General features: G+C 43.0%; 1 protein-coding gene, 1 long non-coding RNA gene, 1 other non-coding gene and 1 pseudogene across 7 annotated transcripts; all 4 read left to right on the top strand.

Annotated features, from left to right (window-relative positions):
* Positions 1 to 36,254: 36,254 nt before the first annotated feature.
* LOC102921896 (large ribosomal subunit protein eL30 pseudogene) lies at positions 36,255 to 36,585 on the top strand (annotated as a pseudogene).
* Positions 36,586 to 164,595: 128,010 nt separating this feature from the next.
* On the top strand, positions 164,596 to 565,271 carry Ankfn1 (ankyrin repeat and fibronectin type III domain containing 1). 5 transcript variants are annotated; one of them, XM_016008632.3, is made up of 20 exons: positions 164,596 to 164,863; positions 320,034 to 320,074; positions 412,878 to 413,012; positions 422,525 to 422,726; positions 424,593 to 424,803; positions 442,163 to 442,357; positions 443,677 to 443,790; positions 495,606 to 495,703; positions 498,246 to 498,336; positions 503,855 to 503,962; positions 510,019 to 510,118; positions 510,505 to 510,637; positions 511,120 to 511,236; positions 518,451 to 518,666; positions 528,089 to 528,255; positions 530,829 to 530,979; positions 532,457 to 532,625; positions 542,043 to 542,209; positions 549,896 to 550,109; positions 563,012 to 565,271. In XM_016008632.3, exons 4-20 carry the CDS (start codon positions 422,541 to 422,543, stop codon positions 563,806 to 563,808), a joined length of 3,234 nt encoding a protein of 1,077 aa, XP_015864118.2. In that variant the 5' UTR covers positions 164,596 to 164,863; positions 320,034 to 320,074; positions 412,878 to 413,012; positions 422,525 to 422,540; the 3' UTR covers positions 563,809 to 565,271. The 5 variants fall into 5 exon arrangements, with proteins under 5 accessions (XP_015864118.2, XP_076399237.1, XP_076399238.1 ...); XM_076543122.1 differs by lacking the exon at positions 164,596 to 164,863 and adding an exon at positions 210,047 to 210,186; XM_076543123.1 differs by lacking the exon at positions 164,596 to 164,863 and adding an exon at positions 250,397 to 250,477.
* On the top strand, positions 460,460 to 461,483 carry LOC143266988 (uncharacterized). Its single transcript, XR_013041847.1, has 2 exons — positions 460,460 to 460,579; positions 461,357 to 461,483. It is a non-coding gene; the product is annotated as an uncharacterized LOC143266988 (long non-coding RNA).
* Positions 488,179 to 488,282, top strand: LOC121831863 (U6 spliceosomal RNA). The gene has a single exon (XR_006075465.1). It is a non-coding gene; the product is annotated as a U6 spliceosomal RNA (small nuclear RNA).
* Positions 565,272 to 576,716: the final 11,445 nt, after the last annotated feature.

Raw genomic sequence — 576,716 nt, 5'->3', positions numbered from 1 at the left:
TGTGATTTCCTAGGCTTCTCTCCTGTCTTCTTTGCACACAATGTCATCCCTCTTCTAAAAATCTCACTTTATTCACAACCATTTTAAAGGGTGGGTCAGTCCTTGAATGGGACACATCTAAATTGGTCTATTCTGTTGTGTATTTCCATGAAAGAGAAATATTCACTTCATAAGAAGAAAAAGCAAACCAAGAAAAGATCAAACAATAGATTAAAATAAGTTTTATTCTATTTTTTTTAAGTTAGGAAAATTGAGGGTGAAGAAATACATACATATAAGCCAACAAGCAACTGTGCTTCTGGGAGCCTTCTGGCTGGCCTCCAGAAGCTGCTCCCAGGGCAGGCAGCTCTGCCTGTGCCACAGTCCTACTGAGGCTGGATAGAGTACAGAGACAAGAAATGCCTCGCATACCTTGGCATCTGAGCCATCACCAATACAGGAAATAGGTCTGTGTCACTCAGCTGGTGGCATCATTGCCTTTGCTGGGGAGGCCAAAGGTTCAAGAGCCACATCAGAAATGTGGCAGCTGCCCAAAGCTGACACTTGTTTGCATTGTCATGGAAGGTGGAGAGCAGTGTGCACTGGAAAGGGAACTCTCTCCCACAGCTACAATCAACTCTAGAACATTTTCATTATTCCCCAAGAAATCCCACAGTCTCCAACCAACACTCTCCAGTCCCCCTGTCCCTCCAACTCTAGGAAGCCACTAGTCTGGTTTCTGTCTCTATGGGTTTACTAATTCAGGATGTTTCCTGTAGATGGAATAATGATTCTTTGTAAATATCCTACTATTCACCAACAGAGTCTCAAAGAAGACCCTGTGCCTAGTAGGTATTTTAGCAAGGCACTTGTATTAGGAATATTAGGTGACCTGCTGGGGATGTCTTTCTGTATGCTGTGAATGTGTTGATCTGATTAATTGATAAATAAAATGCTGATTGACCAGTAGCCAGGCAGGAAGTATAGTATAGGTGGGATAAGGAGAGAGGAGAATGCTGGGAAGTGGAAGGCTGAATCAGGAGACACTGCCAGCCACTGCTGCCATCAGAAGCAAGATGTAAAGTACTGATAAGCCACAAACCACTTGGCAACTTATAGATTAATAGTAATGGGTTAATTTAAGATGTAAGAACTAGAGAGCAAAAAGCCTGCCACAACCATACAGTTTATAAGTCTTTGTATGTTTACTTGGGTCTGAGTGGCTGTGGGCCTGAGTGGGACTGGAGAAAACTCCAACTACAGTGACCATTTTAGGATCAAGATAAGCCATGAGTAGGAAACTGGGCAATCCTTAAAGAAAGTCCTCACTGCCAATACTCTGTGTATAGAAACGATCTCAATATTAGCAGAATGGATGGATAATCTGGGCTTCATGGCCTCTTGTGCTTGCAGTCTATCTGATGATATAATCTGGGCACCATACACTCAACAAATCAGAAATCGATTCCTTAAGAGAATGGAGTTCTCTCATGAGTTGGCACATCACACTGCGTGTTAACAGGCAATAACACTAAAACGCACTAAAGACCATGTAATTTATTCCCAACATGCTGTTATTCTTTCCAAAGCATTAGCTTTGGAGCAGAATGTTTGCTAAATGTTGTCTTTATTTCCAATGCTTGGGGTAAAGACCATATGCAACCAATGACTGAGAGATAATTGGCCACTTTACAGTTCCAACCTCAAATGAACTCCCCCGTCTGGGTTGATTTCCTGGTAAAAAGATCCTGCTTTAATAAAATGTGAAAGCTGCAAGGAGGACAGAGGTACAGATCCCAGTATGTCTTGTAGATAAATGACCAAGAGGAATATTCTGAAAACCACACTTGTAGACAGAGTTAACAGAAAGCCCAGGAAAAAACCACTGGTTTAGTATTTAAGTTTAAATGGAAATAACGTGTGTGCCTACAGACCAAGGTGTGCCAAGGCTCAGAGAGAAATTGGCAAGGGTGAATACCAAGAGTTTTGTGGGATGCTAAGCATTATCATCCTGCTTCTGGCCTAAGAATCTTTACTTGAAGGAGAGACAAAAGGTGGTCTTCCTAAGGCTTTGTCCCAGTGTCACCATCAAATCCCTGTTTCATTTGGGCAGGAAATAGGTTTGTGTCACTCAGCTGGTGGCATCATTGCCTTGGCTGGAGAGGCCAAAGGTTCAAGAGCCACACCAGAAATGTGGCAACTGCCCAAAGCTGATGCTTGATTGCATTGTCATGGAAGGTGGAGAGCAGTGTGCACTAGAAAGGGAACTCTCTTCCATAGTCACAACAAACTCTGGAACATTTAAATTATTTCCCAAGAAATCCCACAATCTCCAACCAACACTCTTTCAGTTGGCTCATTGTCACTGAGCCGGCATTCGGGCTAGCAGTCAAACTACTGCTTTGTCTAGTAATTGAAGAAAAATGAATGACTTATCCTCTTAGCTCAAAGGTGGTCTCAGGACAGTGGGTCCCTAGATTGGAAGAAGTGCTTAAGAAGGTCAAGTCTTCCAATAAGATATTTTAGGTGAATGGCTCATGCAAAGTCTCTTCCTTACATTATATTCTTGCCCAAGGTCAATCTCAGTCACTTGGTTACTCTGGGTTATGTTCTAAAGTATAAAAGAGTGTTCTTATTGTCTTAAGCTCACATCTCACACAAGTCCCCTGGCTTTAGGATACAGTCTTTCCAGAAAAGAAAGGAGTGTGTTCTAAAGAGTTCAGTGGGTTATTTAAGAAACACTAGGTAAGATCCACTAGCTGTGCTGAAAATGGAGCTGCAGAAGAGTGTTAATGAGGGGACACCTTGAATGTGCTCATGACTTATTGTTGATTGGCTACAGGGAAGAAGGAGAGGGTAGACGAAATAGTGTGGTGAGTGCTGTGATGCAGGCATTATGGAGTATGGACAAGAAGAGCCTGGGGGGGGGGTGAGAAATACTTTCCATGAGAAATGAATACAAAGTGTGGTATTGAAGTAAGAGTAGGCAGTGGGCAAGCAGTTAGGAGCTGGCAGTTATATGAAAGAGGTGACTTGGTTGAGGCTGAGGGACCAGTCTGTGAAATGTAGAGATGTAGAGATGGTTTGATGCTTTGGTGTGTCTTGAGGGGTGGTGCCTTTCTAAAGAAGGAGCCAGCCAAGTTGGCAAAGGTCAGCTTCACAGGACCCTTGTATTGGAAATGAAATAAGACATACATCATCAGATCCTCTTGGTGACTGACAGCTGGAGTTCTGAGTTCTAGCTCAGCATTTGTAACTATATAAGGGTCATCTCTTCTGTTCCACAATGGTCAATCTGAAATCAAATCCTGTCCCTATCACCTGACACATACACAGCCTTGGACATCTTGGGCATATGGAGCTTCTTTCTGATTTTTTTTCTTCTGTAAAAGGGGGACAAACATTTATGGGGTTATTTTGAATATTCTCAGTCTCAAACAAGAATGATGCCTGGCATAAACATGTGCTCATAAAATATTTGTGGAATCCAACTGGGTAAAAGAGTGCAAAGGAAATTCTACTGTCTGAAAAACAACCTTCAGCTTTCCAAATGCTGGTCGCTGCCAAAGCAGTCTAGGACACCTGGAAAGAGGAGAAAAGAGATCTGAGCCCTGAAGAACAGTGACAGGAATCCATGCACCCCAGAACCAGGAAGAAGTAAGCCAGCAAGGCAGATCAAAGTGTAGGTGTGCAGCCTGTGCCAGAACAAGGGTGCCACTGGGCGGAGGGTGGCCAGAAGGGAGGAGGTGACAGTGGCTTTGATCAGAGGGCGCTTCAGGAATGCTCAGCAGCTGGTGACTTCTTCCTGTTATCCTGGTGTCCTACCAGGCACTGAAAGGATTTTTTTGGTGTGCTAGTAATGACAGACATGTTCAATAGAAGCATTTAACAAACTTAGAGATGGAACTCTCTCAACCTGATCAGAATTATGGACGATCCTGCAGAAAACACTGTGGTACACGATGAACTGATAAATGCAATCTCCCTCAAAATTAAGATTAACAGAACAATGTCTTCTCTTACTAAGTCTATTCAAAATGATACCAGAGGGTTGGAGAGATGGCTCAGTTGCTAATGGATAGGCTCACAATCAAAACAACAAAGTGGTATCAGAGATACTAGATAGGACAATTATGCAAGAAACAAACAGTATCCAGATTTCAAAGAAATAATCAAAATGGTCTGTTTTCAGGTAATGTGATATTGTTTATATAAAAAATAACTGTGAAAATGAAGAGCAAAGGTTGGAAGCTGCCAACCTCTTGATTTCAAACCTTGCTATACACAGATATAGAAATCAATAAAAATAGCATAGGGTGTCTAGAAGTAAACTATCTTAGTTATAACCAGTTGGTTTTTTTCTACAAAAGGGGTCAAGAAAATTCAGTGGGAAAAAATAATGCTTTTGGCCAATGGTGCCAGAACACCTGGATCTCCACATGCAAAATAATAAAGTTGGACTCTTACCTATTATCATACACAAAAGTAATTCAGTGGACCAATGACCTAAATGTAAGAGCAAAAACTACCAAACCTTCAGAGGAGGTTGGGAAATCTCATGATATTGGATTTGGAAATGATTTCTTAGATATGGTACCCAAAGCACGAGAAAGAAGAGAAAAACTGGATACTCAGCCAAAATTAATAACACTTGAGCTCCAAAGACTGCCTTAAAGAAAGGAAAAATACAGCCAGGTGTTGGTAGCACACACCTTTAATCCCAGAGCTCAGGAAGCAGAGGAGATGGATTTCTGTGAGTTCAAGACCAATTTGGTCTACAAAATGAGTTCTAGGACAGCCAGAGCTATGACACAGAGAAATCCTGTCTCAAAAAGAAGAGGAGGGGGAGGGAAGGAAGAAAGAGAAGGAAGGAAGAAACAGAAGGAAGGAAGGAACAGAAGGAAGGAAGGAAAGATCAGAAGAAAGGAAGGAAGGAAGAGAAGGAAGGAAGAAAAAGAAAGAAAGAAAGAAAGAAAGAAAGAAAGAAAGAAAGAAAGAAAGAAAGAAAGAAAGAAAGGGAGAAAGAAAGAAAGGGAGGAAGGAAGGGAGAAAGAAAGGAAGAAAGGAAGGAAGGAAGGGAGAAAAAGAAAGGAAGGAAGGGAGAAAGGAAGGAAGGAAGGAAGAAAGGGAGAAAGGAAGGAAGGAAGGAAGAAAGGAAGGAAGGAAGGAAGGAAGGAAGGAAGGAAGGAAGGAAGGAAAGAAGAACAAACATTGGGATGGAAGGAAGCCATAGGGGGCCTGACTTCTCTGGTCTTGCTGCTAGAGAACAATATCACAGCTCAGTAATAAATGAAGACTTGCTTGTCATAGTGTGCAAGCTGGGAGCCTTTGACAACAGTGCCATCAGAGTCAGGGCCTGATGAATGCTTCTCTGTTCCTAAGAGGACACCTGTTGCAATATGTGCTCTCCTAATGGGACAGAAAGGCAAAAGAGAATGATATCTCACTAGCACCTCTTTTAAAGGGGGTTAATATCACTCACAAGGGCCCCTCTCTGGTGACTTAGTCACATCCTAAGTGCCTCCATTTCCAAATACTGTCACATTGCTGACTAAGTTTCAGCATGTGAATTGTGAAAATTCTTATGAGACATATTCAGACTATAGCAGGGCCTGTATCCAGAATCAATAAAGAGCACCATAACTATGAAATGGAAGCCAACAATCCAATTAAAAGTGACAAAGAACTGAGTATTTCTTGGCAGGAGATGTGCAAATCGAGAACAGACAGATAAAATGTGACAATTATGGGAGACCAGCTCCCCCTTTTTGAAGGGTTCTTAGGTGGAGGAGAGAGAAATGAGGAAATATTAGATAGAAAGAGAGACCTAGCTGACGAGAAGAAAGACAGAAGCACATAATAGCTTCGGGAGGGCCTGGATCAATACCCAACAGCCTCATCCTTTATTGAAAAGGGGTTTTTATAATATGCTAAGAGGAGAGACAAAAGACCTCCCCCTTGCAAGATCAAAGCACACAAGACAGCCAATATAGACCTTTTCAAACACCTGGTAACCATACCCGTGGTCAAATTATCCCATTATGCAGCCCTGCTGGGTAAAGCAAGCCAAAATTCTCTGACCCTGAGTAATTTGGGCCTCCACAACCAATGTCATTAGCTCTCAGGGAAATACAAACTAAAACTCCAATGAGGTTTCACTTCATACCCACTAGGACAGCTGTAGCAAAAACACAGTGTCTGACAGCTGATGACTAGACATGGAGAAGTTGAAATCCATATACGCAGCTCAGCAGAATATAAAACAATGCAGTCACTTTCAATAAAACACATGGCATTTCTTTAAAACAATTAAACACAGAGGTAATGGGAATCAACTCTAGGTATGTAACCAAGAGGTCTATATAGGAACTTAAATATGCACATTTAGCACAGCAGTTTTTGTTCTAGCTAAGTAATGTTAACAACATAAAGTTCCAATGATTGGTAAGTAAACTGTGATATGTCTATACAATGGAATATTACTTGGTAATAAAAAAAAGAAATAAATGATGTGTTACAACACGCATGAAACTGAAAATGCTGCATTGAATGAAAGTCAGACAAATTGACAAAGATCAGCTTAATAGGAGCCTTGTATAGGAAATGAAATCTATTACATCATTGAACTTAGTTTTTTTTTTTTTTTTTTGGTTTTTCGAGACAGGGTTTCTCTGTGTAGATTTGCGCCTTTCCTGGAACTCACTTGGTAGCCCAGGCTGGCCTCGAACTCACAGAGATCCGCCTGCCTCTGCCTCCCGAGTGCTGGGATTAAAGGCGTGCGCCACCACCGCCCGGCACATCATTGAACTTAGATGAGATGCCTACAATGCAAATCTATAAGGACAAAAAGTATATTAGTGATTGCTTAGTGATTCCTTTAGGGGAAGAGACTGATGCCAATGGTCATGAGGTTTTGTTGGGGACTGATAAGATATTCAAAACTTCTTGTGTGTGTGGTAATGCTTGCTTCACTCTGAGCATAAAAAACACTGAGCTGCCAGGCGGTGGTGGCGCATGCCTTTAATCTCAGCACTGGGAAGGCAGAGGCAGGTGGATCTCTGTGAGTTCGAGGCCAGCCTGGGCTACCAAGTGAGTTCCAGGAAAGGCCCAAAGCTACACAGAGAAATCCTGTCTCGAAAAGCCAAACAACAACAACAACCCCCCCACCCCAAATTTAAAAAAAACAACAACAAACCACCTATGAGCCATAGAGTTGAAATGGGCGAGTTGTATGTTGTAAGTTCTATCTCATAAAACTGTTATAAAAATAACAGTGTTGAGGGCAAGGGATACAGCTCAGTAGTAGAGTACTCCCTGCTAGCCTAGCACAAGTGAAACCATGCATTTAATCCATAGTACTGAATAATGGAAACTAACCCCCATGAGTTGAATGCTTCCTAAATGCCAGGTACTGTACTGAGATATGTAATCTTACCCACCAAGTATAAATCTGCCAATGATGTTTATTTTCTTTATTCATAAGGGGAAAACTTGAGTTAAGAGATGGTAAGGAGCTGGGTGTGATGGTGCCTTTAAACTCAGCACTTGGGAGGCAGAGGCAGGTACATCTCTGTGAGTTGGAGGCCAGCCTGGTCTACATAGCAGTTTCAGGACAGTCAAGGCTATGGGGAAGGAGGAAGGGAGGGAGGGAGAGAAGGAGGGAGAAGAGGAGGGAGGGAGAGAAGGAGGGAGAAAGGGAAGGAGGGAGGGAGAGAGAGAAAGAGAGAGAGAGAGAGAGAGAGAGAAAGAGAGAGAGAGAGAGAGAGAGAGAGAGAGAGAGAGAGAGAGAGAGAGAGAGAGAGAGAGAGAGACCCTGTCTTCAAAAGAGATGCACATGGGGGTAAGAGACTCATAGTGAGATCTGAGATCATGAATTAGTAAGCTGAGATCATAAAACAGGATTTAGGATCTTGATCCATTTCTGGCTTGCTTTGAGTTTTTAAGGTCCTACAGAATGGTCTTACCCAGATCTTTCCAGCCCTCTTACAAACCTAGTCTGGGCCACTCACCATAATGGCCAATCACTCAACAGCCAAAGTTAGTGATGTCTCCGAGAATTCTTGAATTTCTCACCACAGAACTGGACTAAGGTGTTGGCTCCCAGTTTCTGCTGGGCAGTCCTCAATGAGCTGTGTTATCTGGCGTACTGTTCACATATTTGTTCTCAAGATGCCTCTAATGTCCCCTTAGATGTATAATTCCGTGTACAAAACTCTTGACTCTGTACCCCCAGTGCCTGATTTTACAGATTTTGATTTGTGTTTGAAACTGAGTCTTGTGGCTGTTGGCTGTGTTCGCTTCCCAGTACCAAGAAACAAAAACGTGAGGAAAGTGTTAGGTCCATGAAGACTAGCTCTCACCGAAGAAAGTTTGGATGCATTTGGGGAAAATGCCTCTAAAGCAGATGGATTTCAATTTCATCTGGGCTCAGCAACTAAGGGAAAGGGAGGGCCGAGAGCCAAATGTGCTTGGGATCTTGGCATCTTCCAAATGCTGAAAACCATTTCAGGAGATTTGACTGAGTTTGACAGAATCATACCTTGACTGTGGTCCCACTTTCAACAAAGTCACGAACAGCTACAATGACTCGGGTCTGAAAGAAGCCACTGGCAGGAATGGTTTTTACGGGAAGTGGCACAGTGGTACCCTTTGTCACTTGGAGTATTGTCCTTGGAGTATTAACTGTGCACAGGGTTATGTTCATGGGGACTTTGAGAAAGAAGCCAAGGGAAGGAATGTCTCTTTCCATGTTTTGTGTGACAGAGAGCAGAGGCTAGAGGGTGGTGTCTTATGCCCATTCTAATCTCATTATTTTATACACTCTAGTGTGATGCCAGAAAATCCTATGTCCTCGAGTACACTCATCCTTTGGTCTTTCCACTAGATTGTTTAGTATCAAAGCAGAACCAAACGGGGTGTTTAGGTTGAGAGATCATCTCCAGTTGTGAGCCAGCCTCATCTTTCTGTAGTGGGTTCAGCAGAAGCAATAGAAAGACACTAGTGAAGGCGGAGAGAACTGAGTTCCTGCTGAAGTAGGCACAAAGCTGCATAAGAGCATGGGCCACTGTCTGATATTGGCATCTCCCAGAGGCCCTGAATGCACTCTTTGATTTACAAGCATTACTGGGTGTTTACTATAGTCTGTGCATCCCAAACTGTAAATAAAGCAAACAAATTTCTTTTCCCTCCTGCTATTCACATTCTAATGGATAACATGCCATTTGGAAGATAGAATGTTAAATCACAGAGCTTGTTTTTCTCTCTGGTCCCGGGGTATCAGACTCAGGACCTCACACATGCTAGGCAGGTTCTCTCACATTGACCTACATCCTCTGGCCTGGCCTCAAAGTCCAACATTTCTAGAAGGTCAATTGATTAGCTGGACAAGAGTACAATTCAGATTTTCTTCCATATTTCCTGCTCAAAACTTGTGCCCCAGTGCTCCAAATGTTTATTCTCTTTTAGTATGAAGTTTAGCATTGAGCACTCTGCTGCTGCTCCAGAAAGTAACCATTGTCTTTATGGTTTGCTTTGGTATCCTGTAATTATGAAATTATCTAAGAAAGGGGAAGACTGGATTATCCTTTTAAAATATTCCCTCCCAAAATGAGGAAAAATATAGAGATGAAGAATTATTTACATTAATACAGAACCAAAGATTCCTCTTCAGAATTCTTTTTTGTTTCCTTTATCATTTATGAGTTTGTTTATTTGTGGGTTTTTTTTATTTATAGAAGAAGGTAAATTTGAAAGTAAAAGAGAAATTAGAAGTTGAATGAAAAGCTAACTAGCCACCTTGGATCTTTTCTTCAAGACAGAAAGGTGGCTTCCAACCTCTTTGTTTCCCTTTTTCTGCCTGTCAGCATCATATATTAATTCATGGTAGCAGGAAATTTCAGTTCTAGTGGATTCTGACCTAGGTCAAGGGAGGTCCTGCGTGGTATCAAACATGGATATGCCAAGAGACGTGACTTTGGAGGCTGTAGTGTAAAATGTCAGCAAAGTGCTTGTCATGTTTGTCAAAGTGCAAACATGAGGACTTGACTTTGGATCCTTAGTACTTGTGTAACACAGTAGTAGTGGCGGTGTACCCCTGTAATCTCCATGCTGGGGGGACAGGCAGAGATACCAGGACCCCTGCTGCTCACTGGCCAGCTTGTCTAGCCAAATTGAAGAGCTGCAGACTCAGTGAAAGACTATGCCTCAAAGACAATGTGAAGAGTGACTGAGAAAGACACTTGATGTCTAGTTACAGCCTCTACATGTATGCTCACACAAGTGTACACACACACACACACACACACACACACACACACACACACACACACACAAAATGATGCAAAATTTTCAATTCCATGTTTCAGTCTTACTTTCAATGCTTCTGCATCCCCAGCTGGTCATAGCTGGTCCCATTAATACTCTCCAGCTGTGGGCTCGGCTTCTCCTGTGCTTTTCTGAATAAAAATGGATAATGTACCACGATTCCCCATTCTTGGCTGATTCGTTGACTCCACTTGCCAGACCCAAGACTCAGTGGATGACAGAAGGGTTCCCAAGCAAATTGCTGGTAATTAGGTCTCAGAACTACTGGGGATGCTGATGACCACGGTGTCCAGAACAAATGTGGGCTCGGCTTCCTTCTCGCACCTTGTTTCCATACATCTAATCACTCTACAGAACAAAGCTGAATCCCCGGTGATTCTTCTTCAGCTGAAGTGTTAACTTGCCTGGAATGCTAGCTCCCTTTCTGGAGCTCCTAGCTCCAGCGACAGTTCTAATCCTGACATCTTGCTTAGAATAAGCTGCCTGCTGCCTATTAGAGCACTCTTTGTCCAACAGTTTAATTCTAATCAACACTCACCACCTACAAGTTATTGGTGTGGTCATTTGCCAAAGCAAGATGGAGACAAGTGCAGATCCGGGGAAGTGAGTATAAGCTGATGCCAACACCTGAGCTATCTCAGTGCATATGTCTATCTCAGTGTCTACCTAGTCGATTTCAATGTATATGCCTCCAGGTAATTCATGCTGAACTACAGCTACAGCTCAGACTTTACTGTAGACAGCAATGCCATGTTTCTAAGGTCCAGTCATTAAACCCTGACCGTCTGTAATCGAATCTTCTTCACATCAAGAGGGAGACATTTGTTGTCAATATTGATTAGGGCTACTAGATCTTCTCCAGGTGAATGGGGCCTTGCTATAGAGATAGACAGACCTGAGCCCAGTCCTCTGGAGGAAATCAAGACTTTGAAGCCAAGAGTGGCCTAGAGAAGTTCTCTGGGATTAAGAAATGACCCCATTAATCCCTCTCTTGAAACAATTTAGGATCCAGACCCCCATATTCCTTGCTAGAGGCAGAGCACTGCATTGATTTTTAGGTCATTACCATAATGCTGCTTTTCAACAATGCTCCATTTTTCTTTCATCTTTATTCTAATCATGCCTTGCAAGAAAATCTAACACTGAATGTAGAAATGAGTTTGTGGGCAACAAAGAGGGATCTGGGAGAGAAAATAAAAGTGAAGCTAAACAGAAACTCTTTAGGGAGCCAAATGGCTCCAGGCAAGTCAGCTATCCCCACCAGGTGCACAGATGGCTTTTTAATGTCTCCTTTTTCATGTTTAAGGCAGAGAAAAGCTGTCCTGAGCTCATGACTCTGTGTTCAGTACAGAGGATGCTCAACACTTGACCTTTTGACCCACGCCCTAGGCAGAGTACAAGTTCCTGAGTTGGAACTCTGAGAGTCCAGGGGGAAGCCTGTGGTTTGTAGCTTGAGAAACAGCCTGGATCCCTGCCTTTTAAAATAACGTGTCTCTAAGTCAACTTCAAAATAAGAACTGAGATAAACACTACGTCATTTCTGTCTTGTGTCAAGTAAGTGGTTGCTTCGAACAGAAGCAGAATGGACAGAGCAGTGAGATGGTGGGGCTTAGGAAATTAAGCATTAGATGTGACTGCCATCTAGTGATGGATTAACACCTGCTGGCAGTCGTGGTTTCGCTGAGAAGGTGTATGGTATTGCCCTGAAGCCTATCCGAGCCTTGCAGGCTTGGAAAGTGAGCCCGAGCTACTAGATGAAGGTATTGTGATGAAAGGCCCGTCTTTATACAGGTGAGATGGTAAACCCAAGCCCTCTGCGGAAATAACCTTTTATTAAAGAAACAAAACTTCATGGGATGGGTCTGGGGAGATAGATGGCTTAGTTGGAAAAGCACTAACTGCACAAGCTTGAGGAGCTGGGTGTGAATCCACAACACTCAGAGATGTGTAAACACTGGGCTTGCATGGCTAACCCCAGAGCTCAGGAGACAGAGCGGGGGGATACACGGATCAAGTAGGGCACTGGCTAGCTCCAAACCAGCAAGCTCTAGGTTCAGTAAGAGACCCTGCTTCAATATGTAAGGAGGAGAGGGATTAAGGACGATACCTCTGGTCTCCAAATAGGACTGCATACACATGTGCATATGTGATCACACTTGTGAGTCACATAAATACCCGCAAACACATACAAAAACATTAAAAGGAAAACAAAACCCTTCATTGGAAGAGTGAGATGGGAATTTCAAATTTTTCTTAAATTAAAATTTTAATTTAGTTGGTGTCTGTGTGTGTGTGTGTGTGTGCGTGTGCGTGCACATGTGTGGAGGTCACAGGACAACTTATGGATATAAATTCTCTCTTCCTACCACGTGAATCCTGGGGATTGAACTCAAGTCACCAGGCTTTGCAGCAAGCGCCTCTCCTTTCTGAGCCTTCTCGTCAGCCTGGGCAGTTTCCTTAATACAACCCCATGATCCCTAAGCTGTAGTCATGTGTGTTATATCCCAGCCTCCTGCTGTGTAAAGCACAAGCCTTGTCTCTGCATAACACAGCAGAGACCCACTTCCAATCACTTCCTCATCCCCACCGCGTTCACATACAGGGTAGCTCTAAGTGGATACAAGAACGAGAGAAGGCAGACGAGAAATAGAATGATTGAGAGAGAGTAGATTGCCTGCTTTGGGCCAGCTGCCTTTACCATGTTTCTGGGGAGTAGGAACACCCTAATAATTAGGGCCTAATGTGAAAGATGAGAGAATTCAAGGACGGAAATGTTTGGCAACTGGCTAGAGACGACACAGCCAACAACCATGGTGGAGCTAAAGTACGAGGCCAATGTGGTTGCTTTCTTTGTACAGGGAGCGTATGTGGCCTGGAAGGCACAGTGATATGGTGTTGAGAAGGAGCACGGAGAGTGTGATGGTGGAACGTGCTCCCTCAACTCAGGAATGAGCTGGGTCCAACGACACCCTCAGACGGCTTCCTCTGGTGCATGTGCAAGGTCGGGGAAGCACAGATGGATGTGGATGTAAGACCCTGAAACATTGACAAGTCTTAGTAAAATGAGCATACTCCTCTCTGAAGAAAAGTGTGTTTCCTAAAGGTATCCATCTCTGAAGATTAACAAAGGCAAGAAGAAGTGAGGAAGAGAGGAGGTAAGTCCAGCGGTCCCTTTGGTGGATAGAGGAAAGGACACCTGTGATGATGGACAAGGTGTAGAATAGACCACTACCTTGAAATTTGGATGGGAGCCATGAAGCTGGAGCCATGAAGATGAGCTCAGTTCATTTTCTCTCTTGGCAGCAAAGAAGTGTCTGGCTGTCTTTGCACTTAGATGGTCGATGAAACTTTCGGGAAGTTCAGATCAATGAACATGGTATATTTCATTCCAGGTCTGACATCTACAGCCTTCTACAAGATCTTGTATGTGAATTTTTTCTTCTTGAGCCAGAGAGTAGATGTGGAGTAACTTTGAGGACTTAGAATGAAATGGGGTCAAACCTTGGCTCTTAAAACAAACAAACAAACAAACAAATAAACACCCTTGAAGCAGATTCTTTTCTCTTCCTTGAATTAGGTTGTGAACAACAAAACAAAACAAAGAAATCTAGGCTTGTTTGTTTTATAATTTAATGTAACCTGACTTGACTGATGTACAGTAGACACTAAGGAGCTTTATTATGATAGACTGTTTAAAAAAGCAAAAATGTTCACAATTCTTCCCTGATCCTTGTATTTAGGCTTTTTGTACCGTGACTCTGTGCTTTCTATTACTACCTGGGACAAGTCTATTTCTCTATCTTGATTACAAGCTAGCCTGTTTTTTTTTTTTTCTTCCAGCAAATACAATAAAATTATAGCAGCATGCCACGCTGGAGTCTAACTCATTAGAGGAGATGCACCCTACCTACCATCCTCTTAGAATTACAGTTACCCACAGAACAAAGCTGTGGCCTTTTGAATGTCAGGTAAAGACCCTGGCCCTTCTCCTTCATGCCTGCCTTCCAATGCCCTGCATGATGGAGGTGAAAGAGATGCAGGTGGGGGAGGAAGTGTCCTAGGGATGAACACCCAGGACCACAGCAGCATCCAGGGAGGAGAGAGTGAGGGCTCAACTTAACAGGAGCGGGACAGTTGAGACCTGATGCTGCTGAACCTGACTTTCTAAAGCCCAAATGGAGTCTGAGACTTGCTCACAAGATGTTCTAGGGTTGGGAAAGGATCTTAAAGAGGCAGGAAGGAGAAACATAGACATTCAAGTTGACAGTCCTTGACTTGGGCAAATCTTTTACCCTTCTCAGCTTCCTGACCTATATAGTTCAGATAATAACTTCACACACACATACACACACACATACTCACATACATACACATACACACACATACACACAAACACACATGTGTGCACACACACCTTCTATGTGGCTATGAAAGAACTTTCTAAGTTTGGGGATACTGTTGTCCATGAGGTCAATATTCCAGGCACTTTGTTTTTTTCCTTCTTCCTTCTATGGTATCAGATAATGTACACTCAGCTTTTCTGTTTTCTTTTCACTCCAGCTTTCTCATCTACCCAAACAGGGCATGAGTCAGGGGGCTAATGGGAAGATTAAATGAGATGTGAAATTGCTTTTGATTTTGTGAAGCGTTTTATGTTTCCTGCTGGCTGTGTTTTCATAATACCAAATAGATGTGGCATGTTGAATTAAGAGTAAACATTTATATTACACCAATTGCTATCAATAATAATTTGTGATCAGCAACCAGCTCTGTGTATGCGAATCCTAGACTGATGTCTGGGTCCTACTCCCCAGAAAGCCTCATTAAATGGGTCCGGGCTGTACCCTGGTAATCATGGGAGATTTTCAAAGCTCCAAGTGATTTGATGGTTTGGCGAGGGGGTGGGGTGGCTGGTTGTTTCCAGTGAGGGGCAGCCAAGGCTGGGTATGTCATTGTTACTCTTTATTCCCTAACAGTTGTTAGTTCTGACAGTCCTTATCTGCCACACAACTTTTTTTAATTTGGGTCTGATTATCTATTTACTCAGGACTTTTTATTTCCAGCTTAATTTTTGTGAGTTTTGATCAACTCACTTCATGATTTTCATCTTGCCACATGAAAATGTACCTGCCACCTGAGCAATGAAGGTTGGAAGAAATCCTTTATTCTGACTGAAAAAGAAAAAAAAACGGCATCATTATGGTGAACCTAAAAGGTTCCCTTGCTACCACTGAAACTATTGTCTTTGATGTTTCATAGTCTGATGGACCTAAGGGGGGTCATGATTATAATTCAGTCATCAATCAGAGTAACTGAAGTCATGTAAAAGGCATTCTCAAAGGCCAAGCAGAGACCCCAAGAAAACAGATCTGTGCCAAGGAAGAGAGGTAGCCAAGGGGTTGCCATGGCAAAAGATGATTTCTAGAAGGGGATTAAACTTGCCTAGGAACATACAAGTGGCCTCAAGGCTGACTACTGCAAGGCAGCTGTGGAACCACACAGCAAGGGAAAAAAAAAAAGCCAGACTTCAGAAAGGAGTCGCTGAAAGCTGGAGGTCAACACCAATGGCACAAAGGCAGACGTGTTTTTAACAGAGGCCTTTCTTGTCGGCTGTCAGCACCTTCTCTTGCAGTCAGGTTTATAGGCAGGGACAGCGGGCTTCTATCCTTTCGCCAAAACAGGAGAAGACTTTGTTGAGTCAACACAGTCCATCCGGAGAGAGCTCTAGCCAAGTGTCTTTCTTCTCCCTTCCCCCTCCCTGCAGAAAAGAGCAAGGGGATGAAATGGCAGCTTGAAAAAGCATCTTGGCTACTGACGACTCTGTGATGCTCGGCTCTGTGATGCTCGCAGCCTCAGCTGCTCTCCCAGCTCCAGGGTACAATTATCCTTGTTCTTAATTGGAGGTTCAGGAGAGCTTATTAGCTTGCTCTATTGTTACATAATTCAGGCATTCAGTTCAAGCTTCCTTAAAAACCTCTTTTTTGCTTTGGGTTGCAAAAGACCCTCTTCCAAGTGGTCCTTTTTAGGCAGCAGTTGCAGGGATGGAGAAGATCATAGCGAGAGACTTACAGACTCAGAAGAGGAGACTTGGCCCTGGTCCAGGCTTTGCCTTGTTGCTTTTTTTTTTTTTTCCCCCACAATGTGGGGTCAGCCAAACAGCCAACCTTTCTGGGCATCCACTTCCTTCCTTCTGCCATGAGAAGACAGAATTAGGTCAGCATTCCCCAAAGTATGTTCTCAGAGTACTTTTTCCCTCAAGATGCTTTGGATGAAAATGGTCCCCTGGTCTTCACTTGCTTCAGGAAAGGCAGTGTACAGGCCCAACTGTGGTAGATGCACCCGATCGTCTCATTCAGTGTCTCTTCCCACATCTCCCAAGTCTAAACTTGTCTTTAAGTGCTGTCTTTCCCAAGCGTCTTGGTGCTAGAACTTCGGCTATCATTAGGACACTGGTCGAGATTCATAGGTACAGGACCTGATTTTGGAACCAATGTGGGGAGGAGGGAGACTTTCACGAAACTGATATGGTGCGATGCCTCAGCTCACGGATAGTGGCTGAAGTCCCTTAACCAACCAGTTCTCTGCCATGCTCAGGAACACTGTCCTTGAGGTCTAGTGTGGAGCTTGCTCTGCCAACATTCAGCCAATTGCACAGGCTTTCGGTGGTTTTCTGTACCAAACCCCTTGCTGATCAAATGATAGCGTGGATTCCCTGACTAGAGAAGTCGCAGAGGTGACAGGCTCGCAGCCTCTCCTCTTGGCTGGAGACAAAGCTGCTGTGAAAGCTCCCACAGTTTCTTGAGCACCCTTCCCATTTCTCCGTTGCTTCTGGCTCGATGATTTGCTGCTCTTTCTGGGCCCAGCATTGCCAGTCACAAGTATGGTATGGTTTTTTTTTGTTTTTTTTCATTGAAATTCTTCTCAGAGCTGAATTGTCAGAAATGTTGTTGGATGTGTGGTCCAGACTTTCTAGCTTTCCCTCTCCATTTTCTCTCGCTTTAAAACATTCTAGATACAGTGGAAATCCTGCTGGCCACTCCCAGGGTGCTTTTCTTCATCCCCCTGCCGCTGAAGCTGCTTCAGTCAGAAGTGAATGCCCCATTCCTGCTCTAGTGTAGGTGACCTGTGATAAACCAAACTTACACAGATAATCCCATCCTTCTGCATATGATAGGTATTGAGGATGTTGGCACAGGACAGGAGGGGAGCTGGCCTAGCTGGTGGAAGGATAGCCCGGCCTCCTCAAGACTGTGGCATTTAAATCACATCTTGAAGAATAGCAGGAGTGGCCTGGTACTATGCCTGTGGAAGTGGATCTGAGTCATTTCTGTGAAAACTGTAAGAAAACACCAGGAAGGAGTCTGGCTTGTTTGAAAGATTAAAAAGGGGTAACTCTGCAGTGTGGTGTATCATGATGGAAGGGACAATGGGAAGAAATGGCTCGAGGAAAGGAAGGACAGTCGATATTGGGAGGTATCTTATGTGCCACACAAGGCAACAAGCAGTGGACGCTAGCAGCAAGGCTCCAGGCGATAGCATCCCAAGCAGATTCACACTGGTAAACAGTGCTCTGACACCTGTGTTCATAATAGACTAGGCTGTGACATGATTGTGTGGTGTCACAGCGTCCATAGAAGCCACATTGAACCTTTCTGAAACTTATCTTCTGATATTTTCCAATCTATGCCCCCACATTACCCTGTGTTGATCAGTTATGTTGCCAGTTTAACATAGAGTCATCTGAGAATCGGAATCTTCAGTGATGGCCTGTAGGCATGCCAATGAGGAATTTTCTTGATTGATGATTAATGTGGGAGGGCCCGGCCCATTGGGCATGGTGACATCCCAGGGCAGGTAATCCTGGGGTACATAAGAATGCAAACTCTATGGCCTCTGCTTCAGTTTTTGCTTCCTGGTTCCTGTCTTGGCTTCCCCTCATGATGGACTGTAACCTGTAAGCCAGATAACCCCCTTCCTTGCCAAATTGCTTTCGGGGTCATGGTCCTTATCACAGTCACAGAGAGAAAACTAGGACATACCCCATGATTTGCATATCTTGACAAAGAGCCCTCTCATTGGGTTTGCAAAACCCAGACTCTCCCTAGTTCCTCCTTTCTGTTTTTTTCTGACACCCAATCAAAACTCCTACACCTAAAGTATTTGTTTACCCTTAAATATCCCACCACACCATCAGATCTCTTCTCTTGGAAGAGGGACAGAGTTCAGCAGTGCTGGGAGATTGGGAGACTGCTCTTCCGGTTCTTCAGATGGGACTCTCCCAACAGCAACATTCAGAATATGAAGGCTGCAGGGAATCTTTTTTTTTTTTTTTTTTTTTTGATCTAATGCTGTCAATCATCTCCTGGCCCCTCCTCCATGCTGAGCCACCCTTGTCTCTTGCCCAGAGGACACTTCTTCCATTCATCCAATGGCCCTCCCTCTGCCCGTTCTTCTTTGACTTAATCTTCAGTGCAGAATGCAAATGAAATCCCATTGACCTCTTTCCGGAATCTTGTAATAGCTGCTTTTGTTCTCAGGGTCCAGATAGAAATAGGTACCACGGCCTGAAAGCCCCTTCAGTGCCAGGCCTGGAACCACCTGTCACCTTCACCTTTCCACTGTGACTCTGTTCCAGTCACGGTGAATTCTGTCACAGGGTTTGTCCCGGCCACCCCCATTACCATGTGCTTTTCCCATAGTTAGTTTGTGTTCCTACCCCACCTCTAAGTTCAGGAAGCCACTTCTGTAGATGCAACCCTCATCTAGTGCCTCTTTATGCCATAGGGATGCTTGAGGCAGTTTTAGCTTTGTACCTGGCTGTGAATTTACTCCCCCACCCCTACCCCACACACTAGGGGGAGACTTAGCACAGTTTATAACTCGTTGTCTTAGTTAGGGTTTCTATTGCTGTAACGAAACACCATGACCAAAAAAAGAAAGTTGGGGATAAAAGAGTTTATTTGACCTCATGTTCATATTGCTGTTCATTATCAAAGGATGCCTGGACAGGAACTCAAACACGACAGGATCTCAGAGGCAGGAGCTGATGCAGAGGCCATGGAGGAGAGCTGCTTACTGGCTTGCTTCCCCTGGCTTGCTCAGCCTGATTTTTTATAGAACCCAGGACTACCCGCCCAAGGATGGCATCACTCACCATGAGTTGGGTTCTCCCCCATTGATCACTACTTGAGAAAAAGCCTTCCAGCTGGATCTCACGGAGGCATTTCCTCAACTGAGGCTCCTGCCTCTCTGGTGACTCTAGCTGTGTCAAGTTGACACACAAAACCAACCAGGACACTCATTATTGTAGTTCAGAGCCTGATAGAGCCTTGGTGGTGTCTGTAAAATGAAAAGCGGCTGGGCCAGTGAGATGTTTAAGATGATTAAAGTGCTTGATGACCTGAGTTTGATCCCTGGAACCCATGGAGGAAGGAGAGATCCAACTCCTGAAGGAAAGGTGTCCCCTGACAGCTTCCAAAGTACCAAGGCATTCTCTCTCTCTCTCTCTCTCTCTCTCTCTCTCACACACACACACACACACACACCCTGTTGATGATGATTATAATGATAAATTTCAAGTACTAAAAAGAAAAAATAGACACAAGCCTTTATTGAATGTGTTGTGAAAATCACACACTTTGCTCTCATTAAGCCATGTGTTTCACACATGACAAAGGTGGTTCTCAACCTTCCTAATGCTGTGACCCTTTAGTATAATACCCATGTTGTGGTGACCCCCCTAGCCATAAAACTATTTTCATTGCTACTTCATAACTGTAATTTTGCTACTGATGTGAATTGTAATATAAATATCTGTGTTTTCCAGTGGTTTTAGGCAAGTGACCCCTGTGAGAAGGTCATCTGACCCACCAAGGGGTCATGACTCACAGCATTATACCACCTCAAAAAACAACCAGTATTTTTAAAAGTAATAAAAATGGGAGCTCAATGGGAAGCACTTGCAGAGAAATCCAGCTCAGCCATGCTACGGATCTACCCCATCTGCTTCTGTGGGTGCCATTCATTTGGCTCTTGGGTTCAGGGTAGTAAGAATGGAAGGAAACTGGGAAACATGCATGCGATTTACTATTGTGATCCTGCTGAGAAGGAAGCTTGAGGCTCCTGGTGTAAACTACACATTCACACAGAACATCCACAAGAGAGCACAGATAGAAAAAGTATCTCTTGGCTGTTTTGTTTTGTTCTCAGAGCCACCTTACATCATTTAGTAAAGAGTGGAAGAAATGATGTAATAGACTTCAGTTCATTTTGAACTATCCACATTTGCCCACAGTGGCCACCCAGACCAAGGTCAAAGCCAAATAACATTTGTAGCAAGGAATGCTGGCAGACTTCGGGGCACAGGGACTAGAGAGAGAAAAAGAACAGGGGTGAATGATAAATAAAATAATTTTTCTCGCTGCTGATTTTCTTGGTTCTTACTGTAAAGCCATAATCATTACCATAGCAACACTCTCATTGAACACAACATGAATATGTAGATTTCCCAGAGGGAAAAGGAATGGGTTGCACCTTTGTGCACTTTTACTAGAAAAAGATAAAAGAAGCGGGTTTAATTTCAATTCATAGTTGACTAAACAGAGGTCTGCATCCACGTAGGTAATTATTCCAGATGAATTCTTTACCAGCAGAGATAAATAATGTGCTCACTAAGACCATAGAAAAATAATCTCATAGTGTGTGTGTGTGTGTGTGTGTGTGTGTGTGTGTGTGTGTGTGTGTGTGTTCTGAGAAGAAGAGAAAGGGAGAAATAGCAGACCCCCTTTTGCAGTGAAAACTTCCAAAACACCCCGATTAAGGGAGCACTTGAAGTATTAAAGCATAGTCTAGAGGTTTCCAGAACTGAGACTAGATTGTGGGAAGGAAGGAAAATACTGGGGCTCCATAAATGCCCTAGAGTGGCTCTCAACCTATGGGCCATGACCCTTTTGGGGGCCGGATATTAGATAGCCTAAATATCAGATATTTACATTATGATTCATAACAGTATCAAATTACAGTTATGAAGTAGCAACGAAATAATTTTATGGTTGGGGGTCACCACAAGATGAGGAACTGTATTAAAGGGTTGCAGCATTAGGAAGGTGCCCTAGAATGAGGCTTAGAATACCACCTCATAAGGTTGGGGTGGGACTAGGGTAGCGTAGTAGTGTCTCTCGTTACCATGGTCTTCAGATAGTGTTCACTTTACCGAGCTTGTCTTAGAGCTAATTTGCGATGCAGCCCCACAACTTGGCCCTTTGCATTGAGAAGAACTCTGTGTTTTATTTCACATCTTCAAGTAAAAGTGATGACAGGATCTATGGTATGGAGTGTGCTCCAGGGACAGATAGTTCTAAATCTCAGGCTGATATCACACATAAGGAGGGGCCATGGTTCTTTGACTGAGGTCTGAACAATGACATAGAGACATCCTGGATTTCCCGGAAGAGACTCACTTCCAGTCATTCCTCTGTGACATAGTACGTAATAGTAACATTGGTTGTGCTAATAACTTGCGCAGAACCCATTGTGACCAGAGAAGTGGCCATGGTGAGTGTCACTCTCGTCGCCTCTGATGATGCCATGTTCTCTCTTTCTCACCCACCTCTTTTCCTAGGTACTCTTGCCAAGTCATTTGCATCCCTACTCATTTGCCTACCCATTTCCCTCTATTTAGCTACCTCGCTAGTTCTTATTGAAATACAGATGTGTAAGTGTATATGTGGACAGAGGTGCATAAACACACACGTGCTTGTGTGTTTAGAAAACATCTGTTGAGCACATCACATACAAGCCACATTTGCAAACTCTTTAATTACTGCACTGAAGCAAAGCAAAAAACAAACATTTTTGTGCTGTGAAGCTAAGATTTGGTGTTTGGGAGGAAGTGGTCGGCAGGCAGAAAACAATAGCTAAAATAAGCGAGTGGAAATGCAAGGCCACACAAGAACTGGGACGAGGCAAGGGAGCTAGGGGTAGCAGGCAGGTCACAACATTAAATAAAATGGTCGGGGAAGTCCACAATGACTGGCCACTTGTAATGCAGGCTGGCTGTCAAATCTCAGAGCAAATGGGACCCGTGTTGGTTTAAGCTACATGGTTTTTCCATCGCCTTATTTTCATTGAGATTCTGGAAGTCCCAGGAAACCATGTGTTGTTACATCACTTCTTGAATGGGCAGAATTAGGCTGAGGAACTCCAGATCCCAAGTTAATCAGAAAGGGCCTGCAAGGAGCCAGGCTGGAGTTTGCAAAAGCGAAGCGCCAGACTAGAAAAGATCAAGACCAGATCTTGGTGACAGCTTGGCGTCAGCTTGGAGGCGTGAAGAAATTGGACAATTTATGGCCCGCCAGTGAGGCTGCGTCATCATTCCTGCCTTGTGAAAGTGCTCAGGGGAAAGAATAAATATGTTTTCTGGTTCTATTTTCAGTTTCCATGGCTCTGTGCTCTATGGCTATCAGACTCTTCAAAGGTATACTCCAGTGGCTTTTGTTTCCAAAGGAAAACCAAATAGCTCAGGTGGGCAATTGAGGACTCATGCTGTCTTCAGCCCTGGGAAAATGTGGGTGGATTATAGATCAGCTAAAAGACAGAAAATTCACAAATAAGTCTGGCCCTGGATAGCACATGGGAATGGCCACGTCTGAGAAGCCAAGAAAACACAAAGAATATGGAACTGTTTAGAGTCTATGAGAAAGTGTACAAATACCAGAAGCTGGTTCCTAATGCATCACCATCCTGCAAACATGTTAAAAAGTCAGGTTATATTAACTACATCGGTCTATTACACAATGGTAAATATTAGAAAGGCTAAAATGTCTATTCATTATATTAGGGCCATATAGTAACACAGAATGCTCTATCTCATGTATCATGTCATATTATCTTATTTTTTCTCAAATCTATCTACCTTTGCTTGGGTCTTGGGCATTAGTCCTTTGCAATGAGTTCTGATTTTATCAAAGACTGATTGACAGGCAGGACATCCCACTAAACATCTTCCCATTTCCTTTAAGGTAAAAATTCAAATGATATATAAAGGACTACATATTCATCTTGATGTGCCCACCTTGTATCTATCTAAACATGTGCCCCTGGGACTCCCGTAGGTGTCTTTCTTATTTCCGGAACATCTCTGTTCAATTCCCAGAAGAGGACATCCTCGCAGAATACAGTCCCATTTGACTGTTGATCATCACGCCTTGGGCTGAACCATCTCCTTGTCTCAGCTGAATTTGTGACTTCTTGACAGATTTTGTAATTTTCCTTTTTCATCAAACTGAGTAGGGTTAGAAAGTCCCACAGAACTCCAAGCCTTCCTCTCTCACGGCCAGCATCGACTTGTCACATAATCTTTTCTCAGACAAGATGATTACTTGATTTTCTTGAAGCTGAGATGATCTCGCTTCAGCTTCTAGAAGAGGACCGTGATGCTCAGCATGATATTCATTTTTATTTGGTCTTCTGCCTGTCTCTATCTGTTTCCTGGCTCTGTCCCGGTGGATGGCTTGCTCTATCCAGACTACAACTGAAGCTGGGCTCTGTGCAGGGTTTCAGCTTAATGCTCAAGGGGGCAGTGTGGTCATGCGAGAGAGTGCAGCTTCTCCTCTAGGAAAAGCTTCGGTCATTTTTCTACATGAAAATCTTTGCCCTGGAAATTAAATTATATTTGGGATTTTTGGGTTCCCCTCCCCCAACCCCGCTGTGGGAGGTTTCGGAAAGTTACTGTGGTGACCGGCCCAGTCAGAAAGCTGTCAGCAGTTAGCCCCACAAGGCAGGTCGAGCAGGCTCCTTCAGCACCAGGGCCCCAGGGGATGTGTGCACATGAGGGCTAGACTTTCAGCGGTCAGTGGCCTACCACCAGACCAGCACCTCCTCCCCCACCACACACACACACACACACACACACACACACACACACACACACACACACACACCCTTCTCATCCTGGCTACTTTAGGGTCAAAGACTTGGGATGAATTTCAAACCCAAGTTGGATGGATTGAGAAGGTTGTTTTTATTTGTTTGTGTGTGTTTTCCAAAATATTTCTGAGAAAGCAGCTCTGAAAACATGCCCTATGTATCCATGGATTCATACATATTCATAGCTTGTTCCTGGCTGTAGGTGGAAGTTTTCTTCTTCATTGAGGCCTTAGGTAAGTTGTAAGCCCCCTCCCCAGTTCTAGTGATTCAAGAATGGAGGGAAAGTTATGAAGAGACCCAGCCCTAGAGAAATTCTTTTTCCTTCGTGGCTTCACAAAAATAGGCCAATCCCCCAACTCCTTTATGACTTCGAGATGTACAAACCCTACTCCCCAGGCATGGCACTCAGTTAACGCAGTGCTCACTGTGACATTTGGATGCACTGCACTTCATCATGTGTCAGAAAGAAAGCTACATCCTGCGTATAAAGTGGCCAGACCCACAGTCCTGACTCACATAGACCTTGCAGGTTGATGGGGATGGGGACTGTCAAAACAAGCACACACGCACACACACACACACACACACACACACACACACACACACTCCATGAAGTCAGAGAATAGGGTAACTGCTATCCAGGAAAGGAAAAGGGCAACTTACATAAAGTACACAGGGGTCCTGCTCAGAATTAAGGGTCAGTTGATGGAGCCATGACAGCTCAAACAAAGGGCTCTGTAGAAGGTGGTGGAACCGTATGTTAACATAACAAATTATGTGGAAGAGTCAGGGTACTTCTGACACGGAGGAGTCTCGCTGGCTGACAGTGAGAATAGTCACCCCGTCTTTTGTTCCCCAAGGAAGAGAACAATCGCTTTAACTGTCGTTGAATGCTAGTAGCAGAAGCTGTGTTATTTCTGTAGGTTATTTCTGTAGGTACCAATGATTGGGAGCTCCTCACAGTGAGAGGTCATCTAAAAGGTCATTCAAGGCAACTCCCATTCTTATTTAAGAATTGCTTCAAAGCTGTACTCCATAATTATTCAGATTCTGCAAGAACGGCAGCCACTTTAGCATCACCTTTTCCATTCTTGTCACTTCAGCTTTCTTCCCGTTGACTTCTTAGGTGTCCCCCTGCTTGAGTTCCCCTTCCTAGGCTGCAAACTCCTTCTGTCTTCCTTGGTCACATTTTTTTTTTTTAAGATTTATTTATTTATTTATTATGTATACAGTGTTCTGTCTGCATGTATCTCTGCAGGCCAGAAGAGGGCACCAGATCTCATTATAGATGGTTGTGAGCCACCATGTGGTTGCTGGGAATTGAACTCAGTACCTTTGGAAGAGCAAGCAGTGCTCTTAACCTCTGAGCCACCTCTCCGGGCTTCTTGATCACATTTTTAAGCTCAAGAAAAGTGAATGCCATGGAGTAGCTTTTCAGAGCATGCTTGCTGAAGGGGGTCGTCGAAGCCTAGACAAGACTTCTTGCAACTCACACTCATTGGCCTTCATCTGTTTGCTAGAACAAAGCTGATCCTAATGTCTCCTAGAAGGAATCTTACAGTCTTTTGAAAATAATGCTCATTTTCTGGTTCTTCTGACCGTTAACATCATGAACATGATGAAACTCTTGAGTGTCTAATAGGGATGCAGCTGGATATGGTAATTCAGCCAAATATCCAGAGATTTTCTTCTGCTATCACTTGCATGCCATTTATCCATTCTTTATATAGGGATACACAAGCATTGTTCTGAAGATCTATGTCAGATAATATTGAATATCTTCAGCCTGTCTCACTAGTATCAAAACAAAACAATAAAATGTAAGTAATATAACATCAAAAACATACTAATATTCATCAGTTAACCAGTAGAATAGAATCAATAGGAGATTCTGTATATAGACATTATATCCATACCAATCAATGTGATTTTTATATAGATTATGTGTATTGCTACATGAATATGTATATGTGTATATGAATTGGCTCACACAGTTATGGAGATTGAGATGGTTCAAGAGTGGGAATTGGCAGGTGGAGAAACAGCAGGGTTGATGGTGTGGTCTGAGTCTGAAAGCCTGAGGACCAGGAGAATTTATGGTGTGAAATTTAAAGCCATCAGAGTTGAGATGAAGAAGGAGCCGGCATCTCATTAAAAGTCTGAGAGCTGAAACAAGCTGAAGTCTATGCTTGAGTGATGGGGTGGGAGAAGTTTCCTTTCACCAGTGAAGGCCTCAGCCTTTCTGTTTTATTTAGACATTCATCTGATTGGGAGAGGCCCAGCCATATTAGAGGGAGCAGTCTACTTCACTCATTGTACAAATTTAGATGTTAGTCTCATCCCTAAATACCATTCACAGACCAAATATCTAGACATCCCATGATCTAGGCAGCTTGACATGTAAAATTAACTAACATGTTATCTAGCAGAATATTAAAGAGAATATTATGCAAAGCATCTTAATGAACTAGCTTATAGAGAAAGTGTACTTCAGAAGCGTGGCAGCTTCTGGAAAAAGGGAGAGCTGGCAGAGGCTGCAGGAGAAAAGAAACCACTACATTTATTGAGTTCAGAAGAAGTCATAGAGTTCGTGGCAATGATGGCAGCAGATGGAACAGATTAGATCCAGGGAAACTTCACATGCACTAACAATTCTCTTGAAATGACTATAGACTTCAATACTCACCTCACTCCCCAATTTTGCGGCAAAATTTTTAATGGAACTAAGTCCCAAGTCCAGAAGGAATTTGTACCCTGCTTGGCATTCTTCTGTGCTTTTAAATTAGCCTGAAATCGCGCCACATGCAAAGGTGATTTGGTTGTGCTTACAGCAGCAAAGCTGGATGTGGAGAGCAGAGTTCTTCATGAATGATGAGGACCAATCCCAGACTAGCTTAGCACAGGGCGAAATGTAAATCATTGTTTTTCTCAACTGAACTACTGCACCCAGAAGCGAGTCACACACTCATGATTAGACCAGACAAGATGACAGTATAATCCCGTCTCTACTGTGATCCTACACCCAATTTCATATAAAATAAGTGATGGGTGAAGAAGCTAGAAAGTAATACCTCCCATCACCCTCACCATGAAAACTCAATACTAACTGTGCCACAGATGAGAAGGACACTGCAAAAAGCCAGCATGTCATATATTGTTCTAATAAGAATTATTATTGTCATTATATGTAAGGATCCATAGAAAATGATGAAAAATAAGCGAATAGGCAAGAAAACTCAAAAGATATTTAGAAACTTCAAAAAGTAGAAGCTTCTGAGTTGAAAAATACAATATTTATATTTTTTCTTAAAAAATTAGTTAGCTAAGAAGTAAACCTCCAGTTACTGATGGTTTTATTTAAAAATTCTGCCAAACACTGTGGATTCTACATAGTTTCCTTCAAACAATAAAAGAAAAGGAGAATTTCAACTCATTTTATGAAGTTAGCTTTACCTTAATGCTAGAAGCAAACAAAGACACAAAATAATACAAAATCCTTCCTTATGACAAGTGCAAAATTCCTCAACACAAATGAACAAACCAAATTTGTCAATAAAAATACATTATAACCAAGAAATACTTATCCTAAGATTATCAGGTTGATTCTGTAGTTAAAAAAATCAGTATGATCCAACATATTATGGTTAGATTTTATTCTATATTGACTGTTATATTTATTGGCATATATATATATATATATATATATATATATATTAAGAAGCTAAATAAGAAAGACAACGTGATCATGTTGGTTGGTGCACAAAAGCCATTTAAAAATCTTCAGTGCCTTTGTCTTGTTCTTGAATTTAGTGGAAGTGCTTTAAGTTTTTCCTATTTAGTATATTATACTAAATAAGTATGTCACATAAAGCTTTTATTATGTAGTGATCTATTCCTTCAGTTTCTGGTTTCTTCAAGGTTTCTATCATAAAGAGGTGTTGCATTTTTGTTGGTTAAGATGATCATGTGATTTCTCTCCTGCATGTATTTATTTTTTGATTTGCATATGTTGAACCATCTGTGGAATGAAGTTGACTTGATTGCCATTCTTATTCAATACAGTACTTGAAATCCCAGCTAGAGCAGTAAGACAAGAGAAGGAAATGAAAGAGTTAGAGATAGGAAAAGAAGCCAAGATATTTTTATTTGAAGATTATTTATTTATGTGTTGGTTTGTTTATTAATTTCTTATATAGTTTCTTTTATATGATACCATAAATAAAATTGCATCAGAACACTCTTAGAACTGATAAACAAACAAAGCACTTTGTGTTCATAATTGCCTCAAAGATCACCTTCTTTGAATAAAACTAGACAAAAAGTGAAAAACTTCTAAAATGAAAACTTGAAAAGCTGAAGATGGAAAGAAGTCCCATGCTTATGTGCTAAAATAATTAATAATGTGAAAGTGTCTACCGTGCTGAAAGTAATCTACAGATTCCATGCAGTCCCGTCAAAATTCCATTGTTGGGGTGATGCATTTGCTCAACAGATAGAAGTACCTGCTGCCAAGCCTGCAAACCTGAGTGCAGTCCCAGGACCGACATGGTAGAAAGAGAGAGCTGACTGCTGTAAACTGTCCTCTGACCTTTACATGTTAGCAGTGGCTAATGCACATGTACACATGTGCACATACACATTTTAAATTTTAATAAAAGTAAAAATCTACATTGTTGTTCTTCATACAAATAGAATGAAAAGAACCTTACAGTTCATAAGGAACCACAAAAGATCCCTAGTGGCTGAAACCTTCCTTAGCAAAAAGAACAATGTTGAAAATAGTCCCATATCTAATCACAACTTTATTATGAAACCATGGTAATGAAAATAGCATGACACTTGCATAAAAATAGTCATGTTGACCAAGGAAATACAGTGGGGGACCCAGACATAACCCCACACTACTAGAGCCATCTGGCTTTTGATAAAGATACCAAAATATGCACATTGGAGAAAAGATAAGCCCTTTAATAAATTGTGCTCACAAAAATGAATATTCACACATAGAAGAATGAAACTAGACCCTTAACTATGATCCTGTACACAAATAAACTACAAAATGAATCAAGGACCTTGATTTAAGACCTGAAACTCTGAAATTTTTGGAGGAAAAATTGGGAAAAACATGTTAAGATGCTGGTATACATAAGGACTTCTGAATAGAACTCCAGTCACTCAGGAAGCAATGCCAAACTTTGGCAAATGGGACTTACTGACATAAAGCTTCTACTCAGTAATAACTAATGAACGTCAGTCTAGAGAATGGGAGAGAACCTTTGCTAGCTATACATCCAATATAGAGGATTGCTATCTAGAATACATAGACAACTCAATAAACAACCACAGAATCAAACACATTGAGTAAATAGACTAATGAAAAGGACATATAGTCCTCAAGCGAAGTTGTAAAATGGCCAACAAACATATGTAAAGAATATTGTGCCTCACTGGGCATCAGAGAAAAGCAAATTAAAATTAAACTGTGATTTCCTCCCACCCTCGTTAGAATGGCAGTCACTAAAAAGACAACAGCAAATGCTGGTGAAGATGTGGAAGAAAATGAACCACACTCAGCTGCTGTGGATGAATCTAGTCAACCACTATAGGAATAAGCATAGAAGTTCCTCAAAAAAAAAAAAAAAGATTCTTCCATAGGACCCAGCTATATATCACTTCTGGGTATTAACCAAATAATCTCCAAATCAACACATCAGAGATACTTGCACATCAGTATTGATGGCAGTAGTAGCCAGTTTTTAGAACCAACTTAGTTGTCCATCAACACAGGAATGGGTACATGAATGTGACAAATATACACAATGGTGTTTGTGAATCCATAAAGAAAGAGCAAGTTATGTTGTTCTCCAGAAAATAGAGTTGGAGATAATCACATTAAGTATGTTAAGTCAATCCTAGACAAATATTGTAGGTTTTCTCTCATTTGTAGTTCCTAGTTTTTATATAGATACAAAATGCAATCTATGTGCATATGAATAAAATAGTAGAAGAAAGCTGATTGTCTTTGTAGAAAATTCCAAAGTTGACAAATACACATAGAAAAGTTCAGCTTACAAAGCTAATTAGTAACCTTAGCAATGTCACAAAACATAATATCAACACATACAAATGGAACATGTTTCTATAGACTAACGTTAACTATGTGTAGATTTTGTTGTTGTTGTTTTAACTCTTACTTTTTAGGGGCCTGCCACCCAGCTCCCAAATAAATACACAGAGACTTATTCTTAATTATGAACATCTAACCTTAACTTGGCTTGTTTCTAGCCAGCTTTTCTAACTTAAATTTTCCTTTTCTCTTTAACTACGTTTTTGCCTCTGGGCTTTTTACCTTCTTTATTCTATATGCCTTTCTTCCCTTCTTACTCTGTGGCTGGTTGTGTGGTTGTATGGCTGGCCCCTGGCATCCTCTTCTCCTCCTTTTCTTGCTCTTAGCTCTTCTCATTCTTCTTTAGCTTAGATTTCTCCTATTTATTTTTTTTTTGCCTGCTAGCCTAGCCTATTTCTCCTGCCTAGCTACTGACCATTCAGCTCTTTATTAGACCAATCAGGTGTTTTAGGCAGGCAAAGTAACACAGTTTCACATAGTTAAACAAATGAAACATAAAATAATGCAACACATCTTTGCATCATTGAACAAATATTCCATAGCATAAACAAATGTAACACATCTTAAAATAATATTCTACAACAACTATGTGAAAGTAAAATTTAAAACACAAAAATTTAACACAGAACAGCTGAATTATAAAATACTTAGAGTTAGAATACCATTATCCCTATACAAAAAAAACTATATATAAACCTAAAAATATGTACAGAATACATATATTGGGAAAACTACAAGATTTTAAATGGTAAAATAAAATATAAATGAAATGCTATATTCACAGATGGACAACTCAATATTGTAAACACATCTACTCTATGTTAACAGTGAATTCCTATCAAAGTTCTATAAGATGTTTGCAGGTAGAATCCAGCTTAGTATAAAATCTGCACTGAGTGTTAAGGAAACTAGAATAGTCAGAATAAATTTGAACAAGAAGAATAAAGTTGAGAGAAGTTCTATTGATTTTGAGTTGCTGTTTACAATCATTGAGACAGCCTGGCAGTGGTGCAGGGCTAGACCTATTTATCAGTGAATGGAGTAGAGCTCAGAAATAAAGCCATCCAAACACAGCCAACTCACATTTGAGAAACTGGCAAAAACAAGTCCACACAAATAGGACCATCTCTTCATTAAAGAGCATTGAAATGATTTTATGTTGAATAAAAACTTTGGCAACCTCACCTTTTGAAAAATGATGCTAAGTTAAGGTAAAGAGTTAAACTGAACACTAGTTAATGTGACTATGATTTGGGTCTATCAGTGCAACAGAGGCAGAACCACACACCCACAAACCCTTCACAAGGTGTTTCCCACACTTGACTTCCCTTCTGAATAGCTGGGATGAAACCACTGTGAGGATTCCTTATGAACCTTAGGTTGGAACTGGCAAAGTCACGAGGAAGTCAGTGTTGGGAAGAACCACTTGTTCCTTTGGAATATCTGCTTGCACATCACAGGAGAGATAAACTAGCTGTGATTGTATAATGAGAATTGGGTTTTAAAATCTGTTATAGCAAACCATTTTATCTTAGTTAATAATATAGTAGCAGACCTCAAAATAGTGCTGTATTTGTGCACAGCATCTTTATTAGTTAGGCATTCTCTACTTTGTCCACATATCTGCTAACATGTTCTGATACTGCGTATCTCCAAAGTACAAACTGTGGAAACAGTGCTTCCTTCCCTAACAATTTTTGCCCCTGCTATAATTATAATCCAAGAACTTCGTTACTTATGAGTTTTCTTCCCACTCTACCCTTAGTACAGTACCATAAGGTACTAGAAAGCAAAAAAAAAAAAAACCTAAAGGAAATTTATGTGATTTGTTACTTTTCCCCTCAATGTGGCAAAAATTCTAAGAGACTCAAGGGAGAAAAGGTGTATTTTGGCTCACTGGTACAGAGAGATTTCAGGTCACAGCAGTGAAGATAATGAGGCAGGAGGGGCTCCTACAAGTGTGTCTTCACATGATTTAGACCAAGAAGCAGAGTTCAGGACCTGATCCAAGAACAGGAAAGAACTTTAAAGATGTCCCTTAGCCGGGTGGTGGTGGCATATGTCTTTAATCCCAGCACTTGGGAGGCAGGGCCAGGCAGATCTCTGTGAGTTCGAGGCCAGCCTGGTCTACAGAACGAGATCCAGGACAGGCACCAAAACTATTCAGAGAAACCTTGTCTTGAAAAACCAAAAAGAAAAAGGTGCCCCTTAGTGATCAACTTTCATCAGCCATGCCCTACCCCATGAAGTCCCCACAGCCCTCAAAATATCACCACAGGCCAGGTACTGAAAGTTCAAAACTTGAACCTGCTGGGAATATTTCAGGTTCAAACTCTAACAATCTTTCGACAAATTAGCCTTCAAAATAGTGACATATGTTAATGTCTGAGAATTCAAAACAAGAGCACAAGGCTAATTTTCAGATTCCAATCGTGATATCATGCAACTCTCAACCAAGCTCTTTTTGTATTGATGAAGGAAATCAGTTCATACTGCTGACAAGACCGGACCCGAGCATCTCTAGCCACGTAGAGAGACAAGGAGGAAAACAAGTTCTCAGATACTGACTTCCATTTGTAGAGAAGTGTGAGAAGCTTGCATATCTTGAATTAGATTATACGGCAATTGTCTCCTTAGGAGGTGAAGACATAATGAAGATATGGTTGGAAGCCCATCTCAGTGTTATAACCCTCCTACCCATTCCTATGCCCTATACCTGTCTGTGGAGAGAGACAACCCCTCTGTGCTCTAGAACCTCTGCGTGGGTAGGTGGCTTTTACTCAGCATGGCAGATATTGTTTCGCTGAACCCCGTTACAGTACTTGGAATGTGAGACTCACTTCACCAGGACCCTTAACTGTTATATCAGCATATGTACAAGTAGCCTATATATTCTGCCCCACATAAGTGACTCCCTCACACTCTCTTCTCAGACAAGCATGAACCCTCCCAGATGTGTTGTTCCAGTCCTCCTGACAAAGATCCAGACTCGTTACAATGTTGGGGTGGGGGCTAAGTGAAAAGCCCTTTGGATTGGGAATTCACCTTGCTACCTTTCTTTTTCAGTTCTGCTCCACATGCGTCTGCCGAGCTTATTGTAGGTGGGACCCTATGCTTGGCGCCAGCTTTGAACAGAGCATGTTCATTTCCTGCCTCCGTGTAACTCCAAGTCTAGCCAAACACACTGGAAGAGAGTAAGACGGGAGGCCTTTGCAGTCAGGCTTCACGCTTTCCTACCAGGTGTCTGAACTGAAATGAAAACGCACATTTGCTTATTCCCATCAAGAATTTGAATTAGCCGAGGCGTATGATATTTAATACATCCTACGTTGTATGCATTGCATGTGTTATGATGAACTTACCTGCCTTCTTTTGGGAAGTTTGCATGTTGTTTCTTGGTCAGAAGTTACATTCTGTTTGTCGTTGTTTTCACTGCTAAGTGAAGCAACTGGAACCTACTACATCCTCAAAAATATTTGTTCAGTCATTTCTGTAATAGTTCTGTAACCAAGATCCTGGCTATCCTTCTCTTTCTTCCTATCCCTTTACCCTCCCTGTCCCTCCCCTCCCTTCCCCTTCCTTCTCCTCCTCTTTCTCTTTAATCTCTTCTCATCCTTTATTTTCTTACCTTTTCAATCCTCAAATTGTATTTTTTTTTACTTAGCTTCCAAATTAACGATATTGTTTATATTTTCTATATGTACATCATTGCACTTTGCTCATAGTCCACTGGACATTATTTCTAATGGCAACTGTAGTGTCCAGCTTCTCCTTCTACCTTTTGTTATTCACAGGAGACGGATAGAAGTGTGTCAGAAGGGTTGCCCATAGGGTTTATTAACCTTAGCGGCAATGCCTTCATTCATCCCATTGTTTCAAAACCCACTCATTCACACACATACCAGATGAAATAAACTGCAGCTTGTACTCTAGAAAGGACCAGCAAACTCAATGACTGCTCACAGACAGAAGACTTAAACAGAAATTGAACAGAACATCCTTCCCCTGTGGGAGAATCCCAAGCAGTAGAATGTATATGTAATCCGAGTCCCAGAAAAAGAATGCAACAGACAGAATAGCTCCAAAAATAACAGTAAAATTTCTCTTTGCTGAAAATAGCGAAGCATCAATGTTAAAAGCCAGCAAATCCCAAGAAGAGTAAATTCACTGAAAACCACACATATGCACAACACATTTAAACTGCTGGGATACAGAGACAAGTCCTAAAATAAGAACAAAGAGGGGATTCTTAAAAGCAAAGTCGAGGAGAATTGGAGGAGGGATGAGTTATCACAGGCGGGTGAACAATGAGATTAATGTGCAGTGTTTTTCAGAAAAAATGCAAAACAGTATAATGGCATCTTCCAATTACAAAAGATTAAAAGCCAATTTGGAATTCAATATCCAGCAGAAATATATTTAAAAACGTAAGGTAAAATGGAGACAGTTTTGAATAAATACAAGCTAAGAATTCAATTTCAGCAAGTGTATGATATGCCAAAGCAAGTGCTTCAAGTGGAAGTGAAACCATACAAATTGGAAACGATAATTGTGTAAAGTAACTGGGTTATTAACGTAAAAGACAGTTAATTATTTAGATAATGATCCTTGATACACACACACACACACACACACACACACACACACACATATATATATTTTACCACTTCAGGTTAGTTGATTTACTAAAATCTTTTATTTGGTCTTCTAACATTCTGCAAAGAACTGTTTAGCCCAGTGATTATCATAGATCTCTAGATTACTTTTCCCTTTCATAACTTTATCTCATAATGCTGGTCTCATTTAAAAGGGAGAACCATGTCTTCCTTGTCTACATTATGGAAGAGATTGTATGGAATTGCTGTTGATAACATTAGCCTGTGAAATGACTCTCGTTCCATTTGATTTCAGTTTATTTAGAGCACTTGTACTTTATCCATTATTCAATAGACTTTATGATACAAATTATGTCTACACGGAATTCGACTACTGAACCAGTGTTTCAAAAATTGTTACATTAAAATACCTGCAGGTTGTGGAGTCCAGTCCCAATGGATACATCTACAAAACAATCCCCACACCCAAGGTTCAGGGAGCATTACAGAAGAGGAGGTATAAACATTCTGAGAATTTGCTGTGAGATTGTGTCTCTTAGCAGTATCAGATGCTATACCCGAGAAATCTCACCAACATGACTGTCTAAGCAAGAGTTGAGCAAGGATGACACCAACGAACACACCAAAATGGACCTAGAAAAGCCCAGGAGGCCTCAAGCCTGCCCAGAGAACTAAAGGCAACTCAGGAAAGCTGAGAGTGAGAGAAATAGTTTTCTCCAATGAAGAGCACACTAAAAGGTTATCCAATACCAAATCAGCCTGAAAACATATACATACATTATGCAGACTGAGCAGAGTATACACAGGAATATACATCTATAAATATATACATGTAACAATAACTAATTTAAAAAGAGCCGTGAATATGAAAGAGAGCGAGGAGGGATACATGGAAGGGTTTGGGGGGAGAAAAGGGAAGGGGAAAATGATATAATTACATTATACTCTCAAAAATAAAATAAGTCACAAACTACAGTATCTCCAGTGACTCCCAATGTGGAAATCCCACCAGTCCATGCATTTTGCTTTTAGCAAATCTCAGTAACTTTGCAAAGCTTAGGGGGACCTAACCCAGTGAACATGATGCTCAGATCTCGATGTAGGAACTTTGTTAATGTGATCCACTTACCTTATTACATTATTTTACATACACAACCCATGAATGAAAGGCTCAGGAAAGCCTCAGCTGGATTTTGTAAAAAGTAATGTAACTGCTTTGCTAGCTCCCTGGCCATCTTGGTGGCTGCTCTTGGTTGGGAGCATCCCACACCTAAGGTAGAAAGATGGCCCCAGGAAAGAATATGGAAATAGTCTCTAGAGTTGGTCCGCTTGTTTTGAAAAGTGGGAAGTGTGTGTTGGGGTACAAGGAGACTCTGAAGATGATCAGACAGGGCAAACTAAACTGGTCATCCCTGACAACTGTGCAGCTGTGAGGAAATCTGGACTAGAATACTATGCCATGTTGGCTAACACTGGTGCCCAATACTACAGTGACAATAATATTGAACTGGAAACAGCATGCAGAAACTAGTACAGAGTGATACACTGGCCATCATTGATCTAGGTAGTTCTGATATTCTTAGAGGTATGTCAGAACACTCTAGAGAAAGGTAACCCAGCAAAGTTTCTCTTTACTAAACCTTGTCAGAACCCAAGGGGAAAACACAACCAATGACCAATTGATTTAGTAAGTGATGTTCCACCCAATCCGGGGCTCGGAGATGCACAAGTTCCAGAACTCTCATAAAATTTCAATTATTTATCTGTGTGGCAAGGATGAAATATTTACAAACCTCTGGTGAGAATCTATATTAAAAATGATTTGGCTTCAATATGGTTTTTGTTCTTGCTCTTGGTTTTACGTGCTTTTTATATTTAAGATTAAGGTATCACAAACTCAAACAGCTGTAGGAGCCAGGAAGGAAAAAAAAAAATCTGCTGACATTTGTCTTTGTTATGGCCGCGTTCAGTCACGAAAAATCTGTCTGGAAGTTCTTAGAGTCTGGTGAAGAAAATAGTCAAGATAGTAGACCAGAATTAGTCCTATGCAAACATGAAGTGTTCTGACCCTTCAGCAACCCTTCTTATCACAGACACATCCGATACACCCAGTGACAAACTTGATTAGCATATATGAAATCAGAGACCTGAAAACCGAAGGGGCCATAGTCAAAATATTTTAGTGGAATATTTGGAATCCTTTTAAAGTTAAAACTAATGTAAACCAATAATGCAAACAATGCTCCCAGAATTAATTATTCATGAGACAAAATGGAACAAAGAGAACAAATATAATAAAAGATTTTGCCTGGAACAGGCAAGGCCTCCTGTAACCCCAGCTATTCAGAAAGATAGACAGGTCTGGATCACAAATTCAGGCCAGCCAGGATACAGAGTAAATTCAAGGTCAGTCTGCACAGCTGTCTCAAAATGAAAAGAAAAGAGAAAAGAGAGAACTGAGTATATAGCTCAGAAGTTAGCATGCCAAGGCTCTAAGTTCTATCCCTGGTATCATAAAAAAAAAAGAAGAAAAAAAATCGGCAAACCTTTAAAACTGTAGTGCGGAGGCTGGGAAGAGGGCTTGAGAACAAGCATGAGGACCTGAGTTCGAATCCCTAGCACATACATTAAAAAAACTGGTCGTGACCACTCATGCCTATAATGTCAGCAATGGAGTACACGGACCAGTGGATGTTGTGAGCTCCTGGCCTGCAAGTCTAGCAAAAGTATAGTCTAGTGAATAGTCTAGTTTAATAAGAGACCTTTTTTGCAAGGGAGTAAGACAGAGAGCAACAGATGAAGATACTTAAATGACATTTTCTTACATCTCTGCATGTGTGCATGTGGGTGCCCTTGAAGACTCATGTGCGTGCGCGCACACACACACACACACACACACACACACACACACACACACACACGACCAATCACTTGAATAAAATTATGCGGCTCTCTCTACAAGCTGTTTGTGATCCAAATGATCACTGAGACTCTGTAACTGTAGATCTTATGAGTCTGGAACCAAGTGATAGGGAATGCTAAAACCCATGAGACACCTGCCCCTGTGCCTTGGACAATATCCCATCCAGTAGCTGCAGGGGCCTGACATTGGGTGTGCCCTGCCTCCCCTCATTTATCTACCAGCAGACTCTCCTGCCCTGTGGGGACAGGGTCTCTGACTGTCCTGTCTACACGGGAATTTAAATGCTACAGACTGTGCTGAGAGACTAATGGGTCGGAAGAGATTGTTCGTTCCTCCCTGCCTGCTTCTCCCACAAAGGGAATCGTATTTATTGCTTTAATTAGAGCACCAAGCTGTAGGAGGAAATGGGAGTCTTCAACTCCTCTCCTGACGGATTCAAAGTGGGGAGGCAACTTGGAGAATTTTGTGCAGCAGCAAAAGCAGGAGCTAGATAATTAGCACCGTGTGGTTAATAGTTTTACAAAGTGGGGGTTGGGGGGGATGAGAGAGGGGGTGGGGGGGTGAGAGGCCATCTAAGCATCTTTCACCAACTTCCAACAGTTTAAAGTGGGCTCCCCCAAAATAAGTCGTGGGCATTTGGAAGAATTTTGTTCAGTGAGAGTCAGCTCAGGATGCTGTCATTGTGGGGAGGGAGGAGGGCGGTGTTGATGTTCATCTTAACCTGCAGCAACTGTCATTGAATTGCTGAGCTGGCTTTCTCTGTGTGTTGAAAGGAAATAATAATTCCCTACAATTATTCCTCCAGGGAGAATTAAATTTGCCAACCCATTAAGGCAAGAAAAGACCAAGTTCCCTAAGATATTTTGGGAATTCAGCGAGGTCTCAATAAGTCATAGGTTTTTAAACATAATAACCTGGAGTGATTCCAAGAGTGAGTTCCCAAATCGTTAATGACTGGTGAGGTCTGGTGCAGGCCCATCGGAATAGAAGCCAGGCATTATGCTAAGTAGCTACACCATGCCTCCATGTTAAATCTGGGGCAGTCTCTTATTTGTATCTCTGCTTTGCTGAGAAAAAATAGATGTTTTGGTTGATCTCTAGCAGCTCTAACATAATTACAGGATACTTAATTGTAATGACTTTTATAAATTCTGAATAAGATCATGTTTCATTCATGTATTCATTCAGCAAGCACAACATCAGAGCCACCTTGTATTAAATATTTGAGCTACAATGATAAAGAACAGTGACCATAAACCTAGTCCTCAGAGCTTTACAGTTAGAGCTGAGGTCAGTACTATACCCTTAAAGATATGCAATACCTTTCCAGACTCTTCTCTCTGTAGGACTAAAGCAGCCATAGATAATACAGAAGAAAAGGGCAGAGCTGTGCTTCAGCAAAGCTTTATGAATATAAGTTGTTAAATTTCACATAATTGTTACATATTAAGTGTTATAATAGTTATGAAATTTTCTGACAACTTAAAAATGTGGGAGCTATACTTTGCTGATTAAGCTATTCCAGAAATATTTGGCCTTCTAGATTTTGCCTGTTGCCTAGAGGTCCTTGATCTAGAGCAGTCGTTCTCAACCTTCCTAATGCTCTGACCCTTTAATACAGTTCTCCATGTTGTTGTGATGACACCCTCCCCAACCATCAAATTATTTTCATTGCTACTTCATAACTGTAATTTTGCTACTGTCATGAATTGTAATGTAAATATCTGTGTTTTCCAATCGTCTTTGGTGGTCCCATGAAAGGGTCATTCAACCCAAAGGCAACCCACAGGTTGAGAACCTATGGTCTAGAGGTTAGATAAAGGAACAGATCCAGTCACTGAGGCTGATTGGCTGCCATTGAAAGGGGGCATATGGCAGGAATATAACATCTTTGGTATATTTGGTGTTTGCCAAGTATGCAGGAAGCCCTGGATTTGATTCCTCGAAGAGCATCCATTGAGTATTGTGGCTCACACCTGTAATCCAAGTGTTCAAGCTATGGTTGTAAGAGTATCAGAAGTTCAAGGTCATCTTCAGCTACATAGTAAAATCATGTTCAACATGAAATACCAGTCTCAGAGAAAAGAAGAAAGCGAGGGGTAAAATACAAAGTGGCAGAAGTGACGGCATGCCCACAGCTGCATGACTATTAGACAGTTGGAACTGGAAGAAACTTCCAGAAGGCCTTGAATGATCTTCAAAGGGTTCTTGATTACCTTCAGGTCATTTTTAACTAGCTGGTCCAGCCACCTCCAGAGACAAGGCCTTACACCTCCCAAGTTCTCAAGATAGCTTTTTTTCACTATTGAACAGAGATATATGCACCACTTATATACCATCATTAAATGAATATACAATACACAAATAATTAAGGATGCTTAATCCTCGCTTTTCCTATTTGTAAGATCTCAGGAAAAATATAATCAATTTTTCCAAATTGAAAGAAAGCAATCCCACTTGCAATTTAATTTATATTTTATTTAGTTCAATGATATCATTTGCCTACTTTTGCCATATAATTCAGTTCTTCTAAATGAAAGGTAATAAAGATGCACTACCATGTTTCCTCTCTTTCTGATTGGCTCATATATTCAATATTAGCCCATTCGTTTACAGCACAGAGAAAATTAAAAAGAAGCCAAGGGAAAAGGCAATTAGATTGTTTCCTTTTTGAGTGGTTGCTCGAACACATTTGCATAATAATAACAATGTGTGCCAGTGTGCCCTATTAAAATTAATCAGCTTTTGTGATAAGGTTTGGGGAACATAGGATATAGCTAATCCCAAATGTGCATTACCTTCATTACAAAATGAATATTGCCTAGGCTAGCTGGTATCCTAATCTTTCCTGAGTTTTCTTATTTTTGTACAGCTATAAGGCAACTTGTATGAGTTGATTCAGTCGTACCAAGAAGGACCAAAGTACTAGGTCAAAATTTTTACTGTATGCTTCTTGCCCTCCTCTCCTCCTCCCCGTGTGTGTGTGTGTGTGTGTGTGTGTGTGTGTGTGTGTGTGTGTGTGTGTCAGAGAGAGAGAGAGAGAGAGAGAGAGAGAGAGAGAGAGAGAGAGAGAGATATTGCACCTTGAGCACTGTCATAACTGACATTGCGCCATGTACTGAATAAAACAGATTTAGAGCCAGACAGACTGTAGCAAACAGTAGCTTATTCACACAGTATTTCGATAACTAGATAACTTTGCAGGAGAGACACTTTTCACAGCATCTGAGTCGTGATTTATTCGTTTGTAAGATGAAAGCAATAATGCACATTTTGTAGTGTCAGATGAAACATGTTAGCAAACAGTGTGAGATAATTCTTAGTACTCAAATCTTATTCTCTTCTCCTCCGTTCCAGCCTTTGCCAAATTACTTCTAAAGCTAATAATGGGCAAAGTGGGAGGAAGAAGGAAGAAGAGCAGGGAGCTGGGTACGGCAGGGAGGAAATCTCAAGCTGGAGATACAAATGCATTATCTAAGACATTTACTCTATGGTCCTATTAAATTAAACCTTTCCCCTAGAGGAATTAAAATATTACTGTAATATGATTAAATATTTAGCCTAAAAAGAAAATATCCCCTTCTCAACTGGAGGTGATTGCAAAGAAGCCGGTTGGCCTGGTTCTCTGTTAAAATGAAAATGTTGGGGGCCAGGAGAAATGGCTCAGCCACTAGCTGAGTGCTCCTCCAGAGGACCCAGGTTCAGGTCCCAGCACTCACATACTGTTTCATAGCTATCTGTGACTCTAGTTCCAGAGGACCTCCATGGTCACCAGGCACACACATGGTGCACACACATACATGCAGGCAAAATACTCAAGCACATAAAATAAAAATAAGTATAAAAACCAGAAATGTTGGTTTAAGTATGTGAGGTATCTCCAAATCTAGTAAGGAAACAAAATGCATTGTATTCCTGAAAGTCAGGATGTTGAGAGCATTAAATGTTGTGCACAAGGACTCTGGGATGGTAGCTGAAGTTTTTAATGTGAGCCTGTTCTGCACCCTTAGGTTGTACTCTTAAGCAATGTCAGTTTCTTTTAGCCTTGTATCATAGACATAGGTGCCACTATTACCTTCAGTTTGATAATGGAGAAACTGAGGCACTTGGGACCCATGATGAATTAATGGCAAAGTCAGGCTCTGATTCAGAACACCTGTATTCTGCACTCTTCAATACATCCTCCACTCTTTCTATTGTCCTTCATTCTTTCTTTCATTTCAGCAGGAGAAAAGCAAGCCATATAAGCCTGAGGAAGAGAGATCCCCTGTGTAAAAGCCCAAGAGATGACATGCATGAGTGCAGGAACCCTAAGGTCTATGGACGGATGCCAGGGAAAGGGAGCTGACAGTCCTCAGCTCCCATTCATTTTGGAGTGAAGGGGATCCAGTTTGTTCAAGATTAGGCAGATACTCACTAAACATGGACCCAATATCAGATAACCTTATTAGTGCTGAAGTCACCATAGTAAAGAAGTTGCCAGTCCTCAGGAGTTTTGAGCAGTAGGATTAGAGTTAAAGGTCACTGTCTGGGAAAAAACTGCAGAAGCCTTATCTGAAAGAAAGAAAGAAAGAAAGAGAGAGAGAGAGAGAGAGAGAGAGAGAGAGAGAGAGAGAGAGAGAGAGAGAAGATGGATGAGGGAGGATGGAAGGAAGGTAGGAGAAGAAGGAAGGAAGGAAGGAAGGAAGGAAGGAAGGAAGGAAGGAAGGAAGGAAGGAAGGAAGGAAGGAAGGAAGGAAGGGAGGAAGGGGTAGATAAGTAGGGAGAGAGAGGAATCAAGAAGCTTCAAGTCTGTGTTGTGAGTTGAACAGTGCTCTCCTCCTTCTGAGAAAAGTCTCATCCACCAGCACCCTCAGAATGTGGTCTTACCTAGAAGTAAGATCTTTGTAGATTTGATTGGGGTCAGAGTAGAGACAAGACCAGACTTGAGGAGAGTTTTGGCTCCATCTAACAAGGATGTCCTTCTAAAAGATGCAGTGTCACACAGGGAGAGGAACCTTGTGAAGTTATAGGTAGTAACCAGAAGGATGTGTCTGCAATCAATGAGTGGCTAAGGGGGAAGCAGGACAGTCTTTTAGAGGACACCCCACTAAAGTCCTCACTGTTTCAGAGTGCACATGCATGCAGTTGTCATGTCCCCCAGATGTCCCAATCTTTCTTTATCTATCATTCCCTTGACCAATTTTTAGAGTCCTGACTTCTCTAAATTACCCTGCAATTTGAAGTTGGCTTGTTTTCTCAGGGTTAAAATGTGGCTGTACATTCCTAGGAAGGAAGCATCATCTTCTGGACATCATTCAGGAGGCATCTGATGTTGTCATGTGTTTCTGGTGATGTTGATCCCCATCACTTGGATAAATGCTGTCTGACAGAGTTTTCTGTTATAAATTTATTCACCACTCATAGCAACAACAACAACAGACTAGAATCAAACTATGCAAATATCTATTTCTTTTATCATCATCATCACTGTCATTTCTTTATCATGTGGATGCTGTGTATGTGGGGTGAGTGTGCATGCATGTTCACATGTATGTGGGTGCCTGTGTGCCAGTGGAGGCCTGAGACTACCGTCAGGAGTTTTCTCTAATTATTCTTCATGTTATACATTGAGATAGACTCTCTCAATTGAAGCCAGATTTTGCAGATCAGACTAGTGTAGACAGCAAACCCTGTCTCCACCACCAGAGTGCTAGGATCGCAGGCAGGCTGTCACATCCACTAGGCATTTAAGTGGGCTCCAGGGATCCGAACTCTGGTATTTAGAGTTTTCCAGAAAACATTTTATCCACTGAGCCATCTCCTGGCTGCCAAACATCCTACTTCTGTGTAAACTTTACCTACTAATTTTAGCATTCATTGATGGGTCTGGGCAAAGCATCCTGGAACCAAAGACTAATGCATCAGGACTTGTCCTGTCATATTTCAAATGTTCTATAAAGTTCCATGATTAAAGGGATAGGAAGAATAAACAAATAGGCAAATAAATTAGTAAACGAGAAAAGAGAGCCTATTTAAAGACCCATAAACATAAACAGTAGGGAAAAAATGGATTATTCAATAAATAATGTGGAGATAATTGGCTATTTGGATGAGCATAAAGTTGCATCTCTATTTTAAGTGTACACAAATACACATTCCAAGTATGTAAATACAAAATTAAATTTATACACTAGGAGAAATTATAGGAGACTAGTTATATAATCTTGAAAGAGAACATTTGGCTAAACATGACTCAAAGCGTGAAGGCTTTCAGCATTGTTTGAAGTATTAAAACTAGAAACATATGCCGACCTATAGAAGCATAGTTAAATTAATTACAGTATATCCATATGAAGGATAACAACACAGCTGTTAAGAAGAATGGGAATTCTCTATGTGTTCTGATGCCTAAGAATCATGTCTTAATTAAAGTAAAAATAAAATTATAAATGAAAAGGATTCACTAAAGACCCATGGAAAAGTTGAGTTTCTTTAGGATCCCATAAGTCTAATAATGAGAATGAAATACGTTGTATGCATAAGTTCAGAAACTTTCACTAAATCATTCTGTTCCTGTTATTTTTATCCTATGGTGAACATAAAAATCCAGGAACATTTTTTCACAGTTGTCATAGAAATATCGTAAGAGCTGGTGAGATGGCTCAGTGGTTAAGATCAGTTGTGGTCTTACAGAAGAGTTCAGTTCCCCTCACACACATCAGGCTCACAAGTGCTTGTAACTCCAGCTCCAGGGGATCTGACACCCTCTCGTGGTCTCCATGGGCGCCTGCACACATGTGCCACAGACACACACACATGGGGGAGGGGAGGTTTAAAAAAATATTTAAGAAGGCGTATCAGAAGAATAAAAGGTTTGATATTTGGCTAACTTGAATGTTAAAAAGTATTAATATAAGATACAGCAAAATAAAACATAACACATGAATACATATGTCATCATCATACCTTAGCAAAAATGAATAGGAGAGAGGACAGAAGTATCTCTATGACTCAAAAATGTTCATTTACTTTAGAGTAATGTTGGAAAATATTTTTATATTCATTTGACGTGTGTGTGTGTGTGTGTGTGTGTGTGTGTGTGTGCGCGCGCGCGCGCGCGTGTGTGTGTGTAGAGAGGTACATGCTCACCCTGATGCATGTGTGGAGTCAGAAGACAACTTAAGGGAGTCAGGTATCTCCTTCCACCGAGTGATTTGCAGCAACTGACCTCATGTTTCCAAACTTTGGTCCAAGCACCTTTTCCTGACAGGTCATACTGCTGGGCCCTTGAAATACAATTTTAAGTGGCGTGCAAAGATATAGATACAGATATAGATAGTTCCATGTAAAATGTAAAATGCCAGGAAACTGAGAACTCAACTGGTGTACTTGTTTGGAATACACAAGCCCTTTGATCAAATCCATAGTCCCACAAAACAAATATACAAATAAACAGAAACAAAAAGATGTTTCTTATACTAACTGCAAAAATATATGATGGAATAAACTAAAGAAAAAATGTTTAACAAAAAGTAGTAGTTATTTCTTATGATGATGCAGTTGTGGCCCATCTCAGTATATCCCTTCATGCTTTTCTTCATTGTATGAATATTAATTTTAATGTCAGAAAAATGATCATTTGTCTTAGAAAGAAGGAAGAATAGCATAATTGTCAGGATTCTGCTCTTTTGGATGGATATTATGTTCAATACTGTCAGTAGCCTCATAGTCCTGAGACAACAAAACCAAAGTTGCCCTTTAAATCTGAAATGACCCATAAATTTGACAGATTCTGAAAAGCAGTAAAAATGATGTTAAGGATTGAAAGATAATTGATGCCTTGGGGTTTGTACAGCATTCTTTTATGAGGAAAATTGTGATCATGATATTTTGAGTCAGTAAGACTAAGACCACCAGGAGAAAATAAAAAATCTAAGGAAATAAATGCTAAGAAGCTGAAAGAAGAGAAAGCAACTGAGAAATCAATAAGGGTGAATGTGTGTGTGTGTGTGTGTGTGTGTGTGTGTGTGTGTGTGTGTGTGTGTGTGTGTGTGTGTAAGAGAATGTGTGTATATGTGTGAGAGTGTGTATGTGTTATGAGACTGTGTGTGTGAGAGAGAGAGAAGATGAAGAAGAAGAAGAAGAAGAAGAAGAAGAAGAAGAAGAAGAAGAAGAAGAAGAAGAAGAAGAAGAAGAAGAAGAAGAAGAGAGAGCTCACTTGGTTGCTTATTTTGTTAGAGAAGCCAGGAATGGTAGACCAGGCCTTTACTACCAGGACCCAAGAAGCAGAGGCATGAGAATCTAGCCTGGTCTACATAGTGAGTTCTAGCACAGCCAGAACTGCATAGCTAGACCTTGTCTCAAAAAGAGGAGGAGAAGGAGGAGTGGAAGAGGAGGGAGACTAGGAGTGGGTGGAGGAGGGGGAGAAGGAGGCAGCTGGTAAGTCTGGTCAGAGAGAAAGTTACCACATGGCTAGAAAAGAATAATGAATTGCTTCTCAGGTGACTCCAGGATTCCTTAATAGCAACCTTTCTTGCTACTTATGAAAGTTCAAGTTTTTTTTATTTTTTATTAAAATTTTAAAATTTATTTTACATACCAACCACAGTTTCCCCTCACATTTCTCCTCCCAAACTCCTTTATACCCCTCCCTCATTCACTCCTCAGAAAGGGTAAGGCCTCCCATGGGAGTCAACAAAGCATGGCATATCAAGTTGAGGCAGGACTCAGCCTCCTCCTCACCCACCACTCCCAGAACCCCTTCATCACAGCTGAGATAGGCATCCAACCATAGAGAATAGGTTTCAGAAATCCAGCTCATGTGCCAGGGACAGATCCTGGTCCCACTACCAGGGGCCCCAAAAACAGATCAAGCTACACAACTGTCATCTGCAGGGCCATCTACCTACAGGGCCTAGGTCAGTCAGAGAGGGAGAGCAATGAATGAGGTATTTTGATAGAGGAGGCCATTATTGGGTTAGGGAGAAACCAGGTGCCAGGGAAATTCCCAAAAATCCACAAGGATGACCCCAGCTAAGACTATAAGCAATGGTGGAGAGGGTGCCTGAACTGACCTTCTCTTGTAATCAGATTGGTGACTACCCGAATTGTCATGATAGAAACTTCATCCAGTACATGGTTGAAGCAGATGCAAAGATCCACAGCCAAGCAACAGGCCGAGCTCTGGGAGTCCAGTTGAATGTTCTAATCATTAAGAATGTCAATAAGAAGTAAATGGAAAAATGAAGCAATTAGATGGTGAAAAATCCTTGCCAAACTTCAGATCCTCAGAAATGGAGACAATGATTCTGAAGTCAGTAGAATTAGACTTGTCAACACTCAGTTCACAGACTGATTTGGGAACTCAACAGTCAAGAGACTCTGCAAATTAGATTTATTCCAAGTTGCTAGTCAAATAAGACTGATGAGTAGATATTTGAGAATCAGTAACTGTTCGATTTAATATTTTCATGTCCACTAAAAATATTATCAGTTATTTTGTTCTACCTTTTGTGCCAATGACTCAAGTCACTCTGGGACCACAGAGATCATGCCATTGATTTGGTGTTCATAAAATTTCGATTACATATTATCTAGCTATCTCCTGTTCTCCCCACTCTATTATTTCCCATCTAGACACTACTGTAACCGTATTTCACCTAGTTGCCGAGGTTACTGATGGGGGGGGGTCCTTTAAGCCTTACCTCATTTTCTCATATCATTATAATTTAAGCATTTATGTCACACTAAAATCCACATTGAAATTGCCTCTAAACTTTGGATAATGAACTGGGCACTTGACATGTACCTGAAATTTCAATATGCAAGAAGTATGGGCAGGAAAATGTAGAGATCAAGCCCATTGTAGGCTATCCAAAGACTTTGACCTGAACCACACAGCCAGACCCTATCTCAAAAACCTTAAAACAAAACAGAACAACAACAATAAAACAGAGATTGAGGGGTGTAGTTTAGAATAGAATTCTTGTCCAGCATGTGAGAGAACCCATCTTCAATTCCTAACACTGTAATAGATAAACGGAATTAAAATGCTGGCATTAAAGGGTAGGGCCTTTAGGGAATGTTTATGTTATAAGAGTGGAAATCTTGTCAATGGGATAGGTGCCATTATAAACTACACCCTGGAGATCGCCTAACCCTCTTTAGCATGTAGATATTAAACAATAACAAAATCTCCCCTTTTAATAGAAATAAAAAGTTTGTCATTAGCAGATACTGGATCTGCTAGTGTCTTCGTGTTGAATGTCCAGTTCCCAGAAGCATGAGATGTACATATCTGTTGTTCATAAGTTCCCTGTTTTCTAACAGAAACTTGCGTTGACCAACACACAGATCAGTGTGGGTGTCAATCAAAGCTTTGGAGAAATGCTTGTGCCAATTCTCCAAAATGATGCACCTGCCCACTGATTCCTCATTCTTATCTTCTACTTGGCCTTTGACAATTTCCTTTTTCTATCACTCTTGTGCAATAAATTCATCTAACCCTACTGGAGACTATGAACCCCAGTTTTCAAACCAAAGTCCTATATTAATAAATACTTTGGATGAGTGGATGAATGTATTTTATGAATAATACAATTTCAATATGATGGTAAAATTTATGAACGAATACTTGAACAAATAGAACGAAGAATGGAATTATTCTATGTTCCTTATACAACAGGTGAGAAATGGGATATTGCTTACAAGTAAACTCTAACATCATAGAGCAATCCCCAAAAGTTTAAGTGAAAGGTTTACATTTTAAGATGCTAGAAAAGAAAACATAGCATCAAAAATAAATTAGCTTATGAAAAGCAAAGCAAACAGGGACACAAGATGTAAAGATGCAGAAGAACTAAATAAAAAATTAATGCTATAGTAGAGGTTAGTCTTATAATATTTTCCTCATATTAAATGAGGATGCTTTAAGTATAGCAATTAAAAAATAGATATGACCAGAGTAAACAAGAAGCCAGACCCAACTTCAATCTTTCCATAAGAAAACTAATTTAAATTGGGACATAAAGAGATTAAAATGAAGCCCTGAAAAAAGATACATCATTTAGTCACTTTAAAGTACTTTTTAAAAAAGTCACTGTGCATTGCTTATTGTTTAAGTGTGCATGTTGGAGGGGTATGTGAAGATGAGTAGGAAATACCCACAGTGGCCAGAAGAGGCTGTAGAAATGGTAGAATAGGAGTTACAGGTCATAGTGAGCTGCCTGGTATGGACACTGGGAGCCAAATCTGGTCCTCTATAAAAATAGGATAAATAAATAAATAAATAATGTTGGACCCCAAAGTTTAGGGTCTCAAGTGGGTGCCCCAAGAACCCAGACTCCAGTCCAGTTGATGCAACACCACGGTTTTTTTGTTTTTTTTTTTTTTAATTGAAGCTTCTGTGCAGAAGGGCAAACTCTGCTCCAAAGAGCAAGAGCCGCATCTTACTGCAGCCACATGGGGGCTTATAAAGGAAAAACCCACAAAAGCCATAAGGTTACAATTCCCATACAATTTCGTTTCACAAGGTCATGGTCTGGTTACAGAGTCACCACAGAGGGGGTACAGTTACATCAACAGGTACATTCTTCCTGAAACCTTAAGGGGGGATATCAGGGCCGGAGTGGAGTTTACACAAAGGTCACAGTGGTCCTTCCTGGAACACCTGCAACTATCCCAGTCACAACTGAGCACATCTCTTAACAGAAATCTCTTAACAGAAATCTCTTTACATTGTTACTTTGTAGGGGTGGTTGAATAATGGCTGAGTCAGGTGGCCCTTGGAACTAGTTTTTTAGTTTCTCATTTCCTTGTGCTTGAAGTTTCTCTTTTCCTGAGGCTTGGGGGGTGTAAGCCTGAAGGGCTAGGGTCTTTCCATAAAAAACAAACAAACAAATAAAAATATAAATAAAAATAAAGAGCTAAAAGAAGGAACAGTGGGTGACTTAACTACTGAGCCATCTTTCTAGCTCTACCACTTAGTTGCTTTAAAAGTAAATAGTGGAAGTAATAAAGTTAATGAGAAAGTAGAATCTGGAACAATGAATATTCTCAAGAGTAAGTAAAAAGGTGATACAATGGTTAGTTCTCCAGGAAAGATAAATGAGTATACATGCATCCAACTATGGAGCTTGATGACTCATATAGAAAACACTGATAGAATTGAAGAGAGAAATTGAGAAACCCTTATTAGGCTGCACTAATTGCAAACTAAATGGCTCACTTCAGGGACACAGGGTCTTGCTACATAGCTCTGTCAGGCTTCAAACTTGTGATCTTCCTGGTTTAGCCTCCAGAATGCTAGGATTATAGCTGTATGCTATCATACCCAGATAGTCAGTTGCATGTAATGTGAAGGAGGCTGTCTTTTCAATGGCACTCTTAGGGTTAAATTTCCTGCCTTGTACTTCACATGCTTTCTTTATTTAAAGAGCATCCATATGCTCTCTTTCCTTATGAACTACTTGTTCCTCTGGACAGAGACATTCCATCTACTACTTGGTAGTGTGGTAATCTTTGGTGTGCTTGTCCCAACCCTCCCAGGATGGAACTTCCTCCATATGAGCGAGTAGGGTAAATGATTAGGACCCCAGTATTATAGAATGCTCTACCTGGGAGACCCTGTGAACTATGAGTGGAGTCAGGGTATAGACAGGAAGGTGGACTCTGATCTCTTGAGCAAATTCCAGAAATGTAATCCTAGTGCTTGGATTGAGAGGAAGTATGAGAAACCCTTAAGGCCTTCTCTGTCCTGTGAGATACTGTAGGTCTTGCTTGGTAACAGAGAAAAAAGGGAGTCCTATCCTTATAGCCATGCCCACTGCAGGGGATGTCCACTAGACTGTGGTGCAGGTCAGAGAGGGGGTGGGGGCTCACCATGGATCAGATGTCAGACTCATCTGTCACCCTGAGCTTTAGCAGATGTTTTTCTGCAAAAGCTTTTTTTTGGTTTTTCAAGACAGGGTTTCTCTGTGTAGCTTTGCGCCTTTCCTGGAACTCATTTGGTAGCCCAGGCTGGCCTCGAACTCATAGGGATCCGCCTGCCTCTGCCTCCTGAGTGCTGGGATTAAAGGCGTGCGCCGCCACCACCGCCCAGCTGCGCCACCACCACCCGGCCTGCAAAAGCTTTGTTATTCCTTTGGGAATACTTTAAAAAATTGGCAATAGAGAAATAGATAGCATGTGTCCCATCCATTTCTCTCAGTCTGTCTCTCTCCACATCACTGTGAATGTATCTGTCTATACCTCTATATCCATATACCCTAGGTAATGATGCTCATTTCTCAGTGTGTGTCTCCAGATTTCCTCATTCAGTTACCCTGGTGTAACCTTTAGGAGCTTTTGATGGGATATTAAATTCTGTGTTACACAGATGCCAGAGTGGCTATAAAGAATCCTACATGGAATTGAGATGATTCAGGGAGTTAGAGCCAGAAGTAGTTGTGAAAAATTAGTCCCCCATACAAGCCCTGGGAAAACACTGGCATGTCTAGTATAAAAAGTACATATGAGGAAGAGGGGTCAATTTCACCCCTTCTGGGTCTGAAGGAGGAAGAATCATTCAGGACATGACATCTTTGAGATGGAGGCCATCTTCTTGTGGTGTGTATTCCTCAAAGGATATGTTCTGAAGAGAGCTGGACCAAATTTTCACATGGGTCTCCAAGTCTGTGCTACCCTCTTAAAAGAAGATGAGAGACCATAATAAATGGGAGGAACTCACATTTTTTTTTTTTTGGTTTGGACAAGGAATAAAAGTTTCCAGAGCCTAGGAATGTGGTGGTATTGTGTTCCCCAAAATATTGTGAACCCTAATAAACTTATCTGGGGTCAGAGACAGAGCAGCCACAATATTAAACATAAAGGATAGGCAGTGGTAGCACTCGCCTTTAATCCTAGCATTCCAGAGGCAGAAATCCATGTGTTCAAGGATACAGCCAGGCATGGTGACTCATAATGTCTTTAATCCCAGAAAGTAAGCCTTTAATCCCAGGGAGTGATAGTAGAAAGCAGAAAGGTATATAAGGTGTGAGGACCAGAAACTAGAAGCATTTGGCTGGTTAAGCATTTGGCTGGTTAAGCTTTCAGGCTTTGGAGCAACACAGTTCAGCTAAGATTCATTCTGGATGAGGACTCAGAGGCTTCCAGTCTGAGGAAACAAAACCAGCTGAGGAATTGGCAAGGTGAGATAGATGTGGTTTGTTCTATCTCTCTGATCTACCAGCATTGACCCCAATAACTGGCCTTGGGTTTAATTTTATTAATAAGAACTTTTAAGATTCCTGCTACTTAGGAAGAAATGCCCCTGTTCGACTCGGTTTCTCGGTTTCTCTGCATATACCCAAGGAATGCTGATTCATACCATAAAGATACATGCTCAGCTATGTTCATAGCAGCACTATTTGTAATAGCCAGAACCTGGAAACAACCTATATGCCCATCAACAGAAGAATGGATGAAAAAAATGTGGTACATATACACAATGGAGTACTACTCAGCAGAGAAAAACAATGAAAGCATGAAATTTGCAGGCAAATGGATGGAACTAGAAAAAAATCATCCTGAGTGAGGTAACCCAAACCCAGAAAGACAGTTATGGTATGTACTCACTCATAGGTAGATTCTAGATATAAAATAAAGAACAATCAGACCACAACCCATAGAACCATAGAGGCTATGTATATAGCATGGAGGTCCCTAGGACGACTGTGGCATATAATAAATTTCAGTTTTATTCAATTATTGAAAAAAAATAGCCAAATGAATGGAAACACATGAACTATGAACCAAAGCCTGAGGGGCCCCCAGCTGGATCAGGCCCTCTGAATAGGTGAGACAGTTGATTGGCTTGATCAGTTTGGGAGGCAACTAGGCAGTGGGACCAAGTCCTGTGCTCATTGCATGAGTTGGCTGTTTGAAACCTGGAACTTATGCAGGGACACTTGGCTCAGTCTGGGAGGAAGGGACTGGACCTCCCTGGACTGAGTCTACCAGGTTGATCGCAGTCCTCGGGGAGGATTTGCCCTGGAGGAGGTGGGAATGGAGGGTGGGCTGGGAGTAAGGGGAGGGGTTGGGAGGGGGGAGAATAGGGGAACCCATGGCTGATATGTAGAATTGAATGGTATTGTAAAATAAAAAATATTAAAAAAAAAAAAGAACACAAAGAAAAAAAATCCTTTGGTCTGGGGATAGAGCTGTGTGGTGGAGTTGCTTCCCTATAATCCTGAAGCCCTGAGTCCCATCTTCAACACTATAAAAGCAAGCAAAAAGTTCTTTGGATATGCATGGGCACGTGCTTATTTGTTACTTAAAAAGAATTTCCAGGCTGTAAAGACCAGCACACACTGGACCAGAGATGGAGCAACCCTGCCTTTGTCGGGAGGTCAGCCGTTCCCCCTGGATTCAGTTCCTTCTCAGCAAGGCTTATATAAGGAGAGAAACTGACACCCTAGGGAAACTCTTGGGCAAAGCAGGAAGAGATTTAATTGCTTGTTCACAGTTCTGTGACTTTGTTGGAGTCCTGAAATTGTTCATGTGTTTCTCGCTTGCTAAAGGTTACTGCACTGCACTATTAAGCCAAATTCAGCTTTTGCAAGACCAAAGTATGCCTCAGTAGCATTGACCAATGTGGAATCAATGTCAGTTGCTAACCCCATGTTTTCCACTCACATTTGGTGAAACCTGAAGGTTCTGAGAGATATATGGGCATGGGAGGAGCAAGAAAGATCCAAATTGAGGGAACAGGACCGCTACTGCTGTCACCTCTCAGCCCATACATCTGGGCAGTTCCATGTATTTGCTTTAAGTAGACTATAATGGTTCATCTTATGATCATATAAAATATACTTAATACTTTATTACATTTCCTTGTTTATGTGCATGTTGTGGAATATTAGTTGAAAGTGTGTTACATTCATTTATGCCGTGGAACATTTGTTTAATGATGCAAAGATGTGTTGCATTCTTTTATGCTGCATTTGTTTAACTCTGTGAAGATGTGTTACTTTGCCTGTCTAAAACATCTGATTGGTCTAATGTAGAGCTGAACAGTCCAATAGCTAGGCAGGAGAGGGATAGGTGGGGCTGCCAGGCAAAGAGAATAAATAGGAGGAGAAAAAGAGAAGGGGACTGAGAAAAAGAGAGGGAGAGGAAGATGCCAGGGCCAGCCACCCAGCCACATAACCAGAAGCAGAATAAGAAGTATAGAAAAGACATACAGAAATAGAGAAAGGTAAAAGCCCAGAGGCAAAAGGTAGATGGGATAATTTAAGAAAAGTTGTCTAAAAATAAGGCAAGCTAAGGCCAAGCATTCATAAGAAAGACTAAGTCTCTGTGTATTTATTGGAACTGAGTGGAGGGCCCCCAAAGAATTAAAAAACAACAACTACACGTGTGTATGGGGGATCATGCAGTTTGTACATGTGGAGGTCAGAGAAACTTGAAAGAGTGGGTTCACCCCTCCCACTCGATGGGTCCCTGGGGTCAAACTCACATTGTAGGTTTTAGTAAAAGGTATCCTCACCTGCTGAGCTGTGTTTTTTTGTTTTTGTTTGTTTGGGGTTTTTTTTTCATATGAAATGAAAATGATGGGAATTCAATAACATTTGTACTTTAAATTTGGATTTGTTTTTATGGTCTAGTGATATGTGATTCAATACTATTGGGATTCTGGATATGATGAGATAATTAAGATTTTATTATAAAATAGGCTTATATTTTATGATTTTCCCCAACCCTAAGCTAATGTATTCTGAGCATGTGTTAGGAAAAATGTGACCTATGACATGTTAGGTGTATTAAACATATTTTTAACTTAAAGGTAACACTTAACTTACAGTTGGTTTGCCAAGATATAACTCCATCAAAAATTTATTAACATTTTTACAAACATATGTATGTGTACATTTGTGTGTGTATGTGCGTGTGTACAAATATATAAATGCAGGTACTGAGTCTTTTTTTGTCGTTTGTGTATATATGGCTTCAGGACTGCCCACTCTGTATTTGATAGTAGAGGATAGTTCTCCCTCTCTCATCCGTCCTTAGTCAGCTGTAGTTATTGATTCAGTAGTATTTCCCCCCTTCCCCCTTAGCATTGTCTGGTCTTGTTCAGGTAGCCATTGCTCAGAAGTACTGTGTGACTGCAGACTTCCTGGTATTCTGATTACTACAACTTTCTGTCCCCCTCCTCCAGTGTCCCCTCAGCCATAAAATTCAGGAGCTGTGATGTGGGTGTATCCGTTGTGGGTAGGCTACTCACAATCCATTCATCTTTGTGTGAGTTCAATTGTGTGTGTGTGTGTGTGTGTGTGTGTGTGTGTGTGTGTGTGTGTGTGTGCTTTAACAGTGTCCATTTTCTGTAAAGAGAGGTTCATTTGATGACAGATGAGAGCAACACTCATCTGTGGGTACAAGGATAAGATTTAGAATATAGTAAAGTCTAAACGAGCAGCAGTAGTAGGTTCTAATTTAAGGTCTATGACCTCACGAATCATGGTAAGCTTTCTAAATTTTTTAGTATCAGACATTATTTCCCTCCTGCTGAGTAGACCTGAAGTCCAATTGGACAGCTGTTGGTTACTACCAACCTGTGAGTGCCATTTGTTACATTTTTATGGATATATTGCCACCCTGGTCCTTGTTACATCCTATAGGTATTGTAGCTAAGTAGGACTATTAATTGCTTCCCTTCCTTACTAGATTACATGATATTTTCTAGTTCTATGGAAGTTAGACCACAGGAAAGAGGCTTTCAGGTTAGAGTCAGCTGAGTCTTTGAGCCCTGTGTCCTAACTGTCTTCAGCAATAGCATAATGACTAACCCTCAGACCTTGAGAGGCAGCTGGGTACAAGAGCAAGAAGAACCATCCCCATTTCTACCTTCTGATTTCCAGATCCGTGTATTCTGACTATGAGTAAGTATCATAAACTGAACACTGAATCATAGCCTACAGCATCTTCTCTAGGATATTGTGCAAGCCTTGTATAGCATTGGTACCCAGCTAGTATTTGTTTTGGTGTGAGATGTCCCCACAGGCACATACATGTAACACCTTGGTTTCCAATCCATGGTACTATTTTGAAAGTTTGTAAAACCTTTGGGAGATGGGACCTAGCTGAAGAAAGTGGTTCACAAATAGGGCACAGAGGGTTGTAGAAGAGCATAAGGGATTATTGGAGACCATGGAGGATTATAGGAGACCATGGAGGATTAGAGGAGGGCATGGAGGATTAAAGGAGGGCACGAACAATTATAGTTTGGTTCTATTTCCAGCTAGATCTCTCTGCTCCCTGCTTCTCAGAGACATGAAACAGCCACAGAGCCATGAGCAAACACTACTGCCATGGACTCAATGGCTTCAGCTGCCATGTTTTCAGTATGGTACACTACATCCTCCAAACTATGAGCTGAAACAAACTTCTCTTCCCTTAAGTTGTTTTGGTCAGGTGTTATGCCACTGTGACAAAAAAAGGAGCTAATATAGTGCCATATTTGCTTTTCACATGTCTTAGGGACAGAGAAAGGCATTACCTATACATGCTATAAATACGTATACTTCTTGATGGTGTGTGGAAATTATGGGTAGAGCAGGTGTTTTTGAACTTTGGGAGATACTGTCAAATAGTCTTCCAAAGTGTTTGCACTCCAACTAGTAATAAAGAACACATTAGTATCACCATCTCTGTCAACATTTTAAGTTGTTAGTCTTTTTAATTTTATCTGTTCTTGTAGGAATATGATACCATATCACATCATAATTGAATGTGCATTTTTCTGACTGATGCATTGAGTGTCTTTCATTTATTTTTTTGGTTACTCACGTTTCTTCATTTGAAACTTGCTGCTTTCTTAAGATTTCAATAGACATAAGTTCTTAATTTTAATTAATTTTAATTTCCCAGTGTTTTCTCTTAGTTTCAAATATTTTTTTTTCTGTTTAAAATATTTAGCTTTCTTAATACCATGAGGATGTTTAAGATGTTTCATTTATAAACTTAATTGATTTACTTTCAAATTTAGATCTGTTAGCTACCTTAATTTTTAAAACAGGACAAAGTGGGGATCATTTTACTGGTTTCCCCCCCCCTACAAGTATCAGTTGGCCCAGACAAGATGTCTTCTGTTGGCACCTCTATTTAAAGTTGTACGGGAAGTCCTAGCTAGCAGACCAAATAAATAAATAGAAGTTATAAATATCAGAAAGCAAGGAAGCAAAACCGTTTTGTTCACATATGACATACTTTTGCATGTAGGAAATCTAAAATACTGAGAAACAAAATATTCAGATTAATATGTAAATTAGCAAAGATGTTATATGTCTATCTAGTATCAGTAAGTGATTCAAACAAATGTTCTACCATTACTATTTGTGGTAGCATCCGATCTGAGGAATAAATCAAAGATGTGTTTGACCTCTACCTTGGTGCGAACAAATTGCTAAAAGAAATTGAAGACAGTCGGGTAATTGTGGAGATGTCACATGTATAGTTTCTTTCTTTCTTCCTTTCTTCCTTTCTTTCTTTCCTTCCTTCCTTCCTTCCTTCCTTCCTTCCTTCCTTCCTTCCTTCCTTCCTTCCTTCCTTCCTTTCTTTCTCTCTCTCTCTCTTTCTCTCTCTCTCCCTCCCTCCTTCCCTTCCTCCCTTCCTTCCTTCTTTCTTTGTTTCTTTGTTTCCTTCTTTCTTTCTCTCTCTCCCTTCCTTCCTTCTTTCTTTGTTTCTTTCTTTCCTTCTTTCTTTCTTGTTTTTTAGAGTCTGTACTTTTAAGATTTTAGTTTTCTCCAACCTGTTTCATGGAGTCAAAGCAATCCCAATGAAAAACCTAAAAGCATTCTGGAAATAGAGGTAGATATTTAGTGGAAACACAAAGAGAAAAAGAAATTCAAAATGAAAACCAACTTATAGCACTTCTATGATGGGGTATTAAGAGAGCTCATCTGTATAATCAGTGTCTAGGAAAGGGGTGACATTGGTTCAAGAATAACAAACTGAGCAGTGGAGCAGAACTGGGTGTCTATGAACAGATACTCTCCACTCCATACGCACACACTTTGGGATAGAGTTCTACTGCAAGTAAGTGGAGAAAAGGAGGTCTTTCAAAAAATGCAGAACAACATTATAGAAATAAATTAAGGAAATTATTTCCCACTTTTATATGAAATTTAAAGTTGGTGGATTTATAGAGACAGAGAGATGGTTAGCCTGGGTTGGAGCATGGGGGAAATGGACAGTTGTTGGTCAAGGAACACACCTGCATGAGATGGGGAGGGTCTTAAGATCTATGCTTGGCATGGTGACCGTAGTGAACAATACTGTACTGTGTAGTAGAAATTTACTGGGAGAGTATGTTTTAAGTATTTTCAGCTCCAAAAAGGGAACTATGTGATATTATTCATATGTTAATTATCTTGGCTATAGTAACATTTTATAAGATAGAAATATTTTCAAACATCATGCACTGGACAGATGCAATTTTTATGTTTGTATTTTTCCTCACTCAACCTGAAATAAAAAGAAAATATGTACACTGCAGGTACTAAGGTAAGTTTCAAACATGAAGCCAACTCTGAGAAGCTTATTCTAAATCTAATTCTTTTTAAATGGAAATATACGATCGCTTCATTACTAATACTGTCACAGGCACTGTCCTGCTTTCTTAGAATAGGGCTTTTTCAATATAAACTTTATTCGTTTGCAGACCTTTTTGCATGGCTCCAGATATATCTAATGGGCACACATACTTCCTGGTAAAAAACCATAAGGGAATTTATTTAAATAATGCTTTTGTTTATGTATGATTTTACTATCTGTGAAAGTTTGAAGCAAATATGCATGTTAATTGAGATGAACAAAGGTGTCTATTTGTATGTAAACAAACCTAGGCTGAATATTCAGTATGGCAGAGGGACACAGATGCAAATATTGGCTTTCCAAGTTTCTGTAAGAGCAGAAAGCATTATATGCATGGTAAAAAGACCACTGCCGTTGATCACATATGATAGCCTTGAATCTGTGCTGAGGTGTTTCTGATAGTCTCATTGGTGCTGAATGGCCACCGAGCAAGTACAATGAAAAGAAACATGCTCTTTTGCTCGGAACCAAGGCTACAGTGAAGCTGCCCAGCACAACACTGGCAACCACTGTGAGAAATACCTTGGATTCATTATGCCTTTGATGTTGAACTAGTTTCTGTGGTTGTTATGCATTCAGAAATCTTTCATGGTTGACATTTTTCCCCCTATAACTGGCCCACAGCTAAAGAAGCTGTGATTTAGGATAATCTTTCTTTGCCAAATCTTCTTTGTAAGACATAATTCATCAAACGAGATGTCTTTGTGCAGTCCTTTTTTGGATGTTTGACTAGGTTTAGATTTTGTAAAGGTCATAAAAATTCTCAATTAATCTTCAATAATATTTGAAATGCATCCAGCCCATCAAACGATTAGTCTCAAATATCAACAGAACAAGAACATAAATACAGAATTACAAACTGTAATCCTTACACACCATTTGAGCACTCATCACTTAATTTGCTCTGCTCCTCCCTTGCTTTCTTAGGCATGGGTTTCACTCTCTTCCTGTCTGTAAATTCTGGTTGTCCTAATAGCCATGTACTCACAGCTTTGAACAGCTGAGCTTGGAACTGAACAAATACAGTTCAGTTGCTGAATGTTCCGTGAAAGGATGTATTTAGCCACTTCTCAATAAAAGGGACCAGAAACAAAGGGCTTATTTACAAGGAAAGTACAGTATTATTGAAAGAAATAAATTGATTCACAAATTAGTTCTTCAAAGGCTCAATATTTGTAAAATCTCACTGATGGTGGGCTGCAAAGATAGAAACTGTATTCTATGTTGATTATTTTTTTTGATTCACTATCATACCCACCACAGAGTAAGTGAGTTTATTTGTCCTGTCTGTGTATGTATACTATGTACATGTATATATAATTATTTGTAAATTCAGTTGTAACGTCTAATCTGGATGATAGGCAGTCATAGCTTATTTGGAAACTGCAGTGTGTTAGTGTACATTCAATCAGTCCCGGAATGTTATAGTCCATGTATTTTTAATCTTATTATTTCATTATGATACCTTGTCTATCAAAATTTATATTAGTATTATTACCACAAAGAAGAAAGTTTTTTATAGTTATTATTTTAAATTAAAATATAATGACATCACTTCCTTCTCCCTGTCCTCCTTTCAACCCCTTTCATTCCTTCTCCCTCACTTCCTTTCAAACTGATGGCTTATACTTCAGAAACAGGGCCTGGAGAACCCTGAGGTGGAACCTGCCTGAATGGTCCCTCCCTGAGTCCTAGTTTCGTGGTACCAGAAGGTGCTACACAAGTTTCCAAAGGAGGGAGACAGCCAGCAGTCTTACCCAGTTATAACACCTATGAAACACATCAATGACCAGCATGGCATGATAATCCTAAGGGTGCAATACTATGACAGTAGCCAACAGCTTTCTAATTGGACATAAGACCTGCTGAAGAAGAGGGAAAACATGTCTGGTACTAGAAACCTAGCTACTACTCAGTGCTGGTGAAGTCATGGTTATTGGAGAAGAAACTACAACTACCAATTTAATAAATCAGCATAGTCCTCAACAATTATCTACAAACATTTGCCCTTAAATCCACAGGTAGGTGTAGTCTCCTCCCCTCATCAGCAAAACCTCTCTTTGCAATAGACAGAGACAACTACAGAAAACCATAATCAATCAAAATGCAGTTGTGGAGCCCAGTCCCAAAGGCTGTATGTATAAAATACTCCTGCTCCTAAGGTTTAGATAACACCATGGAAGAAAGGGCTTGAAGATTATGAGATCCAGAGGATCAGGGAGTGTGGTGAGATTGTGTCTTCTAGTAACATCAGAAGCTACACCTAACAATGTGTCATCAGCATGACAAACTGGAAGGAGAAAGGCCCATGATGCCTCAACCCTACACAAAGAACCATAAACAGTTGAAAAAAAGCTGGGCAAGAGAGAGAGGTGGTCTTTCCCATGGAAGAGCACATCAGTTGGTTATCCAGTGCCAAATGATCAACCCTGAAAATAAATGGCCAAACCTGAATAGAAGTAACAATATATCGACTGAACAGGTTAAATGTAGGAATATATTCATATATTCATATTAACAGATGCATTCAATAACAGTGAAAAAGGAGGACAAAAATTTGAAGGAGATTGGGGAGAGATATTTGGGAGGCTTTGGAAGGAGGAAAGAGAAAGGAGAAATGTAATTAAATTATAATCTCAAAGATTAAAAATTAAATTTAAGAATATTTTAAAATGATAGTTTATTTTTTATTATTATTTTTACACATACCAAGTTTATAAATATATAAATATAGCCTTCTGAGTTCATTTAGTGTAGTTTGTGTGCATATGACTTTAGAGTTGACTACTTGGTATTGGATAACCCATCAGGGGGCTCATCTGTGGGAAAATCTAATTTCTCTTCACTTAGCAGTCATTAGCTGCCTGTAGTTCTTTGTCTAGAAGTGGGGCCCTATGAGATTTTCCCTTTCTACATTAGCATATTTTTAGTATTGCCATTGTTCAAGTTTTGTTTAGACAGCCATACTGTGGGGGTATCATGGGTGTAGTTTCCCTATCATTTCTAGGAGACAGAATCTCACAGCTGATTTCCCGGTCTCTGGCTCTTATGATCTTTCTGCTCCCTCTTCCTCCATGTTCCCTGAGCCTTGGATGCAGGAGTTATGATGTAGATGTATGCATTGGATGTGTTGTACTTGGGATCTTTGAAACTGCATTCTGACCTGCTCTGGTTTTCTATAATGGTCTCTATTTGTTGTAAAGAGAAGATTCTTTGATGAGAGGTGAAAGCAAAACTTAACCTTCTCTCCAGTGTTGAACTTTCAACTGTGTCAGGAGTCATGTGTTTCACTTTTTGTTGCTTGCTTACTTGCTTTTGTGTTTGCCAGCCAAAGTAGACTCCATTATTAAATCACAAATGCCATCTTTGATGGATGTTATATATTTACTAAGAGTATCCATAAAGTTAGAGATGGAGGCCTCTTATATGCACACAAGAATGGACTTGAACCCCCTAAAGCTTATTTTAGCTAATGTTATTAATTAATGTCCAACTCATTGTCAACAGTGTAAATCATGTTCTATATCCCACTGGGGTGAGACAACCATGCAGAAAGTATCTCACGTTGACTCTTAATTCTGCTCAATATGACTGAGCTTTAGTTGCCTTTAGAAGTTGCTGCTTGTTTTCTGCAACTTTCACTTACCATTTTTCTTCTGTGTTTTACCTTCTTATTCCTGGACTTGGATTTTCCCCATTTCTAAATTAAATTACTTATATCTGGATCTTTTGTTTCAGGATCATCTTATTTGAGCAAAGAAAAGGTCAGGAAGAGGGGGAGGGGAAGGAAAAGAGGAGTAGAAGGGAGGAGGAGGAAGAAAACTAACAGGAGGAACAGGATAAAGAGAGAGGGGTCATTTTTTATTGTGTTTCAGATAAATTAAATCATTAGATTGAGAAATATGTTTGGTCTTCATGCAGCTCATATATTGATCCATGAGAACTCACAAAAAGTAGAAATATAAATTGTAGTTCTTCAAATCCACCTGAGAATATTTTAACACAAATGCTAGTAATAACACTTGGTTCAAGTGGAAACTTTAAAGCAAATACTAAATACAGTGGGCCAATGGAAGAGCAGGTAGTAGCAAATCCCTGGTAAGCAGGACTTTCAGCTCTATTCTGAGTGCTCTTAGTCCATGACCACCGGTCCCCACCGGAACTGACTTCATCATTTGGATTTCGGTTTTCATTTCATGTTATTGTGAACTCCAGGTAAGATTCCTGGCTATTCTACATTTTTCCTCTTGACCTTTGCTCATTAAGGATGATATGGCAGCAATGACCTTGTGAAACCAGTAAATTCTGTCATAAACTAAATAAACCCAGTCAGGTCCCTCAGCATCCAATACTCACAATTTTCAATGTTAAATTAACAATTTGTGGTTCATTCTTATTTTTGTGAATAATCTCAATGCCTTCCATTTTTCTAACCTTTTTACCTGTATCACAATGCTATTCTTTCTATGTCTGAATTCTCTAGCACTTCAAAGGGCTTAGATCCCCCCCCCCCCCCAGTGGTCTAGGGAACAAGGATCCTAGCAAATACAACTGAATAACATGCCTTTTAATGCCCAGCTTAGACCTTTTCCTGGCTTGACGGAGCACCCTTGTCCCTTAGGAATCTTCTCTCAGCAACTCTGGGAAGCAGAATGGTGTCCAATTCATACATCCTAAGAATTTGGCAAAGAGGGGAATTTTAATTGAATTCCAAAGTAGTTAGTTTGTGTCCTAGAAATGTGTTGCTGCCTGCGGGTGGCCTCTTGAGTAGGGTGTGCATGTGTGCATGGGCATGCATTTCACTTCTTTTTGATGGGTCCAGCCAATACCTGTTTGATATACTGAGTTATCAAAACAGATACAGCTATAGCTCCAGTCTTGTTTTTTTTTTTTTTTTTTTTTTAGGTCATTGACAGTACATAAAATCCCTTTCTTTTTCTTGATAAAGCAAATAGATCCTTGACTTGTTCTTTGAAAAATTTCTCTTTTCTCTCTCTCTCTCTCTCTCTCTCTCTCTCTCTCTCTCTCTCTCTCTCTCTCTCTCTCTCGTGCATGTATGTGCATGCTTGCATGTGTGTATGTGTGAGTGTGTGCATGTGCGTGTGCGTGTGCGTGTGCGTGTGCATGTGCGTGTGTGTGTGTGTGTGTGTGTGTGTAACCCACTGAGTTCAGTGGGTGCTGCCTACGGAACACTAACTGATCTTACTGGCGTGATCTTGGACTGGTAACCAGGGCTGCAGTGGGTTCCTGGGTGCCACAGCCCTGCTCAATATTCTTCCTGTGCCCTCTTCCAGGATATTCCCTCAGCCTCAGGGGCTTGATATAGATGTCCCTCTCAGTCCTGTGTACTCAATACTCACTTATTATCAATACTTGACCAATGTTTTGGCCAGTTTTGAGACTTAGCGGAGTGTGTAAAGTCACAGAAATGAGTGATGACTTGGTCCACATGGACAGCTACACCCTTAACCCATTTCCTCTGGGGCAACTTCTAGAAGTCCAATGCGTTGACCTGAGAGTACTGTGGCTAAGACCAAACTGGAGAGTTGCAGAGAGTAACAACCTAATAAAGACAATTGGGATCCAGCCCCTTGACTGTGGAAGAATCTACAACTAGCTGATAATCTCATCTTAGATGGTATGAAATGAATCTGCTTACACGATAATTTAGTCCATATACTTTATTCTTCTGAGTCAGTTCTCTCTCTACACAGCTTCTTTTCTGCTCTCATAAATTGCTCCTTTCTTGACTCTCTCTACATCTTTCTGCTGTTCCCTGTAAGTGCTATCTTAATTCCTTCATCTTATTTCTGCCCCATCTTGCTCTTTCTCATCTCCTTCTTTCCCACCTAGTTCTTCCCCATCTGGCTCTTCCTCATCTTCCATCTCATCCTTCTAGTTCTCTTCTAGCCCTCCAAACCAGTTTTCTTCCAATCTAGTTCTTCTTCAGTCTCTGAGGTTTACCATCATACACCCATGCAATAGTAATGCTCTGGCTAAGACAAGGTCACCAGTTTTGAATTCCCTCAGAGTCAAAAGGAGGAGCAATAAGATCCACACAAAAGAGCAGTAATTGTCAGTCATCATCTGCAACCCAAAAGGGAAGTGACTAATAGGGAAATGAATCAACTGAGGGCTAAATTCAGTTAGTATCTAAGCAGAGGGGGATTTTATGTGCTCAAACTATATTCTTAGAAGTGGTTAGGTAAAGTGTTAGGAGTCCACCAGTGATGAATGAAAATAAAACTGCCTGAAAATTAGAATTTTGACTGTGTCTCTTGTTAGCACAGTTGGAGAAAGTTATACAAATGCTTTCATTGTATAGGGGAAATTGTGCCCAATGAATGATGGAAAAGCTACAATAGCATACGAGAAATTCATAGCAGGAAACAGCTAATATTCAAAAGCTGATATCATCATATCATCAAGACTCCTCGAGACCTGGCTTTATCCTCTGGAAGAGTTTTAACTCTTTCTGGTATCGCTTTGTTATAATCAGCTGAATTCCTACTTCATATTTTTCTTGCGGCCAGCAGCAACAATCAGCATGTGCACCAGGAGTCATGATGATTTTCCAGGTGACCTCCGTTCAGGGCATCCACCTCTGGGTCATGCCAGTGGTATTTTGAAACTGCTAGTAGCTAAGATCTGTGTTCCTATCACACAATTAAAAAATCTTGAAAAATCTTTCTCGAGATAAGGAATATGAAAATCTCTTATAAATCATAAAAGTGTAAATCACTAGTTTTAGCAATATCTATGCTATGGCTGTGTCTTTACTCTGCTGTGTTAGAATATAGATTCCCTTAAGACTCAACCACTCTCTCTTCCTTTTATTCCTTCTATTTGCTCCAAAAATAATCCTTAACAGACCTCCAAAACATGTACCTCTATTAATCTCTTCTTTGTTTTCCTTTGAATATGGCTTTCATAGAGATTGGGAAGAGAGCTCAATCAGTAAAGTATATGTTTTGTAAGCATTAGGACTGGAATTATCCCAGGACCCATGTAAAAGCCAGATTTAGTGGCATACTCTTGCAATACCAGCACTGGGAAAGTGAAGACTGAAAGATCCCCGGGGCTTGTTGTCCAGGCAGCCTGGCTAAATCAGTGAGCTGGACGTTCCAGTGAGAGAGCCTATCTTGAAAAAGGAGGTTGACATCTGGCTTCCATTTGTATGTACATGTACATGCATGCCCACCACACATGCATTCAAACATGCACAGGTATGTACACATCCATACCTACATACCACACTCCCCAGGATTTGGCTTTGTAATATCTCAGTTTCATCATGTGACAGTCTCCTTTTCTATTTAATTTAGAGTACTTGATGAATTGTTTTTGTGGTTCAGTTAACCAGTCTGAGTTTGATTCTTAGGGTATGAAATGGTAATGTTTGGTGCTTGGCAGGAGCCCTTGAACGTCTAAAAGATGCTTTAGAGTTGAGAGGATATATGAATTGTCCATATGGAAGTTTTCCCATAAATAATGGAAGGGGCCACATATCACAGCATACCAAGTACCTCAGGGAAGGTCAGGGCACAGGGCAAAACCCCTGATGGGAAGGTCCATGGACAAGAACATGAGCTGAACAATACGCTCACTGACTGTTTAGGAAGGAGGATTGTCACAAAAAGGAAGGGCAGAAGTGAAGAAATTATTATGAAAAGTATTGTTGGGAACAGATGCGAGCCTATAAATTTCTGTGGTAACTGACTCATGGAACATCACTTCTAGTCACCCCCATGATATATGATGCAGATTAGAGTCAGGAAGCCAGTGAAGAGTACAGCAATTTTGCGGGTCTTAGGTCACTCTGGGAATGCGGTAGTCAAAACCACTGAGAAGGAGGACCTCACCCTGGTCAGCACTGATCACCCTACTTCCTGTGATCTTGTCAAACTTCCAGGACGAGAAAAGGAAGCTGTGGGTTAATGCTGACACTCAGCAGGCAATGACACACACCGCTGTCAGGCTAGACATGATACACTAAGCCTTCATACTCAGAGCTTTCCAGTATAAAGTAGGAGTTGAACCAGCTAGAGATGTGTCTGGAATATCTCACAGCAATATTCTCTCTCACGGAAGAAATAAAGTGGAGGCAAAGAGTAGTTCTCCTGCAACAAACCCCTTATATCCAGATTTGAAATATACTCCAAGCTGTTGTTCATGATTAAATAAATGCTTGGCATATGTGCTCAGTCAAGCCCCAAAGCGCATCACTTGGGTCAATATTTCCCCAACGTTTTCTAAATATTATCAGTTTTCCTCCTACTCATTTTCTTCCTGCCTCCCTTTTCCCTATAACAAATAATTACATTGGAGAGGACAATGACACGAGTTTGGATTCAAACATTGTGAGCACTAATCCACTAGCTTATCATAGTAACTTCTCTAAGGCTGATAACATTGTCATATAGTATCTAGCCACATGCAGGGACACAGAAAGCCAGACAACAGTCACACAGTTATTCTCCTGCTACAGCCAGGAGAGTCTAGACAGTTCCAATTCTTACTTATATCTTGCTTAACATTTTAGACTAAACTTCAGCACTATCGGCATTTGGAGCCGGACAGTTTCTTTGTTGGAGCAGTGGACAGTGAAAGTAGTGTTTTAGATAACCTACCTAAATATCTGTAGGATGTTTAGAAGTGGACAGTGAAAGTAGTGTTTTAGATAACCTACCTAAATATCTGTAGGCTGTTTAGAAGTGTCCCAGGTCCTAACTTACTGGCTAGTAGAACCCTTTTCTCAAGTTGTTTGACAAATAAAAATGTCTCTAGACTTTGCCAGTGTCACCTGCAGGTAACAGTCACCCTCGATTGTTATCCGCTGGCTCAGGAATTGGTCTTTGTGTGATCAAAGCTGAATGACCAACACCATGTCCACATTATAGTTCACAGAATGAAAGGAGGAAAAAACCAGAAAGGCAAGCAATTCCTTTTTTGAGAGTGATATGAAATTTTAATGTCAGTGGTGTTCATATTTCTTGGGCTAGAACTTGGTCTCCAGGCAACAGCGAGCTCCTGGGAGGGCCAAACAATTTACAGCATGCTAAAGTTCTCATTCAAAAGGTATCAGTGAACTACGAATAATGAATATGTGATCTCATTATGTTTATAGAATTAAATATGGTAATGTATCCACAGTGTCTAATTGTGTTAGATTTTTCACGCAGTGATTGCATACCCGAGAAAAGCAACTTTAAAGATAGATTTATTTTGGCTCATGGTTTGAGAAATTTGACTCCATGGCTGGCTGGTTCTGTTCCTCTCAGGCCCATGGCACAGCAAAAACATCATAGTAGAAGGGCAGTGGGGCATGGTTAACTCTGGTGGCCAGGAGGCAGAGGCAGCAGAGGGGGAAGCTATGCTGGGTGGGTTCCCTTCTTCCTCCTTTGTGCCATGGAGACTTGCAGTCTATTGAATGATCCTGTCCATAGGAGGGCCCCATAGTCCAACTGTCTATGAAAACACCCTCAGAGACACATTCAAAGTACCCTACTAATCTTAGGTGTCTATCAGTCCAATAAAGAAGACAGCCAAGTTTAATATATATATCTTAGGTGATAAATAAATGTTCCATGGCAATCTGTGCCTTCCTCTTACTTGTCCATTCTCAAGCACATTCTCTTTCACGTTACTCCTCTCACTTAAAGATGCCATGTGGGTAGACTTACACGAGATGAGATGGCAGCTTCCCTGAGCAGGAAGTGAGAGAGCAGAATGGACAGTTCCTCCGTTTACCCTGGAAAGAAGTGATAGAGAGGACAATGCATTGGGGGAGAGGTAGTATAGCTACTAACTGGTGCCTCTGCTTCTAGTTGTCATTAGGAGCAAGGTGAACTGTGTGCTGAGCTTGTCTCTTAGATCTTGGCCCTCTGGGAGGGGCTGACCATGCCTGCAGATAATGGCACAAGCTGCCAACCTAAGTAGAGAGAACAGCATTTCCTGAAATACAGTAATGACACTGAGTAAGAGGTTCATGCTTGCTGATGCTACATTTACTTCATTTATAGCAAGGGGTGGATGGCCTTGCTAACTTGTGATTTCAAAGCATTCCAAGGAATTCTGGAGTCTAGCCATTAGCTGCCAACCAGCTTAATTCTCTCTCCACATACTTTCTGGTGGGACTGCCTTTCTCTGCATATGCATGCACATGTGTTTGTTCAATAGGGCTTGGCACTCTAATCTCATCTACCCCAGGATACCCCGTGGCATGACCTAGCAGCTACGATGTTAACAAAAGACCTTAGAATACAAAATACTGGTTTCAGGTACAAGGCTTCTGTCTGTGGGTCTCAGGAGGCTCTCTAAATCTTAGCTTTTCTCAGTGGAAAGGAATCAAGTGCAACCCCTGCCTTGTGATACTACTGATGGCTGTCAGCGTGCTAACAATGGAGAAATTGCCTGAATTCAAATCCCAAAGCCATCTCTAAACTGCCACATTCCCCAGTGTGGGCTGGGGAGATGGATGGGTCTGTAGGTCAAATGCATGCTGTCCAAGAATGAGTATTTGAGGGTGGGGTGTGCTGGTGGGCACCTATAATCTCAGCACTGGGGAGACAGAGGCAGGGGAATCTCAGCTTGCTGGCCACTCATTCCGGCTGAATCAGTAGGCTCCAAGTTCAGTTGACCTCTGTCATCCACACTCATGTGCTCACATGTGCACATATCCCCGCACACATGCACACACCTGTGAACATAATGTCCAAACAAATATCATATTTACTAAATAAGTAAATAAATAAATATGATATTGTCTTAACCAGGAAAATGTATTAAATTTCTCTGTTCCTTATTTTTGGCTTCTTCAAAATGTGAATCATACTGAGACCCACCCAGGGTTTTGTGGGTTAAACAAGATGTCCCTGCACATCTACTGTGGGCCCTGCCATACAGCAGTGATGCAGTGAACCACTAGGTATTTGTTCTCTTTCTGGGCTTTTTACTTAAGACAGAGTCCCACTCTACAGTTCAGTCTAGCCTTGAACTTGGGAGCCTCCTTCCTCCCACTCCATGCTGGACCATGCCCCAATGAGGCTTCTCTGAAAGCATCAAATCCTGCAGCCAGGCCCTGAGGCTTCTTCCCTGCTCAGTAACAGAAGCCTTTGATTATAACTCCGTGGAAAGACACTTGTCCTCTTGTGTGACACAGAAGGCATTGTGGCTGCTTGTATTCCTCTTTAGCATTTACTTTGGCAGCCTAACGAGGTTATAACAGGATTGTTCTCTCCAGGGACCGTCTTCCAAATGACCAGCCCCACACGACAGTTGTTGATTTTGTAAAGACCCATCTTAATCACAGACCGTCCTCACTGCCGCCTTATTTCCTCACTGTCTTGTTAGTGACATAAGGAATGACCATTGTGTGAAGCAAGGCCATGTAGGATGCCTGGGACTGTGACCATTCCTACTCCAAGGGCCATACTGGTGTAAGATTTCACCGTGATAAAAGATCAATGGTGTAGACTTCATATTCTAGCACCTTCTCTCAGGTTCCAGAGACAACCTTAAGAATGCCTATGCTTTATTTGCCTGTCCTGAACTGAAAAGGATTCATTTTTTCCTTCCTCCTTCCCCTTTACTTTTCATCCATACCCTTACATTTTGTCCTGAGAGACAGTGTTTTTATTACAAACCTTGGCTCATAAAGCCTGCCACTCAAATGCCCTGCCTATGAAGTTCTCATCCATCTTCTTATTCTTCTACCTCAGAGACTCACAGCTTAGTGAAGATTATGTAGTGTACCAGCATATTATATTCTTTTTGTGTTGTTGTGTATGTGTCTCTGCAGGTACCTGTGTGTGTGTGTGGGGGGGTACATATGCACACAGGTACATGTGAGGGCCAAAGGAGAACCTGGGGTGTTGTTCTTCCTTGCTTAAGAAGGGGTCTCCCGCTGGCCTGAGGCCCACTAATTTGGGTTAGGCTAGCAATCCAGTGAGTCCAAGGGTCCCACCTATCTATGCCTGCTTAGTGCTGGCATTACCAGCTCACAGCAACCACCTGCACAGGCACCCACCTGGTGGCCACAGTGGCTTTAAAGAATTTACGTAGGTTCTGGAGATTGAACCCTGGTCTTCATGCTTGAAAATCAAGCCCCTGAGAAACTAAACTATCTTCCTAGCCTTACTACTTATTCATTTAGAAAATCCACCACCACCACCACCACCACATGTATGTGCATTTACCATGGGACACATCTGGAGGTCAGAGAACAACTTGCAGGAATTGGTTTTATTTTTCCACCATGAGTTCCAGGCATCAGGTCAGCAGGCTTGTATAGCAATTCTTTTGCACACTGGGCCACCTCAATTAGTTACTCCTAAAGAACAACAGCGAATTTGTTTTTAGTAGTTCCAACAAATTCTACAGTTACAGGGCAGCAATTGTTCAAGTGTTGTCTGGCACTATATAGTCCAGAGACATAACGTGAGGAACTCTGCACTCACCATCTCCTTCAAGGCTCACGAAGGCCTGACTATCCTTGCTGGCAAAGAGGAAGCTCAAATGCTGACCCTCCTTGGGGTTACCATGTCCTCCGCATGGGCACAGCACAGCAGAGAGGACACCCTGTCCACAGTAGTCCATGCAGACAGGACACCCAGACTGTGTGCTCCAGCACATGCAACACAAAGGACTTGGTGTTCCTGGAGTCCTGTGGGATTGTGGTTCTGGTGGAGAGCTGCAGGTCATGGTGGGGCCAAGAACCGAACTTGATTTTTTCATATTCTGAGTTCAGTGCTTCTTCTAGTCCACAGAGGAAGATATCACCCCTTAGCATGATGTCAACTCTCTTTATTATTATGGATTTGACTAAGAAAAGGTAACCACAGATTTGCATAAAATCATTTAAATACTTTGGTGAGGATGAAATATTCAAGCAATGCTTACCATTGCTACTTAAGCCAAGGACTTTCAATTTATAGCGCTTCCCAGGTGAGTCCTCACAATTCAGACAGGCATAACCATCCCTCCATTTCCATAACGACTTGGCCCCAGGAGCCACACAGACACCAAAATCCTTAGATAATCAAGTCCCTATGAAAGAGTCAAAGATTTGCATATAACCTATACGTACCTTCTCGTATGCTTGAAGCCATTTCCAAATTATAATGTTTGATAGTACGCTAATGATATACAAATAACTGTCTATTGTTTTAGGTAATAATGATGAGAAAAGGAGGATGCACTTACTTTGCATAGACATATTTTAAAAACTATTTTCAGTTTGTAGTTGGGTGAACTGATGGATGATGAACCTACAGGCGTGATAGACCACTTCGAGGATAAAGACATCCCATGAGAAGAAGCCTCACAATGAGAAAAGAGCAGAGGTCAGACAGAACAAGGCTCAAACCTTTGATCCACAGCTAGTTAGTAGGCAATTCTGAAGCTGCTCTGAATCTTGATTCTAGCTTTTGCAGAAGGTATCTCTTTTGCTTACATCAAATTACCTTAAACTCACCAGATAGGATGTACTGAAGGATTTGTGCTGCCAAAGTTCAGTGCTTTTAAAAGTGAGGGAAGACAATGCTGTCATGAGCACTTTAAATAGGCAATGTCTTTAGACTGTTAAAAATTGAGAGTTTCAAACAAACACACAATCGATGTGTTTTGATCAAGTTCACTTCCTGTGTTTTTCTGCTTCAATTCTTCTTCCATGCCTCCACTATCCCCTCCTTACTTCATATGTTCCAATTAATAGATTTTTTTTAAAAAAATTAACCTTACTTTGAATAAATTTTGACAACTACTTTCTTTAATTGCAGACACTGTTTATAGTCAAGTGGTAGGTCTGCCATCTAATCAAGTCTACCAACTTTAAAACCAACATTGCTTCAACTATACTCATTTACTGCTCAATTTATTTTGAACTCTTCAAACTTTAGAAATTATGACAAAGCCGTAGTGAGTTAAAATACACACATTTGCCTTCAAGGCTGATGCTATCCTGCCTTCAAGTTCAATGATGTCACGGATGTTCATAAAGCACTCCTATATGAGGACTAGTGTCCACACACATAGACTGTCTCCTCCTTTTAGTTGATCACAGGTTTCCCATGCTGTCCTTGTGAGGTTTTGTGCTTAGAGAATCAATCAAAGACTTAGGAGACAGGCTGACAGCCACACACATTGATTTAGTGGACCTCTTAGCCTCTAGGCTCAGAAAGGAAACACAGGCCCTGGTGGTTTCTAATTTGTCATTAAATAATAAGGGCATTTAGTAGGAAAAGTTGTCTCTTCCTTATTGGGCCACTTGCTGGTCCCTTTACTAATTCCTATCTGAGTGTAATTTCCATTGATGTGGGTGATGGTCATTGGTCAAATACTGATATTCTTCTCAGTGTCCTACTGCTAGACACAGAAGCACTAAGAGGTAGAATGATTTCACTTACCAGGTCCTATTTGGTGCACATTTGGAACCCAAGGACCAACTACGCAGGAGGCCTGGTCTGTTTTCACTTGGACACAGCCATGAAAGTTGTGTCTTTTTTTCCCTTTGGTGGAAAAATGATGGCTTTGCTTTCTTGAAGCATTCCTGCTGGCTTATTCATGGAACCCAAAGAGGGTGACATCCAAGGAGGGCAGCCTTCTGTTTCTAAGCCAGAGTCAGGGTTTGGCAAAGCGTAAGAACTGGATGGGGGTGGGACTGCTCAGTGCAGTAGGTGAGAGAAGAGTTGGCCAAAAGGTAGGAAAGACTTGAAACCAAAATCCACACTCTGATGTGCGGGGCCTCCCAGTAAGAAAAAACACTCACCAAACACCCACAGGTTTATTTGGATTGGAATCGGGGATGCAGTGCCCAGGAGGCTGTCGAAATAGAGAACTGACCCCCTTCAGTGGAAAGCAGGGACAGGGGCTGGGAAGTGGAGTGAAGAGAAGGACAGCCCAGGCAGAACTGCAGACTTCTTGCCCAGAGAATCCACTTTGCAGGCTTCCTGGGGCTGGAACTATAGGCTGCTCCCTGTGTGGGTGGTGGATGGAGAGGCTTATGAACACTGGGGATCCGTCTTTTCTCTGGAGCCAGACAGACGCAGGTTAAATCCAGACTTCACCACTTACGAGCCTTGGAACCACGGGGGAAGTTCACTTGTCTGAACCTCAGATTCCTAACTAGTTAAATGAGAATAAAATTGTGGGTTTTAAAGACAGTTCAGTTTGGTACTGTGCACGAAGAGAGTTGGCCTTTGTGGGCCTGGTCCTCTCAACTTTCATTAAATAGCTCTCAATTTTTATATATGCTAGATGGCAGGTTGTGTTCAGGGAGGGCAGCCTCATGGCATGGCTTTAGGGCATCTCAGCCTAAATATAAATCCTGCTCTACTCTGCCCTAACTGGTTTTATGGTTTGAAGTAATTTATTCTACAATTTCTTCCATCATAAAAGGATTATTGTAATGATACTTACCTTGTGTTAATTGAAGACCAGGTAGTGATAAGGAGGGAGAAAGAGCACCTGACTTTCCAAAGACAGTGGAGTGAGGCTACACAAATGTTGACCAATATGACAATGATGGTGAAATTGCCAGCCTGATATGATCTCATAGCAGGAATTGTGTGTTCTAGATCATGGTTCTTCTCTAGCTCACCCAGGAGACATTTGAGAATGTCTGGAGACGTTCTGAGATGAGACCACATTACTGGACTTGGAGTCACCGCTTGTGCCCCAAGAATCTAAGTTCAGCCACCCATCCTCAAGAAGTTAATTAAACAGCCAAATTAATAGTGAAAGACAAGAAAGAGGGGGATTTAATGAGACTACACTGGGAAGAGGAACAGAAACTCAGTGATGTCCCCTTCAAGTCATCTTCAGGGTCCCTAAGTGAGGTCAAGATTCAGGTAAAGGACCAGAGACATGCATGGCTAAGCACAGCAGTCAAGCCGAACCCCCACCTGCCACTGACCCATCACTGTCTTTTTCATAAGGTGGTCTAACACACTGTAAGTTCCCTTCCCAGGGAAAAAGGTTCCCCTCTGCCCAACTTAGGCTTTAGGTTTTCTCTTTTCTCAGCATGTGATTCTTGGGGGAACTCTGAATTCTTAGGAGTCCATTCCTTCTATAATCGGATAGTCAGTGTGAGGGATACAAGTGCCTCTTTAGAATATCTTCATCTCTTTCAGGCCAGTTATAATAGCTGATGGGAGTTCAGGCTGCTGTAGTTGTCAAGCAGGTAGAGACAGGGATGGTGTTCAACATCCAACAGTGCACAGGGCATCCCCATCTTAACAGAGAATTATCCATCCCAAAACATCACTAGTACCAAGGTTGAGAAACACCAGTCTAGATCAGGCACATCTTCAAGACCTAACAATGTAAAGAAATTGAAGTCAGCTTGAAATATTATCAAAGACAACCCTGGCTCTTGTTTCACTAAATATAAAGTGTGTGCCATCCTCCAGGTAGTATGCCCTGAGAGTAGAGACATTGCCTTAGTCAACATTATCCTTTGTCAGTTAGCGTATTACACATTATTTAAGCACCCTTCAAATCAATGCATAACATCACCTAATAAGGATGCCAGTGCAAAATGAAAGATGCAATCATTTGATAGACTCTGAAGAGTTTTTCGCTTTGAAATAAGATGGGGAAATGGGTTCATTCTGAGGAAGAGCATTACCTAGAGTGGTCAGAGCTGGAACTGAGAAACCAACATTGCAGAAAGCACAGGAAAGTTACTGCTTGGCATGTACCACCCATTTAGGATTGGGAAGGCTGGGAGTGGATTTGCCTTTCTAATTAGGTTTGACTTGGGCTAATAGTGAAGTGAGCTTTTGTTCCCTGAGCAGACACCAGCTGGGAGGGGGTCCAGGAACGTGCTGGGTGGCAGGGTGAAGTCACCATGATATGACACATCTTCCCTGGGTGATCCACAAATAGATGCTTCACACATGAACACATGAGACTAGTCTACAAACTTAGCTCTGACGCAGAATATCCCAAGAGGTCAGACACTTGAGTCACTCTGTGTGGCAGTTCAAATCCAGGCTCTATGGCTTGCTTGCTGTGGGGCCTCATATAAGATCATCAGATTTTTCTAAACCTTATTTTCCTACAATCTTGAAAGGGCAGATGAATAACATCTACCTCAAAAGATTGTTATGAAGCATCAAAAACAAAAATATATAAGAAAACTTGAATGGGCTAAAATTCATTATATAATATACTGACTTAGAGAAGAATTCACTTTGTTAAATGGCTGATTGTTCACTTAAATTTTGCATTATTTTTCATCTCTACCATTCTCTCTATATCTTATGGGATACCATTGATTCTTGTTTCCCCTTGGTCCAAACACCACCACCACATGAACTGTCCATTGGATATACTTCAGTCTCTTCCTTCTAACTCAAAATTCCCATTAAACAACTCACTTTTAGGAATTCTTTCTGTGACCTACAGAATAAAGAGAGGAATTACTGAGAAGACATTCTGGTGTTTCCAGAATGCTCCACACTTAACATTTGCTAATGCCTACCTTCCCCAAAACAGATGAATTCTGGACCATATCGCTTCTAGGATATATTTGTTATTCCTGGAACATCCTTACAATTTTCATTCCTATAGATCTTTGTGTTGCTCCCCCGGCTTGAACTAATCCCCTTAAATGAAGTAACAGCTAATTTTCAAGGCCCAGGCCACATGCCATCTTCCATCAGGAAACTGCTCTTAGTTTGCCTCCCTTAGTTGGAATCAGATCTCTTATTCCTGTGGCCTCTAGAGCACTTGCTGGCTCGGTCTCAGCAGCTCTGGGTTTTTTAGCCTCTACTTTGACATCATTTTGGCCACATGGTTTTGCTTCTTTGGAAATGAAGTGATCAATACAAAAGGATCTTTCTGAACTTTCCTGCTATCTCTTCCCTGCCTTCTAGAACCATGTCTTGTACAATGGAGGCACTCAAAAGAAAAATGTTAGGCTAAACCTCAAAATAACCAAGCGAATCATTTCTTAAGGGGATCTCTGTGGTCAAAGGTGCATCCTCCTCTCCTGCCAAAAATACCTCTTGAAGGAAAAAGTACTAGAATTAATTTCATTTCCTTTTCAACTAGAACAAGTTCCCATACATCAGTGCTAAGAGCCAAGTGTGACTATGGGATATGACATAAAGATTTTGTGTGTAACATTATTTGTCCATTAAACAATTATGCATAGTCTGAAGAGATGGTATAGTGAGTAAAGTGCATGCTGGGAAATCAGGAGGACCTGAGTTTGATTCTCAGCACTCAATGAAAAAACAAATAGAGGCTGAACATAATGGCATATGAGCAATCTCAGCACCCAGGAATAGAGACATGAGGATTTCAGGGGTTCAGTGGCCAGTCTAGCCAATTGGTGGTGAGTTTTAAGTCCAGTGAGAGATCTTGAATTCAAATAAGTTGAAGATGGATAGAAAAAGGCATCCAGTGTTAACCTGAAGCCACTATGGAAACATGAGTGTGTGCGTGTGGGCGCGCGCGCACGCACGCACACACACACACACACACACACACACACACACACGCACATGCACGCACGCACGCATGCATGCACGCACACATGAACACACACACCAAGCAAACACAAGTAATAAGTAAGTGTCCATGCCATACAATCAGAGATTGGTGTGTACAGGTGTGAGTGTGTGTATGTATGTATATATGTGCATGTAATTTACCTCCAACTACTCAGTGTACTCTGAAGGTCCATGTATTCCCTGAATCTCACTGTACTCCTTAGGTCTTATCAAGAGTATACTCTGCAGGCCAGTAACACGGCAAATGGAGAAACCTGACAAAAACCACCTTGTTCAAGAAACCTGGGCAAACAGCAAGTGGGAAAAGTTCTGCTGATACCCTCTGTAATGTACTGAGAATGGAGATCTACTTTTATGGTCTTCCTACAAACCTGCAAACCTTGCAACTCCATGAAACACCAGAGATTTTTAAATTGAAAACAACTCTACAAAACACTTGAGCAGCACTCCTAAAATGAACAATGAAAGTTTGACAAACTACTATAGTCAGAGGAGCTTCATAAGCCATGATGGCTAAGTGTCATATGTCGCTGGATGGAATCTTGAGCCAGAAAAAAAGGTTAAAACCAAGAGAATCTGAAAAAGGGAAGGATTTTTAACTGCGGTAATGTAGTCATAGTGATTCTTAGGTCATGACAAAATACGTACAAGATAAATAGCACATAAAGTGTTGGAAATAATGGAAATGGAGAGTGTAGTGTATGGGAGCCTTCTGTACCATTTCCTAATGACAGAAAAATTGAGTTATTTGGGTAAATCCACTAGAATGGCATATCTTGGCCATAGATAGCTCTATTTGTAGACTGTGGAGGGCCCTCTAGTTGGCTTTCATAATGCTTACACATGTTTACATTCCCACCAGCCCCATGTAACTCTCACCAGCCAAAGGGCTCCAAATGTATACATCAGAGTAATTGTTGCTTCCATTTACAGTAGTTAAGTTTTAGAATCAGACCATGCCATTCTACAGATGAGCAGATAAAGAAATGTGGTGCATATATGTACAATGGAATTTCATTCAGCCATAAGAAATGACTGGTTTAAAACATTTTTTTTTAAATTGTTGAATCTGGAGATTATTCTGTTAAGTGAAATAGACCAGATTCAAAAGAAAAACATTGTGCCCAATGTCCCATATTGGGACAGTAGAAGTTGTATTTAAGTGTGTGTGTGTGTGTGTGTGTGTGTGTGTGTGTGTGTGTGTGTGTGTGTAGGGCATGAAAGTAGGAAAGGGTTATGAGAGTGGAAGAAGAGCTCTAAGAGGAGCAGAATGGGAAGAATGAGTCAGAGTAATGGAATATGTGTCGCATAATAATGGAATATGTGTCACATAAAAGCAGAAGACATGGTGAGGAGACAAACAAGGTGGGTGAAGGGAAGACAGTGAGGAAGGTGGGTGAATAGTGCAAAGTATCAAGACATGTATGTATGAAAATAGCATGGAGAAATCCATCATTTTATATGCTAACCTTAAAGCAGGTAAAGAATAATTGTAAGTGAATGTGTATAGAATATCTAGCACATAGCAGGTACTCCGTGGTTGTTCTCTTCCCCAGGTTATATGAGGCTCGTAGGCAAACCGTGTAACTTCTCTAGGGACAGCAACATATTTGTTATTTGTTGTGAAACAAGGTGTTATTTATTACACAAAATCTATAACTACTCCTGCTTTCTGTTTAGTGGTGGATGTGTATTTTTTTTCTTAGTGGGGTGAAAAAATCTGCACTTTCTCTTCCCAGCTACAGAGACTGGTGGGAGAAGAAAAGAGGAAAAATCAAAATTTCAAAGCTTCTTCTATTACTTCTGTGCTGATACAGGGTGAGTCCGAGGGCAGGTGAACCTTTGTTTCGGCAGACACATTAATGAGACAGTGTTTTTAAAAATCGACCTAGAATCCAATAGAAGGTGGGGAGTTCAGAATAGCTGAACTGTTCTACATAATTAAAGTATGGAGTTAAAATGAGAGGAACATGAAGTGTGTGTGTGTGTGTGTGTGTGTGTGTGTGTGTGTGTGTACGCACACGCATGCGTGTATGTACGCATGCACGTGTGGGGGAAAATGCTGAACTACCAAAGAAGAGGCTGCAAGAAGTTTTACATTGACAAACAGCCCAAGGACTTTCAAAGAAAAATGTATCTAAAACACTCCTTTAATACCTGTCCATCTCTGGTTGGAAGAGCCTCCATCATTCCAATGTCTAAGAAGTTTACTCAATACAAGTAGTTGGCTTGGAAGATTCTGGTGGAAATGAAAATCCTTGTCTTCTATGTCAACACTGGTCCAAAGAAAAGGAGTAAACCAATTGAGTAAAGGGATAAATATGAGACTTTAGGCTCGGTAGAAAGGGGAATTGGTCAGAGGAACAAGTGGCCATGAAGTATATGTACCCTGGGAATTTGAAGAAAGTGGATGTTGGACATTGCAATTGGGTTGACATTAATAAGCAGATGTGTGGGTGTGTGGGTGTGGTGTGTTTCTATCATTTTACAGTGGATTCTGGGGAACTCAGTAATGGCTGGATTTTCCTATGCACCCAGGGCTGAAGGGTGAAAATGTACAGCAGGATGTGCCCACACCTCCTGTGCTGTTCCTCTCAACCTCTATTCCCAGTGCCTTATTACATGCTGGGATTCCCATTTCAAGGACATACAAAGCCTGAAACAGGATCGTTTGGTAATCAGCATTATTGAGTTAACCTGGCTTTAAGCCCTCAATACAACATGACCCAGGCAGTAGAATTCTTCCTGGGAACCTGGTGATTGTCAGTGGGCTTGCTTCCCAAGCATCTTCCTGTTCAGTGTTCAATATCAGAACTGTGCATCACCTCATTTAATTTGCAGTGTAACCCTCTGTGAATAAAGAAGCAGGAGTTTGAGGAGATTAGATCATTTTCCTGGGACTAAAAAGGAGCTTAATATTCATTGCAGAAAAAGCCCGATTGAACCGGAAACTGCTTTGGTTCGATTCACCAAACTGAAGCCTCTATTTCATCTTGGGTTTTTTGTTTGTTTGTTTGTTTGTTTGTTTTGTTTGTTTTTTTGTTTTGTTTCATTTTTTTCATACCTTTCTGTTTTCTCCTCTTTTCCTCATCTCTTTTCAGTCATGTTGGGCCTGAGGCAAGTCTGAGGAAAGAATTGTGTTCTTCTGACAGGCAGATTGGAAATAAAATCTCCACTCACAGCTTGGCAAGCATGAGGGCCCTGATTGATCTTCAGTGGCGGCTCCAAATGGCAACCGCTTCAAAAGCAGTCCTGCCTCTACCCCGGGTGCAGAAGGCATCACTCAGGAGGCCTCCCCACACCAGAGCAACTGCCTGCAGCCACGAAGTCAGGTGTAAGACCTGAAGTGAGTTGTTAAAACAGGATGTGGTGGGTCCGTGTGGGCAGGGAAGAGAAAGGTAAGGGAGGAGGGAGTGCAGGTAGCATTTCTTCAGGGAGCCAGAGGCAGAGGAGTTGCTGGTGAGTGTATAGAATGATGACTGTTTTATTACAGCCACGTAGCACTAAGCGACAGGGATGCTTTCTGAGAAATACATTGGTAGGCGATTTTGTCATTCTCCAAATACCGTAAAGTGTCTGTGTATCTATACAGTAGAGCCTGCTGTACACCTGGCCATTTGGGTCAGCCTATTAGTCCTGCTCTACACACTTATACAGCATGCTGCTGTATTAAATACTACAGGCATCTATAGCCCACTGGTATTTGTATTTCTGAACACATACACACAGGTTTGTTGATATCACCTTACCACAAACACCTAATAGTGTGCTATGTGTTGACATTGCCATGGCATCACATCTTTGTCAATATAACTTTGACAGCTGCATGAAAACCCTAAAAATCACCATAGTATATGCAACCCAGAGCTCACCAGTATGCCATTACATAGACAGGGCCATATTTAATTCTGCATAGGTGTTAGCACCTGCTAGATGGCAAAAACAATTGAGGTTTTATATTAGTTGCTGTTGACTCACAGTTTAAAAGTATAATCACCTAATGGTAACAGGAGCTTGAGGCAGCTGGGTCATATTGAATCTGCAGTCAGAAAGCAGGAGAGAGATGAACTATTTTAAAATTTTAATTATTTAATTAATTTAATCTAGGAGTATGTGTGTATGCCTGCTTGTCCATATGTGCAAGTGACCACAGGGGCCAGCAGACAGTGTCAGATCTGCTGGGACAACACACACACACACAAGGTGATCTAAATCCCATCAGGTTAACAATAAAAATTAACCACCACAAGTTTGGTTCCTTTTCTCATTGCTAGGATAAAATACCCAAATATATTAGTTACTTTTCTTTTTAGTGTGGTGACAAAAGGTCTGACGAGAAGCAACTTAAGTGATGAAAAGTTTATTCTGGTTTTCAGTGCAAAGGAATAAAGTCCATCATGGCAGAGAAAGTGTGGGTGCAGGAGTCTGAGGGGTGGTTACTTACTTTGTATCTGAAGTCAGGAAACAGAGAGAGGACAGGAAGGGAGAACAATTCATAAACTCTCAAGTCCTGCCCCCAGTAACCAATCTTCTCCAGCTTCTCAAGGTTCCACAAGTTTCCCAAACAGAGCCACCAGTTGGGGACCAGGTGTTCAAACGCTTGAGCCTTTGGAAGGCATTTCATATACAAACCACAACAGACTCCTGCCCTTGAGAAACTTGGAATGTGTGGATGACACATTCATCCCACGAGAGCTCAGGAAAGAATCTGGGAAAGGAGACTAAGAAAAAGTCAGAACCACTGTGGAGAAGCCCCACACATAAAGACCATGGGCAAAGATGCGACTTTCCTTCTTTACATGGGTAGAAGAGACAGATGAGCAACGACATGTCTCAAGGCAATGGAAAGTGCCAGGAATGGATCTGATAGAGTGAGGAAGACTTCCTAGAGGAGGAGTCACATGGATTAAGTCTTAAAGCAGGAGTAATGAGGTTGGAAAGGCAGGCTGTGGGCCAACCACAGTGTTATATGCCAAACTATGGAGTTTGAGCTTAATCTAGTCATGAAGATTGGAATGAGTGCTTACTTGAGTACAAGGCTGGGGGCAGAGAAAGATGTGATAGATGTAAGGTCAAATCTTTCCATCCTTACCACCCCGGACCCTCCTGCTTGCCAGATGTGGTTAAGCCTCACGTTTTGAAATATTGGTCCTCTTGTTCTGGAAAAGCCTATGATCTGTTTTAATCTTATGAATTGGAACCTTTAAGATGCTACTAGAATAGGGTCTGGGGGCAGGGGTGAGAAGCAAGCCAAGAAAGGTTTTCCATGCACTTGGCCTGGTGCATCCTCACGTTCAGTGTTCTGCAACCAGAGAGGAAATGGATGAGGAGACTGTTGCTGATTTGGTAACTATGGCAATGTGCATGCTCCTATCATTTACAATGCACCTGAATGGCTCAGAAGAGCCTCTGGAAAATAAAATGCTTGCTTGGGAAGAGGCAGGTAAACATGCTTTGATCGTGTTCTTCTGACGAGCTTGTTTCCCTGTGGGCAGACAGGGTTTAGAAGACTAAGTTTCAAAGGCACACCGGCCTCTGCTCACAGAGGGAAGATCCTTGAGGGACACTCAACCCAGGCCTGGGTATTTCCTACTAATGCCAGGCAGCTGTCCCCGAGCCTTCTCCAAGCAAAGGCTTTGCTTGGAAACTAACACGCTTCTCTAAGTGCACATCTATTTATAACGGTAACAGACCGTCTCCCTTCTCTGCTTCACAGCCCTTGAGTCCCACCTTTGGAGTCTCTTGTGCGCTCTCAGAACAACCCATCTCTTCCCCTTTTCTCTAACACTGCAAGTCCTAATTGGTTTTTCTTGAAATTACCCAGGAAATAAAATTTGACAGACTTGGGTTTTTAGCAAATCTCTGCTACTGGCTTCCCTCTGTGTGGTCTTAGAAAAAATTCTTAACATCTCTGTGCCTCATCCATGTTTCCTAGTCTGAGGAAGTGAGGTGCCAGTATTGTGTTAAAAACACTGTTGTGAATGTGTTTCAGAGTTCTGAGTTTTCATCACGGCACATGGCAAATCAAGGGAATGGTATCTTGTTTTACTTTTCGTCTTTGTCCCATCTTCTTAAACTTTATTTCATTTGATGATTTTGGGTGTACTGCCCTAGGAGGGCCAGAAGGGGACATCAGATGCCGTGAAACTGGAGTTACAGATGGTTATTAACCACCATATGGGTGCTGGGAATCAAACCCAAATTCCCTAAAAGAGCAGCTAGTGCTCTTAACTTCTGAGCCATCTCTCCAGCCCTTCCCAAACCTTTAAGAGCGTGAGTCTTCTCTGTCAGCTTCCAGGTCAAGGTGTAGAAAGTGCATCCGGGAAATGTGCTAGAGAAACAAGACTGCTCCAAAGGAGCCTATGAATCAGCTTATGGGGCGTCTAGTTCATTTTCATGTCAGTCAGTCTGACGATGCATTGATTGAGCTCATTATTCCAGATTAGATAGAGAAAGTATCACTATATTTTTACCTCCTGACTTTACTCTCATCCTGCTAGGGGCCTCAAACTCACAACTTAACACAAGCTGCCCTTCACACCCAACACACTGAAACTAAAGCTTGACTTATTTACAGAGAGAATGGCGACTTTTGTTTAGCAAACTGGAAAGCAGGAAATGTCTTCCTCATAATATAGCCCACAAAGGCACCCTACTCTGTGAATACACTGACGTTGACGGGCTGATCAGAAATCTCATTACATGCTCCAATTTGTTCCTGCATTCATTCCTCCCAGCCATGCCCTGGTGCTGACCCAGGACTTATTTCTCTCTACTGAGTCAAGCCACCTCTTCTTCCAGGCTCCATCCTAGATCCATCCTTCCTGTGATGTCTCCTCACCACAACCACATTTGACATTGTGATGGATGGACATTCTGGGTTTTAATTCTATAAGCATTTTCCCTACTTATAAGAAATAATTACACATAAGAAATGAATAAGTGAATTGGTAAAACTACACTTTTCTCTATTGCAGCATAAGTCTTAGAGTAAAATGTTAACTATATTTTGACCCTGTGACATATGTTTCTGACACACAGCTGTCCTTGTTCTTGGCTGTGGTATATTCTGCATGGCTCAGTTCTTTGCTCAAGTTCCCTCTGACAGTGCGTCTTCATGAAATGGTTGTTTCTGCCTTTACATTGTTAGGGCTGGTGCAATTTGCTGCGGCTTACACAACACTGTGGGTCAGTAGAGACTGGTGTGTTAATGGGATAACAAGTGAGTCTTTTTTAGGATTGGAGATATAGCCCAGCACTTAAGAGTGCTTGCTGTTCTTGCAGAGGACCTGAGTTTGGTTCTCAGCACCCAGATTCAGCAGTTCACAGCAATTTGTAACTACAGCCTAAGGAGGGCTAACATCCTCTTCTGGGTTCTGTAGGAACCTATACACACCTGTATGTACATACACACATGTGCACGTGCGCACGCGTGCGCGCGCTCACACACACACACACACATACACAAATAAAAAGAAAAAACGGGGTCCTTTTCTATTTCTTATGTCACAGAGCAGTGTATTCCTTCTTGCTTTCCATGCTCTGCTCCAGGAATCTTCCATCTTGTAGTACCTCAAAGGATCCAGAGGACCAGCCATCAGCCAAGGGAAGGGGCAATGCAAATGGAACATTTCACAGGATGCGCACACAGGGTCAGCTTAGATATGTACAAGCTTTATACAAAAACTCAGTTATATGACTTCAGCTGATTGCAAGGGATTCTAGGAGAGCAGTTTGATACACACTCAGGGAGAACAGTCAAAGGTCTTGGTGAGTATCAAGACAGACTCCACCACAACTATGCATTTTATATTAGCAGTTTGGTTTGATTTCTAAAGGAGATTATTTCCAAATGCAGCAATATTTCTAATAGTTATGACATGCCATACACTTAGGTTCTTATCTTAGGGTCTCTGTTGCTGTGATACAATGCCATGACCAAAATCAACTTGATAAAGAATGGTTTATTTCAGCTTACACTTCCAGATGACTCTCTATCACTGAGGGAAGTCAGGGCAGGATCTCAGGGCAGGGAAGGAACCTGGAGGTAGAAAGTGGAGAAGAAATAGGGGATCACTCCTCATGGCTTGCTCAGCCTGCTTTCTTTTCCCATCCAGGACAACCTGTCCAGGGTAGGCTCTGCCAAAAGTGAGCTGATAATTAAGAAATAATTGATCATTAATCAGGAAAATGCATCAGAGGCTTGCTCACAGGCTGATCTGGTGGGGGCCTTTCCTTAACTGGGATCCCCTCTTCTGAAATGATTATTGCTTGTGCCAAGTTGACATAAAACTAACTAACAGAGTTCCTATTTACTTATGTAATACATTGGGGTGCCCGTTATATTACAGGTACTATCCTGATATAGTACAGAACAAAGTCTAGCCAGAAAGACAGGCAGCTGTGCCATGTTCTGTGGCAAGCCCTCCCTCTTGTTTTCCTCGTGAATATTTCAACATGCTTAAACCCCATCAGAATTAGTTTCACATCCTTGAGAACTTTTGTTGTTGTTGTTGTTGTTTTACAGACTACCTAGCTCAGTGCTGACTATGTGGAATCCAGAATATACTTATATTTTATTTAATCTGTAGATTAAGTAAATGATGTATCCCTCTGAACAAGGTCTGGAAGGTGAGGTGGCTAGTTAAGAGCTACAGAGACAGCAGGGGAGATGGCCTGATTGGTAAAGTGCTTGCCATGTAAGCATGAGTACCTGAATTTAATCACCAGAATTTAACCACTACATTAAAATAATAATAAAAAAAATCTGGGTATGATGATGCACAATTGTCATCTTCACACTGGAAGGCGAAGACAAACAGATGTCTAGAAGTCACTGGCCAGCCAGCTTAGGCTACTTGGTGGGTTCCAAACTCATAAGAACCTGGAACTCAAGTTCTTCTCAGCGTTGTCCTCTGGCCTTCACATTTATGCTCATGTACAACACACATGCCCCCACACATCTACATACACAGGTGCATACACATGCAGGACCCTTTGCTTGGGGATGTTTTCTGAGTACAAGAAGAGCTTTGCCATCTTCACTGTGCCTGAGATCAGTAAGCACAACAGTGCTCTAACTCATTGCAAGGGCAATTACAGCAAAGGCAGAGATTCCTAGTGTTATGGCTGAGATTAAAGTCCAGGGAGAGAGCCAAACTATTGCTAATAAGGGAGCAAATGTCTACAGCGAGTAATGTGGCTTAAAGGGTTATTGTTCACAAGAAGAGTCAAGTCCATGGACATGAGTCCATTTTGCTCTCAGTCATGATGCTGATGCTGCTTTGCTCTATTTACTTGGCCTCCCCCCACCCCAATAAGGCTTTGGAAGAGCCTGCTCTCTGCTGGGAATTTGGCCCCTTCCCCTACCCCTTCTCAGGTTTCTCAACACCTGTCAGGCAGCTGCTGTGTGCTGGCCAAGCAGTGGCTGCCTTTGAAAGGACTAAATTCTAACAATATGGAAAGTTTAGTGCCAGACTTAAGGGATTTCCAACATGAACTTAACATGGGTCACTGGAACCACACTCTCAGATTTCCTATGTACTTCTGTGGTCTCCATTAAGAAGCCATAAAAATAACAGAGCTACTGAGTTCGCTGGAGATATAGCCGTGAATCTTTTCCTTCATCTATGTATAACCACGTGAATCTGAGACTTTTACAGCTCTCTCTGCATGTGTATGCACACTTGCACAGCTGTGCACCACTGCTACTAGGCATAGTGATAGTTTCTTAGGAACATTACAGAAGCGGCTATTATTGAATGATTGGGTGTCTGACATCCTATTCTTTAAAGATTTATTTATTTATGTATTTAATGTGTATGTGTATGTGCCTGTGTGACTTGATGAGTATCACATGCATGCAGGAGCCAGAGAAGGCCAGAAGAGGGATCCCTGGAGTTGGAGTTACAGATAGTTATGAGCCTCCGTGTGGGTGGTGGGATTGGAACTCAGGTCCTCTGCAAGAGCAGTAAGGGTTCTTAAGTGGTGAGTCATCTTTCTAGTCCCCTTAGGCGTTATTATGAATGTCCTATGCACTGATAGACTCATTCCTCAAACTCTGTTAAACTACTTACAATCCCAATCTCTGTTTTGTAGATGAGGAAGATAAACCTCTGGGAGGTTAAGTAACTTGTCTCAGGGTTGCAACAAGCTAGTAAGTGGCAGAGCTAAGATTTCAAATGGGGCTGCTTGGATCTATGGTCCCTGATCTTGATTTTCATGCAAGCATGTGTTGAATGTGTTATAACAGATCTATTAAACTGCATTGCCTACTAAAAAAAATAAGATTATCCTGAATTTGCAGCAAGCCATGAAATAAACAGGAAAGAAAAACCATGCCTTTAACCCCAGCACTTAGGAGGCAGAGGCAGGCAGATCTCTATGAGTTCAAGGCCAGCCTGGTCTACAGAGTGAGTTCCAGGACAGCCAGGGCTGTTATACAGAGAAAACCTGTTTTGAAAAAAAAACTGATCAAAGTGATTGTTATATTGTTATCTTCCCATTGTGAAAGTGATGCTCAGAGTAATTAAGTGACCTTTCAGAGCTCATGCAACTCATGAGTGTGGAAATGGCAGCATCCTTAATTTTGATTGTTTCATAGTATATAATGTATATGATAATGCATACTATGAAATGTGAACTCTAAAGTGTATTATACTTATTTATTAAAACTTGTGTTTAATGATGTATTTACATATATACTGTATACATGTATTTGTATACATATATATATACACACACACATAAATACAGATTGAAGTTCTTTGGAAACAGCCTTTAAAGACAAATGCATTAACTTGGAACTTCAGTGTATTCTCTAGCTCTGTTCACCAAGCGTATTTACTTTAGAACTTTGTACAAATTGAAATGCCCTGCCCTGGGATGAAACCTAAAGGGCATTTCATAGCCCAAAAGAATTAGGTTCCGTGTTCCTTATGAAAACAAAATTCATTTCTTCATGGCAAAAAGTTTATGTTTCTTATAATACTCCAATAATCCAGGTTATTAAAATTTCTGAGGCACTCAACATTCCACAAATACTTTTTATATCTGTGAAAGTTTAAGAGGAAAGGGATGAAAGATCTCTTGAGCCAGGGCTCTGTTCTTAATTCTGCTAGAGACTGCTCTCTGGTAACCAGGAACTGGTTCTTTTGCCTTTCTGGGACTCAAGTTACTCATTTTAAAAACGAGCTCAAGGATACCATCAGTAAATATTGGAGGGGCCATGGAGCTCTGACCAATATCTCTTGAGACAGTGAAAGCAACAGAAAGGGTGGTTATTGGGAACTATGACATTGAACCTCTAGGAATAAGATATTCAGCAAGACTCTGGGAGAATTACACAAAAGGAGAGTAGTTGTCTTGACCAAGTCTTCATGCAATTTAGGAGTCCATCATTCTTCTAGTAGGTAACCACTACACACCAACAATGTCTTGGCAGTCTTAGGATTAGAACTGGGGAAAATGTCTAAGTTTCTGTTCTCATTCAGCTTCCTTTAGGTTTAAGGAAGTCAGGCCATAACAAAATGAACATGGTTGTATGGTGTTAAAAGTTATTAAATTCTGGACTGGAATTACTTATTTATCTCAATGGGAAGAGTACTTGCCAATAAGAGGATCTAGATTTGAGCTCTAGAACTCTAGAATAATAAAATAAAACACCACCAGGTGTGGTTTTGTGTGCTATAATCCCAGCCCCTAGGAAACTGAGGCAAGCAGATCCTTGGGAACTGCTGATCAGCCAGCCTAGCCTTCGTGGCAAGTTCTAGGCCCTTGAGAAACTGTCTCAAAAGAGAATGTATCTTCAGAAGTGCCATCTGACACTGTGTTTGACCACCACATTCCCAAGCATAAAAACATGCATAAACACACCATACGCCGCCCCCCACACACACAAACATACAACTAAGTGCTTTGGAGGAGTACAAAGCAGATAATGAATAGAGAAAGAAATTGGGGGAGAGGGATTTCACTTCTCATTTGATAGCAAGCTTGATGTGAATGACTGTGAGGCTCTTTATAAACATTCATTTGATTTGGTGTAAAGTTATTCTAGCTGCAGAAGTGTTTGTGTGTTTGAGTAGTGGTGCTACCTTCAAGCCTAGCTGAGGGTAGGATTGTCTTTCCTATAGATTTATAAAATTCAAAGAAATAATTCATGCCAAAGTACATTTTCACCAAACGTTTTCAGATAGTAGATGGGGTGATTTGGAGGAGAATGCTCATCCACCAGCTCATATATTTGCATACTTGGTCCTCAGTTGGTGGAACTGTTTGAAAAAGATTAGAAGGTGTGGCCTTGTTGGAGGATTTTTGTGTCTGAGGGTGGGTTTTGAGGTTTTAGAAGCCCATTCTATTCCCAGTTGGTGTTCCCCACTTCTCTCTCTGTGTCTGTCTCTGTGTCTGTCTCTGTGTCTCTCTGTCTCTGTCTCTCTCTCTGTCTCTCTGTCTCTGTCTCTGTGTCTCTCTCTCTCTCTCTCTCTCTCTCTCTCTCTCTCTCTCTCTCTCTCTCTCATAGTAAATCTCAGGATGTAATCTCTCAGCTACCACTCCAGTTCCTACCTGCCTGTCTACCGCCATGTTCTCCACCATGTTGATCATAGACTTCTACTCAAACTGTAAGCCCCAACTAAGCACTTTTTTCTGAAGTTGCCTTAGTCCTGGTGTTTTGTCACAACAACAGAAAAGTTACTAAGGCAATAGATTACAGACCTCTACTGACCAGACTTCAGAAAAGGCATGAGGAGTAGAAATACAGATGTGAAGGCCACAACACTATAGATAGTATTTTACAAAGCCAAGTCACCAGGTGGTATACCTTCTAGGATGAATGTAGGAGGCAAGAGTTCCATCATGGCTCATGCTTACTAGAAGGTGCATGTAGGAAGGGTAGAATAGAGTGAGAAAACAACAAAGAAAGGTCATGATCCAGAAATAAAAGGAAGCAGTACTAAAGAAGCCTGGTATGAGGAAAAATCGGCTACGTGGCTGTAGTTATGGGTTTAGGAGGATGAGGATGGAGCATGTAAAAGAGGCAGCTGGACCATGGATGCTTTGTACTTTCCACCATCATCATCAGGATCCTGTATCTCAAAAGCCATTCTAGGTACACATTTACTGTCATATCCACAGCAGCATTCTACCACTGAGCTACATCCACCAATCCATTTGATCTCCCAATAAAATGTTTACAAATTGGTTGCTCTTCAAGGCATTTAAATTCCATTTCAGGTTGCAAAATGTATTGCACTGGGGCCATGTAACATAATCAAGAATATTAAGGCTCAAATCGAGAAAGATCACCGTTCAAACTCTGCACTTAACCAGGTTACTGCCTCTTGTACAGTTTGGCTCAGCTAAGTTACACAATGTCACTGTATCTCAGTTTCCCCATCTGGAAAACGGAGCTATTAAGAACACCTATGCTATTCAGTATTCCATAAAGGATCTGAGTATAAGACAAGGCTTTGAAGCTTCTTCCTTTTTTTTTTCTTTCTTTTAGGTCAAATAGATGCCCTGTGGGAGCAGAACATGGTACTGAAAAAAGTACTTGAATGGGTTTTTGGGAGACATGGACCAAGTCTCTCACCTTGACCCTGACAGCTCTATTTTATGAGAGCCAAGGCAACACATGTCACACACAAGCTTTTGAAACAGAGGGAGGTCAGTGCCAACAGGCCAGGCTCTACTATTTCATTGATTGTAACAATGTTTTCATTGGTTGACTGGTTGATTAAATGGCTGCCATTATCAGGTTTCCTAAGTTTGGCCTTTCTCAAAGAATCACTCGGTTCCATGACCCACTTGCTCCTTCAGCTGATTTGAGTTGACTGCCTGCAGAGAAAATAGTCTTCCTCATCTTTCTGTTTAAAACAGCTTGCACACAAGTTTTGTTACCTGTGCATCATGCTGTCCTTATTCAAGGCACTTTCATGTATTGGACACTATAAGAACAATGTTGAAGGTCTAAATCATTTTCAACACATCTCAAAATGTCTTAGAATCAAAGAAAGTATCATCTCTCAGTAACAAATGAGCTCTAACATACATAATACATATTTTGTGCACAAAGTGTTGATAACCTAGCTACCATGCAATAATTCAGGAAGTTCGATATCTCAAAAATCAAGTTTAAGTTACAAGAATAATATTAACAATTTGCTCTCTATGCAACTTAGAATTGTAGAAAATTACTAAAATATTTTCCTATTTTGTGATGAAATTACATCTCATGTTGATATAGAATTTTGTAGAAAAAAAACAATCAGAAAACAAAAGAAGAAGGTATTTGCTTAACTTTGTAATTAAAAATCATTGCCTATAGGTATTTTGTTATTTGTCAACAACTCTACAATGTTGAGAGTAATCAGCTACACGTATTTGTGGGAAACTTACAAATGTCATTTAATGTAAAATTGGAGTTGGCTTGTTAAAACAAGTATTTTATGTTTATTGTCCTCAAATAAAAATAAAATAAAATGAATGATTAAATTACTCCTTCATGCTGAAAAATGAAAGGTAATTGAGAATTTATTTTGTATAATTGGCTGGGTAATAATAAATATATACTACAAAAAAAGAATTTTATAGAAACTGTAGTTACTCTTTTTTATTAGCTCTCTCATCTCTTCCATCACTTTCTCAAAGTTATCAGAGGAGTAAGGTTGAGTATGATAGCAAATATTCCATATTCATACATTTACCCTAATACATATATATATGTATATATATATAATGCCTTATGTCCTGGGAACCTAGACATCATTGTTACTCAATTATTGTCTCAATTGTCTGAGGGAAGGAAGACAAACAGAATCCATTCAGGTACTTGGAAAATATAAAATATGAGCCTTTGCGTTATTCATCATAAGCTGAAATACAGGAATGCTCCTTCCAGGAGCCCATGTCCCCCAGCATCTCTTGCTTCACAAAGGAGCATGAAACAACAGTTCTTTAAAGAAGAATGCATATAAGGGACCAGAGAGATGCTCATTGGTTAAGGGTATGCCTTACTCTTGCAGAAGACCCCAGTCTAGTTCCCAGCATCCATATTGGTGGCTTAAAATCACCTTAATTCCAATACCAAGAATCCAACACTCTCTCTGGCCCCCATGGGCACTCTTGTGCATGAATACTTATTTGTACATAGACATGTATTATACATACAAATAAAATTGAAGTACATCTTTTAAAAAGATGAATGCATATGAATCTGGTCACATTTCTAAGAAAGCCTGTGCTTTTTCAACTTAACGGGCCAGGTGCCACTGATGCATCATGCCCTCTTTTGTCCATTAATCCAGTGTGATGGCATTTTGACAATGTTAAGTTGATACACCAGCATGCTTGGAATGATGCAGAGAGAAGCTGAAGGACACTGAGTCCTTGGTGTCACTGACAAACTGCTATGCCGTCGCAGACCACCTATTTCTAGATTACTTCAAATGAGATTAAATGCAATGATATTTGTTACTATTTCTGTATTTGCACTGAAATATCTTGTTGCTGCTCCATAGGAAGAGGGAGTGACAGAAGGAGAGGAGATGAGGAGATAGAAGCAAGGGCATTTGGAAAGTGTAGCTGGAAAGGTGAAGGAGTGTTCTGTAAGGATCAAATAATGACGCATTTACAAGAACTACCAGGGATGGATGAGCAGGAATCAAGTTTATTTACACTCTGATGTGTAAGATATAAGTGGATAAGGGGACTCTCTGATAGAATAGACTACCTCATTCCAAGCACATAGCTTCCTGCCTTTAAGATGATGCAAGAATAGAACTTAGAAAACACAAAGAAATTAGTGACTCACATGTTCCTTTTATGTACACATCTTAAGTCTTTTTGCAAGCAATTTTGGTAGGGATGGGGATGGTAGACAATTCAAAGTGGGCTCCTTGTGGCAAATGAATGTAATATTTCTTTGATAATGTCTTTGAACAAAACCTTGCTAGGCTATGAGATAACTAAGAGTAGAGACCAGAGGGCAGAGAGTAAGAAAGAATTTGTGCACATTGAGCTTGAGTGACTGTGGGATATGCTGTGGAGATGACTCTTATGCAAGTGTGTACGAAGCTAGGAAGTGGTAGGGCAGGCATTTGTATGCAAGAATCTCCTAAAACTTGGTGTCTCTAAGACATATTAGTTAAAGGGGTGTTTTTCCAGTTTCATCCGGATCTTTGCCATTAGAGAAGCTTTCTTTTTCAGCTGTGTGCAGTAACTCAGTCTGTTGGTCAGCTGTTCAGAGCTTCCAGGCTGAGTCTGGCTAACTCCATTGCTTTGGGGATGAAGTGATAGGGATGTTGTGGTGGCATAAGTGTGTGGTAGAGAGGGATGTTCACCCCACAGCAAACAGAAGGCAGCGAAAGGAAAAAAAGAACCAGGGACAAAATATATCCTTCAAAGTCATGTCTCCCGTCACTTAATCTCTCTAACTAGACATCCATCTCTGAATATCCCATTAAGGAATGAATAAATCAATGTACTAATCCATTGATGAGATTACAGCCCTTATGATCCATTTGCCTTTAATGGCAGTGATCAGCCTCCAAAACTAATTTGCATTAAAATATTTTGTAACAACAGAGTCTCACTCTTTTTTGAGACTAGCCTGGCATAATACTTATGCCCCAATACCATTCCACAACAAGGGAGTAAAAACTACAGGTGTGACAAAGAAATAACATATAATAAAGTAGAGTTTCAAGCAAACAGGCTGTAAAAAGCATTAGACCGTAAAGCCTGATGAAGCTTCCCTATGTTGAGAGCATCTTAAATATCTCTTCCCTCATTAGCTCCTGTCCTGGTTGGGATATCTAACCTCTCATCAGCAACAAATAACCAGTATCAAAATTAGCACATCCCTCCCTCTAGGTTCCTATGAGACAAAATCAAGAGGACATAATGGTCTCAGACCTGCTTAAGGCCTATGCCTACGATTTTATTCTTTTCTTGGTTTTGACTCAAATGGTTCACCTACTTACAAAAAACTTTTTAAAAACATTTTAATAAGACATAAAAAGACCACAAAACAAATACTACTCATCACTAGCTGGATTCAACTAGATAATTTGTTGAACTAGTCATTTAGGTGAGGATAATAGTGTTCTATGACTTAAACAAGAGAAAAGACAAATATATACATAAAATTTGTATATGTGTGTGTGTATGTGTTCATGAACATACATATATGTATATTACCAATTAAGTAACTTCTGTTTTTGAATATGAACCACATAACAGTATATTGAAACACCTTAGTGTATTCCCATTTGTCTAATGTACAATAGTTGTTGTCCTGTGGAGCATCATCAAATGGATGACCTTTAACAAACAAGACTGATTCCAAGTAATAGTCATGTTTAATCCTTAAATTGCTGTTCCTTGGTCACTGGCAGTCCTCTTTGCAGACTGAATTACTTATCTTGGGATTTTTATTCTCAAGTACTTTAGGTTTTTTTTTTTATGAAAAGATGTTTTTAGGTCACCTTTGATTCTGCTTTCTTCAAATAAAAAACCATCTACTAAAGAAATTACTTTTGATACCCAAGTCATCAGTTTTCTTACAATCAGAGTAAAAAAGGAGATTAATGTATATCCTATAAATGGAAAAATTACATTTGTATCTTAAGGTTCTGACTCAACCAACAGTCCTTGTCTTTTTCTCATTGGGCTAGTGAGTTACATTTTGCCTTATTCCATGTAAGAGTTCACAATTTCCGTGTTCCTATTCCCAAAACATATTTTTTAAACAATGATGTATTAAAATGATAGAGCCTCTACTTACTAAAAAGATCAGGGGTTGGGGTTGGGGAGATAGTTCAGATGGTGCAGGCATGGTTGAGAGCAGGGGTTCAGATTCTTGGGATTACTGGGCAGGGCAGGCAGGCATCATGGCCCTCCTGAAATCCTAGCGCCCAGAAGGCAGAGACAAAATGTCTCCAGTGGAAACAAGCCAGATAGCTAAACTATCTGAATCACCCAGCTCCCAGTTCCTGTGAGAGACCCTGCCTCAAGGTATATAAGGTGGAGAGCAATTGAAAAAAGATTCTCACCATCAACCTCTGGTTCCCACATTATTGCAAAGTCTTGAAATATATCTTTCCATTTTCCCCACGTATATTAGCATCATTGGTCAGTTGTGGCCTGATTCATCCTCTAGGGAGTCCTTGGTGTCCATTTTAAAGTGACTCACTTCACATTACCACTTTGCTTACAACCTCTCTGTGCATTACAATAGAAGGCAAACTAAAGTAATCAATGGCCAGCTTCTCAGATGCAGTCATTAACTTGGCCTTTATTCTCTGTTTTTCAACCATCCTGCCACTCTTGCTGCCTCTTGATGTAACACTCTTCACTGTTACGTCAAGCCTTGGAAAGTTGCTGTCGCGCACACCTGGGGTGGTTGTGCGATGTCATCAGCGATGTTGTGCTGATGTCATTATAAGCTTGGCTCATATAATCTCCCAAGACTCTTCAAATATCGAATTTTCCAAAACAAATCCCCTGGTTGCCCCAGCTATGGAGCCCATTCCTAAACTGGTCTTCTGTCTGTCCTGTTTTAACTCTTGCATCTTAAAGATCCATCCCTGGGTAAGCTGTGCATCTCCTTAAGGGATTATGATCAGTTTTCCCAGTCCAGGGAGGCTTATGAGAGACAAATCATTTTATGTTATTCTTTGCTGTTTTACACTGCCTGGCACGTATTAATCCCTCAGCAAATATCTGTAAAATGTTACTAAAAGATCAAGACCTTAAAAAAGAATCAGGGAAGACAAAAGATAAGAAAAATATCATTAAAGACCCCATGATTGAAGATACTTTTCCAAGAATACCACCAAGCAATAAAACATAATGATAGAAGGACTTGTTTATATGTAAGTCCATAAAACTTCTGTATAGTAAAATTCTCCACAAGGTAAGTTAAAAGAAGAAAATATTGATGATGCATATAACTAACCCCAGTATAGACTCAGCTCAGATGAACCCAACCACATGGCTTAAACCCACTTAGACAGGAGTCCTTCTACTGATTCAGTCTGGCCCAGTCACCCTTTAAAGTAAGTGCAATGGTAACTCATTGCACTAATGATGCAATTCCAAAGATAAATAGCACAGCAGGGGAGAAGGCAGTTATGATTAGTAATTCACACAAGCAAATGGGTGGTAGAAATATGAAATCACTGTGCTAACAATTTTAAACTGTATGTTTAGATAGAGAAACACAATAGTGTTGTCTATAATTAGTGTAAATTTAAAAAATCTTGCTATTTATGTAAAGGGAGTAAGTTTTCTAACATATAATTTGTGGAAATCCACATTGTTGTGATATTTCTGGAATTTAGTCTGTTTAGTTTCTGGATTAAAAAGATTAAGTTCCAGATCCTCCTACTGGGACAATTCAAGGTTTAAGAGCGAATCATTCCTACCAATATGCCTTAAGGTCTTATGGGAAAGTAGCCACACAAGTGATTACAGCACTATTTACATAATGGTATGGCAATAATGTAAGCATAAAATATATGTGGGGTAAATAATGTGTGGTATATTCACAAAGAAATTTTGTGTGACAAAGAAATATAAATCTGAGTTTTCTAATTTACAGTGTTTATTTATGACACATTAAGAGAAAAAATGTTGGAGATCAATGTGAATATCTGAACCCCTCATTTGAAAGGACACTTTAATCAGCAAATACAGAATGTCTGACTGATGGTTACTAAAATAACAATATATACCATGGCCCTCCACCACAGAATATGTAGTAGAATTATTGGTCATCACTTTGGTGCTGATGTCTAAACCACTGGGTCAATGACCTCAAGAGTCCCTTGGCATTTGTATCATGTCACAAAATGTTTGAAGCTGCTCCAAAAAACAGATCTCCTCAACAGTTTTCTAAAGTGTAATAGAGCAGGTAGATGGACTATGTCTTCTTCTCATAACGTGTGCCTTATTGCATTTGAGATAATCTTTGACAGAAATCACCTATGGGATTTGCAAATGTCAGTGTATGGCCACATCATGCTTTACTAAAGTCTGCAAACATATCATACAAAGGAAATGGGATTGGATAATTACCCAGCAGAATGGTGCTGTTGTCCCCCAATTCAAGGAAGACTCTAATGCTTTGAAATCAAAATATCTTTGTCTTCAAAAGAACTAACCATGAAGGAAATAAACAAAACAAAATGTGGTAATGCGAACCTCACCATAATGAAATACTTCTGGGTTTTTGTAATTTTTAAAATTATAATTCTGTAAGGGTGTATGCATGTGCCCCAGCATGCATGTGAAGGTGAAAGGACAGGTTGAGGGAGTGGGTTCTCTCCTTCTACCACATGGCTTGCAAGGTTCAAATTCAGCCTTCGTGGCAAGCACCCTTCCTTGCTGAGCCATTGAGCCAAGCCCCAAATTAAATGAGTTTCAAATAGGTCTGCACAAAATCTCGAATTGCCATAAAAGTTTTATTTAAAATTGCTGAAGTTTGGAAGCAGCTAAGATATCTTGCAGAAAGCAAATGAAGAAATTACAATAAACCCAGAAGATTCTGTGCTGTTTACTATTGCAAGGAAATATCCTCTTAAGCCATGAAGAGTCATGGAGAAAATGGAAATGCATATTTCTAATTGAAAGAGTCAGGCTGGGAAGATCACCTATTAGTTGATTCCAAATAAATAACATTCTGGGAATGGCAAACCATTGGAGACAACAAAGGAGCATCAGGTGTTGCCAGGGTCAGAAGGGAAAGAGGTATGGGGAAGCCAACACAGGGGCTTAGGACAGTGAAGCCACTCCATATGCCATCTGTAAGTGGATGCCTCTCATTATGTATTTGCTATGATACATAAAATATACTAGGAAACTAAGTTTTCATGTTACCTATAGACTTAGGTGACAGAGTGAGGTCAGAAGAGGTTTATCATTTGCAACAAATGTATTGCCCTGGTAGAAACAGTAAGTAAAACAGGTATATGGGACCTCTGGTACTTTTCCAGTCATTTTGTCTGTGAACTGAAAATGGCTTAAAAACCAAAATATTTTTTAAAAAATTAAAATTAAGAAAAACAAAATGAAATTTAATATAAAATAGACTAGCAGAAAATATTTATAACACATCTTTCTTGTAAACATTTAAATCTGAAAGATACAAATAATTCCTACCAATTTAAAAAATATTTTAATAGAAAAATATAAAGACAAACAAACATTTTGGCTGTTTTGAAACAACACATTCATGTAGTGGATAAATACATGCAAAAAGGGTCACTAACATCACAATCCATGCAGAAAACAAACAAACAAACAAACAAAAAAACAGAAATGGAGACCACTGACTGCCAGACTGATTCAAATGAAGAAGACAGACGGGCTCATATCTTGATGAGGAAGGAGAGCAAGCAGACCCTCAAATGCTGCTGGTGGGCATGCAGACAGCTTCTTCCCTCTTTGAAAATTCCTTGGTGATATTCCCCTATCCAAATGTGGAAATGCTCTCTGACCTAGCTGTTCTATTCTTGAGGATAAAACCACAGACATGAGTATCTTTCTCTGGTATCTGACATGGTGTGAATGGGTGTGGGAAGATCCCCACTGCCTGTAATGTAGTGTGTTTATCTCATGGAAATATTCATTCTACTGAGCATTTTTATCTCTGGATTTTTATGAAGATGATTTCTTCCTAATACACCCAGAATATACAGTGGAATAATTCTTGGGTTTTTAATTCACAAAACTGGAAAACATGGTTGACCTATATGAGAATGAATGCAGGGTGGGCTGTATACACATTGTAGAATGACTCTCCAGTGGGAAGAAATGCACAAGGAAGGTTCTGAGAGGACACAAATTGATCTCAGAGATGGTGGCAAGAACCAGGCACAAAAACTACATGTGATATTATTTAATTTATATGATGTTGCAACTGGCCACACTCATCCACTGTGTTAGGATCAAGACCATGTTTTACTTTAGGATTCTTGGACTAGGAAAGGAAAGATGAAGTCTCTGTGGACGAGAAATCTGGCCATTTCTTCAATAAAACAGGTAGCAAAGGCCTCAAGCCAACAGAAAGACCTCTCCACTCTATTTTTAAAAAATGGGTGTTTTTAGCTAGAAAGTACAGGCCTGGTGTTCATGGATGTTGTTTTAACAAATGACACAGAGACACATACACAATGAGATTGTATTTATTGATAGAAAATGTTTGAAAGAACTAATTTCAGCTAGTAGTCACTACATTTGAAGGTAGAGTTGGATACATGTTTTTAAAGGGTTGTTTGTTTGTGTATATTTCTGATTCTTGAGGTTTCTAAGCAAAGGTCATAAGCACAAAAAATTTCTGGTGAATCAATAGAGAGAAACAGATGAAACTCAGTTATTCCCCTACTGCACATTTTTCAGAACTGTAGAAGGAAGTGTGATGGGTGGCTACAAACACTTCTGAATTGATTTTGCTAATATGGAAAAAAATCTATGAATTGCTGGTGGCCATGTCAGAGGAGCAGCAGGTAGCAGTTGAAGTTTGCGGTGTCAGCCCACCAGGAGGAAACTCCCTGATGGGCGGTGAGTCTCAGATAGGCAAAGCCCCAGGACCACAGACCCTGGCATGTCTTTTGTTTCTGCTGTGCCTTTACATATTTGCTGCTACCATCTTTCTCTGGTATCTGAAATGGTGTGAATGGGTGTGGGAAGATCCCCACTGCCTATAATGTAATGTGTTTATCTCATGGAAATACCTATTCTACTGGGCATTTTTTACCTGTGGATTATTATGAAGATGACTTCTTCCTAAGCAGTACAGTTTAGCTGAGACAATGATTTTATACAATAATAGTGTTAGTTTAAACAGGATTTTGATGATTGAGGGTTTTTAATAAACATAGTGAGGGATTATGATAGAGGTTAGTTTAGTGGAAAAATTAACATAGGCAAAGGTAGGATAAGATGTTGCCCCTGCCTCTGATAAAGCAGAGGCTGCAGAGGATAAAAAATAAAACAATAACAAAAAATGTTTCGCACAGCTAGAAAACAAGAGTTTCTATTTGGGAGCTGTATTGACTGTGGCTTAGGTTAATGATTAAGAAAAACAATTGAGTTCCAGTAGCCCAGCTAGTTTCAATTCTTCTAATCCTAATGTTGGGAGGTGAGTTCATAGGATTCAGAGTGCATCATAGCTGAAACAAAGCTTTAAAAATAATACAAGGTTAGACTAAGGTGTTTTTGTCAAATAGCTTTGAGGTGAAAAACCCAAGATGATAATCTAAAGTTAGAAAGGCACATAGTTGAGTGAGAAACTCTTTTTTTTTTTTTTCTTTTTTTTGGTTTTTCGAGACAGGGTTTCTCTGTGTAGCTTTGCGCCTTTCCTGGAACTCACTTGGTAGCCCAGGCTGGCCTCGAACTCACAGAGATCCGCCTGGCTCTGCCTCCCGAGTGCTGGGATTAAAGGCGTGCGCCACCACTGCCCGGCGAGAAACTCTTTTAGATCATGGAACAAAAGCAAAAGAGTCCAATTATCATTAGCTGATGTGTCTTTTTTGCTAGGATTGTTTAATGACCAAAGGTGACGAATAGTTCCTTATACCCATTTTTGTCCTCAATCTCTTGATAAAAAAAAAAAAAGACTATTGATGAAAGGGTATGCATCCTAAAGATTTAAAGTAGAGCTGACTGCTTCTTTTTCATGTATAAAAGTTTAGGTTTGTGATTCCTTTAAGGTCCCTTATAAGATTACCTTTCAAGATAAATTATAAAATGATTGATTCTTTCTTTGTAAGTGCAATATGCAGCCAGTAAAAGGAATGGCAAAGAAAAATACCCTACTTGTCCACACTCTGTTGATCTATAACAAGTTACATAGATATAAATAAATGTATGTGGGTTCTTGGGATAACTCTGTTTTAATCATGTAAGGCAGATGAAAAACACATTTACCTGTATTCAATATAGTCATTCACTTAAAAAATAGATGTAACTACATTGTAATTTCTATATTGCCCGAAAGATTTTCTTGGGGTCTATAAGCTGTAGAAGAAAAATAGTCACAATACAGAATCAGAATGCAAAAGGGGAATACAGAAGAGTAAAGAAGGAAGCCATCAAGAGAGTGTGTGAGTGTCTTTTCCCTTACCCCCTCAGATAAAATGTCACAGTATGCTGCTGTGGGATGGTCTGTATGTCAATTTACTCTGATTGGTCAATAAATAAAACACTGGTTGGCCAGTGGCTAGGCAGGAAGTATAGGCGAGACTAACAGAGAGGAGAAAAGAAAGAACAGGAAGGCAGAAGGAGTCACTGCCAGCCACCACCATGACAAGAAGCATGTGAAGATACAAGTAAGCCACAATCCATGTGGCAAGGTATAGATTTATGGAAATGGATTAATTTAAGATATAAGAACAGTTAACAAGAAGCCTGCCATGGCCATACAGTTTGTAAGCAATATAAGTCTGTGTTTACTTGGTCTGGTCTGAGTAGCTGTGGGACTGGCAGGTGATAGAGATTTGTCCTGACCGAGGGCCAGGCAGGAAAACTCAAACTACAACTGGTGCCCATCGTGGGGCAAGAGTTTCCACCTAAAACCTGAGAAAAAAGATTCTAAAACGGAGCTAAAAACAGTTCCTAGTTGTCTCTTTCAAGCTAGTGGCAGCTTGTGTGTTTGAGCTACTATGGCGTGTTCCTGTGTGCGCTCGACCTGCAGTTTGGTGGGAATGAGGCCTCTGCAAGTGGCACATTAAGCTGCGTCCTGGATTTAGCCTTTGCTAGTACAAAACAAACCAAAAAAAAAAAAAAAAAGGTTTCTGGGCTACACACTGCTTTGATAGAAGCATAGACCCACTATTACTGAGAGTTGATGGCTCCCAGAGCTGGCAGAAAAATGTACCACCACCATGTTGGGAAGCTGAAGTGGGCAGAGCCAACAGCCACAGTGACAGTGCCATTTCAGTCTTGGAATGCTGCAGTTTAAAGCAATAGGCTCAAGGTAATATAAAAAATAAGTCACATAAAGATGGCTAACACAGAGAGAATCTGGATTATGTTCTCTTTGATATTTGTAACTGAAGAAAAACATTTGATTGCAAAAGGTGTTGCGTTATGCCAAAATGTATATTTTAAAGGTACCTTGACTTCAAAATCTGGATGTAAGAATATGTTGCTTTGGAAAGGAGGCTCTGCTTTTGCTTCCACAGAAAGCCAGAGGCTATGGATTTGTTCCAGATTAAGATACATCAGGTTTGACCAGCCAAGACCCCCTGAAAGGTCTCCTGAAAGGTCTCCAAGGCCCAGATGACCCAACATCCAGAACCGTTTCAAGGCAACTGGCTCAGACAATACACCCTCACAGACTACTCCATAATCCTAAAATTTTCTTTGTGTCCCCATAAGATACAGCGCCCCCCTCCAGCAGGAAGTAATAAGAGAAGCTATGCCCAAATTCCCAAATATACCAAGCTGGCTTTGGAGATGTGTAAAAGTTAAAACCTTTCTCTTTTTAAAAAAAAAGAAAGAAAAAGAAAAGGGGAAGTGCTGTGGGATGGTCTGTATGTCAGTTTACTCTGATTGGCCAATAAATAAAACACTGATTGGCCAGTGGCTATGCAGGAAGTATAGGCGAGACTAACAGAGAGGAGAAAAGAAAGAACAGGAAGGCGGAAAGAGTCACTGCCAGCCACCACCATGACAAGAAGCATGTGAAGACACTGGTAAGCCACAATCCATGTGGCAAGGTATAGATTTATGGAAATGGATTAATTTAAGATATAAGAACAGTTAACAAGAAGCCTGCCATGGCCATACAGTTTGTAAGCAATATAAGTCTCTGTGTTTACTTGGTCTGGTCTCAGCAGCTGTGAGACTGGCAGGTGATAGAGATTGATCCTGACCGTGGGCCAGGCAGGAAAACTCAAGCTACAGTACAGTACAAGCTACAGTACAGTACAAGCTACAGTACAGTGGATTTCCCTTTGAGCCCTGTGCTACTGGAGGCTTATCCACTAGGCAGTGAAAATTAATATGATGGTGATACTTAAGAGCTGTCTATAATACATTCTTCTAGAACAGTATTTTTTCTCTCATGTGAGTGATGGAGAGAGTAAGAAAGCAACCCTAGAAGTCATCTCATTTAATGTCTTCAGTCAATGTGCCAATCTTTCCAATAAATCTTACTTTGAAAGTCTCAACATTTGTTTAGAAAATGTGCCTTTAGTACCAAGTAGAGGAGGTGCACTGTATGGTCATCTGGGTGGAAAGCAGCTTGAGAAACTGATCAGTTTATTTAATTGGGCACCTGGAGCCTGGTGTGTTGCTGGAGGGCTTCTCTCCAGGTTCCCCAAGCCCCGCAGTCCCACAATCCACTTATAAAATAATCACTCAGATGCTTATATCACTTATAAACTGTATGGCCGTGGCAGGCTTCTTGCTAACTGTTCTTTTATCTTAAATCAACCCATTTTTATAAATCTATACCTTGCCACGTGGCTGGTGGCTTACCAGAGTCTTTACATGCTGCTTGTCCTGGCAGTGGCTGCAGTGTCTCCCTCCTCAGCCTTCCACTTCCCAGAATTCTCCTCTCTCTTTATCCCACCTACTTCCTGCCTGGCAACCTACTTCCTGCCTGGTCACTGGCCATCAGTGTTTTATTTATATAGAGCAATATCCACAGCACGGGTGGGCTCTGTGTATCTATATTGATGTGTAGTAGTTTGAATGTAATTGGCCCCTATAAGCTCATTGGGAGTGGCAGTATTAGGAGGTATGGCTTTGTTGGAGTAGGTGTGGCCTTGTTGGAAGAAGTGTGTCACTGTGGAAGTAGGCTTTGAGGTCTCATATATGGTCAAGCCACACCCAGTGTCTCAGACCACTTCCTGTTGCCTTCAAGTCAAGATGTAAGACACTCATCTTTTTCTCTAGTACTATGTCTGCCTTCAGGCCACCATGTTGAACTATGACAATAATGGACTAATCCTCTGAAATCTAAGTGAGCCACACAATTAAGTGTTTTCCTTTGTAAGAGTTACCATGGTCCCTGGGTGGTGGTAGCACATACCTTTAATCCCATCACTAGGGAGGCAGAGCCAGGTGGATCTCTGTGAGTTTGAGATCCAGGACAGGCACCAAAAGTATACAGAGAAACCCTGTCTTGGGGGGGGGGGAGCGGAGTTACCATGGTCATGGTGTCTCTTCACAATAGAAGCCCTTAGACAGGGCATGAGTGGTAGGTATGTGTGATTTGGTGGGTGGGTATGTGTGGGCAGGTGTGTGTGAGTGGGTGGGTGGATATTGTGTGAGTGGTATGTGTATAGGGAGTATGTGTGTTGGTGTGTAAGAGAGCTGAGGAAGTGGAAATAGAAAGAGCCTGATGGTAGGCATGAGCTTGGTTGACATCTGGAGCAGCATTTGCTTGCATTGAGTCTAACACTGACAGCAGTATCATCTGGATCTTAATTTGAGTTTTCTCTCAAGACCGAAACAAGACAATATTCTTTTTTTAAATTTTTTTTCTATTCATGTTACATACCAACCACAGATCCCCCTCTCATCCCTCCTCTAGCTCCTCCCTCCCTCTTTAACCCCTCCTCCAACAGGGTAAGTTCTCCCATGGGGGGACAGCTAAGCCTGGTACATTCAGTTGAGGCAGGGCCAAGCCCCTCCCCGCTCTATCAGGGGTGTCGGACCATAGGTAATGGGAGCCAGAAAGCCAGCTCATGCACCAGGGATAGATCCTGATCACACTGACAGGGGCCCCTCAAACAGACCCAGCTACACAACTGTCTCCCGTATGCAGAGGATCTAGTCTGGTTTCCACAGCTGTCAGTTAATTTTTCATGACAAGAGAGCAAGAGGAGTCCCACAAGCTTCTTGGGAGCTCCATTCTGAATCCCAGAAGGCAAGAGAATGAACATCCCTCTCATGGTGTTGATACCCCCACTGTGTGTGTGTGTGTGTGTGTGTGTGTGTGTGTGTGTGTGTGTGTGTGTGTGTGTTATATGTATGTGCATATTTGTGTGTGTTATATGTATGTACATAGATGTTCATATACACATGCATGTTTATGTACATGTATGTGGGTATCAGAAGGCAGCCCCAGTGCTTTCCTCAATGGCTTCCCACTTTACTTTTTGAGGCAGTGTTTCTCACTGAACCTAGAGCTCAGCCACTCAAGCCAGACTGGCTAAGTAGTTGAGTACTAGAGATCTTCCTGCCTCTGCCTTCCCGCCACTATGATTGTGCCCATGCCACCCCTTACTTTCTGTACGGATGCTGGGGAAGAGAAGAGCATGGCCCAGACCCCTCAGGGACAGCAATGGGCATGAGAGAGTAGGCACAATGAGCGGACTGAGATTGGAGAGTTTGGATCGTTTCAGTGGGAATCTCTGGGTTATAAGATTGGTCCCAATTGTCCAGGTTTTGGTCCTGGAGTGATTTCAGTTAAAAGGTTTGATATCTGAGAGTTCCCCAGAGGAACTGGCTGAGAGTGTAAGCTCTGGGTAAGCTTGTTTGCATATGAAAGGCATGTTCCCAGGGGTTTTGCACATCTGCTGTCTAGGAATTAGCTGGTGGCTGCTGAGGCTGTCTCTCCAGGACCACTGTCCCCCAAACCAGCGCATCAGGCAAAGAAGAAAAGCTGTCATTACAGAAATCACTGTTTCGGAAAACTGTCACCACAGGTCTACACACAGCCCTCCGTACATTCTCTGGAGCCATGGTTTCACCACAGAACCTGACAAACACCCAGGACAGAGTCCACCTCTCTCTTTTACTGATTTCCACTCTGGTCTTGTGGCATTCAGGAGGACGTTCTCACTATTTCTTAAAGGGCGCATCCACCTACCGAAGAGAAGAGCATCCCATTTTGAATGTCTGCCAATGGGTGCTGACATTCCCTGGCCTCTCATCCATCTCATCAGCTTGAATTTCAAGCTCTTTGAATGATTTCCAACCTGTAACTTAAACACCAGCACGCCGAGGAGCATTTCACTGGGGTTTGGATGAAAAATGCATGAATTTGTAGAAATGGATAGTAAAACTTTTAAAGAAATTACTTTTGGCCTTCAGAAGCCAATACCTCCTGGAATAGCCAAATGTTCTTCCCATCTCTAGCCTATGCACACATGCAAAACCGAAGACCAAGAATTCAGCAAGGGTAGGGTTCTGACAGAAGCTTTTCACAGCAGGCCTCGGGCTAGGGTGACACCAGCAAGAGGGTCCTCTTACTGTCTCAGTTATCAGCATGCCTGCTATTCATTTTGAATGAGGGCCACCCAGCCTTGGCTGCCATCAGCCAGCCAGCAAGGCACGAAGGCGCAGGGCTTCACATAGCTCGGGAGACCACCTGTGATGATGTAGGTCTAGAAGCTTGAGGGATGCTATGTTTAGAGAAATTAGTAGCAGTCCTGTTGAAAACTCAGCGGACATCAGATGCCTACAAGAAAGGACCCTGGAGAAGCCAGCGGTATACAGTCTCAGGCAGCAGGTATTCTGGGGAGGCAAAGTGTGATGGGAGGATGCTTGGGGGAGAGGGCATTCGGATTGACTTTCTACCTCTTCATCACCATCTTCAAAGGTCTCATACATCTCTCTTTCCAAGTATTTACAAACGTGAGAATTGTTCCGTGTGTCACTGGCTGGCTCAGGTCTGCCCCTCCCCCCAGTCCTTTTTATCCTTTGGCTCTTCTGCACTTCCGGGCAAAAGCATTCATATGGTGTGTGTGTGTGTGTGTGTGTGTGTGTGTGTGTGTGTGTGTGTGTGTGTCCATCTATCCTGATTTCTATCCCATGGGAACCTTTGGAGTTGGTTTTGTTTTATCCTACCCAATAATCAAAAGGCTTTTGTAAATTACCCCAGGGTCTAAGCCCACACCAAACAGTAGAGCTGGTTGTATTCCATGAAGATAAAGTGTAAATGTGTGTGTGTGTGTGTGTGTGTGTGTGTGTGTGTGTGTGTGTACACATGTGCATGTCTGATTTTAGACTTCCTGAATGAACTGTCATGGAGAAAGAGTATCTGGGTGTTCAGGGCTCCCAGAAGTTTGGGGACATTGGCTGGATCCCAACACATTCAGGAGACCCCCATTGAAAAATATTTACCCATCCAAATGAAATGAAAGGGTGCTTGTCCTACAAATGGCCCCTGAAATAACTTTGGAAGTCCCAGCACTGCCACTGAACAGTGGCTATTACCCTTGGACACCAGTAAGCAGGACTTATAATTCTGGAATAATTTTCCTTTGAATTTATGGCTTTTAAACTTCAGCTCACACATCAGCCTTCTCGTCTCCTCTCCCATGGCAAATTGGTTCATAAAACTCCACACACCATAAAATGAGATCTGTGTGGAGAGGAGGCCAGACATCCCCCAAGGTAAACACTATGATAGACTCCCACCCCATACCCCCAGCCCCACCCTAGAAAAGAATAGTAGTAAGAGGCGTGCTGGTGTGTGCAGATGTTACCAAAGCAACCACCTTTGTGCTTAGTGATCCCCCCTCCCTTTCTTTCTCCCCATGTTTCTTATCTAAGTAGCAGCTTCAAGGGAGGATAAGAAAAATGCTGGAACTTGTGAGGCCCTGGAGAGCTGACACCAAGGTCTTCCTGTGGCCTGTCTCCAAGCAGCCCGACCTGGAGGCAGCCAGCCTCGATGGTGTCTGAACTATTTGGCTCCTGGCTCCAACTGTGGGCTGGCTGTCTGGTTTGTTTGAACACAAACTAGCCTGTGACTCTTTGTGCAGAATGCTCCTTGAAGCTTTTTCCGTGACATCTGCCAGTTAAATGTCCGAGTTACTCCATCCACTCTGTGACAGGGCAGAGATTTTCTTCAGAAGCCAACAGTTTCTCATCACCCTCCCTTCTACTTCTCACATTCTGGGAGCTCCTGCTGTGTGCCAGTCACCAGACAGGCATGGTGCTTGTCCACTTACCATTGCAGTTTACTTCCCATGATAGCCCCAGGAAAATGGGGCTGAGGACCCTCAGCTTCACAAATGAGGAAACTGAGTTATGGGAGTGGGGAACTTTCCATCTAAGGCAGCCGGTGTAAACAAGGAGCGGAGCAGAATAGGGTCTGGAATCACTGACTTTTTTGTGGAAAAAGTTTGTTTTGTTTCATTTTTTTAAAAAAATAATTAATTTTGTTCTCAGTCCACGTAAGGTAGAAGGAAGATCTCTAAATGTAGGATGCTGAAAACTAATACTGAGTCATGATGGGAAATTCTGTTGGGATTCTTTTCCCTTTTAGTCACTGCTTATAACTGCACATTGACTTAGATAATGGCTAAGGATGATGATGAGCAGGGACATGAAGATCAATCACCATCCTTATGGAATGCTTCATTCATATATTCATGGAAGATGCTTCCCTGATGCTCCATTACCTCCCATTTCCCTTCCTTTCCTAGAGTGGCCTATAGCAGGCTGAATGGTGATGCCACCTGGGCCAGGAAGAAGTCAAGCCAACTCCCGATGGTACCTGGGGGGATTTACAACCCCATGTCAGGTAGGGCTTATCTCATTGTTGGGAGGGGGAAAAGTTTTCACAGACAAAAGCAAATAGAACACTAATTTAATGGGATGAGCAGGACAGTGTCAGGACCCAAGAACACCCCCCCCCCCCCCCCGCCAACAAGTCGTTACCAAAGGGACTAAAATGGGAGGATTTTTAAAGGAAGAAATTAAATAAATAAAAGATCACCCTTCATGGTACAGTGGTACTGTGGCCTGGGGGTAGAACTGGAAACTTTGTGTGGTAAGTTCTAGTGGGATGTGGGTTGGGCCAAAATACATTTGTCTCCAAGAAATACATTTTTTAAAAGGCTAAGCCTTAATTAAAAAATGAAAGTAAACAGGAAAATGCTAGGCTTGATACTTTCTTGAATGGAGCCCTGGATGCATTTTATGGGTACCCTTGTGTGGGGAACCCTTGGTTGTCTGACCCAAGCTTGGCTGCAATGAACTTTGTCCAGTTCTACTGCAGTAGAGTTTGAGTCCTGGCCACGGCACCACCTAGCTGTGTCCAAACCTCCCCGCCACCCCAGGGCGATCAGCACACGATTTGCTTCCGCTTCTCAAAGTAGCAGCCATCTTGGAAAACGTACAGGGCGCCAGGAAACAGCCCTACTCGTCCAGGAGTGAAATCTCTGAGCCCACAGTGATGTGTCTCTCTTGCCACATTTTCCTTGGCTCTCTGGTCTCCATCCCTTTAAGCAAACATTCGCTCCACATTTAGATTCCTTCTAACACTGAGCAGTCATGTAATGGAAAGAAACATTGAAGACCCGGGCTTGAGTGGTTTAGCTATTAACTTCCTCACTGTTTAACATCCTAGACTTTCAGTTTATTTATTTTTTTCATCTTTATTTAATGGTATCAGTCTTACAGTGTTCACAGAGAAGAAAATCAAATCATGGATAGTATATATGGTCATCTACCAAATATAATAGATAAATAATATTTATCAAGTGACTAATAGGTGTTTGGCATTGTGTCTGATACAGCTTCTAACTGAGACAGAGATAGATCACAGGGAGTTTTAACAGTGTGAGAAGATTGAATTGAATCTATTTGTATAGCTTTTTCCTGGGTATTAGTAAGCCACCTATTCCAACATCTATGTCCATTGCCACTAAGTTATCTACCTTGTTTAGGGCTCTGATTTCTATACAAAAAGCAAAGAGACAAAAATATTTGTTGCCCAAATGGGGGCTCTTCTAAAAGTGAAAGGGGCCTGAAAATGCTTACTCTAGACTTGGCTGGTATAAACAGATACTTTCCTAAGAAAGCAAGAAACCACAGCACTCATGGATTAAGGGAGGCACCCAGCTCTAGGCAAGGCTCCTTCAAGTTCTTAGGGTACCCAGCCTCACTTTTATTGTTGCATGGCCCCCTGTGGTGTGGTTGCTTGTTGTTAGTATCTGGAACTCCACGGAAGTCCTGGTTGATGCCTTGACAGGGGAATTTCTATGTGAGCCAATGTGCACCGTTACTGCCTGGCATCCCATGATCTATGAAGCTCGGTGGCTTCATCCAGGGAAACAGAAGAGTTGAAAATAAATTTGAACAAATTTGATCATGCTTCTGAGGAATTCGAAGCTCCTGAATTTGCCTCTTGAACTGTCTCAAATTCTGACCTTATGTATAGAACTGTCTCTGGGCTGAAAAGTCAGAATTTGAGACAGTTCAAGATTGTACATGTTATCACACCTAACACACGGTGAGCTGACAATCCGTGAGAATAATGGACAAATGAGTCAGTTGTTCATCTCTCTCTCCCCTCCCTTCCCTCCATATAATCTAGTGCTCCTTTCATTTTCACATATTAACATATTCATGACCTGGAATAAGATTTTTAAAAGTTTTTTTTATTTTCCCATGTAATCAACAGACTGCGCATAAACATGGGATACACATGAAACAGAGAAGTTCCTGAGAAACTTTATAAAGAGACTGTACAATTAAGACTGGAGGGCTTAGGAATGGAGTTTCTTATAGATCCAAGCTAAATGCTGTAGACCTTCCTCAGCTGAGATACTTTAGCATTATTTTAAATACAAAAGCAGGTGATATGGAAAGGCTAACCTTGACTCTTTTGAAACAGGTACAAATGTTCCACACAAGTATCTTCCATCCTACAAAGTTTGAGGCAGTTGGATTGGTTTGCTCTGGAGATTTCCATATTTATCATGCCTTTGTGAATCACTCAGGGTTGCTTGTTTCAGATTCTAGGGTAGGACTTGTATTGTCCAGGCATCCTATCCAGGTCTCATTTTAATGGACTCTTATCTACTTGAAGAAATGGTACATTTTGAGAGCTAATTGACAATGTCCTGACTGTGTGAGCATGAGGACCTAGGTTTGATCCCTAGCACCCACCTAAAAATCCGGGTATGGTATGGCATGCTTGTAATCCCAGAGAAAAGGAGCCAGAGACAGGCAGATCCCTGGGATTCACTGGGTGACCAGTCAGTCTCACACATTAGGCAAAAACCAGGTTTCAGAGAGAGACTCTGTCTCAAAAAATATCAGGTATATGGAATCTAAGCAATGACAACTAAGGTCAATCTCTTGCATGTACACACACACACACACACACACACACACACACACACACAGAGAGAGAGAGAGAGAGAGAGAGAGAGAGAGAGAGAGAGAGAGAGAGAGAGAGAGAGAGAGAGAAGTGAAAAGAAGTTAGGAACATTTACTGCTCTTGAAGAGGACCCATATTCCATATTTGATTCTCAGCCCCCATGTGGCAGCTCACAATCATCTACAACTCCGTTTTCAGAGATGTCACCACTTTTTCTGGCCTCCATGGGCAGCAGGAACACATATGATATGCATATATACATGCAGGCAAAACGTGCATATGTATCAAAAACTTAAGAAGAACACTTGAGAGTTTAGCTTTGAATTAAAAGCTTGACTGGCTGGGGTGGTACACACCTTCCATTCCAGCACTTTGGAGGCAGTGGTAGGAGAATCTCTGTGAGTTCAGAGCCAACCTGTTCTATATTGAAAGTTCTAAGCCTGCCAGTTACATGGTGAGACCCTGTTTTAACAAACAACCCAATGAACGAACTTGTACAGAACATACCAGCTTGGCCATTCAGAGAGGTAACTGTCAGCGGGCGATTTGAAGAGACTATGTGAACAAATCAGGCAATAGTTGCCTTGTCTTTGGGCCCTGAGTACATTTAAGCACAGACATGATGTCCTTGACTCACTGAATCCAGAAAAGATAGTTTGAGGGTTTCAGCACAACTTAGGCAAGCATTGAGCGAGTAAGCACCTGTCATGCATGTCACACATGGTGATTTTAAGTTGAGGGATGGGTTTCGGCTCAAGGACATAGCAGTGGGGTTACCCACAACATGAAGAATCACAGCTTAAAAATATAACTGATACTTTTCAGAGGGATGTTTTAATAATTAACACATAAATAATTGCAAAATGGCATGTAAATGACACATTGCTGGGCAAACTGAAATATGAGGTATGTGGAAGCATTAGCAGCTCCCAGCGAGAGCAGCTGTTAATTCTGCCTGGCATCGGGAATGGCGTCTCACACAAGCTAAACTCATGTAACTTAAACCAGCTTTAAGTATTCAACCAAATATGCATTCTGCTGCCATTTGCTCAATGCCCAGTAAGTGCCAGACAGGGCATATTTTGAGAATTCTTGTAGCTTAATGACTCCCGGCCTTCCTGGAAAGCCAGATCAATGATCATCAGACAGCAAGAAAGATTTATTTGGGATTGTGTTTGGGAACTGTTAATTATAACACATGGCATTTTTAGGTGCTGGGCACAATTCATTAACTAATTTTCAACTCGTAACCTACTTGCAGTTGGAAATTGTCATGCCTTGTTCTGCTCTTTGTCACCATAACAAAATGTCTCAACAAGCGACTGATGGAAAAGAAGACGTCTACTTAGCTGACAGTTTTGGAGGCTCAGAAGCATGGTTCTGAGATCGGATCAGTTTTTAGTAGCATCTAATAATGGCAATGCCAGCAGGGGGAGTTTAGGTAGGGAGTGTAGGTAGGAGCAAGCCCAGGATTATATCTTAAACTCATAGTAGTAACAATTGGACAGGGCTGAGCCTGGCTTTTGCAGCAACCCTTTTGCAAGCACTTTGCAGGAGTCTCACAAGAGCCACCTTCTAAAGCATGCTCCCAGTGATGAAATGACATCCCTCTAGACCCTGTCTTTCGTGGGTTCTACCACCTCCCAAGAGCATCCTCCGGAAGAGCAATCTTTTAATCATATAGACCCTTGGGGGATGCCCAGGCTTCTCTGAAATATGGTATATCCCAACGATTTGAGTCTAACTTACATTTACCTAAGAGCAGACTCATTCAAGGTGGTCTGGCTAATTGGTAGAGAATCATAATTTGAACCGCTGAAACACAGCTGACGCCTCTAAATGTTGAGAATGATGTTAGCAGAGAAGACAGTACAAAACAAAGGCTCCAAACCAGGGAAGACTTATGGGAATGAGATTAAGCAAGTATTTCTGAACACTTCTTTTGTGGCTGGAAATGAGACTACTCCTGAAGATTTCTGCCAAGGTGGACAGCCAGGTTAGCACTTGAACTTGAGAAACTGGGGTGACACCATCCTAGGAGTTTAGATTTTATTCTTTAATTGGTGGGCGCTGTCTTTGTCTGTCTGTGTTACTGTAACAGATTATTGAGACCAGACAGTATATAAAGAACAGAAATTCATTTCTTATGATTCTGGAGGATGAAGAGTTCAAGGCCAACATGACTGCATCTGACACGGGCCCTCTTGCAGCATCCTCTAATGGTTGAAGGCACTATTACAAAAGAGAAAGTTACAGAGAGGGGAGGATAAAACTAAGGAAAGGGGAGGGGGATCAAAGGCCAATCTCATCCTTTTAACAGGGCCTACGCCTGTGATTACCCTTTCCCACAATCAAACCATCTCTTTCTGAAGCCCCACCTTTCCACGTGGTTGCCTTGGGAGTTGCCCTTCTAGCACACACACTGAGGAGGAGCACATACTCCCAGACGGGATGTGATATAGAAGAACTGAACTTCGTGAAAGCATCTCTGATGAGACATTGAGAATGGCAATGTGCTTCTTGGGCATGGCATACAGGGAAGGTAGGGACTGTGGGTGGATTGTAGGCTTGAGCTTATATTGCTTTTTTATTATTGTTGTTGTTGTTTTTGTTCTCAGACTTGAAAGAATTCACCTCTTTCCTGGTCCAAATGTATTTTTTTCATATTTATTCTCTGTTTGTTCCTCTAGCTTGTTACTATAAATCTGGTTTTAAGTAGTGGGGGGCGGGGAAGGGACCATTCCACTCCCTGCATGGTGTGCTGCCTTGAGATTTTCCCTGACAAACTAACTAGCCCATTAGTTTAAATTTAGCCTTGCTCAAAATTTCAGGATGCAGATAGAATGTAGTCAAATTCTTTGTAAGAATATAATGTGAATTGATCAAAGCTCAGCTCCCAATAGGATTCTTGTCCCTTATGATACTTTGTGGGTATAATCTTTACTGCCCATATTTGGATCAGTGTTCCAGCCATCCAAACTCTCACAGAATCTTACTTCCAACCTTCCAAGGCTTTTCCAGCCCACATCTCCAAACTCTCCCACATCTTTCCTTCAGACCAGTTCTGAAGGCTTAGGAAGCACACGGTCAGGTTTATGACAGCAGCAGCCCTGCTCTTCGGCATCACTTTTCTCTATTAGTTACTTTCCTCATTTTCTGACAAAAGCAGCTTAGGGGTGGAAGAACTGACTTTCGTTCATGACTTCAGCCCACTGTGGAAGGTAAAGTGTGTGACAAGAGCAGCTAAATCATAAAAATTAGAGTATGTATCTGATGTTTCTTATATTGTAGTCCACCAGAAGTCAGAGACCCTGGGTCAGAAGCAGCAAGGAGGGTGTGACCTTCGAAAGCCTGCCTCACATGACCCACATCTGCTCCACGTATTAAAAGGCCACTAAGCATTCATGAACTGCACACAAACTAGAGAACTGAACATACACAATATGAGCCTGTAAGAGACTTACTTTCTCTTGCTGTGATAGAACACATGACTGAAGCAACTTATAGAAGAAAGTGTTCAATTAGACTTATGGTTTCAGAGAGGTAGAGTCCATGATGGCAGAGTAAAGGCATGGCAGCCCGAAGAGATGAACAGATGAAAGCTCACATCTTGATCCACAAGTAGGAGGCAGAGAGAGGCACACTGGGAAGTTTTGAAACTTCAAAGCCCACCTCCCAGTGACACACCTCTTCCAACAAGGCCACACCTTCTAATCCTTTCCAAATGGTTCCACCAATTGGGGGCCAAGTACTCAAACGTATGAGCCTATGGAGGCCATTCTCATTCAAACCCCCACAAGGACACTTCATATGCAAACCATAACAGTGTCTCTAACAGATAATTAAGACCATACTTTCTATCAAATAGATGATGTAACATTTCAGACAAAATAAAGAAGGTGCCACCCGAACTACCTTCCTAAGCCAACTTTCTCTTTTCTCATAGTCCTCCCATTGGTTTTATTAGACTGGAAAAGCTTACTGTGCATTGTCAGTATTTAACTTTCTTTGTTTATTTTACAGAGGCTCACAATTAAGTTGATCTTGAACCTGCAAAGAGACTTTGAACTTTAGATCAGGGATAGACCAGTGAGATTATTGAGACCCTTGAAGTTGGACTGAGTTTATTTTATATCATGAGATGGCCATGGGCCTTTGAAGGTTAGGGACCAGAGGTTGTGGCTTGGATAGAAAATGTCCCTATAGACTCTTGTTCTCAGTGCTTTGTTCTCAGCTGGTGCTGCTGTTACGAGAGCTATGTTATCCTTAGATGGTAGGGTCTAGCTGTTGGAAGTCCACCACTGAAGACAAGCTTTTAAAGATTATGTCCAGCTCTGATTCTGGCCTGTGTCTCTGCTTCCTGGTCAAGTACTCTGTGGGAAACAGTAGCCATATGCTTCCACTGCTAGAGGCAGAACTTCCCTACTATTATAGAATGGGCTTCTGGTATAAAGTGCCCTTCCCCACCATGATAGATTGAATTACCCTGAAATCTAAGAGTCAAAATCAACCCTTCTCCCCTGAAATGGATTCTGTCAGTTATTTGGTCATAATGACAAGAAAGGTACACAATATGTAAATCAGCATTTACTCCCACCTTTATTTTTGAATGGTTCTAAACTCAGGCATGCTTTCAAATCATGGAAGAGTAGGGGATGAAAGGTAATCTGTTCTAGTTGATTTTCTCCACTGTTTTAAACACCATGACCAAAAGCAACTTGGGGAGGGGAGGATTCATTTTGCATTTCCAGGTCACATCCATCAATGAGGAGAAGCAGAACAGGAACTGAAGCAGAAACCATGGAGGAAGCTTTCTGACTTGTTGACAAGCTCATGCTTCACTAGCTTTCCTGCAATGCCTAGACCCATCTGCCTAGAGATGGCGCTGTCCACTTTGGATCTGGCCCTCCACATAAACTGTCAATCAATACACTCCATCACAGACATAGCCACAGGCCAACCTGATTTGGGCAGTTCCTCAATTCAAGTTCCCTCTTTCCAGGTGATTCTAGGTTATACCAAGTTAAAAATGAAAATTAACCAACACAGTATCTGATCACTAGTCATTGATACCTGTCCAGCCCTGCAATGTCCCCAGCCTGTGGCCACAAACACACTAGTCTCAATCTGACTGGCTTCTATTCTTATTCCTTTATCCCTTTACGTCTTTGTTGGGGGAATTTTCAAATGTTTTCCCACACCACTGTGGAACCAAATAAAATGTGTTCTTGGTCTGGGTCCTTCTAAAATTTGGTGAGTTTTTCTTCTAGGCCCAAACAGTGAAGCAAACACAAATCCATTCTTTTGTCAACTCTTCTAAGACTCAATTCAAAGGGAGGAGGTCCAAGTAAAGACTTGCAGATGTGGTTCTCATTCTTTCTCTGTTCCTCTCATTCCCTCCTGAACAGTGGTTCTACCTAACAGCATGGGTTTCCAGATCTGTCTTGTTCTGGTGTAACCTCAATCCAGTCTTTCACCAGAACTAGGTATCTGATGCATGGTGTCCACCTCCAGGAACAAAGGGAGACATAAGACACATGACAAATATCAAGGAGAGGTGAAAATACAGGGCTTGAGTATTTCACGTTGCCCATTAATAACATCTGCATGAATTTTAGCACCATGAAAAAAAATCAGCTGGAATGACTTTGTATCCAAAAAGAAATCTGGTCTCAGTAACCAGTGAAATTTTTAAGTTAGCAAATTACACTTTCTGATTTCCTTTGATTCCCCAACAAGGGTCTCAGCTATGATCAAAGCCTTATTTTTCTGAACAGCAACTGGCACATCCTTAAAGGTATAATTAGCTACCATAGTAACTATAAATTATAATCTTTCTTTGACTTTCCAGACAACCTAAATAAAATACCATCACTTTCCCCCTACAATTAATACTCCCTGAAGAAATATCTAAGTGTCATGATCTATTGCTAAACATGGAGCTTGTAGGCAACAATTCGCTCATTCTGAACAGCAGTTGCACAGATTACAGATTCTCTGAGTTCAGCAAAGTGCATGGTTGCCCAACCTGCATGAGCAGGAGGAACCAACTAAAAGCTTGGGAGAGTGCCAAGGAAGGACCAGTTGATAAAAGTCTTATTCATGCATTTCCAAAAGAGAGACAGAAACAGCCTAGTGCTTCGTGGTGAGTTCTTGTCATTATGGTCACTCTGAATGGCGGGCCTTGGTCTATCCAGTACGACTCATCTGAGAAGTCACTGCCAACTTGCAGGAATATTTATAAAGATTCAATATAGTTGCAAGAGAGCAAGGAGCAAAGCCCATATCTAGAGTCTCTGGCAGTGTTCCCTAGGTACTGCCCTAAGGCTCTGCCAAGTTCTCCTCATTGACTCATGATGACCTTGAAGGTAGAACTCACCTTCCCACTATGCAGAATATACAGGATAAGGTAATAAAAGCAAACATAGTGTAGAGGTGAGGGGAACTTAAAGAGTAAAGTCAGCCTGGGCTTTTTTTGAGTTGGTTATGAGAAGTGAGACGCTTTGCCCTAGAAATGTTCTAGAGCAAGCCTTAAATGCTGATGGGATGGACCCAGTTAAGAACCAGAGACAGGAAAAACTAGGAGAAAGAGGAACGAGCAGAGGCTCATAGCAAAGGAGACAGGGATGACAGGGATCAGCAAACAGGGCTAGCCTTGGTCAGAAGGAAGGGTACTTCACAGGTGAGAAAAGTGTCTTGGATAGCGTGGTCTTGGATGACACATGGAGGGCCTGAAGGATAAAGGGCATGGTGAACTTGGGAAGGCAGCTGAAACCATGGGAAGGAATGGTCCAACTTGAGGTCCTTTAAGCCACAATTGGGATGAGGGTCCATTTTCTTGCTACTAGAAAACCTAGGGTTTGATCCTGAAGAGCAGCCAAGGAAGGGTATCCTGGGTGTAGTGGTGATGGTATGCAGAACTGAGCAGGAGAAATAGAAAGACCATGGCTCTACCTCATTGTGGCTACTTTGCTTGCTTCTTTTATAGTACTTACCACTTCATAGAGTTATAATTCATTTAATTAATTAATTCATTCATTCATTGTTTCTTGCTTATTGTTTCCCTTACCCAACCTATGAGAGTAGATAACTGTAGCAGGAATCTTAAAGAGTCTTATTAATAAAATCAAACCCAAGGCCAGTTATTGGGGTGAACACTGGAAGATCAGAGAGACAGAGCAAGCCACAGCTACCTCACCTTGCCAGTTCCTCAGCTGATCCTGTTTTCTCAAGTCACCATCCCCAGGGTGCAAAATGGTATAAAACCTTTATGGTATTCAGGAAATACCTGATAATTAAATACATGAAGAGCATCATCTATCCTCCACATAAATTCACACAAGTGTTGAAATCAATAAAAGTCATGATAAAATTAGATGAAGAAGAGGAATACTACCTGTTCAAAGGAACATTATTTTTTTCCTATTTGAGGAAAAAATTTAAGTGACCTATAACTAAGTAGCCAATAAGTAATAGGGACACTGAGAGTCTCTTTGCATGGAATAAACAGCAAATAAGCCGTTTTGTGGGAAACAGTGGAAGTAACAGTAAAAATGGAGACTAAGGAAGGGAAGATAACTGACTTAGCTCTTTATCCGAAAGCCTATAAGTGGAGACACGATGGGTCTGGGAATACAGCTCAGTGGGAGAATCTTGCCTAGCTAGAATGCACAGGGCTCTGGGTTAAATCCCCAATGCTGTGAAAAAGGATGTTGAAATGACAATGTCTCAGCTTGAGAAGACTCTCAGATAAGGCCAATGTTTCTACAGATACCAGCCATCCCTCTATCTCCTCATGTTACTCAAACATGTAAATCAACTATGTGTCCAATCCCAGGAAATGCAGACTGCTTCATATGTGACAAAGTTATGATCGTGCCTGCCCTACTTCCCACACACACCATTTTCTCCTTTGTCAGTCTACATCACCTTTTCTCTTTTTAATCTTTTAATTTTAAATATTTTGTTGGCAGAGGTTAAATATATCAAAGTTTAGGACATGATGATTTGATATACATGTACATTGTGATATGCAGTTTATGCCCCCAAAAATTTAAGAACAGAAAATCATCCAAATACCACATCCTATGCATATCCAGAGGCTCTTGACCTATGGGTCATGACCAACTTTAGAGTCAAAAGACCCTTTCACAAGGGTCACCTAAGACCATCTGCATATCAGATATTTATATTACAATTCATAACAGCAAAATTACAGTTATGAAGTAGCAACAAAAGTAACTTCATGTTTAAGGGGGTCACCACAAAATCAAGTGTTGCAGCATAGGAAGGTGGAGAGCCGATGCAGTATATGATAATCACCTTTCCCTTTACATAATGACCTCCAACTTTATCCAAGCTGTTGCAATGATAGTGCTGTCTTGGCTAAAAAATAATACTCCAGTTTATATCCATACTGGAATTTTTCTACCCATTTACCCATTGGCATGCATTTAGACTGTTTCCATATTTTGGCTGCTATGACTAAGGTTTTGATGAACACAGGAATGTGCATATATCTGAGGTATTGATTTCATTTCCTCTGACTAGGCATTAGATGTGGGATTTAAATGACAGCTATATTTTTAATTTGGAGAGGAGGGTAAATTGCATAACACTTCTCACAATGACTGTACTAACTTATATGTGAAAGAATTACCTTTTCTCCACACACTCATCAACATATGTTCACCTTTGTCCCTTTCATAATAGTCATTTCAAGAAGTGTAAAAATATAAATACTTATTATGCTAGGTTGTACAATAAGCACATTATTGCAGTCTCAGTATCATTATCATTATTATTTCGAGACAGGGTCTCCCTAAATTGACAAGGCTGACCTGGCAACTCACTCTAGCCCAAGCAGGCTTTGAATTTATAACCCTACCTCATTGTCCTAGGAAGTTGGGATTACAGGTCTGTACCATCAACCAAGCTTGTAAAATCATAGTTCATTGTGGTTCCAATTTGTATGTCCTTGATAGTTAGTGGTGCTGAACACCTTTTGGTATATTTGTAGGACTCTGTTTTTATAATGTGCATTTGAACCATCTGCTGAGATTTTCATAGCAGTGTGTTTTACTATGGAGTTATGTGAGGTCTGTCCTCATATATTTTGGCTAAGACTCTCTTATCATGGTTTGCAGTATCTTCCTGCATTTGGTAGGGTAGCCCTCACATTGTTAATTGTCCGTGTGATCTCTGGAAGGAGCTATCAATGACAGTAGATGAAGTCTTCCAGACAGGTGTCCCTTCAGAGGACTCTTAGTAGCAACATCCAGGTGACTGCAGCTGTTTCCTGGGACATCACAGAGCAACATGGGTGAGGGGTAGCCTCGGGTGCTACAACAGAGGAAGAGCAAATGGATACATCATTGTCAGAGTCTGCCCAATGGACCTCCATCCTGACTGGAAATTGGAGAGCAGTTGTTGACTACTTCCTCCAGCCAAGTGTCACCTGACTCCCTTAATTCCATCCAAACAACTCATTCTCAAACCTCCACTTCTCTCTTGGTTCAGCTTGTGTGTTATTCTTCATCACAATGTATCTCTACTCAGCAATTTGTATGACCTTCATTGGGTTGGTTGGGATACATTTAACCCCCTTTAAGAAAGATACTTTAAAAGGAAATGTTTCTTTGTGTCCTGAGTATGAGAGACCCGAGAGGTTGAGGAATTTAATAAATACAGGCAGCTATGGGCAGGTGTTAAGGGCAAGTCAAATTCTCAAAAGGATAAAGTGAATAGTTTTCAAAATACCCGTTTCTGGGTATGGGCTGAGGACCAATAGACTTCACTTGTAACTTGTTTTACTATAATTCCAGCATTTAATTATTAGTTTGCTGAATGACCACACCAGACCATTCATTGTAGCATGACAGGCCCTGAAGGGAGCAGTCAGTAATTTGAAACACTAACCATGTGTTTTGTCTGAAAAATTAATGCTTGTAGCATGGCTGGAGTGACAGGATTCTACCAATCAAAATGTAGGAGAAACTCTGTGTTACCAATAAAAGCAGCTACTGTTCTGGCCTATGGCAGATATAATTACTGCTATTTATTAACTCTGGCCTTTTATAGAGGGATTATTGTCATCTCCATCACTACACAATCTAGATAATAAAAAAGGAGCTAATACTGCAAATACATGCAGTTCTACAGATTTTTTTCATAGATGATTTTTCTGTCTCCAAAATCATGGTATTGATATCTCAGTGCTAAAGATGAAAATTTGAAGGTAAGAAAGTAGCCAACAGGGACAGGAGAGGGTGGAGTTAAGATTTGAACAGAGACTTTCCTATCTCGGGTATCCATAATGCTTAATGGCTCCACCATGCTTGTGGAGGTTAAGAAGAGTTGACTGGTTCTGATGGACCTTAAGAAAGGAGGAGTTCATCAACTGGATCTGGCCAAAGTCTTCATTTCACACATTTGAAAAAAGCCAAAGCCTTGTGCCTTGTTAGTTCTAGTCTATGTTGTTTAATTATAACCATCAGCTACATTGACCCAGGCTATAGAGGTCTTTGAGGATTCTGTGAACATTATTAGCAAAATGGATTTGTGACTCTCTCTCTCTCTCTCTCTCTCTCTCTCTCTCTCTCTCTCTCTCTCTGTGTGTGTGTGTGTGTGTGTGTGTGTATGTGTGTGTGTGTGTGCACGTACATGTGTGCTCATGCAAAGGCCAGAGGTCAACCTTGGATGTCAATCTCCAGATCTGTCCACTTCATTTTTTGAGACAGGGCATCTTATTGGCCTAGAGAATGCCAAGTAGGCTAGGCTGGCTGGCCAGGAGACCCAGGGATCTACCTGTGTTCAGTTCCTTATGGCTAGGATTTTAAGTATACACTACCATGCTTGGCTTTTTTACACAGTTTCCTGGGATCAAACTAAGGTCCTCATCTTCTATGCTAAATCCTTTACTGACTGGGTTATTCTCTAGCTCTTCTCTCTGTTGATTTAAAGGCATAGAGTCAAAGCATACTCTCTTCCTTCAGGGACCACTCTCATGCCAGGTGTGGCACCTGGAATAGTGCCAGCCCTAGGATAATGAAAGCAGTTGGTGGACACCAAAGAGGAAGGAGAAAAAAAAAGGAGGAGGGAAAAGAAGGAAAAAAAAAACAAACAAACCAGGGACAGAAGAAGCTTATACTTGCTGGGTTGTTAAGACCAACAGTACTTCCTGCTATGTGAAATTGTTTGTCCTTTGTATTGAACCAAGTAAATAAGGGGGTTTGGGGTGTTATATTATTTGAGCTTTTTATATTTAATGTGTCTGTGTGCACACGTGTGCATGTGTGTGTTCCTCTGTGTGTGTGTGTGTGTGTGTGTGTGTGTGTGTGTGTGTGTGTGTGTGTGTAGTTGTTCACATGCAAGGCATGTGCATGTCAGAGACCACTTGAGGAGTTGCTTCTTGCTTTGTACCTGGTTGAGGCCGGGTCTCCTGCTGCTTCCCTGTGCTGTCAACTCCATGGCAGCTGGTCCAGGAGCCTTTGACAATTATTCTGTCCCTGCCTCACATCTCTCAGTAGGAGTGTTAGGATGATGGATGCAGGCCAGTGCATTCAACTTCTCATATGGGCTCTGGGAATTCCAGGAAGTGAAGTCAGGTTGTCAGGCTTGCATGGATAAAGCTTTTACTCACTGAGCCATCTCACTGGCCCTGCTTTCTGTTTTGTTTTGTGGGGCAGCTGTAGCTCAAAGCTTCCCAAGTGGCTTATTATGTCTATCTTGCTAAGCTGGAAAATGGAGCTAAAAAGAACCGAGTCTTCACCTACGTTCACACTTGTACATTCTCATGCACACGCACACATGTTTATACACAAAGTTTCATGGTATAAGGAACAACTTAAGGCATGACTCCAAGCAGGACTGATGCCCCTCTTGTGGGCCAAATGGAAAGTGGCAAAAATCATCTCCTTCTTTGCCATTCATTTGTTGGGTTGCCTGTCTCCCCAGGAGTTTAATGTCCCAAGTCTTCAACTCAGTCACTGTTGCTGGTGAGGTTCTGACTTCAGTTCACCTTGCTTCAAGGCAGCCCACCATTTAGTAAACTCCATCTGCCAGGTGGCCAAGGGCAGCTGGAGAGAAACAGGTGCTGAGGCAGGCTTTGGGTCGGAGTTCCCAGGACAAATGGTCTTAGCACTTACCATCTCTCCCGCAGAACATCTCAAAGCAGCAGCCTCACCCAGTAGCTGGCCCCTTTGCTGTGTGATAGAGAACACCCTTCCTTCTCCACTCTCCCTGGAGGGAGGGACTCACCAGGTTTTAAATGTCAGCAGGTGTTAAGCTTTTCTCATTTTCATTCTTCGCCCCTCCCTGAAAGGGCAGCTGATTTTCTGAAGGCCTCCTTTCGAGGAGGTTGCTTCGTCTGCCTGCATCTCTGAACACTCCTTCCCATTAGATGGGGTTTGGGCTTTCATGAATTACAGAAAGGCAAAGATGCCAGCAGGGTGGGAGGAGAAGATAGTGTAGCTTTGCCTTTGCGACATTTTCCTTTGTATGAACTCTGAAAGTCAACATTGTCTATGTCCTTGCCCCTTCTTCTCACTCACGTAAAGAAAGACAGAGATGAAGGAACACCGTCTTTTGAAAGCAATGTCAACAGAAAAGATGGTCCGAAGATGACATCTTCTCTGGAAAGCAATATGTTTTATTTATAAAAACTCTAATAAGGCAGGAAGAGGGCTTGAATTCTGCCCCTTATGACCCCTTGATTTTACAAGGTCCAAGTTCCCAAATAGCTCTCCTGTAGGACACCAGTGAAGCACCATTGCCCTTCTCTCTACCACCTCCCAAGCACTGGTAATTTCCTAATCACATCCATGAATCCAAGCATCATCCCAGGAAGTACCCAATACAAATTTTAGCCAGATACATTTTTTCTTTGGCATGAAAACATCTAACCGTTCGATTCACACTCAAACACACAGCCCATGAGAACATGAACTTAAAAACAGAGGAACGCTTGAGCTTCATTCAAGCGTTAAGTCACATGATTCACTCCTCACAAAGCCCAGCACCTCTGAGTGGAGACTCCTGTCTTCCTGGTGCCTCTGTTTGCATCATTGTCTGCTTGCCATGAAGCACTCAGCAACAGGCAAGGGCGGGGAGAAGTGCACTGCACTCTCTCTATGCATCACTTTTCTGTTGCTGTGATACAGCACTGTGGCCAAGAGTGACTTGTGGATGAAAGAATTTAGGTTTACAGCTCCAAAGGGATAGGAGTCCATCTTGATGGGGACACGTGACAGCGGGCCGCAGACATGGCTGCAGGGGCGGGAAGCAGAGAGATCACATTTCTGACCGAAGACATGAAGCAGAGGGAGGAAAGCAAAAGTGGGACCAGATTATAAACACTCCAGACCTGCCCCATAGATGTACTTCCTCCAGCCAAGCTCCACCTCCCGAAGGTTCCAGAGCTCTCCCAAATGGTTCTACCAACTGGGAATCAATTTTTGAAATGGACTTTTCTCAGTACATGGTCTTGGCAAATATTGTCATTCAAGTCAACATCTCGGAGGATGTGAGACATTAAGGAAATTTATGCTTCGAAATGCATTTTCCTCCCTCCATCTATTATCTTCATCCACTATTATTTCAGCCAACACTAATTGATCACCTAGTCTGAGCATATAGATACCAGAACTTGCATGACTAAATGAATGAGGCTCAGGTCTCAGTCCTCAAGCTGCCCAGAGCCAATCTGAAAGCACAGACAAAGAAACCAGGTCTAGGAAGCCTGCCTCTCCTTCTCAGCCTCATCCCAACCTCTCTGGGAGCTAGCATGGGTATCCTGACAGGTTCATGGATTCTATGCTCCCACATAGCGCAGTCAGCCTTAGGTCACATAGTTTACAACTCACTCCGGACACAGATAAGGAGAGTTTCCCGTGTGGGGCTAGAAAGGATTGGCACCATGACAGTGACCCGGAGTCACTGAGCGTCTCCACGTTCTGCTGTTTTCTCTCAAGCCAGACAGCCAGGCAGAGGGGCTGAGTAGGGGAAGAAAGGACAGAGCAGTAGCCTTCTGTCACCACAGTATTTATAGCCCCTCCCCTTTACTCTGAAGGTCTTCATACAGCCTCAATAACTGCTTGCCAAATGGGGGTGGGGGCGGGGGAAGGGGGCATTAATGGGAAGATGCAGCTAGAGTAACCATCCTAGAGAGCAAACTCTGATGATTCTCAAGACTGCTTGATGGACTCCTTCTGAACTGTCCATGGGGACCAGCAAAGCCCCTGCCTGTGCCTGTCAGGGTGGCGCTCCATCCTGCCATTCTTGCCGTGCTTGGGGAGGGGGGGGGGAAGAGCCGCTCTCCAACAGGTTCCCTGCCTGTTGCACCCGCATCTTGGGTGCCTTTGAGGCAATGAGGATTAGCTGCTGCCCTCCTCCCTGTCTTCCTCACTATTTGCCAGTCGTTCTTCCTATTACTGCTGAAAGTGAAATAATACAATAGAAGGGACAGAGCAAAAGTTCTGTGTGCCGCTGTCTGAGGAGTCGGAACATAAGGGGAGACACGTGGGTGGCCCAGGTCCTACTGTGGACACGCTCTACCTTAAACCTGAGTGCCTCAGCCTAGAACATGCCCCTCATGTGGTCTCAGCAACTTCTGCCCCTCAGCTGACTGTCACTTTACATTCTTCTGGCACCTTCGGCCTGCCCTGTGGAACTTGGTCCTGGGCTTTTTAGCAAATCCATGTGATCACTGAGACAGCCTTTGCTTCTATGCAGCATCAGAAATTCTGAGCCCTGAGACCTGCCTGGGTCTGACCCAGGAGTGTTGGCCAGAAAGGATCTCATCAGTGGGGTGGAGCTGGTTAGAGATCACACAGTGGCTGTCCACTAGAAAGCCAAGGTCTAGGAGGAAAACAGCATCCAGACACTTCCAGCCAAATAAGATAAGGACCACACACCAGTGGTAGCCAGAGCTGTTTGCCAAAATGAGGTTTCTAGGCTAGTTGGGTCTGGATCACTAGGAGTCCTGGGTAAAAGACACACTCTTTGGAGTCCAACCCCCAAAGTAAGAAATCAGTATCTACCTTTTTAAATAATTTATTTCTATTTTATGTGTGTGAGTGTTTTGCTTGCCTCTATGTCCACGTACCATGTATATGCCTAGGACTTGAAGAGTCCAAGAGTTCCCTGGAACTGGAGTTACAAATAGTTGTGAGCCACCATGTAGGTGTTGGGAACTCAACTTGGAAACTCTGTTAAGAGCAGAACTGTTCTTAACTGATGAGCCCTCTCTCCAGTCCCTAGTAACTACATTTTAATGAATGGATATTTTGATAATACATAAATCTCAAGAAATTACAATTTGGAGATCATGTGTTATGCGATACATTACTCCCAATAGCAATGGTACTGAAAGTTTGAGCATGTCTGCCACATGGAGGAATACCTAATTTGATCAGCTAAGAGGGAAGGCTGAGGATTTGAGACAATTTGTCTTCCTGGCTTGTTCATGCCTCTGTCTGCAAAGTGCTGGTCTAACTTGTCTCTCTGTTCCTTGCTGGCTCAATTTCCTCCAGGCTAAGGACTCTGTAAGAATTGAATGATCTATGCCTGACCCTGTGATATTCCATTGCAGGGACAATGAAGGTGAGCACATTAGCCTGGGACTGCAGGGAGGAGAGTGGAAATGGGGAACCCAGCTCAGTACTAACACTGGTTAGAAGACCTGTTCTGTACTTCGATTCTATCTTTTAAAAGAAGGAACACATGAAATCTCTTGCATGACAATATTTACCAAGCACACTGGGCACCACTAGACCCTCCATAGATGCACAACACACAGTGATGTCGTCAAGATTGGAGCTTAACAAAATTCTGTCTCAATGCTGCCAATAAAACAAATGTCTCTTCCCCTGTATAGTAGCAACACCATACATTTGATGATTTTTCCCCTCTGTTTATTCAACAAATATTTATTGATGTAGGGTATGGATGGTGTAGGGGATACAAAAGTCACTGACATAACCATGGTCCCAATCCACATTAGGGTCTTGAGAAAGTTAAGAACAATTCAAGCTGTAATTAATGTACTGTATAACTGATGCTATAGCATAGCAAGCCCACAGTATTGCAGATGGAAGAGAAAACCAGAGTGTCCCAAGCTTGCAAGGAATGACCCAAGAAAAGAGTGAGCATGGCAGATTAAGGAAAAGAAAGATTGGAGTTCAAGGAGCTAATCCATAAAAGACCATGGAAGTCTCACAGCTTGTAGCATCATCTATTTTAAGGGAACCACTTATGTGTTTCTGTATACTCATGCTGATGGTAAGATGAAGAAAGAACTGTATTAACCACAAATGGGGACCCCAGGCAGAAGCCAATGCAGTGGTCATGGGAAGAGATGATGTTGCTGTGGAGGTTAATAAAGACAGATAGATACCAGGCTTTTCATGAACCTGAACCTATAGCACCTACAACTGATGGGCATTGGAGGCTGGTGGTGGAAAGGGAAGTAGCAACTGGGACAGGTCAACTTAGTTCCCTGATGGCCATTCAGAATGAAAACTCACTCTTTCTCATGAACCATTGGTTAAGACTGACCTATGTGGAAAAAAGTAGATGGTTTACTCACCAATGTCACTTTGGCAAAACAATCATCTCGCCAATTAAGGTTCTTAATCCTCAAACCATGGTCTCCCAAATTCTAGAAGGTTGACTTGGAATTTTTACAAGCTCATTTACATCTTTATGTGCAATAATGAACTTCAGCCACTTGATGGCCACATTTCAAAGTCCTTGATCTTACTTCCCCAAGTCAACTGGACAGTTTTCTACATAGTCCATCTATCACCTCTGGGACTAAATAGAGATAAATAGGTTTCTTTTACTAATTAGTAAGGTTTCCATAAGTTACATCTGATATACAAGAGGTCTTCACTAAACATTATTTAGCAGACGACAAAGCTAAAGGATAATGATGAACACATACTTTCCAAATATTCAGAATAAGTGTAGCTTCATTCTATTTCATACCATTAAAATTCATATAGCCACCATTCTACACCATCTAAGAAATGTTCCAACACTTCACTGCTGAGCTAAGTAATAGAAATGACTAGGCTAGCAATGTTCTATCATCATGGCATTATCTATAGTGAAAAAGGGACAGCCACAAGAACCCAAAGCAAAGTCACCTTGGATATTACTGGTGAAAGAGTATCCTAGAAACAACCCTAGGGTCACCAACAGATCCACCCTCATTTTATGGAAATGTGCACAAGGCTTTGTATCCAAATGGTCTTCAGTGACAAGAACATTTGGAACAGGATTTTGGTCAGGTATGATTAACTATGCAGTTTGTGGAGCTTTCTGCTTTGGTTCCCTGCTCATCAAGTACATTTTCTGATCACAATGTGAGTCTACAGACAAGCTTGCCTTCAGGGAAAGAACACTTCCTTCCTGCATTTGAAAGTACGTTTAACCTTCTGTCAGCAATCTCTCACTGAAAATATACTGCCTTCCCACTCAGTCTTCTGCAGAGAGAAAATGTTTGAACAGATGCATCTCCTTTTGATAATAATTTCATCTCATAAATCAATTTTATAAGTCAGTCTAATGAGCTCAGATCTTTTATGGTGAGCCAAGAAAATCTGAGACAATAGTCCCGAGAGTCATCCACCAAGGTGTTCATTTGGCAAGGCCCACTTTTTTGAGGAATACAGCCTGACAGGCTTATCTACTGGTGCTACCACCATTAGTATCAGATGTAAATATGTACACTTTCTACATAGAATCTGTGTTAGTCGAGGCTGAGTTCAAGCACTGACCAAACCCAAGTTCAATTGGGAGAGGAGAAGAGCATGTTTGAAAGAAAACTAATGCAGTACAATGAATGTCAAAGGTGCAGGCAGTTCAATATTCACTCCAAAATTGTGACATGTTATATACATCGATATGCTGATAATAGCACATATGTTACCATGAAGTAATATTGATAGTTCTTAACTATTTTATATCTCTGTGGTAATATAGCCTACATTTTCACTGAATACTTTAATTATGTTTTTGTAAGAGAATACCTTTGCAATATTACTTTTTTATTTGTTTGTTTTTGTTTTTTGAGATAGGGTTTCTCTGTGTAGTTTTGGTGCCTGTCCTGGATCTTGCTCTGTAGACCAGACTGGCCTCAAACTCACAGAGATCTGTCTGGCTCTGCCTCCCAAGTACTGGGATTAAAGGCTTGTGCCACCACTGCCAGGCTCATAATATTAATTTTTGGAGAGAAAATTACACATATATCCTAGCCTTTTTACAAATATGATTTCATTATTGATAATTTAGAAAAACCTCCTTGCCACTGTTTTCTTTTCTAATGTCTTCAGAGCTATCCATTTCCCTCTAAGCACTGCTTTGGCTGTACCTCCAAATTGTATTTTCATTCTCATTTTATGGCTGATTTTTAGCTTCTAAAAATTTAAAAACTGTATTTGTTTCTTAAATGTTTTATATATATATATATATATATATATATATATATATATACACACATGAGTATATTTTATTTATACATGTATGATTTGCATGTTCGGGAGTGTGTGTCAGTGTATGTGTGGAAACTGGAGAAGACATCAGGTGTCCTTCTCTATCACTTCCTGTCTTGTTCCTTTAAGGCAGGGTTTCTCACTAAAACTGGAACTCAAGTGTCTGGATTAGGCTTGCAGCTAGCAAGCTGTGGCATGAGTACTGTGGCATGGACACACACACACACACACACACACACACACACACACATAAAAATAAAAGTTACAGAAAGAAAAGCACTAATATGGCAATCCTGGGACTATGACCATTTCAAGGACCTGCTTCCAAGGTCAGCCCTTTGCTAGTCTCTGAAGGTCACTTCTCATTCTGGATGAATGGAGGTGCTCCCGCATGCCTGGAACTCTTGGTGGCAGCAACATGGCTTCTGCTGAGCCCCTGCCCTCTTCTGGCTGTCAATACTAGGAAGATAGAGTCCATATTCTCTGTCCCTAGTAAAGGCCTGTTCACTGAGTGCTTTTGACTCTCAACTAGTGGATGCTACCTTTTCATTACAAAAGATTTTCTCTAATCATCCAGAGTTGTTGTGACCTCATTTTGAGATCTCAAAACAATATCTGCTAACTGTGTTACATATTTTTTCTACTTTATATATTATCTCTAAAACTACTTATCAGTGGTAACTGGCATTGCCCTGTATCCATAGCAAATAAATTTGAGTTCTTTTTTCCTGGGAAGACTTACTTAGGATAAATATTGAATTTCTGTTAAGATTTTGAAACAATAGAATTCCTCCATTTCATTTGAGGACTCAGGTTAGGAAAAGTTCTGCATGGTTTCTGGGTTATTCTAGAGAAATTGTGGGGGAGATGAACATGGAGATGATGTAAGTGTGGTCAAATAAGAGAACAAAATTCTCTTTATTGAAATTCTGGCCTAAGCTGAATACTAGGACACACTTATCTTATGGCCTGGGCCTATTCATTTTAACACAAGATTGAACGGACTCTTGGAGCAGTGCTCAGACCTATAGCTGCAATAATAAAGCAGGAAGATGCTGTGGCTGGGTCCCAAGCTCCAGAGTTGGAAAGGATATATGACTAGAAAAAGAAAAGCAAGACCAAAATTACTCATAAGCCTATCTACCATTAAGTTCAGTATATGTGCAGAAATAAGAGAGGAACCAAATACAGATGCCTACAAGATAAACAGAAGAGATAAGCAGAAGAGGTAGACGTGAAATGGTGAAAATACAAGTCTAGGAAGACAGCGAGCATGAGGACCTGAGTTCAGATCCCTAGGACCCATGTAAAAATGAGGATGGCAGAATGCATCTGGAACCTTAGCGTTAGGGGAAGGAGAAAGGAGGATCCCTGGGACTTACTGCTCAGCAAAGCAAGCAAATTGTGAGCTCTGGGCACTTGAAAAGATAAGGTGGAGAGCAATATTAGAGCAAGAAAGACACTTCCTGTCAGCCTCTGACCTCTACATGTGCACCCATGCACGCGCGCGCGCACGCGCGCGCGCGCGTGCACACACACACACACACACACAAGGTGGGAGGGAATGTCGGGTAGAGGGCAAGAGAGAAATTATACAACCCAGAACATCTTCCCTAAATATCTAAATGTTGCAATCAAAGCTTGCAACAGCTTCAATAATACAGTAGATGGACAGCAGTTCCAGTCGGAAGGTGGATCCAGGGACAAATGGTAGGATGTGTTTATCTGTCCTCATCCCTCAACTTGAGCAGTATAAGCTCAGGCAGTGATGCTGCTCATGCTTAAAACAGTTTCTGTATAGGAACCCTAGCCGTCACTCTGGATTCAGTGTCTTATCTTATGGGAGTAATCACACACAGTGTTAAACCAAAACACTAAGGGGGCTGTGTTATTTCCCCTTCCTGCGAACACAAAGTATGAGCTAGTTGCTATGCCTAAAACCAAAACACTATTATTAACTTGTTCTCTCCACTGAAAGGAGGAAATGATGTGAGATGGATGTGACTCAAGAGGGAGCTGAATGGAAGACAGCAGGAGGTCAAACCAGAGGAACTGATGTGGGCTTTAGCTGAAAAGCCAGGAGCACTGTGATTTTTATGTTCTAGTACTTATCTGAGTCAAAGGATTAAAGCTGACACAGAGTGTAAACATGTCCATCCCCAGCATCTCCCAGTTTGCATCTGTGTAGAGGTTAATGAGTAATCTCTCCTGTACCATTGTGTCTGGGTTCACTACATGGTCACCCTGTGACATAGAGGGAAAAGGGACCAGTAACTGCAATGTGTGGAGTAGGGAGATGCTGGCTCCTGGATCTGTACAGGAGGAATATGAATCCATATCTCTCAGTGACAGAGCCTCACATCCTGGTCCAGAGGTATGGGGGAGAGATGTTGACATCACACCTTGACCTGCTACTTCTGTTAATCATCCTTGGCTTACAGAGCCCCACTGGGACTGTGTTGGATTCCAAAATTTTCTTCAAGAGCAAACAAGTCCCTTACCCTTGAATATCATTTATTGCTAATGTTTTATCTAAAGACCAAAGTAGAGGGAAATCGCAAGACTTATAAGAGAAACGAAAGCAATTTCAAATCTAGTCTTTTCCAGCTTGGCAGTAATTTGCTGGAGCCCTGGATGGATAAGAAAATTTAGGGCTGAGGATGTAGCTCAGTGGTCAAGTGTTTAACTACTATATGGAAGGCTCTGAACTCCAGTCCCAGAACCACAAAAAAGAAAGGAAAAAAATGTGTAAAACAATCAGAACCATCAACCTGAGCAAAAGCCCAGCTCATCCGGCCCCAAGAGATTGTATGAAAAAAGGAAAAGGTTGGGGGAGAGTTGGCAATAGAGAGGACATAGTCTCTACTTAACATCTGAGAGTTTGGAAGGAAATCCCTTCATAGACTACCACACACAGACCTAGGAGGGACTGGGTCAGAGGTGATGTGGTAGTTTGACAGGAGGAGGACTTGTCCACGTGTGGTCAACAGGTAAGCATCACTCAGGCACTTGGTAAAAGTCAGCCCTTTGAGCCCCAACCCAGACCCAGTGGATCAGAAACTTGAAGTAGGAATCAGTACTTTGTTTTTGTGAGTGTTCTAGGTCATGATGCTGAACACTAATGTTTGACAAACACAGATGAAGAGGAAAAGTGCTGTATTGCATTGGCAAATTTTCATCCATTTTTGTATACCTTCAAGGAATGGGACACACATGGCAGCTGAGTGGAGAGCTGTGGAGACTGTCGAAAATTCTACTCTGTTAAGATGTGAGGCAGAGGGACCAGGGAGATGGCTCAGTCAGTAGAGTGCTTGCCTTGCAAGAACAAGGACTTGTTCCACAGAACCCATATAAAAAGCCAAGGACTGAGACATAGTCTTGTAATCCCAGCACTATGAGGGACAGAGTGGTCCTTTTGCCAGCTACTCTGGCTGATGAGCTTCAGGATAATGAGAGACATTGTATCAAAGATGATGGATGGTGTTCCTGGAGACAACATACAAAGTTTTACTCTACTTCCTTATGCACTACACACATGTGCACGCTCACCAACAGAAACGTGCTGGTACAGGAACATGTGCACACACACCAACACATACACACACTAAGGAAGTAATAAAGCAGAAAACCTCAGTGGCAGGCCCGATGTAGGTAGCAGAGTAAGATTTCAGAGGCTTCTGCAGTACCAGAGACATTAATGATGAGCTGATGCAAGGCATGCCTGCAGGTCAAGGCAAGGGACACTAGACCAGGAGCACAGCTAAGGTGAACTCTACAGCAGATAAAATCAGGACACATAGGAAGGCTAGTGATACATACTTTTAGGGAGCCGACCAGCACAGGCAGTGTCCAGGGAGTATTAGATACTAGTGTCTGGGGACCTCTGTCATCCTCCACCATTAGCCATACACCATCCCTGAGACATCCAGATGACATCAAGGATACAATCCAAAAGAAAGAAAAGAGATAAAAAAAAAAAAGACTACAAATATTACCTGATAATCTCAGAAGTTTATCTAAAAAGACTTGTTTTGGTGTTGGATTAAGTTGAGTGAGTTGGACTACATTTGCAGTTCATTTTCCTTCCACAATTCAATGGACAAAAGCTCATGAAGACTACAGAAGCTACAGAGAAACCAAAGAATTGATCTTCTAGATATACAAGGAAGCTCTACCCACAAAAGTCTCAACATTATGGTCACCTACATAAGACCTGCTTAGCAACAACACCAGATGACATGTCAACATGAACAAGAAAAATTTCCCAAGCCCCCACCCCTAAATGAGGACCTACAGGCAATCAAGAACTGCTGAGAGAGAGAGAGAGAGAGAGAGAGAGAGAGAGAGAGAGAGAGAGAGAGACCCTGAGAGAGGATGAGCTCCCTAACAGGCTACCCAATCCCAAGTGGTCAGCCCTAAATTCATAAACATATGAGTAATACTACAACCACTCACTGAGTAGGATGGATAGATGATAGACAGACAGACAGACAGACAGACAGACAGACAGACAAATGATAGCTGATAGGTAGATAGATAGATAGATAGATAGATAGATAGATAGATAGATAGATAGATAGATAGATAGATAGATAGGAAGAGATTGTGAATTTGGAGGGGGATGATGGGAGACATAGAAGGAGTTGAAAGTGAAGAGGGAGGCTTGGAAATGATGTAAATATAGTACTCATGTTGGAAATTATAAAATATAAATTTTAAAAAAGAATGCATTTGCCTGAGTAAGCCCATACCTACAACTTTATCATTCTGAAACATTATGGAGTCCTATACAACCACTGAACATATCACACCAGTATGCTTCTTTCCCACCTGTAGCTGTGAAAGCAAAGTCAGTTCTGAAAGTTCACACTGAAAACATTCACAGAGAGTCACAGATCTTTTTGCAAGGCTTCCCTGTTCCTTTATTGTCATAGCTGCAAAAGCTGTAGTTGCAAACTGGGACTCAGGTAGGTGGGAATACATAACTGAATGATACACTTTAAAGGTATTCTCGAGTATAATATACATTCAGAGAAGCATACAAATCACAACTATTTATGTCAGTCACTCTCTTCACGAGCAAAGCATGAAAAACAACCATCTTTGTCAAAAAATAGAACTTTACAAGAATTTTAATAGCTCTCCTCATGCCTTTTCAATCACTATGTTCTTTCCTAAGCATGAATTTTTTTGATGTCTGACTCCAGATGTTCATTTTTTTAAAAGCTAAATAAACAGAAGCATATAGCTACTCTTTGGGCCTAGATTATCCCACCTCAATTTTTTATTTTTAATAAATTCATCCCTATTATTTGTGTGGTTAATAGTTTATTAATTGTTCTGCCTGTATGATATGATTCCTTCTGATGTATGTGCCACTTGGTAGACATTTAGGGTTATTATAGAATGAAAAGAGACCATTATGAATGTGTCACTTACCTATCACTGGTACCCACACTCATACAGTGCTATGGAGTTATAATAGAAGTGAAATCGTGGGTCACATGTATCCAATTAACTTAGAGGACAATGCCAGTGTTTTCCAAAGGAGCTTTTGCAAGTTCCAGGCCCCTTTAGACAATGAGAAGCCCCTGCACCACATCCTGGCTAACATTTGATATTTTTGCCAAAATTTCATGTTTCCACCACAGTTTTGATTTCCATGTCCACAGCCATGTGAAGCAGCATGCCTGTGATTTGAGTTTACATTTGTTCACTTGGGAAGGTAACCACATCTCAGCATTGGCCCCACCTTTTGAACAGCCTGTTTTGAGAAGGGCCTACTTATGTCATACTGTCCTTCCTTACTGACCAGTAACATTCTTCATAAATTCTGGACTCTGATATTGTCTCATTTTTTTCATTGTTTCTTTTGTTTATTTGTTTATTATTCAAATATTTGCATGATTAGGAGCTCATAATTAGTTTTAATTTTTGAAATAGGGTCTCCTGTATCCCAGACTGGCCTCCAGCTCACTATGTAGCCACACTTTTATTATATCTCTGCTAAGTGTGTAGTGTGTAGCTTATTACAGATATTATTTATAAGAGTAAAGATGGGACATTCACTGAGTCTACTAAAAGTGATCCATGTCTGTGCATGAGTCCTACCAAGTGTGTCTACGTCTGCTGAAGCTCCCGGCTTCTTAACCCTTTATGTGCTTGTGTTTGATTTCTTTTGGTTCTCATTGCTCCATGTACCTGTGATTTGCACTTTTTCATGTTAAATAATATTCCATTGTGCATGTTCCAATGCTTTTCCACTTTCCTGTCAATCATCTGAACTGTTTTCACCTTGGTATTATATAAGCAAAGCCTTTGTAAGGTTTTTTTGTTTTGTTTTGTTTTCTGTTTTTTGGTTTTTTGGCTTGTGTGTGTGTGTGTGTGTGTGTGTGTGTGTGTGTGTGTGTGTGTGTAAATAGAATTCCATTTTTTAAATACCCAAAAGTGAAAAGTTTTCTTTTTACCTCTCTGTCTTGCTGTTCATGGCATTTCTCTTGTAAACAGAATTAAAGTAGCTCTGTTTTTTTTTTTTCCCATTTGCCTTTCATTTGGAAGATGAAGAATTGCATTGTCCAATCTCAACATGGTCGAGTTTGAATTGCTCAGCCTCTTGGGCTCTTCCTTTTCTCTCCCTTGACTACTCATGGCATCATTTATTCATTTTAATCTCATCTACCATCTTTATCTTGGCAGTAATCCTTTCTATCAGCTTGTCAAGATCTCATATAAATTCGAAGTATTATCCAGAAAGTGTGTGGAATTAAACTATAAGAACCCTCTTTACCCCGCTCATCCTCTCCCATCCACTTCTATATGAGTCTAGATTCCGCGTGTGTGTCCAGTTCTGTAAAACATGGACAGCTAATGTTCTCCGATCTGCCTTCCCTACTTCTTGCATCTTGAACTCTCTGATTCTGTCTGAAGTCACACCCCTTCCTGCTCCGGATCCACATTCTTTCTTTTCGTGGGGCCTTGTGATGGCCAGTTTTAGGCCTGTCCTTTCTCTTAACTTGTTACACATGCTCTATGGTCTTCAGACTTTGTTGTTGTTGTTGCTTTTCTCTCTATCTCATTTTCTCCCAAGTCCATGACCAGTTCCCCTTTTATTTGTGTGATAACATTTTTGCCGATGGGCTGATTTTGTGTACTTTCTTTCTATATTTAGTTTTCAGTGATCTTGCTATGATAGGCTTAGACTTGTTTATTTTATATGTATGCCATTTCAGATTCACAACACTTTCTTCTGAAAAGCCAATGGTTTTATCTATGTCAGATATCTCTGCCATCATCACCTTTCAAATGGGGTTTTCCTCTCATTCTCTCTCTTCCTTTTTTGGGCAGGGCTTTCTATTTTTATTTATGTTAGACCTTACAACCATAAGTACTTTGTGCTTTTGAAGGGAGTGGTAACTATCATTTTCTCTGTCTGTGATTTAATTTGTACATTTTCTTCTGACTTATATTTCACTAACACAGATTTTCTTCTTGCTTTAGAACAACCCTCTAGTTAATATGTCAGAGGTATCAAACTATCTTTTCTGCTATTGAAACCTCTGGCTTCTGTCTTGTTACATCCTTTTCACAGTAATTCTCTGTCTTTTAGCCACCTATGACATGTCTCCATTGTTTAATATTGGACTCCAGCATCATCTTCTCTTCCATGATGACTTGCTTGGCCTTCTTCAAACAGGACCAACAATTCACATCTCCCAAGTTGTCACCTTCAGACCAGGCCAGGACCTACACAGCAGTCACTTGCCTGTATGTGTGCCTCCTGGCAGTGAACTGGATTTTCTAAACTTTCAAAGGTCTCAGATCCAGGCCAGTCCCTGGGAATAGATGGCTTCTAAGGTATTTCTTCTAACTGAACAAATATGATAGTAACATTTGAATCTCTCAGGGGGAATGTTGCAAAAGACATATAGGGATGAAAGGAAATCAAATCAAGAAATGGACCCTGGGCGTCAAAATAGCTTTTGAATTTTCTTTTAATTAGAAAAAAAAAGGAAGAAAGACACAACTCACTATACACGATTTATTGTGCAGCTTGGATTGAGCAGTTCTGCTCAACATGCCTATTCTAGAAGGTAAAGTCAAGAAAAAACTGACTGAGTTCTGCAGAGGTCTCCCTGTGAGGAATGAGTGTGTCCTGAGCAAGTGATCAAAATGGCATGTTTGGATGTTATGCGTTGGATTTGGGTGCAACTTTCCATAGATATCCATTGCCAGAAACTCTAGTAGAGACTCTCTCTCTCTCTCTCTCTCTCTCTCTCTCTCTCTCTCTCTCTCTCTCTCTCTCCCTCCCTCCCTCCCTCCCTCCCTCCCTCCCTCTCCCTCCCTCTCTCTCATCTCCTCTCTCTGTATGTGTGTTTAGAAGCTGAGATTGTGGAATCCCCAAGGTCAGAGGAACATAAGATGAGTACTTGAATCCCAATTATCTTGGTAAATAATCTCAAGAAAGCTACATGGTCCCTGTTCACTCCAAGTCTTTAGGGAGCTGAGGCGGCGGGGGGGGGGGGGGTTGGGGTTGGCTGATAAAGGCACCAGGGTAAAGAAACATGCAATGACCAAGGACTGGCTTTAGGTGAAGCTGTCAGCACTACTGCCCCAGTTCAGACCTCTCTCAGTGTTGATGTGTGCACTCCTTGGGTTGTCATAGAAACCAGAGCTTTCCTTGTGATTCCCATCCCCTTTGCTCTGTATTTGGTTTTCCACTTTTAATGAAACTAGGTATGCAGTAAAGGGCACACTCTCTCCCACAAAGCCCTGGCCTCTCCCAAATCTAAGTAGATCCCACATTGTCATGTGTCTGGTGAGGCACGGTGGTGCTGGGGGGAGCCCTGGTCTCCTCCTACCCCTGTCACCTGATACCAGCAGCTACCAGTTCAAAGCAAGGGCTATTTTTAGATTCTGAGATCAGACACAGGAGAAGAAGACTAGATTAATAAAACATAAGAAAGTAAAGAAAACAGTCTTTTGACCCAAAGGGAATATTGGTGGTGTGCTGTTATAATTTGGAAGATATCCCTAATCGAAGGAAAGCAAAGAAGCCCTCTGTTGATAGCAAACTGAGTTTAATAGAGTGTTAACGAGGCCACCATAGTTACCAGATATCTCAATTGTCCCCTTAGCGGGGAATTTGTGCCTCCATCTGGCTTCACTGGGAGTGTGCAGAATCCTATTCCTCCAGGTTTTCTGAAATGCATAATGTTATTTCTCTACAAAGAAGGTTTTGTTGTTTTTTGGGGGGTGTATGTGTGTGTACAGAATCCGTTTCTCGCTACTCTGCTGCTTATGATTGCTATGACTAAGGTAAGCAGTATTTTGTAAAAACTCAGGTAGGGCTGCTACAGTTCAGTGGCTAAAGTGCTTGCCATACACCAATGTGAGGACAGGAGTTCAGATCCCCAGCACTCACATACAGCCTGGAAGCAATGGTGTATGTCTGTAATCACAGGGATCTTACTGCAAAGTGGGAAGTGGAAACAGGAGAATCCTTGGAAGTTTGTGGGCTAGCTAGCCTATCGTCTTAAGGTTTCTGTTCATGGTGATAAACACCATGAACAACTCGAGAAGGAAGCAGTTTATTTCACACTATCCAGTTCCACAGCACAGTTCATCACTGAGGGAGGTCAGGTCAGGAACACAGACAGGGCAGGAACCTAGAGGCAGGAACTGACACAGAGGCCATGGAAGAGTGCTGCTTACTGGCTTGCTCCTCATGGCTTGCTCAGCCTGCTTTCTTATAGCACCAAGGACCACCTCTCCAGGGATGGCACCACTTCCTATAGGATGGGACCTCCCACATAAATCACTAAGCAAGGCAATACCCCACAGACTTGCCCACAGGTCAGACTTAATGGGAGCATTTTCTCAACTGTTATTCATTCTCAGATAACTCTAGCTTGTGTCAGGTTGACAAAAAACTAGCCAGCACACCTGTGTACTTAGCAGCAAATAGCAAATGACTGTCTGAAGTAAGGTAGAAGACAAGGATGGACACCTAGTGTTGTTCTGTAACCTCCACATGTGCACCAAGGTGTTCACACACACACACACACACACACACACACACAACTTTTTACAAAGATTATAGAATTGGCATTTGCTCATTTCTTCTAGCATGATAAAAAATGATACTTGATGAGTGTCTTTTGTCTGTCTTTAAGGTATAGTGGAGCAGATGATAGCTGTGGAGTCTTGGCTGGAGCTTCTTCAAGATCATTGTTGCCTCTATCTTTGCTAGTCAACAGCAAACACTACTCAGAATGCAGCCAGAACTGGTGTTCTTCCTCCATGCTTCAGCCTTCAAGGCCTTATCAATATGTGTTCTCACATCCCTTCTCTCCTCTTAACTGTTCTGAATTCGTCTCCAGCCGAAGCTGCTGAGACCCACCTCTGTGCCCTGACAGTGACTGTGTGTGTTAGAGAAGGTAGATATCATGCACCTGTGCCCCACCCAAGTGTTTATGAATATGACAGGCAGTTTGTACAACCCACCAACCCTCTGGGATCCAGAGTACCCAGTCTTTACTGCTTCTGAATGCACTTAAGGTCACTCACTGGTCAGCCATCATTCCAGATCAGAAAGGTGAATCACTTTTCCCTTGACCTTTGGCTTAAGCATGTGACATAGAAAAGGGCAGAACAAATGTTCATCAAAATGACTCTACCACCCAGGTGGAATTGGTGAGTTTGCCTTAGGCTTTATAGAAATCAACTCCTAGGATGTTGACCCTTCTTTAAGTTGAAGAGTTCACACACTTAGAAGCAAAGGGCTGATATTTCTTTGTTGAGTGAGCCTTTTTGTTCACTTGAAAATATTTTGAAACCACTGGAGTTATTCTAATTTATTTTGCTGTTCTGAAACCATACATCACACGCAACTAACAAGTAAGCCTAGTGCAGACAATCAGCTGATCAGCAAGCATACATCTTCTCAATGCTCCCATGTAACTTGCTGTTCAAAGTTGAACATCAGTCATCCCAGAGGGACCTAATAGTGGATCCTGTGGACAAGAACATTCCTGTAGTGTAATACCACAAATAGCTGCTCAGAACTGGGATCACATTTGCCCTTATTATGTCAACAATGAAAACTGAAAAGCTTTATGCAAAAACTGGAATTTGCAGAACTTTTTTTTCCCCTGAGAAACATGTCTATTTTTAGCCAGTGAGTTACCTGGAAGTTCCTTTGACCTTAAGTCTGGTGAGAAAATCTCTGAACAATGAGAATTTATCCGCAATCTCTGGCCCAGAGCTTTCCATTTTAAAATCACAGGATGTGACAGTCGGATCCAGAGCAGTAACACCCATCCACCCTTGCATGTCCACATCTATCACCACCTTGACCCCAACAGACTCCAATCAAGAATATTTCCCCTTTCCCCCCAGCATTGACTAATTCTACTTGTTCATCAGTCAGGAAATATTGAATTCTGCCTTGCTAATAAAGAATCAAAACTTTGTTTGCCCTAACCTCACAAAAGCTTATTTTTTAGTCATTCAGGTCTACAGTAGGGCTAGACAGCCCTCTATGGTGCCTTTTTCCCATGAAATGCTAAGCAGTCCAGTTTATGTTTTTATCCCAGGGATGCTCAGTCTCTTCGCTTGACTGAGCAGAAAACTGTCTCAAGCAGTAGTTGAGAAACCTTGTCTCATGAATTTTAATTTGGGGGCTATGAGATCTTTCATTGCAGCTACTCCGCTGTGGTGCTGGAGCATGAAAACATATACACAGTGTGTAAATGAACGAGTATGGCTGTGTTTCAAGAAAATTGAATTTACAAAGGCGAGTAGGGCTGGATTTGGTCAGCAGATTACAGTTTAGCCAACATGTCACTCCTGGTCCAAAATCCCTCCCTGGTAATTCAAAGTTTTTGTCAGGATATAACTCATACCATGTTGCTCATATTTTATCTGCTAAAGCAAATCACAGGGCTGTGTTTTTGGGAGCCAGGAAAATATGATTTCCATTTTCAGAGTGAGAAATGGAAAAATATTCCTAAGTAGTGATGTCTGTACATTTCCCAGGGTATTTTGTAATGCCGGTCATAAACGGAAGCTCCAGGAACAGGAATTAAAATGAGCCATCTGCTATGGTCTGAATGTCTGTGTCCTCCCACCCCAAAATCCAGATCCATCAAGGTGATGGTGGGGAGGAGGGTGAAAGGAGGAGGTGATTAGGTCATAGGAGCAGAGCCATCCCAAATGGGAATAATGCCCTTGTAACACCAGCTCAAGCAGATTCCGTTGCCCTTTCTATTATCTGAGGACAGAGCAAGAAGTATCCCCTATGAATCAGGAAACTGACTCCTACTAGACACCAAGTTTGCCTGACCTTTGACCTGGGCTTCCTAGCCTTCTCCAAAAAGATGGGAAATAAATTTATGTTTATAAGCTATTCACTTTGTGGAATTTTATTATAATAGTCTCGGATGGTTCATTTAATGTGTCACTTTGACCTGGTTAAGGAGCACCCACATATTGAATAAAACATAATCTCTCTGTCTGTCTGTGAGGTTATTTCCAGAGGAGATTAGCATTTGAATCAATGGATTGAGGAAAGCTCTGTTCTCAGCAGTGGGAGCAGGCTCCTCAGACTGCTTTAGGGCTCTGATAAGACAAAAACATAGAAGAGGGGTGAGGTGACCTGCCTTTTGCAGCTGAGACAAACATCCTCTGCCTTTGGACGTCATAGCCCCAGGTCCTCGGGCCTTTGCTCTCTGGTAAACAATTTTCCTGTCACTTTCCCCAACCCCATTCTCTCCTCCATCAGCTTGCAAACAGCACACTGAGAATCTTTTGGACTTTTTCTCCAGAAAATCCAGACTGATAACATAGCCAAGAACCATCAAGACACCATCTTGGGTGGAATCTTAAACCCTAAATCATTTAGTTCTTCACAATTGCTCTTCAGTGTCTCAGTATCTGTAATCTTTGTCTTCCTAGAATTATTTAGCAATCACGTTAGACATTACAAGAGAACAGGATCTGCAAACCAAACAGCAGGATTGCGTGCATGTCATTTGTGTCTGTGCCTTGAGCTTTGTTGGGACTCAGTTTTGGTCTCTCCTTCTTTTGGGAAATGGCACATTCTCTATTAGTTACACTCCTTGCTGCTGTGACCACAGACTTGAACAGAAGCAACTGAAGGGCAGACAGGTTTATGTTGGTTTACACTTTGGATTTCTTACAATTTCAATTTCAGTGGTCACTCACTCCCAAGGATTCAGGAAAGTAGAACATGCAAATTACTAAGTATCGAAATGCTTGGCATGTAACACATTCTAACTCTATACAATGCACATATATGCCGAAATTAAGCTCTTTCCCTTATAGGCAAGGGATAGAAGGATCATGCTAGATGAAAGCCACATCCATCCAAATTACAATTGGGCACTCTGAGGCAGCCGCACAGCTATATACCTACTGTCCTCTTCCCGCTCTACAGCGATCATTGCTTCCTATGTGTGTGACACCAAAGGAACCGAACAGAGGATCTTTAATGAACCACAACTCACTTTCCCTATAATAAAATGTAAAACTTTTAGCACATTCCTATGACTGTATTAAAGTCAAAGAATAACACATGAAAAAACTCACTTACCTGCAATCTTTTATATATGTTAGATGACTGAAGTCCACATGCATACCCAAAGGGGCAGACATACTATTTCTAAGAAGGTCCCCTAGGAGGACCCTGCATTTGCAGATCAGAATGGGAAGTGTGAGGAGGTCTGTGGGCTAACTCACTCTGCACTTGAGCTGTATAGAAATGTGGAGGCTACAGGAGAGGAAGGGAATTGAGCAGAGTCCTTCTCTTTGTCTTTCTGTAGAATCCTCAGTAAAGTGTTCATCTTCCCCTGAAACCTTTGTGAGCTTAAGCATATTCTTTAAATTTTTGAAAGCAAAGTGCTGGGTTCACTGCCATGTGGGTATTGAGGCAAGAATGATGGCTGGCCATGGATTTCCATGTTTGAAAGCTATAAGGTTTGTGAACTGTTCCTCACTCAATTGCTGGTGGGGGTTCAGAATTGGCAACAACCTAGGGGTGATAAACAGTGAAGGACTAGAGAGTCAGTATGCTGTGTGACATTAATCTGCTCTCTACTTAACAGGAAGAAGTACCAAAGTAGATTACCAGTCATAGTTGAAAAATAAAAACAGAAGAAGACCATTAGTACAGTATCATAAGTAAACACCAGATGTGCACATGTCAATACTACACATATCTCAAGGATATGTAGAATTTTGTGGTTCCTAGGCAACATATCCCAAATAGGTCAGGAGTAGGATGGACAGATTTAAGGATGGAGACAGATGGATGGACAAACAGATAGATGGATGGATGGATAAATGAGTGGTTGAATAGATGGATGGGTGAATGGGCTAATGGATGAATATATGAATTTTTAAAGACTAAAACGAACTGCGGGGGTCAAGTGGGCCAGTGATTACCAAGCTGGGTGAGATCTTAGCTCAGCTCAGCTCTCATTACCTGACCAACCTTAACCTCAAAACTCCCTCACAATTACCCCCCAATTGGTTGCTATGATAAAGCAGTGCTTTCCATTTACCTTGCTCAAAGAGTTCAAGCATTTAATGCAAGTTGGTGGGCTGCAATTAGTGGATTTAACAGCTGGCTTCACTGGTTTTTAAAGTTAAAATAATATTTCAAAAATCAATCTAAAAGGGCAATATCACAGAAGAGTCCAAGTGTATGACATTCCAGAATCAAAGCCAAAAATAACTGGCTGTCCAGTGCTTGGGGACAGATGGGCAGTAGGATGGAGAAATGAACTGGCAGAGCAGATAGGACTTTTTAGGTCCACGGAGTTCTTCTGTATGCCACTAATAATGTCTACATCTTACTGTACAGTTGTTAAGGCCTACAAAAGAAAACCCATAGCATAAAATAATAATGAAAGTTACAGAATTTAGTTAGTAATAATGTGTAGTAATCAGCTCATTAATTTTAATAAATGTACCCAACTAAAAGACAAAATAAAACAAAACTATTTTTATGCAAGTTATGGTACATAGGATGAGAAAGCAGGAGAAATGGGAAACTAGATCACACTGAGCGGAGGACAGCATTCATGCTGTGAGAGGCTGATGCATGCCTCTAAGCAAACCAGAGCCAGGCTCTGAGCAGAACATGCTTTCCCTATTAAAATGAAATGAAATGAACAGGTGCACTGTTCATATAAGCTAGAAGTGTCTATGCCAGTTCCCTCAAAGGGCTACTTTCCTTAACATCCTAAAAGCAATTTTTGAAACTGTAAGATTCTAGGATAGAAGGCAATGATGCCTCCATTTAATGGACTCATTTACTGATTAAAATTGTCTTCATTTTTTTCCCCAAACCAGATCAAGCACATGTCAAAAACAAAAGAGGCAAAATGCAGAAACAGTTCAGTCCTTACACTATCAACTCTATCTCCTTCCTCGTCCACTCGTAGATCACCCCCACCCCCTTACAAGGAGAACTAAAGGGGCTGATTTGTAAAGAGTCATTTGAAAGCAGTGTGGACAGGCATGTGGGGGTGTAGGGGTGCATTTGGGGAGGGGCAAGGTGGAGGTGGAAATGGATCTTTCCATTAAGGAGAATATAATACGAGTTCCCTTGACAGCTGGTAAAGGAAGTGGGTACAGAACAATGCCCTAAAGAATTATCCTGAAACCTTAGCCAAGGTCACTCATTTCATCGGGGCTATCATCAAACACACTCAGGTTACGATCTTTGCCTCAAGCTCTTTGACAGGACTGAGCAGAGCTGGGGAGGACATATAGGAATATATGATAACTGGTCAAAGAGATGGAACTATGTTTCAATGTCACGGTTTAGCACAGAGAAAGTGGCTTTATGCAGAAAGACTAAAGGGATGCACGTGACAGGGAGAAGGGTGATGGGGAGTTAAGAGTGGTCTAGGCTGCAAAGCCAACTACTAGTCACTTACTAGTCACATGGCCTTGGGCCAGTCAGCAAACTTCTTACCATCTAAATTTTATCATAGTTCATGGGAATGCTAAGACTTCATTTTAGGATATTCTAAGTCTTCATATCAGTAAATAAAACTTATAGTGTCTGGCACACAATCAGTATTCAACACAAGTGGACGTTACAGTTGTGGTCCGTGTCTAAGGAAAGTGCTGGTCTCCCAGCATTGGTGATGTTAAGGATTCAGACATAAAGAATGCCTCCAAAGATTACAAAAGGAGGTCTCTCGCAACACTACTACTTCTCCTTATCTCTGAACTCATGGGGTAGCCCTGGTCTCTGCACGTGTGAAGGAAAGTCAACCTCAGGATAGGCGTCACTGACCGTCTCCAACAGTCTCTTCATCTCTGCTGCAGTAACAGAAACACCTCCAGTCTGTTCAGCCTTTAGAAATTATGTCAGGATCTCCGAGCCTCAAATTTTCCCTCCTCCCCAAAGCATGGATGTCTGATACTGTTGCCCTTGGTAACTCTTCACTGGATGTTCTTATCTTGTTGTGTCATATGAAATGTATGTCCCCAGGGAAACTGGCTGACATTCCACATGAGGCACCCAGGGATGCTGTTCACCAACGTAGTCAAAGTTCTAAGAGAGTTGGCCTGCTGAGCAATTTGCTGTCTTGTTCTAGACAGATGGAGAACATTCTCAATTCCAGTGAAATGGTTTAGAGGAAACTAGAAGACATCCTGTAGCTCATGGTGGCTGCCTTTGGGACCATTACTTCCAACAAAGGCCACAGATAATCCCCAACCAGTTTTAGCATGTGTGAGTCAGCAGCAAAGGACTTGGGTCTCCTGGATCTTTGTTTTCTCCAGCATGGGGAAACTAAACCCGGGGCCTCTCCACTCATCCCCAAGCTTGCCCCAGCAGCTACATACTTAGTCTATATAGTTATTCACTTTCCTAAGTGACTGCAAGATGATCCAGAAAGACCTAAAGAAACTATTTCCAGGGAATCTGCAAAGGTATCCATATGATTGCAGCTCTGAGTGAGTTTGATAACGGGACTCACCCAACCGGAAGGCCAGTGGACACCGTGAATTCCACTGAGTATTCCATTTTCTACTACAGTTCTCACCCAGAGTTCTTTATCTCTCAGCCTGATATTTCCATATTCTTCCGCCTCTCTAGTCAATATGAAATTAATAAGAAAAGACACCATTTGGTATCTAGATGTCAAGTTCTAAAAATATCTAATTTTATGCTCAAAACATAACCTTTCCCTGTGCAGTGGTTATCGTGGTGCTCTACAGATAAAAACACCCAAGACTCGGGATGTTTGAGAATGGGTCAGTGGTCACCCAGCTGCCACATGACAATTCCATAACCAGAATTCTGGGTTCAGATTTACCACTCCCCAGACTCCTCTCTCAATCAATAAGCTACGATTATTAAGGGCTTTACCATACTGAAAGTGAACCATTTCAGCTGGGCTTGGTACCGTAAGGCTATGACCCCAGCTTCAGGAGGCTGACACGGAGGATCGTGAGTTGAAGACTAGCCTAGATGAGATGTAAAGAGGTCTTGTCTAAAAAAAAAACAAAATGTGAGGAAAAGAAAAATGAGAAAGTCTAGGGTTGTAGCTCAGTGGAGGTGAGGTGTCAGGGCCTGGCTTCGATCCCCAGTGAGAGACAGAGAGAGAGAGAGAGAGAGAGAGAGAGAGAGAGAGACAGACAGACAGACAGACAGACACAGAGGGACAGACAGAGACAGAGAGACAGAGAGACAGAGACAGAGAGACAGAGACAGACAGAGAGATCATCTCATAACTATAAGATTATTTTTGAACTCCCCCTGTCCTGAGAGGTAAGTCAGTCAGTGTTATCTCAAGTAGGCAGCAGTGAACCTTGAAGTGAAGTTGGCCAAAGACTTTGTCTTGGCCACCTGGTAACAACAGGCAGAGAGTAGAACTGAAGTACATTGAATGCTGACAGTCCTGGAGCTGGGGTAGCCCCCGACTTGGCATGTAGCCACAAGGAAGTCTTTTTGGTCTTGCTTGTAAAATGACCCCCTTCTGGGGAGCTTTTTATGAAACAAACAATGAGATGCAGCTCACCACCGTGGTTCCAGTTGAGCACTGTTATGTCAGAAAGCCTGCTTGAAATGGGTCTGGGGCTAAGAAACTTCTGTAATTGTGGACCCTAAGAAAGGACATAATAGCAGCACCTCATGAGTGGGGTCGTCAAGAAGCTTAACTGAAATAAATTCCGCAAGCATTCAGTGAAGGATGTGTGCTCACTCATAGCTGTAAAGCAGCTCATCAGATATGTCACAGGTAGCAGGCAATCCACAGATGCTCATCGACCCCCGCTCTGCTCTTTTCTATGTTCTAGGATGAACAAGGAAAGGAAGAAAAGGCCCTCCATAGTGCAGTAGAGGCCCCCTCCCCATGTGACTCTTTACAACTTGAGCACAGGCCTTTGGGAGCCAGGTAAATGAAGGCTAAAGATGCCATTTTCAAATTTAATAAACATACCGCTGCTCACAGGGGCATCTCTCATTCCCACTGGCAGTTACAGACAGTCTTCTCTCAATTACTTGTAGCTAATTTTAATTCAAGGCCAGTTTTTCTCACTTCTCTCACCACATTCACCCACAGCCTCCTTGCTGTCCCCAGTGGGTTCTGCTCAGAGAATGTAAACCCATATTAATATCATCCTGAGCAAAGCATAATTAGGAAGCTAAATCAGCAGCCACAGGAATAGCGTAACGGGTTTTGAGCTGTGCATAGAGCAGGCAGAAGGTTGAGTTTAAATGTTTCCCTTTGCTTTTGCTGAGTTATTCATATCACAGCATCCCTTTATCAGCCGCACAAAGATAGGACATCTACCTTGAGCCCAGGGCAAGGATGGACAAAGTAAGAATGGCAATCGAATTGTACTGGAATAGGTTATATCCATTCATTTGCATATTATCTATGGCCACTTTTGAGATAAAATGGCAGAATGGGGCACTTTGGGACCAGATGGCTCTCAGAGTTGAAAATATTTTCTGTTGGCCCTTTCCAAAAGTTTGCTGATTCCTGTCCTAATTGTTCGTGAGAGAGACGGCCTCTGGGCCAAGGAGATGGTTCAGTTGGTCCAGCACTTGCAGCACAAGCATGAAGAACTGACTTCCGTTGCTAGTGCCCACACTAAATGTGATATGCTCCTGTAGTCCCAGAGCTGGGGAGATGGAGATAAGAGAGTCATTAGAGCTCACTAGCCATCCAGCCTAGCCAGATGAATGAGCTCCCGTGTCAATGAAAAACCTGGTCTCAAAAAAGGAGGGTGAGAAGTGATGAAATTATATAACATCAACCTCTGGCCTCCAGCATACATGTGCATGCATCTGTAAACACAGCCATGTGAATGAGGAGAGAGAGAGAGAGAGAGAGAGAGAGAGAGAGAGAGAGAGAGAGAGAGAGAGAGAGAGAGAGAATCCTTTGGAGTCATTCCAGAGGAGCCTTCTTTCCACCCAACACGGATAATCCTCCCTAAGACCAGAAAGTGCTGGGACTACACAGGAAAGGATGCTCTACTCATGAAATAACCTAACAGATGACACACACACCTGGAGACTATGTTCCATGGAACTATCCTGGCTCACCAGGTTCTTACAGAACTATGCTTGTGACTCAGTCATTCAGGCAAGATGTGACGGATCCAGTATGGTCTGGAGGCTGCCTGTGAGTCAATCTGCTCCTGTGGTGTGAAAACTACTGCAGGATTGGGATAATATCTCTGCTCATCATGACCTGCATTTCATAACTCTTAGTTTCTGGGAGGTGAGTTTAAAGACATCAAGCTTAGATTCACTTCATGTCAACTCAACAGCAAGAATGCAGGCTGGTTGGTAAATAATGGTTCCCCTAAAAATCCCTTTTCTTATCTAGAAATGATGCTAATTCCTGGATATATCTGGAGAATCTCAGTTGAATAACGGGAGGGAAGGCCCAGGAAGCTCAGTGGTGGGATTTTTGTTGTTACTAGTTTGTTTGGTTGATGGACTAGCACTGCTTGTCTGATTGCCGTTTGCTGAGGACAGTTCTCCTAACAGCTTCAGGTGCCCCTTATCCTCATGTGACTTATAGAGAGTAGCTCCCTCTAGGATGGGAAGGCTAGTCACATGAGGACACATGATGCCCATGCATAAAAGCCAATTGTAAGTCAATCATCACCGGCTGCTCTCTACATTCATGACACACTCTTTTGGATTGCCACCCTCTCTCCCCATGTCCTTCAAGTCTAGTCTTGAGCAGAAAGGCTGCATATCCAATTGTATTTCCTGATACAGGGTCAAAGGGTTCCTTCTTCAAAAGACACTTTTTGATGTCACTGACCACTAGACTTTGCTGTGTGCCACCATGGCACTCCACCTTTACTTATTGTGCCTAATGCCCATGAAGCTGGCTCCTCTCTATGCCACCACTGGTTACTGTTGTGGCTAGATACTGTTATGTGAAAATTATGTCTCCTCTATTTTCTGCTATAGCTTTTTAAAATATTTGTTTTTATTATTTTTAATTGGGTGTGTGTGTGTGTGTGTGTGTGTGTGTGTGTGTGTGTGTGTGTACATGAGTGTCCAGGTGAGGCCAGAGGCACTGGATCTCTCTGGAGCTGGAGTTACAGGTGGTTTCAAGCTCCCTGACATGGGTGCTGGAAACCAACTGTGGGTCCTCTGCAAGAGCAGTGAGCACTCTTAACCACTGAACCATCTCTCTAGTCTTCTGTGCTAGTTTTGAGGCTGAATATCTGGCAAGGGCCCATGTGTTAAAGATTTGGTCCCCAAGAAGGTATGACTGAGAGGTGAGAGAGCCTTCAGGTTCTGATCATACCCAGCAGCTCAAAGTGAGATTGATGTGGATAGAGAAAAGAAAGCAGAAGAATGCTTTTGTATAAGAGATCGGGCAAAACTGAAGACTTAATTCCTGAAAATAAGGCTTAAACAACACAAGTGTGTTGTGTTATGGTTTTTGGTTCATAGGTATAGAACTGAGCTGTAATCAAGATGCCATTCCTGTCTGGAAGCTCTAGGTGGGGACTTGGTTTTTTTGTGCAGTTGGTGGACTCTGGTTCCTTGCAGTTGTAGAGCTGGAATCCCTGTTTTCTTGATGGTTGTAAAATGATGGTCATTCCTAGCTTCTGGATGCTGATACAATGTTTAGACTATGGGCCTCTTACCAGATCTTCAGTCCATCAATCATGAACAGAATACTGGTCATGTTGCATTTCCCTGCCTCATCTTCTGCTCGCTTATTCTACACAGGTGAGCAGATTGGAATTGTCCAGTTAACTCAGAATAGCCTAATTCCCCTTTTCCATGTAAACTAGCATACTCTTAGATTCTAGGGGATGGGACATGGACATCTTTGGGAAGCCATTATCCTGCCCACCACAATTGATACAGCTGAGTAGTACTGAAAAGAGGAGAATGCCAATTAGTTGCATCCAGGCAATATACACAGATGATCTGTATTAATATAAAGACAATTGAATACAACAGAGGAGGTGTTCAACGTAGATAAGATGTATGGAAATGAGGGAAAGAAAGTTACGGAGTTGTAGCATGGAGAAGCTCGATGCTGGTGTGAAGTGTTCCTTCCATTCAGTCAGTTCTGGGAGTGTTAGCGCCAGTGATGGGATACACTACAAGCTGGCCTAAAGGATATGGGATGCTGGGCAGTTTGTCAGGAGAGGATCTTAATGCTTGCCCCTAAGTTGGACATCTATATTAATCCCAACAACACTCAGAGAACCTCAGAAGAGGGGGCACAAAGGATGTAAGAGCCGAAGGTTAGAGAGGAGAGCTGTGACATGCTGTCTTGTGCATAACATGGCTACCACAACCGTGAACTAACAGCACTTATGGTTGTCTACACAAATCTTACATGATATCAAGCCAGACAAATGCTGGAAGAGATGGGGTGGACGATCTTCAGGCTCTACCTCATGCTGAGTTGCTATTGGCAATAGATAGCCACCGAGGGAGGAGAACCATTCCTTTCTCGGGGCATGGCAACTAATAGGTTTCCCGTACTTCAGTGAATTGGGCTCACACCCATGCACACATGGGCAGTACTACCTGGACTTGGTGTGTTATTGGGGGAGGGGCATGACATTGGAGAGATATGATACAGAGGGAGCTGGAGGGGTAAACAGAGAGTACATAAGATCATTTTTTGTTATGTATGGAATTCTCAAAGGAAAAAAATAAAAGCTAGGGGCCTGGGTTTAAAGGAATGAAAGGAAAGATGGGAGAAAAAAAAAAACAGAGAGAGGCACAAGATAAATCTTCAATAAAAGTAGAAGGTTGGGACCACACTGGAAACAAGATTACCTTGACCCTGAAGACCTCGCTGCTAAATCAGATCTCTTTAAATAGCTTTCAGCATTAACTGCTTGACCCCAGAGCCTCAGATGGGGCTGAGTCTTCTGTCAATGCCAAGAAGCTTTGGCCGTGGGATTGAAGGGTCACAGGAGTGATGTGCCAGCCTGTGGAACTTACTGCTCTTCATGAGAGTCTGACAGGAAAGCCCGTTTACCTTCATGGATGCTTCCTGTCTCCCTGCTAGCTTTTGTATTTGGGCCCCTGAGATCAGGCTGCCATTGCTCTGAGTTGGGAAGATTGTCTGACCTCCCTCATAGGTTGGAGATGTATCACATGGGACTGTGGCTGACTTTAGACATGAGGTTTCAGTGTTCGATGTGTGTTTCCGCTGTGCCTTCTGAAAGATTCCTGTAGTTGGGGCTTTCTGAATAAATCACACCTTCCTGAGTAGCAACTGCTCAGCTGCTCAAAGTGTGCTGATGTGTTGGAAAAGCTCAATTAATCTGTTCATATAGTCACTTGTTCACTTAGCAGACTTTTATTTCATTTTTATTTTTTGGAACAGGATTTCTCCCAGTAGTTCAGGCTAGAACTCACCATGTAGTCCATGCTAGCCTTGAACTCACAGCAATCCCTTGCCTCAGCCTTCCAAGTGCTGAGATTATAGGCATGAGTCACCAAATCTAGCTGGTAGACATTTCATTTTTAAAAAATTGCAGTTCATTTTTTATTTAAAATTATCATAAAGTATATTTTAATCATGTTGCCCCTCCCCCAAATGTTCCTCACTTACCTACTCAGCCACCTTTACATACTTTTTCTCTCTCTTTCAAAACAAAAACAAAACAAAAGAGGAAAATGAAAAAGAACAACAACAAAAAAATCAACAAAGCCAACAGGCAAAAGACCATTAAGACAAAAAAATGCACAAAGCAAAATTAAACAAAAAGTCTATAAAAATCCCATTGAGTTTGTTTTGTGTTGGTTGACTACTCCTGGGCAAGGCACCTGCCCTGAGGTGTGGTTAATATACGCAGTTGGAGAAAGCCGATTTACCTTTTGTCAATGTGTGTCAGTTGCAGGTAGCTTCTTGTTTAGGGCTGGGGGCCTGTGTCTGCTTCCCCTCAGTGGTGAGAGCCAGTCTGATTTAACCTGTGCAGGCTTCGTGTCTGCTGCCAGAGTCTTTGTACATGGATGTGAGCATTAGCCCCGTTTGTGTCTCTTCCTTGGAGTACCTATCAGCCCCGACTCCTACAATCTTTCTGTCTCCTCTTCCACATAGATCCCTGAGCCTTGAGAGGAGGGGTCTGATGAAGTCATCCCGTTTATGACCCGGTGCTCCAAAGTCTCTCACTCTCTGCCCGGTGTCCAGGTGTGGGTCTCTGTGTTAATTTCCATCTACTGCAAGAGGAAGCTTCTCTGATACAGGTTGAGTGGGGCACTGTGCTGTGAATATAGCAGTGTGTCATTAGGACTCACTGTATTGTTATATTCCTTTAGAAGAGTCACAGTACCTTGGGTTTTACCTTAGGCCCATGGTCTATCCAGTCTTAGGTTCTTGGTCACTTTAGTAGTGTCAGGTATGGATGGGTTCCATTGTAACATGAATTGCTAAATGGTCTTATTAATTAAAAACCTGGAGCCAGATAGCTGAGAGATCAGAGAGCAAGCCAGCCACGTCTTACCTCTAGGAAATTCTCAGCCAAAGAGAGAGCTACTTCCTGTATACTCACGACTATATACCTTTCTGTGCCCTGCCATCCTACTTCCTTTCTCCACCCAGCTGTCACTTTCCTCTTTCTGCCTAGCTCTATCACTTCCTGTCTGTCCGTACAGACCTCCAGACCTCTATGGTTAACTAGCACTGCATTAAAGGCGTGTGCCACCATGCCTGGCTCTGTTCCCAGTGTGGCCTTGAACTCACAGAGATCCAGATGAATCTCTGCCTCCCTGAATGCTAGGATTAAGGGCATGTGCTACCACTGCCTAACCTCTATGTTCAATTTAGTGGCTGCCTCTGTCATCTGATATCCTGATAAGTTTGTTAGAGCACAAATAAAATGTCACCACATTCCATCTCGTGGTCTAGACCTTAAATTCAGTCAGAAGTGGTGGATCACTCCCAAAATGTTTGTGCCATGACTACAGACCAGTCTATCTTGCAGCTACTTGCTGTTATAAGTTACAGGGTTAGTAGTTAGATGGTACTCACGATTACCTTTCCCTGTGGTAGTGCTTAGAGTACCTTTGAGTATCATGAACGCTATTCAGTAGGGTGTAGATTCTAGTTAGCCATCAGCCCAGCATCTCTATGTTTGATGACGTAAATGTTTTCAGCAACAGGGCTTTACCATCAGGTTGTGGAAGGAAACCAACAGTCTTGGTAATAGCTTGTGATTTTAGTGGTGATGGTGGGTGTTCTGTGGAACTCTTTTGATCAACAGTTCAACAAAATGTAATCCATTCCTGGCACTGGAGGGTTTGCTCAGTCTAGTTAGAGGATTGTCTCCCCTATTAGGTTCCTTTCATATGTGTATATAGTTTATGAAGCCTCTATAGTACCAGGTTTCCAATCGCTTTTTCAAATGACCTTTAGTGTTACACCCCATGTTCTCTCCCCTCCCCTTCTCTTCCACCCCCTTCCTATTTAATCCAATTCTAGTTTTCCTGTATCTCCCCGTAACAACATATTCTATTTTCACTTCCTTGGGAGCTCCTCTTCCTTACTAGGCACCTAACCTCTGTGATTATTCAGATTACAACATATATATCAAAAGCTTAAAAGCTAACTTCCACATTAAAAAAAGCCATATAATATTTGCCCTTTGGGGTCTGGGTTACCTCACTCAGGAGGTAACCTGAGTTTTTCCTAGCTCCATCCATTTATCTAGCAGACAGTTATTGAGTACCACATAGGTGCCAGCCATTATACATGTGTCTGTAAACAAGTCTTTCCAAATACAGCTTTGGTCCACATTTGCCTATTATATAATTTCATATAGAACCTGAAAGGCCCATAAGCTCCTTTCTTATCAGGCTGTATGATAAATATAACTTTTGTTCAAATAAAAAATTTTAAGGCAACTTATGCATTGGATTTGCACCAGGAAGCTTCAAGTTTGAACTAAGAAGTGGCTGATTAAGAACTTTAATGAGTTCTTTGGCTGTTGGTAAACTTAGCATGAGGATAAAATAAATCTCTTTATTAAACTCTGGTAAGGCTCCAATTAATCCATGTTATTGCATTTGTATTAGTTCACTTCTTGCTGCTGTGATATACATTGTGACCAAAAAGCAATTCAGGGAAGAAAGGGTTTATTTCATCTCCCACTTCCAAGTGATAGGTCATCACTGCAGGGAGCCAGAGCAGCAACTCAAGGCTGGAACCTGGAAGCAGGAACTTCAGCAGAGACCATGGAAGCAAGCTGCTTCCTGGCTTGCTCTCCAGATTCACTTTCACCTTCCAGGACCACCTGCCAAGGGTTGGCACCACCCACATTGGGCTGGAACCTCCCATATAAATGATTTTTAAAAAATTATGCCCCACAGACTTGCTTACAGGGCAATCTGATGGGGACGTTTTCTGATGGGTGTGTTAGACTTTGTGAATCCTACACATTATTTGCCTTAGGGAGTGGAAGAGACATTGGTAGATTGGAACTAAGAACTGTACAAGGGTGAAGTCAACTTGATGGATTCCCATCTTCCAAGCAGAGTGCCTGGCTACGTCTCCCTACCAGAGAAATAATTTTTTTATCAGAAGAAAAACATGCTTTTGAGCCACCAAGCCAAAAATCTCAATTCCACATATGAGATAATAGTTTTCTTGTCAACTTTCTTGATAATCCAGAGTAACTGTTGTAGCTAGAGTTTTCCTGCCTGACCCACAGTCAGGACAAATCTCTATCACCCACCAGTCCCACAGCCACTCAGACCCAACCAAGTAAACACAGAGACTTATATTGCTTACAGACTGTATGGCCGTGGCAGGCTTCTTGCTAACTGTTCTTATAGCTTAAATTAATCCATTTCTATAAATCTATACCTTGCCACGTGGCTCATGGCTTACCAGCATCTTCACATGCGGCTTGTCATGGTGGTAGTTGGCAGTGTCTCTTACTCAGCCTTCCACTTCCCAGAATTCTTCTCCTCCCTGTCCCGCCTATACTTCCTCCTGCCTGACTACTGGCCAATCAGTGTTTTATTTACTAACCAATCAGAGCAACACATTTGCCATACAGAACATCCCACAGCAAACTGTTATAACATATGGCCTTGTTCCATCTCTCCCAGCTGTGGCCCCTCTGTCTTTTGTAGGTCCTGGGTAGAGACAGAGGCTCCCTGCTTGTCTTTGTGTGTTCATTGGGAGAGTAGAAGATGCTGTCACCAAGGAGGTGACATCCTGATGAAACCCTAGAAGCCCTGAAATCTGAGAGCCAATGGTTCCTCCTGCCCCAAACTTTCAGCAAGTGGCCTCTGGTTCATGTAGAACATTCTCTTTTCCTGAAGAAACAGAAAGAAAATGACCTTCATCTAATTGGAGAGCTGAAAACACTTCATGCCTGCTTCACTTACAACACAAAACCATATCCCACATGTGATGTTGCTCAGCAGAACAGTGGGCTAAGTTTAAGGAGAACTAGCAGACAGGGCTAGGTAGATATGTCAGCCAATAAAATGCTGGCCTTGAAAACACAAGATCTATCCTTAGACCCATAATAAAATTTAACTGTACTGGCATCCACTAGGGAGGCAGACAGGCAGATAGATCACTGGGGTTTAGTGGCCAGCCAGCCGTACCTAATTGACACGCTCCAGGTCCCAGTGAAAGACCCCATGTACAGCCATTGGGCTTGTCTGGTTCTCTTCCCATCACACCAGTCATTGGTGAAGGATAAGGAATCCTAGACTTCCCCCTTTTACACATGCTTGTCTTTGTTATCCACCATTGGGTGTTGACCTTCTGATAGGAACGTTCATGTCACTCATGTGGCAGACAAAATGGAGCAATACACCAAAGTCAGATGCCATGGTAACTGCTCCCACTGTCCTCTGGCTCCCACACACATGAACACATGCACAGAAGTGCACAGGCACACCAGTGCTTCTGTATGCACATACACGTATGCAAAAACACACAGATGAACAGACTGACATGTATGTTTTACAGAATGCTTAATTCATTGGAATTGACTGAAAAGTGATTTTGTTTAGAAAGACTCTGGAGAGACAATGGCCTGGAGGGATTTTGGTAAGTGCAACTTCGTGCCTTCCCTTATTTCTTATGAAGAATGCACTCAGGTCAGTAGTCAGGGAACTCATCCACCCACCCCAGGCTCCTGAAAGATCATAGAAAGTCCTGAGTAAGATTAGTCAAGAGTCTTGAGCTCCCAATGTAGGTTCTAGAAACTCAACATAATATGCTGAGTGGTTATCAAACTGCTTTTATGAACCTCATCTCCATGAGAGTCCAATTTCTTAAGATGTGGAATGGTCTGTATGTCAAATTGCTCTGATTGGTCAATAAATAAAACACTGATTGGCCAGTGGCCAGTCAGAAAGTATAGGCGGGACAAGGAGAGAGGAGAATTCTGGGAAGTGGAAGGCTGAGTCAGAGACACTGCCAGCTGCCACCATGACAAGCCGCATGTGAAGATGCCGATAAGCCACGAGCCACGTGGCAAGGTATAGATTTATAGAAATGGATTAATTTAAGCTATAAGAACAGTTAGCAAGAAGCCTGCCATGGCCATACATTTTTTAAGCAATATAAGTCTCTGTGTTTACTTGGTTGGGTTTGAGTGGCTGTGGGACAGGCAGGTGAGAGAGATTTGTCCTGACTGTGGGTCAGGCAGGAAAACTCTAGCTACAGACATGTCTAAGTGTCATCCTGCTACACTGTACACAAATTACATAATGGTGACTTAGAATCATAGATTCATGATTGCTCTGCACCTATGCAGTGATGGATAGTCTTTGGACATAAACAGTCTGTTATCTATAATGTAGAAATAAGACGAACTGTGAAGATAAATGGGAGACGCAAAAATTCATACTATCTCCAAGAATATATGAGCAATGCAAATTGGACTTGATGTGGCGGTGGGGTGGGGGGAGAAAACATAAATCTGAGTGGGTGGGAAAGGGGACTGAATCTGGGAGGAGTTACAGGAGGGTTGAATATGATTGAACACATTGTACTAAATTCTCAAAGAACTACGTATTCAAAGGCACACTGTGTTCCTAGTCATTGGGTGTGGGAAACTGAAAACAAAGGCATGAACAGAAGCAGAAAAAAGGGTCTTTAAGAGCAAATGGTGAAATAAGAGGAAGAAGGGAAGGAGGAGGAGGAAGAGAAGAATTCGGGGAAAAGAAAAAGACATGTACTGCATCTTTGCCTATCCCAACCCTAATCTTAGCTCACAGTTGCCCTGGCTAGCCATGTACCTAGTTCTTGGTTAGTGGTCTTCTATAACTGAAGTTATAAGTTGACAAGTTAGAACTTGACAGGATTCCTTTAACAATTTGTTAAAACATGATTTGTGTATTCTGGTTAAATTGCAACGACTTATTTGCAATTTTTGTAGCTTAATATGTGAAGATATTAAGTCAAATGATTTAATATTAAATTGTTTAATTATTTCAGATGCCCATTTCTGAGAAAGTATCAAAACTGAAAGCAGTCAAATGTACTCGCTGGTTTTGTGTGTCAACTTGACACAAGCTAGAGTCATCAGAGAGGAAGGAGTCTCCATTGAGGAAATGCCTCCATGAGATCCAGCTGTAAGGCATTTTCTCAATTAGTCATCAGTGTGGGAGGGTTCAACCCATGGTAGGTGGGGCCATCCCTGGGCTGGTGGTCCTGGGTTCTACAAGAAAGCAGGCTGAGCAAGCCACATGAAGCAAGCCAGTAAGTAGTTTTCCTTCATGGCCTCTGTATCAGCTCCTGCCTCCAGGAGCCTGCCCTCCTTGAGTTCCTGTTCTGACTTCCTGCAATGATGGATTATGATCTGGGAATGTAAGTCCAATAAACCCTTTCCTTCCCAACTTGCTCTTTGGTCATGCTGTTTTGTTGCAGCAATAGAAACCCTAACTAAGACCAACGGGTCCCAACATAGTGGGTTATTGCTACAACAGACCTGACCATGTTTTGGGGGAGGATTGTAGAAGGACTTTGGAACTTAGGGTTAGAAGAGTCATTGAACCTGTGGGACATTCTGTGTGAGCTTGGAAAATAAGAATGTTGAGAGCAATGCAGAGGATGGAGGCCTGGCTTATGAAGTTTCAGAGGGAAGTTTGAAGACTCCATGGGGCCATTTGTTATTTTTGAATCAAGATCCTGTGGTTCTGGTTAGCTAGAGCTGAAGACGCAGCTGTGATTAATCAGGATGCTACAACTACTGAAGTGAAACCTTCATGTTACTGGAACAGTTGATGCTGGTTAGCTGGAGCTAAGAAATTAGTGGTGATTGAGAAGAGACCAGCATCGCTGAGGTGAAATCTTCTGGGAAGTGTTTCCTGAGAGCACAGAAAAGCTGTGTTCCAGAGGTGGCCAAGGTTATACCTTATGCTGGCAGCCGGACTTGCTAATGTGTAAGAGTCACCCAGGTGGTACTGATTTTGAGGCATGAAGGGGTCATGGAGAGCAGCTGAGGCTTGGCACTGTGAGAGGCCAGGATAGGCCATTGGTGAAGCTGCAGCCTCAGTGGCGGATGAAGGACCAGGACAGAAGGGGTCATGCAGAGAAATGACTTGGCACCATGAGGAGAGCCTATGAGAGGCTACTGGTGAAAGTGCAGCCCAGTTGCTGCAGAAGACCCCAGTGTTCTGGAGATGCCAGTACCATGGGATGACCACCAAGAACAGCAGCAGCAGTGGAGTGGATCCAGCCCGAGCCTAGAAGACAAGCTGTGTGTGCTACAGAGGGCAGAGCTGGAGAAGTGACTCTAGCCCTCCAGAGGAGCCCAGAAGGTCATAAGTGAATCCCAGATAATTGGACATTGAGTTGTTTATACTGTTGGAATGTGGTTTTGGTTGATTTAGAACTGTGCACCGGTTCTCCCCTCTTGAGGAGGGTATTTAATTTTGATTGTTATAGCGGCCCACAGCTGAAAGACTTTGAACTTCTAAAAGATTTTTGGATTTTTAGAGAGATTGGACATTTTAAAGAGACTGAAAATTTAATGTGTTTGGGTTTTTAAAGACTAGGACTTTTAAAGTTATTCATGTTTTTAATGTGAGATCTTGGGGATGAATAAGAAAGGAAGGATTGTGGCTTAGTAGTGATGTGTTTGTGTGTCAAGTTGACAATGGGTCAGTTGTCCTGGCTGGTTTTGTGTGTCAACTTGACACAAGCTAGAGTCATCAGAGAGGAAGGAGCCTCAGCTGAGGAAATGCCTCCATGAAATCCAGCTATAAGGCATTTTCTCAATTAGTGATCGGTATGGGAGGGCTCAACCCATGGTAGGTGGGGCCATCTCTAGGCTGGTGGTCCTGGGTTCTATAAGAAAGCAGGCTGAGAAAACCACATGAAGGAAGCCAGAACACAGCTCTCCTCCATTGCCTCTGCATCAGCTCCTGCCTCCAGGTTCCAGCCCTCCTTGAGTTCCTGTCCTGATGTCCTTCAATGATGAACTCTGATCTGGAAGTATAAGCTAAATAAACCTTTTCTTTCCTAACTTGCTCTTTGGTCATACTGTTTCATCGCAGCAATAGAAACCCTAACTAAGACATCAACTAAAATTTATTAAGTTCTGTCTTTGTATTAAGCATTGGGTTAAGAAATTTGCACTAGGATGGGAAAACAGCTCAGCGATTAAGAGCACTGGCTGCTTTCCCAAAAGATGTGGGTTGGATTCCCAGCATCCACACGGCAGCTGACAACAGCCTATAACTCTAGTTCTAGGGCATCTGGTGCCCTCTTCTAGCCTCCAAGGGCACTGCATACATATTCAGGTGATGCAGGCAGGCAAAATACCCATAAGTATAACAAATTTTTGTAGAGGAAACTTTGCATGGGTGATCTCATTTAACTCACAAACTTACGGAGTAGACAAGGGCAGTGAATCAGAGGCAGGACTCTCAAGGCCAGATGTCTTAATATCAACCTTGTACCCTATTCCCCATGGTAACATGTTTCCTCACACAAGATCTGTTCAGACACATTGCATCTTTGTTTGGTGGATGCTACCACTTCCTATATGGCCATAATACAAATGCCCCATTCACTTAGTCTCGTACTAACAGCTGGAGTAGGAGACAATGAATGGCAAGAGGAGAGGTCACCATAAGCAAAGAAACATAAGGGTTACTTCCAGCCCTCACTTTGCAATTCCTTCCCTATCTTTTGTGCATAGTGAATAGAATTGGAGACCCAGATCTCCTTTTCTATCCTTATGATGATCAAAACTAAGGACTTTGAAATTTACATGTACTAGTAGAGGAAACAAGATGCAAAGTCACAGTTGTGCCTCACAGTCTCAATTGGGTTGATATGATCCCACTCCAGCAGCTTTCTTACCACAACAGGTGATGCTTTCTTCTGTTACGTATTCTCCCTCCCCCAACAACTCTTTTTTATTCCTCCAAGTGAGGCTAAAGGTCACATCTTCCAAAGAGTTACTTCTAAATCTTCATCTTACTGAGGACCACTGCTACTGTCCCAACACAATAACATCATCGTTGTCCATATGCTTGGCTATGTCCCACACTAGGACACATGTTCCTTTAATATAAAGAGGGAATTTTGCTACTGTTTATACATTAACATACCCAGAGTTGCAGTAGAGAATTAATTAATCAACCAATCAATAAATGTGATCTTGAAGAGGTGGGTTATACCTGCTTATTACTGGCTTCAATGCCTTTAAAGTTGGTCACAGAACTGCTGTGTAGAATGTGTTCACTCTCCTCTGGAATAAGAGGATGAACCCAAACGTACAAAAAAATAAGAGGGCATGTGAAGTTCATCCTCTCTCTTTACAAAGAGTCCAGTGAACTGAAGAGCTTTTCTCAAGGCTTCTTAGATGTTCAGGGACAGAACTTGGATGGAATGAAGGATGTCTGTGTAAGCCCGAGGTCTTTGCCACCTCACCAGCTCTTCCTGCATGGAGGCTCCTAGTATACTACCCTAAGAGGACAGCATGTTCTTCCCAGTAGAACTTGAGAGATCCTCAAAATAATAAATGAAATGTCAGAAGTGAAAAGCAAATTCATTCCCACATATTGCTCAAAACAACTTGCAGAGTCTCTGGTCACTTGTAGTGTTCAACCACCACTCCTGAGGCATGTTCCAAAAATTCAATTATTCCCGTGTATTGCTTACTTTTTCTCAAATAATTTTGTGCACAAAGAACATTTGAAGAGCTTTAGAGGCAACTTCTTCTATCTGAACAAACCATCAAGGACAACTGTCATAAGCCAAACTCTCATTTCAGCCACAGCATTGATTTCCAATAAATCTATTCAAAGGAAGAAAGTGGCTGTTCTCTTTCGTGAAACGCACCCACAAGTTACAAAGTATTTTGTTGGTAGAAATGTCAGTGCACAATGACAGCAACGCAGCCTGAAGCCACTGGAATGTAGCAGACATCCCAACTGTCACTAGGAAATTAAAATGTCACATTGGTGGGCAGAAGTAAGTCCATAGGGTTCATACCTCACTCTTGTTGGTGCCTCGGGAAGCATAAGGGGTGTGAAGCTGGAGGTTGGCATTGGTATCAATTCTGTAACTGTAGGCAAGAGAATTAGTTCTTCTGGTCACATTCATCTGCTCAAGCAACATCCAGTGAGTATCTACTTAGAAGAGACTCACTTCTAGGTAATCAGTGAACAGTAGTAAGAGAAAAGAGACTTTGGAAGCAAACACAAAAACTGAAAATTGTTGTGTTATTTGGTCATTGACATTATAGAGAAAAATATAGTTGAAGTATTACAGAAAGGCATTTTATAAGGAGTGTGTGTGATATGTGCATGCACTCATGCACACACATGCACTCAGAGGTATATGTGGGAGCACACAAAATAGCCAGAAGAGGGCATCAGATCCCTTGGACCTGGAGTTCCTGGCATTTGTGACACCCACCTTGCCACACAAGCTGTGGGTGCTGGGACCCAATCTCTGGTCCTCATGATTGTGTAGCAGGTGCTCCACTGCTGAGCCATCTTCTCCCTGACCCCAAAGAGAGCAGTTTTAAAGAACAATCAGAAAACGGGTCTAGTAATTAATTTCTAACATTTATTGAACCTTACATTTAGTAGACGCCAAGCCCAGCATATACTTTTAACAAATACTTTTAACATGATCTTTTTCTTGTTTGGGGGAACTTCTTGAGACTAAGTTCTTTGAGGGTGTGAGAGTATTGGCTGATTACTCCTCTTTCCTTCAATCTTTCCTCCCCATCATCTCTAAGGATCTTTATAGAGAGGGCTATCCCTTTGTCAGCCTTTAAGAGAAGACCCTGCAGGTACTATCTCTGGCCCACAGTTTTTGCTGACCCATGCTTTCCATCCGACATGCTACTTGGTATTGGATAGAACTTCTTGGACTTTACTAAGTCGTTTACCAACCCTTGGGTTCGCTTCGTGGAAACTACATCAATATGGCAGAAATCCCTAGAAGAGCAACTAGTATTTATCATAGGGCTGAGCTTTCTTCTGGTGCTTCCAGAACATTAGGAGAATGGAGAGAAGTCAGTGATAACCAGCCATGAATGTCAATATTCTCAACTCCCTCAGAGCTCATCTCGGACATAAACACTACAGTTTTTTTTTTCTCATTTGAACATGTTTTACATTTGAAAATGAATGTAAATGGCTCTGCCAAAATTCCCCTTGTCAAAATCTGTCAGTCATGAGAAACCCCAACATATCACATGAGCCTCTCTGCAGAAAGAATCAGAAATCAGCATCATCGTCTTGCTGGACAATTAAGACCATCTCCTGGCTCTGATCCCCATACCTGAGGAACAGCTATCCCAGAATTCTTATCTGTTTGAGACTTGGAAATAAGGGTTGCCCTACATATGAAGAGCATCCACATTTGCTTCCCCAGAGGAAATAATTAACAATAACATTGGAATAATCTCAAAGTTTGATAATAAGACTTTATTATGATTTTATTAAAAGAGAATGATTTCTCGGAGTTAACAAACACTGTGGCAGTGTGAGGACAGTTTCCATATTTTAGGAGACGTCCAATAGATAATATAACAAAGGAGGTTCTTCATATCCCCACTTCTTGCAGCTCTCCTAGGGGCTAAGTACCATTACCACCAACATGCACGTGAAACAGTCTCAGAGAAGAGAAAGACCCTGTCCAAATCCACAAGTTAATAACTGATGGGCACATCTGACATCCTAAGTCTACTTAAACTTATGAATTCTGCTCTAGTATTATCTTTAACTTCTAACTACCAAATGCTATTACCTCCTTATTGATCTCAACCAAGGTGAACATATCCGAGGGCTGCAGAAGCCTGTGATGCTAACCTTTTGTGGTGCTTGTGTGACTTTACCTGGAGCCACTCTGGAAGCTGTAAATTCATAAATAATGCCGTGCTGACTTGGTTAGGCTCCTAGGGCCAACAGGAGACAGATGATCTACCGCTTTGAACAGTATCATTGTAAGCTGATGTGCTACTTCATAGTGTTGGGTTGCCATCCCCTGGAGTGCTTTGATGCGATCGGTTGTCAGGTTCAGGTCTGTTGTTTCTCTTACCAGAATCCCAGCCACTGGAAGATGACAGCCCCAAAGCCTTGCCTGTGTTAGGGGAGCAATCAAACTCGGATAATGACATAAACGAGCCGGTGTTGATCTGGGGAATCTCAGACAAAGCAGCCCAGAGGAAAAGCATCTCTGCTGCTGAAGGTTCGCTTCGCTTGCAACAGGAGAAACAGCAGCCGCTGGTGCACAGACCGGGGAGAGGTAAAGGGAGGCTGAGGCTGCCGCATGTGAGTAGCGCTTGATTTTCTGTGGCTAAGAACAGGATGCTGGGAGGGGGCTTGGCTGGGAGGTGTGTGTGTGTAATTTGGGTCTCTGCTTTTCCTGTGGCTAGGAGTGGAAGTGATGCTTTACACAATCACCAAGTGCATTTGGGATCCAAGCCCCTCTTCCAGAGGAGGCACCGGAGTGTGTCCACACGCACTTGCATTTTCTGCATCTGCGGATCATAAAACATGTAAACAGCAGCAGGTGGGCAGGGGTTTCTCTTTGTTTTCTTGTTGTCTGTGGGGGGCTGCGAGGCAGAGAGGCACCTCAGCCCTAAAGAGCTCTCAGGGCAGGACTGCCCAAAGGGGGCTCTTTCCCAAGTTTCTGTGGCACATGTGTGAATCTCTATGGCTTGGCCACACAGTTGCTTCTCTTGGAGAGGGGATTACATGCCTCCCACTGGGAAAGGGTGAGGGTGGCCAGTCCTCAGCTTAAGTCCTTCGGAGTAAGCAACAGCAACGCAGTTTAACCTGACACTTGTCATCCTGGAAGGAGTTCACTGAGCGATCCAGGCTGGGAAAGCACAGGTCTCTCAGTCAGGGCAAACACACGGGTCTCAGCATCAGGGTGATTTTAAACTTTAGAAAGTTTTTGATTGCTTTCTTTTTTAATGCTAAGCCCTAGGGTTTTCTACCTGTGAACAGTAGACGTATGTTGAAGTTGAAAGCATGCAGGATAGGATGTTTTGCTTTCAAGCTCTTGTGCAGCAAACAGCAGGTTTTCTCAGCATGATGAGTTGGTATGCACCTGTGGGTAATGGTGACCACAGGTGCTCTGTGTGATAGATAGCATCCAGTTATAAATTTGCTTGTGTTTAGAATGTCTAAAAAGGTGGTACACACACAGACATGCATGAACACGTGCACGCATGAGCACACACACACACACACACACACACCACTATGCACACTCATGCACAACACACAATACAAGCACACACATGCATGCTTGTGCACACATATGCACACACATGCACAACATACACAATACACACAGTTACATACATGCACACACACACACACACATACACACACACACAGAGGCATATGCACATTTCTCTCTTTAATTCTTTCTTCGGAGGATTTTTATTGTTGCTGAACCAGGGAATCTGCAGGAGAAGAAAACTAGCACATCATCCCCAGGAGGAGAAGAGGAGGGGAAAGTGGGAGAAAGGGAGGGGCCCTTTGCATGTCCTAGGAATTGGCTTCCAGCAGCTGTGCATAATGAGGGACAAGAATCCCAAGCACTTGACACTGGCGCTTGGCTGGGAAGAGAGATTCCAGCCAGCAGCTTGGGCTCACAACTGTGTGCCAGTACAAAGGAGGGTCAGAGCTCCTGCTCCCAAGTTGCTCTAGGGTGTGCAGTGAAATATGAACCAGGGCAGAGGATGCGGGAAGGAGCCATCTGTTTTCTACAAGGGAAGCTTTCCCCTCAAGGTAGTCCTATAGAACATTCTCATGCCATGGCACACCAGGTGAGGCTGCTCAGAGTTGGCAATAAATGGCAGGAGAGCTCAAGTAGCCATCCGAGTGGAAAGCCACAATACTTGTGGCTGTCAGAATATCTGGAGCCATCATCCATGGCATCATAGCATCGTGCCTGCACAGACAAGCTGAGATCTAACGTCAGCAACCCAGAGAACACTGAAGTTGTGGGGCAAGATCAATAGTCTGATGTCTGTGCTGTGTTGGTACTCATTTCTGCCATTAATGATAATGGTGTGTCATAGAAACATTGCAACATATCTCTATACGACTTTCTTTATATCTTGACCTCTCAGCATCTCTGACTCTTGTATATTCTTGTCCAGCTTTGCCCAGACACCTCTCTGACTCAATGACAGTTGTGGTCTAGCTGTACCCACTTTTGCCTTTCCCCAGCATTTTCTGTGCCCCATTCTCATCTTCCAGTACTGCTTGCTCTCTTAGGCATGGTTAATTACAGCTGGAGTTCATGGATGCATCTCTTAAATGAATATGCTATATAGGCTGTTTAGCAACTGTTGGATGTTTAAATTGTTTCCAGCTTATCTCTAAATGGGATGGTATTATGAATAGTACTGTGATTGACACATTTTACTTCCCTTAAAAAAAAAAACTGGAGAAAATGAAGTCTCAGCGTCAGAATGAATAAGGTAAACATATGAATTCTTTTGGCTTCCCATGCTTATGGACAAACTGTTCTCTGACTCCTGTTTCTACTGTACAAAACCATCATGTAGAGAACATCAATTTGCCTAGAGCCTTATGTACATATCCTATGTATATTTCCTAGATCCTTATATACATATTCTATATTTTTTTCTAGAGCCTTATACATATATTCTATGTATGTTTCCTAAGTGAAGATCCACGAAAAGATGCTGGCTGTGTTTTTAAAGCTGGTGCTTACCTCCTGGAGCAGACAGGGCCATCCTCCAAAGGACAAGCCTGTAGCTTCTCAGGCTCCTCCTGCAAGAAAAGCCATGCTCAGCAGCTTCCACTTCTTAGCTCTGTAGAGGGTAAATAAAGCAACGTAGATAAGCCAGCATCTCAGGAAGGTAGCCAGCCTAGCAGAGTCTTCAGACTCTGCCATCCTTCCAGTCTTAACAGAGGCGACAGAAAGGTCAACTCACTTCACAAATTTGAGGCTAATGCCTGACAAATGGAGCTAGAGTCCTTGAGAAGGTGAGGGCTGGCCAAGCTTATTTGAGGTAAAAAAAGAGCATGTTCTGTGGTTTCTACTTATGCATAGACTTCACCCAAAGCTGCGTGCTTCAAGGAGAGGGCCATGGTCACTCAGTTCTGTCAAGTGAGAACTGTGAAATACTTCAGTTTCGGCTTCAATAAGGACAGTGCTATCAACTATCTTTTTTTTTTTTTTTTTTCATTTTTCTTCCCTTGTATCTGCTAAGTTAAGAGATTGCTCTGTGCTTTACTGACCTGTGTGGCTCACCATAAATTGCCCCAATGCTAATCTCTTTGTTGACTTAATGAGGATTTGCAGGAAGACCCAGCCTACCCAGTGGGGACCATGCTTACTGCTCAGCATGTGTTTAGCCACCCTGACCTATGTAGGCAGAAATTACAGAATCCTGGGAACAAGATTTTCCTTCCATAGACAAGCAATGAGATCTGGTTTTGTTGTTGTTGTTGTTTTTTAAAGGCTTATTGACTTTTTCTAGTCTGCAAGGATTTAACGCTGCTTTGCCAAACTGGGAGCCACTGGAAGTCATGAACAGATTTGAGTATGAGAGTAGCTGTTCTTTCCATGGGCTAATAGGCTAGGAGAACCAGCAACCTGTGATGTGTCTCGGGGAGCTAATCATGTGTCCTCTAAGGAAAGGACAAGAGACTTTCAATCTATAGCCTCAGTATTTGATCAAGAACCTGCTTAAAACTTGCTGTACGCCCTTCAATCACTATTATCTTGCTGAGTTAAGGTCTAGTTTTCCTACCATATTATACCTAGTAGGGCAAGTTGAGTTTCTGCACTGTTGCACCGTCAGCCTTTCACAAAATGGTGACAGTGCCTACCTGCTCTGGGTCTGCTGGGCACTGAGCCATGTTTTAGGTGGCTGATCTGCATTATTTGCATTCATCCTCACAGCAACCCCATGTGGTTTGCAACATTGCTAGTCCCCTTTTATAGATTTGAGGATTGAGAGACAAGTAGAATATACTAGAGTATGGATGGGGCCTTGTGTTTGGGGTCAAGGTGAGAAGGGAGAAACACAGAAGGAGAGTATTAGATGAAGGACACTTGGAAATGGTAGGACCACAATCTGAGCTTGCTACAAACACCATAGGCACATAGGCTGAAAGAATGATGGAATTCTAAATGAACATTGATGCACTGCTATATCTTCAAAAAGTACCAGTAACAGTGGTAACGATGATGGTGATAACTGTTAACCAGTGACCTACACTATTCATTACATTATGTGCCAAGCTTTTAATGGAAGCTTGTGTACCCATTCTGATTTAATCCTTGCCCCAGCCTTATGAGAGAGTCACTCTCCTGGTCTTTATTAGCAAAGTAAGGAAAGCTCTGTGATGCCATTCAGCTTGTCCCAGAACATAGAGCGAGTGTGACAGTGATGTCTATGGCTTCTGGGCACTTTGTTGATGCACCAGGAAATAAGGGTTGTAAGCATAGCCAGAAAGAGTAATAGCAAAGGACCATGTAGCTCAGCTCAATGGCTTCTTTGGATCCCTGAAGAATTCTGGGGTAGCTTTTAGATTACCCTGAGACTATTCTTGCTACTGCCTCCAAGACAAGTTCTTCAAGGAAGGTGCTAAAATAAAAGTGCCACCATTGAACCAGTAATACATAAACTGACAAGGAAAAAGGAAAATCTCAGCTAAGCAACTGCCCCTGTCCATTGTGCTGGACCTGCCCTTCCCAACATGATAGCTACTAATCATATGCTACTATTGAGCACTTGGAACACAGCTAGTCCAAAGAGTTCTATTAGGTATGTAAATACACAGTAGACTTCAACAGCTTAAGAAAAAAAGTTAAATATCTCAGTAGATTTCTGGTTGCATATTGAAATAATGCTTTAGATATAATGGGCTAAATAAAAAATGCTATTGAAATAAGTATTCCTGGTTTATTTTATGCCCCAGAAAGCCATGATGAGGTACACATAACAATGAGATATATCATGTAAACTGTCTTAGTTGTATTGCTCAGTGGTGTTAGGTGTACTTGCATTGTAAAGAAAACAATCTCCTGAACGCTTCATCTTGGAAAACCACAGCTCTGTGTGCACTGAAACTCTCCTCCTTCCCCCTACCCTGGGCAACTGTCACTCATTTTTTGTTGCTAAACTTTTAGCTATTCTAGATAACTCACATGAGTGCCATTCCAGAGCATTTGTGTTTCTATCACTTGCTTAGCATAATACCATCGTGGGTCATGGTTCATCCATGTAGCAGTGTGTGTCTGAACGGTCTTAGTTTCGAAGGTGGAATATAGTTCCATCACACATATGGATAGCATTTGTTTACTCAATTCCTCCACCCATGGATATGTGACCTATTTCTGCCTCTTTTTCCTTTAGCTGTGGCTCCTACAATATTTAGACTTCCATAAGTGCCTCACATTTGAGGTTGACATATCTCTACTAAATGGTGTTGTTCTACACCAGTGGTTATCAACCTGTGGGTCACAACCCCCATAGATACCCTGATTATCAGATATTTACATTATGATTCACAACAGTAACAAAATTACAGTGATGAAGTATCAACAAAAATAAATTTATGGTCGGGGAGTCATCATGACATGAGGAACTGTATTAAAGGTTTGAAGCATTAGGAAGGTTGAGGATATTAGTCTAGACTTTTCTCTCTTCTTCAGTGCCCTCTCCTCCCCATTCTCCCATCCTCGGACACAAAACTTTTACAACCCCCCATGCTAATTTGATTCTCTTGTTCCCTTCTCTAAGACCTGAGCCAATAATCTTAGCTCTGATCAAGTTCTTCCTTTTATAAGGACCCATGAAAGACTGTCATATTTAGCAACATTTTCTGTAATTAAATGAAACTGTGACATTTCTCAAGAGAAATATTCTCTTTTTTCATAATATATAAGGAGAGAGCTCAATAAATTGAAACCGAGAAGAAAAGCCTTTTGAAGTGATTTAATTTTCAATTTTTTTTTTATAAAAAAGTCAACAGCTGTACTCAGCTTGTGGGTTGTGAGTGAATTTTGTTAACCCACCAAGCAAGGAAGAATGTAAAGCCAATAAAGCAAAAATTCAGATTAGAGATCTACACTGGCTTTTCATTTCTGAAATCAATTTTTCCTGGAAGGACTTGGGGATCTAGGCATTTAGGGCACATGTCAGTGTCTGAAATTTCTCAACATTTACAGACAAGTTAAAACCTCAAAGCCTTAGTATAGCATCCAAGGCCTTCCAGATTCCTGATTTTTTTCCCTATCATTCCCTGCAAACTTCCCCTATTGAGATCAAGGTGCCTCATTGGTTTACACATGAGCCATGTACTTCCTTGACTTCCAGCCTTGACCTTGATCTTTTATCAGCTTCGGAGATCCCAAACTACCTGTACCTGCCTTTTGAAAACTTAATCTCTAGGACACTGTACAAGAAGTTCCTTCTAGTAAGCATCCCTGGATCCCAGTATCCACTGGACATAGTCAGACCCATAAGAAAGATGTCAGACATGGTGGTCTGTTCTAGGGAGTATGACAAGTAATTCTTCTCACCATCTCTCACATTTTAGCCTTTCTCTCCCATTAACTGAAGCAATTTAGAGACCAAAAGGTGTGAGTATACATGGAAGTCATTTACAGAGTTCCCACCAGGAGGTCAGAGGAAGTAGAGAAGGTGGAAGGACAGAGACAATCTAGTAGCAGACTGGCCCCTTTCTTCAGAAATATCCCAATTCTATAACAGAACCATTACACTATAAGATAATCCTCACTACCTTATCTGTTTAATAATATAGTCAAGACAGTAGGCTTCTTCTTATTCATATCTATATTTCTAACATTTATCAAAATATCTGGCATAGAAATAGGTATTTAATAAATATGGATTTATTATTATTATAAAATAAAAATTAATCATATGCTTCTTTCAAAATTTCCTTTAGAACCTCAGTAGCCTATAGTGACTCTAGAATGGCAATGTCTCCATGAATTGATTATAGAGTATTAATCTCCCTCTTCTTTGACTCCAAGAAAGGACACAAAAATGATTCCATTAATGATTCTCAGTGTCTTGTGATGTTGCATTCAGTGGAACATTACATCACAACTGAGAAACTTGAATATAAGTGGTGGGAAGTTAGACCAACTATGAAAATAAGTGTTCCTAGTGACATTGAGTGCAAGTTCAGTCAGTGGCAGTTTTTATATGGATATAATGTCATGTGCCTTTTCTCATGACCTCTTTAATTGCAATTTTATATTAAAATATATGTTCAGAGAGACAGACTATAAGATTTAATGCTTTGAATCTAAAGTGCCTGGAACTAGGGTTGGGGAACACAAGAAATGCCATGAACATAATAGAAAGCTGGGAATAGAAAGTGGTGAGAAAGAACAATATGAGTGACTTTGATACTTTGTGGCTGTTCTGTGGATAAAGTCTTCATATGCCCACAAAACTGGCCACCTAACCAAACCAGTGAGTGTTGTGTAGCTATTTAAGAACTGAAGAAAGAGGAAAGCCCATCAGGCACAGGGAATTATGGAAAGTTACTATGCTCAGAAAGTTTAAAGGTTCATGAAGGTTCTCTCAGATGTTCTGTAAGCAGTAAACAGTTGCTTGGGGGCATGGGTGATACTCGCTTGTAGAGTCACCTGCTAGTTGTACAGGGAACTCTAGGGATATCACTTTTGTGAGTCATCACCCATGATGGGGAAGGGTGGGCATTTTGGTGATGTAGCTGCCTTTGGGTTGCCCATACAGCTATAAGTGATATTCTTGTCAATAACCCCAATAAACTCAGTGGTTTACCAAGCTAGACTTGGTTAAAATCCTTTCCCTACTCCATAAGTAGTACACTATCTACAGTGAATGGATATTTATTCATGTGTCTCCAAGTCACAGGACAGTGAATGAGGAGGCATCTGTGGTGTGGCTTGGGTTTCCGCATTCTAATGGGTTAATTTTTTACTTGGAGTTTGTAGGTGATGGTAATTTCCTAGGATCAGCATAACAAATTACCACAAACCAGGTAGCTTAAAATACTGCATTTACTTGAGCAAGGTCAATTTACCAGTAGCTACACCACTGATGAATATGACCATTAACTGCTTATAGCTCCTTGGGGATAGGTGAGGCCTCATGAGCCCATCCTCAAGCCATGCTGAAAAGTTGAAGGGCCCAGTCTTGTGCAGATTACCATAGCTGATATAAGCTCAGGAGTGCAAGGGTCATGTCATATCCCAAAGGGAGTGTTTTGCAACACTGCTCATCATCTTCTAGCTCTTACTTTCTTTCTGCCTCACCTTCTCTGAGCCTTGGAGGAAGTGATAAAGATGTTCTTCCTGTGTAAGGCTCAGCACTCAAAAAAGTCAGTTATTCTTATCACTCTGCCTCACTTATTATGTACTTTGCATTCACTGCTGCCTGATTTGGGGGGGGGGAGCCTTCTTTGACTAAGCCTGAAAATAGCATTAAATCTATGAGTATAAATAAAGATTTACAGGGAACATTGACAACATATCCATTTAGCAAAACATCAGTAGTAGGTTTCTCTCTAGGGTCTGTGACCTCCCTAGCCATGGATATTTAAACAGGTTTTTACTATATCAGGTATGGTTTATTCCAGATAGAGGACCTCAAAGATAACCAAAAAGAGTTGGTTACCCCAAGCCGGGCGGTGGTGGCGCATACCTTTAATCCCAGCACTCAGGAGGCAGAGGCAGGCGGATCTCTGTGAGTTCGAGGCCAGCCTGGGCTACCAAGTGAGTTCCAGGAAAGGCGCAAAGCTACACAGAGAAACCCTGTCTCGAAAAAAAAAAAAAAAAGAGTTGGTTACCCCATAACAGCTAACAACCATGCCACTATTGCACTGTAGGCACATCTTGCCTGGAATGTTGGTCTCACATCCCACCTATGCTCGTGTAAGCAACATTAAATGCAATGGATCACAATGAAAGTATAAGGGAGACTTGTTGGAACAAGGGGTTCAGAGGCAGTGAGGAGTTGGGGGACTAAGAGAGGATAATGGGGTGACTATTACCAAAGTATAGAATATGTGTATGAAATTATGCAAGAATAAAGAAAACATATGAATGTATTCTCCCACCGTTCTGGAGGTCAGAATCCCCCAGTGGAAGCACCAGTGGGATTGCTCAAGCCCCTAGGGAAGGAAGTTCTATAAGAAAAATCCTTGCTTGCTTCTTCCAGCAAAGCTGGCTCTAGACCTTCCTTGGCTTAGGGCTATAGCATGTCAATCTACTCCCATCTTCAATGTGGACTTCTTCCCTTCCTCCCTTGTGTCTGTGTGCCTCAAATGTCCCTCTGCTGCTTCTTATAAGGTCACCAGTCACTGGACTTAGTCGTGGGTGAATTCATACTGATATCCAAACTTCCCTCTGCACTGCCTTGTTTCCAAACAAGGCCATATTCACAGATCCTCAGAGCTAAGAATGACACACTTGGGCAGGGACTGAAGCTCAGAGGTAGAATGTTGTTGTCCTTGCATTCACAGGCTCCTGAATTTGATCCTCAACACTGCACAAAAGTAGATTAATTAATGAATTAACTAATCAATTAAAGGAGAGAAGAAAACAGATCTTTTTGAAACCTTTATTCAATCCATGATGAAGATTACAGTAACCATGCTACTCTGCCTCCTATACAAAAGCAAACTTTTACTCCTACTTTCTGAATCTGAGATCTTACTCCATAAACCATTTCCATTCTCTCTTTTGTTCATTTAGCCTTTTCAGATAATTTGGTGTACTATTAGCTGTCATCCAAATGAAACAAACTTCCCTTCAAATTTACTTCCAAAACAAAACCCTTGTCGAAGGCTAGCATGCCTCACAGAAACCTTGCCCACCCATAGCCCTCTCCTTGACTTGCTTTCCTTGTGACAATTGCTCTTGAAGTTAGTAAAGTATTGGTGCTCATCTCCCTAAACCTTGCTTCTCACTGGACCTTCAGATTCTATATACAACATCTATTTCTCTTGGCCACCTCTTCCTCTTCCATGGCTAAGTTTCTCTTTCCTTGGCTAAGGAGTTAAAGCTCGCAGAGAGCTACCAGCTAGGAAAGAAGCTCACCTGCCTCCTATTTACCTATTCATGGATTAGTCACCAAATTGAATTTGTTATATTCCTTCCATTCCTTCTATACAAGGCTAGGATAACTTATATACCCTAAAAGTAGTGACTGTAGCCACCTATAAGATAATAAAACAGGAGCCACTTTTATGATGATTATTATTCTGCTTCTATTCTTTCCTCTTCCTCTCTCTCTCTATATATATGTGTGTGTGTGTGTGTGTGTGTGTGTGTGTGTGTGTGTGTGTGTGTGTGTGTATGTGTGTGTGTGTGTGTGTATACATATATATATCCTAAGATATAGGGGCTATGTATCCCAGGCTGGCCTTGCATTTGCCATGTAATTGAGGATAATCTTGAACTTATAGTTCTTCTGACTTCTCCTCTCAAGTGCTGGGATTATAGATGTGTTCCACCCTGCCTCATGTTATCTAGTGCCAGAGATGGAACTCAGCATGTTGTACATGTTCAGTTCACACTATATCAAGTGAACTACATACCTAGCCCTCATCACTCATTTTCAACAAAAGCCTACACACTAGCACAAGATGCCATTCCCATGCCTCAGTGACACCTGACCCCTGTTGAAGGGGTTTAAACAGTCTTACACTTAGCTTGCTATTTTAGGGAAGACAACTAAAACAAGGACATGGGCCAGTGTTCAGCCGTTTCATGTGGAATGGACTTAGACTCTGACCATAGCAGCTTCCCACTTCTTCCCGTGGCAGGACTTCTGGCATTCTGACAAACAAGGAGCCTGCCATACAGTGACCCCTGGCTGTGGACTCATGTGTATGGCTAAGGCATCTCTTTACTACCAAGAGAGGAATGGTTTGGAAGCTCGCATTGTGCAGAAGCCTGACAGCAGCAGTGTCGGTAACTTCTGCTTCTTCCTTGAAATCTTCATTTCTAGTCTTTTCTTTAAAAAAAGGATCTACTTTGTGAAGATTTTCAAGGCCAATCTGTGTATAACATTCTGTGATAAAATTTACAATTTTAACTTTCTGTAAGAAGAGTTATGTCTCTTTTTACTTCTAATCTTACTAGTCTGTGCCTTCTCTCTTTTCTACTTCATTAAAAAAACAATTTTAAGTAGCACTTGTGAGTTTTACTGAGCTGCTTCATTGGATAATGTCTTTTAAACTTTTGTTGATACAGTATACATAGAAAAGGATGTTCGTGGTACATGGTATATACTGAAGGGATTTTCATAAAATTAGTCCATTTATGTAACCAAGAGTAGTTCTTGCACTGGCAAAGCAGAGGGTGACTTTTGATCAACTTTCCCAAAGGTACCTTATTCCTCTCTACCTTTAAAAAGTGTGATACTATGTAATCCATGTCTTTTCTACTTTACATATACAATGCTTGTGATGTTCTGGGCCTAACTCTACTTATCCTTATGGACAGGAATCACATCGATAACCAACTCAATATTGCAGGACCAGAGACAGTGGATCTTAATCACACAGCACAGGGTCTGACATATATCAGGCATATGTAAGGCATTTTTATCATGAAAAGGTAGCATATCTGAAAATGGATGACAGGGGGGATCACAGGGGAGGTGAGGAATATGAGCAGTGGATAAATCCCAGAAAATGTGTCCTGATCAATTCCCCAGTGTGTCCTAATGCTGAAAAGGAAAATATGATGGTGGTAAGAATATGTGTAAAAAGAGACTGATCACTGAAAAAGAGACAGAGACACAGAGAGAGAGAGAGACAGAGAACACCAGATTAAGGGCACTATCCCCAGTGATCCATTTTCTTCAAGTAAGTTCTGCCTCCTAAGTTTACTTCACTTCCCCATAGTCCATTCAGCTGTGAATCCATCAATGAATAGATTCATAAGTGAGATTAAAGCTCTCATATCCATTTACGTCTAAACACTGCTGCACATGAGACTTTGGGAAATGTTCCAGATATAAATGTAACAAGCACTTTCGTGTTAATAATCCCATGGTATTTAGTACATTCATGACATTGTACATTCACCATTTGTGTTTAGCTATAAAACATCTGCACTCTAAAATAAGACTCCATTGGTGGTTAGTTTTAATTTCCAACTGACACAGTTCAAAATCACCTGGAAAGAGAGTCTCAGTGGAGGGTTGTCTAGATCCCTTTGGGCATGCCTGTGGGCATGTCTCGATTATGTTCATGACTTAGGAAGCCCCTGCCTACTGTGGGCGATACCTTTCCTTGAGTTTTGATCCTCAACTGGATGAGAGTGGAGAAATTGGTCTGAGTAGCAAACATACATGAATTTGTTCCCTTCTGCTCTTGACTCTGGGTATGATGTAATTAGCTGCTTTTAGTTCCCATTGCCTTGACTTAACTGATAGGATGGACTACAAACTGGAATTGTGAACTAGAGTAAATCCTCTCTTCCCTAAGCTGCTTTTCATCAGGATCTTTTGTCACAGTAAGAGCCATGAAACCAAAATGGTCCCCTTACCAGCTAAGCTCATTCCCCATTTCATTGGCCCCTAGTCACTAGCAACTTGCTTCCCATTCATATTGAACTTCTCTGTTCTAGATATTCCGTTGTAGACAGATTCACACGTGTGACGTTTTGTGTCTGGCTTCTTTCTTAGCATAGTGTTTGCTAGGTCCGCCTACTCTGTAGCATGTATACATTCCATAGTATTCCTTTTATGGGTGAATCATTGTGCAGGCATACCAGAGTTTATAAATCCAGCCATCTGGTGATGTGCATATGGATTTTTTTTTTTTTTACTTTTGGCTATCATGTATAAGCATATCTGGGTAGGAACTGTTTAAGAACTTGCTTTCAGTTCAGTTGGGTATACAACTAGGGGTCGAATTACTCAAGTAGAATCCCTGGGACATCTGGGAATTCTAGGTTTAGCTTTTAGAAGAATTGTCAAACTGTTTTCCTGGTCAGAGGTTCTTGAACCAGGGAGATGTTCTCAGTATTCCAGTGATGAGATTGGATGTCTGACTTCCATGGTGGATTATTAGCAGTGATTTAGTGCCCCTCACTCCCCTGACCAGCCTGTTCTCTGGATAAAACATACAGGGATTTTAGTGTCAGTTAAGAGGAAAAGCTGATTAGACAGGCACCAGCGTTCTCTTGTTGGTCATCAATTCACCTGGCATTGGAAGGGTCATAAAGATGATGTGCTGGGACAGAGATCGTTTAGTTGCAGGATTGATGAGTCTCCATTCCAGGGAATCGCCACATGGTACAAGTCCCCTCTGTCACCCCATAAACCCCACATGGCTAACGTAGTACTAGCTCCTCTCATTGTTCTCTGGACTCTGCAGGGAGCTGAGTACAATGGGCTTGTACAACAGAGTACAACTGGGGTTGGTTGGAAGGAGGAATTCACCAGGGAGATGCACGGGAGTGGCAGCTTCTTGGACAGGCACTGACAGCTGGTTCAGATTCCATAGGGCTGCCCCACTCCACTAGCCTGAGAAAACAAGAGAAATTCCAACTATTGCATGATATCATTCATGCCTTAGTCACATTTATTCTTAAACCATGGCTTTAATTGCTGTTCCATTGGATCTTATTTCTTTTTTCACCAAGAAGAAAAAAAAATGGAATCTCTGAAATTCCCATGAAAGCACATTCAATTGCCATTTCTGTTCCAACTTCAAGACAAAAATCATCCGTAATAATGAAAACACATCTGTTATTGGCAAAGCAGCCTCAAGTATTGCTTACAGAGTCAAGAAAGGAAAACAATGCAGTGTTAGTATAGAGCAGACAGCCATAGAGACTGTGTACAAACACACTGAGAATCCACCACATTATTTGCAGCACCTTGTCATGTTCTGATCCGTGTTCCAACAGCCTTGTCAGAGAGGCAGAGGAAGTGCTGGTAGTTCTCAACTTTGTAGAGCAAGTTCTCCAGCTTACAAAGGATTTGGAATGGCTGGAAGTATATCTCAGTGGGAAAGTACATGCTTAGAGGGTGGAAGACCCCTGGGTTCCATCTTCACCACCGTCCAGGGGCAGAGTATGAAACGGATTCGAGGCCATAAATCTAGCAAGAAGCAGAACCACAAGCCAAACTCTGCAAAATCCACAGTGTATGTGGAAGAAATGATGGTTGTTTAAGGTGCTGGGAGTCTGCAGTTGAGCTATTTGAATTGTGACTCAGCCAGTGGCAAGCCACGCAGCCACAAGCAGATCACTTAGCCCCCTGCTTCATTTCCTTCCTCGTATAATGGAGATAATGATGCTTGACTCGTGAGATCATGTGCAGATAAAATGAAATCACATAGGCAAAGTATCTTGCATGCTATCAGTTGCATGCATTAAAAAAAAAAGTAGACTCTTATCCCCGTTACACTGGTATAGCATGGAAGCAGATTCTTCTTTTAAGTCAGACTCTTTCTCTCCAAAGCATTTTAAATGGTGCATCCTCCAATCAGCCTTCTTCCAAATGAGAAGATATTATTCCTGACATAAGAACAGCAGGAGTTCTTAGAGATAAGGGAACATTTTGCAGTCAGAGGGGCACAAAGAATCAATGTTCATTGCTTAATTGGAATAAACACTCATTTATACATACAGCTGTCAGGAAGCAAAACCTGATCAAAGGCCCATTAGTCACAAGGCTGGCTTTGAGAAGGGCCACTTAGTTAAGGCAGTGAATTCAACATGAAAGGAAAGCGGGGCTGGAACACTGCGGCCTGGTACATTGTGCATTAGTGATTATTTTGGTTCTATTTCCCCAAGCTTTCCCTAACAGAATTAACCCACATCCTAAAGGCTGACAGTAGCAAGCACCAACAGCAGACCAGGCCAAGGGGTGGCTCTTAATCCCCCTGCCACATTTCTGAATGGAGTAAACTTGAGAACAAGACTGGCAAGCTGAACTGCCTTGATGAATTTCACAGCAAATGCCAGTCCCCAGAGACAGAATAAAGCACTCAGGTCACCACGGGGCACTACAGAGCTGACTCGCTCCATCAGAGCTACTATCTGCACCTACTATAGAATTTGTCAGATTTTGGGAAGGTCATTTAGTCTGGAGAGCCTGTACCCAAATGTCCCAACAGCACTTGGTCTTTAATACAGGATTGTCATTAACAATTAACCTGTAACATTGATCTAAGCTACCATCTGTAACAGTAATGCTAATGTTTATCATTATGGTCTATGACCAGTGTGGGCTACACATCATTAGGCATTTGTTCAACACCCATCCGGCACCAGGTGCTGCTCCTACAGTGAGGAAAGATGCTGCAGAAGAGCGCAGGAATGATTTCGTTTTATTTTTTCCCATTTTTGTCAGCACATTTTCCATTATGCAAGCATGTGGTCCATTTGCATAATCTGTTAGTTGAGTGGATAAACTGACAATGTATTATTTAATTGCCTTCAATGTGTGGTGAAGATATAATTGCCATTATTATTATAATTGTTCTCATTTACTAAATACCAATGAGGGAGGCACCACTTGGGGACAACAGAGGACAATGATTAAGACCACCAACTCTAAATCCACATGGTCATATTTGGGTCCTGACTCTTCTGATTATTGGCTCTTGGTTTCTTTAGACAGGCGCTTCTCCATCTGCAGAATGGGGGTAGCAACAAAGGTCTGTAGTTTACAACATTGTTAGACTAAATGAAGTAGTATTTGTAATATTGTTGCAACAGTATATGGAACAAGATATTTATTATAACTTCAGTAACTATAGAAAATGGATAATTTAGAGGGAGAAAGCAAGAAGACAAGAAAAGGGTAAAATCATTTTGGCCAAACATCACCAGATAACACTTTTCTTCTGCATATTATCAATCTTCCTTTATACAAATAAGAATTTCATCAGTCCCAAGGTAGAGCCTGGACTCCAGGGGCAGTTCCTAAAGTTGAGATATTACAAGTCAAACCAAACAAGATGATCTTTGCTACTATGCTGCATTCGTGGGGCATCTCTGTTTTTCAACATGAACATAAAATTCTGATCTAACACTGATGTAGGGGAATAACCAAACAAGGATATTCATCCACCAGGACCAACACCTTTATTGTCTGATACAGGTAAACTTTGCCTTGTCTGTTGGCCTCGGTTCTGAATTAGGAAAGTGATATCTCCTTGCCTAGAACAAGATAGGCACACCCAATCTATTGGTGAACCCTTGAGTTGATAACTGTGGCTACGGAGATTAGAGTAACCTTTGAATCATTTCTACTGAAAGGAAAAGGGATAAAGAAGCAAGAACATGGGACTGAGGGGCAGGGAATAGCTACCTTGAACCTTTCATAAACAGGCCTTGGCCTTGGCCAGCACCAGGAGAATTTAGCAGGAATCTGTGAGTCTGATCTGAACTGGTCTTCCAAAACTCCAAAGTCCTGGGCCCTATCCAGCTTCCTCTTAAGCACATCCTTCTTGTCTTCACTGATGCCCTGCAGATGGAACGTGTGCCTACCTGTATGTGATTCATTTAAAGCCGGGGCTCCTAAATCTTGTTGTTTCCACATTTGGCTTATTTTGTGCAATATTTTTAAAAATCCTTTAGTTCATTGGCACCCTTGACAAATAACTTAAGTGCTGATCTCCTTTGCAACAGAGGAGCCAGTTTTTGGGGTGTTCTGGAAACTAAGATATTCTGGTAATAACAGGCCACTTTCCCTTCTAGTGTTGTGTTTACTACATTTGGCAGCTCCTGGGCTTTTCAGAACCAACAAGATACAGGCCATGACTCATCCATTAAGTAAGAGCCAGGTACTTTTGAACACCATATTAAATAAATCACCTTGTTTAACCTTTACAACCACCTCCAGGAAACAGTTGTTATTGCTATTTTATAGAGAAATTTGGGGTTGGGTTCTAGCCATCATGTTGATTTGCAGCAATTCTAGATTGTGTTATATTCCTCTAAAGAGTGTTCTTTTTCAAAGGCAGTAAAGTTGCTGAGACTCAAACTGCATTTTTTTTCAGCCTGTGACATGTGGTAGCTAACAATGTCAGTTCGTTTTTCTTTTTCTTTCTTTCTTTCTCCCTTCCTTCCTTCCTTCCTTTCCATGAGCAAGACTGTTTTCAGTCTTGTTTATACATTTGTGGTTGAGGGTTCAATTAGAGGGTGTCCAGGCAGAGTTACCATGTACATCTCCAGGTTCCCTTACTTTGCCATCATTTCTGGGCTTTCCTTTGAGGGCATATAGCTACCTTGAATCTGTCTATGATTCTCCTGGACAGTTAGGTAGGAAATCTCCTTCAGAAGTTACACAGAACATCATACTCCTTGAGGACCATATTAATTACTGTTGCCACTGCTGTGATAAGACAGCAGACAGAAGGATTAACTAACTGGGACTATTGATTGCAGGAGATTTCAGTCTATCATCACAGAGGAGGCACCATCTGCAATGGTGAGATCTTATGGCTTGTTCATATTGTATCAATCAGGAAGCAGAGAGCAGGCAGGAACCAGAAGCAGGTATAACCTCCAAAGCCTTGCCCCTAGAGACCTAGTTTGACAGGCAGGCCCCACCTTGTAAAAGTTCCACGACTTCCCAAAGCAACACAGCAGCATGATATGTACACGCTGGGGACCAGTATTCAAACACATGAGCCTGAAGGGTCATGATTCATATACAGATCACAGCAAGAACCTCCTACGTGTGTGGAAACTGGGGAGGGGGGGGCTATTTTCTTGGGGAAGACACAGCTAGCACAGTATTAGTTCTGTCCTATCTATATGCTCCACAGAGCAAACACTTTGGAAATCAGATGCCTATGTAGGTACAATCATACCAGCCAGATGAAAGAGAGTTTTAGAGTGACTGAGAAAACGGAACGTTCTCTCAGAATTCCTTGTAGGTCTAGAAGTGAAGAGAGTTACAGAAGAGGGCCGGCTCACTCGTTCAGCTGCTGCCCAGAGGTCATGGAGTCTATCTGTGAAATGTGAGCCGGAAGATTTTTTTCTTGTAAGAATCATGGGGAATGGAGATATAAAGCAGTTGGTCAGTGTTATCCTAACACGCACGAAACCCTGGGTTTGATCTCCAGCACTGGATAAGCCTGTTTCATGAAACTGACTATAATCTAGCATGTGGGAGGGAGAGGCAGGAGGATGGTGAGGTCATCCATACATAGCTATATAGCTTAAGGTCAGTCTGGGCTATAAGGGGGATGAGAGAGAGGAAGGGACAGAGAGGCAGGAAGAAGAGAAAGAAGAGGAAGACCAATACAGGAAGAGGAACAAAGGCGGGCGGGGGGGTGGGGGGGAGAAGGAGGAAGAAGAAGGGAGGGGAGTAGAGGAGAGAGGAAGGGAAGTGAAGGAAGGGGAGGAGACACAAGGGACACAGGACAAGTGACTTCCCTGAGGAGGTTCCTTGATGCCAGAGAATGGCAGACAGGAATGTTGCTTAAGAGCAAGGCAGCCTTGGAAGCCTCTGTATCAGCAAAAGTCACTCAAAATTCACCACTGAAGTTTAAAACTATGGATCTGTTCTGTCTTGTCTGGCTTCCCACTGTGCACACCCCAACAACACACAGAGCAAAGAGCCAGAGCCAAAGCCAGAATCACTCAAGCCAGTATTAGGGGACAGCACAAGCAGAGGGACCTGGCCAGGAAGCAACCGCAAGCCAGATGATGGCATGAGCTTCCAGAGGGTGACCCTGCCCTGTTCACCCTCCCAAGCCAGTCACTGTGAAAAAAAGATGCCAAAATAAAGGGAAAGGAAAGAGAGGAACGACCAATGTGGCGAATATGGTAAGAATGAGGTGGCAGACCAGATGTTGTTCATGATTTTTAATAATCGGGATGGGGCCTGAATGAAAGAAAAACAGGGAAGACACAAAAAGATGTCTGTTCTAGATAGATGGAAAGTCCAGGTCAGTGAAGGAATGTGGAGTGCTGAAGATACAGTGGGCTGTGTGTCAGAACACCGCAGGGGAGTGGTAACTCCTGTTTACATCTTGTGCATGGGCAAAAGTCTGATCCAGGCACTCTGAGCATAGACAAACTTGACTTCTGTAAGATGAGGCACCCTGGAAAGGCTAAATGTAACTAAGAGAGCTGCAGAACATACTTATTCACTAACTATATATACATATATATAATACAATTTTTAATTTTATATATAATCAATAATTGTATATCACAGATTACATATAATTATATATATCATGTAATATTTATATAATCAGCAACTATACATACATAATAATGTAATCCTGAAGAAAGGGAAATTTGGTAAAATTACAACAGCAGATGCTCAAAATAAGAGATAAGAGTCCAAAGGCCAAGTTTTGAAAGGACTGATTAAAATGCAAAATAAAATAAATACATTTCACACCTTTTCAGGCTAGCAAAAGTATAAAGAATAATTTTAAAGATTTTTTTTACTTTGTGTGTGTGGATATTTTGTCTGCATGTATGTATGTACACAATATGCATGCCTAATAGCCACAGAAACCAGAAGAGGGCATTCAGATCTCCAGAGCCAGTTATGTTATTAGCAGCTATGTGCCTTCTGAGAACCAAAGCTGTGTCCTCTATAAGAGGAGCAAGGGCTCTGAACTGTTGAGCAAGCTCTGCAGCACCCTCTCCCCCTTTCAAAAACATTTTGTTATTGGTGTTTCTCTGGGGATGGCATAAAAGAAGGATGTCGCCATCACCTGATGCTATGATCCAACTTAGAACTAAACAGTCCTTTCAAAGAGACATGAGCACTACTTGCCAAAGTTTTAAATGTGCATATTCCCTATTAAATACTTCTGCTTTTGGGAATGCTACATCACAGACATCTTGACTGCATAAAAACATATGCACAAGGAATTTTTCAGGTGAGATCGGTACATTCAGGGTGATATGCCTATAGACAAGAAGGAATTTTGCACTACTTTAAAAATTATTTGCATATGTGTGTGTGAGAGAGTGTGTACACAAGTGCACATATAGAGGCCAAAAGGAGGTAAGGGGATCCCTCAGAGCTGGAGTACAGGTATCTGCAGGATGTCCAGATTCTCAGATGGTGCTGGAAACTGAGCTCCAGGCTTCACAGGTACATGACAAGATCACTTGTGTCATTTTAACCACTGTGTCCTCTCTCTAGCCTCCTTTCACCGTCATGTGTCTTGTAACTCTGAGAAACCAGGGGCAACATAGATGAACAGATGAAATCATTAAACAAGGTATGACTAACCCACATCATTCAAGATCCTGTTACCAGAAATAGTATTCAGCCGCTCAGAAGAATGAGCTACACCTGGGTGGAGAGAAAAGCAGCCTGTCTGAGATCACTGTAGCCTGCCGCCGCCGCCGCCGCCGCCGCCACAAATTGCTAAGCTTGTGTGTGTGCATGCTGGGCTTCGTTCTCAGAACTTGACACTGGTTTGCCCATCTCATCATCCTGGCAGCACACATTCACCCGGGTGAGCCAGCTGTTAGATGTGGCAGCTTCATTGTTGGGTCCCTTCCAACAATGTCCTCCTGTCCAAAAGAGAGATGCTTCCTCCAGGTTCCTACTCTTCAACAGAGGTTGAGGGGCAACTCAAATCCAGTGAATGGTAGTGGGAGGAGGTGGTACACAAGGATCTCCCCATGGGATGATCTTCTGTATCAGCTAAAGCCCTTAGAGGAACTACACACTCTGTTCTGGCCTCTATTCTTCCCTGGGTCTAGTGGCCTACAGTCACCCCTCCTGTCCCTTTTCCTCTTCTTCATGTATGAGGTGGATGTATTTGTGTATGGTGCATACATGTGGAAGCATACCTATGTGGACATGTGTGGAGGCCAGAGGACGATGTCAGTGCCCTCCATTATCCCCTGCCTTGTCCTCTCAAGACAAATAGGGACAATTGCAAAGATGCATTGAAGATGTGAACTTGGAAACTATAAATGTTTATCTAGAGGAAGCCAATAGAATGCTGATAGTTAACTTTTGTGTGTGTGTGTGTGTGTGTGTGTGCGCGCCAAAGGCCAATCTCAGGTATCATTCCACAAGAGCTGTCCACCTTGTCTTGTTTTTAGACACAACCTCTTTATTGACCTGGAGGTTACTGGTTAGGCTAGGGTGCTTGGCCAGCATCTCAGCCTAGTAACTGATACTTAAAAATGGACCTTCTCTACCCATGCCATGAACTTGCCTGTGGCCTTTAGTTCTACACACTCATGTTCCCTCCCCCCTTGTCAATTTTTCACTTTGCCTTTCTTTGCATCCTAAAAACCAGGGTCTTTCTTTCATGTATGTGTCAGACTCAAACTCTCCAAAGGGAGGGATGTGCCTCGTCCAGGTTTCCACTAAAGGTTTACTTGCAAATGTTTCCTCCTGGTAGGACAGCTGTCCCTGTATAGCATTGCCATGTGCAGAGACCATGTAAACCTGAGCAGAAGGGGCCATCTTGGATTGTACCCTCTGCCAGGACCTTTGAGTGCAGCCAAATATTAATCTTATCGCTGCCCTGTAAAAGTCTTGAAAGCACCCACCAGTGGCTGTCCCACAAAAAGAGAAGTACACTGCCAGATGGTTGGCCAGAACCCAAATGAATCAGCTTTTTAAAGCTTCCGTAAAAAATTGGGGGCTGCAAACAACAGAAGTGTATTTTCTCACAGTTTTGGAAGCTGGAAGTCTGAAATCAAAGTGTCTGCTAGAACATACTCCCTGCAGAAAGAATTCTCCAGAGGAGAATCCTTCCTTGCCTCTTCCAACTTCTGGTATCATCAGGTGTTCTTTGGGTTATGCATTATGACATTAATCTTTGCCTTCATCTTCCCATACTCTCTATGTCTCATGAGGACATGATCCTAGGACTTGGAACCCATTGGAATATTCCAGGATAATCTTATCTCAGATATTTAACTAACATTAATTTCCAAAGTTGTATTTTTCAGGTACTGTCAGAGTCACAGGCTCAAGGGATTAGGGTATGGATACATATCTGAGAAGTCAGCATTTAACTCCCCAAACCAGTGATGACTAAGATGAGTCCATGAAATATTTTTTGAGACAGGGTCTTGCTTTGTAGCTCAAGTTGACCTCAATCCATGATCTTTCTTTCCTCTCTCTGCCTCCCAAGTGCTGAGATCATAGGTATGTACCACCCGCAACCATGACACCTCAATCTAACCCTCACACATCCTAACACATCTTAGAAGGTCAACAGGTATCTATATTAAATGAATGACAAATCAGCACCTTTCTCAGCAGGAAAACTGACACTAGAGGAATAGAAGCCAAGGCCACAGACCTAGATACTGTAAAAACTTGATTGGAGCCAGGATCTTCTGCCCTGTGTCTAAGACTCCTGCATCCACGGCAAGCGGACTGCTATGACCTAAGAAATGTGTCTAAAAGAAGTAAATTATTCTGGATCTGCAGTGAGACTCCAGATTCTCAGGGACAGACAAATGTACTTCCACTTTATTGTCACTTTGAAGGCTTTCTGTGACCAAGTTTAGAAAAAGGAGTCTCAGAAAATCAAATGACAGTCAAGAAAAATAAAAGGAGACATTGAAATGGTGTATTTTGTCAGCACTAAAGATAGTTGGTGGAGGAATTGCATTTTAATTTTATACATTATCCTTTAAATTCCCCCAAGATACACTGCTAATAGGCCAGGTAACTGACTAATAGAGAAACTACTAGAATACTTCTTAACACCTTCAGATATAGTCATCCTATAACATGAGAGAAATATACCACCTAAGCCTGAGTGTCTCTCTGGCCTCCTGGAGCTTCAGCAAAGCCAGAAGAGCAGTGTGAGGGAAAATGAACTGCTCTACCTACAGGTAGGATTGATCTTCACTCACATGCTAGATCCCCTGGATTTCCTTCTAAGTGCCAAATCTAAAAAAGGGAAAAGGAAAGGATGAAGGAAATTCTATTTCCCCATCTTCACCTCCCTATACTAGTCTCTGGTTCCCATGACAACGTACAACAGCTGCACATTCTATTCATCTTGTTTCCATTCCTCCTATGGACTATGGTGAACATTGGCTTTCTGGTGTCTCTTGATGGTGAAATCTCACCAAAATATGTCTTTGGCATGCTTTTTACAATTCAGATGTCTTACTTTTCTTGAGGCTTTGTGAATTCTGAAGACAGAGCCTGAGTTCCCATGAGGTTAGACAATAGGCTTTGATTGAGTTCTTAATGAGCTCTTCCTTGGAGCATAGATGCTCTAAGTTGTCCTCATCTCTTTTTGCTTGCTCTCTCTTTCATGGCATGAAGACATTTAATTCAAATCCCCTTCTTTTTGTCAGCTGATACCCATTCAGCAAAGCATACGGAATTAGTTACTGTTGTATTGGTACAGCCAAAATTTCTGACGGGAGTTACTTGAGGGAGCCAAGTTTTATCTTGGTCCATGATTTAGAGGATTTTAGTTTACCATAGCAGATAAGGTATAATGGGTTGGTTCAATCCATGGTAGTGGGGATGTGAGGCAGATGCTACTCACATCATGGAGGACCAAAGAACAGAGAGAGTGCTGGAACCAGAGACTAGACTACAACCTTCAGTAGACCTCCCTAATGACCTGCTTCCACCAGCCAATCCCCACCTCCTAAAGGTCCCAGGGCCTCTCAGCTAAGGGAGAAATATTTAATACATTTTCCTTTGTCTTTTTCTGTATGTCCTTTGTATTCTTATGTGTAATACCTAAGCCTTTGGGGGCATTTCAAAATCAGACTATGTCATTTATGTTATAAGAGAATTATGCAAGGATAGGAAGGTAGTATTCATGTCTACCTGCATTTAAACCTCCAAAGGAGATTATTGCAAACTAAAATCTAATCTCTGTAGAGACTCTAAATTTTAACACATTCTATTGGACTCCCTTTGGCATATTGCTGCTCTAATTTTCCAGTTTTCTAAAGGTTCCAATTCTGTAGCTGCCTGTCCTTCAAGTCCTGGACAGATCTACTCTCAGATTCTGCTCCGAGTCAGAATACCAACATCTAAAACTATCACAGTCATCACCATGCTAGCAGCGTCCCCGTTATCACCATCTGAAGAATAAGTTTCAAGAGCTAGCAAGGCTACTGCTGTGCAAGCCTGAGGAGCTGAGTTCAGAATCCCAGCACTCCTGGAGGAAGCCAGCTGTGGCAGTGTGAGCCAATAACCCCAGTGCTGGGGGAGGCTCAGGGAGAGACAGAATAAGGTACAGAATAGGTTATGGAATAATAGAAGAGAACTGACATTGAATTCTGGCTTCTGGACATGTGCACAATGACATGTATACCTACACCATACGCCCCTCCCCCATTCCCCCCCCCCTCCCGCACACACATCACAAGATGTGGTTTAAGTTTAATAGACTTAAAGATTTTATTTTTTCCTCTATCTTGCTCTCCCTGTCATAAAAAAATCTGATTATGGAGTAATATAGAAAGGAGTATGGACAGTGATGTTCCCTAATGTCAAAGCATGTTTGAATTTAACCAGTATGAACACATCAGTGCCGGGGACAATGTCTGACACATAGCAGTCATCTCAAAATGCTAGAAAGAAGATGGACAGAAAGTAGGTCTCCCTGCATGAAAGCTTCGGCCTCCACCTTGTGCTTTGGCGCTGCTCCTTATGAAGCCCCATGGTCTACGAAGCTTTCTTGGTGCCCTGGAGTTTTCATCCTTCAGTTGATCATGGACTCATTCCCTGCAGGTGCTGCCTTGTCTCTTGCAGTCCTTACTTGCATGTGAGACCTCAGCTTTCTGGTTGTCAGCTCTGAACCTCATCACTCATCCAAACATTCTTCAGGTGCGAGGTGCTGCCCTTGCCCTGAGGAGGCCTTTCAGTGCTCTTGCTGAAGAAATGTTGACGGTTCCAAGTGGGATACGAGAAACTCTGTAGTCACATGGGAAGGAAAAACCTTCAGTTGCTCTTCCTACAGGCTGGAGTGACACACAAGCTCTCAAGTTTTCCTAACCTTCCTTACAGCTCTCTGTGGCAGATTCGAGGCAGGCTCACCTCTGTGGTACAAGCTCAGCTGAATGGGACCTTGATGACAACCATAGAGTTACTTACCGGGCACTCAGCTGCTTCGTTCTGCAAAGTGATTATTAAGCCAATATTCCTTCTAAGAGCATGATGCTTGGCAGAGAATAAACTTAATCCATTTTGATGAATGAATGAATGAGCTAGTGAATGTACAGGAGATGCATCTACAAATCTAGCATCAGTGTTTCAGGTACAGTGGTAATCTGAAAATTACCAGGCTCCTTCTCCAAACACCACATCAATCCATCATCCTCCCTCCACCATCAGATCCTTTTCTGTCAATGACCTGAATGCACTGTTCTTCTGTGTGCTTTCACACAATAAATTCAGAATTCTGGCAAGGCTTAGTACCCCACGTTCTCTGTGGCAGGGATTTGCGAGAAAATGTAGCGGACTTTCTTCAAGTTCTGACAGCAAATCCTGTGGAGACTTAAAGGGGAAAAAAATCACATTTTCCATCCAAAAGTGAGAGGAGCTAAAGTGGGGGGATGTATTTTGTTTTTATAGCAGAGGTGAAGAAACATGGGCACACTAGAGAGGCATGATTTTTTTACATTAAAAAAATAGCTGAGAACCATGTCTTCTCCTTTTCAGGACACACACCTTCAGCTCAGGTCTCAATTTTATTCTTTGATGGTTACAAAAGATTAGCAACACTGTATGTTGTGTCTCATACTGGTCTTTTGGAAGTGAGTACATGAAGTAAACATGTTCAATGTACAAAAATCACATAGAACAGGAACAGGTATTAAATGACTGTTCTCTTGTCATCTGCCCCGCCCCCCCGGACCCTCCACCTTCTAGTGCTAGAACACAGACCCTGGGGTAGAAGGGAATAGACACACTAAGATTGACCTTGGGTACTGGGGACCTGGCTCAGTGGGTAAGTGAGCTTGCTGGACAAACCTAAGGACCTGAATTCAGATCCCTAGCACCCACATCAAAGACAGGTGTAGCCATGAGTGCCTGTTAGACCAGTAGTCAGGAGAAGGTGGTAGAAGAATGTTTGAGTCTTGCTAGCCAACCAACCTAGCAAGAAGGGGACACTGACAGCCACACAGAGGCTCCTCACAGTTGGCAAAGAAGAATCAACAACCATAGAGAACACCAGCCATGACGCATTGCCGACCCTGGCTTTCCTGTTTCCCAGAGAGACTTTTGTTCTGGAATCTGAGTAGTAGCCGTCTGCCCAGCTTTGGTAGCAGCCCTTGCCCTGATCTCTGTACACTACTGATATTTTGTCCTTCAGTTGTTCAATCCTCAGGAGACCATAGGTGGTCCACCTATCTAGATGGTGACATCTGTCCCTATGCTCAGTTCTAAGAAAACTCTCAAAAAGATTCCTTGATTCATTTGTTCATTTTGATTTTGTTACAGCACACACATACACACACACACACACACACACACACACACACACACACACAGAGAGAGAGGGGGAGGGAGGGAGGGAGGGAGGGAGGGAGGGAGGGAGGGAGGGAGGGAGGGAGAGAGGGTAGGAAAGAGCATAACTTTCTAGAATTAACACTTTGACAGACACTTTGCCTTATGGCAAACCACGGTTACAAACAAGGTAAAAACCTGCCTCCTGTTTATACAAATAAAGGTTTGATGGGACACAGCCACACTCATTAGTGAGCATATTTTCTCTGGCTATTCTGATACTTGCAACTGAATTGACTAACTGCAAGAGAGGGCATAGCTGTTTGCAGGTTTTTGACCAGTGTCCTAGGATCATATGCTGGTTTCTATATATGTGCTCTATGCGTGTCTGTCTGTGTGTGTGTGTGTGTGTGTGTGTGTGTGTGTGTGTGTGTGTGTAACCAGTTTACTAAGGTGTCTCAGCTCATTAGGTATAAGCACAAATGATTTTGCTAACTTGAGTACCATCTGTAGATCGATGATGCTGACATTGCTTCTGTGAATAGACATTCCTTCAATGCTGTCTAAGTCCACAGCCATCATTTTCAGCCACTTTGAAGTATAAGAAGTAGCAACTGGTAAATGTAGCCCTGTTTTTAAAAAGATTTACTTATTTTTTGTGTGTAGATGCTTTGCCTGCCTGTGTGTCTGTGTAGCCATGGATAGCCTTGTGTAATTTCCAGCTGAGGGCATTCTCTTCATAGCTCTCTGGTTTGTCCCTCTCTGCCTCCTCAGCACCAATGCTGCTTAAGTCTTATCTCTGGCCTCCACTTCCCACTCTCCCTAGACACCCATAAAGGCCTGACTCTCTCCATCTTTCTTCCTCCCCTGGCTGACATGTCGCTAGAGAGACTATCATCCTCCTTCTAGCAGATAGTGCCTGCTTTGAATGGTTGTCTCCCAAGCACTAACCAGATCTGATCTGACTTAGCTTTCACAATCAGATGAGATTGGGTACATTGAGGGTTGTTAACCAGATAAAATGATTCTATCTTGTTTTTAAAGGTTTTTTTATTTTTATTTTGTGCATATAGGTGTTTTACCTGGACCACATGCATACTGTGCCTCAGAAGAGGGCATTGCATTAGATCCCTTAGAACCAGAGTTACAGATGGTTATGAGCCACCATGTGAGTGCTGGAACTATAACTTGAGTCTTTTACAAGAGCAGCAAACGCAGCTTAACCACTGAGCCAACTCTTTAGCCCCAGTAAAAGAGAACTTTTGAGAGGTATTTTTTTCATGTTTTAGGAAAAGTAAGCTAAACACTTTGCTGAAACTTGCCTTTTTATTTTAAACTGAGAAATATACGGTTACTATTTTTTCATCTTTGTGCATACAGATCTATACCAGCCTTTTCAGTATCTTCATAGTGCTACATCAAGCAGGGTCTCATTCCATGATGCCTTAGACACAGTTATATTGCTATGAAGAGACACTATGACCAAGGCAACTTTCATGAAAGACAGCGTGTCCTTGGGGGCTTGCTTACAGTTTCAGAGGGCTAGTTCGTTATCATCATGGCAGGGGTATGGCAACAACATGGCAGCACCCATGGCACTTGAGCAGTAGCTGAGAACTACATCCTGATCTGCAGAGAGAGAAAGACTGGACCTGGCATGGGATTTTGAAACCTTAAAGCCTGCCCCCAGTGACATACTTCCTCTAACAAGGCCACACCTCCTAATCCTTCTAATCCTTTCAAATAATTCCACTCCCAGGTAACTAAACATTTGAATATATGAGCCTATGGGGACCATTGTTATTCAAATCACCAAATATACACATCAATTTCCCTATTGATACCAACTTCATGAGTTTTCCCTACCTCACATGGTGCTATGGTAACAATGCTCACACATAGCCTTTCACTAGTTATTTCCAGGAAGATAATTCTAAGAGTGTAATTACCAGTCAGGGCACACACGTAATTTATTCTAATAGTACTGAGTGCTATTTTAATTAGCTCTGCCAATAATGAATTAGATTTTTTTCTTCTACCTAATCACCAATATAAAAAGATATCAATCATTTTAAACTTTGGTGATGAAAGCCTAGGTGATAGGGCATCTTTTTCCTCTCATGCAAACTCAGTCCAGTTCAACAGCTGTATTTTGAGTAGCTGCCAGGCATAAGGTGCAAAGCTGGGAAGAAGACATAGTTTTGTCTATCGCTTTGAACATGGAGACCATGAAGAGATGGGAGGGGAGGATGATTAAAGAAGGTCGGAGGCTGTGGCGGCTCCCACTGTCACTGTGTCCTCTATCAGCCAGCCCACTTCACACCACCTCCCTGAGCATCTGTTTTCCTCATTCGAAAATAGAATTGACTCAGGATGTATTAGCTCATAAATGGCATTTCCTTCCACTGTTGAAAGAGGAAGACTATCAGTGTCCAGGGACTTAGAGGAGTAAGCTGTCCTTGTGGGACGGGCAGGCAGAGGTGAAATGGCAGTGGTTACGGTCTGGAGGAGCTGGAGCAGAGAACACAGGCCACTGTGGATAGTGGGGATGGGATGTGGAGGGTGACCAGCAGAAGCAGAGTGATGCTTTAGGTTTGTCCTTGTATGCAATAGAGGGAGTTGGCTGCATTGGAGGAGAAAGGTCCCTGAAAGGATCAAGAAACTTCATCAGAAGACCAATTTTAAAAGGTGTTCTAGCATGGCACATACATTGGGGTTGCACCCTTACTTCACAGATGAGTGACCCCAAGCCACAATACAGCAAAATATCAATGGCCCCTTACCAAGCCACAGATGAATATGAGTGCAGACCAGTCCCTGCACTTGGGTTTCAATGCTACCTTTTCAAATTCTTTTTAATAAATCTTTGATACCCACTAACATTTGTCAACACTAGTTTACATGTTTACACTCATGTAAAATCAAGTCTGATTCATCATAAAGTTATTAAATACTTGTGTTAGTTTGAAAGTATTATGTCAGTATTTTGTGGTATTTGCACAGAGAAAGAATTTCTGAGACTCCATCCCTGGGATGCACTTGAGAACTGTGCTTAGAAACTGAGCCTCGGCAGGGCAGAGACAGTACATTATTCATCCTTGTCACCCTTAGAACAGCTGATCCAGAGCTCAAAATGTAGCAACTCCTTCAAAAAAAAATGTTCCTTGAAGTAAATAAACTGCTGAGTTCTGCATAAGCATAGCAAAATTCAAGTCTCAGGAAAGGATGGGCAAATTGTGCAACAGAAGCAACACCCATGATAAAAGTATGTTGATCAGAATCACAAAACACAATAAAACTGGGGCAGGGGAGATGTCCAAGTCAGTAACGTGCCTACCAGACGGGCGTGAGGACTGGAGTTCAGATCCTCAAAACCCATGTAAAAGTGAGGCATGCTGGCACACGGCTGTAACCTAAGTGCTGGGAGAAGCCACACAGGTTGAGTCCCGGAGCTCATAGGCCAGTCAATTTAGGCAATCAGTGAGCACTGGGATGAAGGAGAGACCCTGTCTCAACAGACAAGGTGGAGAGCAGTAATGGAAGAGACCTGACCTCGAGCTCCAGATTCCACTTGGATGTGAGTATACATGTGAGTACACATGTACTCTCGTACATATCTGCACATTTAACATACTACACACACGAACACACATGCACTAACCTCAATGAAATCAGACATAACACGGAAAAGTCACTGAATATAATCATGCCATTGAGCAGACATTGTGCAACGTAAGTCACACAGTATATAGTTTGAAGTTTACTGATTTCATTAAAATAGAATTTTCAGATACCTCATTTCTCTTATTAGCAAGTGAAAGACACACACACACACACACACACACAGCACTCACATCTTAAAAGCTCAGTGCAAATTACCCATCATATTCAACATTCTTTTCTCTCCAGCATTTGACACAGGAATGAAAACAGATTGTCGAACCCATTTTTTTAAACAAATCTAGAGCAGCAGTTCTTTGTTGCAAAAACATATTTCCACTTACGAAGAGATGTTTTTCCCTGAAGGAAAGTGAACACTCTGTTCAAAGCCCTGACTTCCTCATAGAAGGAGCAACCTCATTTCTCTCGTGTTGATAACATCCAGATTCGAATTCTTTCAACTAAAGAGAGATGCCAAGGCTGTTCCTAACTCAAATTAACCAGAGGATATATGGTGAATCCTCAGAAGAAAACCATTGTTTGCTTGTTTTTAAAGGATGGTGAACACAGAACCTCAGAGAAAGGTGTGTTTACCAGTCAAGTCAATAGAATCACAATGTAAATATTACCTTCGTGTGAGGCCAAAGAGGCCAGGGAAGTTCAGCTTCTTCCCTCCCCAGACAATTTCTAAAACAGAAGTTACCTATCTCAGCTATGGAAACCAACTCTGTCTGACAGAATTTCCTAATGAGATTTACCTAGGAAGCCTGCAGCAAGATATATAACAGACGACAAAAGAAAACATCAGCCTAACATATGTGCTTAGAAGAGTTATACATTCACATACCTGCATGTGCGTGTATGTGGATATGTATGTGCACTCGGATGTGTAACTGTGTGTGCATGTGTGTCCATGTGCATGTAGTGGCTAGAGGTTGATGTCAGGTGTTTTTTCCATTGCTCTCATGAAGCCTGGCGCTTGCTGACTCACCTAGATGGGCTAGTCAGTGAGCCTGGGATCCTGCCCCTCTGCTTTCCCAGGGCTGGGATTACAGGAGTATGTATGTCTTCATGCCTGCCTTTTATGTGGGTGCTGGGGAATTGAACTCACATCTTTTGCTTGCACAGCTAGCCCTTTACAGATCAAGCCCTCTCTCCAGTCCACTGCATCCTTTCTGTTCAAGCGCCCCCAGCCTTCCTAAGAGAGAGGGGTCCTTGCAAATTAGAAATGCTCTGTGCTGCAGAGAGACTTATCTGCCCAAAGGAGCCAATAAGGGATTTTTTCCCTCCCCTTCTCCATTTGCTCTTCTGCCTCATAGCATAGGAACTAGGAGTGAGGGGCCATGTTTGTTTTTCAAGCCATGACAAATTGTCATGAATTCAGCAGTACCCGTTTACAAGCCTGGAGTCCTGTAAGTCAAAGCTGGCTTGGCTCAGCTGGGTTCTCTATGTAGGGTCTCCTATGGCCAAAGCCAAGGTGTGGGTCAAATGGTATCTTGCCTGGAAGATCTGATGAAGAGCCTGCTTCTGCTTATTTGGGGGAATGGCAGAATCTGGGGCCCTGTGGCTATGGGAATGAAAGTCTGTTGCTTTGCTGTCGGAAGGTTGGTGAATGAGGTGAGGATATCTCTTTAGTCTTAGAGGCTACCATCCTCCGATTTCCATCTTCAAAGCCTGAAAAGTGCTTGGAATTACCTCATGCTGTGAGGCTCTCTGTCTCTAGACAGAAAGAAGTGTACTGTCTTCCTGATTATATTAGGCTCATCTGATTAACATCTCTTTTGATTAACTCAGACCCAACCAATTAATCACCTTTGTCACATCTGCCAAGCTCTTTTTGCTAGGTGACAAAACATTACCTTGGACATGCTATGGAAGCCTGCTCAGGAGTCCTGGTGGAAATCTTAGTGGTGGGAGGTGGGAGGGAGAGTTCATCTTAGGATGCTGCCTTGCACGGTAGTGTGATCACACCAGGCCCTGTCTTGTTGTATGATTAGAAGTCCGGGCGGTGGTGGCGCACGCCTTTAATCCCAGCACTCGGGAGGCAGAGGCAGGCGGATCTCTGCGAGTTCGAGGCCAGCCTGGGCTACCAAGTGAGTTCCAGGAAAGGCGCAAAGCTACGCAGAGAAACCCTGTCTCGAAAAAACCAAAAAAAAAAAAAAAAAAAAAAAAAAAAAGAAGTCCATCCATTTCCTTGTTTTTCTTAATTAGCTTGCAGCACAAAATCTTAGCGCCTTGACATTTGAGCCTTGGTGTCAGTCAGCTTGAGCTTGAATGCCAGCTTCCCTGAAGTGACCATGCAGCCTTGAGAAGGCTAAAGTCCCTTTTGGCAGAATGTTGATTTTTTTCTCATGTTTGTTGCCCCACATCATTGAGCTATACAAGGAATGATTTGGGTGTGACGTGAGATTTACAATTATGAAAAATGGGGAAATGCAAAACAAACAAACAAAAAAACCAACCAAAACAAAAGCAAAAACCAAAAAAAAAAAAAAAAAAAACCATAACAATCTAACCTGCCATGCAGGAATGCACAAAACTCTCAGCCAACAACTCCTCTGGCCTTTTCATGTATGATGAGCCTTGTCCAACTGAGGTGTACGAGGACTTTCCTTCGGAGGTAAGGTCACCCTCCTTTCCCCATTTCATAAGACACTTCTACAAGGGTGGTCTTTACCCTCATGAGAAGGACCATATTCATTGTAGAATTCATGTAGTCTTTAATTGTTTAATGTGTGTCAAACTGTGCTATGGTTCTTATTAATGACCTACTTCTATGTCATAGATGGCATTTTTTAGCATTCCACTTGTCAGGAGTTCAAGCGTGTCCTTCCAAAATGGTAGGAGAAGTCCTATCCTTTTGTAGCTCAGGATGTGACTTTATTTGGAAATAAGGCCTCTATGGAGATAACTAGGTTACAATGCAGGCCTTAGGGTAGGCCTAAATGTTCCTGATAAAATTAACAGCCGTGAATTTTGAGCAGGTCTAAATAGCAGTGAGGGCGAAAGGATTCGCTGTGCTCTGCAGACATGGTCCACAGACTTTCAACAATGACTGGCAGTATTACAGGCTTGTTGAGAACTTGAGACTCTTTAGAGCACTCCACATGTGGACTTCACAAATAGAAGAATGTAGATGCTAAATACAGGGGTATCTACAACACTTACCTGCTTGGAATTAATATGAAATGTTGCTAACTTGGAGAAATAGATGATTGAAGATCAGTACCACCATTTTCAACCCTTCGGTTCACTGATCTTTAAGTTCAAGGACAAACCACCCAGCTTACTATTATACAATTGTTTTGTTTGTGACAGTGTCTCATGTGTCCCAAGATGACCTCAGACTCACTATGTAGTCATGGATAACTGTGAACTACTGATGTACCTCCCTTCACCTCCTGAGTGCTAGGATTACAGTAGTGACCTATCATGCCTAGATATATACAGTACTAGGGATTGACCCCAGTGCTTTGGGTCTGTTAGACAAGCACTCTACCAACTGAGTCCATTCCCAGATCAATACATGCCTTTTGAGAGGGTATGCCAGGGGACTGGCAAGGTGAGAGAGAAGAGGCCAGGCTTTACATCTGGACCACCTGTGGCCTGAACTTCAAGTGTGCAGAGTCCACGTTGAAAGCTGGTGAGGGTGCTGGGTTGAGCAGGCAACTGGAGATGGTTGAGCCACATGTGTGCATACAGACATGAAGGTCCAAGACACTGACTCTGTGCAATGTCAGACAAGGGAATTCAGCAGACGCTCAAAGAAGTGAGATGTTCTTAGGCCAGTGTTTACTAACCAGGCTCCATGACAACTGCTATTATAAAGGGAAGAATGTAGACTCCTTGGGATTTATGACCTACCACAAATCACTAAGCTGCTGTTCATTATCTGGACAATCTTGGACAATAATAGTGATTTCCTTTGTGTATACACATGGGAGTGTATGTGCATTTGTTAACCTCAGATGTCATTCTTCAAGAGCTGTTCACCTATTTGTTTTTATGTTTTGTTTTCTTGAGACAGCAGGTCTTTCACATGTACCTGTGACTCACCAGTTAGGCTAGAGTGACTGTCACCCAACTGCTAGGCTATGGCTCCAACTCTTTTTGTTTCTCCCTGTTTTAAGCCACCCAGATTGTAGGTGTAGATTCTAGCAGATTTCATCACAGAGTGATGTCCTCCAACTACCACATGACATAGTCCCATGTATGCACACACACACACACACACACACACACACACACACACACACACACGCACAGGTACACGCACACGCACACGCACATGCACTCAAGCACACCCACCCTTATCCCCACTACATCACACAGCTTTATTATTCCCAGATTTCTCTCCACTTCTGAAGTGCAGTCTACTCATGAGTTCATTCATTTATGCCAGTCTCCTATTCTAAAATGCAAGTTCCATACCAGCATGCCCCTTGACTTATTAACTGATGTGTACCCAGAGCCTAAAAATGTACCTGGCTCAAAGAGAAAGCTCTCTAAATATTTACTGAGTAAATGAATGAAAGCCTTCACCTCTACCTGCATAAAGAAGCCCAGAAGCTTTGAAATCACAATTTGTATTTTAACACCTCATTGCAAATTCCCAACCTTACCCTCATTTTTATTATCATAAAAGTAGCAGTATATTTATTCTGCTTCCCTGAGCAAATCCCTAGAGGGAGGTGTGTGTGTGTGTGTGTGTGTGTGTGTGTGTGTGTGTGTGTGTGTGAGAGAGAGAGAGAGAGAGAGACAGAGAGAGACAGACAGAGACAGAGACAGAGAGAGACAGAGACAGAGAGAGACAGGGAGACAGAGAGAGAAACAGAGGAAGACAGAAACAGAAGCGGAAGGGATGGGAGGGGAAGGGAGAGATATTGGGGATGGGGTGGAGAGATGGGAGAAAAGCATATTTCTGGTTACATCTACTCCAAAGAGCACTTAGTCCATTGCCCATGGGATTAAGAGGAACAAGGGCTGCTGCTCACCCACGTGTCCACACCTGCCAAGCTGTTCTTAACCATTTTGCAATTTGCCCAGCAGGTTTGGAATGGGTACAATAATGGTTGGATACTCTTACCTTGTCACAACTCAAAAGTGACATGCTATTTTTCTGTGCACCAATTTTCTACCCCAGGAGCCTTTATGAGTTGTGGATTAAGTGGCGAGAAAATGGCTCTGATGTAAACGCTGAGGCTTGTTACTCAAACAGGAGACAACTGAGACTTTCACTTAAGGAACATGGAGAGCAAGTGATGGATTGGATCACGAGTTACTTAAGGGCTTAATTTCCTGGCTTTCTTCCTTCACTGATGTATTGTTGAACATGGTTTTTAAATCTCGAATGAATGGATAGTAAATTGTTCATGTTGGGGACAGTGAATAATGGTGGAGATCCCGTGTCTGCCATCTTTCCCTGCCTCTCACTCTACCAGTCTGATTTGTAGTTGTCCAGGCTGCTCCTGGGGTGTTTGAGTATGGTTTCTGTGCTGTGTCCATGGTTATGGACTCTAAGGATGGAAAGGGTTAAACCCACTTCTCATTTATCTGAAAGATTTTGGTCTCTTAGAGAAGCCAGGAGTTTAACCTTATAAGAGGGATGGAAATTCTTCAGATAGAATCCAAGGAAAAGGTGGAGGTAAGAATCATTATTGAGGGGCCTAATCTGTCCATCTGAGAGGATGAAGTTATCTGTAGATAACTGATTTCTAGAAATTCTGATTACTAGAACATTGTGTAGTGAGAAATTGGGGGAAGCCATGAGGTATTCCATTATGCTGAGATATTTGGACTGTGGTTTGTGGACAGCACAATGGAAGGGCATTAAGTGGAGAGTGACTTGGTCATCTTTGTTGGGCATGTGGAAATCAGGAGCAGAAGAGGGAGGCTGGTTTGGTGGCTATGGCAAGATATCAAAAAGATGAAATTCTATCAATAAAAGTGACAAGAAACACAAAGAGCCTGGGACAGATTAGACCACAGGAAGTCCTTCATGTGCAGATGACTGAGGAAGCTGGTCTCGCCAACACTCAACGGCCATTCCACAGCCCAATGGTAGTGAGGACAGACCCAGGCCCCCAAAGTTGTGCATGCTCCATGTGCCTTCTGAACTCTGCCCCCGTCTTATCTATGAACAACGTCGAAAAGGAGATACAACCCAGTCAAGTATGAAAAGTAAGGGCACAGAAAGAGTCCACACTGGGTCCTTAGACCAACATCTATGAAGCCCTCATGTGTCTGGAGACAGTGCTTCCCCCTCAGGTTGTGGACAGGCCATTGTATTGCCTGTGCCAAATGCAGAGTGTGGTGACACTTAAGTGCAATAGTCAATGTTACACAGACACATATCTAGTGGACACCATGCTGTGGTGGCATTGTGTTCCCCAAAATATTGTGTACTCTAATAAATTTATCTGGGGTCAGAGAACAGACAGCCACTAAATACAAAGGCTAGAAAATGGTGGCACTCACACCTTTAATCCTAGCATTCCAGAGATAGAAATCCCTCTGGATCTCTGTGAGTTCAAGGCCACATTGGAAATAGCCAAGCATGGTGACACACGCCTTTAATCCCAGAAAGCCAGCCTTTAATCCCAGGGAGTGGTGGTAGAAAGCAGAAAGATATATAAGGCGTGAGGACCAGAAACTAGAAGATTTTGGCTGGTTAAGCATTCGGGCTTTTGAGCAGTAATTCAGCTGAGAGCCATCCGGATGAGGACTCAGAGGCCTCCAGTCTGAGGAGACAAGACCAGCTGAGGATCCGGCGAGGTGAGATAGCTGTGGCTTGTTCTGTCTCTCTGATCTACCAGCATGGACCCCAATAACTCGCCTCCGGTTTGACTTTATTAATAAGAACTTTTAAGATTCCTGCTACACCATGCTTACCTTATGACATATTAACAGTGAACTGTTTCTATGATGATAGCTCTTGATTTTCTCGTCTGAAGCCAATCCCAATATGTTTGCAACCACCTAGTGAGTCAGGAGATCTAAGAGGGCAGTGAGGTAACAGTAGCCTTCAGGTGTTGCTTTTATTCTCCAAGCTCAAATTTCTACCCCAAGCCTTAGGTCTGTGCAGTCTACCTCATCTCAAAGAAATAATCTATCATAGCCAATCCCCAAACCTTGGTTTGGCCAACCTGTCCTCCTCTGGCTAGCTGTGCCTTATATCCTAGCTGGGTCTTCCTGGGTTAAGAAGACAGAACTTTTCAGAGAGGGCTCCATACCATTGTTGTTAGGGACTAAATATGTGTCCTCCACCACCCTCCCACACATTCAGATGTTAAAATCCTAACTCCCATGGGATAACTCCCATAAGATATCCAGCCTTTGAGAGGTACTTAGATTAGGCCCTGTGGGTAAAAAGAGGGAATTGGGGGAGCTCTCTCTGCTACATGTAGACATAATAAGACAATAATTGTCTACAAACTAGGGCAGGATTGACTTCCAGCAAGCATCAGCAGGAGTATACACAGTGGAAGCCTAGAGGCTGCCTGAGGGATGGACCACAGGAATCTTCCTAGGTCATATGAAGGCAACAAGGTCCTCTGTGAGATCAAATGTGGGGTTTTCCCCCTTGATTTCCCCTAGCAAGAGGAATCTTTCTCTGCTGAAAGAAGAATTTGATGCAATTCAACCAGCAAATCAGGCATTTGCTATGTCCCGAACCCTGTATCCCAGACAGATAGCATGGAAATAAAATCAGCAGCTCCTGCTCCTAGGAGCTCTCAGTCTGCTAGGAGAAGGACACACAAATATCTACTTAAAATAAACCAAGAAGCATGAGTGGAAGACTGAACAGAGTTGAGATGCGGCGATTGACTCCACCTGGATCTACAGGGCAGTTCATGGGGAGAGAGTGATGTCTGAGTAGGGCCTTCAAGGGTATGTGGGACTTTATCAGAACACAAAGGAGGAACAAGAGATGGGTGGAAAGGAGGTTTGGGCAGAGGAAATAGGTGAGCTGTTTGTGACAGGCCAAGCAGTCACAAATTCTCTTTTTCTTCCACACACAATGGGTGAATGTGTGAAACACACTTCAGTCTGAGCACCTCACTTGGCAGATGAGAGCGCCCATGTCCACAGAGGAGATTTAGTTTGAGCAAGGTCACAAGGAGTAGGTCAAGGAGCCGGGATCCATTGAGGATTTCTGACAACTTGGTTCTGTGCCGTCCTTTCTCCTGAACCCGAAGAGCAAAGAAGTGGAGTTCAGACATTGTCCCCACCAGATCCCTGAGGCCACATGACGTATGCCTTGGGGAGACCTCTACTACCCCTTCCCACCTACCCCAGACCAGTAAGGCCTCTCCACAGTTACATTTATTGCTAGCACAGAAAAAGAAAAGATCCATATCTTAGGAACCATCTTTAAAAAATATGTAGGCCAGGTGGTGGTGGTGCACACCTTTTATTCCAGCACTCGGGAGGCAGAGGCAGGCGGATCTCTGTGAGTTCGAGGCCAGCCTGGTCTACAGAGTGATTTCCAGGACAGCCAAGGCTACACAGAGAAACTCTGTCTCAAAAAAACATAGATGGATGGATGGATGGATGGGTGGGTGGGTGGGTGGATGGATGGATAGGTGGATGGGTGGGTGGGTGAATGGATGGATGGATGATGGATGGATAGGTAGATAGATAGATAGATAGATAGATAGATAGATAGATAGATAGATAGATGGATGATAGAGAAAGTTTCTATCTTTGGTAGAACTTGCTCCTGGTGATCCTGTGACCACCCTCAACTTTCATGTGAACTGAGGGCTCACTTTTTGTTTGGTATTTAATGGCTCTTTAAAAAAAAAAGATTTATATTTATTTATGTATACATGGTGTGTGTGTGTGTGTGTGTGTGTGTGTGTGTGTGTGTGTGTGTGTGTGTGTTTGAGTGCATGAGCACCCACATGTATGACTACTGCCCATGGAAGCCAAAAAAGGGCATCAAATCACTGGGGCTAGAGTTAACGGGTCTTCTGTGCCACTGTCTGTGGGTGCTTCAGGTTCAGTGAGAGACTCTGCCTTAAAAACTAAGACGGAGAGCAAGAGAAGCAGACACATAGTGTCCTCCTCTAGCCTCCACATACACTGCACAGCTGTGCGTACATATGCACACACTACACACAGATACACCACCACCCCCAACACACAGGCATACAGAGGAAATGTATTCCTCCGTAAGTATCAGAGTGCAGGCTACTGGCTGGAGGTGCTCAAACTGTGAGCTCCCTGCTCCCAGTGTCCTTAACAGCACTGGAGAATCCTGTGATTAGCATGACAAGTAAGAGACAAAGAACAGACAGTCATTGTTCTGTCCTTGTAGGCCTTGGCAGAGCCCTCTGATTCTACCCTGCTCCTGGCAACCCTGTTGCTGTTTTACTAAGTCGCAATTAATGTTTGCAGGAAGGAGGGGGGATGGCAGAAGAGCAGGAGGGGGCCATAAATCTCCCCCACAATGGCGTCTGAGTCACCCACTCAGCCAAAAAATGGAGGGTTACCAGACAGCTGCATTCCAAACTCACTCCCTGAAGAGGCGCTTAGAAAGTACTGCTTCATTCAGCCAGATGATGGGCCAGGGTCTAAGGACGAAAGAAGAAATGTTTTCTCCTACTGAGAATCTCTTGGTTGGGAATGAATCGTGGAAATGGGTCATTTTAATATGGTGTTATCATGATGTCAAGTTAGAGCAGCAGGAGACATTTGGGGATTCTGAACATATATCTGTCCGATTGTCACAGCCCTGAGATGATGAAGAGTTGTGACAACAGGCTCCAAGGGGTATTGAGGATGCTGCTAAATATCCTACAGTACACGTGAACATCTCTACAACTAAGAAAGTTGGGGCTCAAAACATCAAGTGTGCCAAGGCTGAGAAATTGATAATAAAATGTTATTATTTTGTGTCTGACTAGGAGACCATAACTTTATATTGTCATATTTAACCATCAGTAAAACGCTGCAAAGAAGTTGATGTTTTCCCCCATTTTACAGATGGTCTCTGTCATCTTGCCTAGGATCACACAGCAGGAATCCCAACCAGGCATTGCTCCCAAGCCTAAGTGACAAGAAGCTCTGCCACACCTACCAACCCCCTACTTTTTTTTTTTTTTTTTTGACTTTACAAATGGCGGCCATGGATACCAGCTCTATCCTTCTCAAAGTGGTTATGAGGGTGACATTGAGTGAGACTAGCTCTGTGAAAGCAAGGGTGTGAGCTGCAATACCACCAATGTGATATGTGTGTGCCAAAGGAACAAATGTTGGACCTCAGTTCCCTTCGCTCATAAAAAGACTCTAGAACCAGATGGTCTTCAGGATCCCCTTTGGCTCCAAACCTGAGGCCTGGTAGGTTGAGTAGTTAACTGCCAGGTAGTGTTCACACCGAAGGACTCCCTGGTTTCCTTTTCTTCTAGCAGCTTACCTGGGCATTCTGAATCTCAAATCCTTATTTCTCATTCTAGAATGGTGATAATTTGGATCAGAAGACTTTGGCAAGTCTTCCCATTTTTGCATCCTGATTTCCTCATTTCTCACTTAGGAATGCTAACACACAGCTTTTCCTCAAAACTCTCATCTTCCTGGGAACTCCTCCCCCTAGGGTTCAATTGGGAGCCCCTGTAAACACCTCTCCCTAGGGTTTAATAGGGAAACTTGAGAGGGGGGACACTTGAGAACATCTAAAATGCCATTGGAATTAAGTTCAATGAGGATTATTATTGAGAACTACTTGGGAGATAGAATCAGGGAACATTGTTCCAGGAACCCACTGAAGAGAGATTAGCTGAAGTACCACTCTCCTCTCTGGCTGTACCCACAGCAACATCATCAGATGAATCTTTGGCTTCACATAAGCCTCTGGACGTCCACCAAAGCAAATAACTAAACTGAAATTCAGGGACCAATGTTCTCCATGTCTTTACTGTCAGGGATCAAGTACCTGGCTTGCTGGGTGGCATTTAGGAGATGTTGATTTCCTTTCACTTTGGAGACCTTGACAGAGAGTGGCTCTACTTTGTAAAGACCCTAGAGCCAGCAAGTTGACTGAGCTGGGGTACCAGAACCTGGAGAGGGGTGCAGGCTGGTGTGATTGCTCCCAAATCTAACAAGAACTCAGGATGCCCAAGAACTTATGAAGTAAGTAGAGACTGGAAATCCTGCCCTCTAGCTTGATGGGTCCAAATGTTGTCAGAATAGCTCTCTCCATGCCCCGTGAGCCCACAGATGCCTTTAAGGTTTTCAGATACCTAACATTGCTAGTCTCACCGCTTTTCAGGTCTCATTGCAACAATGAGTTTTCCAAGGGCAGACCTTGTTAGGTGAGACCTTAGTAAACCCTGGATGAGTCTTTCTTACTTGCTATCACATCTGCAGCCTCTGTTCTCAGGTCTGTTTTCTCACTATTACACCTCTGTATTGAAGCAGTTTGTCAGGACATGTCTGAACTGCAGTCAAAATTCTCCATTAACCATTCCAAAGAGCTTACTAGTGTTTTTTTTTCCTTATCATATATCTGAGCTTATAGCACCAATGTAATTGCTCCACATCAGCCAAACATGTCCTTGCACTGTGCCCACATTACATTTCTTTTGGAAGCTCACACCTTGCCCCACCCTTGTGTCCACCTGGTAACTTTCCCTAAGACAGAGCCTAAACAGTATTTCCTTTTTAATATCTTTCTCTAAACTCCCCCATTTACCTAGCCTCAAATACACTGTCATAGCACTATGATAACAGACTTAGGACACTGAGTCTTCTTTTCCCCAAGCATTCTTTCCTCACTCTATCCTCTCGCCAAAAGCCTGATTGTAATTCTTTGTAACACACACACTGTGTACCAACCACTGCCATCAGAATCTTCCTGACAACCCTATGAAAATAATGTTGTCACAACTCCATCTAACTTTGCAAATGACTAATGGAGGGGTTAAGTGACTTGGTCCACAGTACATAGGTACTCCTGAGTGAAACTGATATTTGAAACCAAACTCTGAAAAAGTCCTGGTAAATTCACAATGTCTAATCACCCTAGTTTTGCTGGAGATGATGTCATGTCTCCAAGTCAGTAGAATGAGGACTAGGGGAAAGTGTATGTGTGTACATGGAAATATGGGGGACAAGGCAAAATTTCACAAGGTTGAGATTTTAATCTAGCTTCATAAACCAAACCTGTTTCTCAACTTCTTTCTGAACTCTCCCAATGATCAACTATTAGATAGGTAAGAATAATGTTATAGGTGACCTTTGTGACAGGTTCAGAAGCTCCTGCGAAAGCTCATTCTCACCCAGGTCTATGAACAGGACCCTTAATTACTTACATGTGGTTCATAAACCAGGTTTAGGGTCTAGGGTAATCTGACTCAATATCCCAGCTCTGCCTAACTGTGTAGACTTGGTGAACTTTCTTGGCATCTTTGAGTTCTAGATTTCTGACTTGTAAAATGAGGATAATCTTTGCTCTACCCCTATATTAGTCAGGATGGATGAGGTTATGCTGCAGTAACAAGCATCTCAGCAGCTCATAGCAGAAGTTTGCCTTTTGCTGAAGTTCATATTCAGAACAAGACAGCAGAGACAATTCTATGCTGTGGTCTCTCAGAGCTGTGGTTTGATAGAGGCTCCATCTATACCAGATGTATTCTACTTAACAGCTTTTGGCCCAGATGGTTCCTTGTTAAAGTAGCTGTTGTACGCTGTAGGACAGTGGGTAGAATCTCTCATTACTGCTCAGTAGAGGTCAGCAATGTTCCTTCCTCCATTGTAACAACCAAAGTTGTCTGCATGCTTTCCATGTGGTCTGGGTTGCCAAAGCCACCTCTGCTTAAAATCACTGATTTAGACATACACACATGATCAACACAGCTGAAGGGAAGGAAGGCTGAACTTACATACATTGGCCAATGAAATCCTCTTACACAAACATGCTATGCTCACTTTTCCTTACTGTGGATTGAGAGAGCCAGCCACGTGCCTATACCTAACCTCACAGAGATAGGGCCTACAATTTTACCATTAAACATAAAGAGAAAGATCTGAAATATGAGTCATCAGACCTAGACAACAATTTGAAATGAAAGGATACATGTGCAATGTTTACCACAGTCTTTATCAAATAAGCAGAGGCTACCATTTAGGGGACTGTTGATATCAAAGTACAATGCAGGACCAACCACCTGGTCTCCCTTAGGGAAAATGAAGAGTTGGGGATCAAAATGGCAGTACAGAATTCCCATCTTAAATGTGACCTTGTTTCTTGCCTAAAGTTGGTAGAATTTGATTAGTTTGTGAAATTTGAGTTCAGCAGTGTCCTTAGTAACAATTGCATGAGTACCCTCCAGGCATGGTATGGCCGCTGCTATCTTGAAAGCAGAGTAGCCCTGGTGATTACAATATACGTTCCTCCTAAGATAGGTCCTATCAGCATTCCCTGGTAGAATGAGAAAGGCAAAGAGTTATTTATATTCTAGCTACCACTAGCTTCTCCCTGCCCACTCCTAGCTGCTGGCAATCCTGCCTTAACTGCACATAGTTGGTGGGGGTGGTGTGCTAGAATATAGAGGAGGTGGAATGGTGACTGGGGTGAGGACTCTAGTGATTCAACTCTCTTCAGTCATCGCTCATGCCAGGGTGGAACATTCAGGGGCTACAGGTGCCTATGTATCACCAGTGCTCCTGTACATAACCCTTTGTCCAGGCTTCCGTGAGCAGCATTCATAACTCATTGGTTGGCCAACCTAGACTTAGATCCATTCCTTTAATCTGACAGTGCTCTGTTTGTGGGAAATCAAAATCTCTCCCCAGGAAAAGTCACACGATGACAATACTGTTTGGCCAGTTTGTTTCCTGTTATTTAACATGCACGAAAGAGAGCCCACCTGGTAGCTGGTGTTCCCATCCTCACTTTGAGTCTTCCTCTTTCTCTCATGTTCTGATCAGTGGGGACTTTATCTTTGTACATTCCATATGCACCTCGACCATCTTCCTCGACCAGGAACCTTTGCATATGCCATATTCTTCCTCCCTGAAATGTTTCTTGTGCATTTTTCTATTTGATTCAGTTTCAAGAAAGCATTTCTGACTTCTCAGATTGCGTCTTCTCTCTCCACCCTCATTCTGCCTAGTGCCTACACGACTAAGTGGAGATTTTTCCCAAGTCATATATCACGATTTGTGATACATATTGAGTCATGGGAATTATTTTTATGGATGGTTGTCTTCTCTACTGGATTGAGAATACAGTCATGAGTTTCCTTTGCCCTCCTTAGAATCCAAGGGAGTTATACGTGATATATAATTGACACTCAGTGAATGCAAGTTAGGCTGGAGAGAGAGCTCCGTCAATAAAGTGCTTGCCTTACAAGTACAAAGGCCAGCGTTCAATCCCCAGAACCTACATTTTAAATAGCATCTGTGACAGCATCTTTTAGGGTTTCTATGGCTGTGATAAAACACTGTGACCAAACTTAATTTGGGTTGGGGAATATTTTGTCTTACACTATCAGGTAACAATCCATCCTGAGGGAAGTTAGGGCAGGAACTCAAGCAGGGAAGGAACCTAGAGGCAGGAACTGAAACAGAGACCATGGAGGAACACTGTTGGTAGGTTTGCACCTCATGCCTTGCTCAGCTTGCTTTCTTATAGAACTCAGGACCACCTGATCAAGGGTCACACTGCCACCAGTGAGCTGTACCCTCTGACCCCATCAATCATTATCAAGAAAATGTATTATAGAATTGCCTACAGACAAATCTTATGGAGGTGTTTTCTCAATCAAGAGTCCCTCTTCCCAAGTGACTCTGGCTTTGTGCCATGCTGATGGAAAACTAGCTAGTACACGGCATACACTTATAATGCCAGCACTGGGGTAAGGACCAGAAGACAGAGATAGGCAGATCCCTGGGGATTGCTAGCCATCCAGCTTAGCCTATTTGGCAAATTCCAAGCCAATGAAAAACAATATCTAGAAAAACTTGAGAGTGCCTGAGGAACGACAACCACAGTTGTCCTCTGGCCTCCATTCACATGCAACACACCCATACACACAGGAACATGTAGACACACACACACACACACACACACACACACACACACATACACACACACACGAACATACACATACACACACACATGAACATGCACACACACACACACAAATTACAGAATGAATGAATGCCTATCCTAATTCTGGAACCACTGATACCTGCTTTGAATCTCTTTCCCATGCTGCATACAACAAGGTATTGACCCCATCCTATTTCCCGGGAAACAAAAGGCAGAGGGGTGGAAATTCCCAGTCTAGAATCTCAGGCTCCTCACCTCCTTTAAGGACACTCCTAGCAGAAGGTATGCCACCTGCACACACAGGGACCCAGTGATTCGCCCTGGCCTGCCACCCTGGCAGCAGTGTTTGCAGAGAAAGCACTCAGCTCCAGTTCCTGCTAGGGAACCATGGTGAAGACTCTAAACAGAACTGACTGAGCAGCCTCGGGCTGGAGCTCTGAGGATATATACTGGAGGCCTGGGGGCGCACTGACTGGTCATCCTGAGCTGCTGGGGTAAGTCTGCTCTTCTTCGTCAGGGTTCAGGCTTAGTTCCTGGTCTCATTCATCTGGCCCACTCACCCTGAGCCTTAGCAGCCATGCTGCTGGCCTTTCAATCTGAATGGTAACCCATTTTCTTCCTTCCCCTCTCCTGGAGTGCATCCAAAGCTCTAGCCTCCTGGCTTGTTGCCCAATACCACATATGTTCTTGTCTCTACCTCCAAATGAGGAGTAATCAATTTCTCCTTGGTTAACTGAACCCAGTCTACACCCAGGTAGCTGCTCACAGTGTGTTTCCCAGAGCAGAGGCATCAGATTCATTCAACTGCCACTCAGTAGCTACTCACAGCCTCCTTCTCTCATTTCAGTGTGGTCATATTGCTTTTCACTGAGTCCACGCTTGAGATACCTAAAAGTAAATATTCTAGACAAATTCACAAATAGGGAGAAAAAGATCTGTCGAAGGAAAAGGGGCGGGGGCTGGATTTGTAAGGGAAAAAGAAATCCCTGCTACAAATGTATACTGGAGTAAAAGCAAAACAGAAAACAAAACAAAACAGTGGGCAGTTTAACGGACTTCTTTTACAGCTGTGATTTAACTGGCACCTTCCATAGCTCCATGGCTTTGCTTTTGTTTATCTTTTGTTTATAAGTTTAAATAAAAATGCATAATGTTGGCCAAAAGCAAAACAAAAAAAAATCCAATAATAGATTCTTGAAGTTATTAGGTACTAGCTAACATAATTATAAAGTACCTTTGATACTTTCAGAAAAAGATATCAAGATGCTAGCCGCAGACCTGACTGAGTTTATCCCATTAGATCAGAAGAGCACTTGAAACCATTGGTGGAATGATGGTTTCTCTGATAGCATGGCCCCTAGAGGCCAGTAAGAAAGTGTTAAGTTTGAGGGAGAAACCCATGGTCTGGGTGGAGAGAATGCTGGCTGGGCTATGGATTTTTACTTAAGTGTGTGGGAACACTCTCAAGCCACTAACTCCAGATGAAATCATCTTTGCCTCAAGAAACAAATCCATCCGTGTAAAGTTTTCTTGACAAAAAGTAGTTATGGTGACATATAAATTAATCCAACGTTTAAAGCAACCACTATTATAATGCAGGCTAGCATATTTTATTAAAACAAGAAGTCTTTAAAAAAAAAACAGGGAGAGTTATGCATCTCATGATTCTAGAGTCTGTCCATTGGTTAAAACACATTGTAAGATCATTCCTGGGGGAACTGCTTACTAAAAGATGGCCTTCCTCCAGGCTGAAGGAGACAAAAGTTAGCTGTGGTTGCTCCTTTAATATGATTTACTGCTTCTGACTCATTCATGAGACAATGTAGTCAGATTGTCACTAAAATCAATTCTCTCCAGCCTCTGGTATTTTCTTTTTCTCTCTCTCATCTTTATTTGTTAATTACTGAAATAATACTTGACTATAAAATATCCAAGTGTAACAAATAGGCATAGAAATTGAAATTCTCTATGTAACCCATATACCCAAATCAAATCTAATCCTTTTCAGAAGTAACCATTAGTTGGTATATACCCTGCAGATAATGTTTTTTTCTCAGAATGCACAGGAATACAGATAAGTTAGATGTAAAATAATTGCACAGAGTGGTATTGGATTGTTTTCAACCTGTAAATAAAATTGCAGTGTATGTTTTTTCTTGTAACTAGATTTTTTTCTACTTAAGAATCTGTCCTGGGGGACTGGGAGATAGCTCAGTTGGGAAAGTATTTGCTGCTAGAGCATGAAGTCCTTAGCATAAATCCCATAAAAAGCTGGACATAGTAGTATGCACCTATAATCTCAGTGCACATGAGGTGGGCAGAGACAGGATGACCTCGGGGCTTTCTGGCCAGCCAGTCTAGCCAGCTGGTGAGTTCTAGTTTTAGTGACAAGACCCCATATCAAAAACAAAGTAGAGAAACAATATCGACCTCTGGCCTCTGCATGCAGAGCACACACACAGAGGTGCATACTCACAGAAACATGTGCACATGTGCACATACATACATACAATAACACCTCTTCAAGATTTTTCTGTCTATTACTACAGAAATACTTAGTATTTCATTCTATACTTACCATGGTTTATTTTGCTTTTTCCTATTGTATAAGATACATAAACATACATAGATATATGTGTGTGTTTCTATAATATTTCTATAGGATATATATATATATATATATATATATATATATATATATATATATATATATATATATATATATAAATTAATATTTCCTTAGGAACCATGGCAAAGTGAAATAGCCTTTGTGCATCTCGATAGCTTTGTTTGTATAGTGGGAATTCTATGTTGCTTTCTCCAAAGAATTAACCGAACTAAGTTGTATTTTTGATTCAGCCATGGATACTGTCAAATATTTAAAAGATGGCAAGATGGAAAGGGCCCTGCTTACCATGTCACATTTTATATAAAAAAGCAACCCATGGAGCTGGGCTGTACAGGCTTTGATTATGTGTGCAGACTTGGACTGTGGGGCCATGTGTAAGTTGTGCAGCCTCTGTGTGCCTCAGCATTCTCACACATGAAGTAGGAAGTCTTACGTGGCCTTCCTTGTGGAACTATTGTAATGAAATGTCTATTGTCTGGCATCGTGTCTGGGGGGGGGGGGACTACAGACATTAGACAGAATGGGAATAGTGGCAACAGTTACTGTTACCATGACTACATAAGTCAAAGAGATGGTCCCACAGCCACAGGGAGAGACAGAATCTCTGTGCACTGGTATTTAGTAGTACGGATAGACACATGGGAAGAGAGAAAATTAACTATTTCCCAGTTAGAAGCTATGAGAATGCCAGAGCAGAAATTGATTACAAAAGTTTCATTGTGTTACTAAGGAATCAAGACCTAGAGAGAAGTGACCTTGCCTAAGACAGCACAGCTACCTAAGCATCAGACTCCAGCCCAGGATGTACTTTTTGACCACTAGGCACACTCCTCCAATAAGGGCTGATGTACACGTTTTTGAAGCTGATCGATTTCATTTCTCCTGAATATATAGGTAGGAGATGAATTGCTGGATTGTTTGAAACTCTATTTCATATATCTTTCAAAGGCAGCCATGTTACTTTATATTCACACAAATATTGCAGATGAATTTTGGCTATCCTACATATGTTTATAGTTTTTGACTATTTTGTATAATGTCTGATTTGAATGAAAATATCCCTGTCACAAAATTAAATAGATGTTGGGCCAGGCATGTATCTCTATGGTAGTCAGTGTGTCCAGCATGTATCAATGCCCAACAATGCAAGAAAAAGTGGATGCAATTATGTCTTAAAATTCATGATGGTGTACTTAATTTTGCCATCAGTTAATAACAACAATAACCACCATTTTTGAGAATTTACAATGTTCTAGTCATCATTTGAGTGTCTTAAATATGTTCATGTAAGTTTAAACCCCTCCCCCAACCTTCTGAAATAGACAGCCCATCTGAGAAATAATAGTAGCTTTGGGTGGAAAAACATGCCTGGGGGGTGAAACATAGATTATATCATGTATTCATCAGTTTAGTTCACAAATGCCTGCTGCCCATTTGCTCTCTGCCTCGTACACCATGTGATTTTATATAAAGACTTTTCTGCTATGAGTTAGAGCTTTGCCCCTGTTCTCAATGAACCTACTATTTTTTGAATAGGAAGACACTTAGGAAATTAAATTGAGATTCTGTATTGGTTAACTCCATATGGTAATGTAAACAAAAAGATGGCATGATTAGCCCACTGGACAATGGTTGTACTATCCCATGAGATAAGGAACATGGTGGTCTGGTGAGGTGGGGAGAGTGGGCATGAGATGATTTCAGTTTTGTTTATGTCGCTCTGCTACTCACCTGGGATTTGTGATAACAGCTAAACATCTGGATCTGGAGACTGGAGTAGAGATCTTATTCAGTGCATATACTTTGGCGCCATGTGGATAGCCTGAATCCTGGATATAGTTGCCAAAGAGAGAAGTTTAAGAAGATGTGAGAGATGACACTCTAGACTTTAAGCCTAGCCTCCTTCAAAGAACTTGTAGGCAAGATAAAGTAGGAAGAACAGTAAGGAAATAGCCAAGTAAGAGGGAAGCCAAAAGCTCAGAACATTCCTGAAGCCAAAAGAAAAGCACACTCCATGGAAGAGAACTGTGCAGAGGTCAAGGAGGGTGAAGGAGCTTTGGACCAAGGGGCTTGGCGGTTACTGGTGGCCTTCTAGACACCTGTGTGGTAGTCTCCAGGAGAGTACCCAGACCAATGGTCAAGCATGGAATGGAGTCAGAAAGGGCGTATCTCTTGTTTTAGAAATATTGGTAGAAGAGTCTAGAACTGCACAGTAATTAGCACAGTTCAGCCTTTAGTAAAAGCAGTCAGCACACATTTGTATGCAGTGGTATAAGTTCAGTGACATACAGGAGGAAGGGCATACCCAACACTCAATCATAACTCAAGTTTTTTGCCTGCACTCTGTGTATAGATTAAGCAAATGTTGGGTGTTGCATTCAACATGGACTAGTGAAAAGTATTCCCTGTATCTGTCACACATAGGTCACATTATCAAACTACTTTAAACTTTGGCTCCCTTGTCTTTCAGGATTATCACATCACTGAGAAATGGCCTATGGGAAGTTAGTCTCATCTCACTTGCCACACAGGCAGCTCTGCAGACAAGGCAGCAGGCATGATTGCACCTGATCAGATGAACAATTTGTGTTAGTCACCCCCTCCTTTCTCATGTTCTCACTGCTGACATAGCTCCTGTATCCACTAAGCTTTGTACAGCTATGTGGGCTTCCTGTTCCAGAGCTTAATTCTCAGGGCATGCTTTTCTTCCATCACCAGCATGGTTCTTGTTCCTTCAACACAAGTCCATCATGTCTGTCACATAACTCTACTATATCTTTAATCACCTGCTAATTGTAATCATCATTATCATTCTATAAAGAGAGTTCCTTCCCATCTTCTCATCCTCAGCATTGGGCTGACTCTGTCAGAGTTGATATACTCTACATTTCGCTCTTTTCTGCCTCTGATGGGACCCCTTTGCCATTCTCTTCTGATCTTGACCTTGATTTCTTTAAGAATGATTCTGATGATCTTCAGTATCCTTAGACTATATCTTTCCCACATAAACTCAACACTTAAGGCCTCAGGACATCCTACCACCTGGTGACTTTGGGCTCGTTGCCACAAGACTGGAACCAGAATACAAACAAGAAAGGAGAAAAAAAATCAGTCAGCTAATGCAATGAGTAATTTACCCTGGATGAGAACTTTCTAGAACACACTGCTCAGTACACGTCTTTTGTGGTCTTCTGGTCCCTCAAATGATAGCCTCAGATTCAGGACATTAAGTCGAGGTTAACAGCTTCCTTTTGCAAATGTGTTTTCTCTGACCATGGGCTCTTTGTTTCCAGGCCTCTGTGTCCAAGTTTTTTCCTCCATCCTGATTTCCAAAACTCCTGTCCAGTTCTACTTACTCTGTTGCCATCTACGTAGTCACCATTATTGAACTGTTTGCCCATTTCCTTTTCAGTCCCCAGACCTTTAAGCTGGATCACAGCCCTTCTATGTGCTCTCAGGGAATTTTAGGGATGATCTTCTCAGAACCTCCCTTTGATCTTTTCAGTGCCCAGCTAAAAAAAAAAAAATCCAATTCACCGTTACCCAAACAATTAACATCTAGATGCCCTGCAACCTTCCTAGGCCACATTGTCTCTTCCTGTGATTTCTTTAATAAAAGGTCATCTGTGTGTTCTACCTGTTCCTTCTGCCCTAAAGTCACCCTGAAGCTGCTCCTGCTTCCTCCTGTCATGATCAATCCATGAGTCTATTTAATGGGTAACTGGGATTTATTAAGATATAAATTGGGGAAATAAACTCACAAATACAAAACTGAGTAAACAGCTGAAGTAGGTCTCTGTTCTGTCAGGTATCTGATCATGCTAAGAAAAAGAATGTGACCCCTCTCCCTTCCCTTGTAAGAGATCATGTGCGAAGGCAAGAAGCACTATCCCTTTTGAGCTATATAGCCCAAGGTTGTGGGTGGAGCAAATACTGCTAAACTTCCCCTTTTTGTCTAAATAAGAAGGTTTTAAACCTAATACAAACTATATACAATAAGAACTATTATCAAGTATTGTCCAGGAGAAATAAAGGGTGATAACATAAACAAAAATGAAACTACAACCAACAAGAACAACACCCAACAAGAAACACATACTAAATGTCCAGAAATGTCCAGACCATAGGTAAATGGCAAATTACAGAGATTACTCCAATAGCTGTCAGGCCAAACTGTTTGTAATTAATATAAGCCTCTGTGTGTTTGCTTGGAACACAGGAAAACTGGCTATATCCTCTCTCTTCCTCTCCTAGTTTCACCGCCTATAATCACCTGCTTCAAAACCCTCTACAGCTGAACAGCCTTCAAATAATCAGCCCCTGATCTAGTAACTATCTCCCCTCTCAAGAGCGGGGAGCTCTCAGTCGTTAATCACTCGAAGACACGAGTCAGGTAACACCTTGTGTTTGCCACTCTCTCCTTTATTAGAATCTTATACCTGAGAAGCCTCTTAAAGATGGCATTATCCAAATGAATGGCATCCTCTTTGGCTGTGTTGCTCAAGTATTCCTTGTAAGGGGACTTTCACTGTATTGTATGTCATTCAGATTCCACCAGGAGGGGCGTACCAAGTAGAACACATTCAAAGGGAGAATGCCAGGAAAGAGGGCACCAGAGTCAGAGATGGTCTACAGAGATTGGACAATGGGAATTTTTGAGGTTGGCAAAAAATGCTTTTAGGAGTACTTTAAAGAATGTTTATAGGAAGATGCTAAAGTTTGGTTCACCCGGCCTGGGGACTAAAAGGACTATTTATGGTAGTTATTTGAGAATGAATTAGCAATGAGCACAGCACTGAGAGAGGGTATCACAGAAGAATATTGGTGATGGGACTGTGCAGGGCCCTAGAGGGCTTCTGCATTCTTCTGGGTCATGATTAGATCATCCAGGATCCCTGGGAAGGTTCTGGGATAGCGGGACAGGAGTAGAGAGTCTAGGAGAGATGAGTTCTGCAGTGGTTGTCTAATGCTGCTACAAAAGTACTTTAATGGTTGACCCAGACCAGCTGGTATCCACTAGTTGAAGAGCAGGCATGGACGTTGAACAGTTCTGCTTTTTTTTTTTTTTTTTTTTTTTTTTTCTAAAAATTGGCACAGAAGGAATCTACCATAAAAGTTGGCCGAACTGGCTCTCTGAGAACTGGACAACTTTCAAAAATAATACCAGCCTAGCAGAATTATGGAGAAATCAATTTCTAATGAAATATAATCGCAATCCAAGTTTGAACCACTGAAGATAGAAAATAGTGCTGACATGTGGTTCCTTTGGACTTAAAAGTCTGTAACTTCACTAAGTCTGATATAACTTCATAGATGAAGAAACCAAAGGCCATGGAGGAGACATAATTCTGCTTTGTATATGTGTATCTATGTGTGCAGTGTGAACGTAAGCGTTCATGTATGCCTAAGCAGATGTGCATGCATGTGCACATGAGGAGACTGAAGCTCAAACTCAGCTCTCTTCATCAGTCTTTGCCTTTTTTTTGGGGGGGGGGTTGGTTTTCTTTGGTTTTTTTTTGAGATTGGAGCGGGGTGAGGGGGGATCTTGCTTTTACATGGAGCTTTCTAAGTCCCTAGAGGAGCTATCCAGTGAGCCCCAGGGACCCTCCTGTCTCCCCACCCCACTAGGATTATAAGGATGTGCCACCATGCTCTCCCTCCCTGCTCTTTCATGTAGGCTCTGAGACTCAAACTCAGGGCTTCAGTCTTATACACCTGGAGTATTTCAGCAGCTGAGCCATCTCCCTCCCCTGCTGATCTGCTTGATGTTCACCGGTTTTGTTTCCATACTGTGAACTAGGTTTCCTGTGCGTGGCATTGATGCATCTATGTGTCATTTGCTCTTCCACTTCCCGTAATGACTAGAAGCATGTGCTGCAAACAATGCTATTTTTGTAAACACGTGACTGTGAACTGATGGACCCTGCTCAGCCTTGTCTACATTTGGCATTCAGGATCCCAGGGGCTGGAGAGATGCCTCTGCAGTTAAGAGGGCTGGCTGTTCTTTCAGAGGACTGGAGTTTGGTTCTCAGCACCCACATGGTGGCCCACAACTGTGTGAAGCTTCAGTACCAGGGCTTCAAACTCCCTCTTCTGGCCTGAGAGCATACTGCACACATGCTGTACACACACGCATGCATGCAGAAAAACACTCATAGACTCAAAATAGAAATAAATATGTATTTTTAAAATTTAAGTTCAGGATCCTAAAGGATGGCGGGGGAGTGGGGACTGAAGTCGTCTCCTACTCTTCTCTCTGATTTAGATGCAATTGATCTGATTTAGATGGTTGGAATTGATCACTACTGCTCCCTTCCCTGTCCAAATGCTGATGGAGGTGCTAATGAGAGCAGAAAGAACAAGAATCAAACAGTCTAATTAATCCACGAGTTATAGTCCCTGAAGAAAACGTGGTTGTGTTTCCTATAGAAAGCCAGACGGGACCTAACGGGCACTACAGCATCAGGTTTGGCTCCTCTGGGTGTGTGGTTTGGAAGGTACCTGCTGTTTTTTCAGTGATTATGAGGCCCCGCTTGGCTTCCATTAGGGTGGAGCTCACCGGAGCTCCATTCCAAGTCTGAGCTGTCTGTTTGCTTATGAAATGGGAAAAGGAGGGCAGAGAGTAACCTCTTTGTATACGGTGAGCTTAATATTAATAGCAAACATTTATTGAATACTTACTATGTGCCAGGAACCATACTAAGCATTTTATTTGGAAGAGATCATTAAATTCTGCACTATTATTTTTTTTTCCTACTTCATGTTTGGGAAACTGAGGCTTGGGTGGAGTGGTTAGCATGTTCAAGATGATGTGATAAGTGTCTATACCATTTTTTTCCTGCTTCATGTTTTGGAAACTGAGGATTGGCTAGAATAGTTAGCATGTTCAAGATGATATGATAAGTGGCTAAAAATATGGGGTCCAGGGCATTTTAGCTGGCAGCAAATCCAAAAGCTGTGTTCTGTAGTGCTCACTCTTAGCTCTCTGCTTTTGTGTTGGGTAGGCCAGAGAGGCCATCTCTTCCATCCTCCAACTCTGGGGCTGTGGCATAGCCCCTGCTCTGAGCACATAATCTAATACAAAATTAGATTCTGACGGATCAACTTAAAGATGGCGGGCAGGTCAGATGCGGTGTTGTGCCATAACCACGCAGTAGACCAGAGCCAAAAGATACTCGAGGTTTTCTGTGGCCTCTCCCAGACTTCCCAAAAGCAGAGAGGATTTTCAGCCTAGCAGAGAATATGGACCTCTCTCCAGTGAGCATGGAGACAACCACATTTAATAGCTACCAATATATTGAATAGAAAGTGAGTTTAAAAGTGTGAAATCAGTAGGTTGGAAATTGAAGGCCGGGGTTGGGAAGTTAAGAGGAATTGCATGTAAAGGGACAGTGTGCTGCTCCACACATTAACCAATTCAAGTCTGGCTTTTTGTGATAGTCCAGTGTGTGTGATGTGTGAATGAGTGTGTGTACATTGCTATATTGGTGTGTATAGAACACTTTGCAAATGGTACAAATCCAAAGGACGTATGGGAGGCATTTCTGGCAGAATGAGTTTCACGCAGCCTTTGAACCAATAGGAAACCCTACATTCACCTCTTCTGAGTCTGAGCTAACAATTAGTCATACCTACTGACCAATAGGCCAAGGGTAATCAATGTAAACAACTGGAGGTGCACTTATATTGGTCTAGCCCTGTGTTTAGCAAACTCTAATGTATAGAATAAGGTGTCGAGTAAATACCCTGATCCTCATTCAGTCTATCTGGGGTGTGGACCGAGCCTCCACCTTTTTAATACGTTCCCACGTATGCTGTTGGTCTGTGAACCACATCACAGTCTGGAAACATTTCATAATTATCTCTTTGATGTTTATGTAGTTTGTGTGAGTTACCACATTGGATAGGTTATGTGTATTCAATGTGACTTTCTTGGTCTGGGAGTCAACACGTTCAGTCTAGATCTGATACCTGTGAATGTTAGCTACCTCCATTGCCTGCCTCGGTAGCAATGTGCACATTCAAGCTGCATTTCCCATGAGACTTGTAGCAGTAGCGCCTGCGTTACCACTAACCGTTCACCATGTCTGAGCGAAGGGCTGCGGATTAAAAAATAGAGACAAGAGACAGCGAGTCATTCGTACGTTTGGATGTCGAATGCCGTTTATTGAAAGAGGGAGGAAACCTTAAATACAGGCTTACAACACAAATGGAGGATCCCCTGAGGGCAGAAGTTCGCTACCAATGGTCTACATTCTAGACCCAAAGTTCTGCATTCTTGCATCTAAGTTGTTTACACCAAATACAGGATGCACCTAAGTTGTTTACATCACAAGCAGGATGTAGGAACAAAGAACCTCCGGTAAGCTCTCCGATGATCCTAAGCCGAGAAGGACACCGGCAGGGAATCTGAATAGGAAGGACACCTGGTCAGGCAAGCAAGGCAGCAGCCACTCACAGTCGGGGGTCAGGGCCCATGGCGCCCACAGGTCCCCCCTTTTTATTAAATGAGCTTCTGACTTAGGTTGCGTGGGACCAGCAGACCACCTTACCCGTCATAGAGACACTTGCCCAGGCCACACAAGTGCTCTGTCTTAGGTTGGAGGCAGCGGCCCAAGCATTACCCGTCTCTGAATACTCATTATCATACAGACTCAACCATGTGAGCTGTAGAGTGACTGCCGCCAAAGATCTCAAAGTGGCACTGGGCTTGCAATCTGTGCGACACAGAAAAGACCAGCAGGAGTCCTAACCCACCCATAGCCAGAGGGCTACAGGCAATTGAACCATTCCCTATTTAAACGAGCCTTACCGCAAATAGGAGTCCTGTAAGGTGGTATCCTGAGCAAATGGAACTTGAGTTTTAAATAATTTACAACTTACAAAGCCAATTATAATGTATAAAAGTGGAATTAAATTTATCATGCCCAATAAGAAGAAAGATTAACTAACTGTGGTAGCTACTTTTGCTGCCAGGGTCTCCATTGTGCTAGCTGTAGTAATCAATTATGAAATAGCAATCCCAGAAACAATAGCAGCAGTGGCAACAGCGATGTCAGAGTCTCTTCTGGAGCGTGTGAGCATCATCTGTGTCTAGCTGCCACGGTCCACTGGTATGGACACGGCTCCAGGAACACGAACCACCAAGGCCCATTTTTCTTGATCCCAGCACTACTTAGGCTGGCAGGTCTGCAAGAGAACAACTGAGAAACATAAAGAAAACAGAAAACAAAAACAGCAAACAAGGAGCAGAACTAATGGCCTCAGTAATGGCTACATTCAGGCTCACAAATTTTGAGGTATCTTCAAAAAGGCTAGATGAATTTCAGGAGGCAAATAAATGTTGCACAGAGCCATTCCTGAAAAGTAGGTACTACACCAGCTTGAGGGGGGTTGCAAAATGCGAAAAGCTTAGCTGGCATGCTACTGTTAGCAAATGAAGTTCATTGACCTTCAGAGTTATCCTTAATCTCCAAGGTGTGATACATTCTCAATGTTTTTTGAAAAAAGTTACCATACATTACCTTCTGAAGAATCCAACCATATGGCTACAGTTCCTAGGCTTACAATAATGTTTGCCAAGGCTGGCCATATTGGGCTCTCAATCCCCATTGGCATCAGAAGGGGAGAGTTTTTTACGAAGGCCCAATAGGTCTCTGCCATGTTGGGATTCAGCAGCAGCCACAGAGCGTACACAGCGTTCAGGAACCCACAGAGGAATTTCATTGTCCTGCGGAAAGACACAAACAGATCCCCGGGCCCACACCAACACTGGATCGGGTCCCCTCCAAGTGCCAGTAGAAAGATCTTTCCATCGCACCAGAGGATGATTTGCAACAGGAGCCCTCCAGTGCTTATCTGCAGCAGATACTCCAGCAGAATCCACCGATAAAAAATTTAAAATATATAAAACAAGGGAAAGAATAGAATGTGGAGAGGAGAGATGAGCCCCTAACTCCCCCCTTTTTACTTTAGCAATATAAGTTTTTAAGGTACGATGGCAGCGTTCTACTATAGCCTGCCCTTGAGGATTATAAGGAATACCAGTCTTATTAACAATAGAAAAATCTTGGCAGAATTTTGAAAATCCCGTACTACTGTAGGCAGGACCATTATCAGTCTTTATGCATTTTGGCACTCCCATGTAAGCAAAAGCATGAAGACAATGATTCTTTACATCCTTAACCTTTTCCCCTGAATGGACAGAAGCAAAAATTAGAGAAGAATATGTATCAATAGACACATGGACATGTTGTAATTTTCCAAAGGAAGGCACGTGTGTGACGTCCATCTGCCACACATGATTAGGTAAAAGTCCTCGAGGATTAACTCCCAAATGAGGAACAGGTAAAAATTCCACACAAGTAGGGCATGATTTAACTATCTGGATGGCTTGTTCCCGGGTTATGCCTGTATGATAACGGAGAGATCCAGCATTAAGATGATAACGCTGATGCAACTGAGTAGCCTTATCAAAGGCAGAACAGACTAATGTGACAGCCATACGAGTAATGGCGTCAGCCCTCTGATTACCTTCACTTAGAGGTCCAGGCAATTGAGTATGAGCTCTGATGTGGCCCACATAAAGGTTATGAGAGCGAGACCATATAAGTCCTTGCACTTGCAATAAGTATTCATGAATGGAAGAAATGGATGGTATGTAGGCTGTTGTTTCCAAAGGCATAATGGCATGTGCCACATATTGACTATCGGTATAAATATTTACACTCTCATTAGAAAACATCTGTAAAGCAAGCAACAGCGCCTGTACCTCTGCCACCTGGGCAGAAGTGCCCTGGACTTTTATTCTCTTTACTATGTTACCAGAAACCACCACAGCAAAACCACGTGAAGTGCCATCAGTAAATACCACACGGGCCTGAGGAATAGGAGTCATTTGTACTATCTTGGGAAATATAACAGGATGCAATTTAAAAAATTGACACACATCATTGGAGGGGTAGTGAGTATCAAACTGACCCTGCATGGAGCATGTCAATATGGCCCAATCATTATCATTAGCTTGCAACCATGCTACTTGAGACTGGGTGTATGGGGTCACCACAATATCTGGCTCCTTACCAAAAGTTTGAACACTGATCTTGATTCCCTTAAATATAATCTGAGCGACAGCTTGTGGATAAGGAGTGATGATTTTTGCTGGAGAAGCTGGGGAATGTACCCATAAAATAGGACCTGTTTGCCAGAACACTCCAGTAGGTGAATGAGTAAAACAAAATATCAAATACAATAAGGGAGAATTAAGATCTATATACTGTACGTGAGCCTGTTCCAGGGCCTCTTGCACACGTTGTAGGGCTACACGTCCTTCAGTTGTTAATTTACGGGGAGATGAAGGGTCAGGGTCGCCCTTTAAGACATCATACAAGGGGCGAAGCTGACCTGTTGGAATTTTTAAAGTGGGCCGAAGCCATTGAATATCTCCCAGAAAGGTTTGGAAATCATTAAGTGTGCGTAGCTGATCCATACGCAGAGTAATCTTTTGTGGGCGTATGCCCGTGCGTAACAATTCATGACCTAAATAATGATAGGGAAAAGATACCTGTACCTTTTCTGGGGCTATCTGTAAATTAGCCAAGCTAAGAACCTCTTGTAAATAAGAAAAGGCATCAAAAACAAGTTTTTTATCTTTAGCAGCCATTAATATATCATCCATATAGTGAATTATATAAACACCTGGAAAAGCTTTTCGAACTGGAGCTAGGGCCAAAGACACATAAATTTGACATATAGTAGGACTATTGGCCATTCCTTGAGGCAATACCACCCACTGATATCTCTGATAAGGTTCCTTAAGATTCTCTGAAGGAACACTGAAAGCAAAGCGAGGACTGTCCTCGGGATGCAAAGGAATGGTGAAGAAACAATCCCTCAAGTCAACCACAATTAACTGCCAATGCTTAGGAATTGCCACAGGGGCAGGCAGGCCAGGCTGTGTTGCTCCCATGAGAAGCATGGTTTTATTTACAGCTCTAAGATCCTGTAACAGCCTCCATATTCCTGATTTCTTTTTAATAACAAATATAGGTGAGTTCCAAGGTGAAGTGGAAGGAATGATATGTCCAGCATCTAACTGCTCCTTAACCAATGCATACGCAGCCTCCAATTTTTCCTTAGCAAGGGGCCACTGCTCCACCCATACAGGGTCATCACTCTTCCAAGTGATTTTTATCGGTTGTATTATTGAAGGCTGCTGTGCAGTGACCCCTACGGAAAAGATCCTAATCCTCTAGTATCGCCAGGACCCCTAGTGACACAGTTTTTGTCTGCCGCAGGGAGCGGGTCTCCTTGCAACATTTTCCCTAAGCCTTTGCCCGGGCAGTAGCCCTGACTCTTCAGCATCTGTTGTACAGGCTGTGTAGTAAGCACCGCTCCCATGCCATCCAACACATCCCGTCCCCACAAGTTCACTGGAATGTCAGGTAGCACAAAGGGTTGAAAAGTTCCTGCATGACCTTCCTCATCCTTCCAATTTAAAAGTAGCTTGCTCTGTAATGGCGACTGAGCTGTGCCGATACCTTGTAGGTGAGAGGTAGAATCTTTAAGGGGCCAAGCTTCGGGCCAATGTTTTAAAGAAATAACTGAAGTGTCAGCGCCAGTATCTAAAAGACCCTGAAAATTGTGATCATTAACTTTTAAATTTAGCATGGGTCTTTGTTCTAAGGTGGAAACCCAGCACGCTAGAGGGCCCGTAGAGCCAAATCCGCCCTCACCTCTGTGTGGTTTAAGAAAAGGATTATTAGTATGAAAGCGGGGCATCAAAAGCAGTTGTGCTATGCGAGCACCCTGGGGAATAATAGTCACCCCTTTACCAGCCTCAACCATGATTCTAATTTCCCCTTCAGAGTCTTCATCTATCACTCCTGGAATTACTCTAATACCTTGCATAAGAGCGCTACTCCTGCCCAGAATCAGTCCTAAAGACCCTGCAGGTAGTGGACCCATAACTCCAGTACCGAGAGCCTGGGGACCCATCTGAGGTGTTAATACTGTTCTGGTGGAGGAGCAGAGGTCCAATCCTGCGCTTCCAGGGGTGCCTCTGATAAGGTCTTGGACAAAAAGGGGTTCCTTCGAGGAACAAACTGGATGGGATGGTGGGAAACTGGGGATGGGACAGGTGTATCCAGGGCTCCGTACACCTGGCTTTGGGGGGTCCGGAGCGGACCCCGCTGCCCGTTTCCCGACGGCGGTAACCTATTTCCCTGAGCATCAGCCTTAGATCGGCACTCATTACTCCAGTGATGCCCCTTTTTACATCGCGGGCAAAGTCCCGGTGTCTTTGCCGTTGCTTGGGCTCCAGGACAATTTTTCTTAACATGACCTTGCTGGCCGCATCCAAAACAGGTTTTTGGGCGGTTTCCTCCAGAATTAATCCCCCTCATGGCTGAGGCCATTACCTGTCCCATGATGTGATGCCCATCTATATCTCTACATAGTTTAAGATAATCATTTAAGCTCTTATTTTTATGAGGCCTAATGGCCTCCTTGCAATATTTATTGGCATTTTCAAAGGCCAGTTGCTTTACTATGGGCATGGCTTGATCAACATCCCCAAACACTCTCCCTGCTAGTTGAAGCAGGCGATCTACAAATTCTGCAAATGGTTCTGACGGCCCTTGAATGACTTTAGATAGTTGTTCACCAGCAGCTTTATTAGGTAGCCCTTTCCACGCTCTGGTAGCGGCCACACTAATCTGTGCATAAACTGCAGGATCATACAAAATCTGTGCTTGTAAAGTGGCATACTGCCCTGAACCCGTGAGCATCTCAAGATTACGAGCCGGGAAGCCTGCAGCAGCATTTCTATTAGCTGTAGTTTGACAATGTTCTTGAAACTCACTCCTCCAAATTAAATAATCCCCCCCAGAGAGAGCGGCGCGACACAGCTGCATCCAATCGCTAGGGGTGCAATTTGAGGCAGAAAAAGATTCAAGTATAGCGATGGTAAAAGGAGCATGGGGCCCATATGACATCACAGCTTCCTTGAGCTGTTTGATGCTTTTAAAATCTAGAGGATTGTGCTCCCTTTGTCTCTGCCCTTGAGCATTTTGAGTCTCTATAACCGGGTAAGCAACTCCCCCCGTCAATCCCTCCATGGGTGCGGAAGGAAGGACCTCCGTGTTGCAAAAGTCAGGATTATAGGTTGGAGGTCTATCCTTGCGAGAAATCTGTGATTTCCCTCTTAGGCATCTAGCATCCTTTTCTGATCTGACTTCTACATCATCACCCTCTAAAGATGACTCTGCAGAATCGGAAGACGACTCTGCCGAATCAGAAACATCAGAAGTTTGAAGGGTTCTGAGAGCCTCCTCTATCTGAGACTCCTCCAACACAGTTTTAGCTTCATTTAAATGTTCTTGGACTTCAATATCATCACTAAGCAATGCATCCTTAACCAAGCGCCACAAAGAAAAAGTAGCTAAGGATACGGAATCAGGTCCTTCTTTATGCAAATATTTCTGTAAGTCAACCTTGACCTGTTCCCAATCTGGTATATTAAATCCTCCGGAGACCAGAAACCAAGGACTAGCATTCTGGAGGATTTGAACAAAATCTTTAGCCGTCTTGCTCTTAATGATAGTGCCTTGCCGCCTCAACAGTCCAATTAATTGTTCCTCGAGGAGCGACTGTGAGCTAGTAGCACCCATTCCAATCCACTCTTACCGTAAAATGCCGGCCGGCCTTCCAAGAGTGTCCGTCAGCTGGTCCTTTCTTTCTCAGATCTCGGTAGGAACCTCCATTTGTAGCAGTAGCGCCTGCGTTACCACTAACCGTTCACCATGTCTGAGCGAAGGGCTGCGGATTAAAAAATAGAGACAAGAGACAGCGAGTCATTCGTACGTTTGGATGTCGAATGCCGTTTATTGAAAGAGGGAGGAAACCTTAAATACAGGCTTACAACACAAATGGAGGATCCCCTGAGGGCAGAAGTTCGCTACCAATGGTCTACATTCTAGACCCAAAGTTCTGCATTCTTGCATCTAAGTTGTTTACACCAAATACAGGATGCACCTAAGTTGTTTACATCACAAGCAGGATGTAGGAACAAAGAACCTCCGGTAAGCTCTCCGATGATCCTAAGCCGAGAAGGACACCGGCAGGGAATCTGAATAGGAAGGACACCTGGTCAGGCAAGCAAGGCAGCAGCCACTCACAGTCGGGGGTCAGGGCCCATGGCGCCCACAGAGACTCAATGTAGGATTTTCCAGAAGTCACTCCTGGCAATAGACACAGTAGAAGCCCAATGATCTATTTACTCAGTCTGCTGTCTACCTAGCTCTCTTGGATCTGGGCTTGCTGGGATTGGAGTCTGGGTTCAAATTCATTCTAACTCTTTTGTCTAAGATCCCATATATCTCCTGACCCAGGGCTGAGCCAACTCGCTGCTGTTCTAGAGTCTCAGACAAAAAAAAAAAAAGTGTTTTTTCTGGAATATCTCCCAGGCAAAAGAATATGAACTCAATTTTCCCCTTTGATTGAACCAATGGATTCAAATACCGCCTGGAATGCACTAGCATTCAACCCCTACTTACTACTAAATGGTTAATCCTTACCAGACCAAGGGCTGAACTTCTTCTCAGTTGTCTCAGCCTTTACCTCCGACTCTTCACTTCTCCTGGCCTCAGTGAGACCTCATCATGTGCCTAATAGCAAGGTGAATGTTTCTTCCTGGAGCCTACTTGGGACGACAAAGGCAAATGAGCAGTCACTTGTCAGGTGGCCTCACTTCTCTACTTTGCCATCCACACTCACCCTCTTCCAGGTCTTTAAATCCTTAAAGCTTGAAGGACCCATTGCAGCCACCATGTTTTCCATATAGCCTGAGGAGAGGAGAGGAGAGGAGAGGAGAGGAGAGGAGAGGAGAGGAGAGGAGAGGAGAGGAGAGGAGAGGAGAGGAGATCACTTCACATTGAGACCCCACCCCATGACACATTGTCTGTGTATGTCTCATGGTGTTTACTTCTGACCATCCAGTGCCATGAGGCTTAGTCTCATGACTTTCTCTGTGTCTCTGACTACACAGAGAGAGCTCCTGCACATGGCCCATCAGTGTATCTCCAGCAACATGCTCTACTGGATAAAGAGCTACCAGCTACCAATAGACTGGAATTATTTCCAGTCAGACAGGGCAGAGAGCAAAGAGGTAGACGAACAATGGAGTAACAAGGGGACTGAGGAGACAAGAGGAGACTCTGGAAGTCTCATGGAAGCAGTAAGTTACAGTGGCAATTTAAAGTTACCTAGGTATTTCCCATGTGCCCAACACCACCTAATCCATGGGCTTATTTCCTCTTAAGGAAGCCTGATAAAGTAAGTTGACCCCATAATAGTCTCAACTTGACAAAGAATCACACATGAAGGCGCACAGAAGCCATAACATTTGCCTGTCAATAATGAGATGGTGCTTTGAATCTATGCTATGCATGCTTAGGGTCAGTGCTACAGACAGAAGTAGAGACTGGAGCGGAGCAGACATATCCCAAAACATTGCCTCAGGCACATAAGGGACCAGGGCACAGGCAGCTCAAGATGGGGCTGTGGTAACGTCAGACAAGGCTGGGAGGTGGTCTGGGGACAGACTAGGGTCATGTTTTCCCTTCACAAGAATGAAGAGTACGAGCCACAGAGAAGAAATACCGAGTCAAATTTGCACTGAGAAGCATTATTTATGTGCTGTCTCTGGCCTGGCCCTGGGGCTGCTCTTGCATAGGGAGCGAGGATGTCAGCCAGTGCCCCTGGACAACTCTGCTCACTGCAAAGTCACACTTTGGAGAATAAAGCTGCTGGTGATGCCCAGAGTGGCCCAAATAAAAGTCAAATACCACATTCAGTCCTCCAGGGGTGTTTTTGCTATTAAATTAAGTCTGGAAAAAAATAATTGTCTTTGGATTTGATTTGAGAGATTTTGGGGAGTCGAATTCTCAGAGTAGGGAGCAAGGATATTTCTTGAAGGATTCTTTTGACGGGCTCCCTCTGACAGATGACAGCAGGTCACAATGAAGGCATGCAATCTTTGACGAGACCCACCCCCACCCTGACACAACTATCCCAGAAAAATAGAGGGGGAGGGGAGGATCCGTCACAGGTTCCAGTTTTTATTGCTACATTCCTTGGATGGCCCCGTATGTTTACCTTCAGCTGAGTTTAGACTTGGTGTTCTCTGTGGCCGCTGGCATCAGCCACAGAATTCTTTCATGTCTATTACTTTATTAAGGAATGTAAAAGCCACATACAGACCGACCAGGGGACACAACAGTAGGAGACACAAATAAGCCTGAATTTGCTCACAAAGAGCCTTAGGGAGGCTTCCCACCTCCTTCTCCCAGATGAACTGCAAGGCTTCCAATGACCAAAAGGGGGCACTCTTAGCACTCGCTCCTAAAACCAATTAACAGTACCATTTTGAAGAGTATATACAGCAGAAACAGCACTGGGCTTTAAGACCAGTCCTGGTGGAAGCTAGGTGAATAAAAGAATCAACTCTTCTTATGAAGGACTTGTGTTTTTTTTTTTTTTTTAACTTTCATTGACTAGAAATGGAGTCTTGAAATTAGAAGGATAAATGCACAAATAAGTGCTTTGTACGGTGTCTTTACTCATCTATCATAAATGTCCCAAAGAGAGCTATTATTTGAGCATCTACCCTAACTTTTTTCTGCTTCTTAAACAGGCACTGAAGCTAGGTTTAGGCTAACTTACAGTCGGTATGGAATATCTTTACAGTGGATGGCATTTCTTGGGATGGGAGATAACTGGTAATTTTCAACCATTCCTGTTCTCTATGTACTTCACATAAGTTATTTTCTTGATGTGGAAGTGAGAAGAGGGGCAGGATAGCAAATTATAGAAGCTTAGTACACATCAGGGGCAGGATTTGAACCTACAGCCATGTAGCTTTCCCATCAAACGAGAGAATACAATTAAAGACCTAGTTCTCACAATAAGTGATGGTTTTCTCTTAGTTTCAGACACCCCCCCTACACACACACACACACACACAGTCTTCTTATCAAGGCTTGAAGTCAACACTATATTCCCAGGCAACTTCCAGATACAATTCCAATCTTCCTCAACTGTCTAAACTAAAATTTTTGGTTTTATTCAGCCACTGTGCATGTGGTGAGATGGAGGGAGGGGAGAGACTAGATTGTGGAGGTGGCCCCTGTGCCACCTGCCTCCTAAAAGTGTGTGTGTGTGTGTGTGTGTGTGTGTGTGTGTGTGTGTGTGTCTGTCTGTCTGTCTGTCTGTCTGTCTGTCTGTCTGTCTCTTATGCGTGCTCCTTTCTGTGAATCTCTTATGGTTTTTACTATGAAATGCTTCTCAACTAAATCCTCACTGGCACAGAATAAAGACTGCATTTTGATTCAGCTCCAGGATTTTCACTCAACTTGAAGATTTCTGCTTCCATAGGAGTTTAGAGTTGGCTTTCTAACCAATATATCAGGAAGCAAAGAGAGTATTTGTTCAAGAAGAGCTGGGAAGACATTATAGAGTTTGAGTACATTTTCATCTCTCTGTCAGGGGCTAGCAGCCACCTGCTCCTTCCCAGGAGGTTCTCAGACATTAAAGGTAGAAATGCTTTGGCATGGCATGCAACGGAAAGAAGACATCCTTCACTGAAATCACAGACCATATTTTGGCCTCAGGATCTTCCATGAGCTACTGGGGCAGGTAGGCTGTTTGCAAGCAAAGGATGTTTTCCTTATCAAGAGGATCACACTTCCATCCAAACTAAGAAAGTGATCACCCTTGCTTCAGAACAGGCGTCCTGACAGATAGGGAGCTCTACTCTGTCGTGCTTTATTGGTTCTTGTGTCCTGTAGTCCTTCAAGAAGCTCTTCAGACTCAACATCTTTAGTCCATTTTTATATCACTGGCCTAACTTTATGTAACACTAGATAGATACTCATTCCAATGAGAGCTGGCTAGGCATACCTAATATTTACACTGGGGCTATGTGTCCCAAATTGGTAGTAAAGGTTCTAAGAAGTCTTGTAGTAAAGAACTTATGTCACTTTATTTAATCCAGGGATTCATATATATATATATATATATATATATATATATATATATATATATATATGACCACAAAACCTTATTAGTTAGCATCTATGAATGTCCCTTGGAAGCTGTCTACGTGAAAACATAGGAAGTCTTGAAGCTACTGAGAAGGGGTAACCACAAAGGACTGATGGAATGGGATGAACTATTTAAGGCCCAGCTATCGGTCACATGTATGGGATAAAAACTGAAGGTGCCTTAGCGGTCTGTTGCAGCTATTTTTAGCGCTGTGTATGTATGCATGTGTTTGTATATACTACTTATAAATATATAGTTTAGCTATGAGGTTAGATGGTGGGTGGGTGGGGTGAGGAAAAAGAAGGGGTATTCCTTTCTGGACAGAATCAATCAGTATCCTGTGGGACAAGGTCTGTGAGTTTAGGGAATTATTGCTACCTTCTGCTGCTGAAAGACTAGCCACAAAGCAAGCATCATGTGGCCACTTGATACTGATGAGAACATCAGGACTCCTGCTCTCTATGATGCCCCGGCTGTTGGAGACGTCGCCCCAGCACCCACTTCCTGGGATTAGGTCCCCTCAGTCTGATCCCTCTTCTAGCCCTGCTTCAGCATCCAAAATGCTTCAGTCAAAGCCATTGATACCCACATGCTGTGTTCATTTATAACCTTTATAACCTTATAACAATGAACTAAATAATTCAGAAAATAGCATTGTCTTTTCAATGTTATCATTTAGTTTTTCATTCTCAGAACTCTGTTTGAAACTTTCTAAAGGCACTATTTTTTTAAAGCTACAATTGTATGCATTTTTAATTGTAGAAAATTGTGGGAGCTGTTTTGACATTATTTAAATTAAAAGCAAGATTATTTTCTGAACTCGAACTTTATCTGTGGCTTTTTTTTTAAATTGTCACATCTAGAGTGATTTTTAAGTAAATAAGAGCACAAGGTCCATATTATTTTAAATGTATATTGTATTTGTCTTCTCAACGCTGTGGTTTTTAGGCCTGTGAATGGCATCATAGTATGTAGACAGCCTATTAAGCAGCCTGTTTGGGTAAGGAAACCCTTAGGCCAGTACAATGTTGCATTGCTCAGTGTGTCCTTCCAATATGGCTAGAATTCTACAACCTAAATGATCATTTGTTGAACAAATTCATGCTTTTATTAGTCAAAATACAGAGAAAACAGAGCCTCCCTGTTTCAAGATATTTGCTAATGCATGGTTAATTATCACATATAGCTTACTATAATTCATTTTACAGGGGAGACCTCCTGCAGGTAACATACTAACAGTTTATGAACCAAAATAACCTCGCTATAGATTAGAGCTGTTTCAGGGCCTCTCAGACAGTCGATGCTTCTAGCCCTTCTCACTTCACATTGCTAATTCGAACAAGGCTTTATTTTTTGTATTTGTCAGCAGCAATACTGTAGGATGGTTGTTAAACTTCTCCCAGGCCTAATTAGAGCAGCAATGCTCGCATTCATAACGAAGCTCGCGTCTTGCTCCGGGAGGCAGTGAGCAGGCCTGTTACGGTAGCTTCCTGGCAGCCTGTCGCTGGCAGTTTTAAGGTAGCTAGTGGCTGCGATATTAAGTAACTGTTGAAATTCATTGACTCCACCACGGCTAATGTGTCTAGATGACAACAAGTTTACACGGTTCTTTTATAGTTACAGCAAATGGGTCCATTTAAATAGTTATTAGGTGATTATGGTGATGTGAAATGGAAAAAAAAAAAAAGCAAAGTGCAATGTCTCAAGTCTGACTTTTTTTTTTTTTTTAACTGTTTATGTGGGGTCCCGGTCATGCTGTCACTCAAAATGGCTGCATCTTTCCCTTATAAATATTTATACTTGATCGGCAGTGATGAATGCTAATTTATTTGCGTCTTGTTTCTTTATTGACTTCTCAGTGGGCGCAGGTTAGCTGGGAAAGATTTTGCAAGCTTCCTGTGTTTCAGGATATTTCGATCACCCAACCAAGGCGCATTTTGATGATTGAAGGGGCGTTCTTTTTGCTGAAACTAAAGCATCCTTTTTGCTCTTGGATATGCAGCCTGGGAGAGTCTTCAGGCTGCTGAAGTTTTAGACTCTGGGAGCTGATGTGTAGGCTGGCAAGCAGGATTGCCTCCCAAGGACTGCTTTTCTGTACAGCAGCTTGTCAAGTCGTCTTGGATTGAACAGTGTAAGGCTGACTGAGCCCAGTGTTTGGCAGAGTTCTAAACTATTTTTCCCCTTAGTATTCTATGAGCCACTTGAAAGACCACATTTTCACAAATGCCAGAGGGCATTTATCTCAAAATGAATGGAGTATCTGAGACAAAAGGAGATGTGCAAGTGGACCAATCTCCATCCTTCTAAAGCTAAATCTATGTGATACCAGAGAACCTAAGAAGTCTGCACAGGCACTGTCAAAACTAACAGGCAGGGGTCTGGGGAGATGGCTCTGTGCTTTGAAGGCACAAAGACCTGAGTTTGAATCCCCAAACCAGCATGCAAAGCCAAGCTTGGCAGCACGAGTCTATAATCCAAGTGCTGGGGAGGCAGAAGCTGGCCAGCCAGTCACGCATAATGGGTGATCTTTAGGCCAATGAAAGACCCTGTCTCAAAGGAAATGGATGCCATTCCTGAGGATGACCTTCAAGGTCCTCCACTCACAGGAACACACACACACACACACACACACACACACACACACACACATACACACACACACACATCATCATCATCATCATCATCATCATCATCATCGAAAGGCAATAGAAGGTGTTGCATTGCACTGAAATACTTTGGGTTACATACACTAGTGATTCCTCGATTCACCATCCACATGGCTATTCATTACTTTCTTTTAGCCTTGATACATCTAAGTATAGAATTTGTGACTTTTTGAAATAGTCTGTTACTCCATGTGGGATTCTCTGAAACTTTGCATGGAACACATGAGTCAGAAGTCTCTGAAACTACCAGAGATGCTTTGGCTGAGAAAATAAATCTGCATGTGGAGTAGGCATGTAAGCACACATATGTGCACAGATGTACATAGCGGCATGTCGAGGCCAGAAGAAGATGGCAGACATCTTCTCTTACTGGTCTACCTTAGTGCCTTGCAAGAAGTCTCTCACTGAACCTGGAGGTTGCTGGTTGCTGGAGTGTTTGTTTATTTGGTCCTGGTCCTGGTCCTGGTCCTGGTTGTGCTGGTGATCACCAAGCCCCAGAAATCCTCCTGTCCCTGCTCCCCTCTTCCCCGCTAGAATCTGAGTTGGGATTATATGCACAGCCACACTTGGATTTTTGTGGGGGTGCTTGGGATTTGCACTAAGGTCCTAATACTTTCAAAGCAGGTGCTCTTGCCCACTGAGCTATCTTCCTAGCCTGGGGGAAAATAAACCTTGATTTTTGACTTTACCGTTTTATCTCTCATTACAAACTACACTAGATTCTCATGAGAGCTTGGCTGGAGACAGTTGTCTTCAACTGTTGATCAGCTACGAGGGCATTAATTCCCAGCTTACAGAAGTGCTACACTGTGAAGTCAGTCACACAGCCCTCAGCAGAACTGGGGCAAGAATCAACAACAGTGGGATTCTACAGAGACCATCTAGAGAGACGTATGATATTTGGGAATGTCACTATTAAAAAGATGTAGTGAATCTTTGGTCATGTGTAGACTTCTTTGATGATTAGAATAACTCTGAAATCTACAAATGTATATCCCAACTTTGAGAGTCTAATTGGATGGTCCAAGATAATAAATGTTATGACCACAGATTCCTTAAAAACTAAAAATCCATGGTTTGTTACTGACTTCCCACAAGCATAGCTATCTGTGTATGATCCAAGGCAGATAGCTGGTCATGTTGTTGTTATTGTTGTTCAAATCTTCTGAGCTATGAAGAGGATAAATAAAGGTGGATAGCTCAGAACAGAGGAAAGACCCTATCTTAGACTTGTTTTGTGGCACACAGTTAACGTAAAGAGAAATTTCATCCTCAACACCATGAGGACACATTTAGCCTCCTCTTTTGATGAGCAAAGAAATAAACATAAAACCAAAGCATCTCTGGGATTTTCTGGGGACCTCAGAGTGGGCTGCCACCCACTGAGGAGAAAGCCCCACAGAGGAGAGAGCTGGCTAGTTCAGCCCTATTCATCTGTAAGGTCTTCCATGGCCTCCACTCTCGGAGTGTACCTTTTGTAACTGTGAGGACTCCATTGTAGTGAATGATTCAGTATGTTCAGAAGAGATGTAAGAGAGTCAACATATTTATATTTTAAGTTTGTAACTTTCCAACTTTCTACATCAAGGTCTCTCTGTAAGAGGCTTTTCCAAAACAAGGATATATTGACATACAGTTGATACATTGATGGAATTCCGTAAGTCTTGGGGGAAGGTCCTATCTTTGTCCATTTGGGGTTCTATGGCACAGTGCCTTACAAGCAAAGGGATTTACTTCTGGTTGTTCAGTAGAGTAGAAAATCAGAAATCACAGAGTCAGTATCTACTAAGGGCCTTCATCTAGGTTGAGCTGCTGACTTCTCCCTATTATGTGCTGTGCTGAAAGAGGCTGGTAAGAGCTCTGGTTTCCCTTTTATAAAACCAACATCATTTAAGAGGGCTCACCATTAATTATGTCATCACCCCCCCATCAGTTCTACCTCCTAATACAGTCACCCTTGAAATTAGGCTTTTCTTCTAATTTTATATTAGTGTATATTCATTGTAGAAAGTGAGGAATTTTGTGACATTTCCATCCGTGGATGTCATATTCTGCCTCAGTTATCCTCTCCATCCCCTGCTCCCTAATGTCCCCTGCTTTTTAAAGGAAACATGATGTTTATCTTTCTGAGTCTGGCTTTTCCTACTTAATGTGATAATCACTAGTTCCATTCATTTCCCTGAAAGTTTCACAATGTTACTCTTCTTTGTAGATGAGAAAAAGTCCCTTATGTATACATGCCACATTTCCTTTCTTCCTATGTCTGCTGATGGGCACTCAGGCTGATTTTGTAACCTGACTATTGTGAATTGAGTTGCCATGAACAGAGGTGTGAAGGGACCTCTGTAATATGCCACCTTAGTATCATGTGGACACATGAATTTTGTGGGGACAGAAACTCACATCATAGGGGGGATCAGGAGAATGTCAGTTCCATTTTCCTTAAAATTGTTATGTTGGTAATTCTATTTAAGTGTGAAAGGCTACCAGAAAATAATTCTTTAGGTTTCCCTTTCTAGATGGCAACCCAGGAAAGTTAATTCTCCATTTCACGAGTTTCAAAAGTAAGCAGAGAAATACCAACCATTTCTGCCCTGTCATTATGTCTGTGCCTCCTGGAGGTGGTTGGCCAATTTCTTCCGGGTGAAAAACTAGCCAATAACCTTTCACTGAGTGTACAGGCTTCTAGATCTTTACATGGTGAAATGTAATTGCCAACTATCCTTGTTTGCTTGTGTGCTGTGACCCCCAAAGTCAACCAACTCCACATTTAAATTAAAATCAACTTCAGCATGAATGACTTCAAACAAAAACAATAAAACCCTCAGTGCACTTTCTGCCAATCAAGTGTTTTTCTTTGTTTTGTTCTACTGGGGGAAAATGACAGAATCAAAATGATACAGCATTTCACATTTGTCCTTAGCTGTGATGCCATTTAGGGGTAGTTGTAAGTGGGGGTGGGGGGTGGGAGGGGCGCGCACACATGTATGAACACTATGTGTTCCCTCCATATGCTCACTGAATTCAGGCTCTCTGGTCTCTGTAGCATGACTATACTTTTCCAGGCCATGTAGCTGACTCCCTGAGTCCATACCCACCAATATACTTTGCTTTTTGCTTTTAACTTTCAAGCCATGTCAGTATTGAACTATTGTTATTCTGAATTTCCATATTCATTCCATTGGAAGTCAGAGATGATTCTTGCAGGCCAGTCAACACAGCACTCTGATGGCAGGTATATGGAATTATCTCACACAGTTACCCAGCACTGGTGGAAATCCTAGGGCTCAATTTTATTCTAACATTATTTACCTGAAAAAAGAGGGTAACAGATCCCCTTCACTAAGGTCTCAGTACCACAGTGCTGCCCCCCACTGTGGACACCAATCACATAGTAGGTCAGTTCCTGGAATTTTGATTGAAAAATCTATGAATGAAGTGTTCCTTCTATGCCCCTTTTTAGATTTGGTTGCTTTCCTAAAGCAGCTCACAGGACTCAAGGAAATGTCTCTTCTTTGGTCAGCTTATTGATATAGAATGTGACAAAGGATGCAGATAGGCCCCCCAGCAGCCCGATGGAAGAGATAAGCTCCGTAAAGTGTGCAAAGGTTCCAAACATGGGAAACCCTGTGCCCGTGGACTTGGGGTATACTATGCTCTTCACATACATATGTGTTTATCAGCCTAGAAGCTCTCCAAACCCGCGGTTCTTGTGATGATTTTGATATGTAACTGTAACCCATTATTACCTGTGTTTTCAGTTCCACCTACCCCTTCTCTCTAGAGAATTAAGGATGTTGCTGAAAGCAGCAAGCTAGATCCATTGGTTTAGTCTTCCTCATGACCTGGCCCCATCTGTGAGCACAAGCGTCACCTCACTAGGACAAATGGTGATTTTTTTTTTCTCCGAGAAAATAAAGGACTTCGGGAGCTCTGTAGAGGGACTGGGGTCAAAAACAAATATTAGAATAAAAGATTCTCCCAGTCCATGGATCACTCTGGAAATTACAAGGGTTTTAAGAACTCCGTGTTGTGACTCAGATGTAATGTCTATATTTTAAAATAGTTTCACAGTTTAACAAATGAATGGAAGACAGAAAACCAATTAATTAAAGGCAGTACAACTGTCCAAAGCTATAATCTGGAAGGCTAATAGAGTCTACTTCTCTCTAGTCTCTACTCTTGAATAGACTACTCAAGAAACACCGATTCTTCTCAGCCCTCTTCAATAATACATTGTTTGTCTGGTGCAGAAATTGTTTTTATTGTTTTGTCTTCTTCTGTGTTGTTCTGGTGGACTCCAGGGGCAAAGTTATAGGCTGAGATGTGAAAGGTGAATTTTCTTCCGATCTTTCATTAAGGGAGGAGAGAGACAGAAATAGGGCCGACAGCCTGGATTATGTTCACGGAGGGAAAACATCTCCTTCGGGCTCTGGGCTTATTCATGCTAGCCTGCCCTTTTTATGGGACTCTCAGATGCCCAGCCAGCTTTAAAATGCAAACCCCCAGATATAAAATTCTTCACTACTCTTCAGTTTGTAAAATATGTATGTGCATGCTCATGCACACATTGGTGTCCCTTTGTCTACTCCTCACAAACGAAGTGAGAAAAACAGAGACTGTTTCCTGCCCTGACTTAATAGATCAGAAAATAAGATTCAGGGTTTGGAATAAATCACCTCAACATGCACAATGCCTGGGGTTCAGATTCACTTCTCCAGATGTGACGATCATGATTATTACAAAGCTTTCCAATATCTTAGTACCAGCTCTTGAAAAACAACTTGGGGAGTATCAAGAATATACACTGCTATTAAGAGAAAATGAATGAGAAGACAGGTATGTATTTGGGTCAGCAAGATTTGGGAGCAAGTGCTCCCTGCAGCCTTGGCACATTTCTTGGGGTTAGGATGAGGGCTCAAGTTGATTAGAATTTTCTGACCTTGAGAATCCGTTTTCTTCCTCTCTCTTTGAGGTTATGGATTAGGAATCCTGTTTGTTCTACATTGTATCTTCAGTGGTTGTTAGAGAAAGAAAGGACTTCCTTGTCCTATTCCAGTTTATAGAAAATGAGCGTAATAAGTAGAAAAATCAGAAGCAGGTGGCTGAGGCAACATGCTAACGCTGTGCCTGGAAATGAGACAAAAGTTATGTGCATGAGAAAAAGAGCAACTCTGTCAGAGAGATTCTTACAACAGAGACATTTTGATTAAAAGGCACCATCCTGGGCCAGGGAAGTGGCTCAGTGGAAGTGTACTGTGGTTGATATATTATGCACCCCAATAAACTTATCTGGGGGTCAGAAAACAGTACAGCCACTATATTAAACATAGAGGTTAGGCAGTGGTAGCACACACCTTTTATCCTAGCATTCCAGAGGCAGAGATCAGTCTAGATCTCTGTGAGTTTAAAGCCACACTGGAAACAGCCAGGTATGGTGACTCAGGCCTTTAATCCCAAGGAGTGATGGCAGGGAGCAAAAAGGTATATAAGGTGTGAGGACCAGGAACTAGAGACCAGTTAAGCTTTTAGGCTCTTAGCAGCAGTTCAGCTGAGATTCATTCTAGATGAGGACTCAGAGGCTTCCAGTCTGAGGAAACAGGATCAGCTGAGGAATTGGCAAGGTGAGGTAGCTGTGGCTGGTTCTGTCTCTCTGATCTTTTAGCATTCACCCCAATACCTGGCTCTGGATTTGTTTTTATTAATAAGACCCTTTAAGATTCTTGCTACAGAGTATTTCCTAGCATGCCTTAAGTCCTAGGTTTAATCCTCTGTACTGCAAATAGTGAAATAAATTAAATTAAAATTCTGTAGCAGCAAGAGCTTTGTAAAGGGCATCAGGTAGGATAACTATGAACATATTCTCAGAGGAAATGACTTGTAGGCAACAGAATGAACTATACACTAAGGGACAATCAAGTAAGCCATGCGGAGAAACTGGATGGGGAATGTGCAGCAACATCCCAGAAAGACCCAATGTCCTACCATTCACTGTCTCTCCTAGGAAAGACATGAATGTGCTTGGCCAGAGAAGTGAGGAGGGATGCTCGGGGAATCCATTGACTCCTTCATCACCACTTGGGCCTGAAGGTCATGTCTTTGGAAAAGGAAAGGGGTTATGGAAGTGGGCTGCAGAAGGTAGTAAAGAAGACATCGTGGTCTTTGATACAGGAACAAAGGGTCTGGTTAGGGTGTGGGTACACATTTATAAAGTCTAGGAAGAATGTATTGGAAAAGAATTCTGACATGATCAACAGTGTGGGTTTTTTCCAGGAGGCGGGGGAACAAAGGTGTCCAAATCAATGGTAAAACAAATATATGGAAGATGTTGTATTTCCATGACAAGAAGCACAGTTAGGGTGGGGGTTTCTAACTCTTCATGGGGAAAACGTGATATTTATATACCAAACCCACAGAATAAATATAACAAGTAATTGAACCTGAGATGATAACATAGAAAGACATAGACAATCTCTAGCTTTGTCTGTGTTTGCATGGGGAAGCCTCTGGCTAAAATATGCAATCAACAAACCATTGGAGGGATGGAGGGAGATAGTTCAGTCAGCAGAGCACTTGCCTCGCAGTAATGAGGTTCTGAGTTCTAGATGTAGCACCCACCCACCCCCCCAAAAAAAGAGGAGGAAGAAGAAGAATAAAGCCAAGCTGATGATGCACATTTATAATTCCAGTGCTCGGGAGTGGAGACAGAAAGAGTCCCAGAGCTCACAAGCAACTATTCTAGCCTACTTAGTGAGCTCCACACAACCTGGCACATGGCACTTCAGGTTGTCCTCTGCTCTCCACGAGTGTGCACAAATGTGAACACACTCTGAACATACACACACATACACACACACACACACACACACACACACACATACATAAGCACATGTGTACATGCCCGATTTCATATGTACATAAAGAGCTTTGGAAGAAAAGGTAAAAAAGAATATCACCTCCATTCAGACAAATGCGCGTGGCCAGAACTCTTGCCCTGTTCATGTCATTGAGGGCAAGAATTCTGTTACTCTTATAAAGTAGGGCCACAGAGAAGTCCAGATATCCTTACTCTGTGCTCTCCCACAGCTGTGATGACACAGATGATCATACTATTTATTCTAAAAATGACAACTGTGTACTAGAGATGAAGATGCACAGATGAAGAGGGCATAGTCAGAGGCCATAGTTTTATACAGAAAACAGACATGAAAGTGAAACATTTAAAGTCTCCCAGGCTCGTGTGTGTGTGTGTGTGTGTGTGTGTGTGTGTGTGTGTGTGTGTGTGTGTGTGTAAGTGTAAGTGTAAGTAACAGAGATATAAGTGAAAATGCTTCAGGGCTGGAAAAAAATGAATGTTCCAGTAGAGAATGGCTTCTTCTTGAAGGCAGGCTTTGAAGGTGTGTGGCTACATGAAAATACTTTGTTCCCTTAGGGCCTCTTTGCATAAGGCATAAACCTACAAGGATCAGATGGGGTTTGCCTGAGCAGGCTTGATGCCAGCCCCCTGAAGAGTCCCATAAAGCCAGAGCCTCCCTTGTTCAGCACAGCTCTGATGAGCCCTTGTGTAGACTTCTGCTCTACCCACCCCAAACCTTCCTTTCGCACACTGGTTGATGGCTGGTCATTCTCACCTGTTGGAAATCATTTTCTGTCCTAAGTGAAGAAACTGAGGATGGAGAAGTGTGACTAACGAGGAAAGAAGAGGAAAGGAATTTGGGCTTGTCACATACCTGTGCAAAGCCCTTTAGATTTGAGAGGGAACATCAGGTTGTATCATCAAAGCGTATCATCTCTACAGGGGAGAGGAGGGTCAAAGGGTCTATTTTAGTGACATTATACCATAGCTCACTAAGACAGTGTTTGAAGATGATCTCTTCCTAATACCAAGCATTTTCAAAAAAAAAAAAAATGCACCCTAGTGCCAGATTTTATCTTTCAAAATACAGAGATAGTAGTCTTCAGAGGCTGGGTAGGTTTTAACTCTATAAGCATTTACCAGAAATCTGATTTCATGAAAGCTAGGACTTGTCACAAATATTCACCTCATTCACCACTTTACTGTTTACAGAGTCTACTTTGTAGCAGCTGGGACAGCCTTGCTGCTGACAATGACTCAATAGTTCATGGACAAAAATTTTGAGGGAGCCAGCTCTGAAAGGTTCAAAATATGATACAGGTGAGTAGACATGTATCAAAGGCCTCACAAAATTCAGAGACTATCACAGCAAGCCTTATATCTAGAAGCCTTCTGGGGTGTATGAGAATTTCTGTATAAAAGAAATGATAAAGCTGCTGTTCTTTCAAGGAGAATAGTGACTAATGAAAGCCATGGAGATGCACAGGGGGGTGTCTGCACTTTGAGCTCTAAAGGATCCATTAGGAGATGGCTTTGAGCTAGAAGAAGCTGTCTTGTTAGTACTATTCATTTTCTGACTGCTGGGGACACTGGAATCCAGAATGATGCAAATCTTGGCAAGAGCCTCATGTTACCATGGCCTGCCATATTTCCTAAATTAGTTGCTTTTCTCATTGCCATGACCAAATTCTTGAGAGGAGCACTTTAGGGAAGAAGGGTTTATTGTGTTTCAGAATTTAAGAAGAGACACACACATCATTGGGAGGAAGGCATGGTGGTGGGAGTATAAAAGGGTTGGTCATGTTGCATCAGAAATTAGAGAAAGATGAATGTTGGTACTCAATTGGCTTCCTCATTTGGTCTGGACCCCAGTCCATGGAATGGTGTTGCCTACATTCAGGATGGTCATCCCTCCTAAGTTAAATGTCTCCAGAAACACCCTCACAAACACACTCAGTGGTGTGTCTTCTAGGTGATTCCAGGTCCAGTCAAGTTCAAAATGAAAATTAACCATCATGTTACCCATAGTAGGCACTTAATGACTTGCGTTGACAAAGAGAGAAAAAGAAGGACCTTTGACATAGCCTTCTCTTCAATTTCTCCAGCAAGAACTTCTTCACATTCAAAAGAACAAAATAGACCACACAAGAGAAATTCAATAAAGGATAACAGTTGGGCTTTGAGAGTTCAATTTTTAAGCCTTGAACAGTTTTCTCTCAGGCTCCTTCAAATACATACACCTATGTCTTACTGGTGATCATACCTCTTTTTCTCCATAATGACAGCAAGAATTTATCAGTTTTCAGAAGGTTAATGATGGCAAGATATTCAGAATTATTAAAAATCAAATTTAAGTGGAATTTTTTATTAAGTCCTTGACAAAATTCTACAATTAACATATAGGTGCAGAATAAAAATCAGTGGTCACCAAAGCCCCACATTTGCCCAAGATGAAAAAAATCAGGGAACCTTGGTTACATCTGCCTTTGAAATAAAATTGACTGGGTGCACAGGAGTTAATGACCTTCAGCAGGACATACATCTCCCAGATGGATTCCTATTTGGTGGAATGACTCCGCTCAAGGATGAGGACAGAGGGAAACGTTTGTACCATGAGAACGCAGGCTGTGCCCTTGGTTGGCAGATTTCTCTTTCTCGGCAAGGTCTTCACATTGGGACCCCTGTGGATTTCCCATCACTGGGCACTGCTGCTCATACAGATAAAGGTTTTGAGGGTAAGCCATTCTATGCCAGGGAATGTTAGCAGAGCGGGGAGAGTGCCTGAAGACAGGGGGGGAGGCCCATCCCATTTATATTGCCAGCATGGAAGCCCTTCTCCTACCTCAGTCTTGGATAAGATAAGCCCAATTCCTCATAGCCCCAGAACATTACACCTGACGGGCCACACCACTTTCTTCTATTGTCCTGGTTTCTACTGTGTTAGGTTAGCACAATTAGAATATTTAATGTTCCCTACAGGGTCATGTTTTGAATGTTAGTGGTACTAGTTGGGACAGCTTGGGGAACTTTAGCTGAAGGAAGTAGGTCACTGAGGCCATTGGGAGTATCTTGTCCCTGGTCCTTCCCTTGCTCTCATAGTCTCTTGCCCACCAAGAGTAAGAAGTCTCTGTCTCATGCCACCTACCATCAGGATGTTCTGCCTCACAATGGATTCAGAACTAACAGAGCTGAGCAGCCATAGACCAAACCTTCAGAAACTATAAGCCAAAATAATTCCCCTTTCCCTTCAATTATTATTAAATTATTCCTCTCAGATACTTTGTCACAGTAATGAGAAAAGTAACTAATACATACCTTTCTTTTTATTCCCACTTTTTCTGTTTCAATATTAAAGAAATTGCTTTTCCTGGCAAATGGAATGAGACAGCTATTAAGTTGCTCTTCTCCTGCACTCTGTCCCTTTTTCCTTGGAGCAATGGCATCTGTTCACCTCTGTTCTAATTACTCCTAAATCTTCAAACCCAAGCTTGACCACTTTTTTTTAGTGCTGGTCCCACTGGCTCAATTGCTTGATGGACTGGAGTAATTAGTAGTCCCGTTGTCTGCTCAAGGTAGCTAGAATATCATGGATTATTCTAGAACTCATGCTTCATTTTGGCTTCCCTAATTCCATCAATAGTATCATGATAATTTTAGGTCAAAACTTCAGTGACGTCTCTGGCATTTGTTACAGCTGCAGCCTAGTTGTGCTGGGGTGGGGAAGAAAGGGCATAAGGTATTGAGAGACTACCAAACACATACAGTAGAAATGTGAGGCATGGGCTTGTTGAAGCTAACAGAGAAAGCCCATGAGGATGGCATACAGTTCAACAGTTCAACTACTTGGAAGAGCCAGAGACAACTGCTAGACAAACACACTTACTATCTCTGCTGTTTCACACCTAGTCACTGCAGAATGTGTAAGTTAGAAGACTACCATCAATAGCATCCATGTTCTTGGATGGCCAGCATCCTTCCCACATGCAAGAAATCAGGTGTTCTTCCAATTCAGATAGTTTACAGAGATTATGCAAAGCATCCATGTGCCTTCATATTTCACTTCTCAGACCTTTTACCCTAGCCCACTTCTCCCATTGACCTTGTGGCCTGGCAAAATAATTGGGAGTGGAAAGGCATTCCAAGGGCGTAGCATGCAATAACTTCTTTTTCTTAAGGACCACACCATGTTCCCTGAACTTTGGTTTCCTACCCAATTACTCATCCATTTGTGTCAGCTCTTTCCTTAGAGGTTCTTTTGAATTCGTCCATTTATTTTCTTTTCCACAACAGGAACCAGAGTCAGGCATTAGCTAAATCACAACACAGTCACTGAATTCCCCTTCTCCATCCCCTACACTTTGCCATAAGATCAACCATACAAAACTGAGAGACAGAACCTTCACCAGGTGCCTCTCCTCCTCAGCAGCTGGAGCCCCATGCCCCTATCTGGAAGACCTTTTTTGCCTTTCAAATCCTACCCCCACATTCAAAATCCAACCAAAGCTTTTGTCTTTCTTAGGTTTGAATCTTACCTTTACTACTTAGTTGCTGATTTGCCTTTAGTGAGTTCCTCAATCACTGTTTCAGTTCCTTTATCTTAAAAAAATGACTTCATAGGATGGTGAGAGGCAGGTGAGGTAGCATGTAGTTAGGACAACCAGAATTAGCTATTGGCTGATAAATGCTGTGCAATCTTTAATAATACTTTTGGTGTGTGTGTGTGTGTGTGTGTGTGTGTGTGTGTGTGTGTGTGTGTATGTGTGTGTGCATGTGTGTGCATGAGTGCATGTGTACATATGTACTACAGTATACATGTAGAGAACAGAAAACAGCTTGCAGGAATCATTCTCTCCTTGTGTTGTATGAATTCCAAAGATCCAACTCAGATTGTCAGGCTGTGTATGCAGCAAGCACTTTACCCACGGAGGAACTTCACTGGCTCATTCTAACATGTGAAACAACACAAGAATGTGTGCAATTCCTAACGGTTTCAAACCTTCTCCTCTCTGTCTTAACACATCATAGTAAGGCTGCAATCTGGTCTACTTAATAAGTGATGCTCTCCAGTGGGATGTGTCAGCTACCCACATACACTGAAATGCTGGTGGCAGAAATCATATGATCTATTTCTCTGCATTCCCAAAGTCCTTGCTAGTAGCCTTACCTGCTGAGGATACACACGTATTATTCATGCACTGGTGTACCCCCTGATGTTCTAGAAGTACAATCTCACCATCTGCTTTCTTTTTAGAGTTGGGCTTCACTGGATTTTTCCATGGAAGTGCATGCTACAGTCAGGCATCCTTCTTGGCCATCTCTGAGTGTTACATTTATCAGGGACAGTAGGACTTGGCAGGCAGGCAAGAATCACAGTATGTAGACGGAGCCACCACAAGGCAACCATGCCAGCAGGATCCCTACAGTTCAGTTCACTGACAGCAGTGTATTAGCTTTCCAAATCGCTGATATGGAACACCATGTGGCCCTTTCTGAGAGGTAGTTGAAGATCAGGGTGACAGGCTGCTTTTTCTTTAGTAATCATCTTTAGAGGTCCCATGCTTGGCACTTGATTCTAGAAAGATCTGGGATGGCATGGCTGTCACATACAGAATGATCCCAGAGTAGAGTGAAGTTTTGGACTGAATTGGTGTGAAAGCTTCAGCAATCGTCTGAAGACCGTCCAAAGACACACATAAATAGTGAGTTTGGAAAAGCAACAGGAATGTGTGCGGCGTGGCCTTCAGAACCAGCCATACAGTGCTCACAGAGCAGTGGGATATTTAGTAAAACAGAGCATTTGAAAACATCCATCAGGGTGTGGTGGTGGGAAAAAGCTTTATTGAAACCAATTATTCTGGTACACTTTGTTCCACCCACAAACCCATCTCTGTGTTGTGACGCAAGCTGGGAAGAACTACTGATGTGTGGCTTCATCTCCACACATGCAATTCCAATATCCTTACCCAAAGACATTAGCAACATGCTGTCCTATGTATAATAAGATCTCACTGTTTAGAACTAGGGTTCTAAACTAGAGACTGTGGATCTAGACTTTGTGGTCTAGACAATTTCATGGGACTCAAATAACAAGCCACCCAGACGCTGTTCTGGTCTTCCATGGGCTGGGTGAAAATGATGAGTCTCCTTACAAGACTGCCCCTCGGTGCTTCTGTCACTATTGGCCAAGTTCACTTTGTGAAGGGCAATTTTAGTCAACAGAGATGTCTTGGAAACACATAACCTTAGTGATCTAATAGTGAGCTCACAGGATGGCATGCAAGGGCTTACTTGTGTTTTCCTGGGTCAACTCACCTCAAAGAGGTTTCCAGAATGAAATTCATTCATTCCCTGGAGGGTTCTGACCCTGAAGGGAGATGGTCCTGTCTCTAGAACCCTCTGTTCTCTGAGTTTTAATCACTTGTTCATGCACCCAACTTCTGTTTCCTGACATTGAGGCCTTAGTTCCTTGAGAACCAGGTGGTCCTTAAATTTTAAAAGAGGTGTGTCGTTCTTGTGGGTAAGCAAAAGCTGTTTAGCTTCCATGTGCCTTTTCTAATCTGGGGACCGTTGTGGCTGTGTTCTCTCCATTATTTGTAATCCATCCTGAGTATGGATTTTTCTCCCTTCTACCTCAGTCATATTCTGCATACCCTACCCACACCAATTACATGGGTTTCCTCACTCCCACTATTTCTTTCTTTGTGATGAGTTGACCTAGGGACAGGTCCTGATTATCTACCCAGAATGCATTTGGATGTTGAGGCAGACAACACTGATCAATGGAAGTGTATTTAGAACTCACACCAAGGTGCGATTCCCACAAAAGACAAGACTACACAGAACTCCAATGAAGAGAATAAAAAGAAGCAAGATAGGAATGGACTGCTTTTTTTTTTTTTGCTCTGTTGTGCTTTCTGGCAGCTCATTTGTGGGGCTATGGCTGAACAACTCCATGCATTTCGGGATAGAAGTTGTAGTGTTTGAAGTACCAGCCAGCATAGGAAGGTCTTTGCTGTTGGAATCCACTGATGGTAGTAAGGAAGGAGCAAAATATGGGGAGAACATTTCAGGGGTCCATGGACATTCATATGCCAAGGTTGGAGTCTTCCCTTCCCATACCTCTAAGGCAAATATAAATGGGCTTTCTGAGTTACTTGTCCTCAAAACAAACTCTAAAAGTCCATGGCCTATACGTTTGCCTCACACTCCAGCAGCAGTGACTGCACTCAGTTGTAGCAGTAACCCATGCTTTTCCCACTTTTATAGCACACATCATGTTTAGTTTTCATAGTAGGTTGAATTGTGTTTTCCTCCAAAAGAGATGTTCATATCCCAAACCCCATATTTGTAAACATGGCCTCACTTAGAAAGAGGGTCTTTCCAACATTCTAAAGCCAAGAGTCCCTGAATAAGTTCATCTTGGATTGAGTGTGGACCCTAAATCTAATACTGAGAAGGAAGAGAGAGAGCTCTGACACAGAGGAGGCCACAGTGAAGAGGGAGGCAGACTGGAATGATGAGGGGACAGATCAAACAAATCCAAGGATCGTCAGCCACCACAAGACACTAGAGAGAAAGATGGGTCAGAGACTCTTTTCCGTTCTCCATCAATCACCAGCCATGCAAACTCCGGGATTTCAGATGTTTGGCTTCCAGAACTTCAAGAGAGCCACCAGGTCCAGCCACCAACCCTGTAGCCCTTTGCTATGATAACTGTAAGACAAGAAAGTTTTGTAATAGAATTGTATTCCTGCATCTTTACAGTTATCACCAGAGCTGCGAGCTCCCAGAGGGCAGTAGCTGTGTTTTATTTCACAGCCTTGCACACAGTGCCTGGTACTGCATGCCTGCCCTGTTTGCTGAAAATTAGTGCTAGATCCAAAGCAATAAAAGAGCCCCTGAAATTCTTTCTATAGCAGCAGGACTTCTACAAAATCTACAAGCTCTGGCGAAATCACCCAGAGCACTGCCTTCGTGTAAAACATCAAAGTTGCACTCTGGGGAGACCCATATTTATTTTTAAAAAATAAGTAAATAACTTGTCACATTTGGTGTGTGTGTGTGTGTGTGTGTGTTCATGGGTGTGACTATGGAGGTCAGAGGAACACTTATAGGAGTCAGTCTCTCCTCCCACTATGTAGGACCCAGGCTCCAACTTGGGTTGTCAGGTTTGGCCAGAAGTTTCTTCCCCCACTGAGCCGTCTTGGTAGCTCTAGACTCTTATTTCTTACCTAATGGTAGACTTCTAGAACTGTCTCGAGTGAAAGAGTCCCTGTTCCAACCTGCATAGGCACTGAAGTGCTTTGGCATGCACCCAAGCTTTCCGATTTTGCTAGATGATTGACAGGTAGCCCAGATTCTTGTTTTAACTACTTTTTTTTTTTTTTTTATCCTGGGAGTACCTGAAATGTTGGGATCCACTTGGCCAAGCCGTCTGCTGCTTCTCTTGGATTCTCTCTTCTCTAAGCAGAGAGATGATTTCCCCCTCATAGGTAGGAAGCAAATGAGCGATGATAGAACCATTTGTTTGGGGAACCACCTAAGCCAGGTCTAAACCACCGGGGCCAGGTGGGAAGCCTCAGCTCAGTGAAAGGTCTGTGTTTTGGTTAAAGAAAAAGCGCACATGGACAGCCCTGGAAAACTGGGGGACACGGATCCCTGTAGCATACCCAGGGACCCCTGACTGCCTGTACTTTTCCATTACTTCATTTCACAAATGGTGAACAGCCAGGCCACCTGTTCAAAGCTCACGGGTTTACTTTCCTCTTTCTCCACTCTTTTTATTTCATTCCCCAAAGCCACAGGAATCTTAGGTGATTTTCCCCCTCCCTGCCCAGGGAACATTACAGATGCTTGACCTGCCCCCTCTCTGTGGGGCTGCTCAGGCCCTGAGACCAGGAGTATAAACATGGAGAGAAAGAGCACCCACACATAAGGGGTGGGTGGGTTTTACTTTATCCTGTTCTCATAAGGAAGGTCAGGGTGACAAACGCCCTCACTCAGCATGTACTGACGACTGAGCAAGCAACAGAAAATAGAAACCACAGAAAGGGCTCAGAAGAACTGAGGAATCCCTCCCCTCCTCCCAGGAGCTTCTGGAAGCTTCTCAGCCTTCCTAATGCTGCAGCTCCTTAACACAGTTCCTCATGTTGTGGTGACCCCCACCATAAAATTATTTTCTTTGCTACATAACTGTAATCCTGCTACATTGTAGTGTACATCTCTGGGTTTTCTAATGGTCTTGAGTGTGACCCCTGTGAAAGGCTCCCTTAACCCTCAAAAGGGTCCTGACCCACAGGTTGAGAACCGCTGTTCCAGAGAAGCGTGCACCCAAAAGGAGTAGAGACAAAAAAGGCTTCTTGTCAGCAGTGCTATCCACGTGCTGCCTTGCTTTATTTAAAGAGCCCCCCCCCCCTGTCCACGGAACCCTTTCACACTCCCGGCACCCCTGGGATCTGAGGCGCCATTTTCCTCAATGCGGAAATGGACAGGCAGTGTGAGGGGCTGCTGTCAAACACCTCGCCTGTGTAAAGGTAGGACTAGAGTGCCAGCCCTCTAGTCACTGACCCTGGTACTCTCCACCCTCAGAGCTGTTAGGTCCTGTTTTATGTAGTTTGCCTGCAATTGTCTCATGGGTTTTCACAGGACCCCTCCAACACAGGGGCAGTTGTTATTCTTTTTCAAAAAATTTTATTTGTTTGTTTGCTTGTTTGTTTGTTTATTCGTGTGTGTGTGTGTGTGTGTGTGTGTGTGTGTGTGTGTGTGTGTGTGTGTGTCACTCTATCTGTGTGTATATGCCATGTGTATGCAGGTGCCTGAGGAGGCCAGAGGAGGGTGTTAGACCCTCTGGAGCTGGAATTACAGGAGGTCATGAGCCACCTGGTGGCGGTGCTGGAGATGGAACTCAGGTCGTGTTCAAAAGCAGGACGTGATCTTAACTGCTGAGCCATTTTGCCTGTCCAACAGCTGGAAAGACTGAGACTTCCCCAGACAACTTCCCCAGCTAGTGAAAGTCAAAACAACATGGAGTCTAACCCCAAACACTGCTCTGAAACTGGGAAGACAGTGAGAGGGAACGCCCAGCGAACATGAGGACAGGCTAAACCTTTAGGGGGGAAAAGTGTTCCCCCACAGCCAGGTGATTGCTCTTATTTTACAGAGGACTGGACTTTAGCAATATTTGTTATAGCTGGGACGGTGATAGAATCAGGGTTCACATTTGTGCTGGTTAGTTTGGTCAACCTGGCACAAAACTAGAGTCACCTAGGAAGAGGGGACCCAACTGGGGAATCACGTCCATTAGATTAGCCCATGGGCATGTCTTTGGCACATTTGCTTTATGAATGGGTGATATAGGAAGGCCCAGCCCTCTGTAGGTGGTGACCCCCTTTGACAGTTGGTCCTGGGCTGTAGAAAATAGCAAGCCTGAGCAAGCCATGGTGAGCAAGCCAGTAAGTAGCCTTCTTCCACGCCTTCTGTTTCAGTTCCTACCTCTAGGTTCCTGACTTAGCTTCTCTTGATGAGTGACTGTAACCTGTAAGTAAAATAACAAACAAACAAAAAAAAACTATAATAACTTCTCTGCCTCCGTTAATACAATAAAAATAACCGCAGAATGTAACACAAATTTTAAAAGGTCTTATTAATAATAATTAAAAAAAAAACAGAGCCTGATAATAGGGTGAATGCTGAAAGATCAGAGAAGCAGAACAAGCCATAGCCAACCTCACCTTGTCAACTCTTCGGTCGATCTTGTTTCCTTAAACTGAATGCCTCTGAGTCCTCACCCAGAAGGCATCTCAGCTGAACTGCTTAAAAGCCTAAAAGCTTAAAAGCCCTAGTTCCTGGTCCTCATGCCTTATAGACTTTTCCCCTTCCTGCCATCACTTCCTGGGATTAAAGGCGTGTGTCTTTCCCAAGCAAGACATGAGATCTCAAGTCCTGGGATTAAAGGTGTGTGCCACCACTGCCTGGCTCTCTTTCTAGTGTAGCCTTAAACTCACAGATATCTGCCTCCAGAGTGATAGGATTAAGGGTGTATGTGCCACCATTTCCTGGCCTCTATGTCTAATCTAGTGGCTGTTCTTTTCTCTGACTCCAGATAAGTTTTAGTAGGGTACACAATATATTGGGGGACACAATGTATGACCACAGCAGAATGTGCTTCAATGTCTCATTAAGGGATGCAAACAAAGCAGTTTCTTCATTTGACCAAGAGGGAGCCCCAATTTGATCTGTCCATTTCTTTTCCTGTATCTTCCATCTGTCTGTAGTTTGCAGTCTGTGGTTACTTGCTAGTCTCCACTGTGTGTGTGTGTGTGTGTGTGTGTGTGTGTGTGTGTGTGTGTGTGTGTGTTATCTGTCCTTGGGTCTGTCATTTGGTCTGTCCCTAGCAAAGGGTTTTCCTCTGTAGTTATTGAACAGCACAGAAAACTTTGCATGGGAGAGGAATGGGAGGGCTCTTTATAGAATTTTCTAACCACATTTTAGAAGGGAAGCAGTTACTGAGTCCAGTTGACCCAGAATAGCAACAGTACCACATAAAAAAAGACATTATCAACCTATATCCATGTCGTTTGCAGTATTTAGTCGTTTGCAGTATTTATGGTAGATGTTTGTTTTAAGGTCATTTTCAACTTGTTGACTGTTTTCAGCAAATGATAGCCTTGACATATACATACATTATTCTGGGATAGGGACATGGAAGAGTACATAACTTTAGATTAAAGCTATGCATTTAGTTTAGATTATAAAAGCTGACTTCATGGAAAATCCAAGGCATAGGAAGTTTGGGCACATTGTTCTCATAAAGGCAAGTTAATTAGTCTGAGCACACAGTAGGGCAGCAGGCTAAGCATATAGTTTTAAATTATCACTAAGTGAATTATTAACTTGGTGACAAGGTCCATCAAAGTTCAGCCTCTTTGAAGTCAAGATAAATTTTCAGGAAAAAAAAAAATGTATCACTATGCCTTTCCTCTCCAAGTTGCTCTTGGCAGGGTTTTGTCACAGCAAGAGAGAAACAAACAAATACGATATTAAGTTGGCTTGACCCTAAACAACTCGTATGTCTCCACCATGCTTAATGGCGCACTGAAGGAGGAAGGTGGCTTCAGTCCATGTGGCTCACATGGGAAATCCATAAGCTTGCACACGAACCGGGCACATATCTATGTTGGCGAATAGAGGTGTAACATAACTAAAACATTTGAGGATGAGAGAGGTTGCAGAACCCAAAAGCTGTAGCTTTTCATCTTTTAAGTTTTTGTTAAATTTTCTCCCACTAGACTAGAATGCGTAAGCGGGCAGAGTTTCACTGTTTATTTAACATGCTTCCCATTCTTTGGCCATCCTTGGCTAGCTCCTGGCAGATGCAAGCACCCTCTTGTTTTCTTCTCATGAGGCAGCACATGAAGTGAGTAACATTGGGCACCACTACCCGCTTTTAAGTACTTACACGGAGAGGGCATGCAATAGCTCATCTCATTCTTCTAGCTATTATGCAAGGGCAGTATAATGTGTCTCAATTTTAGGACAAAGTAAGAGAAGCCAGGTCAAGAGAGGTCACATAAGTTGATGACCGAACACAGGGAGAAAATGAAGGAGCTGAGATGTCAACTTGGATCTGCATGCTTCTAAACTCTAACCCCTCTCTTCAGGGCATGTGCTTGTATTTTAATTTGAGGTGATAAATCATAGAGATTGCATGATGGAGACCAGTGCTGGAGACGGTGGGAAAGAGAGCAGAGGCAAGAAAGACCTTTACAGAGATCACGAATAGCAAGTCCAGTTGGAATACGGAGCACCCGGATAAGAACAGTGGCTCTGGGAAAAGGAAATGGTGCTTGTGGACCAGTAGACATTGTTGGCAAGTGCTTAGTGAGACTCAAGTCATAACACAAGGAACCAGAAAACAACCGAACTAGATACAAAGGTGAGTTCCCTGGTGTGCGACACAGCATCTTAACTAGGAGACTGAAGAGAGCAGTGAGGCAGAGAAGGGTCTGGAGACTTAGGAGGTTCCCTCCTCGGTAGGAAGTAGAGAGGCCTCAAGGAAGGGCAGACACCAAGAACAGAAACAGTTGAGTCACATGCAGTCACATCCATGCCTCCACAGATGGTCACAGTCAAGGAGAGGTCACCTTCGGAGAAGAGGAGGTCACCATGGCACCCCCTTGCCAGATGTGAAGTCTGGAGTTTACACTGGCTGAGAAGTGGGAAAAGTGTATTTGAGGCCAGAGAGAAAAGCAAACCTGAACTGAAACACATATCTGCATGCTTGGCATGGCAACCTTGTTACCATGGTGATACCCCTGCACACCCTAAGTCAGCCATCTGTAAGTCTTGCCTCCTTTCACTGCAAAAGAGGGAAAACTGAGCCCGGAGCTGTCCAGCTCCCAGGATCTTAGGGAGGCCTTATCAAGTCCATCAGTGCTTTTACACAGCCACACCCCCAATGGAGGACTCAGACCCTGCAGAACCTACTTCTCTATTCTCTCCTGTCCATCACTATAGCATCATCTTGTTCACTTAGTGGCACGATGACGTCATATGTGCCTCCACCATGTTGACCTGTGGATGCTTTCACTTAAGTTTTATAGCCTTGATTATTAACAAAAGCTTCACACTCCTGCCTGCAGATGCTTATACACACACTCTAGAAAGTTCTTTATGTGTGTGTGTGGCGGGAGGGGGGGTGTCACAAAATGGCAGCCCACAAACTGGATATAACCTACCAATATATTATGTTTGACTTACACAATATTTGTTGATATTTTTAATTGAGAACTTTCACATTCCCACGTTTCCCATTTTTCTAACAAAGACTAAAAAGCTCTGGAAATATGACTGAAAGCCCACACATTAGTAAGCACCTGGTTATTGCTGCTCTCTCTACACATAGTATTTGTCTCTGTTTTGCTACAATCTCCATCACTCCTTATTGCCTGACACAAAGACTTCTGCCTCCCATTTATTTCCTTTAGCTAAGATACATTCTCCAGGCATTTGACTTTGAGATCCTAATGTATGATGAGCATGTTGGCACTGGCAGGACTCAGTCGGTGCCCAGAAGAGGCAAGAATGTGCTTGGGTAAAAATGGCTCGGTTCCAGATGCTCTGCCCTTCCTTTATGTGTTCTAATTACAGCCTCCTTACAAAAGAGTCAGAATCTCGTGATGAGTGCTCAGCACCAGCATACCATCCCACTCTGATAATACAGATTAACATGATCCCAGGTGGAGCCTCCTTCAGCCAACCCTGATTCCATAACGCCTCTCTCTCTCTCTCTCTCTCTCTCTCTCTCTCTCTCTCTCTCTCTCTCTCTCTCTCTCAGCTCCCTGACACAAGCAGAGAGATCTGACCAGCTGGCCCCAGCAGCTGTCAGCAACTCTGTGGTCATTTGAGTCATTTTGTATGGTTAACTACAAAACAAAGAGCGTGGTGAGGTGAAGTCAACTTTTTGATTACTTGGGAAGATGCAGAAGCGCTGGAGATCCAAATGGAGTTGAGGCACAATGAGGAAGGGCAGATGTGAGGGTTAGCTTTGACTTAAAATCATAAATGCATAGGAGATTGATAAAGCACACCTCTGTGCATGTCTGAGGGAGTCTCGGTACCTCAGGGGGTGTTAATGGTTTGAGTCTGGAATGTTCCCCCAGAGGGAAACAGTTGCACTCATGGGTTTGAGCATTCAGTCTCCAGCTAGCAGCACAGCTTTGACAGGTCACAGAAACTTTGGTACACGGGGCCTCCCTGGCAGCATAGACTACTAAGAGTAGGCCTTGAAGGATATAGCTGAGCTCCGATTTGGTCTCTGCCTCCTGATCCACCAATATGTGGAAGCAGCAGTTCTGAGCTCCTATTGCCATGGGCCAAATCATTTGCCATGGCTTCCTTGCTGTGATGGTCTGGTACCTCTTGGAACTGTGAGCTGAGAGTAAATCTCTCCTCCCTTAAATTGCTTTGATCAGATATTTTGTCACAGTGATAAGAAAGGTAACTGACACAAGGTGGGATATTCTCCCTGAATGTCAGTGACACCACCCCATAGGCTGAGGGCCTGGGTGGAATAAAAGAGGAGGAAGAAAGAGGAAGGCTAACACAGGCATTTTTTCTCTCTTTACGTGCTTCCTGGCTACCACAAGGTGAGCAGTTGGTATACTATGTTCCCACTGCTGGAGCTGGAAGTTTTCCTGTGTCCTGCCTGGTCCTGCAGCAGCTCAAACCCAAATAAACATATAGAAACTTATATTATGAACTATATGGCCATGGCCTATAGCTCAAGCTTCTTGTTAGCTACCTCTTATAACTAAACTCAGCCCATTTCTATTAATCTATATGTCACCACATGTTCTGTGGCTTTATCTGTGTACCATTACATGCTGCTCCCTGGATGGCAGGATGGTATCTCTGCCTCTTCTTTCTTTCTTTCTCCTGGATTTCCCACCTGCCTCTAAGCTGCCTTGTCATAGGCCAAACAGCTTTATTTATCAACCAATCAGAGCAACACATATTCACAGCATGTAGAAAGACATCCCACAGCACACTGCTATGATGATCTGCCTCACCTCCAGCCCAAAACTATGGCACTAACTAATCATGATGTAACCATGAGCCAAAGCAACTATCCCCCTCTTAGTCTCAAGTATTTTTCTCAGGAATAGGAAACTGACAAAAACCACAGGTTATAGGAAATGTGGGGAACTGGACTTGTTCCCAGGGCAATGGAGAGCTGTGGACACATTTAGTCTGAACAATGAGTGAAATCACTAGAAGGAGTGGAGGGTCTTCAGAGAGATCACTCCAGGGCCAGGGTAGGATGAAGACTGGAGAGGAGACCCAGAGCCTGGGCTGAGCTTGGGAGAGCACTGGGAAAGGTATGACTGGGTGCTTCCAGGCTCAGAGTCTAGTCTTGGCTTTTCTTAGTGTATCACCACCTCTCTGTGGCCTGGGCTGAATCTGTGCCCTTCAGGTAACCATCAAGCTTCAGGCTTCTGTTATTCTTCTTGCCATTCTAATGCTCACCACCTACCTGCTGTCTCCATGCCCCAAATACAGTGAGACTAGGACTTAGCTCCCCTTTGGTCAGAATCAACACCCACATGGCAAATCTTGATTGATTTCTTCCCCCAAGGTAGTTCTGTCAGGAATGCTAATGATTGCGTCATTATTCCAATGCAGAGAGCCAGGAAATGGGCAACTCTGGACCCAGCTATCCCTAGATGTTGACAGTGTCTAAAGTCCTGTGTATGTCCTGGATGTGTGCCAATCGAAACTTGTGCATCTTGGTAGTAGATTTTATTGGATTTAGATTAGTCTTTTACCTAAGACAGAAGCCACATCACAAAACAGGATCAGGGCCAGAATGGGACTATTTCCAAACCTGCTACCCCTAGGTAATGCACCCTAATTAACCAAGACCTCCATAGGATGCAAAAGCAAAGGGTATTGACAGGAAGAAGCAAGTGTGTTCCCCCCAGGCTTAGCAGAGCCTGTTTGCAGCTTGGGCTCCTGGGAGTTCACAGCCATAGTCTCGACAGATGACAGTATGGAGGGAGCTGTTCTAATCTGCTGAATAAACACATCATTCCCATTACACTCAGCTGTACCTACTGTGATAAGCTAGAGTTGTATGAAAGGCCAAATCCTCATCTTTCCCAGATCTTAAGCTTCTCAGTGGTGGTAGGTGCTAAATGTTCAGCTTCTCTTGACTCCTCCACTGAGCTCTGTGCAGTTGATGTTCAGCATTGCACAAACTCCTATGTAAGAGGCATCTGAGTATTAAAGAAAGGTGCTAAAAGGCATGAAACCTGGTGCCTTCATCGTTGTTCTGGAGAGGGATGCTATGGTTTAGAAAGGATTTAAGTGTCTCATATGATGGAAGTTTGGTTTTTACCATGGTGCGTTGGGGGAGGCAATGCAACCTTTATGAGCTGGAGTTTAATGTAAGGTAATTAGATCATGGAAGGTACTGCTCCCAAACCTCCAAAACTGTGAGCTGAGTAAACCTCCTTCATCAAGCCTAGGATGCTTGGCTATATAGCAATGGAAAACTAACTAATATAAGAGTCATGCCTACAAGTAAGTACATGTGTATCAATGACTAAATCAATGTGGTCTCTGTGATTAGGGCAATCTATAAAAAGTGCTTTCAAAGCTGAACTTGAGAGTAATTACAGAAGCTTCTAAAAGCAAGTGATGCTAAAACTGTGCCTTAGGAGATGACTAGTATAAGACATTTACCACCTTGCAAGGATGTGTGTATGTGTGTGTGTGTGTGTGTGTGTGTGTGTGTGTGTGTGTGAGAGAGAGAGAGAGAGAGAGAGAGAGAGAGAGAGAGAGAGAGAGAGAGAGAGAGAGAGAGAGAGAGAGAGAGAGAGAGAGAGAGAGAGAGAGAGAGAGAGAGAGAGAGAGACTTTTCTTGGTGTATCTGTGACTCAGTGTGAACAGCTTCCCTGCATATTTAACCTGGACCAGATGCAGAGGGTGCAAAAAAATCATTGTGCCTTGCTTAATCTGTCCTACCCCCCACATCCATTGTTCAGGAGCAAGACTGAGTAGACAGCTCTCTTGAATTCTCCATCTTTAAAAAGGACATAGTAAAGGGAATGGACTCTGAGTTCATGTTTCTCCTTCCTGTCATTTGTGTACGGCTCAATAGGTAGGCCAGGTCTTTGGAGGCACAACTGTTCCATCAGGTATCATCCTTTCCAGACAGATAGTCCACCTCCAGCAGCTGTGGAGACAGCAGGAGTTTGACTGAGCACATATACTATCCCAGGCACTAGGCTGGGCAATGGGATCTGTCTAAACTTGACAATCCACTCTTCAACCTGGCCTGCCATTGACAGACATAAGTGGTCCAGTGTAAGCAAACACATGATGCCCCCTCCTTTTTATGTTCCCTACAAGCTTTGGTTCTGAAAAGGAAACCTAAACCCAGACCTTCAAAGTGTCAGCCACATGAGAACTGACATGATTCTTAAAATGAGGCTGATATCTTTCTGATGCTCCCCATCACACCTGAGGAAGACAGCCATGATTGCTTTTCCCCAATCCAGCAGTCCAAATAATCCAGATCAAATCTTCATCTAAGCGTCTTTACGTAGTTAACTGCTGACCTGTTTAATACCGCAGTATCTAGAGGAGCACAGAAATACACACTTCTTTCACCTTTCCCCCTCTCTGTCCTTTCCACCTGACTCCTTTCAGATATGTGTTCCAGTCCTCCTCCTTCCAGGGGTCCGCAGAGCCCAACTCAGACAGGATGGCAGCGGCCTTCATCACTGTGCCTGCCCGCCACCGGCGCCTCTCTATGCTATCATTTCCTACAAGTTCTTTCATTCTTTGAGAGTGTTGTGTTTATCACCAAGCACGTGCAGCATTTTCCCTGCCTCTGTTCTTGACCCTGCATGGAAATGGGGCTCTCCCTGAGGCGGGCCCTGGGAGACGCAGCCATTCGCAGCCTCCCTGGACAAAGCCAGGGTTCCCTTGGCAACCGCAGCGTGTTCACGTTTGCAAAGGGGTTTCCCTCCAGCCCCGGGCCTCTGCAACTCTAGAGCTCATCCTGGTGTGTGTCCCTCATGGAAGCATCTCTAAACAGGGTAGGAAAACAACTCTCGTTTCATAATTGCCATTTGCAGACAACTGGTTTGCATTCAACAGGCAGGAAAATGTGAGTTGAGTGGGTGAATGAATTTGGCTGCAAGCTGGTGAGCACCCTTGGGGCGGGGAGTGCGGGGAGGGGGGCATTTTGCTTCTGGACACAGGCAAGTTTTGGTCCCAGAGAATTTGGGGCTGTAAAGTGTGTCTTTGTCTGCAGGGAGGTGGGAGGATGGGGTGGGGCAGAGGAGAGGGGCCTTTAGGAGCGAGCATTTCTGCTTGCCTTCTTATCTTTGGCTACTTAGGTTTATGAATATACGGACACCAGGCATTGGTCATTTCCAGGTTAGTGCCCGCGATTGCTGCTAACACTTGCTTGGGAATGTTTCTCTTTCCTTCCCTCCCTCCCCACCCCCTCCTTACTACACTGATGGAGTAGTGAGCACTTTTGGTGGAGTTCTGAATGGCTGAGCAAGGTTAGGAGGGTTGCAACCAGCCTGGTGAAAAGCTTCCTCCTAAGTGGGAGTCATGCAGTTCTTTGAATCCCTTCCGCTGACCCAGGAGACCTCAAATGTGTGGTTGCTTGTGGGAAGAAATGTCTGTTATTGACTTGGCAAATAGTTATCAACAGTTTCTATGGCAATTCAAAAGCGCGTTACTCAAGTCCAGGCTCGTGTGTGTGTGTGTGTGTGTGTGTGTGTGTGTGTGTGTGTGTGTGTGTGTGTGTGTGTGTGTCGGGGGGGTGGGGAGGGAAGGGAAACTCATCTGCCTTTCTACTGTAGGACTTCAGCAGGCACGAAGGTTGCTAAACTGCTCCCAGAGACTGACCTGCAGGCTTACCGTCTGGGAAGGCAGCAGAAATAGGTGCTGGAACTAAAGGCTACACATGAATCACCTCCCCTTTTCTTCTCTCTTCTTTCTCTTCACCTCCTTTCCCTCCCCTCCTGCTTCTTTCCTTCTTTCTTTCCTCCCTCTACACACCCCTTCCCTTCTCTCCCTCCCCTCCTTCCCTGTGTCCCTGTCTTTTGAAAAACCACTTTCAGGATGAGGTCTAAGCATGGCTGTTCTTGCAAGCAGGTACTTTGAGATGCTCCAAGTTTAAACTGGTTACTGCTGGTTACTGCATCATCCTGCTCACCACAATAGGAAATAATCTGATCTCTTTCATTCTGTGTTCAGTTGCACAGTAAACCCTTTGGGACAAGGACTATATACTCTTTTCACTCTTCCCTCTCAGAGCTAAACAATCATCATAGGCCCAGGAATGTTTTGTGTGTTCCATAGGTAGTTGTGGAATTCACTTGCTTTTCATTCTTAGACCGTGTCTTATGTAGTCCAAGGTGGCCCTGAAATCACTGTATGAACAAGGTTAGCCTTGAACTACTGATCCTCCTGCCTCCACCTCCCAAGTGCCGAGATTATAAGTGTGAGCCACTCAGCTAGGCTTTGAGTAGTCTCCAGAGGGAGCAGCCTGACGTATCTTACTTAGCTGCTTGCCTTTCCCATTGGTTGCCTGGACTGAGGATCTGGGACCAGTCTGATCTACTAACTTGGGCTCTGGCCAAAAGGTGACATTAACCAAAGGTGGGACCTCACTCAGGTCCCTTTGCTTATCCCTGTTTGTCTAGCGGCAGCATTCAGATGAGAATGCTACCACCAGAACTACATCTCTGAAGGCCTCAGCCTGAGGGAGGAGTGGGGAAGGGGAGGCCAGAGTGGTCAGGGGAAGCTGCCAAGGACTGTCAAGAAATGGGTGGGCAGAACTGCTGGGCAGCTGGATGGTGCAGGGGCCCAGGATGTGGTCCCTTTTAACTCTGACATCCTATAATCATGAGACTGGTTTGTACCAGTTCTGTGTCACCTTTCCTTTGTTGAGACCCTTTACTTTTGAAGGCTAAGACAAGGTCACCTCTTGATTTATTCTAAAGAAGGCAAGGAAGCTGTCTTGGGGGCGAGAGACTGAGGCTCCTCAGGCAGACCCGACTCTGCCCTTGGCAGTGAGCTGTTCAACTTGAGCCAGCCACACTCTGTCATCTGGGTCCAGTGTGTCCTTCCATGTACTCAGCAACCAACAGGTAATGATTGAAAGAAAGTTCGTTTTCTCTGGCAGAGTGGATGAAAAATCTTCCCCACGAGGAGGTGACAGTTAAAGCTGCAGCATCCATTGAATGGGAACAAGCTGTGCTGGCTCCAGGCTGGGGGACCAAACCACGACTATGAAGTTCTTGATGTGGAAAGGGTGGGCTCGGCATGTTTAAAACAAAGCGGGGTATCTCTAGGACACAGGTGGTGACATGGAGGAGTCAGAGGAGTTAGAGTAGGACAGTGTGGGTCTCCATCCTCAGAGGTCACGGCAGAGACTGGTGGCAAGTCATCGGACATGCTTTTCACACGGAAATGATGATCTCTGATCACTCCAGCAACTGCGGAGAGAAGTATGTTCCAATGTGCAGTGTGGCTGGTTAGTACAACATGCTTGGGAATGAAGCAGCTTACGTGGGCCATGATGTGATGTTCGTGAAACTGAGATGTGTCAGATGGACCGAGATGTGAGTCCTGACCTTGAGACCTACTCACTATAGACTAGCATGTGCATGTTATTTGAATTCTAATATGGTGAGTGCTGAAGATATAACAGCCAGAAAACATGCCAGCTCAGAACAGATGCTTGAAATAATGGACATGAGTGTCAGAACCAGTCTCAGGACCTCAGCGCTGCCAGCCACAGATGAGCAAGAGATCAGGTACACAATCTCAAACACTGCTCTCCGTACATCATGCTCCTTGCCCTTGAAACTTTGCCCTTGGTCACTTTGATTCCACAGTCAGCTATAGAAAGTGAATGAGGAATGTGGAGGAGAGATCCTTGTACCAATCTGTGTTTGGCCATCTCTGAGTACATTGCTTGATGGTGGTGTCTGTCTGGGGCTCACCTATCAGGAAAGTCTTACACCCCAGAGTACATTGCTTGATACCTACCCAGACCACCATTGGCAGCACACTGGGAAATAATACTAGCTGATTCTCAGAGACCACCGGAAAAATGCTTATGGACCTCTCTGTGGGCTCCTTCTTTCTTTCTCAAGACTTTAGTAGGTATATTGGAGGACTGTGGTGTCTCGAGAAGGACCTGCCTGACATGCAAGATGCCCATAGGTTGACCTGTCTTTTGCTATCCATGTTCCCATTAATACACTTACACTGGCCCTTCCATGGCGAAGTGACAGCCTTGTGAACCTTCCACTGTATTCAGTATTGTAAGTGACCATTTCCCTCATTCATGGTGTTAATCTAATGTTTGTGGAAACACTAATAGGAGGCAGGGGCAGGCTCCCCTAAATTAGATGTGTGGAAGTGGAGCTCTCCACTTGCCCCAAGGTGTTCCTCTCGACTCCCAGTTTCAGACTCAGTTTGTTGCCTTAAGCAGTGGAAAGTGAGTTGCCCAGCCCTTCAGCTCCAGGTAATACACACACAGTACCCTATATTTACTGGCACTCCTCACTTTCCAGCCAGCCCCCATGGAGAACACCCCATCTTCTTACAGTGCTAATCATCTACCAGACCCCTCAGCCATGGCACTTCAGAGCACTGCGGTCTCCTCCCACTGATCCGATGAGCAGATGCATTCATTTTTCATTTGCTCAGGATGCTTCTGCCACTTGAAGACCATGGACTTGGCTTGGCTTAGCCTTGCAAACCCTAACACTCTAGCTAATGCACAGCCTGAGCAACTGCCCTCACAGACACCTGAGAACCTCGCCTCACTCCTAGAAGCAGAGCAGTCACTGGGAGAACAATTGTCATGACAACTAATTCCAAGGTGGACTTGTCCTCTTACCCAGATCTTTTTTTCTTGGAAAAAGAAAAGAGGAAAAGACGACCCATGGCCTGGGAGCTGGCTCAGTCAGTAAAGTGCCTGCTGTGCGAACATGGGGACCTGAGTTCAATCCCCAGAACCCCTGTGAAAAAAAGCTGAGTGTGGTGGATCCTCCTTGGTATCCTATGCTGGAGAAGTGCAAATAGGCGGAGTCTCAGTGGCCAACTAGCCTAGCCTAATTCGCAGGCTCCAAGGCAATGTGGGATCTGTCTCCAAAGAAAAAGAGGGTTGGGTCCTGAGGAATCACTTTAGGAGGCTGACCTCTGGCCTCCATGCATACTTGCTCACATTTGTATACCTACATGAATAGAGAGAGAGAGAGAGAGAGAGAGAGAGAGAGAGAGAGAGAGAGAGAGAGAGAAGAGAGGAAGAAGAGAGGAAAAAAGACAGCTAAGACTCATTCAACTTCAGTTCCCTCTGACTTCTTCCCCACTAGCACTTAGATAAGGCTATGACTGTTATAGCTAATGAAAATGTAAGAAGGGGCAAAAATGAAAATCTAAATAAGAAAAAAATTGACACAAAATCTGTCGGAAAGCTGGCCATGGGGCCCTGGGGACAAGAGGTAAAAGCAGGGAAATTGGACCACCTCCTGCCTTCAGGGAGCTTCCCTAAAAACAAAACAAAGTCTCCCGAGATGAAATGAGCCAACAGGTTCCAGGAGGGAAAAGACAACACACTAAACAAACTGTGAAGAGGAAGTAACCGTCACAGGAGCCCACACCAAAAGGAGATGGTCTTTCACTAGTGTGGCTGACTTTACTGAGTCCTAAAGTTACCAAACACATTATGTATCCCCCACCACCACCCTCAGAGAAAATGAGATTTTGAAAGGATTTGCTCTGCCTCGTGTGAGCAACTACAGAAAAAGAAGGTATCTTTGACAGCCTTTAAATCCATGACTGTATTTTCAGTGTGTTAGCCATCAGAAATATTTAATGCTATCAGGAACAAACTAATGTGCAATTGTTTTATTTAAATCAACTTGTTCTTTTATGCTGATCCATTCAAAAGTTTTCCTAGCACCCTTATTTATTAAAGAAAAAAAAATCTGTCTATCACTATTGAGGAATCATCTGGGAGTGGAAGAAAAGACCAGTTTTGTGGCAATCCACCTAATGGGACAATTCCCCTTCTTTCAAAAGAAACTAATCTTTCATTTTGTACTCAATCTATAGCCAGAAAGTGACAGTAGATGCTAAGCCTGACAGTTGGTTTTGTTTAGTTGGGAATGGAACCAGCTCATGATTGGACGACATTGCCCTTAGGAATGTCCATAATCTGTGTCCATAATCAGCTGATATCCCTAATTTTGAATTGGATATCTACCACACAGGCCCAGCCCTGCTGTGACATTGCTTTGCACTTCAGGGCACTGCAATCGGCCCACACAGACAGCTCACCTGTGACTTCTCAGTATGCCAACAGCGCTCTTAAATAAATATGAAACGTGCAGCATTCTCTAGCCCACATCTACTTCCCAAGGTCCAATGCTGTTTCCATATTCTGTGATATGGACCAGTAGAGAATACGGAATGATCCTGGGGTCATGTGATGGAAGTTATCTACTGGAGTGACCAACAGAACACCCTATAACTCTGACCTCCTTCTCCCCAAATTCAGAATATTTGAGTAACAGCAGCTGCCCTCCCACACCATTTTCTTAAACACTGTTGGATTGAATGTTTTCACACTTGGGGTTTGGGTTGTATTTTTGTTTGTTGGATGGGGGGAACAGTTAGAAATGGGAGAACACATCAACTTTCCTGAATGTTGTCAGCCCAGGAATGGTAATGGAAATAAGAAAAATGTAAGTTATAGGGTATAAACTTGGGGGAGGGGTTGAGGCAGAGGGTAATGGATAGATTTGGCCAGATGATCTGGGGCTGGGTGGGAGGGCATGACAGATGTGTGGGGGCACCCGATGTTAATCTCTTACAGTATGTCTGCAGGGAGACAGAGTCGGGGGCAATTCGTTAAAGTCCAGTCTGCTTCCACAGACAGAGATGGAGCAAATGGGAGATTAATACATGTGGTTCTAACCACCTTTCATATCTTTGCAGCTAAACATTATTTATAGAAATCAATTAGCCCTCTGTCTCTGCAATTTTGTTACGAGGCTCTGTCCAAGTTTCTGGCGAGCCCTATTGAGAGGATGATTGATGGCTAACTTTCAGAATGAATAAAAAGTGAGCACTCCCCTAGGAATTGGTACAGTAAAGAGAAAGGTAAATGATTTTGTACAAATTCCACACTTTGCACGTCACTAGAAAACTAACACAGGAGCAGTGTGGCCCTGGTTCCAGGCTTTCCTTGTAGCTAGCTGGCTTTCTTTTCTTTCCTTTTCTCTCACCCCTCACTCAGCTGTCTGCTGTGGAAACTTTAAGGAAGCTTGATGGCGATAAGTGAACTTGTGGGAAATTAAAGGTTTATTCACTTGCCAAGCTAGGAAATGCCACGTTGATTATTGATGCTCATAATAGATTTAAAAAAAAAAACTGGGGTGGGGGATGAAATAGAGCTCTCAGGTTTTCTCTCGTGGAAACTTTCAAGAGATGGGAGCTGCAATTGGCCTGCTTCGAATGAATCTAGGAGCCAAGTAATAACAAGTATAAAAATCCCATTGCGATGAATTCCAAGGGAGACATGTATTGATTTCTTCTGCAACTCTAGTCTTGTAGGTTGATATCAAAGTGCATTCCCTTCTCACTCCAGGGCCTCACCCCAGGCTGAGACATGAGATGTTTACGATGCTTGAAAGTGAAGCTCTCTTCAGAAGAGAGTTTTTTTGTTGGCTGGTTTTGATTTGTTTGTCTTTTATAGCTGTTGGTAGTAAGTATGCAGAGGTTGGTTCATCAGTGGTCCAAGGGATGGAGTGCTGGGCACTAAGTGGGGTCTGAGCCATCTACGGCTTAGGGAATATTGAGGAAGAGACTGTCCAGGAAGGGAATGACCAGAGAAGAAGGCAGTGTGCCACAAAGGGACGTCTCCTGGACATGACATGACTGTTTTACTCATGAATTCTCTGGAGCGGTGGCTCCCTGCACAAAACATGGCCCATCAACATTTCGTCATGGGGTGGGAAGGAAGGAAGGAGGCTCCGTTCCTCCCTGATGGACTACTGGCAGTTGAGGGTTGCTGGAGAAGGAATGTCCTTTTCATCCGTCGTACACCCATGCTCATCCAAGCCACCCTAATGAAACTCAATTACACACACACACACACACACACACACACACACACACACACATACACACACACACACACGATCCAGGAGTTGAAGGAAAACTTCTTGAGTAGAAGAGTCATGTGGAAGGGGGCAGGCATGAGAGAGAACAATAGGGGTAAAAATTATTAGAATGCACTATATACATGTATGAAATTGTAAAAGAATACACATTTTGTTTTCATCTTTTGTTTTGTTTTTTAAAGAAAGTGCAGACAGAATGTCCACATAAGACAAAAGTCTAGCCTCAATGGAAGACAGGGCCAGAGGCTCATGGAATACAGACTCTGGTACCATTGGGCCTTAAGGGAGCATTTTTTGTTGTTCTTAACTCTTCTGAGGGTATATGAAGGTTCTTGGGCCTCTCATGCTCAAGGTGTTGGTGGCAGCAAAGAGGAAGTAGAATTCCTGGGGGTCCATGTGTCAGTGTTACATCAGGAATCATGAAAGATACTGGAATGCTCTCACTCATGTTTGTCTTTCTCTTCTGTGAGCAAAGGAAGGCCACAATGGTTGCCTGCTGTCACAGACACATGCTGTGAGGATCCGGTGGGACCCAGGGGCAGTGGTAGGGGGCAGAGGGGTGCTTTGCATGCTGTAAGCACAACAGAGCTACTGGGGTAGCATCATCTGGGTTCAGCTGAGTCAAGTGAGTCTTCTTGCTTGATAGTTTCATGTCCAATGGAATACTTGTTTCAATCTATTAACTCTTACATATACTGAGGTGATCTAGGTAAATGCATCATGGGAAGGCAATACCTAATTGTTACTTGGGACCTTCTCTTCATAACTTTGATATGTATACAATAAGTACTGTCACATTTAAGACCTGGTAGATTCACTTTTAATTTTATTTGTTTCCTTGTTTATGTATTTATTTAGCTTTTTTTTTTTTTTTGAGACAGGATCTCATTATATACCCTTGGCTGGCCTGAAACTCACTGTAGCTCAGGCTGTTCTCAGATTAGCAGGAATCCTCCTGGCTCTACGTCCTGAGTACTGAAACATGTACTAAAACTGTCTTAAGCTTAAAGAAAACTTTCTGCTTGTTTAATTTGACCTCTCAGTTGTAAATTTGCATAGACTCTGCAGAATGAAATTTAATAATATGAAAAATGCTGACTTCTAAATGTTCAGTAACTCTTCCATATGATAAACATGGTCATTCAACATGCAACAAGGTCAATCTAACACACTCCCTAACACATGTGCTTAGAATGATGAGTGGCTGACAGAAAGGGGAATAAAAGAACTATGTGAAGGAGGTCATTTTAAGTAAATAAAACGTTTAACTTTTCATTTAGATTTCAGTGGGAAAAGAATTGTTCACAGTGTGCAGATGATGTGGCTTTCTAATTTAAGCTAAGGCAATTTGTAGAAACGTTGGGATAGACCTCAGAGTCCTTGGAAATGCTAAACATGTGTGTTGCAAACTTGCAAGACCCAAGTGGCAAGGCAAATCTGCACAGGAGTGAGCACTCACTATTCAGCTCCAGGAACAAGTTGCTATCATTCTTATCTTCAACCCATTTATGTCTCCAAATAGAGCTAGATAGTTTTCCCTCTATTGTCCCTGAGTTGCACATCCATGCATTTAATCACATTTAACCAAATGGTAAATATGGGGATGGGAAGAGTTGCATCTGGGCTAAATAGGTACATACCTGTTTTCCTGTAATGATTCCCTAAAAAATATAGTAGAACAGCCATCGGCCCTCTGTACGTGTTGAATTCAGCACTGTAACTAGTCTAGTATACAGGAAGTGGGCGCAGGTCATCTGCAAACACTTCATCATTCTATTCAAAAGTCTTGAGCATCCACAAATTTTTAGCACCCACAAGGATTTTTCAACAAATTCTCTGTAGACTCCAAGGGATATTGAACTCCAAGGTACTCAGAATTAGTATTTCAACATACGAATTTGAGTGAAGGGACTCAATTCATCCCATACTTTACACTGAAGTCACAAATAGGTGGAGACTGACCAACATCTCTGAGTCAATAACACTTTTGGCAAAGACAGAATAATCAATCCTTCAAGAGAGTCCACCAAGGTGTTTAGCATTGCAGATTTGCTGGATGAGCTAATGAAAGCATGGATAAGCTGGCTTTCCTCCCTACGTTGTCCAATACACATTTAAGCCTGACAGATGAGAACTACTAACCGCTTTTTATCTGAGACGCCAATTTTGCCTATAAAAGTTTACAGAGAGAATTTTTTTTTCGCAGAGCAGAGCCAAGTAGGAATGACTCGTTATTACCTCCACTACACACAGATTTTCTCTTGGACTCTGGCCACTGTTTAGACTCAACGCTGTCCAGCCTTGAGCAGTATATGAAACAAGTAATATTAATACTGTGAGGCAGAAAGCCCTGGCTGGCTCCTGGGGTATTTAGCTTGTTCCTTCAAACTTCCAGCTCCCATAGTTCATGATACTGTTACTCACATGTTCTCAGCACACTAATCTGCCACCTTCTTCCATAGCCTGTGTCCACTTTCTTGGAGATGCATCCTTTCTACCTGTGTTTCTTTGGAAAGGTGCCATTCTTGACAGCAGGTATCTATTGGCCAAAATCTCAAGAGCCTGCTTCTGAAAATTTAGAGGTAGTTTATACCATTGAGATCTTTGACAGGGGAGAGATGTCAGAGTGGTGTCATGAGGCCCAGTCACTGATGGGGACTTGTCTATCCAGCTCTGCCTAGTAGCAATCACTTACTTCTTTTTCTCTTCCAGTGTTCATGAACACTGATCCACCATTCCCAGAAGGCCAGTCAAACAAACGCATAGGTACCACAAATGAAGGCATCAGGTCTAATCCATGATGGAGAAACAGTCACAATGTGTGAATATGGCTCTTGTTTATTGTGCTTACTCAGGGCAAGGGCATGTTCTAGCATGGTGTGTGTGTGTGTGTGTGTGTGTGTGTGTGTGTGTGTGTGTGTGTGTTGATGTTCACACACACAACCATGGAGTTTAGACAAATCTCCATCAGCAGCAGTGGGCAACACTCATATGAAAAGTATTCCCAAGCACACCTAACAGTCAATAAGTATTTGTCATCTGTTCAGATGTCCACTTTTGTCTGTTTCCTCTGCTCTGGCTGCGTTTCTCACCATAGTTTCCCACCATCCTGAGCCTTTATATCTGAGTCTCCCTTACCCCCAGAAAGTCCTTCATTATGCTCCATAATCCTGCGTCCCAGATAACCTCAGCTCATAATTTGCACCTTGGCCTAGACAAGTGAATTCTTGTGAATTCTTCTCTTGCCCCTGCCCTTTTGTCTCACTCAAATACTCATGCTGACCATTGCATAATATCCTGCCTATCTCTATGGTGTCTGTTCTCAAGATGATTTGTCTATTTTTATCCAAACTGTGAGCTCCTTTGGGGTTAGGATTGTATATCTCACATAACCTCCCACTCTTAACACAGTATCTAGGACATGGTTAATGTTTAATGAATATGAGTGATTCAATAAACAAATAAGATGAGAAAAACTGAAGACACCGCTTTTAAAACATCAGCAATTTGAGGGATCTAAGGCCTCTTCATTTGAAAGTAGCAACGTCCCTTCAATACAGAATAGCATTTCCCCATACACACAGATTTCAGGTTGAAAATAGTCAATGATTCCAAGCTATTCTTGGGGCTTCATGTTACAGAGTTCAGCCCATTTCTCAAGATTGTTAAAATCAATCCACATGAGTCTAATTAATGGGTAATAGGGATTTATTAAGATACAAATTGAGGAAATACACTCACAAATACAGAACTGAGTAAACAGCTAAAGTCGTCCTCTGTTCTGTCCAAGCGCAAAAGCACCTTGCTGTCTGATCATGCCAAGAAGAACATGACCCCTCTCCCTTTCCTTTTAAGAGGTCATGTATGATGGCAGGAAGCACCGCCTCTTTTGGGCCATATAGCCCAAGGTCATGGGCAGAGCAAATATTACTACATTTTTCCCTTTTTGTCTAAATAAGAACGTTCCAAACCTAATATAAACTATCCACAATAAGAACAATTATCAATTATTGCCCAGGAAAATTAAGGATGATAACATAAACATAAATGGAAATACAACCAACAAGAACAATATCAAAAAGAGATACATACTAAATGTCCAGAAATGTCCAGACCATAGGTAGATGGCAAATTACAGAGATTACTCCAATAACTGTACTATCCTGAAGAATCTAACTCTAGTAACTACTCTGTTCTTAGCTAAGATATGAGAGGATTGTAACTGTAACTGTCTAGTCCTCAAATCCATCAGAGACCTGAGAAGAAAAAATTACCTGAGTAAATAGCAAGTGCAAGCAAGCAACTTCTGAAAAATTGTAAGATTTGACAGAGACAGCTGGCAGCCTGGACAGTCACCCAATGTTTCTCAGCACCATTAGGGCAACCATTTTTGGCTACAGGCCTAGAATATCTGACATATCATTTACATTAGCAGGAATTTTGAAAGACCATCTTACCTTGTCTTGGCAAGGTTCAGCAGTAGCTTTTCCTTGTGTCCTGCTTACCCAGAAAGGACAGCGTGTATACTGTCAGCAGTTGAAGCAAGGGCAGTTCTTTACCTAGCAGGCCATTTTTTTGCCAAGAAGAAAAGAAATTTCCATATGGAGTGTCTTCAAAGCCCAACATTGTCCCAGGAGTAGATCGGTGCTGCCAAGAGCAAGTCTCACATCAACAGAATTCTAAGTTATTGAAACATGTAAATGTCATATTCTCTAGGTCTATGAAGTGTTTGAAAATTACCTATCCATCTGACATACATTTCTGTATATCTGGAAAACCTGACTATATGACTATGATTGTTACAAGCATGAGTGACTATTAACCTGTAATTCTTATCTACCTAAATAACTTAAAGACTAAGGCTTCACATTATAAAAGTAAACACTCTGTAAACAGATGTACAATAGAAGGACAATGACCTCAAAATTGTGTCAATATACAAAACATATTAATCAGAGGTAGAAATGTATAGTGCAATATGACAACAATATCCTCAATATACAAAATAGCCTAAACAGAGGTAGAACATACATACAGTGTGACAAATACAATTTTACACTTGAATCAATATATATCAAACAGAAGTAGGAACATATGTACAGTATGACAAATATAGTTTTGTATTTGTATCAATATACAAATCATCTTAAACAGAAGTAGAAAAATAATTTTATATTTGTATCAATATATAAGAATCCATACCAATGAAAATTATCGAAAGCTGATAGTTACTGATTTCGTTTACAAGTAGATACAATTATCTACCTTATTATCCTATCCTATCTATTCCCCTTTCTTCTTTTCCAAAGGAGAATCCTGAGTCTAAACTTTATGGTTCCTCAACAAAGTTCAGCCCATATCTCAGGATCATGTACCAATTTATTTCTCAGTAATACACTGTCCACTCAGTTAAAAATACTCAATGGTGGAAACTATTGCACAAGCCATATGGAAAACAAAATCCACTATGGACAGCCAAAATTATAGTCTACTGAAAAGAAATGGCAATAAACACATATGCTCATTATTATGGTGTCCCAAAATTTTTACATCAGACTTAAGGCCAAAACAATAGGTTCATATCTGGTTCCCCATGTCGGCAAGGTAGGTGGTACAGGGCAAGTTCTCTAGTGTTCAAGTCTAGCTAACTTAATTTTGTGAAATGAAATGGGCTTCATAAGTAAACTTTAAGCTCTACAACACTATCATGGAATTAAAGTTTATGTGTACTTTTGGTATGAGCATGTACTTTTGATATGCTAAATGTTTTAAAGACGAGTAAACTCAATACAGATTCCCCACAAAGTCATATGCAACCTGTTCCTTTCTAGCCTTTAAATGTCATCATTCTCTAGCCCAGGCCTTAAAACCCAGGTATTTATTTTGTGCATTGTGTATATTGTGTGTATGTGTAGATTGTGTGTGTGTGTATGTGTGTCTATGTGTGTGAATACTGCCATGTGTGCAGAGGGCAGAGGACAATCTTAGTATCAGTCCTTGCTTTCTTCCTTATTTGAGACAGTATCTCCATTGCTGACACCGCATAAACCAGTCACTCTCCAGGCTCTCCCCTGTTTCTGCCTCCTGTCCACCATAGGATCACTAGAATTATAGATGTGCACTGCCAGCTTTACATTGATTCTAAGGATTTGAACTCGGGTCTTCTCTCTTGCATGGCAAGTATTTACTCAGACCTTGTAATTTATTATTTGCGAAATCATTTACAGATATCCAGATAGTCAGAACACCTGCTGCTCTAATTGGTATTGTAGAGGCTTTTCCCTATTATCCAAGACTGCTATTATTAAGACCATTTGTCGTTCTAAGCAGAACTTGATTAGAGTAAGATAAAGCATTTCCTGTTTCATCTCCTTGTCTAGGAAGTGAATTTCCAAAAGGATTGAAGTTCAGTCTTGCCTGAGTAATGTGTCCTGCACACCCACGTTCCTCAGAGTCCCAATGAAATCTATAAAATGACAAGTCAGTGGTCAGCACAACATACCCTGTTGTGCCTCTGAATCAGCTGTGTGGGATGCTTGGCGTCAGAAAGACCAAACATTTGGGTGCTGGATTCTTTTTTTTCTCAGTTTTCTTCTGAGTGTTTGGCACTAAAAGAAACAGGCAAATTTAGCCTAGGATACAGATTATTTAAATATGGTATTAGTCTGGGATTTCTTGGGGAAAGGTTCTTTTCAACATTACTTTTCAGAACATTAAATTGATTTGTTTATGTATAACAGCATGAGGCTCCTCAGTTGGAGTCAGAATTCTTCCTCCTTTGTTATAATCATGCTCTAGCATCCTTGTGACCTCCTCTGTCCTCTGTCATGGGATTATGACCTCCCCTTTGGAATCAGCCTGACCCTTCCTGCCTCTGATTTCCACAGGTCAGTGCAGTATGCTGTCACAGCCACCTCACTGTCACCTCCCTGATGAAAAATGTGCAGGTTTGCTCTCCACTTTGATGACTGTTCAAATGCAACAGGTTTTCTAGCTCTGTAGTGTGGAGGAAGAAGGCAGAGACAGAGAAAGTAGGTGGCCTTTGTTCCAGTGCAGGCTAGAACTCTGGAGGATTGTTTCTCCTCTCTACATCTCAATTCCTTTGAATGTGGAATGAGATTACTGGACAACACCAAAGATGGCAGTCGGAAGGCACCACCACTCTCTTTTGGTACCCTTGAAATCCATCATGAACTGATCTTTGCCTTGGCTCCAGGGAACTTCAAAACCAGTCTGAAGCCACTTCCAGCAGATCAGTGTTAATCTTTAGATCAAGTTCCTTGGGCCTCTCTGGAGGGATAATCTCTGAGTTCACATTGTTCTCTGACATCCCACTGTTCTGTGGTCTTTTTTACATTCTAACCACATACGACTCCTGCTGCAAAGCCCACACTACAGCAAAGAGCATTTTGAGCATTGCCTTCAATTGTGTTTGGAACATTCTAGACCTTTGGATGCCCTCTAATTTTGCAGTTTCACAGTCTTCCATCAAAGTCCGACCCATCCTGCAAAGCTCTGTTTACTGAAACCTTTTCTAGTAACCCCAGTAGCCTGTGACCATACTCCCCACTCCTGAATCTCTGAGGCTTTTTTCTCCCTTTCAGCTAAAGCATATTTTGAAGACAAACTCCATACCACTTCTTCAAACTTCTCAGCTCTGGTATTTAATTATGTTTAAATTATATTCTTAGCTTAACACCTGACATTTCCAACCTGTGTGCTAATCCAGCTCTTCCTATCAGTTTTTGATCATCCCCTAGACAAGTCACTGGATCACACTAATACTCAGGACTGTCGCCGCAGCCTACCCAGCAGCTAGAGCAGCCTTTTACACCCTAAAGAATCAATACCTACTGTTGCGGGATATTTGATCACACTGTGAAACCCAAGACTGTGTTAATAAATTCAACCCTTGATCAAGAGGTGGAACCAGCAACTAGTTGATGGGAATTAGCCATAGAGAGTACCAAGAAGCCAGGAAGATGGACAGAGAGATGCACAGGAAGGAGTAGGGAGGGACTTGGGAGTTTCTCTGGGGCAGGGAAGCATTATTTCTTTGTTTTTGTTTGTTCGGGATGGCTGAAGAGATGCTCTTTTTCTTGCTGGGTCTCCAGCCAAAAAGGAAAGTCAGCTAGTTGCTTCTTGGCCTCTCTGAGCCAGCAGGTTTTCACCTCAACATCAACTGACTTCTGAGTCTTTTTTTGGTAAAGAGAATGATAGAGACTTAGCTAAAAATGACATTTGGCGGCAGCTGCAAAGACTGTACTGGTAGGACTGGATATTTCACCAGGTCAAGGCCTGAGCAGCAGGGCACTGACTGCAGCCCCCAGGGCCACAGACAGTAGTTAAAGCATCAGTAGATTCAGGTGCAGCCACTAAAGGGAAGGAAAAGCTTGCTGCACAGAAGGAAGAAAGAAACAGGCATGCAGACAGAGATTTATCATGATGTTGTGATATTAGTGAGAAAATGAAATGAAGGCTACATCACCATCCTGCTCCTGGGTCATCGGGAACAAATGAGAACCCCAGTGTGCAAGAAGAGGAGGAAGGAGAAAAAAGGTTATCTTGTAAGCCACACACAAAGGAAATGACCCATGCCAGGTAATCCCAGTGGGCCTGGCAAGTATAATCTTCCATAGACTCAGAAAGACAGGTGAACCAGAGATTGATGAATAGTAGACATGTCTGCTAAGGACAACAGTACCTCATGTGTAGAACTCTTGGGAGAATCCTATAACAACTGATCTTCAACAATGGCTGCCATCTCTCCCCTTTTCTTTCTGATGAACTTGGGATGAGGTGGACATATATCTATGGGCTGGTTACTTTTTTAACAACCTGACACAAACTAGAGTCATCCATGATGGGGAAACCTCAATTGAGGAAAGACCTCCCTCCATCCAATAGGCCTGTGAACATGTCTGTGTGGCAATCTCCTAGTTGTTCACTGATGTGGGAGGGCTTAGCCCACTGTGGGTGGTGCCAGCCCTATAAAGGTAGTCCCAGGAGACAGAAGAAAGGTAGCTGAATGTGATCCTAGAAGCAATCCAGCAAGCAGTGTTCCTCCATGGTTCCTGCTTGAGTTTCCTCAATGAAGGACTGTGATTGGGACTTAGAAGCAAAATCAACCCATTTCTCTTTAAGTTGCTTCTGGTCATAGTATTGTTTATCACGTAAAGAGAAAAAAAAATCTAGGACAATTTATTATTAGTTTTTTCTTAGAATTCAAGTCTTAACACAGAGTGCTCAAGAGATTATTCACTAAGTAATTTTGATGAGAAATTCATAATGATTTTCCTCAAGCTAACTTCAGTTCACAGGGAATGTATCTTTTTAGTTTGTTGAAACTGACCAGTCAGTTGCAAAATTAGTCTGATAGTTGGGGTAATTATACTTTCTAGAATCTGTATAAGGCACCAAAAATATTTTCTTTTTTTTCCCCCTTGTTATTTTTTGTTGTTTAGTTGGGGTTTTTTGTTTGTTGTTTGTTTGTTTTAGTTTTCATACTTTAAGAACACACAGAACTGGTTAATAAATCTATCTCATCATTATTATACTAAGGCCTGGTGTTAGCAGTATGGTAATGGTTCCACGGGGGGGTTTGCTTTCTCTCCCCTTGCAGCAGAGTCGTTGTGAGATTCTCCCGACCCCCTTACAGCAAGACACCTGGAGCAGAACTGGAGTCATCTACATATGCCCCGGTTTGCACGCCATTAGACAAGAGAGGAATGTGCGTTATCACTTTTGTCAAGAGTGAAAGAGCAAGAGGGAGACACATGCATGCACGTATGCACGCACGCACACATGCACGCACACACATGGACAGAGGAGGGAAAGGGGGCAGGTTTCTGGTTCCTATGGTTGGGTGGCCAGGGACTCTACCACTGCTGTATACCAGCCTAGGGAGAGGCAGAGGCTAAGGTACACATCACAGAGATGCATAGATAAATTCCTCAGTTTTTGGAGTTTGCCCTTGATGCATCTGAATATAACCTTCAGCCTGACATTTTCTTTTTTCCATTTTAGTTTGTATTTTGAAAATCTTTTTACTTATTCTTTGAGAAATACATATATTTTGGTCATATTCATTACCCTCCCCAACTCCTTCTGGATCTTATCCTACCTCCCTACCCACCCAAATTCTCTGTCAAAACAAGCAACTAACAAACAATAAATAAATAAAGTTCCTAAGCATGGGGCCTGCCTCATAGTATGATTGAAATGCCTAGTGTCATTCCATTGAAGAAAACAGCGTTTCCCCTCTCCTAGCAGCTATCAATTCTTGATTGGGGTGGGACTTGTGCCCGCTCCCCTACCTCCATGCTGGGATTTTAACTGACTTGAGCTTGTATAGGTCTTGTGCATGCTGTCACAACTTCTATGAGATGTGTATCTTCCCTTTTGTGTCTGGAGAACACTGTTTTGTTTTGGTTTGGTTTTTAAAGTCATCTGCTACTCCTAGCTCTTACAATTCCCCTGGCCGCATCTTCTACATGGCTACCTCAGCCTTGAGGGGAGGGGCGTGATATATTCATCCCATTGAAGGCTGAAAACTCTGTACATTGTGGGTCTATGTTAATTATCATCTACAGCAAGAAGAAGCTTCTCTGATAAGGGCTGAGTGAGGCGCTGTGCATACACTCTGTATATACTGATGTGCCATTAGGGGCTGTTACCTACAGTGTTCATTTAGCAGAATAACAGTAGCGTGTTTTCCCCTAGGGCCCATGACCTAACTAGTCTCAGGATCTTGGCCTCATTAGCAGTGTCAGGTATGAGTTCCTTCTCAGGGAGCAAACTGCAAAGCCAGTTTGTAAAAGTAGCTGGTTACTCCATTACATTTGCACCAGTGAGTGTATTTTGCAAGCAGGTCACTACTGTAACTTTCAAGGTTGGGTAAGGGGCTGTAGATTAAGTTTTCTCCTCTAGAGGCATGTATAACTCCTTCCACAACTATGAACACTAGCTGGTAAGGGTGGAGCTTCCAGGCGAGTACACTAGATTTCTCCATGTTTATATCAATATTTCTCCATTTTTATAACGTAAGTATGCAATGTCTTCAACAAGAGGGTCTTAACTGTCAAACTGTGGAAGGTAACACATAGTATTGGCAATAGCTTGTTTGGGGGTTCTATCAAGACTGCTTTAGCCAACAATTGAGAAAGTCATAACCCTTTCCTTGTTCTGGGGATTTTATTTGGTAGTATATGATGTCTAGTTAGGGTATTGCCCCCATTATATGGTAGCTCCCTTTAAATTCATTTTATATATGCTTTTATTTAAGGAAGTTTCTACAGTAGTAGGTTTTCATATCATTTTTCAAAGGGTCTTTATAGAGTTTGTTATCATTCCCCATATTACCTCCCCTTCCCTGCCTTTCCATCCCCACCCCATTTAATTCTGTTTTAATTTCTCCTTTATCCCTTTGTAACATTATGTTCTATTTCCCCTTCCTTGGAAGATTCCCTATTCCCTCTGGTCCCTTACAAGCTACCTAACCTCTATGGGTGCTCTAAATGAAACACACATATATAAAGCTTAAGTGTTAGCATCCGCATAGGAGAGAAACGTGCAACATTTGTCTTTCTGGGCCTGTTCACCTCACCTAGCATGCTTCTAGCTCCCCCCATTTATCTGCGCATTTCAGTTTCATTTTTATTAACAGCTGAATAAGATTCGATTGTGTATATATGCACCACATTTTCATTATCCATTCCTCAGTTGTGTGTATCTGACCATTCCAGTTTCTGGCTATTATGACTAGAACAGCAGTGGACAAAGATGATCACGCATCTCTGTAGTAAGATGAAGAGCCCTTTGGATAGATGACCAAGAGAGGGAGAGTTGTACATTGTCTAGATGTGGGGCTATTGTGGTAGATTTATTTTCAGCTTCTCAAAGAACTCCTTCGCTGTGGCTGTATCACTTTATACTCCCACCAGTAATGAATACGCACGTTCCCCTTTCCCTGTATCTTTGCCACCATCTGCTGTCACTTGTTTTATTAATCTTGGCCATTCTGACTGTGACAAGATGGAATCAGAAAGCAGTTTTAATGTGCATTTCCCTGATGGCTAAAGATCTTGACCATTTTTTAAGTGTTTCTCAGCCATTTGGGTTTCATCTTTTGAAAACTCTCTGTTTAGTTCCGTGCTCCATTTTTAATTGGGTCATTTGTTATTTTGATGCTCAGTTTTCTTTTTTGGTCATTTGTATATTCCAGATATGAACCTTCTGTCAGAAGTATAATTCATAAAGGTTTTTTTTCCCCCATTCTGTAGGCTGCGTCTTCCTTTGAGTGATGGTGTCCTTTGCTGTACAGAAGCTTTTTAGTTTAATGAGCTCCCATTATTTACTGTTGGTCTTAATGCCTACACTATCAGGGTACTGTTTAAGAAAATCCTTTCCTGTGCCAATGAATACAAGCATTTTCTCTGCTTTCTCCTCTATTAGATTTAGGTATCAGGCCATATGCTGAGATTCTTTGTCCATTTGGACTTGAATTTTGTACAGGGTAAGAAATATAGATATATTTTAATTCATGCTAGCTTATTTTTCTTAATTAACTTAACTCAAGACTTTCTATCATTTTTATCTGAAAACACCCTAACTGAAACTAATACCCTGATCAATTATATGTTTGCTTACTCTTTAGAGAAATCATTATAGAGGACTATGAGTTTGGGTATTTTGGAGAAGCAGAAACCATTAGGGCTTAGGGTCTCAGAGACTTGCCTTTCTCCAAAAGCCTAGCCCTGCCCATCCTGTTTGAGTGGGTGGCATGGTCTCCTTCCCAGTTGGGCTCCTAAACACCTTGGCTCATCTTTGAAGACATCTTTTTTTTCTCTTGTATCCCTTACTTAACTGACAGCAGATGCAAATACTTTCAAACTCTTTTCAAAGTCAACCTACTCTCCATCTCCCCCATGGCCACACCCTGGTCTAAGCTGTCGTATCTTACATTCTACCTCCCTGCTGATGTCTGAGTGACTCTAACCCTGCATCACAGTCAACACTGTTTCATTAGAAACTTAAGAGATGTTGGGAGAGGAAGTGGAGACATAGGCTTAGACCATGGCTTTGGGATTTTGTGGCTGTGAAGAATTCAGCAGAGTCCCTTCCTTTGCAGCATCATGGTCTCTGGGGGAGCTCGTTGCTGTTTGGGGGTGCTGAAAGCAGACACTTCCTTAGCCAGTACTTCACGGAATGATCTAGAGGAAAGGGAGAACTGGAGCATGCAGGAAGAAATGGGAATAATTGAGAAGGAGAAAGTGCGTCAGGGACCTTTTGGGGTATGTGTTCTCCTTCAGAACAGAAGGAGAGGAGGAGCTATGGAAGGCGGAACAGGGGAGGTCCCTCCAGAAGCTCTATATTCTTAGAGTAGGAAGTAACATTGTCCGCCAGAGTGAGAAGGCAGCGATGGAGGTGCCAGGTCAAGGCAAGAGGGGGAGCACAGCTTTACCCAGAGCACTGAGCAGACCTCATGGCACTCATCCCGAAGGTGATAGTGACCATGTAAAAGGAACTGTGCTGTCCTATCTGTTCTGGCAGAGAGGGTGCTCCCTGTTGGTAGCATCTGTGGAGACCCTAAGGATGTTTAGGTTAAGAGAGGTATAGGGCAAGAATGGATTGTCTCCATGTCACAGCCCTATGATGTTGAGAAAGTAAGCAGTCCCTTTGTATTGATTGGGCAGCTAATGAGCCACAGGAAGCTAAGGCTTCAATGACTGTGTTTACTGTGTTCCTTAATCACTCATGATCTGCATGGCCAATCCTTATGAATCAGTAGCAGCCGCACTGTAGACAGGAAAGCTTGCAGACTCTGCCTCATTCTAGGTGTGTATAGTCAGTTTCTGTTTTGAGACTCAAGCCTCTGCAAGCTTTCTTTGCTTAAGTTGAAGAAAAAAGGGCTTGGGAGAGGGAATATAAAAGAAAGCAGGAAGAGAAAAAAATCTTCAAGTATCTTCAAAACATAATCTAATGGCTAGAGAGGTAGGTAGCTCAGGGGTTAAGGACACTTGGTACTTTTGGAAGAGAAAAAACAACTTCAGGTATCTTCAAAACATAATCTTATGGCTAGAGAGGTAGGTAGCTCAGGGGTTAAGGACACTTGGTACTATTGCAGAGGACACAGATTGGATTTCCAGCACCCACATGGTGCTTTGTAATCATCTGTAACTCATATGCTAGGAGGATCCAATGTCCTCTTCTGACCTCTGTGGGTATCAAGTATGCACATGGTGCACAGACATACATGTAGGCAAATCATTCATACATAAACTAAAATGAATAAATGTTATTTAAAAAACATCTCGGGATGAAAGACAATGATTATTGAAAACTCACATTCACTCGCTTATTCATTCAGCTAATATATATTGAATTTGAATATATTCCAGGTGATTCTACAGATACTAAAATAAATAACACAAGTCCTTTGTCATGGAGGGTTACCTGCACAGAATGAGACTGAGACAGCCAAGTAAATAATTGTCATTATAAGTACAGAAGTTGTATGATCTGGAAGAGCAGAGAAATAAGTGACAATGTCCACAGGATGCACTTGGGATGAGGACATCTAGGGACATGCTTCAGGTCAGACTATGCAATGTATTAAAATGTAGGAACATCCTCATTTTTCTATTTCTGTGTCTCTGCCCCCACACAACCCATTTCCTCAAGTTGATATAAGTCCTAGGAAATAAGAACAGTGTTTGGAAGAATTTTCTGGAGCTGGAAAGAGTTTGAAACAGAAGATTTTCCCAGAGCCAAGCGGGGTGAGGCTAAGCCCAGAGAATAAGGTTGTGGGAGTCTCAGAAGGAAATAGGAGCTGGCAGAGGATGTTTACTATTTGGGAAATGGCTGAGGGGGTAGGGAGACTTCCCTGTAAGTCTCTGTGGTTCCCACCTTATTTCTATCTCTGTTGGTTCTTGGTCTCTACCTTGGAAGTATTGTGAGACTAGAGAGGCAGAGATCAGAGCAAAAAAGTTTTGACCCCTGTGAGAGGAGGAGTCTAGTGCAAACAGATTCCTGTCTCCAGCACAGGCTAAGAGCCTGGGTTCTCCCTCTGCCTTCAGCAGCCAGTATCTTCCTCCAAGTAGGTCTTGCAAACAGAAGGTTTGCAACATGGCTTACATCCCCAATGCCAGGGGTAGCCATGGCATTCCAGGAAGTTGTATTGTTTATCTCCAAGTTCCCTGTCCATTTGTGCGTAAGTAAGTGAAATGATTCATTTTCCGTAAACAGGGGATGCACAGAAAAGGAAAATCCAAAAGCCTGGGGCTGGCACTTTACTCTCTAGAAACTGCCAGGGGAAAATCCACTTCTCCATTTGACATCCCTATGAGAAGTGTGCAAGTCTCTGCAACAAGGTTTTGTCTACAGCTGGGCTGCATCATCCTGAGCCTGGATCTTCACACGGACCCATTAGCTCCATCCTGGCACAGATGTCCACACACATGAGAGGGTGACTATCAGGGGAACATGTGGCTGACGGAACTGCACCTCTATCCAGACAAACACTGAGGCTTTGAGGAGAAATTTCCCAGCTACCAGAGCCAACCACAGAAGCAAGGAAGGGTCTCTCCACCCTGGCCTCACTACAGATCACTCTGACATTTAACCTCTCTGATTAAGACCTTCCAGAATTTAACCTCCAGTATGATTCATGTATCTGTTATTGTCAGGAATAACAGCAAAAAAAGAAAGTCTGTGTGTAATTGCATGTCACACACACACACACACACACACACACAGAGAGAGAGAGAGAGAGAGAGAGAGAGAGAGAGAGAGAGAGAGAGAGAGAATTTGATTGAGAGCATCTATTTTCTACTATTGGCTGCTCCGACAAGCATTGTTCTTATTTTACAAGTGAGGAAAAATGCATCTTAATGAGATTGTGGAGTTCTGGTCAGAACCCAAATGTGGGGCAAGAGAGATTTCAACTCTCTATACGTAGGACTGGGAAGAGCTTTCCTATGGAAAAGGCGGGACTGGACTCCTTGCTCGGCTTTTGAACTCTGATATTCTTCTTTCCTTAACACTCCCATCAAACTTCCTTCCCCTGAAGCCTGGAGAGTGGACAGGGCTTTCCCCAATCCATACTCTCTACCATGCTCCCACTTACTGCCGGGCTTCTCATTCTTTCTGCTAGGCTGTCTGAATGAGTTGCTTTCAAGATCCATCTGTGGGCCGGGCGGTGGTGGCGCACGCCTTTAATCCCAGCACTCGGGAGGCAGAGGCAGGCGGATCTCTGTGAGTTCGAGGCCAGCCTGGGCTACCAAGTGAGTTCCAGGAAAGGCGCAAAGCTACACAGAGAAACCCTGTCTCGAAAAACCAAAAAAAAAAAAAGATCCATCTGTGTCCACCTCCCACAGCTGGAGTTGTAGGCATATGCAGCCACACCTGGCTTTTTACCTGAGTGCTGGGGATTAGAACTCAGGTACTTGTGCTTGTAAACCAAGTACTTACCTACCAAGCTGGCTCCTAAGCCCCTTATCTGATTTTTTCTAATATACTTTTTTATTTCACATCCCAGTGGCAGTTTCCCCTCCCTCCTCTCCTCCCAGTCCCTCCTCCAACCCCGTTACCTCTGTTCCCACCCCGCAATCCATTCCTCCTCCACTTCTGTTTAGGAAAGGGCAGGTCTCCCACGAGTATCAGCAAAATACGGCATACCAAGTTGCAGTAAGACTAAGCACTCCTCCATGTATTAAGGCTGGGCAGGGTGACCTAGTATGAGGAGTAGGGTCCCAAAAGCCAGTAAGAGTCGGAGACAGGCCCTGTTCCCACTGTTAGGAGTCCCACAAGAGGACCAGGCTACATTCGGCCTATATGTTCCGGTTGTGTACCTTGTATCTGATTCTTGATCACACTGGATGAAACATCAAGACTATGCTAGGAGGAACTGTCTCTATCAGCTCAGACCCAGGAAGCCGAAGACAGGTGGCAAGCTGGGCAGGACCACAGGGCAAGGCTGTGGAGGTTGTCAAGGCCAATGCTAAGAAATAACAGTGAGACGCCAAGGGAAGGATGGAGACTGGGGATGCCACCCAAAACATCCAGAGCCCAAGCCCACCATTAGGAAGAAGGGAAGCTGTAGAGCAATGGAAACTAGAACATGAGCACATGGGCTAGAATGGAATGGACTCCCTTCACCTGGCAATTCTATCAGGCACTTGCAGAGAATTCATGAGAGTCTGCTTTCTCTCAGCTGGCCCCTGCTCACATGATCTCTAGCCAGCCACTAGAGAGTGACAGACAGGTCCTTGCCTTCCCTAGGGAGCTTGTGGCATCTGTAATGTGCTCCACACATGGCACTCCCAGCAGTATGCAGGCACCATCATCGCAGGGCAGACTGTAAGTCAGATGTCACTTACACCTGCAACTGGATTCCTCACCAATCACCAGCCTCTGTCTTACCCTCAACCAGATCCTTAGACCTGGGCACCTCACCAGGACAGGCTGGTAATTGTTCTTGGCTCTACCATGGATTTTGCGCGGTCTCTTCATTGTATCTACTGGTCTGCCCTCCTCTGTTCTAGGTTCTCACTTTCAGCTGCCTCTATGGTTCTAGGCTCAGGCGTCCCCACTGGACGTCACTCACACACTTATGTCTTCAGCCACTACTGACCTCTGCCTGTTCCCTTCACCCAGAATGCATTTCCTCAGATGACATGGTCGACTCCTTCACTGTCTTTTCTTGAATACTCTTATCAGTATGGCCTTTCTTGCTCTTCCCACTGCCCTAATCAATCTGATAAGCCCACATGTCAGCTCCTTTCGAATTCTCTGTAGAACTCTGCACTTTCCAACTTCATGAACTTCACTAGTTCCCTACCCCCACCCCAAACACTTACACACGCTCTCTCACACACACTAGAATGTCAGTTCCAGAGCCAGAGTCTGTGTCTGCTTTGCTTACTAGTATCTCTCCAGTGCTCAGAACAATGTCTGGCACCCTGAAAGGACCCAATCCATAGTTGATGAATGTGTGATCATCCCCTGAGAAATGTGAAAATTCATTTGCTGGGGCCACAGCAGCGAGACGATCACAATCACGTGGCTGACAGTCTCCATCATCTATCTGCCTTAATTATTCCTTCCTCACTGGTGTCGAATGCTGCTGGCTCCAAGCTTCCAATCAGCCTCCTCTGTGCTTGCTCTGTTGGCTGTGTTGCTATCTGCTGAGAATCCTCAGGCCATCCAGACACTGTGGGGTGCTTGATCTGCATCTAGGAGAAAAGGGGTGGTAGTTCTTTCCTGGGGCTGTCATCTCTGTCTCTTTGCCTTTCTGTGGACTTTTATTGGGCTGCCCAGGGAGTCAGATGCCACAGAGTTACCTTTACTAGCAGGCTGTTGGGGCTGGTGAGTCCCTTCCAGTCTCTGAATATATTTTCTTAGAGAGATTTCTGTTAACCCAGCCAGGGGACACCAGATCCCAAGCTACTTGCGCTCTCTAGTGAACGGGTAGAGCTGTCAATCCTTTTCCAAGATAGTTGGACTGAGGGAGGGGGCAGGAGTTGAGGTTGGCTTCCAGAACTCCTAAACCTGCAATCTTTGTAGCAAACGGTAGCATCTTTGGCTAGACCTGATACACTGTGTATTGCCCTTCCTCGTGAGCCTTCCCGCACCCTTGGGATGATGACCTTTCCCCACCTCAGCATCTCTAGGATTTGTGGCTGCTTCCTGCCGTGTGCATCAGCTGTTGGTGCCTGTTAAGGATCCTATAATTAGAGCCCAGAGCTGCAGCTCTTGGTTAGCATTTTGTCCAAACAAGGCTCTGGGGATACTTAACTGCCCACTGCATCTCACATTTAGTCATCTACTCTCAAGTCCGAAGAATGAAGATGAGCAAAGGTCCGTTCCCTAATTGTCTCCCCTCCACTGACTGGAGGTCAGAGTTTGAAAGCTAAACTCAACCCTGGGGAATTGGCAGGGGCTGGGAGGGAAGGGGCTTAACTCAGGTCAAAAGGAATCATCCAGCAGGCACACTCAAGAGGGCCTCCTTGAATCTCACTAAGTGGGAGGGAGTTCCTCTTCTCTCTGTGTTAAAATTTCTTTTCTTGTCCCCCAAGCAGCCCACTCACCGTCTGAGGTAATAAAAGGAAAGCACTGTCTGCATGTGAATTCACCAGCCTTTGGACCCAGATTCTTTTCTTTCTCTACTGTTCTCTAAGGAGAGACTGGAGGCTCATGGTATCTGCACAGCTTTAGCTCTAATACAGCAAGATCTGAAAATGTGTGGAGAGGCTCCTTGGTGCTTTCGTTTTTCTACCTAGAATATAGATTATAGAATATAAAGATTAAGCTTTTTCCCCCAAAGAGAGAAATGGGGGTGGGGAATCACCTGGAGATACGTGTGTGTGTGTGTGTGTGTGTGTGTGTGTGTGTGTGTGTGTGTGTGTGTGGTTTGTTGTTTGGTTGGTTGGGAGTGAAGACACTTTCTCCACACAGCTACTTGTCCTTTAAGTCCCCACCAAAACACTGTGATGCCACGGGTAATGACTACAGCTAACATGAGTCTGTAGCGGCACTATTTGGGGTATTCACAAGACACATTGCAACTCCCCTGTGGGTCTCCATTAAGGACAAGTGACTCAGCTCATAAAGTGAGGGCCAGTGAGACCAGTGACCAGGAGGTGGTACCCCCCAGATCACCACCTCTCTTCCCAGGGTACATTGCCCTTGCACCAGCCCTGCCCCATCTTGCAGCTAGAAACTCTCCTGTGCCTGGCCCTGCTGTCCCAGCCCCTGCTGCCCCAGCCATAGACGTTCCCAGGCCCTTGCTGTCCAGCTATCAGCCATTGTCTATCTCTGCTACAGGGGGCAGGAGTGGACAAACCAGCCTTTCTTTCTGCTGACAGGGAATGCTTAAAATAACCAGACACACAGCTCAGAGGGATGTAGCCCCAGCTCACACACTACACCTCAGACAGCTAGGGGTGGCTGGAATTAATAGCCTATTACTAGGTGGTAGCAAGAAGGAGTGGCAGGAAGAAGGCAGGAGGGGCAGAAACAAGCAAATAGCTTTCTGTGACCTTCTAATTTGAATTGATTTTTTTTGCAGAGTGATATGTAGGCAGCTAGGGATCCATGGTTTCTTACCTTCCTGCAGGAAGAGAGGAAGTCACATTTCTTCCTCTCTCTCTCTCTCTCTCTCTCTCTCTCTCTCTCTCTCTCTCTCTCTCTCTCTCTCTGTGTGTGTGTGTGTGTGTGTGTGTGTAAATGATGTAAATCCATGTGATTGGACAAGGAGGGGTTAAAGAGGCTAGGTAGTGTGGGACTGAGGGAGAGGAGAATGGGATCTACTTGGTTCACTTGCTTTTATGGCAGGTTTTGCTAGCCAGCTGGAGAGAGGGAAGGGAGTTTAAAACCCTGGTAGATAATTTTTTTCCTTGGTCTGAACATTGTTTAAATTCCTGAAGTGGGTGATCCCTGTAATAAATACTTGGGACTTTGTGAGACAGATGTATTTACTGCTCAGGTTTAAAGTTTAGATTGGATGGGTACGAGCTTGGGAACTCATGGGATCAGGGTGTGTGTTAGATGTTTTGTTGGTTCCTGGTCGGCATGCACAAGGAGTTAAGAGAATTCCATTTATAGCAAAGCAGACTCCTGTCACCATTCCTTGTGGCTGCTTGGTCGGGGCTGTGCCTCACTCTGTGGTCTGAATATGATTGGCCTCAAAAGATGTTAGATGCGAGGGGGAAACCGGACCTGAGGTCCAGATGCTCTCACTCCTTGTATGTGAATGAACCACATCACCTGCTGTGTGGATAGGGAAATAATCCTCCAAAGGAGCAGCCATGGAAGCAAATGCCAAAGCAGGGGAAAGAGCCAGGAAGATGTGAGCATGCCGCCCACATTGTATAGTTTATCTACTTTACAGGTTGGGCAGCCATTACGTATTTATTGTAGGAGAAAAGATTGTATCATTTGAAGTATGGCTCTTTAAGGGACATGTTGTTGCTTGTTTTCGCTCTTTTAAGGGGCCCACCACCCAGCTCCCAAATAAATCACACGTGGAAGCTTATTCTTAATTATAAATATCCGGCCTTAGTTTGGCTTGTTGCTAGCCAGCTTTACTTAACTTACAATTACCCCATCACCCTTATGCCTCTGGGCTTTTCCTGTTCTCTTATGTCTGTAAATCTTACTCTTACTCTGTGGCTTGCTGTGTAGCTGGGTGGCTGACCCCTGGAGTCCTCCTCCTCTGGCTACTACTTCTTTCTCCCAGATTTCTCCTTCTATTTATCCTCTCTGCCTGCCAGCCCCACCTATCCTTTCTCTGCCTCACTATTGGCCAGTCAGCTCTTTATTAGACCATCGGGTGCTTTAGACAGGCAAAGTAACACAGCTTCACAGAGTTAAACAATCGCAGCATCAACAAAAGTAACACACCTTAAAACAATATTCTACAACAGGGACGCAGGCGCTCTTGGCCAGGTCAGAACATGTGATAGTCCCCTAAACAAGTGACCTGGGTGATTAAAATGAAGCATACAGGAGCTGGAGCTGTCTGTGGCTGTGAGTCACCATTGCCTTCTGGATTCTCAAAAGTACTTTTGCCCCTGGAGCCATGACTAGAAAGCTCACTCTGTTCTGAGTGACAACATCCCTCCACAATGATGGGAAGAGTAGATAAGTGACTTGTCACTACAGACTTGTGTAGTGATATATTGTGCACCCTAATAAAGCTTATCTGAGGATCAGAGGACAAAGCCAGCCACTATATTAAACATGGAAGTCAGGCAATGGTAGCACACGCCTTTAATCCTAGCATTCAGGAGGCAGAGATCATCTGGATCTCTGTGAATTCAAGGCCACACTGGGGAACAGAGCCAGGCATGGTGACACATGCCTTTAATCCCAGCACTAACCACAGAGGTTTGGAGGTCTGTACAGATAGACAGAAGTGATGTAGCTGGGCAGAGAGAGGAAGTGAGATGCAGAACAGAAAGGCATAAGCATGAGGATATAGGAAGTAGGTCTCTTTGGAAGCAGAGGAGTTGGTGAGGTAAGATTGGCTGTGGCTTGTCCTATTCCTCTGGTCTTTCAGTTTTAACCCCAATATCTGGCTCTGGGTTTTTTCCTTTAATTAATAAGACCGTTTAGCAATTAATCTTATAGACTTCATTCAACAATTTAGTTTGTGTTTCCAAAGAGAGTCCCCAGTCAGCTACCCACCTCTCTGCCTGGGCTGTGTGACATGCCCATGCCTGATGAGGCCTATGCTCAAGGAGAGTCGGCCACAGGCCACTGTGTGAATGCTGTCAGCTGCCACCCAACAACACAGATGGTATTTTGGTTTTCCATCATGGGAATGAATCCCCAGTGTTCAGTGGTGGTGAGGTATGAAATGGAGCATCATCTCACCTTGGCCTTGAGCACAGTCCTCAGAGCCAGCACCAAGATCAACCTGGGTATTCCTGGCCCATCAGTTCTGTAAAAGGTTTCAAGGGGGCCTTGTTTTCATAATCCACTTACAGCAAATTTACTGCTTTGTACACCATCATTCTGGCTAGACTCATTCTCTGGAATCAGGAAGGGACTCAAAACAAATAGGTAATATAGCCTTTAAGAAAACATGCATCCTATAAGCTAAAGCCCATAGTGTCTGCAGCAATAGGAATCAAGGTGTAAAACTATTTTAACCAAAGCTTTAGTTTTACTTTATTTCCTGGAGCTTCCAGTACCGTTTTTGTTTGTTTTGCTTTATATGTTTTATTTCTGTTACTCTTGAGATCCTGGGAATCTTTCTTTAGTATATCATTGATGTTTGTTACTTCCAGCATTTTCTAGCAAGGCTTATAATTTCCACTAGGACTTTATTATCTCTTAAGGAAAGTTGATCACAATGGGGTTGATCATAAATGCAGGACTGCTGAAGAACTTCCTCCCTACCACTTGTCCCTGTGTGTTAATGGAACTGACTTTAAAATCAGCTGATTATTGGTCTCAAGGATGAGTGTCATTTGCCCTTCTCTTACAAGTCCACGTTTGCTTTGTTGCAAGCAAACCAAAAAGTCCTAAAGGTTAACGTAGGAGGCTCCGAAGAGAAGGGAGTAGACTCAGAAATGTGGGTGTGGCCCCAGAACCACCCAGCCCAACAGGTTGTCCACCCAGGGTGATCCATGAATTGTGTGTCTTTCCAGGGCATGTCTGTCAACTGGGCATCTCCACAACTGTAACATAAATTTATTATTTTGAGGACATTTGTTTGAATATCCCTAACTAGCTGTGGAATTCAGTATTAGACATGGAACATGAGCAATATAAGTAACTGGCCACCTCAGCACTATTTGTTGGTGAACATTTTTAGCCCCTGGGTACCTGAATAAACAGTGCTAGCCTAGAGTCAGATTTGATGATTCACTAGGAAAATCTCAAAAGTAGAGGTGATTTCATGGGTAGGTATTAAAGCTCTCTGGAAATTACTTGAAATATTCTTAAGAAGGTGCTTAAAGGTCCCCGGGAATTCTCCCAATAGACTCTAGGGTGGCCTGGGACACTGAGGTAGAGTGAGATTTCTGTCCTCAGAGTGAGTGAGAATGGAGTCCAAGAAGTGTGGAATTTCAGGTGTGTCCAGCCTGCAGCCCACAGGCTGTATGCAACCCAAAAGAACTGTGAATGCTTTCCAAAACAAAACAAAACAAAACAAAACAAAAAAACATAGCCTTACTCAAAGCAACTTCAGAATGCTTTGCAACTCTATTCATTTATTTATTTGTTTCTTTGTTTATTCATTCATTCATTCATTGTAACTGGATTGCACAGTCCTCAAATTTGAACTTTATAGATAGCAATGTGGAACAGTAATGGCAAAATTGTGTTATAATTGTATGATATAAATGTATATGTAATTTATTTTTTTATTTCAATCTAGACTGGCCTGGAATATTTTACAATTTTAAAAAATTTTAATTAAAATCTAAATACATCATTTCCCCTCTCCCTTAGGGCCCTCCAACCCATGTCCCCTTCCTCCACCCCTCCTATGGTCCCCATCTCACTCCCTCTCAAATTGATGGCCTTTTCTCCTTTGTTTATTATTGTTACATGTATATGAATGTAGATATATAAATGTTACCCACTGAGCCTGTTTGGTGTTGTATGTATGTATATGATTTCAGAATTGACCACTTTGTACTGGATAACCAATTAGGGAGCTCATCCCTGAGAGAAACTAATTCTCCTTCCTCCCCAGTCAATCATTAACTACCTATAGTTCTATGTCTAGAGGGAGGACACCACTCTACCACTGCTGCTGTCCTCAGATTTCCTCTTTCCAAATTAGAATGTCTATTGGTATTGTCATTGTTCAGATCTTGCTTTGGCAGTCGTATTGTTGAGGTATCATGGATGCTGCTTCCCCTTCACTTCTAGTAGACATACTCTTACTTCCTGGTCCTCAGGCTATTATAATCTTCCTGCCTGCACCCTTCTGCAATGTTCCCTGAGTTTTAGGTGCTGTGGGATGGTCTGTATGTCAAATTGCTCTGATTGGTCAATAAATAAAACACTGATTGGCCAGTGGCTAGGCAGGAAGTATAGGCGGGACTAACAGAGAGAAGAAAAAAAAGAACAGGAAGGCGGAAGGAGTCACTGCCAGCCGCCGCCAGGACAAGCAGCATGTGAAGATGCCGGTAAGCCATGAGCCACGTGGCAAGGTATAGATTTGTGGAAATGGATTAATTTAAGCTATAAGAACAGTTAGCAAGAAGCCTGCCACGGCCATACAGTTTGTAAGCAATATAAGTCTCTATGTTTACTTGGTTGGGTCTGAGCAGCTGTAGGACTGGCGGGTGACAAAGATTTGTCCTGACTGTGGGCAAGGCAGGAAAACTCTAGCTACATTTAGGTGTGAGAGTTGTATTGTAGATGTGTCTATCAGGACTGGGCTCCCCACAATTGGTTGGTCTCTGCACTATGACCAGTTGTGGTTTTCTGCATGGTCTCTGATGGCTGCAAAGAGAGGCTTCCTGGATGCAGGGCGATGGCTACACTTCTCTGTGGGTGTTAGGGAGGTTGTAGGCTGCAGTTAAGAATGATGCTAGTCTAATAAAGTGGTGGTTGCAGGTTCTCCTCAAAGACCTAAGAGCTCATTAGCCTGGGTACTTGGCTAGGTTTTTAGTACCAGGCATGATTTATAGTTTGGTGGAACAAAATAGAGGACGTGAACGTGAGTCATCTGATCCATGACAAAGATACCTTTTGTTATTTATTTATTTATTTATTTATTTATTTATTTATTTATTTATTTATTTATTTGTGTTAACTTGAATTCTCTGCCTAGAACTTGGTATATGACATTATCTCCCAGTGTCAAAGGCCTGGCCAAGGAAAGGCTGTGGGTTTGATAAACATTCCTGACTTGCTGCCTTCAAGAGGGCAGCAACTTTCCTTCAAATCAAAAGCATTTGTTGGGGGTGTTCTCTATCATAGCTGACTGAGTTAATGTATGGCTTGATGAGTGACCAAAGGAGTTCCACATTTCCTAATAGTTACATGAATACCTAAGTAAACAAAGAGAACTGTAGATGGATGGTTTTTGGAACATGGGGTCTTGCTGTGTAACCCAGGCTGACCTCCAACTGGAAATCTTCAGCCCGTTTATTGGGATTGTAGGCATGCACCATTTTCATACATGGTTTGGGTAGGAATTCTTTTGGCCTCTCTTTCCATCCTTTATTTGACCTCCCCAAAAAAAGAGAGGTAGCCAGGTGGTGGTGACACACACCTTTAATCCCAGCACTTGAGAGGCAGAGCGAAGCAGATCTCTGTGAGTTCAAGGCCAGCCTGGTCTACAGAGTGAGATCCAGGACAGGCACCAAAACTACACAGAGAAACCCTGTCTTGAAAAAAGAAAAAAGAGGTATTACTCTGCTGGTTCACTGTACCACATTTTTTTAGGGGACAAAGTCACTTCCCTGTCTCTGATAGGCAATTAGAAGAGGGATGATCTGAGAAGGCGGGGGGTGCTTGGTACTTTGCACCCCACCCTCACCCCTGCCTGCACTCATCCTCTCTGCTTTTGGTTGGAGGAGAGCATCCAGCGTCTGCTCTGTTAAGCCCTTTCATATCTCTTCATAGACCCCACTTTGCAACCTATGATTCAGAATGGATGGCTTTCCTGAGCCCCACCCAAGCCTGCACGTGCAGCTAAGCACTCAAATGGAACTTCAGCACGGTAGGGATGACACTATTGAAATAGCCAGAGGAAACCATTTAGCATTGAATTTATGAGATGAAATCATAGGTTCTCCCCACATATAACGTTTCAGTGGGTAAAACAATTATAGTGTGTTCAATCCTGATTAACCCTCCTCAGGGCAACGTTTATTGGCATGCCCCATGACAACATAATTAGTATTCCAAGGGTATTTTTCACCAGCTGCTTATGTCTTGAGTTAAAAGTCAACAGCTAAATATATAGCAGGGCAAGTGCATACACAGTAAAATTGATTTTAGTACTCAAAACGACTTGGTTATCTATCTGTATTTATAGCTGTAATTACAGAAAGGCTTAATGCCTTCTATAATCAGTTCTTTATTGAAAGTTTCACGACAGAAGACGTGATGCTAATTTACCTCGTGGCATCAAGGAAGGAGCACCGCCCTGTAAGCCACACTACTGGCCTCAGCTTCTAGGTTCATTAACTACAAAACACGTGGTCCTGCGTTCCGTGTGGTGCATTAAGGGCTCTTTATTGAGCAGCTTTCAAAGGCAGTTTCTATTTCAAGTTGCTAACATTATATACGCCTTTCCCCAGGGTCTGGTTGGCTGTTTGAGTCTAGGGAATGAGTGATGCTCTTTGTTATTAGAAAAAAAAATGTCAGTTCTGTCTGACGTGTGCATAACATAGCCTAGAAGTTTCATCTTTCCTGTGTGAATGCCTTTATATCTGGAACATTTTTGAGTCGCTCCCATGTAGTGCCTTAGTTCTGTTTGTGTTCTGGTCCCTGAAATGGGAAGGTGTTGCACACAGTTTGTTGTTTTGTTTTAATTTACACTGTAACAGAAATGGCTATGGGCTATTGAATGTGCATTACAAATATATTGGCTTTTTTATGTGTGAGGTGGATGTTGTGTTTCTGTGTGTGCATATGCAGGTATATGCATATGTAACTGTGTGTGTATGCAGGTATATGCATATGTAACTGTGCGCCCATGAGTGAGGAGACAAAGGGCATCAGCAGAAGATTTCCTCAGTCACTCTTACTTTATTTATTTATTTATTTTTTGAGACAAGGTCTCTCAGTAAACCTGGAGCTCAAGAATTCCATTAGACTAGCTGGCCACAAGCCCCGGGCATCAACCTATTCCTACCTCCCTAGTGCTGTGACCAGCTTTTATGTGAGTGCCAAGATCTGAATTCAGGTCTTCATGTGTCCACAATAAGCCCTTGACTGACTGAACCAGCTCCCAAAATATAGTTTTCATAATTATATATTGTGGTGATAAATTGTGTACCTTAATAAAATTTACCTGAAGATCAGAGAACAGAACAAGCCACTAGATTAAACAAGGAAGCCAGGCAGTGGTGGTGCACACCTTTAATCCTAGCACTCGGGAGGCAGAGATCTATCTAGATCTCTTTGAGTTCAAAGCCACACAGAACTACATGAGATTGACTCAGTCTAGGAGAGAAACAGAGCTAAGAAGTGGTGGCACATATCTTTAGTCCCAGTACTTGGGATCACATGTCTTTAATACCAGCACTTGAGATCTCATGCCTTTGCTTGGGAAGCACATGTGCCTTTAATCCCAGCACTAAGAAGGAAGTGATGGCTAGGCAGAGAAAGGTATATAAGGCATGAAGAGATAAGAACTGAAGCTTTTCAGGCTAAGGAGTCCTAGAGGTAAGATGTGGCAGTGGCTTGTTCCTTTGTTGCTCTGATCTTCAGGCAAATTTTATTAGGGTACACAATATATCACCACAATATACATGTGCTGGGCAGTGGTAGCACATGCCTTTAATCCCAGCACGTGGGAGGTAGAGAAAGGTGGATTTCTGTGAGTTCGAGGCCAGCCTGGTCTACAGAGTGAGTTTCAGGACAGCCAGGACTGTTATACAGAGAAACCCTGTCTTGAAAAACCAAAAACCAAAAAAAAAAAAAAAAAAACCCAATTATATATATGCACATACTAACTACACACACACACACACACACACACACACACACACACACACACACACACACACACTTTATCTGACACACATACACACACACTTTGGGAAGCAGGCACTGGTCCTTTCTATTTTATAGATGATGAATTGAGCTCAGAGAGGTCAAGAGGTTTACTTGAAATGATATAGCAATAAATGGAGTCTCTGCAAGCTTAGCTCCCAAAGATGAATTCATGAATTAATTCCTATGCAGACATTATTATTATTAATTCCTATGCACTCTTATGACTGCAGGCCATGGAAAGGAGCCTCCCAGCACTCAGACCTCAGCCTGCCTTCAGCTTTCTCATTGTTATTGTTGTCCTCTTAAAACAAACATTAAACAAGCAGACATAGGCATCAGCATACATCTGCCCTGCACGTATACATGTGTGAGTTTATCTACATTCATATATACTACATAAAAGAATACAAGAACTAGCTTTCTCTCCACTGTTCAAAAAGAACTTCATTGCACATGTAGCTAGAATTACTCGAAGAACATGTCTCCTTTGTGTCTTAGACATTATTTTAGAGAATTTCAAAGATCTGCATCTGAAGCATAGCCCTCATGATCCCAGTTGGTCCTCACGTCATCTCCGAAAGCCAGCAAATCTTGTGTCATCTTGTCTTATTTTAGAATTGAAGTAACTTGTCCAGGGTCAGGTCACCACTCAGAGTAGAACTCAATCAGAGTAGCTCAAGAGTCTAGGGAGCTGTGCTACCTCTATGGGTCACCAGGCAGAGAATAGTAGTCTGACAGATGAAAAAAAAAAAAAAAAAAAAAAAGGCAGCCTTCCCATAAGTAGCAGAGCCTGGATCTCATACACAGTGTTTATGGAGAAGAGTTTCCTGGCTGGTCTGTCTTTTTGTGGGCCAAGGGTCACCTTGGTCTTTCACCACTCTCCATCAATATCCTTAGCCACAGTTGCTTTGTGCCACCTAGAAACATGACTGAAATTCTAATCCATTTGTTGCCCCAGAGTGATACATGGTGGGGGAGGGAGAGGCAAGTCTGTGTGTGGGTCTGCATATGTGTGTCTGTGTGTATTGTGTATCTCTCTGTGTGTATTTCTGTGTGTGTATCCCTGTGTGTCTTTGTGGGTTTGTACTTGTGTATATCGTGTGTGTGTGTGTCTGTCTGTCTGTCTGTGTGTGATTTCCCTCTAATAGAATGTGAGTCTACGGTTCAGTTTATAACCTGACAGTATTTACCCATTCATGCATTTGTTCTACATAAATTTTTGCTGTTTATCTTCAATGATTGGGAAATAAATACAGAAAAGAGAAAAAGACTCGGAGACATCTCAATTTTAATTACCTTGCCACTAGACAGAATCTCCATAGACTTTACAACCCCCTCTGTTCAAAATACCAAACTTTGTCTAGAAAAACATCCCTAAAACTCCACTTTCCAAGAATGGACTGGGACAGGTCTGGAGTTCCAGAAATGGTCCACAAAGATGTCCTTTGGGGACTTAATGTGCCCTCCAGGACAGTGGGACCTATAAAATTGGAGGAGGAAATTCTAGGGAGGAGACATGGTGGTGAATGAAACAAATGGTTCCCTCCCACCCCAGAGTTAAAACACAATGTCCAGCCTTGAAGTGGTGGGAAAAGCTAATGGTGAGCTCTCTCTCTGTCTGGCATAGGTCGCTGACTATTAAGTCGTTTGGGAAATGTGGACTTGTACCAATCTACAAGATTGGCCATGGCCATTTTAATGTGTTTTCGAAAATCAGTGAGTGCTTAAAAACTCGTAGTAAAAGCCCTAATAAACTAAATTAGACCAGGACTCTGCCAGAATTGTGTTTACCTCCTAAAGTGGAGGGTTAGGAAACCACAGGAAAAATTAAAAGGGGAAAAAAGAGAGAGATGAAAGATCAATAAATCCATGTGTCTTGGGGGTCATTTGGTCAGCAGAATTTGCTGTCTGTCAAGTGCAGCTCATTTGCAAAGTGGCAGGTGAGATCTTTTGATGACACATGGTTATGGATAATGCCACCCTCCATCTCCTCCTTTTTTTTCTTTTACCTTTGTTTTGTTTTATGAGTCTTACTTGTTTTTACAAGGGTAAGTTTGGAGAGAGGGGGCATAGTTACTGTAGCCAAAGAAGAATAAATGTTTTGTGCATTGTGTGTACCCATGTAGTATACTGAACAAGTACTAATAAGAATAAAATTATTGGGGCAAATAAAATCACATATGCTTTTTAGTCACCTGGGACAGCAGCCATGCCAACCTTCTTGAGCATATAAAAATAATAATCCTTCACATCTGAGTACCATTATGAATCTTATAAAAAGTCCTTTCACATACATTATCATGTTTGATCCTCGACAGCCCTGTAAGTCAGGAATGATCTGTGTTATTATCCCATTTTACAGTTTAGGAGAGGTTAAGTGGCTTGTCCAAAGTCACAGAGCTACCAGACATCAGTCAGTACTTCCAATAGCTTTTTGGTTCCAAAGTGTTCCAGGATGACCTGTGGGATCCATGTTTTAGAGCAAAAGTCTAAGGTGCTTTTGTGGAAGGAAAAAAAAAAACAAGGCTATGTCACAGGAAATGACATCTCTAGATTCCTTAGGGTTCAGAAAAACCATCTACCCCAGAAGAGGATAGGACCCAGGGTTTTGTATACTGCACTGAAGGTATGGACCACAACAGACTCTTCTAACTCTTCCATAAGGAAAGAAAGAACCCAACTTGAAAATGGACCACAGACCTTAAAGAGGCACCTCATCAAAGAAGATGTGTTGGTCACAAGTAAGCCTCTGAGGGGGGTTGCACATGATCTGTTACCAGGGAACTGCACGTTAGAACAAAATTGAGATATGGGGGCTGGGAAGAGGCTCAGTAGATGAAGTGCTTGTTGCACAATCATGAAGACCTGAGTTCAGATTCCCAATACAACATCTGCCTCTGACCTCCATCTGTACACACCTACACATGCGTGTGTATTTCACACGTGTGCACATAGCCTTATGAACACACACACTGTACACACACACACACACACACACACATACATGTGCGCACACATGCACACAGAAGCTGAGCTGTCATTACCCACCTGTTATGTGTTGCTAGAGAAGTACAGATTAGAATAAAAACAGGAAGTTTCTGTATATCTGTCAAAATGGCCAGAGTTCAGAACATGAACCCTACCAAATGCTAACGAGAAAGTGGAGCATCTGGAACTCTTGATGCATCATTGATGGGAATGTGGGATGCTACAGCCACTTTGGGAGACAGGTTAGTGGTTTCTGGAAAACTGAACATCACTGTACCATACAACTGAGTCTTAGTCCTTGTCATTCATCCGAGGATTTAGGTTCACACAAAGGCCTGCATGTAGATTTCACATAACAACTAGAATCATTGTCTCCAAAACTTAAAAGCAACCAAGAGTCCCTTAAGCAGGTGCTATGATATCTTCATTACAACCTGATGACCTTGCTTTGCCACACTATGACCATTCAGAGTCCATCCTTTATATTAGGGTTTATTCTTGGCATTGTACGGCCTGTGGTCTTACCATGATGGTGTCATTCAGAGTAGCTTCAAGGCCTTAAGTACCTTCCTGACCCATTTGTTCAGCTCGTACCTCTCCCTTCTTAGCCACTGGCAAGCAATCTTTTCAATATCTACATAACTTTGCCTTTTTCAGAATGGCATGTCGATGGACACATACAGGATCTAGCCTCTCCCTTTCTTCCACCTATTAATACACATCTTAATCTTCTTCCTTTTCATGGTTTGATAGCTCATGTCCTTTAGCACTGGATAGATTCCACTGTATAGATGTACCACAGTTAACAAAGGTATTACGGTGATCGAGGAAGCCATGCCCATACAGGAGTGGGATAGATGAGCACTCTTTATACCCTTCTCTTGGTTTTACTATAAACCTGAAAGTGCTCTGAGGACAATCTTTTTTTTTTTTTTTTTTTCTTTTCCGTTTTCTCATAATGCCTTATCAGGGCTTTTCTATTTTTTTTATTTCTTTTTTTTATTTTACAATACTATTCAGTTCTACATAACAGCCACAGATTCCCTTGTTCTCTCCCTTCCTGCCCCCCTCCCCTTCCCCCCAGCCCACCCTCCATTCCCACCTCCTCCAGATCAAGGTATCCCCCGAGGACTGAGATCGACCTGATAGACTCAGTCCAGGCAGGTCCAATCCCCTCCTCCCAGATTGAGCCAAGCGCGGCAGGCCCTCTGAATAGGTGAGACAGTTGATTGGCTTGATATGTTTGGGAGGCATCTAGGTAGTGGTACCAGGTCCTGGGCTCGTTGCATGAGTTAGCTGTTTGAAACCTGGGAGGACAATCTTTTAAGAAATCAAATAACTCAGCCGGGCGGTGGTGGCACACGCCTTTAATCCCAGCACTCGGGAGGCAGAGGCAGGCGGATCTTTGTGAGTTCGAGGCCAGCCTGGGCTACCGAGTGAGTTCCAGGAAAGGCGCAAAGCTACACAGAGAAACCCTGTCTCAAAAAACCAAAAAAAAAAAAAAAAAAAAAAAAAAAAAAAAGAAATCAAATAACTCAGTGCAGAAGAGGAGATAGCTCAGTGAGGGATGACGTGTGTGTGGACAAGCTTAGGGACCTGAGTTCCATCCTCTGCATCTACCTGAAAAGGCCAGGCATGTTGGTGCGCTGCTTGCGTTTCTCTCAAGAAGGAGGGTGACAGGGTGGAATCCTGAGGCTCTCTGGCTAGCCAACCCAACCTAACTTAATGCCAGGCCAGCGGGAGACCCTGTGTCAAACACCAAGGTGGACAGCTCCAGAGGAATGGCCGTCAAGGAGGAGAACGGGGGCGAGACCACAGAGGCCCGCCACTGAGTTACGTTTCCTACAGTTCTGTTGTCAGAGGGAGGACTATTTCCTCAACCCATGTCAGCAGCTCGCCCATGGGCTTTCTAACTCCTCCATCTTGGCTGACATCTTCCTGGGTGCTGTCAGGAAGCCAGTTCCTTCTCTCTACTTTTAATCTCTGTTTTGTTATTGTTGTTGTTGTTGTTGTTGTTGTGTGTGAGTGTGTGTGTGTGTGTGTGTGTGTGTGTGTGTGTGTGTGTGTGTGTGTGTGTGCATATTCACGGAGAGGAGCATGTGCCCATGTGCCAGCGGCTGGCTGCGTGTGGAGGTCAGAGGACAACCTCGGGTGTTGGTCCACCTTGTTTGAGATGAGGTCTCTGCCGTGAACTCGAGGCTAGCTGGGCCACCTGCCGTCTTGTCATAAGGGTGTTAAGATTACAGATGTGGATTGCTGCATCTGACTTTACGTGGCTTTCAGGGATCCAGACTCAGGTTTATAGTTGCTCCATAAGCACTTTACCCACTGAGTTTTTCCCATCCACACATTCTGCACAAAACACCGAGCAAGCACTGAGCACTTCCAATGTTGAGAAGTTCTGCTTTTTCTCCATCATTAGATTCTTTGCTCCCTGAAGAGCTAGGTCTGTTCCTCTCTGCATCTTCCCGGGTCAACCCAGACTCTGTAAACAAGCCCTCAAGAAAGGCTTGTGGGATGTGTGCAGTGCGGTGCACTTTATTTGATGTATTCTCAGGCTCCAGAAGAGGACTCAGCTCCTGGTAGTTCCGCTCTCTTGGCCTCCACCTGGAGTTTCCTCTTCACAACTGTGTGGTTGTCTGCGACTTTTAGTGCCCCATCAAACGTCAGGTCTTACACAGCTTACTTCATAGGAAGAAGCAGATGCTTCCAGGCCAAAAGTTGAATGAACTTGAATTGCTTCTATCTTTCCATTAAGAAAACTATGGGGTTTTTGACAGCAGCCAGACTCAGAGGTAATGACTTAGTGTCACTCAGCATATGGTTCTCTTTGTTCTGTGAGTGCCTCCAGCTCTTCAACCTCCATTCAGTTACAGGTACACATCTCAACTAACGGCTGTTGCTGTGCGTAGCTTACTAAGTAAAGATATTCAGACACTGACTGCAAATGATATGCATGGGTATTGCATGAGATGCTTAAATTGTACCTCCCCTTCCCCACTTTAATACTTCTTACTGACATGAGATGGACCACTTAATAAGAACAAAACAGAGTTGCACACCAGGTATCTCCAGCCTTTTATTTCTCTGGGCCACAATGGGTGGTTAGGAATTATTTTGGGCCACACACAGGACCCAGGGGTGTCAAACTCATGGCCCATGAATTGTGAGTGAAAGCATACATATGTTTATTACATGATGTTGAAACGTGATGTTATCTGTAACATTCATGCTGGAGAACCATGTGATTGAGTTACAGAAACAAATTAACAACAACCAAAAAAACCCTAATGATGTTTTAAGTAAGGTTATTATTGTGTGTTGGACCACACTCATAGTTAATCTGGCTGCATGAGCCTGCAGGCCATAGGTTGGACACCCCGGTAGAGTCTCCAAAATTTGAAGTTATGCCTCCACTGGGGGTGTGGGGGCAGGTAAACGTAAAGGGTTATTATTTCCCGCATATATGCACAGAATGAAATGAGAGCGCCGTGAGTGATCCAAGTGAAATGGGGAGGGATCCTAAATTTTAAACCTTTTCCCTCAGACGAGATCAAGTGTTCTTCACTCCTCAGATCAGGGGCCTTGCTATTCTTTAGTTAGGCTCAGCCCCCGGGATGGCTCTGGAACCTCATAGAATACTAAATACTTGGGGAACATGTGTGGCCAAGCAGAGTGACCCATCACACTGTGCCACACAAATGGCTCAGTCTAACCTGACCCTGAACTTCTGCCGGGAGTGGATCGAAGTATAACTTGATTGTAATCACGTTGGTACTTGCTTCAGCAATGCAACTTTATGGCTGGGTATTTCCTAGTACCCCATAAAAACCGCTCTTGTGTGTTTGTTCAAATGAAAGAAGATTTGTCTCCCAGGAAAGCCATTGAAACATGGAGAGACTGCAATCTCATTTCGGAGTATTGGGTTTCGTTTTATGACATATCATGCTGTTTAGTACAACATATCTATATTAAAAAGCATGAACAAGTCAGCCTTGTTCTGTTCCATTCCCGTCCCTCTCTAATGTACATTTATAAAAACACAGACATATCTGATTCCACACACACTGTACAATATTTTATCGATTACAGGGGAACTTAGTTATATCATGTTTCCAGAGACTGAGAAAAGAAAACATAGAAAGTGGGAAACACTGAATTTGATTATGCAAGGCATGGTGTTTAAAAGACCTGAATTGTGGGGAGGTCCTATATGTAAGGATAATAAAAATAGGTTTTACTCAAAAACTACCCTTTTACAAACTGTGGGGAAGGGATAGATAGTCCCTTTCACAAAAACTGCCCTTTTACAAACTGTGGGCAAGGGATAGTATTCTTTTATGTCTAGACACACAGTCCACAGGACAAGTTCCCTGGGAAGCTGACCCTGCTTCCAAAGCTTTCTCCGGATTTCTCCACTGTCAAACCTCAGCTCAGCTATCCCTAGCCTGAGTTATTCCAATGACCTTCTATCTAGCCAGCCCGGCCTGATTCCTTCTGCAGTCAGCAACCACTTTGCAAAGAACACGTCTCCTCCACGTGTTTGCTTGGGTGTGTGTCACTCAAAGACATTTAGACCACGAAGAACAGACTTCAACTCCAAAGAGCAGATGAATGCTTCTCTTATTGTCTTCCTTTGGACTTAATTTACACAATTAACTCTTTAATGCATCACAGAATCGGTGTTTCCTATGAAAAGCAAATGGGTTTTTTTGTTTTGTTTTTTGTTTTTGATTCCTGTTCTGTTGTTGCTGTTGTTGGGGTTTTGTTGTTTGTTTTGCCAGTTAGATATCCAGCTATTTGGAATGCCTTTCCCTTGAGTGGCCTTCTCCTTCCTGGCAGGGTCCACATTGGCTCTCCTGCCATGTGAGAGGGTGTTCGAACACCAGGGCCTGATTCTGGGCTGTCAGATGTCCTCTGTCTTTCTGTCCTCAAACACAGCTCTGATCTAGGAAATGAAGCTTTGAGGACGATTTAACACAGGGATAGAGAGACAGCCCACTCTTCCATGAATATTTTTTTCTTAAATTTCTCCTGTTTTCTTACTAATTTATTGAATCCAACCAAATAGTAGGGCCATTTTGAAGTTGCATTTATATCCCAGTGGGACCTCTTGCTCAATTACCTATTGTTTGTTTTCCTGAAACAGAATCTCACTGTGTGGCCCTGGATGATCTGCTCATTCACTGCCTAGCACACAGCATGGCCTCAAACTCACAGCGATCCTCTCAGCCCCCTGGGACCTTGATTGTGACTTCATTAATTCTAAAACTAAATTTTGAGAAAATTTACATCTCTGCAGTATATAAACTTTGGACTCTTTTGATGTTGGGGTACAGAGCACCCTCCCCTTCTTTCCTTTGCCTTTTACATCTTCGATAAACTTGCTTGATTTTGTTGTTCTGGTTTGGTTTGGTTTGCTTGTTTTGTTTTGGCAGGTGAGTCCTGCACATTTCAGAATTTCGTGAGAGCTTTAGTTTTGTTGACAATCCAAATACAATCTTCTCTGATTATATTTACTTTTGGTTGTTTTAAAGGGAAGAGACTGACTTCTGATTGTTTATTTCCTGTTTGATGAGCTTCTTCAGACCTCATCTATTTTGTTTTTTTGTTTTTTTTTTAATCTGATTCTTGTGAGATTTTTTTCAAAGGCATTTTCTGGAAAGAAGGACTTTCTCCCCACTTTTCCAACAAGCAGAGGTCATGCTCCTCATTTCGGGTCTGGCTTTCATGGCATCACCCACAACTCCTCCAACAACGGAATCACGCAAACTCAATTTGATCCTTCCACTTTGCTGCTCCTCTTTCCTTGTCTCTGGCTCTCACGGGCCTCACTTTTCCTGATCTGCGGTGCTTACAGACAACTCCGTCTCTTGGATGGAACCTCTGCCTGCCCACACCAACCCTGGCATTTTCCAGCCTGCCCAAGTATACCTCCTGGGGTGGCCAGACAACATTCAGCACCCCAGTTCAATCTGAACTTCATATATCAACAACAAATGTGCTTTTCATATGAATACATCCTATACAATATTTGGAACACATTCATACCAAAGAAGGTTTTTGGTTTTTTTTAAGAACTATTTCTCCGAAATTTAAACCTGACTGTGTGCCGAATGATTTCACTTGGCAAAAGTCACCCGAGTACCACTTCCAATTCCTAAGCCAATTTCTCCTCTGTGTCACATCTCTATGTGCATAGGCCTATTACATGTCTGTTCGCATTCTCCTATAATACGTTCACATGGAGCTTTGTGTCCCCACACCTAGAAAAGACGGCATAGTCTAGGCACCTAATGTATGTGTGTTCACTGAATTTTAAAAATACATGAGTGGTGGCAAGCCGACCATCAAATATTTATGGAGCATTCCTGAAACACATAGAATGTGAAAAATGTTGATGTTTAAATAGAGGAGCAAGCAGGTGTGACTGTACCCACCAAATTCCGAGCATCCAGGGGAAAGAGCAAAGTGAAGCCAGGTTTTGGGTGTAAGCATTGGATTTTTCTTGAATTCAAAAGACAAGTGAATGTAGCACTTTATCTTCATTCATTCGAAAGAGCCACGAGTCCACAAGAGTAGTCAGGAAACCTCAGGTGTAATTCTGACTCTACCATGAATTAGGAATTTGACCTTACATGAAGCATGTCACCTTCCTGTCCCCAATTTCTTCATATTTAAAAGGGTGTCATTTCTGTGCACACCTTTTCATGACAGAGTCACTCAGAAGTGAACTATCATGGAGAACCTGCGCACTCCTAGACAAGGGTATGATGACTATTCTGTTGGAAAAGCTGTAGCAGAGCCCTGTTCCTCAATCCCAGCCAGGAAGGTCTTGTGAACAGTAACAGAAACACCCTGAAGAGTTACATAGCACCCCAAATGAGTACCAAGAGGGGGAGCCTTCCTCCTCTCCCTCAGCACAGCCTCCCACAGGGCTCCCCTAGCAGGTTGCCCTGCCTCCAGTTTGCCTCCACCTACATCTGGCCACCAAGACAATCTCCCTAAACACTGCATGCCCCTGAGGCACCATCAGAGGCCTTCCTTAATCTCTCTACATCTTGCAGGATGTCTAGGGAGCTTCTTACCCTAGGAGTGTAAACTCTCCACTACACCCTACTCCCTCCCTGCTTCCTGCTTCAGAGCACCTCTCTATGAGGATACAGACAATCCCTGCCTTGCTTCTGCCTTGCCTGAGCCCAACTCCCCTGCCCCTCCCCCAGCCCTTAGCTTCTGCACACTCAGAAATCATCTGGGTTCCATGCATCTTGGAATAGGAAATGCCCTGCCCCCTCCAGACAGGTATCCCTGGTCTCCCGGCCCTGTGCAGCGCTTCACAGTGGTAGCACGTGGACGTGTACAAGAATGGATGCCGGGAATGGGATAAGAAGAGGAGGTGGGAGAAGCTACTCTCCACATGTTGCAATGTTCGTAACTGTTTAAAACCAAGGAATGCTCACCATCACATAAGGAAATGGCAGAAATTGCACCCGCATTTATAACCGTGCTTTGGGGGGAAAAAATAGGCACACAAGAAACACTAAGGTAAAATGTCAACCAAAGGTGGTAGTCATTGTGATTTCCAGGTCAGGGAACTTGGCATTACTGCCCTGTCTTTTTCAAATTCTTTGCCTTCTAAACATTGTCACAAACAGGCTTTGCTTTTATTTCGAAGGCAAACATGTTTAAATAAGCTGGGATTGAGATTCAAGCAAGTCATTTTAGTCTGGATGAATACCTTCTCTCTGTAGCCTTCCTGTGAAATCAGCTCTCTCTCAAGAATCATCAATACGTGCTGCTTTCCACACATCAGTTTGAAGACCTTCCCACATACAGACTTCCACAGGGAAGAGGAGACACTTTAGACCTTCGCACCCCCAGCTCCTGCACTTGGGGCTGAAGAAACTGATTTTGTGGTCTTCTTATTTACTCTCAACTCATTGGCCAGAATTAGTCATGTGACTTCATTCATAAAGGAGCCAGGAAAGCACTCTCCCACACAGGTAGGAAAGAGTAAGAGAAAAAAGGAAGAGCATGCAAGCTTACTTTTTTCTCAGGCTTCTTTTATTTTTTGAGATTATAATTAAATCATTTCCCCTTCCCTTTCCTCCCTCCAAACTCTCCCATATATCCCTTCTTACTCTCTCCTTTTTCATTCATTGTTGTTACCTGCATATATATTGAGAGTTGTCAACACACACACACACACACACACACACACACACACACAATCCTAAATATGACCTGTTAAGTCTGTACAATGTTATTTGTATGTATGTTTTCAGGGATGACCATTTGTTGTTGGGTAGCCAATTGGTGTGTTCTTCCCTGGGGAGGACTATTTCTTCTGCTCTCAGTATTCCTCGGTTGTACGCTTAGCTTGAAGCTCAATAAAATTGGATATAGCCATGTGTCTGATTTTCTAATAAAAACATATAACTAGTAAAATAAGCTGATGGTAGGGAATATATTAGGGACAAGAAGACAAGAGATGGGCAAGCTGTCATACTGTGCCTGCTTTCTCTGTAATGGTATCAGAAAGCCAGGCAGTGTTTATGATCATACTTTATGGGTCAGAAGCCATTATTTTCTCAATGTAGACAGTTCAGCTAATGTCTGACACTTCTATAATCTGTGTCCCTCTTTGTACTCCCACTCACAGCCCTAGTGCTACTAGATTCAAGGACGTGATGTCACATCCTTCCTAGCCCCTTTCTCCTACACTAAGATGTCCTTGGTTGCAGAAGGAGACTTGAAAATACTTGTGTTTGGGGGTTGGGGTGGGGCGTAAATGAAGAGTTGATTTTCATGGCACAAAGGAATTTCATGGCACCCAGAGAATTGTGTCCCTAAAAAGGACTCTTAAGATCAAAGGCCTTAGCTCAGCTACTGAAGTGCTAACTGGCCTAGTCCAGTTGTCAAAAATTAGCTTCTGTGTGAACCAATTAAAACAAAATAATTAGAAGTTGTCGGCACTTCCAAATATTTATGCCGGTGGATGCAAATATTTATTTACATATCATCTGTTTGCAATTTTTCTCACTTTGCTCTCTGTGAAAACTCCTCATAAAACCACCAGTTTCTCTCTCTTGATGCTGAAATCATAAGCTAAACTTATTTGACTCAACTGGCAGAAAGCTAAAATATTTTTGTTAGGCTCTCTTGACAATCTGTATTTTTGACAATGTGTTTATATTTCTCATTTATAAAGGAAAGTGATACTGTATCCATCCTTTCAAAGGGAAAACTCTGATTTTTCCCCCAGTCCATTATATTTTTCCATGTGGTCCTCATTAAAGCAATTCCCAACTTTGTTGATTTTCATTATATCTATAGAGTGCAAAAACCTACTTTCACACTTCTGCAATTGGTTAGCAATTATCAGTCAGCTCTGCTGGATGTCTTTTCTCCTACAGTGCTTCAACTCTATCTCAATCCTGAAGTATCAAGAAATGTCAGGGTATTTTGGTCAATATTTCCTACTGGATCTTCCTTCTGCAACCTTAGTCATAAATCTCTCTATCTCTTCCAAGTGTGTCTTCACATCTTCTTTACCCTTTTGAAATCCATCTACTCATCTGCTTTCTATGAGAAGCAAAGGCCCCCATCCATCTCTTGCTAAGGCTAATACAACAAATTCATTAACATACTTACAGGTGATACCATTTACTACCCCAACTATGTATGAAACTCAAGTTCATCGTGGAAAGTCTTGGGGGAAATTCTCACTGTTTACTATTAGCCCTTGCGTGTATTTCCAGCATCCCTTTCAGCAGCTTTGCATGTTAATGTTTTGTTTTTGTGATTCCCAAGTACATGTGATATTACATATTCAACTTCATTTCCCCTAAACATTCTATCATAGCACTTCCTCCGTATAATTACAACTGTTCATAAAGCTACATTTTCCCCCCAGTGGCTATAAGATAGTCTCTTATTCGATGGGTATGTCATGGTTTCATTAAACATTCTCTTACTGGATTTAGAAGCATAGAAAGTGGTTTGTTCTAGATCTGACTATTTAATTGACTTTCCTTCTGGTAGACACAGAAAACAAGGAAGGTGCAATTTACAGGACCAGACCCACGATCTTGGCTAGCAGCCCAACCTGAAGTATTGTCCAAGGAAGGAGCCAATTTTAAAAAAAACTGGAGAAAAGAGAAGTATTCTTTACTGGCATTTCCTAAGGATGCCCTATTGGAGTCTGTGACCTGAGAGTGTAGACCATGGGGCATAACAATTGTGGTTCTCAGCAGAGGTGAAGAAGTCCACTGTGACCTAGGTTCCCATATCCTTGGGACAAAGAGGTAGACAGACCTGCACATCCTGTTCCCCCTCTCTCCCTCTCTCTCTCCCTCTCTCCCTCCCTCCCTCCCTCCCTCCCTCCCTTCCCTCACTCCCTCTCTTAGAATCATAAATATAATTGACATAAATGAGAAATTTCTATAATTTATGCCAATTATATTTATGATTCTGTTCTTTCTCTCTTAATTTTGCAAACTCAAGACATCTCAGTGGTGGTTCTTTGCTTCAGGTCTTTTGTGGCTCAGTCCTGTGACACATATTCTGGCCCCTTTTCTTTCCAGGCTAGTTTGACCCCTCCACCAAGTGCTGAACCAAGGATGGGTTCTTCACAAGGGCCCAGTATCTCTTCCTCAAATTTTTGTTTTACTTTGGAATTGGCCATCTCTGCCTCCCTGCCCTAGTTACTTTCTCATCTCTGTAACAAAATATCAGGACAAAAGGCACTTGAAGGAGAAAGGGTTTATTTTCGCTTACAGTTCAAAGGGGATACAGTCCATCAGAACGAGGAAGGCATGGTGGCGGCAAGAGTAGAGAGCTGTCTGGTCATGGTGCACCCACACCCAGGAAGCAGAGAACAAATAGGAAATGGGGTGCCACGGACTGGCCCATCGGGGGTGCCACGACCGTAGGGGGACCAGAGCTTAGGTAGTCAGGAAGGCAAGGATTCGGCAAATGACAGACAGACAAACCACTCAGAAGTGGTTTGAATCTGCTGCAATTTTACTTCTGCAAATCAGTAGTTTATATACAGAAAAGAAAATTATCAAGTCATACAAGGAACAACAAGAGCTTGGCAATAATTCAATTACATCATCTTTAAAAAAACCAGCAAGTTGCACGCCTTTAATCCCAGCACTTGGGAGGCAGAGCCAGGCGGATCTCTGTGAGTTCGAGGCCAGCCTGGGCTACCAAGTGAGTTCCAGGAAAGGCGCAAAGCTACACAGAGAAACCCTGTCTCGAAAAACCAAAAAAAAAAAAAAAAAAAACAAAAAAAAAAACCCAGCAAGCACACAATTATTAATCGGCGCTAGACATATCCCTTCACCCACAAGAACTTTATGACCCAAAGAGCAGTCTGTGTTTTTTAAACTTAGTACAGTTCCTAGACTTGTGTAGGCTTCTTGCAGCTGTGTCCTTCATCTTTATCTCAGCCGCTCGCTAGTTTATTATGCACTTCTACTTTTCTGGTTCTCATGACCCACTTAGCCAATTTGGATGTTGCAGATCCTCCTTAAGTCTTTCTTCAGTTCTTTTATCACATATCTGTTTTAATATAAAACCTTTTTACCTGCTGGAATATGGACTCTTGTACTTTTACTCCTGTAAGGGGAAGGGGTTCTGCTGTAGTCCTTACGTTTCCCATGCTGAACTTCCTCAACAGAGGGGCCCACCATCTGCCTCCTATGAGATAATGTCTTTTGTCATAAATCACTTTAGTTAGGATTCCTAAAGGATTCCTAGTGGGCGAGTGTTCATTCCCTAGAAGTGCCTGAACTATTATACTTTCTATTATCTAGCGGCTTGAGGCTTGAGGTCTTTAAGGAATAGCTCATTCTGCTATATCTAAATAAGGTCCATGTCCAGCTTCCCTTTTCCTCCATAGTTCACAACCCAAGCATTCATTAATTTTGGCTGTGTTTTATAGATTAATTAAAACATTATCAGAAAAGCAGTTATACAGAACCCATAGCCCAGAGAGCTCATGATCTGTGAAGCACGTCTCCTTCAAGAAGGAGGCATAACACAGGCACTCTGCCAGGGACCTCCAGGGAGCTTAGTCCCGTGGGACACGTATCTCCCATCTGCTATTATTGACATAATTGTTTACGTCACACGGATAACACTGGAGTTGGTGTGGTAGTGGGGCCAGGCAACAAAGCCTCAAGACCAGCCCCCGGTTACCCACTTCTACCAGCAGAGCTTCACCTCCTAAAGGTTCCACAAGCTTTCAAACAGCCATTCAGCTGAAGACCAAGCATTCAAACACACGAACCTATGGGGAATATTTTAAATTCAAATCACAGCATTACTACACCATAATTGTGCAGGCCAGTGTTTAGATTGTGCCCCTTTGAACAGGCAGTATCAGCCTCCTCCAGAGGCATGTCAGACATGCAGGTTCCAAGGCCCCACCCAGCTTCATCGTAAGGACAACTTGGGAGTGCGGTCCACATCCTGGATTATGACAACATACCCAGGTGATTATGGGAATCACACCAGCGGAGCCAATTCTGAACCTTCCTTTGCTGACAAATTCACCTCAGAGCATTTGATTTCGAGTGATGCTACAAGAAAACCTCTTCCTGATGTAGTTCATGTTGGCACTGCCTCAAGCACGCTCTTGTCCCAAATCTTGACTATTCTCAGAGTTTAAGTCCTCAGGCCTTGAGAACATTGCACTATTTGATTAACAGCAAGAAGTGTCATGTCTGTGGCATCCACCTACTGCAATGGTGAATGCCTCTAGCATTGATTTCCCTCTCGGCCTCCTCTCTTCTCAAGCCATCCTGCCATTTTTTTAAGGGTAATATGGCCCTTATGTGGTTTCTCACCTTATCTATATGTGGTGCTGGTGCTGCATCCCAGTACTTCTCACCTTCGTCTTTCCCTTGCTTCCAGCCACATCTGTCTGTTTGCTTCCTGATGCTGTGTCTGATTTTGTAATTTGAGATCATTCATTAAGACAGGTGACATCAGTCACTTTAGAAGCTGCCCAAAATGCCATGGTTCAAATAAATCTTGTCGGCATCTAGCTCTCCCAGTAGGGGTGGATCAGTCCATCCAACATCTGCCTCCATCCATACTCAAGGCTTCTCTTGGACTGTGGGATGGGTCATCTACATTGCCAACCTGACTACATTTAGTGGCCTCAGACATGAGCGAGGCACATCTCTGGGTGTATCTATGAGGATGTTTCCAAAGAGGACTGTGGGTGCCGTGGCCTGACTCCTGAACCAAATACAAAGGTAAATATGAGAAAGCTAGCAGAGTGAAAGGACGCCCCTTTCTCTGCTTGCTGGCCCTCCATGAAATTAACTGTTCTGCTCTACCAAGCCCACCCCAGGAGGACGGATTAACACCTCTGACATCATGATCCCAAATAAATTCCTCCCGCTCTAAGTCGTCTGTGTTCCAGGGATGTGAGAAGCAGCTGGCACAGGCAGAGCTCTCAGTCTCAGCAGTACCGACGTTGGCCTTGACCACCGTTGGGGGTCCTTTTTCTGTGCAGCACAGGAAGTCAGTAGCTCCTGCATCATAGTCATCATGATAGTCTAAAAGTTGCTTCAGACAGCGCCAAATGTCATGTGATAACAGATAAGGGCAAAATCCTTCAGCAGAGAGCCACAACCACAAGGCTGCCTATCTCATTTTCTTGAGCATTCCAGGGAAGACTGGCTGCATTCAATTCCTATAACATCCATCAACCCTGCTTCACCACTACAGAAAAAAACAAACAAAACAACAACAACAACAACCACCCCTTGTCTCATTGGCCAAATGGATGAACTGCAGAGCATTCCATTTTAGCTTTCCTAGACTGCCTGGATAGCTCTGTGGAGAACCATGTAGCCATTCCAACTTAGTAGATTTAAGGGACTATCTCCCAACAGTTCTCCACATGCGATCCACTCCGAAGCTGTTTCCATTATCTTCTCTGATTTCCTGTTGGAATTTTTGAGGCCCCGATCATGGCCCTTTTCTAGCTTTCATTTTAACAGCACTGAAAACTTTCCAGGTTCGAGTATCTTCCCTCGATCTTCAGAAGAGCTGGTGTCCCCAAGGCACAGCACTAAACTGAAGCCCAAAGCTGAGACTCTAGGTCTCTCCTCCAGGTGGAATTTAGCACTTTCGTGCAATTTGAAGTCTGCATAATGCACTGTTGGCCTCAAAAGCACATCTGTGGCAAGCCATCATCCCCAAAGCTAGTCAGAGATGAAGGTTAACCAGGCATAATGACCCACACCTATAACCCCAGTTCCTAGGAGGCAAGGAAACGGGGGTTCGAGGGCAGCCTGAGCTACATAGTGATACGAAGAACTGGCAATGTAGCTCAGTGCGAGACCCTGCTAACTCCAGTCGTGAGAGCTGTCCCAAGAGTCAGAGTTTCCCACCTGAGTTCTTGTGCTTATTCTTGATGTCTCGGAGCTTTCCAAACTGCCATGATTTGCTGGGATTGGGATGCTAACTAAGCCTTTACCCTTTCTTCCGTGCATGGGTTTGGAAGTAACAATTTAACTGAGGGTTAGGGAGTATCCAGTGACCCCAAACATACAGAAGCTGGTAAGCTTCATGGAAGCTAGGAAGCCAGGTTGTTTTACTCTGTACTGATGCTGGACTAACAGAGCTAGCCATCTGAGCACCGGCATAGAGGTCATCCATTAAAATGTCACCATCTCTTTGCTTTGCTGTCAATATCTTGAAAATCTGAGACTTTTTAGAACAAGGGACCCTACTTTTCATTTTGACACCAAGATGCCCAAATTCCGTGGCTGGTCCTGAGGTAGCAAGAAATCTTGGTAACAGAGGCGGTGTAGGTGGGGAAGCTGTAGGGGAGGCAGAATCCTCCTACCTGAGATGCCTGGAGGCTCGCCCTCTGTTGCGTAGCCACAAGGTGCAGAACATTTTTCTAAACACTGCAGAAGATGAATGAAATTTGCCAAAGTTCACACGCTCTGAATTCCAGCCATTTGTTCCCCAGGTGGAGGAGGATTAGAACAGTACCCATCAGGGTCAGCTTTTGTGAGAAAGAATTTTAGTGCCATCTCTTTTATTTTGTCTTGTTTTTCACAATTCTTATATGTGGGCTTCATAAAAGATCTTGTAACTTCAAAGGCAAGGCTTCATTAAAATTGATAGCTTGGTATGTACACACACAGTCCAGATTATGTTATTTAGCACAGATGAGAAAGATAGTCTATTCCCTACTCAAACCCATCACTTTGATATTTGAATAATTAATCCTAAGAAATTCATCATTTAATTATAAGGCTTAAACAGTGCTTAAGTGACATGAAAGGTTTCCAGGAGTCTGTATCGCCAGCTCACAGACAGAGAAATGAGAGAACAAATGTTTGAACACTGAAAATATTCCGAACTGGATCCTGTTTTAATGATGTCATGGAGGAGAGATTTGATGAGTGGAACTTCGGAGCATTCTTAGAGCAGACCACCTTTGTAGCTGCCTTCTCCTTCAGGCTAGGTTCCTGGTGCAGAAATTAAGACCCTTTCAGAAGATTGGTGTTAGTTCACCAGAGAGATGTGATTTACATAGCATGCCGTGCTGGTCTCTAAAACCTATGCCTCAGCTTACCCATCTGTGAAGCGGGGGCATCAGGCGAGAAGACCTTGTGTTGCTAACAAGCTCACTCTCTGGGTGCATCTCTGTCTAGGTCTGGGTTAAAGCAACCTCCCCAGTCCCCTACAATAGAAACTCAGTGTGGCACAGGCTAGTTGAACTTCCTGGTGGTCCTAAGCAAAGAAGCCTATTCTCAAGGACAATTTTCACTAAAAATAAAAACTATAGAGGAGAGGACTGGAGAATAACTTTAAAGTTTAGGCCCAACAGATGTTAATTCTGGAGATACCTTTCCCATGCCATAGCTGGGTGATTGTCCTGAGCCACCATTTAAGGACTTGAACTATGGAGGACTTCTAACCTGCAGGGTAGTAAATAACTTGGGGTTTAATTTTAGGATTGAATAGTCAACATCCCTTCCAATAAAAGCCCTCCATCTTCCAGCCAAGAGACCCTGCTCCTCTCCTAGCTAGCCAGCCACAAGGTAATTTGAGGAATCCTACCCCTTTCCCTTTCTTCTGTAGCAGAATGTAGCTCTTACAGCATCTCTTCAAGGCCTAGGTCAACTTTGCCTTTTCAAATGCTCATTAGTATAGTATAGAGGCTCAGAAACTAAAAACAGAATTATCATATAATCCAGAAGTCCTGTTATCAGTTGAATTTGAAGTTTCTTTGGTAGATCTGTGTGTGAACACTAGGTACCCAGCTTGTGTGGCTATTTTAAGGACGGTCAAGCATTTAGGGGCTTGAGCCTCCTGATGGAAGTAGTTCGTAAGGGGCAGGCCTTTGACAATGGTACCCACCCTTCAGGTGCTTTTTCTGCTTCTGGTCTGCGCAGTGTGAGCAGCCACTGCCCCGCATTCCTGCCACCATGGACTCACAAGCCCATCTACATCTCTCTTGTATGTTAACAGCCTTTGCATGTCTTCTGCAACTTTGAGCATAATAGTCAATGTGGCTGAGAGGATCTAACTTGTGTGCTTTGATCCCCACCTTAATCTTCCACGTGGAATTCTTTGGTCCAACTGTTGCATGCTATTTAGTGTTACCTTGGCAGGTGTCCTGTATCGGGGCCTTTTTGCATGCTGCTTTCTATAGGGAGTGTTCCTTCTAGCCTACATCAATTCACTGTGAAATCTCAGTGACCTGAGAGATGTATCCCTGGCCACCAAGGCCATTGTAATCCATACGTGTCCTTCAAAATGTTTGCCAAGAAGGTTCTTCTGATACATAAACAAGGAATCTGTCCTCTCCCTGGGGTTTATAATAAATATTAAAAGGTTCTAAAATAGATTAAAATGGATGTGCCAACTTAGCCATCTTGGATCCAAACTCACAGTTTCCCACAAATCGATATGGCACTCCTTTGGAAAAAGTCTATCTTGCTCTATGTAGGAACAGCTTCACTTGCTGCAGCATAGCTCTGTCACACCAGTCGCCTCACATCAGTGTAAATGTGGTCCGTTTTCTGGCAGGTCTCTTGTGTAAATAGTTGACTGACTGCAAATGCCCTGGTGGTATACAACAATAATGTATGTGTAACAATAATAGACCTAACGCCTAGAACACATTTGAAACATCTGCTATGTAGTGACTTATGTCCACAAAAGTAGAATTAAAGAATAAATGTGAGTCTGGAGAAAGGGTCAGCAATTAAGAACACTTGTAGAGGGCCAGGGTTAGATTCCCAGCACCCACACTGGGTGGCTCACAACCACCTGTAACTCCAGCTCCAGGCATCTAGTACCCTCTCCTGGCCTCTGCAGGTACCTGTACACATTTGTGCATACTCACACATAGTCACCCACATAGATTACATAATTGAAAATAAAATACATCTTTTTAAAAACAATAAAAACATGTTATATAAAAATACTGCATTATCTTATTTTCATTGAAAACACTTGAATGATAGAGATTTGCACATGTAAAGAGGTGTGGGGAAGTGTGTGCACACACATTCACTCACATGCTTACTCTGATAAGCATAGGCCATTAAGAATGATGCCCAGATGCACCCTGAATCATGTCTGTCTCTTAGATGTGAGACCTGATGAAGTAAAGCACTTGCTGCTTTATATACATCAAAATAAACCTGTGCTGTTCTGAGCTCCCTTGCCTCACTTTAGTGCTTTCGGCAGGTTCCAAAATGAACTTTCCGAAATGAAAATTGTTTATTTCAATTAAAAACACTTTAACTGTTAAGAAGCCAGAAAGAAATCAAAACACAAGAAACCATTTATAAGTAAACACAGCAAGGCAGTGGAACGCCCACCCAGGTCTGGGCAGAGACACCAGTGCTGAGACTCTGAGGAAAAATAGCCAAATTCCAATGCCATAAGAGAGGCCATTGGAAATGCTTAGAAAATTCTTTAAACACCAGCAGGGATGGAGTAGTGGACTGTGAACTAAAATGCTACTGTGTGTGAAGAGTCTCAGCAACCAAGCTGACAGGACTTTCTCAAGTTGAGCCTGTGGCATGTCAATACTGGACCCAAAGTCTGAGATGAAAGGCTGGGAAGGTAGGTGCCTGCCTATGGCTATTTAAGGAACAAGAGCAGAACCTTTTTGTCCACATAGAGGGTACAGTTCTTTGGATGGTACCAGCTCAGTTGGGGCTTACTAACGTCATTTGTAACTATTGGTATATCAAGCACTTAGGATGACCCAGGTGCTTGCCCTGTTCCTTATGTCCATTAAGTCTTCCAATAAACATAGTAGCCAGGGGAAGTCCAGAGCTGCTCTTATTCCCATTTTAAGAATGAAGTCATCCAAACTTAGGTCAACTAACTGGCTACAGGTCGCCATGTTGCTTGGTAGAATTGCAGAGACTGGAATGTTCTCAGAAGGGACTTTAGACTAAGGCACTTGGACTCGGACATCAGATCCCAATGCTTTCCATGTAAAAGGCCAGGTGGTTTTTGTTTTTTTGGAAGTATTAGGTCAGAATCTAGCACTTCATGCATGCTGGGCAAATGGTCTGCCACTGAGCTACAGCCCAGCACTGAAATGTCAAGTTCTATTTAAAGATTATTTTATCAGAATGCAAAGGTCACCCACCATTCATAAAGCCTTATCTGATAATTAGCAATATTTTCCCTTGAATAAAACTTCATCAATTCATTGTTGAGTTACCAAATCATTTAATACATTGCTCCCCAGCACTCCTGGGAATAAATGAAATCTAAAATAACTACTCCTACCACAGCCTCAAGCAAATAAGTAAAATGAGCATAAAACAGAGAAAAATTAGTTGAATATTCATCATAGAAGGTAAGAGCTGCTTCATCTCAAAATTCACAGTCTTGGAATCTCTGAAGTATGTGACAAATATTGCAAATGGCAGCCTTGGGTTTAGTCTCTCAAAGGAGCCAATTCCTCTTGCCTAGACTACTTGGCCTTGATGATAGACTTTTGCTTGGTATATGACACCCCCTTCTGCAAACACACACACACACACACACACACACACACACACACACACCTACACCTGCCTTCTTCCCTCCTCCTCAGGAGTGGGAACCAAATCCCCTTGGGTTCTCAGGAACAAACTTACTATGTAAAAGCATTTAGGCAGTTCATGATGCAGTAAGCACTCAGGACTCTTACAAGTTACCATTATTAAATGTGAATTTCTCTTTCTAAACCAGGTCCCCACCTTCCCCCTCAACAGCCATTACTGTAACTCTGAATCACGTTGTCATGGGGTCTCTCCAAACTGTCTGGTAGTCTCTAGAATCAGACAGATATCTTTTTAGAAATGATGAGATACATGATTAGGAGCCAGCAATGTGTCCTGCACACAGTGGTACTCAGCAGATCAGTGAATGAGTTAGTTCATCATAAGAGCCCTCTTTCTCCTTTGTCTGTGGTGGAAATAAGCCTTAAAAAAAAAAAGCAAAGATGAGGTTTTGCATAGCTGTGTAGTCTCTGTTCACTTATTCTGTACCCCAAGGAAAATGATGGGTACCACCACATTAGGTAGCTACACAATGCTCTCTTGAGGACAGCTTTGAATAGTGTTTAAAGTAATCAATGATGTCGTACAAAATTGTTGCCCAAATGAAGAGTCCTTGTCCATTGAATCTTTGAAATAGCAGACAATTTTCTTTGTTCATACTTTCATGACTAAAGAGCCAATTATCTAAGGAAATAGTAAAAACTTTTCTTGGTAGGTAAGAGAGTTCTAAATTTGTTTCTTAGCAACCAGTTCCTCAAAGGAACTCATGAGGACACAATTTTTGAATTTTCAATACACATTTATATTTAGAAAGACAAGAGGTAGGGGAGCATGTGCCAGCCTGGGAAGAGAGACGCATCTGTAAGTCCTTCCAGTTAGTGGCATGCACATTATATTACAGGGCCACTACAAAATTCAGCCAATAAAAATATATCACTTGCCTGCATAGACAGCAATTATCCCCATTCTTCATGTGGTCAGCAGCTTAGTAATTTGACAGTTTTGAGCTCCCTCTCCGTGGAAAGTAATAAAGGATTAGGTGGCTTGCTAAAATATTAAAGGATTTTCTAATGTAGATACTGGTTGCATTATACTCAGCTCACAGAAATAAAGTTCTGATAAACTAACCTGGGAAAGACATTTAGGATGATTCTGACACTCAATCGTGGAAATATGTTACCTAAGTAAGAATAACTGAACTGCAACCTTCCTGGGCCCTATTTCTTTGTTTTCCAACATGGCCTCCAATAACAGTAACAATGCCGATTAATATTTAGCAAGTCTTTAATGCGCTAGTCAGCTTCCTGAAACTGTAACAAACATCTGGTCTAATCAACTTACAAAGGACAAAAGTGTTGTTTTGGCTCAGAGATTTAGAGGCTTTACTTCATGCCTGGTTGTCCCATTGCTTTGGGCTCCTGACAACACACTGTGGTAGAAGCCATGGTAGAGGGGAAAACCATGCCTCTCATGGCCAGGAAGCAAAGGAGATATAAAGGAAGGGATCAGAGCTCTCCTGTCCCCTTTCAGGACACCTAAAGACCTTCTACTGAATTCCACTTCTGTCACTTAGCAATAGTGCTAAGCTGGGGACAACCACTTAAAAGCTGAGGTTTGGGGCCTGGGACATTCTAAGTCCAAACTATGGTATCCACCATTTTATGTAACTCTTTTGCATTTATTATCCATTTTAACTCTTAGAATAGTTCTTTGAGATAGCACTGTTGTTTTTGGTCCATCACTGAGCATTGAGGTAGCCTCTAAAAGTTACTCTGCTCTTTAGAAAGATGACAGAGGTCAGGGCTGACGGGATGGCTCAGCTGGTAACAAGCATGAGGACATGCATTCTCTTCTCCAACATTCATTTAAAAGACAGGCAATGGTCTTGTGTGCCTGGCAGATCTCAGGAGCTCACTGGCCTGCCAGACTAGGGAAAACAGAAGTTGCTAGATCAGTGCGAGACCCTGTGTTGAGGGAATAATCGGGGAAAGATAAGTGGAAGATAATAGAAGTCTTAGAAGTTTTCCTCTGGCCTCCACATGTGTGCACACGGGCAACAGGCACTCCTTTACTTGCCATTACATGTATGCACCCCCAAATACACACACAGAGAGGGGAGGAGAGGGAGAGAGGAGGGGGATATATACAAATTGCAGAGGTTGGAAATGTATTACTCACATAGTGACTAATCAGACTTCTCCACATCAGTGTCAATGGTGAGAGCTTTGTGAGGGTCTGAGGACCCTTGAATGACATGAATGTTCAGTCTAAGATATGTCCTGGATCCACTCAAGTCTCAGAATGTATAGAGTCTGTTGGGAGGGAGCCATGGGGATCATGGCTGCCATTGCCCATGAAACCTGCTACCCTAAAAAGTACTCCTCTGGATATAACCAAGCTGATTTTTAAAAAATAGACTTGGAAGCAAGCTGAAGTGTCTGAAGGGCTGCCACACTGAACAAATTGCCCGCACACTTGGCAAATCTCTTCTAAGCAGACATGTAGCTTAATTGTTTTCCCTTTTCATTGCCATCTTAAAGAAACCTGGCATCCACCGCAGTCCCCCTTCAGCGGCCCCACAAATGCTTTTTATTTCTTGGAAGAGAAAACTGTCCACTTATCCCAATAAGCATGAATTGAGAAAATTATGACTTTTTTTTGGAGGCCTTTCTTTTAATGGAACAATGTGTCAGAACTGGGCCTTCAAAAACAAGGTAGAATGTCAATATGAACCAGAAACAAGAGACCGCTTGCATCTAAGCTGGTGACCTACTCAGTCAGATGCCTCCTAGTCCCTCTTGCAGGATCGATGGTCCTAGGAGGCAAAGAAAGAATCAGCATTCAAGGATGCTCAGGAGTCGCAAACTGAGTATGCAAGGAGAGATGAGGGTTGACTTAAATACATCCTCTGTGGGTTCCAGCTTCTTGTTCCCTGAGAAGAGCCTCCTGATAAATAAGTTTTCATCTTTAGAGTCCTCATTATTTTTCTATCAGTGGTTATACCTTCAAAGGCAATTCAATGTGGTTTCACACACACACACACACACACACACACACACCATTTGAATTAGTTACTGTACAATTTCTTCAACGTTCTTCTCTCTTTATTACAGAGGCTACCCTTCAAAGACAGACATTTCACTTGCAGCAAAATGTAAGTACATTTCCTCTTCAAAATAATATCTACTTCTCAGCTGTCATTCTTAAGTCCTCCTTGTCTTTAAGGTTCCCATCTCCTGCCACTGCATTTTAAAATCCTGGCACAACCAAATTTGGTCACAATTTGAAGTAAATGTTTCACACGACTGATTTGGGTAACACCGTGGAAACATCTTAGAAATGGTTTTGGAAGCAGATTGAAGCTGATTGTGGCTATGAGAATATTGCATCTAAAACGCTAAATAAAAGTGAAGGGGGACATTATGCATATTCATCATGATATTATGGCTAAATGGCGTCAAGCATCGGAATATTCATAACCCCTCAAGTGGCTTAGTTATTTCTCCTCCCAGTCAGTCCTTACCATGGGTTCACAGGCCCCGCCCTGTTTAACTGCATGGTAGTTGCTTCAGTAATTCCTTCCTGTGTCTACATTGTAGCCACTCTGTAAACACCTGGTATTTCTAGAGCGACTCTCCTGTGTGTTACATTCTTTCTCTCTGGAACTCTGAGTGTCTATCCCAAACTCCAAATCTCTTCTCTTCTGGAAGATCAGATACAATTGAGGTGGGTCTGAGTTTGGATGATAGGCATTTCACAGTTTTGCCTTTAACATTAGTATGTGAATATATATCTCAGTAGGTGAGTTTATCTCTGAAATAATCTGATAATACGTAAGTTCAAAAGGCAGAAAATTGATTTAGGTTCAATATGAAGACAACAGATGATTCCCAATTATCTGAAAACTGTAGCAAGTTCCTTGCCAGTGAAAATAAGTGGTCATGAGATAAACAGCCACAGGGTAAAAGGTTGAGCCAGCCATTTGCAGCTCTGGGCTTATATAGAATTTCCAATAAGGGATACATCTCAGCAGCCATTGATACATTTAACTAGAGATTCTTAGACCTGTCAGAATCCCACGCTTTCACTGGAATTCTGCATACCACACACGTTCTAATAAATTCCCCTCGGATCATTCAGTCCCTGAGACAGTGTGTTCAGCTGAACTGCAAGAAAAACTTAGTTTATCCTGACTTCCCAGGGTGATGCCTCTATGTTTGCTCTCTCCAACAAATTGATCCCACTGCTCGCCACTAAATATTCAAACATCAGCAGCAAGAAGCATTCACTTTCAGAATCATTCAGACTTCACGTCCAAGTGTTATGCATTCACCAGACTGTTGCTAAATGTCAAGCTCCATGTTCAACTGTTTTTGTCTAGAATGTATTATCAAGATACCTGCATGTTACAAATATTTAAAGTGGCTTTTACCAATAAAGCCACAGTAGACTTTCATGAGAAGTCCTCCTTTTCATGTGTTATCCTGAGCCCATTTGTGTACAAATGTCCCCTTTTGTTGCTTTTCTCTCATTAGAACACGGAGCTCATTTCCAGAGAAACTGCCTTGTGGATAGTTTCCTATGTATTCATATTTAATAGCTCCTTAGCATATGTCACTGCCGGCTTAGTTCTACAGTGTTTTCAGTGATTTAATATTAAATACCAAAATGTAGTTTGCATGTATTCATGGTGAATATTAGGTGAAGGGCATTTAATAATATATCTGTGACGGGGTATGTGTATATGCATGCGTGGAGATCAGAAGAGGGGTTCAAATCCTCTGAAACTGAAATTCCAACAGGTGAAATTCCAACAGGTTCTCAGCACCTGATGTAGGTGCTGAGAACCCAACTTGGATTCTCTGGAAAAGCATTCCATGTTCTTACATGCTCATAATGGCTGGGCCATCTCTTCAATCCCCAGTTTAATATTTTCTATGATTTATTTTTATTAATTAATTATGAGTGAGTCAGAGAGAGTGCCACTACCTGTAAACATGAGCATATCAGTGATGACTGTTACCTCCAGATCTCTTTATCAAGATTTAAGTTAAAGCACCTTGTAGACTGCAGATCAGAAGGAGGACAAGGAATTGGCTGATTCACCACAGAAGTTGCAAATAATGATCATACACAATGCAAAGAATTCCAATGTGGAAACAGCACTGGAATTTTATAATACCCAGACAAAGGGGATCTTTCTTCAATGCCTGAGTCTTCTCTGAGAGACTGAGAGAAAGTTGGTCTTACCCAGGGAGTCACAGAAGTGCATTAAAACTGTTGGACAGAGACTGGAGAGATGATTAGCAGTTAAGAGCACTGGCTGCCCTTGCAGAGGACCCAGTTTGGTTCACAGAACCCACATGGCAGCTCACAATTATCTGTAACTCCAGTTCCATGGGATCCAATGCCCTCTCCCGATCTTTTGGGAACCAGGTACATGATTGGTATACAGACACACACACAGGCAAAATACTCATACTCATAAAATAAAGTAAATAGCTAGGCAGTGGTGGTGCACGCCTTTAATCCCAGCACTCAAGAAGCAGAGGCAGGTGAATCTCTGTGAGTTTGAGGCCAGCCTGGTCTACAGAGCAAGTTCCAGGACAGGCTCCAAAGCTATGCAGCAAAACCCTGTCTCCAAAAACCAAAAAAAAAAAAAAAAAAAAAAAAAAGTAAAGAAATCTTTTTAAAAGTATATAAATAAGTAAATAACACCACCAGTCAGTGGCTACTTGGTTTCCTTTTGGTCGCCACCGTCATCAGCATCTCTGGAGCACAAGCAAGGACCAGCTACACAACCATCACCCCCGCCCCAATCAGTGCTCCATTTATGGGGTTTTGGAGCTGTGTACAGAACATGGAATTACCAATTTCACTGGAGGAGGACAGCTCAACCCAATCAAAAAGAAATGCCCCATGGGAAAATAGGGCGGGGCCATGGAAGGAACCCAGGGTGAAAATCAGGATTCTCATAGTTAAGTCCATTTCACTTTCTCTGAGGTGACATGATTCTGAAAATGTTGCCACCTCACCTTCTACATTCTTTTATTATGGGATATCAAAGAGGAGAGAGGAAGAGGGCTTTTGCTGACTGTTTGAAAAGTTATTATGATAACCGCATAAGGTTACGTGGGTGGGGGCACCTAAAAGTACATTAGATGTGTGAAGGATTTGTATGAGGTTTTTTTTTTTTGCTTGTTTGTTTGTGGTTGGTTCAGTTTGGTTTGGTTTCATGATTCTGTTTTCCGGGGTCCTTGGCAATCTGGTGTTAAACTTTGGACCTTAAGGTCAGCGCTGTACCATCACAGAAGATAGAATCCTGCCGAGCCCAAGCTGTCTCCTTCAGTCTTGTGCCCCCGCCGTTGTGGGTCTCAACTCTCCATTCTTCGGGCCCACTGCCTTTGAGGGAGCACTGTCTTCTCTCTGGGTGGTACGGGGTGAGAGAGTTGCCAAGCAAACCTGAACTATCCAGGGGCCTGTAAAATGCGCAATTGCTTTTTAAGAGGCATGGCGATATTGTGTGTTCCTTTCCATTTTTTGGCAGTCTGGGTTTTCTGCTATTTGTGGTTTTGCAATTTCTCTTTTCACAGACAACACCCTGGCTCTCGTTCAATGCCCCATTGGTGGGGCTGAGGTGATGGGGGAGGGGGAAGCTTCCCCAGAGCTCCGTCTGCTCCAGTGAAAAGAAGGGAACAGTAATGAAAGAAGTCAGGAAGAATGTTTGAGAATGCTGGAAGTGGGGGGGGGGGCCACGGTCAGGGGGAAGAAGCAACTTTTAATACATTGTAGGCCTAGAGTTTTATCTGGGGCTTTCATCGATAGGGAGAAGATTTTTTTTTTTCCCAATAAAATCCTCTTAAAGTTTGTCTGGGCTACAATGTCAGTCCCCCCACACACACCTCCTCCTTTTTCTTCTTCCTCTCTCTCTTCCTCCCCCTCCCCCTCCTCCTTTTTTTCCCTCTTCCTCCTCCTCTCTCCCATTGTCCTCCTTGTATTGACCAAGCTTAGAAAAGTTTTGCCCTACCCTGATCCCCACAGGCTTCTGCTGGCCTCTTCTCTGGATAATTCTGTATGTATCAGCTTGCTAACTACTTGTTTCGTATGAATTAGCTCACATGTGCCAGAATCTGTTACCACTGTTCCGTTCTGATGGCCTGTGCATCTCCTTCCTAGTGGTTGTAGTGGCCTTTCCAGATCTGTGGCATCAGGCAGTAACGGTGGGGCATTTATCTAGGCTGAGTGGTTTGTTCTGTCTCTTTGCAAAGACTTGGCTGCCTTCAGTTGCTCTCTCAGAGCTGCTAGGTGCAATGTTGAAGAACCTGAAGTGGCATCCGCGGTCACCTTGTATTCCTTCTGTTTGTTTCTTTATCTCGAAACAGTCCCCAGGTCTCCACGTAGAGGATTCGCATTGCTCATGGTCTCTCATCGTTCAGCAGAGATCTAAGACTAAAGGCCATCTATTTCTATCCTGGTCATGACCTAAGTGCCATTGTTTCTTATGTTTCTAAGGAATTTAAAGGTAATGGCTATTTGTATGTTAACTACTATCCCTGAGTTCTGCCTTGGAGAAAATATGACCTAACTGTGTGTGTATTCCCAAGGGTTAGCAAATCACTCTTGTTATAGACTAATTGCAGGATTGCAGGGTTTTAATTTGAGAAGACACATTCCATGTCATAAAGTGCAATAGCCCAACCTAAGAAGTCACAACACCCGTGTAGGAAGCACCCTTCCTTTCCTGTCCCAGGGCATCCTGGTCCTCCTTTTTAACAGCTTACCTACCTGTCTTGCGCTAACCTGAGATGGCTTCGATATGACTCCAGGTCATTTGGGTTGCCTTTGCCCTCAAGGATTCACTTACAAGAATCCACTCTTCCCATAGGACAACCCTGAAAAAATTTTGGAATCTAATCTCCCGTACTCTCAGAGTCTTCCTTACCCAGACTTAAACTTCCCCAATTCCTTTAGCCACCCTTCTAAGAACAGGGTGAGTTAGCCTTTTCAGTTTATCTAGCTTCCCTTTTCAATATCTGACTTAAAATGTTACAGCCTGAAATAAAAAGATACTGTTGAGAAGCCCAGCCTTCCAGAGTTCCAAGAAAACAGAAGGAAATGATACTTTCATCCCAGGTGCAGGGTTTCTATTAGTCTAGCATGGAGTACATCCAAAAATTTAACAGCATTTTGTCCCCAAGGTTAACCTGGAGGCCTTAGGAGGCTACATCTAAGTTACCCTTGTGTTGTCTACGCTTCTGCACATGTTGTTCCATAACATGAGACCTTTACCTGGATCCCTGGGACACATCTCGGTCTCAGACTCTTCCTGAGAACCTATAGGTGCTTTGATTTTTTTTTCTTTAAATCCCTGTACCAGTTTGATTTGCCTCTTGACTTCGATTGATAAAGAAGGAACATCTGGATTTTGAGCTCCTGGAAGGTAGATCCGTATTTTATTCTTCTTTGTCTCCCCTGAAATGTCTGTGACATTCTCCTGCATGCTCCAGTGTTCAGTGAAGGCTTTGCTGGAACCCATCAGCAGTTTCTAATACAGGCTGCTTTCCAGCCCTAACAGGAACCTAGCTATAGATTGATACTGGTGCCCTGTAGAAACTAAACAGCTAGTTTTACGTTTGTCTGCTAGTGCATGGCAATCTTCTCTACTAACGCTGACTCCAGTGAGTCCTCAGGTCTCAATCATTCAGTTATAACCACATTAGACTTTGTCAGCTGTGTGCTTTGTCTCTGAACCTGTTCCTGATGTGAGAAGATGACTTTATGACTGTCTCACAGGTTATTATAACAATGGATCCATGTAAAGAGTCTAGGAAAGCCACTGGTAACAGGAAAGCAATAATCAATAGCCGAGAGTGTCACTGCTTTTGCTTTTGTTTTTCTCATGATGTCACCTCCCTGCATTAAGAGCAACGAAGACAACTGGGCATAACTTGTTCACAGCACCCCATAATAATCCCAAATAATTTCATAGTTGAAATGACAGTGCAGCTTGGCTAAATAACTATTTCATGGGCTACACATTCAATGGAAACAGACATCTGAAGAGGTGAAGAACATGATCAACCTTTACAAAAGACCTTCAGAAAGGACTTATATCTTGTTCTTCAGCCGAATGTCTCAAGATGGCCGCCCACATTCCTTGTGGTGACTGCTCAATCCTCGTGTATTGTTCACTTTTTGTTGCTGTGATTAAACACCATAACCAAGGCAACTTAAGGAAGAAAGGCTTTATTTCGGCCTACAATGGCAAGAGAGGCAGGTTATTGGGCTGCGCAAGCAGGAAACCAAGAGATCACATCATCAGCCACATGCAGAAAGCCACGACAGTAAACTGGAAATGGGCACAGCTATAAACTCTCAAAACCTGCCCAGGTGCTTCTTCTGGCAAGGCTCTACCCCCAAAGGTTCCATAATTCTCCAAACAGTGCCACTAACAAAGGACCGAGTGTTAAATACATGAGCCTGCAAGGGACACATCCCATTCATACCACCACACTTCCTTTCTTCCCTATTACTGCATGCATTGCAATCCCACCTCCTTCTACTTCCTCCTTCATTTACCTCTTCCCCTACTCATGCCCAGCCTTCTAGAATCACCAAGTTACCACTGGCTGATGATATTCTCTCCACAGCAACCCCACTTCCTAGCAATTTCAATATGACCTTTCCCCCACTGCTTCTGAAAATGATACAGGGCTGTGCAATGGTGAGCAAATCTTGCACACAAATACACACACCCACACAAGCATGTGCACATGTGTGTATACCCATATGTGTGTATCTGTGTGTGTGTGTACTTATTGTAAGTCTTACTGATATGATGGGTATATAGCACACAATTTACAAATAATAAAATATGGAATACAGATTTATAGCTTCCCTATAGCTATCTGGTTCTCACATGATTCTGCTACTGTTTTGGGTTGAGCTCTCCTATCCGTAGCCACCGTAAGGCTGAAATTGAGGAATGGATATAGTTTCCATGTAAATAGAGTTGACATTTCTGCTCATGCTCATGACTAAGGCCAAAATGAAACAAGAGTGCATGTAGGACACTGTCTTCCCAATGTTGTGCATACACTCTGTGCTAAACAGGACACTAGTTTCTTACTACAACTGAGTATTCCTTCAAATTTCTATGCTATTCATCATGTGACATCTGTAGGTAGAACATTCCTTTTTGCTTAATCTTCATTGTTAGAATTGTACCTATAACTTCTTAATCTAGACACTTAACAAGAGAGTAAATGAAAGCCTCATCTGTAGTATTTGCCAATCTCTGTGGAATAAGCTCCCTTTAGGGAGCTGGGGGTTTTAGCTCGGTAGTAGCACTCTTGTCTATCAAATACAAGATCCTCAGCTTAGACCCCAAGCACCAGGAAAGTGAATGATTAATTAATGAGTGAGCACTCCTTTCTGGACATTTCAAATGCCAGCATGCTACTCAATGCAGAGTTAGGGTTATAGTCAGTAACACACCTTAGTACATTACAGCATACAGATCAGACACTTGAAAAACAGCAAAATGGAGCGAAACAATTAAAAAGTGAATGACTTTTGAGGATTTCCTTCCTTTGTTCTGAATACAAGTTATGTAACTGTCCTCTAGAATTTAATCTCTCAGAATGTCCGTGCTTAGCAAATAGCTTGCACATTCCTAGGAACTCCAACAATGGCTTCTTGTACAACCCTCACTAGCATAACACTAGTCTTTCCACTTCGATAGCAGTGGGGAATAGGCGTGAGAAGAACAGCCCCAAGGCTGGATCTTTACGAGTCATTGCTATTGTTTGCATCTCTGACTTACAAATCATTTTTCTTAAAACCTAGTTTAGAATTTGGTCCAAGGTCAACGTGCTATATATCTCCTGAAGCCATTTCTCACTCTCTTTCTCACCACAAAAAAGAAAAAAGAAAAAAAAAAAAAAAGGTTGTCTCTTCACTGCTGATGAGCAACACAAAAGACTGTATCACTAAATCTGTTCTAAACAGTGTTTTAGAGTGTGAGGGCCATAAACACACGTTAATAGAGAATAGACAAAGAATTGCCAAAACGCCAATATTCAGTATATCCACAGATAGTGAACAGTGTAGAGGGACAGTGCATCACCTGAACAGTGATGCTCCATGAGAAATGGAGAGCTGCTGAGCAGGAGAGCTGCTCTCTTCCTCCTGCATCCTGAAGAGATCTCCTTAGGTGGCTGGGTCGATCTACTGACTCTATGGACTGTATAAAAGCCCATAAGCTTGTGGGCATTTGAGCTTCACTTCCCCCTTGGGAAATCCCCAGGGTTTACAAACTCAAATGAATGAAATCTGTGTGTCTCAGGCCTTTTTTTCCCAACAGCACACTGATGACATAAGACGTAAGACCCCTTACTTAGCTACTGAAACTGCACATGTACAGTCATACAGCTGGAGTGGCAGAATCCTAACAGAATCTTCTAGCAGTGCCCATTACCTGGCGAAAAGGTCATGAGACACGACAAAACCCAGTATCAGAGCTTTATTAGGAGAAAAGCAGAGCGGGGAGGGGGACAGAAAAGAGCAACCAGGCCTGGGAAGAACATGTGCAGAAAGAGAGAGTGGAGGGGAGAGCAGAAGGGAGAGAAGGAGTCTGTGTCTAGCTTTTTAAGGAGTCCCATGCACATGTACAGGCAGGCTTTTGGAGCTACGCCATGCATGCGATAATTGCATGACCACACTGCACGTATTTGTGTGATCATGCAGTGCACTGATGATGTAAGACCCCTTGCTTAGCTACTGAACTGCACATGTATGGTCATGCAGCTGGAGAAGCAGCAGAATCCTAACAGGGCCTCTCCCTGAACCTGGACCTAGGTGAGCAGCCAGAAAGCTCCAACAGTCTTCCTGTCTTCATCCCTCACCCCTTCATTCCCCATACTGTGCTGGGGTTACAAGCACAAGCATAGCCATACCTGACTTTTTACATGGGGTTTGGGGATTTGAACTTGGATCTTCATGCTTGCATAGGAAGCATTCTTATTAACTGAATCATCTCCTCAAACATAATTTCATTTTAAGTAGTTTTTTTTTTTAAGTGTTCTTTTAGGTATAATTGAGCTTCATCTGCCCCCTTTCTTATCCTGTTCTTCTCTGTCATTCTTAAAAACCAAACACATACAATCCTGTGTGTTCATCCAGTCTTCATGAAGGAGCAGCAGCCACCATCTCATTATAGTTTTTAGGACTTCACAAATACTATCAAATTACAGGTGCCATACATTACCTGCCAGTCCATTCTATGTTTCTGAGGTCAACCCAAATGGACATGTGGCTGCAATTTGCTGTCTTAACTTTAGAACATATTACATTGCGGTATGATGCTACTTATTTTGTTATCCATTCCACTGATGAGCAGTTAGATTATTGACAATTTTTACAATTAAAAAAGCAGGCTGAGCAGGCTGGGAAGATGAAGTGAGGCACTTGCTACTCAAACATGAGAACTTGAGTTCAAATCCCCAGAACCCACATAAATCCAGACACGATAACAAATGCCTGGAAGACCAGCACTCATACATTGAGAAAGGAGACAGAGACTGGGAGCTCACAGGTGGGCTAGCCTGGTATACACAGTGGTGCTAAACAAAGACAGTGTCTCCAACAAGGTAGAGGGCAAGGAACAGTACCTGAGGTTGCCCTCTGACCTCCAAACATATACACCTAGACTCACACATGCACACTTACACACAGAGATATACACACCAGCAAAGATGCTGAATGACCCTCCTAATGACATTACTCATCTGAGCAGAACTTTCTCCAGGATACCTAGATATGAACTTGCTGCGTCCTCAGGCATGTACCTCATATATATATTAGCAATATTGCCAAACTGTCCCACTAATGGCTGACCAGTTCATTTTCCCATGCGCATGGCATAGAAGTGCCTGTTTCTCCAAATCAACAGATAACTTTTAGACTCCAAAATGTTTTTAAGATGGCAGAGATAAAATGGTGACTTGCTTTCCACTTTTCAATTTCCTAACAATCAGGGGCTGGAACATCTTTGGACATATGTTGGTCACACCTATCTCTTTGTGACTTATCTAGTCACATTCTTTGCTTTTTATTCATCAGTTACTATTTTATTCCTATGCATTTGTACAAAGTTACCTACTCTGGATTCAAACCTACAGTCTGTTATGTGCAAATATCTTTCTCTGGTGAGCTGTGAGGTTGTCATTTTCTTTTGTAATGTTTACTATCAACACATTTATAGTTTGCTATCATTTAAATGTTTGAGCTTTTCATTTGGATTTTTTGTTGGTGGTGATTTGGGGGGGGTTGTTGTTTGTTTGTTTGTTTCTCCACTTTGATTTTATGTATGAAGATGTTTTCTCAGTAGCTTGTTTAAGAAGTTCTTTTGTTTCTTATCATGGTTTGATTTGGCCACAAACTTATGGTCTTCCTGTCTCTGCCTTTCAAGGGCTGGGATTATGGGTGTGTACAGCCACACCTGGCCACAGAGTTCAGCCAGGACTGCCAGGACTGCAGGCAGGATTCAGTGGCTTGGGAGTAAGAAAATAGCAAGAAGGGATGAGCAGCAAACGCTGCTTGAAGGAGTGTCCCACATAGACTATGACAGGGTGCTAGGAAGGACACAGTAGCTACAAGTACTGTGGGTGTGACTGGCTTCCCTCCTTTACTTTATCTGCCCCACTCAGTGCATTAATATTAAAAACTTTCATCTAACATACATCTTTTGTCAGACAGTAGCTAAGGGGCACTTAGCGAAGATGGTCAGTAAATAAGGTAAATGAGGGGCTAGAAAGATGGCTCAGTAGTTACAGTCAGTACATAAGATAGATAAGGGGCTGGAAGAGACGGCTCAGAGGTTAGGAGGGTTTGCTGCTCTTGCAGAGGACCTGAGTTCAGTTCTCAGCATCCACACGAGGTTGCCAGAGCCACCAATAACTTCACCTCTAGGGTGTATGTTGCCCACTTGTGTTCTTTGCAGATCACACACTCATGTGAACACATACACATACACACACACACACACACACACACACACACACACACAATTTAAAGTAATAAAATGAACCTTTTTTTAAAAAAAAAGGTAGATGATGACTATACCCACTGGACCCAGTGGAGAAGGCAATGTACACACAGAGAAAAGTAACCCTGTGGGACTACATTTTATGGTATAACCAGAATGCTGGAATCCATGCTGCTTTTCACCAAAACCTTGAATTTCCACGTTTTGCTTTATTCAGAATTTCAGCATATGCTTTATTCAGAAAGCCAGTGATCTTAAGAGGCAGTGGTCTACCTTTTCTCATCTCCAGCTAGTAAGCTTCATAGAAAGTGGAAACAAAGGCAGTCAATCATTCTGAAGTTCAATCTTATCTCCCTGGTCAAGTATTCTGCTTTATCGCACAGATTCATGATGTCGATGCTTTTTATAGTTCCTGAACATTCCCCTCATTATCATCTCTTTGTACAACTTGTTTTGCACACTTCCAAGGCCACTGAGCTTTGACTTCACCCCAAAGTATCACCTTGGATAGGATTAACTCAGAGCAAACACACCATTAGCTGTGTATAGCTACTGAGGTATTTACAGGGTATACTTGCATATTTCTTTCTGCAATATGAAGTAGAAATGTGCTCCTATTATATAGACTATAAAAGTGCCTTTAGCTGCCTGACCTGTGCCCAGTCACTAGGATGTCTATCATAACATTCTCAAGGTGGTTGGCACACACCACATGTCCAGAAAAAACTGTCCAATTGACTCGAAGTAATGAGCTGTGGTCATTCTCAACTTCAACTCACCAAAGGGCAGTCTCTAGGAGCCTAAATCTGATGCCTTTATAAGCTTAGAAAATTCATTTCTGGTGCATTTGAAAAGGGAAATAGACATAGAAGGATGGACTCCTGCTAAGTCAGCTCACAAATGACAGACTATGCCAAGTCTCAGCTGCTAAATAAATGTATATAGTTGGCTCAATTAGTGAGTTTTCCTTGAAGGAAAGACTAGGTGAGATACTAAATCATAGTTAGAAGTTTGATGTTAGGTGGCTCGGGAGGTTTGCTGGTGCTTACTCTTCTTAGGTATATGGTATTCTCCCAAGATTAGCATGTTCATCCACTGGGATGCATTAAGCAATGATGAGAAATAACTAAGAAATCCTTGCTCATTGACTGTTTACTTGGGTTACATGCTGTTCTGTGCAGAAGGCCTGTCTTCCAATGCATCTCAATATAATTGATTGGATTTCACATTCCTTATGAGATCACATTTTAGTCATGCCTCTCCAGGATTCAGCGGGTGCTACTGTGCACAGATCTCCTAGCCCACAGCCTCCCGGGAAGCCTCTACCAGTGATCGATCGCAATCTTTGTTTCTGTGCTCTTACCTTGTAAGGCAATCTTCTGTCTCATGTGTTAACAACACTCATAGTGTTGTGTCTTTTTTTCAGCTGGATGCTGGAAAAATCCAGAAAGGGGCAGCAGAGGGGCGGGGGGGGGGGGGATTGCTCGTTTCGAAGAGAATAGCTTGTCAATAACAAAACATGAGAAAGCTAAAAGGAGGAGATCCACCTCTATCTTCACCTCATTTACACTTTCAGCCCCAGAGACAAATGCTGAGTCAGCTCCTGAATGTATGCAGACTGAGTCAACCTTGGGTGAGCTCTGCACAGCTGTGAATACTCTCACAGGCATACAGGAGGCTGTAGACACAAGGAGATCCAGCTGACCCAACCTCCCTTTAGACCTCATCACCACAAGTTGTCCCAATTTGACACCAGAGTCTTGTTCTGGCCTCCCCTTGACTCCTGGTCCATGTGATCACCCTCAAATTAATGCAGACAAGCCAGCATAAAACATGGGCAACAGACAGAATGTGTTATATATAACATATATATGTGTATGATGTATAATGAGTGAGTTTCTCTCGAGTGAGAACAGGCAATGGACAGAGTTAGGCAGTGTTACCATCTACAGATCTAGATCAGGTTAATTTTCTCTGCCAGTTAAAGCATTGAAAGGCAGAAAAAATATGGAGCACCACAGTTAGCAACAGGGAGAATCTCAACACACAACAGTCAGCCTCTGAGGAAAGGGTTTATTAGAGGTGAAGGAACACATAGTACAGCAGGCACACTGAAAGAGAGCTCTTGTACAAAGAAGGGGAGATTCAAAGCCAGAAAATCCGATCTCTCCTTGCAGACTAGAGTTTTTAGGGAGTCTATAAGGAGTCTTCCTCCCTTAATTTAAATTTGGCCAGTTTGAACCAAAGGACAAGGAGACTGATAGGCCCACAACTTTGGTGTAAATATGTCTTGATCCAGAACTTGCGGAGCTGGTCCATCATCAGGACAGCCCTACTGTCCTGCCAGATTTTTCTATCAGGTTGGAGAGTGAGGAAGAGGTTAGCCATCTTGGAAGTCCGCCATCTTTATTTCCTAGTCACGGACCCTCTGCCTATCGATCTGCCTCACAAGATCCCCGAAGAATTCTGAGTTTAGGCTTCTGATTACCCAATAACAAGCCTTCTGTTTACCAGTCAAGGTCCTTCTGTCTAGGACATTGTCACAGTACTGCCTTTTGGTGGTGGTGGTAGTGGGGGACTGGTGTGGGGAGAGCTGTGGACCTAGCAGGAATATTGTCTGTACATCAGCATCCTTTGTGGCAAATGTGGCTAATTGATTCTCAGCCGATGGGAGGCTTCATCCAGACTCCTGTGAGGTGCCCCTTCTCTTTCCCCCGGACTCCTGTGAGGTGACCCTTCTCTTTCCCCCAGACTACTGTGAGGTGCCCCTTCTCTTTCCCCCAGACTCCAGTGAGGTGTCCCTTCTCTTTCCCCCAGACTCCCGTGAGGTGTCCCTTCTCTTTTCCCTGTCCCTGCCATTTTCCATGTCTTCCTGTCTGGCACCATCTCCTCATGGGGCTGGAGATACAACTCAGGTTCTAACAGAGCAGAGTAAACAGCATGAAGGAAAGAAAAAAAATCTATTTAAAAGAACACACTTTACCAGATGGAAAGAGCTTTGTCTTCAAAGCACCCAAATCCCTTGCTAACTCCACCCTCCACCTGTTTGTTGGACCCATAGTTACCCTTCCATTCTAAGGAGAAACATTTTTGATACTTTCCCCTTCTTGGGACAGGAACTGGTGTTATGAGATGGAGGGGTCAACCCTTGACATTCAAGCCTATTGAATAATAGGTAACTACCTATTACCTCTGATATGGAACACAAGACCCTGAGAGAAAACTCCAGCTACAATTACCTACCAAATTCTCTTCCCAGAGCAGTTACTTAAGCCACTGATTTTTGCATTTGTAAGGTCTTACCTTAAAGGGACTCCCGAGAAGGGCAAATTTTCTTCCATTCAAATTTCAATGTGTTTTGTAGTCCTGGCAATTAATGGGTTTTAAATCTCAGCGTTGTGCTTCCCAAAGCAGGGCTTTCAGTAATCCTGGGTATGTGTATGAATTACTCACCACTTTGATTGCTTACTTGTCTGAAGCCCCTTAACGCTGGCTGGATAGAACTCCAAAAATCACTTTTAATTCTAATCCAGGGGCTCATGTTGACAATATGCACATTTAGCTGTGTAACAACAAAGGAAAAATAATAGTTACATTGTGAAAGAAATGTTCCCTAGGGTCCTGCTCAATGAGCTTTTGCCCAGCATGAGAGTCAGTGGGAAGCAATCCATTCCATGCCCTTTGCAACCCATCACAAAGTGTAGAGTTCAACAACTATGAAGCAATTCTGGTATTTCGTGTGTGTGTGTGTGTGTGTGTGTGTGTGTGTGTGTGTGTGTGTGTGTGCGCGCGCGCGCTTGAGCTTAACATTATGGACCCTTTCTTAGCTCTTAGTGAGCCTAACTCAAAGAACTAGGATGCCAGTTGATCATAGTCTCCAAAGCTGCCCCTAGCCAGTAGCTTCTGGATTCATGGTCCCACACTCTCAAGAACAAGAAACATAGGCAAATAGTGAGTAAAGTAAAAGAAGTGATTTAACAAGGAAAAGTGAGAAAAATTCCAAAGCATGGAAGGGATTCCAAGAGGGACCCTACCATGTGTTATGAATTATTGTGCACATGGGGGGGAGAGATAGAGAGAAAAAGAGAGAAGAGAGAGAGACAGAGAGGTCGAGTGTGCACACCTCATGGGAGGAAAAGCAGGAGAGAGAGAGAGGAAGGGGAGGAGCTTTTGAGGCTTTTGTGTCAGAACGCAGGGCAGCACCAAGTGGTGGGATTTCAAGGGGCGGATCAGAATGTTACCACCATGCTTTCCTGCCCAGTTATCTTTAATGGACTTTATGTCAGGAACTGTAAGGAGGCTGAGGGGATCTTTATCGAGAACTGTCACTTCTTTTTTAGCATTTTATGGTACAAACCAGTGATGCAATGCTTCCCTGGCCCAACCACAGAGGTGATCACACTTTACTCCTCCAATCAGCAGGGAATGGGCTCATGAGCCCTGTAGCTAGCTCATAATCCACCATGGACTCTTCACTACAGGATGCTTCCTACAGGATCTACTCCTGTCTCCATGGCATCTATACATGAGAGAGCTACTTCATCCAGCACTCAGCGGTAAATAAACATCCTACCACACTGGTTGTTCTGGTCCTCCTGGGAAGAGGTCACACGGTATACTCTATGGATGGAGAGGAATTCATTTTCACTGTTCATTTTGACCATATCCATTTTTACTTTACACTTTGACTTTAGAACCCACATCTCACGGTAAACTCTGAAATCCTGTCAGGAACATTTCAAATCTACTCCATAAAGCGATACTATTTTTATCTGTACAAGAGAGAAAAAAATCTTGCCCTGTTTGTTTCTAATGCTTTGAAGGAAAAAGCGCTGGAGGCAGCTTTAATTGTGTCGTTAAACTGAAGACTAAATAGACGAGGGAGCTAGGAAACGAGATCAAGCGAGACAGCTTCTCTGAGGAAATGAGAATGCGAATTTTATTCTGAAATTTCCACATGGAGCTGCAGCTGTGCTGACGACCGGCTTTGGTCGTTTTGTGACAGCACTGAGTCATGTTTCTGGATTCTTTTAGGACTAGGAGAACTCTGCTGTGGTGTAGTTAAGAATGGAACAGCAGTATCAGCCTAGCAAAAAGCCAGAGAAGAAGCAGGGGGGCGCTGCTCCCTGAACACGGTGAAAAGGTCCTTCCTGCCTGCATCTCCTTACGATGTGTGTGATACTTGTCCAAACAGAGGCATAGGCCCATCAAGTATCACTCTTCACTGTCTCACACCATCATCTTCTCTAAGAAGATAAGGCAAAGCCAGTCCTATTTGCAAGGTGACGCTACGCTACCTGCTGGAGCAAACCTTTCTCCATTACATCTATCACTTCTTCCCCCCACTTTCTATCACCTCTGCCCAAGACACTACTCTCTTCTAGGAGATCAAGCCCTAATCTATAGAGTAGAGGCAGCCGCAGATCCGACTGAAGTGATTGGGTGCTATTCATATTACAGAGTTGCCAGACTGTGTTTGTGCAGTTTTCTTGCTTTCTAACTTTTTTTTATTACTTTCTTTACAAATCTCCTCTGTTCCCACCCCTAGAGCATGCACGTGTTTAAGGACTTGGTCTATTAAACAATTAGAGCCACGTGTAATGGCTTGTGTGTGTGATCTCAGCACTTTGGAAGCTGAGGCAGGAGAATCGGGTGTTCAAGACCAACCTCAGCCTTATAGCAAGTTTGAGGCCAGTCGAGGCTATATGAGGCCATATCTCAAGACTAAAACAACAGCAAAATCCCAAATTGTTTCAATAATAATGTTATGTTTTTAATCAATCAAGATGGATATTTCCCAATCAGAGCTTTGATTTAGGTTCTTGATTAATGTTGTCATATGAACTGTAACTCCTCTGGGAAATAATTAACTTTCTGTTAGAAAAAGAAAAGATGAGAGAGGCAGGTACACAGACAAGAAATCAACCCTCAGAATGAGCTTCATTGGGAGAAAAGATCTCACAAGAGCAGCCAGCCATGATCCAGCCTTGATGTGAGAGGGCATTAGAAGAGACAGAGCTTCAGAACATGGATGACATGATGGGACCGTGAAGGGGAACCCTTTGAATCCAGAGGAGAGCCACCTTAAGAGAGATAGTCACAGTAGACCAAGGTGGGAGAGACAGTCTCTTCCAGAGAACAAGAGTTTCTGAGTCAGATTTTCAGAGGAGTGGGCATGCTTTGTACAGCTAATCCAGCCTGGCCTGGCCTACCTGAAGAGGGCCATGGAGGAAGATACTAGGTGGGGCTATAAGCTTACCCTGTAGCTTTGATGGAGAGGAGCTGTGGGGGTCAGAGCATAGCATGTTTTTCCTCGCTCTCTTCCTTCCCTCCTTCCCTCCTTCCTTCCTTCCCTTTCCTTTTTTCTTCCTTCCTTTCTTTCTTTTCAAGACAGGGTTTCTCTGGATAGCCCTGACTCACTTTGTGGACCAGACTGGCCTCAAACTCCTCCTGCTTCAAGTGCTGGGACTAAAGGTGTGCACAGCCACCACCTCCTGACAATACAACATGTTTGCTTATCAATTCTGTCCCAGAAAGAGAGCTGCAGAGGGGCATGAACTGGTAGATATCATCTTAGATACAGGCATCGGGTAAGCTTCTTAGAAATCGAAGCAGCTTCCTCTGGTGAATGTGATACATTACTAACGTTTATGCAAAAACTGAATCCATGAATGCTAAAAGGTGGTCCTACATCAGGGAGAACTGAAGGCTATTATACAATCTCTACTTAGCGCTCATCTTTTATGCATTCATTGATTCCTATATTTTATGCATCTCAAGCACCAATTACTCTTTCCAAAGCTCTTTTTAATTTTGTCCTAGCTTTATACCACACTGTTAACCAGCCTGTGTCAAAAGAACATCAAAGCAAGGTGAGAGACACTCGAATTTCAGCATGTGCATTCCTTCTCAAAGCTCTACAATCATTACAGCCCTGGCTACCCTCTCTGTGCTTTCTTTTCATTTGTGTGGAACAGCAGGAGTCCTCCTTTGCTCTTTGTTGCTGTGGTAACAACAACAAAACCAGCCTTGGGGAGGAAAGGGTTTATTCTGTTTACAGATCACTGTCTATGATTGAAAAAAAAAAAATCAAAGGCAGGAACTCAGGGCAGGAGCATGAAGCAGAAACCACAGAGGAGCAGTGCTTATCGGCCTGTTCCCTCTGGTTTGCTCAACTACCTTTCTTATAGAGCCCTGGCCCACCTCTGCAGGGGTAGTGTCACCCACAGTGGGCTGGGCCCTCCTGCATCAATTAGCAAATAAGAAAATGTATCAGAGATGTAACGATAAGCCAATCTGACCTAGGCAGTTATTCGCGGAGGTTCCCTTTTACCAGGTACTGTCAAGTTGACAGCTCAAGCTAACTATGACAGCAAGCAAAATTATGATAAGCTACTGCAACGAGTGAGGGATAACGCTGCTTTGCAGAGGACAGTGGCATGGCTCCTCCATCCATCGCTGAGTACTTACAAAGATACTCGAAATAGTTATTTGGCCAAGTGAGGCACAAGTCTGAATTCGATTCCAAGAGAGGAAGTTAGGGCACTATCGTCCATTAGATAGACAAATGTGAGCACCATGTACAGTGTAAATAAGACACAAATTCTTTCATAAATATTTCAACCCCGTGTTTTTTAGAGGGAAAAAAAAACTTAAGAGGGGGATGAACAGGGCAGAAAGTGAGGTCCAGAAGGCCTGGAGCAAAGGCTACAAAATTAGCATATGAAAGACAGCAGTTGGCCTAGAGGAAGGCTGGAGATCCTCCAATTAAATCTGGCCAAATCAGTGCAGCTACAGAGGCACTCCAGCCTGTCTGAAGGTGACCAGGACTAGGTCCAACACTAAACTTCACTTCCCCGGGGTAGAGGTTTAAGATGCTAATGAGATTGTGATGCACAAGGCTGTTGGTAGAACTACAGAGGATGCAGCTTGCACACACCATGCAAATGAGCCCAAAGGCTCCAGCAATGTGACAGACATCAAGGCCCCCTGCCTCCGGAGCCGAGCCCCATATGCTGCTGCAGCGAAGCTTTCTCGCTACTCCGTTGGCAATGTATTTTTCTCTATAAACTGTTCCTGTTTCTGCTGCCCTCTGCCCTTCTCTGTCCAGTTCCTCATTCCAGGACACCCAAGAACCCAGAAGCCCATCCTTGGTGGCACTGAGACCCGACATCAGAAGTGTCTGTAGGATACTTAGACAAGCAGTGTGAAACAGTTTTACAATGATAGACGCCATTTATTATTATCAAATAATAATATTTATTTATTAAATTTAAATTTATTAAATTTATTGAATATAAATTATTTATTTAAAAATAAGTATTTATTTTGTGTCAGGCACTAAACCAGCTTGTGTACATTTCCCCCCCAGTTGCCTGGTTTATTCTTGTCAATAACATTGTAACATAGGGATTGTAGTCTGCAGAAGAAACTGACTGTTAAAAGCCAGGCTTGGTGGCTCAGGCCTATCATCCCAGGACTGGGAGGCTAAGGCAGGAGGATTGCCATGAGCTTGGGGCCAATCTGGGCCATGTAGGTAGTTCTAGGCCAGATGGGGCTACAATATGAGACCCTGTCATAAAAACTAAAAGTCAAGGTGAGAAGGGAAGAGGAACTGACCATCAGATATGTGTAGACAGCACCAGAACCTCTTCAAATCCATCCATCTGGGTCTGCTCCATGCTTATTCTTACACACTGCTAGTCTCTTCTAAGGCTTGTTCACGAAGACTAAACAAGACCAACCATTCTCTTGGCCTTATGGGTTGGCCTTAGAATGTTGTCTTTAGTACCTCATTTGAAATGCTTTAGATGCTGGGTGTAGTGGGTCCTGTTTGCTGAGTGTGTTAGTGAAGAACTGGGTAGCCATGTCCTCCAACAGTTGTAGTCCAACTGGACTTGTGTGACATGGATGGGACAGCAGTGTGATGTATTTGGAATGGACAGGAAGGGGGATGAAGGAGGAATCCCTTGCTGAGCCCCTCCCCGTTTCTACCCATACCTTCACTGACTCCTTACCCAGTCTTTTGGTAGAAGTCATGATTTCTAGTTTCCTTGTCACTAGCTTTCCAGAATTTCCTTTGCCTCATATTCATCAGTACACACACACACACACACACACACAGTTCCATGTGTCACACAGCAGTCTGAGCCAGCCACTTAACCATGTTCTTTACATATGTTATGCCTGAAGAAATAAATATTTGTCAAATGAATATAAGATTTAACACATCGTTTAATAGCCAGAGCAGCTTTATAAGGAAGGCATAAAAGATTATTTTGATGTAGGTGGAAGGCAGAAGTTGATAGAGAGCAGACAATGTAATGAAAGGAGCTAAAATTCAACAGTCTAAGCCCAAAGCCAGGCCATTCTCCTGAAGATCCCTCCCCAGGGATTACCCCAAGTGGAAGACTTTGCAGTTAGGTTCTGAGAACTCATTTTATTACATTTGACTTGGAAATCAATTTAATGCTTGTCGACGTTGCCTCAGAAGTGGCCCCTGAGACAGAGATGAAAGCCATGTGGTTTTCTTAGAAGGCCATCCCAGGAAGAATGAGTAAGAGGGTGGGGAAGGGAGCCCGTGAGGGAAAACTGTCAAGTGAGTGAACACTGTGGCAAGACCTGAAAGCCACAGGAAAGACAGGAACCAAGGGAGGATGGGGTGGTGGTGAAGAGGACACGCCCATGTGTGCACTGGGAAGGGAGCTGGAAATCCCCGAGTCATCCAGAAGCTGTCTAGAAGAACTCAGAGCACCCGATAGCCAGTAACTGACCCACAGCTAAATTCATCCTAACCACTGAAGAGTCTGGAAGAGATTGTTCGAGATCCTGACACTAGATCCGAATAAATGGCAGCTGTGTCCTATTTGTGAGCAGGAAGTCTCAAAATGATAAAATTTACAATGCTCTCAGCTGAAAATTCAAAGAAAACCTATTGCACATTCCAGTAGGATGATTCTTAGAACTTGACTAACTGATTCTAAACCTTGAATGGAAAAACAAAAGTCCCAGATTAGCCAAGACAATCCAAACAAGGATGAAGGTGGGACACATTTGCTGTGAATAGCTAGCTAGCTGGGCTTCCAAAGGCTTGGTCACCGAGGCAGCATGCGTTCCCATGGGGGTAGTGCACTAGGACAGAGCTTTCAGAAGGAAGCAGAGAAGGACATGGTTTATAAAAGCAGAGGATGTTAGACTTCAGGGCAGAATATTGGCCTCAGTGGCTTTTCAGGAAGAAAAACCAGCATATAGATTTTGCTTTCTTCCTCTCTAAGAAAATCCAGCAGTCCCAGCTCACTTGCCGAAAGCTAATCACTGAGGATGTTACCAAGGCTTCGGGATCTCATGCTACATCATAATTAGCACTTTCCCCAATGTGTGTGTGTGTGGGGGGGACTTTGGCAGATTAGTTTTATAGTTTGTCCCAATTGTATTGCACTCCCTCCCCCATCTTCTCAGGAACAGGAGCCCATCATTTACATAAAAGATAGGACAGAAAAGATAGCAGAAGCCAGGCACCTCCCATCATTCCCTATTTCCCAGTCAGTGCTGGGATGCCAGGATGTTCAACATTCCCTGCACCCTCTTATATTTTTTTCCTACTTTGAAGTGCATGGCAAGGGCTTAGGGATGGCTCAGTTGGCACAGTGTGTGCCACACAAGCACAAGGACCTGAGTTTGGCCTCTAGAACTCATGTAGAAAAGCCAAGCGTAGAAGCATATGTGCTTACAATTGCAGCCTGGGGAAACAGAGACAGGAAGATTTCTGGTACTGTTGGCTAGCCAGCATAGCCTATTGACAAGCTCCAGGCCAATGGGAGACCCTGTCTCCAGACAAAAGTGTAGATGGTACTTAAGGGACAACATCTAAGATTGTCCTCTGGCCTCTTCATATATGCACATACATGTGAACACCCCACACATTCACACACACACACACACACACACACACACACACACACACACACACACGAGCTCACACATATGCATGCACACCAAATGCATGACAAATAGCTTTCATGTGGCAGTTAGTGAACCATTGAATTATTCATAAACCCAGAAACCAAGTGCCAGCTCCTATAAAAGAGTAGGGTTGATTAGTAATGTCTGTGGGGGCATAGTAAGGGAAGGTGATGATAGCACACAGGTCAGGAATTATTTTTCTTTAATGGACATGCTCTCATCCAGAAATACAGGCATAATCAGTATCTCGTTAATCTAGGAGGTATGGAATTATATTCAAAATAGTAAATCAATATGAATTTCTTCCCACAAAATTCTTAAATAGGTCTACACATTAAGCTACAGCTTTTCTCCACTAAGAGGAGAAAACACACCTGAAGGACTAAATGACTTGTCTCCATTAAGCTAACCACTGATGAGGAAATATGAGCAATCTAAGCTCTCCCTACCCAGTACAATAGATGATCCTGCATGTGCAGATACTTTAAAGTAGCATGGTTACCATTGGTTAGTACCCAAGATTTATTATGTTTATGGAATTTGAATGGTTGTTCCCATGCAGGAAAGTAGGAGGGCAAGCTAAAACTCTCACACCACTTAATTTCTCAAAAATGTTGGTATTTCACCGCTTTCCAAAAAGGAGCTGAAATTGCTTGCAACAGCTATATACAATCTTGCTGGTAACAAAAGACAGCCTTGTTAGTAATCATGTTTAAAAAGTGTGTTCAGCTTTCTTCCAAAGAAAGCTCAACTCTACTTGCTCAGGATATCTTTCACTGGCGCCCTTTTCCTGGGAAATTTGCATAGTTTTGCAATGGTGGAAGGCAGCTCCGCTGTAGCTCCGTCAGAGGGGCTGCTGAAGACAGTCTACAGCTCGGTGAGTGGGCAATAGATGAAATCTGACTTCAGTGCATGGTTTTCCATCTCTTTGGGGGAGCAGATCCTATCCTGCTGAAGCCAAATGATGACTGACTTAGGTGCATTTAGATCAGTGGTGACTTATGTTAAGAAGTTAGCAAGGGGTGCAGCAGGTGCTGGTGAGTAAAGGTACTTGCCACCAGACCCGGTCACCTCAGCGGGGTTCCCAGAGTCCACATGGGAAAGGAGAGAATCAACTCCTGCAAAGTGTTCTCTGACCTCCTCTCTCACACACACACACACACATACACACACACACACACACACACACACACACAGACATACACACAGACACACACACACACATACACCCTCTCATATATCACATATATCCACATCACACACACACACACACACAGACACACACACACACACACCCTCTCATATATCACATACATTCACATCACACACACACACACACACACACACACAGAGAGAGAGAGAGAGAGAGAGCACTATAAATGAATCAATAACTGTGTTTTAAAGGGAAGTTAACAAGGAGCATTGACCTCTCACCGCCCAAAGGGTTTTTGCACCATTTTTCAAATTTCCAGATCATGTTTCCATCCCCAAACTGTGCAGTTGAGCAGGAAGAGGGGAGGTGGGCATAGAATGAAGACAGGGAGGAAGGAGAGGGGAAGGGTTAGGAAGATGGGGAGGAAACAGAGGAGGGGAAACAGGAGAACCTATGCAAGAATATGTTCCTAAATTCATCCATTCCCCGTTGATGTGCTTAGTGGGTATTCAGCATTTACTACATGGGCGCCCACCACCGTACTCTCCTCCCCTTCCCTCTCCCTCTCCTTTCTCTGTCCCTCCTGTCTCCCTCTCCCTCTCTTTACCTCCCTCTCGTAGCTATGGAGGAGAATGAATTTTGGGGTATCCTTTAAATTTTAAACTCTTTAAAGAAGGTATCAAGTTGACTCCCCACAATTTGCTGCCAGGTGTTTTCCTGTGCTGCTACGAGACTCTGGTGTATCCCAGAACTCGGGCCTATAAGCTGTTCCTACCTGCCAGTAAGACTCTCCATGGCTGATGATGTGAGCACAGGGAAGGCAAACTGCTTTGAATAACTAAGGCCTTACTTACTGAAAAGGATCTCAGAGACTAAGTATTTCTACTTCTTCACTCTGTAAACCCGCCCACCCACTGCGGAGCATTAAGTATTCTATGCAAAGTTACACACCTATCCAATGGTGGAAACAGGAATCAGGCTCTTGGCCGTATCCTCTTCTCGTTAAAGAAAAGACAAAGACATTAAACCTGCAAGTGAGTTATCTAAATGCATTGCTGGACCATCTGTACTTGTTTTCCTTCCTCTCACTTTGTAAGAGCATTTTTTAATTGAAATGAACCAAGGAATATAAAAATACACAGCTACAGAAAATAACTGAGGGAATCTAGGGCGAGAAAGAGGAGCGAGAAAAATTAGGTAAGAGATGGATTTAGCAAATCAAACATATCCAGATGACTCTATACGGGTGCCCAAACCAGGCCACCAATCAGTGTGTGCTCCAGTGACAGGACAGGGAAATCCAGCCCCTGGAAGGGGTTGGGTCAGAAAAGTCTTCATGCTTGGGAGAATAGGAGTGCTGTGCTCCTGGGCCCCAGTGGTACTTCTCCTGAGGGACCTTAGAAGAGCCGTGGCCTCTGTGGACCCAAAGGCAAATTCTGCAGGCTGCTCTTGAGCTAGTCTGATTGCCAGGGAGACTGTGATGCCAGGGCTGATGACAGCAGCAGGCCAAGAAGCCAAAGTTCTGTGGTCCAAGTGCATGGTTCCCTGACCAATGTACAGCTTGGTCTGGGGACTGTGTGTGCAGTACCAAGAGCCCAAGTCCTGCTCTGCTCAGAGTTTTGGTTTGGATGTGAAACACCTCCCAAAGCCTTCTGTGTCTGAACACTTGGTCTCCAGATGGTGGCTCTGTTTTGGGAGGTCGTGAGACCTTTGGGAATGATGTAGGTAGCAGAGGTGGGATACAGGGTGTGAGGGGGGTGGGGGATTGTATCTGGAAGGTGATGTGTGTTCCTGGTTCTGTTTAGAGCACTCTGTCTCCTGATGTGCTGAGATGTGAGCAAGCCTCCCCACAAAGTCCCAGCTGCCATGCCTTCTCTGCCATGACGGTTGTACCCATAAACACATATAAATCTATCCTCTCTTAGGTTGCTTCCGCCAGGTATTTGGTCACAGCAATGAAAAGTTGACTGAAGCCATGGGGATCGTACAGTGAAACCCAATAATGGCTATTGGGCATTTCCATAAGTGTCTTTACATTTCTGACCAAGCCCTGTGGAACTGGACTCCTAAAGTCTGAGTTTTCAGTGCAGATTGAGCAATGGAACACTCAAGACTGTGAAGATCATGGATGGTAGATATGAGGAACTACCCTTTTCTAATGCCAATTTGGTAGTTGTCTATAAAGATGAAAGTATTTCAGGACAATGTGTGCTATGGATGGTTTGTAAGACGGTGTATGCTGTGGGTGATTCAGAAGAACAAAGGCTGAGGCAGGCAGAACTGCTGCATGTTTCAGATAAGCTAGAGCATGTGCTATACTGCTTCCACAATAACTAGGTATCCTGCAAAAATAGTCAAAAGGGGGGCCCTGAGGCCAGCAGATTCCAGAGCCTATCAGAAAGCACCAACTTAGCAATGAGCACTAAGGCAGACCTTTCCTCAGGATGGGGTGGAGGGTACATAAGGCTTACCCTTTCCTGAAACCAAATGAGCTTGCTTGCAACCTCCCAGCATCTGCATCATTGCCTCCACATCTCCTCACCCCCTGACCCCAGGGCCTAGAGACCTCACCAGGCAAACAGCAACAAAAGACAAACCAACCAATTCTCCTGTTGGTTTTCTGAACTGCTACCTGGCTCCACCACTAACACAGGTGATTGGTCCCATAGAATATCCTGAGTCATTCATTCCAGTACCTAATCAAGTACAGAGCATACCTGTTCTCGCTGGCTTTAAGGTTATGACCTTGGGACAGCGTTACATGGCTAATATGAGCCTATATGCGGATAAACCAAAGCCAGTGATTTCATGCGTGGAAAGCGAGGGTGCTGCTCTGAAGACCTCTCCAGGTACAGCAAGGATGGCTGTCCATTGTCCGAGGCTATGTGTCCATTGTTCAGCAACTGGTATGGATGGCCACACTCCACAGGACCTCCCTGTATGCACTGCCCTTGGCCCTGTCTGAAGTACCTTTGCTTCTCCAGCACCGCACGCCGCTGTACCTCCCCATCATTCAAAAGGCCCTCCCGGGAGGAGGCCCTGGTTTGGATGTCTGCAGCAGTACCTCTCCACCCTTCCTGCACAGCGGACTCACTGGAGGAGCTCAGAAAAGCCCACACCCAGGCTCCAGAGTTCCTCAAGACAGAGACTCAATAGATCAAGAGAGGGCACTGCACAGGAGGAGCCTGAATCCTTGATACCTAAACCTGAGATGCAAGGAGGAGATGGTAGGGAAACGGGGCTGGTAAGGGACTTGTGCTCTGGCCAGAAGGAATCCAGCCCTGGCTGGGCCTCCAAGAACATGGCAACCCTCAGACACAAACAGATTTTCCTTCTTCACTCCTCAATGAACGTTTTGTGTCTTGTCAACAGACCTATTGGCAGTCTGAAATCTGTCTACCCCAGTGCCGAAGTGGCTGCTGTTACGGAGCCTCAGGAGGGAAGAGCAGAGGATGAAAGAAGCCCAGCCCTTACAGAAAAAACGTGAGGGTGGAAAAGACAGCAGAGACAGTAGCCCCTCTGCTCACTCTTCCCTTATCACTGCCTGGGGCCCGGGATGAGGCTTTTTATGCCAGCCTATGTTGATGGCATTTGGTGGAGACACCCTGGTGGCTGTGTCTCCACAATCCTTTAGCTGGAAACTGTAGAATACACTTGTAAGAACATTGGTGTTTTGGAGGGCAGGAGAGACAGAGAAAGGACTCAAGTGATAACTAAGCTTTGTTGGACTTCCTGGATAGCTCAAAGGCATGGAGGCAGGTCTCTTCCAAGATAAAGCATAAAGCCTAGAAACTCATCCCAAAGAAGTACACATGTATACAGATGCTCTACTTGTGCGTATGTGCACACATCTATGCAGATGCATGTATGTGCACAAGTGTATCAGAGGACAACCTCAGATGTTGTTCCTCAGGTGACACTTTTTTTTGAGACATAATTTCTTACCATGTGGGCTAGCCTCGCTTGTCAGTGAACCCTGAAGATTCACCCGTCTCCATGTCCTCAGTACACAGGTTACACTCATGTGCCACCACTCCTGATTGAGGATTGAACTCAGGTCTCTGTGCTTAGGGACAGGGACAACACCTTACCAGCTGAGACAGAGCTATCTCCCCAGTCTGCCACTGCTCCCTTTAGCCGCAGGTGAAGAGGAAGCAATAGTCTTTGTGACAAACAGGTTTCTGAACACACACACACACACACACACATACACACACAACACATCTCCATCTTTGGTTCCCAAAGTGGTCAGAACTAATTACACAAATTTAGAACCAGTTAGTTTTTCATGGAGATCGCGTCTATATTTCCCTCAGTGGAAAGGTAGCCTATTTACAAAGCAAGATCACTGTGGTAGTGTGACCCACAGGGTCAACTTCTCACTGGGATGGCATATGTCACACAGCTCTTGCATATGCCTGTCAAGCTGTAGACCATCCAAGACAATCAGATCTAAATACACAGGTGCCTTCAGCACGTCTTGTTACTATTTCAGCCTCCACGATCTAATATGAGGAACTCACAGAATCCATGTTTCTGTGGGAAAAAACATGAAAAACTCAGCATTTGCTAGAAGAAAGAATGTGCCGTGAGCAAAGGGCAGCCCAAAGCGTGGTGTTTACATTCTGAGTCTCTTCGGGGACCAGCATGGCCAAAAGCCAGTGCTAGAATGAGGCTGAGGAGAGCCCCATGAGAGATTGATAGAAGCATTTTTATGGGCTCAAGTCAAACCAGAGTATTGAGAAGGAAAGTGACATTGACTTGAATCTCTTGTGTGAACTATAATGATTTTTCTTTTTCTTGTGACCTGGGCATTCTCCCTTCGGCAGACGCGAGCCCAACATCTTCCAGTTCTTTGTCCTCATGAAAGAAGGGCTGTGGGGCCTGTGCTTGCATGGCAGGCAGTGATGGGCAGCTTACAATGTGGAGGGAGGCATAAAAGAATGGGCATCTGACATCCTGAAGGTCTGAAGTGACAGGAGGTAAGATCAGCAGGGGAGACTGCCTGCTCATAGTTTTGTTCTCTTGGAGGACAGCCTTTGGCCATATGTAACGAGCAGTCCAATACTTCAAATAGTGATGGATAATATACAACACGTAGCCAGGACCATCTGTACGAAAAGCACTTTATATATTATCCATAAAAATGTTATACCCGGTGTGCACACCTCAATCTCAGCCTTTGGGTGGTGAGGGCAAAAGGATCAGGAGTTTAAGACTAGCCTCAGCGACAAAGCAAGGTCAAAATCACCAAGTCTCAAAAAAGAATAAAGATTTTTTTTTTGTAATAAATCTAGAGAATAGTCCATATTCCCATTTTGTAGGTAGATAATTGCATTCATAGTTAATTAGGATTAGAGTCTCAGCTTGTTAGGTTTGGCCACCTACTCCCAATAAGCCAATTAAAAGAGCCACTTGCGGGGGTGTTGCCGGATTTCTTTGTACCTCTTCCCCACATGCCGTAATCACTAAGTGTCGTTTTCTGCTTTTCACGATTAATTTGGCTGTTTTAATTTTCATATGGCAGATGGGTAGCCAAATCTGGTTTGTTAGGGCTCCAGGCTATGAACTTAAGTCTGGTAATACTATCAGCCTAAGGCCATATACTAAGAATGTGCCTTATCTGGAATTCAAATCCAATTCTAGCTCCTTTGCTGGTTACTACTCTCTCCCAAGATAATCAGGAGTCCCTAAAGTGAATCAAGCTAGGCTTTTTGCTATTAAGCGCTAATTTACTCCTTCATCTATTCATTCACGGTAGACCAGGACTGCCTAACTCCACGCTAGACAACACTGTAGGCTCTGAGTCAAGAATTTGTTCTGTGCCCTTGCTATCTTGGTGACCTTGGTCAATACAATGACTTTGGGTTACTGATTGACAAATAGGATATTGTAGTGGGCCCAATCTGAAAAGGCTATTATGTATGAAATGAAATGGCCATGGTGCCTGGATACAGTAAGCATTCAATTGTTTGTTTTGATGAATATGGTGATGATGATGATGATGATGAAGATGGTGATGGTGGTGATGATGATAGTGGTATAATGGAACTAGGGGTGGAGCCTCTATCCTTACCTCTCTGGCTGTAGATAAAACTTTAAGACCACATCAGTGTGCTAGGTATTTGCTGGCCCTTAAACACTAACAGTCTTTGCCATGTTCAAGAATCTGGGAAACAAGGCAAGATCCCATATGCACAGGGCGTGCAAACACCCAGATGACATGGCGGAAGCATTTTCCAACAGTGTAGAAAACCTCACAGTCTGCCCTCAGCTGCTCTCCTGGATGATGCCCTCCTAGAACTCTTGCCCATTTTCTCAGTCACTGACCCTCCAGGCCACAAGAAAATGAGGACATGGGGCCTACTCAGGGGACTTCCGCCTCCAGCCTTCATCCAGATGTTTGGCACCAGGGGAGCAGGCAGAGCCGTAGTTTCCTTTGGACAAGTCAAGAAATTAATTTTAAAGGATGTGTCACCCTAGATCTAGAAAACAGGTTGCCACAGGATTTTGCCAAGCCATATTGCAAGCTTGGGGAGAGGATTCTGGCATCAAAGTGGAAGCATGCCTTGTTAGGTCACCTAAGAAGTCCTTGCCTCCCATCAACCTCTGACCCTCTTCCAAGAGCACTCTGCCAGATGCTTGCCCTGTTCCGATTCAGACACTAGGCCAGACCTCAGTGTTCCCCCACCCCACCCCACCGTACCCCGACTGCAGCCCTGAGAACATGTAGACAATTGCAGCAGCTTCTGTGACACACTGGTTGGTGACAGGGCTGGGAAAGGCTCCTCTCTACAAGGTTTAAGGTTTCAGAGTAAGAAGAGCCACGGAAGAAAGGGCACACAGAGTTGCTCTTTCTTACCTCCACATTCAGGCACACATGATGCTTTTATTAAAATGATAGAGCATTTTGATTCTCCATGAAATCTCCATTCCACAATTCTAATAGGCTTCAGATGGCTTCACCTGGTAGGTGAACTTTTAGAAACTTTCACAGCTCATGGTCTAAATTAGAAATGTTAATGTCCCTTAATGGCATGACAATTGTATTTCAGAGACAGACAGCGGGAGTGAGGGATGTGAAACCCAACAGGGAGTGAGTGGTAGCTGTGATGCTGGGCTTCCTCTCTCAGTGTCTCCACTTTGCATTCATTCACATCTCCACAGGATGTGAGGATGTTGCTGGGGACTCTGTGCAGGCATCATGAGCTCTGTGCAGCAGAATTGGGTGCACACGTAACCTGTGTACCCTTGGGTGGGGACGTCTGTGGCTAGGGACAGGTAGACTCAGGACATGTACAAACTATCTGGTAATAGAGTGACTACCAGGCTCTTTGTCCCTAAAATGATAAGGTGTGCTCTTTTGTCCTGATGAAATCTCCCAAGTGTTTGAGACAGAAAGTGTTTATTTGGAGGGTAGAAAATGATTAGCAGAAAATGATTTGTTGAGTATCTATTATACTTAGACACTGTTACACAAAGTGTCTTAGGTCATTTCAGAACAGCTCTGTCAGTGGATACTATTATTATCCCCACTTTTGAGGTAATGGAGAGAGGTTAATTAGCAGATCTGTAATCACTAACTACTGAATGGTGAAGGTGACATCAGATAGATTTCTGCTACATGGTGCTCATGTCAACCACTGTCCTTTAGCACAAAACCCACCTTCAAGTTCATCTTAGCCCTCTGTGGCTTGCATCAAAATCATCATGTCCACACTTGAGAAGTAAGAGCAGCATGGCCTGCTACATGAGGACTGTTTCAAGGGAGAGACCAAAGGTACATGACATGCCAGATTTCCACATAAAAGTATCTGAGTTTTGATCAATGTGACAAAGGGGCCTGGCTTTGGGGTCAAGTTGTTAATAAGCACAGCATTGCCTTTCTTCTTCTGGGAAATGGGGGTTGAGGGTGATCATAGTGGAGTTTACACCATTAGATTCAGGAAAGAGATGAGAGAGAGACAGAGACAAAGACAGACAGAGACAGAGAGACAGAGACAGAGAGAAACAGAACAAAGGATGGTGATGGACTTCCATCATCGCAGAGGTTAGGGAGAAAGAAACAGCAACATCTATCCAACCAGTACCAATGACTCAAGTTCAATAATTTTAGCTAGTCGATAACTAGGACTAGTTAACATACATCCCATATGGTTTTCATCCATGCAATAGCAAATATAACAGTCTCGGGTCATTTCTCTCATGCGTCTCAGCATATGGTTTCTTTTTAAATCCCACCTTACTACCAGGTATATTGAGGGTCAGAAGATTTAGTAGAACTATCTTTCAAAACACACGTGTGCATACACACACACACACACACACACACACACACACACACACACACACACAGGCACACCATTCAAATCATTCAAATTACTCAAAGGAAGTAACTTCCTTGAAGATGCAATTTAGCTGATTACATGCAATTATGAGTATTCATCCACCGTACAAGCAGAGCAGTGCACTGTGTCTTATGGGAAGACAGGCAGGACTAGATTTATCTAAACCACAGCAGCCTCAGAATGATCATGCCAAATTTAAACTTTTAGATATTTGATTTTCTCAATGTGGCTTCCTGTTTTGGAGAAATGAGCTTGAAGAAATAATGATAAAAGGAGGCTCAGAGTCATTCCGCACACCAAGCAGCTTGTTCAAAACAACATTTTAATGATTTAAGTGTAAATGAATCAGAAGCATATGGATTAGATTTCCCTTAAAATACACATGATTTTAAAGGCAGGAGAATGGAATGAAGAATTCCCCCAAATTTAGTGTTCCTTGGAATTTCCTTTTCTAATATGATTAAAAAATTGGTGATGGGGAGGGGGGCGGGGGAAGCCTGGGAACAGAGGGGATGGATTTACTTTGAACTGCACTTGGCAAATAAAAGCGGGATGGGGAAAAGGTTACTAACATCTCTTTTAAAGGGGTAGCATCCTTCTCCTTGGGCATCAACTAATTCATCCCAACCAACATTTTTGATGATTTGAGTGTAAATGAGTCAGTGACATGCGGGTTGCATTTGAAATACACATGGGAGTTAAAAATGAGGGAGGGGCGGTGGAGAGAGCTTGGTAAGGGATATCTGGGATTCTTGCCAAACCCATAATGTTAAAAGAAATAGTTTGAAACAATTGACAAATCCCTCACAGACCCTACCAACCTCACCATGCGGAGAAAGGGGGCTGTATATCACCGCTCCAGCCATCTTCTTTTTGACGTCTCCAGAGAACATCCAGGCTCCAAATCACTTCCCCTGTCTCTCTCATCTTCTTCACAAATGAGGACCCTTCCTGAAGGAGCAGCTACACTTGGCTGTTTAACCACTTGCTTTCCTGGATCAACATACGAGGTCACTGTACAGAGATCAGAATCTCTCCCTTACCGACTCTCCCTTCATCTTCTGTTTGTTTTTCAAATTCTTCATTTGGCCCTGGAGTAAAGCAAGCAGTGACCCCTGAACCTCAAAACACCACCTCGAAAACAGGGGCTTCCCTTTGTCCCCCTCCTAGATCTGTTGTCTTCCTCTCCACACAGATACCAGATTTTGAACTATCTTGTCTGTATACCACAAGCAGCTATGAGAAGCAATTCCCTCCTTTTGATAATAATCAAGAACTATCATTAAAAAAAGCAGAACCACCTTGAACACATTCTGTCAACAGCATGTGAGCATGAATTGAGTGTCTCTGAGTTCTCCAGGACTAAGTTGTCTCTGTGACCCATGAGCGTTGCTAACCTGGTAGACAGACCCCCCGCCCCCCCCCAAGAAGCCCATTTCTCTTTACCCATGATCCTAGAACAGTTAGGGTCCCAGAGAGAGAATCTGTAACCTACGGGGTCAGAAATACCTTTCAAGGTGGACAGATGTCCAGGATAGCACCATGGAATTCTCTGTCTCAGAGCCCACCACGAATCCCAGCATTGTTTTAACAAACCAATCCTAAATTCTAGGCAAGTCAAAAGAAGCAGAACCTCGGAGAATTGCCACAGGGGACAGAAGGTCCTTGAGGAAGTCACTTTCTCTCTGTCTGCTGTTTGACTCCTTAGACAGCTCATCAACCTCTCTCGTTATCTAGGTTTATTAACTCATTTGGGACCTGTTCAGCCCAAGACCTCAGTGATTTCAAATTCACTGCAACCTTCTAGGCACCTAGTTCGTTTTCAAGGAAATAAGTATGCATGGTCAAAGCTGGTTAAAGGGCCCGAAGGCAAACTGATTTGATGGTGTTCTTGCTGTGTTTGTGAGGGTGGGTGTGGGCATGGTGTGTGGGAAGCAGCTATTATTTGAAGGTCTATATAAAGATTCCAGTGTTATCCCTTTTCACTCCAGGACTTTGAGCCACCGTCGTGCTGTGTGGGAAGGCAGCTCCCTTAGCATTTTCCCAATGAGCTTGCTCTGTGGGTTTCTACAAAGCAGACAGTGTTAGCAAATGCCAGGGGGAACTATCATCTCCAGACAACTCTGGAAACACTTTGACATTAATGAAAATGTGCAAATGAGATAGTAAACGGAGATGGGGGAGGGGAGGACCATTTCAAAAGAACCTGTGACATTTATCGTCGGGCTCCCTGCCACACCTCACACGGCACAGAAAGACAGCAAGATGCAAGGTCTTTCAGAGAGATACAAGTCACAAGGGCCACCGTTGTAAGTCACAATTATGAGAGGAAAAGGGGTTTCTTGGCCTTTGTTTCCGGTCTCCACTGTTGTCCCCACCTTGGTCAAATGCTGCTTTTATGAGTAAACAGCTTTTGAAGTGAATCATGCTTTTGGCTTATGTACTGTTTAGGGTCCCAAAATGACCAAACATCAGCGCAGAGGCAGGACCTAGAAGCTCACAGGTCTGCTTAATTTTCTTTCCGGAAAGCAATCAAGGAGCACTTGGGCCCTCCCTCTGGCGGGGCCCACTCTGAACCAAGATGGACAAGTTCACAGGCCCCTGCTGACCTAAGATCGATTGGCCATCCTGGACCATTTAGCAAACAGTTTACACAGGCCGCCTGGGTACTGGATTTAAATGAAATGAAAACGATTGGGAGAATTCCCTATAAAGTAGACTTGATCTATATTAGGGAGCAGGCTAATTATAGGGATTGGCATATATGGAATCAAAGTGAAACACTATATGGGACTAGAGAGTGGTGGTCTTTTATACCAGGGTGGTCTGAACCCAGGGTTTAATGTTATGTACAATATACAAACATTTTTGACAGACCATTAACACCTGTAATCTTGTAAATATTTGCAATTTTCTAGATCATAAATATAGCTGCATAAGCAGTTCTTTCAGAACATCATTTATACACCATTAAAGGTTAATTTACAAGTTAGTACCTTATAGAAAGAAGATATGTGGGTTTCATGCTCGCTTTCTGCAAAGGAGACTGGTGTCTCCAAACGCAATTTGTAGCTCTCCTGTGGGTCTGACTGGGGTCCTATTCAAAGTACCATTTGAATTCTTTTCATCAGCTCATATTCACAGCAAACTTAATCTTCTGTTGTGGAGGGAGGGAATGAAAACAGAGGGAGAGGGAAAGACCCGAGGTCTTCAAGCTGTACTTGCAAGCATACGGCTGTTTATTTGAGCAACATCTCTCGATGCAGTCCTTGTTTGTCATTGTCCCAGTGATACCTGCCGCTGTACTGTGCAATGCATCCTGGAAGGCTGCATGCAAAGACCTCGTCACAGGGGCCAAGGGACAACAATAAGGCTGATGAGACTGAGCCCTGAGAACATTACTATGTTGTGTTTGAATCCTGTAAAGTTCAAAGGGCGCCAAGAAAAGAAAAACATCGCCAGCCAGGTTACCCGGCCTCACCAGTGAAGACAGTGGAGAGTCGGGTTCCCATAGGAGGCTTCTCACAAATTATAGATACTGAAAGAGGTCGGAGGGCCCCTAGGAAAATGGTTGATAAATGTGGGCCAAACCCCTGGTGGGAAAAGCCACAGATCGAGGTCGAGTGACCACAGTGGGTTTGTGTTGTCTCTGAAGAAGCCGTAGAGTGTAACTTACGCAGTAGGCTGGAGCCACACTTCCTCTGCTGTGGGATTCCATGGATATCATTGCCCTTGTTTCTGAAACATGAACAGCCTGGCCCTCTGGCTGCATGCCGGCCCGGACTGGCACAGGCATTTTTCATGCATCCGTGGAGCTAGTTTGTGTCTTGGGTCTCCCAAACGTGGAGCGGGAGGTGGTGTCTTAGGGCTCTGCCACAGTTCTGGTTTTTCAGCTCACTGGGATATGAGAATAACGATTCCGAGAGTGCGCAGCTGCCACACTTAACTCTTTTCCTGCTCAGCTACTGCTGTTGGGAGATTTCCCAGGGAAACCTGTGCTCCCCTGAGCTCTTCCGCCCTGTGAAGTCAAAAGTTCCCAGGATGGCTAGACAGATCTTCCCATGCTTGCAGCCCTCAGCAAATTTACAAGACAAGAAAGTGATGCTGAGGCTGTTGCATCATTCGACATGCAGCAATAACCAAGGCAGCTGTAGGGCCCGGTAGCAATTGCCAGCAAAGTCGACGGCATGTGTGGCAGTGAAGCTTATCACTTGGAGCCTTAGGGTCTTGGCTATTCTAAGCTTCACTTTTATTCTCTCTGGCCTTGGAGAAATGATCTTTAGTGGGCCTCCATTTTCTCATTTTCAAGTTACTACATTGGGCATTAGCAAGATGGCCTCATGACTCATATATCTCCCATGGTTCCTCTCAATGGAGACTGCACACAACCTATTGGGATTCTCTTCCCCCAGCTACCAAGATTTGCATAAGCAGCATAATCCTATCCCAAGCTCCACCTCTGGCCCTCTGGCTTGAGTCTTATCATCCCTTACGTGTGTGTGTGTGTGTGTGTGTGTGTGTGTGTGTGTGTGTGTGTGTGTATGCACGTGTGTATAATATATGTGATGTCACTATCAAAACCTGTCTGAACAGTTTCTATCATCTCGTTCTCTGCTCCACTTCTCTCCTTCCAGGTTCACTTTAATATGATTTAAAATTTGTGATAAGTATTGAAAGAAGTTCACGTGTCTTGTGGGAGTTACAGGTTATAGATGGGGAATGCACCCAAGATTTGAATAGTCTGTTTTAAAAGGTTGGGGTTTTAGCTGTGACCTAGGATTTGAGGAACCCACAAAGGACTCCACACAGCCTGGAGGCCAAGTGGTAGATTGCCTACACAGAATAACCTGTCAATCAAAGGCATAGTATTTGATGAAGAAAGATAGACAAAAAAAAAAAAAAAGTCTTAGCAGTATCACTCCAGGCTTTTCTGTGAAACAAGAGTAGAGGATTTTTGCAATCAATAAAGGATAAAGTGTGGTTGTCTTGATATTATTGACTTGTGCTGTGTCTGGCCTGAGTGTTGGGGTTAGAAATCTAATCCTGCTGGACCCTCTGCTGTGTAGCGGTCCTTTCCTTTATGACTCGTGGTCTTTGGAGCTGGGCCTTCCTGGGCTAGCACTGTTCGGTTCTCTACCTTGTGGAAATTCTGCTGCCATCTAGATCTAACTCTGGGACATCCAGACACATCCTTGTTGGATATCACTCATGGTGCATCGACCTGAGCCATTAGCCCCACTTCTCCATCTTATCCCTGCCACAAAGTCCCCACACCCTCCCTACTTGCCACGCAAGACCTCACCCCAGCTTATAGGAGTGACAGCCTTTCCTGTGCACACTGGAGGCTCCGTGGGCTGACTTGCCAGCTGCCCCTCCAGAGGCTCTGTAATCCCAGATAACCCGGTGTGAAGTGAAGTCGTGTAAGTGATGTTTCAGGGTACGTGTCCTTAGTCTGGTGTGACCAGTCATCCCAATCAAGTGCTGGGATTGTGCCCTGTGCCCTCAGTTTCTACTGATGTCAATAGATGGAACAGCTGTATGAACAGCTGTTTTTAAAGCCCATGTATTATGTTTTCCAAAGTTCCTTATGTTAAGAAAAAGAATCCCCCACCCACCCACCCACATAGGGTTTTGTTCTAAAAAGAGAAAAAATAAATAAATTCCTTGTATCTCTCTTCTTGCTGTTTGTGCCTTCTAAGAGCCTCAGATCTCCAGAGCATTGGAGGGATGCTCTTCTCTTGAGAAGGGGGCTTGTTATGTCCTGTGCTTCCTGCCTAATCCTCTAGAAGACTTGTCCCCCACCTCTCCCTCCAGGTTTCCTTCCTCCCTCCCTCCCTCCTTTCCTTCCTTTCTTCCTTCCCTTCATTTTAAAAGGAATCTTTAATTTGTTTATTTTATTGTGTGTGCATTGGTGTTGTAGGGGAGTCAGATCCACTGGAACTGGAGTTACAGACAGCTGTGAGCTGCCATGCGGGTGCTGAGAACTGAACCCAGGTCCTCTGGAAGGGCAGTCAGTGCTCTTAACGGCTGAGCCACCTCTCCGGCCCCTCACTCCAGGTTTCTGAATTAGCCCAATGCCTCTCCTTCCTCTCCATTCTTGGTTTCTTCACTTTAGATTTCTATTCTTCTCGCTTCTGTTTCTCCAATGTTTTATGGGATGAGGAGATACCGAATAATAACTGACTTTCCCCCAAATGATATGACTTTGCAGTTTTCTGAGGGGAAACAGTGCCTTAGCTTTTTGCCTCTCCAAGATGTTCTTAGGAAAGTCTTCTCTAAGCAAAAGAAAATGGAACAAAGAGGTCTCTAAGCAAGTTAGCTCAGGAAATGCTCTGTGTTCCAGCTGCCTGTTTGAGAGTCTGAGAAAGTGTTAAGACTTGAAGAAAAAAATATCCTAGAACAAAGAAAAGAAGTGTGTTTGTGTTCACTGGTATATCATGGGACCCAGAGCATCCAGAACCCCAGTGAACAGACCTGGCAAACTAGTGACATCATCTAAACAATGGCCTTCTGATGTGCATCTTCCAGGTACTGGGGACAGTACAGTACGGTTGTGCCAGTGCGGAGATGGGATGCTGGCTGTCTTTCTTCTCAGACAAGCCCAGCAGTGACTGTACTCTCTTCCATTACTCAGCACACAGACCTAAGCCCTCCCCTGTAGAGGCCCAGCAAACAACATTTCCCAAACCCTCATGGCTTCCACAAATGACCCATTCATCTCCATCAGCCTACACAGCTCCATCACCCGACACTAACAGCCCTGCCAAGCTCCTTGCCCACTGTAGCCGGTGTTTGTTAAGTGGAAGTGACAGAAATCCCTTTAGAGAGAAAGAACTTCATTGTTTCGTGTTATCAGGCCATCAAAGGTAGGCTAACCATCGTGTTGCCCCCTCTGCTCCATTCTCCTCTCCAACGCTACTTTCTCCAGTCCACGTCCTTTAAAAACTCTGTCTTCCTTAGAGAGAGGGAAAAGGGAGAGGTTGCCTTCTCTCTCCCCACACATGAAATTCTTCTCTTCTCGCTTGTGAGGCTCTCGAGTTTTGGGGCTATACCTTCTCCCCATCATCCCTCCATGGCTAGACTTCAAGCTTCTCCAGGACAAGAATCTTTATGCTCTTTCTAGCTGGCCACTCTGTACTCATTGCTGTTGCATGCCAAGAACTGGGATCAACCCTGGGACTGAAAAACATAAATAAGAATGCAGGGGCCTGAGGCTTGGGTTGGGGCCTAGGGGCTCTGTGGCAAAGGCACTTGCTTAGTGTGTACAACATCTGATTCCCATCCCTAGTGTGCATGTGCACACACACGGACACACACACACACACATACACACACACACACACACACACACACAGGTGTTGGTATATAAATCATGATGTATATTGATAAATAGACGCTGATAAAATACTCTAGAATAATCAGTCCTGTTCTTTGTAATAACCCTATGCTAAGAACTTGTCTTTTCCTCTCAGCTTAGACATCATGACTCCTTTAGTATGATTGTTGGATATGACTTAGTCTAGTCATTTCCTCCTGTGACCTGCAGAATTTACTTATTTACTTATTTATTTCATCTTCTTTCTATTAGACAGAGTCTCACTACATAGGCCTGGCTGCTGTGTACGCCAGACTGTCCACAAACACACAGAGATCTGCCTACCTCTGCCCCTAAGTGCTAGGATTAAAGGTGTGCACCATCATAAACACAGCCTAAGTTGCTTTTTTTTTTTTTAAATATTTATCTTTATTTTAGAATTCTTAAGTGTAAAATAAAGAGATTCTCACAAAACTCTCCAACCTCTAATTTCCTAGGGTTCCAAGTCATGGCAGACAGGTAGATATTGTTTATGAACTCCTTTCTAATTTCAGGCTAACCTAGGTGCTACTCTGATCCTCCCAAAGTACAAACAGAAGACAACACACATTTATTTCACTCTGAGACTAGTTAGATGAGCCTGTGTGATACCATTGCCAACCTTTCTGGAACATTCACTGCAATCATCCATCTTAATTGTATGGGCTCTTGGACTTATCCAATGCTCCGCCGGAACCACCCATGGACTCCAGGGAGATATTAGCTCCCATTTGGCAGATGAGAAAGCAGACGCTTGTGATTTGCAATACTGATCTGGCCACGGTCTCAGAGACTGTGTGAGTTCCACATGCTACCAAAATGCTCCCCTTCCCGCTCCCCAAGGCAGCGGAGTCATCTAAAATCTACGCCTCTGCTATCAGCAGCCTGAGTGTCCTGAGAAGAAAGTCTGCGAACGTCTTAGAAGTCAGCACGGCTCTGGTGAGGCATAGTTTTAACCACAGCATAACAAGTCCTTTGGCAAGACACAGGGAATGCCAGGACACAGTGTCTGCAGGGAGAGTGCCTTGGAATGTCACATACATCAAGCAGCTCTCGCAAGCTGGAGATGAAAGAAATTAGAGACGGGGAGGGGAAAAAAAAATCACACCATGTTGGGGGCCCTGCGTTCTGTGAAGTTCTCACTCAGGTCCTTGCAAAAGCCAGTCATGCTTTTCCCTCGTCCCCCAACCCCTTTTATTTTTAAATCCAAGTGCCTGCGAAGAGAGGTCTACGGCACATGGTTCTGATTCTTTTACACGTAACTCATCAAGCCCGGCTTAAGAACTGCTATCTGGTGTCCAACAGTCTTTCAGACTTTTTTTTTTTTTTTTTTTTTTTTTTTTTTAATACCAAGCCATTTTGAAAGCTTAAAAGAAATCCCCTAAACCCAGCATGTTCAAGCTAGAGTTGAGTTCATGGAGCAGCGCAGGGACAGTACAGTGTGTGATTAGCAGTCTCCTGGGAGCCATGGTAATGGTAGCCTCGGAAGCTGAACCGGAAGAAGCTTGAGATGGGTGGTACCCCCAGAGCCAACCCCACAAGTTCTGCTTCTGCTTAATCTAGCTTTCTCTTGTCCTGTGAAATTCAGGACCCAGCCTATGAAATGGTGCCACCCACAATGGGCTGTGTCTTCCTCTATCAATTATCGAGATACTCCCCCCAAAAAGGCATGCCCACAGACTAATCTGATAAATACAGTTACCCGTTTGAGGCTCTCCTCCTAGACAATCTTAAGTTGTAAACAATTTAACATTTAGAGCTAACCATCGCATTTGCTACAACAAAACACCGGAGGCTGTGTACTTTATCAGGAAAAGGCATTTACCCAGACCACGGTTTTTAAAAAATTAAAGGTCAAAGGTCGAAGCCAGTCAGTCCCTCTGGTTTGGCCTCTGGTGAAGGCCGTAGTGGACCACATCACACTGACAGTGCACTGTGGAAGAGGTCATGCCATGAAGCAAGCAAGGAGCGAGAGAGATTCAGAAGGCAACCTCTATCTTTTGATAACAATTCACTTTTGTGGAAATTAACCAAAGTCCCACAATGGTTCCATTAGTTACTTTGGAGTCAGCATCTAAGGACCTAACCATCTTCCACGTGACCCTGTGTCTAACAGATTCCATCAGCTTTCAAATCCACCACACTGGGGACCTGGCTTCCAACACACAAACCCCAGAGGGACTCACTCAAGTCACAATAAAGCTTGAGCATGGTCCTAGCTACCATCATCCTTCCCCAGATGCTTCCAGCAACCACCTGACCAGTGGCTCTGCTCCTAATCTTGACATACCTCCACCTCAAGAAATAAGTCAGAAAAGGCACCACCTAACCCTGCTCCAACTACCCCTGTACTCCCGATGGCTTAGAGAACTTTGATAAACCCCCAATTCCTAGCTATGGTTACAATATTGGCCACAGCCAAGCCTCACCAGCCCCTTCAACCTCAGCCCCTGTGGTTGTTGTCTTCATGTACTGCACTCCAGCCAGACTTCTGCTCTCTGGGTTTTAAGCTTCAAGTCTCTGCACTTGCTCTTCCCTCTGCCTGGAATGACCTGCTGGCTCCATCTCCTTGTCCATTCCTTTTCATGCCTCTCCCTTCATCACCCCAGCCACTCACAGCAACACTGCCATCACTACTTGGGTTCTCGAGTTTCTCCTTGGCACTTCTGAAGCCACCTGAGATTATTTTCATCACATTTGTTTGCATGATTATTTCTGTTTACCCTCATCAAAGTGTAAGCTCCAAGGAGGAGGAGACTCTTCTTCCTTAACTCTCAGAAGCCCCGGGATCTAGAGTAGCACTTGATACAGGGAGCATTTGTTTATTCTTTTAGATTTATTATTATTACGAGTGGTGTGTGTGTGTGTGTGTGTGTGTGTGTGTGTGAGAGAGAGAGAGAGAGAGAGAGAGAGAGAGAGAGAGAGAGAGAGAGAGAGAGAGAGAGAGAGAGAGAGAGAGAGAGAACATGCTTGCTCTGGTGCCCGTGTGCAAATCCAAGGACAACTTTGTGGAATCACTTCTTTCTTTCTAATCTTATACAGATTCAAAAGATTGAACTCGGCTCTTCTTCAGGCTTGCATGGCCAGCTCCTTTATCCCTCAGCTACCTCCCTGGCCCTCAATTAGTTTTTGTTACGCAGAACCACAAGAAGACAGCGAAAAGCTCACAGTGCCTGAGCTGAGAAGCGAGCACAGCTGAAGGAGTCATGCCTATTTGGGGTAGGGTGACATCTGGCATGACAACGACCAGGGAGAGCAGGGAATTACCAAACAAATGATAGTAGTTTTGAGGGGCTTGATGCTATGGGGCAAATTGGGACCTGGTACCCAGAGTTGCTCACAAAGAGGAAGTAACATGGTGAGGTACTCAAAGGGGGGCTAGCCTCCTCTGACATTCACTAGCTGTGTGAACACCTCCCTGAGCCAGCCTTTTTTTTTTTTCCAAATAGGGATGATACTATTTATGTCTCAGCCCATTATATTATATAGCCTGCATAAAGTACCAAACATAGAAATAACATAAAGACCACCCAGTAAATGGCAGCTATCGTTATTAAGGAGAGAGGAGTTGAGGAAATTCTGATGATGATGAACCAGAAAGAAAAAGAATGGTTTTGTTATAATATTAAGGACTTGAGGAATTGCTTAATCCACCAGTCAGACACATTTATGTTCCTATTGTTCAAATTACAGCAAACTACATAAAATGTATGATCTATTTTAAAGTGTTTGTTTCTGGGACATCAAGTACATTCACATCTGACCCTTACCCCACCACACCACGTGTTTGGCTCATAAAACTGTCACCCTACACCCACTGAACACCTCCCACCCCTTCTCCTCCAGGTCCTGGTGGCCCCGATGCTTTCTTCCATCTTGCCTGTGGCCATACCTCCCTGAATACATCCAGTCTTCTCATCTGTTTTCTGCCTTTATGCATTTGACTGGGCATCTCAGGAAAGTGGAAGCATCAAACATTTGTCCTTTCTTCATCTGCCTTATTTCACTTAACATGCTCTCAAGGTTCATTTGTGTTGTGGCTCCTATGATAATCTTCATCTGCCACGCTGACTAAGGTTCCAGAGTACACACCTACTCCATTTTGTTCAGTTTGTCCACCCATATGCCCATGAGTTGCTTCTACCTTTGGGCCACTGTGAACAACATGCCTGTGGACACACAGATACCTGTAAAGCTGTTTTCAGTTCTACCAGGTGCATAACCAGAAATGGGGTTGCTATATCCTGAGAGATCAGATGGTAATTCTGCTTTTAAGTTTTTAAAAATAAGCCCTGGTGTTTTCTGTCTTTTTCTTTACCTTTTCTCCCCTGTTTTGAGACAGGCCAAGACAGGCTTCAAACTTGTTATAGCACTAAGGATGACTTGAACTAATCCTCCTGCCCGCCTCCTCCTCCAGCATGCTGGGATTGCAGGTGTGTGCCACCAGGCCTGAGTTGCGCATTGCTGGGCATTGAACCCAGTGCATCCTTCATGTCAGGCAGACGCTCTATCAACGGAGCTACCTCCCCAGGCCAGAATCTACCTTGCCATTTTTTACTGTACAGTGGCTATACCATTTTATTTTTCCATGAACATTTATATTAAGTGAAGGCAGAAGGAGAAAAATCCAGTGGGTAAGTGGAGTATGTGTAGGAGGAATCCTAATTCTACACTTACCCTGTCCAGAAAAATGGCCCTGTTTCCTTAAAATGCCAGCTCAGAAAAGCTGATCCATAGTGTCTGTCTCAGGTTCTTAGCCCAATAAGCCACATTTTCTTTTTCTAAATATAGTGTTAACACATCTCAATGGCCTGAGCCATCCCACTATGGTGGGAGACCATGAATTCTAGCTTTTTGCTCAGCATGCGCGTGCTGGCTCTCTCTGGGACAAATACTGCATCACGTTGTTTCTTTTCATCTATGTTCACATTTCATTATTTCTATGTGTGCAATCTTCAACATATGTGAAACACCATGTATGATCAAATAGTAATATGTGTCCATCTGATCCCTTTTCCACTTGGTAGAACAGTGTGCTTACTTTTGTTATAAGCAGGTCTTTGTAATTGTCTTTATTTAAGGAGTATAGGATATTCAGTTCTGTAATTGACTTCATTTTCTTAGCTTGTACCCGGTGTCCTCATTGGTACTTTTATTTCCTTCCAGTGTTTTCACTGTTGTAAGTAATGTCGTGACACAGAAGTCTTTATCTGAATGTTATGTTTGTTTTGAAATGAATTTTTGTGTAGACTCTAGCTGGATAGTTAATCTTACTTTCGTGTGCATGTGTTAGGATTGGTCTGTCTGGATATTGTCATGCTTGTGAGCAGTAAGGCCAATTGCTGATGAAATATTGTTATAAGAACATGAAAGGAATTTTAAGGAGATATAAAGGGAAAAAATCCTAAAAGTAAAAATGTGGTTAAGTTGCCAGAAAACTAGACTTCGAAAAAGAGTAAAATAGAAACTAAACATATAGTATTAATGTAGATTAAGTACTATACATTTAATGTGTATTAGAGAGTTGAAATGTTTATGTTCATAAGCCACTTGCAGAGGGCTTTTTAGATGTCTCCAAGATCACACAGCTTGTAAGTGGCAGACAGCAATCCAAATGCAAGTTCCGATTTGTCTGTCTGTCGAAGAAGCACTAAGATCTTTGACCAAGTCCTCAAGCCTCTGGTGCTAAAGGAATCTTTTGTAGTCCCCAGGGGTTGGTAGGTTGACTGGGTTCCTTTCTTGACTCTGGTTTTCTCATGGCTGCAGAGTTGGCCAGAGGAAGAGATTTCCACTCATTCTTATTCCTAGTATCATGGCCATGGTAAAGCAACAGGTTGGGAAAGCTGACAAGTTAGATTCAACTCCCTAAAAAAAACCTGCCTTTAAGAAAGTTTCCAATCACGCTGATTCCTAATGTCATCATCTCAGTCTTATGTTCCTTTGTTCAACTCCAGATAGAAATTGTAGAAAGGTAAGCAATGCCCTCTGACCTGGCTTTATTCAGTGCGTTTGTTTGATCCTTCAGGGCTCAGACCAGTCCCCAGAATGGTCCCTTATAATAATAAATGGGATCACACAGAGCACCACCAGCTGCTGAATAAGGTCCCCGGATTCCTGCACACATCTTTTCAGTCCTTTGCTCTTGGCACTAGGGTTTACTCTTGCAGTGACAATCTACATCAGTTCACAAATAAAATTAAAAAAAAAAAAAAGACACTACTGCTGCTACAGTTACCCTGGGAAGGACACCTGTGGGTCAGATTCAGGTGCTGTGCCTGCAAGAGTTGTAAGGAAGGTTGAGGGATGAATTATCAGATCCAGAACCTGTTCATAGACAGATATATATTAGCAAGCTACTTGCGTTGAGCAGGAATTGAGAGGAATTATAGCCCTCTCTACTCCATCTGAGCATCACATGAGCTTGCCAGGCTATTTCCTCAGTGGAGTAACTCATAGTTTTGTCTGCTGTGAGAAAAAAGCAGGCTGAAGCTTGCATCATTGTGCCTTGGGTCCATATCCACTTCCTTGTTGGTACCCAGTGATGTCTGGCCACCACTAAGCACTGAAAGAAACGTTGTCACCTCCTCCTCCTCCTCCTCCTCAGGTGCAGTGGCTACTGCTCTCCACCCTTTGCAGGAAATGGTGGCTTGTCATTTTAGATCTGACTTCCAAAGTTGAGTGTAATGTGTGACCCCAAGAAAGCTAAATGAAGGAAGATCATCTTCCTGCAGCCTAAGATGCAGCTCCAACTTCAAACTGGAGTTTTCTGGTAATTATCAAGAAGATGGATGCTCTGAAATGGAGCTTGGAAATGTTTAATTCCATTTATTTACTGGGACAGGGTCTGGTATGTATCCCTGGATGACCTCAGATTTGCTGTGTAGACCAGGCTGACCTTGAACTTGAAGTGATCCTCCTGCCTCTGCTTCCCTGCCTCCCTGCCTCCTCCTCCGCCACCCCCTCCTCCTCCTTAGAAAACAGAATTTATTTGGGCTTATAGTTATAGAGCATGATGGCGGAGCCTAGACATGGCAGCAGGGGCAGGGAGCTGAAGGCTTACATCTTGAACCACAAGCACAGAGCAAATTCAACACAGCAAGAGGCTTTCAGCTCTCCAAGACTGCCCCTCCTAACATACCTCCTCCTCCTCCTCCTCCTCCTCCTCCTCCTCCTCCTCCTCCTCCTCCTCCTCCTCTTCCTCCTCCTCCAATAAGGCCACGCCTCCTCAACCTTGCAAACAGTGCAGCCGACTGGGGACCAGGTCTTCAAATGCCCGAGACCCTGGGAACACCTCACTGCAGCCACCACAGTGACTCTCTTTGGTCACCTGCTTCCCCTCTTTGACCACACAGCCACTGCTCTTTCCTTGTCTTTCAGAAGCCGGTGTCGTTCCCTTCTTTCCTGTTCCTTGTCCCCTTTGACGCATCGGATGCAGTGCTTGAGACCGGAAGATGTTTTGTTCCGAGAGAGCCCCAGTGTCACTCCAATGTCCTTGCCCTGTGTCAAGTTCAGTTTAAGGAAGAGGAAATCTCTCAGGAAAGAAACCATACTCGTTTGCACTGTGATGATACTGTTTATCAGTTATCCCACAAACTCATAAACCCTTACTAAAGACATCACAGAGGGGCAGGGAGAGCAGAGGGATCCTCTGGCCTGTCCTCACAGCCTCTCACCTCTACCTAGAAGAACAAGCAGCATGTGGTGCCTGGTATGCCCCAGATTTACATAAATAACTCTTAGTTTTCTTATTGACCTTTTCCAGAAACAAACTCTAAGATAAGGAATCAATTCTGGGGTATTGTTACTCCAAAGAATCAAAAGAGCCAAATATTTTTATATTTAATCCTAATTATTTCTTTAACCATCAATAGAACTCAATAATAAACTGGTCATATGACTCATAATAAAATTGAAGCATGCAACTTTTCATTGCTCTGGATGACACAGCAGGCCCTATGCAAACTTTGATAACGAGAGGCATCGGACCTCTCAGCTCCAACTTCTGAAAGTTCAGTCTTATGAACTCTTTGCTTTTATCCAAATACATTTATTGCCCTATAGAATGATTCTGTAATGGTAAATTCTATGGTTAGTTTTAATTGTGAACTTGACTCAATCTAGAATCACCTGGGAAGGGAAGGTTAATGAGGAACTGTCTAGATTGGGTTGGCCTGTTAGTGTATTTATGGGGGATCTCCTTACTTGTGTTAATTTGAGGCACAAAGATCCACTCTGAATGTGGGAAGCCCCATTCTCCAGGCCTGGGTCTTAAACTGAGTGCAAAGGAGAGATCAAGTTGAGTACTAGAAAGCATGTGTGTATTGATTCATTTCTGTGTTCTTGAGTATGGATGTGATGGGGCCATCTGTCTGTCCCAAGGTCCTGCCCCTGTCACAGCCCCACAACAATGGATTTGTAACTTGCAACAATGAAGTAAAACAACCTTTCCTCCACTATCTTATTTTGTCAGGGATTTCATCATATCAACAGGAAAAGAAACTAAGACAAAAAACTGGTACCATAAAGTAGAGTCATCACTATAATATACCTGAACATGTGACTTTCAGGCCTTCGGAAGGTTGCTTAGTGGGAGGAATGTGGAAGAGTTTGGGACTGTGGGTTGGAAAAGCCATTGAATGCTATGAGCCAAGCTTAACGGTCCATTCTTTTGAAGCTTGGAAGATAAGAATGCTGAGAAAAACATGGACAGTAGAAGGCTGGCTCATGAGGTTTCAGTGGGGAGCAAGGACACTATCAGGAATTGGGACAGGGTGCTGCTCTGTGTGATACTTTGGCAAAGAGTCTGACTGCATTCTATCCTTATTCTGAGAACTGAAGTGGAGCTAAATTTGAAACCAATGGACTTAGCTATTTGATGAAGGAAATTTCTAGACAGGACTGTATGCAGGTTAGTGCTGAAGAAGCAGCTGTAGCTAAGAGAAAGATAAAAAAAAATTGCAGAGAAGCCACCCATGTGGCACTGGGATGATGATAAAGTGTTTCCTGCCAGACGATGGTGGCGCACAGTTTTAATCCCAACACTCGAGAAGCAGAGGCAAGTAGATCTCTGAGTTCAAGGCCAGCCTGGTCTACAGAGCGAGTTCTAGGACAGCCAAGTCTATACAGAGAAGAAAGTGTTTCCCCAGGGTTAGCACACAGATGCTGGATACAGCTGCAGCGCAAGGCAACCAGGCTCCAGGCTCCAGCCGGCAACAGAACTTGCCAGTGTCACATGTGTCGTCCACGTGGTAAAGACAGTCAAGGTGGCATTATCGAAGGCTTCATGGAGAGGAGCTAAAGCAAAGTATTGTGTGGCAGAGGTTGTAGCAGGAATCTTAAAAGTTCTTATTAATAAAATCAAACCCAGAGCCAGGTATTGGGGTGAACTGGAAGATCAGAGAACAAGCCACAGCTAACCTCACCTGGTCAACTTCTCAGCTGGTCTTGTTTCCTCAGACTGGAAGCTTCTGTGTCCTCATCCCAATGGCTCTCAGCTGAACTGCTGCTCGAAAGCCTGAAGCTTAACCAGCCAAATGCTTAACCACCCAAATGCTGCTAGGTTCTGGTCCTCATGCCTTATATACCTTTCTGCTTTCTACCATCACTCCCTAGGATTAAAGGCTTGCTTCCTGGGATTAAAGGTGTGAGTCACCATGCCTGGCTGTTTCCCATGTTTCCAGATGGATTTCTGCCTCTGGAATGCTAGGATTAAAGGCGTGTGCTATCACTGCCTAACTAGTGGCTTTTCTGTTCTCTGACCCCAGATAAGTTTATTAAAGTACACAATATTTTGGGGAACACAATACCATCACAAGAGGTAATGGGCTACAGGTGGCAGAACCGGTGGACAGAGCTACCTAAGCCAGTTAGAGCCCAGCTGATGAGATTACGAGCTCCAGATGCTGGACATGGTGCTGCAGATTTGGAGTTTGTCCTGCTGGGTCTGGGTTTTGCTTCAGTGGGATCGTTCACTTCTGTCCCCATTCTTCCGTTTAAGAATTGCTTCAGGACTCTGGGCGAGCCCTTCAGAGATCTCTTTGTTTGTTTGTTTGTAATCTAGGTCACTGAAGTAGAGTCATATTTAATTTTATTTTGAGTGCAAATAGTATGTCGAAAGAAATGACAGGAGGAGTTAATAAAAGTCCCCAACAGTCACTGCAGACACATTTGTTTCAATGTAAAAGAATACTGTCAGGTGCCCTGTCACTTCAAATAGAGAGCAGAGTTTCACCTCTGTGGTGGTGTCACTGGCAACCTTCTTGCTGTATGACTCCACAAACAAGATCAAGCAAACAATGCAGCTCTGTGTGTCAGCACAGCTGATAAGGGTGAGTTGAAGCACCCTTGATCCCTTAGGAAAGTAAACATTTATCAAGCAAATATCAGCAGAACACAGCTCTTTCTCATCAATACAGAACTTAAAAAAAAAAATCTCCAGTGAAAGCCCAGTTGAACGGCCTACTTAGAGCAATATCAAAAATGATCAAAGCAACATGTGCCTCCCACGGAAGCCTTGTGTCATCTAAGCGCTCCTCGGCCGACCCCTCCAGCATCCTTAAAAGATAAACATAGGGGAAACAGCTCAGGCCCAGCAAGATGGTCCCCAAGGAGAAGGACTTGCTCCGTTGTCCCATGTCTTCTTTCAGTCACCCCCTTAGTTGGAGTCTTCTCAAATCCCCAAATTAGGTATTAAGTATATGTTTATTCCATCATCGTTTTCTCCTCTAATCTGGGAGATAAAAATAACAGAAAGATATATCTGCGGTCTCATTTGATCCTCTCCCTTCTCCAAAGTAAACTTCAGAAACTGAGCTCCTGCCTCCTCTTGCTTCACTTGACCCAGTCCAAACACGATAGCTTTGAGGAGGACCCCACATAGAGCCCCAGCTCATAAAAACTACTATGACTTTAAGGACACCCAGACAGATTTGGGGTATACACCTGGCATACTGCCAGGACATATAGAAACACACACACACACACACACACACACACACACACACACACACACACACACACGGAAAACCGTTTTATTTCAAAACCAAGATAATGGATCTTTCATTAGCAGTAGAGTTGAATAACATAGTTGATAATCAACAGTTTTTTCTGAGAGACAAAAGATGGCTGAGGTCTGGGTACAAATAACCACACACAAACCCTGAAAACATGCACATCAGAACCCAGTGGTTTCGTGGGTACAGTCATCTTTTGTCTCGAGCTGTCTTACCACAAGAAAAATTGCATAGTTATGACAGCGCTTCTGAAAGATGTGTGACATGGATCTTGAAGGTGAAGGACCTATTGAGTGTGACTTTCTTCTTAGAGCTCCATTTCTTACAGCTAAAGCAGGGGGACCTTGACTCAGGCTGTTTTAATAGAGCCCTACATTTTTCTCCTTTAGCGAGCTGCTTCAATGAAACACTCATTGACATCCACTCTGTGCTGTGCTAATGAGAATGTGCAAAGCAAGGAAAGAACAACCTCTGGCCTCAGGGAGCTTGAAAAAGTCTTATGCAGGAGGGAAAATTTACCAATTCTAACATACTACATTTACAGAGTTAAAAATTATGTAGGGTCCATTTTCCTAACTATTGTCCTATCATTTCCTCTTGCCACACAGAAGGAAGTTGAATCCTAGGGAGAGTGAGAAAAAGAGGGAGGATGGAAAAGAAGAACTGTGCATGCTGAGCACTGGCCCTTTTCTTCTCTTTCCTTCTTTCTTTTTTTTTTTTGAGACAGGGTTTCTCTGTGTAGCTTTGCACCTTTCCTGGGACTCACTTGGTAGACCAGGCTGGCCTCGAACTCACAGAGACCCACCTGCCTCTGCCTCCCGAGTGCTGGGATTAAAGGCATGCGCCACCACCGCCCGGCTTGACTTTTTAAAGCTATATTCTTTAAATACAATTTAAATAAGAACTGTTAAGATTGAACTTTGCAATATCTTCGGATGGTCCGTGTTTTCACCCAGGAAGTGTAAAGGGTTCGGACTCCACAGCCTTTCTCCCAGTGCTCTTTTATTTTTATAGTTTGAAAACTGACAACATAAAGGCAGCTCTTGACTTGGCAGTCAGGAGTGGAATAACATACCCGGCGTTGTTGATGCGTGCGCTTTCCCCTCCAATCTCCTGCCTCACTGTGCTCTTTCCCTTTGTGCCCAGAGCAAATGAATATGGAGACCTTTGCTGCAGCAACACGAAAATCTAGATAGCATTGCACTGGCAAGAAAGGAGCAGAATTTCAGCTTTGTTTGGAGGCAGCTATTGCTGTCCTTTAGAGTTGACATAACAGCTTTGAACAAATAATCTTATGATACCATGTGGGAAACTGCATATTTAGAGGAAACAGACTTGTAAACATAGGCTATTCACTTATGACTTCAGGGCTCCAGTTGCTATATCTATAAATTTAAACACAAAACCACTGCTTCCCAAGGTTCGCTGCATGTTAGAATACCAGGAGGGTGTCTAAAAGTCCTGCTGCCAGGCTGCATGCCAGACAATGAAATCGCAGCATCTCGTGGTGAGAGCCACATACATGCTGCTTAAAGATCTTCTGGTGCTTCCCATGTACAGTGCAGTCAGGAAACTACTCCTAAAAACTTCAACAGATGCACGTCTTTGTCAGCTCTAGAACTCTAACCTCCATGACTCTCTGGGCTAGCCTTTCTGTGAGGCTCTAATCATAGGCAGGTAACTGACAGCTTCAATCAAAACTCACGAAAGTCATTTTATGTGTTAGCTTCACTGGTCTGGAGATGCCCAAACAGATCGTAAAATCTGGTAGGTTTATGTGCCTGTAAGTGTGTTTCCAAAGAGATGAGCATTTGAATCAGCAAATCAGGGAAAGAGATCCATGCTCACCAGTGTGGGTGGTAGGTGATAGGGCATCATCTAGACAGTTTGTGGAGAGACCAGATGACAAGACCAACAGCCAGAGGAAAAGAAAACTTTATCTCTTCAATTGGGATATCCATCTTCTTCTGCCTCTTGTTCCTTTGTTTTAGAATTTGTGTGTTTGCATGATGTATGTGCAGGTGCATGTGTGTATAGAATGTCCGTGCACATATGGAGGCTGGTAAGCAACTTCAGATGTCACCCTCAGGAACACTATCCACCTCCTTTGAGCCAGGGTCTTTTACTGCCCTTGAGCTTATCAGTTTTCTTCCCCATCCTTTCCCCAGGTCTCGGGAACACCTCAAAACCCATGACGTTAGTTTCTAACTGCATGAGAATGAGAAATCCCTACCCTTCATGGTGTGTGTGTGTGTGTGTGAGAGAGAGAGAGAGAGAGAGAGAGAGAGAGAGAGAGAGAGAGAGAGAGAGAAGAAGGAGAAGGAGGGAGGGAGAGAGAGAGAGAGAGAAAGAGAGAGAGAGAGACAGAGAGAGAGAAACTTATACTTTGATATATACAACACATGTAAACCTATAGGGTAATTAGGAAATTCCAGCAGTGGGCTTAAGTGTTCTCAATTCCATTCCTAGAATACTAAAAAGTATCATAAAATTTCCAATCATAACTCAACCCTTTTAAGTTGTCTTTGAAAATATGGGTTTAAAAAGCCCGCAAGATTGTTCTATTGCCTTCTCTTTTCATAACACAGTCAACCTTCTTAGTCTAGACAGTAGCTAGCCAAGCCTAATGATTTCCAATTTATACTGATTGACTCCCTCCTGATCTAACAGAATAACCTAGCATAAGAAAGCCCCGCTCAGGACAGAGAGTGATAGAAGCCTCTCCAGTTCAAAGCAGGGTGCCCTGGGAAGATGTGTTTCTTGGTGAGATTTTTGTTTCAGTCTTACACGGGATGTATGTCTGTTTACAGAGTCATCCTGTTCAAAGTGTTTCTTAATATAAGTCATGGTTGGTTAAGTAATCCTGAATGCCCAGCCTGCATGATAACACAAAATGTCTACTCACTAATAGCGAGAAGAAAGCCCCAATCTGGTAGAAGAACAGAGGTTTAGGAGAGTTGATGTATGTATCAGAAGGAAGTCCAAAAAAAACAAAAAACAAAAAACAAATAGAAAATCATTTGTCTGTCTTAGAGAGGCATCCTCAAACAAATCACTGAATACAGGCTGATTGGAATAGGCAGGAAAGCTTCCTCAACTGCCCAGAGAAGGTATGATTGCCACATTGATCAGCAAGAACCCAAATCACCTGGACAGAACAATGCAGAATATGAAACACAAAATTATTTTTGTGACTATATAAATACCATGCTATTTTTTGATAGAAAGGAATCTTTTAGTACCTCAGCAAGTCCTCACATGAAAAACGTACAGCTATGATGACATTGTAATCTGTTCCCCCTCACACAATTTTAGCTGGATCACACTGATGTCATTTAGGGAGACAGAAGGAGTGTGGTTGGAGACTGTGTGTGGCCTTTCCCTTGCCGACAAATTTCTATTCTGTAAAGAGTACTGGGAAGGGCCTGGGGAGGCCAGGAAGGCCTTCTTTCCCAGAGCTACTGAGCTGGAGGTGGAAACCTACTCCTATTTGGACCTTTCACACCCCAACCCAGAGGTACCCCAAAACAGTATCCCCCCTCCTTCCAGAGTGTCCACAACCCTTTTCTTGTTTTTTAAAGATTTATTTTTATTTATGTGTACATGTGTGCATGTTTGTGTGAGTGTATGCCACATGTGTGTGGGTGCTGGTGGGAGTCAGAGAGGGCATTGGATCTCTTGGATCTGGAGTTACAGGTAGCTTTTAGCCACTGATGTGGGTGCTGGGAATAGATCTCAGGTCCTCAGGTAGTGCGGTTCCTCTCGGCCCTGTTGCTGTGGTCCACTAGCGTGCCTGACCCTCATTACTGGCGTTAAACTACTTACTCTCTGTGTCAGTCAATTCTCATTTGCCCAGGATGTCCCCATATGCAGCTGTGGTCTCACGGTTACTGTGTTAGCAACAGCCCATTCACCTTTAAATAGAGTAAACAGCACCTCGGTGTAGAAAGTCATGCTATCCAGATGTCAGCATCATCAACATCCTCATCACCATTTTTACTTTGCAACACTGGGATGGAATCAGGGCCTTACACACCCTCAGCACTGCACCCCAGAGCTACATCATCTGCCACTCTTACCATCATCTTAAATGTCCAAAATGGAAATCTTTTGCAGTAGGGTAACTCTTTGACAGAATATAATGCTACTTTGGAGTCAGTAGACCTGTTTTAATGTCCCTCCACATTAAATATCTGCTGTGGCACAAGGAAGCACCCCAAACATAGTGACCTAAAATAATGATAATTAGGAATTAACCTTTATGGTCTCGGTACTCCATAACTTGTATCAGATGCCTGGGGACAACTTGTCTCTAGTCTTTGGTGTCTGGGACCTTGTTATACCTCTTGCCTGGAATAGGACTTCTTCATAGCATTGTAGCAGGGCTCCCAGGGCAAATACCCTGAGCCAGATTGCTGGTACAGCCTTTCTATGGCCAAGGCTTACCCAGTGGTCAGGTCATACAGCCTCACTTCTGCTGTATCGCAAACTGAGGAAGCTGTAAGCCACCAACAAGATTCAAATGCAAAGTACAATAGACCTCCTCTATCTCATGGACAAATATATATGAGATCTAGCCAACCACCCCATCCCACAGGCAAGTGTCACTATCATTCTTACCTCCTTCTGTCCAACTTCTCCTAGGATACGTCCCTTGATAGTGCTACACACATGCCATAATCTTCTCTGATGAGGACCACTTCCATAATCTCTCATAGTCACATAGCATGTTACCATACCACGGAATTTTGTCCTTGATCTTCAAGACTCTGTGAGGCACACACAGAGTTTTACCCAGGAGAAGGGAAGCACAGTCAGAGAAATAAAGAGCCGGGGTCAGAACAGCCAGTCCTAGTAGAGCCAGACTCCTTTCAACTCACAGCTCCCTTGGCTAACAAAAAAGCAGCATGGTGGGGTGGGGGCAGGCACTGAACAGGCTGAGGACAAGGTCAGTCTCACCTAGAGTCCTGCTTTGAAAGCTCAGTAGCTTTGGATAAAGGACGTAACTTTCCTGAGTTTTGGTTCTCTTATCCTCAGAGTAAAGGCAACACATTCTATCTCACGGGTAGAGTCCCTGCCATGTGACATTTGTACCAAGTAATTCTGCATCTGGGGCCAAAAAAGCAGCAGCTCTGTTTCTAAGAAAATCAAGGAAGACTTCAAATATCAGGTATCCCAAGTAAATTCTTCCTCTGCTTGGCTGAGCAAAGCCAGCTCATCCTGTGGCTGCTCAGTGTGTTGATAGCTTGGCAGCCAGAGGCAGGGTGGCAAGTTCATCTCTGCTGGCGCCTGGAGCCCAGCTTCAGGGCAGCTGGCCCTGCCATCTCTCTTTCCCTTTGGATAGCTTTGAGAGCCAGGGTGTTGATGCACAAAGCCCGCGTTGGCCTATGGTGATGTGTGGCACTCTTCACTCAGTAGTAACAGAGTAAGTGACCCTCTGAGGTGCCCAAAGCTCAGATCCCTAAGATGAGGCAGCTGATCCCGAGCTGGACAGCACCCTCCTGCATCCCTCAGCCAATCACCCCTGTCTCCTGTAGTCTGTCAACCCCTGTGAGGAGTGTAGGGTGGTTGTGGCTGGTCTTACTCTGCAGATGAGAATACAGACAGAGACAGCTTGGTTACACAGCTAATTAGCTCCAGGGCGGGACCCGGCTTGCTCAGGCCTCATATCTTCCTCTTGTGGAGCTGAGTCTGTTGTTGATTTCTCTTTCTTTTCTTCCTGTCCTTCATTTCTGTTCTCCCTTCCTTCCGAACTACAGTCTACCTCTTCCTCTATCTCTTTTGCTTGCCCCCTCCCCCTCCTCTCTTCCCCTCTCAACCCCTTCCTCTTACTCTTTTTTTCCACAAGAATACCGGGCAAGGTCATAGATGAACCTTCTAGAATTAACACCAACTTCACCATTTATCCAGCCATGTAAACAGGAGCTTAAACCATTCTCAGAGGAAATCCCTTTGCCATTCTACAATCCATTATTTCTGGCTATTTAAAAAAAAAATGGGTACTGTGTGTAACGTTCTGAGATAGCAGTTGATAGGATTCCTTAAAGCCCAAGAAAATATAGACCCAACCATGGATACCAACTCTATAACCGCATAAGCCTAGCGCTTCAGAGCAGGTACGTGGAGCAGGTTTTCCTTTTACTTTTTAACATTTGACAATGCTAAACTGGCACACTGGAGTTGCAGCCAAACCCACAGCTTTCTCCTCACATTCCCTCCTCTCTACACTAGATACTCTAAAGATCCAAAACGACCCAGCAAGCATTGGCTCTGTCTGGCACTGTAAATATGGATGCCTCAATGATTCAAAGCAGTGGCATGACATTTTGCATTCACAGAACAGCTTAGGAAGAGGGGAACAAGCCTCATTAGTCACTCAACGATGCTTCCTAATGACCCTTCTCACCTCAATTTCTATTGATTTGCAGATGTGTAGAAGAATAGCTGATATCCAAATTACTCTCGGAACAGTGTCTGGTCTCATTTCCTCCCCTCCTGTGAAAAATTAATGATAGGAAGGCGAACTTTCATAAGTGCCTGTCTCCAGGCTCGGGCTGGGAAGGGTGACTCTCATACTTGGAGAACATATTAGCTTAATATATGTGGAGTCAAATACCTCCAGATCTTTATTGACAGACTACAACTCCAACCCTGGCCTTTTGCTCTTAGGCATCCTTTCCAGGGTACAATAGGAGCCTGGATCCTTGCAGTTCCATAGAAGAAGGGCACTGAATTATTTCAAGCATCTAAATGTCTTGGTTTGCACTTATGTCTCCACAGAAACTTCTCTAGACTCTCTTAACAAAGAAAGGTTCAGGTGGTGGTTGAACTCAGTAATTGATTGAACACAGGGACTGTTCTCTTTTGATTATATATATATATATATATATATTCTTATACTATCAGAAGAAACTCATATGACTGGGAAATGGTTGCCCAGAGTGACCAGTAATGTCCGAGTAGGGCAGGTCGGTGCAGGCCAAGGTAATGCATGATGATATGCATTTCCTACCCCCCCCCCCCCACAGAACTCACATTCTGGTTCCCAAGTGTGTAACCATCACATATTTAGGAGCTTAAGCACACCACTCCTGACTCATCTAGCTGCGCTGACCCTGGCCCTTGCTCGGTGCCTGTAACAGTGACCTTGGGTAACCTTTGCCCCTCACTCAGCTTGACCTAAAGTTCTTTGCTACAGGGCTTGGAACTAACTGACAAAGCCAACAGATGGCCCGGCCACCCAGCATGCTCCTGGCTCTTCCAAAAAAGCCATGCAGAACTCGTCAGGGGTCCTTCTGAAGCAAGGAGGAAGACGGCTGTTAATACTCTGTCCAGAGGCGCATCTTGAACTTCTTTAACTTGTTCCTCCATTCCTCTAAAGTGTCTTTCCATGGCCAAATACTTGCTTTGGAAATGAATTGGCCAAAGACCCCAGTGTAACAGAAAACCAAGAGCTAATTGACTTAAGAAAAGGGCATTTGATTCATTAGCCTCCATGCAAGCCTCCCTACCTTTGTAAAAATTCCTTGTAGCCCTTAGAGCTGCTGTCAGGCTTTGCTTCTTATTTCAGTGGAGCACAGGAGCCAATAGGGTGGCATCTCAGAAGGGGTATGCTGGTGAAAAACGCTAAGTAATGGGCGTGGTTTGTACCTCCCCCGGTGTTCCTTCTCATGGCTGGCATGGGCTTCTCAGTGCCTTCCAAAGAGACCCAGGCTGAGTCAGATTCCTGCTAGGACAAAGTCACATTTGGTTTCCTGGGGAATGCAGCCAAGCTGACTCAGAGGTTGAAGATTTAACAATAGCAGGAGAAAAAACAAACCAGACTTCAGCTCTCTTGATCCTGTACCATCTTAAGGCTGCCTCCCAGGGGCCAAGAGTGACGCAATTAGATGAGAAATATGGTCTCGTCTTTAGAGTGTGGCTCTGAGATGCTCCAAGCCATGCCTGAAGCAAACAGATTTGTTCTGCTAAGCATGCGCCAGACCTAAGAAGACACCGCTCAGGAGCAATGGAGGTCCACTCTGCCTCTGGGTGTGATGGGCCTCCAGGTGGTCTTACGAGGACCAGCCTACCAGCATCGGTATGTGTTGCTGATTTGTTCCAGAATTTTCTCTCTGTTACCAAAACAGCTTCCCTGTTAGCATCTGCAACCATTTCTGGTTAACATCCACATTCCCTTAAGGCACTGGCAAATAAACCAAACAAAGCAAAGTGAAGTTTGGTTTATGAAAAAGACAACTCTGCCATCTCACCTAGCTAACCCGAGAGTGTTAGGAAAGACCGCAGGATGAAGGCACGCTGCCGGGCTGCTGAGTCAACAGTAGGAAAGAGCTACTCACCGACAGAAAACCACCACACTTCCTCACCTCCAGAGCCATCAAGATGCCTCACTAGTTGAAGGAAAATAATTGAATTGTCTCCTTCACTTGTAATACCATTCATTCATTCATTCATTCATTCATTCATTCACCTGTTTATTCATTCATTCATTCATTCATTCATTCACTCATTCCCTTGTTCAGATAACAAAGGCTTGTTTAGTACCCATTTACATGAACATGGTTTTCATCTATCCATCTATTCACTTAGGAATCCCATATTCCACAACTCCGCCATATGGGTCGTGTGCTACCTTAGATGCGTGGTACACAGTTATGTAAGGCAAAGCTCACTGAAAGCTTAAACCTGGTAATTCATCCATTGGGTCATTCTTTCTTTTCATTCTAAAGGACCTTTTATAGGGTAGGTTTCCTGTTAGGCAAAACCAAACATTTTCATCCTAATCTTCTCTCCCATCCTCTTTTCAATTAATCGTCAGCCCTGCCCCACACACATATACCAAATTCTATAGTCAGCACTGCTAAGCACAGGAACAAAATGTGTGTGTGTGTGTGTGTGTGTGTGTGTGTGTGTGTGTGTGTGTGTGTGTGTTCATGCTCAGGAGCACTTGTGTGTGAGTACACATGCACATATTTGGAGAAGGCCCTATGACAACCTCGGGTGTGGTTCCTCAGCTACTATCCTCTGTTTTTGTTGTTGCTGTTTGTTTTGTTTTTGAGCTAGGGTCATTCTTTGGCCTAGAAATCACCAAATAGCCTCGGTTGGCTGCCAGTGAGCTCCAAGGATCCACTTGTTACTCTCTCCCTGGCACTGGAATTACAAGTCTATGCCCAGCCTTTAAAAAAATGGGTTCTAGGGATCAAACTCAATCCTCACAGGTGCACAGCAAGTGCGTCCTTGTGGAACTAGTGCCCCCAACAGCTTTCTGGATGTGTGGATCTGTGAGTGTGCATGCGCACAAGCTTGTTTTAGGAGACCTCCCAATGGGAGACAATCCTCTGGAGTTATTCTGCAGTGTTCTTCCACAGACACTGGAACAGTTCAGCACAAAATCTGAGCAGTCGCACTGTGGGTTCAAGACAATAGAGAAAGAGGCCCTGAGCCGCGCTCACTTTGGAGCAACTGGATGACTGCCCCAGGACTCTGGGTGGAATCAGAAGTCACCGAGGACAGCGAGCTCTATGGAGGAGACTTGTGACATATTGTCTTCTTCCACTCTGGAAGTGATGACCAAAACAAGCTCCCAGCACACAGAAAGAGTTCAATAAATACTTACTGCTGAAACCTAAAGAAGCATCCAATAATTTGTTGACCTGTGAGCTCCTCTGAGGTACAAAAGCTGGGCCTTAGCCCATCTCACATGGTCTCCCAGCATCTGTCCCTTCTCTAGGGACCAGTTTGAAGGTTCCCCTCACTTCCTTCTTACTCTGCCAGGCATGAAATACTTCTCCATGTAGTTTATCCACGTGTCAGTTTCTCTCCACCCTTTATAAGCACATTCGTTATCTTTTTATTCAATTATAGGCTTTAGTCTCTGCCCTAATTAACAAACTGTCAGGTACCTTCCCTACCACAAGGTCTTAAATACTCAAGGAACAAAAATTAATTTTGCTATAAGCTACAGGGACAAAATAGCTATAAAAGAAAACAAATAATGCCTTTGCCAAACCAAACACTTGCATGGCTTCTGGATCAGCTCTGTTTGGCTCTACAGTTCTCTAGACGTAGATAATCAAGAAGAAAATTCATCATGGCCACAGGAAACCAAACACTAGGTCCCCAGTACTGTGCGCCAGACACCATAGCCTGAGTAAGATGGAGACAGGAGGAGCAGGAGCCAACCCAGATTCTTGGGCCATGGGCCACACCGGAATTCAGGTCATTGTCCTCTGCCAAGGATGTTTATCAAAGCAGCGAACAGACATTTTCTGACTCTGGTTCTATCTTGGAATGTTAGTGTTGGGAGTTCGGTTGGCTTCCATCCTCCTGGGCAGACATGGTAGAAGTTTGGGAATGTGATGGTTTGGTGGTAGGGAGCACATGGCCCAAACACAGCATTTTATATGTTATTTCACATTAGCAAAATCGTTCGAGATGAGAAGAAGTTGAAATAGGGGCCTGATCTACTTATTTATGACTGTGTCATTTGGGGACAGCCCACATCTGGCAGAAACACTACAATCTGTCTGCCACAGAACTCAGCCCATTAAATTGGATGGAAATATTCCTGATTCCAAACTCCCACGACTCTGATATTCTAAGGAACTATCAGAAACTGTATACAGAGCAAGGCTGGAGCTGTCTGGCCTGAAGGCCATCTCCAGGAACACTTCAGTGGGTAAATATGAGAAAACAGTGTCATTGTAATAGGACAACATGACCTTCTGGAGGCAGGAAGAGAAACCTAGCCCGTGATACAGCTACAGAAAATGGCTGGGCTTTTGTCTGTGACCATGCCCAACATTACATTAAAGAAGCCACTATCTTGTCCCAGTATTGATGAAGAGGGGACAGTGCCAAGCAAGCCTGTGGGGAAACACTGGTGCCCTCTGACTTTGATTGGTTAATGAATGTTCCCGGAATCTCCACGGCCATGGCTGTGAGACTCTATGCTGTGATGGAGAAGACACAGCTGGAAGTGAACTTGATTCTGCAGTTGACACTTTTCTCACATCACTGAGAATAGGCAGTGTGACACGGAAGACAGGCAATTGTCTATAAAACATGGTGACTAAGGCTGCTTTCTCCAAGGGTCTGCTCTGGCCTGTCCATCATTTATGCTGGCTTTTCTCAAAGATATTTCCCAGACCATCCCCATCAGCATCACCAAATACTCACTAGGAAAACAGGTCCATGGGTGCCATCTAGACCTCTAGAACCAGACACTCTGAGGCAGGCCTAGAGATTTGTGTTTGAATTAGTCTTCCAGATCATTCCGCTGCAAGCCATGACTCTACTTTCCAATAACAAGAAACCTGGGTCCCATCATCCTATAAAAAGAATACAGAGACACCTGTGTGTGTTTCCACAGTTCCAGAGGCTGGTGACCTCTGACCTTCTTGCTCTCACACGGAGAAGGGGCAGAAGGGATGGAAGTGAGAGATGGACGGGAGGATGGGAAGCCATGGGGCCTTCTTATGATGAGCTGAACCCCACGTGAATGGCACTGCTCCATTCATGAAGGTGTGTCCCCCACTTCCTCGTCACCTTTTGAGGGGTCCACCTCTTACGGTTGCACTGAGTGTTACATTTCCAGCATGGTGACCATGGTGTGTGGGGGCAGGGAAGGGGAAGGAGTTCATCCAAATCATGTGGAGGGTTTGGGGGTCTGGCGGTGAAATTTTGTAATAAACCTGTTTCCTATGGCATGAGTACCATGGGAGTGAACTGGTAGTCAGAAAATCAGGGTTTAAAATCAATCCTGCAGAATCTCCTCTCATTTCAGATTTAAAAAAGAAAGAAAGAAAACACAATATTTTGCCCCCTTTTGAGTCAGATAATCATGTGGAAATCGGTCACCTTCCCCGCTTTGAGATAGCATCTTCTGTAGCTCAAGCTACCCTCAAACTCTCTACATAGCCAAGGATGACCTTGAACTTTTGACCCTACCACCTGTGATGGGATTGTAGTCATTTGCCACTGTACACAGTGTATGTAGTGACCTCAGTGATGGAATCCAGGGTCATGTGCGTGCTTGGCAAGCACCCTACCAACACAGCCATAGCCCCAGTCTGCAGCTAGATGTCCTTCTTTTGAAAGAAGCTGATTCGAGTGGTGGTGACAAGTGTGCGCTTTGAAGTTAGATGGTTGAAGTTGTGTCCATTTCTATCACACGTTAATCAAGTGCCTGGGCAAACGGTTAGCCTCTCTGTCCCCCACTCCCATTTCTTCCTTGGTAAATTAGAGTAACAGTGCTGTGGGCCGAGATAGGGATGGGAGTGGGCAACGCACACAGAGCAGGCTTACGAATGCTACTGTCCAGGCAGGACCTGGGCTGCTGCTTGCCTGTGCTGAACACAGTTTACTTGCAGTGAACAGTACCCGCACGATCAAATGTTCCTCCCCATGAACTTCAGCCTCCCTGGAGCTCTTCAGAATTGCTCTTTGGGGTCCGTATAAGACAGGGACTGAGAAGCAGAACCCTAAGGCACAGGTTTCAGGTGAAGCAGAAGGGTGTTTATCATCACTGGCCTTTGAAGCTCTGGAATGATTGTGGTCATCCTCATTCCTCATTCTTATAGTGGTGCCAGGCAGAGGGGAGCCTCCAGACAGACCTCTGGGCTGTATGTGCTAAGGCTATCCAGCTGGCATTCACCGAGGGAGGAAACTGCTGTTTGGAAACCCTTGGCAGTTGATCATTTCTGTTGCTCACTTCGGAGCCTGACCCAAAGAGATGCCTAGAGCATCCTGCAGCACCACGCTGCTCTCTGAGAGCTCTAGAGTCTCTGTAACTATGAGCGCAATGGGACAAGCTGGCAACACCTTAGAACATCAACCTCCAGGGCTCTAGCTCTTCCCTGTGGGTTTCAAACTCATCCCCTGGTCCCTTATAGAAGTCACTGTCATCAGGAGAGAGAGTCTACCTCCCCAGGCTCATGGGGGTCCCTGCTGCATATCTACAGCATAGCTCAGGACCCTTCCTGAGGTGGGGTGAGGGTTTGGGTGTTCAGACCTTAGACCTATGAGAGTCTCTGTTTCATTCCACATATCCAGTGCGCTCCTAGCTCAAGGCTAGAGGCCACCTCACTCCTCTCAGAACTATTCTGTAAAGAAATGCAGCATCCTTCTATTAATTAGTATAGAGAAGGTCACTCAGCTATAGGGAAATGGCTGGCAGATCATGGAATAAAACATCATGCAACCACTTGAAAAGATATGAGGATCGTATGTTCTCTCTCAGACGTGAAAGCAACAAAAGTTGACCTAAAAGTAAAATACAGAAGGAGGAAGGTTGTGGTTCAGTGTGTAAGGCTGATAGATTTGATTAATACTCACCATCTTGGGTACAGAAATACATACTGACCTCCACTAGTACAATTAACACATATTAATACAGCTGTACTTAGAAATACCCTTAATGGCTTAGGGGAAAATGTTCCTACTATGATATATTAAAAAATCCTAAACCTCCCAGAGCCATAACCTCTGAGCCACCACCACCATCAGCAGCAGCAGCAGCGGTTCAGTACTTTCTAGAAATGCTACTTCTCAGGCCCCACCTGAGACCTTCCAAGTCACAAGTTCTGTGGGTGAGCCCACAGCAGTATGAATAAACCTGTGTATGGTCAGCATCATAGAAGAGGACATTATACAGTTATTTGAAAAGATCATGTCCATGAGCCAGACAGCTTCCGGAAAAAAAATTTTTTTTAACCTCTGTGTGGATGTTCTTGTGTATGAGTACAGGCTTATGCATGCCACAGCACACACACATGAGGACTGGAAATCCTCAGGTACCAGTCCTTTCACAGAGAAACAGATCCTCTTGCTATTTGTCACCATATATTCCAGGCTAGCTGGTCCCCAAACTCCCAGGTATCCTCCTGCCTCTGCCTCCCTTCTCGCCATAGGATGGCTAGAATTACACACAGGTATCACCATGTCCAGCTTTCTATGGGTCTGGGCATCCAAACTTAGATCCTCAAGCGTGGGGAAGGAGTACTTTTCCTGCTGCACCAGCTCCCCAGCCTGAGCTTTCAAACTTCTGAGTGTAAGACTGCTTGATAATGGAGCCTTGAAAGGGGGTGAAACCTGGAAAGAGAAGTAGATCTGTCTGCGGACAGATCAGGAGGAATTTCTTCTGTGGTGCATTCTAATTCTTCTAAAATGGGCATGTTTTGTTTTCACACTGAAACAAGTTGAAGCATAGTTCTGTTTCTACCACACACTATTATGTCTTTCAACTATTTGTACACCTTCAAAGGTCTTCGATCTCCTGTACCAGCTTCAACAGAAGACCTGTGATGAGTCATTCCCTCTTAGCCCCTCCACTTAGTTACTGACTCTGTCACCTCACATCTTCAGGACCCCTGCTTTATTTATAAACGGCTTTTAAAAACTGCGGCAAGCCCCATAGCCAGTTCTCTGTAAAGCACAGTATTTCCTTGTGTATATAGTTAGAGGTCAGTGCATGTTCACACATTAGAAACAGTTTTAGCATCTGCATATATTTTCATGAACAATTTACATTTTGTTTGGGTAGATGTTTGTTTTCTTTACCACATCCACTTGGAGTATTTTTAACAAGCTGACCCTTCTCCTTTCCAGGGTTCCGTTTACAAAGTAAGCAGATGGAGTAGCTTTGCTTTTAGACAAGAGGTTAGGTTCTGAAAATCAGCAAATGGAGTAACTATCGCATGGAGCCAAAATTACTCCATCTCTGTAACGACAGCATAGACTGTTGGTCCCCCAGCCCTGGGATGGACATTACCAGAGAAAGAATTGGTGCAGGCAGAGGGCCTGTTGGTCAGAAAGTTACCCCTCTCAACTCCAGAATCTCTTGGCACCCCAAGATGTTCGTGGTGCAGGAGGCCCTCACTCGGAGCCCAAGCGAGGAAGGTATGTGTGGTTGGTGGTAGAAGGCAGAGGTCAACTTCAGGTGTCCTTCTCTATCACATTGTACCTTATCTTTGTATATAGGCTCTCTCACTAAACCCAGGGATGGCCAATTGGCTAGACCGACCGACTAGCAAGTTTGAAGCAGCTGCCTTTCTCTCCTCCGAGGGTAGAGTGTGTGTCTTACTTAGGGTTTCTGTTACAGTGATGAAACACTATGACCGGAAAAGCAAGTTCGGGAGAAAAGGGTTTATTAAGCTTACACTTCCACAGCACTGTTCATCACTGAAGGGCATCAGGACAGGAACTCAAACAGGGCAGGAACCTGGAGGCAGGAGCTGAAGCAGAGGCCATGGAGGGGTGCTGCTTATTGGTTTGCCTCCCCTGGCTTGCCTAGTCTGCTTTCTTACAGAACCCAGGGCCACCAGCCCAGAGATGACCGTACCACCCACAGTGGGCTGGGCGCTCCCCCATTGATCACTAATTGAGAAAATGCCTTCCAGCTGGATGTCGTGGAGGCAGTTCCTCAGCTGAGGCTCCTTCCTCTCTGACGACTCTAGCTTGTGTCAAGATAAGAGAAAACCAGCCAGGACGCTGTGCCTCGACCACTGCACACAGGTCCCCATGCTTGCCCCCCCAGGCATGCCTCTAACTGAGCCAGCTCTCCTCCTTCCGTCTCACAGGGGTTTAGATGGCTCCTTTTCTCTTGTCGTGGCTGAAGTACATCACTTCACTTGCCTGGGTCAACTGTGCTCTTGGTAAAACCTCCCTGTATCCCAGCTGCGCCTTCTCTCATTCCGAGGACTTCTCTCTTTTATCCATCCCAGGCCAGCACCCAACACCCTAGCAGATGTTCTCCCCATCAAGAAGGATGCTGTCCACCCCACCCCACCCCCACACACATGATATTCAGATTTGACTCATCCTCAAATCCTAATTCAAAGACACCATGTCCTGACCTCACAGACAGGGGTCCTGATTCTGAGGGCTTAGGAATGTGTTTCTCTGTTGATTACATTTACATTTGAAGGTATCTTTATTTGCCCAGACTTAGGATCTTTTTTGTTGTTTAAAAAAACAAAACAAAACACCAAGGTCTTAATGTATCCCAGGCTTGTCTTGAATCCACTATATGTATGTGTGTACATGTACATATGTTTTATATATATATGTATATATATGTAGATGTAGATGTAACCAACCATCTTATTAAATAGGAAACACAGAGCCAATACAGAGATGAAAGCCAAGAGTTCAGAGCAATGGCTAAGAGCTAAAAACCTTACCCTTCACTGCCGCTGTCGCCCTACCTCTCCAAAAGAGACCCACTTCCTGTGTGTCTGTCTTTTTATAGTGTTTCTGTTCTGCCTCATCATTGGTCATAAACCCAACCACATGACCTCCTAGTCACTGTCTGTCTGTACAGACCTCCAGGTCTTCTATGTTGGTATTGAGATTAAAGGCGTGTGTCTCCATGCTGGCTGTATCCTTGAACACACAGAGATCTGCCTGGCTCTGCCTCCCAAGAGCTGGGATTAAAGGCGTGCGCCGCCGCCGCCGCCGCCGCCGCCGCCACCACCGCCGCCGCCGCCGCCGCCGCCGCCACCACCACCACCACCACCCAGCCGCTGCGATGGCTTGCTTTTAGCTCTGACTCCCAGGCAACTTTATTTATTAACATACAAATCACATTTTAGTACAAATAAAATATCACCATACACACATGCACACACACACACACACACACACACACACACACACACACACAGCTGGCTGTGAATTCTTGATTATCCTGGCTCCACCTACCACGTGCTGGGATTACAGATTGCATCACCACACCCAGTTTTCTGCTGTGCTGAGTATAGGACCCAGGACTCCTTTGTAGATGCTAAGGAAGCATTCTACCAACTGAGCTATATCTTCAGCCAAGGCCACATCCAGATACCTTTACATCGAAGTTGATTAAATCCTAGATCTGCTTTGCTAGTCAACATGCAGTAATTTATGAATCCCCATCCCCCATCCCAACAACAGCAACATACACATGCCCTGAGATAGCATGGTACTGACTTCTTGGAGCTGGAGTGAACGCTTGGGGAAATAGTGCACCAAGCAGCGGGCACAGTATCTGACACAGAATCTCTCTCTCTCTCTCTCACACACACACACACACACACACACACACACACACACACACACACACACACATGCACTCACTGCCCGTACATTCTAGCTTAATCTCTTGTCTCCTTGGTTACCAATGAACAGAGCATCTCCTCAAGCATTTGCTCACTGAATGAGCGAATGGATGAATGTGAAGCCCAGAGACCCCCCACCCCACCCCCGCCATGAACACTGAGGAGTTGGCACCACCAACCCCCTACAAACTAATTACAAAACATAAACCAACAAGTTCAGCCATTCTTGTGGCAGGTATGGGATGCTTATCAGTAAATGTTTTCTGTCTTGAGAAAACTTCCACAGACCGTCCAGGTTAGACATCATCACACACCACTGCACTTTCACCCGTAAAATTTGAATTATGATGCTGATCAGTGATTTTTTCTCTTGCCTCACCACAAGAAAACCTGAGGTGGATGGGGGCCTTTAGGGAGAAATTTTATAAATAGGGAATGTTTAAGGTAATTTGAAAAATCAGAGCAGGAGTTTGTAAATTAGCATATTTCAGTCACACAAATTCTAATCACTCAGCGCTCTCAATGTCGCCTGAGGAGGGCACAGGGCAAACCCAGCTGCTTTTTGGGTTTGTCAAGCATCTCAAGCTATTCCTCGGGAGTTGGGGTTTGGCAAAGCCAGAAACCCACATTGCCAAGTCCTCCTTTCCCCCTTAATGTTTAAGCCCACGTGTATTTTAAGGAAACTTAACCCGTATGTTTCTGTTTCCTTTACACTTAACTCATAAAAATGGTTTCTCAGAGCAATTTGATGTCCCCCAAATCTTGGGAGCCTTTATAATTATATTTTTTAACCTTTCTCCTTCCCCTGAGACACAGGAAATTGCATTTTTTTGAAAAAATAAAATGAATGAAACTGAAAGTCTCAGGGTCAGTTTGGATGGGTCAGACACACAAGTTCAAGGAGCAAAGCATTTGAGAGGATGCCCGGTCCCTCTGCAACACAGAAGCCAGAGTCCTCAGAACACCAGCGACAGCACTGTTGTGAAGCAGGCTCCTCAGAGGGTAGCGGTCCATCCGACCTCTCCTCTGTACGTCCATATTGAGAAGCCGGCTCCATGTGCCTTAGAATTTAGAAACCCTCACCCCTAGCTTCAGAAATCACTGCACACGAGTGTTGCAACATGATTGTGACCGCCGATTTCAAAATATAGTCATTATTTTCTTTTTGAAAAAATTGTGTGTGGTCATGTAGCGGGGGGGGGGGGGGGGGGGTGCATGTGCATGTGGTATTCCTCAGGAGGCATCCACCTTGCCTTTTGGGACATAGCCTCTCTTTAGTCTGGCACTCTCCAATTAGGCTAGGCTGGCTAGCCAGCAAGTCTCAGGGATCCTCCTGTCTCTACATGTCTAGTGCAGGGGTTAGAAGCGTGTGCCACCATGACCTAGGTGTTATAGCTTGGGTTCCTAGGGATCAAACTGGGTTCTCATGCTTAGACAGCAAGCACCTTACCAACTGAGCTACCTTACGGCCCTGGCCCCAGAATTTTCTTACCCAGTTTTCTGTATCCTCCAGAGAGAGAGAGAGAGAGAGAGAGAGAGAGAGAGAGAGAGAGAGAGAGAGAGAGAGAACACAAGAGCTGCATACTCATCTTGAAAGTCGTAGGCAATGCCGTCATGGAGCTCTGTAAAGAGACTGTTCTTCCAAAGGTAGTTTAGTTTCTGGACAGGTTACCATAACACCCTGCCTATCCACAGTGCAGGGAGAACTGTCCCAAGAAATAGCGCCACCCCTCAGATACACAGGAGGGTGCCTAGAGTGGTCTGACCTGTATCGCCTTGCTGTTAGCCTTCTCCCCTTGCCTGTGTCTTCTGGGGTTCCTCTCTGGTCCGTTCCCTTTCTAGCAGCTTTCTCACTAAAGACACTAGGTATTAAAGGTATCATCTCTCACAGTGATGACCTATAATAGTGTAGGACCAATCAATCATACTAGCTAAATTTAATCTGAAATGCTCTAAAACCATTGGACTGGCTCATCCCATCCCACTTTAACTTCTACATGGCATAAGCAAACTGTAACAGAATGGCCTGAGCTCAGGCTTTCTCTACCACAGAGGCCAAAAATCCATTTGGATATTCATCTCTCAAAGAGGGTTGCAAATCAGAGATCTAATTAAAGGACACCCTGGTGCCTTTTTTGGTATAATTTTTTTCAAGCTGGAGTCCTTGGATGATGAGGATAAAGGGCTCCGCAGGGCTTCTCTCCATCACTGAGGGCAGCTTATGACAGGTGAAATAGCAAAACTCAGTCCTGCATGGCTGATTGTAGAATAAGAGGTGAGCCTGTCTACTAAGCAGGAACCCCAAACCAGAGGCCCAGGGCTGCACAGATCTCGAATGACTGTCAGAAAGCAGCCAATCTGGAAAATTCAATGAGTCCACAGGGGTATCAGATTTCACACACTGATGAGTCACAGGTGGGCTGGTGGCATGGTTCAGAGTTGTAACACTTGCCTAGCGTGTGCGGGCCCTCAGCACCACCAAAACAATCCTCCAGACAGGCCAGCGGAGTAGTTTAAGATCTCCCACTCTCCAGTGCTCTCACACTGCCATGTGGAGATTCGCTGTGTGGAGTCAGGCCCTGGATCATATACTACCTACATTAATTCCCAGAGCTTTGCTCTGTATCAGGTGTCACCCCTGCGCCACACATCAGGAAACCGAGGCTCCTCAAGATGTTACTGAACTGACCCATTTGCTCAGTTAATACAAGTTCTGGAATTCGAACACAGTCAAACTCTGAAGCCAGCCTCTTCCTTTAGACAGGCATCTCTGTCCAATGCAATAATTACTAAGACTGATAAGAACCTATTCAAACAGACAGAAATAGTTACAGTCCCACAAACCCACCCTCTCCCAAGGCAACCATGTTGTTAGTATAGAGACTGTATCTCTATGTTTTTGCCTCTATTATCAAATCTAGAAACATCTAGACTTTTCTGACACAAACATAAGAACTGGTTTTGGACCTGTTTTTTGTTTTTTGTTTTTTTTTTAAGTTGCCTGGAGTATCCTTCTGTGTCAGTCATGTGTACCCACCCCCCCATGGCCCCTCCTCCTTTCTCCTGAGGTGGGGCTGCTCTATGTAGCCCATTCTGGCCTCAGACTCTGATCTTTCTGCCACACAGACTCCCAGGTGCTGGGATTCCTGGTGCATGCTACCAAACCTGGCACAGAGAGTCCCCTCTCTTCCTCCTCTTTAGAAACTTACTGACACACATTAGCTGTACAGAATAATGTGTCTCAGCGTGATGTTTTTATGTGTGTATATAATATACTTGGATTATATCTCTTTTTCCCCTCCTGATGACTTGTTGCTCTTCTCAGCGGCGCCTCTATTTTCAAGCCATACACCTATAGATTAGATGGGTAGGTAGGTAGGTCGAGTCCCACACAAGAAAGAAAATATGTTGTATTTGTCTGAGTCTGGCTTATTTCACCACATAATGATCTCCAGTTCTTTTCAATAACTGCCTAGTATTCTACTATAAAGGTTATTGTTTACTTAAATGTATTAAGTAATTCATTTGATCCCAACTTCTGATAAATGGAAACTCAATTACAATACAGTTTGTCTTGCTTATCCGGAAATTACTGCACATTTATTTACAAGCCGCTCTGTCTTCCAAGGAGTGTTGTTGATGTGTGAGTAAATAGCAGGCCAAAGTGTCAGGCAAGTCGTATTATCTTCCTACTTGGATACTTGGACTTTATCGCTAGAGAGTCTCTGTGAGCCAGTGATTCCATTAGTCTCGAGGTACCATCATTACAGTCCAACTCAGGAGCAGTTTTGTTGGCCAGGTCTTAAAAGTGAACATGTATGCTATATTACATTCAACAACCTCTTTCTGTCTGTCTGTCTCTGTCTCTGTCTCTCTGTCTCTCTGTCTCTGTCTCTGTCTCTGTCTCTGTCTCTCTCTCTGTCTCTCTCTCTCTCTCTCTCTCTCTCTCTCTCTCTCTCTCTCGTGTGTGTGTGTGTGTGTGTGTGTGTGTGTGTGTGTGTGTGTGTGTGTGTAAAACACTGCAATACTGCACTAAGCCCCAGTTAGAGAGCAGTGAACCTACGTAGCTTTCCTACCAGCCAATGACACAAATGACTTATGGGGAATCTACCTGCCACTCAGCATGGTGGTGACTCTCTGCGTTGACATAGTCTTGGTGTCCCCAGAATACTCTGTGATATACAGCCTCTCTCATTACGGCATTTGCTTCCTTCTTACCAGGATGTTTGATTTTTTTAGTACTGGGTTTTAAGAATTCTCTAAACTTTCTACCCACTTGTTTCCATTGAGACATGAGTTTTGGAAATCTCTCCCTGTGCTCTGTGCTGTACCTTGGCTTCCCACCCACCTCTTTAAGAAGTCTGTTGACAAAGCAGAGGGCCATCTTTCCAAAGAAGTTTATCGACATTCTCCTTTCTAGATGTGATGTGACAATAAGTCCCTCTGTCATCTGAGCCAACTAGGACATCCTGGAATTTGTTTGTTTCTATTTTGTAGTACACAGACACACACACACACACACACACACACACACACACACACACACACACACACACTGCAGAGGTCAAAGGTCAATGTTAGGTATCTTCCTCAACCTCTCTCCACCTTAGGCTCTGAGACAGGGTCTCTCATTGAATCTGGAGCTCATGGATTTGGCTACACTTGTTGGCAGTCGACCCCCCCACCTCCCAATCCCAGCAATCCACCTGTCTCTCCCTCCCCAGTGCTGCCATTATAATGGGGTTATAAGCAAACAAAGTCATGCCCAGCTTTTGTTTTGGTTTTTGTGTTTGTGTTTTGAGACAGGATCTTTCTATGTAGTCCATGCTGTCCTGGAACTCACTCTGTAGACCAGGCTGGCCTTGAACTCACAAAGTTCCTCCTGCTTCTGCCTTCTAAGTGCTGGGATTAAAGTCTTGCACCACCATACCTGGCCACACCCAGCTTTTTCTGTGGGTTCTTGAGGTTGAACTCGGGGTTTTCACGCTTGTGGGCAGGTACTTTACCTATCTGAGCTCTCTGCCCATTCCTATTTTTTGCTCCTGGATGTCTACCCACTGCTACAGCACTTGAAATGCCATCTTTCCTCCAGTGCAAAACTTTTCCATCTGTGACATGATCCAAGTCCATTTGTGTGGGCTAATTCCCAGATTCTCTGCCCTGCTCCATCAATCTCTATGTCTGTCTCTGTCAATCAGTTAGATGGGCAGCAGCATTTCCTGGGTATGTGTTCTGGACATGGATGGGTAGAAGTATCAAACAGAATGTTAAACATGCATGCATTAATTCTCTCTTTCCTCTCGACTGTGAACATGACTACCTACTTCAAGATCCTGCCTTGGCTTCTGCACACCTAATAAACTTTTTTTTTTTTTTTTTTTTGCTTGAAGATTGCTTTTGTTGGAGTATTTTATCACAGCAACAGAAACAAGACTATAAAACATATTCTAAGTCTTGAACTTCAGTAGACTGATCCCTACCACTTTATTTCCTTCTTTGGAGTCACACAGCTATTTTGTTTGCCTTTTTTCATTTTAGAAAACCCTTTTTGGGGACTTGCAGGGCCTTGGCCCCCGTTTTTGGGTAACTGCTGCCTTGCTTGCAGACCTTGACCTTGATATCCTCCCAATGCTAATTCCCTGCCAGGTTCCACCCTCCTGAATGCTTAAGGGAAGTTCCTTGTCTGTGTATCCTGAATAACCGGCATTAACAGCTTAGATGCAAGATTGTAAAACATCAGTCGGGAACTTCTGCCCTCTGGGGTTCTCCCATTGTGCTGTAAGCCTGTATTTAAGACCTCCTACTCCCTTCAAGAAATGGCATTCGACATTTAAAATTAAATATATATATATATAATTGAATACTGTGAATGTAATCTATGAATACCACAAATGTGATTAATATCATGAGTGTAATTGAAAAAATAAATAAATAATTTTTTTAAAAAAAGAAGCCCTTTTCTACAGAAAACAACAACAAAACCTACTTGAATTTTGATAGGAATTACAGTAAACCTATATGCCAACTTCGATGGAATAGAATTGGATTGTGTTTCCTTGCTTAGATTCCCTGCCTTAGCGGCCCTGGCGCTCTGTTGAGTTCAGTGGGGAGAAGCAGCTCCTATGAAAGGCTCTTGATCAAAGGCGAATGCCTTCAGCCTTCCAACACTCACTAGTCTGTTAGCTGCCAGTTTGGGTTCATGTGCCTTGTCAGTCTGAAGACCTTCCCTTGGCTAGTCTTCTGAGAACTGTTCTTATGAGTGATCTAGTAAATAGTGAATCTACCTAACCGTTTTTTAGGCATCAGTTGATATGATGTGAATTTTCTTCTCCCAACTGTTCATACAAATAAAACTGGTTTTCAGTAGCAAGCTAGCCTTGGTTCCCTAAAATACCCACTGCTTACTTGGTTTGTAATTCTTTCTATATGTTGGTGAATTCCCTTTGCTGATCTTTTTATTAAACATTTTATGTAATATTCATAATGCGTGTGATGTGTTTGGATCCAAACCACCCTCATCCCCTCTCTTCTAGCTCCTCCTGTGTCCTCCCACCACTGTTCCCTCTCAACACCATGTTCTCTGATTCTCTCTCTCTCTCTGTCTTCTCTCTCTCTCTCTCTCTCTCTCTCTGTCTCTCTCTCTCTCTCTCTCTCAAAATTCAATGCCTATTGAGTCTATTTAATGCTGCTTTATGTACATGGGTATGAGACCTTCTTTTAGAGCATGCATAACCTCTCATGTTCAGAATCCCTGAAGACAAGTGGCATTCCCTCTCCCAGTTGCCATTAACTGCCAGTGGGTCCTTAGTAGAGGTGAGATTCTCCCAATGCATTCTGGGATTTGGGCTGACTTGACCTTGTGCCTGCAGCCCCAACTTTGCTATTATTTAATCAGATGATTTTTGCATCTACAAATATGAGAGATATTAGTGTGCAGCGCTGCTTCCTCCCTCCCTCCCCCCGCCTCTCTGTATTTGGTCTGATTTTGTTCCCCAAATAGAGACATGTTTCATCCTCCTCTGTGTTAGAAGGGCTTGAGTTAGGATTAGTATTAATTCTTCTTTAAATGGTTGGTGGACTTCTCAATGATTGGATCAGGGCCTGAAGAGGTGCTTGTCTCAACATCATGAGTTCAATTTCCTTGATAGTTCAAAGACAAGTTATAGAATCTGTTTCATACAGGAAGTTGGGCTTAGCTGCACTTTTCAAGCAAGTAAACTATGTCATCGACGGTTCAAACTCAGGCTTGTGAAACTGTCCCCTTCCCTTCTGGTCCTTCCTGTAGTACCTGTGGGACAGGCAGTGGTCTCCTCCTCCCCCTCCTCTTTTCTCGCTCCTCCCCCTCCTTACCTCCTCCTACTCTCCCTCCTTCCCCCTCCTTCTCCCCCTCCTCCTCTTCCACTTAATTCCTCACACTGGGAAACTGTTTTCTCTCTTTTTTTTTTTTTTTTTTTTTTTTTTTGCTTCAGTCGTCTTCATATATGTAACAACTCTATTTAGCTTTTTGAAGAATCACTATTTCCATGATGTTTCTCTGTTGTTTTACTATTTTTAATCTCCTTGATTTCTGCTCCCGTCTTTATTTCCTTCCCACCCGAGTCATTGCTCCAGCCTCAAAGAAGCAGCTCTAGGTAACATTTCCCAACAACTGGTGATGTTGAGCGTTGCTTTCATAAACTTGCTGGCAATTCTTCTTGTAGAAATGCTTATTTGGGCTCTTCACCAAATTTAAAAACTGGTTTTCTTGCTCTTGTGTGTCTGAAGTTCCTATCTTGGATACTGACCTATTATCTGGAGTAGGGTTAGGAATGTGGGTTTTTTCCCCCTTCTGTGTAGATTGTCTCCTCACACTCTTAATTTCTTCTTCCACTGTGCAGAAGACTTTATTAGTCTACTGTAAAAACATTTTGTTGTTGCTCATTACCTTGTTTTGGGGATCAGGTTTTAAAGATCATCATTGTTAAGTCGGTTTTCAGGAGGTTCTCCCTAAGTTTTATGTTAGTCATTTTCAATATACAGTTTTATATTTAGAACACCTATTTTAAGATGATATTGTACATAGGTCACACATCCATGTTCACTCTCCTGCCTGTGGATTTCCAACAAGAGTGACTGGAGAGACACCACCATCTTGTATACTTGGCCCCACTACTAAAGATCAATTGGCTGTGAATATGTGGATTTATTTCTGGGCTCTATATTCAGTTCCATTAACCTCTATATCTGGGTTTTTTTTTAATGTCAGTACCATATTGTTTTGATTACTATAGCTTTGAAGTATGTTTTAAAATCAGATGGTGTGGTATCACCAGCTTTGATCTTCCCTTACAAGATTGCTATGATTATTGTGGTTTTATGTGACTCCATATAAATTTTAGAGTTGTCTGTCCTATCTACAAAATAATGCCATTTTTTGACAGAGATTGCACTGAAACTATAGACCTCTGTGGCTAGTATACATATTTTGACAATCTTAAATCTCAAGCTGAGAAGATGGCTCTGTTGATAAATGCTTTGAAAGTCTGAGGACCTGAGTTCAATTCCCAGAACCCATATAAAAATATAGTGTAGTGATATGTGGCTTGTAATCCCAGAACCACAGAAGGAGAACCCCTGCATCTTGCTGGACACTCAGCCTAATCCACTTGGCTAGTCCAGGGCCAATGAGAGGCCCTGTCTCAAAACAATTGTAGATATACTGAGGAATGACACCCAAAGTTGTTCTCTGGCTCCATACTACAGCCACACCTATGTACACACCCCACACACATGTGCACCTGCACCTACAGGAACACCTACATATGGGACATCTTTCCACTTATTTATGTTACTCCTTTTTGGTTAAATTTGTCCCTTAGAATTTTAACTTTTGATGTTGGTAGTAAGTGTGGGTAGAGGCGAGGAACCTAGATAGGGACTGGTGGATAAAATAGGGGGAAAAAAGAATTTTAAGGGAGGGATTAGTGGAGCAATAGAACACACCTGATATGAAAGTGGAAGCAGGAATATTGGGGTGTAGGGTACAGTGGAGGAGCAGGAAGATGGGGAGGAAAAGCAGGGGTGGGAACCAATCAAAGCTGTGTATGAAAGTGACACAGAAATTAATTTTTTTAATTAATAAGAAAAAAATATTTTTAAATTGCTTTCTAGTACCCTAACTTTTTTCTTCTGTCTCTAAGTATGCATTAAATTTAAAGATAATCGCATTCAAAAGGTAGGGACATTAGTTTTATATGAAATTTAAAATTAATCAGTTATTAATAAGAAAAATCATATTAAAGTTATTTTCTTCTTAGTTAAAGATAGAATGATAGACTATGGAAACATTCTCTTTTGAAAATCATTGTATGTATATGTGTGTGTGTCTTGTGTGTGCCTGTCTCCCTATATAATGTGTGATGTGTGTGTGTGTTTATGTGTGTGTGATGTTTGTGCATGGTCATGTGTGTACATGTTCAGATGTGTGGTGTGTGTGCTTGTTCATACATGTCTATGTGTGTGATATGTGTGTGTGATGTGTGTGTATGTTCATGTATGTAAGTGCAGGTGCTTTGAGTGCCAGGGTATACATGTGGAGGTCAGAGAACAACCTTGAGTGTTGGTCCTCACCTCTTACCTTTGAAACAGGGTCTTTTATTTGCTGCTGTATACACCAGACTAGCTAGCCTTTAAAGTACTGGGAAGTCTCCCATCTCTACTGCCTATCAGTGTAGGAAGGCTGGGATTGCAGATGTGCTACTGTGTCTGGCTTTACAGGCAGGGGTTCTGGGGGTCCACATTCAGAACCTCATACTTGTGTGCACAGGCTTTACCCACTGAGCCTTTTTTTTCCCCTCACAGCAGGCACTTTTAGAGATAAACTTATACATCTGTGTTCAGTTTCTTAAACCTTTCCAGGTTGTAAAGCATGTCAGAGGAAACAGGACGGACACTGTGCACATTTGTATTGAAGACTGAATTCAGACTCCACAAGATTGATTCATATAGAATGAAATATTTTGGAAAAATTTGCTCTGTGAAAATCATCAGTGTAGATATACTACAATTTTTATTTCCAAAGTTATTTATCCAAATATTAGTATGGCTTATGAAATTCTCTCAACAGCTCCAGTTGTACTCTGTCAGCAGAAAACTCTGACAATTAAAAATTACCCATAATTAATTACAATATTGCATTTGTCAAGATCAACTGAATAACTTACTTTTTTTCCAATTATATGAATTAAAAATCAAGTTGCTAAAATTATACATTTTGAGAACATAAAACACGAATTTTCTGAAAAATCAAGTAAGAAAAAAATGTTGTGATCAATCAGGATCACATTTGTAAAAATCTTAATATTCATGACATTAGACTTGACCCCCAGTACTCAAGAGGCTGAGGCAGAAACTTGTAAGATCTAGGCCAGTCTGGGCTCCAAATGAGACTGTGTTCAAATAAAATTAACACTAAAATATTATCATTTCTCATAATTTTCTATTATTATTCTTATACCAACAACACCCTACCACACCATAGAAGGGATGCCATATCTTTAAAGACTTTATAGCTTAGCAATTTTTGTCTACTTTTTGAGCAAGCTCCACAGCTCTGGACTTGTTTAACACTGAGCCCCCAAAAGTGTAGGAATAACTAGTTCCATAAGTCACAGCAAAGTCCAAGGCTGACTCCCATTGGCCTGAACCACATGACCAGCCCTGAGCCAATTACTGCAGTGATTGATGCTCTCCCTGGCCACAGGTCAAACTCACTCAAGCCACATGCAGCTGTCCTATCTCACCATCCCTGGGAGGTTTTGAAAGGCAGCAGCACAGGGTCATGAATGGATCATGAATCTGGCTGCTCTGTCCTCTCTGCTCTCATGTGGAAGTATGTTAGCAAGAGGCTTAGTCAGTACTGTGCTAGCAAGCTGCTTTGTGGATTTCAGCATGGTTTTGCTTTTACCCCAGTATCATTCTTCAGCATGCAGTCACGTCCAGTTAGCTACTGGGGCTGGAAGTGGTCTTGTTACCAACCATTACTCATTGTTTGACTGTGGGGAGGGGGTATGTGTAACCAATACCCAAATCAAGATGTAGCATGTTTTAGTGGTTGGGGAGGTAGCTCGGTGGGTAAAATGCTTGTTACATAAGCCTGAGGACTTGAGTTTATATCCCCAGCACATTAGTAAAAAGCTGGGTGTGATAGCATGCACCAAGATTTCCAGTTCTGACAAAGGACTTCCCAGGGCTCTCTGGACAGCCAGTCTAGCCAAACAGTGAGCTCCAGTTTCAGTTCTTAAGACTGAAAATATAGTATTTCAAAATAGAATGGAAAGTGATAGTGGAAGACACCCAACATTGACCTCTAGCTCCTACACATAAATGCATGTACATGCGCGCGCATGCACACCTATTCACACACATGCACACACATGCACACACATACACATACATGCACAAATGTATAGAACATTTCTTGCATCCATGAAAATCCTCCTCTGCTACTGTCCAATCAAGTATGTCAGCCTTCCAGCCATTAGGAAGCCAGTGTTCCGTTTCTGTCTCTGGAGTTGGATTTTGCTGGTCCCTGATCTTTGTGGCATTCTACAGTGTCTGGCATCTTCTGTCCCATACAGTGTTTTTGAGAGCCATTCATTTACATCATTGTGTATCTCCATGATCCCCTCGGACTGTTGGACAATAGTCCATAGTATTAGCATGTAATTTGTTTACTTGGTTTTCATTCTATTGATGATATTTGGATATTTCCAGTCTGGGTATCAAAATAGTGAGACTGCTTACAAAATTCTAATATTATCTTTTATGGACATTTATTTTCACCAGGGTTAAAACTCAAAAGTAGAACATAAAGTGCATTCATTGTATGTAGTTTTATAAAAATAAAAAAAAAAAAAAAAAAAAAAAAAAAGGCCAAACAGTTCTTTGGAGCCTACCATCTTCCTTCCTTAGTGGTGTCTCATCTGTGTCTTCCAGTTACTTCCAGGCCTCCTGGTCTCTGATTTTAGCTACCCTTGTAGGCATAAATGTTCATTTAGCAGCTTGGTGATGGTTCCTCACACTGAGTCCACTGTTGACCATTTGCATAGCCTGTTGTGATTGGCTTAGTCAAGAGGTGTGTGCGTGTGTGTGTGTGTGTGTGTGTGTGTGTGTGTGTGTGTGTGTGTGTGTGTGTGTGTACATGAGAGTGCATGCATTTTGAGGCCAGAGGACACTCTCAAGTCTTTGGTCCTTCCTTCTACCTTCTTTGAAGCAAGATCTTTGGGTTTGTTTGGGTTTGTTTTGTTTTGTTTGTTTTTGCTACCTACACCAGGTGGGCTGGCCTGTGACTTCCCAAGGATTCTCCTGTCTCCACATCCCATCTCACCATAGAGCACTGAGATTACAGACACTCTCTAGCCCATCTCTGGATTTCCATAGGTTCTGGGAGACTGAACTTAGATTCTTGTGCTTTTCTGGAAAGCGATTTACCCACTGAGCTATCTCCCCAGCTGAGCCAATTCTTCTACAAGGCAATCACTATCAATTCTAAGAAATAAGAGCATGATGCATCAGATCAAGCAACTTGACAAAGATTCATGAGTAGAAACTAGCAAACTAGAATCTCTTACTCCACCCAGCTTTAAATGATATTTCTGTTCTGGTAGCCTGCCCTTTCATGTGGTAGATTGCCAGATTAGGCAGCCTTCCTCCCTAGCGTTCCATAGCATCCTGAACCTCGAGGTCTCTTAACAGTGCAATAGAGGGAACTATAGATTCAGAGGAAAGAATAAAGGGGTGATTTTAGGTTAACTAAAAGCAATAGAGTTGTTTCCTTTTTTTTCATACAGACCTCAAAACTAAAACTCTGGGGTCCTTGTGTGATGTCTGATACATTCTGGCTTGACTTCAAAATTTCCAGCACTCAGTCCTGCCAAGCTCAAAAATGAGCTCTTCTTGTGCAAGTGAAAGTGTGTTTCATGGGGGCACATGCAGCTCTCATCGGCCTATTTGAGTTTCATTCAATCAGTTAAGCCTGCTATGACTGGCCCCGCCCATCTGCCGTGTGGCAGTGAGCTCCATAGTTGGTTGATGAGATGGCATTGCTCCTGGATGCTCAATCCTCTCACTCACATATCTGGAGAGATGGAGAGCACATCCTGGAGGTTTTGTTTATCTGCTGTGAGAAGCGAATGCTCTTTAGAGTTGCAAGGGGCATAGAAAAGCCCTAGTCTTCCTTGTCACCGCAGTCAGGGAGCAATGGGAATGGGGGACTCTTTTCGTGTGTGACAGAGTGAGCACTGAGGACCTGAGGACTAGGAGAGTCTGCAGCTACAATGTCATTGCAGGGGGAGACATTGCCACCATCATCTCCAGCCTCTCTTGGCTTTCCTCTCTAGATGATGAGTGAAATAAGGACCACCAACCTCTAATTCTATTCATCCCTTTGCTCCCAGGTGAGGAGCATCCTTCAGGGCTGGCAGATGCTAAGGAAGGATCGTATGGAGTAGAGAGCACACAGAATACTCTGCCTCTTAGTGCAGAGCAGTCTAAGCCTGAAGACTACTCCTGTGTCCACCCTGATGGAAGTTCAGAGTCACATACGGAGTAGGAAGGGGCTTGGCACAGGTGCTTGAAAATGAGACCGAGACTGGTGGTCCAAGGGCATGGCCAGTGTCCATAGGGACAAGCCATAAATAACAGAGAGGCCAAAATGGAATGAGAGAGATCCCTGGAGTTCCCTAAATGCATGCTTACAGCTTTTCAAACTTTATTTTTCCCTTTGTTTTATTTTTTTTTCTTTTCCTCAAGTTCATCATATACCTCTTTGTCATTGTGTGCTTTAAGCCAGGTATCCCTGACAACTGATGCCTGATCTGGCAGCCTTAAAAAAAACAGAGAAGGTTTTTGATTTTTCCTTTCAAATCAGAGAGGTCTTAACGCGGAACATGGCATTCACAGGGTGGTATTGAACATAGAGGGGTGACTGCCTTTATAATCATCGGGTTCCATCTAAGGCTAAGGACTCCACTCCTGTGTTTGAATGTACACATACGGCTATCTTCCCTGCTCCTCCTCCTTCAGCCTCCTACACTGAATTCCTGCTGTAGTAAAGGTTACATGGGATTCCACCTTCAGTGCCAAGAACTAACATGAGGTGGCTGTAAGGATCGGCCTAGGAAGCATTCCCATTTGTCTTGTCACACAGATGAAACATTGCCTGTAAGGGTTAGAAGGTGAGCAATTTGGCAGGAGGTGGGTCACAGGCCAACCACTCAAATATTAGCTAAGGGGCAAGCAGGCTGTGCAGTGAATGAGGAAGAGGGCCTGGGAAAGGGTGAGGAGGCTCTTTTGAAATGTATTTACTTATCAGCTCACCATGGACCGAAGGAGCCTTTCTCAGCTTCATCTTGGGACCCTGGACTCAAACACCAAACCTAACTATTCCTGGGAGACTGTGAAATTTATTTTGATTGGCACTTTTGGGGTGAGCTGTTGAAGTAAGCCATCAGAGGAGGAAGAGTTTTCTTTGTAAATTGACTGACCATCAAAACTACCCAGATTCCTGGTGAAATAGTGCATCCCCCCTAAAGGGGCTCACCTACCATCACTAAAGGCTGGGATGCTCCGGTGCCACTAGGTACCATTCCCATCAACAGAAACTTCTTGTTAGCTTATCAAAGAATGAATACCATGAATAGAGATGGCATCCTAATAACATGTCGACAGTCCTTGGTTTATTTATTTTTAAGCAAACATTAATGATCCTAATGAGGAATTATTGCAAGCATATTTAAGTGCCCTCTAGGGGCTAAAGTGGTCACATATATTGACTCTGAAGCATCAGAGCACATCAATACAAACCAGGAGTAGTTAGAGAAAAATAAAGTGTCTGAGCAGAGATGCCCTTCTCTTGTGCATGCTCCATCAGCCTCTGGGGTTCACAACTGTGTGAGCACTGCAAAATGCACCTTCAGAGAGCATTGGTTGATCCGTTCTCTCAGTAGGGAAGAAGGCTGACTGTGAAAAAAACAAGAGGATCTTTCAGAAGACTTCGGTCACTATCAAGAGATGCGGCAAGTCGATCTGTGAGATTCTTTTGCAGAACAGCTCTGCTCTCTTCTCCTTTGAGCTCTTGGGAGGCATGGCTCCTACCTTGTAGTTCCAGTTTGCTTGGTTGTTTTAAGGTTAGGAAAGTCTGGGAAGCCCATTGAGAAGAACTTATTTGGAGGATCAGAGCATAAACTACCATTCCTTGTCATGGCCACTTTCTTTTAAAGATGACAGATTGGAGTAGCAGGAGACTCCAGCAGGAGTTATAGACAATCCGAAGAGGATTCTCTTTTTTCACAGTTTCTTGTTAGAGTCATTGTCCCGGGGGCATGACCACATCAGGTTTATCACCATGGTTGTGGATGAGGCTGGAAGCAGGGTAGGAAATCTGACGGCTTCCTTTCTGGTGCAACTCTGAATGGTCAGCCCATTTAACACCCTGTAAGACAATCTACAGCTGGGCTGTTGCAGTTGACAGCATCATGATGCATGACATTCAGCCCAATTAAGTCACTTACAGAGCACACTGGTATCTCCCGATTTATGCCTAATGGGTCGGATGTGATTTGGTGAGCTTTTGAAGAAAGATGTCTCCTCTTGGGCTTAGCTTTACCCTATTATGGCAAATAGCGGTCACAGCCAGGAAGAAACAGCACCGCCACGTTCAACTTTTTAGTTTGGATTGTGTCTGCAAAGCACACAGGGCAGAAAATGTTAGTGACTGGAATGATAGACACCACAGGGGTCATTGCATATCCTTGGAGCAACCTGTGCCAGACTCTGCATTTACCCTTCATATGACTGGGGCATTCTGTAAAGGACACAAAATTAGTTAATTATTGGTTCTAGTGGGTGGGGGTGAGGTGGGTTTGGACAAGAGAGGGCCAAGGTCACAAAGGCTGCCTGAAGTGGAGAATCATGTGAAAAATCAGAGCTATGACCCACATGTTGTATCCAACAGCCAAGCTGCATTTGTCTTTAAAAACAGACAAAGTAGAATATGTGCCTCGGAGTTCTCTTTAATTCCACTCAATGAAACATATATGTATTAAAAAATTATCTTCCTTGCAAAAGATAGTGGGGGGGTGTCAAAAGTTAACAAGGGCAGAGCCTTGCCCTCAGGGAGGTTCCAGTCTAGTATGGAAAGTAGACAGACCCCAGGTATTTTTTATAAAAGCAGCCACAAGCTGAGAATGCTCTCAGAGCCACAGATACCTCAGCTAGAGAGTGAAAGTCACTTGATCTGTGAAAGAGACTTGAACTAGTGTCCTGTGAGTAGGCAGAACACCTCCCAGAGAACATCAGCCAATCAGAGTTGGTCTATGTGTCTGGTCTCCTGAGACTCTGACTTGAGTCAAGTCCTTGCTTCCATGACAGAGGACTCTACTGATTGCTAAGTGTTTCCTGGTCATCACAGGACACGATCATTTCCAAGTATCGCAACTGAAAATGGAGAGGCCGGCGCAGGGATGTGCTAAGAATCTTCCAGTCTTTTCCCTTGCCCCTTCATCTGCCATGGCACCATCCTCTTGACTTTAAAACACTATGCTTTGCTTTGAGAAGGCTCCTGGTGCCAGCCAGAAGATAAAAATTGACTCTGGACTAAGACTTTGAACTATACCTATTTTAGGCATTAACATTTTCTTTATTAAGAAAGTGGGGAGCAGGAGAGAGAGAGAGAGAGAGAGAGAGAGAGAGAGAGAGAGAGAGAGAGAGAGAGAGAGAGAGAAGAACAAGGAAGAGGAAGGCTGTCTAAAATTCAGATAGATTGCTTATTTGTGTGCATCTTGACTATCGCTCTTAATCATTTTCATCTGTGTATTTGCATGCTTGCCTTGGGGCTGCTTTTCATACCTGCTCACAATCCTGTGATATGATGGGCATGTGTATGTATGTTTGCACATAGATTTGGAGAAGTTAGACCCAGACAGCCTGCTCATTGTTGCTTTCTTATCTTCATCTGAGCAACTGACCCCACCCCCACCCCACCCCACCCCACCCCGATTATGAATGATCTAATCCTAAGGCATTCACCATTTTATTCTTAATTTGAGAATCATGTACAACATATTTGAAGTAGGCAAAGACACAGAAGTCATCTCTGGCTTTGAATTGCCAGTCAAAGTGAGTAGCCCAAAGGGAGAGGGATTTCCCACACCTCTATAGGAACCACAGTCCTCTACCCTCAGCCCACGAATGTCCCAGTCTCAGAGTATAATGGCATGCTTGACACCCAGTTAGTGCCAAACTTGTTGCACACCCTGTTCGTTATGAACAAATCCGCTCTATCACAGAACATAGATGGCCTTGGGGATGGTGTTAGGCCAAGCAACCTGGGCAGACTCCTCTTGGAGAGATTTAGGTGAATACTGCCACCTATTGACAGGTGACATATATGCTTCTGGTTCCCAATCTGCCCTTACCCTGTGCTAAATACTCAGCAGAGCCCATCGTATTACTCAGCTGGCCAAAGGATAGTGACAGCCCTGAATTCACAGCTCTTAGTTCATCTGGGATGAAAAGTGAGTCAGCTTGCTCACAGAATGCATCTGGGATAGAAGGCAAAGGAATGAGGTGGAAATGCTGGGAGCTTGGCTGTGGGAGATCTGGGTTTGAGTCTGAGCTCGGCCCTTAAGTGCACATTAGCAAGCTAGTTAATCTCTCTGAGCCTTGGTTTCCCCATCAAGGAGTGGCTAATCCTATTTTGCAAAGTGTGAGGCTCAGGCGGGCACTGTTTCTGGGTGGCACACAGAATGCATTAAGAGTGACAGCAACAACGGCTTCTTATGTTTTGCAGCTGTAAATGGCAACTATGACAAACCTCATCACTTATGGGGGCTCCGGTGAACTCCTCCATGGGGGTCAGTTCTCCTTGGGTAATGCTCCTTGTCTACCAGACTATCTTTGACATCCAAAATTAAGACAGTGTGAACATAAATATTGGAATTTTAAGTGTGCCAATTGAGAAAATGAGGATAAATGGGCTTCATTACCAAACGTCTCTCGACTACCCTGGAGGATATATGGGGTTGAGTCGATAAAGAGTTATGATAAAAACTTAGGAGCTGTGTATAAATGGGGCTTTGTGACCTGCTGGATAAGGTTGTACTGAGAGCCAGACCTAGGAGGCTCGCATTCCTGCCTAGGCATGGTGTGGGGATCCTGGGCTCCTGCAGACAATAGGGGATTCAGAGCTGGAGAATTCTAAGGACGGCTGAGAGGGCAGCAGGCAGAACAAGAAGACTTTTCAGGAGTTCAGGGACTCTGATTATCACGTCGTCGGAGCTGCAGCGAGCCGGGAGGCTGCCTGCCGGAGAGGCTCACAGAGCCGTTCTTGGAAAGCTGTCAGTGAAGGGTTTGTAACCTCCCTAAGAGAATCGCGCTTCTCAAAATCCCCAGTCTGGAAAACCTCCCATGACCAGTCCAGATCAACACTGTGTGGTGACTGCATGGAAGAAGGACGGGGACCACCTCTGCCTGAAGAATCTTTCTGAGTGCCGTGTGTCTAGGCTCCTAAGACCCAGGGACAAACTCCACAAGTGGGTTCCCCAGCACATTAGGAAGCCATTGCTTTTATTCTGAAAGGTTATCTGGGACTTAAAACAAAGTCATCAAGAAATGGCATGCCCGTGAACAGTCTGCACATTTTGAAAGGGTCTGCCTGGAACTGAATAGCCAGTGCCCTTCCCAAACACTTTCTCCTTTGGGGCTTAGCAGTGCGTGCGTGCATGCGTGCGTGCGTGCGTGCGTGCGTGCGTGCATGTGTGTGTGTGTGTGTGTGTGTGTGTGTGTGTGGTAGAGGAGCGGGGAGTGTGGCATTCATTACTGACAACTTCACACATAATAAGCATGTTCCAATCCACCCTGGGGTGTTCATTTTCTTTTCTTTTCTTATTTTATGTCCCCTTTTTAGGTGTTTTTGATAAATGGCACATTTTATTTGGGAGGAAAAAGCACAGCTCATTATTAAACAGCAGCACCCTAGGGCGCTAAGGAAGGTCAAGAGATTACAGAACGGAAGTGGGCCGGGCAGCAGCCTCTCTGCTGACCACAGGGAAGGACCTGCCACTTTCCTCCCATAATGTAGTTTGGGGATTCTGATGAAAAGGCACCTCCCTAAATTGAAAACGGTGAACAAGGAAAAAAAAAAGGGTGAAAAATTATTCAAATGGTCATCAAAGAGTGATTAAATTTATGTCTCACAAACAAACCACATGTTACTAACCCCAGGGCAGACAGACCTTAGCAGCGATGATGTATATATACGGGCAGGGTTTTTCATAGGAATGGACACCACAGGCTTGTGACAAGGGCAGGCTTGGGCCGAACTTCTCAAGCATTCCACACTTCTAGATGTTACGGCGCCAAGCAGATGACAGAAGATGAAAGAGTCTTTCAGGTGACCAGGTCCACGTCACTCATTTATTAAGGCAAGAGAGAAAACTAGGGCTCAGTGACAAGAATCTGCTTGTCAGGGTCACCCAGCCCATGAGGAACAGACACAGCCCATGGGCCCAAGCACAGACTCCCATTCCAAACACCAGTTCTTTCCCAGGGGCCAAACAGCGGGGCAAGCTGTGGCAATGGATGAGGGAGTTCTGTTTCCAGGACAACCGTTATCCCTACAAAGGAGGAAAAGCATCAGCCAAGGGCCCAGTGTGCTGCTCCAGGTGGCTCGCCATCTTTATCAGTTCTTTATCAGACTCTAACTGCTTTGCAAAGTGACCTAAATGTGTTGCTCTGGCTCTTTGCCCCTGTTCTTTCTCTACTTAAAAACATGTGCACAGTCTGAATCATGAATGCTATGTGTGTGTCCTGCAACAACCAACATTGCCATCATCTGCTAATACATAGGTTAAACCTTATATACTGTTCTCTTTTCATTATGGAAAATCACTCTTACATATGAATAGGGTTCACTGTGGTGTTTCCATGTATACATATAGCATGCACTGATCCACAGATTCAAGGCAAATCTCATCAAATCTCAATGACATTCTCATAGAACTAGAAGGGGAAAAAAAATCCCAAAATTGATACAGAAGTTCAAGAAAGCCCCAAAGGGGGTGGAGAAACAGGAGGGCATCACAATTTCCAATCTCGAAGCATACTACAGAGCCATAGTAACAAAAACAGTATGGCAGTGGGCATAAGAACAGATACATAAACCAACTGAATCAGAATGCATATCCCAGAAATGAGCCCACATAGATTAAAACTTTGAAAACCACCTTTAGCTTCTTTCTGTCAACAAATCCATTTCTACCTCCAAAGTGCATCCCGCTCCTGTGATGATATATTGTGTACTCTAATAAAGCTTGCCTTGAGGATCAGAGGACAGAGCCAGCCACTAGATTAGACATAGAGGCCAGGCAGTGGTGGTACACATCCTTAATCCTATCACTCAGTAGGCAGAGATCCATCTGGATCTCTATGAGTTTGAGGCCACACTGGAAACAGAGCCAGGCAATGGTGACACATACCTTTACTCCCAGTACTGGGAAGCCTTTAATTCCAGGAAGTGATGGCTGAGCAGAGAAAGGTATATAAGGCGTAAAGAAATAGGAACTCACTCTCTTGAGACTGAGGATTTTGTAGAGGTAAGAACTACTGGCTAGCTTGCTCTGTTCTCTGATCTTTCAGCTTTCACCCCAATATCTGGCTCTGGGTTTTTGTTTTTTGTTTTAATTAATAAGACCTTTTGTTTTGTTTTGGTTTCGTTTGGTTTTGGTTTTTCGAGACAGGGTTTCTCTGTGTAGCTTCGCACCTTTCCTGGAACTCACTTGGTAGCCCAGGCTGGCCTTGAACTCACAAAGATCCACCTGCCTCTGCCTCCCGAGTGCTGGGATTAAAGGCGTGCGCCACCACCACCCGGATAATAAGACTTTTTAAGATACATGCTCCCATCTCTTAACCTACTTGGCTCTGAGCATCAGCATCTCCCTACTTCTGGGTTCCTACTACTCTCCTTGATTATCTTCCATGTCTAGATCAGAGAGCTCTTGCTCAGCAACACTGGCATTCTGCAGGTATCCTTGTCACCGCCAACAGGAAGTCCAGATTCAACACAGCATCGAGCCTTCCTCAGGCTCCTCAGGCCTGCTTTGTGAGAGACATTCTAATGAGCTCATCTGAGACTATTTACTTCAGTCCAGTCCCAGGGATGAACGACTCATCCCTCCCACAGTCCAAGGGCTCTATGCCTCGACTCTGTGCCTAGGACCCCTCCCCTTGCTTCTTGCCAACCTGCGGTCGTCTTAATTCCTCCACATCCAATTACAGTACAACCTCCTCTAGCTCCTCCCTACATGTTCCAGAAGGACATGACCAACTGTTCTCTATGGAGATCGCACAGATCCTGTGAACGGTACTTATTCATCCCCACCTGTACGATTGACAGCTGCGTCTGTCACCAAACACATCTCTTTTGTCTCTGGAAAGATACCCCACTCTCCTGCATGCCCTTCCAACCACACAGCTTCGTAAACACTTCTCTTTCTTAGAGTTCACTGAGCAGTTATTATCTACAAGGCATTAGGCCAAGAACTGCAAGGGCGGGAGGAAAGAAAAAAATAAAATGCAATCCCTTTCTTCAAAGGACTCTTTAATAGAATCAGTGAGGCATGATGACAACCTAAGCAAGGAAGATGGCTGTGGGGGTGGAACTGGGTGGAGGGACGTTCTGAAAGTGGAAGGAACATTCTCGGTGTTCCCAATGAGGGCACTGGTGTTAGGACATGGAGGGAGGGAGAAGGAAAAGAGAAGAAATCTGCTTTGAAATCCCCAGTCTGGGCTGGAGTCATTAGCAAACTCCCCCATCAGTCTGGTCCATCTAAGCCGTCCATCCCCCACAAGCCAGAGTCATCTTCCTGCAAGACTGATGGTGAAACTCCCCATTTGAGTGCCTGCTGTTCAGTGAATCAAGCATCCGCTAATTGTAGGCTTATGCTAGGAGTTATGGAGAATACCAGTTTGTAGACATGACACAAACCCCAGGAAACATCTGGAGAACAAAAAAGCAAGAACATGCTGTGAAAGTGCTAGGGAGCGGGAGACAGATGAGGGTGTGATCAGTATGGGCTGAGAGTAATCGAAAAGAATTAGTCAGAGGAGGCGATTCTTCAGTGCAGGCGCTCGGTGAAAAAAAAAAACTTAGACAGGACATACCAAGAGAACTTCAAGATCTTCAAATCCTGAGGCTTCTTCACATTTATCCTCCCAGGTTTTTTAGTTATCCATTCATTCACCCAACAAGTATGTAATAATTAAGCACTTTGACAAAACACTGTGTGTTTACTGAATGCCTTCCATGTGTCAGGAACTCTTCGAGACACTGGGATACAGCATTGAACAAGAGACCTTAAGTCACCCAAGCTCCACAATGTAATGTAGATGAGTGAAACTGAGCAAGTACAACACAAGGTGATGGGAGCGTTTTGGATGCTACCTCTCAGATCTCAGAGCAAGGATTTACAAGCCCAAGGCCCAGGAGAACATCACCAGGAGATGAAATCAAAGCCAGAACTCCAAGGCTAGAGAGGAGTTAACCAATAAAAGGGGGCTGACCCTCCAGCCAGCACATCGGGGCGCAAAGGCCTGATGTTAAGAGAACATCCAGCATGCCAAGGGACCAACACATACTCAAGATGACTGTGATGCTGAGTGCAAGGAGGGAGGGAGGAAAAGCAGGCTAGGAAGCTAAGCAAGCCCAGAAAAGGGATCATTTCCCCAAGGTATGCCTGGGATCTTACACCTGTGGGTAACATGCAAGTGTGTGACACATGTTTCTCACTTACTAAGGACATGATACATAGCTGTTGAAGACTAGATTAGTGAGACTAGAGGAGTCCTGAAGCTCCTTTGCTGAGGACCTTTTGATCCCACATTGAAGGTATATGAAGTATCCTTTACTCCAAACGTTTGGGACAAAATGTGTTGCAGATTTTGGATTTTAAACCAGTCCTGTCCATAGAATGAAGCCTCTTAGGATTTTGAGCCAAATCTAAACACAAAATCATTTGTTTCTCGTACACCTTACCCATGTAATCTAAAGGTATTTTTATACAACATTTTAAATCATCTTCATGAAGCATAGTTTCATGGTACGGACTTCTCCACTTGGTGTTGTATCTATCTGCAAAAAGATGCAGGTATTGGAGCCTTTGGACTTTGGGTTTTTAGATTAGGGATGTTCAACATGTTTTTGCCCCCAGATGCTTTATTACCGACAAGAGGCATTATCCCCTCAGGGTCATTATCCCCTCAGGGTGACACCAAGATGGAACCTGTGACACCCCCGCCCCCTGCTCTGCCCCCTCCAACCCCGGGAAATCTCTGATCTTGATAGACTTACTCAGAGTCACATGACTTGCCCTAATAGGTAGAATGAAAGTATCTCTGCATTAAAGTCAGGTCAAAAGTTCTCAGGTGTTATGGCAAACCTTTTTACCTGGGAGTCACTGGGCTTCAGCTGTGAAAGAACAGCCTGAATGTCTCTTAATCCCAGATGGAAAATAAACTGCTGTCTGATCCACAGGGGCAGGGCTATTCCCAAATTAAGTTATCCGTGACAGTGTTCCACAGATAGATACAGCTGAGGAGAGAAAGGGAGGGTAAGACCTGCAGGATGCCTCAGCCTCCCAGCTGAGGTGCCTGCCCCTGAGCCTGAAGATCTGAATTCAATCCTCAGGACTCCCATGCTGGAACAAGAGAATCAGCTCCCACAAGTTGTCTTCTGACCTCTATGTGCACTGTAGCACACACACACACACACACACACACACACACACACACACACACACACACTCCTCCACCCCTACCTCATTAACTAATTTTTTTTTTTTTTTTTTTTTTTTTTTGGTTTTTTGAGACAGGGTTTTTCTGTGTAGCTTTACGCCTTGCCTGGATCTCGCTCTGTAGCCCAGGCTGGCCTGGAACTCACAGAGATCTGCCTGGCTCTGCCTCCCGAGTGCTGGGATTAAAGGTGTTTGCCACCACCACCCGGCGTAACTAATTTTTTTAATAAGACAAATGTTCTAGAGAGAGAGAGTGAGTTCTAAACTCTCTAATAAGAATAGAAAAGTGAGTTCACTTTTTTTTTCTTTTTGGTTTTTTGAGGCATAGTTTCCTTGTGTAGCCCTGGCTGTCCTGGAACTTGTTCTGTAGACCAGGCTGGTCTCAAACTCAGAGACCCACCTGCCTCTGCCTCCCAAGTGCCTGGATTAAAGGCATGTGCCGTCTGGCTCAGGGGTTACAGCATTGGCTGCTCTTCCAGAAGACTAGGTTCAAGTCCCAGTACCCACATAACAGTTCACAACTGTGTGTAACTCCAGTTCCAGGGGATCTGACATCCTCACACACATGCAGACAAAGCACCGAGGCACATAAAATAATCATAAATAAATCATTTTTTAATTAAAAAATAGAAAAGTAAGACAACTGTGGAAAGCCAAGCTGAGCTCTTCCTTTGGACAGCCACGTTGTCTGGTTTTCTGTGTCACTTTTTGTTGTTGTTGTTTCCAGACAGCATCTTGTGTGTCCCAGGATGGCTTCTAACTCTGTACATAAACTTGAACTTCTGATCCTCTTGTCTTCGCCTCCCAAGTGCTAGGATTACAGGCATGTACCACCATGCCCAGCTGATGGGGTGTTGGGGAGGGAACTGCCTGTTAGACAAGCCTTCCACCAACCGAGATACATCCCCAGCTCCTTCTGAGTCACTTTCTTACCAGCTCCAGAGCAGCCACCTGCCACTTGTCAGAGTGAGCTGGCAGGCGCCAGGGTGTCTCCAGAAAGGGGGAGAAATTTCAGGAACACAAGGCGCTTTGCTCATTATCTTAGGACATGACCAGCCCCCTCAAATTAACGCTTTACCTCCCTGCTTATGACCAAGAGACGATCTCCTGATTCACTGCAGACTCACGATCAAATTAGTTTGTCTCTAGGCATAAATGACAAAGCAGACGCGGTGTCTAATCAAAGAGTCCGAAATTATATCTGAAGTCATTATAGCAGCTAAGCATTCGCTTGGCAGCGAGTATCTGAATAGAGCTTTGCAAAGATCCTTATGGCTGTTGCTAGGTTAGGGGTGTGTGTGTGTGTGTGTGTGTGTGTGTGTGTGTGTGTGTGTGTGTGTGTGTGTTTTATATATATGCTCTTCAGTGACAAATCCTCCCTGACATAGCCAAGATGTGCAAAGGTCACTGGGCTATTGTTTCAGAGGGAGATGTAAGAGAAGCCTTCTTGTATGGCTTTCGAGGAAATCCACTTCATGTGTTGCCTTAGTCATGTGAAGCACAGCACCGGTGAGGGAGCCAGATACACCCATATGTGTATTTGCTGGCACACAAACAGCACTGGGATCTTCTTCATGAGGCTAAAGCCTTATGGGGTCCGAAGCCCCGTGTTTGCTGCCTACTTTTTCACTTCTATGCGTAGGCTGAGCAGCCCCAGTACTTGTAAGGGCCCCCCATCACTCCTACTAGAGGGAGGGGATGTGGCTGCCACCTGTGTGCTTCTGGATTCAGGCAGCTGTGGGAGCGTGTCACTGAAGGGGCTCTCGAGCCACAGGTGAGAATTCTCCTGCTCCATAAATGTGGTGCAGAACTCACTGGCTGCCTCACTGTCCCTTTGTGGACCCTTGAGTGACAGTTGGTTCTGATTTAGTATTGTGTGCCATTCTGAATGTTCCTGGCAGATACAATCGGCTAAACACACACTAAAGTCATGGCACCCTTTTACTACACACACACACACACACACACACACGCTTGAGAAATCCAGCCTTCCCCCGCTGCAGTCCTGTGAATATACCTAGATTCTAAGCCAAGCTGTTTTCCCTCTCCCCTCCTCTCCCCATGCATCATTCACGCTTTTATTTTGCATTAGAAGCTTAGTGATCATGGACTTCGGCTCTTGCCTGGAGTGATCCTGTTCGCATTTTATTCTTTGCACAGAATAGGAAGGAGGTTCGCTTGCTTTGCGCAGAAGCTGAGCTACAGGAGAAAACAGAGCCAATGTGATTTATTGAATGAAAGCACTGGACACTTACCAGCAACTTGTTCCTCGGCTGCCTCGAACAGCTTCAGCTGGTAAGTCAAATTTATTGTTGTCTTTCTCCATGTATAAATGTGGGGCTTTCTCAGTCATGGATGATTTTTTAAATGTGTGTGTGTTAGTGTGGTTTAAATGATATATATTATTTAAATATGTTTTATATGTGTATATTTTTTTTAAATATCTGCATCTTCCAAAGTTCGCTGCAGGCGGTCCATGAGGAATACGACTAGGCATGCACACAGTGCTCTGCTGTAGTGCATGCACAGCCATGTGGAACAGCCAGGATGAGGGTGGGGGAGGCTCATTTCTGACAATTGGGCATTTTCTTTGCAGCAAGCTTAGTCACGTGAAGTGCTTGCATAACTGATTACCATTAGCTATTAGAAAAAAATAAATGACTGTTTTGTGGTAGAAATCATTTTTCACTCGGGTTCCTGAATACCTCAGAAAATACCTGTTGGATCAGGTAAAGGTGGGCCCCATCATGCTGATGACCCAAACTCAGGCAGGCTGCTGACTTTGATCTAGTGTGCAGGCTAGGCATGCAGAGTGTGAGATCAGAGATCTGTCCATCATGGGCTAGCCTGTCTGTCAATCACGTGAAGACTGTGATAGTGAAGATCCTTGCCAGAGTAACAGAGTGGACACTCGTTCGAGGTCTTGTTTGACCCTCTGTCTTCTTATCTCACTGATATCTGTTGGCAGGGAGGATTTGAGGTGCGGCATTGTAAGTGTCTTGTTGCCTATGTCGGATGTTGGTATGTCTGTGGCCACAAGTGGGACCACTGACATTCAAAGACGAGTCTGTTACCCTGCTGGCTTCTGAAAATCCCGATATTCACTTGCCTTCCCCACTTCCTAAGTAAGATGTAAACTGACCTCTGCAGAGGGGGAAAGGGAATGGAGAAAGCTGTTCCTTAGCTGGTCTCCTTAGTCTTGTTTGCCCGGCTACCCCGAGGCTTTATGGCAGCCTCAATCCATCTCCGGTGAGTTCGGAGTCCATATAAATGTCATAGAGAGTTTAATGTCTTTGGTGCACTCCCTCTGCTGTAGATCACTGGCCACTCAGCTGAAGCTGTGGCCTCGGGTGCTGACAAAGATGGATGATGTTAGAACAGTGAGCAGCAGGTTTCTTCAAATAAAAACCAAAGTTGGGAAATCTGAGAGATGGGTGAGGTTCCTCCTAGTCGAAAGGATCCCCAAGCCACTCCATCACAGAGAAAAGTCATTCTCCCATGTGACTGTTGCTGTTTCACAAATGACATCATCAGAGATGGAAGACAACAGAATGGCCTATTGGTTAGACAACTGGTAAGGTGGCCAGAGAGTGGAGTGTGTTTACTAGATCAAACATGTTGGACAATTCCCTTGGGGTCCCTGGATATCCGTCTCTCTAACTCCCCGATTCCTGGATGTTTCGAAGTAGACATGCTCAACTTGGTTAACATAGCCATGGGACACTGCTTTCAGCTCTGTCCACAGTGCCCTTGTCCCTACACTCCAACCACCAGAGACCCAAAGAGCATGCAGGGGAGGACTAAGGGTTCTGTGCCCTTTTCCCCCTCTGAGGGATACAGAAAATCTGATAGAAGTATGACTGCATTTGGTGTAAGAGAGAACAGAGCCGGAAAGTTACATTTGAAGAAACTCACATTCAAATAAATACAGTTTATCTTCAAAAATTTTTTTCAATTAGTTGTAACTGATTTTCTGTACACATGATTCCAAAGTCTTAAGTGTTTTAAAAGAAATATGCAGGTGTTGTATTGGGGGAAGGCAGGTGTGGATAAAACCATGTATAGAACTTACAGCAACTTACAGTTGTTTGGTTATTCAACATTAGCAGATATAAATATACCATAATATGAGGAGTCCTAGAGGTCTATTTTGCCCCCCAACAAACTATCTCTAGTATTAAGATATGTGAAGTTATTTCCCTGGAGATTTGGTACTTCTGGGTATTTCTGTCTTTTAGAAAATACATTCTCAGAAGGAATAACTCATTAGCCATTGATCCCTTCCCATGTATTGTTTTGACCTCAAGGGCACCCAAATGATGGATGATTGTGGTATTGATTATTCTGCTTTTTATTTACCTCACTCCAACTCCATGAGCTGCCTTTATAGTTACCTCACTCTTGATCAGAAAAGCAGGTAATATTTCAATCACGCTCTTACCTTCTTTCTATGGAATGCCTGACAATACCATCTAGATCAGTGGTTCTCAGCTTTCCTGATGCTGCGACCCTTTAATACAGTTCCTCATGTGGTGGTGACCCCCAACCATGCAATTATTTCATTGATACTCCATAACTGTGCTTTTGTTACTGTTATGAATCGTAATGTCAATATTTGACAATGTCAATATTTGATATGCAAGCTATCTGGTATGCAACCCCCAAATGGGTCAGTTTGAGGGTTGAGGACTGCTGATCTAGATTCTTTACAGAGCTTTGAGAGTGTAGAACACGGGGAAGAACAGATTCCTGTCCTCTCTGTGAAGCTCACATTTTGGCATAGGTGGGGAATTAATGTTTGATAGGGACACACTTGGTGTTTGTGAGAACATTCTAAAGGCAAAAATGGTGGAGGTGGCTGCACACCATTACAAATGTACTTCATTTTTATGCTAAGTATATTTTGCCACAATAAAGGAATCGTCAAGAAATACCCCATTGTGTTTTCTCTTAGATTTCTTTCGTGTGTGTGTGTGTGTGTGTGTGTGTGTGTGTGTGTGTGTGTGTGTGTATTTATTCCTTATTATTTTCATGCCTTTGTGTGTGGCCCTCTAAATTTAATTAGGGTTGTCTGGATGTGCATGGGTAAGAGTTGTTATATTTATTTGAGCAACAGCAACTTACCTGTGTCTACACCACTGAGGAATATGACTCCACTTCCCTAAACAACCATCAACCATTATGATTCCCCGGGGAAGGATGGGACATAGGAGCCTCTCCCTTCTGTGTGATGGAATGTTGATGGACCATCTTGGGTGGGTAACCACTGCTACTGTGAGTTCATAAGTTCAACAGCATGTCATGTAGAGAAGACAGCTTTTCATATCATTCCTTCCCATCCCCTGGATCTTGCAGTCTACTCCTCATCCATGATGTATCCTGAGTCTTAGAGAAAGTGTATGTCCTGTTTAGGGCCGAGAACTCCACAGCCACTCATTCTCAACACTTTCGTCAGTTAGAAGTCTCTATATTAATCACCCACCCACATCAAGCAGAAGCTTTTCTGACCAAGTCTGGGAGCTACACTAGTCTATGTGGATATACAAATATTTAGAAGGCAGTTTGACACCCTGTCCACATAGCAAAGTAACATCAGTCGGGTCCCTGCTATGGTTTGGGACCTCCACGGCTATGGGCTTGTGAGCAGACTTGCAGCACCAGGCATGCATTCCTCCTGGGTAGCGGCTTTAAAGATCCAACCCGAAAGCCCTGGTGACCCCTACAGTCACCAGCTCTGGGCCTTTTGCAACAGATTCATATTTGGTTGTCTCTTCCTGATATTCCCACACTCCTTCCTTTTCAAATCACTCTCTGGCTACTACCACATTCTCTAAAGATGCAAATTTCAACTTTTGAAGAATGTGTGTGTTTACTTTTAATTGGCGTGTACTAATTATCCAAGTGTGTTGAGTACAGTGTGGCATCCCGGTGTGCATATGGTATGAATGATCAGATGGCTAAGATAATTGATGCATCCATCGCTTACGGGCTTCTGGTGTTCCCTGCTGTACACAGCTTAACGTATTTGTTCCTTGTCATGTGTGCGAGCCCCTGGATGTTTCGGCCCTGCTACCTCTCCAGGCCTTTTTCCTAAGGTCCATGTACAGTATAGCGGATGAAATATACCACTGCCCATGTCAGAGCCCAGAGGCTTTCCATCCCCCACGCTTCCAGCATGTTCTGCCAGCCCATTTCTACATCATTTCCTGTCTCTACATCCTAACCTGGGCTCATATACCTGGAGTGTCATTTCTGCTCTTGCTAATTATTTCTCATTCATCATTCAAAATCATTTTCATGAGTCACCTTCTCTGACCCATTTTTCTCTGGCCCTCTCTTTTCCCATGGTCACGTCCTGTCACTCACTTCAGCCACTCACCTCTCTGTGGTACTTCTCTGTCTCTGGCCTTTTAAGGGAAATGTTTAGAGGTTAAGTGCTCAGAGGCATATCCACATTGCTTGCATGTTAATCCTAGATCTGCCCTTTAATAGAGCCTCAATTTATTGCCAATAAAATGAGGATAATAGTTCTGCCTTCAAATGACTGTTAAGAGACTCAAGAAGTTTGTATGTGTGAACGTACTGCAGTGGACTAAATGCTATGTCCCTTCAAAATTAAAACAATGAGATCCTAACCATCTGGTTAACAGTTGTCTTAGTTAGGGTTTTCTATTGCTGTGAAGAGACACCATGACCACGGCAACTCTTAAAAAGGAAAACATTTAATTGGTGTTCCGCTTACAGTTTCAGAGGTTTTAGTCCGTTATCATTTGGAGACACAGCAGTGTGCAGGCAGACATGGTGCAGGAGAAGGAGCTGAGAGTTCTACGTCCACAGGCAGCAGGAGTCTGTGTGCCACACTGGGTGTAGCTTGAGCATAGGTGACCTCACAGCCCATCCTCACAGTGACACACCTCCTCCAATAAGGCCACACCTACTCCAATAAAGCCACACCTCCTAATAGTGCCACTCCCTATGGAGGCCATTTTCTTTCAAACTACCAAAGCACTAAGACCGGGAAGACAGAGCTCTCCTAGCTGGAATTAGTGTTTCTCTAAGAGACCCGAGAGAGCTGGCTAGACCCTGTCACAGAAGGCTGTGTCTATGAACTGGGGAACAGGGACATTGAATCTGCAGGCATCTTGAGATCTTGGCTTCTCCAGTCTCTAGAACTGTGGAAAATAAGTTTCTGTTGTTTATAAGTTACCCAGTCGGTTCATTTGTTATAGCCGCATGGATGGACTGAGACAAGCTTGATTCTAAATACTGTCCAACTTTCTGAAACTCCTGTTGAGTATATGCTACCATTCTCACAGCACAATATTTCATAGCTGTGTGTCTGTCTCACTGCTTTTCCTTCTATCCCATGAGCACCCTGGGAACAGCTAAAGTAACAAGTTGCACTTATGTAGGACTTCCCCTTTGTTTGCATTGAAAGTCTTAGAATCTAGGCTTCTGCAATCCCAGGTGAGCTGACATTTCATAACTATGGAAGATCATATCTGCTTTCTCATGAGTTCCCAGGATCACATGCAGGATACCTAGGTTACCATCTAGACCATCTGTACATATATTTTGAACTTCAGAGTCACAATTAATTATTATTTGATCTTCTATCTTCTTCCCCACAAAACATATGCTTTAAAACTAAAAGTCAGGGCCAATAAGATGGGTCAGTGTGTAAGGGTACCTGCCACCAATCATGACAATCTGAATTATACCCTCAGGTCCCACAGAGTGGGAGGAAAGAACCAACTCCCAAAGATTGTCCCCTGACTTCCACATGTATGCTATGGAATGTGCAAGTGTGCACTGAAAATACATGTGCTTGTACATGTGTACACATACACACACACATACACAAATAAGTGTAATTTTAAAAATGTTTGTAAAAAATTTAAAAAGCAGTGTTCCTCCTGAGTCACCACTGACATTTCAAATATATATATTTCATTTCAAAGGGCACAGAGACTAGAAAGGCGGCTTCCACTGCTATATGTCAATACTGTAATAGAGTGGGCCACCCCTTAGCAATCAAAGACACACCTGTCATGTTAAGAGCGGGTAGAGAATGGATGGGGTCAAACTTTCTCTTTGGTCTAGTGACAGGCAGGTTGAAGTGGGAAGGTCCCCAGTTCACATCACAGCCTAAAGAACAATATTTCCTGAGTCGAATATGTTCCCTTCACTGAGTACGTCTGCCCACCCAGCTGTCAGGAGTGACTAGAGCTCTAATTTCTAATACACAGTGTCTTGAAACTACATCTCACACAAACTGGCTCAGACCACTTCCAAAGGACAATAACACTGAAAACTTTCCACAACCGAGCTCCGGTGAAACACGGATTCATAACTAGGACAAGAGCACAGGTCTTGGAGTCAGAGTTCACATCTTACTGCTCTATTTTCTGGTTGTAAGGTCCTGGATACATTACCTAACCTCTCTGGGGCTCAGTTTCCTTGTTTCTAAAGTGACAATAAATAACCGTTTCTTCATCTTTTGACTAAGTTCACGTATACAATGATGAAGACTGAATGGTGGTACTTGTATCTGTCCAGGTTTGGATGAGCTCTTCTAGAGGACTATGGTTCAATTCCCAGCACCCACAGGGTAGCTCATACTAGCTATAATTTCAGTTCCAGGATTTCTGATGCCCTGTCTTCTGGCCTCTGTGGGCATCATGCACTTACATGGTACATACATGCAAACAAAATGCCCACATTGCAACACATAAGCCTCCCATGTTTTTCCCCACCTTGCTCCCATCCCTAGGCATGAACATGATCTGCTAGACTCAGTAATATGTCAGAGCTTTTCGAAGCCCTTTATTTCCAAACTGTCTCATTGCCAAAGTTCAGAGCAATTTAAAAGACTTGTTTAAAAATGCTGATGTCTGCTAAACAACCACCACAAAAACAAATACTCTAGAGGAAGAAGCTCATTGCTCTTGGGGGGCTGCAAGTCAAACAAAAAAATGACAAGCATTCTGAGAGGCTCTCCTAGGGAACAACCAGAAAGATCAAATAATGATACTTCTAAGGGGGTGGAAATGAAATGGTGAAGGACCACCAACCTTACGGTCCCTCTACAGTGGCTGGCGGTCTACATGTTTTTTTGTTTTAATGAGTGCTGATTTTCAAGGCAACCAGAAACTGGGAAAGATGCGAATGGGGCAAAAGAAATTAGAACGAAGCTTGATACTTGTACTGAATTCAGCTCTCCACCTTAAATACGCAATCCTTTTTTGTCTAATTTTTCAACTTTTTTCGATTTATCTTTATTCTACCTTCCCTTCTAAGAGCTGAAAGTTCTACATTCCATTTCTATTTTAGCATAAGTTACTATAAAAATCCAAAGTCAAATAGCTATATTTGCGTTTTTCTATCAAAATAAAACAAAGCACATAAAATTAATTTTTTTTGTACATAGCCATAAGACCATGTTTAAAGCCTATAAGAAAGATGAATGCTGATGCTATATCCTGGTGTCTAGTTTTGCATAAAGACTTGAGATAACTTAATAGTTGCTGCTATTTATTGCCAGGCTACCATGCACCAAAAGAGATAGCAATAATCATTTCTTCATCAATTTCATCTTCATAACTCTTTATCCAATATTATGCCATCTATTTACATGTGGTAAATAAGACCAGAGAAGTCAAAGCAGGCCCCCCAAGCCACATCTGCTGCAGATACCAATATCAGGAGTCAAGCGTGAGTCGATCAAGTTCCAAAGCTTGCCCCTTTCCAGAAGAGTGAAAAACCAAGAGCATCATTGTTGGTGGAGACATTTCTATTTCTAAGGATAGACAACAGAAATTTTTCTTTCTCATTCTCTCTCATCTGAGAACATTTTAAATGTAGAGGAAAAAGGGAAAACATAAAGACAGATGAAAACTAGAAGAGTGGAAACATGCTGATGACTGGCCTGGAAGAAAGGGGCAGCTGGGGAGTAAGAGGAGGTAGTCAGAGAGGCAGAGAAAGTCAACCCCCAGAGACAGAAGGGGGCAGATGGGAGATGCGCAAGGACAAAGGGGGCCACGTGGGTAGGTGTCATCAGTTAGAGGGCAAGTGGATGGAATTCAATCAAACAACAGGAATTTATGTACAGGACTCCTAGGCATTGTGGGAGATACAAAAAGAATGTAGAGTTATTTTGGGAAGGATAATGATGTAGGCAAGACAGATGGCTTGAACTAGGGTGTCAAGGAAAAGTCTAGAGACAGAAGGCAGAAATAAAGAGGTAGAACAACCCCCACATGGTAGCCTGGAACCTGGACCTTTGTGGAAAGAAATATTAACAAAAACCCTGTAGTTGCTATTGAGTCAAAGATAAAAAAAAATCTGTAGATTGGAGAGAAAGAAGACAAATCACCAAACCATTCTACTTCTGCTTTGAAGACAATTAAAAGGCCTTTAAAAATATATAAAAATGCATACACACAAGCAGCGCCATGTATCACCTCTCCAATGTAAGAATGTCTGCCTAGTTAAGACTGAGTAGGGACTGATGGCCATGACTAAGACTTAATTGGGTTCTGCCATCTCTTTGTCTTGGAAGACGTTGCAAGCTAGTTTGAAAAGGTACCCAAGGACACTAAATGTCATTATGGTGGTATTCCATTTGTTGGAGAGAATATAAATCAAGGGTAGCTGGTAACAGCATTACAAGTAGAAGATGTCATTCAAAATGTGACAGGAAATGGTAGGAAGACATCGGTGCTTTTTCAGAGAATTCAGAGCCCCGTGCCCCAGAGGCTTCAGGGAAGAGAACATACTTTGCACCACAATGTATAGACTAGCAATTCTATTTTTGCATTTACCCATCTAATACACACCATACACCAGGCAAGCACAGACTTTCTAGCTTCCATATTTCTATAGCAATATCCAAATCAATGGTGGATGGATTTAGAAATGACATACCTGACCTCCCAGAAACTAACTTCAAGTGTGACATGAGGGGGGCACCCACTAGAGATTTTTAGGATCAATAGTCAAGTATGACTTGAAGACTGCTAAGCAGGAACAGAGGACTTCTGCCCAGGGTATCCAGGGTAAGCAGGGTCAATCCTATAGATAAAAAGTCCCTGAGCACACTGGATTAGTTAACCAAGTGGACACAATTAGCTTCCCTATTTGATTGTTATTCTCAGAAGAAGGTGGGTATGCAAAAAAGAATGGCATTTTTTGTTGCTTTTTTTTTTTTTTTTTTTTTTTTTTTGGAGACAGGGTTTCTATATGTAACAGCCCTGGCTATCCTGGAACTCGCTCTGTAGACCAGACTGGCCTTGAACTTAGAGACCCACCTGCCTCTGCCTCCAGCATGCTGAATGCTGGCTTAAAGGCATACACCACCACTGCCTGGCTGAACCACACTTTCTTATCCATCCAATAGAGGTCAACATCTACGGGGAGGGAGTTTAAAAATAGTCTCAATTACATATAACCAAGATTACACATACCTCCTAGATACAGCACTGAGACTCTTTCCTAACTGAGTGAGATACCAAGGGTTTTAAGTGTTCATGTATAAATGGATAGTTCATAGAGTAAATGGGGTTGACATTTCATTCCTGCCACCAATCAGCTCTGGAGCCATAGAAAAGCTGCTTCCTTTCCCTGGGTTTCCATTTTCTCCTCTACAGCAGGAAGAAGCTGGGATTGGTGATCTCCGCGGGCCTTCCCAGCTGGAATATCACATTTGGATCTGAGATTTCCAGATGGTTCCTGGAGGTGACAGAGTTCTTTGTGGTGTGTAATTGCATTGTGTGTAATCATCATGCATGCTGCTTTCCTCTTCCTAGGAACTGCCGCTCGAAAATGACCCAACAAATGCAGAATTTACATCTTTCTCAGTCAAAAAAGCACAGCGCTCCCTCGTCTCCCAATGCTGCTAAGCGCCTGTACAGGAACCTCTCGGAGAAGCTGAAGGGCAGCCACTCATCCTTTGATGAGTGCTATTTTAAAACCAGAACGGATCGGCTGAGTCTCAGAAAGACCTCCGTGGTAACAGAACTCTTTCTACTCCCATGTCAGTTCCATTGTTCAACAATGTAATGGATGTTTCATTTTTACACATAAAGTCCATTAAGACAGGAACTATACATATATAATGTTACATTAAGTTTGGATGAATGGAAGGCTTTTCCACCTCTCTTTTTCTTAACTTCTTTCCTTAGGACTTTTTTTTCCACTACCAGACCAAATAAACAAATCTCCAAAATAAGCAGCTTGAACAGATAGAGGTGTGGACATGGGGGTAGATTGCTTGACGAGGATGCACAAAGTCCTGGGGTCAATCCTCAGACCCCCAGAAACACACACACACACACACACACACACACACACACACACATACACACACACACACACACACACACACCACACACACTCAGTTTGGCAAATATCAAATGTTTCAGATTAAATGGACTTCCTAGGAGTACCAGTGCTCATTTAAATAATAGTATTAAAATCATTTAGAGGTTTCAGGTAAACGTGTGTGTGTGTGTGTGTGTACATATACATATTTCACATGTGTTTCAGAGGCATTCAAAATACAATCCAAGAATAGAATTCTGTTTATTATATAAAGAAAGAGGACAGAAAAGGCCAGCACAAGAAAATAGATGGAAAAACAAATATCTATACCAAAACTTTAGGCAAATATACTCCATGAAATGTAGTATTACATTCACCTTTGAGTCCCCAGGCAGTCAAAGCAGGAAATACAATTGGGTGTGACCTCCCATTAGCTGATATCTAAAAGTGTATCAGTCCATCAGGAAAAATGAACATCTTCCTGTTGCTAAATTGTGTGGCCTGTATAGCTGTCATGGCCATTAGTCCGTAGCCAGCGGCATACAGAGTATATTACAGATGTTCTCAGTAGTGTTCGGCACTAGCTGTGGGTCAAAGCAGCAGGCATGCATTCACATGATCGATGAGAGTATTTATGCAGGGAGGTAAGGGCTCCATGTGGTATTAAAGCAGAAGTAAGTCCTGGCCTTCACAGATAGAAGCAAACAAGTTAGAGTTTGGAGGAGGAAATCACCTAAAAGGGATAGTAAATATGGCAGGCAAGAGACAAGAGACACCAATAACCATAAACAAAGGCACACTGGAGACAGGGCAATGTTTTGATTTTTGAATTCATTTGTTTCCTAATATGGCTTCCTATTTCACACCCATCTTCTAGGAGGGCTTAGCTGGGCTTAGGTTGTGACCTAAGCACCAGAAGCCCTTCCGTTTGGCAGACTGTAGAAAAGCAACTTCTCTATTCAGTACAGCAGGAGAACAGCATACCAAAATAGGCTTCTCCTCTGGGTCCCTATTGTCAAAACAAGCATTTGCATAACCGCTTCGTATTCTCCCCAGGTTCCTATGCTGTGGTATGCGCTCAGCCGAAGTGGACTGGCAAGGCTTGCATAGGGAAAATCAATTTTTGATGAGACTAAAAATAAAACCGTCCTGCCTAAACATTCGGTCACTGAAGAGCTTCCACATATTAATCAGATCACAGCAGTAGGTCAAGGCCAACGGCATCCCAACATCTCTGAAAGCAAAGTAATTCTTAGAGAAATGACACCTAAATGTAGAAGTAGGATGTGCCTCCATCTTCCCTGGTGAGCTACCAAAAAAGTAGTATTTGTGAGAATCCGAGGGATCTTTTTTGTTGAATGTTAGTCTTTTACAAAAACTTTTTCAAGAGTCATATTGTCCATGCCATTTTTTTTTCTATAGATGATTTATATTTTTATAAATATTCAACATCTGGCCCTCTTAAACAATTATCCACTCAGCACTGTAGCTCTCCTAGGAAAACCACTTCCAACCCTGTACCAACCTGCTTTTCTTCTTCTTCTTCTCCTCCAGAATTTCCAGGGCAATGAAGCCATGTTTGAGGCTGTCGAGCAGCAGGACCTAGATGCTGTACAGCTGCTCCTCTACCAGTACACACCGGAAGAGCTAGACCTGAACACACCAAACAGCGAGGGACTGACGCCCTTGGACATTGCCATCATGACCAACAATGTGCCCATTGCTCGGATTCTTCTGCGGACAGGGGCCCGAGAAAGTCCACACTGTAAGTAAACCTAAACGTAAAGGCCCATATCATCCATCAGACCTTTGCTCTATGTCACCAAAATAACTGCTCAGGAATGGTTGACAAAACACAGACCCTGAAATCCTTAATGTGTTTCCTAAGACTTTCGTGTAAAGATCAATTAGTGTTTATCAGTTTAAGCACTTAATTGTTCTCTAGGGAAACCATAATCAATGTTATTGAAAGGAAGCCTCTCCAAATGGCTTTCCTAAAAATCAAAGCTTTTCAGGTATATGGCGTCTTTGAATGATGATGATACAGAATTAGGAAGTGTTTGTAGGAAATGGATGAGCTGTTTGTGTCTCTGCGTCTACAGTCAATGCAGGGGCTTTACTCAGTCACTCACAAACACTGAGTAAAGACTGTCCCAAGTCGAGAAATGCAGTGGCAAACTAGATAAATGCCTGGATCTTGGCAGAGCACTTGCATCCTAGTGGAAGAGATTCCAGTAACCAAATGAATTGATAAACTACACCATAAATTCAAATATCGGTAAATGCTGCGAAAAAGAACACAAATGAGTAGCGAGAGGTTCGTAAGGGAAGGTGTTGGTTTTCAATGCGGAGCTTTAACTCTGTGAAGAAAGGTCACGAGGCACGATAAAAACCTAGTATCAGAGCTTTATTGGGAGGGGGAGGGAGGAGGAGGACAGAAGAGAGTGTGGCCAGGCCTGTTGAAAAGACACAGGAGGAGAAGGGGGAGAGGGAGGGAGGAGGAGGGAGCAGAAGAAGAGGGGAGGAGTCTGTGACCGGCTTTTTAAGGATTCCCCTGCACATGCTCCTGTGGGCTTACGGAACTATACCAGGAATGTGCAGACTGCATGACCACGCTGCACACGTTGTGCAATCACGCAGCGCATGGATTACGTAGGACAACGCAAGATCCCTTGCTTGGCTACTGAATGGTGCATGTGCGGTCATATAGCTGAATGAGTGGCCAGAATTCTAACAGAAGGGTCCATTTTAAATAGGGTTAGGCAAGAGAACCTTAGCTGATGTGGCACGGTATGACTAAGTCCCAGATGATATAAAGTAATTAACCATCAGATGTGGGATCCATTCTGGGAAGAATCAATGCTAAGTAGAAGTCTCGAGACAGTCAGAAAGGAAGCTAAAGTACTGGAATAGAGCAAATAAAAGTGTGGATGAAGTCACCCGGACCAGATAGTAGAGTCTGGTAGCCATGCTACGATGTGTTCCTGTAAAGACTGAATGTGATGGGGGAAGCAGTGGCATGATCTGTGAATGCTGTGGTCTGTTTTTACTTTACAAGGGCCACTATGATGCTGTGAAAGGTGAAAAAGGAGAGGCGGTTGTAGAGGTGGGACAATCAGTCAGGGTCTACTTTATTGAATGATCCATGGGACAGGTGCCAGTTTCTGGGACTAGCATCGCAGTAATGTTGACCAGAGACAAATATCAGACAGATGATGGACAGATAATGTAGACAGAGAGATGGATAGTAGATGACAGTAGATAGGTAAAGATAGACAGATACATAGACAGACAGGAGAGATGAGTGACAGATGATCGATGGTTGATGAGTCATATAGAGAGATAGGTGATAGAGATGGTAGGTTATTGACAGAATGAAAGAGAACAGAGATACAGAGACAGAAATCACACGTCACAAAATTCACTCATTAAAAGAAAGATGTAATGTTGTTTAGTAATGCAAAACCAGGTAACCATCACCATAATCATTTAAGAACTTCTTTATCACCCTATAGAAATCCCACACCCTTGCCTCCTTACTCTTTAACCTCCTCCCCATCCCCAGCCCTAGGAGACACCAATAGTCATTTCGTGGTGGTGTTGCTGTTTTCACCAATCTGCCCCTTCCAGACTTCTCATACAATGGAGTCATACACAATGTGATTAGCTAGGTGCTATTCCGAGTACTTTACACACATGGACACCTTCAGTCCTCACAGCATCACCAGGTCAGAGCTCACATTCTCCTTGGTGCAAACTCTCTGATCCAACAACCACGGTGGCTTCAGTGCCACCAGACACTAGTTCTAGAAACCTCACCAGACTGTTCTTTCACCGACACTGCTTCACTTATTTCCAAGTGGTGGACCCCAGAGACTGGAAAACCAGAGGAAGCTCGTGCATGATTAGAGGTCACATCTCAGCTCCCAGATTTCCTAAAACTATCCCCCCCCCCCCAAAGACTAGGTCCAGAGACAGACACCTGTATCAGAACACTATTGCAAAAAAATCTAAGCTTACCAAGCCCATGTGGAAGAGCTTGAGGAGTACTTGGGGGATGGAGGGTCTTCAGAAGAGCTGCCTGATCAGAGGGCTGCTCCTTCTTAGCGAAATTTGAATGTTCAGATGGAAAGTTAAAAAAGGGGGGGCTGAGAGAGATCTCTGCTACCTTCTGATTCATTTGCAATAATGTCTGTCCTCCAGATTCAGAAAGAGTGGGGTAGAGGGAGAATTAGAGGGTTTGGACACAGTGTGCAGACTAAGCCCCATTCTGTAAGAACAAGGAGACTATTCATGTAGATACTGCCACTCCTTGTACCCTGAGTGGATGAAACATTAGTCCTCCTCACCTGAGACTCTGCAGAAGTATGCATTTTTTTCTGTGAACTGTAAGACTCCCCATGTGCCCAAGCCCTTCCATTTATAATTAAGTTTCCATAGAAGTGCTCATGTACTGAACTGGGCATGTGGTTTAGTTAGCAGAGTACCTATGCATTATGCACAAAGCCATGGCTTCAGTCCTCAGCACCCACCATAGAAGCTGAGCATGGGAGTGTATGCCTTTAATCCCAGCACTTGGGAGGTGGGACACAGGGATCAGAAGTTCAAAGTCATCCTTGACTAGAAAGCAAGTTCAAGATAACCTGAGCCATAAGAGTCAGAACTCAAGTACCAACTGTCTGGAAAGTCAAAACCAAATATGCTAAAGATTCTGGATTTTCCTTGCTCCCACTGGGATGATGACCATATTGTTATCACAAAGTTGCAAAAAGAGAAACAATAAGTTAAAATGAATAGGTTCTCAGGCTCTGGGGAAAAGGACACTTAAGTTATCATGACCACCCAAGAAATCAAAGTGACATCTCCAGGCTCAAACAAAGGCAAAATGACAAAGAAATACTGGTTGAGTGTCCATGAGGTCCCTGCACACATTACTTTTGAGTTTTAACACTAATGCATGTTGTTAACTCAGTTTTCAAGGTGATTTATTTATGATATGAAAAGGTGATTGTCTTATTTAGGTTTTCCACTACTGTGATAAAAATCCATGACCAAAAACAACTTGGGGAAGAAAGAGTCTACTTCAATTTACAGTTCCACTTCATAGTCCATTATTGGGGCAGAAACTCAAGGCAGGAACCTGGAGGCAGGAACTGAAGCAGAAGCCATGAAGGAGTGCTACTTACTGGCTTCCTCCTTGTGGCTTACTCGGCCTGCTTTCTTAGAGCAGCCAGGACCACCAGCCCAGGCATGGTACCACCCACAGTAAGCTGGGTCCTCCCAAATCAATCATCAATCAAGAAAATGCCCCACAAGCTCGCCCACAGGCCAATCTGGTAGGAACCTTTCTCAGTTGAGATTCCTTCTTCCCAAATGACTCTAACCTGTATCAAGTTGACACTAAACTCGTCAGCTCACTGGCCTAAGGTCACACAGTTAGCAGACAGATGTCAGCGACACAAGCCCAGGTCCATTGGATACTAATCCTGGGATCCTTCTATACAAACTTGTTGTCTTTCTGAATAACCAACATGGAGGGCTGTGGCCAGTGGGCTCCTGTATCTTTCCTTTCGAGCTATTTGCTGAAATCCTGTGGTGCATTTATTTGTTCTCTTCTGAGCACTAGGGAGCCATTTGTGTTGGATAAAGGCAGGATAGAAGAACACAGTGTTTGCAGGAATTTTAAATTTACTTTCTAAATCAAGTACAAAAGAAATAGGATTGCTTCTGTCCAGGAGTATGAGGTTTCCCAGGAGAAAAGCTGCAGCCTGCCGTCTGTAACCAGAGGCAAACACCTGCTACAAACTGCTCCCAAGCTGGAAAGGCATGGCTTAAGAGAAGAAAAATCCCAACCAAGTCTTCAATTCTTAGGATGCTTTGCATATACAAAAATGTTCTCTCTGGCTGAAGAGACGGCTCATTCAGTAAAATGTATGGAGGCCTGAATTTGATTCCAGGAACCCACAAAATGAGGCCAGGAGCAATTCTGCAGCCTTGTAGCCTCAGCACCAGGAGGAGGCATAGACAGGCAGATCCCTGGGGTTCCCTGGCAACCAGCCTAGACTATGTGATGAGCTGCAGTCCAATGAGACACAATTTCTCAAAAACTAAGGTGGAAACCACCCATAGAATGAAACCCAAAGTTGACCTCTGCCCCTCCCCACCACACACAGGCACACAACTACTTCTACCCATTATGTACCCTCACAAACACAAACAGACACCTAGTCATACACATGGACTCACATATACTAAAATATTGCTTTTCTCGGTATCACCTCACTTGATTCTCACAATTGACTTGTAAGGTAGGAGGTATTTTTCTCATTTTTCTGTGAAGAAACTAGAAATAAGAAAGTCAAAACATTCACCTAGCATTACCAAGCTAATGGGGTAGAGCCAGGATCTGAACCCAGACCTAACTTTCAAAGTCTCTCACTGTTACACAGTAGATGTTCAACTCTTTCCTTCCCTTGCTCTATGTCTGCTTCTCTAGTGACTACCCACTATTTCAAAGCAGAGTGTCAGGTCTCCAATAGAGTTAATTTCCTTCCTTCTCTTCCCAGGAGTAGTTTTCTTCTCAAAATTAGCCCCACCCTCCTTTAACTTTGCCAACCAAGGATCCCAACATGAGTCAGAAGAAGGTTTTGTATGATTTACCCCATTTCTTAGCAGGAATCACAGCATGGTTGCATTCATTACTTATTTCTAAAGTCATGGGCCCTGAACTGTGGAGCTAGATGAGGATGTTTGTTATGAGCATGGATTGACACACAACCATGTACTACTCCCCATGCATAGGGTAAGTCCCAGAAGCTGTCACTCAAAATTGCAGACTCCCCAGCCTAATCAGGAGATGAATCCACTATCTCTTTAGCAATTTTTTTCTGTTCCTCCCCACCTTTAAGCAAGCAGCACAGAGTAGAGTAGTACCATTGTCGTATGTTCCAAGACCCCAGTGGATGCTTAAATCTATGGGTAGCATCACATCTGTATGTGTGTCTATCACTATATTTAACTCTATATGTAATTACATATAATATTTCCCCTATACATACACAATAAGAGATTAATGATGACACTAGTAATAAAATATAACAATTGTAATATTACTACTCTCTCACTTTGGAAACACTATTAAGTAAAATAAATGTTATTTTTTTGAACTCAAGGACTGCAATGTCATGGAAGTTGATCTGATTCTTGGAGATGGCTACTTTCATTACTAATGGGTGGGCAGTGCATACAGCATGGACAGAACATGGATACCATGAACAAAGAGATGATTCACATCCCAGGTGCTACGAAGGAGGTCAGCACTAGATTTGATCCTGCTACCCAGAACAGAGTGCAATTAAAGCCTTAAGACCTGTTTATTTTGGGGAATTTTCATTGAGTATGTTTGGCCCACAGTTGGCTCTGAGTAACTGAAACTATGGAAAGTGAAACTCAGTTCATCTCAGGGGAGCTACTGTAACACTCACTCCTGCTGAGGAAAACATTGGCTGTTACTAAAGGGGCATCCCACATGGTCCCCTGAAGCCTAGGAAACAGGCCAGAACCTGGACAAACTGCTGCTGGGAACCACTCTAAGCACAGGAACCACAGGCAGGACTTTTGCTCTGGGCATTGATAGCTTCCCAGTAGCTAAGACACACTCCATGGAGCAGCTGCTACCTGAGAAAGCCTTGCCATCTTTGGTTATGAAAGCCCCAACTAAGCTCCTCTCTCTACCTAACTTACCATATCCTTCTCTACCCAGTAATCACAGCCCAACAGTCATGCAGGCAGGCTTAGTGAGTCATCAGTGAGAGTCTTCCCAATGTGAGGCTGCCATTAAGTTGGTACCATGAAAGCCTGCCAACACTAGTCCTAAAAACACCAGCTCCTCTGGATTTTTGCCATGTGCAGATCTGGTCACACTTGTGGATTTTTGCCTCATCCTTTAGTCCCAGTACCACAGCCATAACAGATATTCAGAAAACTTTGATAGACACTTTAGTCTTCTGACACCTCCATCTACAGAAGGAAACATTATAAATTTCTCAGGAACTTAAACTTTGGGGGTACTTTGGGTTGCTTCTGTGCCTGTGATTTTCTAGGCACCTTTGCAAAGTCTGATCATCAGTGTACCTGGCTAGCTTTCATTGTTCACTGTCCAGTGATGTGGACCAGCAAAACTGTGGGATGCTCCTCAGTGTGCATTTTTCTTCCCCCTCCCTTGCCTTGCATCTTCCTATCTCTCCAGAACCCTCCAGATTGCTGCACAGTGAGCCCCTCCCACACCTTCTCCCAGAAGCCGCCTGTGCCAGCCCGAACCTTAATAGTCAGGGACTTTGAACAATACCAGCACAGAGCTACTGTCGCTCACAGACAGTACCAACCCCTGTGCGGCACCCCGGCACACAGGATGTGCCTCTCGCTTCTGCTGTGGTAGGAGTCCGTGCTTGTGCTGAGAACGGGGCAGGCTGGGTCTGAGAGGTGTGACTATAAACTAATGAGGTTGGCTTTGTGTAAACAGCCGCCGCAGAAAGTCTGCAACCCAAGCCAATGTTAGTCTTTACCAGGGCCCTCCTGGGAGACCCCACGCTCACTCCGACTGCACTGCCCCCGCTCAAAACACTTTTGGGATTGTCCTCAGAGTTTGTGCATGAGAGAACCAGACTTGTTGATTAGTCACACCTGATTTTTGTTCCAAAACAGCATTGCCCAGCCTCACCACTCTCCATGTCCCACGGACTGAGCAACTCTCAAAGGACAAGGGTTTGCTGCCGTTGAGAATGTGGGAAAATGAGCCGGAAGTGGACCTCTTGAATGAGACACATATATTCCTATCTGCCTCACTAAATAAAAGAGGAGTATAAATCCTCACCCTGACTTACAAGTCTGCTCCTCGAAGTGCCTCCTACAGTATATCACCCTCTTGTCCCGTGTGCATGCCACACTGTCTTGCCACAGGGACTCTGTACTAGATGGCCTCTCTACTGGAGATGCTTGAAGGTTTTGAATCTCGATCGCTACATGTTCAACATCTTAATATCCCTATTTCCAAATTGAAGACAAGGATTCTACCAAATACAGAGTGGCTTGACCCTGTTTTATGTTTCTAAATAATTACTATCAGGTGGCTTTGGTCTCCGTTTCAATCACCCATTCTTTAATAATGGCAGCTTCTTTCTCTTAATTTCAAAATATTTGATTGGCAGGGGAAATGTGATTATCTTCAAAGCATAGGAGTCTGATATTTGTATACACTGAGGAATAATTGCCATAATCAAGTTAATTAGCACACTCAACATCATTCATGTTGTACATGAGATCCCCAGAACTTGTTAAGCTTCTGGCTGGAAGTTTACACCCTTTGATACACCTCTCCCAGTCTTCAGTGCCTGGCAACCAACCTTCTGCTCTCTAATTCCGTGAACTGGACATTTTAAGGCTCACATATACACATAATCATGTGGTTTGTCTTTTTGTGTTCTGGCTTCTCTAGGCTCATCTACATTATTGCAAATGGCAGGATTTCCTTCCCTTGAGAGTTGGCTTTTGCTTTGAATATTTAAATATCCCCCACATAGAATAAGCTCTCTTTGTCAAAACCTAAAACATTACAGATAATGTTTAACAATGTCTTTGATTGCCTTTAACAATGCCTTTGAGTGCATAGGTTCCTATCCATGTTTCCCAACATTCCGATTGCCATCAGTTCAGAAGGTATCCATACTTCTCCCCATTTAACACACATTCACCATCACACAATGAAGGATAACTACTAGAGATGGCGCTTTTAAACCAAATCCTTAGCATAGGCTAAAAATCAAATTTCTGGACTGAAGGAGTTCTGGTTTCCAAGTCCACATTTGATCCTTTGAAGGAAAAACCTCTAGTCTCTTCATGCCTTGGTTTCTTTATCTATAAGATGTGTATAATCTTATGTCTTATTATCTATATCACTAGGTATTAAATCACCCCAAACTAGGCAAATGATGACATTTATCTCAGTTTCTATGGATTAGACCTGTGGGACTGGATTTAGCTGAATGGATGTTCAGGGCTGAGCTACAGAATCTACCCCATTGCTCACTCAGAGCCACAGCTGGTAAGAACTCTGTATCTTTGGCTACATGGGCCTCTCCATGTGGCAAATTGGTGACATGGCAGTTGGCGGTCCTAAGTCATAAAGTTCTGAGAGGGTGAGAAACATCAACCAAGGCAGAAACAAATGCCCTTTGCCACCTAATCTCAGACGGAACATGCTATTGTGAGCAACCCTGCGCAGCGTGTGTGTGTGTGTGTGTGTGGAGGAATGCCTGGAGAGGACAGAGGTGAATGAATGGATCTTACTGGAAGGCCAGGGCTGCTACACTGTCACTCTAGGACAGTTATGAATGTGGTAGAATAGTACCTTTAAGTACTTCTCTCATGCCCTGGTGTGTTATAAACACCCCCTAGCCCTCCACAACTGTCATTCAATATAATTTTCAAGAAAAAAAATCTATGAGCTTCTGGCAAAGAATTTAAATGTTTACCATCTGCTACACAGTTTCTGTGTTGAGATAAACAGTACCAGCACTGTGGATTATATGAACTGGTACCCCCAATACCACACAAAGTTTGTAGAACTGTGCTACAAAACTACACTGTGCTATGTAGAAGTCATTAGCCATGCGTAACTCACAATCTCTTAAAATACAGGAGGGAATGGAGAGCTCCAGAATGAGCCCACACTCTGCCTGCTGACTGTTAACAAGGATGCCAGGGATAGATCAACAAAGGGAAAGTGTGAGGCCTCTCTAGCAGGTGGCGTTGGATACCCCAAAGCATGAAAATGAAATCAGACCCCTTACCCCACACCATATACAGATTAGCACAAAATGTGCTGAAGTCCTAAATATGAGACTAAACTATAAACTTATAAAGACTAGGGGGAAAATCCCATGATGTTGGTCTGGACAATGACCATGATGTTGGTCTGGACAATGACTTTTCAGATTTGACCCCCCCCCCCAAAATATGAGTAACAAATGGCAAAAATAGTGAAGGGGACAACATCAAACTAAAAAGCCATTGGATAATAATGACAACTCGGAGAAGAAACAGCAGGGATGGGCAATATCTATAAGCATGCATCTAACAAGGGGGCCAAGGCACAAAACATGGGAGGAATTCAAATAAAAAAAAAATCAGTTACAAAATGGGCAAGACTCCTGAGCAGACAGACTCAAAAGGAGATGTACAATGACCGTCAGGACTGTGGAGAAGTACTTAGCAACACTAACCTACAATGACCGTCAGGACTGTGGAGAAGTACTTAACAACACTAACCTACAATGACCGTCAGGACTGGGGAGAAGTACTTAACAACACTAACCTACAATGACCGTCAGGACTGGGGAGAAGTACTTAACAACACTAACCTACAATGACCGTCAGGACTGGGGAGAAGTACTTAACAACACTAACCTACAATGACCGTCAGGACTGGGGAGAAGTACTTAGCAACACTAACCTTAGAGAAAGGCAAGTAAAAACCGCAGCAAGATATAATTTTACACTTGTCAGAACTGCTTTTCTAAAAAGACAAAAAATAAGTGTTGGTGAAGATGTGGGAAGGGAACCTTTCATGCTGTTTGGTGGGGATGGAAATTGGTATAAACAATTTGGAAAATATATGGCATTTCCTCTAACAACTAAAAATAGGTCCAAGGATGTGGCCCACTGGCAGAGCACATGCTTAGCATATGTGATGTCCTGGGTTTGTTACTTGACTTAAAACAAAAAAAGCACTAAAAATAGTATTATCATATGATCCAACAATCCCACTTCTGGGTATTTACCCAAAAGATTTGGAATGTTTGTCAAACAGACATCCACACTCCCATATCCACTGCAGCACTGTTCACAGCAGCCAAGTTATGGAAGGAACCTGGTTGTCCATCAGCAGCTGAACTGATGAGGGAAATGTGGTATGGACACACAAGGAAATACCACATCGCCTTGATGAGAAAGGAAATTCTGCCATTTGTGACCACATGGATGCAATGGGAACCTTATCCTAAGTAAAATAGTCAGGCACGGGAAGACAAATACGGTATGATCTGACTTGTCCAGGGAATCTGAAACAATCAGATTCACAGCAACAGAGAAGAAAATGGGGTTACAGAAGCTGAAGGGAGAGGTATGGAGAAGTAATGACCAAAGGATAGAAAATCTCAGTTGAACAGAGGACTGTGTCTTCAATCTGTTTCCCATACAGTTAATTATATTGTACACTTAAATTTTTCTAAGACAGCATATTTCAAATGTCATCATCACCAAAATTAGAGCTCTCAAATGAAGTATATGCTTGAATTAGCTTAATGTCACTATTTCACATATTAATAAATCACAGAATCACCTCAGACCCTATTAATATATACACTTATAAACTGCCAACTTACAATAAAACACAATTTATTATTAAAAATAAATGTAGCCCAAATCAAAAAGCACTAGAAATATGAAATTCATACTGGCTTTCAAAAGCTTAGTACAAAAACAAAGGACTATAAGATGTCTGGTTTTACATTGATTGCCTGCGCAAATGATAACAGTTTGGACATTTTGAGTTAGCTATAATACATTTTTAAACTAATCTCACCTGTTTTTAATGTTAGTGTAAGGAAATTTTCCTGACGTGGCTTAGACTCTATGGTTGTGGACAGTGTGAAGAGCAGCCTCAGAAGACATATACCCAAAACCTGATCTGGACTTATACCCAAACCTGATCTGGACTCCCTAAGTAACCTGGCAAAAACATGTGGAATATTTGCTTTCTCCCCCTCGAATTGAGTGAGCCCTGGGTGTGAGGGCACCCTCTGCCTCATTAAAGCTGCCTCCTTAACTTGACTCTGCAGAGCCACATTCTGGGAGGCAGCAGAGAGGGACACTCCAAATCCCTTTCCCAGGTGTAACAGGCTCTGTAGAAGAAAGATCTGTAGCAGTTAAAATTAAACAATCACTAGGTCTCTAGGTCTCTGCAACCTTTGTAAGTGGACTTCTAGAGACTTCAGAGCTGGAGACCCAAGAGAAGGCAAAATGGGCTTTGAGTTCTGGATCTCAACAAGCTAAGCAGATTGGACCTGAATGCTGACTCTCTCTACTGTAAGGGTTTAATTTTATACATTTAATCACTAAAATGCCTGTGTCTTGCTTTTCTTGGCATTACTACCTTAAACCAAGTTAGTTGCAGAATTGTTAGAAGGTAGTTGCTTATGATCAACAAAGATAAATCTTATGAACTGTTCTTCTTGGTTGTCCAGAGGATATTGGCTCTTAGTGCAAGGTTTATACCAAAGTGACCTCATTTTATCCTTTAAAATAACAGATAACATTGACTTTGACATCATTTATGAGTGTGTTATCTTTTTTTTTAAAGTAGCTGGAATAGACATTTTTTTAAAGATCTGGAACAAGAGATTATTTTTTGGTGGAAAAATACCAAACTATTTCCTAAGAACAAATTTGTGTTTATTTTTGTGTACCTCTAAAAATCAATAGGAGTAATATTAATAAAAACCTGTGTGGAGATTATCATTAACTTAGCATGGTTTGTGAGGCGGGAACCATTGTTATGCCCGTTTTCCGGTAAGAGCCTTGTGTTCAACATGGCAGAGAGACTGGCTAAAACTATACACCTTTTTTTTTTTTTTAAACTAAAAGCAAGTTTGGCTCAATAAACACTTCCAGGCATATATACAATGAGACAAAATACAAAGCCATTTCAGGAAGACAATTTGTTTTATGTGCATGCATCCAGCACATTAACAAACAAATCGAAGAATTCAGAAGCCAAGACAAGTTTTACCTTTTCTTCTACTGAGGGTGCAGCTGCCCAACATCTCGTCACTGATCATCACCCTTAGCAGTAAGCAAACAGCCAGAGCTAAGGCAGGAGGGACCAAATTTACTCACATGAAGTCCACCATATAGGCAAAGAAGGTGACCTGTGGATATTTGTGGTGGTTGAGATCTGGGAATGCAATTAGAAGATGTGGGGCCATGTCAGCTGCAAGAAAGGCAGTCACATGTAGAACGAGGGGCAGTAGTGATGCTAGGGTTAGTGCTCACGTGGCTGTTCATCATGTCCTGTTTAAAAATGCACAGCATGTCTAAATGTCCCTCAGACGAAGAATGGATAAAGGAAATGCTGTACATCTAACCATCGGAGTACTACTCAGTGGTTACATCATGACATCATGAAATTTCAGGCAAATGCATAGAACTAGAAAAAAAATCATCCTGAGTGAGGTAGCCCAGACCCAGAAAGACAAACATGGTATGTACTCTCTTATAAGTGGATATGAGGTACAAAGTGAAAGATAACCCTGCTACAATCCACAGATCCAGAAAGGCTCGGTAACAAGGAGGACACATGGCTCTCTCTGGGACCACACATCTTTTAAGGATACCACGTCATCTCTAGGATTGCAAGGGACCTTCGAGGATTATCTCCATTCTTGGAAATAACCATTTACAAAGCGTATTTCTGCTGAAGACAAGGCACTGTTTCAGATTCAGGGGTGCCTGAGGCTGAATAAGGCTGCCTTTGCAAACAGTGACCTTACGTGCAAAGCCGGCACAGGGGTGGGGATGCATCCAAGCTGGGCTAAGGATCCTTCCGTCACCGAGATGAAGCCGTTGTGTTAGAATCTTGTTTATCTCATCAATAAGAAAGAGAAAACTGGCAAAAATAAAAAGATGTTGTTAAATTGCAAAATGGCATGTCATCATTAAAAGCAAATGTATTCATTTTTTCAAGAAAGCCAAATAAATTACTCCCTCAAAACCTCCATTAAAATTAAAATTAGGGGAGCCAGGCGGTGGTGGCAGATGCTTTTAATCCCAGCACTTGGGAGGCAGAGGCAGGTGGATCTCTGTGAGTTCAGGGCCAGCCTGGCCTACCGAGTGAGTTCCGGAACAGCCAGGACTGTTTCACAGAGAAACTCATGTCTTGAAAAACCAAAAAATAAAATTAGGGTCTGGAGAGATGGCTCAGTGGTTACCAGTGATTGCTGCTCCTGCAGAGGACCTGAGTTGAGTTCCCAGTGCCAACGTCGGGAACGGCTCACAACTGCCTTTATCTCCTGCTCCAAGACATCCTGTGCCTACAGATACACACTCACACGGAGACAACATAACTAAAAACAAAAGTTTCAAGTTTTCAAATTAATCTGCATGTTGCCCCCATTCCTATTTTCAAACTTTATGTAACTGTCAGCCAGGCCCCATTCAACAGTGATGGGGGAAGAGGAAAATGATGGAATAGTTAAGGATCTACAGTCCCTAAGCTAGATTCCAGCACTAGACAAAGTCCATTCAGCCCCATCACTATTTATCTCAGGATTTAAACAGTAACCCTAATTGTATTCTTTGAACACTAAGTTCCTGCCCCACCTCCCACCCCCATCCCATAGTTAATTAGCTGGGCAGGTCTTATAACAAATTCCCACTCTGAAGCACTGGGTGGTAGAAATACTGTTGATAATTAAACACCACAATAGCAGGGAGCCTGTCTCAGGAGCCGTGAAGTGGTCTTGCCCGAGCCGGACGGCTTGCCACACACCCACAGACCCTCTATTGTGCTGGCTATGGCTGCTCAGAGGGACAGTCGCTGGGCTGCAGAAGGGACCAACTGCTAAGAGAAAGAAAAAGCTTACACTTGCAGAGGTCAGGAGTGCCGAACTCAGGAAGCAAACAGCCCGTGGGTAGAAGTAAAAGTGGAATAGAGAAACCCAAGACAGGGAGCAGTGGACGGGCAGGAAAAATCAACCGGAAAACAGCCACGACCCCCGCCCCCCATTTCCAACCAACCAGCCAAAATGAATGTGCCAATTTCCAGCTGAATATAAACTGCAATATATAAATAATATGTTGATTCATATTCCGTTTGGTTTAGAGAAGAGTTCTCTGAGTTCTTGAAGGTGTTTAAGAAGACTGTGACTAAGTCATCCTGCTTCCCTGGATTTCAGCTTCTTCGTCTTTAAATAAGGAGAGTAAAAAGGTTCCCATTCTGAAATCAAACAGACAACAACAACCAAAACAAACAAACAAAAAAGGTCCCCAGAACAATTTTCAAGGTGTCAAAATCTACCCTATCACACTTCCACTCATGATAAAATTACCCAGCCCGATATAATTATCATATTCACTTGCTTTTGCTTAAAGTAAATTAACCCAGTTAGGTTGATTATCTCATCTGAACAGGCGCTACTATTGGCCATTAAATGGGTCATTAATAATAAGCAGAAACATGACTGCTTTATAAGTCAGCTGGTTTGGTAGCAAAAAAAAAAATCTTTCAAAAGAGTGTTTTATTAAGCTATTTAAAAAAAAATCCATAGGAAAAAAATATAAAGATTTGCCTGGTGAGATGGTTGGAGAACACAGACTCAGCCAGTGCTTTGAGATTTGTCCACGCAGCAATTACCTGTTAACAACAGAGGCCAGTGAGCAGCAGCCTTAGGGACACCTGGGACTGAACCTGGGGCGGGGAAAGGTTTCAAAATACTTTCTCTTTTCCAAAAACACAAATCTTCAGTTTTTTAGGATTTTTCCCCCCATTCTCCTCCATAATAAACACATTTCTCATTCCTAAACAATACGTTCTTGCTCAGTTCCGCACATAGAATCCAGTGTTCTAGAAAAACACTGGCACTGGAGTGTTATGTCTCCAGACATGCCCTCCAATCCCTGCCCTACCCACCCTCACCATTACACCCTGCCACGGCAGGACCGTGGCGTTTTGCAGAGCACTGGGTTGCAGCCCCTCCTGGACTGTGCACCTAGCAAGCTGTGAAAGTCGAAGGTGCTCTCCTGGTAGACTCTGAGAGGGCAGAATTGCTTTGCGGTGAGGAAGAGGACTGAAGCCTAGGGCGAGTAGAGGGTGCAGAAGTAAACATGCTAGGCCCGGGAAAGCAGGAAAAATGTCAGGGCTTGGCGGGGGGGAGAACCACTCAGAGACCTCAAGAGAAGCTGTCCATCTGAAATGCCACCTGGAATTCCCACCCATAATAACTGTTGTGGATATAAAAATTAATAGGGGGGATTTCATAGTATTAGAAAAATTTATTTTTATAAATCATGTGTCTATCACCCAAGTGTTGACGCATGCATGCAATTCAAACACCAGGCTTACAATAAAAGGCCCACTGAATAACTTCACGAGGACAATTCCTCCATTTTCTCTATAATTTAGCGGGGAAGGAGGAGGGGGCTGTGGGGAGAGGGTGCAGTTACTGGGTCAATTAATCAACCTCAAAACTGTGACACAAACTCTGACGCCTAGCCTCTGTCTAAAAATACACAGATGTATACGGATTTGTTTGAAACTGTCAATGCCTATATTTAGGGCCTTCCCAGCAAGCCTATAATGAGACTGTGTTTGAGAGCGTCAGTCAGAGCAGACTCTACCATTAATCTGAAGTTAGTTAAATTAACAGCATTTAGTACTGCCTTGTCAGCCTTAACTGCTCCAGGAAATTGCACCTTGAGGCTACTAATATTGCCAATTTTTCCACTGGAGTGTGTGCTCATGTGTGTGTGTGCGCGCGCGTGCATTTTTCCTCCTGTACCGCCCTATTCATACACCGTCATGGCCTCACTACATCCCCAACACTTATATTATCATTTATTCTGGCCTCCTTCAGCCTCCCCGGGGGATTCTGCACAGCGTGGCTGCTCAGTCAAAGAGTTTTTTAGCTTTATATTTATTTGTTTATTTTTCTGTCATGGCTCATGACTGAGGCTTTAAAAAAAGAAGTGTGACAGTATTTTGAGTACATGATTGACTGCTCCGACAACATTCATTAACCATGCCAAACCTGCAGCAGAACACAGTCCCGGGTGTTCTGAACAGCAGCCCTAAGAAGAAAGAAGAAAAGGAAAAGAAAAAAAAGACTCAACTAATTTTTCATTGACCTCATCTGTAAATAAATTTAGACTGATGGTGCTCAGGGGCAATAATAAATTAGTATTCATTTCCTGTAATTAACGCAGACATGCTTATGAACACAGAGTATCTGAGTATACAACCACCTAATTTCCATTTCAAAATATGCCTAACACATTTTCACTTGAGTTATCTTCATCATATTTCCCATTAATTATAAAGAATGAAATGGGTGGGTTCTGCTTCCCACTCATCAGAAAGAAATATTGTTTTGGTCACAGGGAGTGTCAAACACATTCCAGTAACACATCTGCAGACCTTGCCTCTGGCTTATGTCCCTGTTCCTGTGGTCTTCAGCTACCTTTCCAGAATGAGGCTGTCTCCTGTCTTGCCACCAGTTGGGAGGGGCCCCTCAGAAGTGACAGGTGACCACCTAAGCAGACCCTCCCTTGCAGACCACAGGAAGCAGCCTCACAGGCTGAGCACAAGAATGGGCAACTTCTACCACTGGTATACATCTGACCACACAGGGCAGATTGAGTAAACAACGTGATGTAAGCCAAGCGAAGTTTGGGATGCATCAGTAAAATCCAAAGGCAAATCTCTAGTAAGTCTTACTCTCTGGGGCATGGATATTTCTGGAGAAGGTGCATTCCTGTAACCAGACCACAATCAAAGATCAGTGTGGGGGCCAGCCGTCAGAACCCACTAGCTCAACTGTGGCACCGGTTTGAGACATTTCATTAGCAATGTACGAATTGGTTAATACTAAGACACACACACGCAAAATTTTCTCTATGCTGCGAGGAATATGATAAGGGCAGAAAATTTAAACTGGATTCCACCAAAAATTTCTTTTGAAAAATCAACTTTGGTAGAATGCAATTTGTTCCACAGCTTTCATGGACTGATGGGGCCTCTGATTTCAAGCATTTGTCCCTCCAAAAGTCATCAACAAAATCATGACTAACTCTGCCAAAGGAGCTCATTGGGAAGATGTGACAAAATAGCCAAAGAGCAATGGGGATGTCTTAATTCGTTGAATTTACCACTAAATAGTGAATGTTGGTGTTAGGCTGTATAGTAAGATAGTTGATAAAAAACACAGATCCCACGTTCTCCAGGAGAGACACGGATAGCCTAAAGCCACCGTACTTCCTAAGGAGCGCTATCATCCTGTCTCTTTTCCTCACAGTCGTCAGCCGGGAAAGCCGAGCCATGCACCTCAACACACTCGTCCAGGAGGCCCAGGACAGGGTGAGTGAGCTGTCTGCCCAGGTGGAGAACGAAGGCTTCACTCTGGACAACACCGAGAAGGAGAAGCAGCTGAAGGCGTGGGAGTGGAGGTACCGACTCTACAGGCGCATGAAAACCGGCTTCGAGCACGCCAGTGAGTATGCGCAAAGGACGGAGGCACAGACCGAGGCTGAGCTTCGGTTAGAGCCAGCCAGGCCTTTTACTGATTTCTCTTCTCAGCTCTCCAGGCATAGATGGCTGTTGTCAGTCTGTTTGGGGCAAGAGCTCTGGGAGACTGTAAAAGGGTCTTTTGTCTTGCTTGGTTTTCTGGCTCCCAATTGGTTCTCTGGCCACAGCCTTGAGCCCTGGGTGCTTCTGGCCTCGCTCCACCACATCTCCGCTCATCTAGCACTTCCCACCAGCTACGCCCTAATGCCTAATGACCCGACAGTCTGATGGCCTAAGTGGCTGTATTTTGGGATGTGGAGTTGGAAAAATATTTATTTGCCTATTTGTCCAGATTCTGCTTCAAGTTCAAGTTTAAAGTGTTTTCAACTCTACTGTATTTTTTTTATAGAGAGCTATAAACTGAACTTAATACAGCAGAGAAAGATAGTCAACTGGCCCATGAATTATGCTTTTGTCTACATTTCCATTCTTTCTACCAGTTCTTTGTGCTTGGTTAAGACAGTCCAGGTTAATCCTTACTGGCAGTGCAGAACGCTGCTGAGTGAAGTCCCTGATGGAAGAACACATACAGCTCAGATGTTTGCGAGCCATTAAAACTTCCATTCTGTAAAGTTGTATTTTATCCTAGAAGATTTCATTAAAACTAAAATGTGCAAACCCAACACTTACAAAGCCCCCAAACCCTCATCCTAAAAGGTCTGATGTAAACAACTAGAAGAACTGGAGCTGAAATTCCAAATGGTTTCAAAGCCCCTGCCTCCGCGAATGTCCAACCACACGAGCTGACTCTGGGAGAGAGTTAGATGCCAAATGCAGGGGCTGCGCGGAAGGCTCCTCGGGTAAAGACCATTCACCGTGCAAGCTAAGGACCTAAGTTTGAATCCTGGGCACTCGTGTAAAAATTGAGGCATGGCCACACCACCACTCCAGCACTGTGTCAGAGTGGAGGACAGGAGGAATGCTGGGCTTTCAGACTGCCAGTCCAGCTCCAGGTTCAGTGAGAAACCCTGTCTCAGGAGAGTAAACTGAAGAGTGATCGTGCAAGATGTACTACATCCTCCTCTGGAGCAAGTACATGTACACACACACACACACACACACACACACACACACACACACACACACACTGGACCTTTTAAAGAAAATGTTCACAAGGGAAAGCTAGTGGGCTGTACAAACCAATGTCTCCAGAGTGTGTGCTCCCACTGCCCTATGAAGAGGCAGGAAGGCTGTTGGAGAAGGATTTGAGAAGCTAACACACTGATGATCTCCCTCTTGTGCTAGGACCCCCAGAGGTGCCAGCCAATGCCTGTCTCATGGTAACCAGCAGCACATCACTCACTGTCAGTTTCCAGGAGCCCCTCAGTGTCAATGCAGCTGTGGTGACCAGGTACAAAGGTACTGCACTCTCCCTCTTCTCTCTCTGCTCCTTCCTGGAAAGGTATGGGGGCGTGGGGGTGGACTGTGTGCTCCGAGTGTTTGGATTCACACTAGTGGGGTTGTTTTTATCCCCCTTTGTTCCTGAAGTCGAAATATAACCATGCATATCAATGTGAAGGTTCAGGAAGGTGAATGAGAATAAGTCACAGGTAGATGGAACAGGACCAGGCGGCCATTCCCTCATTGAACATCTCACTCATGTCTGCCGCACATCTGTCCTTCAGAGGGTAAGGCAGTGATAATGGACAAAAGAAAAACAGAGTTGATCTGAGGAGCAAAAGGGCTGAAATGTGGGTATCAATGGGGGCGGGGAGCAGGAAGCACAGGAACTGCCCTCTCTGTCCCCACTGACGTTCACTGGAGCCAGAAAAGAAGATGATGATAAGATGGTGGCATGGTCAGTAAAGTTCCCAGGATGGAGGTGGCCTTCAGACGTGGCTTTGGAGGACAGATGGGAGCTGGAGGGGGGGGGATACTGGGGACAATATAAATTCTACATGGAGGGAACAATGAATCCAGCTGTCAATGCACAAAAGTACTGGAACAGTTAGAGGAGGAAACACGCAGCGGGAGAGTAGGAAATAAGAGTTTGGCTGCTCTGGACCATGTAGAGCGGAGAGGGGCTGGAACAGAAGCAGAAGCCAGGGAGCTAAGACTTCATGTGATAAACTGTGGAGAGCTATTGGATAAGATAGGGGCAAGATCACAAGTAAATGGCTGAAGTGCTGATAGTGTGTATGGTGGACTGGGGGAGACAGACAGCGAGTTTGAATTCAAGAAAGAGAGAGGGTTGTTCAAAAGCAAAGGACTGACAGCCTGAGCCAGTCACTGGTGAAGGACAGGAAGGCCCCAGGGGAGGAAGATGTGGCAGGATGTAATGAAGCCAGCCAGCCCCATACACAGTCCCTGCTATGTGCTTGAGCCTCTGTGTCCCTGCCTGTCACGGCGATGTCACAAAGCATGTTCATCCTCACTTCATGAACACCAGGGATGACAAGATGATAGAGTTTTTCTTAGAAGCTCACAAAAGAGCCTGAGTCCTTGCACTCTGCCCACTTTGGCATACGGGAAAGGAAAGGTAATCAATCGATTTTTCCGACTCACGTGGGCATGTGGAAAGCTCTCTACACCTGCTCCAGGATGCTGGTCCACAGGAAACTGTGTGTTCAAGTCTCCACCACTCTCTCTAGCTGTGAAACTGCCCACCTAGGGTGCATGCCTTCCTTTCTGCTTCTCAAGAGCATCCCATACATCTCTGTAGATGTGCTAGCTCTCTGGGTGCTTGGAACTGTCCGGGGGTAAGTTCACTCCACATGTAGTGTCTGAGGTAAGAGATTACAAATGGACTGACTTGGTGACCACTGGATTTTCTGTGGCAAAGAGAAGGCAACTGTAGACGACCAAAGGCTGTGCACAGATGCAGTCCCTCAGGATGGCTTCCTGACGCTAATCCTTCGAAACGGTTCACGTTTTCCTTATCATCCTCTCTTCTGCCCAGACTGACATTGGTTGGCAGACAGTGCGACAACACCCACTTTTTATCTCTACCTCGCTCCAGCTCAGGATTTTGATGACATGTTTCATCAATGCTGCCCGACTTGACATGTCCTTCTTATATGTGATTAGTGAGCTATCAGAAGCTAATTTACTCAGCTCTTTCATACTTGACCAAAACCCCAGCGAATTCTACCAGCGTTCACGTTTTAACTCTTCTCTTGGGAAGCGTTTGGGTGAGGTGGAAATGAAAGGTTGCCAGCCAGTGCTCTGGGTAACTGGAGAGGATTAATTAAGCATTATAAATAGAATTGTCTGCCGCATTGTGAAGCTGGCTTCCTTGTGTTAATTTCTAAGGACACAAATGGAACCCTTAACCTGATCGCTCTGAAGGGTTATTTAAAGCAGCTGGCATCTGCTGTGTCCACAGAGACAGATGGGCAGTTTTTAATTCAGGGGTTGGAGTAATTATTTAATTGTGGAAATATTAGGAAAATTACCCTGAGACAAAGATAATTATTTTGTTTGCTTTAAAAAAAGGGGGAGGGGGAAGCAGCAAAACAATTGAGAAATCCACAGAATGAAACGGCAATTATCTAATTGCTTATAGGGAAAAGCTTAACCCTGCAGTATTTGGGGTTTGGCAAAAAGGCCTCACTCACCCTATGCTCCAGAATCTCTGGGCTCAGCAAAACCCCAAGCATATCTCAACAACTAAATGTTTTCCCCCTTCATGCTTAAGCCAATGTATATTTGGGGGGAAGGAGTCTGGCTCTCTCTATTGCCCATCTGTTTACATTCATCAGCATGGTTTTGAGGAATCTCTGTATATACAGACGTCTTTTGTAGAGCATCTCTTTGGAGGCCTTTTTAAGACTCCAGAGTCATGCACCAGGCTGACTGCCATCTCACTGTGGGAGATTAAAGGCATCCATTGCAGCTGAGAAGGCAGGAATATGGTTCTCAGTGGACACCTCTGATTCTCCTGTCTGCATTTTCACCCACTGCAGTGACTGAGGCTGTTTCTAGGTATTTCCACCTCCAGTGCAGTCTTTGCATCTTTCTGTCACATCTTCCCCATTTCCGTGGTTTACAAAGAGCAGCTAGAGTTGTCCCAGATGTTCTGATGCTTTGGACCATGGCCAGGACACTGGTCAACATTCTCCTCCTCAAATCCTTGGGTAACCTGCCTGAACTCCTCTTCTGGAGATTACGTGTTATTTTTCTGCAGGCCAAAACAGAATGCATCTTCAAAATGATTGTGCTGTTTTGCTTCTCCTTGCAAGGCTGGGATGGGGGAACTGGGGCCAATATAGATGAGAAACTCTATCCTGTAACAGGTGCAGTACCACCTTTGTCTTTCTCTCTCTCTCTCTCTCTCTCTCTCTCTCTCTCTCTCTCTCTCTCTCTCTCTCTCTCTCTCTCTCTCTCTCGGCTTGAATTAGTGACACCTTGTGGCTTGCTAATTACAAGATGCTGCAATAGGTACTACAATGTGTGAGCGCTACCATGCTTCCAGATATGCTCTTCTCTGCCTCGCTTCTCATCTTGTCTCCTGACAAATTAGAAACCACAGCACGAGGCTGGTATACTCCCGTAATCCCAGTACTCGGGTGATAAAGGCAGGAGCTTCCAGATTTCAATACCAGCCTGGGCTGCACAGTGAGTTCAAGGCCAGCCTTTGACATACAGTGAGACTTTGTCTCAAAAAACAAGGAGTGTGGATACAGCTCAATGGGAGGGTGCTTGCCTGGGATGCATAAGGCTCTGAGTTCAACTTTAGCACGGGGGAAAAAAAATATCCTAATGTCTGGTTCTTATCATTGAATTGCTTGGCTGTTCTTCATTTAGTCACATTGCTTTGACAAAGCAAGCATTTCCTCTCAAAGAACTTGCCACTTCCTTCTAGAAGCTTGTAGCCTATCTGCTGCTGCCTCAACCACCACCTCTAGGTTCTTTCTCAGGAGGAAAAGAAGTCAAAGAATGTCTAGGGGCAGTTCAGCTTCCAGGATGGAGGAGTCAGTCCACTGTATGCTCATGAAAGCCCTCAGCTTATAGTGTCAGCATGATGAGAACCTCATGATCAGGTCATCTTTTTACAAGATAGAAGAACCTGACTTCATGGGCCACAAGGGCCCAATGATTGGGATTTCAATTCCTTTTCCTTCTCCTGCTATTTTTTCTCTTGTATCTTATAGTTTCAAGGGAATTTATCTAACAAGAAATAAGAACATCACATTAAAAAATATAATTATTTTCCATGTGTAATTGAAGAACTAATCTGAGCATAAGCATAAAACTGCTATCTTGGTTACTAGAGCAAAGCACTGCTAGAATGTCATGAAGAAAAAGATTCTTGACTCAGTTTGTACAAGTTTGGACCGTTCAGATTCAGAGAGGGGAGAAGATGCCAAAGGTTTACAAATGAAGGCAATAAAGAAGGACAGAAAAGATCTACAACTCAAGGAATCAGCTTGCTTTCTTCCTTTCCTTCTATTTAGGGACATTGGTGAAAAGTGAGTTGTTTGACTAGCTGTAAGATAGAGAAATAGTGAAAGTCCAGTGAATGACAGAATGGGGAGACTGGAAAGCCGCTCTGTGCAAAAGCCTTGGGTATGAGCTGTGAAGGCCTCTGGGCCATTAGTTGTACTGTTTTCCCTTCATGTTACAGAGGTGTCAGGATCCTGCCACCTTACTCATCGACAATCTTATAAACTTCCTTGAAGTCTTTTCCCAATAATCTATATTGTAAAGAGTTGCATTTTTTCCTTTTTTCTTTCTTTCTTTTTCTTTTTTTCTTTCTTTTTTTTTTTTTTGGTATTTTGATCCATTTTAAAAACTAAGACTTCAAACAATACAGTGAAGGGCTATATAAAAGAGTCTTTCTCTTCGCTCTTCCAAGAATCCTACACCCCTGCCACAAAATTCAACTCTATGACTTTGATGTAGATCCCTACAGATTCTTTCTTGATCCACATAAGCATGCAGTCATGTGCCACATAATGGATGATGTTTCTGTCAACAGCAGACTGCCGGGACCACAGAGATCCTATATGGCTACACCATCTAGTGAGGTAGCTGTTCATACAAAGATGGATTTCTTCAATAACACCTTCTCAGAATGTATTCCCATGGCTAAGTGACAAATGACTATATATCTGAAAGTACATAGCTTCCTGTGATTAAATATAAATATTGTCACACTATGTTAGTCAACTTCGTGTCACTGTGACCAAACACCTGAGGGAATTAACATCAAAGGAGGAAAGATTTATCTGGGCTTACAGTTCCAGAGACTTCAGGCCATGGTCACTCAGCTCTATTATCTGCTCACCTAATGGAGACTGTAGCTGGAAGTTTTCCTGTGCCCCGCCCAGTCTGAAGCCTTTCAGACCCAAGTAAACACACAGAGACTTATATTAATTAAAACTGCTCGGCCATTAGCTCAAGCTTACTACTGACTGGCTCTAACACTTAAACTCAGCCCATTTTTGTTAATCTATATGTCTTCACATGTTCCGTGGCTTTACCTGTGTGTCATTACATGCTCCTCCATGAATGGCAGGCTGGCATCTCCTGACTCAGGCCTCCTCTTCCCAGAATTCTCCTTGTCTGCTTATCCCACCTATACTTCCTGCCTGGCTACTGGCCAATCAGCATTTTATTAAACCAGTGTACAAAAGCATTATTCCACAGGAAGAAAAAAAAAAAAAAGTCGGGTTCCCATCATTCCTTTCAAGGCCATGCCCCACCCCAGTGGCCTCGGTGCTTTCTTATTGGTCCTGCCTCCTGAAGATTCTCTTACCCCCTCAAGGTTCACAGGACTGTAAATTTCCCTCACCTCCCAAAGTTTTTTTGTTGTTTTTGTTTGTTTGTTTGTTTGTTTGTTTGTTTTTATCTCCTGAAGGCTTCACCACTCCCCACTAGCACCACAGGCTGGTGATCAGTCATTTAGACTGATCAGTTCCCCATGATTCTTGGGGGATAGTAACATCTGAACCATAACACACCACTTACCTGAGCCTACAACTAGATGAGTTTTTTTTTCAACTTAGTGATAATTTTTCAGTTTGCAATATACTATATTTCTAATCTGATGTATTTGGGTCTCCTTCATTCTCTTTAACAGTTGTGTAGTATTTTTAGGCCATAGACAAAAGGATAGCTTTTCTCCTACTGATTGGACATAGGTTGTTGGAGTTTTTTAAAAATATCTATTTATTTTTGTGTGTGCACACACACTCATATGCATGCACATGCCACAACATGCATGTATGTAGAGGCCAGGCAATAGCTTTCAGGAGTCAATTCTCTCCTTACACCATATCAAGGTCAAGGGTCAAGGTCAAGGGTCAGCTCAGGTCATGAAGCTTAGTGGTAAAACTGCTGATCCAGTCCTGTGGGTTGATCTTTTTATTAACTTTTTTTTCTAGTATATCATGTTACAATCTTAGTATTCATATATGTATTCACATATGTATTCATATATGTATTCATATATTCATATATGTCTCTATCTTACCTACCTCAGTTTTTTTCTAGAATGGCTAACTAAAAGGAGGTTCTATACATTTATATACACTACCATTGATTTGTCTTTGTCAAATACCAACAAGTAACTTTACAGCGTATTTTAATATATTAGGGAAAGTCCCTTCTTCTGGTAATATATTTCAAAATGTCTTTGTTGTTACATACATTTTCTCTTCCAAATGAATTTTAGAATTGGCTTGTCAAGTTCAGTTTTTAAAATCTTCCTGGGCTTACATTGTATTCCTAATATGGAGAGACTTCTTATCTATGAGCATGTTCTTCTAATCAGGTTGGATTTGAATATGTTCAGGACAGTATAATCATTTTCTTTCTGTGGGTATTCTACATACCCTGTTGGTTTTATATGCCCAGTATATTTCACAATATTTGTGACTATTAAGAGGGAAATTTATTTTCAAGATTTTCTTTAAGTAATTATCAGTAGAGTAATGCTAATATTTAAATTTTAATTGGCAACATTACTAAAAACTCGATTAGCTTCTCTTCAGTACATTGTCTGACATCTCATAATATTTTTACTTATCAAATCTTCCAGAATTATAGTTTTGTCTCTTTCTTTTTTCTTTTTTAAAAAATTCCCCATCATTGAGGAGCATCAGTTCTAGTTCCCTACACACTGGATGGGGAGCACTGAATAGGGAGCATTGATTATTTTTCTCTTGTCTCTGCTTTTGATAAATCTTATGTAATAGTTAACCTTCAGTGCACTGTCAACTGGGAGGTTTCTGGTAGGCTCTTTTGATCAAATTAATGAAGTTTTAATTTATTTCTATCTTGTTATTTTATTTTGATTTGTATAAGAAAAAGATGTTAGTTGTGCCTGTTTTTCTATTCATTTCCTAAATCATTGACTTCATCTGGAGTAAGATCAATGGTACAGAGTTGTACAGTCATATCATTTTTAAGGTTCTGTAACTTTAGACCCTTTATTTTTCAAAGAGTGTGTGTTTCTGGTACCAGAGAGATGGCTCAGTGGTTTGGAGCACTGGCTGTTCTTCAAGAGGACCCAGGTTCATTCCCAGCATCACATGATGGCTCACAACCATCTGTAACTCCAGACCCAGGGTTTCTGATACCCTCTCCTGGTCTCTGTACACTGCACTCATGTGGTGCATAGATATACATGCAGGAAAAACACCCATACCTGTAAAATAAATAATTTTTAAAATATATGTATTCCTGCCTTTTCTCTTATAATAATTGAATTTGGCTGTTTTGTTTGTGGTTTGTCTGTTTCTTAAATCATAACATCAATGTTTTGTTTATTTTCTATTTTATTAGTACATTTTAAATTATAGCTTTTAATATAAAAGATCAGGAACTACATCATTTTGTCTATGGAAACTGATCAATGCTTGCTCTGGGCTAAAATATGATCATGATAATTTTCTTGATGCTTGCACAACTGGGAGACAATAGTCATTCTTGTTTGATTAAAGTTTGTAATATATTTCTTCATAATAATTCATGGCCCGCATGTTTCTGTGTCGTTGGGTTTTGTATGCTTTCTCAGGATAGAGAGATGTAAAGGATGAGGGCCACATTCCCAGGGTCAGATGCACTTGACTTTGAAATCCAGCACTAGCCAGGCGGTGGTGGCACACGCCTTTAATCCCAGCAGGGGCAGGCAGATCTCTGTGAGTTCGAGGCCAACCTGGTCTACAGAGCGAGTTCCAGGACAGGCTCCAAAGCTACACAGAGAAACCCTGTCTCGAAAAACAAAACCAAACAAACAAAAATCCAAGCACCACTTCCAGTCAAGTTTGACATTTGCATATTACTTAAAACCTGTTCACATTTTTAAAACTGTATTTATTATTATATGCATATGTATGTGTGCTTGTTCATCTGTGTGTGCATGGCACATGTTGGGTTTCCTCAGAGGATAGAAGGGGGCATTGAATCCCCAAGAACTGGAGTTACCCCATGCCGTTGTGAGCTACTGGATGTGGGTGCTGGGAAATGAACCTGGGTCCTTGGCAAGAGCAGCAAGTACTCTTCACTGCTGGGCCATCTCTCCAGCCTGTATTCTCATTTTATAGATAATGTTATAGATTTAATGTTAGAGTCGTTTCTCTTTTTTGTATGTGTGTGTGATGTGCTTGTATACATGTGTGTTCACATGGATGTGAAGGTATGCTGTGTAAGGGACATGTGTCAGAGGCCAGAGGCTGATGTCAAGTGTCTTCTTCGTTTGCTCTCTATTTCATTTTACTGCTGCAGGGTCTCTTGCCGAGCCTGGGGCTCTCTAATCAGCTAGTCTAGCTAGTTGTCTTGCCTTTGGAGTCCCCTCTGCCAACCTCCTAAGGGCTAGGATTACAGTGGGAGCACCATAGGATTACAGTGGGAGCACCATAGGATCAACCTGGCTTTCATGTGGCTCTAGGGATATCAACTCTGGTCCTCATGGTTGTGTAGCGAGCACTTTATCCACTGAGCCATCCCTGAAGCCCTATTTTTCTGTTTTTAGTTTTACAATCAGATTAGTTTTTTTCTTATTTTGAAAACTTAACTTACTTGCTTTTGATTTTATTAAGTTTTTTTTAAGTCTGCACTATTGGGGTCTTGTTCAGAAAGCCCTATCCTGTGGCAATGAGTTCAAGCCTATTCTCCACTTCTAGTCTATCAGATTTGGGGTATCTGGTCTTTTGTTGAGGTCCTTGATCCATGTGGAGATGAGTCTTGTGCAGGGTAGTAGATGTGGCTCTATTTCATTCTTCTGCAATGCAGCTATCCCATTTGATCGGCGTCACTTGTTAAAGAAGCTGGTCTTTCTCCAGTGTGTACTTTTGGCTCCTTTGTCACAACTCAAGTGTCTGGAGGTGTGTAGAATTATGTCTGTGCCTTCCATTCTACTCCATTGATCAATGTATGTTTCTACACCATTGCCATGTTGATCTTCCTACCAGAGCTCTATAATACAACTTAAAATCTGGAATTGTGATGCCTCTGGGAATTCTTTTATTATTCCAGATTGGTTTAATTATTGTGAGCTTTTGTGTTTTCATATGAAGTTTAAGATTTTTATGTGAAGAACTATGTTGGAATTCTGGTGGGTTTTGCACTGAATGTGTAGATTGCTTTTTCGTAAAATGGCCATTTTCACGATGTTAATCCTACCAACCCATGAGCATGAGCAGTTTTTGCATCTTCTGACGTCTCTTCAGTTTCTTTCTCCAGTCTCTTAAAATTTTTATATACAAGTCTTTCACTTGCTTGGCTAGATAATCCTAAGGTATTTTTCTTCAGGCTACTTTGACAGGTTGTTGTTTCCCTGATTTCTTTCTTAGGATGTTTGTCATGTGTCTGTAGGAAGGCTACTGATTTCTATGTGTTAATGCTGGCCTGATACTTTGCTGAAAGTCTTTATCAAGAAGTTTTCTGATAAAGTCTTTGGGGTCTTTTATGTATAGAGTCCCGTCACCTACAAATAAGGGGTCCTCATGAAGCTGAAAAGCTTCTGTACAGCAAAGGACACCATCATCTGAGCCAAGAGGTAGCCTACAGAAGGAGGGAAATTGCTACAAACTATACATAGGACAGAGGGTTCATAGCTAGAATACACAGAGAACTAAAAAAAAATGGAACATCAAAAAAATAAACAACCCAATTAAAAATGGGGTATAGAACTCAACAGAGCCTCGAAAGGTGCAATGCAAATGGCTGAGAAACACATTGAAAAGTTCACCAGCCTTAGCCATCAAGGATATGTAGATTAAAACTACTCTGAGATGTCACTCTACCCCAGTCAGAATGGCCAAGATAAATAAAACAAATGACAGCAAAGGCTGGCAGAGATGAGGGGGAAGGGAATGTTACTCATTGATGGTGGAAATGCAAACTGGTACAGCCACTGTGGAAATCGGTGTGAAGGTACCTAAAAAAAGCTGAAAATAGAGTACCCTAAGATCCAGCTAGATCACTCTTGGACATACACCCAAAGGACTCTACATCCTGCTACAGAGATATTTTGTCATCCATGGTCACTGCTGCTCTATAACCACCAGGAACTGGAAACAGCCTAGATGCCCATGGACAGAGAAATGGACAGTGAAAAACCAGTATATTTACATAATGGAGTATTATTCATCTATTATTAAGAACTGAATTATGGAATCTGAAGGTAAATGGATAGCTCTAGAAACAATCTTCCTGAGTGAGGTAACCCAAACCAGAAAAACAAACATTACATTTGCTTTTACATGCAGATGTTAGCTTTTAAGCTCTACTATGTGAATTTCGTTTAGAATACTCACAGAGGTTAGATAGCTAATACAGGAGGGGGGGGGACCCGTGGTGGAGGAAGGGATCTTCTAAGGAAGGAGAAATAGAATACACTGTTATAAAGAGATAAAAGGAAAGTTAGACTAGGGTGATTGAATGGAGAAGAGAATGGGGGACAGGGTAGAGGAAGAAACATGGGGAAGGATAACTAACACTAAAGAGCCTTTGAAAAGCCATATGGAAACCTACCATAGAAGTTTGCTTATTATATACATATGAAAAAGGAATGTGAATGAAGTTACTATAATAGTGGAGGCAATGCCCCAGCTAGGCATCTTATAGTACTATCAAGGAAAACCTCCACTACCAGGAAAGGGCCACGCCTTGTTGAATCACTGGTGAAAGGGGTTCCATAGGCCACGCCCCAAACGTTATAGACTACTGCCAATGCCATTATTACCCTCCATAACCTGACGATAAGCCCCTGTTGTTGAAGACACCACATCCTTATGTTATAAAACATGGAGAAATTGAACTGTTGCTCAACTACAAGTTTCACCCCTACTGACTAGCATTCATAGTGCTGGAAGCTATTATACCTACTACTAGAAAAGAAATATAAACATCAGTCTCACTCAACTATAAACCTTGTGAGCTACGATAGCAACCTGCCCTCAAGCTATACTCATTGATGAAATCATGGCACAAGTGTTATGAGAGTAACAACCACTGTTTGACTGGAGTTAAGTCTTGCTTCATGAGATGGAATCCATATCTGATACTGTTCATGAGGCCAAGTACCTGAGATTGGTTAGGTCATGGGACCCAGGGGTAAAAGTACTGTTATTATTCTGATAACTGAACATAGCAATAACATTACTCCTGAAGACACAGTCCTATCCACATAGATTAATGCATCACTTAAAGCTCGTGAGGAAAACATCTTACAGTAGATAGCAATTAGCTCAGAGACCCACAACAGGATAACGTGCAGGGAGTGAGAGACTCAGGAGCATTCAGCATTAAATGGGATGTCTTTATCACACCCCTCCCCTTAAGGCTCAGAGATCTATGCAGAAAGACTTTTAAGAGCTACAAATGATAGACAATTCCAAACAAACAGCAGTTTTCAGACACAACAGGGCAGATGTACATCCAAAGGCTGTGGTTGCGTGCACCAGAGCTGTACAAGTTCAAGTCGGACAAAGCTCCAGCACAGAGAAGAGGACCAAGTCCCACCCCTAACCATGAAGCTATTTGAAATTGACAGCTGTTAGGAGAGGTACCTTCAGTTTTCTCCAGTGTAGTGACACCGGGTATACTCCAGTGCAAGCCTCATGCTCAGGGGGAGTTGGCCAATGCAAAACCCAAAACCATTGTTTCTGCAGTGGTTTTTGGGTTTTAATTCTTTTAAAGAGAGGGGGGGGGAAAGTTTGTCGGTAGGGAGTAGGGAAGGATCAAGGAGGAGCTGAGGCAGGGGAAAGAATATGATCAAAATATATTATGTGAAAAAAGTTTAAAAATTAAAAAAACAATTTTTAAATTGTAGACTGTTACATCCTGTGGAGATCTTAAAATCCCCACCAGTGGCTAACAAGTTATATGTGTGCCATACGTGATGTTTGAAGACCTTATTCAAGCTCAGCTGAGGACAAGGGGAGAACTTGTTCACTCTCATCTCGGAGTGAAGCTATTCTGTCTGCCTCGGTTTCCACTTGACAGTAAACAGCGTTTTCTGTGTGTTTCCATTTGCCTGCGTCTCTTCTCTGCCACCCTTCCCAGCCTCTCAGTGACATCTGAAATACATTAGTCCCTTGTAAAACATTAATTATTAAGTCTGAGAATCTCTTTGTGTGGGGGGGAGTGGGGGTGGGGGTGTGTGCAAGAGCACTGTGCTATGTGTGGAGGTCAGAGAACAACTTTCAGGAGACGGTTCTCTCTGCCCACCATGTGGTTACTGGGGATCAAACTTAGGTCATCAGGCGTGGCAGGCTACCCACCAAGCCATCTCACCAGCTCCTTTATCTCTTTTTATATATGCTTTTAAATTCCCTTATTCAAGATGATATGACAATGAAATTTCAATTTTTTATCAAATGTATATAATGATTAAAAAAAGAAGTTGTTTTCTTTATCTCCCCCATCTTTTCCCCAGCTCCAGCTGCTCTTTATCTTGCACAGCTGTGGTAGTCACCTCTCTGGTCATGTGCTCTACAGCTGTTTTGGGACTCACTATCTGCCCTCGTTTACTCAATTACAACTGGGACAAAAGAATCGGACTCTCCCCTAAGAACCACATTCACCTGAATTCTCCTATTCTCCCAACACAGTTACATTGCTGTTTGTAATAGCATCAAGTGTGCCTACCACTCTGAACACAGGAATTGTGGACATTGCAAAGTCAAGAAGAACTCGTTACTTTTCCTATAAATTCCCTCCAGTCCCCAACCTTTCTGTTGCATCTCTTACGGTCCTCCCCATTCTAGTCTCGATTCCTTCCAGATGATCCTTTTGGAAGAACCCCTACTTTCCCAAGCACATTACTTATTTCTTTCCCAGCATACTCTCTGCTTCCGTTGCAGTACATAACCAACCACAACCATGGTTGGATAGCACCACACACCTATCACGGTGTTCAAAACCTCTACAGTCATGATGCCAGATGCTGATGAGGATTTGGAGAAAATGGCACCTTCCAACACTTCTAGTGGGGAAGCAGAATGCTAGTGCCACTCTGGAAAGTGAGTGAGATCATTTCTTTGAAAGTTAACCATGTGGCTCCCATAGAGCCTGGTGTCCGTACCACTGAGCACTTATTCCAGTAAAACTAGAGCTTCTAACCCTATAAAAATCCTTCCCAAAATGTTTATAGCAGTTTTATAAATGATAGCCAAGACCTGGAAATAAACCAGTTGTATTTCAACAGTGGTAGTTGAACAAACTGCGGCCCATTCTTGCCATGAACATGACCTCAGAAATAAAATCAAGGTATCTGTACAAACAACAAACTGGATGAGCCTTCAGAGTGTCATGCCGAGGAGAGAAGGTGATCCTAACAGACCTGTATATGTCACAATCCCATCTGTGTAACACTTGAGATGACACCACTACTGAGATGAAAACACACTGTAGTTGCCAGAAGGTAGTGAGGAGGAGGGAGTGTGGGGCCTGTGATGCCTGTCTTCCAGCCAACAGAATCATCGTAAGGTACCTTGTTTGCCTTTTAATGGAGCTGGAGAGAAAAGGAGTGGTTAGGCATGGATGTGTGCATGGCATCTTGATCCAATCTCCCCATCACTTGCATGTAACCCAGTCTGAATGCTCAGAAATGAGGACCTAATGCTAACCTGAGCCCAGCCAATACTGGACAAAGCACATCTGCTCCCTAAAAACTCAGTCACCTCAAGACACACATGACACTGAGTTTTGTGTATCAGCTGTTGGCGGATTATACCTGACACTAATTCCTTCTTCCCGGTATAGTTGGAAAATCATCAACTTATAATGTAATAGGAAAATTCTGGAATATATGAGCTTTCCATTAAGGTATGAGTTCCTAGAAGGTAGAAATCGTGTCTTTTCCATTTTAGGAGGAGGGAGTTACTTTGTTTTGTTCTGGTTTTTACCTTTACGTGTTGCATTCAAGCAACTCTGTTCTTTCTGTTGGTTCCTCCTGCCACAGGACATTTGCACAAGATTCTCCCTGTGCTGAAGCACCGTCCCATCCCACCTGCTCACCTGCCACCTAATTGTTCAAGTTGCTCTCAAAATGCATTTCAGCAGAGACATATTTTCAATATAGCTATTTAAATGAGGTGCTATAGCTTGTAACATTCAAATTATAAACATAATTCATAGATTATGATAAATTCACAGATTTATAAATAATTCTATCATTCATGCCCTTCACCTCTCCTTCAGAATAATGTTTACAACTTGCAAACATCTATTTACTTTTGTTCCATATTTTTATGTTAAACATATTCCACTATTATAGACTTTCTGAGAGTCTTTCATATCTAATGTAGCTAATAAATTCATTTCCCAAAATTTGATTTGGGCATTGCTGAACATTTTATGGGGAAAATGTTTCATGAAATCCAGAGAATATTTAGGACAGGAATTCCTAAACTAAGGGCACATTAGAACACACACACCCTGAGATCCATACCAACATGTCTTACAAACCCACCAATTCAGAGTTTCTGCAGGGTATCTCTTTTGAGAACAGTTAGATGATTTTGATGGGCAGAGAGGGTGAGAATATGTAGTCATATTATCCCTCCTACCTGACTGTAAACCTCATGTGAGCAGACTTTGTGCTCATTACATTTGTCACAGGGCCCAAAAGATGCACAGTCATCCTTAATTCATTTATTTCATAAAAAAAAAAATGTAGTGCTAACTCTTATGTGATGGGCTGAACTCTAGGCAGTGCACATAGCCATAAATTCTTGAAATATTCTGTATCTAAAATGCTTACATTTCATGAAGAAATAGTAACACGGACCAAGGACCTGGAGAGGATCTTCTATGCATTGACCCTTTTACCTCGGACATCAAACCTACAGGTGACATTATCTCTCAATTATGGTTAAGAAAACTGAAGTGCAGGGAGATTAAAAAATGTGTTCATGGTCACATGGTACAGAGGTGGCTGGGATGGTCTCGTAATCTTGTGCAAAGGTCCTGTGGCAGGAGGAACCCACAGAAACTGTCAACTTCATGGAATTTAGAATCACCTAGGAAACTAACTTCTGGGGTGTCTGTGAGGGAGCTTCCAGAGAGGTTTGCCTGAGGTGGGGAGACTCACTCTGAATGAGTGGCATCATCTCATGGGGAAGGGGTCCTTGGATGGATTCAAAGAAGTAAGTGGACCACCAGCATTTGTCTCTGCTTCCTGACGGTGGATGCAATGTGACCATCTGCCTCCTGCTAACATCGCCACGCCTTCCCACCAGCCAAAATAAAGCCTTCTTTCCGTAGGTGGCTCTTTTCAGGAACCTTGTCACAGTCAGGAGAAAGGGGACTTATACAGTGACAGACAGAGAATTGGTCTGGTCCTAGGGAAGTACTGTTCACAGGCCCAAGCTCTTACCACTGTGAAATCCTGGGTTAGGAAATGATACTGGGTGAAGGTACAAGGCAGTCCCTAAGTTCCCCCCGCCACCCCCAGACCTTGGGAAGTTTCTGGTTCCTAGAGAGCAGCCACCACCAGGGCAGGACTTTATCTGCTTCTCTACCTCCTCGTGTTCTTTAGAGGATCTGCCCAGCAGAGTTGACATGGCTCTGCATACAGGGACACACTTCTCTGGAGGGCAGCCTTCCCCTCCTTGTGGAAGAAGGGAGGGGGCCTTCTTACCCGTATAGCTTATGTGATTCATTTTAAAATCAGACTGGCCGAGTCAAGGGTAAAATCAACGCATTGTGGACACAGAGAACACATCATAAGATTCCTAGTCACCTCCAAGCATTCAATACAGGGTGGAAAAACTTAATAACCAAGAAAAGTAAATAAACAACTGTTAAGATGATTTACAGTCTGGCCATGAAGTTGACTCGGGGTCTGTCCGGCTTTCTCCATCTTAAGACAGTCTCTCAATTCTCCTGGGGCAGGGTGTGGATCCAGACTTCGTGTCAGACGTCAAAGGAAGCATATTTTATGTTTTCTGATTGACTGGTATATGCCCAGAAATGTGCCAGGTCCTTTTCTATGTACAGACTTCCTTATAACTTTTTTTTCCTTCCAAGCTCCTAGATATCAGGTCTTCAGATGTCTGAAGATTGCTATCCCAGCCCTCCCTCTTTTTCTGCTTGATCATGTTGTTCGAGGTTGCACATACTTCTGTATCTTTCATGAGTCTGGGATCAGCCCTCATCATGGACTGCCCTTTCTAGAGTGTGTAGGCTCCTAGGTGTGGGGCCCTCAGAGTTAAGGAAACCAATAGGACAGAGTCACTGATCTTTCTCACAGCACCCTCTGAGGAACTCACTGAAGATCTTCCCTGGCTCCACTGCAGGAAAGGGTCCCTAGGAAAGTGCAGCTTTAACCCAGACTGGCTCTTACGGAGCCCGAGCCTCCTTCACCGCCCAGCAGACCCATAGACATCCTTCAAAGCTTGGCCTGAGGAGCCACCTCTTCAGAAAGCCTTCCTTTGCTCTGTGTCTGTTTTCACCGGTCACACCAGGCAGCACTGACTTCATCTGCGTGCCTGACAATGTGGGAGACTGGCGTGCAAAAGAAAATGGTGTCTTAGGCTGAGGAGACAGCTCCGTGGGCAAAGAACTTGGCATGCAAGTGTGAAGACTTGAGTTCAGAGCCCCAGAGCCCACAGAAAGGCAGACAAGGAAGCATCAGTCTGTAATCCCAGCACTCCTACAGCAAGATGGGAGACAGAAAAAAAATCCCTGTATGTCTACAATCAGCCAACCTGGAGAACACAGCAGTGAACACATGAGACCTCTTTCAAACAAGGTAGAAGACAAGGAGCCATATCTGTGGTTTCCCTCTGCTCTCTGTATGACACAGTAGCAAGCGTACACTTTTACTCACACATGAATACACACACACAAACTCACTCATACACACTCACACAGAAATGGTATCTTACAAACCTTTGTATCTTCATTGCCTCTGGTCTGGCTACTGAATTGATCTATTGCCTACAGCCTAGCAATTGAATTGACCTATTGTCTACAGTCTGGCTACTGAACTGCTCTAAGTTCTAGATAAGAAAGAACTGGGGCCGGCTGGTGGTGGTGCATGCCTTTAATCCCAACACTCGGGAGGCAGAGGCAGGCGGATCCCTGTGAGTTTGAGGCCAGCCTGGGCTACCAAGTGAGTTCCAGGAAAGGCGCAAAGATACACACAGAGAAACCCTGTCTCGGGGAAAAAAAAAAAAAAGTAAAAGACAAAGAAAGAACTGGGAAATCAGAAGCTCTATAAAGGCAAAAGGAAAATGTAAGATGACCACTATTGTGTTATTAATTATTAGTCGGCCTTCAGCTAGGTAATGTGGGCACAATGGAGACCCTTCTCACTGGTTTCCTCCATAAGGAAGCCTATGGCCATTCAGTCATTCATGCATCAGTCACCCATTACATGCCAGGCCCTTTCCTGGTCATCTTGGACACAGCAATGAACAAGACCAATGTAGTTCCTGCCCTAGGAGGCTTCTGCAGTGACTTACAACATATACAACATTGACCATCCCTTCCTTCACCAGGTGATAAAAAGCACTTGTCCTTCCAGGTGCTCGAGGTGTGTGGGTGTGCAACAGTGAGGAACACATTCTACTTATTTATGGAACTTTTAGTTTATGGAGAAACAGCTTACCAATAGAAGAATTCATCTTGCAGAATAAAGAAAATGAAGTTTACGACTGGCCCAGAGTTAAACTGCAATTTCAAACTGGCTTTGTCGAAATTGTCCCCTCCCTTTTTCCTGTATGTCCCCGGAACTCTTCTCAGACCCTCAGCCCTCATCTGCAGCTTCATCCTACTTGCTCCCAGCTCCCCCAAGACCCCTGTTTTCAATGAAGTCTCTGCAAAAGTGGCCACCCCACCACCAGGCAAAGCAGCTTAGACTTCCCTCCCTCCTCTCCTCCCACACCACTCTGCAAATGCAGAGCCAAGAAGGCTCTTGGCACAGAGGGAGGCCCGCCAGACAGTCCTTCAGTGCCATGCAGCCATGAGAGTCCTCCCCACACTTCCTTGAGGGGCAAAGTCCTTCTGCCAATGCGGACTCAACTGGGCATGGTGATGTGCCAAGCCTCCCTACCCCCAACTAGTCCATCACCTCCTCTTACAGCATCTTCATCCCTAGTCTGAGCAGACTCCGGTCCTTACCCCCAGGAGCCTGGCAGTTGCTGAGCCCAGACACCTGGGAGTAGGGTGCTGGTGACTTTCCAGTGACCACGGCCACAGGTCTCCACTCCAGGCAGACACCGGCTGAAACCTGGCTCTGTCCGGGACTGCCCACCTGGACACCCAGCTGGCAGTACAGACCCAGAGCCACTGTCTAGGCCTCCTTCTCCCGACAGACACTTTTCTCTTGAGTCCTTTTTTGGCCAGATCCCTTTGCAGCATTATAGTTTGTCAATAGCCCGCGACTGCTTTCTAGAATTTCTCTCCAGGAGAAAGTGTGTTTTTCTAAGAAATAGGTGTTCTAGCCTGAAGCCTAATTTCATATGAGGGCTCAAAATTGAAACAAAAATAATCGCCCTCAAGTCTAGGAGCCGAGGGGCCTCTCCACACCCTGAAGAGTGCTTCCTCTTGGGAGGTGGGAGGCAAGGGTGGTCTTTTGTGTTATTTTAATGAAAATTTTCCAATTATAAAAATAACGTAGGCTCCTTAGATCAGCCAGAGTCCATGGAGAAAACAGAAACCGCACTCAGCTTGGATTCTGAATAAATTTTAAGGAAAAAAAAAAAAACTCAGAGGGAGTTGAGCTGGGGTTTGTAAGTGAACAAAAGACCTGGTGGTACATGGGACTGGCGACACTCAGGAGCGGTTAACTGAAGAGAAAAGAGAGAAAACCAGGAACTGGGGGTGGGGGGTGGGATAATAAGCGGATCCTAGCTGAGCCAACTAGATGCCTAGGATGTCTGGAGGATGCAGTCACCCAGATGTGGGGATGTGACAGCTCTTCAGGCTGATCCAGTCTCCACAGTCAAAATGAGATCTTCCAGGTGGGTTTTCTCTCACTGTCCCTCTCAAAATGGAACTTCGCCTTTATCCACATGTTGATTGCTTTCACAGCAGTTTTTCTCTCTAAATCTAGGTTCAGCAAAGATCAGGACTGTGCCTCTGTAGTTCATTATTACAGACTTAGAGAGTGGAGACTGGGAGATGGCTCGGCAGTTAGGAGTATGCTGTCTGCTCCTGCAGAGGACCAGAGTTCGGTTCCCAGTGCCCATGTAGAGCAGTTCACAACCACCTGTAACTCCAGTTCCAGAGGATCCAATGCCTTCTTCTGTCTTCTGATGGCACCCACACTCATGTGAATAGACCCACACATACACACATAATTTAAAATAAAATAAATCTTTGAAAAACAGCAAATCCAATATGTAGCATAGTACCTGCCACATGACTGTTTGTTGAATGGATGAATGAATGAATGAATGAATGAATGAATGAATGCACTTAACTTTTTTTTCTGTCTCTGGAGGTGTTTATTAACATAGAAATGATTCAGTTCCATAAAAACATCCAACATTTTCTCCCTCTTTTTTACCAAACCCAATGGTAAGACCTGTCTCTGAATTTGGACTCAGCCCTGACATCTTAGTAACTATATGATCTTGGTGACACAAATCACAAGTTCTCTTAATTTTGGTTCCTTTCTCTGGAAGGCAGAAAGAGTAGACTGGGATCTCTTAGGTCTCCTGCCCTCTCCTTCCATGATTTCTCAAGCCTTTCTCAAACTAAAGCCAATGGTCTTGCAAGGACTTAGAACTCTAGCATTCAGTTCATCTCTGTGCTATAGCAATGAGCTCCCTGACAAAGAGAGAAAACAAGATAGTCTGATAAATACAACCACAACTGTCACAAACCAGAACACAAGCAAGCCATCATTCTGCCATCTTCTGGCCTTGCAGACTTGCTTAGTTAGAAGTCTCCCTTTCAGAGCCCCGGGTTCTTCATCTATAAAGTAAGGACAATGATACCTGTTTCAGCAGCCCTATATTATAAAGCTCAAAACACATGAGATAATGTATGCAGAATGCTTTGTACAGTGCAGCGTACCATGTAAGTTTAAGATGATGCCATCATTGCTGCTAATCTAACATAAACTGACACATTATAAAGTCAAAACAATTAAGCAAAGCAGCACTGGTATAGAACAGACTGGTGTTATTACAAGGGGGGAAAAATCACTGAGTAGTTCCAGACACAGGATGTTAGAAGAAGATAAAAGTGGTATCAGTTATGAGGAGAGAAAATGTGCAGCTCACTAAGAAAACTAGCAGAGCACCATCAAAAGGCAAAACGAAATTAGATCCATGCCTTCAAGCTTGTTGCATGGTAAATTAAAAGGGGACCAGATATTTAAATATAAAAAAAAATCATACAAGTTCTAGAAGAAAATATTAGAGAAATTCTTTATAACCAGAGGAGGTGGTTTCCATTTCTGAGCTACTGTGAACAGAATAGTGATAAACACAGCAGAGTAAGTATCTGTGGAGTAGGATGTCGAGTCCTTTGGGCACATGCCAAGCAGTGGTATAGCTGGGTCATATGCTGCATCTATTTTTAGCTTTTTGAGAGTTCTCCACACTGATTTCCAAAGTGTCTGTGCCAGTTAGAAATCCCACCAACAGTGAAAGAGGGTTCTCTTTTCCCCACATCCTCTTGAGAATTTGTAGTCAGTCTTCTTGTTGATCTTAGCTATGCTGACTGGAGTAATATGAAATCTTCAAGGTGTTTTGATTTTCCTTCCCCTAATTGCCAAGGATGAGCAACTTTCTTTTTTTTTTTTTTTTTAGATATGTCTTAGGCTCTTTTATTTCTTCTTTGGAGAATGTTCTGTTCAGATCCATAGCCTATATTTTAAATGGGTCATTTGTTTTGTTTGACTCTCTCTTTTTTTTTAGTTCTTTTTATATTCTGAATATTAATCCTCTGCCAAATGCTGACAAAAAGATAGTTGGCAAAAACATTTTTTAAACAATAATTCAAAATATAAAATAAGTACAACTTGAAAAAAACTTCAGCGCAAACAACTATAAGAAAATATTTTTAATTTTATGCAATAGACATAGGCTCATTTTTCTATGTACATGTATATATATGTGTGTGTGTGTGTGTATATATATATATATGCATATATGTATATAAAATATAGATTCCAGGATATATACACCTCCTAAAATCTATATTTTAAAAATAATGAATGGGTTGATAAATCACAGAGAAGAGAAGATATAAAAAAAACTGTTAAAACTGGACACAATACAGTACATGGATAGTTCCAGATACTCCGGAAGCTGAGACAGAAGTATCACTCGAATCTAATAGTTGAGGGCCAGCTTGGAAAAAACTGGGAGACTTTATCTCAAAATAAAAACAAAAAAGAGACTAGAACAACTAGACACACACACACACACACACACACACACACACACACACACACTTCTTGTTCTAAGAAAACATGCAATTTTAAGCTCATCAAAGATATCACTCCTCACCACTCAAGATATCAAAGAATTTAAAAGTCTGGGCTGGGAAAATAATCCAGTTAGGAAACTGCTTGCCATGAAGGCGTGAAGACCTGGGTTCAACACCCAGAACCTATCTAAGAAAACTCAGGTGTTCTATAGAGAGTTTCTAGAGCCCCACATGGGGCAGGTGACAGGTGGGTGAGCTCCTGGGACTTGCTTGTCAGCCAGCCCAACAGTCCCAGGCCAGCCAGAGACCTTGTCTCAAAACACAAGATAGACAGCGCCTGGGTAGTGACACTTGAAGTTGGCCTCTGATCTCCATGTGTACACAAACATACGTGTACATAAATGAACAAGTACACACACACTTCAAATGCTTAATATGTATTCCATAAATTAGGATCTAGAAGGCAGTCAATTTCACATAATGCTGGCAGAAGGGTATTTTTTATGACTGTGTGAGTAGTACTGTTGACACTATGTATACAATTATAAATGCAAAGTAATTTTGACATAATAATCCTAATTTGAGGATTTATTTTATAAACACACTTAGCAATGTATAAAATGACAGATCCGTGAGACTGGTTTGCAGAAATAAAAATTATCATGTGTAGTTTATGAACAAAATGCAGAGTATATCTCCACTTAGTACTAGTCATTTATATCCAGATAAAGCAGCTATTTAAAAAAAAAAAGATGTGGATTTGCATTATGTACCAGTATGGAGAGCTCATCTTCTTGTTCAGATCTTGAATGACCCCAAAGGCTCAGGAGCGAAGGTTTGGTCTCCATCTGTGGTACTACTGAGACGGTAGGGTCATTAGGAGGTGGGCGTACTAAAATGAACTGAAGTTTAGGGGATGTGCCCTCAGGAAAATATTGGGGCCCTGGCCCCCTCTCTTCCTTTCCTTTCCCAGCCATCATAAGATGTCCATCCCAGTCCACTCTATGCCTCCCACTCTGATATACTATGCTACCATGACCCCAAAGCAACCAGGTTATAAAAGCATGGACTGAAATTCTGGAATCCTAAGTCCAAACCTGTCCTGTTAAAGTCGTTCAGTTCAGGTATTTGTCATTATGATGCCATGCTCACTAAGAGACCCCCAAGAAACATTGTTTAAAACAAAACAGAAAAGTTTTAGAAGGCTGGACATGGTAAGCAGCTGTGCCTATAATCTCAGTACTTGGGATGTGAAGGCAAGAGGGTCAAGAGTTCAAGTTTACCTTTGGATAGGTGTTGAATCTAAGGCCAATCTGAGCTAGATGACACCATATCTCAAAAAAAAAAAAGTTGAGGTTTCTATATGTGTCTGTTTGTATGAAACTGAGGAGGAAGGGATCTATATTCGTGTTTGACTCTTCTCACCCTGAAAAAGTACATCGAATGGTGCCCACAGTGAGTGTTCAGGGTGCTTGGACAAGTGTGAGAACTGGGACAGTGATAGACAGGAAACAGGCCTAGTTTTCACTATTGGCTGTTGAAGCACATTCAAAACAGTCCATTTAATTTTTTTTAAAAAATCTAAATAAAAATAAAGTTCATCAGAGCTAGAAGAAACACAGTGAGGCTAGAAAGGAAAGGCAATGGGGAATGGTCATGGCAGAAAGAGTCGGCCAGAAGGGATGAACAGTCCGTAGGGATGATCTAGGGCAGCCCAGGAGGTGAGGCTCCTCCGCCCGTGCCCAGAAGGAGAGAGAAAGGAGATTTCTGCCGTTCAGCAGTCAAACAGCAGAGAACAATACCAAAGATCAGCATGGGCAAGTTAGTTCACATCTTTGGAGAGAAAGGAAAAAAAAAAATGTGTTTCTATCGTTTCTTTGAGCATAGGGGGCGAATTTCACGGGGCAGGCTCCCATACTAAATGAAATAATAAATTTCTCCAAAGGAGTCTTTTGTAGTGCTTATTTAAGCTATCAGCGAAGTGGAGCGTCTTAAATGACAAGAGTGTTTACGCATTTAATTTTTGTGAAACACTAGAACCGTAAAGCCTCTCCCTTTAAGATGGGGAATATATGACACATGCAGTTAATTTCCACATTAAATTATTGAATGAAAAATACACACATTACCCATTGCGACTCCAGGATTAGGTCAGGTCAAATTTTATTGCTTTTGGCCAAGGGCTTTTGTAAGACTTACAAGGCTGAGAGCAGGTCCAGTGTGATCTTTGCTGTAAGTTAGAGTTAGTGTGAGGTTCTGAGTGGGCAAATGCTTAGCATTTTAGAGGTAATTTGGTAGAAGTCGTCATGAGACCGGCACAATGCGGTGTTGATGTAACGGGAGCTTTATAAGATCGCTTTAGCTCTGGTCTCTGAAACTGCCAAGGTTCCCATGGCCACCTGAAAACACGTAATGAAGCCTTTACTGCATTGATCTGGAATGGATACTAATTTGAGTTTGCCCCCAAGAAGTTACTGGCATAGAACCAGATTAATATGACAAACAAAAATAGGGAGAAAATATAGGTGATTCTCTAGCTTGGGGGTCCCCAAAATATATATTTCATGGGTGAAGGTGTCTTAGAGAATGACTTCAACCCTGGACATAAACATGAAACCCAAAAAGTGTTTGGTTTTTCTAACAAAATAAACATGATCAATGGGCCTGGTTTAAAAAAAAAAAAAGCAGCCTGAAAGCAGGATATTTTGAACAAAGTGCTGTTTCTTAGATTGGTTTCTGACAGAAATGAAGACATTATGGGAATGATCATAGGAATTATTTGCTGGGCCCTTGCTACATACCAAGAGAAATGTCTCGGACGGTTTAGCACAGGTGGCCCTTTGACGAGCTTATGTGGTGCCATCTAGTCTTACAATTGTGTTTTCAGATGAGGAGATTGAAGCTTGGTGAAATTAAGAGGTTTCCCAGGTCTACCAGCTGACAGGCTTGTGGTGTTGCGCTACACACCCATCAGTGAGACGCAGCTTCAGGCTCTGCTGTACTGAATAGAGCTCACCAATCAGAATAAATCTTTTGTGTTTGGTTATGGAGTCCTAAGCCTCAGCTTGGGGCTGGGAGATAGCTCAACTCTGAAAGCACTTGCTGCCCAAGCCTCGAAGAGGATTAGTGTTTGGATCCTCAGAACCTACATAAATACCTAGTGGTTTGGCAGCCCACCTATAATTCCAACCTCAGAGGGCTGAGACAAGGGACCCCCAAAGCAAGGTGGCTAGTGAGACTAGCTAGCTCCAGGCTTGGTTAAGAGACCCTTCTTCAAAGAATATGATAGAGAAGTAATGGAAAAAGATTCCCACCATTGACATTGGCACACACACACACACACACACACACACACACACACACACACACGCACACACATGCACACACATGCACACATGCCCACACAGACACATGTGTCTACACACATGTGGACATGCATAGACACTACACACTTATACACATGAAAAGACAGAAAAGCAGAGGAAGGCAGGCTTGAAGGATTCTGAAGCATCTGATCACCCCCAGCTCAGAATGCCAGAGTATCAGAACAGTATAAATAAAACAGAAAACAGTTTTCATTTTCTTAGTACAAAGGATGTCCAGCTATCTTAACTCTAGATCAGTCCAGCTAGGCACATCTACACCAGAAGTACTAAGCCAGACTAACCTTAGAACCAGGTTTCTACTAGCTACCTGGAAGTTTGCTTCATAGACTAAAATCACTGCCACTTTTCTCAGTATGAACTTTCTAGAAGGGCATTTTCTGACATACAAACAATGAAGTAGTTCATTGATCCACTGGTCGGCCTGTCATTTCCTGGGCATGCTCTCACATCGTTCAAGGAGGTGTTCAAGGTCTCTGTCTGTTTAAGCACATCATCATTTTTCTTTTAGAAGCCTTCATTTATTTAAACCCAGGCTTCAGCTATAAGTTAATAGTTCTAAATTGTTCCTGGTAGATTAGGATAATGATACCTGTGAAAAAAGAAGCATCTTTTATGTGGAACCAATGAAGGTGTTGCCCTCGTGGTCTTAGCAATGGAGGAAGGAGGCAGCCAGAATCTTTATTTTTCATAAACTATATGCAATTGACAGACAACTCAAGAGGAGGGGGGTGTCAGAATGCCTAAGGCTAGGCCATCCAACCCAAAGTTCTCACTCAGCTCCCTACTTCAGAACTGTCACTGAAGACACAAAACCAAGAGTTGCCATGCTCTGGGAAGCTGGCATCCTTCCTGGCTACAAAGTAAGCAGCCCCTGAAAGAGTCAACCAGCCAATTCCATGCAGACAGGGAAATAAATACACAAACACAAGTTTCTCCTTGCCAGTTAGACTAGGTTTGACTACAGGAATTAAAAATGACTAATAGCTGGGAGTTAGGCAGAAGTCATGAGATCATGTTACTTAGAAACACAAAATGCTTTTAAGATTTTTTTTTTAAAGCCTAAATCTTAAAATTTATTTCTCCATCTCATGAGATTCCAAGGAAGCAGCTGGATTGTAATAATCTTACGATCTCATCCAAGGACAATGTGCACTTAGAGGAAGATGAGGTAGACGTACTTTTCCCTAGTCCCCCTGCTAAATACAAATGAAAACATGGGACATTTTATGTTTGTGAAAAAAAAATAAAAGCATTAAAAGATTCTGAAAGGTGAAAGGGGGCAGCTGAGCAGCAAGGGACTGCAGGACCTAAGAACAACGGAGATGAGACTTCCCAGCCTAGAAGCAGAACAGCTCTTAGTAGTTATTTACTGAAAAACCTGTCCTAGTGCAGCTAAATCAATGCTGTGTGCGAGCCGATGGGGAGAGCGGTCTTCAGACATCAATCACATGGCTTGCGGTGATATTCCGGTGACCCTTGCTCTTCAGTAAGTTAAACTATTCTCAGACAGCTAGATCATGATCAAAATGATCTCATTATGCCTAATTTTGTTTCTAAAACACGAGGTGAAGGAAGAACAGAGGCTGTCTTTTTTCATGCAGGCAATCACAATTCTTTCCTCTTTTGTGGGACTCTCTTTGCCGCTCCTCTACCGAGAAGCTGCAAGACTCTGAGCAGCCCACTAACTCCATGTGGCCTCAGTTTCTTTCCAGAAATAAGAAAGCAGTGGTTGTTGCTGTCTTCAAATCCATAAAAGTGGGTTCACGTTAATTTAACTAATATAGAGCTTTTAAGAAATAGCTGAAAGTACAATTATTGCCACTGTGTAGGATAAAAGCCAAGGGTGATACACAGAGCTGAAACCGCAGCTAGAGATTTTCCGTTTTCTTTGGTGTCTCAAACTGGGAGTTTACTGGAATTCTCCAAAGTCTGCGTTCTTTTTAGTCTTCAAAGAATTAGGTCTTAAGATAGACAGTGTTTGTGCACGTGGGAGGTGGGGCACTTCCTGGAGGCTTCATCTTTCCCGTGTCACTGGTTCCTTCAATAGGAATCTATTCTGCTTTGTTAGGCAAGCACCCTGATTTCTTTCAACTTCTATGTGAGTAGTTTTCAATTGGTAAGTTCTAATCACTCAATAGAAATTGTCTGCCTTTTTTTTTTCCTACAATTGCCCGCACACTTGTTTGGTCTCATTTCTTCAGTGGTTTCTAGAGATTCTTTTAAGTGACAGTTCATCCCTCTGTTTTCTCCTGGTATCATTCTGCCCCATTTAAACAGCCCAGCATACTTGACAGTATGGTGGCGAATTCTTTGCTGTTTGCTGAGGAATTAACACGGGGAAGGAATGTGTTTGTGTTTGGTTCAGTGTCCTCTTCAGATCAGAAGACAAGGGTTTGGCCTCGAGATCCTCTGCCCGGTGTGTCTGTTCTAATTCCGGAAAAGTCCAAACCCAGTAAAACTTAACAAAAGAATCAGAGTATTCAAGGTGATCTTAAGAGATGACCCTTATGTTTAAGCAGTATGAGTTATCAGAGTGATAAAAGGGCTAAAGCTTAAAGTGCAAATCAGTTTTTAGAAACTGTTTGATTTAAAATGTAATGAAATCTTAAGGAGCATACATACGATCACAAAATGCTGAGACAGAGAGGAGGGAGAGAGGGAGGGAGGGGAGGAGGAGGAGGAGGAGGAGAGAGAGAGAGAGAGAGAGAGAGAGAGAGAGAGAGAGAGAGAGAGGAGAGAGAGAGAGAAAACACCCTAGGATCCTGGAACAAGAAAAACCCAACCATCACCCAGACTATTTCTTAGAAACTAAGCTCAAAGTCACAACATTTTTTGACAAAGCTGAGACAAAATCTTAAGACTGCTGACTCCTAATTCACAGTTATTTTTCAAGTAGAACTCAACAGAAACCACAATGAGGTCAGAGGTCAGGTGGCAAAACTAGGAATTTGAGGGATTAATGCACCTTTCCCATAATCTGAGAAATTTGCAGACTGAGGTGAGATTTCTTGAGTTTGCAGATGTTGAGAATTTTCAACAAGAGAAGCATGGTTCTACTCTGACCTCCAGGGGATTGGAGTAACAAGCCCGTGTGAAGGGTGTCTTAGCCCCTTGCTACTTCTACTAGTTTCAGAGGTTCACAGCTCAGCCCTCAATTCCCTGCATTTTTAACTGGGTAGACCCTGGGAACCAACCCACCAGATCAAACTCTCCAGGGTGCGAGCCAGCCCCCAATCAGTAGATGAGAGTCACCCACTGGCCCTCCATTACAGTCACAACCCTGGTCAGAACGCTAAGGAACCAAGTTAAGAACCAGACTTTATTCTTTGTAGAGATCATAACTCACTCCATGTGTCAATGCCTGGTTGGTCTCCTCAGTACACAGACAATCCTTTAATAACCAGGATGTATCACACACCCCCAGTTTCATCTGCCACTGCTAATCATCCTATATTTTGTGCCTAAAACCCCAGAGCAGCTTACCTAGCCTCGGTGACTGCATTGTATAATCTCATGCCTTTGTGCCATTCTGTATGCTATTTCCTCTGCCTGGAAAGGCATTTCACCTCTCCCCCTCCCACCCCCGACTTTCAGAGTGAATAAATAAATGGCTGCATGGATGGATGGATGGATGAAAAATGAATGAGGCAACGAATAAATATAATTTGAGGAGCACTAGGAAAAACCGCCATCTTAAAGCAGCCTCGGGTCCCACTCAAAAAGTAAAATTAAAACACTGCTGTTTAGTTTTAGCAACCTCGTGGTCCACATCAGTCTTGTGATTATCGGCTATGAGGTGCATAGCAAATAGTTTAAGTGGTCATTATGATTCTGACACCAGAGAAATGAAGCAGACTATTTCCTTTGTGTTTAATATTATGGGAAGGCTAATGGTATTCATACAACATTACTCTCACTCGTTGGCCTTCTTTGAGTGAAAAAGAGGTAAATTATACCTGGGGTGCAGGTGATTGTGCATAATGCTGAATGCATTGACTGAGCTCAGTATATATAAGAACGAATGATTCCCCAAATAAGCAGCAGAGAGGACGGGTTTGGCTTGGGAAATGTTAACAGTATCATGTGGCTGCATCTGACTCCTTTATAATGGAACTAATTAAATTACATCATCTCAGGGCATGTCTTTCTTCTATCATCATCACTCATATTTTGATATACTCCATCAATGAATTCTGCATTAATTACAAATCTATCTGGATTAATTAGAAGTCTCACTTTTCTTGCCATCGCCGGGCTCAAAGTTTTGATAAAGGCAGAAGTCAGAAATGATTGGGAAAGAGGAAGACAATGCTGCAGGGTTCAAGGCTCAGAGGAATAGGATGCTGGGAGTAAGAAATATGGAGGTGCTGTGTGAAGGGTGTGTGGGCTCGGGGTGAAGCCAGTTTGATTGAGAGAGGAAGGGGAAGAAGGAAAAGAAGACGGAGAGAGAGAGCTATTAATGGCTTCACAGCGTTCTTCTATCATTCACTTGATGCTCCTTCAGTGAACAGGGCACTGTCCCAAGATAAGAGCACTCAGCTTCCTTAGCTGATTTGGAACCACTTTGATATCAGTTGCCCTTTGAGATGGTCATGGTCACAATGGCTCTGCTGGTCAAGGAAAAATACAAAACAATAACAAACTATATTGGCACACAGACCCTATCTATTGGGTCTCCAATCTTAAGTCTTTAGTAGATACAACAATAACAACAACAATAATAATAGCTTTAGATTCTAGATTTCAGACATATAAGCCCTCAGGACTCTTTTTTTTTTATCATTCTGTCATTTAATATTTAATTACGTACCATCTTGCTTTACTAGCAAAGCAACATACCATCATATAGATTTATTGGGAGATGTCCTCTATTCTTATGTACATGGAAAAAGAATCTAAAGGAAGTTAAGAACTGATCTGATGTCTCTGGAAACCAGCAAAGGGGGGGACCTTTTACACTGGCACCAATTGCTCCCTGCATGATGTCGTGTTTTCTTTAAGGAGAGGTATCTGATTTGCTAGTTTCCTACCTGTCTTTTTGTCCCCCTCAGTTGGTGAAATGAGACAATAAACTCTTCCCAATGTCTTCCAACAATAAAGCCTTCTTTTATGCAAACCCATATATAATTCTAAAACGACTTCTCTCCTAATATTAGATAATTAATGGACAGATTATTTGCTTTAGGAGTAAACTTTTTCTCACCAGTGATCACAGTGAACCTTACTAATGCATAGTACTTGTATTTGGAATGTTCTATGTGGTCACTTCCTTCAAATTGTGCTTCAGTAGTTTTCCTGGGCCATGAAGTTTTAGCTCAGATTTTTTTGATACAGGAGATACTAAAATAAACTTTCTCCTCTTCATTTTACGATTCCAGGCAGCACCCAGCCACAGACCCTCCACCCCACATGTATGTCTTCTTTGTGTGTGCCACTACAATTCTTAGATAACTAAGTAATTAGTATCCAGTGTCTGAAATGTTTTTGGAAAAGCAATACCGGCAGTCAGCTTATATTACTTTTCATTTCAAAGCAATATAAGAAATAAAAAATGACAAGAACATTTATAAACAGACAAGGACAGTGAATATTTTTTTGCTTGGTTTCATGGAGGCTCTCACAGAGTCATGGTTGGCCTGGAACTCACACTCTTCCTGCCTCTACTTCAGAAATTCTGGGGACTTGCAGGTATGTGCTAAGGATGATGATTGTTTTGATATGAAAATTTACCATTCAAATTCTTTGAAGTAATCTATTGAAAGGTAGCCATAAAAGATACCTGAAATCTCAACTTCTGCCTTCATGCATCAATAGGCCTTTAGATTGCTGTTTAAAATGGAGGTACTCTGTCTCTTAAAGTGAAAGGCCAGAGCAGCATGGTCCGCTGCAGCCACTGCCTAGACTCTACCTCTCACCTCATTTCCTACCAGAGCTCAATGGCCGGTGTGCCAAGGCTTAACTTCACATGGAGTCCTCCATTGCTTTTCCAAAACAGAGGAGGCCATTTCCTGGGACTGGAGATGGTCCATGCAGAAGATGTCTAGGAGTGACCATCAGCTCAGCCACAGGCTGATGAGGTAGTCAGTTCTTCAGGCACCCAGTAGACTCATCTTGGTGAGGTAACAAGACTAAAAATATGTACAGGAAGGAACTCCGGGTCTACACAGGATTTCGGCACTACCTGGGCACAGTGTTGATAGGGAATGAGTTGGCAGACTACCCAATGGTCCTACATCACAGGTTCTATAGTAGACAGAAGCCTAGGAACATTGTCACACACACTTCAAGTGAGGTCAGAGGCCCATCTCTAGTAGTTCTCTGGGAAGTCCCTGGAACAGTTTGAGGATTGACTTCATGACCTATAGGGGTAAGAAAGCCAAAGTTGAATGAGTGTTAAATGTATCTAGCCATCCTCCCTGCACCAGTTGTCTAGAGTTAGGGTTTCTATTGCTGTGGTGAAACACCATGACCAAAAGCACCTTGCTGAGGAAAGGCAGGAACGCAAACAGAGCAGGAACCTGAAGGCAGAGGCTTATGCAGAGGCCATGGAGGAGTGCTGCTTGCTCTCCCATCACTCACTCACCCTGCTTTCTTACAGCATCCAGGACAACCAGACCAAGGAAGGCACCACCCACAATGGGCTGGGTCCTCCCATGTCAATCACTAATTGAGAAAATGCACCACAGACTTAACAACAGGCCAATCTTCGGAGGCATTTTCTCAATTGAGAATCTCTCTTCCCAAATGACTCTCTAGTCTGTGTCAAGTTGACATTTAAGGTATCATACCAGCCATCAAACTAAAACATGAATCAGTCATGCCATTTTTCATTCACAAATTTCCTAGCGTACCCCATGAAATGAACACCAGCCCCTCAGTATGGCAGCCAATCATCCAACCTTCCCCCACATCTTGCTTTTCTCTTTTACACGACATCCCTCTGATAGCTGATCATGTTCAACTCTTTCAACTAAAAGTGACCCTGCCTAGAATGCCCTTCTGTGAGCTTAAATTTCCACTTTTCCTGCCCTGATCCCACCCCACTCCCAATTTTGTCGGTCTTTGAACTTCAACAACACTTGACCCACATGACTAATACAGGTTGCATCTCATTCTCATGCAGTTGTCTGTCTTGGTCTTCTATCAGGAGCTATGAGTCCTTCAAGGGCAAAAGATAACCACCTCTTTTGTGTTCACATCACATGGGGAGCCCTAGACAATTTGTAACGAAAAATGACATGACTGATTCATGTTTTAGTTTGATGGCTGGTATGATACCTTAAATGTCAACTTGACACAGGCTAGAGAGTCATTTGGGAAGAGAGATTCTCAATTGAGAAAATGCCTCCAAAAACTGGCCTGTCATTAAGCCTTCAAGTGATGAAGGCCTGTCTTGGCCTTCAGTCTTCAGATACTTAGAAAGGCATAGCTTCACCTATAGAGACATGAATGTCTCCGAACTGGAAAGCATCATTGAAATGTGGTACACCCCCTCAGTGTCCATAGGGATTTGGTTTTCCTCCAATCTGGATACTCAAGTTCATTCCATAAAATAGCCAAGTACTTACATGTAACCTAAGCCCACCCTTTGGTAAACTTTAAATCATTTCGAGATTACTTACAACACTCTCTTAGCTATGGTTTCTATTACTGTGAAGAGACACCATGACCATGGCAAATCTTATAAAGGAAAACATTTAATTGGGGCTGGCTTACAGGTTCCGAGGTTTAGTCCATTAATTTAGGTCAACTCAATTGTGGCAGGAAGTATGGCAGCACATAGGCAGACATGGTGCTGGAGAAGGAGCCAAGCGTTCTTTCTACATCTAGATCAGCAGGCAGCAGGAAGAGAGAGAGAAACATTAGGCCTAACTTGAGCATTTTGAAACTCCAAAGCCCACTCCCAGGGACACACTTCTTCCAACAAGGCCACATCTATTCCAACAAGGTCACACCTCCTAGTACCACTCCCGAATGACCAAGCATCCAAATAGATGAGCCTATGTGGGTCATTTCTATTCAAGCCTCCACAAACAATACAACAAAACAAAACATCTGTATAGATCATTGTTTTGCTACATTGTCTAGAAAATGATGACACAAAAGTTTGTCTATATTCAGGTCAACTCATTTGTTTTAACATTTATTTTTATTATTTTTAAGCCCGTGTGTATGTGTGTGTACACGTGTGCATGTGAATGCAGATGCCCACAGAGGCCAGGGGTGTGATCTGGAGCTGGAGTTATAAACTCCCCAATATAATGCTGGAAACCGAACTCATCCTCTGCAAGAGGTTTAACTACTAAGCCACCTCTCCGGCCCACCCAACCCTCCTTTAATTAACATTTTTTGATCTCAGGTGGAATCCATTGGTGTGGAACCCGTGGATGCAGATAGCTAACTGTAACTGCCATTATTAAAAGTGGAAAACCTGGACTAGGAAGATAGTTTAGTCTGTAAAGCATCTGTCTTGCAGGCACAAGGACCTGAGTTTGATCCCCAGAATCCATGAGAAAAGCCAAGTGCAGTGGTGTACATTTATAATCTCAACGGTAGAGAAGGCTGAGATGGGGAAGGATGCCTGGGGTTCTCTGACTAGTTACCCTAGCCTACTTGGCAAGTGAGAAACCTTGTATCAAAAAATAAGCTAGCCGGGCCGTGGTGGTGCATGCCTTTAATCCCAGCACTCGGGAGGCAGAGACCAGAGAATCTCTGTGAGTTCAAGGCCAGCCTGGGCTACAGAGTGAGTTCCAGGAAAGGTGCAAAGCTACACAGAGAAACCCTGTCTCGAAAAAACAAACAAACAAACAAAAAGCTAGATGGCTTCTGATTGAAGATGCCCACGGGTGTCCTCTGGCCTCCACACACACCCCTAAACACGCACACAGTGGAAAATAGTGAGAGTACCAGAGCTTTTCACCTGATGGAACCAGTATCACCCCTAGTAAATCTGGATGATGCAGGTTTTTCAGGTTCCGGCAAAGAAGTGGGTGGGTATATCAAGGGTTGAGCTGCTAGGGAAACCAGTCGTAAGACCAACTCCCTTCATTGTGAGATGGCTCCATAGAACTATCCCTTCAGACCTCAAAATCAAAACGTTCAAACCTCTAGGCAACCGCTTTCCTCCCCTTTTGAGGATGTACCGAAGCTTCATTATTCTCTGAGGGAAAGAGGCACGGCATCTCAATCCCAGGCCCTCCCATTCCTTCCCACAGTGGGCATGGACAGTGTGCTTGAGCCAATGAAGTCAAGAACTTCACCTCTAAAAGCAGAACTAATATGTCAGGGTTGTTGTGAAGTCTGAAGAGAAAACAATGGAAGGCGGGGCACTGCTGACCAAATGTATTGTAACCCTGCAGGACGCACCTCTCCTCAGGAGAGGTAGGCAGGCCCAGGCCCACCTTCCTTGGTCACATCTTCCCCTGTTATCTCACTTGGAATCTCTGCTGGGGAGCTGTGGTCTACAGGTCCATCTGCCTGGACGCGGGTGTGTTTTGCCCTCAGGCAGGTTTGCTCCGATCCCTAGTAAGGCCGATCCAGTTTCTTCCCTGCAAAGAGAAAAGTTCTAGAAGTGGGAGGAACCATGAAAGCAGCCCCCGTGGTGACGAAGTGTTTCTTTGATCTCTCGCCACTATGTGAGTGTTGATTTGAAAGTTATTTATGGATGAAAGCATCCCCCCCCCCAAAAAAAAACCCTGCTGTCAGAAGGGATTTCAGCTCACCTCATATCCAACCAGCTCTGAGGTTTTGAATGTGTAAAACTGAGATGGTGACGGCTACATAAATATTAAATGGGCAATAAGATGCCAATATTTTTATTGCTGTTTGCCACTGGACTCTGGGTAGAAGGGAGACCAGTTACATACACCTGGAGAGAGCGCCTAGTTTTCGATATGACCGTATTTGATTTGGAAACTTCTGAGTACACAGTGTTGCTAATAGTTCTTGGTTTTAAGGAGGTGGGGGGGGGGTGCTGAACTTCAGCATTCGCCATGCCTATGAGAGGCTGGGATGCCAAACATTTGGGTTTACGTAAAAATTCCACTCCCAGATGCCTGAAAAGAGAGCAACAGCTGATGTGGGGGGGAAGAGGAAGTGGGGCAGCTTGCTCCTCCCCCCTCACCAAGGTGAAACTCTCACCCCTCCTGTGTGCCTCCCAATCTGCACAGACAGAGCTCTCTGAAGTTTCCTCCTCCACAAACTACACCGGTGGGCTTCCTAAAAAGCAAATTGTATCCAGTGGCCCAGTTTTTCAGTCCCTCGAAGAAACCTTTCGATAGCATTGGCCCGTCTTAGCATAGCGCAGACCCTGCCCCCACCAGGCCCATCTCATCCCTGATGGAAATCGCTCTCCCTTCTCATCCCACCCCTATTGCCTATAATCGCCACTCATTGATCCTGTGCCTGTGTACACACTGCGGCTCTGCCTGGAGCATCCTTCCCCACTCTCCTCCCTCAACAGACCTACACAGCTCCTGTTTCTGCCAGCAGCCAGCTCCACCCTCCTGGATCTCTACCCAACTTCGCCCCCAGCTTTTGAGATTGACCCCACTCTGAGGCCACCCCTTTCATAGCAATCTGTTTGGATTTTTTCACACTCACTTGTTAGCCTCCCCCAGTGGATGATAGTCTTGAGAGTGAAAGTCAGGATTTTCATATTTTCATCCCAACATTTTCCAATGTCCGGCCCCTAGTGGGGTCTCAGTTAAAGACCTATAAATTAATCAGTTGGTCATCGTTAAACTTAAAGATGAATTTGACTTTCTCTCAGATGTGCCAACAATTAGCTTGGTGTTATATACAGAATTCAATAAATTCAGTTGTCTATATTTATGTACACCTAGTATGGGTGCTCCTTCCAGGAAGTCCACAGGATTCTCTCTCCACCCTCCATGGATCAAGCACCTTCCTCCCAAGATGCAATTATTGCCAGTGACTTCCCTGTCCTACCTTGGCTGTCTTAGAACAAACAATAAGAGACAAAAGACTTCCTAAGAACTGAAGAGGACTTTTCCCTACCACCTTAACAATGGTGACCTCTCTTGAAGATTTACGAAATAGTGATTTTGTTCTTCCTTTTCAACTGTGACTGACAGACTCCTTTCTTAAATGCATTTTGCTTCTTTCAGATCTCTTTCTTGGGCACGTACTACATTGTAGTCATGGTCCAAGAAAGGCGAGTATGGGCCAGTCTACATATAAAGCATATATGCTTGAAAATGCTCGACATTATACAGTTTAGGTCTAAACCTCCGGTTCCAGTGAACTTGGTGGGTGCTGAAGTTTTAAAGGCACTACATATAAGCAGAAATGCAGAAGCCAACGGCAACAAATATGAAAGAGATAATGCTAGGAAAGTAACCTGGTTCTTTCCAACGCCCCTGCTAAGGGACACGGCATACCTCTTGATGTTTCACCCTTCAAGGGATCTGGAGAAAACACAGACCTATTGCTTTCAACACGAAGTTTTCTTTGATGCCCTAAAGTCTATGTGAGACTCCCCAAAAAAGGAGTTCCTATGTGGACATGTTGCTGTGTGCCTCAACATTACCCAGGCTGAACCTTCTCACAGAAGTGCAGGCTGAGCCTGGGAATAGAAAATAAAGTTCTTTGTCTCCCTAGGAAGCCGTGGAACACATTTTCTTGCCTTGATGGGAAAATCTAAAGATTGAATTTTTTTCAGGATCAATAAGGTACCTTGTTGAGTAATTTACAGTAGAATGTGAAAACAAACTCAGAAAGAAAAGGCCCCAAACAGCACATTCCCCTCCGTGAGACAGAGAAGTGACCTCCACTGGGCTGCTCCTGAGGTGGTCCGTTTCTCCTTCTTATTTACTTACTAATTTCTGTTCTCTCTTAAAATCCTTCAGATCCTGAGTCACCACTTGGGAATTCGTTTGTTCCCATGTCTGTCTTCCTATCACATACTTAAGCTTGCATGTCTCCAGCCAGGGAAGAGAGAAACAGGTGGAACAAAAAAGAAGCATTGTTGGGAAATGGGCGTGCTCAAGGAGGCTGCTGGAGGGTGGTGGAGAGGAGGGCTGGTAGCTGCATGGTCTGAAGCAGACTCAGGTTACAGGCCAGCAGTTTCTCCAAGTCTTCAGTGACTGTTTCATAGCCGCTCACTCGCTCCTTCCTTCTCTCTCTCTCTCTCTCTCTCTCTCTCTCTCTCTCTCTCTCTCTCTCACACACACACACACACACACACACACACACACACACACACACACACACACACATCAGTACTTATCTTGGCTCCCATTCCCACATGTACCTGTCATGAGAATACAGAATATACTCTCGCAAGACTCAGGGTCCCCTGTTCTCTTTGGTGACTCCTACCCCCAACCATCGTTCCCTCTTGAGATCATCACAAGGAAAACACAGTGTTGAAAGACAGCCCTTTGGGCCACAGGAAAGGGGACAGAGGTGCCTTCCAGGAGTCCCTGCTTGGGCTGACAGAGCAGAAGTCCAGTACTGCAAGCTGTTTGGTGGGACTTCCTTAAGCACAGAAGACCTCAAATGGCTGGTGAATCGTGTCAGTTTCTCCCTGTGTGGACTCAGGGAGTTAGGGCAGAGCACTTTAAATCAGAACTAACCCTCTTTTAATGAACTACATGGGTTCAAGCTGATTATTTCCAAGTTTTGGTCTCAGATAGCTCTTCTGTAAAATGAGGGAAATGGTGTTTACCACAAAGGATTTTCATGAGAATAGAGTGAAGAATTTATTAGGAAAACACAGTGCCCCAATAAATATCAACACAAGGTCTCTCAGCATCCTCCGGTGAATGCTTTGTGTTACTTTCCCGTGAACCATTACACATTTTTAATTCAAGACTTTCTTCTTGCTTTTCATTTTCGTGGCATGAATCATTATTGGTTCTTTGAAAACAACTGGAGCACTTTTCTTAAGACCATCGACCCAGCCTCTGCTGCTGATTCCTACACACCGTCAAGAAACATCGGGCCCAACTCTGAACTGCCTATAGAGATACCCTTCATTCGGGCACTGGGCATCCCAGGGGCCAGTCTTCGGGGACTCTGCTAGTATCTCATTAAAATGAGCAGGCAGTGGAGTACAGACAGAGATCAAATGGATGGCATGAGGACTATAGCTAATATAGTGCCATATATTGAAAATTTGCTGAAAGTAAATTTTAAGTGTTATTTTCATAAGAATAAGGGTAACTATGTGACATGGTCAATATATTAATTAGATTAGCCCTAAAAATTATCTCACTATGAGTATTTAATAAATGACCACATCATCTTAAATATATACAATTTTAAAATGAATAAAATCCAGCAGCAGCAGCAGATAAAAAAATCAAACATTAATTTCACAAATGTGTATTTGCATTTGCTAGCTTCTAGGGACCACAGAAGTGGGCAAGGTGATCAGAGTCTCTGTCACAGGAGTAAAGGTAACTGCACAGCTCTACTCTCTCTGCTGCAGAAGAACAGCATTGGACGCTCTGAGAGACAGAGAGAGAGAGACAGAGAGACAGAGAGAGACCTATAGTTGTCTTTGGAGTCAGAAAAGACTTCTGTGCAAAAGAGATGTTTTTAGTGATTCCTGGGTGGGGGAACTATGAAAGTTAAGAGGACGGAAGAGGAAAAGGAGGAGAGAAGAGGACAGAGGGGTATTTCCAGCAAAAGGAGCAGTATGCTTAAATTTCATGAGAGGGGGAGCCTGACATGTCTGGGGCTCTCGAAACTAGAAAGTGAGAAAACACAACCAAGTATGGTGAAGCCAGAGGTGGGGAGACCCAATCTTCTAAAGCATGCAGAGGGGCTGAGACCTTCCCCAAGGCTCAGCAAGAAAGGGCACTTGAAGTGGGGCAGGAAGACCTGACTTCAGAGTCCTGCCACTTGGATTAAGTTAGTCAAATCTCGTAGACTGACTTAGTCTGTCTGGCAGACTATTGTCGAAGAATAAATGATGAAATGGTCTATAAAATATTAGCAGATAAAGTTTTGGGTTTCCTTCCCTGGGGAGAGGAGAAATGCAAGGAGCTATGATGTGAAATGCCCAGTAAAAAGGCCTTTATTATGTAGTTTACGGGGATCAAAATGAGCTGAGAAAGACCCAGATACCTGAGGCCCGATTCCCTAACTTCTAAGAGAAGTAGGGCGGATGCTGAAGTCGGTGTGGCATGGGTCCTTCCATCAATGAATGGGAATCTTTGAAGGAAATGTGGTAAGGAAAAGAAAACAACAACCACCATGGGGAAAAGAAAGCAAAACCACCTATCTCTGAAAAAACTCCATCACCTGGCCCTGACAGGGAAGCTGACGCATTCTCACGCTGGCCCCTCAGCTGGTGGTTTTTTTTTTTTTTTTTTTTTTTTGGTTTTTCGAGACAGGGTTTCTCTGTGTAGCTTTGCGCCTTTCCTGGAACTCACTTGGTAGCCCAGGCTGGCCTCGAACTCACAGAGATCCACCTGGCTCTGCCTCCCGAGTGCTGGGATTAAAGGCGTGCGCCACCACCTCCCGGCTCAGCTGGTGGTTTTAATGTCTTGAGCATACAATAAGATTCAAAAAGCTGTGAACTGGCCATATATCTTAGACCTTGTATGTGGTCTCGGTAATGTTTGCCCTGGGGCCAACTAGGTACTGTCCCCCCCCCCCCCCCGACACACACACACACACACACACACACACACACACACACACACACTTCTTCTAAAGTCCCAATGACAAAGCAAAGATGGATTCCAAGTTCAACCTGCAGAAACAGGGTTACTTACAGAGTGTGAGTGGGTTACAGGCAGGATGACAGGTGGCCCTAAAGCAGCAGTTTTCAACCTTCTGATCACAACCCCTTCAGGCAGTCAAATGAACCTTTCACAGGGGTCACCTAGGACCTTCCTAATGCTGTGACCCTTTGATGCCGCTCCTCATGGTAATTGAGTCACCAACCATAGAGAATTCGACAGACTCCAGGTACTACGGACCTGTTCCCTATGGACTAATACGAGGGCGGATCTTCTTTAAGATTTGGTCTTTCAGTGATTTTGGATTTCTGCGGGACAGCCCAAATGGCCACAGGTTTTCTGATGATTAGCAAACATTTATTTTTTGACTTGATTATTGTCTCCTATTCAATGAATTTATTACTGCAGTTGAAACCATGAATTTACCAATAAACTATCTGCTGCTCAGTCACCATGCCGCTCCTATGGTAATTCTCTATGGTTGGTGACCCCCAACCATACAACTATTTTTGTTGTTACTTCGTAACTGTAATGTTGCTACGGTTACGAATTGGAATGTAAATATCTGTGTTTTCCGATGGTCTCAGATGATAGCTTTCCCAAGATAGCATAGCTGTCCCACCACCCATTCTGTCTGTCCTCCCTAGTCTATGCACTCGCAGAATCTCACTGAGACTGTGAAGCTCTGTGCAGTAAGAACAGAACTGCATATGCCTGGTTGGGAGGAGTGGCTGAACACGCAGGTGAGGATCCAATGGCGCTTCCTATGCCCTCCTCCTTTTATGAGGGCAGGTCACCAACAACCATCAAGTCCCCTTGGGATGGTCTTACACAGGTAGAGCCAGCTGAAGCCATGAAGATGGGGCTGTCTGGCTTGGAGAATAGTCTTGTTCGCCATGTGTACACGAGACGACTGATCATTTGCTCTCTTTCTGTAGTATTTCTCAGAATTGGAAAATACCTTGTTATGGAGTTCTTCCTGAAGTAGCAAGGGCTTCCCTCTACTCAAAACAAAACAAAAATCTCAGATTCAGGAGGCTAATCCAGAAGACGGACTCTCACCCCAGGAAGAGCTACTCCTCGCCTGGGGAGTCTCCAAGTGCCACTCAGTTCCGAGTCCCTGCTTTTGCTCATTACAGTCTTGAAAAGCAAATGCTTCTTTAATGAACAAAATTTACCCCAAAAGTTTCTCCTCAAAAAAAAATTTTAAAAAGTCTAAAGTCTAAACAAGTGACAATCTAGCTGGACATCTTACAACTCTACACTATGGCAGTGTTCCAAACTCCAACAGTGGAGTTTATCTGGATTAGTGAACTATGAATCTATTTTCAGTTCATCGTGTCCTAAAACTGCCTATTCATAAAACCCAGATAACTGGGGAGTAAAGTATAATAGCCATGTATGATAATGCAATATTCTTATGAATTATAACAAGACATAATACTGATGATGAAGCCTGGATAATGCTGGAGCACTCTCAGGCCACTGGAAGCCCTGGACTGGTATTTCTGGCCATGCAAATGGTCAACATTCAGGTTTGTTTGTCAGCCCTGACTCTGGCACACAGTTGTCCAGTCGAGTTCAAAGCTGTCTACCTTGCACACTCTGTCCTGTGCCAATTTCTGGTCCAGCCCTGAATAAAGCAGTAAGAATTGATGTAGCAAGGATGAACACTCTGCTAGCCCCTGCTCAAGCCTTTTAGGCAGCAAGTCGTTGGTAACTGATTTTCTGATCTTCACTGTGCCACTCAGACCTACTTGTGGGGGGTATTTTGGTTTTGACCACTACCATCAGAATGTTACCTAATTTATGCCAGAAAACGCTGCACCCATCAGCAGATACCATATCCAACTTGTTAGTGAGTCTTCTGGAGCAATCTCATAGCATTTATCCACTGATGCAACAGTAAATGCTTAACTTGTTCCTTGGGAGGCATGGGGGAATGTGATTGATGCACACATGCATACATACACACAAATAAATCTAGTATGAATTTTACTGCAAGAAAGGACAGCATGTGATTTATAAATACCAATAAAATATGCTATATTCTTTATTGTAAAGTCCTTATAATCCAATAACTTTTTCCAGATACATTTGCTTATTTATTTGAACTCCTGAATCTGTAGCCAACAGTCATAATTAATATGTAAGTACAATTTTGATGTTAATATTGGCTATTTTTACTCACTTAACTATAGCAAGACAAAAATGAAGCAATGAAGTCCTCTTGGGAACCTGACTTGCTTACCAATAATGTAAGCAACAGCCTTATTAAATCAAATCAGAGATCTAAGATATTAGAAGAGAATTTTTTTCAATTCTTTGTGTGATTTACTATGCAACTGCCACAGAAATGTTCACTTAAAATGTATATTTACTTATTTATGTGTGTACGTGTACACATGCATGCACATACACATGTGCAAATGCGTGTCATGATTTGTGTGTGTGGGGGGTGTCAGAGAAAACAGCCTGGTCAGCACTCTCCTTCCATCAAGTGGGTTATGAGAGTCAAACTCAGGTCATCAAGTTTAGTGACAAGTACCTTTACCTGCTGAGCCATCTTACTGGTCCTGAAAATGTTCGCTTTAGTCTGCATTATTAATACCTTCCCCATTACTTTTTTAAATCTAGACCTTGGAGCAGTAAACTTCCTCTCCAAAAGACCAGAGAGTAAATAAATTGAGCTTTGTGAGCTAAATTTGGAAGCATATGGTCTCTGTCACATATCTTTATGTGTATGTTTTGTTTTTACAATCCTTTAAAAATGAAAAAAAAAAAAAGTCTAAAACTATCCTTTGCTTACAAGCCACACAAAATCAGCCTTGGGTCAGATCTGGAATGACAGTTTGCCGATACTTGGTCTAGACAGCTCATGAAACATAAATCACAACTTGTTTTAAGCTGTGATTTATATCACCTGCTAATTCTATGGTGTAAATATCCCCTCTGTGGACAATTCCAAGATCACATGACTTCGTGGGACAGGTGCTGAGAAGATGCAGCAGGGCAGCATTACCCAGTGTTCAGACATAGACACAGGAGTGCATGACCTCAAGAGTGAAAGAGTAAACCCTGGAGTGCAGTCTGAGCATTTGCTTTTTCTTCGTGTTATTTATTTTGCTTTTCATGGATATCATTTATTTTTTAGCAATAGTTGTGTTGACCAAATGTCTATCATTTTAGTGATTTCAATGAGTTAACTGCAGCCTGGGACGTCACACATCCTGTGCGGCTCCTGGGATCAGCTCTGCTTTCCTCCATCTCCCTATCTTTGGCGCCTAAAAAGTCACACTGTTACGCTGCATGGTCCCAAATGTGACCTGATAAGTAGATTTTGAACTCTATACTTGGTCATTTTCTGGGATCTTCCCAACACTCCATTTAATAGCCAGTAGATAAATCAACTCAGAAGATGCTTGGGGGGTTGAGGGTTATTGGGTTCCCATTTCCTTGACTGGGGCAAATTCCGTAGACTTTGCCATCCCAGACTGCAGAAACCACTGAAGTAAAATTCAATGAAAGCCACCCCTCCCCTGGCCAAGGGTCAGGACAGCATCTGAGAGAAAAGGTCTCACGTGTCTTCCTGGAGACATGTGGCTGGTGGCAGCTGGGCTTCTGAGGGACCGAAGTATTCAAAACGCATTTCATGCTGAGCATGACAAGAAAGGTCGAACTACTGAATGTAGTAAGAACAGTGAAAACAATATCTCCCATATAGGCAGCCAAAAAGATCAAGAAAAAGAACAAAACCACACCAAGTCACAGCGGTATAACTGTTAGGGAATTCAGAAGCCAAAGACAAAGGTGATGTAGCAGACCTTTCAGGGCTCCTTGTAGCGCTTGATCACTGCTTTAAAAAATGTGGGCGTTTACCCATCTCTGCTCCCTGGCTAGATCTTGGTGTGGTGCTGCCATAGGACAAGCAAAGCCTAAGAGCACAGAGAATACATGGAGGTAAATTAGCTCAGGCTACTTTTGTGGATGGCAGAACCTAACAGTAAATACTAAATAAATATAAATAAATAAATAATACAGCCTTATGCTTCCAACTTTACTTTTAATCTTCTAGAGGGAATAGGCGCAAGAAAGCGTCCCTGATATTGGGGTATAGGGGAGAGACTTTTGCCCTTAATTTAAATCATTGTTTTTCTAGGGAAATTTAATTTGGGGAAAAATGTTTTTCTAATTAACTGGATGACCATGTGCTGTGCAAACAATAAAGATTCCTGTTTGAAAGTAACGCATGCCCCTGCTCCTAGGACTACCAAGGGAATTTAAAATGGGAAAAAAAAAATGCAAGCAACTCTGACCTCACATTCTATCAGAGCTAAAAAGACTCCCCAGTGCCACAGTTTTCATGTCAGTTCCCAATTTAAAAGCCACAAGTGTTGAACTTGTTCACACTGTACCCAGACACCTTTTTCTCATCGCTAGAAATGGCTGCGATTGATTGCAATGTGGGTCTCTCAGTGGGTGTGTCCTTCCACTCCTCTCTGTTCCTCTTGTGCTGGGCTTGGCCTGCAAGGTTAGAAACTGCACATTCAGATGGCTCAGAGGAAGATTTCATAATGCTGGTGCTGGGCAGGGCTGTCTAGCCAAATTCCATTCATTAGCTCAGGCGCCAGCCAGAGTGTGACCAGCCAGAATGCCGTTTTGGTTCCATAGAAGAGCTGATAGGAAATCGGAAATGTCTTTTTATTTCCCCGTCTGTCTCTTTCTGTTTTGGTTCCTAACAGGCAATATATGGACAAATGGAGAGTCCAGGATTCTAGACTATGGAAGAAAGGAGTTAGTTGCTAACCTAACCCCTAATGGAGTAGCTCAACCAACCGCCATTCTCTTTTTGACTGTGTTTTGACATATTCCGATACTACTAAAAACTGGAATGATACTGAGAAGATTAGCACGGCCCCTGTATAAAGATGACACACAAATTCACAAAGTGTTCGTATTATTTTTAGTCAGGCAGTGGTGGCACACGCCTTTAATCCCAGCACTCGGGAGGCAGAGACAGGCGGATCTCTGAGTTCGAGGCCAACCAGGTGTACATGGATGCCGTGTTGTCTGTTGGTGCTTTTGCTCCTGTATCATCTTTATCCTTCAAAGCAAAGCTGCAGCCTGAGACTCGGGAAAGTGTGCGAGCCACAGCACTCTGTGGCTCACGATCATGTGCTCTGCTTGTGCACTCAAATTCTTTAGAGCCATGAGTCTTCTTCTGACATTGAGTCTGTGACACTTCCCATCATGTCGAAGATTTCATGTGACCGGGCAAGGCTGTCAGGAGCTCCTTTTTTTGTTTGTTTGTTTTGTTTTGTTTTGTTTTTCGAGACAGGGTTTCTCTGTGTAGCTTTGCACCTTTCCTGGAGCTCACTTGGTAGCCCAGGCTGGCCTCGAACTCACAAAGATCCACCTGGCTCTGCCTCCCGAGTGCTGGGATTAAAGGCATGCGCCACCACCGCCCGGCAGGAGCTCTTTTCTTCCTGAACTTCTGAACTGTGTTTTATATAGCTGCAATCAGATCACTGTGGTGTGAAGCTAGGCCTTTCCAGCCCTGTCTTAGTTCATTTTCTGATGCTAGAACAAAATATCTGAGAAAGAGGCGTGTACCGGGGGTCATGGTTCCGGAAGCTGGAAAGTCCAGGTACATGATACTAACGAGAGCATCATGCTTCTTCAACTCATGCCTGAAAGCAGGAATATATGAGGAAACAAAACAGCTGGACTGCCTTGTTTTGAGATAACCCATTCTTATGGTAACTAACCAGGTAATTAAGCACTCCGGTGAGAGTGACATTAATTCCTCCTAACAATCAAACCATCTCTCAAGGGCACTCCTGCCTCCCAGCACTGGTACCCTGGAGACCAAGTTCAACATGGCCAGGACAAACTGTACTCAAACCATAGCACTGCCCAAAATGAATCAATGCTTTTGAATCCTGGGTAAAAATAAAATCTGTGTTAAAATCACAAAGCTTGCCATTTGAAATGGCTGTAGTTACCTGATATGAATATGGTTAATCACAGTTCTGCCCCGCAGCCTGACTTTAAGGAGCACAGATACCTTTCCATGCTTGTTTTCAGTTGTTATGAGGGACTGCGTGGTTTAACCCTGCTTCTGTTTCCCAAACTAAACAGAGACAGTATCTATGATCTTTATCTTCAAATTATATAGCTTATCTGGTTTTAAAGTTCATCTACACCACTCTAGTCCTTCGGGGATTTAGGGAAGGCTCATATGCCATTTTCTCAGGACTGTCCTATGAAGTCTTTAAACCACCTGCAAGGAACTTTTCAGAGGGAGCATGTTCGGCTGCCTTCCTAAAATCCCCTGTTGCTCTCAAGGCAATGCCTGCTCACGATTCTCCCCTTCTTCCTCAGCTGATCAGAAGTGACTTCCGTTTTCCTGTAGCTTCAGGCCAAACAGAGCCACCGCCTCCCACCCCCCACAAACAACCCCACCCACCCCACACCACCCCCACTCCCTACCCAAAGAAGTACATGGAGGAGAAATGCAGTTGGCAGCCTGGAACCGACTGACTATCCCAAAAGGAAAAAAATGTTTTCCCTCTGATATGAATTCTTTTTCTCAAACTCCTTCACCTATGAAACTCCGATGAGTCACGGGATCTAATCAGACACTGGGTGGGGCCCTGGGACCCGGTAGTAACTCCCAAAGCAGAACCCGCCTCCTAACAAGCCTGCCTTTGGTTTTGTTGGTCTGTCAAGACGCCAGGCCTCATGTTCTTCTGAAACATGTTTTCATAAAGCACATTTCAATAGAGTATAAATACTTTTGATTCAGACAAAAATAGTGGTTTCTTCAGAAATCTTAAGCATTGTATCTTTGAGTAAAGTCTCATTAATTGCCTGCCAAAAACTCTGTTATATTTCCAAACCCTCCCTTTGATGTGAGGCCGTCATCTGAATTGTTAAACCAGAGTCCCAGCCCTTCCCTGGAAAACTTCGGCTTGGGTATCCACGCTGGGGTCTTCTTCCTGTGGATCAGGATTTAGAGAAGAGTGTCCCCCATTACTTGGAATCTTGGGTGACAGGAGTTTTTGATCTGAAGTTTCTACATGCTCCCGGTGCCGCTGACTGATGGCTCTCCTGCTGACACTGCCTGAGGTTGACACAGGTCTGTCTCAATGTGGGTCCCTTTGAGGGGGGTCCCAGTTTGCAATGAGATTCAGGAGGCCCTTGTCCCACCATTGCATACTGTATGCCAGTGTGATCTGGATCCTCAGATTCTTGTTGCTCCTGCTCTGCATCAGAGAGTAGAAAAGAGACAGCTTTTCCTGAAATTGGCTATTTGGGCCAATGACTCATACAGGTCCGAGGGGTATCAGGGTTCGGTCTTCCCTCAACAGCTTCTCGGGGCTGCATGATTGTGATGCTTGGGACTTGGCTGCCAGAGACTCAGAAGGAATCCCAAGGACCAAAGAACAAAGGGGCAGGTGGAGATGTCTCGTCAATGCAGCAGGAATTGGAGCAGCGGTTCTCAACCTGTGGGTCATAACTCGTGGGCGTCAAATGACCCTTTCACAGGGGTCACCTAAGACTATTAGAAAACACAGATATTTACATTACAATTCATAACAGTGGTGAAGTTATAATTATAAAGTAGCAATGGAAATGATTTAATGGTTGAGTATAGTCAGATATTCTTTGGACGGCCAGCTCCCAAATAAAGACACGAGACTTTTTAGTAATTATGAAAGCTTGGCCTTAGCTTAGGCTTGTTCCCAACTAGCTCTTAAAGCTTAAATTAACCTGTTTATATTAATCTATATTCTATCATGTGGCTCATTACCTCTCCTCGGTACCTTAGGTCCAACTTCCTCTGTGTCTGGATGGCAAATCTCCCAACTCTCAGATTCTTCCCCTGAGTTCCCCTCTCTCCCCAGAAGTCCCACCTGTCCTCTCCTGCCTAGCTACTGGCCATTCAGCTCTTTGTTAAACCAATCAGAAGGTGCCCCAGGCAGGTGAGGTAAAACAGAGACACCTTCACACAGTGTGATCAAATATCCTGCAACAGTTTTGGGGGGAGACCACAATATGAGGAACTGTATTAAAGGGTTGTAGCATTATATTACGAGAGCAAGGATACTTTTGTTCCTAGAGTGTTCCCCTACATGTTGTTCTTTCTAGATGTATTTGTATATTTGCTGCCTTTTAGAGATTTTTTTTTATTTTTATTTCATCTGTACATGTGAGTGCCTGTATGTGTGTATGTATGTGCACCACGTGCATGCCTGATGGACATCAGAACTGGAGTTATGGGCAGTTATTAGCTGTCATGTGGGTGCTGGGAACCAAACCCAGGAGCTCTGTAAAAGCAGCCAGTGCTCTCAACTGAGCAGCGGTCTCTGCAGTCTCTGCTACTCGCTTTGGCTTGGAATAATGCTAATGATCTCATTATTTTGTTAACCTGCTGCTGTTTGTCTTCAGTTCAGTGTGCTATTCCACTCTGATAACAAAGTCCCCTCAAATGCACTTCAAGAGACTCTGTTTAAGAGCTAGTAGCTCACAAGAATAAAACATTTTGGAAAAAAAATCTATACATCTTCTTTAAAGTACATATGTGAGCCAGATATGGTGGCTCACACCTGCAATGAGAAGGCTGAGGTAGGAGGGCCATCATGAGTTGAAGACCTGGCTGGGGCCAGACATGAAGACCTGTCTAGGCTACATAGGAAGCTCCAGGCCAGCTTGGGCAACAAAATGAGACTCCACCTCAAACAAATAAAATATATGTTTATAGGTTTCAGGGTATGTAAGTTGAGGCAATGAAGGCATGACTTGGAAGTTGATATATAATCTTAATCATTTGATTCTAATTACATTTTATAATATGTCTGAGAGATTCAAAGACAGGAGATGGGGAAAGATTTACATTAAAGAAAAATATCACTATTTTGTAGAAAGTACTATATGAGGGAGGGGCGTATACATATACAAACAGCAAAATCTATACTTAGTACCAGGGAGGGAAATAATAAGGGATACTTCTCAGGTTTCTCACAATCAACAAGGGAAAAAGCCACACACCATAAAACATAATACAGTATTAAATGTTAATAAAGTATGATGGGAACACAAATCAGGGGTATTTAGTTAATTATGTCCGAGGTCTCCAGAGTTGACTTTGTTGAGTCTCGTAGGCTCATCAGCATTCCACCAAGCAAAGGTTGAAAGACAAAATGTCACAAAGAGTAAAGTACACAGAGTGATCAGTTAGACAGATGTATACAGCAGAAAGCCCTTCTTCCTGCCCACAGCAAGGGACAAGGACAGTAGTCCTGGCTGGGGCCAGACATGAAGATCCTTGAATGCCTTTTCAAGGTTTCATTGTATTCCCAAAGCAGCTGGACACGATGAAGAGATTTGAGGAGGAAGAATGAACAATGACATAATAATAATGAATATGAATAATGAATAAGAGCCAAGTGGAAAACCTAGTTAGGAAACTCCTGGGTGTTGATGCTTGTGGTTTTGGTTCCAGGATCATTATAATGGGAGGGGAAATGGGGAGATGGCAGGAGACATTTTGGAAGTGGAAATTCTGTGCTTAGTGATCAATCGGTTATAAGGAAGTAGCAGAAAGACAAGGCAAGGATGCTCGGAGACTTGGGTTTGAGAGTTGGATAAATGGAAATGCCCGTTGTTAACACTGAGAAAATACTCTTGGCAAAGACGTGCTTAGGGAGAAATCAGACAAAGCAGAGATGCTCATGGGGAGATTTAAAGGAGGACTGTTGCTGGAGGGCTTCTCTCCAGGTTCCACCAAGCCCTGCAGTCCCACAATCCACGTATAAAATAATCACTCAGACTTATAAACTGTAGGGCCGTGGCAGGCTTCTTGCTAACTCTTCTTTTATCTTAAATTAACCCATTTTTATAAATCTATACCTTGCCACGTGGCTGGTGGCTTACTGGCGTCTTTACATGTTGCTTGTCCTGGAGGTGGCTGCAGTGTCTCTCCCTCCTTCTTCCTGTTTCCCCAATTCTCCTCTCTCCTTGTCCCGCCTATACTTCCTGTCTGGTCACTGGTCATCAGTGTTTTATTTATATAGAGCGATATCCACAGCAGAGGACCCTAAAGCGCAGAAAAGAGGCCAGACCTAGAGTCCCGCTTCCAAGACCCACAAAGCCGCAGAAGAGAAGGTCAGCATCAGTAGCAAGCACAGAGTGAAAGAAAAGGTCCCAGCGATCCCCCCACCCCACCCCAAGAACACAGCATCAACTGAAAAGGAGAAAAGAGGGAACCAGGGAGAATCTAATCAGAGGGAGTCAAAAGGATGGGAGAAACCCAGCTGAGGTGTAGCTCAAAAAAAGGAAGGCTGCGAAAACTAGGGGAAGTCAGAGATGGCTGCGTGTCCCATGTCGGGGCTGCTACCAATTATGGGAGCTCTAGAAAATTTAGGACAGTGATGCCTAGAGGGTGAAGAAAGCAAGCTGAACTTGCAGGAAACAAAGAGGTGAGGCAGGGGATAGAGACTGCAGTTCCACAACCAAAGATGGATGATCCACAAGGCAGCAAACTGAGATCCACTTTGACTTAACTGCCAAAGATTAAGGTGTCATAGAGAATATATCATAAATCTTCATGTTTCTGACTTGTTGTCAAGAGGTTTTCCATGTGACTTCAGCTCCTAAGGTGGTGCAGCTTGCTTTTTGTCCCTCCTGTATGTAAATAGTTATGTAAGATGCTCCTACCTGTGATGTCCAATTCATTTCCTGACCATGGCCTATAAAACCAGTGAAGTATGCTGTGAAAGGATATGATCATATAGTACAATAGGAGGTTGGGACCAGTGGAAGATGCTAACTATGAAAGGATACAGTAACATAGTACTGTGGTGATATTGTATTTGTACTGAAATGTGCTGATATTTTATTTGTATGTTAATAAAGTTTGCCTGGATATCAGAGAACATAGCCAGCCATAAACAAAAGTCAGGTGGTGGTAGCACACACCCTTAATCCAATCACATGGCAGGCAGAGTCTCTATGCATTCAAGGACACAGCCAAGCATGATGACTCATGCCTTTAATTCCAGTACCAACCATAGAGACCTAGAGATCTGTATAGACAAGCAATGACGAGGAAGTGAGGTAGCTGGGCTAAGAGTCAATGAGAAGGCAGAACAGCAAGGCAATAAATGTGCAGGTTAGACAGGAAGAGGTTCGGTTCCCTTGGGAAGCTACGGCGGTGTGGTGAGCTAAGGTTAGCTGATGGCTATTCCTATTTCTCTGATCTCTATGGCTTTCACCCCTGTATTTGGCTCTGTGTTTCTTATTTAATAAGACTGTCTAGAAATTCGTCTACATAGTACAATGGGAGGGTGGGATTTGGGTGAGGGGAGTATGAATGAACACCTACTTGGGGATGTCAGAGAAGAGCACTGGACAGGTCAGCCACAGACCCCAGATCCCGCAGAAGCTCCTGAGGAAGGCTGGGAGAAGGCTCAGAGAGGAAAGTAGAAGAGGTTAGTGTATAAGGCACTGTAGGAAGAGGGTGTTTTCAGGAGCAGGCATTGGATGATAAAGAGGAAATGAGCAGAAGTGTCTTCATTTGAGATGCGAATGTAACCCAGCCTTCGAAAATGCTTTTTCATTAAAATGAGGCCAAGTCAGGCTTAGGAGGTTAGTATCCTAATGGACCCTTTGGTCCTCATATTCAGTAACTTATATATTGGACTGCCATGTTCAATGACCTATTATCTACAATGTACCCGTATGTTTGTGTGTACACAGACATGGTGTCTTCATATAGCAATAGTCTCATGGAAAAAACTTAGGTTCTTTCACCCTATAGACATTTCAATAAAAAATAAACTAAATGCCTAGGGCCAAGTGCATCATACTGACTTAGGGTTGTGTAAGTACAGTCTACAGTATTCTTACAAGGAAATTATCTGATAATGAATTTCTCAGAACACATTCCTATCATTAACCAATGCATGTTTAATATAAATTACATCTCACATTAAGAAAGTCACAAAATGCATGCATACTGATATAAATTGTACCTATCAAGATTTTAAAACCTTATAAGGTATCTAAATGAGGATTGATTTATTTTTCTCTTTAAAAAAACAAAAACAAACAAACAAAAAATAAAAACATGAATTTGGAAAGTGACTTGACATCCAAGGAGGACTGAGAGCTACCCGAGGACGTGGGGCCAGGAGCAGGGTGGAAGCTGTTTCCTGCAGCACTGCTTGCCATGTAACTGAGTCTTTCATATCCTCCCCACCCCCACCCCCACCCCCTGCAGTGGAATGGAGCAAGTCTAAAGACTTTTCCCCTTTGGCCGGGGAGATCCTCATGGACAACCTGCAGACCCTGAGGTGCACCATCACAGGCCTCACCACGGTAAGTGTCCTCCTGAGAGAGGCGCCCTGCCCTGCCTTCTTCTGCACAGGGATGCTGGTAGCAAATGCTACTCTCCAGGCAACAGCCAACACCCGGGTCCTCTGGCAACAACTGCCATTCGTTAAGCGTGATATGTCTGGTATCCATAATCTGAGTCTCACAAAAGGCGAGGCAGACAGCATGAACCACTTTGTAAGCTGCCATGTTCTCAGAGATCAGAAAGGGACTGGCCTCGTGTGAGCCTTGAAAGCCTCTGCCTTCTGGATCACAGTCTAATCTGCAGGGGATCAAAGGCTCTGAGAGATCCAATTTTGACTCCCAGCCTGATGGTAAAAATAACAGCCTCATCTAGCCCTCACCCCCACTGCCTCATTGAGATCAGTCATCAATTGGAGTCACACAATTTCCTGAGAGAAATCCTTTTCCCCTGATTAAAAAGGAAAAAAAAAAAAAACTGCCTAAATCTGCTACTACAGAAAAGAAACTATGTATGGCAAAAGTACAATCTCTATGTAACATAAACTAACTTTAACTGTGAATGAAAAGCTAGAACTAGCCATGTTTATTTGTTTATCAATCTAAACTCAAATATTAATTATTTATTTTGAACCACAAATGAGCATCCAAAAATGCAAAAAAATAAAAACACCTAGCAAATCTGCTCAGACTGAGGAAACTACATTGCCTCAAACAATTACAATTCAGAAGATAAAAAAAAATATTATTTTAAATCAAGATCTTTTAAGAGTAACCTAAAACTTTTAAAATACAATTCAAATAATTAATACCTTAAGATTTTCATATGGGAGGAGCAGAGAGATATTTCTGTTATTTTCTTAGGGGTTAGCCAATTAAAACAGTTATCTGCAGCGTATAATCCTGAAACCCAGCATTAAAAAGCTGCCATCAACCAACGGCATCCAGTTTATTCTAAGAGAATTCTTGGTGGTTTGGTCACCACCAAGAATCCTGACTTTTAGTCCTAATCGCATGTCTACACCAGAGGCCAGAACTGTGGATTACCAGAGCAAACAAAGCCCCCGGAGTGGGTGGCCCCAGAGATGCTATCAGCAGAAGGCTGGCTCCCACACTCTGGCTCGCATGGTGGAAAGGGGCCAGGAGGAACCCCAGGGAATTTCCATTGCTTAAAAGAAAGAGTGATATCATGATAAAAATGGAAAACTCTCCACAGAGAGGTTCTCTGACATCTAAACTAGCTTCTCTAGGGATGAGGTTTTTTCCACTGCGCCATCCAATAATAGCGATGCAGACATTATCCTGAGCATATAAATGCCTGGAAGTGAATTTAGAGATCTAGGCCATCCCTATAACCTTGAGTGCATAAAACCCAATTTTCAATGCTAGAAAAAAAGTGTTAACTTCATCATATGGTAAGGTAATATCATTGAAATCCTAGCAAAATCTCCACAAAGATTTTTTTTGAATGCAAATGCTATTTTACACTTACAGCAAGCAATCACTCACCCAATATTGGCTTTTCTAACACCCCTATGGTTTCACAGGAAAAAAATAAAATAAAAGAAGAAAAAAAAAAAACAGAAGAAAAGAAACCTCAAAGCAAACATTAAAACCATACAAAACATTTTAAAGGATTATCTGTAAGCAAAAATCAACTCCTTAATTCTTAATCCCATAAAAAGATGTTAAAGAATATAGGCCATTCTTTTAATAGTGGCTTTGAAATGAAGTCACATCAGAAAGCTGATTTTTTTCATGCTTGAACAGCTGAGTGAAAGGATGTTCATAGAAGCAATATTTATTGTGGCACAAAATGGAAAGAGTCCCAGAATCCACCCGTGAAGGACTGGATGAAAAAAAACGGAGGCACCTGCTCAATAGTGAAGTACTATGCAGGCACTAACAGAATGAGGTCTGCCTTCATGCACACTAGTCTGCCAAGATCGTTACTGTGGCTTGTTCATTTTTTACAGTAACTTGACCAGCTGAGGCTGGTTGCCCCTAGGGAGGGGAAAAGTGGGAAAAGGTGAGGGGGGGGGAGCCTGCTGTTGTTGGTAAACCTAGCAGAACCTTGTGGGTTGTAGAACATGTGGGTTGGGGTGGGGGGGCGTCTGTCTGTCTCTTGGGCTTTTTTTTTTTTTTTCTATTTTTGTTTATTTTATTTTGGCTTCTTTGTTTGCCTGTTGGTTTTCTAAAGAGAGAAAACAAAAAAGCATGTTGAGTAGGTAGCAAGGTGGGAAGGATCTGGGGGGAGCTCAGGGAGGGGAAACTGTGATCAGAATATATTATATGAAAAAATTGACTTTATACAAACAAATATATATGTATGTATAAAATCAATTTTTGTATGTGTAAGCTTGTATATGTAATCGGTAGATAGGCGGGTATGCAGATAGAAAGATGGAAGACGTTACCTACGATTTAGGGGCATAGGGAGTCAGGAAAAAAAAAAAAAAAAACTATGATATTCCAGCTCTGAAATCAAGAAAGTAAGAGACTCCTTCAAATGTGAATATGATGAATTCTAATGCCTGATGCAGTTTCCTATTTCAATTCTTTGCAGGGCCAACAGTATTTTGTTCAAGTCTCAGCTTACAACATGAAAGGATGGGGACCAGCTCAGACCACGACGCCGGCATGTGCCTCTCCCTCTAGTAGGTGGTAGCTACTTCCAGGATGGCAACATGCTCAACTACTCCATCCCTAAGGTGTCCCTGCCAGCTTCCCTCCCCCCTCATCAGCTTCTCACAGCAGCAGCTGGGCTATAGAATGATGATCACTCTGCAGAAATGCTCACAGGAAGGCAACTCAGGCCAGAGAAGAAGGCATCTGAAATCACAAGTTTCCTGAGAGTGACGTCTTTTAGTTGTAGCCTTCAAAGGTTACCGAAACTCTCAACCTCAATTCAACATCTGTAAAATAGGTCTAAATCATTTCACGTCACAGGACTTTTCAGGGATGGAGAGGACACCATGAGAGTGGCCAGCCCAGAGTATGCAATCCATCTTAGCCCTTTGCTCCTTTCCTCACCTACAGTGGACACATCACATTGATCTCCTATGAGAATGAAATCAAACCCCTTTGCTTTATCTGACATTCTGCCAAGAGAAAAGCTTTTTTATTAACAGTCACTGCCCAACCAACACAACATCTAAACTTTTTAGTAGTGGCAGAGAAACCCAGCAAAGATGTCTTGCAATCATTTGAAGATTAATAATGTATGCCTGGTATGTTTGTTATAACTCCTTGTTAAACAGAAAATTTAATTAACCAGAACAAACAACTCCAGACATGCAAGAGAGTAGGCTGCTCTTTACAATGAGCCCAGTGCTCTGGGCTCTACTTTCATCTTTTTAAAAAGTCATTAATGTTATAGTCAAGAGGACTGTCATGTGCATCTTGGGAGAGTGAGAACTGCTTAATCATTTCTGGAACTCAACTTGGATCTTATTCAAATGCCTTATGGATAGCCATTTCCTTTACCTCAATTTACATCTTGGGAGAAACAGAGATGAGATAAACAACTATACACAAAATGTACACTGCATCAGTAATTAATAGTAGCTAAATATCATGTGTAGCAAAGAAAACAAATGCCCAATATTTGTGTAATGGTAAAGTATGGTATATTCACTATCTATATTAAAGAGCCAAATATGATCAATCACTTAAAAATAATGTGTTTAAAAAACATATTATGTAGAAATGTACAAAAAAATTCTACAGTACAGTTTTTATGTAAAATAATAATAGAAGATGCAGAGAGTCACTCATCTCACCATTAGTTCACCTATAATAACTAGGATGTGACTAGATCACTATCAAAAATTAACATGGGCTGGAGAGATGGCTGACTTGGTAAAGTACTAACCACACAAGTAAGAGGACCTGAGTTTGATCCCCAAAACCCACAGTAAAAAAGCCAGGTGTGGTGGTACACGCTTGTAATCCCAATGCTGGGGACGGTATAGAAACAAAAGGTGCTTCAGGCTGCCTAGAAAATTCCAGGCTCAGTGACAGACCCTGTCTTTAAAACCAAGATGGATAGCAACTAAGGAAGCCACCCAAGTTTTATTTCTGGCTTCCACATGCACACATACATATGTGCACGCGCGCACACACACACACACACACACACACACACACACACACACACAGGTACACACACATTTAACAGTAGATACCTAGGTTACGAGTTTGTGCTTTCTCATTTATGTGTTTCTAGTTTTCAAATGTTATAACAGCCTTTCACCCAAGACCAACTATGAATCAGGTGATACTTGGGGTTTTCTGTGCAGTGTCTCTCCTCACCCTCACAGCAGTCCTTCGTCCTCCCTATTGCCTTGTGGGTCAGCATCACTGTCATTATCATCTGTAGCATCATCACCATCAGACACAACCTTTGTAAGACTCATTCTATTCAGGGCATCAACCTAAAAACTTGACACAGTCAGCTTGATCTCTTTGACTGACAGGGGAGCTGTTAACATAAGAGGCATAATTACAGAGTCCAGACTTTGAACTGGAATTCAGGTGAAGCCTTTTTGGAGGCCACATCACTGGTACACAGCTGAACCATGATTCAAACCTGAATTGCTCAAGATCCTTCCATGTCTCCTGTTGTAACTAGAGCCCTATTATCAGTCAGAGAAGCAGGCTGAAGGCCAATCAACCATGCCTACCTCCTCTAGTAGAATCCGTAGTTATGCAGGGTCTCACCTGGCCTTGGACCACCAATGCCAGTGCTCTCCAAGGCCCCTGACTCCCTCTGAATTTGATGATTTCATCATTAGTTTGGTTTGGATATTTCCATTGCTGAAGATTTATCAGAAACTTGTGCTGGGAAGTTCAAGATTAAGACACTAAGGAGCGGATCCTAATGGCAATAGCAGGGGGTTTGTATTATTAGAGACAGAGCATTAGAAAATACAGAGAGAGAGAGAGAGAGAGAGAGAGAGAGAGAGAGAGAGAGAGAGAGAGAGAGAGAGAGAGAGAAGACTAGTCTCAGTTAAGCTGGAAGCACAGGAGGGAAACTGATTCCAAAGGTACACCCCACACAAATTCTGATCTGCATATGACACATTGACCTCTAAAGCTCAGATGTTTGGGCTCTATAAGCTGTACATTCTCTTCATACACTCCTCTCTAGACCTCTCTCCAGAAGGACAAGAATGGTTGTTTGGGGCTTAGGGGAGTCTTTTATTTATTGGTAATTAGCATAGTGAATAGCAATGCTTTCTAAAACAGTGTGTTTGATTAGCAAGGGTAGCTGGCAAAGAGTCGAAGACCTAGCATATGGTTAGAGTTGCTGCAGACATGCCATATCACTTGGAAATAACAATATAAAAACACTCTCATTCTATTTATAAACAGAGTATGACATTGTGATGTAACATGTATCAGTATTCAGATATTTACTAGAGGACAATGTACTCTAACATGACAGAGTAATTGGAAATTTGGTAATATGTTCCAGTAAGCTATAAAACTTTTTTTTATATTTTTACAAAAGGCCTTAATGTGTTTTTATAGACTTATGTTATATGGTATGGTACATAATAAGAGAAAAGCGCCCAGACAGGCTTGTCTGAGTTACGATCAGGAAAACCCTGATACGGCCAGTGAATGTAAGCCCTGCATTGTGTTGCAATTGAAGTGTCTCGTTACCAGAACAGTGAGCTGTATTATGTGCCACAATCTGCTCTTTTCCTACCATGTGAAGTTTACTCCTGTCAGGGTCCTGATTTCTTAATATATTTTCAATTTTCTCCCTCATCCCTGCAGTCTCCTATTTTATGTAGTCATCAGAACTTTCCAAACATCTATGAGAAAAACTCATTCTTTCCAAAATGTTGGCATTGTTCAGTGCTCGCTGGGGCTGCAATTGAGCATTAGCAATTTTTGTATGTATCGTAAAGTCATCAGATCCAGCTCAGCTCCCATGTAAAAGGGCTAAGCTGAGAAGCTGAGACCCATTCCAGCACCCCTCCCGGTACTGTTGACAGCATTAAGACTCATTAGAACACATTAGCATGTTCAGGTCCGTGTACTAACTCAGCCACCCGGTAGTAGGACTCCAGCACAGGCTCCTGCTCATCCTCACTGTCCCGTAGGCACTTGAGAGGCATCCCTCCAACTAAAGGAACAGTGACCCGCGCGCGTCCATGACGGCGATATTTATTCTGTGTCCAGATGCAAGCAGGGCTGTAGTCTAAAGGCCTCTGGCAGTCACTTCCCTAAACTTCAAATGTCCCAGCCTTCCTGAACACCGTCATGCTTAGATTCTCAGTGCCTTGCCAATGGCATACTGAGCGTTTCCTGTGTGCCTAGGATGCTACTTGGCTGGTTCATACTTTCTTTTCAATCTCATCCTACCAAAGAGATTAAAAACTAACTTTGCAATGGAGACAAATGGGGCAAAGAGAGGTTCAATCATGGCTCTTGCCCACAGAAGGCACCTGTGCCAATCTTCTGTCTCCAGAGTTGACCTCAACTAAGCCCCAACAGACAAACTCCAACTAAGATCTAACTCTCTTGCCCGAAAGAAAAAATAAACATGTGCAGTATAATGAAAGGAGCATGAACACTATATACAAGGTCACCAGGCCGTCATGTCAGCGCTGGCTGGGCCTCCAAGCTGAGCGAGGCAGGTCTGGAATGGGGAAGGGATGTCTCAGCTTCATCTTCCTTGAGGTAAAATGAACTACACATAAGAGAGAATGAAAAGGAAGAGAGGCTTGAAAAACTATGAGGCCCCCTTCTTTCTAGATAATCATCAGATGGGATAAAAAATAGTGTTTCTATACTGAATTGCCTTCAAGTCTTATTTACAGAATGCCTGTCATGGGACAGGCATTGTGCCAGATCCCTAATATACTTCTCATTTCATCCTCATAAACCTTTCACAAGACAGACACCATCCTCATTTTTCAAATTAGGGAGTGAAGGGCCTGTCGATATAAAGGACTTCCCTGCAGTGAACTGGGAACAGGAGGAGCCATTGCTTACATTGGAGTTTAGTGCATCCCGAAACCTAACTTTACATTACCCTACCTGATCTAATTCATCCCATCTCTGGGCTTAACTGACCCCCAATGATGTCTCTCCAAAATGCATACATCCCTGGACTTCAGATGGACCACTGTGAGATGCTTGGCCCTCTCTGCTGTGAAGGACTTGAGTGTCTGAACAACGACGATGCTGTACTTTTAAAACAATTCTGTCAGGGACTGACAGGCTTCTCTGAGGTGGAGTGACTAGCCTTCGTAGAGATGTACTTGAAGTTGTTGTTTCTGAGACATTCAGAAATCAAAAGTAGAGGAGGGTGAATAGGAGCGGAGATGGACAATGAAGTGAACTAACCGGCTTGGGGGGGGGGGAGGATCTAGAGCTGGAGACAGCAGAGTTGCAATCTTGACATTAGTCCCATATGAGTTATTACTCTTGATATCATTATAGCCAAATGGAATGAAAATAGAAGGGGGAGAAAATCTCAGCGGGGACTGCAATTTAAATTTGCCATGTAAGCTAATACTGTATATTTAGAGACTGAGCAGACAGGGTGGTTGGTGGCTCGGAGTATGTGTAGAGGCCGCTGTGCCAGCTCACCAAAGCAGACATTCATTAGAGCAAAATGTAGATTTCCATTTCTTGGCATCTGACATGGGCTCTTTCCTTGGAAAGAAATGTCAATTTGGCCAAAAGTGTGAAACCTACAATAAAAGCATTGGGACTGTGGATTTCATCTAGTCTGCACATTCCCACCCGTCTTTCCTACTGTGAAAATTCTGTTGAAACTCGGGGTGCCGAGTGAAGAGGTAACCGGGGGACTGATAGGACAGGGGGTGCTGAGCCGGGGAGGGAGGGCTAGGAGAGGAGATACTGGACTTCCAAATTTCCTATTTCTTTTGGCTCTCAAGCACCATTTTCTCTTGCCCCCAAACTGCCCAACACAAGAAGCCAACCACAATTACTGTTTTGCATAGAGTTCTGAACAATGGCAGCTCCCAAACCGACATCGTCGTCGGCATCGCCTGCCAGGTCTGCGTGTGCTGGGTGCTCATCCACGGAGCCTGTGGGTAGGGAACACAAAACCCCAGCACCTCAGGCAAGGCAGGACCGAGGCCGCCTCTGCTTTACCATTTCCCTCTGTTTGTTTCTTTTGTTCAATAGACTGGAAAGACTATGACGACAGAGAGCCCAGACACAAGGGACAGAGTGAAGTTCTGGAGAGCCTGCTGCAGCAGGTCCGAGCCCTTCATCAGCATTACAGCTGCCGGGGTAAGGATAAAATCTGTGCTGGGCCATCGACTGAGGTCTCAGTGGCGCCGGTAATTTTAGCAGTTTCCTAGCTGGGTCATACCTTCTCATTCATCAGGGAAAAAGAGATATTAATATTTGTACATCTGGAATCACTTTACAGCACTATCTTGCTTTAACCCTTCCACAGGGCCTTCCCTCTCTTTTCCTCCCCTTCCTCTCTCCTTTTCTCCACACAGAAAGTTTGAAAATAGGCATGAGAAAAAAAAAACAGCCTCCGCTACTGTTCTTGTCTCTCTGAGCTGGCCCTTCCCAAGACTCATCTGTGGGCCTTGAGACAAGCTTCCTCGGCCTTTCACCCCGAGCATCGTGGAGGGCGCTCCAGCGAGGACAACACAACACGCCTTCACGTCTATTGATAAAATAGCTTACAATGCATTTTCACATCCACCATGCCAACTTCAGCCTCGCTTTGGCCATTGCAAGGGAGGCTAAGTTGATTTGCCCAAGGTCATAACGACAAGCTATGGCCTGGGGCTTGTGGTGCCAAGTCCAGTCTTCCTGTTGTGCCTCATGTGTGTCCTGCTGAACTTCAATCCCGCCTTGAACTCTAGTCTTCCCATTCCACTGTTGGGGCAGGAGGAGAGCTCACCTCCTCTCGATCTTAGCCCCACTTCACCCAGAGACTCCGAGATGCTTTTAAAAGCTTCTCTGTTACTTGGGCTGCTCAGATGGACCAGGGTCAGGTTTCTGATCTGTGTAATGATTCGTGGAAGAGGCACTTAGTTTTATTTGGAGAATTAAAGCCTCCATAAAGTTTTCATTTTCCATGCTCCCATCAGATCTCTGACTACTCCGTGCTCTAGATTCAGGGCACTGCTGAGCCAGCTGGGTAAAAAAAACCCATGGCTCAAACTAAGATGCTGTTCTTGCTGTTTAGATGAGGCATAAATCATACTTAGCATTAGCACAAAGTTTCCCAATTACTGTATAGCTCTGACAACAGGGCCCTTCAGAAACGTTGGCTCTAGCTGGAGATGAGGACAAGTGTTTGCAAGAAAATGGTGTTTTTCTAATGAGTGGCTCATTAGGAGATGTAAATATGTACGAGAGCAGCTGGAGAAGGAAACCTAAGTGGGATTTTCATTCCTGGATCTCTAGGAAGACTTGACACCCCACCACCACCACCACCACCACCACCACCACCAAAAAAAAAAAAAAAAAAGGAGACCTGCAACATTCTACATGACCAAAGTCCTCTCATCCTGGGTTCCTGGGGCTCATTTCATCAAGTGTGGTGTTACCTGAGTTCCTCTCTTTTCTGCCTCTGACTCCTGTAAGAAAGCAAAGGTGATCCAGTGACTGGACAGGTGCTCTTTGTAACCCATAGCCACTCTGTGTTTGGTATTCTGAGGACAGAAACTGAAACTGCCCATGACCAGGAGGGGTTTTTATTTGTATATTGCTAAGGACTCAGATACTCTCCCTATTACGATGTGATTATTTTCCAGTACCCAAGAGATGATTTCCTGGGTAGCTCAATTATTTCTATAGTTTCCACCTCAACTCTTCACATGCACGCCCGTGCCCCTTTCCAAACCATGGCTGTACACATAATATTAGGAATGATGTAACTAAGGAATAAAGTAGACCTTCACCAAAAGGGACATTTTAAAATTTGGTAAAGTGTATCCTGGGCACTGAAAATAATACAACGTGAGAGATGCGGCAGTCTTGTGAGAGACTCAGCTCAAGAGCTCAGGTCAGATAAGGTTAGGAGACACTGAATTCTTCATCCCTCTCGTGGAAATGCAAAATAGACACCAGAGTGTTAAAGACTCCAGTAAAGAACCTAGAAAACACGGTTAAATAACATGGCCCAGACTCTTCAGCCATATGAAGCCTTTGCCACAGAATTAGGATTCTATGTCGTAAACTTTGGGAAAGACTGACCTATGACCAGTCAAGATAAAATAAATTAGCTCACAGAAAAAAAGAACACTTCTAAGACATGTCAACACAACTCTGTTTCAAAGGCTATGCAGAGGCTGTGTAAAGATTGCTCACAGAGACTATGAAGCTGTTGTTTTGAATATTCACTACATTGAGATACTGTGGTTTATTGGGGACATAAACCTTTATAAACTTTGCAATTAGAAAAAAAAGAAATAATTACCCCGAGTCCTAGTTCTACCATTTAGAGCTTTGGAAAGAGCATTTAACCTAGCCCTGGTCACAGCTTCTTTATCAGAAAACCAGGCTGTCTAGCTTGCAGTGTTGTTATGAGGAGGAAATGGGACCACAGACTCAACACACCCAGCTCAGTGGAAGCCCCGCACACACTCCGGCTTCTTTTCCTTCGGTGTTCTTGTGAATGAAGACTGGCGCCGCTCTCCACCCACAGTGCTTGGCGGACACATCTTAGAGTGGTGACCCCACTGTGCGGAGTGGGATCCGCCCCTCTACACAGCAGACACGGGTGCAGAAGCAATAGACAAGCTCCTCTACTCCGGAAACCCTGGCCGACCAGGACGAGAGCCTCCCAAGTCCTTTCTGCACGGAGGTTTATGTCCTTAATTGTGGGACTTCATTTCTTCCACCACCACCACCCCTTTGCCTCTCTTCTCTCCTACTAGGATTCTTGCTCGTTAGAGGTTGAAGTCTCCAAAACTAGTCCTTTTGATTTCTTTCTCGGCCCTTGTTTCTCATTTATGTTTTCTCAACATAAAGGCCTGGCTGACTTGGAACTCACTATACAGACCAGGCTGGCCTTAAACTTGTGGTAATTCTCCTGCCTCTACCTTCAGTGCTGGGATATCAGCTGTGTGCTGCCACACCTAGCTCAATTCTCAAAAAGAAAAAAAAATTATTACTTTCATTTCCTAAGCCTTCTGTTGGATTTTGAAGTTTCTGATAACATTTTTAATTTCCAATGCTCTTTTTTTCTACTATTAAGAAACAAGTAATCCCTGCCTTTTCTCTCAGAATGTTAATGGCAAGCTCTATTTTGATCCATTTTGTGTTTGCTCAACACAGTCTCCCTTCAAACTCGCTCTTTTACCGAGTGTTGGTCTTTGTGCTTCCTCGCGGGCGCGTCCTTTAACTGCCTAAAGAGCCTTCCTTCAGTGTCTGCTCAAATTTAAAAGAAGAGAGACCAGTAACCACTGGGGAGTTCTGAGCACATGGACAAGGAACTATATTCACAGGCTTCACTGTCAGGTGAACGGGTGCCATGTTTTCATTGGGAAGTCACCAATGCCATGATCCGAGGGCATATGCTCTGGTAAAATTCTTGGAGAAATTCCTTCCAAACTCCTGCCTAGAAAGTGCAACTTTCAGTATGTGTGTTCTGAGTACATAATGGGTAGATATCATATAGAAAAACATTTAGGCTACCCATTTTAAAACCTAGTACCATGACCATTGCCATCCCATTTCCTGTTGTCCCTGATGTCTCCCTGTCTCCTACTCTAAGAGCTTTGGTTTCTGTTGTTCGTTGATTTTCTTTTTCTGTTTGTTTTACTTTCTAGAGAACAAGCCACTAACTTTCATCTAGGGTAGGAAAGGGGTCTTTGTCTAGCTATGCAGTAGAGAAGGACTCTAGAAGTCTGATTTTTACAGATTTTGGAAACTCCCAATTTTAGCTGTATATGCATCCCCCCCCCCCCGCCCCCTGCTAGCAGCCATGGAGGCTGTGGGGTGAACCAGGTTTCTTCTCAGTGGTCCACTGCAGGTGTTTAAGCCTCATCTTTCTCAAGTCTGTTAAGTCCATCTGTCCACCTGCTTTCTGCTACCAAACCTCACTTACCGTTGTCTTCTGTCCCGTTGATTTTGCCCTTATAGAATCCATTTCCATCCCTGCCTGTTCTGATTTTAGTAAGGTTTAGACAGAGTGGCAGGTGATGGCTACGCTGACTCCCAGCCTTGAACAGCAGGGCTGTTCTCCAACAGTCAAACTCATGTTCAAATCAGAAACAGAAATTATCTTACCTTTTCCTTCCAGGAGCAACTATTACTAGCGCCACATCTGAAGCACATGTCAGCCAATGAAATGACTCCTGTAGGATCACAGGCAGAGCCACACTGGGCCGGCCGCTAGCAGGGGCCATTCCCCCCATCCCCAGGCTTCTCTGTCTAATGGCAGCGTTGGGGCTTCTGTTCTCATCCCTGGGAACAGGCCTGCCAAAGCTCAGTGATGACACCAATCACCTCAGCTTCCCTTCACTACAGACAACTGAATAAGTGGCAGCAGCGACCATCTTGCCTGAATTCATAGAGCATTGCTTGCAAACACCATTTACAGACATCTGGGGATTCTTCCACAGCTATCGGGGATAACTCTGGGTTATAAACAGGCGAGGAAACGTGGGCGATATGCTCACACTCACACCTACAGAGACACACACACAGCTGCTTTCCCAAAATGATTTATGCGGTCTCTCTGGGGACCGTCTTTGCTATTTTGGACAATTCATTTGTTTCTCAGCCCAGTCCCTCCTTCTAAACAATAAAGGTAATAGTGAGACCTATCCCTACATATATATTTTTATTTTGTTTTTTCCTGTTTAAAATTTTATGTTTTTAAATGAAAGAGAATTACATTACTTCCCCCTCCCTCTACTCCCGCTAACTCCTCTCTGCTGTCCTTCCTTGAATTCTTCCCATGTCCCCCTCCTCAAATTGATAACGTCTTTGATTATTAGTTACACATATACGTGTATGTGTGTACATATGCAAGTGTATGCACAAATGTATATATAAATACAATATAAATACAACCTGCTAAATCTGTTTTGGTTTTGTTGTGTATGTAGTTTCAAGGCTGACCACTCTGCATTGGACCATCAATAAGGGAACTCATCCCTGGGAGAGGCTAATTCTCCTTCTCCCAGCAGTCAGTAGTTTCCTGTAGGTCTTTCTCTATGTGTGAGACCTCGAGAAATTTCCCTCTTTCCGAGTCACCATGTTTATTGACGTTGTCATTGGTCCTGTCCTGTTTGTGCAGCCATTTCTAGGACAGCAGACTTCCTGGTATTGTGGCTCTTACAATCTTTCTCTCCCCTCTTCTATGGGTCCCTGAGAAGGAGCTGTGATGTAGATACATCTGTTGAGGCTGGGTTCTCTACTACCTACAGATGTTCTCATAAGTAAACACACATACTAGAAAAGACTGCCCCGGGATGCTAACTGTAGATATATCAAGTGGTGGGATGAGTTGGGTAAATCTGTTCCTTTTTCTTTCCTATTCTCCAGATCTTCTGTAATGTGCTCATATTAACCCTAAAAGGAAAAGATTTAACTAGATATCTAAACTAACAAGGGAACTTTGAAAGCATTGAGAAATGGTGAATATTAAAAATCCAGGTGGTAAAAGGGGAAGAGGTAGAGGAATTGGTTCCCTTTCTCTTCATCTTACTTGATAAGAAAGCACTCATTTGACTGAGAGATAACAAGACCTTAAGTGGTTTCCCCCGGTTATAAATATTGCCCACCTCCAACATTTGTGAAGAGCTGTTCACTGACTGAGCCAACTACTAGGAGATGAACCACTCTTCCACAGCTTTGACAAAACGCCAGGCAGAAACTGCTCAGAGGAGGAAGGATTTGTCATATCTCATGGTTTCACACCATTCATGGGGAAGGCCTGGTGAAGTGCTCATATATCATGGAGGAGATGGCAGGGGTACATAGCAGCAAATGTCATTCACTCTTTGGGGAATCAAAAGAGTAAGACAGCCAAATGGACAATACACCCCCCAAGGGCCTGGCCCCAGTAAGCTACCTCCAACAGCCAGGCCTCACCCCCCAAAACCTCCAAACTGCCAATCCCTGCAAACACCTCCATTCACTGGAGACCGAACATTCAAAACATGGGCCTATCGGGGCATTTCCAACGCAGGCCAGAGCAACCGGTACCTCAATAAAGACAAGTTTCTTGAAGAAACAATAAGCTGGACCCCTGTATGAAATTGGTAAGTGACACACAGGGGCAAGGGAAAGGCAGGAAGTAGGAAGGAAAAGCAGAAACGTCGACCTGTCCGATGGAACCCGCACTGCATCTTCTTTCTGCATTCCAGAAAGTTCGAAATTGCAAACCACGGGCCGCAAGCAGTCAGTGTCAAGGAGCCTGAAGCACCTGTTCCATTCCTCCAACAAGTTTGTGAAGACCTTGAAACGGTGGGTCCTAAGCACTCTCTCTAGGCAGTCTTAACACCTCAGGAATGAACTAGCCAGGGCTCGAAGTGGAAACCAAGTAAAAAGTATGTATTTTTATTAAAAGAATGAATTCTCCTGAGAATTTGGGCAAGACACCAATCTCTAAGTTCTAGCCAGTAAATTCCCGATACATAGCAAAAATATGTTTCTAGGTACATTTTTCAATTCAGCTTACAACATGTCTAATTATACTAATTATATATACAAACATATTTAATTGTATATTTAATTGTATACACATATCTGTATATGTAACTATATATATAATTTTTTATATAATTTCCTGAGACTTGTTTGGTAAAGCAAACCATTGAAGATTTGTTTTCTCTTTCTGTTTTTCTTTGTAGAGGACTCTACATAGCCGTTATATTTTATTATAAAGACAATATGTTAGTCACCAATGAAGATCAAATACCAATTGTTGAAATAGATGACTCTCATAGCAGTTCTATTACCCAAGATTTTCTGTGGTTCACAAAGGTACACTGAGTCCTTCCTCATTTCATTTTTCTCGATCTTGCACCAGGGTTACTGCACATAAATCTCTGAAACTTCAGTTGAGGGGTCTCTCATGATCAAAGTTTTGGGGTGGGAGTAAATTATCTCACAGATCCCTTATGGCCCCAGGATGCCCTATGTCATTTTTTTTTTTAAGGCTGAAGTAGTGTCACCACTACAGTTTCAAAGCAAAGAAGCGTGCATCCTGTCAGATTGTGTCTCCACTATTCAGAGTTATGGGATCATTTGGCAAAGACTAAAATGTAGATCTGACTGTTTCATTAGCATTCAGATCTTTTTCCAATTGGACGGAGATCAAAAAGTGGTTTCGTGTGTATCTGAAAATGGACTGGAGAACAAATATCAGGGGGGGTCAGGTTTCCTTCTCCTGCTTTGCTTTGATGCCTTAACCTAAATCATTCCCTGGCTTGGACGATGATATGACCTCGTGACTTCTTTTGCAGCTGTCTTGTATGTGGGAAGACATCAGGTGGCTGAGGCAGAGTGTGCCCATCTCCATGTCCTCATCCACAGTGCTCCAAACTCGGCAGAAGATGCTTGCTGCAACCGCCCAACTACAGGTGAGGGACCGGGCTTGAGCTCAGACCCTCAAGGAAAATGTCTTCAAACTTGAAGAGCTCAGTCACCAACCCTACCTGAAAAGAAGGGTGGGCTCCCTCCTCTTTCAGATCTCTGGCCACCAGAAGGCTTCTTGGGCAATCTGACTATGTGCTTACTCATGTTGGCCTTTGGTATGGAATCCTAAAGAAAGAGTGAGGAGATCAGAGTTCCTCATTTGATACTAATCGATCAGCTCGGTTCTTCTTCAAGGGTTCACGTTCATCACCTGTAGAACAAGGGGAACTTGACTGGATGAAGGGAGCAGAGAGCAGCAGGAGGTTAGATCAACTCTCTGGTGTGTTGCTTTGGAAAAGCCTATGCATGTATATGAAGCTGGTGTCTTTAAGAGAACCCCAAGCCTCTGTCGGTGATGTATATCTACTTACAAAACTATCTCTTATAATCGCTAGAAATTTGCATAATGGGAAGGTAGGCTATATTTGGCCAGCAGGCCCACACCAACCATGGTATAAAAAGTTCATAAAGATCTTCTAGCTCCACCCCCACCTACAATCACAAGAATTTCCTTTCTCTTTTTGAACCCCTGCAATAACAACTAAACCCTATAACTGCATAACAATTACCATGTTGCTAGAAAAGGTTACCTTTGCCCCTCTGTGTTCTACTCCACTGCAGAGACCATCTTGTGTCCTCAGTGGCTTCAGATTTTAGTAGTGTTCATTACAATTCACTCTTAATTGGGAATCTCCTCCTACGACTCAAAGAGAAGTTTTGATTGGACTATGCCACCATGTTCCAAACTGTTTTCTTTAAGAGAAAGAAGTTTCCAAGAGGCTCTACCCCTCCACCAGCCCATCATATAACTAGGATATGCCTGACCACACCCTCCACCAGCCCATCATATTACCAGGATATGCCAGACCACACCCTCCACCAGCCCATCATATAACTAGGAAAAGCCTGACCACACCCTCCACCAGCCCATCATATAACTAGGGTATGCCTGACCGCAGACTGACCCACCTTAGAATTTCAAGCAAAGCTCTTGGTTGTGTGCTGACTGGATTCTTCCTTGAACACTTGCATGTGCTATCAGGAACCTGAAGACAGGCTGTTGCTAGCCATACAGTTAGATGCTGAGGGATCCCTCAATGGCCAGTGCGACCCTACCCCATCCATACCACAACACTCTTAGATTTCCTTGCTTCCCGCTCCAAACTTCTGATCCCACCATCCTTTGAGACTATTTCCCTCTTTATCAAGCTGAGGTTCTGTGATATATCACAATCACTCTTTGAAAATATCCTAGATTTTTGTCTTGGAAAAAAAAATGTAAGCCTAGATCAATCCAACGTGTCTACACTAAAGTAGTTACACTCGGATTTCTCAAAGGAAACACATCGTGTGCATGAAAAGGACTGATAGTTTCTCTACTCCACACACAGCCACAATTCTCACCTAGGTTGTTGTCTAGTGATTTCGCTGCATTTCTGTAGTAACCTGCTTTCTCACACGACAAAGCAACTATTTAAAGCCCTTCTTCATTCTCCTACATCCTTTCCATTCCCCACATTCTCCATCCTGACAACGGTGATGATATCACTAATTTTCTAAGAGATGGGAATGGGTTTCCACCACCAAATTTTCAAAACCTGCCTAGATACCTTCTCTTTGCCCCCCTGTTGCAGCAGTTTATACAGTCCCGCCCTCACAACTAAGGGCTTGCTCCTCCATGCATGCTCTGAATCTCATCTCTTCTATCTTCACTTAAAATACTCATCTCAGACTGGAGAGGTGCCTCGGTGATTAAGAGCACTTACTGCTTTTGCAGAGGACTTGAGTTTGTGCCCTAAATCTACATCAGGTGGCTCACAATCACCTGTAACTCTAGTTGCAGGTGGATCCATCACCTCTGGCTTCCATGGACATTTCATTCATGTCACACAGACACGCATACATAATTAAAGGTAATAAAGAATAAATCCTTTTTCAAAAACCTCATCTTCAAGTTAACCCCATGCCTAAAGTGCCCTCACATACCCTTTCAGCTACCAAATAATCATTTTTCATTCCTCACATGAACTTCCTCGAAAGAATTGCTTATAGCCTCCTTCTCCACCAACCTTCGCATTCCCCCATCAGCTCTAGTACCATGCCTACAAAACTGCACTATCAGGCCACACAAAGTTGGGTTGTACGGGTCCCCACCAGAATAATGAGGCTGCAAGTATGGGAGATCCAGGGTGGTTTTTGGGGGGGAAGAGAAGTTAGGACTACAATCAATTGGCATTTCTGAGAAACTGCCTAAAGAATTTCCAGGAAGAAAAGGGGACCCAACTCCAGTATTGGCAGAGGAGGGAAGGGAATGTGAGGATTTCTTTTCTCATTCTAAATTAACATCCACTTTTGTATTCTTTAAGAGACTCCCCAAATTGTGTAGCAGGCCTTCATGAAATATTTCTCCATCCCTGCCAATGACTTCAGCATCACTAACTCCAATGGACCCTTGTGAGTCATCTTCATGACTGACAGCTAGCAGTATTTGGTACACCTGGTCCTGCTCTGCTGTTTGAAACTTGCACATTCTTTGGCTTCCGTAACACCATCCTCTCCTGATTGTCTCACACATTCTCGTTTGTCTTTCTCCGTCTCTTCTGCTAATGTATATGCCATTTTCTGCTTACAATACTCTCTTCTTTCACCTCTTTGCCTTGCTAATTCCTACGTAGCCTTTAGGTCTCAGCTTAATGTTTATACTTCCTCGGGAAGCCTTTCTCTGTCCTCAGAGTTAGGTCAATCTCTCCCACAGTACCTTTAGTCTTCATTCAGAGCAATGATTGCCAGACCATTACTTCTTTGTCTTTCTTCACCCCTCTTTCAACACTGGGTATAGTCTCATCCTTCCAACCAAAGGCTTGCTCCTCCACGCATGCTCTGAATCTCAGATCTCTCCTCCTATCTTTATTTTACAACATTCATCTCAGACTGGAGAGGTGGCTCAATGACTTGCTTAGTCTATCACTGTTTATAAGTCACCTTTGCAACATTTTAAAGATTACTTTCAAAAACACTCATCTCTGAATGAGAGGTGGCCCTAGTGACCTGCATAGTTTCTAATACCTGAGTTCAAAGACTGTTGTCTGTCCTGGTTATCACAATAACTTTAATGTCCGACACATGGTAGACTCTCACTCTAGGTATTGTGTAAATAAGAGTGTTTGACAGTCCAATCCCACACACCCCCAAAATCACATTGGAGAGAAATTTATATAAAAGAGACAAGGAATCACAGAAGTGTCTCGCAGACAGTCACCACCTAGACATCTCCCCTGCTCTTCACAGTAATCAGAGCCGCATAATTCTCAATCGATGCCCATGCTCTGGTGCCCTCAGCAGAACCCTGAGCCCTGTTCTGTGTTCTCCCTGCTCCATCATGCTGCTGCCGCCTGCTTTAACAACATGCAATGTCTTCACCTGTCTCCTGGAAGACCTAGTGCTCTACAAACAATGCTTCCTAGAATGTTGAAAACACACTTTTAAAGAGGTAGATAAGGTGAAGAAAAACCTTTTTAAGAGAGGAATTGACAAATACCATTTTAGGTTACTTTATCAATCTAAATTTATATGGCAGTGTTCTGAGGAAATTATTCATGGTTGGTATCAAGCATACTTAAATCTCATGGACTTGCCTGAGGCATATGGTATTTCATTCTACTCTTCTTTCCAGCCTTTCTACCATAGCTTTATTACTCCACTTACATCAGAAGCATCCCAGACCATTGCTTCTCTTCTGCTCTGAACAGTTTCCAACCCATCCTCTGTGCTTCTGCCAGAGTGGCCACTCTAAAAGATGTAGGCCGCAGCATTCCCTAGCTTAGACTCTTCCAATAGTGGCCCAGGTGTGTTGCCATAGCACACATGGCCTTAGTCACAGTCTTTCTCTCCCTCATCTGTAGCCACAGCACACTGGTTTATTGTCTTACCCGCTGTCATAGTACATACCAACTATTGTGCAATTTACTCCTTGTTTCTTGGTTTATTTGTACAGTAAGGTCCTCTTTGAGCTTATAATAACAATACTATGGGACCAACTGCTTTCATTCCTTTAACAGACTATATCAGGTATGTCCAAAACTTTTTCTCATTCAGTCTTCACTACAACCTAATGAGAATTTACTATTATTGATATTCATTTAACAGAAGACAAATTTGAGGTTTAGGAATGTCAATTATGCTCAAGGTCACACAAGTAGGAAGTATCAGACGATGGATTCAAATTGTATATGTGTAGCTCTAAAGACTGAATTCTCCCAATACTTCAACATATTATGGTGTGTTAACTTACAACCTGAAGAAGTTATCCACATTATAGTTAAAAAGAAAGAGTGGAGCCCAGCACTCAGGAGGTAGAGGCAGGCAGATCTCTGAGTTCAAGGCCAGCCTGGCAGCCTGGTCTACATAGCAAGTTCTAGGCCAGCAAGGGCTACACAGTGATACAGAGAAAGAGAGAGAGAGAGAGAGAGAGAGAGAGAGAGAGAGAGAGAGAGAGAGAGAGAGAGAGAGAGAGAGAAACTTGTCCAAACCTGAGAGTAAGCCATCATAAGTTGGCTTTACTCATAACTTTATTAAAATGGCCACTTTAATATTATTCCATTGTGTATTGTGTACTATGTATTAAGGAATATGTTTGGTAATTCAACTATTACTGAATTCTTCCTATGCATTGTAAAAAGGACCTAGAGACACAGAAAGGAAAGAGCCATGTCCCACAACAGGTACTTCTGTTACATGCAGTACAATCACATACATACCAAGAACTTTATACACAAGAAGATTGGAAAGAAAAGAGAGGATGGAGAATTCTACCTGAGATTCTATTGGACAGCTTTTTTGTTACTCTGTACCTGAAAGGAACAATTTAAAGAGGGAAAGATCACTGTTTGGCCTCACAATTCAGAGTCTCTACCCAGCTTGGTTAGCCCTGTTGTTTGGCATGACAGAGCATCATGGCAGTGCTTGCATGTGCAGAGGGGCCACCTGCCTCATAGTGACCAAAAAGCACAAAACCATGAGGGGCCAGGGATAGGATCTACCCTTCAAAGGCATACTTTCAGTGACCTATTTCCCCATCCCACCTCATTTCCTAGTTTCATTACCTCCAATAATGCCATCAAATTGTGAGTCTATCAAGAAAGAAACCACTGATTACATCTGAGCCTCATATCCCAATCACCTCTCAATGAGCCTGTTGGGGGATATTCCATATTCAAACTGTAACAGTTAGAAATGTCTTCCCAGAGAATCTGGAACTGGGCTGGTTCAAGAAAATATAGTTGGCCAGGTGGTGGTGGTGGTGGTGGTGGTGGTGGTGGTGGTGGTGGTGGTGGTGGTACACGCCTTTAATCCAAGCACTCAGGAGGCAGAGACAGGCAGATCTCTGTGAGTTCAAGGCCAGCCTGGGCTACAGAGCGAGTTCCAGAAAAGGTGCAAAGCTACACAGAGAAACCCTGTCTCGAAAATATATATATAGTTGGTGACTAAGAGGAGATTCCATTTACAGCAGATTGGTAAAATCCCACATTCAACAGCATAGCAGGCTTGAGAATTTGTGAAACACATTTTCATGTGTTGCTTGATTTAACCCCTGGACACTGTGAGGTAAGAACTAGCCAGAGTGATGCCTAAACTGTAAGGACCTTTTATTTAACATGGGGAAGCTCAGAACCAGAGAAAGTAAACAGTCGAATAGTTAATAAAGGGTAGCCAGCCATGAGCCCCAGCACCTGTATGAGAAAAGTCGTAATAGCTGTGTGTGCTAAAACCAACTCATTACTGCCTTGGAAAACCAACTGTTCAACGTTCAGAAATGTTGGAAGCTTATTGTCATATCCTAGGTAGCTTGGAATGGACTACACTATAGAGACTGTTACTGACTACAGACCAGCCACCCCGCTCCTTGCCCTCTTGTTTGTTTTGGTATGGCAGTTCACCGACACAACACTGCTCATATAATAAAGTGTCTGCATAAAACTATAGTGCTACATAGATGTAGACTAAAAATCTTACCAACATGGGTGGTTTTTATGACTTATAAGTAATTTGTTAGAAAAGAAAAATCTGAATGATTACGTTACTTAAAAATTAATCTTACCAAATGAGTTTTGTCAATAATTATTTATAAAGCTCCTTACTCATTCTGTGTCTGGTCTTCGTAAGGGGAAAACAAGGCTTAAGACACAGTCCCTATCTCTGAGGGAACATTCCAGGATTTGAGATTTGAATACTAGTCTTGTTTATTTTTAGTTCAACCTTGTCATTTCTACAAATTCCAGTTCTACATCGGCTCTCACGCTAGCACATCATCACATCGTCATTTATGTGAGTTCGCACGCACGCACGCGCACGCGCGCGCGCGCACACACACACACACACACACACACCAGCTAGGGACTCTCCAGTGGTTTGTATGGGATTCAATTTTAATCATCTAGCACTCTTGGCTAGAGATCTTCACCCCCTTCGTATTTGTATAATTCCTCTTTATTTTCATGAGCCGTGCCTCAGTCCCTTCATATTTAATGGAACATCCTTCTTACTTTTCTAAAAGTATTGTCTGCCTCTGTTGACAGAGTGCATAAGCAATTTCAACAAACCTTTCAGTAAACAGAGCTCCCTGAGATGCAGATAAGTCAAACCAGGCCAGCCTCCTGATTAAAGAATCTTGCAGGGAATGCGCAGTCATCAGGGGACCTCTGTACAATGTGCCACATTGTCAATTCACTTCTTCATTTTAAACAACCCCACCTCACACTAGCTTACTGTAGATCTCTTGAAAACTCCACAAGTAGCATACTTGAAATATCAGACATTTTTCTTGAAAACATCTGGGATTCTCTTCAAGTGCTGGTCACTGAGGTTTACGTGCTGGTGTGTCTATGTGGGCAAAAGATATTTACAGATATTGAATTTGCTTAAAGAAACATAACGTCTGTGCCTCTCACTATAGTCTTTGCAGGCTCACAGTGAAGGCGTTTCTTTGGGCTTTTTGTTAAGCACATTCCTGCAATGCCACCTACACCAGGTCTCAGTCTGAAAAAAAAAACAAACCGCAAACAGCGCCTCAGAATTCCGGCAGTTTTCAGCATCTTTTGTGCGGTTTTGTTGTTCTGTTTTACAACATCAACTAAGCTACCCATCATCTGTTGGTTTCTAGAATTTACTTGGAACGCACAACTTGGGAAGACTTTACTATGAGCCCATTAAAGATCGCCATGGCAACATCCTCATAGTCACCATCAGAGAAGTAGAGATGCTTTATTCCTTTTTTAATGGCAAATGGATGCAGATCTCAAAACTGCAAAGCCAGAGGAAGTCCCTGTCAACTCCCGAGGAGCCAACAGCCTTAGATATTTTACTAATAACCATTCAGGTATGTAGGATTTTTTTCAATTTTTGGATATTTGTAATTCTGATACATTTATGGCAGCTCTAATACCATATACCAAGAGCCATTCACATAAATGGTGGTGCTGAGATGATTCACTGTTCAGATTCCACAGGTGGGAACGATGCTGTGGGTGACTTTCATTGATTTCTGTCTCCGTACGGAACTGATCAAGCAATCCTAAGAGTGGGCACTCTGAAAATGCCCTGACAATTGTATTCGTCACTTTCACATTACTGTGACCAAACTCTCACCCAGAGAGAAACAACATAAGGGACACAGGTTTATTTTGGTTCACAGTTTCCCAGTTACAGTCCATCGCAACAGGAAATGCATGGCACATGGCTCAGCCACGGTGGAAGGAGCCTGACACAATGGCTGTTCATGTTGTCACAAGCCAGGAAGCAGTGGGTGGCCTAGGTGAGGCTAATGACCTCCAAATAGTGAGCAACTTCTACCAGCCAGGTCCTACATCCTGGAGGTCCCATGGCCCTCCAAGACTCCACCAGTCAGGGGAGCAAGCAATCAACACACAAAACTGTGTGTGGTACAATTCTGATTCAAGCCTTAACATTGATGAACCAGTGAGAATAACTGAGACAATCAGGAGAATCTGCAGAGATTAACAGTAATTCAACACGGAAATGGAGGGTACAGTATTGGGGGGGGGCAGTCACACATACATATTTATTTTTGCTTGTTCTTCTTAATACTCACAAGACAGCAAGGCACAATTAAATCCATTTTAGGAATGGGATAATTCTATCCCACTGGGGCTCCAGGAGGTTAAGGGACACTGGACAGCACACAGAGGTTGACTGGGTGAGGTTAATGAAGCTTTAAACCCATTTAGTCCTTCGCTTGGGCAAGCCCTTGTCTAGGCAGCCAGCATACAGAATTTAACAGTTCAAGTTGATACTCTTTCTCTGAGGCATTCCTTTATGCCTCAGAGTACATGTGGAGGTCAAAGGCCAGGATCAGCTCTCTCCTACCTTGTGGCCCAGGATCCAACTCAGGCTTGGCGTCAAGCACCTTTACCCGCTCAGCCATCTCACCAGCCCTGTGTTCTTTTTGTGAGAGAAGGGACCAGGAACTGTATTAGCCTCGGGTGACGAAGCCACAGACTGTGGCCCTACCCGCATAGCAACACAACGCCAAAACTGAGAGTTCAACTCGGATCATCTGAGGGAGGAGGTTTCTTTCAGCTGTCACTCACATGCTGTGGTACAAGTGAGAGACTTAGCAAACACTAACGGAGGAGTTTAGCGGAGGGTGGAAGGTAAGAGCCCCCGATAACCCCCAGAATTCAAACCAGAGCAGCTCACGGGCAGACCTGGGCTAGATGGCACCGCTAGCCACAGGCCTGGCTACCCCAGTGGCACACAGAGTCGAATGTGGCATGGTCTCCAAGCTGCATCTTTTTCTTTCGTCTTCTAAAAATCCACTGACTGTATAGAACTCACCAGGTAGAATTAGGTAGAAAAGCTGGTGGAAAACGTCTGTACTGAGCAACCATGGGAGTAGATCTACAAATCCGTCCATTCTGAGAAAGAGGGAGGAAGATCTCTGTTCCACACAGACGTCCCCTGGGATGGATGCCCTACGTCCCCCATTCTTTGAGAGAAGAGAGTGTAGCTTACTACTGGGACTTATCTAGACATCTTTGGGCCACCAAAGTCTAGTTCAACCTTCATGTTGAGTTGGTGAAGCCAGCTCCTGATAGAATTAGGTCTCTGGTCTTCAGTGTTTGGCTACCAACCCCGAGAGTCTTACTCTCCATTTCCTGTCCAGCATAAGGCCTGCATGGGAGGTGGGAGAGAAGAGGTGGGGGAAGAGAAAGGGGAGGGTTGGGTGGGAATGACATCAAGCAGGAATGCGCCAGTCAGCGGGGGTGGATTTTCCACTTGGATCTGTGTGGAAACCTGATCCTGCCTCTCTTTTTCGTCTCCTTCTCTAACAACCTTTCACCAGATTGGAATTTTTCTGCACCTGTAACACATTTTTAATGTAATAAGTCTAGGAGAAACCAGGTATTATATCATGCTGGGGCCTGTGTTTCTAGGAGCAAAGGTAGCCCAGACCCCAGTTTATCCCTATAGGGGATTAGTGTATTAGTCACCCTGTAAAAACTAAATTTCTTAAATGTTTCTTTTAGCACTTGCTTATAAAAGGTGAAGAGGGGAGCCATGAGTGTGTCTGTGTTCCCTGCCCCCACCCTCTTCACACATGCACGTACATTCTGTCGATTTCCTACAAACACAAATTCCACAAAATCAAATCCAGAGCTATTGGCCTTTGTCCATTAAGATGACCTTTGCCGTGTCGGACTTTGTCCTGGTTTGGGTCAGGGCAAGTGGTGACCAGACTCATTCTTGTATTAGACACCCCTTGGGAGTGAAAGGAAGCTAGCTATTTAAGGTGAACATGAATAGCTAGTGTGGCTGGGGTATCCCTTTGAAAGTAGGGTGACTGGGTATCATTCCTATTCCATCCCTTCAGCTTTGCGGCCAAAGGGATTCATTCTTCAGCCCTGTGTCTCCTCTTCTGCAGAAGACCCTACCTCACAGGGTTCTGATGGAGATGAGACAAAATAGCATATCAAATAGCATATCGGCATCAGGAGAGTAGCGAACACAGCGAATGGTCACGACTTTTATTACTTCTCCACTTAAGAAAACCCAAGCAATACTGGGCCCCTCTGCCACTGACTAGTCATCCCTTGAGGCATTCTATCGCTTCATCTACCTTTTCATAACAATTAAAAGATACTCTACAAAAACTATACAATTCACAACTGGAAATTCAAAACAGGTAAATGCTTCAACAAAATCTTAGCCCGTAACTAATTTACTAATCCCTGGGACCCCAAGGAAACGCCGACATCCAACTCTTTAAATTCCTGACCCTCTTAAGGCCCACGCCATTCAAATTGGCCTCTCTCATGTATCTGGGAGAGAAAAACCCTCCTGTTTGCTTGGGAAGTAAAAGAAGTGTCATGGACAAGTTAGAGTCCTGCTGAGCAAACTGACTGGCAGTAAGGGTATTTCCAACGAGAAGGCTGCCCTTGGATAATGCTCATTCTAACTTTGACCTTCAGGGTCACTCCAGGGACTGGTCACCTTGAGTGTAAAGTTGTCTAAGAACATTAATTTTATGCATGTGTGTACTATATATTCAAAGCTGCCAGCTCTATGTTATCATTGGGTTCTCATGAAAAACCAGTGAGGTTAAATAATTCTGTGTCCAGGCCATATATGAAGATACATATTTCAAGGAAATAACCCATCAATCTCACATTACCCCAAAATGAGAGAGAGAGAGAGAGAGAGAGAGAGAGAGAGAGAGAGAGAGAGAGAGAGAGAGAGAGAGAGAGACCCACACCCACTACCTCGCCAGGAGCCCTTCCATTCTACTTCACAGGCTGTCCTAAGGAAACTTGACCACTTTGCTTTCTGCTTCCTTTCTTTAGGCATTGCTTGTCACCATTAGATGCCCAGTACATAGACCCTTTTCTGCTGTCTTACCTGTACATTCCTCCTACCCCCTCCCACAGCATCTAACACAGTTATCAAGAAGGACTCACAATTGTCAGTGGACAAGAACTAACTGGGATAGAAGAAGTAAGAAACAACTGAGTTCACCCATGTGGATAAAAGCACCACCCATAAGCACTGAAGGATAGAAAAAACCTCCAATAGCTACTAAACGGGTGAACAAAACAGAGTGTAGCCATGTAGTGGAAAATTATTCAGCCATATAAGTGAGTGAAGTATGACCTTGTTACAGCTTAGATGAGCCTTGAGAACATCACACTAAGCAAAAGAAGCCAAGCAGAAAATATCAGACATTATGTGACTCCATTCACCCACTATAGCTATAATAAGCAAGATCAATGAGACAGAATGCCTGGGGTCAAGGGGAAGAAAGACTGGAGAAGGGTGGATAATGAACGTGAGGCTTCTCTCTAGAGTAATTGAAAAGGTCTGGACGTTAGTGCTGACATTACAAACCTTGTCAGTATGCTAAACACCAGAGTCCAATGCTTTATGAAGATGAAATGTATGAGTTCCTCCTCATTTTAAAAGAAATGGTGGAAGTACCAGAGACCCCGCGGATCTATAGTCATTCTTCCATAGAAAGAGGGCAGACCACATTATCAAAACTTGGAAAAAAGAAGTTGGAAATGCAAAGTTTAGAGTAAGATTTCCCTATTTTTTAAAGAGCCATAAAACAATTCAGAAAATTGAAATACTTTCTGGTCTAATTAGTCCTGGACCCACAACGACCACCAGCCACTCCTCTGTGACCCCTGCCCTCCTACAATTGGCTTCGTGCCTTCCCAACAAAATAAAAGTCCTGTACTTCCTGGAAAAGCAGCTGTCTATTGTTCCTTTAGCAGACCCTTAAGAGAACTGACCAGTGAGGACAGGCTGAGTAGAGGATTCTCGGACCCCATACCAGCAAGACTCAGGCCCAGACCTCACCCACATCTGTCCTTCACAGGCATGTTTTTGCAACATCAACTAGGTGCCAGGCTCTCTAAGGTGCTACAGGAAAATCAAATGAGTAAGTCAAGGCCCTTGCTCTCAAGGAGTTCAGTCAAGGGAGGGAGACAGACTTGTAAACAAATCAAGGTAATAGAAGGCAGAGTTAGAGCAGCCTGATAGCAGCACAAACAGTGTACTATGGGAGCACACACAAAGCAGCTATTAATCCTGCCTGGAGACATCAGGGAAGGCATTGCAGAAGAGGTGGCGGTGGGCTGAGCCGTGGGGGGACGACGCTAAGTTTATCAGATGGAGAAAAAAAAGAGGCAGAGAAGGGAAAAAGTGGGGAGCCAAATGAGAACACAAAGCAAAGAGTGAAGCAGCAGCTGGAGGGCAGCTTCAGCCCCCCTCGAGTTCACACGGTCCTAACACAATCTTCATATGGACTTTATTAGGCTGATTAGAAAAAATGGCTCGCAGCTTTCTCCCTCTCCCTGGAATGCAAGTTCCACAAAAGAAAAGATAAGCCTTGCTCATCTCAATGCCATCAGCAACCTAGCATGATCCCTGGCATGGCAGTAGGTGTCCTGTAAAAGAGCTAGACCTGGTGGTACGAGGCCACTGTGGCTGAGGCAGGAGGATCCCAAGTTCAAGACATGTCTGGGTTACAGTAAGTTCAAAGCCAGCCTGAGCAAGTTACTGGGAACCTATTTAGAAACCAAAGTAAAAGAGAAGGCTGAGGATACAGTTCGGTGGCAGAGGACTTCCTTCGCATGCCCCAGCCTGAGATGCCATCCTCAGCACCGCATGAACAGAGACCAGGAGTCAGCAATGAAGACGGTGCTGGGGAGGGAAAGGCGGGTCCTCGCGTCTAGGACAGTAGTGATGGAAAGCAGAGCCTGGAAATGCAGGTTAGAGGTTAAGTCAGGTGAGAGGCGTTCAGTTTGGTCTGAGAGGTCTTTCTAGTACTTTAGATTATGTGAATGAGACAGCTTTCTCTTCCCATTCATTTTTCAGGCTCCAAAAACATTCTGACTAATAAAGGATAAATGACTATGTAAAGACACAAAAATACATAGTAAGTGCTCAGTAACATTCTTTTTAAAAATTGAATGAAAGAGTGAATTACTCCATCCCAAAGTGGTGTTGGTTTTTACGTAACCACAGTATGTTCCTAACTGACATTCTACTTGTGGTCAGCTCTGACCCCCACATGTTTTTCTCTAACACCCTTACTCATCCTATATTTGTACCCTTGGGTTTGAGTCTTTACAAGCACATTTTCTTATTACATTTCAGCCCTAATTATGATAGGCTTACTTTTCCAATGTACTGGGTCATTCATCGCTTTATTGCTATTTTCCAGAAAATCCAAACCACACCAAATTTTGGACCCACAAATTTGATACACACATTCTTGATTTTCTTTGTCCAGAATGTCAATAAATGAGCTGAAAATACTGGCCCTTGGGACCAGTCCCTACTGGGTTATCACTCAATCTGTCGACTATTCCCATACCATCTTCATTATCCACAAATATTCAACCCAGTTATTGTGCTTGTTAAAGCAATGTGGTCAAGATTCTGCTTTTTCCCGTTATCTAGGGAAACAGATTACATTGGAGTTCTCACCCTGCTCTGTGGATCTCTATTTTGTTGCTATTAGATATGAAAACTGTCTCTATACTGACTCCTCTTCAGTGCCACAGGATTACCTAGCTAGCTGCAAATTGATTGTGTGATGGTGCTTTCTCATTTCCCCCCAAAGATCAATAATTTGAAGGTCTTTAATTACCAGAGACATCCTGTGTTCTCCCCGCTTCTGTTGCCAAGACAGGCGTATCTGTCCTTTCCTAGTCTTTAGGGACTTTTGCAATTCTCCATGAGGTCTGAAAGATAATGACCTGTGGGTCTACAGCCACATCTGCTTGTAGCTCTAGGGTATACATCATCACACTCTGCTGATCTGAATACTTCATTTTCCCTTCTCACATTAACCATTTATCACCCTTCAGTATTGTTAATTTCCCAAAATACTAACCTTGACCAGACATCTTCTAGTCAACTATGATCTGTTAGGAAGAGACATGGGAAAAACTTCTAAGTTCAGACTCACCCTCAATAGTGATCTTTCTTGATCATAAGATGGTTTTTCTATTTTGTTTTTTTCCAAATGCCTTTTGAAAGTTATTTTAGACTTTGTCTTTCTGAACATCCTGATGTGCTTACCGCTCCTATCTTAGCTTGTCTCTCTTCTGTTATTCTGTCTTAGCGATCTTACCTCCACATTGTATACTAATTTACACACAAATATTCCCGGCACAAAGCCAAAAAAAAAAAAAACAGCCTTATCATTGATTTCATTGTATAGTTGAAGAAGAAAACAAAGGGGCCGGGTATAAATCAGCGGCAGAGCACCCTAGTATGTTTAACTACTGGTGGTGCAAAAAGAAAAACAGAAAAGGAGAAATGTCTACGCCAAGTTCACCTAGTGCTCCACTGCCCTATTACAACACTGAAGTCGGCCCAGTGTATGGTCTATTCACTCACCTGTCTTTCTCGGCCTCCATGAAGGAAGCATCACAGCACGTTAACCTGAGGCCCAAGGGTTCCCTTTAGTGCCGAGCACCTGAAAGGTACTGAGCACGTGCTCGGAGGTACTCGGCGTGTGTGGGGGACAGGAGAGAGGATGCGGTGCAGGGTACAGTGCAGGCAGTGGACTCTACAGAGGAGGACTCATTCCTTCAGAGAGTATCTGTCCAGGCAGCCTCATTCCTTCCTCTTCCATCAAGGTTTCTGTACAGGTTCAGGTGTCTGTTTTAGTTTTAATTCTTGTCTTCCCTACTTTTAGTAGTAAAATTTGGTTCCCTGTATTTTATTCATCTAAAAATTTAATTCATCTTTCTTAACATTGTTTGAATTGGAAAGTCATAATTACAACTATTAACTGAGTACTAGGTGATGTTTTTATATATGTATACAATGTAAAAATAGTTAAATCAGGCTAATTAGCATATCTGTCCTCTTATTTGCTTATCATTTTTTGTGGTGATACATTTTAAATTTACTCTTAATTATTCCATCCTTTCTGAAAGCTAGGTTAAATGCAGCCTCAGAAACCTCCCTCTATAATCAGTGACCTGACATAACTTCCTGTCTTTTTGTCCTAAACTCTACTGTCCAAAGACTTAAATCGTTAGTGGAAAAGTCTACTAACACAGGGAGTGGGGGAGGGGGAATATCAGTTGTCAGTTATCTGAGTTTCTGCAGCTACACAGAAAGGTGAAAGTCATAACCCACAACATTTACTGAGAACTGATTACAGTAAACAAAAATCCCATTCAACCATATAATTGTGCTTAACTTGGCATACCCTACCATACCAACGACTTCATTCAGCCTTGGAAGTCTGTGGGACATTTGATATAACATAATACAAATTCAATGCAAAATCATTCAGACAATGTTTTAATCTTGTAAAAGATAAAAATAAAGTAAGTTTTTGAAGCTGATTAATAAGGAGACTCAATCAACTTTGCAAAGTCATTGACAATTGAGAATGGTAGGACAGTGAATGATTGAAGGGCATAAAATAAACAAGATCTCCATAAGGACATTATTTGCATGTCAACATTGTAAAGGTCTTTGGAAATGAATACAAAGACTTCAAATACTTTATAAAACTTGGTTTCTTCATAATGTCACTGAGAAAGTCAAACATGAAAAGTGTCATCAGCTACCCTATGGTGGGGTCTAAAATGCTGGTCCAAAGGAACCAATGCTCCACTCATTCTTTCTTCACTCTTGGAATTAATGTGTGTAGCTGAAAGTTTTCCTGTGTCCCAGCCTGCCGGCAGTTGGGACAAATCTCTCCCACTTGCATTCCCCAAGTAAACACACAGAGGCTTAATTATAACTGCGTGGCCATGGCTCAAGCTTTTAGCTAGCTAGCTCTATATCTTAAATTAACCCATTTCTATTAATCTATGTTTTGCCACATGTTCCGTGGCTTTACTTGTCTGTTGGTATGTTGTTTCTCCTTCAGTGGCAGCTGGCATCTCTCCCTGCCTTCTTCTAGCTCTTATATCTTAAATTAGCCCATAACTATTAATCTATGTATTGCCACATGTTCCCGTGGCTTTACCTGCATCCCATTACATGTTGCTCCTTGGGCGGCTTGCTGGCGTCCCTCCCCTCCTTCTTCCTGTCTTTGAATTTCCCACCTGCCTCTAAGCTGCCTTGCCATATGCCAAACAGCTTTATTTATCAACCAATCAGAGCAATACATATTTGCAACAAAAAGACATTCCCCCATCAAATGTGTAACTACAAATGCAACCTAGCTCTTAATGGTTGAAAAAATTAAATGAACCACTTGGTGCTCTTTTTTTCTTTTCATATTTGAGATAAAGAATCAAACATTTGTTTTTTTATTACTTACTATGTGGATTGTATTTTAAATGGTTTTCTTTAAAGTAGACTTTTCTACCTTACTTATCCTGAAATTAAGAATGATGTGTTTTGTCAGCATTTACACCACCAAATGTTTGTTTCCCCACAGCTAAACTGTAAGTCCTCCAAGGACAGATACTGCGAATTCTCTTTATTATCTGCCTCACCCAGCAGCAGCCTATTCCCTATCATAACCCAAACACGTACCCTTGGCACAGAAATCTGAGAAAGAGAAACATTCAAAACATATATTAAAGACTGATTACCTGACTTGGAGATGGAATTTTCCTGCAGATAAAACTAGCTGTAACCTTAATACCTCCCCACTACTCATGGTGGTACCTGAGGTTTCTTACCTCATCAGTTGCGGCTCCTTTCATACATAACGGGGCCAACTTGAAGAACAGGTTTTGAGAGAGCCTTGTGAGATGACCATTTGGTTTCATTTTGTCTCACCTTGCCCTACAGGATATCCTCTCCTATCACAAAAGGAGTCATCAGCGTCTCTCTCCTGGACTGTATCTAGGTTACCTAAAGCTATGTAGCTCTGTGGATCAGATCAAAGTGCTCGTAACCCAAAAGTTGCCCAACATTCTCTGCCATGTGAAGATCCGTGAAAACAGTAACATCTCCAAGTAAGTGGTCCCAAGTTGGGATTTTCCTTGGTCTGATGTATCCAAAGGAAAGTCAAGTGCTAGCTACCAGCATAGTATCTCTGGTGAGATGTTCCACAGCATGATGGAGTCCTGGCATCTAGGAGGAGCAAAGCCATTAAAGGGAGGCCCTGCACCTTCACTGTCCCTTCTGCTTCGCTCAGGTACAACCAGTGATGCCCTACTGGCTTGTGAACGAAGACTTACCTTTGCACACTGTTCCCACTATCCTTTTCACCATTGGAAATGTGCCCTTTGTGCTTTTTGTTTTTGATATCACCGATGAGAATGGCCTCATCAGTGGAGCTACTGCCTCTTGCTGACCTAATGGCCCCGCCCACTTTCACTCTACCCTCTCCTAACTCTCTGGCTTTCGGACTTTATATGTGTTCTACGTGTCTGACAATTCTCTAGGGAAGGAAAAAAGTAACAAGGCCCAAACTTCCAGAAACTTCCTCTATGGTTTGGCATTTGGTGACTGACTTTGTTAGTTTTGGGAAAGTTGCCTGGTCTTGGTACTCTGGCTCAACTTTATCACCAACCCTGATGGCAGGCCTCTCATTCATCAACTATAATGAACTGAATTGTGTTCAACATAAAAATGAAGGAAAAGAAGGTACACATAATAAAGAAAAAAGCCTCCGGATTTCTTTAGGCTTCATAGAATGCAAACTAGATTCTCAAATTCTTTACAAGTGTGGATTTGCTTAACAAAAACCAATATGGCCCTTTGAACTTTGGTCTCTACCATGACAAGACTTTGGTAACTACACTGTCTCACAGGTTTACCGAAGCACTCCCAATGGCAATGGAGAAGGTGATGACAGTGCAATAGATGTGGTAGTCTTTGGGAACTCTCTGCCCACCTTTTCCCCGTCTTTCACTTATCAATTGCACCTGGACTTTAAGTCCGCCCTCTGGTGGTCATTTCAACAATCAACATCTGCTATCTTCAGAGTCTTGGTCCAGAAGACAGCGAGGCTCCTTTATGAGTTGACTGGGCAATGGTCATTTTCATCTGTTTCTCGATTTTGTGTCATAAAATCTTAGTCACCATCTTTTAGTAATTATTTCAACAGATTTTCCCTTTCCAAGGATCCAGATTCCCTCGTACAAAAGACTGCACCAGCCTTCATTCTGAAAGTTCCATCCATCTCCCCATCTTCAGAGCCCACACTGACTCCTTAGTGGCAATGTGGTTCTTACTGGTGACTTTCTAATTTGGTTCCAGACTCTGTTTTAGCAATGTTGTCCTTTGGTGTCTGTGCATATTGTGCTAATCATAAACCTCTCATTTAGTTATGTATCAGTGGTGGGAAAAGGGAAATCATTCCCAAGTAGGCTCTCAAGGACTTCGATTGGCTGTAAGCTAAAAGTATGCCCAAATTGCAATAGGACTTAAGTTTGATTTTTTTTCTCTCTTTCTTATTGGAACAAATGATAGATTTTTCCACAGTCTTGTCCAGTATGAGGCTTGAAATAAAACAGATCTCTTAAAAACAGAAACTTTTCTAAGAGGGTAGTTAAAGAGAGAGCCCGGGGTTGGTTGATTGACTTGTTTGTTTCTCTTGTTTTTCTGCCTTTTTTTTTTTTTTTTTTTTTATGAACCTCCTCCAGCACAGTCAGTTTGGTTTTCTGAGTCAGAGACTGGAGCCCAGGCTGTGATGACCCTTTGGTGAGAGCCTTCCACCATGAAGAGGAGGCTTTCCTTCACTGCCTCGCCTGCTCCCCACAGAGCTAGAAGGAGAAACTGGTCTAACAGAAAGTGTTTGGAGACTTGGGCAAAATACCTGTGGAAACAATGTTGCCCAAGAGGCTTTTACCTTGATCTTTTCAAGCCCCTTTTGGAGAGTGGCTTTGGGGGGACCAGCCAGATGTTCCTTCCTCCCACCACCCTTCTTTCCCTTCCCTTCTGCTTGACAGTTGGAAAAGTTCATTAGGAAGAACTATAGAGCGTGCAGAATGAAGACACACATGACTGGTTTAGGAGGAGGAGGAGGAGGAGAAGGAAGCAGTGATGTGTGTCCCCTGATTCCTTTTATTGGAATTGTCTGGTGTTCCTGTTTGTGATTCTCCTCAAGCTTTTGGAAAGGGAACGAAACCAAAATAGTCCCCATGATTACAACAGGCCAGGGCTGCAATGTGCCGTGTGGTTTGTTGCCTGAGTTGGAGCAGAGTCCTGTGGTTAGCCAACTGTGGAATTAACCAGTAGATGCCCCTGTGGTAAAATGGAGGCTCTTAGAACCTACAGAGACAGGAAAACAAGGAGAGTCGGGAAGTGATTACAAACACCTGAAACACTTCAGTTTCAAGCGCCGATTCATACAGGCCAGCCCTATTATTCAGACATCCAGGGGCTCTGATAGGTGGACGAGGCTGAAATCAGAAATAGCCCATTTGAACTCCAGTTAGGTAGCAAAAGGTTCAAGTTCCATAAATAGCATTGTGTTTTAACCACCAAGAACTGGTTGTTTGGGCTCTGGACACCGAGAAAGTTCTGAGCTGTGTTCTGAACTTCTCTTATATTTCTAATTTTAACTTGATTCAACATACAGAGAGGAGTGGGAGTGGGTCCAGAAGCTGTCTGGCTCCGACTCTATGGAAAGAGCGGATCATAACGCTGACTGCCCCGTGCCATTGTTCTTCTACGAGCTCCAGACGGCAGTGAAGGCTCTCCTGAAGCAGATCCACGTACCTCTGCACCAGGTACAAGGCTTTGCCGTTCCTCTCTGCTTTTTATGGCTCATGGAAACTGGGTCGTGTCATAAAACTTACTCAAGAGGCATATATATGCACGTATGTTTATTGTCGCTTTTTAAATGCCACTCTGCCTAGGCACGCATGTTTTGAATTTAATGCCTACAACTAGACCCAGGCTGTGCTCTGGCTCCTTTTCTCTTGTTCCTTCATATCAACCTCTTCCAGTTTCCAGAACCCACTCACTATACTGTACCCTGACCAAGCAAGAAAATGCCCTCTAGCCTACCCTGAAAGATACCAAGATTCTGTTGTAGGACAGCACGAAGCACAAGAATATACTCACCCATTAATGAAAAACAGTATAGTTAGATACACAAATTATTTAAGAGCAAAAGACTAGCCATGGGATTTAGAACAATGGCCAAGTGATTCCATGTTGTCTGTTATTAACAAAATCACCGTCTAAGTCAAAATATGCACAACTATCCTCTAGAAGTCAGAACTTGAAGGGAAACTGTTGGCATATGAAGAGTAAAAATGTGTTTGTTAGGTTCTGTCTCATAGTTTAACACAAGCTAGCAACATGCCGAACTCAGGGGGCGGGGCCGTCTGCTGTTTGTTTGGCCTTTGTTCACGCCCCTGCCCCTTTCTCTGCCACATGAACAGAGATCCCAAGAGAACCAAGTGTATCCTGCATTAGGAAGATCCTTACCGTGAGGGCCTGTTCTCTTTTAATAAGAGAAAGAGGAACAGATTGGCCACACAAAGGCGGGGAGAAGTCAGAAATTCCAGAAGTGTCCTTAGTCTGTTCTTCACAGCCAGTCCAAACACCGGCCAACCCTGATGGAGACTAAATCACAAGAGATGCTAAAGACACTGGGGGAGCCCCTGGATTATCCAAGGGGTGACCCTGTGCTCACAGGGAGAAAAATAAGAACCCAGCAGCTCTCCCTGTGACAGTAGGTACTATTAAAGGGTTTCTTGGACCTAGCAGGTTTGAAGCAGCTCGTATTTCATTGGTAACTCCAGCTACACATACATGTTGGGAGAAGGCTGCTTAACTGCATAACAGTGCATACAACATTTTTTTTATACTTGTAAATTTTTCTCAGTCCTTGGCCAGAAACTACATTTTTCCCCCTTAACCGACTTAAATTGAAACTAGTGGATTTTTAATTCAATCCATTTTTGTTGCTTCATGTAATTATATTCATCATTTTGAAAAGCCCACAGAATGCAATCATTTTCTGCTTTTATAAGAAGCATAAATGTTGTTTTCAGAGTTTATGTGGAACATTACTGCCTTAAATCTTGATTTTATATAGCATTATTAAATGGGCTGAACCCTAATATTTATGTTGTATAAAAATTCCAGGCTTGAAGTTGTGTAATTTTGTGAGATGTTTTATGCCGGTTTGGTGTTGTTTATGTAAGTACCGTGTTGTAACTCTCCTATTTTTCCTCCGCGCGTGTCCCTCTGCAGGCACGGAACTTCCGCCTCTACACACAGGAGGTGTTGGAAATGGGTCACAATGTGTCCTTTCTTCTCCTGCTCCCTGCCTCAGACGACGTCTGTACAGCCCCAGGACAGAATAATCCTTACACCCCACACTCAGGGTTTCTTAACCTCCCTCTTCAGATGTTTGAACTCGGTATAGTGGCTTGTTTCACCTAGAAATATTAACCCAGCCTCCTTAGAATAAAATCACAAAGTGGTATCTGTTCCCCCTTGTCCCAGTGGAGGGTCAGTAAATCACATGATGGCTTTGGCAACAACCCCTCCTAGGACTGTGTACAAGTGTGAGCAAAAGCAAGGCGGCAGGACTAGCCTGAGCAGTGTCTACTGAAACCTAGCGAGGGCCCAGTGGAGAGGAAGGAATTCCAAACTGAAAGTTCAGTCATCAGGCTTACTTACTGCCTCCTCCCTCCTCACTTCTTAGAACATAAATACAAGAATGATGTGCGCGTGAATATGTGTTCATGCTATGCGCCCGCTCCATCCTCTCATAGCCAACTGGGAAAGAATAGCAATGAAATGAATATGTAGCGTTTATATCACTTTGGAGCAAAAAAAAAAAAAGATCAATAAGTAGTCTTGATTTATTAAATAAACAGATTGATATTAAATAGACTCTAAATAGCCTAGACAATTTGAGAAATGGACAAGATCTCCCAGGATGCAATGCTGTGATCTTAATGTGAGGGATCTGGGTGGTGGCAGATCTTGTCCTTGCTTTCAAAATGAATAGCCTGGCTCCAGTTTCTGCAGAGACCCCTGCTGCCCACTGAGAATGTGAACAGGGAGGCTTTGTCTCCTTTCCGGTGCTTCATCTTGTAACAGACCAATAAGAGGCAATTAGCAAGGGTTCCCTCAATTCAAATAAATTGCGCAATTTGGGGGAGGCTGAGTGAGTGGGTGGGTAGAATGAGGCAAACCCGTTTTTGACTGCTCCCAAGCCACCAGATTCAGAAACACACAGGGTGATTGCCTAAAACTTCATTTTGAGATCTGGGCATCTGAAAGAGATTGACCTCTTTTGGATATATTGTTTAAGCCGCTTAGTTGCCCTTGCTCCAAGCAGTTAAGACATCCAAGAGAGTGATGACTGGTCACTGGTGTTTCCCAAAGGTGGGAGACTTCCTAAGAGAAGCTGGAAGCAGATTTGCAGATGGAGATTTGACAGGCCTGGGTCCCCTACTATATGACACTGGTACTCATTTAACCTTACCACGCCTTTGCTACGTCACGTGATTAATAACAGTGACCGTACCACTCCCCAAAGCCCTCGCTCCGTGTGACCATTTAGTTCATTCCCTAGCCAGAAAACATCACCAGTGCGTATCCTGCAGCACTGATGTGATGAGTTCCTGTCTGGGAGCCACACAGATGTCTAGTCAATGAACAGCTCTTGGGCCAATGTAGAGACTAAGCGGTAAAGACAGCACAGACACTACACTCGAAGGACTCGGTATGTTGGTAGAAGTAAACTGAGAGTGCCAATTATCACCAAATGAGCCATAATATGCCAGAAATCACAGGTAGTCTATAGCTGAAATGATAGCACACGTGTGCTTCATTGAGCCAGTTTTCCCAGAGAGTAGCAGAAACCCTTCATGAAGGAGGGCACATTTGATGCAGTTGTTTAAGCATGGGCAGGTTAATAAACCTAGATTAACAAGAAAAGCTTTCCTGTCCTGGGGAGAAGAGCTAGTGAGGACATGGGAATGTAGTGGGAAGAATCCCAGAAAGAACAAGAGGCCCGGTTTGGTTAAATCAGAGAACTGTGGGCATGGAGAGGCCATGCGGCTGAACAGGAGGGTCCGTGCTGACTTGTCAGAGTCAGGAGGAGAGACGTAATGTGGATGGAAAGCAAGGGCCAAAACCTTCAGAGCTAGGTTTGAGAGTCCCAGGGGTAGGATGAGAGCTTGTGGGAAAAGGAGAAAGATGTAAGTGTGAGAAACTGAGTGGAAACGAGAGCAAGCAACTGCTAACACGAGAAAGGAGACATCCAGAGATGACTCAAGTCCCCCCCAGGGGTTGTGGGGATAATGCTGCCTCTACCAGAACTATGAGAGACCGAAAGCATGGTTTGGGTGCTTTTAGCTTTAAATAATATTGAATCTGAAGGCGCTAAATCAACATCAAAGTGAACATATCACATTGGCAGCAGAAATGCAAGAGAGCAAGCCAGATCCTAAACAGGGAAACTTCGGGAGTGTCTACAAGTAGCTGCTAAAACCAAAAGCACACAAATGCTTCCCACAGGACAAATAAAGAGAAAAGATAGAAGGAGAACACTTTATTGTGGAGCTAGCGAGTATTTCATTCTGTATAAGGTGAATCACGCCTTTCCCCTCATTATAAGGGTGTGTGTGTGTGTGTGTGTGTGTGTGTGAGAGAGAGAGAGAGAGAGAGAGAGAGAGAGAGAGAGAGAGAGAGAGAGAGAGAGAGAGAGAGAGAGAGAGAGAAATTCGTGTCTCCATGTCTCAGTGACACTGGGGGAACAATGAGTGACTTGGGATAATTATAATAGGGTATGTCCCCTAGGACCTGGTGGGTCACAAACATTTGAAAGTGTCCCATCAGTCCTGGGGATGTCACACTCTTCTTGGACAGCTACCTCTGTCTTGCTGCTCACCATCCCTCTCCACACGGCGACTGTTGAAGCCTCCTCACACACATGTTCCTCTCCTCGTTCATTTGTTCACCCACCGACAAATAACACCATGTGCCAGGCATGGCTAAGAGGCCCCGCAAACCCTTCAGCTCCTCAGAGAGTGCCCATCCTAGTTTGAGGGGACAGACGATAAAGCAATGAACAGAGGACACATGCCTCAGAGATACAAGGGCTCTGGAGAAAAGCCAATCATGGAAAGGGACTAGAGTGATGTGGCAGGGTTGCGACCCTCTAGAGGATGACCTGGGAAGGCCTCTGTGATGAAGTCACATTTGAGCAGAGACCTGACATTTCCAGACAACAGGAAGAGCAAGTGGAGAGGGCTGCAAGTAACAGTGTACGTGGACAAGAGAGCGGCGTCCATAGTGTGAAATAGTCAAGAACAAAGGTCGCAGTGGGAGAAGCCAGATCCTTCAGCACACAGAGACTCTGACAGGGAACTTAGATATAAACCCAGTGGATGCTTTTAAGCAGTATAGCGTTAAAAGCTCTACAAAACGCAATAGAAGCATCCCCCCCCCACTCCCCACCCCTCATCCCACCCTCACTCCAAGAAAGAAAGCTTGACTTTGTTTAACCCAGAATTTTCCAAATTCATCTGACCAGAACTGGAAACATTTTTGGCATGGCATCTATTAAAAAAATCCACAAAACACATACTTAGGGATACAATGCCCTAGAATAATGTTCCTCAAAGTTTAATGTTCATAAGAATCACCTGGAGAGCTTGTTAAACTATAGATTCCTGGAGCCCAGCCCCAGTGATGCTGAGTCAGTAGGCTGAGAAGGAGCTGAAAAAGATGTACATTTCTAATAAGCTCTCGGGTAATAGTGACGCCACAAATCCATAGTTTAAGTGGTTCTGCCTAGGACTCAGAGATAAATACATAAATACAGACTTAGAAATGTAGTCAGCAGAGTAATCTAGTAGAACCCAACTGTGTCTGCCTCTTTGAACTGTCTTACCTATTTGTATTGCTAAAAGCAACTGTAAGACCATACACACTAGCCTTCATCTATGAAAAATAGGCCATAGATCAAAGCCTGTGTCTCACAGATCCTGGCTTTAAATGTTTTTTACTATAATAACAAACTCTGGTACTCCTTTGGCCCTCCCTCATTGCTGTATCATGAGTTATCTAACTGATTAATGGCCACCATGTACGTTTCCAGAAAAGACCACTTGGTTGGCCTTGGTTCCATTGACACATCCAATTCTATTACTGTTTTTTTTAAGACCATGGATAAGTGTTGCCAGTAAGTAGAAACTGATACACTCTCTAGTTCAATGTTGGTTGTACCAGAAACAATTCTTAAAATATTACATGCTCTTAGAATCATGACAAGCTCCACCTTACCCTTAAACAATCAGCGTTTTCCAAGAGGCAGACCTTCTTTTCCTCCACTAGACTAGCCCACTGAAAAATTAATAAAAGCTTCTATAGGAACTCTTAAGCCTTGCTATATTAGACCCATACCCCTCTGAGGAAGATGCTAAAAAAGTTAACTAGGGCCTTCGACTCTAGGTCATTCCATATTAAGTGGTAGAGATACCATCTAAGCATTTCTGAGAAAGAAAAGAATGTTTTTGGAAATTCAATCAGAACTAGAAAAGAAACTTTAATAACAACAAGGGAATTCTAATGAAACTTGAAAAGGTGTGAATTATGGGAATATGTAAATTATAATAAAGAAGTGCATTATATTTCTATTTGACTTGTATAAGTCATCATCCTCTACCTAATGGAAGGATTTGAGCTTTGGCAACCCAGCCATGTTCCCACTAGTGACCTTAAGTGGATCATAAATAACTTGCTGACCAGCAATGGAAATCTCCGTCTGTGCCTAGTCCAGCACCAAACAGATGTGGCGAGGGCAAAATGATAAAGACTGGCCTCCTGTCTCCAGGAGTAAAGACCACTAGGTCACACCCACAGGATAGTGTTTCAGAGGGCTGTTTGTGACACTAAAATAGACTGACAAAGGGAGATGTTGTCAAGCTCTGGACAAGCAGGATTGAACACTTTCACCAAAGACCCATTCCTCTTTCCATGGCTTTAGGGCTGACACTCCATCATCCCTTAGGCAAAAGAAGACTAGGACCCTTGTAAGGCCATAAAGCCCATGTGTGGAAGCCCTTGAGAAATGTGTTCCCAGAAGCAAAGGAAAAGCAACGTCACAAGCTTAGACACACTATTCAGTGACGTGGCTTCTTGAGGCTCTGCCTAGCCTGCACAGAGGAGGTCACCTTGCCCTGACCCCATGGGCAGTCTCAATGAACAGCAAGGCTCCAATGAGAAAAGCTGATTTTTATTGATTTCCTTGGCTCTGTAATTTGTGCTAATTGGACGAAAAGGACAGGATACTGGAGAACTTTTAAAAATTGGCCATACCCTTCTTCATTCAACACACATCTGCTGAGTTTCCACTAGATACCAGATCCTGTGCTGGGTAGCCCTGCAGACTGTCACAGCACACAGCTTCAATACCAGACTCTCAGAATCTAGAGGGGATAGAGGCATTCCCACCAATGGTCCTAATACAGTGAAACCCCTACTATAAGACAGAAGCCACTGAATTTCAGAAAGACATCCAAGTCTTCCTTCAGAGGAATTCAATATTTTCAATGGATCGTGGAAGAGAAGTCAAAATTGAGGAGGTGAAAGGCAAAGGCGAGAAGGGAAGCGATTTTAGTCAGAAGAAATAGCATGAACAAAGGCTGAGCCCATTAGGTCTACCCTGGTAGTGTGATGGATGCTTAGCACCCCTGGGGATGCTGGGAGGTCAGATCATGGCAGTAGCTCCAAGGAGCTGAGACTACATCCTGTGGGCAAGAGAACGGTGAAAAGGTTTTAAGGAAAGGAATGATGTGGACTTACTGGGTTTCAGTAGTTCTGGGAGGGCAGATTGCAGAAAGCAAGGTACTGGAGCTGAGAGCAGAGGTGACGAAACCATAGGAGACTGTTTTGCTGGTCCAAGTGGACAATGGTCAGACCTCAGAACCAGGGCTGGCATGGGGGAAGGTACAGAGGCAGAAGGAGAGGCCAATGGGGATTCAGGAGTTAAAAATCAATGAAACTTTGTGATTGATTTGACACAGCTGAGGGGCAAGATGGAAGAGCCAGAGAGTCTGAAATGGGTCTAAGATGGATAGCACTGCCATCTACCAAGAGGAAATATGAGGGGAGGAAGAAGTTTGGAGGAGGGGAGGATGATGAGTCCAGTTTGACAAATGATGGGTTTTGAGATACCTGTGGGATATCCAGGCAATGAGCTTAATGGAATCCAGACCCAGGCTTTAGGGAAATGGCCCAGCACCAACCTTTATTCCTAATCCCTATTTTTCCTGATTTAAGATACCACTCCTGTATTCCAAGTGTCAGCTCGGGTACTACCAGGACACTGTGGAGCACTTTGGCCTCAGGTGCTTTCTGGCAAAGACTCTAAACTTACCCTAGGAGGTTACCTTATTGATTCTTTGGCCCTTGAAGGAGGAGTTTGAAGAGTTGGGGGTTCTTAGACTATTCTAACCCCCACCTGAACTATTAAGTGTTTCATCCTTCCTGGGAAGTGAAGGGATAGGATAGGGGAATGGGAACAAACTGATTCTAGTATGTCTCATCCACATCTTGTGTATTGTGCATACACTGTGTTTGTTCCTCTTTGGGAACCTTATTTGCCCTGTTTTAGGGATATTACTGAGGTCCCTTGGAGGTCATCTTCCTACCATGTACACTGGTAGCAAGTGGCCCAGCTGCAATCAAAAATCAGATCTGCATGGTATTTAGCCCATGTACTTTCTACTCTACTGTCCTGTGAGTGCTCAAGACTAATTGAACTTTAGCCTCTCTCTCTGTTATATGGGGGGAAATAGAAGAGAAACACCACCAGAGACAATTAGTTTCCGTTTGTGTGTTACTCCCCAATCACGTAGTCTCAATAATGACATTACAATCATTGCCTTATACCAGTTTGTCTGTAAAATGCATGTGATTCACATTTTTTAAAATATTAGAAGCTTCCAGTCTATCCTTCCTTCCTCGGGGATGGCTACCAAATGTATCATTGCTAAACCACAAAAGACTATGTTAAAGTAACATTTGTCAAAGTGACGTTAAAGGCTCTGGAGAGAAACCACTAGGGCAGGAAAAGTGCTACAGCTGAACCATGCACATAACTCACTTGTGGTGCGTGGCATGGATGGCACTGGATGGTGTGGGTATGGGAGACCACCCACTGATCCACAGCTCCTGCCACAAAACACAAGAGAAGACTAAATTCCCTGGCCTTTGAGAGAAAACTGAATATGCCGCCGGGCCTTAAGATTTCAAAGGGACTGATACTGTTTCGTTCAAAGGGATAGATAATTCAGTTTCTTTACACAGTCAACTTTCTTTCACATTTTAGAAATGGAAAAAAGTCGACTTTTGTCATTATTTCCAACTTCATTTGGAAAAGGAGTCTGTGAGACTCTTCACTCTCCAGCCGAAGTAGGGGATCTGTCAAGTGCTACCAGGATGTAGCCCCTCCTGGAAGGGCAGAAAGACCAAGAACCGCAAGGGTCAAAAGTGGTGGCTCCTGCCTCTGAGCTGCCAGGAAATATCACGGTCCTGAAAAAGACCTTTGCAAACAGGAAAATCCAGCACATAGCAACAGAAGTACACCTAGAGAGGAAAACAGGGAATCTTAAGGCCAGGGTCTGCCTTCTTCATCCACTCTGACGTTCCTTTACTCAACCAATAGTAGTTAAGAAGCTTCGGTGTTGGGAGTTTTAAAGAAATAAAAAGCATCCTAATACCAAAGCAGCCAAAGACACACCTACAACAGTGCAGCAGGGTAAGGTCTCATACATTCGGAATCATATCCCCTATGGGCCCAGGAGGAGAAATGAGATCTGCCAGAAGGAAGGAGACACCGTGGAAACTTCACTGAGTAGCTGTTTCTACCAAGTCCTTCAGTACCAAAGGGAGACTAGAAAGGACTGGTAGAGACAGGTATCTAAGGATGGGGAGGGCAATTGTAAAAGTGTGAAAATATAAAAGAGAGTGTATTAAGTTTGGTTTGATCAAAGCTGAGTTAATACAAAGCCAGCTGTATAACGAAAGGTGTAACTAAAGTTTTGTACTCAAACCCTAGACCATAAGAGTTTCCTTATGGGGAACGGTGTTTGGATTTTTATTCTAAAGAGGGATCTCTGTAGAATTTTAAGTATGGGAATCACATGAGAATTCTATTGTTTGGGAGAAGAGTAAGAGCTTTTCCTTTACCAGTAGAATATGAAATCAGTTCTTCTTCGAACCAGGCAAGAATGTTCTAAAGAGTGTGGGAAGGCTAGGAAGAAAGAAGCTGGTAACAGAAAAATGAAGTCCAGGTCTGAGGGTAGAGAAGTGCCTACTGAATGGGACAAGCTGGTGTAAGAGTGGGACTCAGTTAGAGTAGGGCACAGCTGGAGTAGTGCACAGCTGGAGTAGGGCACAGCTGGAGTAGGGCACAGCTGGAGTAGGGCACAGCTGGAGTAAGGATGAAGAACTGAAGCCCTCATGCTAGTCTCTTCTATTCCGTGTGAACAAAGACAATGCAGGTCACCTTTCCAGGGGTCTAAAATTTCTCATAAAAGAATATCAAGCAAGATATCAAGCAGGCTAGGACGTAAGGTACACAGAAATCTCTCACATGCAAAGGAGCAAGATTTCCTCACTAACTAGTGGAGATGAACAGCCACCCCATTCTGAAGCGTGATGGTTTAGCTTCCCCAAATGGCTGGGGTGTAGATACTGGAATCTACAGCAAAGGGGGTCAGAGGTAGTAAACTGGACAATATTATTAAAATTTCTCACCCAAGAAGATACAGCAAAAATAAAGTCTCCCAATCTAATGATGGACCAGGAAGACATTATAAGAGCACTGCCCTGCACTGGGATGCTTTCTCACCATATTGGAACACTAGGCTATTATAGTGTGTGGCCAGAGCTGGGCAGAGAGGAGAGAAAACTGCCGTGTGCCTCTCCTGAAAAGAGGCAAGGATGAGCATGCAGCTTAGACTCTTTCCTATGGCCTCTGTCACGTTATATTTTGAGAAAAGAAGGCCAAACCTGCAGACAAAAGGGGTATGGCCAAGAATCTGAACCCACTATCCTTCCAGACTTGCAAAGGGAGTACAGGCAGAAAAGGATTCAAAGCCCAAAGGTCCTGGGGGAAAGATCTAGTTAGACAAAAGACAACCTAAGAAAAGCATGTCTCATATCTTCTAGAAGTAAGCAAGATGCTTAGCAGAAAATTCAAGCTACTACTTCTTTTTGTTTGTTTTTGTTTTCCCTTTAAAGTGATTTTCCCAGTTGGTACATGTGTGTGTGTGTGTGTGTGTGTGTGTGTGTGTGTGTGTGTGTGTGTGTGTGTGTGTGTGTCTAGCCATACACACAATAACGTATATGCAATATGATAACTTCTGAAACTCATATCATTAGGCAATTTTCTTATTATGTAAACATCACATATTATGTTTACACACATTTAGATAGCTATGATGTCACTGGGTGATAGTCTTGTTGGGCCACCACTGCATATGCAGCCATCGATACATCATTGCATGGCACATGACTATATATGAAAAAGGTCCCAAATTTAGGAAAAAGTCCATCTAAACTGCAGCTTGAGCCAACCCACTTCCCCATACCTTACGAGGGATTGGTAAACCTAAAAGGGAATACTGTCTGACTAAAGCCAGACAACTGGCCCCTTAAGAGCACATTTATAATTTATTTATGGCTTAATATTTTCCACTGATAGGGTTAATAAATCATGTTTCCATTCGACTGGTTTTCTCTGCTGTATGAATTTCTCTATTTTGATACGAGATCTTAACATGTTTTATTTTGCTTGTCCTTTTTCCAGTTCATTTTTGCAGCTACAGAGAGAAATTTATTAGTCTGTATTGCCGTCTTTCTGCTGTTGTGGAGCTGGACGCCCTGAACACCCAACAGTCCCTGAGGGAAGCAATCTCAGACAGCGAGGTTGCAGCTGCCAAACAAAGACACCAGCAAGTGTTAGACTTCATTCAGGTAAAGCTGCTGTTCCTTGGATAATGACAGGAGAGGCAGGGAGAGGCAGGGTGAGAACCGAGCAAGAGCAGCTACCAGAGGCCATCAAGGGAACGCACTGTGCCAGCAGCCTGTGGATCTGGCAGAATGGTGCGGCGCAGGAGCGCTGAGTTTTCAAAGGCTTAACAGTGAATGACGGGTAAATCGCACTAGTCCTAAGAACTGTATCAGCCACTGTGGTCAGCAGCAGCTAATGGTCCAAATACTGTGCTTACCCACTAGTTCAATAAGGGGGGAAAAAAAAAACAGTGTAGAATGTCCTCAGTGTCCCAGAGAAAAAGAAAACAAAATGATCTACCAGTTTATAGTTAGATTATTCATGATTTGGACTTCTTTCCTTAATATGTGGTTACCGAGGTGAGAAAATGTATTCCTTGCCTGGTGTGATGCTGTGCAATTGTGATGCCAGCATTTGGGAAGGCTAAAGGAGAAGGATCGAGAGTTCAAGATTAGCCTGGGCACAAAGTGAGTCCCAGACCAGCTTGAGTGGCAAAGTGAAATCATGTCTTTAAAATGTATGTATCTGCATGTGTTTGTGTGTGTGGTGTGTGTGTGTGTGTGTGTGTGTGTGTGTGTGTGTGTGTGTGTGAGAGAGAGAGAGAGAGAGAGAGAGAGAGAGAGAGAGAGAGAGAGAGAGAGAGAGAAGGAAACTATGAAAACTATGTTCCTTGTCCATGTCTTGCCTAGAACCCTTTATGGTGACACTTCAGGGTTCATGAAGAGGGCACCAACCAGCAGTCTAGAAAATTTAGATCTGGCCTGAAATGGACCCTAAATGCCATATCCAAATCTCATCTTTCTATGAGTTACCAACTCCCAAAGTAGTACAATTGCAATGGCTCCATAGTAACCATCAATATTATATGCCTTCCAGCAATTTGTTAGAAATATTAAATATCCAGGTGTCAAGCACGATATGAGAGATACAAAATTGGAATAGCCATGACCTTAAACTGTTTAAAACTCATGAAAGTAGACAGGAAATGTCTATAAGTATTATTCTTAAAATGTGTTAAGAAGCCAGGCAGTGGTGGCGCACGACTTTAATCCCAGAACTCAGGAGGCAGAAACAGGTGGATCTCTGTGAGTTTGAGGCCAGCCTGGTCTACAGAGTGAGTTCCAGGACAGCCAGGACTACACAGAGAAACCATGTCTGAAATTTTTTTAAAAAAAAATGTGTTAGGAAGCAAGAGAGAAATACCAGAAAAGAAAGGTTTCTGTGTCAACACAAAAAAATAAGCCTTTCCTTTCACTTGTGGGGAGTAGGAAAGATGCCATGGAAGGGCCTGATGGAGTCTGAGCTGAACCTGTGGAACAGACTAGACTGTACAATGTAGAAACGGAACGTTCAGCACCCAAAGAAAAAGTAATAAGCACATAAGGTAGACAGGCAGGAAAACAGGGTTTGGAGAATAAGAAGGTGTTCAAGGTTGCTTGGGGGCATAAATTGAAGGGTGGGTGACTGAACAAGACTGAGACACCAGGCAATAATAAAAACACCAATAAGAACAGATCAGAGAACCATACCAAAGGCCATAATAAGGAATTCACACTTAATTCTGTACCTAAACCTCAGCTTTAGAGAAAGTAAGAATTTCTCACAGCTCTACTAAGACATACTGCCTCTCATGGAACTGCTATAACCACACACTGGTTGTTCACTGTAGGGATGCACTCTGCATGGTCCTACTCACTAAATAATCTGCCCATCTCTCCTGAATTTAAGGAGAGAGCTAAAGCTAGGGAACCAGACTAGACCAGAAGCTTCAGCAACTATCCAAATAAGCAGTAAAAAAGAAATCAATATAAGGAAACGCAAACTTGAGGATCGAGAAGTTAAGTCTCTTGGACTGGGGTAAAGTGCTTACCTGGAAGAATGAGGCCCTGAGAACCCACATAGAAAAGCCAATGAGTGAGACATGCTCTTGGAACCCCAATGCTGGGGACGCTGGGACAGGAGGACCTCTGGTGCTCACTGGCCAGCCTAGCCTTCCTGATGAGCTCTGGAACAAAGAGAGACCCTGCATTGAAAAGCAGAGTGGACAGAGCTCCTGAAGAACAATCCTGAAGTATGTACCCTGACCTCTACACACATCTATGCACGTGTGCACACACATGCACACACACACTCATACACACATATGTATGTGTGCATACAGACACACACACTCCCCATTTCCTAATCATTTGTGAAAAATAGTCATGATAAACTGATCATAGAAGCACACACATTTAATCCCAGCACTCAGGAGACAGAAGCAGGATAATCTCTGTAAATTCAAGGTTCGTCTAGTCTACATAGAGAATTCTAAGCTATCCAGGGCTACATAGCAAGACTCTGTCTCAAAAAAAAAAAGAAGGGGGAGGGGAGATGATAATAATAGTCCTACATACTGACTACACAATAAATTGTATATTCATTCATTAATAAGAAGTACAGGGCCAAGCATGGCGAGACATGTCTATAATTCCAATCCTTAGGAAGTAGACACAGGGGGGATTAATAGTTCAAGGTCCTTAGCTACAATAGTGAGTTCAAGGACAGAACTACATGAGACCAAGTCTCCAAAAACAAACAATAAAAACCATAGAAGTAAAAGTCCTTTGAACTATGAAAATGAGAGGAATGAAGAGTTGGTAGTATTTAGAAAGAAAACCATTACAAGCAGTGGAATTACCCTACTTTCCTCATCTACAAATGAACTGGACTCACAAACCAAAGAAGCAGCTTTTCAGGAAGCTGCTTACTCTCTCCACCTGAGATTTAGAATTTTCAAACATTCACTCCATTTATCATTTCCAGCAAAGAACAGATGATGATGACGGAAAAAGAGTAGAAAAAAGGATACAAGATGAGGAAGACAAGGAACTCTCTCTCTCTCTCTCTCTCTCTCTCTCTCTCTCTCTCTCTCTCTCTCTCTCTCTCTCTGTGTGTGTGTGTGTGTGTGTGTGTGTGTGTGTGTGTGTGTGTGTGTGTGTGTGTGTGTGTGTGTGTGTAGGAGCACAAGGGTACATAGTTGTGCATATCTGTGTATACACAGAGGTCAGAGGGCTAGGGAGATGTCCGATGTTCTGCCTGTCCCTCTGAGACAGGGTCTCTCACTGAACATGAAGCTTGCCATTTTTCAGCAAGGTTAGCAGCCAGCAAATCCCAGAAATCTTCCCGTTTCTGCAAACCCCTCCCTCCCGCCCAACCCCACTCAGCACTAAAGCCATCAGAGTGCACATGACCACACCCAAGTGTTTATGTGGGAACTGGGATTCAAACTCGGGTCTCCATGCTTGCCAAGTGCTCTTACCCACTGAGCCACCACTCCAGTCCCCCACTTACCTTTTGAGTCCAATGCCATAAGGAAGCCAGGTTTGTTGGCACACACATGTAATCCAGAACTAGAGAGGCTCTGACAGGAAGACTGAGAGTTCAAGCCTGCGATACACAAGGAGTTCAAGGCCAGTCTGCATCCCAAAGAGGGACACTGTTCAATAATAACAGGCCAGGAGTCAAGGAGCACAGCTTTTCATTCGGGAGCAGACAATGTTTTGTTAGATATGGACATTGGTGGGAGGGCTTGCTTCCCATCTCTGCAATAGAAAACTGGACTAGAAATATGCCCAGGTCCTAGGCACCTCTAACGTTAATTTTATGACCTACAACCAGAAACATCTTAGAGAAACACTTTGCTAACCATGCCTTGGGTTGTGTTTCTGCCTTGCTCTCCTTCAGCTTGCCCGGATCTCATTTGTCCAATGAGGATACCGCCTTTCTTTAGTCTGTGGCAGTCTTGAACCCTCCCAGAATCCCTGACTCATTCTCACTCCCTGACTATCTATGCTCCTCTTTCTCACTTGGCCTTGAGCTCCACTGACTCTTTTCTCCTTCCTTCTGATCACATTTTTAAGTGAGCCAGATAATGACAGGCCAGGCCAAGAATTTTTCAAAGTTCTTGCCTGCTCTGGACTCCCAAAGGCACATAGACTTGGATAAAAGCCAGTTGCCAAAGTGTTCAAAAAGTAACTTCTGGAGTAGGGTAATTCCGAATCATAGACCTAGATCCACAGCCTTTGGTATGACACCCTGCTGCCCTCAACATGAGCAACCACAGACAACTCAGTGTTTTGGCTCCCCTTCCCTGTGTCAGCTTCTTAGCCCCCCACCACCACCCCAAAATTAACAACTAGCTGCAGCCACTCACCCATGGGTGTTCACAGCTCAGCCCACCCCACACCAGAACCAGAACCTGCAGAGGCAACTGCCAGTTCCATCTAGATCTAAGACAGTGTTACTACACAAACCAAACATTGTAAAGAGCAGGGGAGTCTATGTAAATACAGCTAGGAAAAGAAGCCAAGGAGTGTAGCCAAAAAGGGGAGGCCTGGACTAGGGGAGGCATAGAAAAATCACAGATAAGGTATACAGGCTTTATAGACAGCACATGTAGTAGAAATGTCAAAGTGAGTGAAGGAAGACAGAGAGAGACATAGACAGAGAGAGAGAGAGAGAGAGAGAGAGAGAGAGAGAGAGAGAGAGAGAGAGAGAGAGAGAGAAATGTCAAAACATGAAGACCTAAGGCTTAGCGTACTTTGAGCTGTTAAAGCCAAAAGGGCAATTAGGCCATAATTTATATACTGTAATGCTTCAAATGCGCCTAAGCCGTAATAGAAACACAGCTCATTAAATATAGCCAATCTATCATCCCCTCAAGCACCTTGTGGCTGTGCTGTGAGAAAGCCAATCACCTTTACATTTTAATAAAAATATTATCTTGCCTGGGCACAGAGAAAGGGTATAATTTACAGGATGAAAACTGAAGTTTGTAAAGAGCAGGGTGAGAAATGGATGCAGACTCTTTAATCAACAGACTCGGGCAGTTCACAGCCGCTCGTTTGAAAAGCATGTCAGCAAGTCTTCAGAAGCTGAACTTGGACCTTCAAATCAGGGGGATTATGTTGTCAGTCGCTTTTAGATCAACAGCAGAAGGTGAAATGAGTGGAAATTGGACTTCTTTGGGGGCTACTTAGCGAGGTTTCATTAAACCCAATCCGCGGGCCTCCCTGAACCGATGGGGCTTTCAGTTTTCTTCAGTCAGGCCCTCTCCACCTCACCACGGAGAAACATGAAGTCAGCACCACTTCATCCAACTCTACCCATGCTTAGCAGTCAGCTGAAACGCCTTTATCTAAAAAGAACAGGTGGATTGTTATGAAAACTCACATACATTTACAGGTTACCACAAAGTGGCTGGTTTACCGTGACAGAACTTTATTCCAGGAGTTGGAGAGCAAAGTTCAAAATTCCCACTGGCAGAGCGGCACTCCCAGAAGGCTCCAGAAAGAGTCCATTCCCCACCTCCCCCAGCTTCTAGGTGGTGTGCATGTTCCTTAACTTGCATCCATCTCTCCTTTTGTGGCCACCTCTTCCCTTCTGCCAAGTCTCTCTTTGCCTCACTCTTGCAAGCAAGTCCTTATGTGGACATTTGTCGCTGGACTTGGGGCTCCCGCCGACAATCCAGGATGGACAATTCCTCTAGAATCCTTAACAACCCCAGCTTTGCCACGGAAGGCAATACTCACTTTTTTTTTTTTATCACATAAGGTAATAGTTCTAGGTTCCAAGGATTAGAAGTTGGGAAATCTCTCAGGGATTTACATTCAGCCCACTGAAATAATCGTGGCTGGCATCATAAAGCTGAAAACGTTATAACAGTGCCCTGCTTGCAGAGCTCTCTTACCCATCTCCCCTGAATCTTCTTTCCAACAACCCTGAGGGTAGAACTGTGTAGCCATTCCATCCTTTCAATCCGCTGGCATTCCCTGAGCATCTACTTTAAAAAAAAAAAAAAAAAATACAAATGCACATTCCTATCCTTGACAGACACTCTAAAAAAGTTATCCACATCACGTGATGCCTTTAAAATAACTTTGAGAACACTGTACACTGAATATGACATAGCCAATAAAAGCCACCCAAGAAAGTAACTGCTTCATCAGGAAAACCCATGCAAGTCTCACCTGGGAGTTCCAATTTGGCTTTACCTCATGAACTTCTGGTTCCCTTCAAATTCTCCCCTTACCATGGCTTAGTACCTCCTCCTGGGCCTGGCTGCTGTGAAACTTCCTGCCCAGCTAAGGGAGTAAACAAACCCTGGGCCTCAATCCCAGGCTTTCAACACCAGCCCTGAATCCTCTGCCAAGGCCTATCCCAGGGCAGCACAGAACCAGAAGGCAAGGGGAGGCCCCCAACCACACAATTCTGCTCACTAGCTCATTCCAGTCTACTGTCTCACTGAACATGACAACGAATGTTATAGCTTCAAAATCTATTCTGAGTGAGGAGCACAGGATTTGTTGATACTCTTTTTTAAGAGTGTCTGGTTAAGTATAAAGACCTAAGAAGGAATTTTGAAAATAAAGTAACACTGGGTGATACCTAATCTTTAAAACCTCTCCAGTAAGGGACACTTAATGGACCATTATTCTTACAATGAACACCTTCTACCTGAAGGTAGAGACACCAGCTTTCTAAGGATTCTCCAAAGAGAACCATAAAGTATAAGAGCTGGACTGTGGGAGCCCACAGAGGTTTCCTAGTGAGATCTGAGCTTGCTTTACCCAGAAGACCTGTGTAAGGGGATGGATTGACTATGTGAGTGGTTACCAGGTGTTTGGAAGGGTCTGCACTTGGCTGTGCGACGGGGAGGTCTTTTGCTCCACCCCTTGGCATTCCTTAAAGCCCTTTAGAAGAAACAGAAGGGGCCGGTGGATTAGGATCTAGGCCCTCCCGAGGCTATCCTGTGTTTCTATCCATCTCTCTCTCTCCTCTCTATATTTCTATCAAAATTTCTTATCCCTCACTGGAACAATGTTGCCTTAGCCATCACATGGTTAAATGTCCTCAATTTACAATTGAGAAATGAAAACAGAGGTTAATGCTTTGCCAAGGCCCCCAGTGAACTCACATGTAAAGCCAACCACAAGCTTCAGGCTCCCAAGAAACTGTTTAACTAGCAGCCTCTTCTTGGGAAACAGGACAACCAGGAAGCTCATGGCCAGTGCTCATCATGATCTGAAGAACACCTGTCATATACAGTAAAGACAAAAATGAGTGACTTTTAAACCACTAGCAACTACTATTGTACTTTGTAATGAAAATGTCACTAAAATCACTATAGTAACCCTGAAATGAAAGTGATACCGATCTAAAATATGCTACCATATGAGTGTATAAATTTTTTAACAAGAGCTTTTTAGAACTGCATTAGACTTTGGAAGCATCTGCTTTTATATATGCAAAAGCAGCAAGTTTAATAAATAAAATTATATCTTTCCCATAATACAGGTACAAGCATTCTGAAATTCATATATCATCTGCATCATATCACTTCCTGATACTGTATGTTTCATTACATAGAGAGAGTAAATAGTGCTTTATGTGTGTGAGCAAAGTACTCTGCATGTTATAGATACTTCCAAATTCATCATGCTATTCAATCATCACAATAACCTATGGGCTATTTGTCTGTACTTTACAAACAAAGCAAGTAAGGCTCAAACCAATGCCATAGAAACCAGTGATATAGAAAAATGGTTCCTCTTATACTCTCAGGAAAATGTATTTCTTTTAATGCCTTTCACCATTTTATTCCAAAGCAAACAGATGAAGTCTGGCGTGAGATGAGGTGGATCATGGATGCTCTACAGTATGCAAGATACAAGCAACCTGTCTCTGGCTTGCCCATCACTAAGCTGATAGACCCCTCCCACGAGCAGAATCTAAAGAAGATCAGCTCTACATCATCACATATAGACTGTCTTCCATCAACATCTCCATCCCCAGAGATGCACAGAAGAAAGACAGTGAGTGGTAAGATCAAAAGTTCTTTGGCCTGCCCACCAGATTCTTGGCCCCGTCTTCACTGATGAAGTTCTTTGTGTGGATGCATTGGTTCTAGCAAGCAGTAGAAACGCCGTTTAGGGGTAAGGATCAAACAGCATAAAAGAAACAAAGCCAGAACCATGGATGGATGGGAGACTAGGGCAATAACATGAGATTGCTTTACTTGGGAGTAGAGAAGGCTAGACCATTGCTAGCCCACATGCCCAAGAGATGGAAGGACACAGAGCAAGAATGGGAGTCCAGAAATCTCTAATGGGAACTACTGCAGTTCCAGATAAGGACATCAGGCCAGCCTCTGGTTCCAGCTGAGGCAAGAGTTGAGGGTATGCATCCCACCCACACCATGTTCTCAGGTGGAAAGTGAGAAAGAGAGAGAACTTGGATGAACTACTGAAGCCAAATAAGCTCAGGATAGTCGTGGGTATGACGATCTAAGAAACAAGTTAAAAGAAATGCCTCACAATGAACCTTGGGAATAAAGAATGAGATTATGTGGCAAATACTATTAGCATAAACATGACTGGAATAACACAAACTTCTACAAAATATCTTTGTGTTTATAGGCAGAAAAAAAGGATAGAAATATAGGCAATGCTATATAACACCCTTCCCTGGAGCAGGTTGAGTCCAGTGTCATTTTCTACTCAATAAAAATAATAGCCATTCAAAGCACCTTCCTTAATTCTACATCTTAAAACACTTCACTATTATAATCTCCATAATGATATTCTTCAGGAACAGTTCTGATTTATAGGCTTGTCCCATAGGGGGCAGCATGGTGCAGCAGAAAGAGCTTGGGCTTAAAAATCAAAGCCCTGTATTCAAATTCCAGTTTTGTTTTCCTCCATGCGTGTGCTTGAACAGATTATTACATCTCAGTATTAGTTCCCATATATGTAAAATTAGAATAGCAATGCCTGTACCTTGCGGAATCCTTTGTGAGTAAAACAAACTATCAAAGATACATGAACTATGATAGGAAATGTAAATACCATATTTAATGTTCTCATCTTAACATACAACCTTTAACAGGGAGATGTGCCTTTTCTATAAGCAAGTCTGTATGTGCTCCTGTTTTTAAAATCTCTCTAAAAGTCAACACTTGGCAAGCGGAGAAACCTGGGAAGCAGCTAACTCTTATTATCAAGGGTGTCTATGATTTACCAAGTGATTGTACAAAATAATTACCTCAGTAGTTTCTAGGCTGCGCTTGTTTGTTCGTTTGTTTGCTTGTTTGTTTGTTTGTTCTTCCACTAATCTGCAGTGGCCTTGGGGAACAAATCAAACAGCATCTCTGCCGGAAGCTGGCCTAATGGGCAAGTTAGATACGCTGACATAAAGCAGTACTGTAACGGCCTGTGGCTCACAAAGGGGATTGGTGGCATTAACCCGTAAGACCAAAGCTGGAGGTGACAGGAACCAGTACTGAGCAAACCGAAGATGAGTAGGAGAGGAAAGAGAGCTTAGTGTGCAAAAGAAGCAGATTGTTCCTTGTTGCACGTCAGGTAACTGCAGCAGTCTGCCTGACGGTCAGGATTGCAACTGCTCATTCCTTGTGTCCATTGGGGAAAAAAAATACACACTGGTTGCCTACTGTGTGCAGACACTGTTCTGAGTAGCCATAATGAAAAGGCCTCGGAGTCTCTACTTCTGTAGAACTCGGTCTAGAAGGGACAGCAAGGAAAACATAAATTAAAAAATGAATCGTACAAGACAAAATTGTAACTGTGATGGGTACAGACAGGGAGGTGTGGAATTCTGGGAAGAACAGCAGAGACCCACTCGAGAAGGTGAAATCTTAACCCACCACAGGACAAGATAAAAATTTGGAGTTAGAGTTTACTAAACAGCAAAATAGCAAAAGGCCTTCCGGTAGGGTGGAAGGAAGGCCGAGTGCCTGGGCCAGGGTGAGTGAAAGGGTCGGTAGTGAGAGACTGGAGCCACACCAGGCAGCGTCTGTAGGTCCTCACTATCAAGTTTGTGTTTTCTCCTACTTGTGACAGAAGGCCACCGAAACCAGAAGCAGGGGTGGATAGGATCTGAACTAACCTTCAGATAAAATCTCACTGTTATATGACAAAACTGTACAGGGAAAATATGAGAAGCAGGGAGATTGGGAAGCTCATAAAAAGAAGAAGAAGAAGAAGAAGAAGAAGAAGAAGAAGAAGAAGAAGAAGAAGAAGAAGAAGAAGAAGAAGAAGAAGAAGAAGAAGAAGAAGAAGAAGAAGAAGAAACTAAATGTTCTGGATTGGATGCTTCCGGGTTTCATGATGCTATTTACAAAAAAAAAAAAAAAAAAAAAAGGAAAGAAAAAAGAGAAAGAGAGAGAGGAGGAAAAATAAGCTTGAATAGTTAAACATATTAAATATGAATTGCTTTGAATATTTCCACCAAAATAAACATTCAAGAAAAAAACACAGTGTAAAGATGTACAGTGTCTGCCACTCAGAAAAGAAAATTGGGCTAATAATAATAATACAGACTTAAGACACTGTTGACACATGGATCATGTCTGACACTTCACAACTGCATGAGATTCCCTAGAGAGTGTATGTAAAACACTATGGAGGGTACCCCTATGGTGGGGATCAACCAGACATCCTAGATTAAGAAGGAACAACCAGAGACAGAACATAACAAAGCAGAGGCCGATATCACAACTAATGAAAGCATAGCAAAGGATGGAGAAAAGTTAAAATAACGGTACGTTTTCTCTTGTTTTGCCTTTTTTTTTTTTCCAGCAAGAAAGTCATCAATAATCTTGATGAGAGCAGTCTGTGAAGGAAAAAAAGAGAGAAGCTGAACATCAGTAGATCAGGGATAAATGGGAGGTGATGAAGTGGGACCAGTAGGGACACACTCTAAAGTCTTGACTGTGGAAGAGAGGATGAAAGAAAGGCAGCAAGTAGACATGTAAAGGTGAAAGCCATTTTTAAGGCAGGAAAGACATGCTCTCCAACCTTCCACTGTTTATATAATCCTACAAACGGCTTTCCATTCTATTTCCACCTTCACAGCTCATCTGCTCTCTCTGCTCACAGAATTTCCCCAGTGTTTAATCTTCTCTTAAGCCACAGGGTCCCAAGTGGGCTCCTCCTAGACTGTGTGAGGGTGGCCTCCTCTATGCCCTAGAAATGCCAGACTCTCCTGTTGGCCCAAGGATGGATTACACACACACTCCCTGCTGGGAGGATCTGCCCAATTGCATTCGGATTTTATTATTAACTTAAAATGTGAGTGATCATCATTCTGTTTCTTAAAATATAATTCTCTCTTGGGTCCATTTATTTCTCTGAAGCCAAAATTCCTTGGACTGTGAAACACAAGGACATGGAAAGCAGCAAATGACAAATAGAACCTAGTGACGAGAACTCACTGTTGAGCACGAGGAAGAAGCAGTCTCCCATCTCCTTGCAAAGGCAGGAGCACTTCAGCGCAATGGAACCTGGCCCTGGATGCTCTGTCCTCTCCATAAGTGTGACCACTCTGAATTGTTTGGAAATCACTTGTGAATGGGGAAAAGTCCAATTTAGACACACACACACACACACACACACACACACACACACACACACACACCACTGGGTTTTACTCGCAGCCCAATTCTTTCTATGTGGGTAGAGCTTACTCAGCTTCTAAGGAGCCTGCTGGAAATTCAGAACCTATCACAAATCTTATCCCTGATGCCAGCCCAAGCTTCTGTCCTAGAGTTGTTGAGTGTGTCGGATGTGTTTATGAAGATCTGTTCAGCATGAGAAGAGGGAGTAGAACTCCAACTTCCCAATTCTGTGTGGTTTTTCAAAACAGAAAGAACTCCTCTGAGTCAATTAAAATTAAGCATCTCCCAAGGACCCAAAGGGGAAATCTGGCTCCAAGAAAAGGCAGCCCAAGGCAGGGGGTAGGAAGATTTGATCCATTGAATGGGCATTTTTCTCCCCCTCCTTTTCTGTGGGTAGAGTGTCACAGGAAGCAACAACCCCCGCCCCCCAACACTGATGTTCCTCCTGGTGATACATGGGTGAGCAACAGAGGGAAGGCTGTGTGCGTTGTTTTCTCAGATGTGTTTGAAGATCATCCCAGTCTCCCAAATGTAAAACTTCCTGATAGCCTTTCCATAGAAGAGGTCAGGAACAATCTGGCATAAACCAAATAGCCCAGAAATTCAACAGGATTTGAATCCTGTTGGTACTATTAGAATCCTGAGGTACTATTTCTCTTGGAAAATCAAAATATGAACAAAACTACCTAGGGCTTAAAGAGTCAATACATTTTTTTTAACTTATAAATTACTTGAGTTTTATTAAACACATGGAAATGGAACCAGTGAGGCAATATGCACACCTATAGATAGTGATATATTACAAGTAGATATAGATTTTAGGGAACTATGATCTAATGTTCCTTTATTTCCACCTTGCCATTAACACTACTATCTCCCACCTTTAAAGAAAAAAAACAATAACTTTATTCAACTATTCTTTCCAGAAATGTCATCTACCTATAACACTGTCAAGACCCACAACAACTCCACTGTGCTCTTGTTGGCCTGACCCAGAGACCAGGAGTTACAACAGCCATCACAATGGCAAGCAAACCAAGCTTCCTAAGCCAGCACTAATAGTATACGCCGACTTTTATCTAGCAGCTCCCAGGTCAAGCAGAGAGGAAGCTCAGCTACTACCAATGCTGGCCTGCCCAATGCCCTCCAAGGAAAAGTGGGGAGCACCACCAGCTTGGCTAATACAAGTGGGGCAAAGTGCCTACCATGATTAATGGAGCATATGGCCTGGATCTAGAAAGGGAAGCTGTACCCTGCATTCTTTTCCAAGAAGGGAGGAAGCAGGAGTGGCCTAAGTCCTGAGAAATGCTCCTGGGTGCCCTGGATGCATCCTGGAGACTCCCCCAGCCTGTTCTGGGAGGGCTATGCCACTCCAAGCAAGAAGTTCCACTAAGTCTTCTAATAAATAACCCAACTGTCATGCAAGTCAAATACTAAGATCCAATCCTACTAGAATAGCATTTCCTAAGGGCAGGTTCATGGACCTACAGGATGTTTAACACTCCATTCTGTCTCTTTTACATCTCCTTCCTGGGTTACTACAGAAATAACTCAATCTTCTCTTGATTTACCTCTTATCTCCCATGCTATAGGAGCCATACTGTAAGTTATATCATTTACTAATTCACTATTCAATATAGTTAGGAAATACAGTATCGAACACCATGCAGGAAAGCATTGTTCTCCTGATCATCCAAAGAATTCTCACAGCAAAATCTTGAAGTATATTTGAATACTCATTTATAATCTTAATTAATAATCTTCATGCCTCAATAATACTAATATTTCTGTCTATATGGCGCTTTAAGTATATTTAACACTTTTTTTAATCTATATAACACTTGTGGAAGATAAGCAGCCTAACAACCTCCATACTACTGACAAGGTTCAAACAAGCTAAAGTCATTTGCTCAAAATCATATACACAATAAGAAACAAGGCAAGCCTTCAGCCAAGATTTGTCTCATTTTTATCAGTTGTTCTTTCTGCCTTATGTGGATGGACTCTTGGTTCAAATATCACCAAAGATAAAGAAATGGTGCGAGTGGTCGTCTTCACAAAGTCCTATGGCAAACCAGATAAATTAGGTCTTTCCCAGGATGCTTTCAAAGGTGCTGCTTTTCAGAGACAATCAGTCTCGCTCAGTCTAACTACTCTTCATGCCCCTGGATTTCAATATGCATCCTAGTTTCACCACACCTCCATGTACTTCCCACACAAGAGGCCAATGTAAGAATGGTTAAGACACAACCTACTACAAGGGCTCTCAACCTCCCTAATGCTGTGACTCTTTAATACAGTTCCTCGTGTTGTGCTGACCCCCAACCATAACATTATTTCATTGCCACTTCATAACTGTAATTTTGCTACTCTTATGAATCATAATGTAAATATGATATGAAATCTGATATGAAGGGTATCTTTGGGGGTTGTGACCCCTAGGTTGAGAACCACTGGTCTAATGGAAGGGCCTCATGCTCTTCTCAATGCCCATGTTCCGAGTAGATGGCATGGGAAATGCAGAAGACTCTACATCTCCTTTTGCTCACCTTGTTCCTTAGGCCGTTCCTTCATTGACTGAAGTAAAAATTTTACTAACCAGAGATAAGTAAGGTGGGGTGCATGCTCTTTTTAGGGTTTATAGTCCAGAGAATTGAGAGAAATGTGAGAGTGGATTGTTTATAATAAAACTCGGTAAGTGTAGAAACACAGATATAAATAAAATGCTCTGAAAACTAAGAGAGCTGAGCAACTAATGCCACCTGAAAGAGCTGGTATGGGCCCTTCCTAGAGACTAGATCTTCAAATATGACCCACCTCTGACCATTTAAAATGCCAGCTTCTCTAGAGTACGTTCTGTAACTCCTTAGTCTTCTATTTGCACACTGAAAGATAAAAATACAAACCAGGAGGCTGGAGAGGTGGCTCCGTAGCACGTGGTGCTCTGGCAGAGTGCCAGAATTCAGTTCCTAGCACCCATATAAGTCAGCTCACAACAGCCTAAACCTCTAACTCCAGGGATCCAATGCCCTCTGCTGGCCTCATCTGGCTACCTGTATGCACATGCACATATACACACATATAAGAAAGAAAGAAATCCTTTTTAAGTACAAATTACTTTTGCCAAGTACTTGACATATTACCTAGAAATAGACATTGTCAAGATCCTTGGGGATCACTTCTTTTTTTGTTTGTTTTTTGTTTTTTGAAACAGAGTTTCTCTGTGTAGCTTTGCACCTTTCCTGGAACTCACTCTGTAGCCCAGGCTGGCCCTGAACTCAAAGAGATCCTCCTAGCTCTGCCTCCCAAGTGCTGGGATTAAAGCTGTGTGCCACCACCTCCCGGCCAGGGATCACTTCTTGTTACAGTCATTTTATTACCTGTTTCTGCTGAAATGAATCATGATACCACTCCCCCACAAAAAAAGCTATATCCAAGTGTTAACCTTAGCATCCTGGTAGTGTGGCATATTCAGAAAAAAAAAAAAAAGATTTTGCTGATATAACTAATGATCTTGAGATGAGATCATTCTGAATTATCTGGTCTCTTAATCCAATAACAAGAGTCCTCATAAGAAACAGAAGGCATGAACGTGGAGGAAAGGCTATGAAACACTAAAAGCATAAAGAATGTTACCAGAAGCCAGAAGAAACAAGAAACCGTTCTTTTCCCCTTTAAGATCTGCCAGAGGGAATGTGGTCCTGCTAACACCCTGAGTTTGAACTTGGACTTCCAGAGCTATGAGAGATACATTGTATTCTCTAAAGCCATCCAGTGCTGTGCGATTGCTAGGGCAGCCTCAGGAAAACCCACGTGAGACTGAACAGCAGCAGTGCAAAGACTCCCTTGCCAGGAACTTACCTATACAAGTCTGGGTCAGTCACTTAGATGATCGCAAGATCCCTGATATCAGGACACGTCCAAAGCAAACCCAGGGAAATTCTTCAGTAGATGGCAGTCTCTGGGAAGGCACGAATCTCTATTTGGATGCCTATCCTGCCACTTATCAGCCACATAAGTTGCAAAATTTCATATGCTTATGCTTCAGCTTCATTTTCATTGGCAAAATGAGAAAAGCAAGCATTATTAAAGCTTTTAGGTGAGTTGGCATTATAGATGAGTCACAGTAAGTGCTAAGTAAATACCAGACAGCGTTATTACTATTGGGATACAAAACACACACTTCAAGGCAGCTTCACTAGCCATAGAGGAGGGGAGGAAAATTGAGCTAAAGTCAATTACTAATTCTCTGCATGGATCTTATTTCAAATTCAGTTTCAGATCTTCAGTTAACTTATCTTGGTTACTCCTAAGGCACCTATCCTGGCCATCGTCAGAAAGAAGCAACAATTAGGGGTTCCTGTTACTTCCAGTGCCTGGTTTCCCCCATTAAAGATCAGAGAAAGTACTGTCTAAACTATTTTTTAAAACATCGTGGCTGGGGATACAGCCCAGCAGTAGAGCACTTGCCTAATATGTACAAGGCCCTGTGTTCAATACCCAGCACTGGGGAAAAAAAAAAAAAGACAAATATGAAACTCATTCAGTCCAAGCCTTTATTTTTTTTCCTCTCCTTTTAATACACACATACAAATCTCTTTATATTTACCTATTTTCTTTCCTAATCATTTGTCTCTGAAAACAACATATTCTTCCATCTCTAAAAGCACCAACGCCAATAGTGATTCTCACAACCCTGATCCACCCTCCTTTTTATAATCATCGGTCTCCCCAATTTTATCGTCAACCATCCCCTCCCCAGTGGTACTTTCTTCCACACACCCACAAGCACCATCCCTCAGCCTTCCCATGTAGTCTCCTGGATACTCCGGCCATCTCTTCAAAACTCAACTTGTCCCAAATCAAATTCACCATCTTCTCCATTGCCCAACCTAAGCTAGGGCTGCAGTACACCTCTTCCCGATTACCACTTCTGCTCTCCCAGACACTGTGGTTCAAAATCTTCTAGTAACTCTGAGGCATCGTGAATGTTCTCCTTGAACTCCCCTGGTCACCAAGATCTCATGTAGATTCACAGATAGATGCAGAGATACTGGCCTTCTAATCAAAAGAACCCCTCTCCCAAGTCACCCTCCAGCTAAAATCCAATATCATTTTGTTCTTTGTCTTCTCTGGAGTTCATGTTTTCTGACTCATTGGTCGTCTGAGTCACACACTATTAGATGCTTAAAAACAGTCCTTAGCTGTCTGGCATAAATTCACGCTCCATAAACATCTTAGAATGAACGGCTTTCCTACACTTCTCCTTCCTCCACCCAACCACTGCTGCTCAGGACCACAGCCTGAGCAAGAAAAGCACTGAGGGATCATCAGCCCAGTCCTGGCTTCCTAGCTGTCCTCTGTGCTCCGCCTGCCTCACTGCTGTTTCCTGCTTTACCTGACACCTAACTATCCTACATCACACTTCTGTCTCCTCCATTCCTCAATACCCTTCAATAACTATCCAATGGCCATAAAACTTGGAGCAAGGTTCTTATCTAAGCATTTCATCTTCTCTGGTTCCACTTTCCTTTTAGATTAGATTCTCTTACAAATTTGTTTTGGAATAATTAGACACAGGATCACAGAAAGTTCCTGTATCTCCTCCCTCAACCTACACATACACACACACACACACACACACACACACACACACACACAGCTTACACAACACTTGTACATTATCAGAAGAAGAAAACTGATGGAACCCCCACAGCAAGTCTAGATTTCACCAGTTACGTAAATGCTCACTGTGGATGTTTATGTATCCACACATGACATGGCCTCACATGTGCAGCTTGACACAGTTCTATCACATATTGGGCATTGGGTAACTATCATCATGATCATGGTGCTCAACTGTAACCTTACCACAAAATTCCCTCTGTTACCCTTTCATTCAGCCTTACCCCCTTCCCTCCCTCCCCTTGGCAACCCACAATCTGTTCTTCATCTTTGCGTTCTAGCACAATTATTATGCATATGGAATTCTTTCTTTTTATTGATGAAAAGTATTCCATATTATGGTGTGCCACAATTTAGCCATTCATTCACTGAAGGACATACTGGCAGCTTACAGTTTTTACTACCAATAAAACTGCTATGAATATTTGAGTACAAACAAGCCTTAATTTAAAAAAAAAAAATTAAACCTTATAAGTATGCAATGTAGCCTCAGATCTAGCCTTCCATTGTAGCCTCAGATCTCCCAAACTCCATGCCTGCTCCTAATACTCTAATCAAATGAACTTGCTTGTACTATTTTCACTTTTCCCATTTATAATCCTGTTGTCCTTGTGGGTATATTTATTTTTAAAAACCTGCCTTGAATCACTTTTAGAAAGTGAATAAAGAAATAAATTAACATAGAAAAAGGATAGACAATGAGAGGAGAAAAATAAGTAAAAGATGGTTTATTAACTTTGTCCCAGTAAGATGTTATCTCTCTTTCCTTTAAACCCACATCTTATTTACTACATGTCTCTAATAAAACCTATTTCAGCCACAGTCCTACGAATGCATATTTACCTCATACTTCCACTAAAACAGTAAACTCCCTAAAAACAGATGTTCTGACTTCTTAGAAATTTTAGATCCACTGTGTACCAAATACGAATGTTCCACAACCTTCAGTGGAGTTATGTCCCAATAAGTCCACCAAAAGCTAAAAATAAAATAACTGAAATAAGCATTTACTACATCTAACTTACTAGCAGATGTACAAGTCACCTATAGTCAGGATGGGAATCAAAAGACAACACACACACACACACACACACACACACACACACACACACACACTTAATACCATGGGCATGAAACAAATAAGGAGGTTGGGAAGGGGAAACATTCTAGCTGAAGAGCCTCGAATACAAAAAAAAAAAACAAACAAACAAATAAAAAAACCTGATACTGACTTCCTAACAAAATAAACTTTATCCTTGTAGTTTTCAATATTCTTATATTCTTATATATATTCTTATATATTATATATCTAACTTTCCACCATGAACAAATGAACAAATGAACGAGAACACGGTGACCATATGGTTTTATTTTGTTGATACCTGTTGTATTTTGTAATCAGTAAGTCACTCCTGAATATGGACTCCCTTGCAGAACTCTACAAGTAAACTATTTTCCTTTTCTTAGGGCTTCTGTAGCTGTAAGTCTTCCTTTCATAGCATCCTCAACCACAAAATGATGTCTAGTTTTTCACTACTATAAATCACACTGCAGTAAACAACTTGTAAAATGCCTCCATGTGTACTTGGTGACAATTTCTCAAACAGATATCCAAAAAAGTGAGGACAAACAATATACACATTTTTAACAGACTCTGCCAAATTGAATCCCAATGAGCTGAACCAATTTAGATTCCTCATCATTACATGAGAGTTCTTGATTTCCTGCACATCAATAACACACAATATTGTCACTCTTACTTTTTGTAAGTCTTATGGGTAAAACTGCCTCTTTGTTTAACACTCCTCTCCTAATTACCATCTGAACTAAAGATAGCATAATAATGAATTAATTCACTGTTTGTATCAGTTATTATTCCCAAGGGCTGGTCCTTGCCTTCTACCCATTTTCATTGTCTTCTGGTTTACAATTCTTTGTTTACCCTGGGTTTTAACCTTTTATTATAATGCTATTATTCTCTTCTTACAATCTACTAATTGCTTTCTTTACTTAGGGTGTCATTTGTTTTATGAAGCATTTATGTCAAATTTATCAACCACTTCTCTAGAGTTCTAGGGTGTGTCTTATTTCAAAATACCTTCCCACACAAAAAATACAAATACATTGTTTTCTAATATTCTGGGATTTTATTATTATATTTAACCATATGGAATTTATTTCTAGATATGGAATGTGGTAGGACTTCTTTATTTTACTAAAGGGACAATCAACTGTTCAACACTATATATAGAAGAATCTCTTTCACTCTCTAATTTGAAATGTTATCTTTATCATGTTATCATAAAGTTATAGCTGCTTTCAGGCTTTTTTATATTCTACAGCTCTGTCCATCCGTTTCTATACTGATACTATAAACTTTAAATGACCAAAGCTCTGTAGTCTGTTTTATGTGGAAAGCCATCCTTCCCTATTGTATCTTTTTAAGTTAACTATTCTCATAAATCTCTTCTAGACAAATTTTCAAAACAATTTACTGAATTCTATTTTAAAATACTATGAAACTTTGTATTAGAATTGCTTTAAATTTCCAGTGGTTTTTAAGAAATAGATTATTCAATATATAGTGTTGTAACAATTGGCTATCCTTTTAGTAAAATAAATAAGAGTCCTACATACAGAAATAAATTCCATATGGTTAAATATAAGAAAGAAATCCCAGAATATTAGAAAACAATGTATTTGTAATTTTGTGTGGGAAGGCCTTTTTAAACAAGGCATATACCTAGAACTCTAAAGAAGTGGTTGATAAATTTGGCATAAATGTTTTGCAAAATGTTTTCAAAATTAATATGTACATTATTCACTATGTAACTATTATGGGTTTAAGTAGTAATGGGAAAGCCAAAGAATTTTAGACAGTGTTTTCCATCAAAAATGTATGACATCATTGTGGGAAAAGATATAAACAACTATTGCATGAAATGACAAATACAGAACCAATTCTTAGCTCACTCAAGCCCATTGCATATACCTTGAGATGGATTTCTGCCTCATTCATTTTTTGTTTCTTCTTTTGGCCTGTATAATTGTTATTTAATAAATGTCAATGTACTGAATGGTTATATTTACAATCACTAGGTTTTAGTCTCCCCAACTAAGTTCCAGTACCGTCACTTACAGAGAAGGAAACTGAAGTGCAAGGAAATAATTTTTCCAAGATCACCGAAAGAGGCACAGGCAGCTAGGATTTGAAAGCAGAATTCAACCTTCCTAATGCTGTGACCCTTTAGTACAGTTCCTCATGCTGTGGTGGCCCCCAACCAGAAAATTATTTTCGTTGCTCCTTCATAACTAATTTTGCTACTGTTATGAATCATAATGTAGATATCTGTGTTGTCCAATGGTCATAGGAGACCCCTGTGAAAGGGTGGAGAACCACTGTCTTACCCTTAAATGAAGACCACAACCTACTATATAATCTGCATGGCCCTGTGAAAAATGGAAATGTGTGGCTCTTGGTCCAAGTCTTAAGAATTTCAAAATGTGACAGAAGAGCAAAGTCGAATGCCCTTCTAAGCGAGAGTTGAACCCATTTAAGCCAACAAATCAGACCCTCGCTAAGAGTCGTCTGTCTTCTTTCTAACATCTGTCCCTGGCTTTGCAGAGTCACAGCCCTGCTCCGATGAAGAAGGCTGCTCAGAAGTCTTCCTCCCCACCGACAGTGACTATGACTCCAGTGATGCCCTGAGCCCACGAGACCTGGACCTGGTTTACCTGTCATCACATGACATCGCCCAGCAGGCCCTCAGTGGCCTCAGTGGCAGTGCCCCAGATGTCCTACAAGTGCACGACATGAAGGCCTCCCTGGGGCCCGGCCAGGACCCTCCGGGCCCAGTGCAGGGCCCAGACACCGACCACTCGTGTGCAGAGTTTCTCCACAGCCTGACCCTCACAGGCTTGGCACCCAAGAACCACACCAAGATGGTGCCAGGCACACGGCCCCCGCTGGGCTTCCTGGGGAAGAGGAAGCCAGGCAAGCACCAGCACTACGGTGGCTTCAGCCGCCACCACCGCTGGCTGCGCATGCACAGCGAGACACAGTCGCTGTCGCTCTCGGAAGGCGTCTACACGCAGCACCAGTCTAGGGCCGGTGGCTTGCCTGGAGATCCTGGGGAAGCAGAGGGGCCTGGAGCTGTGGTGGATGGGCCCCGGGGCCTGCCTCTGGCCCACGCGGCCAGCCTCCCAGAGGAGCGGAGGAGCTGCCTCCAGGACCCCAGGCGCTCAGTGCACAGAGTCTATGTGGAAGCCTACCCCGATACACTCATGGGCCAGGACACAAAACTGTGGGCTGGGTTGAGTCCTACCCCTGCGGGCCGTACCAGCCTGTCAAGCCCCACTAGTTCAGAGATGAGCCCAGACCCCACATCCCCGGTTTCAGAAATCCTAAGCAGTATGCTTTAGAGTGGCCCAGGCCGGCTCTCTACTGTGTCCCCCACCCACCCACCTCCCCACCCGATATTCCTTGCATTTCCATCACATATCCTGCCCCACTGTGCCCCCCTGTTCAAGGGTTACATGTGCAAGGCTCTTATTTTTCCCAAAGTGGGCACAGGATGGGGGAATGGGGAAGCTAGAGATGTCACAGCCATTTCCTCCTCACCCTAGGAAACGCATGGTGTCTGAGACCCACGATGCAAATATAGAATTCTTTCGGTGGCACCTGTGGCTAAGATAGGCCAGTCCAAGGAGGACACTTAATTCTGCAGTTGTCTCTGTAATCTCAACCCTGGCCCTGGAGTTCTTATGTGAGTTTGTGGTTGACGACGAAGTTCAGTCAGTGAAAAGAACAACGGCATAGCTTTTCCCGCAAATCCAAACTTTCAGAAGATTTTGGGGAAAAGAAGCCCGTGTGGTGTCTGGAGAGCAAGGGGTCATGTAGACTTGTGCTGGGGTTTCCCTCCACCACACCAGGACATTCTGAAGTGCAGGGTTCTTGGGACTCCCCAAGTCCAATTTATTCACCAGCACTCACCTGGTTAAGTGGGCCTTGGATAGACCTTTTTTTTTTTTTTCCTTCACTTAGTGTTATGTGGAGAACTCCAGAAACAGAAGTAGAGGGCACTTCTTTGCTAGCCCTGTTCTACCAGATAAAACAGGGCAGGAAGCAGCCCTTCGGGCACGCTCAGATCCCATTCAGTCGTGACAATGAACAGTAAATTACTCCAGAGTGCAAGGAGATGGCTGCATTAAGTGAAAGCCTACATTACAGCAGCAGAAAGGGGAAAGAACTAAGAACCTTTTCTTTACCATAAACCAACTGGGTCCATGGCAGCTGCACCATTTAGAACAGCTGTGGACAGGCACCATGTTTTAAACTGATCCAACAGTTATTGAACAAGAATGTGTCCACTAGATATGGTCAGGTAGTGATGGGTTCCTCTAAAAACCACAGGCACATCCTTCATCCCCTCATCACTGGTTAAGACTGTTCAGGGCTGGGGTGGCTACCCTCCACTTTGACCCCGGCTCCTTATAACCTGAATGTCATGTTCGCCCCTACCACCACACCGAAGATCATCTGGCCCATTGGCCACATGGGATATCTTTCCTTAGTAGCCTCAGCCAGTAGTTCATGCCAAGCATGTGCACGATACCACCTGGAAACGCTGCTTTAGTCACATCATCTCTACCTGAACTACTCATAGGTGAGAAATGCAAACAGAAGCCACACTGTGCATTCAAGTAAGGCACAGTTCTCCTAGAGCCAAGACCCATTCAGTTCACCAGCGTTCTTAATGGTCCTTTTCTACATAACAGGCCTCTCAGTTAACTACCATTCTTTGTTATCATGTCCTCAGACCTAATTCTTCCTTAAAATTCATACAAACCCCATGTTCACCATGGTGTTCTGATCCCCTCTGTTTAAAAAAAAAAAAAAAAAAAAAAAAAGATTTAAATATAATTAATTACCCCATCCAAAAGGCACAGCTTTGGCCTTGGCCTATGGTCATTAGAAAACTAAAGCCATGACCTCAGTCTATTGTTTTCTTTCTTTCTTTTAAGAGATTTTTATGCTCAGTGAACCATCAAAGAATCTTGATTAAAATGTCTCCCGGGCAGAGTGGCACCTGCCTTTAATCCCAGCACTTGGAAGGCAGAAGCAGGTGGATCTCTGTGAGTTCAAGGCTGGTCTACAAAGTGAGTTCCAGGACAGTCAGGGCTGTTACACAGAGAAACCCTGTCCTAGAAAACCAAAATAAATAAATAAATATAAAACGGCTAGAATTTCTCTGCCATATCTCAGTGACTTATGTATATGGACTTATGTATATGGAAGGCTTAAGTCCTTGGCCCTACAAGTAGGCCAGTTAAGGCTAGAGATGTTAAATGATTTACTGAAGGTTGCAAGAACTGACTTCATGTCAGAATTAAAACTCAAAAACACCTCCTTTATAAAGATATACCACTAGAAATCAGGACATACTTTGTCAACTAGTGATCATCTAGTCTGCTTTCTTTATTTCATAAAGTCATCTACTTCTTCCAAATTTGATTATGTGTTCAACCTTTACCTAACAGGTGTCCAACATCACAAAGCTCTTTATTGCTAGAGAACACAAATCTTATCAATATACATAGAAGATAAATCAGCTAATCAAAACCCAAGTTGAGGAGAAATGTCCGTTCAAATTATAGTTCCTCGTTAGTAACAGGACTGACAGAATTGCTACACTTAGTTTTTACTTATTTCTAATTAGAAGAGAAATTGGGCAGCCTCGATGCATTTGTGAGAGGAGTTGCTAGAACTGTCGAGGACAGAGAAGTCAGGCAATTATGATCCTGATAGAAGGGGGAGTTTGGGACTGAATTAGGTGAAGGATCTTCAACAAGGAGTCAGAGCTGAGGCTCACCCACTCTGCTAATCCTTTGTTCAGCAAGTTCTGGCTTACTAAACCCAACTGCATGAAACTTCAACCCACTCATTTATATTGACATTACTTGCTTCTATTTTCATTTGCCATGAGAAAAAGAATGTCCATGGAATGGATAATGTGCAGTAGATTTCAATGGATATGCTTAGTTCCACTGAAAATGTATTTTGCTAACAGCATTCCCACATAAAATAGTTAGGTTATAGCCCTAATAATTACCTATTTATTCAAATAACCTGGTTCACCCCAACCCCACTTTGAAAAACTTGTGGACCCAGTTGAAATTAATGCATTGTGGGAAAAATGGCTGTTCTCTAATTCAGTTTTGTATTCATTCATTTTGATTTTATATATATCAGAAACTCAGACCAGCCATGATGTTTTACTTTATTATCTTCATTTTATTTTGGATATGATAAATGTACCTTTTATTCTTTTCGAATACAATCTAAGAGGCTCTTGAGGAAACTTCCCTATCCCAAGTCTCTTTCCCAGTTTTTCACACTGCTTTACTCAGACCTGAAACATCCTTCTCCTAGCCTTTGTGAAGATCCTTAAAAATAAAAAATGTGGCCCTGCCATGTCTTTTTATGGTCTAAGCTGGACAGGGAACCAAAGAATCTACAGCAAAACAGGCCTCAGAGAGCTCACAATCTACCATACATCATCCCATGAATATATTGAAAAGGCAGCAGCCTGTTGCAAACAGACAGACAGACAGACAGACAGACATCCCTGGCTAGAGGTCTCTTAGCTGCTCTCCTGCTGTCTATTCATGAGAGAGAGTACATCCTAGAAAATGAACCTCATTTTGTGAAAAGGTAAATGCAACCACTTACAAAGCAAGGCTATCACATCCTCTAAACGGTGAGGGTACCTGGAGCACAGTAATTAAAACCATTAACTCCAGGGAAGGGGTATTTTGAGAAGTGGGCACTTAAAGATGAGCTCCATTGGGTTTTAAGAACATTCATTAATGCTCAAAGCAATAATTATACTGAAGAAAATGGTTCCATTTGGTTCAAAAACTGAAGCCAGTTACAAATAATATCCTGCCAGCCCCCTTTCCTGAAGGATCCCAAAGCACTTTATGAACAGCAATGACTGAAGCCTTGTTGTATTCCCCTAAAGAGACCTTGTCTGGGAGCCACCTGGCAAGCACCTACCCCATCCTTGCCAGGAGATCATGCCAGACAAGTGGGAAAGGAGACTGACCTCTCATTCATTGTCATCCTGACATACAAATGTGTACCCTGAAGAAGGTGTGCTCTGCCCTCCCCTGGAAGACAACTTTAGGACAAGAAAGTGTAGCAGAAAACCCAACTCCTTGGCATCTTCTTGTTCTTCACTCTCTACCCAAAATGTACTTGTTGTCTCAGACAACTGTCACTTCAAGCTGTCAAGGGGTCTGCAGTGCATTTCAGAACCATGATTATGTGACTAGCACACGGAAGTCACTAATTTCAGAAAATGTCCACAGTAGTGAGAGGATACTATTGTCTACAGTTTCTTAGTTTACTAGGTAAAAGCTGCATCCAACAGTGTGCATCTTTGCATATCTGCTTATTTAAACTATAAAATACAGATTAAAGGGGGTAGTTGTGGATTAATGAGAACACTCTCAGCAAATGTATCATTTCATAAAGTCTAAATAGTTTTCCAGATGATTCAATGAGGCAAATTGAGGCTTCCTTGTATACCTTTAAGGAAACATTTAAAGAAACTGTTTGGAAAGCAATGGTATCTCTTCATAAGTAGTTTGGTAGATATGGAAAAAATGTCTTTCGTTGCTGGTCACTTCTCGTAAGATGTCCAAACACATGGCTCATGACTGTTAAGCTAAACTTCCATGCAGCCTTACAAACAACAAGGGTAGTGTATAAAACGATGTTGTATAGCTTGGAAACCAATTCTAAGATCTTAATTCAGAGTTTTTCTGAGGTGTTGGACTTTGCCATTAGCAAAAAGTATTTTTAGAGAAAAATCCATTGACTGTTTATGAAGCACTGATTTTTGCCATATTTCAGGTCTCTGGTTTTTCCACTGCATCTGCACACAGTAGTTACATTTGTGTTCAACTGTATCTTTTGCTCTTATTGGTGATGAATTTGTCAAATGGTTATTCATCAAGATAATTGGTTTTACCTAACAATTGGGTAAGCAGATTTTTTTTAAATGTTCTATTTTGATAAAGGAAGTAGAAAGCTTGTTGTTGTTGTTGTTGTTGTTGTTGTTGTTGTTGTTTTAAATATTACCCTGAGGTCTTTCTTTCCCAATTGTAAACACTTGTAATTTCAACAAAAGCCAATATCTAACTTAGTGGCAAGTGTTATAAAGATGCTAGCTAATGCTCTTTGCCTCTCTTCAATCCACATGAAAGTCCGATTAGATCCTCATAGTAACCATTATCTAACAATTAATTTACAAAGCCAAGTCTGGCAACTTACTGTCATCTGAGTTTCTGTGTGGCTTCTTGCCTTGTGACAAATCAGATGTGTGGGGACAGTCCATGCATATGATTGTAAGCATTGTTTGATGTTTGTGATGAAAAAGAATTAAAGTGTGAGTGTGTGTGTGTGTGTGTGTGTGTGTGTGTGTGTGTAACAATGTGTGAGATGTTTCATAGAAATAGTGATTGGCATTCTATTAGGCAGTATTTGATTGCTTCCTGCCTGATGTGTACATACTAATCTGGCTGATAATTGGTTGTTATTTGTTCAGAACTTATTGTATCCTGTTCCTCTGTATGAAACTAAGTATATGTTAAAATGTAGGCTTCAGTACATTATCTGCACAACTTTGTGTGCTTTAGACCTATGTAAATATACAAATGAATCCTGTGTGATGTGTTCAATGTGACCTCCAATCTCGAAACAATAATATTTTGTAGTATGTACATTTGGAAACTATTTGAACCTTTCAAATGGATACTGTGAATGGCCAGTACTCTCAGTCAAACACAGCACTGGTGAAGCGCATGCCTCTTCAGGAAGAAGTCAGGAATTAACAAGAATTAAGATAATTTTTTAATGGCAAGTATTTTTGATAATTTCCTACCTGCTTCACTGTATTTTCAAGGAAAAAAAAGTAAACATAAGAAATGTTAGCTACCCAAGGGAATGACTTTGTTTCATAAGCATTAAATATACTTGATGTCTTACCACAATATTGTTGAGATCTATGTTAAGCATAAAGAACTCAAAAGCATTTTTGATTCTTCACATGATTTTTTTTTCATGTTTTAAGGGCAGTTTGTGAACCCTTTGTCTTCAGTGTGGAGAAATGTCCATTCAATAATAAACTAATAGAATTCTCTGTAGTTGGCTTACCTAATGCTTTTTCCATTTCTCAATGAAAACCAAAAAAATCAAAATCAAAATACCTTCAGCCTGAGGTGTTAAAATCTCTCACTAAAAATTTGGAGCTATTATTTGGGACACTGTTTTGACAAATGTCAGCAAAGTCTACTCAATTGGCTCTAGATTAATTGATAGCATCAGGACACTTCTCTTTCCTAATTTGTTATTGCCAAGTATTGAAAATACAGCATCAGATTACCATGGTAAATACTCCCATGGGGATACAGCTTGGCTATTGGAATCTCAGTGCTCCCTCCTCTGTATGCATGTTTACCATCCCTGGTGCATTCTGCATGACTGTTCTATCTCCAACGTTCTGTCTGTCCCTTCTATTTCCATAGCTGCAGGGCTCCTCTTCCCCTATGCCTTCTAGCAGAGAGTTGACATTTTTATTGTATCTAAAAGCCTATAGAGATTACTTCAATCCCAGGACCCTGCATAAAGCTTCTCCTGAATCTCCAAGAAAAGGAAAACCTATTGGTCTGGATCATATTTGTTTTAGGCTGCTTTACTGAAATCTTTTCAACACATATGTACATGTGTACACACACACACACACACACACACATATATACACACATACACCTTTTATTGGCATGTTTGTGGTTGGCTTTCCTAACAGCCTCAGAAGGCTGGTTTTTGTTATTCTGGTCAAATATGCTGTTTTTCCTGTGTAAATTGTCATCGTTCTAAGTAAACCACTACTTTCTTTTCTTAATTCTGCCTTTAAATAAAAGTTTGCCTTCTTTTTCAAACCAAATAGAAGACACTGCTCTTTAATATACCCTTTCTTCTGTGCTCATTCTTGAGGAGATACTGTGGGGAGGGATAGGCCAGAATGAAGGGTAATAGGATTAAGAGGTCACATGCAATGGCAGGGAGCATGTCCTCCTTCAGTCCCCGTAGCCCAAGATCATGGGCAGAGCAAATGCCACTACAGTTCCCCTTTTTGTCTAAATAAGAAGGTTCTAAACTTAATACAAACTATATACAATAAGAATGATTATCAAGTATTGTCCAGGAAAAACCAAGGGTAAAAGCATAAACAAAAATGGAACTACAACCAACAAGAACATCATCAAACAAGAAAGACATGCTAAATGTCCAGAAATGTTTAGAACATAGGTAAATGGCAAATAACCAAGATTACTCTAATAGCTGTCCTATCTTGGAGATTCTGACTCTAGTAATATGTTCTAGCTAAGATACAAGAAGATTGTAACTGTAACTACACATGTCCCTTCTCCCTGCTCCTCTTAAGAGGTTGGTACAATGGGCGGGAAGCACCGCCTCCTTCGGGCCCTATAGCCCAAGGTCATGGGTGGAGCAAATACCACTACAATAGGATGCCTTCCAAATTTTACTGGTTAAGTAAGAAACATGCTTCCACTGGATGTTTAGCCTTTTTGATAATATCGTGCCAATTTAGTATTTAGTATTTGCACCTGTCAACAAAAAATAATTCACTCCTCTCCATAATTTAAAAAAAAAAAAATCACTGGGTGGTGATGGCGGATCTCTGTGAGTTCGAGGCCAGCCTGGTCTATAGAGCAAGATCCAGGACAGGCACCAAAACTACACAGAGAAACCCTGTCTCAAAAATAAAATTAATTAATTAATAAAACCTCTTAAGAATTAGGCAAGTTAAAACTGAATGTTTGTTATCTATTTAGGGAGACAATAAAGACAAAAGGAGAAAATTCCTAAGTTATCTTACCCACTGTGGTTAGTATGAAAGAAAATGGCCCCCAAAAGGAGTGGCACTATTGAGAGGCGTGGCTTTGTTGAAGGAAGTGTGTCACTGTGGAGGTGGGCTTTGAGGTCTCCTATATTCATAAGATACCACCCAGTGTCTCAGTTTACTTCCTGTTGACTGCAAGATGTAGAATTCTCAGCTACCTCTCCAGCATCCTGTCTGCTTTCATGCTGCCATGCCCCACCATGATGATAACTGACTGAACCTCTGAACTTCAAGTGAGCCACCACAAATAAATGTTTTCCTTAATAAGAGTTGTGTGGTCATGGTGTCTCTTCATAGCACTAGAAACCCTACTAAGATGGAAGTTGGTACCAGGGACTGGGGTATTGCTGTGTTAGGCTAGACCATGTTTTTGTTTGAAAGAATATGGATCTTGGCACTATGGATAGAAAAGCAGTGGAATGCTTTAAATGCTGCTTTTAATGGGCCATCCTAGTAGGAGCATGGAAGACAGTGGTGCTGAGGGTGATTTGAACTGTGGGGGGTGGGGGAGGAAGGGCTGGCTCAAGAGCTTTCAAAGGAGAATATTAATATGTGGCCTAGAGATCATTCTTGTGATATTTGGGTGAAGACGGTGGCTGCTTTTGGCCCCTGTCAGAACAGTCTGCCTGAGGCTAAAAGTCAAGAGTTTTAGATTAATTCCATTGGCAGAGGAACTCTCCAAACAGCCTACTATAGACTCTGTCATGTGGTTATTAGTGGTAACTCTAGTAAAGATTTATAATGAAAAGGAGCAAGCTAAGCAGGCTAAATTACAAAATGTAAAATTTGAGAAGAAAAGGAGCACCAGGAAGTGGGAACGGAGCTAAGTCCTGTGTTCAAGGAGATAAACAGATTAAGAAATGGAATAAAGGGAGAGGTGACCTCAGGGCAAGATCCCACCCAGCTAAATTGCGAAAAGGAATTAAAAGCTTAGAGCTAGGTATGGTGGTGCACACCTTTAATCCCAGCTGGCAGAGTCTGGCAGATTTCTGAGTTTGAGGTCAGCCTGGTCTACAGAACAAGTTCAAGAACAGCCAAGCTTAGGTACTGAAGGTAGCCATCAAAAACAGAAAGTTGGTGAAGGTGTAATTGAATGAGGGGGCCATGTTCCAGCCCCAGTAAGCAGCAGAACTTGGCAGCTTTGGCCAAGTAGTTCTGGAATTAAGGATAGAAAAATAGGGCTATGGAATTTGTCTCTGTCACTAAGGAAACCCACTGAGGCCAGGCATGTGTCAGGGTATCCCTGAATGGAGGCCTAGAAAGGCCATTGTGTGAAGCTGTGAAGTTAAAGCCTGGATTGCCTTAGAGATCCCAAGATGTTAGAGATGCTAGAGTTGTGGAATATCTGTGGAGAAAAGCAGCTAATAGAGAGTAGAACCATTCCAAGAGAAAGTAGTATGTTGCAGTCATCAAAGCTGAAAGGAATTGAAAATCTGAAGAGAGCTTTGATATTAGAAGTAGAGATGGAGAGTTTGGATTTTGCCCAGCTGGTTTTTGGTCTTGCTTTGGTCCAGTATTTCCTCACTATGCTCCCTTCCCTATGTTTTGGAATGGTAATGTAGATCCTGTGCCATTATATGTTGGAAGTATGTGATCTGCTTTTTTATTTTAATTTTACCAGTTATTATAGTTAAAAGATTGCATGAATCTCAGAAGAGACTTTGAACTTTAGACTTTTTAAGTAAGTTTGAGACTGTTATAGACTATGGGAACTTCTAAAGTTGAACTGAATGCATTTTTGCATTATGATATGGTTACAAGCCTTTTGGGGGCAGGGAATGGAATGTGGTGGTTTGAAAGAAAATGGCCCACAAAGGGAGTGGCACTAATGGGAGGTATGGCTGTGTTGGAGGAAGTGTGTCACTGTGGAGGTGGGCTTTGAGGTCTCCTATGCTCAAGCTACACCCAATGAGACAGACCACTTCCTGTTGCCTGTGAGTCAAGATGTAAGGACTCTCAGCTGCTTCTCCAGCACCATGTCTGCCTTCACGCCACCATGTCACACCACGATAACAGACCAAACCTCTGAAACTGCAAGCCACCCCAATTAAATGTTTTTCCTTTATAAGAGTGGTCGAGGTTACAGTGTCTCTTCCCAGCAACAGAAACCCTAAGACACCCATGTTATCATGATGTCAAAGAAGTTAGAACTTTGCAATAATGTTTTTTATTGCAAAGATACATTGTGCATGCCTCTTCAAGTAGTGTATGGCATCCTCACTTTAGAGTGGCCTGTCTTGTCAGCCATTGCTTTCAGTCATTTTGCCAGAGAAGACACTGGTGTTGGGCATCAGCTAGAGGGACAGAGGTACCAAGCGGGTACTACATGAGATCAGAGGCTCTTAGTCAGAAGTGGGAGCCCTGTTATGTCAGTCATCACTCTCCCCAGTCACACATCACAGCTCCTGCCACTAATACCTACTAAATGGGAGACAGACTGATAACCACAAGAAGTTAGAGAGAGCACACTTTAAAATCAAGTTTGTTTCGCTGTAGAGAATGGATTCAGGACCTTTCCAAATGCAACCAGGCTTGAGCTCACAAAAAATGGTTCTGATGAAGTTCAGCTCATCTCCTCAGGATGCCTTGAAATTATTTCTTTAATTTTGCTCTAAAAGTACCACAATGCATCCCACACACATCCAGAGCATTGTGATTGGGGTGGGCCCCCCTGGGAAGAAGCAGAACCATACCCTTTGTGACAGAACATGTAGGCTCTTGCTCCTCAGAAATTATTCAAGTGTCGCCATGATTTGATATGGCACATCCCCTACCCCAGCTAAGATCTCTGAGATCTGAGAAAGCCTCTAAGTCTTTTTCTTACTCAGCTCTTGAGAACTGCAATCTCTGACACATTCATAAAATACTCTGTGAAGGGCCATCAGGTATGAGCTGGTCATACAACACTAGGAGGTGATCAAGACAAGAAGTGTATGTGTGAGTGTGTGTGTCTGTGTGTGTGTGTGTCTGTGTGTGTGTTGTATGTGTGTGTGTGTCTGTGTGTGTGTCTGTGTATGTCTGTGTGTGTGTGTCTCTGTGTGTGTCTCTGTGTGTGTATCTGTGTGTGTATGTGTGTGTGTCTGTGTGTGTGTGAGTGTATGTATGTGTGTGTGTGTGTGTGTGTGTGTGTGTGTGTTGTATGTATATGTACACTTCTGGAAACCAGAAGACAACCTCAGATGTCATTCATCTGTCACCTTCCATCTTATTTTTTCAACATCAAGGTCTCCTGTTAGCCTGGAACTTTACCAAATAGGCTAGGCTAGCTGCCCAGCAAGCTCCGAAGATCCACCTGTCTCTATCTCCAATCTCACCATCACTGGGATTACAAGTACTTGCTACCATGCCTGGCTTTTTTTATGTGGCTTCTTGGAATCCACATTCAGGTCCTCATACTGGAAAGGCAACTGAGCCACCTCTCTAGCCCCATGCCAAGAACTTTTCTCTCTATCTCATAGGTAAAAAGAGTAGGGCACAGAGAGTGAAACCCACACTCTCTGACTTTCCAGTGTACCAACCATGTGCCAATGAATTGCATCCTTTGAAAAGCAAAATAAAGGGTCATTGGCTGCTCCCTCCAGACACCCCACACAGACAGACACAGGGAGCATCTGAGCACATACATATAAATTTCACACACACACACACACACACACACACACACACACACACACACACACACCATGATCAGAGATGAAGGGAACTGGAACAACACAGCACATAGACATCCTCTTTCCCACAACACCCAGAGAGCTCAGGATCAAGGCTTTCTGTGACCACAGGAAACACACTCCTCCTCTCTGGACTCACAGCTGAAAATGCTTATAAAAATGTGAAAAAAAGCTCTTCCTCAGCTCTGAAATTCCATGAATGTAAGATGCCCATGTTGGGTAACCATCAAGGATGAGCAAAGGTTCTCAGACTATTTCTTAGTTGATTACACTTTTTGTGCTGTTGTTCTGGGTAGGAAAGCACGTGTCTGAGAAGGTGAGGAAATGACACTGATTCTATCAGAGAGAGAGAGAGAGAGAGAGAGAGAGAGAGAGAGAGAGAGAGAGAGAGAGAACCCGTGGGAAACCCATGCTGGGCATCCTGGGAGCCTCCTCCACTTCCATGAAATGTCCTTTGTTGTGGAAGGACTTAAGTCAGTACCCTGCCTCTGGCCCCAGTCTCTCTCACAAGACAATTCCACCTGTTTCAGTTTCCCAGGCCTTGGCGAGCCAGTCACGGCGCAGTCACAGTAGGTGTGGTCTGGAACATCTCTTGGACCTTCCCTGACATCTAACTTGGCACCAGCACTCCCCACCAGCTGTTCTCTTAGATCTTGCCTGATCACTGCTATAAGATCCCTTCCCTGGAGTGTCCCAGCCAGGGTCAAAGCATTGCCCAACTCCAGGGGGCACTATTATTAAGTGTGGAATGTGTTCCCATTAGCCACTTCCCAGAAGCCAGTCATGAAGCAAGCAGGCCCCTTTGCCAGACAGCAAGGCTGGAGTAGGCATCTCCTTTGAGGTGGAAGTCATGGCACACAGCACAGGGTCCTCTCGGTAGGGCATTTATCACCTCACAGTAGGACTGCTTTGAGACACAATGTTGGACGAACATCTGACTCTTCCAAGGTTGAACCAACTTGAGCACCAGCTTAGATCTTGCTTCGGCGGCGCTTCTAACTTGGCTGAAGCCCAATGCCAGGCATTGTTCTCTCTCTGACCCCAACCGAGTGTGTGAAGTCAAAACGGCATCATTTTCTGACAAACATTTAGCCCATTTCCTCGGCTCCCGGGAGGCCTGATATTGAAATGTTTCCTTCCCCATGGTTATATTTTCCTTGGTTGAAAAAGTTTTGTTTTGGAAGTTGCTACCCTGTCGAGGTAGTGAGTCAGTATGGGAGGTCGGTACAGAGGGGAAAATGCACATCACTGGCCGAGGCCAGAAGGATGGGGGTGAGAGGAGATGGGAGATGCTGGGTGGGAGAGAAAGGACCACACCCTCTGCACCCTTCCGCCCTTTCAGGAAGAACGGAGCCTTTCCCAACAAGCTGAGGGCCTCTTCACCAAGGTCAGGAGCCAGGCCTAGCTGCCTCCTGAGAGCTTGTTCATAGAAGGTGGGATAGGATAGGCAGGTGGGAAGGAGCCAACAGCAGATGGGACGCCTCCTGGGTGCCATTCAACCTTTTCGCTTGCTGCTTTCTGGGGCAGTGGGTAGCATCGCCCATGCTTTATAAATGGGAGACTGAGGCCTGAGCAGGGAAATCGCGTACCTGACGTCAGTCACACAAGTGAGAGAGGAAGAGGAGTTCAAGCTGAAGGCAGAAGTCCAGCCCTTTTGTGAGGTCTC

This window comes from Peromyscus maniculatus, chromosome 8 (assembly GCF_049852395.1).
Source record: "Peromyscus maniculatus bairdii isolate BWxNUB_F1_BW_parent chromosome 8, HU_Pman_BW_mat_3.1, whole genome shotgun sequence".
NCBI lineage: Eukaryota > Metazoa > Chordata > Mammalia > Rodentia > Cricetidae > Peromyscus > Peromyscus maniculatus.
This window is presented reverse-complemented; position numbering and strand designations above follow the sequence as displayed.

What these genes read in the sequence shown, in the direction of transcription:
- Ankfn1 (XM_016008632.3), top strand. Translation starts at nt 422,541, where the DNA reads ATGACCCAACAAATGCAGAATTTACATCTTTCTCAGTCAAAAAAGCAC. An exon ending in TCAGCATTACAGCTGCCGGG is followed by an intron (nt 503,963 to 510,018) that starts GTAAGGATAAAA and finishes TCTGCATTCCAG; the next exon opens with AAAGTTCGAAATTGCAAACC. An exon ending in ATTTTCTGTGGTTCACAAAG is followed by an intron (nt 510,638 to 511,119) that starts GTACACTGAGTC and finishes CTTCTTTTGCAG; the next exon opens with CTGTCTTGTATGTGGGAAGA.